This window comes from Mobula hypostoma, chromosome 2 (genome assembly GCF_963921235.1).
Source record: "Mobula hypostoma chromosome 2, sMobHyp1.1, whole genome shotgun sequence".
Taxonomy (NCBI): domain Eukaryota; kingdom Metazoa; phylum Chordata; class Chondrichthyes; order Myliobatiformes; family Myliobatidae; genus Mobula; species Mobula hypostoma.
The window spans coordinates 118,867,711-119,371,420 of record NC_086098.1 but is presented as its reverse complement, the minus strand read 5'-3'; the positions used below and the strand labels follow the sequence as shown (position 1 = coordinate 119,371,420).

General features: G+C 41.5%; 2 protein-coding genes and 1 pseudogene across 2 annotated transcripts; all 3 read right to left on the bottom strand.

Moving 5' to 3' along the window:
* Positions 1-39,383: 39,383 nt before the first annotated feature.
* LOC134342423 (dynein axonemal heavy chain 8-like) lies at positions 39,384-356,851 on the bottom strand. Its single transcript, XM_063040531.1, has 65 exons — positions 356,679-356,851; positions 349,469-349,573; positions 347,498-347,611; positions 343,769-343,831; positions 332,216-332,316; positions 330,264-330,401; positions 324,052-324,292; positions 315,334-315,533; positions 313,709-313,862; positions 313,029-313,192; positions 304,552-304,654; positions 301,938-302,042; positions 298,587-298,748; positions 294,911-295,135; positions 292,336-292,508; positions 290,124-290,302; positions 281,344-281,531; positions 275,875-275,961; positions 271,381-271,488; positions 262,035-262,169; positions 259,194-259,355; positions 258,071-258,317; positions 255,878-256,119; positions 252,348-252,488; positions 249,800-250,028; positions 247,659-247,801; positions 240,589-240,723; positions 236,032-236,154; positions 234,169-234,382; positions 226,182-226,291; positions 222,597-222,760; positions 219,051-219,243; positions 217,031-217,153; positions 214,617-214,747; positions 210,133-210,286; positions 207,200-207,364; positions 202,962-203,188; positions 193,036-193,154; positions 192,672-192,775; positions 189,056-189,232; positions 177,889-178,056; positions 170,966-171,181; positions 167,730-167,867; positions 166,543-166,681; positions 163,419-163,585; positions 155,511-155,666; positions 151,095-151,250; positions 146,217-146,399; positions 140,859-140,964; positions 131,388-131,640; positions 125,541-125,731; positions 121,500-121,621; positions 120,176-120,294; positions 114,150-114,352; positions 105,564-105,637; positions 95,546-95,698; positions 84,994-85,149; positions 75,385-75,501; positions 74,334-74,435; positions 70,930-71,090; positions 60,533-60,689; positions 59,561-59,713; positions 51,265-51,454; positions 43,050-43,171; positions 39,384-39,671 (listed from the first exon to the last, which is right to left on the bottom strand). Exons 1-65 carry the CDS (start codon positions 356,826-356,828, stop codon positions 39,384-39,386), a joined length of 10,188 nt encoding a protein of 3,395 aa, XP_062896601.1. The 5' UTR covers positions 356,829-356,851.
* On the bottom strand, positions 98,422-100,798 carry LOC134359342 (sin3 histone deacetylase corepressor complex component SDS3-like; annotated as a pseudogene).
* Positions 356,852-357,381: 530 nt separating the features above from the next.
* LOC134357434 (dynein axonemal heavy chain 8-like) lies at positions 357,382-498,467 on the bottom strand. The gene is made up of 23 exons (XM_063069014.1): positions 498,365-498,467; positions 491,417-491,577; positions 489,969-490,145; positions 477,126-477,239; positions 469,221-469,322; positions 463,200-463,346; positions 452,792-452,989; positions 439,355-439,431; positions 435,318-435,417; positions 425,850-425,969; positions 414,978-415,113; positions 413,390-413,577; positions 408,954-409,034; positions 406,325-406,441; positions 402,775-402,894; positions 390,827-390,962; positions 386,865-386,986; positions 384,804-384,904; positions 379,076-379,172; positions 369,696-369,837; positions 363,730-363,923; positions 360,559-360,660; positions 357,382-357,471 (listed from the first exon to the last, which is right to left on the bottom strand). The coding sequence occupies exons 1-23, from the start codon at positions 498,465-498,467 to the stop codon at positions 357,382-357,384; spliced, it is 2,925 nt and encodes a 974-aa protein (XP_062925084.1).
* Positions 498,468-503,710: the final 5,243 nt, after the last annotated feature.

Below are 503,710 nucleotides of genomic sequence, written 5' to 3'. Positions count from 1 at the left end.
TAAACTGAGATTGTAACAGCAGGAACTGTGGTTTTTAAAATTCATTTTATTGTTTTTTATTTTGATACCCGCTTCCTGCAATAAAACAACTGAAACAGGTAAATGAATTTAAGACCCAAAAAAGTATTTGTCGTCCTAAGTGTGTATTTTTCCCCAGGCTGCAAAATTTGGTACCAGGAGTGGGGTAATTCCAAGCCAGTTTGGAGGGTTTTTGATTTTTGTATGCATTACAATATACAATACATTATACTGTAGTAGTGAAGAACAATATAGTCTCTCCTGTGGGACAGAAGGAGAGCAGGTTATCACACGGAGACTGGTAGAGCCTTGAGACCAGGCTGGGACATCAGGACTGACGCCAGGATGTGGAACTGTGACGGTGATCCAAAGCAACTGTGGCTGTGAAGTCATCATGTTTTCTGCAAGAGACGTCAGCAACCCCTTTTCCAGGCTCGTTGTAGAGACTTTAAAGACTTGAGTTTTCAAAATATAACACAGAGAATGAGCAAACTCAACCTAATTTGAATGAGCAAATTAGAGAGTTGTGTAGGAGGTATGGGGAAACCATGGCAACTATCGATAAATTAAGCAAAAGGTCCTTTGTATGTTCCAAGGAAAAGACACCTAGTTCCATTTACAGGGGATGTTGGGAAAGATAGGAGGTCTGTTGATGACTTTATTGAAGAAGTTGAACGGGTGCTTTGTGCTAGAAATTAGTCTGACCAGGATCAGTATGATTTTGTTATGTCACTGCTCAGAGGTGCAGCTCTAGAAGAAGCACGTATGTGCAGTGATGCTGAGGAAGAGCAAGCTGATGACTTGTTCACCTATATAGGGAAGCTTTTAGTGACAACCATAATACACCCCAGCTGATGCATAGCTTCTATAGTCGCAAACAGCGTGAGGGTGAAGATGTAAGTTTTCACATGCCCTAGCCCAAGCTCTTAACCTGCAACTGAAGCACTCCCCTGGTGCTGTGACCAATAAGAGGGTGGTGCTAAGAGATCAATTTATAGAGGGGATCAGGGATCCTTCCCTTAGAAGGGAGCTCCACAGATCTGTGCAGGGCCATCTGGAGTCCTCAACGATAGAAGTGAGAGAGGAGGTTCGTCTGTGGCTCGTAGAAGAGCCCCTGGGAAATACAAGGTCTGGAAAGTCAAAGTGTAGCAGTGGCTAGGCACAGTGCTCGATTCTTAAAGCTCAGCAATCTGAGTCTGTCACACTAGGTGATGTCCTTAAAGTAGTCGCAGAGCAGGGCAAAGCCCTTTCTGAATTGACTCAAGCAGTGAAAGATCTCACTGTACGAAGGGATTTTACATGCGCTACTAGTGGCAGACGTAATTTACAGCCAAGGTTCACAGAAGATGGGCAACCAATATGTTTCAAGTGTCAGGTGGGAGGGCATTTGGCCAAGAATTGCCTATGGAAGTGGGGTGCAAGGGAAGTGGAGCCTGCATCCTCCCGCCCTCAAGAGATTGGGAGTCGGGCAATTCGGTGGAACCTCATCGATACAGATAATGTACAGCTATCCCATGACCAGTTGCTGTGACGCGCCATAGAAACGTGTCTAGTTGTTGAGCTTGAAATATCAGGTGTCACTGTCCGTTGTCTGTTGGACACAGGTAGTTAAGTAAGCACCCTGACCAAGCAGTTCCTTCGATAACGCTTGAACGGAGAGGACGAGGATATGTTGTCCACTGTTGGCTGGCTTAGGCTAACAGCTGTAAACGGTCTTGACATTCCTTACCTTGGGTAGCTAGAGCTAGAGGTTCAAGCAATGGGCAGCAAGCTCAGCTAAGAGCTTTACTGGTTAAGTACCTGGATATCTTTGCAGTTAAAGAGGAAGATCTTGGGTACACTGACAAGGTCAAGCATGAAATTCAGTTAATTGATGATGAGCCTGTTTCATAGCCATACCGTCACGTTCTGCCGAATCAATACAATGAAGTGAAAGAGCACATCTCAAAGTTGTTGAAGAAGGGTGTGATTCAGGAGGGCAATAGTGCGTATGCCTCACCTGTGGTGTTGGTCCAGAAGGCTGATGGTAGCATAAGACTGTGTGTAGATTATCGGAGACTGAATCTTAAGACCAGAAAGGACACTTTCCTGCTCCCACGTATTGATGAGAGTCTTGAAGCCCTGCAGGGAGCGCAATTTTTCTCGACAATAGACCTCGCGAGTGGTTACCTCCAAGTGGCGGTAGAGGAGGGTGATAGGCAGAAGACTGCTTTTTCGACCCCGTTTGGTCTGTATGAATATCTTCGCACGCCGTTTGGGGTCTTCAATGGACCGGCGACTTTTCAAAGGCTCATGCAGGCAACCATGAATGACTTAGTCTTCCAAATCATGCTTGTGTACTTGGATGATATTCTGCTGTATTCATAGACTTTCCAGGAACACTTGGAGAGGATCGACACTGTGCTTAAGTGCCTCAAGGAGACTGGTCTGAAGGTAAAATTGGAGAAGTGTCATTTTCTGCAGTCAGGGGTCAAGTTCTTAGGACACCAGCTATCAGCCAAGGGGATAGGCACCGATCCTGAGAAGGTCTCAGCTGTTCAGCAGTGGCCAGTACTATTTACAGTTAAGGACTTTAAGATCGTTTCTTGGCTTTTGCAGTTATTATCGATGATTCATTCAGGGATTCTCAAAGATTGAGGTCCACTGCATGATGTAGTGAATTTGTGTACTAATGTAGGGAGTCCAAGTAAAACTAACCGGCTGTTAGAACAGTCTTGGATGGAAGAATGTCAAACTGCCTTTGACTTGCTCAAAGAAAAACTGACCAATTCCCCCATCCTTGGCTTTACCGATTTCTCCCAGCCCTTTATAGTGGAGACAGATGCCAGCAATCATGGGCTAGGAGCTGTGTTGTACCAATGGCAGGGAGAGGCAAAGAGGGTTATTGCATATGCAAACTGGCAATTAAGGAATGCCGAAAAGACATAGGAATTATAGCAGCCTGAAATTGGAGCTGCTTGCACTTAAGTGGCCTGTAGCAGAGAAGTTTTGTGGATACTTGTTGGGTTCCAAATTCACTGTAATCACTGACAATAACCCCTTATCCCACATGAAAACTGCCAAGTTGGGAGCAGTGGAGCAGAGATGGATCTCACAGCTGCCAGTGTCTGACTTCGATGTCCAGTATCGTCCGGGTAGGAGCAATACCGTGGCTGATGCACTCTCTAGGCAGCCATTTGCAGGGGAGCCTGAACCTGTCTCAGAGAACGCGGAGTTTGATGGGTCTGTGGCGATCTGTAGTTTGATCAATCACGACACTGCTCTTGACCCGGCACTGGTTACCGCTGGTCTTAACAGCTATAGCGTTAAGCAAATTCGAGCCTGGGAAGCTGGTACGTGATGTAAGTGGTCCGATGCAAGGGAACACTCCAACCCTCCCAGGTTACTCTAATAGGGACTTGCACACTTTTCAGCAGCAAGACCCTCTGTTAAGTGTCCTAAGAGACTTATGGGATCAGAAAAGAAAGCTGAGTGGCCAGGAGCGTAAAACTCTGCCTAAACCTGTTTTGTGTCTGTTAAGGCACTGGGACAGTATCAGGCAGCGTAAAGGGTTACTGTATAGGGTAGTTGAGGTTGAGAAGCTTGGGGAGTGTTACCAGCTTCTGGTACCTGTCAGCTTGAGGAGCAAAGTGTTAGAGTATGTACATGACTCTATGGGCCACCAAGGCATAGAACGTACTCTGCAGTTGTTGAGAAGCCGATGTTTTTGGGTGGGCATACGCGCGGATGTGGCACGGCGGATCAAAAATGGTCCACGTTGTGTGCTAAGATACTGCAACCTAGGATCTGTCCCCCCATGAAGTCATTTCTGGCTTCTAGGCCGCTTGAAGTTGTAGCTGTAGATTTCACTGTGTAGGACCCGGCAAATGACGGGCGTGAGAATGTCTTCGTGCAGTGCTCCCCAGCCATTGAACCACAAAGCATGTGCTACCGGGCCGCAAGGAAACGATATGGTTTGGCGATATGAGTCAGCTGCACCTTTCCTCATTCCTTGTCACGCCCACTGTTGAGCTTGAATGCACACGAGGTCATTACCCGCGCGACATCCATATCAGCGTGGGAAGGAGATCAACTCCTCGAGCTTGCAAATGACGGCAGGCTGAGAAGTATGTTTGACATAACATCTCTGCCGGCATTCTGGATCAAAGTCAAGGCTAAATATCCTGAGATAGCCACGAAAGCACTGAAAACGTTGCTTTCATTTCCAACATATCTCTGCACTGAATGCAACGAAAACTAAATTCATAGTCATAGTCATAGTCATACTTTATTGATCCAGGGGGACATTGGAAATTGCGGAATAGACTGGATGTAAGGAACCCTCTTCGAGTATCGCTGTCTCCCATCACCCCTTGATGGGACCGTCTTGTTTCAGCGAACAAGTATTTAGCGATATTGGTGTATTGCAATGATTTTATATGTTCATACGGGGAAAATATGTGCTGTGTGTTTAATATCCAAACATTACGTAAAATGTTATGATGCTATTGACTTATATAACCATATAACAATTACAGCACGGAAACAGGCCATCTCTGCCCTTCTAGTCCGTGCCGAACGCTACTCTCACTTAGTCCCACCGACCTGCACTCAGCCCATAACCCTCCATTCCTTTCCTGTCCATATACCTATCCAATTTTTCTTTAAATGATAATATCGAACCTGCCTCTACCACTTCTACTGGAAGTTCGTTCAACACTTACTTCAAGCTCCCCTGTCCTCCCCTGATAATTTACTTATCACTATATTCATGCGAGGAAAATATGCGCTGTGTGTTTAATATTAAATTCGTTAGATACACCCTTTTAGAAACGAAATTGATGGTATTAGCCACTTATCACCTATATTCCGGTTGTGATTAACACCCTACCCCACCCCTGGGTCGGCCGGTCCGCAAGAATATTGTCTATAATAAACCGGTCCGCTTGCAAAAATGGTTGGGAACCCCTGTCTTAGTGGTCATGGATGTTTTCACTAAATTCACCCAAGCATTTCCGACTCGGGATCAAAAGGCGATACCATAGCAAGGGTGCTCTTGAGGGAATGGTTCATGAAGTACGATGTTCCTGAGAGATTGCATTCTGACCAGGGCCGTAACTTTGAAAGTGAGGTCATAGCTGAGCTTTGCAAACTATACGGGGTAAAGAAGAGCCGAACTACACCTCATCATCCTACTGGCAACGCGCAGTGCGTGCATTTCAACAGGGCAATGCATGATTTGTTGTGTACGTTGCCTCCAGAAAAGAAGCACAGATGGCCAGAACATCTACCCGAGTTGGTGTATGCATATAATGCGACCCCTCACGCAACCACTGCGTATTCACCTTACTATCTGTTGTTTGGGGTGGATCTCTACTTGCCCGTGGGATGCTCTGCTGGGGCAAGAACAGACTGTAGACCGAAAACGTGACTGGTTAGCTGTACACCAGAGCTGACTGAGGGATGCGCATGCCAGAGCAAAAGAATTCTCTGTACAGAAGGTGGCAGAATGCATTGCCTGGCATGAGGACAAAGTTTACTGTCCCAAAGTTGATGGGAATGCACTGGTTTACCTGAGGAACAGACCATTAGGCCATAATAAGATCCAGGATGCTTGGAACTCAACCGTCTACAGGGTGGTAGAGGTACTGGGCAACACATACACTGTGGAACCTTGGGAGGGTGGACCTAGCAAGAGGGTGAACAGGGTCGACATCAGGCCCTGTGAGAACCATCCCACTCCAGCTACCCGAAGAAGACTGCAAACTCCAGTAACAGGCCAGCTCACCCCGGGGGCATGAATCAGATTCTGAGGATTCAGAAAATGGTGTGATATTGGTAGAAGGTATTTCAGAACAGGGTGCACAGAGTCTTGACCCTAGCCTAGACAGCATATCTTCCGAAAATATGACACCTTCTGGAACTGAGACTGGGAAGCCGACGACTGCTAATGCAGGGGCGGAGGTCAGTAGACCTCCTGTGGCAGTACCCCACAGGAGTAAATGAGTAAATACTGGACAGAACCCTAACCCACATCGCGAACCAAGGTCAGTCCTTGATGAGGCCTCCATAAGTCCGGCAGCAGTGTCTGAGATACTGGCTAGTCTCAGTCCAGTTCTCTTTAGAGAAGCAGTTAAGGAGGTTAAAAGTACCCTTGTAGTGAGCGAGTAATCGAGGACGATTACTTGAATGCAGGGAAGAATGTAACCTGGTGATCATTGAATCTTATTAATTATCATTAAAAGTGTACTTAGGCATCCATCCACGTAATGCTAGATTAGTTGTCTGTGCCTTTAAGTGGAGACGGTGATGTCATTATGCACACACAGGATAGTGGGGAGACCATTTTTGTTTCTGCAGAAGAAGCTGGTGGGACTTTGGGATTAAGTTCTTCCCAGAGATACTTGGGCATGGTGAGGAACAGGGAGTATTAATTGACGATACCCATGTGAATTCGTTTATGCATGTTGGCAAATTGAGAATATCGGTAATTTGACATGTTTTACATGTGGATGCTTTAGATTTTCATGAGTGAAAGCATCGATGCTGAATAGCGTGGCTTGTACAAAGTTCCCTACCAGCCAAGTAGGTCAGCCTATAATTAACTACCAGGCAATATCTCGTAAAAGTTGTGCCAAAGTGTACCTTTTGTCTAACTTTATTGTATTACTGATTATGAATGTAACAGTGTAACGTGAATGTTTAGTCTCTGTTTGGAAGTTCAGCATGTGTACTAAAAGGTAGTAGACATCATAGATGAGATGTATTCGCTTACATTTCGCTCCTATGTATAAGGTACAGATGTGTTGTATTGTGTTCCTTCAGAATTGCCACTACCGTATTAGTTCTGAATTGGTTTTGTATATTTTGTTTTAGTTATTTTCATACTGCATGGGTGTGGTCTGAAATTAAACTGAGATTGTAACAGCAGGCAACAGGAATTCTGCAGATGCTGGAAATTCAAGCAACACACATCAAAGTTGCTGGTGAACGCAGCAGGCCAGGCAGCATCTCTAGGAAGAGGTACAGTCGATGTTTCAGGCCGAGACCCTTCGTCAGGACTTAAAATAAAATAAGATGAAATAACGGGTCTCGGCCTGAAACGTCGACTGTACCTCTTCCTAGAGATGCTGCCTGGCCTGCTGCGTTCACCAGCAACTTTGATGTGTGTTGCTTGTAACAGCAGGAACTGTTTTTTTTAATTCATTTTGTCATGTTTATTTTGATACCTGCTTCCTGCAATAAAACATCTGAAACAGATAAATGAATTTAAGACCCAAAAAAGTATTTGTTGTCCTGCATGTGTATTTTTCCCCAGGCTACAAAATATGCTTTCCACCACCACCCTTATTCCAGGCACTTACCATTTTCTGTGTAAAACTGAAAGTTGCCTAGTAAATATCATTTAAACTTTACCCCTCTCACCTTAAAGCTACACTTTCTAGTAATTGACAAGGACAAGGATAGATCTGCTCCTAGGGTTGAGATTCTGAACTGGAAGAAGGCCAAATCTGAACAAATGAGAAAGGATCTAAAAAGTGTGGATTGGGACAGGTTGTTCTCTGGCAAAGATGTGATCGGTAGGTGGGAAGCCTTCAAAGGAGAAATTTTGAGAGTGCAGAGTTTGTATGTTCCCGTCACGATTAAAGGCAAAGTGAATAGGAATAAGGAACCTTGGTTCTCAAGGGACATTGCAACTCTGATAAAGAAGAAGAGGGAGTTGTATGAGATGTATAGGAAACAGGGAGTAAATAAGGTGCTTGAGGAGTATAAGAAGTGCAAGAAAATGCTTAAGAAAGAAATCAGAAGGGCTAAAAGAAGACATGAGGTTGCCTTGGCAGTCAAAGTGAAGGATAATCCAAAGAGCTTTTACAGGTATATTAAGAGCAAAAGGATTGTAAGGGATAAAATTGGTCCTCTTGAAGATCAGAGTGGTCGGCTATGTGCGGAACCAAAGGAAATGGGGGAGATCTTAAATAGGTTTTTTGTGTCTGTATTTACTAAGAAAACTGGCATGAAGTCTATGGAATTAAGGGAAACAAGTAGTGAGATCATGGAAACTGTACAGATCGAAAAGGAGGGGGTCCTTGCTGTCTTGAGGAAAATTAAAGTGGGTAAATCCCTGGGACCTGACAGGGTGTTCCCTCGGACCTTGAAGGAGACTAGTGTTGAAATTGCAGGGGCCCTGGCAGAAATATTTAAAATATCGCTGTTTACAGGTGAGGTGCCGGAGGATTGGAGAGTGGCTCATGTTGTTCCGTTGTTTAAAAAAGGATCGAAAAGTAATCCGGGAAATTATAGGCCGGTAAGTTTAATGTCGGTAGTAGGTAAGTTATTGGAGGGAGTACTAAGAGACAGAATCTATAAGCATTTGGATAGACAGGGACTTATTAGGGAGAGTCAACATGGCTTTGTGCGTGGTAGGTTATGTTTGACCAATTTATTGGCGTTTTTCGAGGAAGTTACCAGGAAAGTGGATGAAGGGAAGGCAGTGGATATTGTCTACATGGACTTCAGTAAAGCCTTTGCCAAGGTCCCGCATGGGAGGTTAGTGAGGAAAATTCAGTCGCTAGGTATACATGGAGAGGTGGTAAATTGGATTAGACATTGGCTCAATGGAAGAAGCCAAAGAGTAGTAGTAGAGAATTGCTTCTCCGAGTGGAGGCCTGTGACTAGTGGTGTGCCACAGGGATCAGTGCTGGGTCAGTGTTATTTGTCATCTATATCAATGATCTGGATGATAATGTGGTAAATTGGATCAGCAAATTTGCTGATGATACAAAGATTGGAGGTGTAGTAGACAGTGAGGAAGGTTTTCAGAGCCTGCAGAGGGACTTGGACCAGCTGGAAAAATGGGCTGAAAAATGGCAGATGGAGTTTAATACAGACAAGTGTGAGGTATTACACGTTGGAAGGACAAACCAAGGTAGAACATACAGGGTTAATGGTAAGGCACTGAGGAGTGCAGTAGAACAGAGGGATCTGGGAATACAGATACAAAATTCCCTAAAAGTGATGTCAGAGGTAGATAGGGTCGTAAAGAGAGCTTTTGGTACATTGGCCTTTATTAATCAAAGTATTGAGCATAAGAGCTGGAATGTTATGATGAGGTTGTATAAGGCATTGGTGAGGCCCAATCTGGAGTATTGTGTTCAGTTTTGGTCACCAAATTACAGGAAGGATATAAATAAGGTTGAAAGAGTACAGGGAAGGTTTACAAGGATGTTGCCGGGACTTGAGAAACTCAGTTACAGAGAAAGGTTGAATAGGTTAGGACTTTATTCCCTGGAGCGTAGAAGAATCAGGGGAGATTTGATAGAGGTATATAAAATTATGATGGGTATAGATAGAGTGAATGCAAGCAGGCTTTTTCCACTGAGGCAAGGGGAGAAAAAAAAACTAGAGGACATGGTTTAAGGGTGAGGGGGGAAAAGTTTAAAGGGACCATTAGGGGGGGCTTCTTCACACAGAGAGTGGTGGGAGTATGGAATGAGCTGGCAGACGAGGTGGTAAATGCGGGTTCTTTTTTAACATTTAAGAATAAATTGGACAGATACATGGATGGGAGGTGTATGGAGGGATATGGTCCGTGTGCAGGTTAGTGGGACTAGGCAGAAAATGGTTCGGCACAGCCAAGAAGGGCCAAAAGGCCTGTTTCTGTGCTGTAGTTTTTCTATGGTTTCTAGTTGTCATTTCTACCCTGTGGAAAATGACGGTGTAGGCCAAACTCAGCTTTTTAATACAGCAGCTGACACTTCTAAAGATCAAAGAGTTGTTTCTGAGTGGGTGAAACTTCCAGCCAATATCATTTGACCATAAGACATAGGAACAGAATTAGGCCTTTTGGCCCATCAAGTCTGCTCCGCCTTTCCACCATTGCTCCCTCTTAACCCATTTTCCTGCTCTCTCCCTGAAACCTTTGATGCCCTCGTCAATCAAGAACGTATCAATCACTGCTTTAATATACTCAGTGACTTGGCTTCCACAGTCATCCAGGGCAATGAATTCCACAGATTCATTCATCATCCTCTGGATAAAGAAATTCCTCCTTATCTCTGCTCTAACTGGAAGTTCCTTTATTCTGAGGCTGTGCCTTCTGATCCTAGACTCTCCCACTACAGGAAACATACTCACTACACCCACTCCATCTAGAGCAAAACACACAAAATGCTGGAGGAACTCAGCAGGTCAGGCAGCATCTATGAAAATGAACAAACAGTCTATGTTTCGGGCCAGAAAACATCAGGACTGGGAAGGAAGGGGTAAATGCCAGAATAAAAAAGTGGTGGGAGTGGAATGTAAACAAGTTAGAAGGTGATAGATGAAGCCAGATGGGTGAGAAAAGTAAAGGGCTGGAGAAGAATGAATCTGATAGGAGAGGAGAGTGGACTATGGGAGAAAAGCAAGAAGGAAGGGCACTGGGGCAGGTAATAGACAGGTGAGGAGAAGATGTAAGAAGCCCAGAATGGAAGAAGAGGAAAGAGCAAGGGAAAAAAAATTACTGGAAGGAACAATCAATGTTCATGCCATTAGGTTGGAGGCTACCTAATACTGCTCCTTCATCCTGACAGGAGCAAAACCTCATGTATTCCGTAAAGGAATATGAGGAGTTGCTCCTCCACTCTATCTAGATTTTTCAATATTCAATAGGTTTCAATGAGAACCCCCTCATTCTTATAAACTCCAGCAACTACAGACCCAGAGCCATCAAATGGCCCTCATTATTTAACTCTTTCATTCCCAGAAACCTGCTCCTGAACCTCCTCTGGACCCCCTCCAATATCAGCACATATTTTTGTAAAGAAAGGTCCCTAAACTGTTTACAATACTCCAAGTGCGTTCTGACCTTATAAAGCTTCAGCATAACACCTGTGCTCTTATATTCTAGTCCTCTCAAAGTGAATGCTAACATTGCACTTGCTTTCCTTTCCACTGACTCAATCCGTACATTAACCTTCAGGGAATCTTATTGTAGGATTCCCAAGACCCTTTGCCTCTTTGAGTTTTGAAATTTCTCCCCATTTAGAAAATAGTCTATACCTTTATTCCTTCTACCAAAGTGCAAGACCATACATTTCCCAACACTATATTCCATCCCCCTACTCCTTTGCCCATTCTCCCAATCTGTCCAAATCCTTCTGCAGACTCCCTGCTTCCTCAGCATGACGTACCTTTCCACCTACCTTGTATTATCTGCACACTTGGCCAAAAAGTGATCAATTCAATCATCCAAATCAATGACATATAATATGAAAAGAAGCGGTCCCAACTCTGACCCCAATAGAAAACAACTAGTCCAACAGCGAACCAGAATAGGCCCCCTTTTTTCTCACTCCTTGTCTCCTGCCAGTCAGCCAATCTTCTATACATGCTAGTATCTTTCTTGCAATACCAGGAAATCCTAACCCCAATGTGTGGCACTTTGTTAAATGCCTTCTGAAAATCCAAGTAAACATTGTCCACTGATGCTCCTTTGTCTATCCTGTCTGTTATTTCCTCAAAAAATTTCAAAAGATTTGTCAGGCAAGATATCCCCTTGAGGAAACCCTGTTGACTTTGGACAATTTTATCATGTGCCTCCAAAAACCCCGAACCCTCATCCTTAAGAATGGAGTAGAGCATCTTCTCAATCCTTCTTAAAGAGTGGAGTGACACTTTAAGATTCCTCTGGAATCATGCCAGAATCTGGTGATTCTTGAAAGATCATTGTTAATGCCTCCATAATCTCTTCAGCTACCTCTTTCAGAATCCAATGGAGTTGTCCATCTGATCCATGAGACGTATCTACTTTCATACCTATCAGCTTTCCAAGCACCTTCTGTTTAGTAATAGCAACTTCATTCACTTCTGCCCCCTGAAACTCGAATTTCTGGCATACTGCTAATGTCTTCCACAGTGGAGGCTGACACAAACTATTTAATAAGTTTGTCTGCCATTTCTTTGTGCCCTTTTACTAACTCTCAGTATAATTTTCTAGTGGTCTGATATCCACTGTCACCTCTCTTTTACTCTATATTATCTGAAAAACCTTTGGTATTCTTTTTTATATTATTGACTTAATTACCTTCACATTTAATCTTTTCTCCTTATCACTGTTTTAGTTGCCATCTGTTGGTTTCTAAAAGCTTCCCAATCTTCTAACTTCCCACTATATTTTGCTATATTATCTGTCTTCTCTTTTTACTTTTATGCTGTCTTTGATTTCCCTTGTCAGCCACAGTTGCCTCATCCTCCCTTTAAAGTACTACTTCTTGTTTGGGATGAATCTATCCTGCGCCTTTTGTATTGCTCCCAGAAACACCAGTGTGGCCATCATCCCTGATAGTGCTCCCTTCCAATCAACTTTGGCCAGTTCCTCTCTCATGCCTCTGTAATTTCCTCTACTCCACTGTAATTCCGATACCTATGATTCTATCTTCTCCCTCTCAAACTTCAGGGTGAATTCTATAATATTATGATTATTATCTGCTACGGATTCCTTTACCTTAAGCTCCCTAATCAAATCTAGTTCATTACACAACACCCAATCTACAGTTATCTTTCCCCTTGTGAGCTCAACCACACAAGCTGCTCTAAAAGGCCATCTCATAGGCATTCAGCACCAAACCTTCAGCCTTTTTTCTAACTCCCTGCACAGAATCTCTTTCCTCTTTCTACCTATGACATTGACACAAATGTGCACCACAACCTCTGGCTGCTCACCCTTCCTCTTGAGAATCTGCTGTAGCTGCTCTGAGACATCCTGGACCCTAACACCTGGGAGGCAACACTCCATGCTGGTATCTCTTTGTTGCTAAGGGGAATGGCCACAGGGGAACCCTGCACTGACTGCTTTCTTCTTTTATTTCTCTTAGTGGTCACCCCTCCACTATTTGAAGCCTGCACTCTGGGTGTGACCACCTCAATAAAAGTCTCAAGCCTCCCTGATGGTCCTGAGTGCATCCAGCTCCAGCTCTTTGACATTGTCAGTCAAGAACCGAAGTTGGGTGCAATTCCAGCAGATGTAGTCATTAGGAAGACTGTTAGGTACCCTGAAATCTCACATCTCACAGAAGGAGCATTCTGCTGCTTTAACTGGCATTCTGCCTTCACTTGTTACACCTTTAATTCACAAGCTTAAGTTCTAGGCTGCACCTGTACTCGCCCAAGGATGTTGAGCCAAAGCCTAACCACTCCAACGCTGGCTGCTTTGTACAGCTTTTTGTCGTCTTCAATTCTTAATGTAATTGGATTGAATTGACTTTATTTCTTACATCCTTCACATACATGAGGAGTAAAAACCCTAACATTATGTCTCGGTCTAAATGTGCAATGTGCCCTCATAGTAATTTATAATAATTTTTAATAAATAGAACAGTCAATGTAACATAGAAATACACTCAAATCAGTGTGAGATAATCAGTCTGATGGCCTGGTGGAAGAACCTGTCCCGGAGCCTGTTGGTCCTGGCTTTTATGCTGTGGTACCATTTCCTGGATGGTACTAGATGGAATATATTGTGGTCGGGGTGACTCGGGTCCCCAATGATCTTTCGGGCCTTTTTCTCACACCTGTCTTTGTAAATGTCCTGAATCATGGGAAGTTCATAACTACAGATGCGCTGGGCTGTCCACACCACTCTTTGCAGAATCCTGCTATTAAGAGAGATACAGTTCCTATACCAGGCAGTGATGCAACCAGACAGGATGCTCTCAATTGTGCCCCTGTAGAAAGTTGTTAGGATTTGGGGGGCCCATACCAAATTTCCTCAACTATCTGAGGTGAAAGTGGCGTTATTGTGCATTTTTCACCTCTCAGCTAATGTGTACAGACCACGTGAGGTCCTCGGTGATGTGGATGCCGAGGAACTTAAAGCTGTTTCCCCTCTCAGCCCCAGATCCATTGATGTCAATAGGGGTTAGCCTGTCTCTATTCCCCCTGTAATCCACAACCAGCTCCTTTGTTTTTGCGACATTGAGGGAGAGGTTATTTTCTTGACACCACTATGTCAGAGAGATGACTTCTTCCCTGTAGGCCACCTCGTTATTGTTATTTGCGAGCTCCATTCCAAATGCAAAGCAATAATTAGTCTGAAGTTCGAAGGACAGCTTTGTAAACATCACTATCTATAGAGCATAGACTGATGGCCCACAGCATGGGGCTGATTGCTCAAGAGATGCAGTGAAAATAATGGGGTTATGTTAATTGATCCTGTATCAAACCATACAACACTAGCTAAATTATTTAGTTCAAGGAAGTTTGCAGTCAAGATTGATACTATCACTTAGCTCATCAAATAGATGATCTATCAATAGTTGGATGATTTGTGTACTCGGAAAGTCAGCTTGGACAGCATTAATTTTAGGTGTCTGGAATATCTGTCCCCAGAAGCCTTTTGACCCATTTGTGTTGAAAAAGGTATCTGAAAAAAAATCATGTGTGAGGTCACCAAGCAGCAAAAAAAAAAGTATACATTTAAGAGAGCAATTAGGCTTTTTCAGAATGGTCCAGGAATAACAAGAAGAATGACAGACAGATGGGGTGAATTAGAATCCATTCCTCTGCCTTTGATTTCTGCGATAGGCAACTTATTAGTCTGTAATACATTGGTATGTCTCTTTAGCTCATAGGAATTGAACCTGTGTTTTGGAAATCCTTTGCGTTTTAGAAATTGCTTGTAATTTGGAAATCTTTAATAAGATAGAAATCCTCTGAGTTCTAAATTTGTTCTAAGAATTTAATTTAAATTTCAATGTGTATCACTGAAAATAAATAAACTGTGTTTACATTACTTCGTTAGCTGGAAGTATCTCTTCCTTGGTAGGGAGAGGAGAACTCACCACTCAACTGGTGGGTATTTGCGCCTAACTTGCTGTGGAGAATGAACGGGGAAGTGATCTAGCCTTTGAAAAGCAGGCGGCTACAGTACAACCTCCCTTTGGTGAGGGTACCCATAGCTACCTACAGCAAATAGATCTTTAAATCTGTTTGAGTTAAAAAAATTCATGTTCAGCAAACCTAATACCATCACAGTTAATGCCAAAAGTCATTATGTTATACCAAATTATTATTTTAGAAAGAATTATTATTTAGCAGTAGTCCAACTCAACAAGTGCTGTGACACTCCACCTAGTACTATAGAATGGCTGACACTCGGATGCTGTTAGTTTTGCAGGTCAATATTATGAATGTGTTAATAGTATCAGAATCAGATTTAACATCACTGGCATATGTCATGAAATTTGTTAACTTTATGTAAGCAGTACAATGAAATACATGATAAATAAATATAAAGAAAAAAAACTGAGTTTCATTAAATACACACACACACACACAGTGTGAAGGCAGCATGACCTGGGTGGTGGGGATCCTTAATCTGCCTTCCTGAGGTACCACTTCTTGAAGATGTTTTGGATACTGTGGAGGTTGGTACCCGTGATAAAGCTGACTAGTATAGCAGAAACATGGGTAATACCCCAACTGCTTTTCAAATTGAACATGATGAACATTTTATTCTTCAAGTCAGAGACTGGAATGATGAGTAGGATGCAGATTAGACATACAACCACTCCCCCCCACTCCACTGTATGAACCTGCCTTTTTGATACAAGTGCAAACATTTCATTGCTAAAGGTGATAAACTAGGGGAGTCAACAGGGAAAATTAAACGTAGGCGTAAACCACAGAAGAACTGTAGACTCTCTCTATAAACAAGGTGTTTTGATAAACAAACCTTCTCAATTTAATACAACTATGTTTGGTGTAGCAAAGTCTGACAGACAATGACAATTGATCGACGACATCATCCTGAATAAACACACAAAGCCAAATTTGGCCCAGCAACAGTCATTGCAACAAATACTGCAAAGACTGACTCATAAAAAGTATAAATCTTTCATTGATCTGACACACCCAATTCTTGAAAGTGATAGGCATTACACAGCCTTTGCAGCACCTGATGGCTCACAATATCAGTGGACCAGTCTCCCACGAGATTTTTGGAATAGACTACAGATATATTTTTTTTACAGGAGTCATTCAGACTGTATAGGGAATACCAGATATTTGTGTGTATGTCGATGACATATACTGCACACCTAAAACACTAGTTGAGCATTTAACACAGATTGAGACTGTCATTAAAAGGTTGACAGATAGAGGCTGTTTAAGAAACATTGAAAAATCTCAACTCTGTCATATAGAAGTAAATTTCCTAGGCATCAATCAGGGACGTAGTTTAACCTGTGAATTTAGGTTGAGTATGATATCCAATGACCCTAAAAGCCTTACAATCAACCCAGATCTATTGAATTATGCTAGCACTTTCATACTTGACTATGCTTAATTGTCACAACCATTATACAACAGATGTACACTGAGAAATGAAAAACCTTTCGTTTTTACCCCAGAAGATTATGAGGCACTAGAGAAATTGATGCATGCAGTTCAGCAAGCTATAGCCCTAACAAAATCTCTTGTTCTGCAAATTCATGTTTCTCCAAAACCTGCTGTAGCCATCTGCTATGAGGGAGAAGAAACATTATCCCCCCAACACTATACCTAATATAATCTCACCCCAACAGAATAGAAATTTACTGTCTTAAAACATTATCTATTTATTACAGTAAGATCACTGCAAGGGGACACACCAATTATACAAACAGAGATTGCAGCCTTGATAAATAATAGCAACTTATCAACAAATGAACAGAGAGCTACCGTACTAGATATAAGAAATGGCAACCACTTTTACAAGAAATCACCTTAAAGTAGGAATATGTTCATGAGAGCTAAGACTTAAAATCCTTACCTGTCATGGAAGATGCAGAAACATTTTCTCCACAACCCAATGTAGCACAATATCCTTTAGAGCACTATTCTCAAATATGGTACTCCAATGAATCAGCAATGAAAATTCAGAAAGATAGATAAACTTAATTGCAGGCAGGAACAAGGATTATAAAAGAATTTTTTTAAACCAGAAACTGAATTTGAACAAATTGAGTTGCAAATGCATCCTTTAGGGAATCATACAGTTCAATTTGCAGAGACTCAAGTCCTAGAATTATGTCTGAAACAAGTAAATACAACAAAACTTGTCTTGATATGTACTCTAAATATGTCAGGAATGCAGTAAAAAGCGATCCTCCCATCTAGTCTACTACCAGATGGAGAATATATACGGGTAAACTACTTTCATATTTGGCCCCATGCATGAATATTTATCAATTATGAATTATTTTTGACTTGACTATTATGACAGGTGTTACACATCCCAGTACATGCTGTAGGGCACTTACACGGCCATGGTAATATACTAGCTGATGAACAAACAACACAAGCTTTCAGGGTGAACCTTTTGGGATGGTAAGGGAGGCCAGGGGGTTGGTAGTAACTAAACAACAAATAAAATGTAACCTGGATGATGTTTTAAGAATTCTCTTAGATACTATTAACCCAATCCCAAAGGATTTACAACACAGTACAACTATGAAGGTGATGGTGAAGGTAAGGTATGCCACCCTAAAAGAGATAAGAATCAAATACCTCCTGCTCACAGCCTATCAAAGTCCAACCCTATGTCCCTGTCATGAGAGATGGAAATGGTAAGGCTGGCTAACAGGACTCTGGTGAAGCTACATAGGCCAATCCCCTATACAGTGGATACATTGGATTACAGAAACATTGATGAACTCCAATCATATTCCAGATTCCTTGGTGTCCACATTTCCAAGGATCTCACCTGGTCCCTGAACTTCTCCATCTTGATCAAAAAGGCGCAACAGCGCCTTTATTTCCTGCGGAGCATGAAGAAAGCTCACCTCTGTCCTAGGATACTGACGGACTTTTACCGTTGTACCATTGAGAGCATACTCACCAACTGCATCTGAGTGTGGTATGACAATTGTCCTGTATCAGACCGCAAAGCACTCCAGCATGTGGTGAAAACTGCCCAGTGGATTATCGGCACCCAATTGCCCAACATTGAGAACATCTACCATAAACGCTGCTTGGGCAGGGTGAAAAGCATTATAAGGATGCATCTCACCCTAACCATGGACTTTTTACACTCCTCCCATCCGGTAGGTGCTACAGGAGCCTCCGCTCCTGCACCAGCAGGCACAGGAAGAGCTTCTTTCCTGAGGCTGTGACCCTGCTGAACCTCCCATCACAGCGCTAAGCAGTATTGCACCCATATTGTACTGTCTCAGTACTTCTAGATTTGTGTGCTGTAGCACTTACTTTTAATTCGCAGTTATTTTGTAAATAACACTGTTCTTTGCATTTCTGGTTAGATGCTAACTGCATTTCATTGGCTTTGTATCTGTACTCGGCACAATGACAATAAAGTTGAACCTAATCTAATCTAATCATTGATTTAAGAGTACAATGGAGACAGGAGGTCATCGATGGCCTATGCTCCACTTGAGAGCTAAGGGCTCAAACTCAATCAACCTCCTTCGCACAAGCGGGAAGCACTATTTCAAGAAACCCACCAAGGATTCGGACAGAATCATGGTGGTGGACAAGCCACACATGTGGCCATGTTATACTGGTGGTTTTACATGTTGTGTGGTTGTAAGCAATTTGTTGCAAATTGTAAAGAATGCCTGGCTTATAATAAAGGAGTAGTCACAAGACCACCTCCTATAAGGCAAACAAAACCAACTGCACCAATGCAGGTGTGGCAAACTGATTATATAGGCCCATTTCTGGCATCCTAAGGTAACCCATCTTATCGGAAACCTAGTAAATATATCCTTGTGATAGTTAGCCTTTATACAGGATATACATGGTTAGTTCCCAGAACTTCTTGAAGCGAGGCTGCAATTGTCACCACACTCCAAAACTTCATATTCCCACGCGCTGGCATCCCTGCTTGCATACATGCCGACCAAGGGTCTTCCTTCATTGGTAAAGGCTTTCAGGCCTTGTGAGAACAAACAGGCAGTTATACAAGAGGGTACAGTACTCCATTCCACCCCTAATCGAGTGGCACAGTGGAGCGAAGGAATCAGAAGATTAAATGAGCCCTGGCAAAATTTGTCTACTCTAGAGGCCAAAAGTAAGCTAGACTTGTCCCTGAAGTGCAAACATCTGTAAACAATATGCAAATTGAGAAAATTTGAGTACACAAAAACGTTACACCTTGTTTCTTAATTTACAATGCCTAACTAAACACAATCCTGATCAGTAACTTCTGGCCAACCACCATCTACACTCAATACAACACTCCTCCCATTTCTACTTCCTACCCAAGATCCACAACCCACTTGTCCAGGTAGACCCATTGTTTCAGCTTGTTCCTGCTCCAGTGAACTCATATCCGCATACCTCAGCTCTGTTTTATCCCCCCTTGTTTAGTCCCTTCCTTGTCTGTGACACATAATACACAATATCTTGTCTGTTATGTTATACAATGGTAAAAGACTTACTAGGAGGAGAAAGACAGCTACCCCTGGAGAATGCTATACTCCTGATAACCTTTTTACCTGTTCAGTTGTGACTTCTTCAGAAATGGCAATGTAATCCGAGGGCCTCCAACACCTACAAAGTATTATATTGTCACAGGGTAGAGCAATTCGAATGTGTTGCTATTCACTTACTATTTGGGTATAGACATATATTGCATATGTGGTGCTACTACAATGCAACAAGTAAACCGCTAGGCCTAGCAATACTACCGTTTATGTTGTACTTAATGTTTCAAGAACAGTTTGCATATTTGTTTGATAAAATCCCATTGCTTACCAGAATAGATGGTCTAGCCCTTGCTCAGTTAGTTTTCCGGGAAAACACAAAAGTTGGGAAGATGTATCAATTCTTCTCAGTCAATCCTTAACAAAGTAAAGGGGAAAGACCTGGACAATTGTACCCAGAGTCCAAAATCACCAAAATGGGAAGAAACTTCTGTAAATGGGGTGGTTGGTATCAGAATGCCAAGCAACAACATACCATTGATGTTCACTCCCATGGGAGGGACATAACCAACTCCTATGTTCTGATATCTTCTGGTCGCTCAGAATTAAAAGTACAAACAGAATCCTCAACAGGAGGACTATATCCTTCTTTACCTCATGACACTTGTAAACGTTGTTGTGTCTGTACAACTACATATTAATTAAATAAAAGCAGGAGATGAGGTTAGCTTGTGTATTCATGTTCTAGAGAGAGAGAGAGGACTGATCAATGCACATGTGTAGATAACAGGTCAATGTGCATGGGTAAGTTATCAGTCCTTAATTAGTGCTAAGGGGAGTCATTGGTCTAAAAGAAATAGATTCATACATTACACTACCTCCTCCTTTGGATTAATGTAATATTAAAGAGTATATGTAACAGAAGATTCAACTTCCCTTTAACAAACCATATTCAAACAAACATGGCTTCACAATAACAAGCCATAATTAACTTCACTATACTAAAGATTCAGTCTTTTGGGTGGCACCCTGTTTCTTTCAGAATTGCGTCTTTGGACATGTAGAGTGGCATCAGGTTTGGCAGGTGTCTTGTCAAAGACAACTTTCTCTGTTGCAGGTGTCACATTGCTGTTAGAGACATGATCATCACTGAGAGGCAAGTTGAGTGGCTGTAATGTGTCCATTTTGTTGAATGAATTCAATTCAGGTGTGTTCTTTGGCTGAGTATCCAGTACCTGGTCCACATGACTTCTCCATGTCTGATCTCCAACATCCATCAATCGCCTGGTTCTTGTAGCTATCCTACCAGATGTCCACTTGTCTTCACGGTAATCATGAGCTAAATAAAATAAATAAAGGCATCCGTCAGTCTTGCGAGACCATGGATTTGTGCCTGGAAAGTCACTCACCAGGGGACAGACCTGGGCAAGGTTGTATGGAAGACCAGCAGCTGCCCATGCTGCAAGTCTCCCCTCTCCACGACACCAATGTTGTCCAAGAGAAGGGAATTAGGACCCATACAGCTTGGCACCAGTGTCGTCGCAGAGCAATGTGTGATTAAGTGCCTTGCTCAAGGACACAACACGTTCCCTCGGCTGGGGCTCAAAGTCACGACCTTCAGGTAGCTACTCCAATGCCTTAACCACTTGGCCACGTGCCCACACAATCATGACCTAGGACTTCCTTTTCAATATCAAAGTTCCTCGCTGATTTACTTGTCAACTGGCTGAACTGTTTATTCCACACTTCCCTCTGTAGATCTGGTTTCAGGAGGTCTATGCGAGATATCAGATTCCCGCTCATGAACAGCATTGCAGGTGTTTGATTTGTCATCACATGTCCACCTTGTGCTGTAGAAAAATGTCCTTCTTGTCCATAGTTTAATGGACTTCTTGAAGGTTTTAGCTAACCCATTCATTGTTGGGTGTTGAGGTGCTGACTTGAAACGTTTAATGACATTTTTGTTCATGAATAACCTGAACTCTTCTGACATGTATTGTGGTCCACTGTCACTCACAATTTGTTCAGGTAATCATTTTTGGCAAAGATAGTCCTCAGAGCGGAAACAGTCTTTTCTGAGGTGGTTGACTTCATTGGTATGACCTCTGGCCACTTTGAATGAGCATCCACAGCAATCAGAAACATGGAATCCATGAATGGCCTAGCAAAGTCAATATGCACTCTTTTGCCATGGTGTAGACAGGCACTCTCATGGGTGTAATGGTGCATGTGGGGGTGCATTTTTAACTTTTTGGCATCCCGAGCAGCTTTTGGTCAGGTTTCACAATACAGTCCAGTTATTCCCAGCCACCACACGTAAGTCTGGGTGAGACTCTTCATCTTGACTGTACCCAGGTGTCCTTCATGCAGATTTGCTAACACTCTAGTGTGTTTAGAGGGAATCACAGCACGAGATCCACATATCAGTGTTCCTTCACGTGCAGACAGTTGATCTTGTCTCTTTGAGAGCTCCAGAAACAAGATTACCATGACCTGGCCATCTTTTGCATGGTGATGTCATAAACTTTTGACGATGTTGGGTCATTCATCGTTTCTTTTTGTATTTCAGAATTTGTTACCAGTAGCTGATCCACCAGTGCTATGTGGAACACCTCAGGTGGGTCACGGAACAGATTTTTCTTCTTCAGTTGCCAACAGTGGAAGATGTGACAAGCCATCAGCATTGCTGTGTTCACAAGACAAAGGAGCAGAAGTAGGCCATTCGGCCCATCGTGTCTGCTCCGCAGCTCCCCCATGAGCTAAACTATTCACCCATCTAGTTCCAATTTCCGGCTTTTTCCCCATATCCCTTGATACCCTGACTAATTAGATACCTGTCAATCTCCTCCTTAAACACCCTCAATGATCGGGCCTCCACAGCTGTATGTGGCAATGAATTCCACAAATCCATGAGCCTCTGGCTAAAAAATTTCTCCTCATCTCTGTTTTAACTGGGTACCCTCTAATTCTAAGACTATGGCCTCTTGTCCTGGACTCACCCACCAAGGGAAACAACATTTCCACATCTACTCTGTCCAAACCTTTCAACATTCAAAATGTTTCTATGAGATCCCCTCTCATTCTTCTATACTCTAATGAATACAGTCCAAGAGCCGACAAACGCTCCTCATATGTTAGCCCCTGCATTCCAGGAATCATCCTCGTAAATCTTCTCTGAACTCTCTCCAACATCAGTACATCCTTTCTAAGATAGGGGGCCCAAAACTGCACACAGTATTCCAAATGACGTCTCACTAATGCCCCATAGAGCCTCATCAACACCTCCCTACTCTTATACACTATTCCTCTTGAAATGAATGCCAACATAGCATTCGCTTTCCTTACCACTGATCCAACTTGGTGGTTAACCTTTAGGGTATCCTGCATGAGGACCCCCAAGTCCCTTTGCACTTATGATTTTTGAATTTTCTCCCCATCTAAATAATGATCTGCCCAATTATTTCTTCTTCCAAAATGTACAACTGTACATTTGTCAACGTTGTATCTCATCTGCCATTTCTTTGCCCACTCTCCTAAACTGACTAAGTCTCTCTGCAACCTTTCCGTTTCTTCAACATTTCCTGCTCCTCCACCTATCTTGGTGTCATCCACAAACTTAGCCACAAAACCTTTTAATCCATAATCCAAATCATCGATATACATCGTAAAAAGAAGCGGCCCCAACACCGACCCCTGCGGAACACCACAGTTGTTTGGTACCCTTGAACTCCATGTCATAAGAGTGGGCTCCTAGGAAAAGTGCCCAGTGTTGTAACTGGGTAGTAGTCATCACTGGAATTCCCTTCATGGGATTGAAAATGAATGCAAGGGGCTGATGATCTGTCACTAGAGTAAACTTTTGTCCATAGAGTTAGTGGTGAAAATTCTTTATTCCCCATACTAGACTAAGGGCCTCTCAGTCAATCTATGCGTAGTTGCATTCTGTGCTTGTCCGTGATCTTGACACAATGTAACTGGACGTACAGATCCATCTTTCATAGTGTGTGACAAACTGGTGCCAATGCCATAAGGGGACTCATCGCATGCCAGTCTGATGGGCAGAGATGGGTCATAACAGGTAAGCAGTCCATCTGATGTTATTAGTTTCTTTGTTTCCTTGAATGCTGTTTCACATCTTTCTGACCATTCCAGCTTTGTTCCTGTCGGTAACAGTGTGTTCAATGGGTGCAGTACTGTAGCACTGTTTGGGAGAAACAAGTGACAGAAGTTTGCAAGACCCAAGTATGACCTGAGTTGTGACACATTTTCTGGTTTGAGTGCCTGTAGTACTGCTTCAATCTTCTTTTGTGACTGATATAAGCCATGCTTGTCAGTGACATGTCCATAATATGAGATTTCATTCTTGAAAAACTCACATTTCTCTCTGTTTACGTGCAGTCTATACTCACTCAGCCTGGTTCTAGAGGTGCTCTTCATCATTCTTGCCAGTGACAATGATGTCCTCAAGGTAACATTGTGTTCCTGGGATACAGGTTTCTCCCGCCATCCGAAGGTAGAGCGTTCCTATGAAACGATTCATAAGCCGGAATGTCGTAAAGTGAAGAAGCAATTACCATTTATTTATATGGGAAAATTTTGTGAGCGTTCGCAGACCCAAAAATAACCTACCAAATCATGCCAAATAACACATAAAACCTAAAATAACAGTAATATATAGAAAAGCAGGAATGATATGATAAATACACAGCCTATATAAAGTAGAAATACTTTTCCACAATCATTACCTGCACTGTTCTCCGTAGCGAAAATCTCACGCAAGTGCTCTTGGCAAAAAACACAGCACAAGCACTGTTGGCAAAAACATGGCGCAAGCGCTCTCAGCAGAAAATCTCACACAAGCGCTGTTGGCAAAAACACTCTCTCCAGTAACCTATAAGCTATGAAGCTGCCAAATCATACCAAAAAACACATAAAAATACACAGCCTATATAAAGTAGAAATAGTGTATGTACAGTGTAGTATCACTTACGGGAATCGGGAAGACAGCGCCAAGCACACTGATGATGGTGTGTTAGGCTGAGTTGTTGGAGGTTGGAGTGGTGCAGTGGCCCCCATCCTCCGGGCCGCCGACCAATACCAATCCGCAAAGCATGCAGGGGTACAGTGGTAGCCGGGAGGCATACAGCACATCTTTAAGAAAAAAGCCGAAATAAACATGCTAGTTAATTAGGTGCCACCCGGCACGTAATTGTCGGCCCAGATCAGAGGCGATGCAAATTAGCATGTTTATTTCAGCCTTTTACTTAAGGATGTGCTGGGTGCCTCCCGGCTACCGCTGAATTCTCCGCAAATCGGTATCTGTCCATGGCCTGGGTTTAGGGTGGTGGGACAGTGGGGTGTCATCTCATCGTCATCTGTTTCCATTAGGGCAGGCAGCTCATCTTCTCCTATGACTGCCTGCCTCGATGTTGAAGGTTGAGGTTCGTCGTCTGCTGTGGCTGATTGGGAAGGCTTGAAAAACGACAGTATGCTTGACCACTGAGCCTCGCGCATTTTTCTATCATACAGTTCTTTGCAAGCACTCAAACCCTCCTGCAAATATGCCCTAAACCAACGCACCCTTTCAAAATTAAAGTCGTACTTTATCATTGCAGCGAAAATCTCACGCAGTTGCTTCACGTTCAGTTCCTGGACAACTGCACTTTCGGTCCATTCGCTACTGCATTCGGTTTCAATTGGTATCCTTTCCTCTTCCAATTGCATCAGCTCTTCATCTATCAGTTCTTGGTCATGGGATGCTAAAACCTCTTCAACATCATCTTCGTCAACTTCCACAAGCCAAACTCACTTCGTCCTTACTTCGTTCACCACGATCGAAATGCTTAATTATGTCTAGTTTTACGCTAAGTGTAACACCCTTACAAGCTCTTTCAGGCTTTTCCGATACCTTAGAACTCATCTTGCAAGCGGCTGCTCACAGGCACGTGTTTAAACAATGCCAGCGAGAATGCAGTTCCGAATCCGGGGAAGAACAGCTGTTCAGGGTGCGCGCTGCCTTTTATCATGCGCTACTTTTTTCGCGCGCTGCTTTTTTCGCGTGCTACCTTTTTTCGTAACAGTGAAAACACCTTCTGTTAGAGAAAACGGGGAACTAATGTAGGTCTTTCGTAACAGTGAAGTTTCGTAAAGCGAACGTTCGAAAAGTGGGGGACACCTGTATCTTGGAGCACCTGGTCCATTGCTCTTTGCCAAATTGCTGGAGCTGATGTGATGCCAAAGATGAGACGATTATACAGGTTTCCCCCGCCATCCGAAGGTAGAGCGTTCCTATGAAACGGTTTGTAAGCCGAAATGTCGTAAAGCGAAGAAGCAATTACCATTTATTTATATGGGAAAATTTTGTGAGCGTTCGCAGACCCAAAAATAACCTACCAAATCATGCCAAATAACACATAAAACCTAAAATAACAGTAACATATAGTAAAAGCAGGAATAATATGATTAATACACAGCCTATATAAAGTAGAAATATTTTTCCACAATCATTACTGCACTGTTCTCCGTAGCAAAAATATCACACAAGCGCTCTCGGCAGAAAATCTCACTCAAGCGCTCTCCGCAGAAACACGGCGCAAGCGCTCTCCAGTAACCTTTAAGCTATGAAGCTGCCAAATCATACCAAATAACACGTAAAAATACACAGCCGATATAAAGTAGAAATAATGTATGTACAGTGTAGTATCATTTACCGGAATCGGGAAGACAGCGCAGAACACACCGATGATGGTGTGTTAGACTGAGTCGTCGCAGGTTGGGTGGTGCAGTGGCCCCCACCCTCCAGGCCGCCAACTGATATATTGCCGCGAAGCATGCAGGAGTCCAGCAGTAGCTGGGAGGCACACAGCATATATTTAAGAAAAAAGCCAAAATAAACATGCTAATTAATTAGGTGCCACCCAACACATAATTGTCGGCTCAGATCATTGCCGATTGCCTCGCCTCTGATCTGGGCCGACATTTACGTGTGGGGCGGCACCTAATTAATCAGAATGTTTATTTCGGCTTTTTTCTTAAGGATGTGCTGTGTGTCTCCAGGCTACTGCTGCATTCTCTGTGAATCGGTACTGTATCTGTCCGCGGCCTGGGTGTTGGGGTGGTAGGACACTGGGGTGTCATCTCGTCGTCTGTTTCTATTAGAGCAGGTGGCTCATCTTCTCCTATGACTGCCCGCCTCAATGTCGAAGGTCGAGGTTCATCGTCTGCTGTGGCTGATGTGGAAGGCTTGCTTGACTGCTGAGCCTCGTGCATTTTTCTGTCATACATTTCTTTGTAAGGACTGAAACCATCTTGCAAATATCCCCTAAACCAACGTACCCTTTCAAAATTAAAGTCATACTTTATCATTGCAGCGAAAATCTCACGCAGTGGCTTCACGTTCATTTCGCGACTGCATTCGGTTTCGATTGTTATCCTTTCCTCTTCCAACTGCATCAGCTCTTCATCTATCAGTTCTTGGTCATGGGATGCCAAAACCTCTTCAACATCATCTTCGTCAGCTTCCACAAGTCAAACTCACTTTGTCCTTACTTCGTTCACCATGATCAAAACGCTTAATTATGTCTAGTTTTACGCTAAATGTAACACCCTTACGAGCTCTTTCAGGCTTTTCCAATACCATAGAACTCATCTTGCAAACGGCTGCTCAATGCAACGTGTTAAAGCAATGCCGTTCCGAATCCGGGGGAGAGCGGCTGCTCGGGGGCACGCGCTGATTTTTTTCGTAATAGTGAAAACACCTTCTGACAGCGAAAACAGGGTACTAATGTAGGTCTTTCATAACAGTGAGGTTTCGTAAAGCGAACATTCGAAAAACAGGGGACACCTGTACTGGAATAGTCCTTTGTGAGTGTTGATTGTGAGGAACTTCCTGCTTGACTCCTCAATCTCTATTTGCAGATGGTCAATCTTTGAAAACCTCTTCCCACCTGCCAAAGATGCAAAAATGTCTTCTATTCGTGGTAGGGGTACTGCACATTCCGCAGCACAGGGTTGATGCTCACTTTGAAATCCCTGCACATGCAACAAGATCTGGTCTTCCTTTTCTTGGACATTAGGCAAATGGGCGTGGCCCAGTCACTCCACTCAATCTTGGAGAGAATGCCAGAAGCCTTCAAACTTTGAAATTCAGCATCTGCTTTAGGATATAATGTGCAAGGCACCAGATGCGCTTTATGGAATCTTGGTGTTGCTATTTCACCCAGATCACTTCTGGCTTTCATGACTTTTGAGTTTACCAATACCCTTTTCAAATATCTTCTCATTAGCATTAAGCAGACTGTGTTAGTGCTACTGTCTGGGCTGCAGTTACCCATTGGTGATGCACTGATAGCTTTGATTGTGTGCCAATCTACTTGGATTTTTCTCAATCAATCACGTTCATAAAGTGTTGGCTCTCCACTTTTCAACACCTAAAGCTCTAACTGCTGTGTTTGCCTCCATACATCACATTAAATTTCAGTTTGCCTTTGGGAGACACTTATTCGCCTGTGTAGGTCTTTAGCGTCATTGAGATCTTTTCTAAATGTAATTTTAAAAAGTTTGTTGCAGTCTGCCTCTGAAATGATAGACAAAGCTGACCCTGTATTCAGCTCCATTTTCAGTTTTAGTCCACTATTGTGAACCATATTATTTTGTGATCTGCTTCAGCAATGCTATGCAGTTCTAGGCATAACAGCTCACCTTGTCAGACTCTGTATTGTCTGATTCAGTTGCACATTGAGTCACTGAATGCATTTGTTTAGTTTTGTGTTTGAAACTTTTACTCTGTGGTTTTTCTATCTGGTTGTACTTTTTGTCTGACTTGCACACTCTGTCTATGTGACATTGTCTGTGACATATTCTGCAAACTTTTTTCTTTGATTCAACAGTCATTTGCATCATGGGAGGATTTGTCATATCAATAACATTTTTGGCTTTTTATATCATTCAGGGACATTTTGTGTGTTTCACATTCTAAACCTCTTATTTCATAGTTCTGCTGCATCCCTTACTGCAGTCCCTAATGATATTGCAATGGTCAATGCCCATACTAAGGTTAGGTCGCTTTCTGACAGTAGCCTCTTTTGAGTGCCTTGACTATGCATGCCACATACAAGCCTGCTCATTAATGCTTCAGAAGGTCCATCTCTCAAGTCACAGTATTGGGAAAGTTTGCACAGTTAGACCATAAGAACATAAGATATAGGAACAGAATATAGGCCATTTGGCCCATTGAGTCTGCTCCATCATTTCATCATGGCTGATCCAATTTTCCTCTCAGCCCCAAGCTCCTGTATTCTCTCCATATCCTTTCATGCCCTGATCAATCAAGAATCTGTCAACCTCTGCCTTAAATATACGTAAAGACTTGGCCTCCACAGCTGCCTGTGACAACAATTTCCACAAATTCACCACTCTCTGGCTCAAGAAATTCCTCAACTCCATTTTAAAAGGACGCCCCTCTATTCTGAGGCTGAGTCCTCTGTCTTAGACTCTCTCATCATAGGAAACATCCTTTCCACATCCACTCGATCAAGCCCTTTCACCATTCAATAGGTTTCAATGAGGCCACCCCTCGTTCTTCTGAATTCTAGCAAATACGGGCATTAGACATTCTTCATGTGACAAGCCATTCAATCCTGGAATAATTTTCATGAATTTCCTTTGAACAATCTCCAGTTTCAGTTCTGCAATGTATTCAGAAATGCTTTCACCTTTTGACTGGTTTCTTTTGTTAAATCTAAATATCTCAGATATTACTAGCAATTTAAGGATCAAGTGATTTTGTAAAATTGTAACAATTTTGTCAAATGTCTTCCTGGGTTTTCAGGGGTTACTAAATTGTGTAAATGCCTGTACGTTTTAGCACCCATTAAGCTAAGAAGTGTGGCAGCTTTCTTTTCCTCATCCATGTGGTTCGCGTTACAGTACAGTTCAACCCTCTTGATATACAATTCCCAGTCCTCATCAGCACTATCAACTTTGTCAACTAACCCGATTAAGGTCACTGTCACATTATTTTCTCTTTAACTTTGCTAGTTATGCATCTTTCACTGTGTACTATGCACTCTTACTCACGAGTCCCTTTATTCACATCCATGACTCCATTGCTGCCTTCTCCATACTAATTAACTCTTTCCTTTCACTGTCTCTCTCCCTTGTTTCAAAGTCTGTCATCCCCTAACTGTTGGTGCAGCTGGTGATATTTGCTGACATTCAGGTACATACTTGTGGCCAATTTGTTGTGACTGGACAACTACATAACAATGGAATAAAGGTATGCGCACGGGAAGTGAGGTTAGCTTGTGAGAGAGAGAGAGAGGATCAATATGCATGTGTAGACAACAGATCAATATGCATTGGTAAGTCATTAATCCATCAGTAGTGCTTCAGTGCTAAAATGAGTCATTGCTCTAAAATAAATAGATCCATACATTACAAAGTTAACCTGCCTCTATAAATGTTTCACCCCCTATGTTTATTATACTGTGAAATCATGCTACTGAGGATTATAATCTTCTATAACTAAAATGTAAGATAACTAATCATTTGGCAAAAGAAGATAGCAATACACAATCAGTAGCTTGTTTACAAGACTTATTCTCAGAAAACCTGAATAAAATCATGCACTATATCTAAAGTAATACAAAGACATCTGTGAAAGAAGTGAATCTTCAGCTTAGTGAAAGGCATTGCCAGCTAACTTGAAGAACTAACGGTGAGTAAGACTGTGATGCAATCTTGCATCAAGGTAATGGCAAAGCTGTTTGTGAGGAAGAAAATCTTAAAGATGGGCTAATATGTACTTATAATATGCGCATTGATGCATCATTGTCATGCATTTATGGAAAAACTATAATGGTAACAATTTTTTGAGGCTTCAGAAATGAGTGCAACTGAGTTTAAGGAAGTGAATACTCTAAAGAGAAAACCACACAGAAACCCATACATTTGGGAAGTACTTAATGAGTTCTTTGAGCATTTGATCAAGGAGAGCTTCTCTAGCACCGGTAACCTACTGGAATAGTTGGTGGAGTGATAGTCTGCTCTTGAGAGGGTTCTTGACAGGAGTCTGATCTCAGAACTTATTTCTGTAAGGAAAAGCTGGGCTTGAAATTTTCACTTAGTAAGAGGGGGATGTGATGGAAATTCATTATCCATGGTCAAGCTCAACTTTCTAATATAGCAGCTGACACTTTTAGGGATCAAAGAGTTGTTTTTGAGGAAGTTAAACTTCCAACCAATATTTCTTTGTTCTGCTTCTTATTGTAAATAGCAGACAGTCTTCAGTTCTTCATGTAATGGTAAGTAATAATCAGTCTGAAGTTAAGAGGACAACTTTGCAAGTAAACTGCACTCTCTACGGAGAACAGACTGATCATTGCTCAAGGGATGCTGTGTGAGACAAAAGGGTTATTCCAATTGGACTACTTTCAAACAGACAACACAGGCTAAGTTGTTTAGTTCAGAGAAGCATGCAGACCAGACTGATACATCCATTTAGCACATCAAATAGCAGATCTATCAATAACTGGAAAATTTTTGTACTTGGAGTCAAACTGCACAGAATTAATTTTGGGTGTCTGGGATACCTGTTCCCTGAAGCTTTAAGACTGTGTGTGAAAATGTATCTGAATAAAAAACTAAATGTGTGTGAAGTCATCAAGAAGCACTAAAACAGTACAGACGTAAGAGAGCAGTAAGGCTTTTTAGCAATAGTCCAGGAACAAGAAGAATGATAGAAAGACGGGTTGAACTTGAAACCGTTTCTCTGTCTTTGATTTCTGTGATGGATGGCTCATTCATTTACAACTCATTAGTATGCCTTTTTAGTTTATATAAATTGTTCCTGTGTTTATGAAATCCTTTGTTTTTTTTTAATTTTATTTTTATTTGGATAAGGAATTCACAAATATCATGTACTCTTTTCACACATATAACCTTTTCTATTTTTTAATATGTATAAAACTACAATTATTTATACATTCTTAAGTACACATTGAGCTGATATAAAAGGAAAATAAACACTTAAATAGATAATTATGTACTGTGGTAAATCTAACCTATTAGGCTAAGTAATGGTATTAGTTGTTAAGAAAAATGGTAATAATAGTTTCCATATAACCCTTCTGGACCATTTCCACTGGTCCAAAATGTTGTATATAAGCCTATGTAACAACCATTGTAGGTGTTTATATCCTACTTTGTTCATGCTTGCTCCTGCCCACAGACATAATTATCCAATCCCTATGTACTTATTTACTTAATTTTTTCATTTTTTCATTCCTTTCCCAAATCTTTCCCTTTACTTGTGTTAATTCTCTATTTTCCAAAAGAAAACCAAAAAAAAGACATGTAGACTAGGGGTGCTTACGTTAGCAATATTACTGTGTTGATGAGAAGAGCAGTATAAATCATTAGGAGAGTCGTGTAAAGTCTGCTCGCATTGGGGTTATATATTCAATCCATTTATTCCAGATTTGATAAAATTTTTCTTTTTGAATTCTCAGGGAGTAAGTCAACTTTTCCATTTTAAATATTTCCAAGATAATTTCGTACCAATCTTCTAATGTAGGTGGTATTGGATTTAGCCATTTTCTAGTGATTGATTTCTTACTTGCCGCTAAGAGGGCCTGCAGCAACTTTATATCTTCCTTCTGTTCAAGAAACAATACATGCCCCAAATAGAGCGTCTCAAAGTTCAGAGGTATCTGGGACCCAAGTACCTTAACTAATGTTCTATGAATACCTTCCCAATATAGACTTAATTTAGGGCAATCCCAGAAAATATGAAAATGATTTGCCTCCTTGGAGCCGCACCTTCTCCAACAGATCACATTTGTATCTTTATATTTTTCCTGATATGGGGTCTTGAAGTATCTTATAATGTTTTTCCAACAATGTTCTCTCCAAGTCAAAGAATTAGTCGAGGACCATTGAAAGCTGCAGATTTTCCCCCAAGACTCCTCTGAAAGTACCAACCCCGCTTCTTTCTCCCACTTCTCTTTAATATACAGTGTATTTACATTTTTAGCATGGGAGAGTGCATTATATAATCGAGAAACTGATTTACTTGGTATTGAACTGCAAGCCGAATTCAGAAACTTGAAAAATTCTAATTCTACTGTTGATAGGTCTGTATATCTACAACTCTGGTTAACATAGTTTCGTACTTGAAGGTACCTAAAAAAGTCATTATGTTCTGGGCCATGTTTGTCCTGCAGGATTTGGTAACTTTATAATACTCTTTTATCTATAAATGAGAGGTAGGTTGTAAGACCTTTCTTTATCCATAGCTCAAATCTTTTATCTCCTCTGTTGGGAAGGAATTCGGTATCATATGCACACCATCTAAAGAGTTTTAACATGTTATTAATTCCACATGAATTAACCACCTTCTGCCATACTTTTAATGTAAGACTTATCCAACTGTTTTTAAATTTTTCCAACTGGGCCATCAATCCTTTGTCAGCTATTGAGGCCTGTAGAGGAAAACTGTCAACTAATCCAAATTCTATTTCCTTCCATCTAGCCTTATATTCCCTATTACACCAATATAACAGAGGGATTATCTGTGAGGCATAAAAATAATTTCTCGGGCAAGGAAGAACCATACCTCTTCCTTCCTTCCCTAACTGTAAGGTGTTATATCGAATTCTAGGTTTCTTTCCTTGCCAAATGAAGCGGGAAATCCATTTGTCCCATTCCCTGAATTGATTATTATCCACCTCCACCGGTAAAGTACAGAAAAGATACAATAACCGAGGAAGAATATTCATTTTTATAGTATTTATCCTTGAATTTAAACTTAAAAAGGGGATAAGATTCCATCTATGCATACCTGCTTTTATCTCTGAGATTAATGGCCCATAATTTACCTGTGACAGTGTTGAAAGATCCTTCGGCAGGGTTATTCCTAAATATTTTAATGATTTAGCTTCCCACTTAAGATCGTATGTATCCTGCAATTTTTTGGATGGTCTATAATTTAGGGACATAACCTGCGTTTTCTTTACATTTATTTTATAACCTGATATTTTCCCAAAGTCATCCAACAGAGTAAACAATCCTATAAATGATTTTTCTGGTTCACTCAGATAGACCAAAACATCATCTGCAAATAACGCCACTTTCTGTTCAATCCCTGCCACCTTGATACCTTTTACGATTTCGCTCTGTCTTATTAGTTGGGCAAGCGGTTCAATATATAGCGCAAAAAGGAGAGGAGAAATTGGGCATCCCTGTCTAGTGCCTCTCTCTAAGATGAAGGAGTCAGAGAGGTCCCCATTTATCTTAATTCGGGCTGTAGGGCTGTCATATAGAGTCTGAATTACTTTAATAAACTTTTCTTGAAAGCCGAATCTTCCTAACACTCTGTATAGGAATGCCCAACTAACCGAATCAAAAGCTTTCTCAGCGTCCAGTCCTACTACCATTGTCTCTGTCTCGATCTTATTAACCTGTTCTAATATGTGCAGAGTTCTCCTTATGTTGTCCTGTGTTTGTCTTTGTTGAATAAATCCAGTCTGGTCTAAGTGGATTAGGCCAGGTAAAAGCTTTTCCAATCTGCGCGCTAATATAGATGTAAATAGTTTGTAATCTAAATTAAGAACACTAATTGGCCGATAATTGCCACATTCTAGTTTATCTTTACCCTCCTTAGGAATAACTGAAATAATCGCTTCTCTCCAGGAAGGTGGAGTTTCTCCTCTCTGCAAGATCCAATTAAAGGTGTTAAGTAGTAATGGGGCTAACTGTGTCTTCAGGGACTTGTACCACTCTGAGGTAAACCCATCAGAACCCGGGGACTTTCCAGCCTTTAACCTAGAGATGGCCACGTTCAGTTCTTTGACAGTTACTGGTTCTAATAAACTTTCATTTTGTAAATCTGTAAGTTTAGGTAGATCTAAAAAATTCAATACACTGTCTATATAGGGCTCATTGAGGGCCCGGGGTTGGGAGTACAGCTCTCGATAATATGTTTCAAAACTCTCTTGAATTTTCCCTGTTGTACTCTCCACAAGCTTTGTCTTTGGATTCTTTATTTTATGAATTGTATTGTCTGCTTGTTGTTTTCGTAATTTATATGCTAATAATCTAGCTGATTTACCTCCTACTTCATAATTCTTTTGTCTCAGGTAAAGAAAATTTCTTTGAGTTTCCAACGTATAAATATCGTCAATTTCACTTTGCAATTTCCTAATTTCCTGTTTTCAATTTGAATTACTTTTGTTGCTATCTACAACTTGAAGTTGTTTTAATTTTCCTTGAAGGTCTGCTAATTTTTGTGCATTGATTTTTTTCATGTGAGTGGTAATGGAAATAATTTTCCCTCTCAGTACAGCTTTCAATGTATCCCATAAGATCACTGGTGATGTTTCTCCCGTGTCATTAAGGTCTAGATATTCTTTGATTTCTCCCCTTAATCTCTCCATTACTTTCGGGTTATTGAGTATATGTGAGTTTAGCCTCCATAGTGTTTTCCTCATTTTCCTTTCCAGGATTAGAGACAGAGACTGGGCTATGATCCGACAGATCAATTGTTGCAATATTACAGTTTTTTATCCTGAGTCTATCTGTATTAAAGATAAAGAAATAGTCTATCCTTGAATAGGCTGAATGAGGGAAAGAGTAATATGTATAATCTTTACTAGTAGGGTGTAATTCCCTCCAGACATCTATAATTCCCAACTCCTCCATCAATGAATTCACTTTCCGAGTCAGAGGTTTATTCTGAGTAACTATTCTTGAAGAATCTAATATAGGATTTAATCTAATATTAAAATCCCCTCCACAAATTACTACCCCTTGAGAACTGACCATTAGGTCAAAAATGTGTCTATAAAATGACCATTCACAACCTGGAGGAGCATAAACATTCAGCAATGTTATTTCTGTACCTTCTGTTCTTCCTGTGATTTTTACGAACCGTCCTTCTTTGTCTTTAGTCTCTGAAATATGTTCATAATTAAGAGTACTTGATATTAAAGTAGCTACCCCTCTTTTGTGACTCAATTTATATGATGAATAAAATATATGCTTAAAGCCCATTCTTTTTAATTTTCCATGTTCAGATTGGCTCATATGTGTTTCCTGGAGGAAAGCTATTTGTGCCCTCTCTTTTTTCAATTTAGACATAATCTTATTTCTTTTAATTGGATTCAAAACCCCATTAACATTATAGGAAATTATTTTTACCAATTCAGTTTGCATTTTTCTCTAGTAGAAAAAAAACACTCTCCTTTTCTAACCAAACAGTAAGCAATCCCTTCTCAACAGTAAACCAAGACATATAACCACACCCTAGACATTTTTGAACGTGTAACATTTGAAAATTTTTCCCGACTTCCCACAGTGAGGCCTGAGCACCGACCCGCCTCAGTTCAGAGGGATAACCTCTATCTTCACCCTGTGTTAGAGGGCCCTCAGCAGTTTGAATAATCATAGAGAATTTTCTCCTATTTATGTCTCGACCATATTGCTATCATTCAAGTTATTCCGCCTAGTTTATTTTCAGGTACCAGTTTTCATTTTACCTTTAAGTCCGATTTACTCTTTTCAGTCATTTCTCTTAATTAATCTGTATTCTCTGTACATTCGCGTCTGAATATTTGCAGCTTTTCCTTGTGGTTTGACACTCTGGTTCGTGTGGAGCGTCCTCGCCCCACTAACTGCCACAACTTCTGCCGAATCCTCTCCAGTAGCAACTCCAGTTGGGTGATAACTTTAATAGGTAGTCCCCGGTCCACCAGGTCCAACGTTGCCTCCTCCACCGTAGCGTAAGTTTTTGTCCCTTCGTCGTAAAAGACTCTCAGCCGAGCTGGATACAGGGTCTGGAATCTTTTCTTTTTCAATCTTTTTATTAATTTCAAAATACAGAAACAGAACATAGCCATAATACAAATAGAAGGAGATATAATGTTACACTTAAAAAAATTAATTGCAAAACCAAGTAGTGGAAATTAACAAAGCTCCCAAACATGTAGAACTAACCACGGATAATACAAAATTAAAAAAAAACTGGGAAAAAAAATGAAAAAGAGAAAAAAAAAACAAAAAAAAACCCATCCCCAAAGAAAAAAAAAATCAACTAACCTAAAAGACTTGGGCAAAACTAACAACTTAAAAATGGAAAAGAAGAAAACCTTAGTGTCGATGACTCCAATCCCCTCCAACAACAGTACAGGGAGATAAAACAAGTTTGAAAATGATCAAATTACATCAAAGGGTCTGGAATCTGATGTTGTTTTCCTTCAGGACTCTCCGCGTTTCCGTATATTCCTTCCGTCTGGCAAGAATCCCCGGTGCGTAGTCGTGGTCTAAACTGATTTTACAGTTGTTCCACATGAAACCTTTCTTTTGCCATGCCCTTTTAAGCACCTCTTCCTTCGTTCTGTAACTGAGAAATCTGACCAGAATCGATCTGGGCTGAGTGCCTGCCAGAGGCTGTGGTGCCAACGTGTGGTGAGCCCTTTCTATCTGTAGGTCTTTTGCGGCCGGTATATCAAGGTTCTCTCTAAGTAGCTTCTCCTCAAAGGGAATCATCAATCCGGGTTTACCTTCAGTTCCTTTGAGAACTCCGTAGATCCTCACATTTTCCCTTCTCGAGCGGCCTTCTTGATCTATTAGTTTCCACTGGAGCTGGTCTTGTAGCTTCAGCATTTCTCCTATCACCTCCTCTGTGTTTTGTAGCGTCTCTTCAATTCCAACAATCCTTGCTTCGGCTTCATCTATCCGCGAGTTAGTTTTTACTATTTCTCCTTTAATATCTTCCAGCTGTTTGCTGTTATCTTGTCGGAACTCGTGAATCTCTCCGAGAATCAAAGACAGAGTCACCGATTCCCCCTCATTATCTCCGTCCTGGCTTGCCAAGGGGGAGCTAGGCCCGTCGCCTTGTTGCGTCTCTTTATGTTTAGCAGCCTTCGGAGCGGACTTTTTAATCTTATTCTTAGACATCATCCTTGCCCCTTTTATTAATATAGTTATGCAATATTAAGTATTTGTCTAAATTCGATTTTGGGGCAGTTTACCTTCTTTTTTGTCGAGAGACCTTTTCCTTACGCCGCCATTCCCTTGATGACCCGGAAGTTGCCGAAATCCCTTGTTTTAGGAAAGTTTTATAAGCTAGAAATCTTCTATGCATTCTAAATTTCTTTTAAGATTTTTATCTAAACAAACATGTATCACTAAAAATAAATGAACTTGTTTAAGCTAATCATCAACTGGAAGCATCTCCTCCTTGGTAGAGAGGGGTTAATCGCCACTCAAACAGTGGGTATTAACAGCTAAACTTCACTCTGGAGGGTAAATAGGGAAGTGATCTAGCCTTTGGAGAGTAGGTGGCTATAGAAAAACTTCCCTTTAGTGAGAATACCCACAGCTATCTACATTGGATAAGGCTAAAGATCTTCATTAGAGTTTAGTATTTCACAGTCAGTGAATCCAGTACCATCAGGCAACATATGCTGCACCTGCATGTTGGTATGATGTGACTTGTGCCCAAAGTCAACTATTGTACTTTTCACCTATATAGGTAACTAAATAGGTAAGTCTAGCACAGTGTGTAATCTTTGGAATTCTCTATCCAAGAGAGTTCTACAGGCTCAGTTTTTGAATGTAGTAAAACGCTGGAGCTTTGGTGCCAGAGGAGCATATTTTGATGCCCCCCTATTATTGCCAAGCATACTTTTACTCTCCTTTAATATCAGATTTCTTCTCCTCTTGCCCTTTACATTTCTCACTCACCTGGCTTCACCTTTCAGCTTCCAGCTAGTCCAACCTCCCACCTTTTTATTCTGGTGTCTTCCCCCTTCCCTTCCAGTACTGAAGAAGAGTCTCAGCCCAAAACATCAACTGTTCGTTCATTTCCATAGATGCTGACTGACCTGTTGAGTTCCTCCAGCAATTTGTGTGTGTTGCTCTGGATTTACCACATCTCCAGAATCTCTTGTGTTTATACTTTTACTTTTTAAAAAAAAATGGTGCATGGTACCATCATAAATTTTCCAGTGAACTTGGTGAGTTTAAAGAGTGCAGGAAGAATACAAGAACTACCTACCTTGGCTCCTGCTGCAAACTTATTCATCCCATCCACCTCCTCGTTCCAGACACTAACACTGGTTCCAGACATCAACACTGGCTCTAGCCATACACTCCAGTCTCCCACCTCTAGCCACATATCCCACTTGCAGCCTATTCCCAAGTCACAGCTCGTACTAACAAGTGAGTGAGATTTGTGACCAATTGGATTCTGGACACGTGTGCTGATTATCTGTTTTACTGCACATTCAGGGCAGAGCTTGTAGATTCTTGGATAAGAACATAAGAAATAGGAGCAAGAGTGGGCCATTAAGGATACTAAGGAACGACAGATATGGGGTTGGTGCAGGAAAGTGACTCCAAGGTTAACAGTCAGCAATGATCTTATTGAATGGTTGAGCAGACATGAGAGGGCAACGGCCTACTCTTACTACTTTCTTATGTTCTTATTGTTCTACAATGAGCCTGTATATACGGCTAATCAGCATCCTACAATGCCACAGTGATTTTATGATGCTTCCCTACTGGTTTGGTTATTTGCTATTATAGAATTGCAGAACTGTCACCTTGCATTTTTAGGCACATTCCAGCGAAGTGACACTTCAGTAAAGTATGACATTGTCAAAGGTACTGTCTTGGGATATCATCTGCTTCTCCCATCTGACTTTTTAGATGTCACTATTTTGTAAAGCAGGGATGTTTCCCTGTCTCCTGGCCAGTATTTGTTCGGTTGAATTTAATGAGTTGTACAATAATTCAGAATGAGCGATTTCAGAATCCAAAGACTTTCAATGAATTTATTGAATGAAAAAATAGGCAGTAATTGTTTTTTTTCTTATTCTGACTGGTAGATATAGAGATGTACATGAAAGTAATACCTAAATTCAGATAGTGTTAAATTATCTTGGGATCTAAAAACTTTCCTTCATAAGTTAAATAACTTGTGTTTTACTTGATATCACAGAGCAAGGCTGCCCCTCTTAGGACCCAGTGGTCAGGTGGCTGGATAGTTTTCAGGCAAAGAGTAGTGATGAATGTCAGGTCTGTGCGTTGGGGTTTTTTATAGACCGGACAGATGTACAGTTTAGGGTCTTTTGGTGTTGTGGAATTGATGGCAAATATATAGATGATGGGTAGCATTGTAACAAGAACCTTGGCAACAGATTCAGTCAGTTTGATGTTTCTCCTGTCCCAGCCTGCTCCATCCAAGTAAAGGCCATAGATGTAGACACCTTCCTGCCAAGCAAATATGCAAAGAATATTAGAAAACACTCAAGGAAAAAATAGATCCACTGCAAAACAGAAGGTGAACACTTATCCTAATGTGCCTGAGCTAACTGCTTGCTGAAGCCCCCATCATCCCCACTTTCAATAGTCATACATTTTCCTTTTATAAAATATTTCTCAAGCTATTTCTTAATTTGTGTTATCTTTCAACTATTTTATATGGTAATACTCTCACTGTCCCAAGAACTTAACAGCAGACATATCTCTCAGATGCTCATCATTAATCTCCAACAAGAGAAGAGTCTTTATCATTCACTCTTTTACATTCATGATCTTTTTTATTTTAGAGTTGGTAAGGGGCCCTATGAGCCTGTGCTGCCCAATTACACCCATGTGACAATTAACCAACTAGCCTGTACGTCTTTGGAATGTGGGAAGAAACCAGAGCACCTAGAGGAAACCTATGCGGTCCTGGGGACAACATACAAACTCCTTATAGACAGCTGAGGAAGTGAACTGAAGTCATTAACGCTGTTAAGCTATGCTACCGTGCCGTCCTATTTGGAGAAATCCTCTACCACAACATTTAGTTGCCTCTGCTTTTGTAAGAACAGTAGCATTTTAAAGTCTAGTACATTTAATTCCCATTCTTTTATTTTCCAATGTTTATGATTATTTTAATATTCTTCCTATAATTAGGAATCACTACTGAGCCTAGCAAGTGTCTTGTGCAAATTTATCACTAATCTGATCGCCAAACACTTTTCCATATCTCACAACTTTAAATTTCAGGGTCTCTGTTGTTGCCCTTTACCTTCACCCTCTGCTGCACAATGTTGAACACAATTATATTTCTTCCCAAATTGTAATACTGGAGTTACTTCTATGTATGGTTAATTCTGCTACATGTCTCTCCACATTGTTAACCTCTTTAATTTCTTGGAGTCTTTCATAGTCTTCTTTGCTATTCGTTTTTTTTCTGCAACAAGAAATTTACAGATAGTGGGTTTGGAATTTTTCTTTCTCTGATATATTTGATAATACCCCAGATTCCATCTTCACTTCTTTACTAAAAAAGTATCTGAACATGGTCTGTCACGACTCTTTAGTTTACTGTACAAGAATATAGTCCATGCTCAATGCATATTCTGAGGATTTACTATGGTATGATCCTAATCTCTGGTTTGTGCTAATTCACTGATTATTAATTGTGTAAAATGTCCACATTGGAATTTGTTGATTATCTAGTTCCTTCAAATTTTGAGATTGTGAACTTCTATTTGTGCATTTCCACACATTCACAGGAATATTAGCAAACAAATACTTAGGATCTTGTATCAATTAAGGAGATCCATGAAAAAAAGCTTTAGATAAATTGATTTTGGGAACATCTTAAATAAGGAAAGAAATAGTACTGAGGCTGATGGAGAGTTGAACAGCTGCTGGATAATTTCAGAATGTTAATTAGGAGCTAAATGGGCAAGAATAAGTCTTACGTGAACAGATAATCTGCAATGGAGGTGGAAACAAGTGAAGTTATGGAGATGGAAATACTCTGTCATTGATATGATACAGATCTAAAGCTCAAAACTAAACAGAATCAAATTTTAAAATTACAGAACGTTTATAGCATGGAAGGGTCATTCAGCTCATTGAGTCCATGCTGGCTTTTCTTGGACCAATTCTGTTGGTTTCATTATCCAATCCTTTCTCACGGACATACAAATTATTCTCTCCCTCTCGCTTGTCTCTCTCGTGCTTATTCAACTAAATTTCTAAAACTCAGATTCATTCTCCTTCCACAATCCTTGTAGGCAGCAGATTTCAGATTGCAACCACCTTCATATTTGAACTGTTTTCCTTCAGATTTCCCTAGCATCTATCGCTCAAAATTTTAAACCCGGGTCCTTAAACTTTCTACAACTAGGAACAGCTTTCTTCTATTTATCTTATCAAAAGTGCATCAGTGTTTTATATATCTTATTTAAATGTCCTCTCAGATTTCTTATTCAAAGGAGAACAGTCCCAGTTTATCTAATCTAATCTTTTGAGTTTAAATTCCACATCCCTGGAACAAGTCTAGTAAATCTTCATGACTTTCACACCCTTACTGAAGATTGGCGAGTAGAATTGGATGCATTTCCTCAACTGAGACACAAGAGACTGCAAGTTCTAGAATCTGGAGCAACAAAGGTCTGCTGAAAGAATTCAGTGGATCAAGCTATATTAAGACTTGTGATGTAGGGTTTTGACTTGAAATGTTGACAATTGCTTTGCTAAGCATACTCTCAACCTGTAATTTCACTTTAAGCGAATTATCCACATGTTCATCCACCTTCCTACACTCTGTAAAGGGCTGTGACATACAGTCGATATTTTCTCTATTTTTTTTCTGCATTCACACATCTGAATTGAATTTCTTCTACTAGTGCATGTTCATCATTACATTTTACCTATGACTTACTTGCAAAGTCATCTGCAAAGCTTTAAATTTTCCCTGCACACCTGTGTCTGAGTCATTCAATAGCGCTGGCACAGAGTCATGCAGCAGAGAAATAGGCTCATTGTCCCTCCGGTCTCCAGTAACCATCAAGAATGCATTTATACTAAAGGCTGATTTATACTTGTGTGTACTGGCTTACGCCGTAGCCTACACAAGTATTCCTAGTTGGTAGCAGCTGGAACAGTTTGTGGTTGGGGTGACTCGGGTCCCCAATGATCCTTCGGGCCCTTTTTACACACTTGTCTTTGTAAATTTCCTGAATAGTGGTTCATATCTACAGATGCGCTGGGCTGTCCGCTCCACTTCCCTGTGATTGAGGGAAGTACAGTTCCCATACCAGGCAGTGATGCAGCCAGTCAGGATGCTCCCAACTGTGTTGCTATAGAAAGTTCTTAGAATCTGGGGGCCCATACCAAACTACTTCAACTGTCTGAAGTGAAAGAGGTGCTATTATTCCATTTTCACCACACAGCTGGTATATACAGATCACATGAGATCCTCAGTGATGTGGATGCCGAGGAACCTAAAGCTGTTCACACTCTCAACCCCAGATCCATTGATGGCAATAGGAGTTGGCCTGTCTCCATTCCTTCTATAGTCCACAACCAGCTCCTTTGTTTTTGCGACATTGAGGGAGAGGTTGTTTTCTTGACACCACTGTGTCAGGGTGATGACTTCTTCTCTGTAGGCTCTAAACCTAGAATGTTGTAAATAGTTTTTGCAAATGGATATTCAGTTTTATCATCAGCAAAGTGGTAGGAAGAGTAAAAAGTTTTCATGATATCTCTTGCAAATAGAACTGGCAACATTACACTCCATACAGTCTGAATTTAAGTATTTCACTGTGGAGGCTACCTTCAAGACATAAATTAATGTATACATACCATAGGTGCCACTTTGATCTCTTCTTTCATCAGTTTTGTTACTTCATTGTGGAGAGTAACACTATCCAGTGCCCAACCTTTATGTGCTCGTGTTACTTCTTGTCTCATTGCAGTTAAGAATCCTATGAAAAAATTATTGCAATTTCATTCTTTTCCATGTAATTACAATAAATTATGTTTTGCTACAGAATACTAATTTACAGAATACCCGCCACTGTCTGTAAGGGGTTTGTACGTTCTCCTCGTGACCGTGTGGGTTTCCTCCCACAGTCCAAAGATGTACTAGTTGATAAGTTAATTGGTCATTGTAAATTATCTTATGATTAACTTAAGCTTAAATCAGGGATTGCTGGCAGGGACTATCTCAATAAATAAATAAAAGAAAAGCCAAGCATTTACAAAACAGTATCAGTCTATTTGGTTCAAGTTGTCACGCATGCCTGTATCCAAAGTTCAAAGTAAATTTATTATCAAAGTATATATAAGTCACCATATACAGCCCTGATATTAATTTTTTGCTGGCATTCACAATAAATACAAGAAACACAATAGAATCAGTGAAAAACCAGGTGAAAAGACCTTGAAAGTGAGCCCATAGGTTGTGGGAACAGCTCAGTGATGGAGTAAGTGAAGTTGAATGAAATTATCCTCTCTGGTTCAAGAGCCTGATGGTTGAGGGATTAGAACTGTTCCTGAACTTGATGGTGTGGGTCTTGAGACTCCTGTACCTCATTCCTGATGGCAGCAGCAAGAAGAGAGCATGGCCTGGATGTTGGGAATCCGTGATGATGAATGCTGCTTTTCTGTGACATTGCTCCATGTAGATGTGCTGCATTTTGTGGATGGACTAGGCCAGCGGTCCCCAACCACCGGGCCGTGGACTAGTACCGGGCCGCAGAGCATGCGCTACCAGGCCGCAAGGAAGCGATATGATTTGGTCAGCTGCACCTTTCGTCATTCCCTGTCACGGCCACTGATCAGCCATTACACATGCGAGGTCATGACCTGCGCGTCATCCGTGTCGGGGCGGGAAGGCGATCAACTCCTCGAGCTTGCAAATGACGACGGGATGAAAAGTATGTTTGGCATAACATCTCTGTCGGCATTTTGGATCAAAGTCAAGGCTAAATATCCTGAGATAGCCATGAAAGCACTGAAAACGTTGCTTCCATTTCCAACATTTTTCTGCGAAGCGGAGTTTTCTGCAATGAATGCAACGAAAACTAAACTGCGGAATAGACTGGACATCAGGAACCCCCTTCGAGTATCGCTGTCTCCCATCACCCCTCGATAGAACGGTGTTGTTGCAGGGAAACAAGCTCAGGGCTCCCACTGATTCAGCGATATTGGTGTGTTGCAATGATTTTATATGTTCATACGGGGAAAATACGTGCTGTGCGTTTAATATCCAAATGTTACTTAAAATGTTATGATGCTATTGACTTATAAGTGACCTATATAACCATATAACAATTACAGTACAGAAACAGGCCATCTCTCCCCTTCTAGTCCGTGCCGAACGCTACTCTCACCTAGTCCCACCGACCTGCACTCAGCCCATAACCTTCCATTCCTTTCATGTCCATATAGCTATCCAATTTTTCTGTAAATGATCGTATCGAACCTGCTTCTGCCACTTCTACTGGAAGTTCGTTCAACACTTACTTCAAGCTCCCCTGATAATTGACTTATCATTATATCCATGCGAGGAAAATATGCGCTCTGTGTTTAATATTAAATTCGTTAGATAAACCTTTTTAGAAACAAAATTGAGTGTATTACCTACTTATCACCTATATTCCGGTAGTGATTAACACCCACCCCTATCGCCAAAAAGGATTTGCTTGGGTGGGGGGGGCGGGGACGGAGAGGAATCAGCAGGTCACGACTCGCATGCGCATTGGTGCCCGCGCAAGGCTTCATGGTCATTGTAGTCTTTTGGGTAAACAACGCATTTGACTGCTACTCTAGTTCGTTGGCAACCCTACCTCCCCCCCACCCAGGTCGGCCGGTCCGCAAGAATATCGTCAATATTAAACCGGTCCGCAGTGCAAAAAAGGTTGGGGACCCCTGGACTAGGCTGCATCCACTAGTTTTTGTAGACTTTTTCATTGAAGGGCGTTGGTGTTTCCATACCTGGCCATGATGCAACCAGTCAATATACTTTCTAATGCACATCTATAAAAGTATGTCAATGTTTCAGATGACATATCAAATCTTTGCAAACCTCGAAGAAAGTAGAGGCGCTGCCATTTTCTTTGTAATCGCACTGATATGCTGTATTCAAGACAGGTCCTCTGAAATGATAACACTGAGGAATGGCCCAAGGGAATCTATCCCAGAATACCAGGGAAAGTGAGGGAGAAAATTGAGGAGCACAGAGATTATTGCATCTTCATTAGCCACAGCTGAGATAAAGGAGTCTGGAGGATAGGTAACATGTCCCTTATTCAAAAATGTGAGTTGTGTTAAGTCTGGAAGCTATATATAAGTGATCTTTACATCATTGGTAGGGACATTGTTGGAGAAGGTACTGAGGGACAGGATTTATGATAACTTGAAAAGGCAGGGACTGATTAGGAGGAGACACCATGGTTTTATGTAGGAAAGATCATGTTTCACAAATCTGAATAAATTATTTTGAGGAGGTAACTCAGCAAATTGATGACCTTGTTTACATGGACGTTTAACAAGGTTCAGTATGGTAGACTGGTTCAGAAAGTAAGGCACAGGATTCCATAACAAATTGGTGAACTGGTTCCAAAATAAGCTTTTTTAAAGTAACGGTGAAGGTAATCAAAGGTGGGGGTTTCTTCTGACTTGTAGTCTGGAACAATTGGTGATTGCAGGGATTGATACTAGGAACTTTGTTGTTTGTAACAGTATGCAGCAAGATCTAGATCAGTTAAAGCTGGGCAAACTAGGTGGCAGATGGAATTTATTCTGGACAAGTGTGAGATAATGCATTTTAATAAGTCAAATTCTGGTATGAAATAAAGAGTAAATGGCAGGGACCTAGGAGCATTTATATAGAACATAGAATAGTTCTATAGGACTAGCACAGGACAGGTCCTTCGACCCACAATGTTGTGCCGAACCAATTAAATTAGTATCCAAATGGCTAACTAAACCAATCTCTTCTGCCTACATAACGTCCATACCCTTCCATCTTCCTCACATTCATATGCGTATCTAAATGTCTTTTAAAAGTCTCTAATGTTTCTGCCTTCACCATTGCCCCAGCCAGCACAATCCAGGCACCCACCACTCTCTCTGTAAAGAAACTTGTACCTCACATCTCCTTTGAAATTACCCCCTCTCATCTTACCTGTGTGCCCTTTGGTATTAGACTTTTCAACTCTCAGAAAGAGATATTGTCTGTCTATTCTATCTGTGACTCTCATAATCTTATAAAGCTCTATTAAATCTCCCTTCAGCCTCCACTGTTCCAGAGAAATCAAACGAATGTCGTCCAACCTCGCATTTTTGCACATGCCCTCTAATCCAGTGAACATCCTGGTAAACCTTTTCTGCAGCCTCTCCAAAGCCTCAACATCCTTCCTATAGTGGGGTGACCAGAAACGTATGCAATACTCCAGGTGCAGCCTAACTAGTTTTATAAAGCTGCAATGCAACTTCTTAACTTTTGAACTCAGTGCCTCAAATAATAAAGGCAAGCTTATCAAATGCCTTTTCAACCACCTTATCAAACTCTTAACTACTTTCAGGGAGCTATGAACTTGGACCCCAATATCCCTCTGCTCATCAACACTGTTAAGGGTCTCACCCTTCACAGTGTACTGTCTCTTTACATTTGACCTACCAAGGTGCAACACTTCACATTTGGGCACATTAAACTCCGTCTGTCATTTCTCCACCCATATCTGCAACTGATCTAGATGCCGTTGTATTTTTTGCCTATCTTCAATCCTACTCACACCACCACCAACCTTCATATCATCTGCAAACTTACTAACCCACCTCTCTACATTTTCATCCAGGTCATTTACATACACCACAAACAGCAGAGGTCCCAGGAGAAATCCCTATAGAACAACACTAATGATAGATCTCCAGCGAGAATACGTCCCTTCAACCACTACCTTCTTCAACCACTACTCATTGGCTGTTCAGATTCAGACTCTTGATGCATGTATAGAATGCCTTGGGATTCTCTTTAATCCTACTTGCCAAGGACTTTTCATGATGTAGCGGGACCTTAGGATGCAAGTCTCTAGCTCACTGAAAATGCAACATACAGTAGATGGAGGGGCAGTGAAGGTGGAATTTGGCGTGATTACCTTCATGAGCCAATGCATTGAGTACGAGGGTTGGAATTCATACTGCAATTGTGCAAAATACTATTTAGACTGATTTGGAGTATTGTATGCAGTTATGCTTGCCACACTGCATGAAAGATGTGGCTGCAAAAGAGATTCATCAGGATATTGCCTGGAATGGAGAGCTATAATATAAGAGATTAGACTGACTGAGTTTATTCACACTGAGTGGTAACTATATAGAGGTTTAGAAATTTATGAGGGGTAGTGTCCTTTTCCAAGGGCTCAGAAGTCCAGAACTAAAACTGGAAGGCAGAAGTTTAAGGTAAGATGAGAGAATTGTGTAAGTGTTTCACACAGAGGGTGGAGGTTATCTGGAATGAGCAATTAGAGGTGTGGTAGAGGCAGAATCAATTACAATATTTAAAATACATTTGAACAGGTAGCTGGATAGGAAAGTTGTAGAGAGATATGGCCTAATGCATGCAGATGGGATTAGCTTGCATTGCAGTCAGTGTAAATATGATGGGCAAAAAGAGCCTATTTCTGCGCTGTACAATTCTATGTTACCTTAGAGTCCTTATTTTACATTCATAATAAATGATAAGAGTGAAGCATCAAGGAAACAGCCCTTCAGCTCAATTTATCCATGCTGAGCGGGATGCCTATCCAAGCTAGCCCCAATTGTCTGTATTTATTCCATATCTCTCTGGTCTAAACCTTTTTCTAACCATGCATCTATCTACAGTTGAAGTCAGAATTTTACATACACCTTAGCCAAATATATTTAAACTCAGTTTTTCACAATTCCTGACATTTAATCCTAGAAAACATTCCCTGTCTTAGGTCAGTTAGGATCACTACTTTATTTTAAGAATGTGAAATATCAGAATAATAGTAGAGAGAATGATTTATTCCAGCTTTTATTTCTTTCATCACTTTCCCAGTGGGTCAGAAGTTTACACACACTTTGTTAGTATTTGGTAGCATTGCCTTTAAGTTGTTTAACTTGGATCAAATGTTTTGAGTAGCCTTCCACAAGCTTCTCACAATAAGTTGCTGGAATTTTGTTCCATTTCTCCAGACAGAACTGGTGTAACTGAGTCAGGTTTGTAGGCCTCCTTGCTTGCACACACTTTTTCAGTTCTGCCCACAAGTTTTCTATCAGATTGAGGTCAGGGCTTTGTGATGGCCACTCCAATACCTTGACTTTGTTGTCCTCAAGCAATTTTGCCACAACTTTGGAGGTATGTTTGGGGTCATTGTCCATTTGGTGGACCCATTTGCGACCGAGCTTTAACTTCCTGGCTGATGTCTTGAGATGTTGCTTCAATATAGCCACATAATTTTCCTTCCTCATGATGCCATCTATTTTGTGAAGTGCACCAGTCCCTCCTGCAGCAAAGCACCCCACAACATGATGCTGCCACCCCCATGCTTCACGGTTGGGATGGTGTTCAAGCCTCACCCTTTTTCCTCCAAACATAACTATGGTCATCATGACTAGTGGGGTACCACAGGGCTCGGTGCTGGGACCACAGCTATTTACAATATACATTAATGATTTAGATGAAGGGATTAAAAGTAACATTAGCAAATTTGTAGATGACACAAAGCCGGGTGACAGTGTGAAATGTGAGGAGGATGTTATGAGTATACAGGGTGACTTGGACAGGTTGGGTGAGTAGGCAGATGCAGTTTAATGTGGATAAGTGTGAGGTTATCCACTTTGGTGGCAAGAACAGGAAGGCAGATTACTATCTGAATGGTGTCAAGTTAGGAAAAGGGGAAGTACAACAAGATCTGGGTGTCCTTGTTCATCAGTCACTGAAAGTAAGCATACAGGTACAGCAGGCAGTTTAGAAAGCTAATGGCATGTTGGCCTTCATAACAAGGGGAGTTGAGTATAGGAGCAAAGAGGTCCTTCTGCAGTTGTACAAGGCCCTGGTGAGATCACACCTGGAGTATTGTGTGCAGTTTTGGTCTCCAAATTTGAGAAAGGACATCCTTGCTATGGAGGGAGTGCAGCGTAGGTTCACTGGGTTAATTCTAGGTATGGCGGGAATGTCATATGTTGAAAGATTGGAGCGACTGGGCTTGTATACACTGGAATTTAGAAGGATGAGAAGGGATCTGATTGAAACACATAAAACTATTAAGGGATTGGACACGCTAGAGGCAGGAAACATGTTCCCAGTGTCGGGGGAGTCCAGAACCAGAGGCCACAGTTTAGGAATAAGGGGTAGACCATTTAGAATGGAGTTGAAGAAAACTTTTTCACACAGAGGGTTGTGGATCTGTGGAATGCTCTGCCTCAGAAGGCAGTGGAGGCCAATTCTCTGGATTCTTTCAAGTAAGATTTAGATAGAGCTCTTAAAGATAGCGGAGTCAAGGGACATGGGGAGAAGGCAGGAACAGGGTACTGATTGTGGATGATCAGCCATGATCACAGTGAATGGCGGTGCTGACTCAAAAGGCCGAATGGTGTACTCCTGCACCTATTGTCTATTATGGCCAAACAGTTCAATTTTTGTTTCATCAGACCAGAGGACATTTCTCCAAAAAGTAAGATCTTTGTTCCCATGTGCACCTGCAAACTGCAGTCTGGCTTTTTTATAGCGGTTTTGGAGCAGTGGCTTCTTCCTTGCTAAGCAGCCTTTCAGGTTACGTCGATATAGGACTCATTTTACTGTGGATATAGATACTTGTCTACCTGTTTCCTCCAGTATTTTCACAAGGTCCTTTGCTGTTGTTCTGGGATTGACTTGCACTTTTCGCGCAAAAGTACGTTCATCTCTAGGAGACAGAATGTGTTTCCTTCCTGAGCGGTATGATGGCTGCATGGTCCCATGGTGTTTATGCTTGCGTACTATTGTTTGTACAGATGAACATGGTACCTTCAGGCATTTGGAAACTGCTCCCAAGGATGAACCAGACTTGTGGAGGTCCACAATTTTTTTTCTGAGGTCTTGGCTGATTTCTTTTGATTTTGTTTGTAAACTTCTGACCCACTGGAATTGTGATATAGTCAATTAAAAGTGAAATAATCTGTCTGTAAACAATTGTTGGAAAAATTACTTGTGTCATACACAAAGTAGATTTCTTCAACATCTTGCCAAAACTATAGTTTGCTAATATGAAATCTGTGGAGTGGTTAAACAATGAGTTTTAATGACTTCAATTTAAGTGCATGTAAACTTCTGACTTCAACTGTAAATATCTTATAAACATTGTCATCGTGCTTGCCTCTACAGTTTTCTCTGTAGCTCATTCCATATACCCACCACCCTCTGTATGAAAAAACTCCACTCAGCATTCTTTTAAAGCTCTCCTCTCCCTCCTAAAAACAATACTTTCAGGTTTTAGACTATATTGTCCTGGGAAGAAGATTATGACTATTCATTTTATTTCTGCTTCTTATGATTTTATATACCTCTATAAATTTACCCCTTGTCCAAGTCAAGTTCCATCTGCAATTTCTTGGCCCACTCCCCCCATTCATCTAGATCCTGTTGAAATCTTAGATAAACCTTCTTTACTTTAGTGTAATCTGCAAATTTACTAACCATATTAACAACATTGTCATCCAAATTGTTAATATAGATAACAAACAAGTGGACCCAGCACCTATCCCTGTGGTACACCACTAATCAGAGGACTCCAATCTACTTAACAACCCTCCACTACCACCTATCTTCTATCATTAAGCTAATTGTCTATCCAAATAGTTAATTCACCTTATATACCCTGTAATCAAACCTTCTACACTAACCTACGAGACTAGTAAACATAGATATTGTTGTATTTCTACACATAGTGCTAAACCAAATCAATCTATGCTTGTAATTGGTATAATAATTATGCAAAAATCTCTTAACAGCACCTTTTCATAATTCAAATCATGATGTACTACTCATTGAATTATTAACACCTACCCTGGGGATTGAAGAACCCTGTCATCCAAAAGACATTAGGTCTACCCTCAAAGATCCAGGTAGAGAATTGTGCATTTCTCTCGAGGAGATCTGTGAACCAAAATCCCAGGGTAGAGGAAGCCCAGGAAATTCTCTTCCACCCCTGAGGGACACGGGCATCATACATGTTGTCCAAAGCATCAACTAAATCCTGCAAAATGAAAGCACTGCATTTAGAGACCATCCAGGACTCTCCAAGATGCAAAATTGTACAACAGTCAATTTCTAAGCACTTTTTCACAAGCATTAAAAAAGAGAAATGCAAGTATTGGGATTTTGAAGTTGTTCTGTGAAGCAGATAAATCAGTAATCAGGCAAGAAAAAAAGGTAATTCAGGAATGAGATGACATTCCTTTTCAGTTGCTATGAACGGTGTACTTCAAGAAGACCCAATTTCCAGAATTTCCTGTTAATGCAAGGATCTTGGTGCAAACCTAGAAAGGAAAATAATTGAGTTAACTACAGAGAGAGATCTTTTCTTCAGATTATGCTTGTTCTGACATAAACTGAAATTGCTTTTTATCTGAAATTGTGAATTTAGTGTCGGTCTGTAAGGCCGTTCTTCCTCCTGCAGATAGGGTACATTCCTCCTTCTCTCCAACTCACCAGCCAATGCCACTTGCCTCTTGTGCTGGGAAAATACTACAGCCCATTTTCCGCTATTCTGTATTCTTTACAATAGTACATGTTCTTCCTAATTAAGAGAAAACAGTCTTTCAGAAACACAAATCAGCTTGTCAGTGACTGATGAAAGTGAGCTCTGTGATTTAGTGGTGTCAACAACTTTTTTTCCTGGCTAGATGCTAAAATCATGTTGGTACTCCCGAAGACAGAGAAAGTAAGCCGTGCTCAGTAGTACTTAGATTCCTTCAATTTAAGAGCAAGGCGGAGATCCTACGAAGGGACTGGGGTAAGAAGAGGGTGTTTTGGAATGGGAAGTTAATATACTTCGATCAAAATTACTCCTCCCCGCCCCCCCCCCAGTGGTCCTACAGAAACAGAAGGAATATTCCAAAGCGAAACGAATATTAAAGCAAGAAAAGATTAAATTCCAAACCCTATACCCTGCTAAACTCATGATGATTTATGAAGGAGGGATACAGCTATATCAGACGGTGGAACAGGCGACTACAGACATGAAGAACAGAGGGCTGCCCATTATTGTGGTCAGACCAAGGGAAAGCCTAGCTGAGCAATTACCCCGATCTACTTGGGAAATAGTAAGAGAACCGAGAAAGCAGGGGATGGGAGGAGGATGAGAGAAGGATATTAGGAAGAGACTGAGAGTTCTCCGAAAACAGCCCCCACCTCCTCCAGAAGAGCCATAAGGTTTGACTAATTTTAAAAGTGCTGATAAACTAAACAGAAGCAAAAATAGATGGTGATATACCTCTCTTGAGAAATATGTATTATAATGTGGATTTTATATGACTCATTTTTTTTAAATTCATTCATTCACTTCTTTTTCCCCACCTAAATGAGAATATATACATGGGAGGAATACACAGGGAAATCATTTCTGTGTAATGGACATAGATTTTTTTACTTACTCTTATAGGTTCTGCAGCGGGGGCCCTCAACTCACAGGTAGGAGGGGCTATCCCCCATGGCTAGATGTTTCTTCTAGCTCAACCCAGGGTTATCTAGAGACCCCAGCCTTGGAATCACACTTTTGTTACCGTATTTTTAATTATTTGCGTTTCTTGGCTCTTATTTGTTCAGGGAGTAGATCGATTAAGTTATATTCTGCAAATTTTAGTGATATACTAACAGGTAAATACAAATGGCTACGGACAAAGTAACATTCATTTCTATTAATGTCAATGGGCTGTTAAATCCAATCAAACGCAGTAAAAGTCTATCAAAAATGAAAAAAGAACAAGCCCATGTAGTATATTTACAGTAAACTCACTTGTGATAATAAGCATGAAAAATTAAAGGGAATGGGCTTCACTAATTTGTTTTTCTCCTCATATAAATCAGGACATAGAAGAAGAGTTGCTATTCTCATCTCAAGCAAGCTATATTTTGAAAATGTATTCCAAATGGGAGATAAGGAGGGCAGATATATTCTGGTAAGGGGGAATATAGATGGAAATCCAGTTACTTTATTGAATATATATGCATGCCCAGGAAGTGATATTAGTTTCTTCCAGAAAATTACTAATATTATGGTAATGGAAACAGAAAGTCTCTTGATATGTGGGGGAGACTTAAATTTACAATTACAACCAAAATTAGACTCTTCCAATAGAAAAACTTATGAAACAAAGTCCTTACAGAAGAAAGTTAACACTCTTTTTGAGGATGTTGGTCTAATTGATATATGGAGGGACCTTTTCCCCGACAGAAAGAATTACACTCATTATTCTGCCCCCCATTCTGTATATACAAGAACAGACTATTTCATAACATTTGGAAAAGATAAAGACAAGATAATCACCTGTGGAATTGGACAATAGATGTAAGTGACCATGCACCTATATATTTATCTGTTGATTTTGACCTACAACCAAAGAATACTATTTGTAAACTAAATTCAAGTCTACTCAATGATCCCTATTTTAAGGAATAATTTTTTTTTTAAATTGGTCTTTACTTAGAATTCAATGATAATGGAGAGGTTTCACCTCCCATTCTATGGGATACTCTGAAGGTGGTCTTAAGAGGGAAAATTATAATGATATCTTCATATAAGAAAAAAATAAGGAATAAAACATCAGAGGAATTACAAAATGAGCAGAAGGAACTAGAAAAAAAACACAAATTGAGTTTGGCACAGGATACACTAGATGAAATTTAAAAAATTAGGAATGAAATTAATAGTTTAGCGACACAAGAAGTTAGAAAAAATTTAATGTTTCTAAAACAGAGACACTATGAAAGTGGATCTAAATCAATGAAAATACTGGCATGGAAACTGAAAGAAAGAGCAGAAAATACAATTCATAGAATTAGGGATCCAAGAACAAAAGTGATAAAAAATAAGCTAAGTGAAATTCAAGAAGCTTTTGAAATGTTTTACAAAACTCTATATTCCAAAGTTCCAGGGGGAAGCATAACCCAAATTGACACCTTCCTGAATTCCAAGTTACCCACTTTAAGCAAGGAACAAGATAGAGTGATGACTGCTGACATAAGTGAAGCTGAACTAAAAACTGCAATTAGGAGGCTTAAATTAAGCAAGTCACCAAGATCAGATGGATATACGGCAGAGTCGTATAAAGAATTTGGAGATGAGTTAATTCCTGTCTTACTCCCCACACTGAACTTTGGGCTCTAAGAAAGGCCCAAATGCCACCCAGCTGGAAGGAGGCGATAATCTCAGCTATACAAAAGAAGGCAAGGATAAAATGGAATGTGGGTTATTTGGACCAATATCTGTTCTTAATGTGGATTATAGAATATTTACCTCCATCATGGCCAAACGATTAGAAGAGTTTCTACCCACACTGATACATAATGATCAGACAGGTTTTATATAACACGCCAAACACAAGACAATATACCAAGGACACTTCACATTATGGATCATATAAAAAAAAGAAATTGAAGCAATAGTGTAACCGTGGATGCTGAAAAGGTATTTGATTCGGTTAACTGGAATTTTCTTTACAGAGTTTTACATAGATTTGGTCTACATGACACAATTACTAAAACTATACAGGCATTATATGACAATCCTACTGCCAGGGTTAAAATCAGTGGATATTTACCTAATAGTTTTACCCTAGAAAGGGGCATGAGACAGCATTGTGCATGGTCACCGCTACTCTTCGCATTTTATCTGGAACCATTAGCTCAATACATCAGACAAAATGAAGATATCAGGGAAATTACTATTAAAGGGACAGAGCATAAATTGGCCTGTTACACAGATGATATTTTGATCTATCTAGGGCAACCAACATACCCTTTACCTAAATTGATGCAATCCTTTGAACAATATGGCCAATTATCAGGATACAAGATCAACATAGATAAAACCCAACTACTTTCATATAACTGTAGACCACCAAGAGAAATTGAAAGCAGATATCCTTGTGCATGGCAAACACAGTCTGTCAAATATTTGGGCATCATTATACCAAAAGATTTGGCAAAGTTATCAGAATGCAATTATCAGCCTATATATAAAAAAATTTAGGAAAATATAACAAGATAGAACCGAATTCCTTTTCTTGGTCTCAGTTCAAGGACTGAATCTATTAAAATGAATATACTGCCCAGACTACTATATCTCTCTCAGACCCTACCAATAGAGATTAACCAAAATCAATTCAATGAATGGAACAAGATGCTATCAAGATATATATGGCAAGGTAAAAGGCCCAGGGTTCGTCTCAAAACTTTGCAATTAGCCAAGGAATAGGGGGGATGGGGCCTACCTTCTCTTAGAGATTATTATTTTGCAGCACAGTTGAGAGCCGTGATATGCTGGTGCAACCCATCATATGACACTCAATGGAAAAACATTGAGGAGGGGATACTTCCCATTCCCATACAGGTAATTTTGGCTGATGAAAACCTACAAAGTTACATAAATACTATTGGTAATCCATGGGTGAAATGGATTCTAAAAATTGGAAAACTATTATAAAAGAATATAAACTAGAGAGAGAGATTGCAATTCTTAAATGGTGTGCATATGACTCAGATTTTATGTCAAATAAACTGGATGCTAGATTTAAGGGCTGGACAGCTAAAGGAATAACAGTTATTTGCAATATAATGAAAGAAAGAACACTGTTCAGTTTTTAAATGCTCAAAGAGAAACACACTTATTAGAAAAACAAGACTTTTACCGGTATTTACAGATGCGACAGTATGTTAATAGGACGGTTAAAAATGTAACCAAGGCAAGTACATATCTGATAGAGCTATTTAGAAAAGCATATAATTCAGACAATGGTAGTAGAATCATTTCAAGCGTGTATAAGGGTTTGTCAAATCTTAAAACATATTCAATTTCATACATTAAAACAAAATGGGAGAAGGAAGGAGGGGTAATAATATCTGAGGAATACTGGACAATAATATGGAGGTATCAATGGAAGTATATCAGTTCACAGAAATGGAGGGAGTTCGGGTGGAAAAACTTGATAAGATATTTTATTACACCCTCTCAGAAATTCCATAAACCTCCCTGTTTGCTGGAGAAGTTGTGGAAATCAAAATGCAAACCATTATCATATTTTCTGGGAATGCCCTGTTATCAAAGACTATTGGAGTAGGATACGTAATGCCCTACAAGACATCTTAAAATGTGAAATACCCTTAGAGAGTAAGACCGTATATTTTGGGTAGATACCTCAAGAATGGTTGAAAAGAGATAAATATTTAATGAATATACTGCTGGTGTCTGGTAAAAATACCCTTACCAGGAAATGGTTATCACAGGAGAGCCCAACTTTAAATGTACGGATGGAAATTACAATGGACATTTACAAAATGGAGAAGATAATAGCGTCTGTTAATCATAAGTTGGAACAATTTGATTCATACTGGGGAAATGGTTTAACTACATAACACCTCATAGGCCTGATTTTATTCTCACAAGTCAATGAATATGTTGTAAAACAAATCACTCCCTACTTTGTACATAGTTTTCTTCTTTTGATTGTTCTTTCTTTCCTCTCCTTTCTATAAGTGTATACCTCAGATAAATATTATGTGGAGATTTGTGACAAATATGATATGATATATATGTACAGTATCTGAAATACATCTTATGGAAATGTTTGTTTGATGATGAACTTCAATAAAAAATAAATTACAAAAAAAATCATGTTGGTAAACTGGAAGGATGAATTTTGCTTGGAACCTACAACTTTGAATGATGAGGACTACTGAATAAGCACAAGTTCTTTTTGGAATAATTATATATACTATATGTATAGGATAGCAACAAATACCTGGGGATCCTGCAGGCGCATGGAAGCCACGATGAGCACATAAGGAAGGCTGTAGCATCCAAGTACCTAAAAAGGGCCTAAAAAGCCAGCTGAATGGGAAGAACAACATCAGACCCATCGACACATTTGCCTTACCAGTCATCAGATACCCAACCGCAATAGTGAGCAAACGAGAAGCGACTGTCATCAAGATCTAGAAACTACTAACAATACATGGTGGATTCCATCCAAAGTCCAACATTGAGTGACTGTACACCTGCCAGAATAAAAGAGGACGGGGACTTGGAAATGTCAAAGCCACAGTTCTGGAAGAAATGTGAAACGTCCATGAGTATGTCAGGAAGATGGTCCCTAAGGATGCCCTGCTAGGAGAACACCTCAGACAGAAGGCAGGGGATATGGAAATGGAAGTGGGTGAAGCAGAGCCAGAGGACCAGAGGCCATGGCAGGACAAGCCACTGCACGGGATGTACCATCAGAAGATATCTGAGGTGGCTGACATAAGAAAGTCCTGACATAAGAAATGGCTGGAAATGGCAGGGCCGAGGTACAGCACAGAGGCACTGCTCATGGCTGCACAAGAACAAGTGCTGAATACAGGAACAATAGAAGCAGGGGACTATTACACCAGACAAGACCTAAGAACGCTCTGTGTAAGGAATCCACTGAAACCATCCAGCACATGGTTGCAGGTTGCAAGATGCAGGCAGGGACAGCATACACTGAACAGCAAATCAAGTTGTAGGAATTGTGTACAGGAACATCTGCACTGAGTATGGATTGGACACTCCCAAATCCACATAGGAAACACCCGAGAAGATAGTGGGGAATGCCAGAGTTGAGATCCTGTGGGACTTCCAAATACAGACTGATATACAGGTATTGGCCAACCAACCAGACAGTAATACTAGACAAGGAACAGAAGAAAGCAATGGTAATAGATGTGACAATACCAAATGACAGTAACATCAGGAAGAAAGAATAGGAGTAGCTGGAGAAATACCAGGGCTTGAAAGAGCAGATAGAAAAGTCATGGAAGGATAAAGCAAGAGTAATCCCAGTGGTGATAGGAGCACTTGGGGCTGTGACACCTGGACTGAGAGAGTGGCTCCAACAAATCCCGGGAACAACATCTGAGATCTCAGTCCGGAGAGCACACTACTAGGAATAGGAAGGATACTGCGCTAAACCCTCAAGCTCCAACGCCTCTGGTAGAGGACCCAAGATTGAGGGGAAAATACACATACACACTACCCATAAGCAGTGAGAAAAAATTATATATATTTCTTAATGTAATTTATGGTTTTTTATGATATATTTCATCACCTAAGTTACAGAGAAAGGTTGAACAAGTTGGGTCTTTATTCTTTGGAACGTAGAAAGTTGAGGGGGGACTTGATAGAGGTATTTAAAATTATGAGGGGGATAGACAGAGTTGATGTGGATAGGCTTTTTCCATTGAGAATGGGGGAGATTCAATCAAGAGGACATGAGTTGAGAGTTAAAGGGCAAAAGTTTAGGGATAACATGAGGGGGAACTTCTTTACTCAGAGAGTGGTAGCTGTGTGGAACAAGCTTCCAGCAGAAGTGGTTGAGGCAGGATCGATGTTGTCATTTAAAGTTAAATTGGACAGCTATATGGACAGGAAAGGAATGGAGGGTTATGTGAGTGCAGGTCGGTGGGACTAGGTGAGAGTAAGAGTTCGGCATGGACTAGAAGGGCTGAGATGGCCTGTTTCCGTGCTGTAATCGTTATATGGTTATATTGCTCCATACTACTGCTGCAAAACAATAAATTTCATGACATATACCAGTATTAGCAATTACAACACTTTTCAACCATTAAGGTCAAGAACACCCAAGCCACACAAAAAATTGTCTCTCTGTAGCTCAAAACAGCTTAAAACATATACAAATGATCAGTAATTAAGTAATTCGACTTCAGAATAGAATTCTATTCCTATCCATCAGAAAGAGCAGGAAGTGGTAGTCAAGCAGTTTTTTCAGAAAGTCACATTGGTTTTGAAGTGAAATCACTTGAATAAAATTAAAATTGTCAATTGGTAAATCTGACCGAGAAATATTAAAATAATATGAATGATTTTCAAATGATTATCCTTCTGCAATTTTACTTCGATTTATTCATTGAACAGATCTGAGTCACTTTTCAACTTAAAGATAAACTATTCCATAATAGTTTGATGGCTTAAATCGATTTTCCATTCCTAACTCAGGACATACAGCTGCAAATGTATTTAATTATTTTTCTTATTATCCTTTTTTCTATATGACTTAATAATAAAGGAATTTGTGCTGTAAAATTTAACCAAAATGACACTGACCTCACTCATGATGATAGTTCCCTCTATAGCCAGTTTTAAATCACTCAAACAATTACGAAGCATTGTAATAACCTTCTGCATTCGGTCAATTTCTTGACGCAAAAAAATATTCATAGAATTCAGTATCCCCATTTTTATGAGGCGAGCTTTCACCTATAAAATAGAATTTTCTCTCATGATAATAAACAGACTTGCAGTTATTATTCCCTTCTAAATAGTGCCTCCCTCCCCAACAACACCTCCCCCCCGTGTTCGCTCTGCAGAAGACGAGTTGTATTGTGTTAGATTGCAGACTGCTGCAACATTAATGACCTCAGAGATTTGTACTACATTTTTTTGTATGACTGTATTTTACTGCTATCTTATAAGTACTTGCTACCTTATATGTGCTATATGTACCTTGTGTATGACTGTTGGTACTGTGCTTTGTACCTCAGTCCCGGAGTGACACTGCTTCTTTTGGCTATATTCATGGGTATTCATGTATGGTTGAATAACAATTAAACTTGAACTTGAACAAGACTCTCAAGAATCAGAACAACTGTACACAGCTTTGGTGAAAAATGTATATATTTTTGACCTCTTTATTTAATCTTGGTCTTCATGGCAGGGCCACATGGTCTATTGCAGCTCATTTATTGTGTCTAACTAATATTTAATTCTAGGACCATATGTAGTGTCCATAGAAAATTGGATTAGTTGATGGCTATGAGACATAATTGGTTACAAGATGGGGAAATGTGATTGATGGAGTAGCTCTGAGAGCAGGCATATATCAAATGGGACTCCTACATTATAAGGAAAAATGAAAATATGAAATTAATAAAGCATAACATTTGTTTTAGTCTAATGCAGTGAATCTAAAATCAGTGGCTCATTTTCTAGCATTCTAAGGTGGTGTACTCACATCATCAACGCCCCTAAAACTAGTTACAGCCATGATACCCTTTCAATCAGTAGCAGTAAAAATACCTCATGTGCCACATAATCTGGAGGCAGCTTTTTCAGCATACTCTCAGCGAGTTTGAAGACAGTGGCTTCTCTCGTCTCACCCCCTCCTCCACCACTTTCTTTTGGCTGGATATTGGTGATAGTGTTGAGAATTTCAGCTGCAGTGTTACTCTGGTACCTGAAGGAAAAGACAGTGAGTGGAAAGAATATTTTAAGACATAGGGTCCGCCTTTGCAGATCAGTAGTTATTGACTGTCTTGATCCCAGGATTCCACCCACAGGCCTGGCCTTAACTCTGAATTAGCTCATTTTCCCTTCACTGATGCAACATGCAGCTGCAAGAGTAGCACCAACTTCCTTCAGTGACCCCATAGCCCAAACAATCATTGGAACATGATGCTACAGTGGATTAACAACCTTAGTGAGCACTGATAAGTTTCAAGGTTGTTGTGTATAAAGGATGCTCAAGAACGTCATGCACTTCAACCTGTCTCCTTAGCCACAAATGAAGTTTCAGAGTACTGAAGCACAGCCAGTGTTGTCCCCCTGTTTAAGAATGGCAATAGGGATAAATCACAAAGTGATAGGCCAGTGATCCTTACATCAGTGCCTGAGAAGATTTTTAGGAACAGGATTTACACATATCTGGAAAATCATAGATACATTAAGGATAATAAGCATGATTGTGTTTAAGGGACGTCAGGTCGACAAACTAGATTGAGTTTTTTGAACTGATGAAGATGAGGGTAGGACTGTGGAAGCTGTATACATGGACTTTAAAGTCCATGTAAAGGTTTAGTAAAGGTTTTGACAAGGTCCTTAATGGCAGACTGATCCTAAAGATTAAGGTTCATTGGATCTACGTATACAGACTTGGTAGACTGGATTCAAACACACACAACACGCTGGAGGAACTCAGCAGGTCAGGCAGCATCTGTGGAAACGAACAGTCAACGTTTCGGGCCAAGACCCTTCGTCAGGACTGAAGAGGGAGGGAGCAGGGGCCCTATAAATAAGGTGAGGGGAGGGTGGGAAGGAGAAGGCTGGTAGGTGCCAGGTGAAAAACCAGTAAGAGGAAAGATCAAGGAGTGGGGGAGGGGAAGCAGGGGGGGATAGGCGGGAAAGGTGAAGAAGGAATAGTGGAAAGCACAATGGGTAGTAGGAGGAGTGGGAACCATGAGGGAGGTGATAGGCAGCTGGAGGAGGGGGCAGAGTGAAACTGGGAGGGGGAGGGAATTACCGGAAGTTGGAGAATTCAATGTTAATGCCAAGGGGCTGGAGACTACCTAGATGGTATATGAGGTGTTGCACCTCCAACCTGAGTTTGGCCTCATCATGGCAGTAGAGGAGGCCATGTATGGACATATCTGAATGGGAATGTGAAGCAGAGTTGAAGTGGGTGACAACCGTGAGGTCCTGTCTGTTGTGGAGGAAGGAGCGGAGGTGCTCGACGAAGTGGTCCCCCAATCTGCGTTGGGTCTTACCGATGTAGAGGAGGCCGCACCAGATGCAATATATGACCCCAACAGACTCACAAGTGAAGTGTTGACTCTCATAACTACCTCGCCTATACCTCTTCCCACCCTGCCACATGCAAAGATGCAATTTCTTATTTGCAGTTCCTCCGTCTCCGCCTCATCTGCTCCCAGGATAAGGCTTTCCAATCCAGGACATCTCACATGTCCTCTTTCTTTAAGGATCGTGGTTTCCCTTCTGCCGTTATCAATGATGCCCTCACCCGCATCTCCTCCATTTCCCGCACTTAGGCCATCACCACAACAGGGACAGAGTTCCCCTTGTCCTCACCTACCACCCCACCAGCCTCCGGATCCAGCACATTACCCTCCACAACTTCTGCCACCTTCAACAGGACCCCACCACTAAGCACATCTTTCCCTCTTCACCTCTCTCCACTTTCCACAGGGATCATTCCATCCATGACTCCCTGGTCCACACGTCCCTCCCTGCCGATCTCTCACCCAGCACATATCCCTGCAAGCGTAAGTGCTACACCTGTCCCCACACCTCCTCTCTCACCACCATTCAGGGTCCCAGTCCTTCCAGGTGAGGCAACACTTCACTTGTGAGTCTGTTGGGGTCCATCTATTGCATCCGGTGCTCCTGGTGCGGCCTTCTCTACATCGGTGAGACCCGACGCAGATAAGGGGACCGCTTCATCAAGCACTTCCGCTCCGTCCGCCACAACAGACATGATCTCCTGATTGCCACCCACTTCAACTCTGCTTCACATTCCCTTTCGGATATGTCCATACAGGGCCTCCTCTACTGCCATGATGAGGCCAAACTCAGGTTGGAGGAGCAACACCTCATATACCGTCTGGGTAGTCTCCAGTCCCTTGGTATGAACACTGAATTCTCCAACTTCTGATAATTCCCTCCCCATCCCAGTTTCACTCTGCCTCCTCCTCCAGCTGCCTATCACCTCTCTCATGGCTCTGTCTCCTTCTACTACTCATTGTGCTTTCCCCTATTCCTTCTTCACCTTTCCTGCCTATCCCCTCCTCCACCCCTTGATATTTCCCCTTACTGGTTTTTCACCTGGCACCTACCAGCCTTCTCCTTCCCACCCTCCCCCCACCTTCTTTATAGGGCCCCTGCCTCCTCCCTCTTCAGTCCTGATGAAGGGTCTTGGCCCGAAACGTTGACTGTTCGTTTCAACGGATGCTGCCCAGACATCACCTCAGAGATTTAAGATTACAGGGTCATCCAAAGACACAGAGGTTCATGTGAGCATATCATAGTTCTTCTCTAGGCATACATAAAAGGCATTGAGCTCATCCAGAAGTGATGGGTCTTTGATGCACAACTAAATGTTTCCCTATAGTTCAGAATAATGATCTATCTGATACACCTAAAATAACAAAATGACTTCCAAGGATAGACAGACGGAAATAATATCCATTGGTGGGAGTTTCCAGTTGGAACGTGTATAGTCTTAAATATAGGATATATAGGGGGAAATTGAAGCATGTCTTAATGGCACAAAGAGAAGCAGGTATCTTCCCAGGGACATAGTTGCTAGGACAATATGGTTCTTGTAGGAGCGTCGACAAAAATTGGCATAAACGTAATTACTCCTAATGCTCTTTATTGAAACCCAGCAAATGGCAACATCGTGTATATACATGGTGAACTTAACCCTTAACAGTCTGGGTGAATTCTGCCTAATGAAATTAAGGAATCATTACACACACAACACCACCCCCCGCCAAGAATCCAAGAATTCACCCTAGCAGACAAAGTCAAACGAGCAGGAGCCTGCAAAACTCAGCCGAACCTACTCCTGCTTTCATGGGCAGGTGCTGGGGTGGAAGAACAGTCAATGTCAGAAGGTCTAGAGGTGAGAGGCCAGCCCCTCCATGGGAGCTGAGCCACTTCCACTGGAGAGTCCAGGTCCAAATGGGCAGGCTTGAGATGATCCACAGAAACACTGTCTAGAATACCTCCAAAGTCCAGCATAAAAACTTATCCCCCACTTCCAACATGCAGAATGGACAGTCATAAGGTGGCCACAGGGGACTCTAATGTCCATCATAATGCACAAACACCAAAGCTCGGATGTAAACTGCATCCCTCGGTCTGAAGAGATATCCAACGGGATGCCAAACCGAGAGCTCCATGAGCCAATGAACGCTCACGCCACCTCCGCAGATGAAATGGACGACAGCAGCACTACCTCTGGCTAACATGTGAGCCTATCAAAGATGGTGAGGAGCTGAGTAAACCTGCGGGACAGTGGTAACAGGCCAACTAAATCCACATTCACGCGGTCGAAACACCACTCAGGGACCACGTGTTGATGCACCTTTGCACGCTGACATGCCAAACAAGCACTTGCACAGTTCCTGATATCCTTCTTAAGCCCATGCCACACAAACTTTCCTGTCACCAGTTTCTGCAATACCCTCTGGGCTGGGTGAGAAAGTCTGTGGACTGCATTGAAAATGCACCACCGTCAGCTCACTAGCACAACCAGCCTGGGTCACCCCGTTGACGCGTTGCACAGTAGTGAAATGCTGCTATCACTGAAAGCACATCCACCAAATTCACCCCTGTGTCTGTGTCTGCTGAACACAGTGCTTGCACGCTTGGATCCGAAACCTGGACTGCCACCATCTGAGCATAGTCCACGCCCAAATGAACAGCACCAGTGAAGGACCAGTGTAGTCAGCCACAAGGTTACGCTTCCCCACAATATGCAGGATGTCTGTGGTGAACTCTGAAATAAAAGAAAGATGGTGCAGCTGTGGAGTAGACCGAGGTTCAGAGAGCTTAGCCCTGGCGAATGTTAGGGGCTTATGATCTACAAATGGGCAGCCCTCTTGGAGAAAATGAAAACGCCGCACTGCCAAGTACAGGCCAAGAAGCTCACGGTCGATTGTGTTGTACTTGTGCTCGCAGGGGTGAGGCTGACAGCTATAAACGGTGAGAGGCTGCCAAGCGCTGTTAACCAACTGCTGATGTACCGCGCCGACCAAGTAATCCGACGCTTCCATGTTGAGATGATCAGTGCGTCTGGGAGGGGATGCACCTGCAGCATTGCATTAGACAATGTCTGCTTAGTGTCCGAGAATGTCTTGGACCTTTCCTCCATCCAGTCCATGATGTGCTTGGCTGCTTTGTCCTTAATAGCCTCGTAGAGGCGGTACATGAGCTGAGCCGCTTTGGGGACAAAACAGCGATAGAAGTTCACTGCAGAGCCTTAATGGTGACTGGCCAAGGGAAGCACTTAACAACCTCAACCTTAGCCAGCAGGGGAACTGCCCCCACTGCATTAACACAGTGTCCGAGGAAATCGACCACAGACAGTCCAAGCTGGCACTTTGCCGGGTTGATGATAAGACCGTGCTGACTAAGGCAGTTGAAAAGGGTTCTCAATTGCAAGAGATGTTCGTCCCTGGAAGAGCTGGCTAACAAAATGGCAAACCAGAGAACATTGACAACGAGGCGCTGAAAGGTCTGAGCCATGTTCTTCAGGACAAATGGCTTTCAAAGGAACTCAAACAAACCAAACGGTGTAATAACAGTGGTTTTAGGTATGTCACTCAGGTGGACAGAGACCTAGTGATAACCATGAATGAGGTCCACCTTCGAGAAAATAATTTTCCTTGCCAAGCGGGAAGAGAAATCCTGGAGGTGCTCGATTGGGTATTGGTCAGGGGTCGTGGCATTGTTGAGGTGGCAGTAGTTGCCACATGGATGCCACCTGCCCCCTGGTTTTCGAACGATGTGCAGAGAGGAAGCCCATGGACTGCTGGACGGCCTAATGATGCCCAAGCACTCCATGGTGTCAAACTCAGCCTTGGCAACGGCTAATTTCTCCGGGTTGAGGCATCTGACGCAGATGTGCGTGGGCATGCTGGTGGTGAAGATGTGGTGCTCCATCCCGTGTCTAGCAGTGGGAGGATGAGCAGGTGGTCTCGGTCAGGTCTGGAAACTCAGCAAGGAGGCGGAGGAAGTGGTTGGAGGCGGAAAGGGCACTAGACAGTTTTGAATTGCGGGTGGCGTTGAGTGTTCCGGAGAGGGAGTAGAAATTCTCTGCGTTGACGAGGTGCTGGCTCTGGACATCAACGAGAAGGAAGTTGGCCCCTAGCAGGGGTGTAGACACCATCACCAACACAAAATTCCAGCGGAACTTCTGCCGAAGCACAAAGCCATCTCACGCTTACCAGAAGTCTGGATGGCGTTGCCATTTACAGCCTGGAGACATGGTCCATATCCCCCAGTTCGTATGTCCAACTTAGATGTGGGTAGGATGCTCACCTGAGCACTCATGTCACAGAGGAAAGGCACCTAGAAACAAAGTGTGTAATGAACAACAAACTGCCTGACCTGCCAGTGCCTATAGCAGCTAATGGGGTGCCAGCCGTTCCGTTTCCCGACTCCTTAAACCCACAGGGTGGGGGCACTTCTTAGATCTCAGCCCAAACCTCACATGGTAGAACACAGAACACAGGATAGGAGACCATCATTGAGCCACAGCGATTGTCTCATGTTCAGGTGGCAGTGAGGCGGTGAAGCCATCCAGCCGCATGGACGCATAGGCCCTCTTGGTGATGGAAAACTCCTTGTCAGCCACTCTCACTAGAGCCCGGAGGCCTTCAAGGGGAAAGCCAGCCAGGGTCGACTGTTCCTTGCATCGTAGTTGTTGCAGCAAGAGCTCTCTGAAAATGAAATATGGCTGAAGTCCACCAAGGAGGGACAACATGAGGTCCCTCAACTCCGATGGCTTGGAGTCACCTAGGCCGTGCAGTGAGGGGAGCCAACAGGCGTGCTCAGAACTAGAAAGTTTGAAAGTTACAAGGAGTTGCTTAAGAGTCTCATACCTACTGACTTCCATGAGGTGCTGGACACTCATCACCTTGGTCACCGTAGAGCAGTCTAATGCTGTGATGATGTAGTAATATTTCGTGTTGTCTTATGAGATTCTCTCTACTGCGAACTGGGCCTCTGCCTGAGTGAACCAAAAGGCGACATATTCCTGCCAGAGTTCAGGGAGCTTGAGAGCAATGGCGTTTGCAGTCATAATTGTAAAATGAGCAAGATCACTCCGGAATCGTTTGGAGAGAGTGTCTATGTTACTATGGTCCATCTACAAGGCTTAGTGTTTTGTGGAGAGCAGGTACAGCATATGCTCTCTAATCATCCTGGTAAACCTCTTCTCCCCCCTTTTCAAAGCCTCGACATCCTTCCAATAATGGAGCAACCAGAACAGTATGCAATACTCCAGATGTGGCCTAACTAGAGTTTTATAAAGTTGCAACATCACTTCCTGACTTTTGAACTCAATGCCTAGACTAATAAAGGCAAGCATGCCACAAATTTTCTTAGCCACCTGTCAATTTTTGTAGCCAATTTCAGGCAGTTATGAACTTGGACTCCAAGATCCCTCAGCTCCTCAACACTGTTAAGGGTCTTTAGTGTACTGCCTCTTTACATTTGATCTACCAAGGTGCAACACTTCACATTTGGTTGGGTTAAACTTCATCTGTTATTTCTCTGCCCATATCTGCAAATGATCAATATCCTATACTTTATACTTTATTGTCGCCAAACAATTGATACTAGAACGTACAATCATCAAAGCGATATTTGATTCTGCGCTTCCTGCTCCCTGGATTACAAATATTAAATATTAAAAATATTTAAAATAGTAAAAATTAGTAAATATTAAAAATTTAAATTATAAATCATAAATAGAAAATAGAAAAATGGAAAGTAAGGTAGTGCAAAAAAACCGAGAGGTAGGTCCGGATATTTGAGGGTACGGCCCATATCCGGGTCAGGATCCGTTCAGCAGTCTTATCACAGTTGGAAAGAAGCTGTTCCCAAATCTGGCCATACGAGTCTTCAAGCTCCTGAGCCTTCTCCCGGAGGGAAGAGGGACGAAAAGTGTATTTTTGTTGTATTCCTTGTATTCTTTGCCTGTCTTCAATCCTATCCACACTACCACTAATCTTTGTATCATCCGAAAACTTCCTAACCCATTGACCTGCATTTTCATCCAGATCATATATACATCACAAACAGCAAAGCATCCAGTACAGATCCCTACGGAACAACACTATGACAGACCTCCAGTTAGAAAAAGTCCCTTCAATCACTACCCTCTGTTTTCTATGGGTAAAAAGGTTCTGAATCGAAACGGCAAACTCACCATGGATCCCATGCATCTTAATCTTCTGGGTGAACCTCCCATGAGGAACCTAGTCTAACACCTTACTAAAATCCATGTGGACAACATCCACAACTCTACCTTGATTACATCGTCAAAAAACTCAATCAAGTTAGTAAGACAGACTTGTCCTGCACAAAAGCCATACTGTTTCTCCCTACTTAGCCCATAGTGTTCCAAATGCTAATAAATCCTGTCCCTAGGAATTCTCTCTAGTAACTTCCCTACTACTAATGCGAGACTCACTGGTCCATAGTTTCCAGGGTTATCCCTGGTTCACTTCTTAAATAATGGAACAACATTAACTATGTACAGTACTCACTAGTCCTCTGGGAACTCGCCTATGGCTGGAGAGGACAAAGATATTGGTCAACCCCAAGTAATCTCGTCTCTTGTCTTTCTCAATAACCTGGTGTGTATCTCATCAGGCCCTGGGGACATCCACCTTTATGCTCTTTAAGAGACCCAGCACCAGCTCCTCCTTTATCTCAAAATGCCCAAGCAGATCAACACGTTCAGCATTGATCTTCCTATCCTTCACATCTTTCTGCTTGGTAAATACTGATGTAAAGTACTCATTAAGGACTTTACCCAATTCTTCCACATCCTAGCAAATGTTCCTCCTTTATCCTTGAGTTGTCCTATCCTCTCCCTAATTACCCTCTTGCTCTTGATGTATGTATCAAATGCCTTGAGATTCTCTTTAATCCTACTTGCCAAAGACTTTTCATGACCCCTCTTGGCATTCCTAATTCCCTTCTGGAGTTCTTTTCTGACTTCTTTAACATTCAAGGGTTGTATTTGATTCTAGCTTCCTAAGCTTTACATACTTTTCCTTTTTCTACTTAACTAAATTTGTCACTTCTCTCGACATCCAAGGTTCTCTCACTGTGCCATCCTGTCCTTCCTTCTGACTGAAACATACTTGCCCTGTACTTTGTGCAGTTGTTCTTTAAACACCTCCACATGTCATATGTGGACTTATCCAAAAACAGCTGTTCCCACTTAACTCTCCCTAATTCTTGCCTAATGCTCCCATAATTTGCCCTGTTACAATCGAGACTCTCAGGCAAGATCCATTCTTATCCTTATCCTTCTTAAAACTTAAGGAGTTGTGGTTACTGTTCCTTAGCTGCTTACCCACTGAAAGGTCCATCACCAGGCCCAACACCAGATACAGTACAGTCCTATTCTTGTTGGACTATCAACATATTAATTTAAGAAACCCTCCTGGATGCAGCTAACACATTCTTCTCCTCTTGCACTAAGAAGGTTCCAGTTTATATTAGGGAAGTTGAAGTCCCCTATGACAACAACACTATTGTCTTCCATCTTTCCTTAATCTGCCTGCATATCTGTTTCTCAATGTCCTGGTAGCTATTGGGGGCTCAAGAGAATGCAGTACAAAGGTAGAGTGATTGAACTCTACCTTCTATTGCTGATTCATAGGAACATAGAAACATAGAAAACCTACAGCACAATACAGGCTCTTCGACCCACAAAGCTGTACAGAACATGTCCCTACCTTAGAACTACCTAGGCTTTACCCATAGCTCTCTATCTTTCTAAGTTCCATGTAGCCATCCAGTAGTCTCTTAAAAGACCCTACTGTTTCTGCCTCCACCACCGCCGCTGGCAGCCCATTCCACGCACTCACCACTATGCGTAAAAAAAACCTACCCCTGACATCTCCTCTGTACCTACTTCCAAGTACCTGAAAAGTATGCCCTCTCATGCTAGCTATTTCAGCCCTAGGGAAACGCCTCTGACTATCCACACGATTAATGCCTCTCATTATCTTGTACACATCTATCAGGTCACCTCTCATCCTCCGTCACTCCAAGGGGAAAAGGCTGAGTTCGCTCAACCTATTCTGATAAGGTATGCTCCCCAATCCAGGCAACATCCTTGTAAATCTCATCTGCACCCTTTCTATGGTTTCCATATCCTTCCTGTAGTGAGGCGACCAGAACTGAGCACAGTACTCCAAGTGGGGTCTGACCAGGGTCCTATATAGCTGCAACATCACCTCCCGGTTCTTAAACTCAATCCCACGATCGATAAAGACCAATGCACCATATGCCTTCTTAACCACAGAGTGAACCTGCGCAGCAGCTTTGAGTGTCCTATGGACTTGGACCTCGAGATCCCTCTGATCCTCCACACTGCCAAGAGTCTTACCATTAATGCTATATTCTGTCATCATATTTGACCTACCAAAATGAACCACCTCACACTTATCTGGGTTGAACTCCATCTGCCACTTCTCAGCCCAGCTTTGCATCCTATCAATGTCCCGTTGTAACCTCTGACAGCCCTCCACACTATCCACAACACCCCCAACCTTTGTGTCATCAGCAAATTTACTAACCCATCCCGGCACTTCCTCATCCAGGTCATTTATAAAAGTCACAAAAAGTAGGGGTCCCAGAACAGATCCCTGAGGCACACCACTGGTCACCGGCCTCCATGCAGAATATGATCCGCCTACAACCACTCTTTGCCTTCTGTGGGCAAGTGAGTTCATCTGGAAATACTAAGTCCCTGGATAGTGTGATGGGAAGAGGTGAAGGGAGTGGACAAAACTTACATCTTCTGTGATTGCAAGGGGAAGGGTGATAAGAAAAAGAGTCATTGGTAGGAATGGATGAGTGGGAGAGGGAATTTGAATTAATGTTTCCCTTGTCAATACTTGATAAGAATTAACAAGTAATTTACTCACGTGATGTCAGCATTTGGATGAAGGCCAAACACCTGAGGAGTATCAGTGATGGGTAGAGTTTGGATATATTCCAGATAGCTCTCAATGTTCGGACATATTGGAATAATATAATCAGTATAAAAACTGAATTTGGGATCAAACATTTTCTCGTTGAACCACACCTATATGTGAAGTAAATTAAGCTGTTACCTTAGCAAAGCAGATTAATTTGACTCTCCATGAAAGGATAAAGTAGGGCATCAGTTTTCCTATAAACATACTCTTATAGTTTATAGAAAGAGACTAGCTTCAAGCAAAAACACTTGGTTCATTGTTCTGAGCTTTATTCCCCTTCCTCTCTATTTTCTCCTATTCATTATTCTTTTCTACAATACCTTCTAAGATGACGGTACTTGCAAAAATATTATTAAGGAAACATTCTTGTTTGTCAAATGTGTCACCCTTAAATAATAGCTAATAGAATGAAATTTATAATCCATTCTGTTTAAGGAATTGATGGTGGTCCAGTGCTGAGTGCTTGCTGTTTTGTTCTCCAGTCAGATCTGAAGATGAAATCATGAATAAGCCTCAGGTTTCCTGACTTGAACGAATACTTGAAAAGTAAACATCAATCTGCACAAATACTAAGTGCAAAATTCTTTTAAAATTATTGCAAAAGTAAACTAGATACTTAGATGTAAAAATAATTACACTGAAAGTTGTCTCTTTCACGAAACAAACCTCAACTCTGAAATGAATTAATTACCATTGCATGTTTCTGGTAGTTACACTCATTTTGGGTTTTCCTGAGCACTCTAAAAATTCTAAAAATTGGTTTTTATGGACCCAAGGACAGCACAATAGTGATGATCAATAAAGTTTTGAATTTCTTTTAATTTAGAGTCATAGTCATGTAGTAATACAGCACATATATAAGCCCTTCAGCCCAATTAGTCTATACCAACTATATTGCCTACCCAGCTCGTCACAATTTTCTGTGTTCAGCTCACTTACCTCCTCCTTGCCATTTGTCTTATTTCCCTTCAAATAGGCTTACCCAATCAATCTCTGCTAGATCAAGTCTAATTCCCCTAAAATTAATCCTGTTCCATTTTACGACCCTACCCTGTGGACCTGTCCAAGCCTTTTCCATTTGTCTTAAAACTTATACAATTATGGTCATTAGAATTATGCTTTACCCAGAAATAGGTGACTGCATCTCAATCTAATTAGATAATTAATCTCATTCCCCCTAACCCAGTTCTCAGTTTGTACTTTTGCTAAGGCTAAAGAAGTGTTAAATGTAAAGAAGAATTTTACCTCCATCGCCCTTTCAGCTAATACATTCCAGGGCAAAATTGCCCTTCATTTAAAAAAAGTTCTTCTCCCCCCTCCTAATTCAGAAATTCTAATAAACACCTTAAATCTACATTCTCTCAAAAGGGGGAGGTGAAGCAACAAACAGAATGCCGGAAAAGCTCAGCAGGTCAGGCAGCATCTATGGAAAATAGATATAGAAATGTGAGTTTATAAGACAAAATGGTGTTAGTCTGGGGGGGGGAGAGAGGGCAAGAGGAGGGGGGATGGTTAACTCGCTCCCACTGCATGGTTAACTTGATTGAGGGATACGTGTGGTGGCACAGTGCATCGAACGATGGGTGAGACTAACGATTCGCTTCCTCTTTCTATACGAGGTATGATTAATAATCAGATGCAGAATGAGATTGGGAAGCCTACAGATGAGTTTGTGTGAGTCCAATGCACAGTATCGTGGGTTCATCCCTCTGTAGTTGAGTGGGAATAATAGGGTGAAACATGATACCCCATAGATGCAGTAATTATAACAGTTCCACAAATAGCTACATCGTCACTGGCTACACTAACACCAGAAATAAGAAAGTAAAGGTCAGGGCTGCACAGTCTAAAGAAAGTATAGGGGTGGGAAGGCCAGTGTAGGTATTAACCCATGATTGATCCACAGAGAAATGTTTCTGACTATGTTTAAAGCAGGTGGAAGAGGCAAACTGATGATATCCCCACACAGACCATGTATGCCACATCAGTGACAAAAAGAAAGCCTGTGATAATAACAAAGTTTAGTTTAGTACCCCTCCCATGACTCAGACTGAAGTAAAAAGAATAGTAAAAAGAATTATTGACAGCATGGAGATAGGAATCGCAGAAAGTAGCACAGTGCTCCCTGGTCTGCCGTCTAGGGTTTCAGTCAGGGTCCATAGGCAGACAGAACTATGAAGCCTTGTATAGTTAATGATGGTAGGATGGGAATAATTAAAGGGTTATTGCTTTGTGAGGTCAATTGGTTGTTGTGGGGGGGGGAGGACCACCAATGGAAGCCTGAATTTCATTACTTGAAAACATAATTGGAATTAATGTGCAGCAGGGACAGACAGTAGAGACTGAACTGGGAAAATTCACACTTGGCATCTTTAAGGCAGCTGTTTTAGTGGGATTAGTGAAGTGAGAGCCTCTTATGATATCGCCATCTAGTGCCATGGTCTGCATGAAACAGTATACCTTTCAACATCTTTTATTCCCCAGGATAGGCTTCTAAAACCCAGATTTAATGTGAGAGGGGAAAGGTTTAAGAAGGACCAGAGAGGAAACTTTTTAACAAAGAGTGTGGTACATATTTGAATGAGGGGCCTGAGGAAGTGGTAGAGGCAGATATAATTACAACATTTAAAAGACTTTTGTAGCGGTACATGGTTGGGCAAGTTTTAGAGGGATATGAACCCAACACAAGCAAATGGGACTAGCTCAGTTAGGCAACTTGGTCGAAATGGATGAGTTGAGCCAAACTGCCCATTTCCATACTGACTCTAACTAGGTGAGAAAGGGTATAGGAAAGGTGAACAAAGTGGGACCAAGTATGTGGGTGATGGGCAGATAGAACCAAGTGGGAAAGGATAATGAGTCTTGGTAATGAAAAGAAATAATGAAAGAAACAAAGGAAGAGAGAACCTAGGTGGACTCGAAGGGAGTAAAACATTATGCAGTCACTTGCCTTAGCTACCGTGACATCACATACAAAACACATGACCACTACAGCAAGAGGGCAAAGGCAGCAGAGTCGTATGAACATCACTAGTTCCCCTTCAAGTTGTATAACATAGTGACTTTGAAATATATTGTTAATTATTCGTCATTGTTAAGTCTAAATCCTGGACCTAGGACTTACTGCAAGAGGACAAGGGGAATATATTCACAAGGATTGAAGAAGTACAAGATGGTCTTGCTTATGATTCTCAGATATTGAAAAATTTTTAAAAATATCTTCTTTGCTCCTAAGGAAACAACTTCATCTTAGTCATTCTCTTCTCAGAATGAATACTCTGGCAAGAGCAAAATCTCCTGTATGTTCTCTATAGTGCCATCATGTTTTTGTTGCAATGGAATGTGATTACCTTGGTAAAGCAGTTAAGTAGTCGTTTGTCAAAGTCATCTGTAACACGTCCCCCATACTGAACTTCTCCAAGCATGTACCGTATAGTATTCCATGACACACCCTGCACAAAATTAAATGCAAGAAAAACTCTCTCATTCAAGTGTACACTAACTCACTGAAGCCAGAAATTTGATTTGGATAGGAAAGTAAATTTATAGATACAAGTTAAATGCAAAAGAGCTTATATAGAAAAATATTATGCAATAAACTCTATGATGAGCAGAACTTCCAAACCTTTCACAAAGCTTGTGTCAAAAAACATGTAAACAAGATGATGTGGGAAGAACTTCCACAGAAGTACCAGACAATATTAAGGAACCGAATACTGTTCAATAAAATACTTCATAACAAATAATCATGCTGGGAATATTCAATAAATCAGGCACCATCTATGGAGAGAGAACTAGTGCTCTGATGAAAAGTAACAGATGCACAAAAGACTGCAGATTCATAGATTTGAAACAGAGGCAGTCCTCATGCAGGGCTGTCACCCCTAAAGTTTAACTCTAGATGTGACCAGGCCTGATTTTGTGCTAATTGTTCATTACTTCCAATGAAACTCACTAGCACAAAAAACTTGATAATTGAAACTGTGGAGTTCTTTTCTCCCATGTTTATATTTTTAGGAAATTTAAGATGTGTTATATTTTAAATTATCTACTTTTACTTTCTTTACAGTTTTAATTCATCTTTCCCTCTCTTCTTTTTCCTTTTAAGCATACTTATGATTTCAGTTTATTACCTCAGTGTTTCTGTTATTTATTGTGTACTCAGGGATACATAGCAGATTTCCATACTCACTCACACTTAGATCCCTCATTGCCCAGTGAGTAGACCATATTTTCAGCAGTCCCAAAAACAATCAATTTTCATTGAAAGGATTCATGGAAAATCTTAGATGTCCTCTCTGAGAAAATCTGGCCCAATATCTTCATATTGGTGTTTATTTCCAAAAAGTTGTTTTATCCCTAAATTCATTATCAACATTTTTTTCAAAGTTTGAAACTCACCTTCTTTTTATCACAGTCATCCAGGTGATTCTGTATGAACTGGATACTGGCTGTGAAATCTGAGGAGTTAAATTCATATGGAATACACCAACCCAGTGGACCAAACTTTCGCCGTTCCTGACAATTGATAAGAATAAATTATTACTTTAACAATTTAGTTATTAGAACATAGAACAATACAGCACAGCACAAGCCCTTTGGCCCACAATGTTGTGCTGACCTTTAAACCCCGCCTCCCATATAACCCCCCCACCTTAAGTTCCTCCATATACCTGTCTAGTAGTCTCTTAAATTTCACTAGTGTATCTGCCTCCACCACTGACTCAGGCAGTGCATTCCACGCACCAACAACTCTGAGTAAAATACCTTCCTCTAATATCCCCCTTGAACTTTCCATCCCTTATCCTAAAGCCATGTCCTCTTGTATTGAGCAGTGGTGCCCTGGGGAAGAGGCGCTGGCTGTCCACTCTATCTATTCCTCTTAATATCTTGTATACCTCTATCATGTCTCCTCTCATCCTCCTTCTTTCCAGAGAGTAAAGCCCTAGCTCCCTTAATCTCTGATCATAATGCATACTCTCTAAACCAGGCAGCATCCTGGTAAATCTCCTCTGTACCCTTTCCAGTGCTTCCACATCCTTCCTAGTGAGGCAACCAGAAATGGACACAGCTCCAAGAGGGAGTTAGATATGGCCCTTGTGGCTAAAGGGATCGGGGGTATGAGGGGAAGGCTGGTACAGGGTTCCGAGTTGGATGATCAGCCATGATCATACTGAATGGCGGTGCAGGCTAAAAAGGGCCGAATGGCCTACTCCTGCACCTATTTGCTATGTTTCTATGTTTCTATATTAACCAGAGATTTATAGAGCTGCATCATTACCCCACGACTCTTAAACTCTATCCCTTGACTTAAGACAGCTAACGCTCCATAAGCTTTCTTAACAACCCTATCTACCTGTGAGGCAACTTTCAGGGATCTGTGGGCATGTACCCCCAGATCCCTCTGCTCCTCCACACTTCCAAGTATCCTGCCATTTACTTTGTACTCTGCCTTGGAGTTTGTCCTTCCAAAGTGTACAACCTCACACTTTGAACTCCATCTGCCACTTCTCAGCCCACTTCTGCAACCTATCAATGTCTCTCTGCAATCTTCGACAATCCCCTGCACTATCCACAACACCACCAACCTTTGGGTTGTCTGCAAACTTGCCAACCCACCCTTCTAACCCCACATCCAGGTCGTTAATAAAAATCACGAAAAGTAGAGGTCACAGAACCGATCCTTGTGGGACACCACTAGTCACAACCCAACAATCCGAATATACTCCCTCCACCACGGCCCTCTGCTTTCTGCAGGCAAGCCAACTCTGAATCCACCCAGCCAAACTTCCCTGGATCCCATGCCTTCTGTCTTTCTGAATAAGCCTACCGTGTGGTACCTTGTCAAATGCCTTACTAAAATCCATGTAGATCACATCCACTGCACTACCCTCATCTATATGCCTGGTCACCTCCTCAAAGAACTCTATCAGGCTTGTTAGACACAATCTGCCCTTCACAAAGCCATGCTGACTGTCCCTGATCAGACCATGATTCTCTAAATGCCCATAGATCCTATCTCTAAGAATCTTTTCCAACAGCTTTCCCACCACAGGTGTAAGGCTCACTGGTCTATAATTACCTGGACTATCCCTACTACTTTTTTTGAACAAGGGGACATTTGCCTCCTTCCAATCCTCCGGTACCATTCCCGTGGACAACGAGATTATAAAGATCCTAGCCAGAGGCTCAGCAATCACTTTCCTGGCCTCGTGGAGCAGCCTGGAGAATATTCCGTCAGGCCCCGGGGACATACCCGTCCTAATGTATTTTAACAACTCCAACACCTCTTCTCCCTTAATATCAACATGCTCCAGAACATCAACCTCACTCATATTGTCCTCACCGTCATCAAGTTCCCTCTCATTGGTGAATACCGAAGAGAAGTATTCATTGAGGACCGCACTCACTTCCACAAACTCCAGGCACACCTTCCCACCTTTATCTCCAATCGGTCCTATCTTTACTCCTATCAACCTTTTGTTCTTCACATAATTGAAGAAAGCCTTAGGGTTTTCCTTTACCCTACTCGCCAAGGCCTTCTCATGCCCCCTTCTTGCTCTCCTCAGCCCCTTCTTAAGCTCCTTTCTTGCTACCCTATATTCCTCAATAGACCTATCTGATCCTTGCTTCCTAAACCTCACGTATGCTACCTTCCTCCATCTGACTAGATTCTCCACCTCACTTGTCAGCCATGGTTCCTTCACCCTACCATTCTTTATCTTCCTCACCGGGACAAATTTATCTCTAACATCCTGCAAGAGATCCCTAAACATCGATCACATATCAATAGTACATTTCCCTGCAAAAACACCATCCCAATTCACACCCGCAAGTTCTAGCCTTACAGCCTCATAATTTGCCCTTCCCCAATTAAAAATTTTCCTGTCCTCTCTGATTCTATCCTTTTCCATGATAATGTTAAAGGCCAGGGAGCGGTGGTCACTGTTCCCCAGATGCTCACCCACTGAGAGATCTGTGACCTTACCCGGTTCTTTACCTAATACTAGATCTAGTCTGGCAGTCCCCCTAGTTGGCCTGTCAACGTACTGTGATAGGAATCCGTCCTGGACACGCTTAACAAACTCTGCCTGGTCTAAACCATTGGAACTAATCAGGTGCCAATCAATATTAGGGAAGTTAAAGTCACCCATGATAACAACCCTGTTATTTTTGCACCTTTCCAAAATCTGCCTCCTAATCTGCTCCTCTGCATCTCTGCTGCTACCAAGGGGCTTATAGAATACCCCCAGTAGAGTAACTGCTCCCTTCCTGTTCCTGACTTCCACCCATATTGACTCAAAAGAGGATCCTGCTACATTACCCACCCTTCCTGTAGCTGTAATAGTATCCCTGACCAGTAATGCCACCCCTCCTCCCCTTTCCCCCCTCTCTATCCCTTTTAAAGCACTGAAATCCAAAGTAAGATTATTGTGAGATCCAAAAGCAATCAGATTGAACATGTATTTTTGATGGTCCAGAGTTAATGTTAAATTATTTCTTTCAGTAGTGATTAGACGTGCTGATTCACAGCACCAGATTCCTGGGTTCAAACCTCACCACAGAAGCTATCTTTAAGAAGTTTGCATATTCTTCCTGTTAACATATTGTTTCCTTTAGGTACTGTAGTTTCCTCACAAAGATGTGTGGATTGGTGGGATAACTGGACACTGTAAATTGCCCCCTGGTGTGTATGTATGTGGTAAAATATGGAGCTATTTGATGAAAATGTGAGGTGAATAAAATCTGGACTAATGTAAGGTTTGCATAAATGGGTTGATAGTCAACGTGGATTTGATGGGACAAAGGGCCTGATTCTGTGCTGTATGAACCAACAATTTTACGAGGGGTAATTGATAAGTTCGTGGCCTAAGGTAGAAGGAGTCAGTTTTAGAAAACCTAGCACAGTTATATTTCAACATAGTCCCCTCCTGCATTTATACACTTAGTCCAGCGGTCGTGGAGCATACGGATCCCTTCTTTGTATAAGTTGGTGCTTTTGACCTCCAGAAAGTGGTCCACAGCAGGGATGATTGATAAGTTTGTGGCCTAAGGTGGAAGGAGATGAGTTATACAGTTCTCATTACATGCACGTGCAGTTCAACTCTTTGAGTGATTATGCAGAAAGTTTGAAGTTAATAACTCATCTCCTTCTACCTTAGGCCACAAACTTATCGATCACCCCTGCTGTGGACCACTTTCTGGAGTTCCAAGATGCCGACTTCTACAAAGAAAGGATCCGTATGCTCCACAACTGCTGGACTAAGTCTGTAAATGTAGGAGGGGACTATGTTGAAAAATAAATGTGCTAGGTTTTCTACAATTAACTCCTTCTACCTTAGGCCACGAACTTATCAATCACCCCTCGTATAATACAGATAGACCTCAGATTTTCCGGAAACTGATGGCACCTCCAGATGAAATTATGAGACGTAGTTTACTGGGTGGCCACCAGATGGCATTGTATGTAGTGCATGCAGCACCATCTGTGGAGAGGCTCATTTTGACAAAAGCATGCTACTTTTATAATTTATGTTGCACTTGTTGGTGGTTGCCCCAATACTTTGTGCTTATTTTTGCTTATTTTACATAAATGTAACCCTAGCTATGGCTTCTAAGATAAATACAAGTGCCGGGGTGGTGCCAAACATAAATATCAGCCCATATCGATTCAAGAGAAGGTTGAAATGTTGAAAAAACTGGACCAAAGTGTTTCTGTGTGTAAGCTGTGCAATTTATAAGGCACTGGTTCATCAACTGTGTATGATATAATGCATCAAAGAGAAAAAAAATGCAATTCTGTGCTGTGATTTGTTAAAGCAAATAGCACTAGAAAAACTATGAAAGTTGGTAAGAACACTGAGCATAATTGAGTGATGATTGAATAGTTTCGCCAGTGACAGAGTGATGGAGTTGACTTGTCAGGCAGTATAATAATGAACCAAGCTAAGCTGTTCCACAAAGAACTTAAATTAGAACATGCGTGCGACTATAGTGAAGGATGGCTTCAAAGGTTTAAGAAGTGCCATGGAATTTCCATGCATAAAGTGTGTGGAGAAAAACGGTCTGCAGACCATGAAGGAGCTACCGAATACACAGACGAATTTGTGAGGCTTATAAGTAACAAAGACTTCATTTCTCAGCAGGAATATAATGCAGATGAAATGGCATTATACTGGCACTGCACATCTAGGAAAACATTAGCAAAAGAAGATGAAGAAAATCCAAGTAGTCTTAATGAATAAAATCTACGTGAGTGGATGATTGTCGATGACAAAACACCTGTTGTTCATCACCTTATGGACTCGGAAATTATAGCGTTCTGAATGCCAATAAAAACACTGCTGGAGATGAAGATGACAGCGATGATGACAAAATGAATGAAACTGAAAGATTTACTATTGTGACGATATCCTGAGTTATTCATTATGGACTGTGCTTTTATAAAGAGAGAGAGAGCCTGCAGCTGTACAGCACAAACACCTTGTGACCGAGGGAGAGAGGGGCGAAGACTGCTCACAGTTTGTTTGGGATTTCTGCAAGGACACTGCCAGCTTCTGAATTGCTACAGAGAAAGAAGGGAGGAACTACTTGATGGATTGCTGGTGTTCAGCACAACAGTAATTAAACTACCGTAATTGCCTGTTTCGCAGGGCACGCAGACACACTAAAGTGTGGTGAAGTTACCACTATCCTGTTCAGGTGCCCACGAGTGTGGGACTGAGGATCGATTGTGAGGGATCGATTGTGAGGGATCGATCTGTGATTATTAGTGCGTGAAAGAGCAACCCTGTGGAGTCTACCTGTGTGTCTAACCTTTGCCTGGGTTGGTAGACTATCACTTGAAGACAGTGTTCTTAAGTTGGTCAAGTTTGGCTAACTTGGAAGTCTCGGAGGACAACGGGAAGATCGACGGCATCAGCTCACCTGAAGAACTAGACACCTCTCTCTCTCTCCAACACTACTCAACTCAATACCACGAACTGAACTGATTTCATTTATCCCTGACTGTAAGACTGTACCCATTTACCTCCTAAGTTTGAAGAAGCTTGGCTTTTATATAATTCCACACTTATATATATAATCATTGCTAACCTGTTTGATATATCTGAATTTATATTACTGTATTGCATAGTTATTAATAAACGAGCATTAGTTAACAGCAATACCAGACTCTAAGGTGTTTTCCATTTCTGCTGGTTCTTTAACCCGTTACAGGATTCGTAACACCATTGACAAGTTAATCGAGTTGTTGGGTGATTTAAACAAAGGGTTAGAGAAATGTACCTTCGTAATGGAACAAGAGCTAAATTTTATTAATTATTTTCAAAGGGAGAATTAATTACAAAGCAAGGAAAGTTACAAAGGGAGAGATCAAAGCACATGAAACAACTTCGCCTGGATGAAATGTTTAAAAAGATAAATCGAGAAGCAACATTCTTTGTAAGCACTGTAATTAATAAATGTACATTTAATTTTGTATAATTAATAACTGTTTCAAGCTTCTGCAGTCCATTGTTGCCATTATTATTGCGTGACTTTTAATCTGGCAGAAACATTAATCCAACAAGGCTCAAGAATCGAGGGAGCTGGAAGATCGGTTGTGAACCTATAGGGAATTTTTCCTTCTGGTAGGATACCACAACAACTTAGTTATGCAGCACTTTAAATGTCATCAAATGTCTCAAGCAATTCACCAGAATCTAATCGGACAAAAATAACCCGGTTCTAATGGTTAGGGCAGGAGATTCATTCTTTCTGAAATAAGAATTGGATCAAGAGTTGTTGCAGAAATTCAGTCCCCCACAAAATAAATGACAAGTTTCCCAGATTTTAGTTTCTTTTAAGTGAGTTGGTATACTAACAACTTGTATTTATATAGCAGGTTTAATAATGCTCTGTAGTTACATTATCAAACAAAATTCAGTACTGTGCTAAAAGCAGAAGCCTGCAAGAAGTGAAATGAGGTCTAGGCACATGAAGATGCAACCACCAATATTCAGAGGCCAAAGTCAGAGGAAAGTAACATTTTTTGCACACTGAGTACAAAAATGGAAAAGTTATGTTACAGCTTTATAGCACATTCACCTGAAATACCATGTGCAGCTCTGGTCACTAGACTATAGTAAAAATATGATTAATCTATAGAGGGGGCAGAAAAGCATGACAAGTGTTGGGTCAGAGACCCTTTGCCAGAACTGGGAAGGAGACAAAGGACACTTAAGCTGCATGGAGGGGCTGTATCTGAAAGGATAAAACTCGGATAATAATGGGGATAAACAAGGTCATATGGTTAATGAATGAATAGGAGTAGTTAGAAATTAAGAACATAGATAAAAGACACAGACAAAAGAATGTAAGAGTTGATTTCTCGAATGTAGAGGAGACCATATTGTGAAAACACAATGTAGTATATTAGATTGGAAGTCGAGCAATTTGAATTGCTTCTTCACTGGGGAGAGTGGTTTGCATCCCTGGATGCTGGGAAGCAATAAGAAACAATAGACAAATGTGGCATTGCCTGCAGTTTCAAGGGAAAGCATATGAACAGGGGTAGTCAGTGGGAGCAGAAGAGTGGACCTGGGATTCATAAAGGCAACGATCTTTGTAAAATGCTGAAAGTAGAGGACAGGATAACAGGTATCTGATAATCAAAGTTAAAATAAATGTATTATCAAAGTACTGTACTGTGCAAAAGTCTTAGGCACATGTAAAAAACTCTGTGAAGTGAAGATGTTTTCAAGTATATTGACTTACAAGTAAAGTTACTATAAAGAGCAGTAAACAGTAAAAAGCTAAATCAAATAAATATTTGGCTGGACCCCTCCCCCACCTTTGCATTAAAACTGAATTAGTTCTCTTAGGTACACTGTCACAGTTTTATAAGAAAATTGACTGGTAGGTTGTTCCAAGCATCTTGGAGAACTTGCCACAGTTCTTCTGCGGACTTCGCCTGTCTTGCTTGCTTCCCAGAGAGCCTCGATCATATTGAGATCAGTGCTCTGTGAAGGCCATACTATCTGAAACCATATATAAAAAAACCTAGGGCACCTAAGATTTTTGCACAGTACTGTATGTACTGTATATGTTACTGCATACTAACTTGAGATTCATTTTCCTGCAAGCATTTACAGGAAAACAAAGAAACATAAAATTTATGAAAACTAAACATAAACAAGTACTGAAACAACCAATGTGCAAAAGATGACAAATTGTGTAAATGAGAAAATAATACTAAGAACACGAGTTGTAGAGTCCTTGAAAGTGTATCTGTAGGTTGTGGAATCAGTTCAGAGTCGAAGTGAATGAAGTTATCCATGTTGATTCAGGATCTTGATGGTTAATGGTAATAAATGTTCCTGAACCTGGTGGTGGAGGACCCAAGGCTTCTGTGCCTTCTGCCTGATGGTAGTAGCAAGAGGAATGCATAGCCTGGATAGTGAGGTGGGGGTGGGGGGGTCACTGATGACGTATGCAGCTTTTTCATGGTGGCGCTTCTTGTAAATGTGCTCAATGGTGGGGAAGGCTTTGCCTGTGATGGACTGGGTGGTATCCACCAATTTCTATAGACTTTACTATTCTTTGGCATTGGATGCAACCAGTCAGGATACTATCCACTGTAGATCTATAGAAGTTTGTCAACGTTTTAGATGACACGCTGAATTTATGCACACTTCTAAGAAAGAAGAGGTGCTGTCATGCTTTCTTTGTGATGCACTTACGTACGAGTCCCAGAACAGATCTTCTGATAGGGTAATGCCATGGAATTTAAAGTTACTGTTTCTCTCCACCTCCAATCCTTGAATGAGGACTGGCTCATCGACTTCCAGTTTCTTCCTCCTGTTTTCGATAATCAGCTTTGGTTTTGCTGACGTTTGGTTGTTGTTGTGGCACTATTCAACCAGATTTTCAATTTCCCCCTGTATTCCAATTCATCACCACCTTTGATTCAGCCAACAACAGATATGTCGTCAGCAAACTTAAATATAGTATTAGAACTGTATTTAGTCATACAATCGTGTAGACTGGGGCTAAGAACACAGCCTTGTGATACATCTGTTCTGATGGTGATTGTGGAGATATTGTTGCTAATCCGTACTGACTAGGATCTGCAAGTGGGGAAATTGAGGATCAAGTTGCACAAGGAGGTATAGAGACCTACAGTAGGTCTAGGAGCTTAGTGATTAGTTTTGAGGGGATGATAGTGTTGAATGCTGAGATGTAGTCAATGAAGAGCATCCTGATGTATGCATCTTTATGGTCCAGATCCAGAGCCTAGTGAAGAGCCAATGAAATGGCATCTGATCTTAATCTGTTGTGATGGTTGTGGAATCTCTTTGAAGTTGTGGAGAATTATCTGATCAATAGTTGAGAGGAGACCATAATTAAGAAAGAAGGAAAATGAGTATTTCTAGCATTTTCTGTGTTTTTTAAGTTTTTCTATAATGCTTGAATAATGTTTCCTTCAGGACTAATGACCTAAGACACAAGCAGCCTCTTGTGTCTCCCATCAGTCTAGGTAAATTCCAAATTTATAAGTTTGCATCCCCACCTCAGTCTTTGAAATCTGAATTACATTTACAAGTGGGTATAATACACTTTGAAAGATATTGAACAATAAAATAGAGCATGTGAGTTAGTAGCTTCAGAATGTATTTGTGGCTGCCCTCTGCAGCAAGATGTCTGTTTAGTCTGACATAAATGGGGTCAATTTGAGGGAATGCAGTTAAATTTTTGACTCAGAAGGGGCCAACACAAATGACATTTTCAAACACTTTCTTCTAACATGATTCCAGGAAGATCAAATCTTATGGACAAGCATTGCCTCTACCCTATCTACCCAGCCCTAGGCTTAATCATCTCACATGAAACTCTTTGTCATGTGCACATAGTAAATATCACATGCTAAGTTTCACAGTATGAAATCTCACGCCTCAGTGATAGGACAAATCACACCCAGTAAGTGTAGTTCTAGAATACGTGGTTACAGTTGATCGTGGTATCAAATACCTGGACAGTGGTATGCAGGAAGGCAACTGCATATAGTAGTGGTTTCCACATGGGCAGGCTGGAATACTCTATTTGGTCTTGTGTGATCCCAGTAAATGTTCTTTTCAGTCCTGCACGCACACCTTGAGGCGGTTCATTGGTGAACTTGATGGATGTCTGTAAAATTGGTAACGGAGATCACTGGCAATCCACTGGCTTATTAATAAGCAATTAGATTACAAATTAGTTGATATACAAACCCCATTTCCAGAAAAGTTGGGATATTTTCCAAAATGCAATAAAAACAAAGATCTGTGATATGTTAATTCACGTGAACCTTTATTTAACTGACAAAAGTACAAAGAAAAAATTTTCAATAGTTTTACTGACCAACTTAATTGTATTTTGTAAACACACACAAATTTAGAATTTGATGGCTGCAACACACTCAACAAAAGTTGGGACAGAGGCATGTTTACCATTGTGTTACATCACCTTTCCTTTTAATAACACTTTTTAATCGTTTTGGAACTGAGGATACTAATTGTAGTAGATTTGCAATCGGAAATTTTGTCCATTCTTGCTTGATATAAGACTTCAGCTGCTCAACAGTCTGTGGTCTCCGTTGTCTGATTCTCCTCTTCATGATGCGTCATACATTTTCAATAGGAGATAGAAAGGCAGCAGGCCAGTCAAGCACACGCACTCTGTGTCTACAAAGCCACGCTGCTGTAGCCCGTGCAGAATGTGGTCTGGCATTGTCCTGCTGAAATAAGCATGGATGTCCCGGGAAGAGACGTCACCTTGATGGCAACAATGTCTCTCTAAAATCCTAATATACGCCTCAAAGTCAATGGTACCTTCACATACATGCAACTCACCCATGCCGTGGGCACTGATGCACCCCCATACCATCACAGATGCTGGCTTTTGCACTTTTCGCTGATAACAATCTGGATGGTCGTTTTCATCTTTGGCACGGAGAACTCGACGCCCGTTTTTTCCGAAAACTGGCTGAAATGTGGACTCATCTGACCATAGCACACGGTTCCACAGTCTTTCGGTCCATCTGAGATGAGCTCGGGCCCAGAGAACTCGCCGGCGTTTCTGCATAGAGTTGATGTATGGCTTCCTCCTTGCGTAATACAGTTTCAAGTTGCATTTCTGGATGCAGCAACAGACTGTGTTGAGTGACAATGGTTTTCCGAAGTACTCCCGAGCCCAGGTGGCTATAATTGTCACAGTAGCATGACGGTTTCTTAGGCAGTGCCGCCTGAGGGCTCGAAGATCACGCGCATTCAACAGTGGTTTCCGACCTTGCCCTTTACGCACTGAGATGTCTCTGAATTCTCAGAATCTTTTCACAATATTATGTACTGTAGATGTTGAAAGACCTAAATTCTCTGCAACCTTGCGTTGAGAAATGTTCCTTTTGAACTGACTAACAACTCTCTCACGAATTTTGGCACAGAGGGGTGAGACACAACACATCCTTGCTTGCAAAGACTGATCCTTTAATGGACATTACTCTTATACCCAGTCATGTTACCTCACCTGCTACCAATTAGCCTGCTTAATGTGGAGTCTTCCAAACCGGTGTTACTTGAGTATTCTGTGCACTTTTCAATCTTATTTTAACTCTGTCCCAACTTTTGTTGAGTGTGTTGCAGCCATCAAATTCTAAATTTGTGTATATTTACAAAATACAATTAAGTTGGTCAGTAAAACTATTGAAAATCTTTTCTTTGTACTTTTGTCAGTTAAATAAAGGTTCACGTGAATTAACATATCACAGATTTTTGTTTTTATTGCATTTTGGTTGATGACCTTTCATCTGAATTAGGAAAGGCTAGAGATCGAAGATACTTTAGCTGCAAAAAGGAGAAAGTATGAAGAGACCCAAGGCAAAGTCTGTGATGAGCTGAAGACTTAATCATACATTTTGTAATGGAGGTTGAGAGAGTCAGAGGAATACAGCTTGGAAGCAGACTATTCAGCCCTACTTGTCTGTGCCGACCAAGATGCCCATCTCAGCTAGTCCATTTGCAAGCATTTGGTCCATATCCCTCTGAAACTTTCCCATCCATGTGCCTGTACAAGTGTCTTTTTAAATGTTGTTATTGTAGTTGTCTCAAACATTTCCTTTGGCAGTTCACTTCACTTACACTATCTTCTGTGTGAAGAAATTGTCCCTCTCACTATAAACCTATGCTCTCTAGTTTTTGATTCACTTTCCTTGGGATAAATACTGGGTGCAAGTTTCCTTGGGATTCTCCTTAATCCTACTTGTCAAGGGGATTTCACGGCCTCTTTTTGTTCTCCCAATTCCCAGTTTCTTCAGGGTGAGTATAAGTGAATATTGATGAATAAAAGTTTCCCCGAGGTGCTCTCGTTTCCTCCTACACCCCAAATATATTCCTGTAGGCTAAAGAACCTCTGTAAACTGCCCCTGGTATGGTTGGGTGGCAAATGATAAGACATGTGACAGAGATGAAATTGTAGTATACAGAAAAATGAAGATAGGTGAAGTGGGACAGAGAGGACTGCTCTTTTGAAAGCCAATATAAACGCTGTGGGACAATGAGGCTGATGCAAGAAAATGGCAATGTGATTAAAAATCTGACGTGGTCTTTCTTAATGGCAGAGCAGGAACATGGAGCTAAATGGTATGATTTGTTTTATATGCTCTTAAATAGTAAAGATGTAGAGCCCAATAATAGATCAAAAATAATTGAAGGTACACTTGAGGCTCCTCACATGCAGGCTACTCTCATAAGAACAAAAGAACATTAGAACTTAAGAAATAGGAGCAGGAGTTGGCCATCTGGCCCATCGAGCCTGCCCTGCCATTCAATAAGATCATGGCTGATCTGTCCATAAACTCAGCTCCATCTACCTGCCTTTTCCCCATAACCTTTAATTCCCCTACTATGTAAAAATCTATCCAACTGTATCTTAAATATATTTAGTAAAGAAGCCTCAACTGCTTCCCTGGGCAGAGAATTCCACAGATTCACCGCTCTCTGGGAAAAACAGTTTCTCCTCATCTCCATCCTAAATCTTCTCCCCTGAATCTTGAGGCAATGTCCCCTAGTTCGAGTCTCACCTACCATTGGAAACAACTTTCCTACTTCTATCTTATCTATCCCTTTCAAAATTTTGTATGTTTCTATAAGATCCCCTCTCATTCTTCTGAACTCCAGAGAGTATAGTCCCAGGCAACTCAATCTCTCCTCATAGGTTAACCCCTTCATCCCTGGAATCAACCTGGTGAACTTCCTCTGCACTGCCTCCAAAGCCAGTATATCCTTCCTCAAGTATGGAGATTAGAACTGCACACAGTACTCCAGGTGCAACCTCACCAGTACCCTGTATATTTGCAGCATGACCTCCCTGCTCTTGAATTCAATCCCTCTAGCAATAAAGGCCAACATTCCATTTGCCTTCTTAATAACCTGTTGTACTTGCAAGCCAACCTTTTGCAATGCATGAACAAACACTCCAAAATCCCTCTGTACAACTGCATGCTGCAATCTTTCACCACTTAAATAATAATCTGCTCTTCTATTATTCCTTCCAAAGTGGATGATCTCGTATTTACCAACGTTATATTCCATCTGACAGACCTTGGCCCACTCACTTAACCTATCAATATCCCTCTGCAGAGTCTCCACATGCGCCATACAATTTGTTTTTCCACTCAGTTTAGTGTCATCAGCAAATTTTGCTATGCTACACTCAGTCCCCTCTTCCAAATCATCAATGTAAATGGTAAACAGCTGCCGGCCCAGCACCGACCCCTGTGGCACCCCACTCACCACAGACTGCCAACCGGAGAAACACCCATTTATACCAGCTCCCTGCCTTCTATTGGTTAACCAATCCACTAACCATGCCAATACACATCCTCTGACTCCATGCATCCGTATCTTATTTATAAGTCTCTTGTGCGGCACCTTATCGAATGCCTTCTGGAAATCCAAGTATATGACATCCACCTGTTCCCCTCTATCCACTGCACTCATTATGTCCTCAAAGAACTCCAGTTAGTTTGTCAAACAGGACCTGCCCTTTCTGAATCCATGCTGCATCTGTTTAATGGAACCACTCCTTTCTAAATGTTTTGCTATTTCTTCCTTAATGATGGCTTCAAGCATTTTCCCCGACTACAGATGTTAAGCTAACTGGCCTATAGTTGCCCGTCTTTTGCCTGCATCCATTTTTAAAAAGTGGCATGACATTTGCTGTCATCCAATCTGCTGGCACCTGCCCAGAGTCTAGAGAGTTTTGGTAAATGATTACCAACACGTCTACTATAACCTCCGCCAATTCCCTCAGCACCCTGGGATGCATCCCATCAGGACCAGAGGACTTATCTACCTTCACACCCTCTAGTTTGCTCATCACTATCTCTTTAGTGACAGTGATTTTATCAAGGTCCTCACCTCCTAATTCTTCCATAACATCATTCTTTGGCATATTAGACGTGTCCTCCACTGTGAAGACTGACACAAAATAGTTGTTCAATGCCTCAGCCACTTCCTTATCACCCAATATCAATTTCCCCCTCTCGTCTTCCAAGGGACCTATGTTGACTTTAGCCACCCTCTTCTGCTTTATATATTTATAAAAACTTTTGCTATCTGTTTTTATATTTTGTGCTAATTTACTTTCATACTCTATCTTCCCTTTCCTTATTTCTTTAGTTGTTCTTTGTTGCTTTTTGACGTTTTTCCAATCCCCAGTATCCCACTACTCTTTGTGACTTTGTACACATGAGCTTTTAATTTGATACTATCTTTTATTTCCTTAGTTATCCAAGGCTGGCTCTCCCCACACTTACTGTCCTTACTTTTGACTGGAATATACTTTTGTTGAGCACTGTGAAAAATCTCTTTGAAAGTATTCCACTGTTCCTCAATTATCCTACCAAATAGCCTGTGCTCTCAATCCACATTAGCTAGCTCCCCCCTCATCCTGTTGTAGTCTCCCTTGTTCAAGCATAATACACTAGTTTTAGATCTAACTATTTCATCCTCCATCTGTATGCAAAATTCAACCATTCTATGATCACTCTTTCCAAGAGGATCCCTGACTACAAGATCGTTAATCTTACCTGTCTCTTTGCACAGGACTATATCTAAGATAGTATTTTCCCGTGTAGGTTCACTAACACGCTGCTCAAGAAAGTCATCACGGATGCATTCTATGAAATCCTCCTCAAGACTTCCTTGACCAACCTGATTCACCCAATCTATGTGGAAGTTAAAATCCCCCATGATAACTGCTGTTCCGTTCTTACAAGTCTCAGTTATTTCTTGGTTAATCGCCTCTGCCACTGCAATATTTTTATTAGGTGGCCTACAGACAACTCCCACCAGTGATTTTTTTTCCCTTTACTATTCTTAATCTCTACCCAGATGGACTTAATATTCTGCTCCGTAGATCTTATATTGTCTCTCACAATCGCCCTGATCTCATCCTTAATTAAGTGTGCCACCCCACCTCCTTTGCCTTCCTGCCTATCTTTCCGTATTACCTGATACCCCTGGATATTTAATTCCCAGTCATCTCCACCTTGCTACCAGGTTTCTGTAATGGCCACTAAATCATATGCCTTGGTGCTGATCTGTGCCACAAGTTTGTTAACCTTGTTTCTAATACTACGGGCATTTAGATAAAGTGCCCTTATACTCATTGTCCTTTTAGAATCTAGTGAACTATGTGATTTTTGCTTTTATGCACTTTACTCTTACTTTTTTCTTCATTAGCTCTAGCTTTGGTCTCTGCATCACTTCCCTCTTCTTTTCTGTGTGGGTTCCCATTCCCCTGCCATGTTAGTTTAAAACCTCCCCAATAACACTAGCAAACAATCTCCCTAGGTCATTGATCCCGGTCCTGCCCAGATGTAGACCATCCGGATGATACTGGTCTCACCTCCCCGAGAAGCGGTTCCAATGCCCCAAGAATCTGAAACCCTCCCTCCTGCAGCACCGCTCAAGCCCCATATTCATTCTAGCTATCCTGCTATTCCAACTCTGGCAAGCACGCGGCACCGGTAATAATCCTGAGATTATTACCTTTGAGGTCCTACTCTTTAATTTATCTCCAAGCTCCCTAAATTCAGCTTGCAGGACCTCATGCCATTTTCTTCCTATATCGTTAGTACCTATATACGCAATGACAGCTGGCTGCTCACCCTCCCCTTTCAGAATGCCCTGTAGCCTCTCTGAGACATCTCTGACCCTTGCACCCGGGAGGCAACACACCATACGGGAGTCCCGTTTGCAGCCACAGAAGCTCCTCTCTATTCACCTTACCATGGAATCCCCCACCACAACAGCTCCGCCACTCTTTTTCTTGCCTTCATGCGCAGCAGAGCCACCCACGGTGCCATGATCCTGGCTAGTGCTGCCTTCACCTCATGAGCCATCTCCCCCAACAGACTCCAAAGCGGTATATCTGTATTCGAGGGAGATGACCGCAGGAGACTCCTGTACTACCTCCCTGAGTCCCCACATGTCACAGGAGGAGCATGGCATGGGTCTGAGCTCATCTGCCATGACAGAGCAATATGACACCTATATGACAGATCATATAGTATCCTGACATTATCATTCGAAATATTTAGTGTCCATGCTGATCATAAAACACCTATAAATAATGTAATTTTATTCTCCCCACATTTTTATCAACTACTACTATTTTCTAGTAGTCATGTACAAACCAGGAGCAATTAATAGTGGTAAATTAACCTACTCACCACTAGAAACTATCACATTCTCTGATGACTCAGCAATTGTTGGGTGTATAAAGGGAGGATGGGAGGATGGGTGCAGGGCCTGGTGGAGGACTTTGTCAATTGGTGCAAGCTGAATCATCTGCAGCTCTACATCAGTAAGGCAAAGGAGATGGTGATGGACTTTAGGAAGACCAAGCCTGCCCTGCTCCCTGTTACTATTGATGGTGAGGACATGGATGTGGTGAGGACCTACAAGTATCTGGGAGTGTACCTGGATGACAGACTTGAGTGCAGCACCAACACAGAGGCTGTGTACAAGAAGGGCCAGAGTTGCCTCTACTTCCTGAGGAGACAGAGGTCCTTTAGAGTATGCAGGTCTCTCCTTCACATGTTCTACCAGTCTGTTGTTGCCAGTACAATCTTCTATGCAGTGTTGCTCTGGGACAATGGCATCAACACAGGTGATGCCAACAGGCTCGATAAATTGATTAGAAAGGCTTGTTCTGTTATAGGAGTCAAACTGGACATACTAGAGGCTGTGGAAGAACAAAGAACCCTACGGAAAACCCTGGTAATTCTGGACAATGTTTCTCACCCTCTGCATGCCAGCTTGGCTGAACGGAGAAACACTTTTAGTAACAGACTAAGACAACTGTACTGCTTCAAAGAGCACTATATGAGGTTATTCTTACCCTCGACCATTAGGCTCTATAATGAGTCAACCTTTAGCTGGGGAAGTGATGAGGTAACTTTTTTTTATTCTTTACTTCTCTTCTAGATTTGTATATCTGTGCACTTGTAATGCTACAGTCACACTGTAATTTCCTTTGTGATCAATAAAGTATCTATCTATCTGTCTACGTAACAACATGCAAACTCCAAACAATATCACTGAAGGTCAGGGTTGAACTCAAGTCAGTAGAGCTGTTAGTCCACTGCTCTACTCGCCGCACCATTCTGCTGCACAGCTATTATCCTGAAACTTTACACCCAATAACATGGTAGGAATAACATTGTACAATCACAGAACCTGGAAACTAGCCATTCAACTCAACTCATCCATGCCAGCCATTGGGAACCCATCCGGTTCTGGAAATTTATCTATTAAGTCTCCTAAGGCATCAAGTGCCACAGCTTTATATATGGAGACTTGTACTAGACTTCAACTGAATTCTCCAAATCTGAAGTCGGTGTCCTTTGTGAATATCATTTAGAAAGTAAATGGGTGCTTTATGGTCAGCATGTGTGCTATGACTATTTTGAGTGATAACGTCAGGATAGCATGTGATCTGGACGTCAGGCTAAGATCTGAGGGCACAGCCTCAGAATAAAGTGACACCCATTGAGAAACACAGAAACGTAGAAAACCTACAGAATACAGGCCCTTCAGCCCACAAAGCTGTGTTGAACATGTCCTTACCTTAGAAATTACCTAGGGTTACCCATAGACCTCTATTTTTCTGAGCTCCATGTACCTGTCCAGCAGTCTCTTAAAAGACCCTATCGTATCCGCCTCCACCACTGTCGCCAGCAGCCCATTCCATGCACTCACCACTCTCTGCATAAAAGTCTTACCCCTGACATCTCCTCTGTACCTACTTCCAAGGACCTTATAACTGCGTCCTCTCATGCGAGCTATTTCAGCCCTGGGAAAAAGCCTCCGACTATCCAGGTGATCAATGCCTCTCATCATCCTATACACAAGTGAGATGCGGAAGAATTTCTTCAGCCAGACAGTTATAGATCTGTGGAATTCATTGCCACAGAGGATCGTGGAGACCAAGTCACTGGGTGTATTTAAAGTAGAGATTGACAGACTCTCGGTTGGTTGCTGTCTCAGCAACCCCCGATTCAACCCTAGCCTAATCACGGGACAATTTACAATGACCATCTAACCTATGAATCTGTACATCTTTCGACTGTGGGAGGAAACTAGAATACCTGAAGAAAACCCATGCATTCCATGGGGAGGACGTGCAGACTCCTTACAGATGCCATTGGAATTGAGCTTCAAACACCAATATCCCGAGTAGTAAGAGCATTGTAAGAGAATAGGGTTGAGAATAAGAAATCAGCCATGATTGAGTGGCAGATCAAAGTTGATGGGCCAAATGGTCTAATTCTGCTCCTTTATTATTTAGGACCTTACCTTCTGGCACCATGCAGATTGCCCCTGTTGCCCCTAACAGGCCCCTTTTCCTTAGGTATACTTTTGCTCTTAATGTACTTAGAGAACATCTTTGGATTTACCTTAATCACGTCTGTCAGTGATTTCTCATGATTACTCCTAATTTCCCCAGATTTTTCATATTTACTCCCATCAATAGTTCCCTATACCTATTATTTACTTCTTTTTTCCCTCTTTATCCAACTTTAATATTCCTACACCTACAGGGATTCCTATAGTTGTTAACTCCAACTTTTACCTTTAATCAAAGGTTCATTTATTATCAAAGTATACAACCCTGAAATTCTTCTTCTCTAGGTAGCCATGAAACCAAGAAGCAAAAGAAAGGCAGCACGATCATCAACCCCCAAATCTCCCCTTTCTGCACGAGAAAAATGAACAAATATGGAGCAGGCACATCAACCCCCAAATCCCTCCTCCCGCGCAGAAAAACGAGAAAGATCCGGTGAAAAACACATAATATAAAACATAAGACTGAAAAAAGTCTATTGTCCAAGTCCATATTCAAAACGCAAAAACCCTGCGTAACATTCTCCAGGCACAGCGGCAGGCTCTCGCCTCTACAGTAGCAGAACAATCAAAAGACAGGCATCCGGTGCTCACCTTCTGCATTCGCCTCAATGTGTCAATCTCCCTCACCACTTTAATTGGCGCACAGTGGAAGCTTTAATTGGCGAATTGGAGTCAAACGAGCTTGCGCTCCATCCCGCAGCCTGCCCATCACGAGGTTTGCGCACGCTGTCTCTGTCTCTTGGAGACTACAGGGCAATGGAACACCACAACAGTCTCCAAATTTCTGCATTCGCCTCGATGTTTCAATCTCCCTCGTTACGTTAATCGTTGTACGGTGGAAGCTTTAATTGGTGAAATGGAGTCAAACATCACTTGTGCCCTGTCCCGCAGTCTGCCCGCCATGAAGTTCGCACATGTTGCCTCTGTCTTCCGGAATCCTCTTAGAGACTGCAGAGTGCTGGAACACCCAAACGATCTCCAAACAGCAAATCATAGGCTTCAACAGTTCCAGAATCACATCCAAGATGAAAACCAAATTTAAGAGACATAAAAAAAAGTGAAATATATGGTTTCATGATCTAGCCAGAAGATGTCGACTGAAGGAGCATCGTACGCAGACACCATCTTGACCGGAAGGGAGTTCCCAGCAGGATGAAGTTGGCCTTGAACTTTTTTTATTTCTCCTTTAAATGCTTCTGACAGTGCAGATGTGGGCTTGCCTTCAAGCAGATGCTCCCAATCTGCCTTTGCCAAGTCTTCCCTGAGAAAATGAACTAATCACTTCAAGGAGTTCAATGGGTGAAGAAGACAGCTCATTGCCAGCTTTTTAAGTATAACCATGTGAGAGCAATAACTAACTGTAACACATTCAATAACAGAATTAAAAAATGGAGGAATTTGCATCAATCTCCTTGACCCAGGAAAAGACATGATGGAGTTCTAGGTAACAAGTTTCACAAAGATTTTGAAGATTTCTGTCAAGAAATCCAGCCCAAAGAGAAGCAAAAAATTTAGAAGTCAAATTCCCGCATCACTTCTAACCTAAAGGCCCATAAGGAAAGCATGGTTGTAAATCAGGTTTACTTCACTCACTTTCCAATGTGCTGTCATTGAGCAGCACAAACACTGACCTGTAGCAGTGTGATTGGGAACTTCGGATGTGGTTCAGTGGTGATCCACACTCGGAAAGATTCATTCACATTCTCGCTTGTTGTGAGGGTCTCCAGCAGCTCATCCATAAACTCCAGACCTAAGTGGCAGTTTTGCAGTAAGACCCATCCACCCTGAAATGTGAAAAACAAGAGTTAGTTTATTCAGGCTCACAAAATCCCTGCAGGTTTCAAATTCCCCAGGCGGAAGCCATAATATTAGCTATGATTGTTAATAAACACTATTTTCATTATGGTAAGAATAAACACATACATGCATGGTAATATGTAGGACTTGAAGAATGTTGTGGTGTTCTTGTTATCTTCATTTAGTAGGTAAATGCTTGCTTTCTGGTCAGCATTGTAGCTAAGTCCAGTAACCAGAAAGACATGCAATTCTTGAAGGTCTCAAGCATAAGAAAAAATAGAACATAGAATAGCACAGCACACGAAATGGCCCTTTGGCCCGTGATGTCTGTACCAACTATGATTTTAACTTGAACTAATATCACCTGCCTGCACATGCTCGATATCCCTCCATTCCCTGCTTGTTCATGTGCCAATCTAAGTGCTTCTTAAATGTCGCTATTGTACCTTCTTCTGTAATCTCCCCGTCAGCATATTCCAGGCACCTATCACTCTCTGTGTAAAAATAATACACCTTGTAAATCACCTTTAAACTTTCCCACTCTCACGTTAAAGCTATGCCCTCTATTATTCGACCACTCCACTCTGAGGAAAAGACTCCGGCTATCTTCTCTGTGTAAGCCTTTCATAATTTTATAAATATCTATCAGTCTTCCCTCAGTCTCTGATGTTCATGAGAAACCAATCCAAATTTGTGCAACTTCTCGTTAAACCTAAGACTTTGATCCAGGGAATATCCTGGTGAACCTCTTTTGTACCCTCTCCAAAGCTTCCACATCCTTCTTTTGTTGCATGAACAGAATGACAAGCAATATTCCTAACCATCAATTTATACAGCTGCAATACGACTTGCCAACTTTTGTACACACTCCCCTGACTGATGAAGGCAAATAAGATTGACAGATTCAAAGTACATTTATTATCAAAGTACATTTGCCGTATACAACTCTGAGATTCGTCTTCCCACAGACAGCCATGAAACAAATAAAATCCTAGAGCCTGTTCAAAGAAAAACATCAAACACGCTCCCACGTTCAAGAGAAAATTGCACAAATGGTAAAAATGTAAAAAAAGAGTAAAAAACAGAGATTATAAAACACATATTTGAAAGAGTCCAGGCATATTCAGTTACGCTCAGTTTATTTCGATCTAGCTCTGTGTTGTTTGTTATCTGCAGGCCGCCCCGATCAAAATCACCCGGAGTAGCAAACAAAACAGGAGTGACCAGAAACTCATAGAACATTATAACGTGAACTACAGAGTCCAATCTACAAACCATGTCGATTAAACCTTGCCACAACACCCAGGACTCCAACCCAATCTTCCGGCAGCATCGAGCAAAAGGGACAGAGAGACTATTCAAATGCAGGGACCTTCCTAATGGAGTGGAGAGTGAGAGAGAGAGAGTGAGACTGTCACATGCAGATACCATCCTCCAGCAGCAACAAGCTAGAGGCTGGTAGACAGCAAAGTACACCCACCATCTTCTGCTCACGCCTTGATGATTTCAATATTCCTCGATGCTTTAGTCGGCTGATCATGGGTCTCCAGGATTCTTGGCTTCGAGGCCGCTGCTTTGCCAGAAATCTCAACGAACATCCTCAAAGATACCAATGCGTGAGATCATTCAATCAGCCCAAAAACACACCACCAAAGGCTCCAACAGTAGCAGAACCACATTTGAAGGAAAAGAAAGAGGTAAAAGAAGTGAAAGTAGTTTCAGGAACTATCTAAAGGATGTTGCCCTTCGTCACATTGTTCGTTGGTGCAAATTTCTTACTGTCATACACTTTCTTTACAATACTAACTAAATATTGCCACTTTCAGGGAATTTACACCTGAAGATCCTGTACATCAGTAAGCAACACAGCCCTGCCATTTATTATATACTTTCCTTTTACGTTTCATCTCTGTTGTGTATGTGGCCTGGTTACACAACAATGCTATTAATAAAAACGCTGGAGATGGGAGCTAAGGTTCATGATTCTTTACTGGCAGAAACCGAACTCGGCACACACGTACAGATCAATATGCGCCTAATAATGCATGCTCAATATGCACCTAATGGCACATGCAATGACGTGTTACTAAAACATAAAGTAGTCCCTTATTATAATGTAGGCTATATGGTATACTCCTCCCCAGCTGTTTTTTTTTACTGGGGCATTATGCTAAACAAATATGTTCAAATATGTTTACCCTTAACATTCAAATACCTACCATTTGTTTACTTAGCAACTTAATAATATCAAATTATAACAAAGTAATGTAATAATATCGAATTATAACAAGCCTTTTTTAATTTTTGGTCTAAGTCCCATTTATAACTCAAATCTCTTGGGGGGGGGGGGGTCTTCTCTAGACTGTCCGGCACTGAAGCAAGTAGGTCTTCACTCTATTGTCTGGAATAAATTAAACAATCCACAGATCGGCAGGTTCCAGCCATAAAGAGTAGTCACTTCCATCTTGCAAAGATGACAAAAGCAAAGTGAAATCCGTGAAAAGGTGAATATTATTCTTAAAAATATGTACAATCGTCAAAACTGAGATGGCATTAGAAAGTATCTTCAAATAATGTGTTCTTCAGTCTGTCAATAAACTTGTTTGTTTTAATACAGATTTCCATATAGAAGTCATGAAAAGTTTACCTCTGAGCATAGGGAGTTAAGAAGATGTGCCCCTCCAACTTGCTAAGAGTTCTAGGCATCAGATCATCTCCTTATAATGAAGACTCCACTGTGCAGCTGTCCTAGGTATATACACATCTTTGTGCTATCACTTGTCTTCCTTACCCATATCTCATTTGTTCCAACTGAGCTAATTACACAGCCAATCTTCATATTCTCCTTAGATTCCAAATAGATAGCCTGATCTTTATGATACCATCTCTTATCATAATATAACTTTCCATCTTCTATTCGTGCTTCATATTTTGTGCTGGTGATTCAGCAGGAGTGCTGGGAAGATGCTCAGGAGAAGACATAGATGCTGTCACTTTTTGTGGAACACATCATTTTGGGAGTTAAAGAAATACATGATAAATTGGAGAACAAGGTTGCATTCTACGCTGGTCAACTTGCAAAGAGTTTGAACAGTAACTATAATGTGAGATCCCAAGGGGTCTTTCGGGCTGTGGTTCAGGTCCTCAGGGACTGTAAGAATAGTGCAGGATGTCTGTTCTTCAGGTATGATCTGAAAGAATGTATAATTTGCTTAGGAGAACTCAATGATCCCATCCTGCTTCCATGTGATCATTTTTACTGTTTAAAATGTATGAAGCGGTGGCTTGAATCAGGAAAAGGACAAACGACTCTGCCCACTGTGCCGTCCTTCTCCAGATGATGATTATGTACTAGCGGTAACAGAAGAAATAAGTGAAGCTGTAGCAAAATTAGTCATATTTCGCAAGAGGTCTGATGCATTTTTCGTAGCTTCGGATTCCATGGTCTGCTTCAAAGATGAAGTCGCCTCACCATAGGAAGGATGTGGAAGCATTGGAAAGGGTACAGAGGAGATTTACCAGGATGCTGCCTGGTTTAGAGAGTATGGATTATGATCAGAGATTAAGGGAGCTAGGGCTTTACTCTTTGGAGAGAAGGAGGATGAGAGGAGACATGATAGAGATGTACAAGATAATAAGAGGAATAGATAGAGTGGATAGCCAGCGCCTCTTCCCCAGGGCACCACTGCTCAATACAAGAGGACATGGCTTTAAGGTAAGGGGTGGGAAGTTCAAGGGGGATATTAGAGGAAGGTTTTTTACTCAGAGAGTGGTTGGTGCATGGAAGGCACTGCCTGAGTCAGTGGTGGAGGCAGATACACTAGTGAATTTTAAGAGACTACTAAACACAAAATACTCTGCAGATGTGGGGGCTTATACGGGAGGCAGGGTATGAGGGTCGGCACAACATTGTGGGCCGAAGGGCCTGTACTGTGCTGTACTATTCTATATTCTATGACTTGCCACCAACAAAGAAGTGGTTGGTGATCTGCTGTCTCTGCTAGTTATTCAAAAGTCGAGACAATCCAATGACTCACAGAAAGATCAGTACTTTACCAGTAATGGTTCACCATTTGATGAAGCAGTTGATCGAAATCCTGTTGTTTGTTCCATTGTTCTTAAGCTGCTGTTAAAGTACAGTTTTGCTGATATTAAGGATTACCTGCAGTGCTATCTGTCTGGCTCAAGAGGGAGAATTCCTTCAGATGCACATTCAGCACAAGTGTGAAAATACAATAGAAACCTTACAGTTTGTTGCCAGAATTCGCCTCTGTTTTGATGCTGTTTCCAAACTTCTTTGTGAAAAACAAGACACATTGGCTGAAGATTCAAAATATGTACGTGCAAAAGAAATTTTCCTGCAAAGGATTAAGTGTCTGATTCTCAATGGAGAAAATGATTGGTTCGAGATTTACCTCGTGCAAAAGCTGTTCTGTTTGAATGGAGATTTTCCGAGATTTAAGCTTATTGAGAGTTCGCAGATCTTCCATTATCTGTTCATCTGTTAACAAGTAATTTAACCGCGCAGGTGCAGGTTTTCATCTTTTGTTGGTGATTGGAACAGGGCCATTAGATCTCCTCCTTAGTTTCCTAGTCATTATTGACTTTACCTCCATAGAATCTCCTGTGAGTTCCATTGTTAGCCTCTCATTCTCAATCATCTTTTTCTTTTCTTCCAACTCAATCTTTTTATCTTCAAATTCCTTTACTGCGGCTTTCTTCTCTTTAATGTAATTCCTTTCCACTTGTTCTGTCTTCAGTTGCAGAAAAAGCTCTGCATTTCGTATTCTTTCCTTGTACTGTTGATCTAGTTTCTTCATCCTTTTCTGATACTCCTGCAAAAAGCCTTCCTGTAACTGCTCTAGCTGTCTTTTGAGAGATGTCAATTTCTCTTGGTAAATCTGCTCTCTTACTTCCAGGTAGTCTTCATCATCCTGCTTATTGGCAATACCTGTCTCCCTTGCATCCTCTGTATCTTAATCTGAGTCATGGCCACGGATACTGCATTCGTCCTCATCGTCGACGCTGTCTAGCTCCTCCTCGTCATTGTAATAGTCGATAATGGGTGAGAGGACAGCTGCAGACATCTTCCCCGTCGAGCTGCCCTCCTTTGCTGACATATTTAGTGCCTTGATGGTGTGCCAATCCAACTGGATTTTCCCGAACCATTCACGTCCCAGCAACGGTGGTCCTCCATTTTTCAGTACATAGTGGTTCAGCTGCTGTGTTTTGTCTCTGTAGGTGATTGTCACTTTAATTTTACCTTTGGGATGCACCTTCTGTCCTGTGTAAGTCTTTAGCAGTAGTTTAGTTCAGGGGTCCCCAATCTTTTTTGCACCGCGGACCGGTTTAATATTGACGATATTCTTGTGGACCAGCCAGCGGGCGAGGGGTATAAATCACGACCGGAATATAGGTGATAAGTCAACTATAAGTCACTTATCAGTGGCTAATACACTCAATTTCATTTCCAAAAGGATTTACCTAATGAATTTAATATTAAACACACAGAGCATATTTTCCTTGCATGAATATAGTGATAAGTCATAAGGGGGTTCCTTATGTCCAGACTATTCCGCAATTTAGCTCTCATTGCATTCATTGCAGAAAACTCTGCTTCACAGAGATATGATGTTGGAAATGGAAGCAACGTTTTCAGTGCATTCGTGGCTATCTCAGGATATTCAGCCTTGACTTTGATCCAGAATGCCGGCAGAGATGTTATGTCAAACATACTTTTCAGCCCACCGTCATTTGCAAGCTCGAGGAGTTGATCTTCTTCCCGCTCTGACATGGATGATTCACCGGGGACATTCACAAATGGATCACGGACCCATTCCTTTGCACGTCTTGGGTCATTTGCGGTTGGGAAGTAATGCTCGAATTCTGTCGAGAGCGAAGATAGGTGTTCGCGCACCAGCTGTGAGCCTCTGTCTCTCCCAAATTCCCAGCTAATGTTGGGAACATGTCAAATATGCCCCTGTACACTCGCCATCCCCACAGTTCCAGTTTGGCTGTAAAAGCAGACACTTTATCTGCCAACTTGAAGACAGTTGTCATTCTCCCCTGAAGTGACAAATTGAGTTCATTGAGCAGGTTGAAGATGTCACACAGATAAGCGAGTTTTGCTATCCACTCCTCGTCACTGAAGTGTGCTGCCAGTGCTGACTTATTTCCTGAAAGAAATCTCTGTAGCTGCTCTCTTAACCTAAAAACCCTGCCCGGGGCTCTCCCCCTTGATAGCCACCTGACTTCAGTGTGTAAGATAAGGCGTTTGTGCTCTGCATCCATTTCCTCGCAAAGCTGCTCAAACAGACATGAGTTAAGGGCTTTTGCTTTGATGTGATTGATAACTTCAACAATGTCACTCAATACGCTGTTAAGATCAGGTGACAATTTTCGGCTAGCCAGCATTTCCCTGTGTGTGACACAGTGTATAGACTGGCATTCAGGAGCAACTTCTTTGACTCGGGTAGTGAAACCAGACTTGTTAACCCATTCCAACAGCTGTGCTTCGATGCCCTCTGCTATGTCATCAATTCTCCTTGAAACTGTGGTAGCTGAAAGAGAAACCTGTGCCATCTTGTTAGTTGCAGATTCTCCCAACAGTTCACGGCACATGTCCTTGGCAGCAGGCAGAATCAATTCTTCACCAACAGTGAAAGGCTTCCTAGCCTTCGCAATACGACTAGCCACTAAGTACGACGCTCTCAGAGCAGCAGCATTTGTGGAGGTGGTGGCTCTCAGCACTTGCTTTTGTTCCACTTGCTCACGTTTTTTCCGCATCAAACACAGGGGGCTTGGAGCGTGCGAGTCACCAGCCGCAATAAAGACATATTTTATGTACGACTCGTCGTATTTTCCGTTGAAGGAAGCTTTCTTTTTTTTTGCAGTCTTGGTCTCAGGTGTCTCTGCGCTATCAGTGAAAGGAGAAGAGAGGAGAAGATGGCGGCGCGATACAGCACGCAGCGGCCACTCCAGTGAATGATATCTGTTATCTGTCAAGTAGGGTGCCATGCACAACTCTGACTTGATGGAGACAGACGTGAGAGCACAGAGGAACATCTGGTGAAACTTCTGAAATGCCTGTTTCGCTGCTGCTGCTACTGTGTGATCCGAAATCTCTGGAGAGGAAGGCCCCAAGCCCTCGGCTTTGCTTGTTGCTCGGCAGCCAGGGCGGGGTTGAAGCACTTGGCAGAGATGGTGTTCGGTGCTTGGTGTTGGAGGGCTGGTCGGAGGCTCGAAGTTTTCGGGCGGACTCAGAGTCAGCTGTGGTCAGGTGCTTCCGATGGCGCTGCATCGGCAAGTTTGCAGCGCTGGAGGTTCATGGCAGGGAGAGTCTCTCCCTTCTACCATTTGCATGAGATGATGGGGCTATCGGGACTTGAGACTTCTTTTTAACTGTGCCCATGGTCTGCTCTTTATCAAATTACGGTATTGCTTTGCACTGTTGTAACTATATGTTGTAATTATGTGGTTTTGTCAGTTTAGTCTTGGTTTGTCCTGTGTTTCTGTGATATCTCTCTGAAGGAACATTGTATCATTTTTTAATGCATGCATTTCTAAATGACAATAAATGAGGACTAAGCGTCCTCATAATCTAATCTAATCATCATCATTAGGCCTTTTATGTTCCCTACCACCTCTTCCAAAGAAACTCTCAAGCGACAATTGTTTTTCACTCATCGAGTAGTTGTAGGTTAATGACCGACTGATGACTTCGTGTGGGTTCAAGTTCAACAGTGGGCGTGACAGGGAGAGAGGAAAGGTGCAGTTGACTCATATCATTTCCTAGCGGCCCGGTAGCACATGCTTTGCAGCCCGGTACCAGTCTGCGGCCCAGTGGTTGGGGACCACTGGTTTAGTTTGTTTCAGAGGTATGTGAGAAAACAGTCATTTGTTGTCGTGTACAGAGATCACTACTAAAACTGAGCCTGTGTCTCACACCCACCACTTGTGGAATGATCCATATTACTCTTCCATTTCTTGATGATTGACTTAACCGTATTCCAAGAGATATTCGGTGACTTGGAAAATATCTTGTATCCATCTCCTGACTTGTGCTTTTTAATAACCTTTTCATGGAGTTGCTTGGAGTGTTCTTTTGTCTTCAAGGTGTAGTTTTGCCTAGATACTGACTCACCAGCAATAGACCTCCAGATACAGGTGTATTTTTACTCCAATCAATTGGAGCAACTTGACTGCACACAGGTCTCCAAAAACAGATCGCTATTTAACTAATCATGTGACTTCTAAAACCAATTGGCTGCACTAGTGATGATTCGGTGTGTCATTTTAAAGGGGGATGAATATTTATACAATAATTTTTTTTGCATTTTATATTTGTAATTAATTTAGATCACTTTGTAGAGATTTGTTTTCATTTTGACACGAAGGAGCCTTTTTCTGTTGATCAGTGTCAAAACAGCCAAATTAAATCCACTGTGATTCAATGTTGCAAAACAATAAAACATGAAAATTTCCATGGGGGGGTAAATACTTTTTATAGGCACTGTATATTCAAGCTGAGATCAATCTTAACTAAGACATCCTTTATTTAAGGCTTTAACTAACACAGACTAGCAATATCTGTTCATAATGCTCTTAAAATATGTATCTGCAGTATGCTCAATTCATCTACTAGTTCGCTTGTCAGTTAAGTGAATTGTGTAAGTGCATTTAACTTAAAGTTACTGTAACAACTATGTTACATCTAATATATAATGGACGTTAACACTAATATGCAATAAATATGTATATATTAATTCAGCACATTAACTTTGATAACTGTTGCAAGAAAAGGAGATGTAGATAAAAAAAATGCTACATTATATTTAATGTTACTATAGTATTAAGGATCCTCCAGGATCTTGTGATCACTTCCACTAGGTAGAGGTTTTCTGTCTTCAGCTTAAGTAGGAGCAATTAAAAAAGTATTAAGGAGCAGTTTCTAAAGTAAATTGGGAAAAGTAGGCTTAAGAAAAAGCCCCTTGTAAATCAGTGGCACACTGAAGTCAGGTGGTTATCAAGGGGGAAGAGCCCTGGCCAGGGTTTTTGAGTTAAGAGGGCAGCTGCAGAGATTTCTTTCAGGAAAAAAGTCACCACTGGCAGCACACTTCAGTGACGAGGAGTGGATAGCAAAACTCACTTATCTGTGTTACATCTTCAACCTGCTCAATGAACTCAATTTGTCACTTCAGGGGAGAATGACAACTGTCTTCAAGTTGGCAGATAAAGTGTCTGCTTTAAATGTCTCATATAGAATATATTCAATGCCTCCATAGCTCTCTGGGCAAGAGAACTCCTAAGCTTCCCATGTGCCCAAGAGAAGCAATTTCACTTCACCTCCATCTTAAATGGGCAACACCCTGTTCTGAAACGATGCTCTCCAGTTTAAGCTACTCTGATCAGGGAAACATCATCTAAGCAGCCACCCAATTAACCCCTCAGAATCTTAAAGGATTCAATAAAACCATTTGCATTTTTCTAAGCTCCATTGTACAAAGGCCCAACTTGCTCAATGAATGCGAACCTTTTTATCCCACAAGTCAACAGTGAAACTACTCTGCATTGCCTCCTCTTCTTCCTTAGAGAGAGAAATTCTGGATGTAGATCTTATCATTGACCTGTGAAGTTACATCAAAACCTCACCACTATTAAATGCCACATCACTTGCAATAAAGGCCAGCACTCCACTGACTGTCCTAATTAATTGATATACCTGCATACTAACTTGCTACACTGCAACATTTTGAGTTCATTGTAATTGTTAGAATACTGGAAATGGAAAAAAATGCTAAGATAAAATTAAATTTATCTTTGATGAAACAATTTTCATATATTTTTACTGACCTGTTGCATGGACATTGCCACCAGCTTTCTGGCATGAACTTCTTGTCCCTGACCCATGGATATTGCCCGACAATCTGAAACAAAAGCTATCAGTTATCCTCTACAAAGATATCTAAATAATTCTGGATTAACTGTAGCTTTTCAAAAATATAGTTACTTATATGTTTATGTTTTGGATGTCATGTTCCTTAAGTTACCATGTCCAGAACATGAAACTTGGCAGAGAAAATAACACTAGGGAATAGGATTGGATGATTGTAATGGATGATTAATGCATGCTGGTTTAATTATCTACTCCTTGTATACAATATTTATGCTTTCACTTCATTGAAAATAATTTCAAAATTCAGTAAGATTATGCAATATTGTTTTTTAAAAATAAGAGTAATAGCTGCTCAAAATCTGAAGTAAAAACAATGAATGTTGGGAACAGTCAGTATGCCATCTTCTGTTTGGATGTGTTCCTACCTTTCAAACTCTTTATGAAATTCTCCAACTTTAAGTAACTTGCTCTTTTTGTCTGTATTAGTACTGGCCATTTCTGTGAGTCAACCAGCTGTGACTTTACTGTCCCCATTGAACCTGCTTGGTATGCTGCATAGCTCTCCCAGTAGCAACACATTACAACACAAAGAAGCATTATCTCCCTCTAACTCCCCAGTTAGCTCCGTGACTTATCTCATGTGTTCCATCTATCACAAGATCACAAGACAAAGGAGCAGAAGTAGGCCATTTGGCCCATCGAGTCTGTTCCGCCACTCCACCATGAGCTAAACTATTCTCCAATCTAGTTCCAATTTCCGGCTTTTCCCCCATATTCCTTGATACGCATGTAAGTTATACTGTGAGGCAGCAGGAATGTTAAAAAGAGAGAAATTTGTGGAAGTTGGTCATTTCTTTGGCAGTAGAACAGGACGTGACTGCGCAAGCACGTGTAAGTCGGACCGTGAGGCAGCGGGAGTGTTTAAAAGAGAGAAGATTAATGGAGCGGGTGATGTTGTAGCGGGTCATGGAGTAGAGGGAGACAGAGTAGGAAGGCTTTGGCACCTGAGACTTCAGCAAGCAGAGGCTGAGGAAGAGCTTCACTCCAAGTGAGGTAAGGCCGGGTAAGTTCCTTTAATAAATCTAATTACCTTAAGAGTAGGTAATGGAGACAGCAGTTAGGGCAATTGTGTGCTCCATTTGCAGTATGTGGGAAGTCAGGGCGAGCACAATCATCCCTGATGACTACACTTGCAAAAGGTGCATCCAGCTGCAGCTCCTGACAAACCAAGTTAGGGAACTGGAGCTGGATGAACTTCGGATCATCGGGAGGCAGAGGCAGAAATAAACAGGAGTTACAGAGAGATAGTCACCCCTAAGAGTCAGGAGACAGGTAGCTGGGTGACTGTCAGGAGAGGGAAGGGGAATAGACAGAATGAGCAGAGCACCCCTGTGGCCATTCTCACCAATAATAAGTACATCGTTTTGGATACTGTTGACAGGGATGACCTACCAGGGACAAGTTGCAGTGGTTGCGTCTCTGGCACTGAGATGGGACCCTCAGCTCAGAAGGGAAGGAGGGAAAAGAGGAGAGCAGTAGTGATTGGGGATTCGGTAGTTAGGGGAACAGATAATAGGTTCTGCGGAAGAGATCGTGAATCCCGGATGGTCTGTTGCCTCCCCGGTGCCAAGGTCCGCGATATCTCAGATCAAGTTCTCGGTATTCTCAAGAGGGACGGTGAGCACCGGATGTCGTGGTCCATGTAGGGACCAATGACATGGGTAGGAAGAGTGAGGAGGTCCTGAAGGGAGGGTTTAGGGAGTTAGGCGCCAAGTTAAAGGACAGGATCTCCAGGATAGCAATCTCAGGATTGCTACCAGTGCCATGCGCAGGCGGGTTTAGAAACAGTAAGATAGCGCAGATCAATATGTGGCTGAAGACATGGTGCAGGAGGGAGGGCTTCAGATTTATAGATAATTGGGCAGTTTTCCAGGGAAGGTGGGACCTGTTCCGGCGGGACGGTTTACATCTGAACTGGAGAAGGACAAATATTCTTGCAGGTAGGTTTGCTAGAGAGGCTCTGGTGGATTTAAACTAGATACAAGGGGGGAGGGGAACCAGAGTGTAGGAACAGATGTAGGGGAGAAGGAAGAAAAAGAAACTATTGAAGTTGTTTTTTTAAACGTGAACAACAGGAATTCTGCAGATGCTGGAAATTCAAGCAACATACATCAAAGTTGCTGGTGAACGCAGCAGGCCAAGCAGCATCTATAGGAAGAGGCGCAGTCGACGTTTCAGGCCGAGACCCTTCGTCAGGACTAACTGAAGGAAGAGTGAGTAAGGGATTTGAAAGCTGGAGGGGGAGGGGGAGATGCAAAATGATAGGAGAAGACAGGAGGGGGAGGGATAGAGCCGAGAGCTGGACAGGTGATAGGCAAAAGGGGATATGAGAGGATCATGGGACAGGAGGCCTAGGGAGAAAGACGGGGGGGGGTGACCCAGAGGATGGGCAAGAGGTATATTCAGAGGGACAGAGGGAGAAAAAGGAGAGTGAGAGAAAGAATGTGTGCATAAAAATGAGTAACAGCTGGGGTACGAGGGGGAGGTGGGGCCTAGCAGAAGTTAGAGAAGTCAATGTTCATGCCATCAGGTTGGAGGCTACCCAGACGGAATATAAGGTGTTGTTCCTCCAACCTGAGTGTGGCCTCATCTTTACAGTAGAGGAGGCCGTGGATAGACATGTCAGAATGGGAATGGGATGTGGAATTAAAATGTTTCTTAAATGCATTTATTTTAATGCTTGGAGCATTATATAAAAGGTGGATGAGCTTAAAGGATGGATTGATACCTGGAGGTATGATGTGGTAGCTATTAGTGAAACATGGTTATAGGAGGGGAGTGATTGGCAACTAAATATTCCTGGATTTAATTGCTTCAAGTGTGATAGAATCGGAGGGACAAGAGGGGGAGGTGTTGCATTGCTTGTCAGAGAAAATATTACAGCGGTGCTCTGGCAGGATAGATTAGAGGGCTCGTCCAGGGAGGCTATTTGAGTGGAATTGAGGAATGGGAAAGGTGTAGTAACACTTAAGGGGGTGTATTATAGACCACCAAATGTGGAGCAAGAATTGGAGGAGCAAATTTGTAAGGAGATAGCAGATATTTGCAGTAAGCACAAGGTTGTGATTGTGGGAGATTTTAATTTTCCACACATAGACTGGGAAGCCCATACTGTAAAAGGGCTGGATGGTTTGGAGTTTGTAAAATGTGTGCAGGATAGTTTTTTTGCAGCAATACATAGAGGTACCAACTAGAGAAGGGGCAGTGTTGGATCTCCTGTTAGGGAATGAGATAGGTCAGGTGACGGAGGTTTGTGTTGGGGAGCACTTCGGGTCCAGTGATCACAATGCTATTACTTTCAATATAATTATGGAGAAGGATAGGTCTGGATCCAGGGTTGAGATTTTTGATTGGAGAAAGGCTAACTTTGAGGAGATGCGAAAGGATTTATAAGGAGTGGATTGGGACAATTTGTTTTATGGGAAGAACGTAATAGAGAAATGGAGGTCATTTAAAGGTGAAATTTTGAGGGTACAGAATCATGATGTTCCTGTTAGGTTGAAAGGAAAGGTTAAAAGTTTGAGAGAGCCATGGTTTTCAAGGGATATTGGAAACTTGATTTGGAAAAAGAGAGATATCTACAATAAATACAGGCAGCATGGAGTAAATGAGGTGCTCGAGGAATATAAAGAATGTAAAAAGAATCTTAAGAAAGAAATTAGAAAAGCTAAAAGAAGATATGAGGTTGCTTTGGCAAGTAAGGTGAAAATAAATCCCAAGGGCTTCTACAGTTATATTAATAGCAAAAGGACAGTCAGGGATAAAATTGGTCCCTTAGAGAATCAGAGTGGACAGCTAGTGTGGAGCCAAAAGCAATGGGGGAGATTCTGAACAATTTCTTTTCTTCAGTATTCACTAAGAAGAGAAGGATATTGAATTGTGTAAGATAACGGAAACAGGTAGAGAAGTTATGGAAACTATGATGATTAAAGAAGAGGAAGTACTGGTGCTTTTAAGGAATATAAAAGTGGTTAAGTCTCCGGGTCCTGACAGGATATTCCCTAGGACCTTGAGGGAAGTTAGTGTGGAAATAGCTGGGGCTCTGACAGAAATATTTCAAATGTCATTGGAAACAGGGATGGTGCCGGAGAATTGGCGTATTACTCATGTTGCTCCATAGTTTAAAAAGGGTTCTAAGAGTAAACCTAGCAATCATCGGCCTGTGAGTTTGATGTCAGTGGTGGGTAAATTGATGTAAAGTATTCTTAGAGATGGTATATATAATTATCTGGATAGACAGGGTCTGATTAGGAACAGTCAACATGGATTTGTGCGTGGAAGGTCATGTGTGACAAATCTTACTGCATTTTTTGAAGAGGTTACTAGGGAAGTTGATGAGGGTAAAGCAGTGGATGTTGTCTATATGGACTTCAGTAAAGCCTTTGACAAGGTTCCACAAGGAAGGTTAGTTAGGAAAGTTCAATTGTTAGGTATTGATATTGAAGTAGTAAAATGGATTCAGCAGTGGCTGGATGGGAGACGCCAGAGAGTGGTGGTGGATAACTGTTTGTCAGATCGGAGGCCGGTGACTAGTGGTGTGCCTCAGGGATCTGTACTGGGTCCAATGTTGTTTGTCATATACATTAATGATCTGGATGATGGGGTGGTAAATTGGATGAGTAAGTATGCAGATGATACTAAGATAGGTGGAGTTGTGGATAATGAAGTAGGTTTTCAAAGCTTGCAGAGAGATTTAGGCCAGTTAGAAGAGTGGGCTGGAAGATGGCAGATGGAGTTTAATGCTGATAAATGTGAGGTGCTACATTTTGGTAGAACTAATCAAAATAGGACATACATGGTAAATGGTAGGGCATTGAAGAATGCAGTAGAACAGAGGGATCTAGGAATAATGGTGCATAGTTCCCTGATGGTGGAATCTCATGTGGATAGGGTGGTGAAGAAAGCTTTTGGTATGCTGGTCTTTATAAATCAGAGCATTGAGTATAGGAGTTGGGATGTAATGTTGAAATTGTACAAGGCATTGGTGAGGCCAAATTTGAAGTATTGTGTACAGTTTTGGTCACCGAATTATAAGAAAGAGGTCAACAAAATAGAGAGAGTACAGAGAAGATTTACTAGAATGTTACCTGGGTTTCTTCACCTAAGTTACAGAGAAAGGTTGAACAAGTTGGGTCTTTATTCTTTGGAACATAGAAGGTTGAGGGGGACTTGATAGAGGTATTTAAAATTATGAGGGGGATAGATAGGGTTGACGTGGATAGGCTTTTTCCATTGAGGGTGGGGGAGATTCAGACAAGAGGACATGAGTTGAGAGTTAAAGGGCAAAAGTTTAGGGGTAACATGAGGGGGAACTTCTTTACTCAGAGAGTGGTAGCTGTGTGGAACGAGCTTCCAGCAGAAGTGGTTGAGGCAGGTTCGATGTTGTCGTTTAAAGTTAAATTGGACAGCTATATGGACAGGAAAGGAATGGAGGGTTATGGCTGAGTGCAGGTCGGTCAGACCAGGTGAGAGTAAGAGCTCGGCATGGACTAGAAAGGCCGAGATGGCCTGTTTCCATGCTGTAATTGTTATATGGTTATATACCCTGACTAATTAGATACCTATCAATCTCCTCCTTAAACACCCTCAATGATTGGGCCTCCACAGCTGTATGTGGCAATGAATTCCATAAATCCATGACCCTCTGGCTAAAAAAACTTCTCCTCATCTCTGTTTTAAATGGGTACACTCTAATTACAAGACTGTGGTCTCTTGTCCTGGACTCACCCACCACGGGAAACAGCCTTTCCACATCTACTCTGTCCAACCCTTTCAACATTCGAAATGTTTCTATGAGATCCCCTCTCATTCTTCTATACTCTAATGAATACAGTCCAAGAGCCGACAAACGCTCCTCCTGCATTCCAGGAATCATCCTCGTAAATCTTCTCTGAACTCTCTCCAACATCAGTACATCCCTTCTAAGATAGGGGGCCCAAAACTGCACACAGTATTCCAAATGAGGTCTCACCAGTGCCCCAAAGAGCCTCTTCAACACCTCCTTACTCTTGTACCCTATTCCTCTTGAAATGAATGCCAACATAGCATTCGCTTTCCTTACTGCTGATCCAATCTGGTGGTTAACCTTTAAGGTATCCTGCACAAGGATCCCCATGTCCCTTTGCACTTACGATTTTTTAATTTTCTCCCCATCTAAATAATAATCTGCCCAATTATTTCTTCTTCCAAAATGTACAACCGTACATTTCTCAACATTGTCTCTCATTTGCCATTTCTTTGCCCACTCTCCTAAACTGACCAAGTCTCTCAGCAACCTTTCTGTTTCTTCAACACTTCCTGCTCCTCCACCTATCTTGGTGTCATCCGCAAACTTAGCCACAAAACTATTTAATCTATAATCTAAACCATCGATATACATTGTAAAAAGAAGCGGCCCCAACACCAACCCCTGCAGAACACTACTAGTAACAGGCAACCAATAGGATCCCTTTATTCCCACCCTTTACTTTCTGCCTATCAGCCAATGCTCCACCTATTCCAATATCTTTCCTGTAATTTCATGGGCTCTCATCTTATTAAGCAGCCTCTTATGCGGCACCTTATCGAAGGCCTTTTGAAAATCCAAATACACAACATCCACAGCCTCTCCCTTGTCAATCTTATTTGAGATTACCTCAAAAAATTCCACTAGGTTGGCGAGGCAGGATCTTAACCATCTCTCCCACTAACTACTCTGCAAGTTCACTTTACATTATTTTTATTTATTTGTCAGTTCTGACAGAGCTTTTGATTTAAAAATTAACTCTGTCTCACTTCCCACAGATGCTGCCTGACTTGTTCAATGGTGCCATCCTAATACCGTTTTTATTTGAGGGATGTAACTTATTGATTGTGCAGCATCTTGAAGGGTGAAGCTGAAGAATTACAAGTTGTGATCTACTCTGGTATCAATGGCAAAGGTAGAGTGAAAGATGTGGTTGTACATGTAGATTTTAAGGAACCAGGAAAGTGCATAATATCATAGAGTCATACGGCATAAAATCATGCCATCTGGCCCACCACGAATATGTCACCCGTTGCACCTAACTAACTAATACCAAGTACCTGCATTAGGTCCAAAGCCTTCCGCACCTTGGCAATTCAAGTACTTGTCCAAACACTTTTTAAATATTATGACAGTCTCTGCATCAGCCATTTGTTTGGACACAAACCTTACTGTGCATTAAAAAAAACTCCTCTCAGATCGCCAAGGGTAGAGAAGCAGGTTCTCAAAGTATAAATCCCAGGTTGGTCCCAGTGCCAGAAACAACAGGAAAATGCTTCAAAGCTGAGGAGTGGGAGTGTTTTATTTTTCAATGAAGTAGGATCGATAAAGACAGAGAAAATATAGAATATCAGAGTAAATTAGCCATATTAAACCAGACTGTTAGAGTAACCATAGGTATGTAAAAACAGAAAAGATTAGCAAGAGTAAACACGAGTCAAATACAGGCAACGACGGGAGAACTTATAGTGGAGAGGAATTAATCAAAACATGTGTTTGTCTTCACAGAAGGAGACAAAAAGCCTTCCAGAAGTACTGGAGAACCAAGGATCCAGAGCAGATGAGGAAATGAAAAAAGTTAATACTGGTAAAGAAATACTACTGGAGATGTTACTGAGCCTGGAAACTGAAAAAATCTGAAAGATCCAATGATCTACACATGTCAGAGTGTTGAAACAGATGGTAATGGAAATAAAAGACGAGAGATTTCTTCAACCAGACAGTAGAAAATCTTTGGAATTCTCTACCCCAGAAGACATGGAAACTTCATCAATGATTTCATTTACAACAAATTTCTAGATGTTAGAGGAATCAGACGATATGGGAATAGAGTGCAAATGTAGTGTATTTGGCAGCTATAACCTTGCAGAATGATGGAGTAGCTAGTGGGGCAGAATGGCCTACTGCTCCTGTTTATTATGTTATTTTGCAGTCACTATCAATAAAGCCATTTCTTCTTGGACCCTTAAAATGCAGGTCATTGAGTCCAGGAAACTTGTCTGTTTTGTCTGTCTTTAGTTCCATTAGCTCACTATCTAATTGTTTCTTGTAATATTGAAGTGGAACTTCCTACCGAATAATATTATGTAGGAACCTTCAAGAGATAGGCTTGAATGGTTTGGAAAGATTGCTGTTTTTAATATCTTAAGCTACAACATTATGAGTATAGAAATTATTGTATAGAAAGAGACTGCTCCAATCTGTGGCAACATTATTAAGGATCAAAAATCAACTTTATAAGCATGTGGTGTGTTGGTGCAACATACCACTGCAAATTCCCAATACATGTAAATGTATGGAAATTATTTTTACTTTGTCGCTGTGGTGTAGTAACACTTCATGGATGTTAGTGCTGTTCTCAACGTTTCATGGATAATGGTGTGATTCTGCACAGCTTGGTCGTATCCAGAAGCCAAAAGCATAAATTGTCTCTATACATTGCAGGGTTTTGCAGTTATTACTTAGACAACATCCTTACCAATTTCAAGCCTCTTGGCCAGTCCTTCAATCTGATTGCTAGGATCTGATCCCATGGATAGGAGGCAGATCAGAGGAGTTCGCACATCACTTTCTTCCCAAGTTGTCTCCAAGTTTAAAATCACCGGCTCGGCATATTTTTCTCCCATTGAGTCAGAAATAAAGTTTCGAGCTTGTGAGAGTGTTCGATCAGGACACCATGATCTGAAAAATAAAAATTATTCCATCTATTTTATTTTTTTGTAGATTGATCCAATTAATTTATATCCTTCTCACTTCCTTGCAATATTGTTACCTTCAAATGTTTATCCATTTCCGTTTTGAAAACTACAAATGAAACTCCATCAGGGAGTGCATTCTAGGTCATAACTACTTGTTGACAAAAAATTTTGCCCACTGATCCCTGAAGATTTATCTAATTACTTTTTGCCTGCAGTACATAGCACGTTACTAATAGAAACATTTACCCTAAATAAAAGAGTTATAATTTTATACACATCTATCAAATCTTCTTTCAACCTCCTCTACTCAAAAACGACAACTTCTCCAGGATTCTCCAGTGTGTTCTTACAAATTATCAGTTGTCACTGGAACCTATCTAGTAAACTTTATCCACACCTTCCCAGATTGTTTATATTCTTCTTCTCGTGAAACTACAAGAAATGGATGAGTACTGATATCTAGTAAGTTTTATAAAGATTCAGCAAGATCTCCTTACTTTCGTATGTTACTTCTACTGTTAAGTGCATGTTGCCTTTATTGCCCAATTTTGCAGACTGCATTGGTAGCTTCACATGGACATTGACATTGATATTGATATTGACAAGGATATGGACATTGTGTTGGCAGAAGGAATTAGTTAGTTCAGGATTTAATTACTACTTTAATTAGTTCAGCATAACATTGTGAGCCAAAGGGCCTGTTCTATGTTTTATTTCTTTTGTCTTTACCTTTGCAGAGACATGGATGCATATAGCTTATTCTATGCAGATCATTTCACAGAAAATTATATCAAAGATCTACAGATATGGAAAGCTGAAATAAAATACAAGGAAATACTCAAAGCACTGAGCTGGTGAGATGGTATCTGCAGAAAGAGATCCAAAGAAAGAATCTTAGAGCTGGAACATTAAGTTTGTTACTCTTTCCATTGATGCTGCGCCTAACCTGGTAAGTGCTTTCAACAGTTTTGTTTTTAATCCACATATATGGCATTATCATTAAGCACCAATTCAGATATTGACATTGCAAAGGTTAGTTAGCCTAGAAAGGATTCAAGTGTCTCATATGGAGAATCACCTGGTACAAGAAAGTTGCAGGATGATCTAGGGGATAGGAAAAGTACAGTGATGCTCCCCAAGGGGAGAGGTGGCATATCAGTTCTTCCCCAGAGTTCTCAGATGAAGACTAAGATAAAGGAGCATATATGGAATAGTGTCTGAGATACATTGATTTACTTGGTTAACAGCATTCCAGAAATGTCAAGGAGTCCATCCTTAACCTCTTACAGGACTTCTCATGGAACCACTACATTGGAGAAGTGGTGTGAATCCAGTGCAACTCAAAATTGACACTACTCCCAGGCTCTGTTTCCAGTCAGATTACTGCAGATGTATAGCAGAGAACACAGAACAGTCCAGGTCCTTCAGTCCACAATATCAATGCTGAACAAGATGCCAATCTAAATTTACAAGTTGCCTCCACATTATATATACCCTTCCATTCCCTGCTTAAAAAAAGGAGGAAGGCAGCAGAAAGGAAACTATAAACCAGTTAGCCTGACCTCAGTGGTTGGGAATGTGTTGGAGTCAATTGTTAAGGATGAGGTTATTGAGTACTTGAAGACACAGGACAAGATAGGACAAAGTCAGCATGGTTTCCTTAAGGGAAAATCCTGCCTGATGAACCTGTTGGAATTCCTTGAAGAGATTTCAAGTAGGATATATAAAGAGGAAGCAGTGGATGTTGTATATTTGGACTTTTGACCTTTGACAAGGTGCCACACATGAGGCTGGTTACCAAGAGCCCATTCTATTACAGGAAAGTTACTGGCATGGTTAGAGCATTGGCTGATTGGTAGGAGGCAATGAGTGGGAATAAAAGGATCCTTTTCTGGTTGGCTGCCAATGCCTAGTGGTGTTCCGCAGGGGGTCAATGTTGGGACTGCTTCCTTTTATGCTGTATATCAATGATTTAGATATAAATGATGGAATAGTTGCCAAGTTTGCAGATGATATGAAGATTCTTGGAGGGGCAGGTAATGTTGAGGAAACAGGCAGGCTGAAGAAGGATTTAGACAGATCAGGAGAATGGGCAAGAAAGTGACAAATGAAATACAATGTTGGAAAATGCATGGTCATGCACTTTGGTAGTAAAAATAAATGTGTAGACTATTTTCTAAATGGGGAGAACATCCAAAAATCTGAGCTGCAAAGGGACTTGGGAGTCCTTGTACAGAACAACCTAAAGGTTAACTTGCAGGTAAAGTCAGTGGTGAGGCAGGCAAATGCAGTGTTAGCATTCATTTCGAGAGGTCTGGAAAACAAGAGCAGGGATGTGATGCTGAGGCTTAATAAGGCACTGGTGAGGCCCTCACCTTGAGTATTGTGAACAGTTTTGGGCTCCTCATCTAAGAAAAGGTGTGCTGGAATTGGAAAGGGTTCAGAGGAGGTTCACAAGGATGATTCCAGGAATGAAAGGGTTATCATATGAGGAATGTTTGATAGCTCTGGGCTGTATTTGCTGGAGTTTATAAGGACGAGGGGGGATCTCATTGAAACCTTCCGAATGTTGAAAGACTTAGACGTGGTAGATGAGGAAAAGATACTTCCCATGGTGGGGGAATCTAGGACAAGAGGGCACAGCCTCAGGGTAGAGGGACGTCCATTTAAAACAGATGTGGAGAAATTCTTTAGCCAGAGGCTGGGGAATTTGTGGAATTTATTACCACAGACAGCTATGGATGCCAGGTCATTGGGTGTATTTAAAGCAGAGCTTGATAGGTTCTTGATTGGACCCGGCATCAAAGGTAATGGGGAGAAGGCTGGGGAGTGGGGCTGAGGAGGGGATAAAGAAAAAGGATCATTCATGATTGAATGGCAAAGCAGACTTGATCGGCCAAATGGCCTAATTCTGCTCTTATGTCTTATGGTCTTGATGTGTCTACCTAAATGCCTCTTAAACATTGCTATCATACCTTCTTCCACCACCGCCCCTGACATCCTACTACTCTGTGTATAAAATATTTGCAACATCAATTTCTTTTAAACTCTCTCCCTCTCACAATGTAACTATACCTTCCGGGATTTGACATTTCCATTGCAGGAAAAAGACTTGGTCTACATTCCCCATTGATTCCCTCAATTTTACATAGAACGGGATAACACTGGATAAAACCCATCAGTCCAGAATGTTGGTGCCAACTATGCTAATCTAAATGATCCCATCTACCTACACAAGGTCCATATCACTTTATTTCTTGCTTGTTCATGTGACTGAGAAAATGCCTTTTAAACGTTACTGTTGTATCTGCTTCCACCATCTCCTCTGGCAATGCTTTCCAGGAAAGCTCTGTGTAAAATAACTTGCCTTTCAATCTCCTTTAAACTTCCCCCCTCTCACCTTCAAGTTACATTCTCTGGTACAGTATTTGATATTTCCACCCTGGGAAATAGGCCATCCTATCCAATTCATACCTCTCAGAGTTTTGCATCTATACTCCTATCAAGATACTCCTCAGCTTCCAATACACCAGAAAAGACAATTCAAATTTGTCCACCCTCTCCTTATAGCTCATTCTCTGTATTCAAGGCAACATCCTAGTCAACCTGTTCTGCATGCTCTCCAAAGCTGGTACATTCTTCCTGTAATGTGGCAAACAGAACTGCACACAATACTCTAAATGTGGACGAGCCAACCATTTATAGAACTGCAATATGACTTTTGACTTTAACACTCAACAGCCTAACTGGTGGAGGCAAATAGCCATATAACTTATTTACCATTGTATTTACTCATGCTGCCACTTTCTAGGAGCTATGCACTTACACCCCAAGATTCCTCTGTACATCAATGCTCATAAGAATCCTGCCATTTTCTGTGCACTTTTCTCTCATATCTGATCTCACCGAGTGCAAAACCTTACATTTATCAAGATTAAACTCCATTTGCCATTTCTTTGTCCACATTTTCAGATGGTCTATTTCATGTGGCATCCTTTGACAATCTTCTTCGTTATTCATGAATTTTCGTGCAGTCTGCAAACTTACTAATTGGCCCAACTATATTTTCATCCAAATTATTTATACATTTCACAAACAACAGAATTTCCAACACGGATTCTTGCAGAACATCAATAATCACAGAGCTGTAGTTGGAATAACACTTCTGTACTACTAACTTGTCTTCAAAGGCCAAGCTGATTTTGAATCCATTCATACCTCAAAATGCTTTTTGCAGTGGCATCACAATACATTACAAGATGAAGACAAACATAAGTTGGCATAAATATATTAAAAATAAATTATGCATAACTCACACATGCACAAAATAAACAAAATATAACAACACCATAGAAAGATAAGCAAAATAGAAAATAGTCCAACGTTGTGTTATGGTTTTCAGGTAATTTCAAGACTTGATGGCAGTAGGGAAAAGGCTGTTGTTGAACCTTGAGCACGGACCATCAGGCTCCTGTATTTCCTGCCTGAAGGCAGCAACAAAAAGAAGGCATGGCCCGGATGGGGGTAATCTATGATGATAGAGACATTACGTCTTGTTGATGTCCTCAATGTTAGGGACAGCTGTACCCCTGATGGAACTGGCTAAATCCATCACTCTTGTTAGACACTTCATTCCTCTTCATTGGAGTTTTCATATTAGGCCAAGATGCAACCAATCAAAAATGCCTTCCACAGTACATCAGTGGAAGTTTGTCAGAGACTTTGATGACATGCCAAATCTTCTCAAATTACTAAGAAAGTAGAGCTGCTGGCTTGCCTTCTTCATGGTTGCATCTATGTATTGAGCCCAGGATAGATCTCCTGAGATATTGACAGCCAGGAACTAAAAGCTGCTCACTTTTTCCACCACAGATGCAATAAGGACAATTGCCCTGACTTCCCTTCATAAAGTCCATGATCAGTCTTGGTCTGGCTAATGTTGAATGCAAGATTGTTATAACACCACACAAACAGCTCCTGTCTGTTTATCCAAATCTAGTGATAACTCCATGTGCCTTAACTTTATGGATCAGCCTTCAAGAAAGCTAGCATCATTTTATAAAGCAAAATAAATTTTTCACTGTACTTTAGTACATGTACAATAATAAACCAATTTAAACAGCATGGTAGAGTAATGGTTAGCACAACACTTTACAGTACCAATAACCCAGGTTCAATTCCTGCCACTGTCTGTGAGGAGTTTGTACATTCTTCCCAGGACCATGTGGGCTTCCTTCGGGTGCCCCAGTTCCCTACCACAACCTAAAGACGTACTAGTTGGTAGGTTAATTGACCATTGTAAATTGTCCCGTGATTAGGCTAGGGTTGCTGAGCAGCCAGAAGGGCTATTCTACACTGTATCTCAACAAATATATACCAGGGAAATCTAAAGTGGCCAATTCAACCAAATAATCAACATTTCTGAGATGTGATGGAAACTAGAGCACCTAAGAGCAGCCAATGTGGTCATAGGAAGGATGTGCAAACTTAACACAGTGTGTCTGAGGTCAGGATTGAACCCAGGTCTCTAGATTCAAGATCTCTTAAATCACCCTGACTCTCATGGGTTCATGAATTTAATTTTGGCCTGATTCCTAACTTGGCCAAATAACTGCCATTACAAAGACATTATTCCAGTTGTGTTGCATATGCAACTTTATGGACATCAGCTAGCATGATTAATTCTAAATTGTTTCAGATCATTTGTTTTTTTTTGTCTTGTCAAATTGCATATGTGCAATGAACCTACAGAAGGAATACATATTATGTGGCGTTCTGAAGCTAATATGATGTCCTGATATCTCACCTGATAAGCAACAGCTTGCCAAAAGAATCCAATGAGTCACTGTATCCATTTGGAATTATTGTATCTTCTGGTGCTTCTTCATCAAACCAGACTTTCCAAAGCTTCTCATTTTTACTTATCTGCAGCCATATTTATAAACAACCAAGTGCAAAAAAAAAATCAGTGTCATTATTCGCAAGATAATTTTAAATACTAGAGTCCCAAGCCACCTAATGATTTTAAACAATCATATCCATTTTAGAATGGGTGTTAATCTACCCTGCCTTCTTAGTCAACATTCACTGAGATTTTTCAGTGATTCCCAGAGTCTTTTGTGGAGCCCAATATCAGTATGATCAATATGAGCTCATTGCACGAAGAGGATCTAGAGGAAACTGTCTTCTTATGGTAGGATGGTAAGTATTCCTAGCAACTCCACAAGACCAGCCTGTGACACCAACACTCCGGTTCTACTAACATGCAGGACCCAATCCTGATAATTGGCCTGAATAGCTCGGCTCATTCCCATCCCATGTCTGGCCCCAACAATCTGTAAGAATCCTTATAGCCATGAGTCTCACCAGAATGTGTGATGTGGTAATGGCCCAAGACCTGACAAGCTGCTCAACTCGTGATGCAAATGAGGCTTCATTCACAAACTATCACATATTCCCATGAACAAGTAGATGGTCTATCAGCCTAAAAAAGTCTCGTTTGTGAATGAATATTGCATGGGATACCACCACAAAGCTTCAAACATGTTCTTTCTTCCATGGTCCACTCTCTTCTCCTCTCAGATTCCTTCTTCTCCAGCCCTTTACTTTTTCCACCCATCATCTCCTAGCTTCCTACTTTTTCACCCGTCTGCATCCACGTGGCTTCACCTATCATCTTCTAGCTTGTACTCTTTCCCCTTTCCCCACCTTCTTATTCTGACATCTTCCCCCCTCCCTTCTAGTCCTGTTGAAGGGTTTTGGCCCAAATCATTGACAGTTTATTCCTGTCCATAAATACTGTCTGAATAGCTGAGTTCCTCCAGTATTTTGTGTGTGTTGCTCTGAATTTCCAGCATCTGCAGAATCTATTGTGTTTATGTCAATATTTGTAGTTTCTTTTGCATTTTAGTTCATCTAATCATTTTTTGTTCATTAACTTTATTTTTCCTCACTTAAATTCTGTAAAGCAAATTTCATTCCATATCTCAAGCTTTTGAGTAGTGATTTGTGAATTCCATTCAGGCAAATTTTCATAACCCAAACAGATATAATGTGGGCACCTGTTTAAGTTTACTGCTCGTTGCTTGCCTATAAGCCATATAACAATGAGCAGAAAATAGCTACTATACCTGGGTCAGTATCTCTGAAAAATGGGAGAGTTTGCTCAGCTCGACCAAATTCAACCAGGTCATGTCAAGGATCCAGCGGAAAGGCTTTGGTGGGCTGGCTTTAAGGTCGAGAGCGGCTCCACCTGCACAATTATCATAGATTTTATCCTTGTTAAAGAGCAATTAAATACCAAACATGTGCAATTTTTGAATGCCTACCTTACCATGTGCTCTGTGTCAATAGCAGAAATCATTTCAGGACTCTCATGTAACTATTGAAATTGACCCATCAATAGGCATAATGCTCAGAGCTCTTAAAAGAACAGCTGACCTCTGAATCAAGTCAGCTGTTACGTTGTTTGGGGAGCACTCACAGCCATCATAACATCACAGACACAAGAGCAGGGTCCATTTTCACAGACAATAACCTTAACATATTGGTGGAGTACACCCACACTGGACAGCAATGCACATTCAAAGGGAAAAGTGAAATGCCATTCGGATAAAGAAAGATAATTGACCAAAATGATGCCATGTAAATACAATCATGGGAAGTTTAAAGATATCATGTGTGGTAGCATTCGAGTTCCTGGGCTTGATAAAGCACACTGGCAAAACATTTTCTTATTTACTCATACTCAAAAACCTATACACAATCCTGCATTTTGTCTGCAACTACATCTATTAAAATATGATACCCCTCAACCCTTCTGCATCTCTTTCCTGACTGTAGCAATGAGAAGAGGGCATGTTCTGGGTAACTGGGGCCCTTAATGATGGACACCGCTCCTTAAAGATGTCATGGATACTACGGAGGCTGGTGGCCATGATGGAACTGACTAGTTTAACAACTTTCTGCAGCTTACTTCTATCCTGTGTAGCAGCACCCCCTCCCCCCCCCAATACCAGATGGTGATGCAGGTAGTTAGAATGCTCTCCACAGTACAACTGCAGAAATTTGCATATGTTTTTGGTGACAAACCAATTCTTCTCAAACTCCTAATGAAATATAGTCGCTGTCTTGCCTTCTTTATAGCAGCATCAATATGTTGGGTCCAGGTCACATCCTCAGAGATATTGATACCCAGGAACTTGAAATTGCTCATTCTCTCGATTTCTGATCCCCTCCAAAAGGATTGGTTTGTGTTCCCTCATCTTACCCTTTCCGAAGTCCACAATTGCCTATTTGGTCTCACTGACATTGAGTGCAAGGTTGTTGCTACGACACCACTCAACTAGCTGGTATATCTCACTCCTGTACGCCCCCTCATCACCATTTGAGTTTCTGCCAATAATGGTTGTATTATCAGCAAATTTATAGATGGCATTTAGAGCTGTGCCTAGCCACACAGTCATGAGTGTAGAGAGATGGCAGAGCAGTGGGCTAAGCACACACCCCTGAGGTGAGCCAGTGTGGTTTGTCAGTGAGGTGGAGATGTTAGTTCTAATCAGTACAGATTGTGGTCTTCCAGTTAGGAAGTCAAGGATCCAGCTGCAGAGGGAGGTACAGAGACCCAGGTTTTGGAGCTTTTGGATCAGATCTGTAGGAATGATGGTGTTAAACACTGACCAAATTAATGAACAAGAGAACAGAAATATAAGAATAAATTTGCAGGGAACGTAGACTCTAAAAGCATTCACAAGAATGTAAAAATAATTAAGTAGACAAGGACAGTTGGAAAGAGGAGAATTTACAATATTATTAAGGAAATAGAGGAGCAATTAAAGTAATACTTAGATCCTGTCTTCACAAAAGAGGACAATTCCCAGAAATGCTAGGTAATCAAGAATTTAATGTAAAGGGGGAATTAGAGAAAATTAATGCAAATCAAACCAGAAAACCCAAATACAAACACTCAATAGGTCAATCAGTATTTCTGGGGGGGGGGGGGGGTGTAGAGAAAGAGTTAATATTTCAGGTTGAAAATCCTTCACCATAATCTACTAATAGACTAAAAGCTGATAAATCCCCAGGGCCTGATAATCAGGCATTCCAGAATATTAAAGAAGAAGCCAAAGAAAATGAAGAATGCTGTGGATGTCATTTAATAGACTCTGAAAGTTATGGAAGAGTCTAAGCAAATTGGAGGGGGCAAAATGTAATCCCACTATTTAAAAAACAGAGAGTGAAAAAGGGGAACCTCACATCAGTTAGCAGCAACTGAAAATTACAAAGGAGGTGATGGTTGGAAATTTAGAAAATACCAACAGAATTGGGGTAGATAGTCAAGAGTCTTTATGCCAGGATGAAAATGTCAAATATCAGAGGGCAGAGCTTTCAGGTACGAAGGGAAAAGTTGAAATATGATTTAAAAGGCAATTCTTTTATACACAGAGTGTGCCAGATACCCGGAACGCACTGTCAGGGTAAATGACGAATGCAGATACAACAACATTAAAAAGGCATTTAGACAGGCTCCTGAACAGGCAGGGATTGGAAGGATATAGATGATGTATAGGCAGGTGAGATGAGTTTTAATTGGCATTAGGGCTGGCAATGGATAACATGGGCCAAAGGGCCTGTTATTACTCTATACTGTCCTGTGATGAGACAAAGTTAGCATGGATATTTGAAAACAATGGAGCTTTATGAGGATATAACAGGTAGATAAAGGAGAGCAGTGAATGCAGTGTATTTGGATTTTCAGAAGGCTTTTTAATAAAATCCCACATACAAGAATTAAGGTTTAGTGTTAACCCACATGAAATTTTGGGTATATAGTGTACTGGCATGGATTGAAATTGGATTGACAGGAAACAGAGTCAAAGAGTTTTACAGCATGGAAACAGCCCTTTCAGAGAATAAGAAAAAAAAAGATATTTTACAGGATTGGTAGTGAAGTACCACAGGGGTTATTGCATTGGTCCCCTCTCTTCATAATAAATGTCAATAGTTGTTTTTTTTAATATATTCTCAAGTTTGCCAATGACATGCTAGAAAGATTGCAGAGGAAATTCATAAGAGTGCTGCCTAGGTGAAAATTGTTTCAATTATAATGAGAAACTAAGTCTGAAGTTCCTTGAGCAGAGGAGGTTATGAGGAGGTTTGGTTGATGTACATAAAATTAAGGGTATATATAGGATAAACTGCGGTAAGCTTTTCGGCATATTAAAGTTAGGGACACAGATTTAGGGTAAGAGATGAGAAATTTAGGGGGTCTCACAGGGACTTTTTTCCACCCTGAGAGTGACAAGTACCCGGAAAAAAACTTTGGAGAATGGTGAAAGCAGTCAATGACAGCATTAAAGAGGTAAAATCAAGCACCTAAATCACCTGGACACAGAAGTCTATGAGCCGAGTGTGGAAAAGAGGATACCCAATATCAGTGGATGTGATGGATATCCTTTGGTCTGTTCCATTCTACATGACTGACACAAAATTGTGTGGGGCTGTGAAGAATATGCCAAGAGGAATCAAATATGTTAGATGAGCGGATAAATATGAAGTCACCCATTTCAGTAGGATTACAGAACAATATCATCAGTGCCATTTTCCTCCATCTATATGTCAGCATTTTTATCAATGCTATTTCCCCATTTATTTCACCAGCCCCATCATATTTGAAGTTGTTCTCTCAGGTCATCTGTCGCTACTGCAGAAGTAGCAAAATAAGCAAAACATATGTAAGGTAAAGATTAAAAGGATATAAAATGTTTGAATATATAGATATTTTGAATAACAATTCAAGATTGGTTTTAATCAGTCACCATAGTAATGAAGACACCCAAATGAAAAAAATGCCTGCTACTTTAATGGCTTGCATTTCCCAAACTGTGACAATGAGTGTGAACACTTTGAGACTGCAGTAAAGAGCATATTTTTAAATATTAACAGTCTTCTCTGAATACTGCATAGCAAAGCATTAGGAGATGTATGAAATTGGGCGAGGTCCTTTCCCAAATTGCACCAGCCCTATTACAGTACTGTATTTACTATCTGTGCATTTTTACAATTTTTTTTGTGAGGACTCTAGATAAATATTCCAAACAGTATCATCTTTAAGGACCCCAAAATATATATTGTACATTCTGCCTGAAGTGCTTTTGAGCAAAGATTTATACCTTTTATTAAAGTCTGAAATTCAGTGTGCTTTATAGATCCACGTTCAAGGTTAATCTTCAGAGGCAGCAGAAGTGTGAAAAGGAATTTATGTGTTTCATAAAGGCTGCGTACTGAATACTTAAACACTTCATAGGTCAGGTAGTCAATAATGTTGCTGATTCTCTTCGAAGCAACAGGAGATTTCTTAGATCTAAATGAAAACAAGAATCAGAAAGCTATAGTGTGATGAATAAAACAAGGAATTAGATTTTTTTAAAAACTGTATTGTGTATGATTCTTCAAAATCCTAGAAGCCTACTGGAATGCCAAGTTTTCAGCTAAAACTTTTGCTCTATATTAATGTTGCAGCTGGACTGACTAGGAACATAACTTCATACTCAAGAGGTTATTCTCCCCTTTGTTCTAACCTGTTAACAATTCTATTGTTACCAATCAATTTTTTAAAAAATTCTATTTTGATAAGTTTTTAAAAAATTTCACACTTCCTGCCTCACATCCACAAGAATGTGCTATTACTTCAGAGAAATAAAATGATGATTTTAGTTGGATCCTAAATTCTGCGGTTTATTTTGACAGAGCAAACCAACTATGCCGACTTCCCTTCTCATTCTTCAGCTTCTTCAATTATTATCCAATTATCCTAAAACATTCACTGAACCCATTTTCTTCACCTCTTTAGACAGCACATTGAAAAACTTGACAATTTAAAGTCACCTCTTGTTCTTTGGCCAATTACCTTAAGTCTCATTCTCCTGTTTATTGACTCTACTGGTAGAAACTGTTATATGCTCTAAATTTTCACATTTAGAACATAGAACAATGCAGCACAGTATGAACCCTCCAGTTCTGGATGTAGTGTATAAACCCACAGCATGATGAATTGAACTCTTCTCTCCAACATAGCCCATACCTTCCATTTGTGTACCTCCCTATGCCCATGTCTTTTCAATGTCCCTATTGTATCAGCCTCTGGAAGTGCACTCCAAGCACCCACCAGTGTGTAAAAACCTACCTCTGACATCTCCCCTAAACTTTCTTCCACTCACTCTAAACAGGTGTCCTCCAGTTTTGGGAATCACACACCCCCACCCAAGAAAAAAGTGCTAACTGTCCAATCCATACCATTCAATCTCACACCTCATATCAAGTCACCTCTCATCCTCTCACTCCAAAGAGAAAAGTCCCACCTCACTTAATCTTTCCCCATACGTCATGTTCTCTATTCCAGACAGCATCCTCTAAAACTTCCTATAATAAAGTGACTAGAATGAACACAATAAAGTGACTAGAACTGAACACAATAAAGTGTGGCCTGCAGAGTTTTACAGAACTGCAACAATACCTTACAGCTCTTGAATACAATCCACTGACTAATATAGGCCAGCATACTATATGACTTCTTAACCACCATATCAACTTGCACAGCAACTTTGAAGGATTCCAAACTCTTTGTTCCTCCATTAATCTTGTACTCTGCTTTCAAGTTCAATCTTCCAAAGTATATCACTTCATACTTTTCTGTATTGAACTCCATTTGCCAATTCAAAGGTTTCAAAGATACATTTAATGTCAGAGAAATGTATACAATATACATCCTGAAATACTTTTTCTTCACATCCATCCATGAAAACAGAAGAGTGCCCCAAAGAATAAATGACAGTTAAATGTTAGAACCCCAAAGTAACCCCCAGCTCCCTTCCCTCCTGCAGGTAAGCGGCAGTAAGCAACAATCCCCCCTACCCCACCAGCAAAAAAAGCATCGGCACCCGCCACGGAGCACTCAAGCGTGAGCAAAGGAACAGTAAAGACACAGGCTTGCCAGACTTCTGTACCCACCTCTCTATTCTACCAATATCCCAATGTAACCTACAATAATCGCCTGCACTATCTACAAAATCTCCAACTTGTGTGTTATCTCCAAACTCATTAACTTATAAACTCCAAACTCCACTTCCTCATCCAATTCACTTATAAAAACAATTATAAAACATTGAACACTATAGCACAGTACAGTACAACACTTCAGCCCACAGTGTGGTCTAACAAGGGTTTATAGAGCTGCAACATTACCTTATTGCTCTCGAACTGAATCCCCCAACTAATGAAGGCAACATACATGCCCTTTCTTAAGCAGCCTATCAACTTGTGGAATAAATCTGGGGGACTTATGGCTGTAGACCCCAAGATTCCTCTGTTTTCCACACTGATGAGAATCCTGTCATTAACCCCATATACTGCGTTCAAATTCAACCTTCCAAAGTGAAGCACTTCACACTTCTCTAGATTGAGTTCCATCAATCGCCTCTCAGCCTAGCTCTATTAATGTTTACAATGACCTTCTACACCATAACTCCCAAATCTTCATGTCACCTGCAAACTTTCTGATCGATATTTCTGCTTCCTCAACAAAGTCATTTATAAAAACCACAAAGGACTAGAGTCCCAGTAGAGATGCCTGCGGAACACCACTGGTCAATGACCCATGGATAGAATATGCTCCATCCTCTACCACCCTCTGCCTTCTGTGGGCAGACCAATTCCGAACCTATGCAGCTAAGTTTCATGGATCCCCTGTCTCATGGCTTTCTAGATGAGCCTACAAAGGAGAAACCTGTCAAATGCTTCACTAAAACCCATATACACACCACATCCACCTCTTCACCTTCTCTTTGTTTTGTTACCTCCTCAAAAAAGCTCTGACTCATGAGACATGACCTATCCCTCACAAAGCCATGCTGACTATACTTCTCCCAATGCTCATAAATCGTGCCTCTAGGAATCCTCTCCAATAGTTTTCCCATCACTAACAAAACTCACTGATTTAGAATTCCCAGGTTATTCCTATTGCTTTTTTTGAACAAGATTTGCCATCCTCCAATCCTCTGGTGCCACTCCTACTGTCAGGGAGGATGCAAAGACCATTGTCAGCGATTTCTTCCCTCACTTCCCATTGTAACCAGCTGCATACCCTGCCGTACTGCCTGAGGGGCTTATCTGTCCTATTGTTTTTCAGAAGCTCCAACACTGCCTCTTTCTTGACTGCAATATTCTCCAGCAGAATTAGCGTATTCTACACTGACCTCACATTCATCAAAGTCCTTTCCTTTGGTGAACACTGAAGCAAAGTATTCATTAAAGACCTCCCCTACCTACTCCACCTCCAGGCATGTTTCCCCCTATATCCCTGAGTGGGCCTACTCTTGCTCTAGTCTTTTTCCTATTCTTTACATACAGGTAGAACATCTCGTTGTTTATCTTAATCCTCCTCACTAACACTTGCTCATGTTCCTTTCTAGCTCTAAGCCCTTGTTATGTTACTTTATAATTCTCAAGAGCCCTGCCTAATGTTGGCTTTGTAACCTCAAGTATGCTCGCTTCTTCCTCAACTAAATGTTCCACCTCTTGTCAAACATGGTTCCTTTGCCCTATCACATTTTCACTGTCCAAATAGGACAAACGTATCCAGAACCCCATGCAAGTCTCCTAAACAATTTATACGCTTCAGCTGTGCATTTCTGAGTAGATCTGTTCCCAAGCTTCTGCCTAATATCATCATAATTAGCCCTTCCCATATTATCTGCTCCTTTCCTTGACTATGGCTATGCTAAGGATCAGAGAATTATAGTCACTATCTCTAAAATGCTCTCCCACTGAGAGGTCTGACACCTAACCATATTTATTTCTTAGTACTATCAGGTATGACCTCTCATCTTGTTGGCCTGTCTACATACTGCATCAGGAATCCTTCTGGGACACTGATATTCCACCCCATCTAAGCCTTTGGCACCAAGGAGATGCAAATCAATATTAGAGAAGTTGAAGTCACCCATGACAACAACCCTGTTATTTCTACATCTTTCCAAAATCTGCCTGTTATCTGCGTCTGTGTCCCAGTGTCTATTAGGAATACTTGCATTAGTGCTTCCTTCCCATTTCTGACTTCCATCCACACTGACTCAGTAGATGACCACTCCCTTTCTGCAACTGTGATACTATCCCCGATTAGCAATGTCATTCCACCCCTCTTTTATTTCCCTCACTATACCTATTGAAACATTAAACCAGAACATCAAACAGCAAGCTTTGTATTTGTGATAACCAATCTCTGTAATGACCACAACTTCATAATTCCATGTACTGATCTATGCTCTCTGTTCATCCCCCCATTGTTAATGTTTCCACATTAAAGTAGACACAATTCAACCCATCCAACTGACTGTATTTATACTCTATCCACTGTCTGTCCTTCATTACAGTTGCTCTGCACCTTGCACCTGCAGTACCTCTTCACCAACAGCTTCATCATCTGACCTAATGCTCTGGTTCCAATCCACGTGCCATGCTAGTTTCAATACTCCCCCAACAGCTCTGGCAACACTATCTACAAGGACATTGAACTCTTTCAAGTACAGGTTATACCTTCACCAGAAGAAATCACACTGATACACAAATCTAAAGCCCTTCCTTAACTCTTCAGCCACACAATTGTCTGTCATGCCATCCTATTCTTTCCCTCACTGGCACATGGCACAGGCAGCAATCCTGATATTACTACCCTTGAGATCCTGCTTTTATAACCTTCCTTCCTAGCTCCCTATATTTACTCTTCAGGACCTCATCCTTTTTCCTAGCTGCCTCTTTGGTACCAATGTGTACTATGACTTCTGCCTGCTCCCCTTAAGAATGCTATCTACAAAACCCGAGACATCTCTGATCCTGGCACCTGAGAAGCAACATACCATCTCATTCTCACCTGCAGAATCTTCTGTCTTTTTCTGTAATCAATCAAATCCCCCATCACTATCGCTCACCTCTTCTCTCCACTTCCTTTCTGAGCCATAGAACCAGACTCAGAGCCAGAAACCTGGTTGCTGCAAATTTCACCACTAGGTTGGTCCCACCACCCCCAACCCAACAGTATCCAAAGATGTATACTTGTTATTGAGGGAACACCCCAGTGGTACGCTGTACTGAATGCCTATTCCCTTTCCCTCTCCTGACAGTCACCCTAGTGATTCATAGTTCATCCAGATCCAACTTCAGTTCCCTGACACAGTCTGCAATGAACTGTAGCCAGATGCATTACTTGCAGGTGTAGAAACCAGGAACACAGGAGGTTTTCCTAATTTCCCACAACCTACAAGAGGAACATACCATTGCCCTGCCAGCTGTTCCCACTGCTCTAACTGTGCAATATAAAAGAAAGAGACTTACCTGGACCTCATCTTAGCCATTATTCACCCATAGTCTTCCTAGTCAAAGACTCAATACTTCTCCTCACACAGCACTTTCTCTCAGTAGGATTACACATAAAACCTTATCTGTTCTTATCTGTGCCTTCTTACTGAAGCCTTATTTACCCAAAAGAGCTGCTCACTTCCCCCATACCTAGGCCTCTTCAAGTCAAAGCTTCTTGAGCCAAAATCTCAGCCCTCCACTCTACCACTGACCCACTCAACAATGGCCACTCCACTTGACCCTAGTTTCTTTTAATTGGCCGCTGCCAATTAGCTAATTAGCCTATCAATTATTAACTAAGAGTTTACAAATATGTCTCTTTTAGGGTTATATTGAGTAAAACACACCAAGTCCCAACTCTTGTCTCCTTTATATTCTTACACCTTTTTCTCCAAGTCTCATCTACTTACTTAGTCATGTCTGCTGTTAAACTAAACCATCTTCAATTTTCTACATGAGTATGTTTTTTGTATTTTAACCAATCTTGTAATGGTGCAGAAATTACTCATTTAATCCCAGGTAATTCAAACTTGCTCATATCTGCATGTTCATTTCTTATTGAATTCAAGTCTTTGATATATTTTGTTTAACATTATTAACAACCGTACCTGGCCATGGACTGGTCAAATAATTTCAGAAACTGTGCTAGTGAGGTCTGGTACATCATGTTGACCATGCTCATTTCTGTGATGAGGAAATACAGGATACTACCACGAGTGGCTGCTGGCCGGTATTCTTCTTGTGCAGCGTTAATTTTTATCTCTGTCTCTGCTGCCACATACAGCTTTTCACTGACTTCAGTTGCTGTTGCCTTTGTTGTCTGCAGGACTTCAATCACAGACTCATCTTCCACTAGTGAACCTGAATACGAGTTCATTAAATTGATTGAGACATTATTCCTCACAATAATCACAAGCAGCATAGAAAATTGACATTTGATCCAATCAATCCATCATATCTATGCTCTATGTAACATAAATCAGCTCAATCCCTCATCTGGACACAAGTGAAAGTCTTCATTAGAACACCCTTTGAAAGTCCCTTTCATTTGCCAGAGGTAGATTGAAAGAATTTGTGTAAAATCACAGAGCCCTTCTAACATAAAAAGATTCCTGTTTGTTCAACTACATAATTCTTCCCTCACTGCTTCAAAAATTATTTTCCTTGAAGTATTTATCCAATGATTAGACAAAAATATAGGTAGGCTGATTAGTAAATCTGATTAATAAGGCTGAGGAAATCTGATTAAATAAGCAAGAGAGGAGATTGGTGGGGTCCTGACACAAATCTATATATTATTTCTTGTCATAGGTGATGTCCCAAGGGACTGGAGAGTAGCCAAAGTTGTTCCCTTCTTTAGGAATGGTAAAAGGGATAATCCAGTAAATTAATTCAGTAAATTGATCAGTGAGCCTCAGATCAGTAGTAGGTGATTCAGATAGGATTTACTCACATTTAGAAAAGCAGGGTTTATTAGGGTCAGCATCGCTTTGTGCAGGTCAAGTCTTAACTTACAAACTTGATTATTTATTTTGAGGAGATAACAAAGATGAGTGATGAAGGTATTGCATTTGATGTTGTCTACTTGGGTTTCAGTGTAGCATTTGATAAGATCCTTCATGGTAGGCTGATACAGAAGATTTATCATCTGGGATCACAGTCACTTGGTAGACTGGATTCAAAATTGGTTTGGCCAAGGAAGACAGATGATAGTTAGAATTAGAATTTATTTAAATCTTACATCTGTCCCACAATTTGAAGGAGTAAATATTCTTGCATTATAACTCGTCGTAATGTACAGACACGTGACTTTAGAAAGAAGCAATCCCACAGCCTGTTGGATAGTGGTGAAGGGGTGCTATTCTAACTGCAGATCTGTGATTACTTGTGTTCCAAAGCAACCAGTACAGGGGCTTCTGTTGTTGCAATATATACAAATAACTTGGAAGAAACTGTGGATGGCTGGTTTAGTGTGTTTGCAGATGACAAAGGATGATGGAGTTGTGGTCAACGTAAAGAGCTACCATAGGATACAGCAGAATATAGATCAGTGACAGATATGAGCAGAGAAAAGGCAAATGGAGTTTAATATAGGCAAATGGAGTTTAATATAGGCAAATGTAAGCAGTTACACTTTAGGAGGTCAGGCATGAGGGGGAAATATACCGTCAATGGTAAGATCTTAGGAGCACTAATGTACAGAGAGATCTTTGGCTTCCTGAAAGGGGCAACACAAATAGATAGGCTGGTAAAGTAGGTGTATGACATCCTTGCTTTCACTAGTTGAGCATAAGTATAAGAGGAAGGAAGTTATGTTGCATCTGTATAAAACTTTGGTTACGCTACATTTAGAGTACTGTGTTCAGTTCTAGTCATCCTATTACAGGAAAGATGTGAGGCTTTGGATAGTGTGCAGAAGTAGTTCACCAAAATGTTGCCTGGGTTAGAGAGTATTAGCTATAAGGAGATTGGACAAACTTAGACTGATTTCTTAAAATCATTGGAGGCTGAAGGAAGTGCTGGTAAAGGCTTATAAAATTAAGAGCAGCATAGACATAGAAAGTCAGAAGCTTTATCCTGCGGTGGAAATGTCAAATACTGGAGGACATAGCTTTAAAGTAAGAAGGGATAAATATAAATATAAAGACTGTGGGCCAGAGGGCTGTTCCTGTGCTGTACTGTTCTATGTTCTAATTTATTTTTAAAAGCTCTGTGTGAATCTGCTTCCACCACATTTTCTGAAGTTCCTTCAGATTCTGGCAGATATTGGCAATGCCTTTAAATCTGTGTCCTACGCTCACAAACCTTATTCCAATGGAAGCAGTTTTTCTTCATTTACTCTGTCGAAATGTTTGATAATTTTGCACACCTCTATCAAATTACTTTCAAATCTTTTCTGTTTTACAAAGAACAATGCTAGTTTTTCTGGTTTATGTTCATAAAGTTGTACTTTTTAATGATTTTAGACTGGTGTTGTCTCTTGGTATCCTTGATAGCTTTATGGAGCTTTATGTGTTGTACTACCTCTACATTGTCAATGAGATCAAATTGTTTAATTATCATTCAAGCCATACATTGATACAGCTGAATAAGCAGCGTTCCTCTGGGGCCAAGGTACAAAACATTCAAAATTAGCGAGTAAAATAATGAAAACGGCAAGCAAACAATCATATTCACTCAAAAAAAGAACATATGTGTAACACCCTGGGAAAGGTTTCACTGCTAACGTATTGGTCTTTCTGTAGAAGCAGTATTTGTGTTATAGTTACAGATCACAGGTGCTTTGGAATGTGAACCGTCCAATGAGGAGAGTGTGTTTTTGTGTTGTGCGCCAGACACCAGTGTGAGCTGGGTCATTTTGTTCAGTGGGAGATGAAGAAGGAAGACACTGGGAGATCCGTTTGTAGGGAGATGAAGAAAGAAGACACTGGGAAAACCATTTGTAGGATACAACCCAGTGGGAGACCCATTTGTTCAAGATGGATTGCGAACAACGTTCGGAAGTGTTGTGTGTTTTCACGCAGACCGAGGGCCCAGCGTGTGAGTGACAGACAAGTTCAAGATGAGCTCCAACTTGTGCACGTTTGACCCTTTAATTATAATGGGCCCTTTTCTTTTCTTTACTAATCCTTTAATTAAGTAAGATTCATAAATATAATTCCTTTAATCGTATACAGTGTGCTGTCTATTGATTTCTTGGCACAGGGTAGCAAATTACACTGCATCTACACAAATCGGGGTTTGAGGTGGGACAGCCATCTCAGTCTCATTGGTTTGGCGGGATCGGAGTGTGTATTCCCTAGACTTGCGCAGCCAAGGAAACCGAGTGGTTTCATATATTTAGTCCAAAACCCTGAGTGACAATGTCTGCATCGATGTTACGGTTGTCCGGCAATGTGCAGGTGCATGCAATCCAGCCTGTCATTCCACCACTCAAACACAAGAGGGCAGCACTGACAGGATAGGCCAGGCCCCAGCCAAGTGCAAACACCATGCTATATCGCTTCCATGTCTCTCACCTGGTCTGTAGTAGCAGGCAAGCCCAAGGCTTGAGGCCTAGTCCTCACTAAAACTGAGGCTACACAGCTCCCATGTCGTCTGTCCCTCTACCAGACAAGGCCTGCAGCAATTTAGATTATCACCATCCAACGCAGCCTTGCAATCGCAAATAAAATAGAAACATAGAAACATGGAAAATAGGTGCAGGAGTAGGCCATTCGGCCCTTCGAGCCTGCACTGCCATTCAGTATGATCATGGTTGATCATCCAACTCAGAACCCTGTACCTGCCTTCTCTCCATACCCCCTGATCCCTTTAGACACAAGGGCCATATCTAACTCCCTCTTAAATATAGCCAATGAACTGGCCTCAACTGTTTCCTGTGGCAGAGAATTCCACAGATTCACCACTCTCTGTGTGAAGAAGTTTTTCCTCATCTTGGTCCTAAAAGGCTTCCCCTTTATCCTCAAACTGTGACCCCTCGTCCTGGACTTCCCCAACATCAGGAACAATCTTCCCGCATCTAGCCTGTCCAATCCCTTTAGAATTTTATACGTTTCAATAAGATCCCCCCTCAATCTTCTAAATTCCAGAGAGTACAAGCCTAGTCGATCCAGTCTTTCATCATATGAAAGTCCTGCCATCCCAAGAATCAATCTGGTGAACCTTCTTTGTACTCCCTCTATGGCAAGAATGTCTTTCCTCAGATTAGGGAACCAAAACTGCACACAATACTCCAGGTGTGGTCTCACCAAGGCCTTGTACAACTGCAGTAGTACCTCCCTGCTCTTGTACTCGAATCCTCTTGCTATGAATGCCAGCATACCATTCACCTTTTTCACCGCCTGCTGTACCTGCATGCCCACTTTCAATGACTGGTGTACAATGACACCCAGGTCTCGTTGCACCTCCCCTTTTCCTAATCGACCACCATTCAGATAATAATCTGTTTTCCTGTTCTTGCCACCAAAGTGGATAACCTCACATTTCTCCACATTAAATTGCATCTGCCATGAATTTGCCCACTCACCTAACCTATCCAAGTCACCTTGCATCCTCTTAGCACCCTCCTCACAGCTAACACTGCCGCCCAGCTTCGTGTCATCCGCAAACTCGGAGACACTGCATTTAATTCCCTCGTCTAAGTCATTAATATATATTTAAAACAACTGGGGTCCCAGCACTGAGCCTTGCGGTACCCCATTAGTCACTGCCTGCCAATCTGAAAAGGTCCTGTTTATTCCCACTCTTTGCTTCCTGTCTGCCAACCAATGCTCTATCCACATCAATACCATACCCCCAATACCGTGTGCTTTAAGTTTGCACACTAATCTCCTGTGTGGGACCTTGTCAAAGTCCTTTTGTTCTTTCTTTTTAAATCTTTTTATTGAATAAGTATACAAAAAGGTAAGCCATATAGGCACTAATACACTGTTAGAATATAATAAAATTACAGGAGATATTAATACAAAAAAAATGATACAAACAATGTAATTTAAACATAACATACCAAGGTAACATAATAGTATACTAATTTTTATATATATATCAATACAGAAAAGGAAAAAAAAACCCAAAAAAACCCCACCATGCAACTAACTAAAAGCAAAGCAAAGCAATGGGCTAACTTGAAACCAAACAGAGTTAAAAAACTTAAAATCACGTCCTCAATCCCGACCTCCATTAAAAACAGTAAAAAAAAAGGGTATATATTACATTAAATGAAAATTTTGAATAAAAGATCTCCAGGTCTGTTCAAATTTAAATGAGGAGTCATAAAGACTGCTTCTAATTTTCTCCAAATTCAAACATAATATCGTCTGAGATTTTCCTTTCACAAATTCATGCTGACTTTGTCCAATGATTTCACCACTTTCCAAATGTGCTGTTATCACATCTTTGATAACTGACTCTAGCATTTTCCCCACCACTGATGTCAGGCTAACCGGTCTATAATTCCCCGGTTTCTCTCTCCCTCCTTTTTTAAAAAGTGGGGTTACATTAGCCACCCTCCAATCCTTAGGAACTAATCCAGAATCTCACGAGTTTTGAAAAATTATCACTAATGCATCCACTATTTCTTAGGCCACTTCCTTAAGCACTCTGGGATGCAGACCATCTGGCCCTGGGGATTTATCTGCCTTTAATCCCTTCAATTTACCTAACACCACTTCCCTCCTAACATGTATTTCTCTCAATTCCTCCATCTCACTAGACCCTTGGTCCCCTATTTCTAGAAGATTATTTATGTCTTCCTTAGTGAAGACAGAACCAAAGTAGTTATTCAATTGGTCTGCCATGTCCTTGTTCCCCATGATCAATTCACCTATTTCTGACTGTAAGAGACCTACATTTGTCTTAACCAATCTTTTTCTTTTCACATATCTATAAAAGCTTTTACAGTCAGTTTTTATGTTCCCTGCCAGCTTTCTCTCATAATCTTTTTTCCCTTTCCTAATTAAGCCCTTTGTCCTCCTCTGCTGGACTCTGAATTTCTCCCAGTCCTCAGGTGTGCCGCTTTTTCCGGCTAATTTTTATGTTTCTTCTTTGGAATTGATACTATCCCAAATTTCCCTCGTCAGCCACAGGTGCACTACCTTCCCTGGTTTATTTTTTTTACCAAACTGGGATGAACAAATGTCTGAAACAATCTCCCACGGTTTTACTGCACCAACTCTGATGTTTCCGAGTAGCAGGCAGCAACATGGACTGCAGCCAGTCAGCTCCTTTAAACCCAAACCAGCTCCTCCGACATCCAGATGAGCTCCTCTGATGCCTTGGCCAGCTCCTTCTCCACCACCCCTGCCTTGGTAGGCCCCTTCGACACCTCGGCTGGCTCTCTCTCTAACACTGGGGCTGGCCTCATTGGCAGATCGTCCAGCTCCGCTGCCAACACCAATCTAGCTACTCTGATCAATGAGCAGCTCATTGATAGAGTAGCCTGGTAGTCACCAAAGTTCTTGGAGTAGAAATGTCTTTGGATCATGAAAAACAAGTTTTACAAAGCACCTTTGGTTGTCCCCAGAGAGGCTATTGCGTTCACGCGCACTGCCATCTTACTAGTAAATGGGTAAATGTAATGGATTGATCTGAATGAACTGTATGCAAGACAAGATTTTCACTGCACCTCATTAAATATGACATAAATAAACCAATTTACACACTTGCCAACTCATAACTGAATTCTTATATTCCTGAAACGATGTTTGCATGTTCATTCTCGCCTTCAACAAGGCTGAGCTGGAATTTTATAGAAATTTGGTGTAATTTTCTTCCATTTTTACTCTCTTCTTACATTAAGAGCTGTATGTTCTTTTGACCATATTCTTGCATTGTCCTGATAACTGTCTTTCAGCAGTCCTTTAAAAATATCTTTCCTCACATTATATTTATCACCTTGCAATTCATTGCATTACATTTTATGTGTTACATGTCTGACTGTTTTATCAACCTCCCTATGACTGCTTCAGCACTATGCTCCTCTCTGTTTGCTGCATTCTATCTTCCTTCCTATTTGCTATAATATTTGCTGCAGACATAAAAACACAAAAAAAACAGAGCAGGAGTAAGCCTCCTGGCCCCTAAAGCTTGTCCCACTGTTCAATATGAAACAGGCTGATCCATGCAGGCCTTAATTTCTTTTCTGTGCCAATTCCACACAGTCGCCAGATTCTCAATCTTTTGAATATTTATCTACCTTATCTTTAAATACCCCCAGTGATCTAGATTCTACAACTCTCCAGTAGTTGGCACACTGTAGTTCCTTCCTGTTTATTCTATCCTAATGCACCCTTGTCCAATATGATCAACTATATTCACCAACTTGTCAAAGGATGGTGGCCACGAAGATAATGAAAATGTGAATAGGACAATAGTGTTGAATCTGGATGGTACAGACCATTGATCTTCACATCAATGGTAGGTAATTTGTTGGTGAAGATTTTAAGGGATAGGATTCATGTTCACAAGGAAAGGTACAGACTCATTAGGAATAAACATGGTTTTGTGCTGAGTAGATTATGTCTCCAAAATTTAATTGAGGTAACAGAAAATTAATGAAGGCAGAGCAGTAGACATGGTTTACAGAATGAAGAATGTAGTAAGGTTTTTGACAAAGTTGTGCAACATAGGCAAAATGGATCCAAAATTAGCTAGTGATGGGAGGCACAGTGTAGTGGTAGATGGGCATTTTTCTTATGGGGGAGGTCTGTGTTGTACTGCAGGGATTGGTGCTGGAGCATTTATTGTTTTAATGTATATAAATGATTTCCTGAGAATATCTATGGATTTATAAGTAAGTCTGTTGATGACATGAAGATGAGTGGAGTTGTAAGCAGCAAGGATGGTTGCCATAGGATACAGAGGGACATAGGCTAGATGAAAAATTGGGCAGATGGAATTTAATCCAGTTAATTGTAAGGTTTGCACTTTGAAAGCCAAATTCAGAACAGATATACTGTACATCATAAATGATGTGGACCCTAGGATAATTGATATACAGAGAGACTAGAAGACCATAAGATACAGGAAAAGAATCAGGTCCATTGGCCCATTGAGTGTTCTTCAATCATGGTTATTTTTTTCAAACTCCATTCTCCTGCCTTCTCTCCTCCTCCCTTTAACTATCAACAAGTTAGCAATCAAGAATCTATCAATCTCTGTCTTGAATACAGCTAATGATTTGCCTTCAAATTCCACAGATTCACAACACTCTAGCTGAAGAAATTTCTCCTCATTTCAGTTCTTAAGGGATATCCCTATGAAGCTGTGCCCTTCGATGCCGGACTCTTCTATTAATGGAACTATCCTTTCCACATCCTCACTATCCAGGCCTTCCAGTATCCTATAGGTTTCAGTGAAATGTCCTCTCATCTTCCTGAATACCATTGAGAACAGGCTCTGAGACATCAATTGCTTTTCATATGCTAAGTACTTCGTTTCTGAGATCATTCTTGCGAATTTCCTCTGGATTCTCTCCAGAACCAGAACATCCTTGCTTAGATACAGGGCCCAAAATTGCTCACAATATTCCAAATGTGGTCAGACCAATGCCTTACAAAGCTTCAGCACTATATTCTTGCTTTTATATGCGAGTCCTCTTGAAATGAATGATAACATTGCATTTGCCTTCTTTACTACCAATTCAACCCACAAGATGAGCTTAAGGGAACCCTGAACTAGGACTCCCAAATCCCTTAGTATCTCTTTTTTCTGAATTTTCTCCCCATTGAGAAGATAATCTACACTTTATTTTTCCTACCAAGGTGCATAACCCCACATTCCATCCGCCACTTCCTTGCCCGCTCTTCCAAACTGTCCATGTCCTTCTGCAGACTCCCTGCCTCTGCAATACTTCCTGTTCTCTGCCTATCTTGGTATTGTCTCCAAAACTGGCCACAATTCCATCAGCTCTTTCCTACAGATCATTAATGTATAAAGTGAAAAGTTACGGTCTCAATACTGACTTTGGGATGCAAGTCCACAGCTCCCCAAAAACAGTGATACAGGTGAATAGAATTTTTTAGAAGACATCTGGCATGCCTGTCTTCAATGGCCAGGCATTGGGTGTAAGAGTTAGAAATGTGATGTTGCTGTTGTACAAAACATTGTTTAGACTGCACTTGGGGTATTGTGTACAGTTCTGGTTGCTACAATACATGAAGGGCAACAGACTCACCAGAATTGTGTTTGGAATGGAGAAATGCAGTGATTAAATAGACTGAATTAACTCTCACTGCAACTCAGAAGACAAAAGTTCGACCTCATTGAAGTTTAATTAATAGAGGCTTAAATGTGACAGATAGTCAGAATCTTTTTCCTGTGACAGAGGAATCTAGAAATAGAGGACATAGGTTTAAGGTGAAAGGGGAGAAATTTTCAGGATATCTGAGGGGCAAGTTTATCTCACACATTGCGGTGGTTATTTAGAACAGACTGCAAGAGGAGATGCAAGAGGCAGAAGGTTAAAAGGATAGGAAATGTGCAGATAAATGGAATTAGTGTAGGTAGTTGGCATGGATAAGGTGGCTGGAAGGGCCTGTTTCTGTGCTATAGGATTTTTTGATTTAGTCATCAGTTACCTTTGGTAGAGCTGAGCTTGAATAGTAGGTTATTCTCCAGTTCCTTCACTTTACGGTTGTTGACAGTGACTTCCTCCATCAGTTGCACCCGCTCTGCTTCTAGTTCCTACAATTATCAGAGGTTTAAGATGATAGCAATCATTTCAAATCATTGAGGAAAAAAAATAAAGGAAAAAAACATTTCAGCCAACAACATGAGAGCTAAAAAAAAATCAAATAAAACTACAGATGCTAGAATCTGAAACAAAAATGGTATTACTATGGTAGTGCAGTAGTTAGCACACAGCTAATACAGGTTGGGGAGTCGGAGTTATGAGTTCAATTCTGCCATCCTCTGTAAGCAAGTTTTATGTGCCTCAGTTTCCTCCCACAGTTCAAAGATGTAGTATGTTAATTACTGATTGTAAATTGTTCTGTGATTAGCCTCGGGTTAAATTGGTGGATTGCGGGGTGGCATAGCTCAAAAGGTCAGAAGGGCCTGTTCTGTGTTGTATCACTAGATAAATAAAATAAAATACATAAATAAATAAATAGAGGAATGCTGGAAGAACTCAGCAAGTTAAGCAGCATCAGTCAAAAGAAAAAACATTAATGTTTCAGATTGAAAACCTTCCTCAGTCTTAATGTGAGCAAATGGGATTAGTGTAAAAAGGAAAAAGGTTCAACATGAACGTGGTGGGCCAAAGGACCCATTTCTATACTCTGTGACTCTCTAAAAGCTCTTAGCATAGCAAGCGGAATATTAGTGTAGTTAGGAGACTGGCTGTCTAATGGGAATCAGACAAGCACAAATGGGTCAATTTCTGACAGACGAAGTGCAATAAAGACAAACTGTTGGAAACATTCAATAGATTAGGCAGCATCTGTGGAAAGAGAAACAAAGTTAAAGTTTCAGCTCCAAGCCCCTTGTCAAGACGGAGAAAGAGAGAAAACAGAAATCAAACAGCTGGTAGAATTCAATGGGTCAGGTATCACCTGTGGAGGTGAAGCCATGGCTGACAATTCAGGGCAAGGTCCTGCATCACAATATCAACCCACATCATCTTTGCCTTTGTAGATATTATTCAACCCACGGATTTCTTCCAGCAGATTTTATTTTGCTCAAAATTCCAGCATCTGCAGTTGCTTGTGTCTCCAAGAGAGAAAACAAGTTGGTTTTCAACAATCATAAAAGTGTCAGAGGGATGGGTAAAACAAAGAAAATAAACCTTATAGGGAGAGACCAAGTGAGTGAAAGTTGCGGTTAGAATCAGATTATGCTTTTATGGCTGTAGGGCTTTCCCTGCAGACCAAACTATACAAATGGAAAGAGGAATCACAGAAGAATGATTGGCAGCTAGGGTGAGTTCAGAAGTTGTTACAGGAGATTGGAAAGCTCTTGGCTTCTATTAATATTCATGCATCCAGTTCATAATTTCTAAATAATCAAAAACAGAATACAGGATGAAAATTTTTTGGAGGTAAGACTTGCACTTCGTGTCTAATATCAATAAAATCCATGTAATCTGAAGGCAATGAGTATTCCCTGGAGTTCAGGAGAATGAGGGGGGATTTCATAGAAACATTCCAAATGTTAAAAGGCCTGATACGGCAAAGTTATTTCCTATGGTAGGGGATTCTAGGACAAGAGGGAATGACTTCAGTATTGAAGTACGTCCTTTTAGAACTGAGATGCGGAAAAATTACTTTAGTCAGAGGGTGGTAAACTTGTTGCCATGAGTGGCTGTGGAGGCCAAGTCATTGAGCGTATTTAAGGCAGAGATGGATAGGTTCTTGATTAGCCAGGGCATCAAAGGGTTTGGGGTGAAAGCAGCGGAGTGGGGATGATTGGAAGAATAGGATCAGCCCATGATTGAATGGCGGAGCAGACTCAATGGGCTGAATGGCCTACTTCTGCTCCTATATCTTATGGTCTTGTATTTTAGTGTTTAATATAAGCCAGAGTGTAAAATTATAACTCGCAATTATCTAACAAAAACCTAGGCTATGTAATAAGACTAGAGTGTCCAGGGAACTGTATACTACAGGGCTGTGCCCAAAAATTAATCTCTGCCTAGAACGTATCTGCCTCAGTGTCTACTAGAAACACACAGACAGGCAAAATGTTGGCGGGGAGAGGGTGTAAGCATATCTGGACAGCTGGTAATGAGGATAAGGACAGCATTAGTAACTGACAGTTTATGATGTAAATTGAACCAAACTATGACAGAGAATAAGGACATATAGAAACCATTCCTATCAGTGAGTTAGAAAGAACTATAATCTGCAAATCAGTGAACAAGAATAAGACAAGGGCAGTGGAAACAGACAAAACAAAAGTCTTTGTTCATGGTTGGAGGAATGGAGGTGGCCATTTTGTGAGACTGTTCTTGCAGCCACCATTTTGTGAACTGTTTGGTGAACTGGTTCTTGCTCAGGGATAGCTTAACCAAAGCAAGCGAACATGGACACAAGGAGTTTCTGCTGATGATCTGTTAAACCTGAGACCATTCTCCAATAAGAAGCTATTTATTATTTAAAGTAGCAGGCCTGCAGAAGGAACAGCCAGTAATCTAGTTGTCTGGGCCCTGTTAGACTGGTTTGAACCAGCCTGAGTTGGGGAAAAAGCACACAAAATAAATGACCGAGGGTATAAGGCTGGAGAAAAGAACCATATACTGCTTGAAGCCTTGGGCTACATCGAATGAAAAAATAACACAGGTCAGTCAGATGAACTTGAGGTAACAAACTTGAAACATCACAGATTGAGCTGATAAGGAAAAAAAAAAAGAATGGAGGACTTTGGGAGTACAGGCAGTGGCAACTCCAAAGACCCCCATCGCAGATGTGGATGACCCCATGTCGGAAATGTGGAGATTACATCAGGATCACAAGGAACCCCTGGCCAGCCTAGATTCCTTTTACCCGGCATTACCTTTTCTATTCTTTGATTGTTCATGGAGGGTCAGGGAAATCTAGTGCACTATTTAGTTTGTAAATTCACATGTTTGTTAGCTGAGACAATAAAAGTATTTGTCAGTAAATACTGATTATTATTGTTGAGTGTTAATACCTGCAACACAACAGGTCCCAGACATATCCAAAAATTACTTTCAATCTGGAAAGGATTGCCAGCTAATAGCATTTAATAAAGTCATGTCTGATCTGATTGTAATCTCAACTCTATATTCCTGTCTGCCTGTGATAACTTTACACCTTTTTTTAAAATCAAGAATCAATCTCTACATTAAAAAAATCCAATGACTCTGCTTCCATACCCTTTGAAAAGAGAGTTCCAAAGATTCACAGCCTTCAGACAGAAAAAAATCACATAATCTCTATATTAAAAATGAGATTCACTGTTTTCAAACCATGATTCCTAGTTCTAAATTCTCCCTCTAGAGAAATTATTCCTTCCACATCCACCCAATCAGGATCCTGTGGATTTCAATGTAGTCCACTTGCACTCTCCTAAACTTCAGAACTACTAGCCTAGCCTTGATTAGACAAACTGTCTAATAAACTTTCCTTAAGTATGACCATGAAACAGTATACAGTCCTCCAGAAGTTGTCTTATTAGTGCTGTGTATAAATGAAACAAAATCTCTTCTTTTTCATCCAATTCTCCTAGCAAATTACTTGTCATATGAGGAAAGGTTAACTTGTCTCTAGGTTTTTGAGGAATGGGGTTATCTCACTGAAATAAATGAAATACTTATGACAGTTGATGAGGTTAGATGTAGGGCTGATACTTTCCTTGGTTTTGGTCTCCAAAACCACCAGTCACAGTTTTAAAATAAGGAATCAGCCTTCAAGATAGATGAGAAGAAATTTCTTTACCCAGTGCGTGGTGAATCTTAAGAGGCTGTGGAGGTTGTCACTGAGTATATTGAAAGAAGAAACTGATAGATTTCTGGCTAGTTAGAGAATCAAGAGACATTAGGTTGTTGTAGGAAAGCGGTGCTGACATAAGTGACCAGCCATAATAAAAAACAAAAAGAGAAAATGTTTGACATGCACTTGTCAGGTGCATTTGTGGAAAGAGAGAAAGGAGTTACATTTTCGAGTCAATATCAAGTGCAAAAGGGATTCACCAGAATTTTAACTGGAATGGACGGCTGTAGTTATAAGGAGAGATTGAATAGACTGGGTTGACTCTCACCCAGTCACAGAATGGTGATCTTATAATGGTTTATCAAATTATGAGAGACAAAGATAACGTAGATAATCCCAGGGCAGGGGAGTTTAAAACTAGAGAGCACAAATTTAAGTTTAAGAGAAACTTAAAGGAGACCTATGGGGGTACATTTTTCACAGAGTGTGATGGTAGTCTGGCATGAGTTGGCAGAGGTGGTGGCAGAGGCAGTTACAGTAAGAAAGATTAAAAGCTATTTGGACAGCTACTTAGATGGAAAAGGCATAGAGTGATGTGAACAATGCCGTCGTTGTAGCTATCCCTCGAGGTCGAGGATGATGGTCTTCGTTCTGTTGATCTACTTATGGGCTCTCAAGTGGCTTATGAGTCCAATCTTGGCTTTGAAAGTTCTTCTGCATTCAGGACAGGTAGTTCCAGATGGCAGATCGGGCTTTGGTTGTTGCTGCCTCTCCATTTTCTTCTCTTTTCTTCTAATTCTGCACATCTGTTGGCTTCGAAAGTTGCTGTACCTTCTCGGATGATGGCTTGCCAGAGTTTCCTGTCTTTGGCATTGGTTTCCCAATTGTTGATGTCGATGTTACATTTCTTCATGTTGGCTTTTAAGACGTCTTTGAATCTGTTCTGTTGTCCGCCTCTTTTACATTTGCCTTCTTTAAGCTGGGAGTAGAAGATTTGTTTCGGCAGACGTTTGTCTTTCATCTGAACAACGTGACCGCTCCACCTTAGTTGGTTCTTGATGACGTGGGCTTCAATGCTTGTTGCTTTTGCTTCATTTAGCACATTTAGTATGAACAATGCAGACAAACAAGATTAGCATAAAGAGTCATCAAGCATGGATAAGATGGGTTGAAAGTCCCCATTTCTGTGAGAAACACTTTTATGATTTCATTTATGTTAAAATCTGAACAGCATGGTAACCTGCCTCACAAAATAACAACATGAACTTACAGCATATCAATATATCAGTCATCATCAGTAATAACTACGTTGAAGTAGGGGGTTGTTTTAAGTACCATAATATAAATACCTTGCCTCCCTGTGGATCGGCATGCCAAATAAATAGATACAGGAAAGTAAATTTAGAAGAACAATTTCTTAGGTAAAATTATCTTTATACATATTGTGTTACTAATGATCAGCTTGGCAACTTGAAGTACTATATCACATTCCAACAGTCATCCGAATGCCTTATTACTCAGTTCAAAGGGGTTCAAACAGCTTACCTGTTTCTCAGTAAGGATCACTCGGCCAAGCAGTTGGTTCTCAAGACCCTTAATGGTTACAGTGAAGTCAATGATGGATGTTTTGGCACTGATTTCTGGAGTGTAGGCAGGATTAGGAAGTTTTGTGGTGATATACAACATGAATCCAGACATTACCTCAGTTTCTTTATCCCCCACTTTCACCTGCAGAGAAGCAATTCACATCAACATTTTTAACCTCTACCATATCCATTCTTTTTATGATGTAAGTTCAATTTTTAACCAGGACAGATAAAAACAAGAGATTTGCCATATGCTGAAAATCGAGAGCAAACTGAACAGGTCAAGCAGTGTCTATGGAAAAGAATAAACGGTTGAGGTTTTGGGCCGAGACCCTTCATCAGGACTGGAAAGGAAGGGGGAAGATGCCTGATTAAGAAGTTGGAGGGAAGAGGAGGACAAGCTGGAAGGTGATAGATGAAGCCAGGTGGGTAGGGGAGGGGCATGAAATGAGAAGCTGGGAGGGCTGGAGAAGAAGGAATTTGATAGAATGGGAGAAAGGGAAGGAGGAGGGGCACCGGGGGAGGTGATAGGTAGGTGAGGAGAAGAGGTAAGAGGACAGAGTGGGGAATTGAAGAAGAGGGAAAGGAAAAATTATCAGAAATTGCAGAAATCAATGTTCATGCCATCAAGTTGGAGGCTACCAGATGGAATATGAGAGGTTGCTCCTCCATCTGGAGAGTGGCCTTATCATGGAAGAACAGGAGGCCATGGACCGACAAGTCAGAATGGGAATGGAGATAAAAATTAAAATGATTGGCCACTGGGAAATTCTGCTATTTGTGGACGGAGTGGAGGTGCTTGCCAAAGCAGTTCCTCATTCTACGTCAGCTCTCAACAATGTAGAAGAGGTCACATTGGGAGCACTGGATACAGTAGATCAGGGTCCCCAACCTTTTTTGCACCGCGGACCGGTTTAATATTAACAATATTCTTGCGAACCGGCAGACTGGGGGGTGGGGGGTGTTCAAGTTCAACAGTGCGTGACAGGGAATGAGGAAAGGTGCAGCTGACTCATATTGTTTCATATCACCAAATCATATTGTTTCCTCGCGGCCCGGTAGCAGATGCTTTGCCGCCCGGTACTGGTCCGCGGCCTGGTGGTTGGGGACCACTGCAGTAGATAACTAACACAGATTCACAGGTGAAGTGTTAACTCATTTGGAAGGACGGTTTGGGTCCTGAATGAAGGTGAATGTGCAGGATAAATGCCGGGAGAGAGATTAGTGGGTAAGGACAAATGGACAAAGGAATCATAGGGGGAACTATTCCTGTGCAAAGCAAAGAGCTATAGTCAAGATCGCTGTGGGAATCTTCATGCTTATAAAATATATCAGTTGACAGTTTGTCTCCAGAGATTGGAAAGAAAGACTGAGAAAGGGGAGAGAGGTGTCGGAAATGGACCAAGAGAATTTAAGGGCAGGATGGAACTTGGAGGGAACATTGATGAAATTGACGAGCTCAGGTTGGGTGTGGGAAGCAGCAGCAATGCAGTTGTTAATGTAGTGCAGGAAGAGTTGGGAGCATTACCAGGGATTCTATCTCTCTACCCATTTGGTACATTGGCTGCAGTTGAAGATCTAGGAAGTGTAAATTGTTAGATACTTTATTGTCTTCATAGGCATCTCTTTTTGAGCTGTGAATTTCTATTATTCTGTTTCAAATCCATATGACACATAGATCTCCATCAGCAGCAGAATAATATTTCATCAAAATTGTAGTCTCAACCATGACTGGCCATAAGCTCAGCAATTTTTGTGAGGAGGGTCGAAACCCAGTTTCAGATCTAAATAAAGCTTAGGTTTCAGTGCTTGTAAGCATTGTGGGATCCTAGAAACAAACCTTTGCACTAGACACACCTAGGAAATTCTCAGATTTGTCCCAAAGTCATTATAAAATTCAAAAAAAGTAAATGCTGTTGTCCTAAGAGGTGCCTGAACATACACATACCCATACATCAGACAACAGACAAAAATTACACAATCGTCTCTTTAATGAGCACTGACCAGTACTTTGCTTAAGGCCGGGAGAGGCCTCATGAAGACACTGTCAAGTTTCAAGACTCACATCTTTCTATTTCTGGCAAGCTGCATTAAATAGATAGCGTGATCAGGCTAACTTATGTTATCAACAGGGGTAAGAATTGCAAAATGTCCATGCTAAATTCAAGGCCAAGCCTCTGAAGGTAACAGCATACATTGTGAATGTCAAAGTGTTTGGGTTGAAGACATTATAAAGTGGAGATCAGGAAGAGCATGATCGGGTGCTGAGTAGTAAGGGTAAGAACCCCGGTGAGGCTCAATGCTGAGTTGTAGTGATGGAGGTGTGAAAACTAGCAGTGTGGAATAAACCCCTGAAAGGCATTAGCCTGTAGCCAGTTCCAAGCCCTGAAATTGACACCTCTAAATGACAGAAAGCTATCATCAACAGTGTTTGGGTTTCTACTCAGCTCCAATCCTTATTAAATAGTCTTAGTGATCCAAACATGAGAAAGAAAGCTAAATTTCAGAAGACTGTGATTGGTGGAAGTTAATCAGCCTTAGAACACCACTGCAGATACTGCATTCAGGGTAATGCTGTAGACCTAACTACCTTCATTACAGGGATGAATTTTGTTTATTTTATTGGTTCTAATTGTATTCTTCTTGTAAAATCTTTGGATAATTTATGTATACTTCATGTTTAATTTACATTTTTGATCTGAATGTTGTGTGCCTATAATACTGCTGTAAGTAAACTTTTCATGGCACCTGTACATTCACATACTTGTGCACTTGACAATAAACACGACCTGACTTCATTAATGACCTTTCTTGCATTGTAAGGTCAGAAATAAGAATGTCTACTGATGATTCAAATCCATTCACATATCTTTAGAAAGTGAACATGCCATGCCTATTCACAACATGATCTTAACAATGTTCAGGTGAGGGCTGATAAAGGTAAGTAACATTCACATCACCCAAGTGCCAGGTAACAGCTATCTCTAACAAGGAAAAGCCAAACTATTCATGCTAGATATTTAACACTAAGATCCACCATCACACTGTCAATGTGATGGAGGTTACTACTGATCAAAAGCCACAAGATAATAACATGTAAATAATGAGATGCAAGAGCAAGTCAGTACCCACTAGCTAATGACTCATTTCCTAATTCCACAAAGCCTTTTCAGCACCTGCAAAACATAAATCAGGATTATAACAATATAACATACAACAATTACAGCATGGAAACAGACCATCTTGGCCCTTCTAGTCCGTGCCGAACGCTTACTCTCACCTAGTCCCATCTACCTGCACTCAGCCCATAACCCTTCATTCCTTTCCTGTCCATATACCTATCCAATTTTTCTTTAAATGACAAAATCGAACCTGCCTCTTCCACTTCCACTGGAAGCTCGTTCCACACAACTACCACTCTCTAAGTAAAGAAGTTCCCCCTTGTGTTACCCCTTAACTTTTGCCCTTTAACTCTCAACTCATGTCCTCTTGTTTGAATCTCTCCCACTCTCAATGGAAAAAGCCTATCCATGTCAACTCTATCTATCCCCCTCATAATTTTAAATACCTCTATCAAGTCCACCCTCAACCTTCAACGCTCCAAAGAATAAAGACCCAACTTGTTCAACCTTTTTCTGTAACTGAGGTGCTGAAACCCTAAATCTCCTCTGTACTCTCTCTATTTTGTTGACTTCTTTTCTATAATTGGGTGACCAGAACTTTACACAATACTCCAAATTTGGCCTCACCAATGCCTTGTACAATTTTAACATTACATCCTAACTCCTCTCCTCAATGCTCTGATTTATAAAGGCCAGCATACCAAAAGCTTTCTTCACCACCCTATCCACATGAGTTTCCACCTTCAGGGAACTATGAACCATTATTCCTAGATCACTCTGTTCTACTGCATTCCTCAATGCCCTACCATTTACCATGTATGACCTATTTTAATTAGTCCTACCAAAATGTAGCATCTCACACTTATCAGCATTAAACTCCATCTGCCATCTTCCAGCCCACTCTTCTAACTGGCCTAAATCTCTCTGCAAGCTTTGAAAACCTACTTCATTATCCACAATGCTACTTATCTTAGTATCATCTGCATACTTACTAATCCAATTTACCACCCCATCATCCAGATCATTAATGTATATGACAAACAACACTGGACCCAGTACAGATCCCTGAGGCACACCACTAGTCACCAGCCTCCAACCTGACAAACAGTTATCCACCACTACTCTCTGGCATCTCCCATCCAGCCACTGCTGCATCCATTTTACTACTATTAATAATACCTAACGATTGAACCTTCCTAACTAACCTTCCATGTGGAACCTTGTCAAGGGCCTTACTGAAGTCCATATAGACAACATCCACCGCTTTACCCTCGTCAATTTTCCTGGTAACCTCTTCAAAAAATTCAATAAGATTTGTCAAACATGACCTTCCAATCACATATATGATGGTATATATTCTACTCACCTAGTCTGGAGAACCTACTAGAAGTACTCTACTCTACCAATGAGAATAAATCACAGAATACAGCGCTTCCCAACCTTTTTTATGCCATTGAGCCAGCCTTACCATTAGCCGAAGGGTCTATGTACCCCATGTTGGAAACCCTTGATCTAATAGAACAGTGGGGTTGCAATCATCAAAGGATATGCAACAGTTAAACAGGTGGATCTCCTCCAACTTCTCAAGAGGAATTAAAAGTAGGTAGCAAATGCTGTGGGAAAACAAACCAGTGTCTTGCCATGGAACTTTAATTATGTCTTAAAAATGGGTTGAGCATGAGAATATTGTGACAAATCTCTAAGAAATAATGCACCTTAAAAGTGGTCCCACTTTTGATGAAGTTTTTCTCCAACACATTATCCAGAGCAGGGTCCAATTCCTCCTGTATATCTTCCAAAAGTAAAGGACGTCCAAGTGATAAAGAATCCTCCAAATGATTGCGAAAATACTTGTGATTAAGTGATGTTACCTTTAGAATGAAAGGAACCAGAGCTTACAATTCAGACTCTCTCCTCAGGTCCACCCGCACACAGATAGACTCCATTAAATACAGTACTCTGATGTTTCTGCAATTGGTTGTTGGGAAACTTGAGAAAAGAGGGATAATTAGCCAACAGGCATTTGGAAATTGACCCCAGAGCACCCTACAAATCTTTTAGAGATAACTAAGCTATCTAACATGGAATCAAAACAGGACAATATAACCGAGGAACAGGCCCTTCAGCCCACAATGTTCTGCTGGACTAATTAAGCTAGTGATACTTAATTAAACTAAACCCTTCTGTCTGCACATGGTCTATATTTCTCCATTTTTTTGCATATTGATGTGCCTGTCTAACAGCCTCTTAAATGCCTCTATCATATCCGCCTCATGGAAACCAATCTCCCCTCCTTAGACTCTTGTCCACACTTCTCACTGCCTTGGTAAAACAGCTAACATAATCAAAGACCCCATTGAATCCACACATTCTCTTTTCTCCCCCCTCCCATCCAGCCGGAGATACAAAAGTCTGATAGCATGCACTCCCAGGCTTAAGGGCAGCTTCCATCTTACTGTTACAAGACTGCTGATGGATTCAAGATGGCCTCTTGACCTCACAATCTACCTTGTTATGACCTTGCACCTTGTTGTCTACCTGCACTGCACTTTCTCTGTATTGGTAACACTTTATTCTGCAATCTGTTATTGTTTGACCTTGTACTATCTCAACTTACTGTTGAAATGAATTGATCTGTATGAATAGTATGCAAGTTTTAAACAAATGTAACAATATTTTATAATTTACATATTTTTATCAAGTTCAAAGTTTAAAGTTGACAGTACAAATATGTCACCATATACAATCCTGAGATTCATTCTCTTGTGGGCATTCCATAATAGAATGATAACCATAGTATAATCAATGATAGACCGCACCAACTCGGGTTTCAACTAGTGTATAAAAGACAACACGCCGCGCAAATACAATAAGAAAGAAATAATAATAAAAATAAATAAGCGATAAATATTGAGAACATGAGATGAAGACTCCTTAAAAATGAGTCCATAGGTTGTGGGAACATTTCAATGAGGGGCAAGTGTATTTGAGTGAAGTTATCCCCTCTGGTTAAAGAGCCTGATGAATAAAGGGTAATAGCTGTTCCTGATCCTGGTGGTGTGAGTCCTGAGGCTCTTGTACCTCCTTCCTGATGGTAGCAATAAGAAGAGAGCATAGCGTGGGTGGTGGGGGACCCTGATGATCGATGTTGATTTCTTACAATAGGGCTTTGTGTAGATGTAGTCAATGGTGGGGAGGTCTTTACCCATGACGGACTGGGCCATATCCACTACTTTTTGTAGGCTTTTCCGTTCAAGGGCATCGGTGCTTCCATACCAGGCTGTGTTGCAGTCGGTCAATATACTCTCTGCTACACATCTAGAGAGGTTTGTCAAGGTTTTAGATGTCATGCTGAATCTTCACAAACTCCTAAGAAAGTAGAGGTGCTGCCACACTTTCTTTGTAATTGACAGATCCTCCAAAATAATAACACGATGGAATTTTTCCACCCCTCTCCACTTCTGATGCTCAAATGAGGACCTACTTGTGGACCTCTGGTTTCTTCCTCCTGAAGTCAATAATCAAATGCTTGGTCTTGTTGACATTGAGTGAGAGGTTGTTGTCATGGCACCACTCAGCCAGATTTTCAATCTTCCTCTTATACGCTGATTTATCACCACCTTTGATTTGGTCTACAGCAGTGATGTCCTCAGCAAACTTGAATATGGCTTTGGAGCTGTGCTCAGCTACAAAATTGTAAGTGTAAAGTGAGTAGAGCAGGGAGGTAAGCACATAGCCTTGTGGTGCACCTGTGCTGATGTTGATTGTGGAGGAGGTGTTGATGCCAATCCAAACTGACTAGGGACTGCAAGTGAGGAAATCACAAGGAGCTATTGAGGCCAAGGTTTTGAAGTTTATTGATTAGTTTTGAGGGAGTGATGGCATTGAATGTTGCGTTGTAGTCAATAATGCTCCAGGGTTGAGTTAAAAGCCAATAAGATGGCATCTGCTGTGGGGACCTGTTGCTCCAGTAGGCAAATTGGAGTGGATCCAAGTCATTCCTCACGCAGGAGTTGATATGCTTCATCCCCAACCTCTCAAAACACTTCATCACCGTGGATGTAAGTGCTACTGGATAATAGTCATTGAGATAGGTTACTTCTTTCTTATTTGGCACTGGTATAATTGAAGTCTTCTTGAAATAGGTGGGCACCTCAGAATGCCGAAGCGCGATGTTAAAGATCTCAGTAAACACTCCAGCCTGTAAATCAGCACAGGTTTTTAGTGTTGGCCTGGTACCCATCAGGGCTGGATGCTTCTCGTGGTTTCATCCTCTGAAAGCTGCTTACACGTCAGCCTCAGTGACTGAAATCACAGGATCATTGGGGCTGTGTGAGTTTGTGATTGCTCTTTCAAGTTTTGATGGCAAATGTGAGCATAGAAGGCATTGAGCTCTCTGGAGGTGAAGCCCTGTTGTTACCTATGTTGCTTGATTGAACTTTATAAGAGGTGATAATACTCAAGCCTTGCCACAACTGTCGAGTATCTTTCGTTGATTCAAGTTTAGTCCAGATTTGCCACTTCACTTGTGAGATGGCTTTCTGAAGATTGTACCTGGACATTTGTAACTTCCTTAGTCACCAGACCCGAATGCCTCTGACCTGACCCTAACAAATTGCGGATCTCATGGTTCATCCAGGGCTTCCGGTTGGCGAAGACTCTAAATGATTTTGTGGGGACACACTCACTTACAACTGTTTTAATAAAGTCTGTGACAACCATGGTATAATAATTGAGATCCACAGAAGACTCCTTGAACACGGCCCACTCCACCAACTTGAAGTAAACCCGTAGCCGCTCCTCTGCTCCCACAACCACTCTTTGTTGCCCTAACCTCTGGAACTTTGTCTTTAGACAATTGCCTGTATGCAGGTAGGAGAAGGACAACTAATAATAAGACTTACTGAAATGCAGTCCCAGCATGGAATGGAAGGCATTTCTTATCTTAGTATAGCAGTGGTGTAGTGTGTTGGAACCCCGGGTGCTACATGTTATATGCTGTTGGTAATTGGAACAGGGTTTTCTTCAAACAAGTCTGGTTGAAGTCCCTGACTATGATTTGAAATGCATTGGGATGGACTGTTTCTTGTTTGGAAAAGACATTATGCAATATCTCAAGTGCTTGATAATAGTCAGCTGCTGGTGGTCCTGGCAACACATTCTAGGTAGCCACCAGTCACTGTGTAAAAACTTTCCCTACACATCTCCTTTGAACTTCTCCAACCCTCACCTTAAATCCATGCCCTGAAGTATTAGACATTTTAAACCCGGACAAAAGATACCAGCTGTCTACTCTATCTGTACTTCTTATAAAGAGCCATAAAGAGATACAGCATGGAAATAAACCCTAGGTGCAGACCATCAAAAACCCAATTACCCTGATCCCACATCCTGATGCAGAGCTTTGACCTGCAGCTTCACCAATATCCTTCCCCCTCAGATGATGCTTGACACACTGAGTTCCTCCAGTAGAATATTTGTTGCTCCAATTTTCCTAAGTCTCCACATTTATCTCAGTTTTATTCTTCCCACATCCTCATCAACTGCCCCTAGATTCCTCCAGCCACCTATACACCAGGGGCAGTCTCACTGTGGTTAGTTAACCTATCAACCCGCATGCCTTTGGGACGTTGGAGAAAACTGGAGCACCAGTAGAAAACCATGCAGTGATATGGTCACAAGCAGGACATACAAACTAAACACAGGCAGCACCTGAGATCAGACCTCAACCCATTTATACTGTTTTATGAAGAAATGGCTTTAATAGCTGCACCACTGTGCTGCCTTTCCAAGTAATACCATAAACATTATAGCTATGCAAAGGTGCATCATGACTAGAAGAGTAACTAATTTTACAATAGGTGTACCTTCCACAAAAATTGGGCACAAATGAGTAATAAAAAGATGTCAAAGATAGATATTGCTCAATTTACTTCAGGCCCTTTCATTCCAATCTCTGATGTCCTCTGATGATAAACAACCACTAAAATCAAAACCTTCTGAAAAGAAGGTGAGATAGTTGGAAAAGAAAATAAACTACACATTATATTAATTGGATTGTCTCATTGTGTTCTAAGTATGCTGCTTCACACGCTGAATAGTACATATTTATACAGTTTGTGTATTTCTACCTGTAGTTCATTGTCTTGCTCCTTCCTCTTGATCCAGGATTTACCCTGTGTCTGAGGGTCAATGAGAAGTGGATATCTGGTTGCTTTAGTAACAATAATGCCATTCTGAACTGACAAGTCATCATTTGGCAATCCTTGCAGGTTCCACTCACCGATCTAGAAAAGTAAGACCATCAAGGCTTACTAAAGGCACAGTCTGACAATAAGTATCATTCCTTAAATGATCAATGAAGATTAAGTCAGAAATCTTCTGGAAATAAATTGTAACAGATACTGGAATACAGGTAACACACAAAATGCTGCAGGAACTCAGCAGGTCAGGCAGCATCTATGAAAATGAATAAATTGTCAAAGTTTTGGTTCAAGACCCTTCATCCAACTTCTTGGGCACCGTCAAGAAAGTAACTTGTGCAAGCAGCTTTGATGGAAACTATCAAATATTTCTGTCTCAGTCTGCTACAGCTGAGAACCACTGTGTGGATCAGAAATAACACCATCTTCTCGTCGACTATCAACACTGTCACATCTCAAGGATATGTGCTTAGCCCTACGGTCTACTCTCTCTCTACCCACGATCATGTAGCTAGCCACAGCTCAAATGCCATCTATAAACTTGCTGAAGACACAATTCTAGATGGTGATGAGAAGGTGCACAGGAGTGAGATAGATCAGCTGGCTGAACGATGTCACAACAGCCGCCTTGCACGACTTTAGTGAGACCAAGGAATTGATTGTGGACTTCATGAAGGGGAACTCGAAGGGACACACAGCAGTTCTCATTAAGGGATCAGCAGTGTAAAGGGTAAGCAGTTTCAAGTTCCTAGGTGTGAAAATCTCTGAGGATCTATCCTGGGCCCAACATATTGATTTAAATAGAAAAAGGCGCTACAGCGGCTATATTTCATTAGGAATTTGAGAAGAATTGGTATGGCACTGAAGTCACTTGCATGTTATGACTGATGTACTGTATAGAGCATTCTTACTGGTTGTATCACAGTCTGGTATGAAGCCAGTGAGCAAGATCAGAAAAAGCAACTGAAAGTCATAGCCAGCTCCATCTTGGGCACCAGCTTCCCCAACATCAAGGACACCTTCAAAAGGCGATGTCGCAAAAAGGCAGCATCCTTCATTAAGGTCCCCCATCACCTAGCACATGCCCTCTCCTCATTGCTACCAGCAAGGAAGAGGTACAGGAGCCCAAAGTCACACTTAGTGTTTCAGGAACAGCTTTTCCCCTCTCTCATCTGAATGGGCAATGAACCCATGAACACTACTTCAGCACAATTAAACTCTTCTCAGGCTTCCAGCCGGGTACTATTATCAATTATAATCAATGTTTCAATGACAAACTCTGCCATCTTCATCAGGGATGATACCTGGGCATGTCTAGTCCAATGGTATTTATACCACCATCATCCATCCCTCCTGATTGATTAGTCCTCATCCAATCAGGATTCTGTTGTCTCATGTTGTTTACAATCGAATTCCAGTTCTCAGAGTGAGACCTTCATCTTTGTTAAACTTCTTTTCTTCTAATTTATATCAATGGCTTCCTTCACCAGGCAGTCACAAAAGCCATTGGCATGGCACAGTAGTTTTGTACCGTCAAAGTCAGTCCTATGGCCATTGCAAATGCAGTGTTCTGCTCCCGCCGATTTCTCCGGGCAACCCCACATGGATACACCTCCTGTGCTCTTTGATATGGGTTTCCACCATGTGTCCTGTTGCATTCACAGGGAATCCTGTAATTGCCAGCCATCCTGAGTCCCGGGTCATTTTTGACCCACATAAGCAGCGATTTGAACTTCTTTACAGGTTTATGGATGGTATTAATCTGTTATTTCTTCAGGATCCTGATGATCCTTCCAAAAACCATGGAAATATAGGGAAAACAAGCGATAGTGACAGGTTCCTGCAAGTCCTGAGAGAGGGCACAGTTTTAAGGTGTTTGGAAGTAGGAACAGAGGAGATGTCAGGGGTAAGTTTTTTTTACGCAGAGAGTGGTGAGTGTGTGGAATGGGCTGCCGGCAGCGGATACGATAGGGTCTTTTAAGACACTCCTGGACAGGTACATGGAGCTCAAAAAATAGAGGGCTAGGGGTAACACTAGGTAATTTCTAAGGTAAGGAAATATTTGGCACAGCTTTGTGGGCCGAAGAGCCTGTATTGTGCTGGAGATTTTCTATGTTTCTATGATGAAGGGTGTTGGCCCAAGACGTTGATTGTTTATGCTGCTTGATCTGCTGAGTTTCTCCAGCATTTTGTGCAGTTTGCATTGGATTTCTAGCATTTGCAGATTTTCTTGTGTTGATGAAATGCTGAGGCTTTATAAGGCATTGGTCAATCCGCACTTGGAGTATTGTGAGCAGTTTTGGGCTCTTATTGAAGAAAGAGTGTGCTGGCATTAGAGAAAGTCCAGAGCAGGTTCATGAGAACGATCCTGGGAATGAAAAGGTTAACATATGAGGAGCCTTTGATAGCTCTTGGCCTATATTGACTGGAGGTTAGAACAGTGAGGGAGATTCTATTAAAACCTATTGAATATTGAAAGCCTAGATAGAGTGGATGTGAAGAGGATATTCCTCACAACAGAGGAATGTCCATTTAGAACAGCGATGAGGATGAATTTCTTGAGCCACAAGTTAGTGAATCTGTGGAGTTCATTGCCACAAACAGCTGTGAAAGACATGTCACTGGGTATATTGAAAATGAAGGTTGGTAGGGCATCAAAAGTAACAGGAAGAAGGCAGGAGAATGGGGTTGAGAGGGATAATAAATCAGCCGTGATGGAATGGTGGAGCAGACTCCATGGGCGTAGGCTTAAAATACTTATGGTATTAAGCAGCAGCTTTAACATCCTTCTGAGAGCAAAATTAATTTATTTTTAATGTTGTCATGCATAAGTAGAGCAAGCTGCTAATGTCTCAAAATTAGGCTTATTTTTGCAGTACTTGAATATGAAAGTCATGCCTCAAACTCCAGTGCTTCAGAAAAAAAGACACAATCCAAGTTTGTTCAACCCTTCGTAATGAATAAACTGTAATCTAGGCAACATCCTGCTGAATCTCTCCTGCACTCTCTCCAAAGCCTGATGAACCTCTCCTGCACTCTCTCCAAAGCCTGATGAATCTCTCCTGCACTCTCTCCAAAGCCTGATGAACCTCTCCTGCACTCTCTCCAAAGCCTGATGAATCTCTCCTGCACTCTCTCCAAAGCCTGATGAACCCCTCCTGCACTCTCTCCAAAGCCTGATGAACCTCTCCTGCACTCTCTCCAAAGCCTGCTGAACCTCTCCTGCACTCTCTCCAAAGCCTGCTGAACCTCTCCTGCACTCCCTTCAAAGCCTTCATATCCTTCCTATAGAATGGCAACTAAAACTGCACATAATACCCCAAATGTGGCCTAACCAACATTTTGCAGAGCTGCAACATAATTTCTTGACGCTTCTACACAATACCCTAACCAATGAAGACTAGAATGCCATTTGCCCTCTTGACCTGCTACTTTCAGGGAGCTATGGACCTGTATCACAGTTGCTGATAAATTCTCAGATGGCAATCAGGAGGCATACAGGAGTGAGCTTGGCTTGTTGAGTGGTGTCACGACAATGATCTTGCTCTCACCATCATCAAGATCAAGGAACTGATTATGGACTTCAGGAAAGGGAAGTTGGGAGAGCACGTGCCAGTCCTCATTGACAGGTCAACATTGGAAAGGGTGAGCAGCTTCAAGTTCCTGAGCATTAACATATCCGAAGATCTTTTCTGGACCCGACATATTGATACAATCATGAAGGAGGCATGCCAGAAGATCTGCTTCATTGGGAGCCTGAGGATGAATGGCATGTCACCAAAGACCCTTGTAACTTTCTATTCCTTGGACTGTGGAGGATTCTGACTGGCTGCACCACAGCCTGGTACGGAGACTCCAATGCACAGGATTGCAAGAGAGTCAGGGAGTTGTAGACTCAGACAGCATCATCGTGGACACAACCTTCCCCAACAAGGTGCCACACATGAGGCTGCTTTACAAGTTAAAAGCCCATGGTATTAAAGGAAATATAGTAGCATGGATAAAGCAGTGACTGGTTGGAAGGAGGTGAAGAATGGGAATAAAGGGAACCTTTTCCGATTGGCTGCCGGTGACTTGTGAGGTTCCACAGGGGTCTGTGTTGGGACTGCTTCTTTTTACATTATATGAGGGGTGATTGATAAGTTCATGGCCTAAGGTAGAAGGAATCAATTTTAGAAAACCTAGCACGTTTATTTTTCAACATAGTCTCCTCCTACATTTACACACTTAGTCCAGCAGTCGTGGAGCATACGGATATTGGACCTCCAGAAAGTGCCCACAGCAGGGGTAATTGATAAGTTCGTGGCCTAAGGTAGAAGGAGATGAGTTATTAACTTCAAACTTTCTGCATAATCACTCAAAGAGTTGAACTGCATGTGCATGTAATGAGAGCTGTATAACTCATCTCCTTCTATCTTGGGCCACTAACTTATCAATCACCCCTGCTGTGGGCACTTTCTGGAGGTCCTAGATCCATATGCTCCACGACCGTTGGACTAAGTGTGTAAATGTAGGAGGGGACTATGTTGAAAAATAAATGTGCTAGGTTTTCTAAAATTGACTCCTACCTTAGGCCACAAAGTTATCAATCACTCCTCCTATGTCAATGACTTGGATAACAGAATTGATGGCTTTGTGGCAAAGTTTGCAGACAATATGAAGATCAGTAGAGGGGCAGGTAGTTTTGAGGAAGTAGAGATGCTACAGAAGGACTTGGACAGATAAGGAGAATGGGCAAAAAAGTGGCAGCTGGAATAGTGTCGGGATGTGTATGGTCATGCACTTTGGTAGAAGAAATAACAGGATAAACTGGTTTCAAAATGGAGAGAAAATTCAAAAATCTGAGGTGCAAAGGATCTTGGGAGTACTCGTGCAATATTCCCTAAAGGTTAATTTGCAGGTTGAGTCAATGGTGAGAAAGGAAAATACAATGTTAGCATTCATTTCAAAAGAACTAGAATATACAAGCAAGGATGTAATGTTGAGGCTTTATAAAGCACTGGTGAGGCCTCATTTGAAGTATTGTGAGCAGTTTTGGGCTCCTTATCTAAGAAAGGATGTGCTGACATTGGAAAGGATTCAGAGAAGGTTCACAAAAATTATTCTGGGAATGAAAAGCTCGTAATATAAAGAGTGCTTGATTGCTGGGGGCCTCTACTCACTGGAATTCAGAAGAATGAGCAATGACCTTTTGAAACCTATTGAATGTTGACTGGCTGTGGAATGGATGTGGAGAGGATGTTTCCCATGGTGGGGGAGTTTATGACCAGAGGACAGAAGGAAGTAGCTGTGGAGATTGCAGAGGCATTAGCAATGACCTTTCAAAAGTCAATAGATTCCGGAGGAATGGAAGATTGCAAATGTCACTCCGCTATTTAAGAAAGGGGCAAGAAAGCAAAAAGTAAATTATAGACCTGTTAGCTTGACATCGGTGGTTGGGAAGTTGTTGAAGTCGATTGTCAAGGATGAGGTTACGGAGTACCTGGAGGCATATGACAAGATAGGCAGAACTCAGCATGGTTTCCTTAAAGAAAAATCCTGCCTGACAAACCTATTGCAATTTTTTGTGGAAATTACAAGTAGGCTAGACAAGGGAGATGCAGCGGATGTCGGGTATTTGGATTTTCAGAAGGCCTTTGACAAGGTGCCACACATGAGGCTACTAAACAAGATAAGAGCCCATGGAATTATGGGATAGTTACATACGTGGATAGAGCGTTGGCTGATTGGCAGGAAACAGAGAGTGGGAATAAAGGGATCCCATTCTGGTTGGCTGCCGGTTACCAGTGGTGTTCCACAGGGGTCCGTGTTGGGGCCGCTTCTTTTTACATTGTACATCAACGATTTGGATTATGGAATAGATGGCTTTGTGACTAAGTTTGCTGATGATACAAAGTTAGGTGGAGGGGCTAGTAGTGCTGAGGAAACGGAGAGTCTGCAGAGAGACTTGGATAGGTTGGGAGAATGGGCAAAGAAGTGGCAAATGAAGTACAATGTTGGAAAGTGTATGGTTATGTACTTTGGCAGAAGAAATAAACGGGCAGACTATTATTTAAATGGGGACAGAATTCAAAGTTCTGAGATGCAACGGGACTTGGGAGTCCTCGTGCAGGATACCCTTAAGGTTAACCTCCAGGTTCAGTCGGTGATGAAGAAGGCGAATGCAATGTTGGCATTCATTTCTAGAGGAATAGAGTATGGGAGCAGGGATGTGATGTTGAGGCTCTATAAGGCACTGGTAAGACCTCACTTGGAGTACTGTGGGCAGTTTTGGTCTCCTTATTTAAGAAAGGATGTGCTGACGTTGGATAGGGTTCGGAGAAGATTCACTAGAATGATTCCGGGAATGGAAGGGTTAATATATGAGGAACGTTTGACCGCACTTGGACTCTTCTCTTTGCAGTTTAGAAGAATGAGGAGGGACCTCATAGAAACATTTCAAATGTTGAAAGGCATGGACAGAGTGGATGTGGCAAAGTTGTTTCCCATGGTAGGGGAGTCTAGTACAAGAGGGCGTGACTTAGGGATTAAAGGGCGCCCATTCAGAACAGAGATGTGAAGAAATTTTTTCAGCCACAGGGTGGTGAATCTGTGGAATTTGTTGCCACGGGCAGCAGTGGAGGTCAAGTCATTGGGTGTATTTAAGGCAGAGATTGATAGGTATCTGAGTAGCCAGGGCATCAAAGGTTGTGGTGAGAAGGCGGGGGAGTGGGACTAAATGGGAGAATGGATCAGTTTATGATAAAATGGCGCAGCAGACTAAATGGGCCGAATGGCTGACCTGCTCCTTTGTCTCATGGTCTTATGGACACTGCCTTAGAATAGAGGAGTGTCCTTTTACAACAGAGATGAGGAGAAATTACTTTAGCCAGAGAGTGGTAAATATGTTACGTTCATTGCCACAGGCAGATGCGGAGGCCAAGTCATTGGGTATATTTAAGGCAGAGGTTGATGGATGTTTGATTGGTCAGAGTATGAAGGGGTACAAGCAGAAGGCAGGAGAGGGAAAATCGATCAGCCATGATGAAATGGCAGAGCAGACTCGATGGGCTGAATGGCCTAATTCTGCTCCTATGTCTTATGGCCTTATTTCCTCCTTCTCATTATTACCCACACTCAACAATGTAGGAACAGCTTCTTCCCTCTGCCATCAGTTGCTGAACAGTCCACGAACTCTACCTCATTATGCTTTTTGTACTATTCATTCATTTTATAACATCGAAAATTTTATATCTTTGTGCAGCACCACTGCTGCAAAACAACAAACCTCACTTCTTATAAACAGAGATAACGAACCTGATCCTCATTTTCACCCCTGGATCCCACTTTAATTTGTATACTAATCAGCCCAACAACATCTTCATACAAAATGAAATTGTATGAATTTCATTTTCACCTACATATAAACAACAGAGGAACACCACTGGTCCCAGTCTTCCATCAGAAAATCAGCTCTCTGTCACTACCCTCTGACTCTTTAATGGCCAAACCAAGTTTGAATTCAATATACCAAGTCTCCATGTATCCCATGTGCCTTGATCTTCTGGACTGGCCTACCATGAGACACCTGGTCTTAAACCTGACTGAAGTCTGCATGTGTGTCACCAGAACTAGGAAATGACTATGTTCTTGGGAAAAGAGAAAATGTTTTAAATAATGGTAATGAATTAAGACAATGACTGAAATGATCAATGTAGGTGAAGAAGCATGTTACCAATGAAGCGATGTTTTGAACAGAAATAGTGCCTAGATGTACATCATGTTTATTTCGTTCCATTAGGAAATGACTAAAATAGAAATTTAATAGACACAGACAAAAATCTAAGTCTAGCTCACCGTAGGCTGATCCACCAGGAAGTTTATCAGGTTTATACCATCTGTGTATGGAATCCTCCTTTGCCGTAGTTCTGCTTCCCAGATTACTTTGGTCAGTATATCTCTGAAAGTTTGATTGAAGGGACCACTATATGAGAGGAAACCAGTTGCCAACAGGACATCACCCACTAATCTGTTTGTAGATACAATATATGAAACAAAAATGAACAGTCAACAACCAAACACAGAAACAAAAGCATTGAAGTGAACGTACCAGATCTCAGCTGCAGGTAAATCTCACACTTCCTCTCTGACAAAAGGCAGTATGTGAGTCTAGACAAGCACCTTTCCACATCCCACTCAGTCAGCACTAGAGTGCCACTGGGATGTGTTCTCTCCTTTCTCCTATTTTCTCTATACACCAGGAACAGCTTCTCGAGTGATCGTCAGTTAAACTGATAAAGACTGTGAATGATACCACTATCAATGGACTAATCTCTAGAGGTGGTGAATCCAAGTTCCACCAGGAAGCAAACAAGCTAATGACTTGGTGCAATCATAACAACTTGGAGCTGAAAACTGTGGCAATGCATATCAACTTCAGAAGAAATGTGTAGCACTGTTTCAGCATTCAGGTTCCTGGTTATCATTGTATCACAGGGCCTCATGTGGGAGAACCATTATCTCGTTCATTAACAAAAGATTCAGCATTGGACGTACTTCTTGCAGCAGTTGGTAAAATTCCCTCTTCCCCAGAACACACTGGTGCAATTCTACACTGCCATCACAGAGAGCATCCTCACATCAGCCATCACTGTCTGGTTTGGAGCAACATCTTCTCACAAAAAATGACAGCAAACTATCAGGACAGCAGAAAAGGTCACTGTCTGCAGTTTACCATCACTGTAGGACCATACGTGTCCAGGACAAAGAACTGGGTAGGAAAAATTACAGTGGACACTACCTACCCTGAAAACTGTGTTTCCCAAAAGTTCCCTTTAAGAAAGCGCTATAGGGCTATTAAAACCAAAACAATATTCCGTCTTAAAAGTTTCTTCCCCAGGCATTTAACCTGATCAACCATTCTAGTTATATCTCCCACCTCTCTCTGTCTATTACCTTAGTCATTCAAATACACTCCCACTTTTTATTATGCTGTTTACATTTAAGTACATGCTGGTATTTAAGTTTTATGCACATTTTATTCCACATCAATACTTCTAACTTTATTTTTATATAATTCTTTATTCTGTATAATTCTTGAATGTTGTCATTTTTTCTGTATGTAGTACCACAACAATTTACTAATACATGTAAATATATATAGTGAATAAAATTGATGCCTGTTTCCTGAAAAAAAAACATTTTAGCTGTCCCCATTGTCATGGTGAACTTTGGTTATATTCGTGAGCCTGTTGCATTGTCTGGCCTATTAGAAGAAATGACGGAGGTGTCAAGAAGAGGGGCAGTTCATTTCTAACCATGCAGGGAGCCAAACAGAGTCAGAAAAACATCATGTTCTGGACAAATTCAGTCATGTGAGTTGTATTCCCCATTTACATCCTTTCCACTCATTCTCTCCTGCATGCCCATTAACTGCCCCGATTTTCTACCAAGCAACCTCTCTATTTGTTATTTACAGCAGCCAATTCATCAACTAGCACCTCTGAGATGAAAGCAGAGCATCCAGAGAAAACCTACATGGAGAACATATACAGCAAATGCCACACAGACATCCCAAGTGCCGTGTTCATACCAAGATACCTGTACTATCTACTGTGCCACACTTACAATGGGCATTCCGAATCTCGCTGCCATCAGTACCTCTAAACTGCAGCAGGTAATGGATCAGGTTTCAGATTTTATGGCTGATTGTCCACTCTGGTGCTTAGTTCTAGTGATTGCTTTAGCCTTAAAAATATCTAACTCATTCTAGAATAAAATTAGCAATTTGGCCTCAGCTCCTTTCTGTGCTGGAAAAGAAACTTGTTCTTTCTCGATTTTAAATAGTTTACCCTGTATCTTGAAGCTGTGGATCCTGGTTTTGGACTCTTAACTGTCAGGAACATCTTCCCTGCATCTAGTCTATAAGACCATAGATATATGAGCAGAATTAAGCCACTTAGCCTATCAGGTCTGCTCTGCTATTCAAATATGGCTGACTTATTATCTCTCTCAACCCCCCTTTTCCTGCCTTTTCCCCATAACCTTTGGTGACTGTACTAATCAAAAAGCTATCAACCTCTGTTTTAAATATTAATGACGCGTTTATGCCTTCATCTACTTTAACATCCCTTCTACTTGCATGACCACTTTTGGAGAGCTATGGACTTGGACCTCAAAATCACTGGACATCATTGCTGCTAAGGATCCAGCCGTTAACTGTATACACCGCCCCCCCCCCAACATCTGACCTCCCAAGGTGCAATACCTCACACTCACTTGGTTTAAACTTCATCTTCCATTTTCCCACCCATATATGAAACTTGATGATCTGTATTCTGCTGTATCCTTTGACAGACCTTTTGCACAGTGCATAGCTCCACCAATCTTTGCGTTGACCATAAACTTACTAACCCATTCACCTACATTTCCATCCAAGTCATTTGTATATATCACAAACAAAAGAGGACCCAGCATCAATCCACATGGAATACCACTGGGTATGGACCTAGAGCCAAAATATCATACGTCCACCTTCTTTGAGCAAGTTAGTTCTAAATCACAATGGATCCCATGTATGTTAATCTTCTGGATTAGCCTAGCATGTGGGACCATGTCAAATTGCTTACTGAAATTCATGCAAGCAACATCCGCTGCCTGACTCTCATCATTTTTGTGACCTCCTCAAAAATCTTAATAAGTTTGTAACTATATTACAATCAATATCCCATTGATCAGTAAAAATTCTGTGCAGAGGACATGAGGGATTAATGTCTACTCTATCTATTCCTTATGAGAGGGTGCTAATTTTAATTTGATTATGTAGTATCACTAGCCCACAGACCTCTAAAAAGAAACTGTATGGCTAAGTGAAACAGACAATGATTGTGTTGGGTATTTAGCAATACATTTAGCCACAATTTGTACTTTGGGCAACAAACTTAAATCAAGACCCAAAATTTCAAATCATTGAAGTTAATACCCATTTCTTGCCTGACAATTTGTGCTTTAAACTCCTTGCATTGATCAGTCCATCTGATTTTCTCCCCACTCAGACCATCTATCAGAGCTGATGCAGCATCCATTTTTCTTTTGCAGTTTTCTGCATCTTCTAACAGATCCTAAAAGTATAAAAAGAAAGCTCATTCAGTCATGATTACTGAGCCACCACTGAGAGAACTTCTGCCAAATTTCAAAATCTTACAACTGTGAGAATGTGTTGTCATATATTATTATATATGAAAAATGTTTTCTTTGCCTTTTTAACATTTTGCCTATCACAATAGCTTCCTATAATCCTACAACTCTTTGTGATATTTGCTCCTCTCTATTTCTAACTCCTTGAGTATTCCTGATTTCCTTCCCTGTATTCTGATGCTCTAGCCTTCAATTGGATAAGCCCTCTCTGGAATTTCCTACCTAAATTTTTCCATCTCTCTCCTCCAACAAGACTTTGGAATACAACCCTAATACATCTTACATGATCAGGTGCCAGATTTTGTATGGGAACACCGCTATAAAGTACCTTGAAATAATCTACAGTAGGTGCTATATGACAATTGACAAATTGGATAACAACTGGTTTAAATAAAGACACTGATTCCCTAAGGTTAGCTACTTGATGGGACATGTTCCATATCTGCAAATAGACTCCTGATAAATTTGTGGAATTAAATTCATAAAGACTTCCTTATATTCTATAATCTCTGCCATACGAGCTGGTAATAAAGAATTGAATAACTATCTGCATGAAAAGTATTCCTATAATTTTTCCCTTTCTACTTTCTCATGATTTTGTAGTTTGAGATTTTAAAAAATTATTAACCAATCTTGTACTGTTTTAAAATGTTTGCAATATTAAGAACATTTGACTTCTTTGTACTTATTTCTGTCTCCCACCCACACCCATTGACAGCATTAGCTGATACTGGAGACAGAAATAATTTAGTACTTCACACAAATACTCACACTATGTTTAACCTAGTCTCTGAGTTTATCAGCTAGTATACAAACTTCTCAGTGGGATTGGAAAGATGTGCTGGTGGTGGGGGTTTGTGGTAGCAGGGTTCAAACTACAACCCTAATCCTGAACATGACTTGTGAAAAACAGATTTGTTACCTAGTCAGGTATCAGATAAACACTGAAAAATATCTAAGATTCTGACTCACCATTTTCTCTTTCATGGCAGCATCAAACTTGGCCTGCACCTTGTCCAGCTCAACTTGTTTCTCATCTAGCTGAGCCTGGGCAATTCCTAACTGCTTCATGGCCCCTTGGAGTCGATTTTCCTGTACTGCCAAATTATCCTAAAAACATGTGTTGAACAAAAAGCTAATTACTTCTGTTGTACAATAAGATTCTTCCAGCATTTCCCCCACTTGGAGACAAGAAAGAAATAAAAGGGAAACAATAAACAAGGTGAGCTAATATGCCTGATAAAGACCATGAAATCAAGTTACCTAAAGTTGTAGAACAAGGACTGAATTTCACCTGAAGTTAAAGAATACAGAGTACCTTAAGTTTACGTGGTATATCGCTCCCTTCTTCTCTTTGATAAGGTTTAGACCAAAACCCACACACTTTTCTCTACAGTTTTACAGTATCTATGTTTTCATCATCTAACTGCTCACTCATTGATCAGATAACCTTGTTGCTACCTTATCTGAATGGTCATCTCAGTTTCAGCCGATCAGACATACACCTGCCTCACGTTTTCTGCAGCTAAGCAAGCTTTTTTGGTTCCCTTTTCAGTTCTGACAGGTCTTCAGTTCTGCTTACCTTCAACATTGTTTCTCTTCCTACAGATGCAGCTTGACCTGCTGAGTATTTCCAGCATTTTCTGGTTTTATTTTGGATTTCCAGCATCTGCATTTTCTTTAAACTTTCGCTATTATTGGAAGCATTTGCCCTAGTTAGTCAATTAAATTTCCCACTAGAACTTCCACTGTTCTGGTAGAATTTCCATTGGCCTTTAGCATTATCATGGAAAAGGATAGAATCAGAGAGAACAGGAAATTTTCTAATTGGGGAAGGGCAAATTGCTATAACTTGCGGGTGTGAATTGGGATGATGTTTTTGCAGGGAAATGTACTATAGACATGTGGTTGATGTTTAGAGATCTCTTGCAGGATGTTAGGGATAAATTTGTCCCGGTGAGGAAGATAAAGAATGGTAGGGTGAAAGAACCATGGGTGACAAGTGAGGTGGAGAATCTAGTCAGGTGGAAGAAGACAGCATAGGAAGCAAGGATCAGATGGGTCTATTGAGGAATATAGGGAAGCAAGAAAGGAGCTTAAGAAGGGGCTGGGAAGAGCAAGAAAGGGGCATGAGAAGGCCGTGGCAAGCAGGGTAAAGGAAAACCCCAAGGTATTCTTCAATTACGTGAAGAACAAAAGGATGACAGGAGTGAAGGTAGGACCGATTAGAGATAAAGGTGGGAAGATCTGCCTGGAGGCTGTGGAAGTGAGCGAGGTCCTCAATGAATACTTCTCTTCGGTATTCACCAATGAGAGAGAACTTGATGATGGTGAGGACAATATGAGTGAGGATGATGTTCTGGAGCATGTTGATATTAAGGGAGAGGAGGTGTTGGAGTTGTTAAAATACATTAGGACGGATAAGTCCCCGCAGCCTGACGGAATATTCCCCAGGCTGCTCCATGAAGCGAGGGAAGAGATTGCTGAGCCTCTGGCTAGGATCTTTATGTCCTCATTGTCCACGGGCATGGTACCGGAGGAATGGAGGGAGGCGAATGTTGTCCCCTTGTTCAAAAAAGGTAGTAGGGATAGTCTGGGTAATTAGAGACCAGTGAGCCTTATGTCTGTGGTGGGAAAGCTGTTGGAAAAGATTCTTAGAGATAGGATCTATAGGCATTTAGAGAATCATGGTCTGATCAGGAACAGTCAGCATGGCTTTGTGAAGGGCAGATCATGTCTACAAGCCTGATACAGTTCTTTGAGGAGGTGACCAGGCATATAGATGAGGGTAGTGCAGTGGATGTGATCTATATGGATTTTAAGTAAGGCATTTGACAAGGTTCCACACGGTAGGCTTATTCAGAAAGTCAGAAGGCATGGGATCCAGGGAAGTTTGGCCAGGTGGATTCAGAATTGGCTTGCCTGCAGAAGGCAGAGGGTCGTGGTGGAGGGAGTACATTCAGATTGGAGGATTGTGACTAGTGGTGTCCCACAAGGATCTGTTCTGGGACCTCTACTTTTCGCGATTTTTATTAATGACCTGGATGTGCGGTTAGAGGGGTGAGTTGGCAAGTTTGCAGACGACACAAAGGTTGGTGGTGTTGTAGATAGTGTAGAGGATTGTCGAAGATTGCAGAGAGACATTGACAGGATGCAGAAGTGGGCTGAGAAGTGGCAGATGGAGTTCAACCCGGAGAAATGTGAGGTGGTACACTTTGGAAAGACAAACTCCAAGGCAGAGTACAAAGTAAATGGCAGGATACTTGGTAGTGCGGAGGAGCAGAGGGATCTGGGGGTACATGTCCACAGATCCCTGAAAGTTGCCTCACAGTTAGATAGGGTAGTTAAGAAAGCTTATGGGGTGTTAGCTTTCATAAGTCGAGGGATAGAGTTTAAGAGTCGCGATGTAATGATGCAGCTCTATAAAACTCTGGTTAGGCCACAATTGGAGTATTGTGTCCAGTTTTGGTCACCTCACTATAGGAAAGATGTGGAAGCATTGGAAAGGGTACAGTGGAGACTTACCAGGATGCTGCCTGGTTTAGAGAGTATGCATTATGAGCAGAGATTAAGGGAGCTGGGGCTTTACTCTTTGGAGAGAAGGAGGATGAGAGGAGACATGATAGAGGTGTACAAGATAATACGAGGAACAGATAGAGTGGATAGCCAGCGCCTCTTCCCCACTGCTCAATGCAAGAGGACATGGCTTTAAGGTAAGGGGTGGGAAGTTCAAGGGGGATATTAGAAGAAGGTTTTTAACTTAGAGAGTGGTTGGTGCGTGGACTGCACAGCCTGAGTCAGTGGTGGAGGCAGATACACCCGTGAAGTTGAAGAGACTACTAGACAGGTATATGGAGGAATTTAAGATGGGGGGTTATACGGGAGGCAGAGTTTGAGGGTCGGCACAACATTGTGGGCCAAAGGCCCTGTAATGTGCTGTACTATTCTATATTCTATATTCTATGTTCTGTGTTAACTGAGAAATACATGGTCCTTGACCAACTGGGTGTTTTCATCATTTTTTTTGTTTTTATCCAAGAATCGCATTAAGAAAGAAAAACATTAATGTATTCACTTAAACTCCAAATATTAATGTTTCCAAATAGCATGGTCAGTAATGCAAAAAGCTAACTATATAGAACACACACTGCCAGTGAAATTACTCAGGTAAATATATAAATATTCATGTTCTTCGGATTCAGAATTACCTTTAGAGGCAGCACTTCTTTGTTGATGGCAAAAAAGGCAGCCATAGCCTGAGTCCAGGACAACAAACCAGCAACATTTCCGCAAACTTTCTTTGCATTTTCAAATGTATAATCCTCCATAATGAAATACGGCTGGAGCAGTTCCACTGTTTCATCATTGATGGTGTCCTTTGGGAACTGCTGCAGGGCTTGTAGGAATCCAGTGCCACTCAACAGCTGAAGATGGACAAAATGACAAAAAATCCTTGTAATGATACACATCAACTCTGGTAGAAATGCATAATTTGTGAACAACTCTATTACCTTGGTTATTTCTTCAGTGGTTTGATTGGGGCATGACTGCGCAAGTGCGTGGACATCAGTCCATGAGAATAGCGAGAAGAGTTTAAAGGGAAATGGTTATTTCTTCAGCGGTTTGATCGGGGCATGACTACGCAAGCACATGGACGTCAGCCAGTGAGAACAGCGAGAAGAGTTTAAAACCAAGAAGAGTTTAAAAAGAGATGGTTATTTCTTCAGCGGTTTAATCGGGGCACAACTGCGCAACTGCATGGACGTCAGCCAGTGGGAACAGTAAGAAGTCTTTAAAAGGAGACAGCTTTATAGAGCAGGCACTAGAGTAGAGGGAGACAGAGTAGGAAGGCTTTGGCTCAATGGGGCTTGGGAATGAATGAGTTGAGACGAGGTAGGTTGCCTGAGTAGAATACAGACAGGAAGTATGTGTGTGAGACCAGTGTTCTGTGCTTGGTGTCAGATGTGGGAAGTCTGGGAGATTCCCAGCCTCCCGGACGACCACATCTGTGCCATGGGGGGGAGTCAAGTTGCAGCTCCTTAGAGACCACGTTAGGGAACTGGAGCTGCATCTCAATGACCTTCGTCTGATCAGGGACAGTGAGGGGGTGATAGAGATGAGCTTTAGGCAGGTAGTCACACCGGGGCCTGGGGAGACAGATAAGTGGGTAACAGTCAGGAGAGGAAAGGCAGGAGTCAGAGGCTAGAGAGTGCCCCTGTCACTGTACCCCTTGACAATAAGTACTCCTGCTTGAGTACTGTTGGCGGGGGGGATGGTCTACCTGGGGGAAGCAACAGTGGTTGTGCCTCTGGCACAGAGTCCGGCCCTGTGGCTCAGAAGGCTAGGCAATGGAAGAGGATGGCAGCAGTGATAAGGGACTCTATAGTTAGGGGTCAGACAGGTGATTCTGTGGACATAGGAAAGAAGCACGGATGGTAGTTTGCCTCCCAGGTGCCAGGGTCCGGGATGTTTTTGATCGGGTTCACGATATCCTGAAGTGGGAAGGAGAACAGCCAGAGGTTGTGGTACATTATTGGTATCAATGACATAGGTAGGAAAAGGGAGGAGGTCCTGAAAGCAGACTACAGGGAGTTAGGAAGGAAGTTGAGAAGCAGGACCATAAAGGTAGTCATCTTGGGATTACTGCCTGTGCCACGTGACAGTGAGTATAGGAATAGAGTGAGGTGGAGGATAAATGCGTGGCTGAGGGATTGGGGCAGGGAGCAGGAATTCAGATCTCTGGATCGTTGGGGCCTCTTTTGGGGCAGGTGTGACCTGTACAAAAAGTAGGGGTTGCACTTGAATCCAAGGGGGACCAACATCCTGGCAGGGAGGTTTGCTAGGGCTATTGGGGAGAGTTTAAACTAGGATTGCTGGGGGGTGGGAACCAAACTGAAGAGACAGAGGAAGAGACGGTTGGTTCACCAATAGAGAAAGCTTGGATACAGTGCAAGAGGAAGGATAGGCAGATGATAGAGAAGAGACATGCTCAGACCGCTGGTTCAGATGTGTCTATTTTAATGCAAGGAGTAGTATGAACAAAGCGGATGAGCTTAAAGTGTGGATCAGTACTTGAAGCTATGATTACAGAGACTTGGATGGCTCAGGAGCAGGAATGGTTACTTCGAGTGCCAGGTTTTAGATGTTTCAGAAAGGACAGGGAGGGAGGCAAAAGAGGTGGGGGCATAGCACTGTTGATCAGAGACAGTGTCACGGCTGCAAAAAGGAGGAAGACATGGAGGGATTATCTATGGAGTCTCTGTGGATGGAAGTTAGGAACAAGAAGAAGTCAATAACTCTACTGGGTGTTTTTTATAGACCACCCGATAGTAACAGGGACATCGAGGAGCAGATAGGGAGACAGATTCTGGAAAGGTGTAATAATAACAGGGTAGTCATGCTGGGAGATTTTAATTTCCCAAATATTGATTGGCATCTTAGAGTGAGGTCTTTCATCCTCACTCATCCTAGAGTGAGGTCTTTAGATGGGGTGGAGTTTGTTAGGTGTGTTCAAGAAGATTTCTTGACACAATATGTAGATAAGCCTACAAGAGGAGAGGCTGTACTTGATCTGGTATTGGGAAATGAACCTGGTCAGCTGTCAGATCTCTCAGTGGGAGAGCATTTTGGAGATAGTGATCACAATTATATTCTCCTTTACCATAGCTTTGGAGAGGGATAGGAACAGACAAGTTAGGAAATAGTTTAATTGGAGTAAGGGGAAATATGAGGCTACCGGGCAGGAACTTGGAAGCATAAATTGGGAAGAGATGTTCTCAGGGAGATGTACGTATGAAATGTGGCAAATGTTCAGAAGATATTTGCTTGGAGTTCTGCATAGGTATGTTCCAATGAGACAGGGAAAGGATAGTAGGATACCGGAACTGTGGTGTACAAAGACTGTTGTAAATCTAGTCAAGAAGAAAAGAAGAGCTTATGAAATGTTCAAAAAACTAGGTAATGATAGAAATCTAGAAGATTATAAGGCTAGAAGAAAGGAGCTCAAGAAAGAAATTTGGAGAGTCAGAAGGAGCCATGAGAAGGCCTTGGCGAACGGGATTAAGGAAAACCCCAAGGCATTCTACAAGTATGTTGTAGAGGATAAGATGTGAGAGAATAGGACCAATCAAGTGTGACAATGGAAAAGTGTGTATGGAACTGGAAGAGATAGCAGAGGTACTTAATGAGTACTTTGCTTCAGTATTCACTACGGAAAAGGATCTTGGCAATTGTAGGGAAGACTTACAGCAGACTGAAAAGCTTGAGCATGTAGATATTTAGAAAGAGGATGTCCTAGAGCTCTTGGAAAGCATCAGGTTGGATAGGTCACCGGGACCGGACGAGATGTACCCCAGGCTACTGTGGGAGGCGAGGGAGAAGATTGCTGAGCCCCTGGCGATGATCTTTGCATCATCAGTGAGGATGGGAGAGGTTCCAGAGGATTGGAGGGTTGCGGATGTTGCTCATTTATTCAAGAAAAGGAGTAGAGATAGCACAAGAAATTAAAGACCAGTGAGTCTTACTTCAATGGTTGGTAAGTTGATGGAGAAGATCCTGACAGGCAGGACTTACGAACATTTGGAGAAGCATAATATGATTAGGAATAGTCAGCGTGGCTTTGTCAAAGGCAGGTCGTGCCTTATGAGCCTGATTGAATTTTCTGAGGATGTGACTAAACACGTTGATGAAGGTAGAGCAGTAGATGCAGTGTATATGGATTTCAGCAAGGCATTTGACAAGGTACCCCATGCAAGGCTTATTGAGAAAGTAAGGAGGCATGGGATCCAAGGGGACATTGCTTTGTGGATCCAGAACTGGCTTGCCCACAGAAGGCAAAGACTGGTTGTAGACGGGTCATACTCTGCATGGAGGTTGGTCACCAGTGGTGTGCCTCAGGGATCTGTTCTGGGACCCCTGCTCTTTGTGATTTTTATAAATAACTGGATGAAGATGTGGAGCAATGGGTTAGTAAATTTGCTGATGACACAAAGGTTGAGGGTGTTGTGGATAGTGTGGAGAGCTGTCAGAGGTTACAGTGGAACATTGATAGGATGCAAAACTAGGCTGAGAAGTGGCAGATGGAATTCAACCCAGATAAGTGTGAGCTGGTTCATTTTGGTAGGTCAAATATGATTGCAGAATATAGTATTAATGGTAAGACTTGGCAGTGTGGAGGATCAGAGGGATCTTGGGGTCCGAGTCCACAGGACACTCAAAGCTGCTGCACAGGTTGACTCTGTGGTTAAGAAAGCATACGGTGCATTGGCCTTCATCAAGCATGGGATTGAGTTTAGGAGCTGAGAGGTAATGTTACAGCTATATAAGACCCTGGTCAGACCCCACTTGGAGTACTGTACTCAGTTCTGGTCACCTCACTATAGGAAGGATGTGGAAACCATAGAAAGAGTGCAGAGGAGATTTACAAGGATGTTGCCTCAATTGGAGAGCATGCCTTATGAAAACATAGAAAACCTACAGCACAATACAGGCCCCTCGGCCCACAAAGTTGTGCCAAACATGTCCCTACCTTAGAAATTACTAGGCTTACCTATAGCCCTCTATTTTTCTAAGCTCCATGTACCTATCCAAAAGTCTCTTAAAAAACCTTACCGTATCCACCTCCACCACCGTTGCCGTCAGTCCATTCCACATACTCACCACTTTCTGAGTTAAAAAAACATACCTCTGACACCTCCTCTGTACCTACTCCCAGCACCTTAAACCTGTGTCCTCTTGTGGCAACTATTTCAGCCCTGGGAAAAAGCCTCTGACTATCCACATGATCAATGCCTCTCATCATCTTATACACCTCTATCAGGTCACCTCTCATCCTCTGTCACTCCAAGGGGAAAAGGCCAAGATCATTCAACCTATTCTCATAAGGCATGCTCCCCAATCCAGGCAACATCCTTGTAAATCTCCTCTGCACACTTTCTATGGCTTCCACATCCTTCCTGTAGTGAGGCGACCACAACTGAGCACAGTACTCCAAGTGGGCTCTGACCAGGGCCCAATATAGCCTTATGAGAATAGGTTGAGTGAACTTGGCCTTTTCTCCTTGGAGCGACGGAGGATGAGAGATGACCTGATAGAAGTGTATAAGATAATGAGAGGCATTGATTGTGTGGATAGTCAGAGGCTTTTTCCCAGGGCTGGATTTGCTGGCACGAGAGGGCACATTTTTAAGGTGCTTGGAAGTAGGTACAGAGGAGATGTCAGGGTTTAAGTTTTTTTACACAGGGAGTGGTGAGTGCGTGGAATGGGCTGCCGGCGTCGGTGATGGAGATGGATACGAAAGGGTCTTTTAAGAGACTCCTGGACGGGTACACGGAGCTCAGAGAAATAGAGAGCTATGGGTAACCCTAAATAATTTCTAAGGTAAGAACATGTTCGGCACAGCTTTGTGGGCTGAAGGGCCTGTATTGTGCTGTAGGTTTTCTATGCTTCTATGTTTTTTATATAGTTGCTGAGACTGAGTGTCCTAAGTTATGAGATAGATAGGCTGCGACTGTTTTTGTTGGATCAAAGGAGGCTGAGGAGTGACCTTATAGAGGTTTATAAAATCATGAATGACAAAGATAGAGTGGATGCTCAGAGTCTTTCTCCCGGGGTAGGGGAGCTTAAATCTAGAGGGCAGAGATTTAAGGTGTGAGGGGGAAATATTTAAAGAGGATCTGAGAGGCAAGTCATTCCACACAGAGAGTGATGGGTACAGGATATGCCAAAGAAGAAAGTAGAAGCAAACTCAAATACTACATTTCAAAGATACTTGGACGAGTATATGGACAGAAAAGGTTTAGAGGGATATAGGCCAAAGAATGTCTTAGGTAGGCACCTTGGTCAACATTGACAAATTCTGGAAGAGTCCTTTTCCGAGCTGTACAAGCTGATGATTCTATAATCTCACTGTTAAGAGTTATTTTCTAAGCAGCAACATTATTATTTGTTGGGAGGAACTTTTCCTATTTGGATTTGCTGGATTGGTTAGTCAATCTGGTTTTATTTTCATTGCATTTAAATGTGGCAGATGGATACAACAGTGGCTTGTTCTGCTTACTCTGAGTTGGTTCAGATATAGATCAGACCCTCAAGGTATTACCGAATGTAATTAAATATAGCAGTTTTTTTCTTATTATTTAATTAATTGGATTGAAATTCTCCAGCTACTCTGATGGGATTTGAACTCACACCTTCAAATCATTTTATCGTAGACTCATAAAAACACCTACAAAACAAGGTCAATTTCCTCATTGTTCCAGTACCAATCAAAAAAAATGCTGCCCCATGTTACACCAACTTTCATCAAATATTCAGGTATTTGGATCATGAATTGAAATTGGTCACTATTTAAGCACTATTTTATTGTTTGACAGCTTAGTTCTGTCTATTTATGATACTCCCCCTGACCTTTCCTTGCAGCAGCTACTACTGAAACCTATTGTTATCTCTAGACTTAATACCTCACTGTTCTCCTGAAAAGTCTAACATCTTCCACCCTACTTGAGGTTAAGTTCTGCATTCAGTTGCTTGAAGTTGGCGACTGAAGTTGTAATACAAAAGCTGGCTTCTTTTATAAAACTTTGACAAACTGACAAATATTGTGAAATATTGCCAGACTGCTGCAAAAACAGGACATGCTTTTGGAGAACAAACTTTGAGTTTACTGATGGGACTCAATGGTCCATTCTTTCCTAAGGCAAGGAAGAGAACTTTGCCTTGTCAGTTGTATTTAGGAAGCCTCCAATCTACACATACACACAAATCTGTATACCAATACATATACATCCATATACTCATTCAAAATTAAACATGTAATGATGGGGTAATATTCTTAAATGATAATCTTCCAAGCCTTGGGTAGTCTATTTCAGTAATTTATAAAACATATTAAAATATATCTTGACAATGCTAAATTTCATGAAAATGCACTTGTTGGCCAGGAATCCCTCTAATTTTTGGTAAGGGTCAATGTGTGTTGGTATGAAACCTGTCCATTCCTAACATCTCACTGGCAAGATGAGGTCACTTAAGAAAGAATTCTTAATGAAATCATTTTCAGAAATAGTCAGATAACATTCAGTACTTAAAATCAGCCTTAAAATCATTATAGCATTCGAAGAGATTGAGTCACCTTCAAAGACTCTCCCCAGGAAGGCTTGACACAGGGCCTCTCTGGATCCATAGTAACCATATCCATTTTCTTTTGGAAGAGAACCAGAACACAGTCGAGAATCCTCATTATCAGGTGAGGTGGCTTGGCTAATTTACGCACAGTGGCAATGTCAGCAGGCTTAATAGTCTGGGAAGAAAAATAAAATACCCTAAAATGTTATCTACAATGAATATGGGCAATTTTTCATTACATTATTGAACAAGAATTTGCACAATCTTGCTTCTTGTCAAATTTTATCTCACAGTCTGTTTGAAAGGAATATTTGGTTCAGCATGATGGCTGCTCAGTGCAGTGTTGCCCAAGCTACCTCCCACAGGAGTTCTGACAGTGATACGGACAGCAGTCTGCATCCCACTTTAGCTGGACATGAGGCCTACACTCATGAATTATACCCCATGGTCAAAGGCCTTGAAACAGGATATCTTGAGGCCCTCTTCATCATTGCCAGTGACTTCAACCAGGCCAACTTCAAGAGTGTGTTACCAAAATACTACCAGTAAGTCTTCTGCCCCACTAAGGGCCCAAACACCCTTGACTACAATTACACATCAGAGATACCTGTCAGGCCGCCCCCCCCCCCATCCCCTCTCATCCTCCCTCGACCACACTTTGGTAAATCCAGCCATTTGGCCAACTCCTTCTCCCGGCATGCCAACTGAATCAGAAACGTGCAGATCCAGTACAGAAAATCATGCAGTACTCTCTGATGAAACAATTGAGTTTCTAAGTAACTATTTCAATTTGGTAGATTGCTCCATGTTCAAAGACTTGAAAGCCAGCCTAAATGAGTATGTACCTAGCATTCTGGACCATTATCAACAAGAGTGTTGAGGACTATATATCAAAGAGGACAATCCAGGTGATCCCTACCAGAAACCACAGGTGAACCAGGAGATCCACTTCCTAATGAAGTATAAGACTGTGGCATTCAAATCAGGTAATCTTGACCTTTACAATAAATCAAGATAAGACCTCCATAAAGCTAACAGGGATGCCAGAATACAGTCCCAACTCTGGCAGGGATTAAGTGCTATTAAGGCCTACAAAACTAAGTCAGGCAGCAATGTCAACAACAGTGTATCCCTTCCCAATTAGCTTAAAGTAATCTATGCACAGGAGGGGATTGAAATGTTACTACCAACGCACCTCATCCACAACCACCACTGAGGACCTAAGGTCAGTCTTCCGGAAAGTGACACTGTGGAAAGCATCTGCCCAGATGATACCCCTGGCCATATCCTTAGATCCTGTGAAAATCAGGGGATAGAGGCATTTACAGACATTTCTACCCTCTTCCTGTTTCAATTTCAGGTTCCCTCCTGTTTTAAGAAGATCAATATCAGTCTGGTACCCAAGAAAATAAGGTAACATGCTTTAACGACGACTGCCCCATGGCTTGATATCCATCATTCTAAAATGCTTCCCAAGGCTGGTCATGACATGCATTAGCTCCAGAAAAACTTGACTCATTGCAATTCCACTACCACTGAAGCAGATACCATCTTTCTGGCCCTATACTCATTCTGGAGTGTCAGAACTATGAAGACACCTATTTTAAACTATTGTTTATTGATTACATCTCCACCTTCAAACTATAATTCAAAGCAAATTCACCTCCAGACTCCTAAATCTGGTACTCAACAACTCTTTGCAGCTGCATCCTTGACTTCCTGACCAGCAGACACAATCTATAAAGATAGGCTGCAACTTCCCTGCCACGAGTACTCTCAGCACTGGCCCACCACATGTTGCATCCTCAGCCCTCTGCTCTAAATCTCTATACACTCACGACTGTATGGCCAGATTCTGCTCTAACTCCATTTATAAGGTTGCAGATGATACCACCATAGCAGGCCGTATCTCAAAAATCGATGAGCCAGGGTACAGGAAGTAGAAAATGAGCTTAATAAAGTGATGACATGACAGCAACCTTTCCCTCAATGTCGGCAAAACAAAAGAACTGGTCACTGACTTTAGAAAGGGGAGGGGTGGCACAGCAATGGGTCGAGAGGGTTGAGACCATCATCAGCAGCTTGTCCTGATCCAACCACATTGACGCAATAGCAAAGAAACCTCACTAGTGCCCCAACTTCTACAGGAGGCTAAAGAAACTTGGCTTTTCCCAATTGACCCCCACTAATTTTCATCAATGCACCAGAACAAAAAAAAATCATCACAGCTTGGTATGATAACTGCTCTGCCCATAAACACAAGAAACTTCAGAGAGTTGTGCACACAGCTCAGCACATCATAGAAAACCAACTTTCTCCCCATGGACTCTTGGCTATACTTCTTGCTGCCTCAGTAAAGCAGGCAACATAATCAAAGTCTCCCCACACCCCAAACTTTTTCTCTTCTCTCCTTTCCCATCGGGCAGAAAATAGAAAGCCTGAAGACACATACCACCAGGCTCAAGGACACCTTCTGTCCCATTGCTAGAAGATTACTGAGTGGTTCCTAGTATGAAAAAAATGGACTCTTGACCCTAATTGACCTCGCTATGACCTGCACCTTATTGTCTAGCTGCAGTACTCTTCTCTACACCTCTTAAAACTGTATTCTGCACTCTGTTATTGTTTTTTTTTTGTACCAATGTTGTAATGAAAAGGTCTGTATGAACAGCATTCAAAACAATTTTTCCACTGTCCATGTGACAATAATAATCCAAATTTCAAAGTACAAGGTACATTTATTTTCAAGATATGTATACAGTATACAACCTTGAGATTTGTCTTCTTGCAGGCAGCTACAAAACAAAGAAACACCATAGAACTCATTTAAAGAAAAACCCCACACAACAAGACAATCAAACATGCAAAACTAACAACAAATCAGGCAAACAAATAACACACAGAATATTACACATTGGACTGCAGTATACCCAAAAGTAAGTTCACAGCTACGAGATGCTGAGGCGCGTAAAGCCCATCCAGGAGCCAACGGCCACTGCCACAGTCACTGAGTCAGTCAGTTCCGCATTGTGTCGATGGCCACAGTCACTGACTCAGTCAGTTCAGCATTGTGTCGATGGCCACAGTCACTGAGTCAGTCAGTTCAGCATTGCGTCAATGGTCACAGTCACTGAGTCAGTCAGTTCAGCATTGTGTCAATGGCCACAGTCACTGAGTCAGTCAGTTCAGCATTGTGTCAATGGTCACAGTCACTGACTCAGTCAGTTCAGCATTGTGTCGATGGCCACAGTCACTGAGTCAGTCAGTTCCGCGTTGTGTCGATGGTCACAGCCACTGAGACAGTCAGTTCAGCATTGTGTCGATGGTCACAGTCACTGAGTCAGTCAGTTCAGCATTGTGTCAATGGTCACAGTCACTGAGACAGTCAGTTCAGCATTGCGTCAATGTTCACAGTCACTGAGTCAGTCAGTTCAGCATTGCGTCAATGGCCACAGTCACTGAGACAGTCAGTTCAGCATTGCGTCAATGGTCACAGTCACTGAGTCAGTCAGTTCAGCGTTGTGTCGATGGTCACAGTCACTGAGACAGTCAGTTCAGCATTGCGTCAATGGTCTCAGTTACTGAGTCAGTCAGTTCAGCGTTGTGTCAATGGTCACAGTCACTGAGACAGTCAGTTCAGCATTGTGTCGATGGCCACAGTCACTGAGTCAGTCAGTTCAGCATTGTGTCGATGGTCAGTCACTGAGACAGTCAGTTCAGCACTGTGTCAATGGTCACAGTCACTGAGACAGTCAGTTCAGCATTGTGTCAATGGTCACAGTCACCGAGTCAGTCAGTTCAGCATTGTGTCGATGGCCACAGTCACTGAGTCAGTCAGTTCAGCGTTGTGTCAATGGTCACAGTCACTGAGTCAGTCAGTTCAGCATTGTGTCAACGGTCACAGTCACTGAGTCAGTCAGTTCCGCGTTGTGTCGATGGCCACAGTCACTGAGTCAGTCAGTTCAGCATTGTGTTGATGGTCACAGTCACTGACTCAGTCAGTTCAGCGTTGTGTCAATGGTCACCGTCACTGAGTCAGTCAGTTCAGCGTTGTGTCGATGGTCAGTCACTGAGACAGTCAGTTCAGCGTTGCGTCAATGGTCACAGTCACTGAGTCAGTCAGTTTAGCGTTGTGTCGATGGTCAGTCACTGAGACAGTCAGTTCAGCGTTGCGTCAATGGTCAGTCACTGAGACAGTCAGTTCAGCGTTGCGTCAATGGTCACAGTCACTGAGTCAGTCAGTTCAGCATTATGTCAATAGTCACAGTCACTGAGTCAGTCAGTTCAGCATTGTGTCGATGGTCACAGTCACTGAGACAGTCAGTTCAGCATTGCGTCAATGGTCACAGTCACTGAGTCAGTCAGTTCAGCGTTGTGTCGATAGTCACAGTCACTGAGACAGTCAGTTCAGCATTGCGTCGATGGTCACAGTCACTGAGTCATTCAGTTCAGCATTGTGTCGATGGCCACAGTCACTGAGACAGTCAGTTCAGCATTATGTCGATGGTCACAGTCACTGAGTCAGTCAATTCCGCGTTGTGTCGATGGCCACAGTCACTGAGTCATTCAGTTCCGCGTTGTGTCAATGGTCACAGTCACTGAGTCAGTCAGTTCAGCATTGTGTCAATGGTCACAGACACTGAGTCAGTCAGTTCAGCATTATGTCGATGGTCACAGTCACTGAGACAGTCAGTTCAGCATTGTGTCGATGGTCACAGTCACTGAGTCAGTCAGTTCAGCATTGTGTCGATGGTCACAGTCACTGAGTCAGTCAGTTCAGCGTTGTGTCGATGGTCACAGTCACTGAGACAGTCAGTTCAGCATTGCGTCAATGGTCACAGTCACTGAGTCAGTCAGTTCAGCGTTGTGTTAATGGTCACAGTCACTGAGTCAGTCAGTTCAGCATTGTGTCGATGGCCACAGTCACTGAGTCAGTCAGTTCAGCATTGTGTCGATGGCCACAGTCACTGAGTCAGTCAGTTCAGCATTGCATCGATGGCCACAGTCACTGAGTCAGTCAGTTCAGCATTGCATCGATGGCCACAGTCACTGAGTCAGTCAGTTCAGCGTTGTGTCAATGGTCACAGTCACTGAGTCAGTCAGTTCCACGTTGTGTCGATGGCCACAGTCACTGAGTCAGTCAGTTCAGCATTGTGTCGATGGTCACAGTCACTGAGTCAGTCAGTTCAGCATTGTGTCGATGGTCACAGTCACTGAGTCAGTCAGTTCAGCGTTGTGTCGATGGTCACAGTCACTGAGACAGTCAGTTCAGCATTGCGTCAATGGTCACAGTCACTGAGTCAGTCAGTTCAGCATTGTGTTAATGGTCACAGTCACTGAGTCAGTCAGTTCAGCATTGTGTCGATGATCACAGTCACTGAGACAGTCAGTTCAGCATTGTGTCAATGGTCAGTCACTGAGTCAGTCAGTTCCGCGTTGTGTCAATGGTCACAGTCACTGAGTCAGTCAGTTCCGCGTTGTGTCGATGGTCACAGTCACTGAGTCAGTCAGTTCAGCATTGCGTCAATGGTCACAGTCACTGAGTCAGTCAGTTCAGCATTGTGTCAATGGTCACAGACACTGAGTCAGTCAGTTCAGCATTATGTCGATGGTCACAGTCACTGAGACAGTCAGTTCAGCATTGTGTCGATGGTCACAGTCACTGAGTCAGTCAGTTCAGCATTGTGTCGATGGTCACAGTCACTGAGTCAGTCAGTTCAGCGTTGTGTCGATGGTCACAGTCACTGAGACAGTCAGTTCAGCATTGCGTCAATGGTCACAGTCACTGAGTCAGTCAGTTCAGCATTGTGTCGATGGCCACAGTCACTGAGTCAGTCAGTTCAGCATTGCATCGATGGCCACAGTCACTGAGTCAGTCAGTTCAGCATTGCATCGATGGCCACAGTCACTGAGTCAGTCAGTTCAGCGTTGTGTCAATGGTCACAGTCACTGAGTCAGTCAGTTCCACGTTGTGTCGATGGCCACAGTCACTGAGTCAGTCAGTTCAGCATTGTGTCGATGGCCACAGTCACTGAGTCAGTCAGTTCAGCATTATGTCGATGGTCACAGTCACGGAGTCAGTCAGTTCAGCATTGTGTCGATGATCACAGTCACTGAGACAGTCAGTTCAGCATTATGTCAATGGTCAGTCACTGAGTCAGTCAGTTCCGCGTTGTGTCAATGGTCACAGTCACTGAGTCAGTCAGTTCCGCGTTGTGTCAATGGTCACAGTCACTGAGTCAGTCAGTTCAGCATTGTGTCAATGGTCACAGTCACTGAGTCAGTCAGTTCCGCGTTGTGTCGATGGTCACAGTCACTGAGTCAGTCAGTTCAGCATTGCGTCAATGGTCACAGTCACTGAGTCAGTCAGTTCAGCATTGTGTCGATGGTCACAGTCACTGAGACAGTCAGTTCAGCATTGCGTCAATGGTCACAGTCACTCTCAGTCAGTTCAGCGTTGTGTCGATGGTCACAGTCACTGAGACAGTCAGTTCAGCATTGCGTCGATGGTCACAGTCACTGAGTCAGTCAGTTCAGCATTGTGTCAATGGTCACAGTCACTGAGTCATTCAGTTCAGCATTGTGTCGATGGCTACAGTCACTGAGACAGTCAGTTCAGCATTATGTCGATGGTCACAGTCACTGAGTCAGTCAATTCCGCGTTGTGTCGATGGCCACAGTCACTGAGTCAGTCAGTTCAGCATTGTGTCGATGGTCACAGTCACTGAGTCAGTCAGTTCAGCGTTGTGTCGATAGTCACAGTCACTGAGACAGTCAGTTCAGCATTGCGTCGATGGTCACAGTCACTGAGTCAGTCAGTTCAGCATTGTGTCAATGGTCACAGTCACTGAGTCATTCAGTTCAGCATTGTGTCGATGGCCACAGTCACTGAGACAGTCAGTTCAGCATTATGTCGATGGTCACAGTCACTGAGTCAGTCAATTCCGCGTTGTGTCGATGGCCACAGTCACTGAGTCATTCAGTTCCGCGTTGTGTCAATGGTCACAGTCACTGAGTCAGTCAGTTCAGCATTGTGTCAATGGTCACAGACACTGAGTCAGTCAGTTCAGCATTATGTCGATGGTCACAGTCACTGAGACAGTCAGTTCAGCATTGTGTCGATGGTCACAGTCACTGTGTCAGTCAGTTCAGCATTGTGTCGATGGTCACAGTCACTGAGTCAGTCAGTTCAGCGTTGTGTCGATGGTCACAGTCACTGAGACAGTCAGTTCAGCATTGCGTCAATGGTCACAGTCACTGAGTCAGTCAGTTCAGCGTTGTGTTAATGGTCACAGTCACTGAGTCAGTCAGTTCAGCATTGTGTCGATGGCCACAGTCACTGAGTCAGTCAGTTCAGCATTGTGTCGATGGCCACAGTCACTGAGTCAGTCAGTTCAGCATTGCATCGATGGCCACAGTCACTGAGTCAGTCAGTTCAGCATTGCATCGATGGCCACAGTCACTGAGTCAGTCAGTTCAGCGTTGTGTCAATGGTCACAGTCACTGAGTCAGTCAGTTCCACGTTGTGTCGATGGCCACAGTCACTGAGTCAGTCAGTTCAGCATTGTGTCGATGGTCACAGTCACTGAGTCAGTCAGTTCAGCATTTTGTCGATGGTCACAGTCACTGAGTCAGTCAGTTCAGCGTTGTGTCGATGGTCACAGTCACTGAGACAGTCAGTTCAGCATTGCGTCAATGGTCACAGTCACTGAGTCAGTCAGTTCAGCATTGTGTTAATGGTCACAGTCACTGAGTCAGTCAGTTCAGCATTGTGTCGATGATCACAGTCACTGAGACAGTCAGTTCAGCATTGTGTCAATGGTCAGTCACTGAGTCAGTCAGTTCCGCGTTGTGTCAATGGTCACAGTCACTGAGTCAGTCAGTTCCGCGTTGTGTCGATGGTCACAGTCACTGAGTCAGTCAGTTCAGCATTGCGTCAATGGTCACAGTCACTGAGTCAGTCAGTTCAGCATTGTGTCAATGGTCACAGACACTGAGTCAGTCAGTTCAGCATTATGTCGATGGTCACAGTCACTGAGACAGTCAGTTCAGCATTGTGTCGATGGTCACAGTCACTGAGTCAGTCAGTTCAGCATTGTGTCGATGGTCACAGTCACTGAGTCAGTCAGTTCAGCGTTGTGTCGATGGTCACAGTCACTGAGACAGTCAGTTCAGCATTGCGTCAATGGTCACAGTCACTGAGTCAGTCAGTTCAGCATTGTGTCGATGGCCACAGTCACTGAGTCAGTCAGTTCAGCATTGCATCGATGGCCACAGTCACTGAGTCAGTCAGTTCAGCATTGCATCGATGGCCACAGTCACTGAGTCAGTCAGTTCAGCGTTGTGTCAATGGTCACAGTCACTGAGTCAGTCAGTTCCACGTTGTGTCGATGGCCACAGTCACTGAGTCAGTCAGTTCAGCATTGTGTCGATGGCCACAGTCACTGAGTCAGTCAGTTCAGCATTATGTCGATGGTCACAGTCACGGAGTCAGTCAGTTCAGCATTGTGTCGATGATCACAGTCACTGAGACAGTCAGTTCAGCATTATGTCAATGGTCAGTCACTGAGTCAGTCAGTTCCGCGTTGTGTCAATGGTCACAGTCACTGAGTCAGTCAGTTCCGCGTTGTGTCAATGGTCACAGTCACTGAGTCAGTCAGTTCAGCATTGTGTCAATGGTCACAGTCACTGAGTCAGTCAGTTCCGCGTTGTGTCGATGGTCACAGTCACTGAGTCAGTCAGTTCAGCATTGCGTCAATGGTCACAGTCACTGAGTCAGTCAGTTCAGCATTGTGTCGATGGTCACAGTCACTGAGACAGTCAGTTCAGCATTGCGTCAATGGTCACAGTCACTCTCAGTCAGTTCAGCATTGTGTCGATGGTCACAGTCACTGAGACAGTCAGTTCAGCATTGCGTCGATGGTCACAGTCACTGAGTCAGTCAGTTCAGCATTGTGTCAATGGTCACAGTCACTGAGTCATTCAGTTCAGCATTGTGTCGATGGCCACAGTCACTGAGACAGTCAGTTCAGCATTATGTCGATGGTCACAGTCACTGAGTCAGTCAATTCCGCGTTGTGTCGATGGCCACAGTCACTGAGTCAGTCAGTTCAGCATTGTGTCGATGGTCACAGTCACTGAGTCAGTCAGTTCAGCATTATGACTGCTTTGCTTTTAGTTAGTTGCACGGTGGGTTTTTTTGGGGGGTTTTTTTTTCTTTTTTTCCATTGATATATATATAAAATTTAGTATACTATTATGTTATCTTGGTTTTTTATGTTTAAATTACATTGTTTGTAGTATTTTTTTTGGTATTGATACCTTCTGGAATTTTATTATATTTTAACATTGTATTAATGTTTATATGCTTTACCTTTTTGTATACTTATTCAATAAAAAGATTTAAAAAGAAAGAAAAAAAAAAGCATTATGTCGATGGTCACAGTCACTGAGTCAGTCAGTTCTGCGTTGTGTCGATGGCCACAGTCACTGAGTCAGTCAGTTCCGCGTTGTGTCAATGGTCACAGTCACTAAGTCAGTCAGTTCAGCATTGTGTCAATGGTCAGACACTGAGTCAGTCAGTTTAGCATTATGTCGATGGTCACAGTCACTGAGACAGTCAGTTCAGCATTGTGTCGATGGTCACAGTCACTGAGTCAGTCAGTTCAGCATTATGTCGATGGTCACAGTCACTGAGTCAGTCTGTTTCGCGTTGTGTCGATGGCCACAGTCACTGAGTCAGTCAGTTCCGCGTTGTGTCAATGGTCACAGTCACTGAATCAGTCAGTTTAGCATTGTGTCGATGGCCACAGACACTGAGTCAGTCAGTTCCGCGTTGTGTCAATGGTCACAGTCACTGAATCAGTCAGTTCAGCATTGTGTCGATGGCCACAGTCACTGAGTCAGTCAGTTCAGCGTTGTGTCAATGGTCACAGTCACTGAGTCAGTCAGTTCAGCATTGTGTCGATGGCCACAGTCACTGAGTCAGTCAGTTCAGCATTGTGTCAATGGTCACAAGCACCATCCATCATCCAGGACCCCCATGATGCTGTCTTCTCACTGCTGCCATCAGGAAGGAGTTACAGGAGCCTCAGGACCAACACCACCTGGTTCAGGAACAGTTATTTCCCCTCAACCATCAGGCTCAAAGGGGAACTGGACTCACCTTCAAGGACTCTTCATCTCATGTTCCTGATAATTATTGCTTATTTGTTTGTTTATTTATTTATTTATTAATTCTTATTATTTTTCCCTCTATATTTTTGTATTTGCACGGATTGTTACTTTTTGTTGCACATTGGTTGTTGTCCGCCCTGTTGGGTCTGGTCTTTCATTGATTCTATTGTGTCTCTTGTATTTACTGTCATTGTCCACAAGAAAAGAAATCTCAGGGTTGTATATGGTGACATATATGTACTGTGATTAAAAAAAACTTTGAACTGTAAAGACTATCACCCAATGATTCATAAAACCTTCTTCCCTTCTGCCATCAGATTGCTGAACAGTTTATAAATACTATCTTGTTGCTTTATTTTCTGCACCATTTATTCACTTTTGTTATTTATGGTAATTCTATACTTATTGTGCACTGTACTGCAGCTGGAAAACAACACATTTACTTTTGTTACTTATAGTAATTCTATAGTAATTGTGCACTGTACTGCAGCTGGAAAACAACATTTAACTTCATTTAAATCAGTAACAATAAATCACATTCTAATTCTAAAAACTATTGCCACAAATCATAGTTAGAGATGCTTAGAAATATTCAATGTAAATTTAGGCGTAAGTCAAAAATGTACTCGAATGGCAGTAACCTGCTGTTGATTCCATTGGTCTTCACATGATCTTCCAATGAAGTTATGATACATCTTTAGCAGACAATCCTTGGATTTTTGGTATTATGTATTTTGTATTTTCAATTTACCGATGAATTTTCACAATTCAATTTAATAAAAACTACAGTTACTTCAGACAATGGGTTGTATTTAAAGCATAAACCTGAAATAATCTACTTTCCAGGAGTTTCAAGAGCCAATCATCTCCTATTACTTTCAAAAAAATGCATTTTGGTGTCATCAATAACAGACATGAGTAATTTTCTCTTTAGCAAAAACGATGGGGGTATATTTAAGCTGGTTTCACATCCAGTATTAATTTACCAAGATACTCACATTCAGAGCTGCCTCTGCAGCTTCTAGTGCAGGCTTTGCAGCTGTAAGTTTACCCTCTGCAACATTTTTTTCCACTGCTATTTCATCCACAATCTTCTGGGCTTTATCTTTCACCATTAGGACTTCATTTTTGACTATCTCTGCTGCTTCTGCACTCACTCTCACCTCTCCTAGCACCTATAGGATGTCACAGTGAAATTAATGAAATGCCCTCATTTATTACATCAAGATACACATTTTATATGGAAAGGTGCTGTCTGGAGACTGTAGTTTTAGCTTTCATTAGAACCACAGGAGCTGGGGAGATGCATCTCCTTGCTGATGGACGGAAACAGATTATATGTAGGATGGAAAATTACTGGTTCAGTTCTGACCAGCATGAAAAGGTGGTGTACCTTCACAGAAACTGATTCTGATGGAAACTAAACATTATATCTATGACTACTCTCTGATGTTGATGTGCAAGGTAACATTTCCAAATTTGCAGAGATATCAAAAGGAATTTAGTATTCAATATTATAGGCACCCTGTATAGCTAGGTAAGTGAGTAAATTTTCTCCTTAGCAATATCCACGACCAGAGGACATAGGCTTAAGGTAAGGGATGGGGAGATTTTTAAAGTGATTTGAGAAAGAATATTTTTCACAGAGGGTAGTTGAAAGCTAGAAGATACTGCTGAGAGTGCGATGGATGAAGGAACTCCATGCTTAAAAAGCACCTGAAACACAATGGGGTACGGGCTGAGTGGTGCTAAACAGGATTACTATAGATGGGTACTGGATGAGCAGCAAGGCCAAAGAGCCCTGATTCCTTGCTGAATTATATTATAACTCTCAATGATTCTATGAACTTAAGTTCTCCTTCCACAGGTGCTGTCTGTCTTATTGAGAATTTCTGTTCTAATTCCAGATTTCCAACAATTATATTCTGATTTTGCGATTTAAGTGTTTTTAGTTTTCTTCAGCTTGTATTTACAGCAGTAGTCTTCATAGAGTATAGAACTGTATGTACACAGTAAAAACGAACCCTCTTGGCAACCTTGTCTTTACTTTCTCTGAGGGTTAAGTATGTTCAGTATGTCATTGAACACTCTAATAAACTTCTGCAGATATACTGCTGGAAGTATCCTGAATGGCTGCATCATGATCTGGTGTGGCAATTTGAATACACAGGAACATAAGAAATTGTAGAGAGTAGTGGACATCATGGTCACATTCTTCCTCACCATCAGCAGAATCTGCACGAGGCAATGCCTCAAGAAGGCAACATCTATCATCGAAGGTCCCCTCAATCCAGGATATGCCAGTTTCTTACAGTTACTTGTTAATAAACCTCTGGCCTGCTGGTTAATAAACCAGCTGTCTAGTCAAAACATTTTATTTTTGCCATTGTACCTGCGAGTTGTTTTAACTGCCTGACATTGCTTACTTGTGTTTTGAGTTGTGGTTTGTGCTTGTTTGATGCACATTTTATGAAAAAAACATTTAAAGTGCCAGTTTACAGTTTTCAAGCTGTGTGAAAATTTCCTGCTCAGACCAGCTGTTGGTCTGTGCAGCTATAAGGAGAGTAGAGGGAACATTGATTGAATGTCAAATCAGAACCATGAAGAGTCATGTGGCCATACAGCATGGAAACAAGCTTTTCAGCACTATCAAGTACTTATTTTACAGTAATTCCATTTTATTCTCCCCACATTCCCATCAATTCCCCCAGATTCTACTACTTACCAATGCAGTAGGGGCAATCAACAGTTGCCAAATAACATATCAAATAAAATAAAGAAAAAGAACCGCACAAAGTAAGAAGGCTCAGAAACAAAAATTGAAAAAAAAATTGAATTTTAATATCAGACGTTCTTAAAAATCCAAATTAATTGTCTGAAAGAATAGTATGCTAAAATTGTCTGCTCCTGGCTGAAGGCCACGGTTACCTTATAAGGTAACTGGAGAATGCACCCTAACAGGTGTATGTAATAAGCAAGTAATTGATCAAATACTGAGCAAAAATGTTCAACAGATAACGATTAATAGTATTACCAATGGTCAAGTGTTGATTTTCATAGAATCATTGAAATTTATGGCAGAAAAGGAGCCCATTCATTCCATCCTCTCCACAATGATTCCTAAGCCATTTTTAATGGTCTGTAAAGGTGAATTTTCTTGAAAATTACCAAGTAATTTAAGGAAGGATGTCATCTTTATGAAGCAAATGAAGGAAGGGGCAACGTAAATTAGCCAGCGTCAGAATTCATGAAAAAACCCTTTGGATCAATGTCGCACAAAAGATACTTCCACTGCATACTCCTTTAAAAGTTGCAAGTAATTTGCATGTTTATACTTGCATGTGTTGTTAAAGTCCTTGTATTTTCAGGAAATTTCTGGACCAATGTCACAATAAGTAGTCAACTCCTTGTCATAAAATTTGTTTAATTAGAATAAAGATATAAAAAATGAATACAGCCTCTGAACTTGCTTTCACTCAGTAATCCATTATTTTAATTTTATAACAAGTAAACAAGAGTAGCAGTAATGCCACTTAGCCCATTAATTATTCAATATGATCATAGATGAAGTGGGCTGGCCTGAAATCCTTCAGTATCTGTTCTATATACACTCAATTCCTAGGTTTTTTACATAATTATCTATCTGCACCTTAAATGTATCTAACGATCTCACTTTCATCATCCTCGGGGCAGAGAATTGTTAATTTTTACTACCATTTGAAAGAAAAAAATTCTACACACCTCAGTTTTAAATGATTGGCCCCTTATTTTGTATTACTGCCCCTTCTTTGTGACTGTGTAACAGGTGGAAACATCCCAACATCTGACATGTTTGAATAAAGTCACCCCTCATTCTTCTAAGCTTCAAGGATTACAAACCTGAGTTGTCTAGCCTCTCACCTGATCAATCTCCTTTGGACAGCTTCCAATGCTTCTATATCACTTTTTAGATAAGGGGACTGAATCTGTGAACAGTATTTCCATGAATGACTTCACCAATACCCTGCACAACATTAACAAACCTTCCAAAACTTAATCTCCAATTCTTTTGCAATAAAGGCCAAAATGATGTTTGCCTTCTTTGTTACTTGTTGTATCTGCCTGCTAACTTCTTGTGATATTAAATATTTAGATTCTTCTAAAGACACAAAAGACTGTAGATACTGAAATTTGGAGTAACAAACAAATTCTGCAAAATCTCAGATAGTTAAGCAACATCCATGAGAGGAAAGGTATTGTCTGTAGTTTGTGTCAATCACAAGAGAATAGAGCTGCAGGAACCTGGAGCAAGAAAACAATATGCTGGCGAAACTCAGCAGATGAGTAGCATCGGTGGGTGGGGAGGGGGTAAGAAAAGTACTGATGCAAGGTTTGAACCTGCAACAGCAACAATTCCTTTCTCCCTCCTCACACCCAACTAATGTTGCTTGATCTGTTGAATTCCTCCAGCAGATTGTTTGTTGCTCCAGGTTCCTGCATCTGCAGTCTCTCGAGACTTTAATTTCTTATTCAATCCAAGACTCTTATTCAGTTTACTTATGTTTCAAAGACCTTTTTGTCATCTTGGTTAATCAATGTGATATCTGAAATATTAAATGTTAAATCAATACAAACCTTATCAGCATTACGAGATGCCACGGCCAGTTCCTTTTCTTTCCCTACTAGTTCTTTAGCGAGAAGAGCCACTGACTCAGTTGCTTCCATGAGCTTGGAGAGACCTGCAATAATGTGGTTAGCCTGTTTAAAAGCTGATGTGCCTCAAAAGGATCTTGCATTTGTTTACTGAAATGAGATGTGGAAATGATTTTTTGCACTATAACTACAAAAGCAGTATCAGAAATTATAGCTGACAATCACATTTTTTTCATTCACACAATCCTTCTGAACTGCTTGAGAAATGAGTGTAGAATTAATTTATTTTCAACTCCAGATAACTGCAAAAGCTGTGGCATAAATTTGTCCTTTCAAATACACCTACCCATTTGCATATGCTCAGCAAGATCGTTGATGTTCGCATGTTTCTCTGTGTAAATAGATTTATAGCTATTTATAAAAGCAAGGTAAGATTTGGGAGTTATATGTGTTCTTCTCCGGTATCTAAAAAATAGACAGAATTACTTTTTAATGTCATGTATTCTGAAACATGCTTTAGCGATATTAAAACATAAATGAGCAGTATCATAGACCTCAAAACTCATTGAATCATAGTCACAGTGTTTTATAGCATGAAAACAGGCCCTTCTGCCCATCTAGTCTATGTTGAACTGTAATTCTGCCTGGTCCCATCAACTTGCACCTGGACCATAGTCTTTCATAACCCTCCCATCCATGTATTTATCCAAACTTCTCTTGAACATTGCAATTAAAACGAAGTCCACTATTTTCATTGGCAGCTTGTTCCACACTTGCACCACTCTGAGTGAAGAAGTGCCCTCCAGGTTCCCCTTAAATAGTTCACCTTTCACCCTTAACCTATGACCTCTAGTTCTAGTCTCACCCAACTTCAGTGGTAAAAGCCTCTATCTATATCCCTCACAATTTTGTATACCTCTAACAAATCTTCCCTCATTCTCCTATGCTCCAGGGATTAAAGTTCTAACCGATTCAATATTTTCCTATAACTCATGTTCTCAATTCCCAGTAACATCTTTTGTAAATTTTCCCTGTACTCTTTCAATCTTATTGATATCTTCCCTATAGGCAGGTGACCAGAACTGTGCACAACACTCCAAATTTGGCTTCACCAACATCTTATACAACTTCAACATAACATCCCAGTTTCTGTACTCAATACTTTGATCTATGAAGGGCAATGTGCCAAAAGCTCTCTCTACAATTCTATCTACATGTGGCACTACTTTCAAGGAACTGTGGACCTGTATTCTTAGATCCTCTGTTCTACTGCACTCCTCAGTGCCTTACCATTTACTGTGTAAGTCCTACCCTGGTTTGTCCTCCCAAAGTACAACACCTCACATTTGTCTGTATTAAATTCCATCTGCCATTTCCATCCCATTATTCCATCTGGTCCAGATCGTGCTCCAAGTTTTGATAACCTTCCTTGCTGTCCACTACACCCCCAATCTTGGTGTTATCCACAAACTTACACTTCCAGTTTACCACAGTATCATCTAAATCATTAATATATTGTAGATGACCAACAATGGAGCCCACACTAATCCCTGCTGCATACCATTAATCACAGGTCTCCAATCAGGGAGGCAACTATCAACTGTTAAGCCAGTGTTGAATCCCATTTACTGCTTCAACCTGAATGTCGATCAAGTGAACTTCCTTGACCAGCCTCCCATGTGGGACTTTGTCAAAGGCCTTGCTAAAGTCCATGTAGGGATGTTTAGCCACATCCACTGCCTTTCTTTCATTAACTTTCCTGTTAGCCTCCTCAAATAAACTCTATAAGATTGGTTAGATATGACCGACTACACCAAAAGCCTTCCTATCACTAGTGAGGCCTTGTCTCTTCAAATACTTACGCAACCTGTCCCTTAGAATACCTCCAATAACTTACCCATTTCTGACATCAGGCTCATTGGCCCATACTTTCCTGACTTATTCTTAGAACCTTTCCTGAACACTGGGAAAGTATTAGCCATCCTCCAGTCCTCTGGCACTTCACCCGTGGTTAATGATGTTTTAAATATTTCTGCTAGGGTCCCTGCAACTACTTCCTGCAAGGTACCAGGGGACACCTTGTAAGGCCCTGGGGAACTTATCCACCCTAATTTGTCACAAGCACCTCCTCTTCTGAGAACTAGATATGGCCATAACCTCACCACTGTTTTACCTCAGTTCCATAGACTCGGTGGCACTTCCCAAGTTTTACAAATACAAAAAATCCCCTTTTGGCTTTATGTACCAATGACTATGCTCATCTTCAAGTGGACTATCTTTTTGCTCTTGATATATCTGTAGAATCTCTTGGGATACTCCTTCACCTTATCTGTCAGAACAACACTCATGCCTTCTTTTGGTCCTCCCAATTTATCTCTTAAGTGTTTTCTTGCATTTCTAATACACCTCAAGTACATCAGCTGTTCCCTGCTGTCTATAACTCCTTCTTCTTAAACAGGGCCTCAAGATCCCTTGAACACCAAGGTTCCCTAAATCTATTAGCATTGCCTTTTATTCTGAAAGGAACATACAAACTCTGTACTCTCAAAATGTTACTTTTGAAGCCCCCCCCCACTTACCAAGCATCCCTTTGCCAGAAAACAAGCAATCCCAATCCACACCTTCCAGATCCTTTCTGATCCCTTTCTCTGACTTAGAATATCAACTCGAGCACCATACAGATCCTTCTTCATAATTATCTTGAAACATACCACTGGGAATCTCGTACCCATCCACAGAACCTCCTCTATCTGTTCCCCTAACCAATGAATCTCCTTTCACCACTGCTCGTCTCCTCTCCCCTTCCCTTCCCTGCCAGACTCAGTGTCAGGGGCCTGATGGCTGTAGCTTCTCTGCTAGGTCAACCCCCAACAGCATCCAAAAGCAGGAGTGAACTGCACTGGCTGCCTTTTCCCGTTCACTCTTTGACGGTCATCTACTCATATAAGTTACTTGAAATTTAAACTTTCTAATTTTCTGTAATTTATATCTAATGCTGTTGGAAGTTATTTATGAGTGAATCCTGGAAGGCTTTATGGAGAGGACACAGCAGCACAGTTGCACACCTACTACAGCTGCAGTTTGAAGGATCAAATGGCCTATTCCTATTACCATTTTCTATTTCTAAGAGTGGGGCTTGAATCAAAAAGAACCTGTGAATCAGAACTAATAGTGCTGCAGCTACACCAAGCAATACCAAAATGAAAGAAATTTTACATTGAAATTCTCACCAATAATGACAACCATATTTGCAAAAGACATTGGTGAGGCTATACTTGAAATACTGAGTGCAGCTTTGATCACCACATTGTTGAAAGAGATTCACCAGGATGCTGTCTGAAATGGAGGGCTTCAGTTACAGGGAGAGATTAGATAGGCTGGGATTGTTCTCACTGGAGTGGAGCTGGTTGAGGGGACACCTTATAGGGGTATATAAAATTATGAAGCATCATAATTTTATGAGCAACCCTGGGGACATCGGTTTAAGATGAGCAGATTTAGAGTAGAGAAGTCTAAAACTACAGGGCACGTGTTTAAGATGAGAGGATAAATACTTAAAGGAGATCTGAAGTTCAAGTTTTTTTTACATGGTGGGTAGTAGTAAATGGAATAAGCTACCAGAGGAAGTGGTAGAGGCAGGTACAATCGTTGTGTTTAAAGTGTGTTTGGACAGGTATATTGATAAGTAAGGAATAATCAACACCAGGGGTGTGTAAAAAGAGCTGGACAATCTACACCGGGGTACTTTTCAATCAGGGCGGCAGTCGAGATTTTGAAGACAGTGTTTTGTGGCAGTTTCTCTGAGTTGAGGAATGACCGATTAGCAAGAGGCAGAGCATAAAAAGAGCTACCTTTCAGTCAGGTCCGCTTTCAAGATTTAAAAAGCAGAGCTTCGAGTTGGACAATCCACACCAGAAGTGTGTAAAAAGGGCTACTTTTTAACTAGGGCAGTGATCAAGATTTTGAAGGCAGAGTTTCGTGGCAATTTCTCAAAGAGGAGGAGTGACAAATCAGCAAAAGGAATTCATTAGAAAGGTCCAATAAGAGTAATTCAAGTGGAAATGGAGTGGCCATTCTTTTGGAGTGCCAGTCTATGGAGTGGCTTTGGCTCATCACACTTAGGCAAGATCAGGCTTCGGTGAGGTAGACTGTCTTGTAAGTTACTCCCTCTCTCTGTTCATTCCTCATCTATTAGTGCATAGTATAGTGAAAATGGCTGCAGGTGCAGTGTTTTTTACGGTGTGTGGGATGTGGGAGGTCTGGGAGGTCTCCATCTGCACCAGGTGGACACAGCTGAAGCTCCTGAGAGAACTTATTAAGGACTCATATGTAAGAACAAGGGGGTGATAGACAAAAGCGACAGGGAAGTAGTTACCCCTAAGTTGCAGCAGACAGGTAACTGGGTGACTGTCAGGAGAAGGAGGAGAATTGCACAGCCAGTGCAGAGTACACCTTTGGCTGTTCCCTTCAATAATAAATATATAACTTCAGATACTATGGAGGGGTATGATGTACCAGGGGAGAGCCACAGTGACTGTGTCTCTGGCACTGAGTCTGGTGCTGTGGCTCAGAAGAGCAGAGAGGTGAAAAGAACTGCAGTGGTGATAGGAGATTCCTCGGTGAGAGGAACAGAGATGAGGTTAGGGTGGTACATTGCCTCACTGGTGCCAGGATCAGGGATGTCTCAGATCATGTCCATGACATTCTCAAGAGTGAGGGTGAGCAGCCAGAAGTCTTGGTACATATTGGTACCAATGACATGGGTAGACAAGGTGATGAGGCCCTGAAGAGAGATTTTAGGGAGCTAGGAAGAAAGCTGAGAAACAGGACCTCCAGTGTAGTAATCTATGGATCGCTGCCTGTGCCACGTGCCAATGAGGGTAAGAATAGAATGATTTGGCAGGTGAATGCATGGCTGAGGAACTGGTGCAGGGGATAGGGGTTCAGATTTATGGAACACTGGGCTCTCTTCTGGGGAAGTTAAGACCTGTACAGAAGGGACAGGTTACACCTGAACCCGAGGAGGTCAAATATCCTTGTGAGCAGGTTGGTTAGAGTTGTTCAGGTGGGTTTAATCTAATTTGGCAGGGGCATGGGAACCGGAGTGATAGTGCTGAAGATGAGGTATTGGTTTATAAACAGAGGCAATGTGTAGTGAGACTCCTACCAAGGCAAGGCTGATGATAGGGAAAATAGCAGTCAGCTGGATAAGTTGCAACATAAAATGTGGACAAAATCGAAAAAGGTGAATACAGGGCTAAAGGTGTAATATTTGAATGCACACAGTATATGAAATAAGGTCGATGAACTGGTAGCACAGTTACAGATTGGCAAGAATGATGTTGTAGGTATCACTGAATTATGACTGAAAAAAATTATAGTTGTAAAGTTAATGTCCGAGGATACATATTGTATCAAAAGGATAGGCAGGAAAGTAGAAGGGGGTGACATTGGTTAAAAAAAAATGAAATTAAATCATTAGAAAGAGGTGACATAGGGTCAGAGGGTGTTGAATCGTTGTGGATAGAGTTAAGGAACTGCAAGGGTAAAAAGATCCACATGGGAGTTATATACAGGCCTCCAAAAAGTAGTAAGGATGTGGTCTACAAGTTACAACAGGAAATAGAAAATGCATGCCAAAAGAACAATGTTACAATAGTCATGAGCGATTTCAATATGTTGGTAGATTGGGAAAATCTCCAGATTCTAAGAGGGAATTTCTAGAATGCCAATGAGATGGCTTTTTAAGAGCAGCTCACAGTTGGGCTCACTAGGGCATCAGCTATTTTGGACTGGATATTGTGCAATGAACTGGAGTTGATTAGAGAGCTCGAGGTAAAAGAACCCTTAGGGACAAGTGATCATAATATGATCAAGTTCACCCTGAAATTTGAGAAGGAGAAGCTAAAGTCAGATGTATCAGTATTACAGTAGAGTAAAGGGAATTACAGAGGCAGGAGAAAGGAGCTGGCCAGAATTGATTAGGAAATAACACTGACAGGGATGATGGCAGAGCAGCAATGGCTGGAATTTCTGGAATCAATTTGGAAGACATAGGATATATACATCCCCCAAATGGGAAGAAGCATTCTAAAGGCAGGTGACATAACTGTGGCTAACAAGGGAAGTCAAAACCAACATAAAATCCAAAGAAAGGGCATATAATAGATCAAAAATTAGTGGGAAGTTAGAGGATTGGGAACGTTTTAAATACCAGCAGAAGGCGACTAAAGAAATAATAAAGAAGATAAAAATGGAATACAAAAGTAAGCTAGCCAATAATATTAAAGAGGATGCCAAAGGTTTCTTCAGATCAAAGGTAAAAGAGAGGCGAGAGTGGATATCAGGCTGCTGGAAAACTATGCTGGAGAGGTAGTGATGGGGACAAGGAAATGGCGGATGAACTAAATAAGTTATTTGCATCAGCCTTCACTGTGGAAGACACTAGCAGAATGGTGGAAATTCCAGCTGTCAGGGGTCATGGTGTGTGTGAAGTTACCATTACCAAAGAAAAGGTTGTTGGGAAACTGAAAGGTCCGAAGGTAGATAAGTCACCTGGACCAGATGGTGTACACACAGGGTTCTGAAAGAGGTGGTTGAAGAGGTCGTGAAGACATTAGTAATGATCATTCAAGAATCACGAGATCCTGGAATGATTCCAGAAGAATGGAAAATTGTAAATGTTACTCCATTCTTCAGTAAGGGAGAGAGGCAGGAAAAAAGACATTATAGGCTAGTCAGTCTGACCTCAGTGGTTGGGAAGGTGTTGGAGTCGATTGTTAAGGATGTGGTTTTGGGGTACTTGGAGGCATATGACAAAATCTCGGCCTGAAACGTCGACTGCGCCTCTTCCTACAGATGCTGCTTGGCCTGCTGCGTTCACCAGCAACTTTGATGTGTGTTGCTTGAATTTCCAGCATCTGCAGAATTCCTGTTGTATGCCATAGTCAATATGGTTTCCTCAAGGGAAAATCTTGCCTGACAAATCTATTGAAATTCTTTGAAGAAATACAGTGCCTATAAAAAATATTCCACCCACTTGGAAGTTTTCATGTTTTATTACTTTACAACATTGAATCACACTGGATTTAATTTAGCTTTTTTTGACACTGATCAACAGAAAAAAACTATTTTGTGTCAAAGTGAAAACAGATATCTACAAGTTGATCTAAAGTAATTACAAACTTAAAACACAAAATAATCATTTGCCTAAATACTCACCAAATAATATGAAACACCAAATCATCACTGGTGCAGCCAATTGGTTTTAGAAGTCACATAATTAATTAAATGGAGATCACCATGTGCAGTCAATGTGTTTCAATTGACTGTAATAAAAATACACCTGTATCTGGAAGGTCCAACTGCTGGTAAGTCAGTATCCTGGCAAAAAAACTATACTATGAAAACAAAAGAACATTCCAAAATATGGTTATTGAAAAGCACAAGTCAGGAGATGGATACAAGAAAGTTTCCAAGTCACTGAATATCTTTTGGAGTACAGTTAAGTCAATCATCAAGAAATGGAAAGAATATGGCACAGATGTAAATCTGCCAAGAGCAGCTCGTCCTCAGAAACTGAGTGACCGTGCAAGAAGGGGACTTGTGAGGGAAGCGACCAAGAGACCTATGACAACTCTGGAGGAGTTACAAGCTTCAGTGGCTGAGATGGGAGAGACTGTGCATACAACAATTGTTGTCCAGGTGCATCACCAGTCGCAGATTTATGGGAGAGTGGCAAAGAGAAAGCTACTATTAAAAAAAAATTCACATGAAATTTTAGCTAGAGTTTGTCAGAATGCATGTGGGAGACTCAAGTCAGCTGGAAAAAGGCTCTATGGTCTGATGAAACCAAAATTGAACTTTTTGGCCATCGAGCTAAATGCTATGTTTGGCATAAGCCAAGCACTGCACATCATCAAAAACCCTACCATCCCTACCATGGTAAGCATGGGATGCTTCACTGCAGCAGGCCCTGAAAGACTTGTGAAGGTAGACGGTAAAATGAATGCAGCAAACTACAGAGAAATCCTGGAGAAAACCTGATGCAATCTGCAACAGAACTGCAATTTGGGAGAAGATTTGTTTTCCAGCAAGATAATGATCCCAAGCATAAAGCCAAAGCTACACAGGAATGGTTTAAAAACAATAAAGTTAAATTAAAAAATGCAAACATGAGGAAATCTACAGATGCTGGAATTTCAAGCAACACACATAAAAGTTGCTGGTGAACGCAGCAGGCCAGGCAGCATCTCCAGGAAGAGGTACAGTCGACGTTTCGGGCCAAGACCCTTCGTCAGGACTAACTGAAAGAAGAGCTAGTAAGAGATCTCTTACTAGCTCTTCTTTCAGTTAGTCCTGATGAAGGGTCTTGGCCCGAAACGTCGACTGTACCTCTTCCTAGAGATGCTGCCTGGCCTGCTGCCTTCACCAAAGTTAAATTAATGTCCTGGAGTGGCCAAGCCAGAGTCCAGACTTCAATGCAATTGAGAATTTGTGGCTGGACTTGAAAAGGGCTGTTCACGCATGATCCCCATGCAATCTAACAGGACTTAAGCAGTTTTGTAAAGAAGGAAGAGAAATAATTGCAGCGTCCAGATGTGCAAAGCCGGTAGAGACCTATTCACACAGACTCAAGGCTGTACTTATGCAATCAACTATTTGGTGTTTTATATTTGTCAATATTTTAGATCACTTTAATCTGTTTTAATTTTGACACAAAAGTAGTCTTTTTCTGTTGATCAGTGTTAAAAAAGCCAAATTAAATCCAGTGTGATTCAATGTTGTAAAAAAAATAAAACATGAAAACTTCCAGGGGGAGAGTGTGAATACTTTTTATAGGCATTGTAACAAGTAGGATAGACACAGGAAAATCGGTTGAAGCTGTACTTGGATTTTCAGAAGGCCCTTGACAAGGTGGCACAAACGATACTGTTTAACAAGCTACAAGCCTATGGTATTACAGGAAATATTCTAACATGGATAAAGCAGTGGCTGGTTGGCAGGAGACAAAGAGTGAGAATAAGGGAGCCTTTTCTGGTTGGCTGCTGGAGACTAGTGGTGTTCCACAGTGGTCTGTGTTGGGACCGATTCTTTTTACGCTATACATCAATGATTTGGATGACGGGATTGATGGCTTTGTTGCCAAGGTTGCAGATGATACGAAAATAGGTGGAAGGGCAGGTAGTTTTGAGGAAATAGGGAGGCTACAGAAGGATTTATACAGATTAGGAGAATGGGCACAGAAGTGACAGATGGAATACAGTGTTGGGAAGTGTATGTTCATGCACCTTGATAGAAGAAATGAAAGGTTTGACTATTTTCTAAATGGAGAGAAAATACAAAAAATAGAGGTACAATGGGACTTGGAAATCCTTGTGCAGAATTCCCTAAAGATTAATTTGCAGGTTGAGCTGTCATTTCAAGAGGACTAGAAAATAAAAGCAAGGATGTGTTGTCGAGACTTTATTAAGCACAGGTCAGACTTCACTTCGAGTATTGTGAGAAATTTTGGTCTTCTTGTCTTAGAAAGGATGTGCTAAAACTGGAGAGAGTTCAAAGGAGGTTCATGAAAATGATTCCAGGATTGAATAGCTTGTCATATGAAGACCATTTGATGGCTCTGGGCCTGTATTCACTGGAATTCAGAAGAATGAGGGATAACCTCATTGAAACCTATCAAACAGTGAAAGGCCTTGATAAAGTAGACATGAGGACGATGTTCCCTGTGGTGGGAGTATCTAAAATGAGAGGACACAGTCTCACAATTTACGGGTGTCCTTCTAGAATAGAGATGAGGAAGAATTTCTTTAGACAGAGAGTGGAGAATCTGTGGAATTTGTTGCCACAGGCGGCTATGGAGGCCAAGTCTTTATGTATATTTAAGGCAGATGTTGATAAAGTCTTGATTGGTCAAGCCGTGAAGGGATACAGTGGGGGGCGGTGTAAGGCAGGAGATTGGGGCTGAGGAAATATAGATCAGCTATTATAAAATGGCAGAGCAAACTCGATGGTCAAATGGCCTAATTCTGCTCTTTTAACTTATGGTCTTATGGAATAGAGGAGTATGATGCAAACATAAGAACGTGGGATTAGTGAAAGTAGGCAGCTCAGTCACCATTAACGCATGAACATTAATCGTGATTCTATGACTTTTCAACAAACATTTCATCCAACATTTTAATTAAACTTCCTCATTTTCTAGCATAAAAATTATCCCCATTACAGAATCAATTGTTTTTAATTGTCACTAATAAATCAATCAGAACATACCTTTGAAAATAGTCCTCACAGGTTTGATAGACTTTGTCATGAAAGACACCCATTGTTGCTACCAGATGGTTTTTAACCTCCTCTGAACAAACAATATGAAAACCAGAAAGAAAATAGCTGGAGACAGCAACCAGAGCCTCTCCAGGCCAACGACTGAACCAGTCCATTGTGCAGCCTGAAATCAGGCCAGGGAACTTGAGTGCTCGAGATCGAAATTTTTCACCAACCTAGCATCAAAACAAAAGAAACAATGTACATACTAAATATATATAACAGGCTTTGTAAATACCTTTGATTCACTTTACATGTCTTCCTAGTTATTAGCTGCCATGATGGAGCCTAGAATAGTGTACTTTAGGAGCCTCTTGTTGGCCCTGTGAACATTGTGGCCAGCTACTGGACACTACTGAATGTAATCAGAGCCTTGATACTGGAGGATCCTTCTGGAAGGAGTTTAGGAGGATTAATGGTGCCTAACAGTGACTCCTTTGCTTGTGTCTTTGGAAACGCTCTATTTCCATCTTTAATATCTCTATTTTTCCCTTTCAGGGTTCTTTTAAAGACCCTGACCTGGAGTTACATGCTGACTATGGTTCTTTGTGGGAATGGGACCCACTCCCAGGGTTTCATGAATGGCCGTCGTTTGGCACGCCAAGGGCTTGGCCTAAGAGCTTTGCTCGCCTTCGAAGGACTGAGATTTCGTGGATCTGGAGGTGGGGGGGATTGGAGATTGGTGCCTCTGCAGGATATCGGCATGTCATTGGAGATGGATGATCTCTGGCTCTGTGCCCAAAGACCCGAGATCTTTGGGCACCGGGCTCGGAAAAGGTGATGCGACGGACTTTTAATATCGTAAACCAGCGAGTTGTTTGTTATGAAACCGCACTGAGACTCGGGATATACCCTTTCAGCTATTTCCTGCAGTCTGTTCAGGACCACGCAGGCGAAGACCTTCCCAACGATGCTCAGCAGGAGGTTCCCCTGAACTTGTTACAATCGCTTCTGTCCCCTTTGTTCTTATATATGGTGACAATGTTGCAGTCTCTCATGTCTTGTGGCACTGCTCCCTCTATTCAGCGCTGGCACAGTAGTTCGTGCAGGTGGTATAGCAGGATGCCCTTTGTGCACTTGATGGTCTCTGGTGGAATGCCGCCCAATCCTGGTGCCTTCCCAGTGGGCAGACTGTCGATGGCTTTACTCAGCTCTTCGGCAGTCGGCAATGCATCAAGTTCCTCCATGACAGGCAGGCATTCCACAGCGTCTAGTGCGCTGTCCAAGATGCTGTTTTCTCTGGAGAAGAGTTCAGAGTAATGCTCCACCCATCTCTCCATCTGCTTGCCTTTGTCATCGATGGTCTCACCTCTTATGGTTTTCAATGGTGCTGTCTTGCCCTGGGTTGGACCGATGGCTTTCTTGATCCCCTTGTACACTCCATGGATGTTGCCTGTGTCAAATGATGACTGAATGCTTTCGCATAGTTGTAGCCAGTATTCATTTGCACAGCCTCTGGCTGTTTCCTGGGCCTTGCTTCTTGCTGTCCTTAGTACTTGCAGTGTTGCCTGGGTGGGGTGGCGTTTGTGCTCTAGTAGTGCAACACGCTCCACCTCGATAATAGTGGTGAGCTTACTTGAGCTCACTTCAAACAAGTCCTGTGTCTTGCCCCGTTTCTTCCCAAAGGCCTTGAGTGCAGTGCTGTGGATAGTGTCCCTGAGAGAGTCCCATCTCTGCTGAGCATCTCCTTCTGGTGGGTCTGCAAGGAGAGCATCCTCCAGTGTGAGCATGAGACGCATCCTGGACGTCAAGTGGACTGACTGAGTCACTAACAATGAGGTCCTGGCCCGCACCCAGACACCCAGCCTCTTCACCTTGCTCCAACAACGCCATCTCCGCTGGCTGGGCCACGTGCACCGCATGTCAGATGGCAGGTTCCCGAAAGATCTGCTGTACAGGGAACTGGTCTCCGGCAAGACAGCACAAGGGCGGCCCCATCTTCGTTTCAAAGACATTTGCAAGAGAGACATGAAGTCACTGAACATGAATGTCGAGAGGTGGGAGGACATCGCAAGCGATCGCTCTCACTGGAGGCTGGAACTGCACAGAGGTCTAAAAAGAGAAGAGAAGCTGAGGCTTGCTGCTGAAGAAAAGTGCGCTCGTCGGAAAAACAGCACCAAAACAACACTGGAGGACAGCGCCTTCAAGTGCAGTCACTGCAGCTGAGACTGTCACTCCCGTGTGGGCCTCTACAGCCACAACAGAAGTTGCTCTACCAACACAGACTGAAGCAAGACTTTTCAAGCGCAGATCCATGGTCTCGCGAGACTAACGGATGCCATGTTTGTTATGTCTCCCCTCTTGCTGTGAAATGGGGACACCTCTTTCTCCAGGGTTGATGAGGTTAGTGATGGTGGCAGACACAACTTCTCCAGAGTTCATGGGGTTAGTGATGGTGTTGGAGACAATTTCTCCAGAGTTGGTGAGGTTAGTGATAGTGTCGGAGACTATTAATCCAGAGTTGATCGAGAATTGATCTCTACAGCATACGACTGGTCACAGTCTTCTGATATGAAAAGCAAATCTCTTCCTCCTACTACTCAGCCAGTTTTGTCTCAAGTAGTCTAGTTTCACTGGACCCTGTGTGCCGGAAGCTTCTGGACCAACTTGCCATGCAGGATTTCTCTAAAAGGCTATGCTGAAGTCCATGCCAGCATCATCTACTCTGCCATATTTTGGAAGACATGACATTCATGACATTCCCTTTGTCCTCTCTACTCCCTCCCCTTCCTTGCATGTTAGAAGAAGAAGAAGAATATCTTTATTGTCATTGTTGTGGAGCAATGAAACACAGCTTAGCAGCTCAACGTTTTGCAGCATGAGAAAGAATATATACATAAAATAAACTCTAAAACCTCAGGAGTGCAGTCCAAAATTAATAATATATGGATGGGGGGGTAGGACTATTGCACACCTGCCATTCCTGGAAGTGTGATGCATTTAGCTGCTGCCGTCTTAGGAGGGGGGCAGGAGAAGGGAAGTGGGTGTTATACATTTCACTGCTTGTGGGTAGAAGCTGTTAAGGAGTCTCTTTGTTTTCGTCCTTAATGCTCTGTATCTCTTCCCAGAAGGTAGAGGGGAAAACAGGTGATGTCCAGGATGAGTGGGATCCTTTGAAATACAAGTAGCCTTCTTTTGAAGTCTGCCAGTATAAATGTCTCTGAGGGAGGGTAATGTTGTGCCAATAACCCGCTCTGCTACCCTCACCACCCGCTGCAAGTCCTTCCTGTTCTGTTCTGTGCAGCTGGCAAACCACACTGCACAGCAATACGTCAGGAGGCTCTCTATAGTTGTCCGATAGAAGTTGATCAGCAGGTGATGAGGGAAGAGAGCGTGCTTTAGCTTCCTTAGGAAGTAGAGCCTCTGTTGGGCCTTCCCCACCTGATAAGAGATATGGGCAGTCCAGGTGAGGTCAGCCGAGATGTGGACGCCGAGGAACTTGAAACTCTCTACTCTCTCCACCTCTTTCCCGTATATGTGCAGAGCAGAGTGCTCGACGCACTTTGATTTCCTGAAGTCTACTATCAGCTCCTTGATTTTTGTGATGTTCGAGTCCAGGTTATTATGACAACACCATTCTGTCAAATGCTGTACCTATAGGCTGTCTCATCACAGTCTGATATGATACCTATTAGGGTGGTATCGTCAGCAAAGTTGACAATGGTGTTGGAGGAGTGAATGATAGGGCAGTCATGGGTGAAAAGAGAATAGAGGATGGGGCTGAGAACAAACCCCTGTGGTGTACCGGTGTTCAGGATGAGAGTAGATGAGGTGTGTTCTCCCATCCTGACACTTTGGGGTCTGTTACTCAGAAAATCCAGTATCCATGAGCACAGCGAACTGCCAAGGCCCAGGTTGCTCAATTTCTGAACCAGTTTGTAGAACACTTCGATTTTAAACTTTTCCTCTTCCAAAGTCATCAATGGACTTTGTTCTAAAATGTTAACTTATTTAAGCTGAGTGTCAATCTTTCCTTGACCTTCAATATTCAAAAAGACATATTTCAGGCATGACAACATGGCCCAAGTACCAGCAGTGGCAAGCGTAGAGCATTTACAAAACATATAGGAGCCCTTACTTCATACTTTCACATCAATACAGAAATCCTGAGCAGGTAGAAATTCTGGTTCTAAACAAATTAAAAACACTGTCTAGTTACAAATCATTGATAATAGCAAGCCACTGACCGGTGATAGGCAGAGGACGACATGTAAATTCCTCCGTGCTCTTTTTATAAAATATTCATATAGGTTGTCAAAAGTGGGAGGAATACGAGGAGCTTCTTTCTTCATCGGTGCAATAAGTGACTGAGTAATCTCATCAAGCTCCTCCCGTGCAAATAAGTTTGACACCTATCAAAGGAAAACAAGACAACAATTCAAACATGATAATGGCTGCAATTACGATCGGTTCAGGCAACTTATTATGATTGGTAAAAATTATTGTTTGAGTTGCAATTACTTTAGATGGACTTATTTAGTTGTCACAATACTTGATACAGTGAATAAGTTATACTTCAGGTGATCCATTAGATTTCAGCAAAGTTCATCAAATTGCCCATACAGTTCAGAAGGTCACCACGCAGCCCACTCTACATGTGCTGGGTTTTGAGGGAGTCTGGTTGGATATAGTCCGGAAGCTTTCATCATGTAATCTCTTCCCATCAACCAGCTTCGAGCATAGATTACCAAACAATTGCTTGCTTGCTGCACACAAACTACACAGTGCAACTTTGGAAAATATTCTCCAATAATTACCAAGATTATGGAAGATCAATTAGATTACTCCAGTCTTGTCAGCTTAAAGGCAGTTGTGGAGCCAAAGCCCAAAAATTCTTCTACTTTTTTTTCAGATGTTGAAGTTCCTCTGCATGAAGATCGGGGCGAGTATACTAGAAATGGAATATTCTGATCTGACATTCACGATCGTAATTAAGGGCCCTTCATCCACAATTACTAACAATGGCAGAAAGTAGAAGTCACTCACTGAGTGATACAAAGTAGGTTGTAGTGTTAGGAAGGAGAGATGATGTGAGGGGAGAAGATTGTGATGCAGGATGTAGATTTTTGGCAGAGAGATGGCTGATCTTAGGAGAAAGACTGATGCCCTGGTAAATGATTAGGAAATTGGGAAGGTATTCAAATCTAAGAAGTGGCTAATAATGTGATTAGCGAGGAGATCAGCAAGTCAAATGGAAAATCAGAGCAGAGTAGATCAATCAAGGTATTAAATAGGATCCAAATCGCTGTAGTGGACAAAGAATATTTGCAGAGGTGGTGGTGGGGCAGTTAAAATGGGGTAATACTCCTGATAGTAAAAAAAAATTTGGAATTTAGTTTGAGGAGCATTGATACATTTTTTGGGTTCCTTCATTGCTGGGCTCTTTTGTGGTAGCCATGGAAGGGCCTTTAATGGATTCTAGTTGCTAGCTACATCTGCAAGTAAGGCCAGCACTTTTCTCAATCATGTATGCACAGTAATAAATCAGTCTTGTACTGCACGCCAAATGACAGTTTGGCATTTGGCAAGCAACCTCTGACATGAATATTGGGACCATAGTTTGGAAAATGTGCTATGTGCCAGGGAAACAAATAATCAAGATGTCATTTGAAATGTAAGCTTTTATTGCATGGGGGATGCAGTAAAGGAAGACTTGCAGCAACAATACAGGTTTAGTGGAACCATGTCCAGAGTATTGTGTCTTGATTTGGTCTCCTTATTCAAGATAGGCTATACCTGTACTTGCGACCTAGGTTCACTACATTTATTCCTGAAGTGAGGAGGTTATCTCATAAGGAAGAAGTGGCAAGAAATGGGCTGATTAGAAAAAGGGTAGAGCATTACATAAAATGTTAGAAGTACTCACTGAGCCAGGCAGTATCTGTGAAGGGAAATGGACAATCGGCATTTTAAGCTGACATCTTTCATCTGGACTGAAAGATAGAAGGGAAGCAGCCAGCATAAAAATGATGGAGAGAAGGGGTGGAGCAAAAACTGGCAGGTGACAGGTGGATAATATGTTTGAAGAGCAGGAGAGCAGCAGAGATTGCATAGGGGGAGGAGTGAGAATGAGTCTCACAGAATTCCTATGATAGAGAGTAAGAAAACTTCTTCAACACTGTTCTATCTTGAAGAGACTTTGCAGTGGACTAGCAAAAGGAAGGCAAAAGAGACTGCAGATGCTAGAATCCGGTGCATAAGACACAAGGCTGGAGGATCTAAGTGGGTCAGGGAGGATCAGTGGACTGAAATGGACAGTTGATATTTCACACTGCATCTGGACTGAAAGACAGTATACATCATTGAAGGGAAGGAATGGAGCAAGAGCACGGAAGCAATAGGTGGATTCAGGTGAGGTGTAAGGCAGGTGGAGGAGGGAAGAAAGGAAATTGTGGCAGATGCCGGGAAATGATAGGGGAGGTGAAAAATCTTTCTTCAATCCAAAATCTGCCCTTCCCAATGGTGAACTCCAGCTGCCATAGTTCTGACCCAAGGCAGCTCCAATTGATAAAAACTAATCATTAGCTGATCACTTCATAAAAAAGGTATTTGCATATTTTGCTGTACTTCAGTGGTAAGATTTCATGACACAGGATTTGAATTTCTGCAGAAAGGTAATACCTTAGGTAAGATTTTGCTCTCTAAGATATCATTAACAAGTAGTTAGACATGGGATCCACACACATAGCATGCTAACAATTATATTAATCAGCTAATAAAACACTTGAGAAGATATTTCTTTTTTTTTATTGTCTAGTTTGTTGCATCTGAATGTGCAGTTACAAAGGGAAGTAAGAATATTTAAATCCACCTGCTGGATGAGAGTGAAAGAGAAAGAAACTACAAGACACAACATGAGATGCTATCCTATATTTGTAAAGATGGCTATAAATAGTTAATGGAAAGTGAAGAATGATGTAGAATTACGAAGAGGAGGAGCTGAATTTGAGAATTACAAAGAGGAGGAGCTGAGTGTGAAGATTGATGTAGATTAATGAAGAGGGGGAGCTGAGAGCTAGACAGATCATATTACATGGCAGGGCAGACCTGAGGGGCTCTATGTCCTTTACATGGACCTATTTTGTATATTCTTACCACAAATATTTAAGAAACTGCATACCTCTCCTGAAGAGAGCACGTTGTTGAGATATTCAAGAAATGACTCTTCCTTGATTTCATTATCAGTGAATATGAAAGTGATACCCTTCCCTTCTGCTCCAGCTGTTTTGTACAGTATCTTCAAGTCATCCATCAGATTGCCAGCATTATATGCTCTGAAAGACATAATGAAATACGTATATGAGGGGTGATTGATAAGTTTGTGGCCTAAGGTAGAAGGAGTCAATTTTAGAAAACCTAGCACGTTTATTTTTCAACATAGTCCCCTCCTACATTTACACAGTTAGTCCAGCGGTCATGGAGCATACGGATCTTGGACCTCCAGAAAGTGCCCATAGCAGGGGTGACTGATAAGTTTGCGGCCTAACGTAGAAGGAGATGAGTTATACAGCTCTCGTTACAGCTTTGTTTTCCAACCCAGGCAACATCCTGGTAAATCTCCTTTGCACCCTCTCCATAGCTTCCACATCCTTCCTACAATGAGGTGACCAGAACTGAACACAATACTCTAAGTGCGGTCTCACCAGAGATTTGTAGAATTGCAACATGACCTCTCTACTCTTGAACTCAATCCCCCTATTAATGAAGCCTAGCATCCCATAGGCCTTCTTAATTATCCTATCCATCTGTGCAGAGACCTTGAGGATTTGAACCTCAAGGTCCCTCTGTTCATCCACACTCTTAAGTAACCAACCATTAACCCTGTACTCAGCCTTCTGGTTTGTCCTTCCAAAATGCATCACCTCACACTTATCCGGATTGAACTCCATCTGCCACTTTTCTGCCCAACTCTGCATCCTGTCTATATCTTCTTGAACCTTCAACAACCTACAGCTCCATCCACAACTCCTCCAATCTTCGTGTCGTCCGCAAACTTACTCACCCATCCTTCTGCCTCTTCATCCAGGTCATTTATAAAAATCACAAAGATCAGGGGTCCCAGGACAGATCCTTGCAGCACTCCACTAGTCACTGACCTCTAGGCAGAATACTCTCCTTCCACTACTACCCTCTGCTTTCTTCCTTTAAGCCAATTTTTTATCCAAACAGTTGACCTGCATGTGCATGTAATGAGAGCTGTATAACTCATCTCCTTCTACCTTAGGCCACAAACTTATCAATCACCCATCTGTGGACACTTTCTGAAGGTCTAAGATCCGTATGCTCCACGACTGCTGGACTAAGTGTGTAAATGTAGGAGGCGACTATGTTGAAAAATGAATGTGCTAGGTTTTCTAAAATTGACTCCTTCTACCTTAGGCCAGGAACATATCAATCACCCCTCGTAATATAGCAACAGTAACAATGCTTATTTGAGCAGCACCTTGAACACAATCTAAGAAGAGACTGGATTAGCTGCTCAAAGATAGTCTGGTGTTGGAAGGTATTCAATGCAGGATCCAATACTCATTTCAGGTGCAGCAATTGAGAATATACTGCTGATATCACTGCAATTGAGAATATATTTCTATTACTTTTCAAGTGAACTGCTGCAGTCTCTATAATGTAGAGACCAGGAAAAATGAATGTAACCCAGGTAAACAAAAACAACTTTAAAAAGAGGCTGCAAAGCTCAGGTCCTAAAATACTGATATCTGGCATATAAAATCCTGAAAAAACTAGGAAGGTTGAGCGGCACCTGTTGGGAGAGAGACTGAGTTAATGTTTCAAGTCAAACTGAAGAAAGAGGATAAATCTTTCTCACATGTTACTCAGATTGATATATTAATAACGACTATCTCAATAATCACACAATCCTTGGTATAACCTTAATTTACCAAATAAACTCAAGTTAAACTCAATTATACTACCCAACTTACAACAAATACGAACCATTATTTTAATTGCTAACCATGTATTGAATTTTTCTCAGCTTCATTTAGATATCCTCTGATATTGTCTACATTAACTTAAATAATTGTCACATTGGAGACACATATGAAAAGTAAGAGCCCATTCAGGGTAATTTGACAAAATGAACCTGAAATCAACGTGGTGATACAGGGCAGAGGGTGATGATGAAGGCTGCTCTTGTGACTGGAAGTGTGTGACCGGTGTGTGCCACATGGATCAGTGATGGGACCCTTTTTGTTTGTTATTTGCATTAACATTCAGGATAGAAATGTAAACAAAATGGTTAGTAAATTCAAATATGAATCAAAAATTGATGGTGATGGTATTTGGCTACAGAATCATACTGATGAATAGGAGATATGGGCTGGAGTTTAGAAGAATGAGGGGGGATCTCATTGAAACCTATCTAATATTGAAAGGCCTAGATAGAGTGGATGTGGAGAGGATGTTTCCTATAAGACTATAAGACCATAAGACATATGAGCAGGATTAGGCCATTTGACCCATCGAGTCTGCTCCACCTTTCAATCATGGCTGATCCTTTTTTTTCTCCTCCTCAACCCCATTTCTTGGCCTTCTCTCCGTAACCTTTGATGCCATGTCCAATCAAGGATTTGACAATCTCTGCCTTAAATACACCCAATGATCTGGCCTCCACAGCTGCCTGTAGCAACAAATTCCACAAATTCACCACCCTTTGGCTAAAGAAATTTCTCTGCACCTCTGTTTTCAATGAATGCCCCTCTATCCTGAGGCTGTACCCTCTTGTCCTCGACTCTCCCACCATGGGAAACATCCTTTCCACATCTACTCTGTCTAGGCCTTTCAACATTCGAAAGGTTTCAATGAGATCCCTGCCGCCCGCCCCATCCTTCTAAATTCCAGCGAGTAAGACCCAGAGCCATCAAATGTTCCTTACCTTACCTACTACCCCATCAGACTCCACACCCAGCACATTATACCCTGTAACTGCTGCCACCTACAATGGGACCCTTACACCAAGCACATCTTTTCTGCCCCCCCGCCCCCATTCTCTGCTTTCTATATGGTTCACTCTCTTCGTGACTCCCTTGTTCACTCATCCATCTCCACTGATCTCTCTCCTGGAACTTATCCCTGCAAACGGGTCATGTGCTACACCCGCCCCTACACTTCCTCCCTCACTAGCAATCAGGGCCCCAAACAGCCCTACCAGGTGAGGCAACACTTGTCAGGGTAACCTACTGTATCCGGTATGCCTAGTGTAGCCCCCTCTACATTGATGAGACCCGACAAAGATTGGAGGACCGCTTTGTTGAGTACCTTTGCTCTATCTGCCTCAAAAAAACAGGATTTCCTGGTTGCTATATCGATTCAACTTCCCAATTTGACATGTTGTTCCCTGGCCTCCTCTATTGCCATGATGGGGCCACACTCAGGTTGGAGAAGCAATCCCTCATATTCCATCCAGATAGCCTCCAACCTGATGACATAACCATCAATTCTCAAACTTCCAGTACTTTCTTCCTCCTCCCTTCACTATTAGTAGAGGAGTCTAGGACCAGAGGGTACAGCCTCAGTATGGAAGGATGTCTCTTTAGGACAGAGATGAGGAGGAATGTCATTAGTCAGAGGGTGGTGAATCTGTGGAATTCATTGCCACAGACAGCTGTGCAGGCCAAGTCATTGGGTATATTTAAAGCAGAGGGTGATGGTTTCTTGATTAGTAAGGGCATCAAAGGTTAATCGAGAGAAGGCAGGAGAATAGGGTTGAGAAGAATAATAAATCAGCCATGATGAAATGGTGGAGCAGACTTGATGGGCCAAATGGCCTAATTATGCTCCTATGTCTTATGATCTTTAGATGAAAAAGCTGAGAGGGGCATCTGATCAGGTATAAAAATTATAGGAATTATGTAAGGTAGATATGAATATCTTGCCCCTTAGCAAAGGTATCTACATATATCAAGAGGGCATAGACCTAATATAAGGGGCAGGAGATTTAGGTGGAACCTGGGGATTCTTTTCTTCACCCAGAAGCTGCGAAATGGGAAAAGTACCCAAGTCTATTCAACCTCTCCTTGTACACCAGAAGTTCCATCTGTGGAACCTGATCTTTGCTGTACTTCCTCTTTGGTAAGTACATCTTTCCTTAGGTAAGAGAACAAACTATATCTAACACTCTGGGCATACTCTCACCAAGGCCCAAGATAACTGCTGGAAGTACTCCTCACTGTTGTTTTCATATCCAACAAAGGTTATTAACCATATAGTATTAATTTGCAGAGAAAGAAGGAGGAGAACACAAAGGCAATGTCCATGATGGAATCAAAACTAAGAGAAATTGAATAATATAAGTGGTGGTGATACAAGCTGAGAAGGAGAATATTAACAACTAGCAATTATTTAGCTGGGATCCAATGTAGCAAAGCAAGCAATGGGATGATGGGGGACAGGATGGATTGTACCTGAAGTGAGAATAACCTTTGCTTGATCTTATTAAGGAATATTTTCAAAACTGTGAAAGAAATTAAGTACAGAATGTTTATTGAGTGGACCATTGCCAATTTCATGACTTTGCAAGAAAATTGATCTAGTTTAGTCTGTGAATGTTGCCTACTATTATAAAATGCTGCAATTTGTTGCATATACCTTGTTAAAGTGATCTGAAAGATTTTGTATCCAGCAATGAAGGATGCCAACTTTGTTAAGCTTTGTTTTCCAGAACCACCAACTCCAACCAGCAAAGCATTTCCACAATCTGTTCGAATTATACGAGATATCTGTAAAATAATTTTTTTGTAGTTTTAGAGATAAAGACTTTTCTCTGTTAAAGCCACAGTGTAAACAATCAAGGCTGATCACTGTCACTGCAGCACAAAAGCAAAGTATCAAAGCCAATTTATTTTTCATTCACAGTCAAATGTCATCCACTTTATCTCCCAAGGGAATGCTCTGCTATCATTCTGGTAGTGCTGTAATTCCACTTCAGGCCAACGTCAGGCAGCCACTGAAGGAGCTGAACACCATGATCAGCAGTCACCAAACAGCACACCCAGATGCCTTCCCTATCATTGCAGGGAATTTCAACCAGGACAACTTGAAAACATCTCTGGACAACTTGAAAACGTCTCTGAACAACTACACTATACCACCAAGATATCACCTGTGGAGCCAGAGAAGCCAATGCACTTGACCACTGTTCTACCACCATCAAGTACACATACCAGTGCCCAAGAAGAGCAGGGTGAGGGTCCTCAACGAATCACCAAGTTGCACTCACATCTGCTATGATGAAGCGCTTTGAGAGGTTGGCCATGACTAGAATCAGCTCCTGCCTAAGCGGGGACATGGACCCACTGTAATTTTCCTATCATCACAATAGGCCACAGCAGATGCAAATTCACTGGGCCTCCATTTGGCCTTGGACCACCTGGACAATAGCAATACCTACTTCAGGCTGCTGTGTATTGATTACAGCTCAGTGTTCAACACAATCGTACCCTCAGTTCTAATCAACAAGCTCCAAAATCTGGGTTTCTGTACCTTCCTCTAGAGATCCTTGACTTCCTCAACAGAAGACCACAATCAGTGCGGAGCAGAAGTAACATTTCCTTCTAGACACTGCTCAAACGCCATCTCTAGGTTTGTTGATGACACAGCTATTGTTGGCCGAATTTCAGATGGTGTTGAGGAGGTGAGATAGATCAACTGGTTGAGTGGTGTCACAACAACCTTACACTCAACATCAGTAAGACCAAGGAACTGATCATGGACTTCAGGAAGGGGAAATCCAGGGGACACATGAGTCCTCCATCAAGGGGTCAACAGTGGAAAGGGTGAGCAGTTTCAAGTTCCTGGGCATCAACATCTTTGAAGATCTACCTGGGTCCAACTTTGATGCAATTACAAGGAAGGCACAACAGCAGCTATATTTCATTAGGAGTTTGAGGAGACTTTGTATGTCATCAAAGACTCCTGCAAGTTTCTACAGATATAGTGTGGAGAGCATTCTAACTGGCTGCATCACTGTCTGGTACAGAGGGGCCACTGCACAGGATCGGAAAAAGCAGCAGAAAGATGCAGACTCAAGTGGCTCCGTCATGGGCACTAGCCTCCCCAGCAATGAGAACACCTTCAAAAAGAGATGGCTCAAAAAGGCGGCATCCATTATTAAGGACCCGCATCAACCACGAAATTCCTTCTTCTCATTGCTACCATCAAGGAGGAAGTACAGGAGCCTCAATGTTTCAGGAGCAACTTCTTCCCTCCACCTTCAGATTTATGAATGGACAATGAGCCCATGAACACTACCTCACTATTTTTTACTCTCTTTTTGCACTGCTTATTTTTTTTTTACATATACTTACTATAATTTATAGTTTTTTTATTATTATGCATTACAATGGATTGCTGATGCAAAACTGCAAGTGTCACAACATATGCCAGTGATATTAACCTGATTCTGATCCTGATTCAGGGTGAGGGGTCACTCACTCAGTTAAGTATAGCTCATCATAATCTCCTCTGGGATGAATATATCAGTTGCCATTCACGTTACTCTGAATTTGAGATAATAGACAGGCCAATCTTGATAGGATGCCATATTTCCTTCATGAAAGTCAATAGTGAATCATATTTGACTATTGACTTTTATCATATATGAACTTGACCACATGGTTACATATATATGGAGATTATTTCAAATTTATTCAATTGGTTAAATTGAATTTCCTTGGCTGTCACAGAGAGATTCTAGATCAGCAGTCCAGCTCTATGGACATGGTATCAATAATTTGGCCAGCATACTAACATACCCTTGATATGATACAGGATTCAGTAAACAGGATCAATAGATACATTATTTAACTCACAGGCTCAGGTTTGTGGAGAAGTCCTAACCTTGAATGAAGTCTTAACCTACTTGACATGTATTGAACTAAAAGGCCTATTGATTTAGCTGCAGTCCAACTAATAAGCCTCCCATGTAAAAAAAAATCTCTTCTGCAATGTATTTTAAAAGGAGGCTGTGACTTTAGATTATTGTTAGAATTTTCATATCTCACTTTCATCAGGTGCATCATTGCATCTTTGAAGAAGACCAGATCGAGATATCCTGATCGGACACCTTCATTATGTTGTGCCTGATAAAACTGCAACTTCTCAGTCAGGAATTCAAAGTCTGGCACCTGAAACATATTCAGTTGTAAGCATAAGACAATCAGAGCTAAATGCGGAAAGGTAATGATATGACATTTATCACAGAACTAGCATGGCTCATTCTTCCTAAGTAACCTAAACTTACTCCATCATAGTGCTTGATCTTTGAAAATGAATTCATAATTCTGCACAACAAAGTAATAAAATGCAGCTAACTAATTTTCTATTGCCATACATCAGAGGATACACAATGATTAAAAGAGGAAGAAAAGTGTGCAAATCTCTGTTTCTGTATTCTATCCATATGAGTTACCCGGGATTAAAAAAAAACAGTTCCCAGGAAGGTCACAGGTAATGTTTTGCCTGGACTAAGATTAAGCATTCAAATTCTATCTTAAGGTGGAATGGCTAATAAGCCCCCACATCTCACCCCACTCTCTTTGAAAATGTTTAATGGTATAACTAAATTACAATTTATGAGTGAATGCAGAAGATAAATAGCTAAACTTTAGGAACATGGGAATATGGGAATGTATCAGAAACTTGGCTGAAACAAACACAGGGAGGATCAAGGCTGATCAGGATATCTAAGCATGGGAAAGAGGTCCACTTCGAAGATGAAGATTCCTGGAATCACTGTACTTAATGCAGATAAGTGTAAGGTGTTGCACTTTGGGAGGACAAACCAAGGTAGGTCTTACAAGGTGAGCGGTGGGGCACTGAGGAGTGCAGTAGAACAGAGGGATCTGGGAATACAGAACCTTGAAAGTGTCTTCACAAGTAGCAAGCTTTTGGCACACTGGCCTTCATAAATCCAAGTATTGAGAACAGGAGTTGGGATGATATATTGAAGCTGCACAGAATGTTGAGGGCTTATTTGGAGTAGTGTGTATAGTTCTGGTCACCTACCTACAGGAAAGATATTAGTAAGATTGAAAGAGTGCAGAGAAAATTTACAAGGATGTTGCCAGAATTTAAGGACCTGAGATATAGGAAAAAGCTGAATAGGTTAAGACTTTATTCTCTGGAGCACAGCAGAATGAGGGGAGATTTGACAGAGGTATTCAAAATTATGTGGAGTATAGATATGGTAAATGCAAGCAGGCTTTTCCACTGAAGTTGGGTGAGACTAAAACTAAAGGCCATGGGTTAAAGGTGAATGTTGAAATTCTTAAGGGGACCATGAGGGGGAGCTTCTTCACTTAGAGGGTGGTGAAAGTGTGGAATGAGCTGCCAGCAGAAGTGGTGGATTTAGGTTTGATTTCTACATTTTAGAGAAATTTGGATTGGTAAATGGATGGGAGGGGTATGGAGGGATATGGTCTAGGAGCAGGTTTATGGAACTAAGCATTGACTAGATGGGCCAAAGAATCTGGTTTCTGTGCTATGGTGTTCTATGACTTTGACTCTAATTGAAATACCACAGGAGGAGGTCATTCAGCTCACCAAGTTTATGCCAGATTCACAGTGGAGCAAATCAATCAGCATTATTTCTCTGCTCTTTTCCCAAACCCTTGTAATCCTAGAGATAGAAGTGGGCATGCAAAGATAGAATGGTAAGTGCCCATAAATTTTTTAATAGGTTGGTCAAGCTTTGGCCTTCCACTTCAAGCTTATGGGTAGGACTTACTGAGGTTATCATTGTTTTTCCTGAGTAAAGTAATAGTCAGAACATCTAAGGAATTAAACTTGGGTTCATGAAATTTGCATTTGTACTTCTGATAGTTCTGTACTCTAAATTCATTGTCAATTTGCGTAAATAGATTCAACAGAAAAATTGCAATTCTTAGGGGAAATGATAAAAAGAGATGTGGTTAAGGAAGGTAAGAGGATATGATATTTAGGAAAGCTGAAATTCTCATCCTTATAAGTACTCAGTAGCAGAAGAAACAAGATCACTTTAAAGCTGACAATTCTATAATGTACCAGTTCATAGACTTTTGGAACAACAAATACATAATCTTCAGGTTCGTCACCAGTTGGTTCTGGCATGTCACGAAGAAAATCAACGAAGTATGGCTCTTTGTGAAGCTTTTCTGACAAATCTTTTCCGAGATTGTCTTCAAAACACTGGGTTATTGCATTTTCAAACCACAGTTTATCCTCTTCACTTATAAACCTAGGATAGCATAAAAGTCAGATTAATCGTTATTCATTGTATGACTATTGAGGATGAAGCAACATATGATATCAGTCATAAAACTGTATGTACATCCTTTTAGGGGTGTATAATTTTAGTTAACACAATTTTTAAAATCTATTCAACTGGGCACCCTGGTGACATTGCAGTTAGTGTGATGGTATTACAGCTTGGAGCATCGGTGGTTGGAGTTCAATTCCAATGCCGTCTATAAGAAGTTTGTATGTCTTTCCTGTGAGTGTGTGGGCTTCCTCCCACAATCCAAAGATGTACCAGTTAGTAGGATAATTGGCCATTGTAAATTGTCCCGTGTTTAGGCTAGGGTTAAATAGGTGGGTTGCTGGGCCAAAAAGGTCTGTTTCGTGTTGTATCTCTAAAATAAATAAATATTCTAGTTACTGCTTGAGCAGACAACACAGTAGCAGAAAGCGTTTTAAATGCATTTATGGGATAGCATTAGCCACTGTCCATTTCATTCCACAGACATTGCCTAATCTGCTGATTTCCTCCAGTGTGTTGCCCTTATGTTCCTTTGTCTGTGTTCTCACTCTTTAAATGCCCTTATTTTTAAAGTTTTACAAACAAAAGATCATATTGTCCCTCTCTAACAGCATCCATTCATCTATCAATCCCTTGGCTTTGTTTACAGCTATTCAACAGTGCAACGCTGTCCTTAGCCTGTCAAATATATCTCTTTTGTCCTATCCAAACCCCATTCTCCAAAGGTTGATATAAACTTTTATTCCTTCCTTTCTAATTCAAACAAAGAATATTTTATCTGAAATATCATTTGTTTGTCTTTTCACAGATGCTGTCTGAGCAGCTGAGTCTTTCCAGAATTTTCTTTTCTTTTCCCCACATTTCCACATCTGTAGGTTTATTTTGTTCTAAGGTGAATAATCATAACTTCTCCAACTTAAGCTTGCACCCATTCAGGTAACTCTTTTCTCCATATCTTTCACATTTTTTATGAAGTGTGTTTATACTAACATAAAAATAACCCTAATGGAAAGGGCTGTTTACTGAAAACCATATTCCCCCCTGCTCCACCAACCACCCCCCCCCCCCCGCTAATTTCTGGCATAGTCTCTTCCCTGTATTTCAGCTCCACACTCTGTCTATCTTGGTAAAGGCCAAAGAAACAGACAATAGAAAATAGGAACAGGATTCAACCACCAGTCCCTGTCATCTTGATTTGCTATTCAATATTCATGTGGCCTCCATCTCCTGTGTGTCAGTTCCTCATAGCCCTGAATTCCTCTATCCTTCAAATACTTAACCATCTATACTTTAAATATATTTGATGGCTTGGCCTCGACCACCCTCTGAGACAAAAATTCACTACCCTTTGACAGAAGCAATTTCAATGCATCTCAGACATTATTTTGCAGCTAGTTCCCTTTGTTTATAATTCTCTTCAATGTTGAAGACATCATTGAATTTTAGAAGAATCTATTCAATTTGCCCTCCTTCCAATTGGTTATTTATAAATTGTGAAGTCAGTGATAATCTCTTCAGACAAAGAGGTATAAACTCTGGGAAAGTGGTTAGCATGTAAAATTGAGATGAGAAATTATGTAATGCAATGGATTGACATTCTTTGATATTCTATATCACATATGAGAATGAATATATTTGAAGCTGAACAATACCCTGCAGACATTAAGGGAATGGAAGACAAGAGCAGCCAGGTCAGCAGCCAAGTAGACCTGAGATGCAGGATCAACCATGATCTTATTGAATGGTGATGCAGGCTTAGGGATTGTATGATCTTATCATGCTTCTATTTCTTAATGATTTTATGTATCTATAAATGGTAGACTTTGACTTTTTGGAGGTGGTTAGTTACAGTTTTAATAGAAACATAGAAAACCGACAGCACAATACAGGTACTTCGGCCCACAAAGCTGTGCTGAACATGTCCTTATCTTAGAACTACCTAGCCTTACCCATAGCCCTCTATTTTTCTAAGCTCCATGTATCCATCCAGGAGTCTCTTAAAAAACCCTATTGTTTCCGCCTCCACCACCGCCGCTGGCAGCCTTAGCAAACCTCCCTGCCAGGATATTGGTCCCCCTCGGATTCAAGTGCAACCCATACTTTTTGTACAGGTCACACCTGCCTGAGAAGAGGTCCCAATGATCCAGAAACCTGAATCCCTGCCCCCTGCTCCAATCCCTCTGCCACACATTTATCCTTCACCTCATTCCATTCCTATACTCACTGTCACGTGGCACAGGCAGTAACCCCGAGATTACTACCTTTGAGGTCCTGCTTCTCAACTTCCATCCTAACTCCCAGTAGTCTGCTTTTATAGAATGAACATAACTCATCACTTATCAGACCAAATATTAATACTGTTGAGATCATGCTCCAGAGTCAAGTACTTAGCAATTAACTATTTCCATCCAAAAAGAGATTTCATTTTTGTTTCCTGCTTTGTTAATCCTCCTGCTCTTCTCTTTTCCTCAGAATCATTATCCCCTTCTCAAAATGCTTTGCCAGCATAAAGACCAGAGTATGAACGCACAATATCACTGCAATGCTCCTTTTGGCTTGATGGCTCTCATTTTGTGCATACTTAGTAGCATTTGGGACAAACCATATTGTTAAAGAGAAGATACAAATTAAAGTCAATCGCTTGTTGAATGCAGCATTACAAAGTCCAGCAAATATTGCCAAATATAAATACAGTTGGATTAGATCAAAGAAACTCATGTTCTCAAAAACTCACTGTTGATCCATATCCTGAAAATATTGATAGGTCAGAGCTCACTTCTCAAAATACAATTATTTTTGTTGTTTTTGCTCCTATTCCCACTGCATCAAGATGTTGATATTTGCCATGGTAGTGTAGTAGTTAGCAGAATGCTATTACAGAATGGGGCACTCCGGAGTTTGGAATTCAATTCCTTCATCGTCTGAAATGGGGTTTGTATGTTCTTCTCATGAACCACGATGGTTTCCTCCAGGTGCTCCGGTTTCCTCCCACAGTTCAAAGATTTAATAGGTTAATTGGTAATTGTAAATTGTATTATGATTAGGCTAGTATTAAATAGGTAGGTTCTTGGGCCAGAAGGGCCTGTTCCACGCTGTATCTCCAAATAAAAATAAATAAAATTTAAAAATAAAAAACAAATAAATAAAGGTATAAGGGTTGACGATCATTAACTCTGGTTAAGATAAACTTACCAAGTATTTTGCAATTACTTGTAGGCTTCTGAGAGTTTTGAGACAAAGTAAATTCTAATCCATTTAAACTATGATAAAAATTATCCACCTTAATAGAAACAATCATTTATTAAAATTATCTCCATTTACAATGTACTCACCTGTCAGCAATAACCCTAGTACATTCATGTTTGAATAATGCCAGCAGTGTCTCTAGATCAGAGCATTCACTGGATTTTATGGTCAGCATTCCCTGCCAGATGCGAGACAGGTCCCTCAGATTAAAGATGTAATGAAATTTAGCTGGAGTAGGTAGCATTTTCACCTAAGAAAAACAAATCACTTTTTAAGATTAAAAGATGTAAATTCTTTTTGAATTGGCAACACCATCTCCTCGACAATCATCTCCAGCACAAGTGCATCGCAAAGGCAGTGTGCTTAGCCTCCTGCTCTACTCACTTTATATGACTGTGAGGCTAAGCACAGCTCCAATGCCATATTTAAGTATGCTGATAACACCAATTTTGTTGGGTGAATCAAGGATGGGGACGAATTTTCACATAAGAGGGCGACTGAAGGTCTGGTTGGATGGTGCCACAATAACAACCTCTCACTCAACGTCAGCAAAACCTAAGGGCTGATTATTGACAAGAGGAGGAGGAAACCGGAGGTCCAAGAGCCAGTCCTCATCAGGGGATCAGCGGTGGAGAGGGCCAGTAACTTTAAATTACTTAGATTATGAGGACGCGCAGTCCTCGTTTATTGTCATTTAGAAATGCATGCATTAAGAAATGATACAATGTTCCTCCAGAGTGATATCACAAAAAAAAGGACAAACCAAAGACTAACACTGACAAGACCACATAATTATAACATATAGTTACAGCAGTGCAAAGCAACATCATAATTTGATAAAGAGCAGACCATGGGCATGGTAAAAAAAAAGTCTCAAAGTTCCGATTGACTCCCGATAGTCCCCGATAGCAGGCGGCAGAAGGGAGAAACTCTTCCTAATTGACGGCACCCTACTTGACAGATTACAGATATCATTCACCAGAGTGGCCGCTGCGCACTGCGTCACGTCACCATCTTCTACTTGTTGTTATCATTTCAGAGCGTCTGTCCTGGACCAGCACATAAATGCCATTACTTGACTGGAAGTTTGTGCAGATTCCGCATGCCAACTAAAACGCTGACAAACTTCTATAGATGCACAGTGGACAGTGTCCTGACTGGTTGCTTCACAGCCTGGTATGGAAACACCAATGCCCATGAATGGAAAATCCTCAAAAAAGTAGTGGATACAGCCCAGTCCTTCACTGGAAAAGCCCTCGCTACCATTGCCACAAGAAATTAGCATCCAACATCAAGAATCCCCACTATCCAGGCCCTGCTTGCTTCTCGCTGCAGCTATCAGGAAAGAGGTACAAAAACTATGGGTCCCATACCACCAGCATCAAGAACAGTTATTACCCCTCAACCATCAGACTCCTGAACCAGCATGGATAACTTCACTCACTGAACTGATTCCACAACCTATGGACTCACTTACAAGGACTTTAAACTCTTGTTATCAATATTATCCAGTTAGTTATTATTATTTTGTATTTGTAGTTGTCTTCTTTTGCACATTGGTTGTCCATCTTTGTGTATAGTTTTTCATTTATTCTAATGTTTTTTTTTGTACCTACTGTGAATGCTTGCAAGAAAATGGATCTCAGGGTAGTATATGTTGACATACAAGTACTTTTATAATGCAATTTCCTGGGTAAGATTTCTACTTCAATGTTGTGAGGTATTTTTATTTTAGCAGTTTTCTGTAAAAGCAGTGTGCCCTGCTAGTGAGTGTATTTTGGCTTCAGCTAAAGATAAGGAGCTATGTTGTCCTATGTTTTTCCAAGGAGGAAGGACCAATACTCCTGAGAGAGCCAGTTTGTTCAAGATGGCCCTCGAGGGAAATTTGGACTGTGGTGGGTGCCTTCATGCAGACTGTGGGTTCAGCACATGAGTAAAGTGAGACAGCTGACTACTCTAAAGTTCAAAAGTTCAAAGTAAAATTTATTATCAGACTACATACATGTCACCACATACAATGCTGAGATTTTTTCTCAGTGGCAAACTTAGCGAATCAATACAACAGAAATTGTAAACTGCAAACATCCAGAAATCTAAACAGACTGTGCAAATGCAGATATCAACATGTACACCCGTTAAGATTTTTACTGGTGTGCTGTAGGTATTTCATTTAGGAGTTCTGTAAGAGCAGTCTGTTCTACTTTCAGCCTGTTTGGGTTTGAGCTGAGATAAGGGGCCTTGTTGTTCAACTTCAGAATGTGGTGTTAGCCTATCAAGATGATGGAATTGGGAGAAGGTTCTAGAGAACGCTGGGCGGAGAGTTTTTATGAGGGACACTGGTGTGGGCCGAGGTCTTTGTTGTTGGGAGAAGCCATCCCTGTTATACAACATGCTTTGTACAGATCAGTGGCTTCAAGGAAGAAGGACCAATATTTCTGTGGGAAAGCCTATTTGGATGGATTTCCAGTGACATTTGGAAGGTACAGTGTGTACCTCAAAAACAACAGCTTCTGAAAAATTCACGCTTCACCGTGCATGTTTAAGTATAATGGGCTCTTTTTGTCTTTTTCTTTCTTTCCTTTAAGGTTTCTTACATTAACATTCTTAAATACATTTCTTTATAATTGTATGCAGTGTACAAACAGTTATTTCTTGCCAAAAGGCAGGAGGCAGTTAATCACACAGCATTAATACAAACCAGGGCTTGGCGGGACAAAAGTTGTACACACCCTAGATGTACCAAGCCCAAGGAAGGTGGATTTCTTGCCGTGGAGTCCAGTGGCTGTGAGCGAGTGGCTAAGGAGCAGCATTTCCAGAGACACTCAGTAAAAATGGGTTTCAAATGGATAACAATAATGAGCATGAAGTAACAATATAACAGAACCCTTAAATGAGTGTAGTTATCCCCTTTTGTTCAAGAGCCCGATGGTTGAGGGGTAGTTTCAGAAATGAGCTCCAACACACATTTAGACTGGTTTAAACTGTAATGGGTCCTTTTTCTGTAGCTGTTTGTTAAATCTGAAAATCGGTAAATATATTTCTTTTGTCATTTTATACTGGTGTACAATCTGTTAATTTTCTGGCAAACGATAACTTTTCATGAAGCAGTATTTACACAGCATTTGCTATAATCAATGTTCCTTAATTGAAACATCACAACTTTCTCCTGTCCAGTTGAACCCCAAATCACACTGACCCTGGACGTATATTGCTTTTTAAATATATATTATTTCTGTTTTGGCATGATTTTTAATCTATTCAATATACATACACTGTAATCGATTTACCAATTTATTTATTTATTTACTTCTATATTATGTATAGTATTGAACTGCTGCTGCTGCTAAGTTAACAAATTTCGCGAAACATGCCGGAGATAATAAACCTGATTCTGATTCTGAAAGGTGGCCTTCTCACCGTTGAGTCACGCGGCTGTTAGCAGAGTTAGCTAACGAGCCTGGTGAGAAGGTTGCAATAATAAATTTAATTTGAACTTTGCTCATATAAAAATAGAATGCAGAATAAACTGAAATGCTCAATATGTTTACAATTGTAAATGGCTGTAATTTATTTTACTCCTGTAGGTATTATGTTTGACCTGAAATTTTATTTCATCATGCCCATAATATTCTCTATATTTTTAAACTAGCTATCTACAACAGCTTTGGTACCTTTGTCCACTGCCAGAGGATCCTGCTGGTGGCTACAAGTTTTGTTATCACTCTACAAATTTCAGGGGTGAAGTTTCGAGAAGACTGAAAATATCCATTCCCAATAACTCCTGGAAAAGAATTAAAAAAATATCATTGTATTGTTTGCATTAATAATTAACTGTGGTAATAAGAACTTAATAGAAGCAGATTCAAGTTTAATATTACTGATGAAAAATATTCCAATTGCTGCTGCCCATCTAAAGCAACATAGCATTGATCCTGACCTCTTATGCTGCCTGTCTGAATTTGCATATTCTCCACATGACTGCATGGGTTTCCTCTGGCTACTCTGCTAGTAGGTCATAAGACATAGGAGTAGAATTAATCCATTCAGTCCACTGAATCTGCTCTGCCAATTGATCATGGCTGATCCATTTCTCTCTCAAACCCAGTCTCCTGCCTTCTCCCCGTGACTTTTCACACTCTGAATTATTGAGAACCTATCAACTCCTGCCTTAACTATGTCCAATGACCTGGCCTCCACAGTTACCTGTGGCAACAAATTCCACAGATTCACCACCCTCTGGCTAAAAAAATTCGCCCTCATCCCTATTCTAAATGGATGTCCCTGTATTCTGAGGCTGTGCCTTCTGGTCCTAGACTCACCCACTATAGGAAACAGCCTCTCTACATCCACTCTATCTAAGCCTTTCAACATTCAATAGGCTTCAACAAAATCCCACCTCATTCCTCTAAATTCCAGTGAGTACAGGTCCAGAGCCATCAAATGCTCCATATATGATAAGCCAACCATTCCTGGAATCATTTTCACGAACCATCTTTTAACCCTCTCCAGAGTCAGCATATACTTTCTTAGATAAGGGGCCCAAAACTGCTCACAATGTTTCAAGTGAAGCCTCATCAGTGCCCTATAAAGCCTCAGCATTACATCTTGGTTTTTATATTCTAGTCTTCTCAAAATAAATGCTAACATTGCGTTTACTTCCCTCACCACCATATCAATCTGCAAGTTAACCTTTAAAGAATCCTGCACGAGGACTGCCAAGTCCCTTTGCACCTCGGCTTCTTGAGGATTTCTCACCATTTAAAGAACAGTCTATGCTTCTATTCCTCTATCAAAGTGCACTTCCTGACACTGTATTCCATCTGCCACTTCTTTGCCCCTTCTCCTGATCTGTCTAAGCCCTCCTGCAGCCTCATTGCTTCCTCAACACTACCTGCTTTTCCACCTGTCTTTGTAACATCCACAAACTTGACCACAAAGCCATCAATTCCATCATCCCAATCATTGACATACCATGTAAAAAGAAGCAGTCCCAACACCAAACTCCACGGAACCCCACTAGTCATCGACAGCCAATCAGAAAAGGCTCCCTTTATTTCCAATCGGCCTCCTGACAATCAGCCAATGCTTTATCCATGTTATTACCTTTCCTGTAATACCATGGGCTCTTAACTTGTTAAGCAGCCTCATGTGCAGCACCTAGAAAAAGGCTTTCTAAAAATCCAAGTACACAAATCCACCGATTCTCCTTTGTCTATTCTGCTTCTTATTTTCTCAAGGAATTCCATCAGATATGTCAGGCAAGATTTTCCCTTAAGGAAACCTTTCTGACTTTGGCCTATTTTACCATGAGTTGCCAAATACTCCGAAACCTCATCCTTAATATCTTCCCAACCACTGAAGTCAGGCTAACTGGCCTATAATTTCCTTTTGTCTGCTTCCCTCCCTTCTTCAAAAGTGGAGAAATAGTTACAATTTTCCAGTCCCCCCACAACTATGCCAGAATCTAGTGATTGTTGAATGCCTCCACAGTATTTTCAGCTACCTCTTTCTGAACCCTGAAGTGTAATCCATTCTTATCAACCTTCAGACCTTTCAGCTTCCCAATCACCTTCTGCCAACTGCACTCGATTCTGCCCTCTGACACTCTTGAGCTTCCTGCATACTGCTAGTGTCTTCCACAGAAAAGACCGATGCAAAATACTTATTCAGTTCATTCACCATTTCCTTGTCCCCCATTACTACCTCTCCAGTGTCATTTCCAGTGGTCCAATATCAACTCCTGCCTCTCTTTTACTCGTTATATATCTGATAAAACTTCTGGTATTCTCTTTGATATTATTGGCCAGTTTACTTTCATATTTCGTCTTTTTCCTCCTTATGTCTTTTTTAGTTGCATTTTGTTGATTTTTAAAAGCTTCCCAATCCTCCAACTTCTGACTAATTTTTGCTCTATAATACACACTCTCTTTTGCTTTTATGTTGGCTTTGACTTCCCTTGTCAGCCATGGTTGTGTCACCTTGCCTTTAGAATACAGTTTCCTTATGATATATCTATCTTGTGCCTCCCAGAAACTGCAGCCATTGCTGCTCTGCCATCATGTCTGCTAGTGTCCCCTTCTAATCAACTTTGGCCAGCTCCTCTCTCCTGCATCTGTAATCCCCTTTACTCCACTGAAATACTGATACATCTGACTTTAGCTTTTCTCTCTCAAATTGCAGGGTGAATTTGATTATATTATGATCACTGTCTCCCAAGGATTCCTCTACTTTAAACTTCCTAATCAAATCCAATTCATTGCACAACACCTAATCCAGAACAGCTCTATCCCCTAGTGGGCTCAACCACAAGCTGCTCTAAAATGTCATCTTATCAGCATTCTACAAATTCTCTCTCTTGGGATCCAAAATTAGCACCAACTTGAATTTACCAATCTACCTGTATATTCAAATCCCCCATGACTATCGTAACATTGCCCTTTTGCCATACATTTTCTGCCTCCTGCTGTAATTTATAGCCCACATCCTGGCTACTGTTTGAAAAGGGTGATGAATACAGGACTGAAGGTGTTAGGTTCGAATGCATGCGGTATACAGAATAAGGTAGATGATGTTGGAGCACAGTTAGAGATTGGCAGGTATGATGTTGTAGGCATCACTGAGTTGTGGCTGAAAGAAGATTACAGTTAGGACCTTAACATCCAAGGGTATACGTAGTATCAAAAGGATAGGCAGGTAGGCAGAGGGAGTGGTGTGGCTCTGTTGTCTAAAACAACATTTTTATATGTATGACAGTGCAGTTATTAACTGTAGTATTTTCAATAAAGGGGAATGCATCAAAACTGAATGCCATGCTGACTTCAGCACCTAATGGCTTATTTTAAGGCTTTATGGGAGATTTTTAAAAGGAGTGGGAGACCTCTTCCTTGAGCAACCTTCTAAACTTTAGCTTCCATAAACAATTCTCTATTCTGGGAGATATGCTGTGCAACTAAACAAAAAGGTTAGTAACTAATGTTTAACACTAGCCTTAAACTAAATCCCACACCACTTATTTTTACCTAATAAAGCCATAAGACCATAAGACATAGGAGCAGATATAGGCCCATAGAATCTGCTCCGCCATTTCATCATAGCTGATATATTATTTGTCTCAACCATGTTCCCCTGTCTTCTGCCCGTAACCTTTGACACTTTGACTAATCAAAAACCTATCAATCCACTTTAGGTATATTGAATGACTTGTCCTGCACAGCCTCTGCAGCAATGAATTCCACGGATTCACCAATTTTCTGGCTGAAGAAATTCCTCCTCATCTTGTTTTAAAGGGACATCCTTGTATAGTACTGTATTCCGAAGCTGTGCCCTCTGGTCCTAGACTTCCCAATGATAAGAAACATCCTCTCCATGTCCACTCTCTCCTTTCGATATTCAATAGGTTTCAATGAGATCCCTGCTTATTCTTCTAAATTCCAGTGAGTACAGGCCCAGAGCCATCAAATGCTCTTCATACGTTAACCCTTTCATTCCCAGGATCATTCTTATAAACCTCCTTTGGACCCTCTTCAATGCCAGAACATCCCTTCTTAGGTAGGGAGACCAAAACTGCTCACAATACTCCAAGTAAGATCTGACTGATGTTTTATAAAGCCTCAGCATTACATCCTTGGTTCTACCTTCTGGTCTTCGCAAAATAAATGATAATAATGCATTTGTCTTCCTTACCACCACCTCAACCTGCAAAGTAACCCTAAGGGAATCCTCATGGGGACTCCCAAGTCCCTTTACACCTCTGAGTTCTGAATTTGCTCCCCATTTAGAAAATAGTTGCACCTTTATTTCACGACCATATACTTCCTAAACTGTATTTCATCTGCCATTTCTTTGCCCATTCTCCCAATCTGTCCAAGTTCTTCTACAGATGCCCTGTTTCTTCAACACTTCCTGCCCCTCCACTTATCTTCATATCATCCACAAACTTGGCCTGTAATACCATGGGTTCTTATCTTGTTTTGCAGCTTCATGTGCAGTACTTTGTCAAAAGCTTTCTGAAAACTCAAGTAAACAGCATGGACTGACTCTATTCTGACTGATATTGCCTGAAAAACTTCCAACAGATTTGTCAGGCAAGATTTCCCCTCAAGGGAACAATGCTGACTTCAGCCTATTTTATCAAGTGCCTCCAAGTACCCTGAAACCTCATCCTTAATAATGGACTCCAAAATCTTACCAACCACTGAAGTCAGGCTAACTGGCCTATAATTTCCTGTCTTTTGCCTCCCACCCTTCTTAAAGAGCAGAGTGACTTTTGCAATCTTCCAGTCCTTTGGAACCATTCCAGAATCTAGTGATTCTTGAATGATCACTACTAATACCTGCACAATTTCTTCAGCTACCTCTTTCTGAGCCCTGGGGTGTAGTCCATCTGATCCAGGTGACTTATTTACCTACAGACTCTTCAGCTTTCCAAGCACTTTCTCCTTAATAATATCACTCACACTTCTGCCCCCTGAAGCTGTCAAATTTCTGGCATACCGCTGGTGTATTTAATGGTAAAGACTGATACGCATTGCATTTGACCACCATTTCCTTGCCTCCAGTACCACCATCCCAGCGTCACTTTCCAGCGGTCTGCTATACACTCTCACCTCTCTTTTACTCTCTATATAACTGAAAAAACTTTTGATAGCCACTTTTGCATTGTTGGCCAGCTTACTTTCATATTTCATCTCTCACTCTTTATTGCTTTTTAGTTGCCTTCTACAGGTTTATAAAAGCTTCCCAATCCTCTTGCTTCCCACTAATATTTGCTCTATTATATGCCCTCTCTTTTACTTTTATGCTGTCTTTGACTTCTCATCAGCCACCATTGCCTCATCCTCCCTTTAGAATACTTCTTTATCTTTGGGATGTAACTATCATGAGCCTTCCAAATTGTTTCCAGAAATTGCAGCCATTCCTGTTAGTGTCCCCTTCCAATCAACTTTGGCCAGCTCTTCTCTCATACCTGTGTATTTCCCTTTACTCCACTGTAATACTGATATATATGATTCTAGCTTCTCTATATCAAACTGTAGAGTGAATTCTATCAATGTTATGATCAGGGCCACAATAAGGACTCCTTTACCTTAAGCTCCCCAATCAAATCTGGTTCATTACACATGGCCCAATCCAGAATTGCCTTTCCTCTAGTGGGGTCAACCACAAGCTGCTCGAAAAAACCATCACGTACACATTTTATAAATTCCTTCTCTTGGGATCCAGCACCAACCTGATTTTCTCAATCTACCTGCATATTGAAATCCCCCAGGATTATTGTTACATCGCCCTTTCTACATGCCATTTCTAGCTTCCGTTGCAAGTTGTACTCCACATCCCAGCTATTGTTCAGAGGCCTATATGCAACTCCCATCAGAATCTTTTTACATTTGCAGTTTCTTGCCTCTACCCACAAGGATTTTACATCTTCTGATCCTCTGTCATCACTTTCGAAGGATTTGATTTCATTTTTTACCAACAGAGTCACCCCACACCCTCTGCCTAGCTGCCTGATCTTTTGATACAATGTGTATTCTTGGATGTTAAGCTCCAAACAACAATCTTCTTCCAGCCACGTGAGATGCCCACAAAGTCACATCTGCCAATCTCTAACTGCACTACAAAACCATCTACCTTATTCAGTGTATTGTATGCATTCAAATATAACACCTTCAGCCCTGTATTCATCAAAGTTCAAAGTAAATTTATTATCACAATACATAAAGGTCACTATGTACAACACTGAGATTCATTTTCTTGTGGGCATTCACAGTCAATAGAAGAAAAACAATAGAATTAATGAAAGACCACACCCAACAAGACTGATAAACAACCAATGTGCAAAACGACAACAAACTGTGCAAACACAAGAATAAGAAAAAGAATCATAAAAAAATAAATAAGCAATAAACATTGAGAACATTAAAAGTTCTTGGGTTGTGGGAACAGTTCAGTGAAGGGCAAGCGGAGTTGAGTGAAGTTATGCCCGCTGGTTCGAGAGCCTGATGGTTGAGGAACAATAACTGTTCCTGAACCTAAAGGTGTGGATCCTGAGACTCCTGTACCTTGTTGCAGATGTCAGCAGTAAGAAGGGAGCATGGCCTGGATGGTGGGGGTTGCTGATAGTGGTTGCTGCTTTCCTGTGACAGCAGTCCATGTGGATATGCTCAGTGATGGGGAGGGCTTCACCTGTGATAGACTGGGTCATATCTACAAATTTTTGTAAGGTTTTCCATTTAAGAGCATTGGTGTTTCCATACCAGGCTGTGATGCAACCAGTTATATACTCTCCACCACACATCTAAAGAAGTTTGTCAAAGTTTTAGATGACATGCTGAATCTTCGCAACTTTTCTAAGAAAGTTTTCAACCTTTTCACCCTTTTCAATTTTCCCCCATGTTACAAGAAGTTAAATTCATAACCCTTCCTAAATGTTTTGTTTTTTCATTTATTCTGGAGACTTTTGTAATCTCCCCTGCACTCTTCATCCCTTTTACATTATCCTTACTTTCCAAACTGTCGAACCTACTATTTAGTTTAAAGACACTCTTCAAACCATCCCACTAACTGCAATTTTGTCCTGTCATCTGCCTAACCTTCCTTACAGTCTCACACACACTGCATTTACTTGAATACCAACTGCCCCATCCTCTGATCTACCATGCTGGTTCCCATCCCCCTGGCAAATTAATTTAAACACTCCCAATTGCTCTAGCAAACCTGCCTCCAAGGACAGCCTTGAGTTGAGGTGTAACACATCTTTTTTGTACTGGTCATACCTTTCCCAGAAGGGACCCCAATAATACAGAAATCTGAAACCCCTCCCCCCCTGCACCAATTCCTCAGCCACGCATTCACCTGCCAAATCATCTTATTCTAACCTTCACTGGTGCATGGCACAGACAGCAATCCAGAGATTACTACTCTAAAGGTCCTGCTTTTCAGCTTTCTACCTAATTCACTATATTCTCTCTACAGGACCTCATCCCTTTTCCCGCTTATGTCATTGGTACAAATGTGTACCACGAATTCTGGCTTTTCACCTTCCCCCTTTTGAACTACGTGGACCCAATCCAAGACATGCCTGACCCTGGCAACTGGGAGGCAACACTCCATCTGCATGTCTCTTTCACATCCACAGCATTTTCTGTCTGCTCCTCCAACTATGGAATCCTCTATCACTACTGCACCCCTCTACTTCCCCTTCCCTTCTGAGCCACAGAGCTAGAGTCAGTGCCAGAGACCTGGTTTCTGTGGCTTTGCCCCAGTGGCTCACTCCTCCTGCCAACAGCTACTTGCCACCTGCAACTCAGGGGTGACTAGCTTTCTGTAGCTCCCATCTATCACCTCGTTATTCTCTCGTATGAACTGAAGTTGATCCAGCTTCAGCTCCAGTTCTCTAACATGGTTTGCAAGGAGCTGCAGATGGATGCACCAGGTGTAAGTCATATGAATAAAGTTAACTAGGTCTCCTGCTGCAAGTGCAATTTGGGTTAACTGCTTTTTCAACCCATTAATAAATGAAATTTCCTGCCAGAATACAGGTTCCAGATGTCAATAAGATTAATAGCACAGAACGTTGATGAGCTCAACATACATCAGAATGACAGTGGCATTGACTGCTCAAAAATAGGGATCTTGTAGAAACTAGACAGAGCTTACCAAAGATTTTATCAATGGAAGAGTTAGTCGGGAGTGTACAGTTGAAGATCGTGAACTGCCGCTTTAGCCGCTGAGGAATGTCATTGCGTCCGCCTCCTGGATGAATCATTGCAGCCATTAATTGCACATCAACAATTTTAGTAAAGTCTCCTGGTTTGTCTAAGTTATACATTCCTTGCATTTCCACCATCTGACGAACTATTTCATTAGTAATCTGAAAAAAAGATACTTAAGTTAACTTCTTAAAATCATCTAAAAGTTTCAACGTACAGCACTTAATCATGAAAAATTGACTAAGGTTACTTTGCACCGAGCTCATTCATTCAATAAACAACATTGTCCCATTTGAATATAGAAAATATTGGACACAATTGACGGGTCAGACAGCATCTGTGGAAAGAGTTACAGTTAGTCATTCAGGCTGGGGACACTCTGTCAGGTCTGGGAAAGAAAGAAAATCAAATCAGTGTAGCAGAGAAGCGGGGGATGGACGGTGAGTAAAAAGGGAACATGGTTGACAAGGCAATAACAAGTGAATTAATAGTTAGTTAGACTACTTTATCTCTGTAATGTATTGTTCATAGCAAGGCTCCAAGACATGCCTGGCAGGTGAGACTAGATGAATTGGAAAAGAAAAGTCGAGCAAAAATAATGACTGGCAGAAATGACCAGTTCTGATGCAGACAGTAAGGAAGAGTAAGTTATCTAAAGTTGAAGAATTCAATATAGGACTCTGAAGGCTACCAAGTGCCAAGACATAAGATGACATGCTGTGCAAAAACTTGCTTTGGGCCTTGTAACAGTGCAGAAAGCACTTTACAAATCTATCACCCAATTTGTATTTGGCTTCTCCAGTGGAGGGGATGTCAGGGAGGGGTAGCGCCTCTGGTGGGGGAACATGTTGCGTCCTTTTCAAGGTGGTTAGCCCACCTTTGGACCCCACCTGGCACTCAGCTCTTACCTGTGGCTCCCCGTAGCTGTTTGCATGCGACAGCGGCCACACCCCAGGCAATGGCTTCAACAAGCCGGCTAAACCAGGTGAGGGTAGACGATGGGTCTCAAACCCTCGGTGAGATAGGGAGTTGTCTATCCCAGCATGTGAAGACAGACACAGACTCCGGTGGATTGAGCAGACGAGACCAGTGGAAGGTCCAACAATCAAGAAGGCGGTCTCTGCAAGCATCATGGAACATGTACAGCATGACTAGACACAGAAGGCGTTTTGATCATCCACTGCGCCTAGTCCCATCTCCAGCCATCTTGACTCTTGTCTTGCCACTGGATCCAGATGAGAATTGGGAAGAGAGAGTGAGGCTGATGCTGCGCAACTCTCCCTCAAATCAAGTGCTAGTCTTGACACCATCACCATTAAATGGTGTCGAAGGCTTCATCGACGACGATGGACAAACATCAGGAGGGGCTATCACATTGTGATTACTAAATGAAGCACACTTGACAGAAACAAAGTGCACGTATCTTGCTGCTTTACATGGAAGGACTGCTTGAATCCCAGAATGGTGGGTAAAGAGACAAATGTTTCATTTCCTGTGTGAAAAAGTGCAATAAGATTGGGGGAGGGGGGCGGGAGGTGGCAGGGGGTGGAGGGGTGGAACGGTGGTGCAGGGGAAGGAGTTGAAAAAGCAAAGTGGGGAAAGAGAGTGATTACTTCCATATGGTGAAAGGAGAGAAGATTTATGTAACTGGTATTGGAAACTGCTGTGGACGCTGGAACTGAAAACTGTAAATCTGAGGCAGGTGAGATGAAAGGTAAGGACCAGGGAAACTCTGTTCTTGCTGAAGCAAGGAGGGAATGGGATTGTAGTTTGCATGAGATACATGATATGCAGTCAAAGAATATTTTACCTGATCTCCCCACTCATTGATAACTGGCATGTTGATATCATCAACGAATATTGTCATTTTCCGTCCACCAGGAGGTCCACAGGTACTTCCCACTCGTTTTTCCACATAACTTTCAATAGTTCTCTATAAAGATAATGCATATAATTGAGACAAAGTCACCAAATTATTATATCATACTCACACATAGAGTCTATCTGCAAAGTACACAAAATGAGTAACCTGATAAAACAATTCAATGCTATTCTATTGTACCATACGGGTAGTTTTCGCACTCTTCCAAATGTCACAGGCTTCACGGTACTGCTCAAGGATAGCAATCACTGGAAATTCTCAGCAGGTCAGGCAACACTGTAAATGCCAACTCTTTCATCTGTTCGTATTTCCTTAGGGCAATGTATCCATTTTCAAATATCCAACTATTGTCTGCCAGATGTTTCCTGATGACTTCTCTTCTGAAGACCTCCCTTTTCGGACTCCAACCTCACAGTTTCCCCAAAAATTCACTGTGCTTCTACCTTCTCACTAAGATATAAGCAGGATTATTCCCATGGACCCATCATTTCAATGTATTGCTATTTCATGGAACACTTCTTCTGAATTTGACTCTTATTTCTTTCCTCTTGTTTCATTTCCATTCATTACATCTGCAAAACTTGAGATATCCTCCTTTAATAATTTGTACTTTCCTGACCCTAAGTGGCTAATTTTCACTGTGGATATCCAATATAACTTTATTCTCACATTCCCAACTTCCATCCTTCAAGGTCTGAGGATTCTTTGATGCTTCCTGGAATTTAAATCAGTCCAATCTCACTCCAAATTAATTTCCAAACTCTTGAACTTCGGAGTCTACACCTCCCTCTGCAACTGGATCCTTGGCTTCCTAGCCAACAGACTGTAATCAGTAAGGATAGGCAGCAGCCCCTCCACCAGGATTATGCTCAACACTGGTGTCCTCCAAGGCCACATCCTCCCCTAGCCCATCATAGATGTACCACTATAGCAGGCTGGATCTTAAATTGTGCTAACAGAGAGTATAGTAAGGAGATAGAGAGCCTAATAGCATGGCGCCAAAACAACAAACTTACCCTCGATTTCAGCAAAACAAAAGAACTGGCCATTGAATTCAAGAAGTGGTGGGCAGAGATAGAGAAGATTAAATCTTCAAGTCCCTAGTTGTAAATATAAACCAATAGCTGACACTGGCCCAACGATATAGAGACTATGACAGAGAAAGCACACCAGTACTACTTCTTTAGAAGGCTGAGGAAATTCAGCATGTCACCGATTTTTATCAGTGCACAATAGGAAGCATCCTATTTAGATGCATCATGGCCTGGTATGGCAACTGGTCAAGTTCAAGTCTAAACTGAAGGTTAATTGTCATTCAAGCATACACATGTATACAGCTAAATGAAACAGCATTCCTCTGGGATCAAGGTACAAAACACAGTACATAGAATCACACACCACACACAGTGCATACAGTATAGTAACGACACTACATGTAGGCCAAAATTAGTACTAGCACGTCCCTAAGTGGTATGGCCTGAAGACTGATGGTACATGGGATACTGTCTTGAAGCCACATTTCTGCAAGAACAAGCATACAGCAGTTCCTCATCTCGTGCTGGGTCAGCTGCAGATGAAAGCAATGCAGCTTGTCTTCTCGAGATTGAACACTGTAAAGCAGCACAGATGGGAAAGCCAGCCTGCATTTGCATGCCCCAATCCAGCATGGATCCCACACCGCTTCCGGCGCCTCCCCTCGTGGATGGGTGTAACAGACTCTACCGTGGCATGAGGACCTGGTCTACACAACAACCAAGGCTAAGCAGCTCTTTCACCAAGTGAACCAGACTTGTAGTAATTTGTATTACCAATGTCCATCAGAGTCTTGCAATCACAAGAAAAGCATTTAAGACACACATTTGCTAGACTCAGAGAGTCTGCTGCGATCTAGCATGCCGCCATTTTATTGGAAAGTTGTGAAATCTTCCGCAAACTGCAAGGTACTGCAGAAAGTTGCAGACATAGTTCATCAATCACAAAAACAGCTTCCCTTCCATTGACTCTTCACACATCTTGCAGCACCAGTAAAAAAGCCTACACAATCAAAGACTTCTCCCACCCTGGTCATTCTTTCTTCTTCCCCTTCTACTGCGCAGCTTGAAAAGTTTGTAAGCATACACCAAGCTCAAAGACAGCTTTTATCTGACAGTTACAGGACTCTTGATTGAACTTTTGCATGATAAAGATGGACACTTGACTTCTCAATCTACCTTGCGGTGACCCTTGCATCTTATTGTCTCTGGTTAGCATTCTGCTGTTGCTTTCCCTTTGTAGTACCTCAGTGTACTTATGTTTTGAAATTATCTGCATGGATGTAAAATGCAGTAAAATTTTTCACTGTATAAGCTACATGCGACAATAGTAAACCAATTACTCAACCACAAACTATCCTCATCAGGCTGAACTTGTTCTCACTTTGAACAATGCTCTTTCAACTCTATTCATTCCCCAAAAACAAATCTGTGACAGTAGGAACTGTGCAAATCCAATCAATCCCTGTCTCTTTGTGCTCGACATGGAACAATACTTGCTTTGTCCAGATCTCCTCTAGCTTTTTCCCTTACTTAAAAAATAATTTTATACCTGTGCGACTTCCTGTTTTAATAGTGAATTAACAAGATTCACTACCTTCTTATCCACAGCTGCTGCCTGAATTCTTAGCTTTTCAGTACTGTTTGCTTAATTTAAAGCTTACAGCCCTTGAAATAATTTATTCTTGGATTCAAGAATATGTTGTCACTAGATTATCTTCAAGCATTTCTTCCATCTGTATTCAATCAAATTGAGTATAAAAAATATTAATAACCAGGATCCAAAATGCATTACCAATCATTTATTATAGATATTAGACTTTTGTATGAAAATACAGGTATTATTTTGTGATTGCTCCAACTCCATTTACAAGTTTGCAAATGATATCACCGCACTAAGCTGTATCACAAATAACAAGTCAGAGTATAGAAAGAAAGAGAGCTTATGGTGTCATGACAACAACCTTTCTCAAACAAAAGAGCTGGTCATTGATTTCAGGAAGGCAGAACAATGTACGTACAACTATCAATGTCAGGGCTGCTGAGCTCAACAAGGAAGAGAGCTTCATGTGCCTCCAAGTGAACATCACCAATACTTGTCATGGACCAAACACGTAGATTTGGCCATAAAAAAAATTCACTGATGCCTCTACTTCTTCTAGAGGCTGGTGAAATTTGGCATGTCCCTGTCCATCTTTACCAAATGCTATTGATGTAGCATGGAGAAATATCTTATCTGGAAGCAACACAGCTTGGTAAGGAAACTGCTCTGCCAATGAGTGCAAGAAACTGCAGAGTTGTGGGCACATTATGGAAACCAAACTCTCCTCCAAGGGCTCTGTCTACAATTCTCGCTGCCTTAGTAAAGCTGTCAAGACTCTGCTGATCCCAGACATTCTCTTTTTCTACCCTCTCATATCAGACATAACATACAAAAGCCTGAAAACACAGACCACTAGGCTCAAGGACAGCTTTTATCCTGTTGTTACAAGGCTATCAGAATAGTTCCCTTGTCTGATAAAATGAACTCTTGATCTCCCAGTCTACCTTGTTATGACCTGTTGTCTACCTGCACTGCACTTTCTCTGCAGCTGTTATTCTGCGCAATGTATTGCTTTACCTTGTATGACTTTAATGCACTTTGTAATTAATTGATCTGTATAAACAGTATTCAAGACAAGCTTTTCACTCTTCCTCAGTACATGTGACAACATTAAACCCAGTCCAATTCCAAAACTCTTCCACTTTCTCATTCAAGTCTTCTGTAGCAAGCTTATTCCGAATCAATGCAGCCAAGATTCCATATATTCCATGTCTCATGAATTTTTGAATGAGCCTGCAATGGGATGACTTGTCAAACATCTTACTAAAATCCATATACACCACATCCACTGCTCTACCTTCATCTATTTGTGTTGTCACCTCTGACTTCAACCACAACCACAAATGATCAGCAAAAGACATCACCTGGAACCACACCATGATTGTCCACTTCCTCTCGAGGTCTCAATCTCATCCAAAATAATTATCCATAATTATCCTCTTCTTCCCATTCTTATCTCCCTGTGCTATGATCTCAGAACTGCAACCTGCCCAATCTTTAATCTTGCTCTGTGATGGTACGCCTATTTTATTTTACACAGTTTTTTTGCTCAAGCACAATAAAAATTGGAGGTGTCACGCTCTCCAAAAACTAACATACCTGGACCGATTTGCTCCAAGTATTTAATACAACTTTCCTAGCACCAAAAAAACACTTAGCTATTGCATATAAAATAAAGAAAACTTGGCTGAATCTTGATAAGTTGCTGGTTACAAATTGAAGTATTACGCTGAAATCCAGGCACTATACTTTAGGCACTGAAGATGAAGAAAAGGAGATACCTTACAGTTATTTACAGGCTCTGGGTCTATTGGGCTCACTAGTAATTCCTATTATTAAATTGTATGTTACCTGGAACATGTAGGGCTCTGTGGCAGAAGAGAAATTCAGACATTTGGACAGATGTTCCTCTGGGTCATACTTCTTCAAATAACCTTTAATCATGACTGTTTTTGCAGTTCCTTGTTCCCCAGTCAGAAGTATTGCCTGTCAGAGTTTGCAAAAACAAACCAGAAAATTCATTTGCCAGCAGTATTTCCCACATTATTTTGCTTTTAAAAACAGAGTTTCACTGGCAAGCCAGGTTGATAAAAAGCTGCATTACCTTCCCAAAGATGATTTTTACCTGCTGGTGGTTTTGCAGAATTAAGATGTAATACTCTCATTTTCCATTCAGTACACTCCAAATATTTACACTTCAATTATTTAAATTGTTGAGATTTAAGGAAGCACTTCCCATAATGTTTAAGTATTCATATTAACTTAGAAAGCAGTGGCACAGAGTGAATGCTAACGTTGGGAATTTGTTCAGCTAGGAAACTCAAAACAGAGGGGTAAGAGGTTGTTAGGCACCTCTAGTACTTACGGTGATTTCTACATCCCTAAAGGCAGTAAGTATTTACAATGTGTCTATGCTTAACGCTAGTTAAGATGCATTGTTTTAAACTTGCTGACAGGAATATATAAATGTATTTACTAAATAATCTTCATTTGATAAACCATGGAGGAAAAAGGTAAGGGTACTTTAAGCAAAATAAAAGTTAAATAAAACATGCATCATGGAAGGTGAGAAGGAAATAAAAAATCAAAACTAATGGTCATATAACCTAAAACTTGTTGTCTGTATTTCCTCTGCTTGGAGGGGTGACCATCTAATAGCAGAGTGTATCGGATTCTTCAGTTACATATCTTACACTGGTACTTTGTATTACAGACTGATATGGGAAGCCAGATCTTGCACGTGTGAAGTCTACATATGGTCTGCTAAGGATTACTTTCTACAATGCCAAACTCTCTAGGGCAGTGGTCCCCAGCCTCTGGGCCGTGGACCGATACCGGGCCGCGAAGCATGTAGGGGTGCAGTGGTACCCCCCGGGCGGCACCTAATTAATTAACTTGTTTATTCTGGCTTTTTTCTTAAAGGTGTGCTGGGTGCGTCCCAGCTACCACTGCACCACTGCATGCTTCGCAAACCGGAGGTTGGGGTCCACTGCTCTAGGGTTTATTTTCTGCGTTGTCTTCTGCGTATATTCCTCAACATCCATGGCAGTTTAGCTTTGGAGGCATTACTTTTATTTAGCAAGTCCCAAATGACTAATTAAGGAAGAAAAAGACCAAACAGGACTCAATTATAGTCACAGAAAGTACAGCACAGAAACAGTCCCTTTGGCCCATCTAGTCCAAACCAAAACCATTTAAACTGCCTACTCCCACCAACTTGCACTGGGACCATAGTCCTCCATACCTCTGCCATCCATGTACACAGAACATAGAAATCTACAGCACATTACAGGCCCTTCAGCCCACAATGTTATGCCAACCATGTAACCTACTCTAAAAACAGCCTGGAATTTCCCTACGCATGTAACTATCCAAACTTCTCTTAAATGTTGTAATCAAGCTTGCACGCACTATTTATACTGCCAGCTCGTTCCACACTCTCACGACCATCTGAATGAACAAGTTTCACCTCATGTTCCCCTTAAACTTTTCACTCTTAACCCATGACCTCTAGCTGTAGTCCCATCCAACCTCATTAGAAAATGCCTGCTTGCTTTTACCCTATCTATACATTTTTGTATACCTCTATCAATTCTCCTCTCAATCTTCTGTGTTCCAAAGAATAAAGTCCTAATCTATTCAATCTTTCCTTATAACTTCAGGTGCTCTAGACCTGGCAACATCCTTGTAAATTTTCTCTGTACTCTTTCAATCTTATTTACATCCTTCCTGTAGGTAGGTGACCTAAACTGCACATAGTACTCCAAATTAGGCCTCACCATCGTCTTATACAACTTCAACATAATGTCCCATCTCCTGTACTCAATACATTGATTTATGAAGGCCAATGCGCCAAAAGCATTTCTTACGACCCTATCTATCTGTGACGCCACTTTCAACAAATTATGGACCTGTATTCCCAGACCCCTTTGTTCTACCGCACTCCTCAGTGCTCTACTGTTCAGTGGGTTAGACCTACTGTGGTTGGTCCTACCAAAATGCAACACCTTGTACTTGTCTGAATTAAATTCCATCTGCTATTTCCCAGCCCATTTTTCTAGCTGGTCCAGATCCCACTGTAAACCACCATAGCCTTCTTCGCTGTCCACTACACCCCCAATCTTGGTGGCACCTACCAAGATAGCTGAAAACAAAGGATAATGCTTAACTGGTGATTTTGTGAGTCATGGATTACATGAAGTGTGATTCTGCAATGCTTACTGCAGGCCTTTTGCTATCCATATTACATACAAATGTGATGGTCTTAAATGAAGAGGGAACAATTCATGTGATATGCTTAAAGATAGGAGGAACAATTAAGATTTGTTAAATTCTATTGCAAGAAGATATAAACGGATGGGTTAGATGGACATATAAACAGAACACAGAACAGTCCAGCACAGGAACAGGCCCTTCAGCCTACAATGTTGTGCCAAACCAATTAAATTATTAATCAAATGGCTAACTAAACTAATCTCTTCTGTTGCACAATATCCATATCCTTCCTCTTTCCTCACATTCATGTGCCTATCTGAAATCTTTTAAAAGTTGCCAAAGTATCAGCCTCCATCACCACCCCAGGCAGTGCATTCCAGGCGCCAACCAATCTTTATATAAAAAAACTGCCCCTCACATCTTCTTTGAAATTATCCCCCCTCACCTTAAATGCATGCCCTCTGGTATTAGACATTTCAATCCTGAGAAAAGGATACTGCCCCTCCACTTGATCTATGCCTCTCATAATCTTATAAACTACTATCAGATCTCCCGTCAGTCTCAGCCACTCCAGAGAAAACAACTCAAGTTTGTTCAACCTCTTGTTACAGCACATGCCCTCTGTGTTTTACGTGTGTACATAATAAAGCATTTCTGTTCCCAGTGGGCAATGCGGGTGGTTCACCCAGAACCAGAGTGACATTGGAGCACAAGCTTGTGTTGAACGGAGGTCATAGCTGGAGTGTCCCAAGTAAAGATGTATTTGTTTTTAAGCACACTAAGTTTGTCTTTTATCAGGAACAAACATAACACTCTCTAATTCAGGCAGCATCCTGAAAAGCCTTTTCTGCACCCTCTCCAAAACCTTGACATCCTTCCTATAATGGGGCGACCAGAACTGTGTGGAACAATCCATGTTCCAAGCCTATACTGGTATTTGTCCCTCACTTTTCCTTCACTACATCGACGACTGCATTGGCGCTGCTTGCTGCACGCATGTTGAGCTCGTTGACTTCAGTAACTTTGCCTCCAACTTTCACCCTGCCCTCAAGTTTACTTGGTCCATTTCTGACACCTCCCTCCCCTTTCTAGATCTCTCTGTCTGTATCTCTGGAGACAGCTTATCCACTGATGTCTACTATAAGCCTATGGACTCTCACAGCTACCTGGACTATTCCTCTTCCCACCCTGTCTCTTGCAAAAATGCCATCCCCTTCTCGCAATTCCTCCGTCTCCGCCACATCTGCTCTCAGGATGAGGCTTTTCATTCCAGGACGAGGGAGATGTTCTCTTTTTTTTAAAGAAAGGGGCTTCCCTTCCTCCACCATCAACTCTGCTCTCAAACGCATCTCTCCCATTTCACGCACATCTGCTCTCACCCCATCCTCCCACCACCTCACTAGGAATAGGGATCCCTTGTCCTCACCTACCACCCCACCAGCCTCCAGGTCCAACATATAATTCTCCATAACTTCTGCCACCTCCAACGGGATCCCACCACCAAGCACATCTTTCCCTCCCCCCCTTCTCTCTGTTTTCCGCAGGGATTGCTCCCTAGGTGATTCCCTTGTCCATTCGTCCCCTCCCATCCCTTCCCACCGATCTCCCTCCCTGCACTTATCCTTGTAAGTGGAACAAGTGCTACACATGCCCTTACACATCCTCCCTTACCACCATTTAGGGCCCCAAACAGTCCTTCCAGGTGAGGCAACACCTCACCTGTGAGTCGGCTGGGGTAATATACTGCATCCGGTGCTCCCAATGCAGCCTTCTATATATTGGCGAGACCCGACGCAGGCTGGGAGACCGTTTCGCTGAACACCTACACTCTGTCTGCCAGAGAAAGCAGGATCTCCCAGTGGCCACACATTTTAATTCCACGTCCCATTCCCATTCTGACATATCTATCCACGGCCTCCTCTACTGTCAAGATGAAGCCACACTCAGGTTGGAGGAACAACACCTCATATTCCGTCTGGGTAGCCTCCAACCTGATGGCATGAACATTGACTTCTCTAACTTCCGTTAATGCCCCACCTCCCCTTCGTACCCCATCCCTTATTTATTTATTTATTTACGTACTTACTTACCCCTTTTTTAATCTCTTTTTTTCTCCCTCTATCCCTCTCACTATAACTCCTTGCCCATCCTCTGGGTTCCCCCCCTTTCTTTCTCCCTAGGCCTCCCGTCCCATGATCCTCTCCCTTCTCCTGCCTCATATCCCTTTTGCCAATCAAACTTTCCAGCTCTTGGCTCCATCCCTCCCCCTCCTGTCTTCTCCTATCATTTCGGATCTCCCTCTTCCCCTCCCACTTTCAAATCTCTTACTTCTTTCAGTTAGTCCTGACAAAGGGTCTCGGCCCGAAACGTCCACTGTACCTCTTCCTATAGATGCTGCTTGGCCTGCTGCGTTCACCAGCGTTTTTTGTGTGTGTTGCTTGAATTTCCAGCATCTGCAGATTTCCTCATGTTTGCAATACTCCGAATGTGGCCTAACTAGAGTTTTATAAAGTTGCAACATAACTCCCTGGCTTTTGAACTCAATTCCTTGACTAATAAAGGCCAAGCATGCCTATCACCCTATCATTTGTGTAGTCACTTTCAGGGAGCTATGAACTTGGACCCAAAGGCCCCTCTCATCATCAGCACTGTCAAGGGTTTTGCCCTTAACAGTATTCTGCCTCTTCACATTTGACCTACCAAAGTGCAACACTTCACATTTGGACTGGTTAAACTCCATCTGCTATTTCTCTGCCCATATCTGCAACCGATCTATCTGCTGATGTATTTTTTGCCAGTCATTTATGCTACCTATAATATCACCAATCTTTGTATGATCTGTAAACTTGCTAACCCACCCATCTGCATTTTCAGCCAGGCCATTTATATACACCACAAACAGCAGAGGTCTCAGTACAGATTCCTGTGGAACACCACTTATCAAAGATCTTCAAGCTAAAGTACATCCCTTCGACCACTAGCCTGTCTTCTAGGGGCAAGCTAGCTCTGAATCCAAATGGCCAATTCACCATGGAACCCATGCACCTTAATCTTCTAATGCCTCCTATGCGGGATCTTGTCAGATGTCTTACTAAAATCCATGTAGACAACATCCACAGCTCTACATTGTCAATCACCCTCATTACCTCTTCAAAAAACTCAATCAAGTTAGTAAGATACAACTTGCTCTGCACAAAGACATGCTGGTTCTTCCTAATTAGGCCATGGTTTCAAAATGTTCTTAAAACCTATCCCTGAGTTCTCTCCAGTAACCTCCTACACTGGTGTGAGACTCTCTGATCTACAGTTTCCAGGATTATCCCTAGTTCCCTTCTTGAATAATGGAACAACATTAGCTACTCGCCAATTCTCTGGGACCTCTCCTGTGGCTAGAGTGGACAAAGATATTGATCAAGCCCCAGCAGTCTCCTCTCTTGCCTCTCTCAATAACCTGGGGTATATCCCATCAGCCCCAGGGAATTATCCTCCAAATGCTCTTTCAGACACCCAACATTATCTTCTCCTTTAACTCAAAACGCCCGCATTTCAATACACTCCACATCCTTCTCCGTGATAAATACTAAAATAGAGTACTCATTAAGTACCTCACTCATATCCAGTGCATCCAAGCAAATGTTCCCTCTTTTGTCTTTGAGCATTCCTACTCTCACCCTAGTTATCCTCTTGCTCTTGATACATGTATAGAATGCCTTGAGATTCTCTTTAATCCTATTTGCCAAGGACTTTCCATGGCCCCTCCTGGCTTTTCTAATTCTCTTCTTGAGCTTTTTCTCTGTCTTCTTTATAATCCTTAAGGGTTGTGTTTGATTCTAGCTTCCAAAGCTTTATATACTTTTCCTTTTCTTTCTTGGCTAAATTCATTACTTCTTCAAACATGCAACGTTCTCTTACCTTGCTATACCCATCCTGTTCTCTGTGCAATTGGTTTTTAAACACCCTCCACATGTCAGATGTGGACTTGCCCAAAATCAGCTGTTCCCAATTAACTCTCCCTAGTTTCTGCCGAATGCTCTCATAATTATTCAACCCACTGTATCTATCACTTTGCTCCTGCCTGTTTTTACTGGCCCTGATATCTCCCTTCCTCTCCTCTCCACTTTCTGACCTGGTGCTCTGGTTCACCCCCTGCCAAGCTAGTTTAAATAGTAAAATGCAATTCACTCCGAGTATTTGGGGAAGGCAAATACGGCAAAGTTCTTATATTTTATGCCTCAGGCAACAGAGGTATGTCATTGACTGTCACAGCACCATAGCACAGAAATATATCCGTTAGCCCACCAAGTCTAGAGTGAACACCAAGCAAGGCGTTTACACTAATCCCATGTTATTCTTCCCAAATTTCATGAACTATTACATCAACCCAGATTAAATCCATTCTCTCCACTGGTGGCGTTTTTTGTAGCCAATTAACCACCCCCCCCCCAAACACACACACACACACACACACACACGTGTCTTTGGAAGTTGGGAGGAAACTCATTCAGTTACTCAGACGGCACCACAGGTCAGGACTGAACCTGTAAACTGTGAAGCAACAGCTCCACCAGCCTCATTCTAACTCCTAATATGCACATTAACCATGCAAATCAGTGAGGATTATATATAAACAAGCTAACAGCACAATGCCAGACCTTCCATGAGCATTCTTTACAGCCATGATATTACAAAAATTATTATGCACTCACCTTATACTGCTTTGCTATGGTATCTACAAGGAAGTTAGTCCTGATATTGTCAACATTTGGTACTAGAATTGAATTATAGTCTGGCTCTCTATCAGCTGGGTAGAGATACTCTTGGACCCATATTTTCCAGTTCTCCCATTCACCTGAAGCAAGAAGCAAAAAACAAAAAAGACAAACAACTTTTCAACAAGAGAGTTAAGCTGTGGTTCAGTCCTAAAGCTAAATTATCTCAGGCTTCTAGTAAGATATCTCTCAAACTGTCCCTGGATTTATTGTTTTATAAAAAATATATTGTGGAGAGCATTCTGACTGGTTGTATAACAGTCTATTTTGGAGCCTCCAGTGTACAGGATCACAAGAGGCAGTAAGGGGTTGTGGACTCAGCCACCTCCATTACGGGGAACAACCCTCCTTCCTATTGAAGACATCTTCACGAGGCAGTGCCCCAAGCAGCAAACATCATAAACGACCCTCACTATCCAGGACACACCTCCTTCTCATTACAGGTTGAGCACCTCTTATCTGAGGCCTGGGACTGGAAGTGTTTTGGACTTTGGATTTTTTCAGAGTTTGGAAGATATAATGAGATAGCTTGGGATCACCAGCTCAGAACTTATGTGCTATCGGTAAGCAGTCTTTGTCTTACACTTGTGCATCACGTATACAATATTTACTGATGCAGCCGTTAAGTGTGTTTGATTTTCATCAGTGATGATCCTGGCAAACTCATCAGTGAATTTCTCTGCTGCTTCATGATCTGCAGGCACTTTATCACCACCATGGTAACATAGTGTGATGCTATTACAGCCCAGGGCTTCCCGGAGTTCAGAGCTCAATTCCATAAGGAGTCTCTGTACGTCCTCCCCATGGAATGCATGAGTTTTCCCCGGGTGCTTGGGTTTCCTCCCACAGTGCAAAGACGTACTAAGTAGGTTAATTGGTCATTGTACATTGTCTCGTGATTAGGTTAGGTTTAGTTGGGGTTGTGGGGTTGTCAGAGTGGTGTGGCTCGAAGGGCCAGAAGGGCCTACTCCTTGCTGTATTGCTAAATAAGATAAAATTTAAAATTTAAAAATTTAATACCATGTCTTTTCTTAACTTTCTGCAACCAGCCTGCTGAAGATTCATAATTACCTTCAATTTCCAGTTTGTGATAGATCTTACCGTTAAGCGGCATATGTTCACTCCGACGCTTATGAATCCACTCTTTTAATACACGATCAAGATCGTCACTTTTTGCTTTAATGCAGTGTTTTCCTATTTTTTAACTTCTGTTCACTATATATGTGGTGTCACTTCTCAGAACTGTCAGTGGTGTGCAGAGACCTGCACATCACCTGGGATCCTTCCCAGTGACTTGTGGAATTTTCCACTTTGCATTTCAGAGGTGTTCGGATTTTGGAATTTTCAATAAGGGGTACTCAACCTGTATTACCATTGGGGAGGGGTACAGTGGACTGAAAAGCCACACTCAGCACGTTAGGAACAGCTTCTTCCCCTCCACCATCAGACTGACGAACAGTCCATGAATCCAAGAACACTATCTTGTTATTCATCTTCTCCACGATTTGTTTATTTTTGTAACTGATAGGAACTTTTGTCTTGCATTGTTTCAAAACAAAAAAAAAATCACAGCATATATCATTGATAATATAACTGATTCTGTAAACTTGAGAGCAGTGTGGAAGATGGAGGCAAAGTAGGAGGCATTCTTGAAGTGGATGGGCTACAGCAGTAAGTCCATGAACATACACTCAGTAACCACTTTATTAGGTACACAGGAGATAACTAATAAAATGGCCACTGAGTTTAGGTACAATTGTCAGGTAAATTTCTGATATTCCAAAGGAAATTGATATTGCTCTAACCAATATCTTTTAGTAATAGTACATTGAATACATAGAATGTATAGCACAGAAACACAACATAATGTATCTTATGTTCAGCATTATTGTGCATAAATCTGAATACTCCAACTTAACACCATATCCGTACCTTCACCACAAGGTCTGTAGTTGTTCAAAACAAATCAGCTACCACCTTTGCAAAGGTAATTGAAGTGGGTATTAAAAGCCACCCTTGTTAATGATCCTGCAAAATAATAAGAAAACGTATACAGAATATAATTTAATCTTTCTTACCTTTCTGATTAACAAGATACTCAAATATGGTTTCATTGGCATCTGCAGGAATAATAGGTAAGTCAAGTTTGCTGTTATGGCTTCGTAAAAATTTCTCAAGTTTAATTCTGCTTTCGCCTTCCAGTAGGGCACCAACACTCCACATAAGTCCAAATACAAAGATACGCTCCAGATGCACTTCAGTAATAGTCACTCCAGAATCCAGCAAACCATCTAGAAGGGTAATTGACTAGAGGAAGGGAGAATGATGAATTGTGAATGAATGCTCATTTAAACATTGCCTGTCTCTTACAATGAGATATTAATACTGTAAAAGATATTTTAGAAGTTTGTTGACTTCCTTCTAAAGTACAGTACAAGCATATCAGTTACATTGTTCAAAAAAATTAAGAACAAGGATTCACAACTCAATACACAACATGGAACACTTGTCAGGACAAAGTAGTCACTGACATGCACTCCCATATTTGGACCAAATGAAATGTGAGATCTGAAGTTGTTCAAATCCCAAGATGAGAATCAGTGAGTAGTTTATTGCTAGTTGAATATTAGTCCATTGTAAAAATGACAATTGTGAATACTGTGCTTTGGGAGATTAATTTTTCTGTAAAAGGATATGCCAAGACAATTTTCTATTTTGATGCAAAATTTTAAGGAGTCACTTAAGGAGAAAATAATACTGCTAGAGCTATCCAATTGCTTCTGGAACATTGTTTTGCTACATCACACTCTTACTGTAAAAGTGGAAAACAGACAGCCAGAACAGATAGTGAAGTGGTTGAGGAGAAGATGCTAAGCCTACATACAAGGTCAGAATTCAAAAGATTGAGCATGGTGGGGCTAATGTACTCAGCTGCGTATATTTCAATGCAAGGAGTTATTGTAGGAAAGGCAGATGAGCTTAAGGCATGGATCAACAAGTAGAACTATGAAATTGTAGCCATTAGTGAGGCTTGGTTGCAGGAGGGGCCGGACTGGCAGCTCAATATTCCGGGGTTCTGTTGTTTTAGACGTGATAGAGTGGGAGGGATTAAGGGGGAGGGTGGCATTACTAGTCAGGGAAAATGTCACAGCAGTGCTTAGTCACAACGGACTTTAGAGCTCATCTAGTAAGGATTTATAGATAGAACTGAGGAATAAGAAAGGCATGAATACATTAATGGGATTAAATTATAGACCACACAACAATCCACAGGATTGAGAGGAGCAAGTTTGTAGAGATCGCAAACTGTTGCAAGAAACTTAAGATTGTGATAATAGGTGACTTTAACTTCCCACATATTGACTGAGAGACACATATTGTAAAGAGGATGGATGGGAAAGAGTTTGTCAAATGTGTTCATGTAAATCTTCTTAATCAGTAAATTGAGGTCCCAACTAAAAAGAGTATAATAGTAGATCTCCTATTAGAAAATAAGGCAGGGCAGGTGATTGAAGTTTGTGTACGGGAACATTTTGCATCTAGTGATCATAATGTCATATTAGTTTCAAGGTAATTATGAAAAACAATATGCCTGATCTTTGGGACTGATTAGGAATGGTCACATTGGGAAGTAGTGTCTAACCAATCTCATAGATTTTGTTGAGGAAATTATCAGGAAAGTTGATGAAAGAAAGGTAGTAGACATTATTGGCATGGACTTTAGATTTTTCCACTAAGGTTGAGTGAGACTAGAACTGGGGGTCATGGGTTCAAGGTAAAAGGTGAAATGTTTAAGGGGAACATGAGGGGAACTTTTTCACTCAGAGGGGTGGTGAGTGTGAAATGAGCTGCCAACAGAAATGGTGGATTTGGGTTCAATTTTCAACACAAAAGAGATTTTGATAGTTACATGGATGGGAGGGGTATAGAGGGCTATGGTCCATGGGATTAGGCAGATAAATAGTTAGGCGGGACTAGATGGGCCGAAGGTCTATTTCCGTGCTGTAGTGCTCTTTGACTTTTCTATGACCCTATGCATTCAATGTCTTAGTGGCCGTAGGAATGCCTAATGCAGTTCTAATAACACAGAATGTCTCAGCTTTGAATTATTTTCATTCTATCTTATTTAACCGATAACGATGCAGCAAAATAGAAGGGAAGGTATCCTCAGATGTGTAGACCTGTACAGAGGCCAAACCATTCAATATTGCCATGGATAGAAACAACAAATGCAAAAACTTGTACTTGTATAAAACCTTTGAAAGTAGACATTTTAGCCCCTCAAGCCAGCTTCACATTTGACAAGGTCATGGCTGATCTTCTATCTCAGTAACATTTTCCAGCACTAACCTTTGTCTATGTTCACACTCCCTAACTATTCCCATTCATTCATTGACCAGATATCTTTGTTTACAGGTTCTCCCCTGATTTTACCCTATCTGAGATAGTCCTCTCCTCATCTTCCCTACAACTTAACAAGCTTCATTTGTCTTCTACCCAATTCTAATGAAGTGTCTTCAGCCTGTAATTTGACTGTATTACGCTGCAAACAGATGAAGTCCTGACTTGATGAATTATGAAAATATATCTAAATAAAAAAACTGACATTTTAGTCAGTGTTCCAACCTGCATTATGTAGTTACATTCCAACAGCTCCATCACTGGATAAAGGTTTAATTTCATGTACACATAACTATCTTCAAAGGCTTTGTTATACAAGGCTTGTAGAATCTCAGCTTCATGAGGGGGACGTTTGTTTAACCAAGCCTGTAAGTCAAAACAGAATTTTCTGAATAATTAAGATGGGTAATTCAAATCTCAGTATCTAAAGTAAAAAGTAGTGAAGCACAGACAGTTATCAACTAATTCGTCAATAATAGTTAATGTTATCCTTAGGTTTAACAAGAAGTAATCCAAGACAATTATTGGACAGATCTGCTGCTGTTCCACAAGTACCGTTTTTTTTTTGGCCTTAACCACACTGTTTCTGTTTTGTGGCACGGAAGACAATTTTCAACTAGAATCTCAGTTCCCAGTGATTTGAAGCCAGCTGTAGTGAAAGAAATTGTGGAACTTCAGAAATATACTCATCACTCATCACCAGGAAAGCCCAGCAGGAATTGTTTCTCCTATGCCAGCTTTGGAAACTTAACATCTCAGGGCGTATCCTGATGAATTTTTACTCAGCCGTCATTGACAGTGTTGTGGCCACCTCCATTAGCGTTTGTTTTCCCACCACCTCCTCCCTCGCCAATCCAGGTTGCAACGAGTGGTCCACTCAGCAGAGAAGATCACTGGCTGTCAGCTATCGATATTAACAGATCTGTTTATTGCAAGAGTGAAGAAAAGAGCTTAAAAAATTACTGTTGACTCCACCCACCCTAGCGGTCACCTAGTCACCAAATTTACATCAGAGACATACATGCTAGAAGTCCATCACCAAAAGGACTACATACCATCTATGAAACTTGTTTCCTGTAGCTATCTAGCTTCTCAACAAAACTCACTCATGTGTCATACCCTAACTGTCCCTGTTAAATGGTCTTTCCTGCTCTCCTTGTTCTGTTGATAATTATTTAATCTGTTCATATGTGCACATTTATTTAAGTTTGATTATTGCTTTTTGCAGGTGTGACCACTCTGCTAATTGTTGACTGTTCATGACTATTTTCTTGTAAACCATTGGTTGCTATTTTGTTGTCTGTTATGGTACTGTCCTGTGTCTTATGCTTGGCACCCAACCACAATCAACTCTGGGATATATTTCACATACAGGAAATAAGGTGATTCTGATCCTGATACATGTTTTAACAGTTATTATTGTTGTCACACTGGCTGTCAAAGCTGTCAAATCCAAAGATTTTCACAAACATTCCAGATTAAGTGTGGATCTGTTCAAAAGCAAAAATGATGCTTCTTTTTAAGTCAAAGGTAGAAAACTGAAAAAGCATACACACTTATTTATCTTACATTGTTAAAAAAAATCCCACTTAATTTGCTCTTAACAGTTAATTTCTCCCATTTGTTTGAGAGGATTAACTGTATTTTAACCTAGTTTAACTTGCGTTGTGCTTAGTCAGTAGACCATTCTGCAGCAAGCTGCAAAATTGAATTTGTCCCCAGCCCAAGATTGAATTCCATTGCACCAGCTTTCTCCATAAGTCTGTCTCTGTCTCAGCTCCCAATATTCATTAAAATTTCCTTTAAAAGATTAAATAGGGTCTTCAATTTTCTTGATGATAGTATGAGATCCATAATTTAAGCAAATCAGGAGAATGATGGACCATAACAAAAAAATGATATTAACAGTCTTACATTGCTGCCTAGATTTTATAACAACATGATTTCATGAGAAGGAAGATAATTCTTGTAAGCTGCATAATAAGAAGGCTTAGAAACTAAGTGGATGTAGTACCATTAAACTTTCAGAACAGTTCTGCTGAGAAACTACACTGAAGTTTATTACCCACAATAAAGCCTCCTGGGATTTTGGGTAATATACTAACATGGATAGAGGACTGAATAATAATCAGAAACTAGAATAGGAATATACAAGGCATTTTCAGGAAGATAGTTACATAGTTAAGTTCTTGGATTTTATCAATTTACAATTATATTAATGACGCAGTGTAAAGTATTCCAATTTGCAATACGACACAATTAGCTCGGAAGTTAAGCAGTGCAGAAGGAGTAAAATAGGTTGTAAAGAAATTGAGATAGTTTATTTAAATGAGTAAGGAAGTCTCCGGTGGAAATGTGAGTTATTCACTTTGAAAAGAACAAAAGAAAATAGGGACAGTGGATTCCAGTTAACTTGGCCTTCAATTAATCCGGGCAGCTGCTTATTTGGGTCAATTCTTAAGGAACAAAAACTAATCGAGAAAATAGCTGGGATTCACTTTGTTTATTTGGGACACTATGCCACTTAATTGGAACAGGAGTCCATTGCCGAACAATTTCTAACTAATGTCAATCGCATGCACTTGTGTGGCTGTTAGACACTACACCATGCTTAGAGCAAACAACTTCTAAATAGCATCAGTTGTGTGTATTTGTGTTCCAATAGCAGTGCTTTTTGTCACTGATAGTTGGCGATATAAGCGCTAAGACAATTCAGAACAGTTTTGCTCACTGCAATTTCAAGTATTCAGGCTTGGAGATGCCAGAAATGGGCGGGAATGAAAATGGAACAATTTCACTGCTTCAACAAGATAAGAGCTATGAAGAATTTTAAGGTATCGACAATCATCTTGGATGTTACAATGAAGATCAAGATCTGGAGGATGCAATCATCTAAAGCATTGTATGCAGGCAGTACACTATTTGCATTAGGTGTCCATGCTGCTTTTGTTCATTATCAGTCAATCAATAGAAAATGGCAGCGTACACTGGATGAATTCCTCCATTGATAACTATTAGGAACTAATACAGTTATAGTACTGTAATAGTATTGGTACTGTTCTCATTTGTTTTGTATTTCATTTAAATGCAATTTTTTTTTACTCAGTTAAACAGTAGTGTGTCTTTATTCTACCATTTTAAACAGTTCCACAAAACCAACTATTTGGGGCAGCCACTTAATTCAGCCAAAATGTACTGGTCCCAATGTCCCAAACAACTGGAATCCATCGTTTCTTTTTTAGAAAATTATAGACTCATCTTATTATAAATCAATTCTGCATGCTCATCCAAGTCTTTGCTTATCAAGAATGTATCTAATTCTGCCTTAAAATTGTCCATTGAGTCTGCATCCACTGTCCCTTGAAAAAGAAAATTCCATTAGATTCATGATGAAAGTCACCTCACTTCACTTTAATTGGGCATCCCCTTGTTCCTAAAAAGATCTCAAGTTTTAGATTCTCCCACATGAGTAAACGTCCTCTCCATGTCCACCCTGAGTCCTCAAGATCTTATACACTTCAATCAAGCTATCTTTAACTCTTAAATTCCAGTGGATGCAAACCTCGCCTATCCAAACCTCCACAACAGATCTAAAACTGCAATCACAACAATTATACCTCTATAGTTCAATAATGGACTGGAAGTTAAAGTTCTTATAGGAAGGCAAACAGATAATTTAAACACATTCCTTAAGTGTCATAGATATTCATTGAACTTCAAAAGCACAGTCTTTATATATATATTGAGACCACTACCTTTAAGATTGGCTTCCAACTGAGAGCAGAAGAGCTGATGTAGACCATCCCCATCCTGGACACTGTGGCTGGAGATGCATTCTCAATGTTGTGTACTTCAAACAATAATTTGCAAGAAGGAGCCATTGGAATACGGTCACCATTAGCCAGTGTTAAGGTCTTATTGTCATCCAGTACAGAATTTAAATTTTCTATCCAAATAGCATCCACTGGGCCATCCAGAACGATCCAGATATTCTCACCTAGGAACCATATTTTAAACACCACAAAAGGATGTAAAAAGATCAAATATTGGCATTATTAATCTGTAAAGTTCAGACATTTATTAGGCTTTTAGAAGATTTCAGTATAAAAAGCCATATTCACATAGAAATACAATGACTTCACAGAGGATTTCGTTTATAATTAATATTTGGTGAAGCTTAAAATTTGGTGAGAATTAACTACATCACTGTAATTGCAATCACTGTGAAAATAAAATTCAGTTGTTGAGTAATCTAAGAATAAAGGAGCTTATTATCATACTTCTGCAAACTGTGATTTTAACTAATTTACCAGATAAATTTGTCCCTTCTAATACTCTCCACATTCGTAGATGAGTACAGTTCCAACAGCACAACCACATTATTCTAAAGCAAAAAAGAAATTGCTGAAAGATCTCAGCAGGTCAGGCAACATCTGCAGACAGGAAAGGTCAGTCGACATTTCAGGTCGAGACCTCCATGTACACGTTATCCAAAACATTTCTTTTGTTCTCAAGTAGACATCCTGGTTGCAGTGAATACCATTTACAAACTGCACTGCAACAATTTGCCAATGTTTCTTCAACAGTACATTTGAAAACTTCAAGAAGGAAGAGAGCAGTCAGTAACTGGAAATATCACTATCTACAAGTTTCCTCCATGTCACATACCATTTAGATTTGCTTTTTCTTCAATATTGTCCTTAAGCTGATTAAGGACCCTCACCAGAGGAACTACAGTGGTACAAGAAATAGCTCATCACCACCTCAATGTGACTAGTTAGGGATGGATATTGACTGCTGGCAGTCACATCATTATACCACACAACTTCCTTATTTTCATAACATTCTACCCGGCTTGTTAATGGCTTGCTACTGCTCCCTGGTCTCATGAGGGTTCCAGGTCCACTGCAATGATGTTCAATTTGAAAAGACTGTGCAGTTCAAAGACAATGTAGGCCATGCCAGTGACAACCAACCAGAAAAGACAATAAAAATATACTTTTACAATGCAATCCCTGCGCCTATTTTCAACAGCTCCCAGGAGTGTCGTAGGAGCCAGGTTGTCCCAACAGACACACTATCTGTGGTAAGTACTTTGTTAGAAAGTATACTATTAGTATACCATAGTCATGCACGTTCTAGAATGTTCAAGTTCACATCATGAGTACTCGAATGGTCAGTTCTCCACTTTTCCTGTCTTATGTCATGCTATTTCAATAAATGTATTTAAATGTAGCATTTAGATCATTTAAAATTTTGAAGTAAAATATGAATGAATTATCATATAGGACTGTGAGGAAGTGCTCAGATGGCTTCCTGATCCAATAATAGTCCCACAAGTTAACCTACTAAACTAGTAGATAAGAGTTTTAGCCCTTTGAAATAAACACATAACTTTCAGCCCCATCTGGGACGTAAAGTAACTAAATAAACATGTAATTTTAGAGTTGTTCAGAATAAAATTAGAACTACTACATTATTATAGACCCATGTAGTTCAATAATGTATTTTTTCCAGTCTGGTGTATATGTGACTCCAGACCCACCAATGTTGTTGACTCTCTAGTGGTCCCTTAGTTCAGGGGTAAGCAGCGGTAGTCGATAAATGAGGGAATTGTCAGTACCATCCACAATCTGTGGTTAATAATTTTATATAAAACACTGTTATGAAATTCTATTGACCTAAGTACATTTTGTTGGTGAAAAAATTTCATCTATGCATGATTTATCCCTATGATATCAAATGTAATTAAAGTTTGTAATATGTTGCTAAAGTAATCATTCAGAAGACTGGGCCAGATTTTCCCCATCTCTCCAAGGTCAGTAACCTTGCAAAATAGGTTACTCGTCCATTTATAATTGCCCAACTCACAATAAATCAAGAATTATCTATCATTCTATTTTCATAAAAATGCAAAACTTTTGACTGAGTTTCAAGACTGCAGTAACCTTTTTTTGATTTGATGGATTTCCTCCAAAGAGTTGAGAAGATTCCATCAGTCCAGTCATTTGTTGCAGTATCCAATCGGCCAAACATCTGTGGAGCAGTAATAGCCTTGGGATTCATGCGCATCTCCCGATGAGGGGCTCCACATTCAGTCATTGCTTGCATGAGGATGCGAATTACGCAAGTCTTTCCAGAACCACTAGGACCCAGTGTCATCAGTCCATGACGAACTCTGGCTGTTTCAAACAGCTGAAAATAAACAGAGCAGTTAATTGTTTATAAAACAGTGGAAAGACAAGAGAAAAGGGCTTTCCTTCTCAACAAGGAAACTCCTGAGAGGTTATCATATAATTTGGTTGACTTCTGTTACCAAAAAAATTAAGGGAAGAGGACCTACCACAAACTACATTTAAGATTACAATCTTAGTAAAAAATTATACTGAGATGAAAAGTGATCGAAGAGGAACTAACCCTGCAAGTGTTTAAAGGATCTATTAGGTGAATTCCAGCAAAGTTTCAAACAAAAGTTTATAGAGGAAAAGGACGGAAGGACAGGCAGAAATGGGATGTGGGCATGAATTTTCATGTCTAGAAGTAACTCTGGTATGGATGAGAATTTTAGTGGCAGATCTGCTGAGGCTAGAGTTGATGTTACAGAAATTAAAATAATAGGTCCGTGTTGGCATGGACACGTGATCTAAAGTTTATTTGTGGATTGAAAACTGCACTAAATGAGAATTACCATTTCCTAGATGCTCTCTCCTTTAATACTTGATTGAGGAACTCTTCCTAAACACAAACATTCCTCCTCCTCTTTATACAGTATCTTAGTTTAATGTTTTTCCAATTCCCAGCCAAAGCAAATCAGACTGAGGATTGGGCTTCATATTTTTAAGAATTTAGCAATAACCTCCCTCCAGTACCGCTCACACTTGGTAATTAATGTTCTTCCTGTCGGATACCTAACTCAATTCACTGTATTTTACTGATGACAGGAAAATAAATAAGATTTCATTATTTTTTAAGTCTATTACATGCTCATGTTTTCACTCAGATATTTTAAATTAAGTCAGACAGCAAAATTAACATTACATTAAATCAACAATTTCTCCTAGGAACATTTACCTGAACAAGTTTCAGATTCCATGGTGGGTGATTAACTAATCCTGCAATTTCCACTTGATTTGAAACAGCTGCCTGCAGTTCCACATAGGTGCTACTATCCAATTGTATACCTGGGAACAGGTCATTGATCAAGCTTAAGAAGAGAGGTTCATCTTCATCCACCTATGAATTAAATATAATCAAATTCTAATATCCATTATCATGCTGAATAACCTAGAAATTGTACAATCCAGGTCAGTAATGGCAATAGTTTGATCAAATTACATCAATCCTTCCTTTTGCTTACGTAGACGTGGAATATGTTGAACTTAACTTGGAAAATGGAAAGCTAACTACTTAATATAATGGAACCTAGGTTAAAAATCAGAATTATAAGAGAGAAAATAGACTGTTTAATCAGATCAGATGTATCATCTCAATAAATAAGAGCTACATTTACTGCTGAATGATATAAAAACAAATCTAGAGATATCATGTAGTTGGCATGAAAACAGAAACCAATGAAAGCGAAAAAAAGCAAAAGGGACAAAACTTGCCAAGAGAGCAGAGCTTTTTCAAGGTGAACATTCAAGAGAATCTGGATATACCACATCAACAAAGAATCAAGAGTTCATGTTTTAGGTACATGCCTCTCACTAGAACAGGGCAAAATTTATTGACCTGAAACATTAACTCTGATTAGCTCTCCACAGATGTTGCCTGACCTGCTCAGTATCACCAGCGTTTACTATTTTGGTTCAGAACTCCAGAACCTCCAGTAATTTAGTCTTTGGATGTGACCGATGGCTTCTACTACTAATAACTTACAATTACATGAGATATATAAATAAATATTTCACAAAACAATTTTAAAATAGTATTTTAATAATAGAGAAGCCAAAATTTCTGCATTTAACTGTACCAGGAAATATTGCATTTTAGATACAGCCAGCTCCATCACAGACACAATCCTTCCTACCAACAAATACATCTTCAAGAGGGCCTCAATAAGGTGGCATCCATCACAAAGAAACCACCCACCTGGACATGCCCTCTTCTTGTTCTTTGGTCTTACCGACATTGAGTGGAAGGTATAGAAACCTAAAGATACACATTCAATAATTCGGGAACAACTTCTACCGCACGGCCATCAAATTTCTGAATGGTTCATTAACACAAACTTTTTTTCCATTATTTATTTTTTTTTAACTTTTAGTAATTTTTTTACACTGTACTACTGTCACAAAGCAATAAATTTCATTATATTTAAGTTACTGATAATAAACCTGATTGTAAATTAATGTAAATCAAAAATGCATTAACTGCTCTTTTCTGATCTAGAAAATCTTCAGTTTAATGTGTATTATGTAAAACATTTAAATATAATGATACATAAAATGTTAAAGAAAACATTCTAGTGAAAGCTTAATTTCTTTTCTTGGGTCACCTCACAATTATCAGAGATTAAGAAATTTCAGTTTCTAGGTTAACTCTCGTTAATAACGTGAAAATAATTAACTGATAAATTAATGGATTAATCTACTTAACAACACAGTAGAATGGCACATGAATATTCATAATTTAGCAGTAGATCCAACTATTTTAAGATATATTTACCATATTTTAAGATATGCTAGAAATCATTATGATGCTTTCTGTTACATTTGGGGTTATTAGTTAATTCCTTATAGATCAAATATGATTACTGTTATACTGTAAATGACAGAAATAGATTTTTATACAAGTAATTGGGGAATAAAGTCATAATGAAAGTCAGGAAGTTGGATTGCAGCTTTACAAAACTCTGCTTAGGCCATTTCTAGAGTTTTATGTTCAATTCTGCTTGACCCATTGTAGAACGATGTGGAAACTTTGGAGAGGACACAGAAAAGGTTTACCAGGGTGCTGTCCAGTTTAGAGAGCATATACATAAAAAGTTGGACAACCTCGGGTTGTTTTCTCTGCAGCAGCAGAGGCTGAAGGGAGATCTTATATAAGTTGTGTACAATTATAAGAGCCCTGGATAGAGTAAATAGCTGAAACCTTCTACCATTACTAGTTTTAAGTAGATCCAAGATACTTAATCAGACTAAATTTAAATGTTTATCATGAATACTTAATCATTTATCCTACATAAGAAAAGATTTAAACTATGGAATTCAGGGCGTTACTAATTGCATATGGACCCAAATTAATATTACTGAATTAGTTAATTAAATGGAATGTGCCATCTCACACTCCGCAATAAAATCCTTGAAGAGTAAATTCACATGAATCAAAATCAGTTCATAACATTTATTCAAGATTCAAGATTGTTTAATGTCATTTCCAGTACACAAGTGTAAAGAAGAACAAAATAATTGTTACTCCAGATCCGATGTAGCACAAAATAAAGAACACAATAATTTTAAAAAGGCAATAAATATAAATACGCAAGATAGTTTCTATACTGCACATAGATTGACTGTATGTCCATAAAGTGACACCAGGCACAGGAGTGACTCAAACAGGAAATGATAAAGCAGTGGTGGTGGCGGGGGGGTATGGAAGGTTGGGTAGTCGGTGGAGGCGTTAATCAGCCTTACAGCTTGGGGAAAGTAACTATTTTTGTTTCTGGTGGTCCTGATGTCAATGCTACATAGCCTCCTCCCTGATGAGAGTGGGAAAAACAGTCCCATGAGCTGTGTGGTTAGGATCCTTCATTATGTTACTGGCACCTTTTTGTACATGTATTTATATTCTTAACCCTCACATTTATGTACACCAAATTGCTCCCCCCTCCCCATTACTTCCCCTTTCCAACACCAAAGCTGGGATAAAAGTGTAAATTAAATCTCAAATCTCATTCTTAATACTACTTACCAATTTAGATAGATTCATGTCTCTCAAAACTCTCATGACGATTGTTGACTCACTGTCTTCTGGTCGCGCTCTCTTCTGAGCTCCCAGTGTCCTCAGTACGGAAAGAATATTTCTCAAACCAAAGTCATAATGAACCTGGCAGAAATTAATAAGATAATCGTATTATTAATTACACAATCTTTTGGAAGAAGGTGTTCACTCTATATTTTAACTGTAAAGAAATCACTGTTTTTCCTATTTATATCGGAGTAGGTGATTCACTGCAAGGCCAGCATTTATGACCCATCCATTATTGTCTGTTCTCGTTGTCCTTCACGCAGATCTCTGCAATCCATGTAAAGATACTTCCTCATTGTTCTGGGATTTTGTGCAACTGACAGCATACATTTAGTTAGAAAAGTTGAATACTTGCAAGGACAATTTCCGTACATGTCCAATGCTCTTGTAAGTTGCTACAAATATTCTAGCATGGAATATATTGCAGTAACAGTAACAGCGCATAAATATTGGTGAAATTAAGTACTTAATGTAGTGGATGTTAATCAAGAAGTATACTTTATTCCACTTCTTGACACTTGATATTTTGTAGAAATGAGAGAATCACATAATGCCTAGTCACAAACCCATTCATAAATCCACAGTATTTGTGTGACTGGTTCAGTTAAACTTTTGGTCAAGGGTAGCACCACTGAATGTCGATGGTAGAGGATTTGGTGATAGCCAGACAACTGAGTGTCATGTGGAAGTTTGCTGGAGTCTCTCTTGTTGAAGTTCATCATCACCTAGCTTCTGTGTGCCACAAATGTACAAGTATTACTTGACACACAACAGCATGCTGTCTGTATTTCTGCAGCATCTGTAGATTGTTTAATTACCTGAGAAGTGTGAACAATACCAAATATTGTGTAATCCTCAATGGCTCTCATGTTAGGAGAGAGAGAGAACGGCATTTATACTATCTGAGGAGGTAAGTATATGATATACAAACACATTTATTGCAAGTAGCCCGATAGAGATTCAGTCAAGTTCAAGTTTAATTAACATTCAACCAGACATGAATATGGCCAAACGAAACAGCGTTTCTCCGGGCCAAAGTGCAAAGTACAACACCAACAGCAAACTGCACATAGCACATATGGGTAGGATTTCAGAAAAACATGCAGTCAGAAAAAAAATAATATAGCCCACGTTCCGAAGTGGCAAGCCCGTAAACTGTCCTGGTCTAGCTTGTTCTTCCACTGAATGAACACTGGAGGGCAGTATTGATGGGAGGGAGCTAGCCCCCAATTCAATACGAGTTCCAGTGTGCCCAACAGAGGCTCCTGATCTCTCCTACAGCACCTTGGCCTTCCTTCCCTGGGCAGCTGCAACAGGCAACCCTGCGGCTTTGGCCTAATCCTTGCCAAACTGAAGTGACACAATTCCCCTACCATTGGTCTCGTCAAAGAACCAGTGAACCAGACTATACACACAAAATGCTGGAGGAAAAGTACAGTCGATGTTTCGGGCTGAAACCTTTCAGCAGGACAATACTCTTCTCCATAGATGCTGCCTGACCTGCTGAGTTCCTCCATTTTGTTTGTGTTGCTTGGATTTCCAGCATGTGCAGATTTTCCCGTTAAGGAGCCAGCCTTGCAGTAGTCTCCATTACCAAAGTACAACAGGGACTCGCAATCACAAGGAAAACATCAAGACAATCATTCACACCATTTGTTAGATTGTGCACTGTCTCAGCACAATGGTGTGCGATAAGTCCAAGTGACAACACAACCATGGTACTTCATTCCATCACTATTGAGCAACTTGCAGGTGGGATCATCCTGCAGTACTTGAGGTTCTTAGTATCTAGCGATCATAGTTGTCCATTCGACTGAAATAATTTCAGAATCTATTGAATTTAGACATTCAGGTCTAATTGATCTTCATCTTTAAGCTGGGTTTCTTTAAGACCTTCAAAAACAGGCCAATAAGTAGGAAACATGTCAGCTTTTAATCATTTTATTATGCCTCTACTTTTGTTTCTAGTGATAACTATTATTTTAAATTTCTTCCTCCTTTTTGCCTCTGACTTTCTGCTACTTATGGAGTTGTTTTTAATATCTTCTGTTCTGAAGACAAATACATTCAAAGTTTCCACAATTTCTAAATTCCATCAAGTAATGTATTTATAATGGAATACCTGGTTTATGGTGATCTACAGGAAATTGATAGTTTATTTATTATTTAATTATTGGGACACAGTTCGGTACAGGCACTTCTGGCCTTTCAAGCAGCGCTACCCAGTAACACCCGATTTAACCTGAGCCTAATCACAGGACAATTTACAATGGCCAGTTAACTTACCAACCAGTACATGTTTGGATTGTGGAAGGGAACCAGAGCATCCAGAGGGCAGACATAAGTCATCAGGAGAACGTAAAAAAACCTCTTACAGACTGTGGCAGGAGGAATATAAGGGATGCAGGAGTATACACAAGAAGGAGATCAGGAGGGCAAAAAATGGGGCATGAGATAGCTTTGGCAGAGAAGATTAAGGAAAATCCAAAGAGATCATACGTATGTTAGGGAAAAAAGAGTAACTAGAGAGAGACTAGGGCTCCTTAAAGACCAAAGGGGACATCTTTGAGTGGAGCCCCAGGAGATAAGCAAAGTCCTTAATAAATATTTCTCTTCTGATTTTATTGTTGAGAAAGACATGAATCCAGAATTCATTAAAGTAAGTGGGGAGATCTTGGAGATAGTTTGCAATACAGCACTGGAGCCGTTGGATATCTTAAAACACATGAAGGTAGATAAATTACCAGGGCTTGATCGAGAACACTGGCAGGCTTCGGAAAGAATTGCGGGACTATTAGTTGAGATATTTGCATCATCGTTTGCAATGGGTGAGAATGCTGGTAGACTGTAGAGTTGCTAATGCTGTGCTTTGGATTAAGAAGGGCAGCAAAGAAAAGTCTGGGAACAATAGACTTGTAAATCTAACATCTGTGGTAGGTAAGTTACTGGAGGATTCTCAGGGATATATGCACATCTGGAAAAATGTGTCGATTAGGGATAGTCAGAATGGTTTTGTGAATGAGAAAGTGTGACTTACAAACTTGATTGAGTTTTTTTTGATGATGTGACCAAGAAAGTTGATGAGGGCAAGGCAGCATAACATGGTTAATATGGACTTCAGTATGGACTGATAACGTTGCACATGGTAATGTTAGATCACGTGGAATCCAGGAAGAGCTGGCTATTGGATAAACAATTGATACACATCAAAGTTGCTGGTGAACACAGCAGGCCAGGCAGGTCAGGATGAAGGGTCTCGGCCTGAAATGTCGACTATATCGCTTCCTAGAGATGCTGCCTGGCCTGCTGCGTTCACCAGCAACTTTGATGTGTGTTGCTTGAATTTCCAGCATCTGCAGAATTCCTGTTGTTTGCGTGGATAAACAATTGATTTGATAGTTGAAAGCAGAAGGTTTGTTTCTTAGACTGGAGATCCATGACTAGTGGTCAGCCAACTGTTTTTTGTCATCTATATCAATGACCTGGGTAAAAATATTCACGGCATTGTTAGTAGGTTTGTAAATGACACTAAAATAGGTGGTATGAGAAAGGTTACAAAAATTACAGGGGGATCGTGATCAACTGAGTAAGTGGGCTGAGGAGTTTCATCTGGATAATGCAAGATGTTACATCTTACAAAGACAAATTCAGATTAGACTTTCACTGTGAATGGTAGAGCCCTGGGGAGTTTTGTAGAACAGAAACATCTTGGAGCACAAATACATGTTTCATTAAGAGTCGAGTCCCAGGTAGTCAGGTTGATGAAGATGTCTATGAACACACAGGCCTTCATAATTCTGGGCATTGAGTATAACGGTTGGAAGGTCATGGTGGGGTTCTACAAGATGCAGGTGAAGCCATATTTGTAGTGTGGTGTTCAGTTCTGGTCACCATGCCATACAAAAAATATATTAAACTGGAAAGAATGCAGAAAAGATTTACAAAGATGCTGGTCAAGATAGCGCCAGCAAACTTCCTCAGGCGACATCTTCCAGATAGTCAATCATTTCAGATATTCCACTTAATCGTTTTATTTTAATTTTGTTTTTGAAACTGTTGGAGCCTGTGACATACAGTCTGTAGTTCGAATGAGTGAGCTAGCGCTCTGCTGTCCCTGAGAAAACTCCAGGAAAGAAAAAGAGCACGAGCTACCACGAGAAGTTCAGAGATGAGATGAGCGGCCATGATCGATTACATTTCTCTCAGATTAAAGGGTCAAGAAAGATTGAAACATCGAGGCAGTGTAGGGGAGAGTGAGCGGTTTTCAGAGGGGCCGCTGGTTTGAGTTGCTGCTCTTGTAGGGGCCACTGGTTCATTTCACTGCTGTCAGAGGGGCCACTGGTTTGAGTCGCTGCCCTCGGAGGGGTCACTGGTTCGAGTTGCTCCCCTCAGAGGCACTACTGGTTTGAGGCACTGCTTTCAGAGGGGCCGCTGGGTCCCGTTGCTCTGGGAGATGTTGTCGAAATTCTGAGATTTATGGATTGGACTGTAGTTCATATTTGCAAATTGTTTCTTTTTCTTTTCATGGGGGTTTCAACTACTATGGCTTTGTGTATTGTATAGCTACAGTTGAAGTCAGAAGTTTACATCCACCTTAGCCAAATACGTTTAAACTCAGTTTTTCACAATTCCTGACATTTAATCCAAGAAAACATTCCCTGTCTTAGGTCAGTTAGGATCACTACTTTATTTTAAGAAAGAACAAGAAACAAAATTTCTAAATGTTTTCACACAGGATGAGAAAGCAACACACATCAAAGTTGCTGGTGAACGCAGCAGGCCAGGCAGCATCTGTAGGAAGAGGTGCAGTCGACGTTTCAGGCCGAGACCCTTCTTCAGGACTAACTGAAGGAAGAGTGAGTAAGGGATTTGAAAGTTGGAGGGGGAGGGGGAGATCCAAAATGATAGGAGAAGACAGGAGGAGGAGGGATAGAGCCAAGAGCTGGACAGGTGATAGGCAACAGGGGATACGAGAGGATCATGGGACAGGAGGTCCGGGAAGAAAGACGGGGGGGGACCCAGAGGATGGGCAAGAGGTATATTCAGAGGGACAGAGGGAGAAAAAGGAGAGTGAGAGAAAGAATGTGTGCATAAAAATAAGTAACAGGTGGGGTACGAGGTGGAGGTGGGGCCTAGCAGAAGTTAGAGAAGTCGATGTTCATGCCATCAGGTTGGAGGCTACCCAGACGGAATATAAGGTGTTGTTCCTCCAACCTGAGTGTGGCTTCATCTTTACAGTAGAGGAGGCTGTGGATAGACATGTCAGAATGGGAATGGGATGTGGAATTAAAATGTGTGGCCACTGGGAGATCCTGCTTTCTCTGGCGGACAGAGTGTAGATGTTCAGCAAAGCGGTCTCCCAGTCTGCGTCGGGTCTCACCAATAATATAAAAGGCCACATCGGGAGCACCGGATGCAGTGTATCACCCCAGCTGACTCACAGGTGAAGTGTTGCCTCACCTGGAAGGACTGTTTGGGGCCCTGAATGGTGGTAAGGGAGGAAGTGTAAGGGCATGTGTAGCACTTGCTCCGCTTACACGGATAAGTGCCAGGAGGGAGATCAGTGGGGAGGGATGGGGGGGACGAATGGACAAGGGAGTTGTGTAGGGAGCGATCCCTGCGGAATGCAGAGAGAGTGGGGGAGGGAAAGATGTGCTTAGTGGTGGGATCCCGTTGGAGGTGGCGGAAGTTACGGAGAATAATATGTTGGACCCGGAGGCTGGTGGGGTGGTAGGTGAGGACCAGGGGAACCCTATTCCTAGTGGGGTGGCGGGAGGATGGAGTGAGAGCAGATGTACGTGAAATGGAGGAGATGCGTTTAAGAGCAGAGTTGATAGTGGAGGAAGGGAAGCCCCTTTCTTTAAAAAAGGAAGACATCTTCCTCGTCCTAGAATGAAAAGCCTCATCCTGAGAGCAGATGCGGCAGAGATGGAGGAATTGCGAGAAGGGGATGGCGTTTTTGCAAGAGACAGGGTGAGAAGAGGAATAGTCCAGATAGCTGTGAGAGTCAGTAGGCTTATAGTAGACATCAGTGGATAAGCTGTCTCCAGAGACAGAGACAGAAAGATCTAGAAAGGGGAGGGAGGTGTCGGAAATGGACTAGGTAAACTTGAGGGCAGGGTGAAAGTTGGAGGCAAAGTTAATAAAGTCAACTAGTTCTGCATGCGTGAAGGAAGCAGCGCCAATGCAGTCGTCGATGTAGCGAAGGAAAAGTGGGGGACAGATACCAGAATAGGCACGGAACATAGATTGTTCCACAAACCCAATAAAAAGGCAGGCATAGCTAGGACCCATATGGGTGCCCATAGCTACACCTTTAGTTTGGAGGAAGTGGGAGGAGCCAAAGGAGAAATTATTAAGAGTAAGGACTAATTCCGCTAGACGGAGCAGAGTGGTGGTAGAGGGGCACTGATTAGGTCTGGAATCCAAAAAGAAGCGTAGAGCTTTGAGACCATCCTGATGGCCACACATTTTAATTCCACATCCCATTCCCATTCTGACCAGTGGCCACACATTTTAATTCCACATCCCATTCCCATTCTGACATGTCTATCCACGGCCTCCTCTACTGTAAAGATGAAGCCACACTCAGGTTGGAGGAACAACACCTTATATTCCGTCTGGGTAGCCTCCAACCTGATGGCATGAACATCGACTTCTCTAACTTCCGCTAGGCCCCACCTCCACCTCGTACCCCATCTGTTACTTATTTTTATGCACACATTCGTTCTCTCACTCTCCTTTTTCTCCCTCTGTCCCTCTGAATATACCTCTTACCCATCCTCTGGGTCCCCCCCCCCCTTGTCTTTCTTCCCGGACCTCCTGTCCCATGATCCTCTCGTATCCCCTGTTGCCTATCACCTGTCCAGCTCTTGGCTCTATCCCTCCCCCTCCTGTCTTCTCCTATCATTTTGGATCTCCCCCTCCCCCTCCAACTTTCAAATCCCTTACTCACTCTACCTTCAGTTAGTCCTGACGAAGGGTCTCGGCCTGAAACGTCGACTGCACCTCTTCCTACAGATGCTGCCTGGCCTGCTGTGTTCACCAGCAACTTTGATGTGTGTTGCTTGAATTTCCAGCATCTGCAGAATTCCTGTTGTTTAGGATTAGAAAGGTTTAGTAGGTTATGGGCCATTCACTGGCAAATGAGATTAGCTTGGATAGCACATACAGTTGGGCCAAAGCTGGGTCCAGCATGGACCAGCTGGGCCAAAGGCACGGTTTCTTTATACTTCTATGAATCTAAAGGTAATGCCAATGAATGTCCTTTCTTTAGAGAGATGGTCACAACTAACATTTTTGTGACATGAATGATGCTGCAGCTTAGTACATCCTAGATCTTGTGGACTGCTTTATTTGCTGAGACGTGGTAAATGGAATGGAGTTCAGTGCAATCGCGAGCAAGCATCCTCACTTCTTATCTGGAAGATGAAGCAGGTGAAGATGTTTTAAACACTGCTCTGAGAAACTCCTACAGTGATGCCCTGAGGCTTAGTTGATTGACTTTCAACGATTATGAACATATTCTGACTACTATGAACATGCCAGGAAACCTACTCTGCATCTTTTCCAATAATGCCCATCCTATAATCTGGTGGCCAGAATGCACGCTGCTATGAACTAACTGACCTTTTATAAGATTGTACTATGACTGTCCTGCCTTTCTGTGCCTTGACTAAAGATGCCCAGTATCCAAGATGTTTTCTTCTCTACCTGAAGTATCTGAGTTGCCATCTTCAGTGATCCTCGGATTTGTATACCAAGGACACTTCCATTCAAATATTCCAAAGGCTTTGAGCCATTTTTTATTTCAGGGAATGTCATTTTCTGTCACAAATTGTTGAATAATTTGATGTAGTTGGTACCGAGGGAATGTCAGAGGTAAGTTTTTCACACCGAGAGTGGTGGGTACGTGGAATACACTGCCGGCGATGGTGGTAGAGGTGGATACAATAGGGTCTTTTAAGAGCCTCTTAGATAGGTACATGGAGCTTAGAAAAATAGAGGGCTATGCGCTAGAGAAATTCTAGGCAGTTTCTAGAGTAGGTTACATAGTTGGCACAACATTGTGGGCTGAAGTGCCCGTAATGTGCTGTAGATTTTCTATGTTCTATGTTCTCAATAGACATTGTTGAATAAATGCACACACTCAGATTCAGGAACAGCTTCTTCCCCTCAGCCATCTGATTTCTAAATGGACATCGAACCACGAATACTACTCACTACTTTTCCTTTTTGATTTTTTTTGCACTACTTATTTTAACCTAATTATTTATAAACATATATATACTTAACAGAATTCCATTTTTTGCTCTTTATTTATCTGTCTTGTACTTCATTGTACTGCTGCCGTAAAGTTAACAAATAACAAATTTCACAACTTATGCCAGTGTTACTAAACCTGATCCTGATTCTGATAAAGAATTCATGCCCAAGGACGAGGCACGCATGCCGTGGCATCGCCTGTTATAGCCACCCAGGAAAAAAGGCACTGGAAGTGGTGTGAGAACGAATTGAGCTGGAATCTGTGCTGGGTCAGAGGCAGGCCCCTGCAGGACAGCTCGCCTGTTGGTGCTGCTCTCTGGTGTTAGCTCCCTGGAAGACAAGCTAGATTGCGTTGGGCTGTGGGAGATGAGGAACTGCTGCGTGCCTGTTCTTGCATCGCGCCATGCCACTCAGGGACTTGTGCTAATATTCTTTTATGACTGTATGTGGTAACATTATTTTGTGACCCTATGTGCTATTGTGACTATACATACTGTGTGACTGTACGTACTGCGTTTTGCACCTTGACCCCAGAGCTGTATGCATGTGTATGGTTGAATAACACAATTAACCTTGAACTTAAATTTGACCCGTGGAAGAGAAACAGAACTAACATTTCACATTGAAGGTCCTTTGTCAGAACAGGGACAGAGGAAAAGCGAGATAAGTTAGTGAAAGACTTATAAAGGTAGATACCTGGCTGGGCATTGATATGGAGACGTTGGTTGGGTGATGAATGGGAACAGTTCGAGCAGAAATGGAACATGAGCTGGGTGATAAGGGCAGTTAACGAATGAGAATGCAGGCAAAGCTATGCGAAAAGATGCAAAACGCATGGCTATCCCGGTCAGGCTGCGCTAAGGGAGATAGAATAACTAAGGCAATTACCCAGGTGTCTGAAGATGAGCTTGGCTGAAAAATAATTAGGATTTTGACTGCAATACTAGCATTTACTCAATATAACATTTAAACTTTAACATTGTTAGGATCCACATTTAACCTTTAATGCAAATCTGTTACATACCTGCTTTGTCAGCTGTTCTTCACAGAGTTTGTAAAGCACAAAGAATTTTTGTGCTAGCATTATGTTATCCAAAAATCCAACACTAGCAAGCTTGACTCTTATAATGATCTGAAACATAAAATTAAATTTACAAATATTTCATGTTTTATCTGAAAATAGAAGAGAGTAAAGTTTTTATTTACATTCATTTATACATTATGAGCGCTGTTACTCAACAGAAGCAAAGTTATAGCATATTTATCAATACAACTCTGGTACTTGGACCATGGATGGGGAGATCAAACCCTGACTGAAAATTTCCAGTCTGCCGAACTTTCCCTGACCGAGTTGATGTTGTGATCTTTACTACGAGGTCACACCTCTGAGGGGCCTTCCTTTCAGTGGTTCCTCTCTCTTACCCTTTCTACCCCAAACTGAGCTTACTCATTTATCACTAATTCCTGTGGTCCTTACCTGTCGTTTCTCTTCCCTGCTCCCTTTCAGTTAATTTACTTCGGACAAAGTATACCTGGACGCCAGGGCATCTTGATTTTCCTTTCTGGCCCAAAATCAAGTAAGATTATGGACTGATATCCTCAGGTACTGTGCTTCTTCATTTGACAATATCATCACCTGACGTCAAGCTTCCTGAGAGTTATTAGACTTGCACTCAGCTCTGTTGCTGACTTGTCAGATAGTAGAAAGCCATTGTTAGGTTATCAGGCAGGGTTACTTGTCACAGAATAAGACATAAGTAGAAAGTAGACATAGTAGAAAGTCATTGTTAGGTTATCAGGCAGGGTTACTTGTCACAGAATAAGACATCGGAGCAGAAATAGGCCACTCAGCCCATCCAGCCTACCACCATTCTATCATGGCTGATTCATTATCTCCCTCAACCCCATTCTCCCACCTTCTCCCCATAATTTTTGACACACACCCTTACTAATCAAGAACCCATCAACCTCCACTTTAAATATACCCAATGACTTGATCTTCATAGCCGTCTATGACAAAGAATTTCTCAGATCCACCACCCGCTGGCTAAAGAAATTCCTGCTCATCTCTGTTCTAAAGGGATATCCTTATGTTCTGAGGCCCTAGTCTCCCCCTCCATAGGAAATATCCTCTGCATGTCCACTCTATCTAGGCCTTTCAATATTCGATAGGTTTTAATGAGATCCTTTCTCATTCTTCTAAACTCCAGTGAGTACTGGCCTAGAGCCATCAAACAGTCCTAATACATTGACCCTTTTATTCCCAGGATCATTCTCAACAACCTTCGCCAGATTCTCTCCAATGCCAGCACATCCCTTCATATATTATTGCACATATTGTTGGTCTTGTGACTTTTTAGTTAATAGTAACTCCAGGATATTAATGTTGGGAGAATTTATCAATGGCAATAATATTGAATATAAGGGGTAAGTGGTTCAGCAGTCTTCGGTTGAGATGGTCATTGCCTGCCACATTTATGATATGAATATTAATTACCATTTGTCAGAAAATTTTCAAACATATGGATATTGAGCAAGATGTTGGCAGTCTTGAAGCATACAAAGGTGGATAAATGCCTGGAACTTGACCAAAAGTATTCAGGGACATTATGGGAAGCAAGGGAAGAAATTGCTGGGCCCCTTGAAGATAATTTGGTATTTTCCTCAATCATAAGTAAAGTACTGGATAACATTGTGCCTTTATTTCAGAAGGTCTGCAAGAACAAGGTGGGATTACAGACTAGTAAGCCAAATATCAGTGGAAATTTACTTGAGAGCATCCTGAGAGGCAGGATCTATTTGCATTAGGAAAGGCAAGGGCTGATTAGGGATAGTCGGCATGTCCTTGTGTGCAGGAAATCATGCCTCATGAATTTCAAAAGATAACCCAACAGGACTGATGAGAGCAGGGCAATAGACATTGTCTATAAGACCATAAGACATAAGAGCAGAATTAGGCCATTTAGCCCACCAAGTCTGCTCTGCTGTTCCATCATGGCTGATTCCGGATCCCACTCAACTCCATACACCTGCCTTCTCGCCATGTCTTTTGATGCCCTGACCGATCAGGAAACTATCAACTTCTGCCTTAGATATACCCATGGACTTGGCTTCCACCACAGTCTGTGGCAGAGCATTCCATAGATCCAAAGATTGTCTGGATGGACCTCCACAAGGCTTTTGACAAGGTCCTAGTGGACTGGTTGGGAATGTGAGATTTCATCAGATCCAGGTGAAGCTAACCAACTGAAAGCAAAATTGGCTTGATTACAGAAGGAATCAGAGAATGAAAGTGAAGGCCTGTTTTTCATACTGGAGATCTGTGACCAGTGGTGTGAAGGGAAAGATTTAAGAGTTGCTGTAAGGGTTGGTTTGGGGTCAACTCTTGTTTAGCATATATATTAGTGACTTGGATCTGAATGTTGCTGGCGTTATTAAATGGTAAGCTTGTAGATGACACCAAAACTGGTGGTATGTTGGAGAGTGAAGAAGGTTGTCTAGGTTCTAAGAAGATCTAGATAAACTGAGAAAGTGGGCAAAGGAATGGCAGATGAAGTTTATCTTAGACCAGTGTGAAGAGATATACCTGGAGTGCATTGGCAAAGTAAATGGCAGGGCCCTGGGGAAAATTGTAGACCACGGCACACAAGTTACCCAAGAGTTGCATACAAGGTGGAGAAGATCAGTGGCACACTTGCTTCCATCGCCTGCAGTACTGATTACAAAACTGGGATGTCATGTTACACCTGTAGAAGATGTTGCTAAGACCAGCTGGAGTAGTACATGCAGTTCTGATTGCCATAGCATAGGAAGGTTGTGAGAATGCACAGAAAAGATATATAAGTATGTGGCAGGGGCTGGATAGCTCAAGTTACAAGGAAAGTGGAAAGGCTGTAGGTGTTTTCCCTGAAACAAAGGAGGCCAAAGAGGTGATCTTATAGAGATTTATAAAATCATTAGGAGCATAGATAAGATGGATTGTCACAGTTTTTTTCCTAGGTTAATGGAGTCTAAAAATAAAAGATATAGAACATAGAACAAAACAGAACAGGAACAGGTCCTTCAGCACATAATGTCTGTGCCAATCAAAACTCACGCAATCTACATTCCTCCATTTCCTTAAACTTAAGGTGAGAGGAGAAAGATTTCAAAGAGATCTGAAGAACGTGTTGTTATAGAGGGTCATGGAGTTACAAAGCACAGAAACTTTCAGCCCATCTCAGCCATGCTGACCAAAATGCCTTTTAGGGCTAGTCCCACTTCCCTGCACTTAGCCCGTATCCCATCTGAGCGTTTCCTATCCATGAAGCTGTCAAATGTCTTTTAAATGTTGAAATTGTACCCACCTTTACCACTTCCCACCATCCTACTTGTCACCGTCCAGCCATTGTCTGTACATTCACCCTCTCTTTCCCCCAGCTTATTCCCTCAGTATTTTTTTTAACCTCCAACTACTGTACACCAGTCTCAGAAATTCCACACCTCCCCTACCCAATTCATTGACCATCATGTTTCGCCCCAAAACAATTCCTTCATAAACCACCCCCTCCTCCACCCCAGGTGTTGTTCTGCCCACTAATTTCTTTTAGCAGTTTGCTTAAAGCTGAAGGAATTCAAAGTTATTTTAAGAATGCATATGAAAACCTTCAAAAAGTTATTAAATCACACCAGTGAAGAACATTGGAAACACAAAGTTGAAAAACTGAATATAATGTTCTAAAAACACTAGCATAAATATGTTTGAGAGGCTGAAGAAACTAATCTAGGGAAGCAAAATAGGCCTGCGTTGTCTGGAGTTTAAAAGAAAATGTCATTAAAACCCACCAACTGTGGGAGAATGAGAACAGATGTAGAACTGATGTTTCCCCTTTATCTTTTCATTCACTTATCATCTGTATGCAGGATCTGCAATGAGTGCCAAGCACTGCAGTTACTTTCAAAGACTAATCCAACAACACCTTCCCAACACTCACCCTTAACTATCAAGTAGGTGCATAGGAATACTACCAACCCCAGTTCCTCTCCCAGTTACTAACAAAGTTAAATCATTCTGTCCACGAACAGACACAAATTAAGAATCAGTCATTTGTAATATATGAGAAGAGATTTCTTTACACTGAGGGCATTGAATCTTTAAATTTCTCTGTCTAGGAGGTTAGTTACCAAGTATGTTTTTAAACAAGAGATTTAGAGATGTTTTAGAAATTATGGGAGATAAAGGATAAAGGGTTAGTGCAGAATTGAATGATGGAACAAGCATGAGGGACCCAATACCGCTTTTCTGTTTTAATTGTTCACACACCATATAACAGGCAAGACAGTGACAAAGAAAGCCAAAAGTGCAATTCAAGGGATGAGCAGAGTTCCTAAAAAATTATATAATTACACTGACAAAATGGGTCCTAAATTACTTAACTGACCAGGAAAAGGAGAAATTGGAAGCACTAAAGAGTAAATCCCAGATAAGCTGAGAAACAAGTCACTACATTACATTCATCATACTTAGAATTGCTTTCACCTGTCTATCTGGAACCATCATGGCCACTGACCGAAACTGTATTTTTAGATTTTCTGGCAGCTCTTGGCGTCCTGCATATCCAGGATTCTACAAGGAAGGAACCAAAGATAATTCCTCAGCAACTTTGTACAGAAAATGAAAAGTCCTAAATATAACATTATGCTCTTGGGCTGTTACTAATTTAAATGATCCTCTTGAAAATTGCAAGGGCTTTACAATGAATTGCACACTTCCACTTCCACAGGCAGTAACTCGAGCATAAACTCTATTTTTTGAAAATACACAGATTGCATTGAATTTACAGGATAGAAGTCATTTCCCTCCTTCTTTCATCCCATCATACCATCCCTCCAAACCACCCCCCTCTCTCTCACACACACACACACCCCAACAGATTATTTTTCATCTTAAGCACTTGACCCTTAAAATGGATCATCTCACCAAAAGAAGGACATGATTACACTAATGGGATACAGAGGAGATTCCCAAGGAAGTTGCCTGGGATGGACCATTTTAATTATGAGGTGAGAATGGATTTCAGGAAGAATATTTTTCCCCAGAGTTAGTTGCAATCTGGAACACGATGCCCGAGGGGATGGTGGAGCAGATATTCTCACAATATATAAGAGCAGGGATTCCCAACCTATTTTATGCCATGGACCAAGACCATTTTTAAACAAGGGGTCCATGGACCCCAGGTTGAGAACTCTTGGGCTAGAGTAATGGCAGAAAGAATTTAATCCTGAATGCAAAGTGATATATTTTGAGAGGTCAAATAAGTGTAGGACATCCACAGGTCTAGGTAGTGTTAGTGAACAGAGTGACCATAAAAACGTAAGATATAGGAGCAGAATTAGGCCATTTGGCCTATCAAGTCTGCCACGCCACTTCAACATGGTTGACCCAATTTTCCTCACCCACACCCCCCCCCCCGCATCACCTGCCTTCTTCCTATATCCATCCATGCCCTGACCAGTCAAGAATCTACCAATCTCTGCCTTAAATATACATAAAGATTTGGCCTTCACAGCTGCCTGTGGCAAACAATTCCACAGATTCACCACCCTCTGGCTAAATAAATTCCTCCTGATCTCCATTCTAATAGGACATCCCTCTATTCTGAAGCTGAGCCCACTAGTCTTCGACTCTCCCACCATGGGAAACATTCTGTCCACATCCGCTCAATCAAGGCCTTTTACCATTTGATAAGTTTCAATAAGGTCACCCCTCATTCTTCTGAATACAGGCCCAGAGCCATCAAATGCTCTTCATATGACAAGCCATTCAATCCTGGAATCATTTTCGTAAACCTCCTTTGAACCCTCTCCAGTTTCAGCACATCCTTGCTAAGATGAGGGGCTTAAACCTGCTCATAATACTCCAAATGAGGCCTCATCAGTGCCTTATAAAGTTTCGATATTACATCCTTGCTTCTATATTCTATTCCTCTTGAAATGAATGCTGACATTGCATTTGCCTTCCTCACCACAGACTCAACCTGCAAGTTAACCTTTAGGGAATCCTGCACAAGGTCTCCCAAGTCCCTTTGCACTGTGTGTTTTTTTTTTTTTGCATTTTCTCTCCATTTAAAAAATAGTCAACCCTTTCCTTTGTTCTACCAAAGTACATGACCATACACTTCCCGACACTGTATTACACCTGCCATTCCTTTGCCTATTCTCCTAATGTCTAAGTCCTTCTGTAGCCTCTCTCTTTCCTCAAAACTATCTGCCCCTCCACCTATCTTCATATCATCTGCAAACCTTGCAACAAAGCCACAAATTCCATCATCCAAATCATTGACATATAACATAAAAAGCAGTGGTCCCAACACAGACCCTCATGGAACATCACTAGTCACTGGCAGCCAACCAGAAAAGGCTCCCTTTATTCCCACTCTTCAGCTCCTACCAATCAGCCACTGCTTTATCCATGCTGGAACCTTTCCTGTAATACCATGTGCCTCATGTGCAGCACCTTGTCAAAGGCCTTCAGAAAATCCAAGTACACAACATACACCAAATCTCCTTTGTCTATCCTGCTTGTTATTTCTTCAAAGAATTCCAACAGATTTGTCAGGCAAGATTTTCCTTGAGGAAACCATGCAGACTATGGCCCATTTTGTCATGTGCCTCCAAGTACCCTGAGGCTTTATCTTTTCAGAATCAACTTCAACATCTTCCCAACCACTGAGGTCAGACTAACTAGCCTATAGTTTCCTTTCTTCGGTCTCTCTCCCTTATTGAAGATTGGAGTGACATTTGCAATTTTCCAGTCTTCCAGAACCATTCCAGAATCTAGTGATTCTTGAAAGATCATTACCAATGCCTCCACGATCTCTTCAGGCACCTCTTTCAGAATTCTGGGCTGTATACCATCTGGTCCAGGTGACTTATCTAAATTCAGACCTTTCAGTTTCCCAAAAACCTTCTCTCTAGTAGTGGTAACTTCCCACACTTCATGCCCCCGGCACCTGGAATTTCCACCATACTGCTTGTGTCTTCCACAGTGAAGATCTTGGAGTACAAGTTCACAGATCCATGAAAGTGGCAGCACAGGTTGGTGAAGACGACTCATGGGATGTTTGCCTTCATCAGCCATGGCAGAAAATATAAGAACAAGGACATTACCTTACAATGTTATGGAACCTTGGCTAGCCCCCCTGTGGGCTATTCTGGTTCCTATACAGCAGGAAGGATATGTCTATTCTGGGGAGGGTGCAGAAGAGATTCACTAGCATTTTGTCTGGAATTGGAGGATTCTAGTTTATATATATATATATACACACACAAAATAAAACTACATATATATGTGGTCCTGGTGTGGATGCTATGTAGCTTCCTCCCTAAGGCAAAGAGCCCATGAGCAGAGTGGGAGGGATCCTTCATGATATTGCTGGCCTTTTTCTGACACCTTTTTGAATACATGTCCTTGATAGTGGGTAGGCTGGTGCTGGTGATGCACTGGAAAGGTTTGACTACGCATTGTCAAGCCTCCCTGGCTGCTGTAGTGTAGTTTCTGTACCATGCTGTGACGTAGCATGTTAGGATGCTCTCTACTGCACTTCGGTGGAAGGTTATGAATATTGATGTGCATAGTCCTGCTCTCTTCAATCTCCTCAGAAAGTAAGGTGGTGAACTTGGTGAACTTCCTGGATTGTGTAGGATCTGTGCTGGCACCGTCTGAGATGTCCACTCTCTTGTGTCTGAAACTGCTCACAGTTTCCGCTGCTGTGCTGCCAATGTTAAGAAGAGTGTGAGTGGTACGAGTTCTCCTGAAGTTGATAAACCATCTCTTTTGTCTTGTTGGCATTCAGGACGAGGTTATTTGCCTAGCTCCAGGCCTCAAGCTTTTCCTCCTCCTCTCTGCTGGCCATCTTGTTGTTGTTGGTGGTGAGCCCCACCACTGTCGTGTTAACAGTGAACTTGACAACGTGATTACTCGGTGTTTGGTTGTACAATTTGAGTGCGCGGTGTGCACAGAAGTGGGCTCAGCACACAGCCCTGGGGGGCACCCGTGTTGAGGACGATGGGGAAGGAGCAGTTGTGCATCCTGACGATATAAGGACTGTGGGTTAGGAAGTCCAACATCCAGTTGAACAGTGGTGTGTTTAGACGGAGGAGCAGGAGTTTGTTCACCAAGGTCTGTGGGACAGTAGTGCCGAAAACGTAACTGAAATCCAGAAAGAGCATTATACATCAGTGTTGGGGAAATCTGCAGATGCTGGAAATTCAAGCAACACACACAAAAATGCTGGTGAACGGCATTGATAGTTCTTACTATCTCTTCATTCAGTTAGTCCTGACGAAGGGTCCCGGCCTGAAACGTCAATTGTACCTCTTCCTATAGATGTTGCCTGGCCTGCTGTGTTCACCAGCATTTTTTGTGTGTGTTGCTTATACATCAGTGTCCTTGTTTTCTAGGTGTGTTGGGGCCAGCTATATAGAGAGCTTCTGTCAGTAAGCATAGTGGAGAGTGCCCAGAGTGGCAGAACTTGCGTTTTGGATGTGTGCCATTACCAGTCCTTCCAAGTACTTCATCAGAATTGGAATCAGTGTCTCTAGGTAGTAGTCAGTTAGCTCTGAAGGTGTAGAGTTTATTTGGTACAGGGATAATGGTCGCTGAATTGAAGCATGTGGAGACAGCAGTTTGGGTGAGTGATGTGTTGAAGTCACCTGTGAAGACGTCAGTGAGCTGGTGTGAATACTCCCTGAGTATTCAGGTTGGGATATTACCTGGACCAGCAGCCTTACAGGGGCTGACTCACTGCAGAGTCCTTCTCACATCTGCTGCTGGTACAGGCAATTACTGCTCCACTGGAAGGGGGATAGCTTTCGTGGTCTTCATTGTGCTTCATGCCTCGAGGTGTGCATAAAATTTCTTTAGAGTGCCAGGGACGTAAGTGGCACTCTAAATGTGATTCCCGAGCCAATAACAGAATTGATTCTCGTCAGTTCAGGGGCTATTCTAGGTGGATATTTGATGCCAGACATCGAGATAGATAAGAAAAAGATTTAACACTCCTCTCCAATCTACTCTCCTGCCCCTCCTGTCTCAGCTATCAATTCCCTTGGGACTAGCAATCAATATAAACCACATAATTGAATTTTAACTGCAAATTGATTGCTAAATGCAATTGACAGCTCTGTGCATGGGTAACATTACAGCCTTCCTTGCATATTAAGGTTTTTAAGTGATCTGCAGAGAAATCAAATTGTACCACAAATGGAATGAGTTTTGAATACCAGAATTGACCTTTACCAGAGCAGAAGGCATGGTCCAGCATTAGCTGAAGAGCTTGCCACAATCTGTGAAAAAGTTGCAGCTTGATTCTTCCCTTTTACTCTGAGATCATCATGCTGTAATTAAGTTTGTTAATGGTTGGCACATCCCAACTAACATGATTCCTGCTCTAATTGCCCAAGTTTGAGATCATGGTGTCCATCCCCAATTGGTATCTCCACCCAAGGTCAAATAAGCCCCTGAAATTGAATAAGCAATAACTGCACTGTTTCTGTGAGACTCTGTACAAAGGCTCAGGATTTAAGTGGGATGAACTGCAAGCTTCACACATTTCAATACTATTCATTTAAACAAACGGATGTGGGCCCATAGTGCAGCCCAGCTTCGATGGGTACTTTTATGTACAGAATATCCACACCAGCTTGCTTATTGTTGGAGGTTTGCTTTTCTCTTGTGCCCAGTGTTTCCACAAGAGCACTGGATAATGAAAGAGAAATTACTTTAAAATTCACAAGATTTTATAAGATTCATTAGAATGGGGGCACCAGAACCAATAGGTTGTTTCACGATGCATTAAAAAAACATAAATCAGAAAAGACACAAACTGGCCTACTAACATCATATCATCTATTTTACAATATTGTTCAAAGTCACAATCTACTGAAATAGACAATGACAATTCAAATTCAATCCAACCTCATAACAACTAACTTTTTTCTTTCTTACCATTGTGATAAAAATGCCAAACTCTGGGTTAAGTGATACACTATCTCCATCAGTGAAGATAAACATTTTTTTTCTTTCTTTCCGTGCAATAAGAATAATATAAATTTGTTGTGCTGCCACAGATAACACAGGCAGCTCGATGCGATTAAATTCATCAAAACAGCCCCAGGATCCAGACTGTGCCAGACCTAAAAGACAAATTTCAATCAAAATGGGGCAAAATTAATATATATAGTTATCAAAATCTGCAACATGATGCACATCAGACTTTTTTAACATTTTAACAGGTTACTAATTTACAAGAAAACAGACGATGAAAGGATATGAACATTTGAAAAAGAATTAAAATGATAATATCAATATACAATTCAGATGAAACCAAATTAGATTATATCAGAGAGACAGTTTTAATTTATTCATTGTTCAGGTTGTGAGTATGAGGAGATTGATTGGGTACGAGAGGATTGATTGGGTGATAAGTAGCTAGGCTGGTACAATTTTCCACATTTTCAGGTGCTACAAGAATCAGTGCTGGGGACTGAACATTTTACAATTTAATAAGTGACTGAAATGAAGACACCAAAGGGGTGAATGCTAAATTTGTTGATGACACAAAAAAAGGTAGGAAACGAAGCTGCAAATGGATACAGATAGATCAGGTAAGTGGGCAAAAAACTGGCAAGAGGAGTACAATGCAGGAAAAGATGAAGTTGTTCTTTTGGCAAAGCAATAAAAAAAATTATCTCAATGGTGAGAAAATTCAAAGCCCTGAGATGCAGTGGAATCTGGGAGTCCTAGCTCATGATTCATAAAAGGCTAGTATACAAACAAAACATAAAGTCGTATATTGAGTAAGACAACAAAAAAATAGTTTATTATTTGTTTATTATTATTATTATTATATATTTCCAGAATATTATTGCTTATTGATTTAAGAATTGAATATAAAGGTAGGGAAGTTAGTCTTCAGTAGTAAATGGCATTAGACAGAGTTCAAAGTAAATTTATTATCAAAGTACATGTATGTCACCATATAAAACCCTGAGATTCATTTTCTTGTGGGCATACACAGTAAATCCAAAAAACACAACAGAATCATTGAAAGACCACAACCAATGTGCAAAAGACAACAAACTGTGCACATCAAAAGAAAAACAATTAATAATAAATAAATAAATAAACAATAAATATTGTGAACATGAGATAAAAAGTGAGTCTACAGACTGTGGGAACAGTTCAGTGATGGGGTGAGTGAAGTCATCCACAACTGGTTCAGGAACCCGATGGTTGAGGGGTAATAACTTTCCTGAACCTGATGGTGTGGGTCTAGATGCTCCTGTACCTTCTTCCAGATGGCAGCAGTGAGAAGAGAGCATGGCCTGGATCGTGTGGCTCCTTGAGGATGGATGCTGCTTTCCTGCGACAGCACACCATGTAGATGTACTCAATAGTGGGGAGGGCTTTACACATAATGGACTGGACTGTATCCACTACTTTTTGTCGGGTTTTCCATTCAAGGGCATTGATGTTTCCATACCAGGGTGTGATGCAACCAGTCAATGTACTCCCCACCATACATTTATCAAAGTTCGTCAAAGTTTTAGATGCCATGCTGAACCTTCACAAACTTATAAGGAGGTAGAGGTGCTTCTGTGCTTTCTTCGTAATGGCACTTGCATGCTGAACACAGGACAGATCATCTGAAATGATAACACCAAGGAATTTAAAGTACCCGAGACTCTCCAGCTCTGATCCTCTGATGGACTGGCTCATGGACCTCCGGTTTGCTGGTGATGACCTCTGGTGATGCTGATTCATCACCACCTTTGATTTGGTCTACAACAGTGGTATCATTAGCAAACTTAAATATGGCATAGGAGCTGTGCATGGCCACATAGTCATAAGTATAAAGTGAGTAGAGCAGCCTATGATGTACCTTTGCTGATGGAGATGGTGGAGGAGATGTTGTTGCCACTGGGGACAGCAAGTGAGCAAATTGAGGATCCAATTGCACAAGGAGGTATTGAAGCCAAGGTCTTGAAGCTTATTGATTAGGTTTGAAGGGATGATAGTATTGAATGCTGAGCTCTTCAATAAGGAGCAGCCTGATGTATACACCTTTGCTGTCCAGATGTTCCAGGGTTGAGTGAAGAGCCAACAGATGAAATCTGCTGTGGACCTGTTGTGATGGTTGGCAAATTGGAACAGATCCAAGTCACTTCTCTGGCAGGAGATGTTATGTTTAATCACCAACCTCTCAAAGCACATCATCGCAGTGGATGTAAGTGCTACTGGATGATAGTCACTGAGGCAGTTTACCATGTTCTTCTTGGGCACTCAAATGAAGACTGCTTGAAGCAGGTGGGTACCTCAGACTGCCAACACGAGAGCTTAAAGATATTGGTGAACTCCAGCCAGCTGATCAGCACAGGTCTTTAGTACTCGGCCAGGTACCCCATAGGGCCTGGATGATTTCCAGGGTTCACCCTCCTGAAAAATGCTCTCACATTGGCCTTAGAGACTGAAATCACAGGGTCATCAGGGCTGTGGGAGTTTGTGAAGATTCCTTCATGTTTTGATAATCAAAGTGAGCACAGAAGACATTGAGCCTATCTGGGAGTGAAGCCTTGTTGTCACCTCTGTCACTTGTTTTCACTTTGTAAGAGGTAACAGCATTCAAGCCCTGCCACAGCTGTTGAGTGTTCACCAGGAGCATTGTATAAAAAATGTACAGTAGTTCAGAAAAATACATATTAATCTGAAACCTGAAATGAGCAGGTTATCTTTAAAGGATACATTGGACAGATTTGGCTTTTAGTTGCTGGAATTTTGAAGATTGAGAGATGATTTAACTGAAACAAGAGGCTCAATGGGGTTTTGACAGAACGGTTATGGACAGTATGTTTCTCTGGAAGAAACTAAAGCTGGGGCTCACTATAAAAGTAAAAGAGGGCTGAACATTTAAGAAGTATTTTTTTTCTCTCAAAGGGTCACGCCTTGGGAATTCTCTTCCTCAAAGGTGGTGGAAGCAAAATTTTCGAACGTTTTTAAGGGAGAGATAGACCACCTTGAATTGTTGGATTTAAAACTGACGTCAGGTGATACACGGCAACTTGTGCAGGCAGCTCACAAAACTTCTAGATATATTTCTTCTGAACTACTGCTGCTGCAATCAGCAACCTGTCACTTCTCTTCAAGTAAAATATTCTTAAACTATCTAAAAGAAGTAGCAATTTTATGATCTCCTGAAGGACTCAGCGGACTCAACCCTCAGGAATGTATGTACGGCACCTTTCAATGGACGAAGGTACATCGCCATGGCCGGAAGAGAGGAAGGAGAGGAGGACTCCAAGCCAGACTAAAATGGCAGGGTCAAAAATTCCTCCACTCAATATGTTGTTAGCAAATGTACAGTCACTAGAGAACTCCTTTAATTGTCATCTAACTGATGCATTGATGACTGAAGATAAACTGAGAATTGTGAAGTGAGAAATGTTTCTATTTGGAATGACAGCAATGGTAGCAGGTCAGAATTTAATAATTTACATAAAGGTATTTTTGCATCTGGTGGACCAGAACCACATTTAAATACTACAGGGCATGTGGCAATATGTTGTTCCATAGGCTTTTCAGCTGCAGTGGAGGGTTCATATCAGAAGCCGTCGGTTCACTGAATCAATTTCTATCAATAAAGGAGGTACCACATTTTAGCATTGGGTTTATGCTTGGCAGACCACAACTCTTCAAGGGCTCTAGTGAAAGTGGATAAATGACTTACAGGTAAATCTACATTCAACATGTGGAAATCTATAAAAATGAAGTATTGGGAGTTAAGGACCAAAATGTTCTGCATGGGGGAAAGGTAAGGATTTAAATCAAGGAAATCCTGGATGTCAAGGGATATTGATGATGCTTGATGAAGAATCAGAATCAGGTTTAATATCACTGGTATACAGTAGGTCCTGAAATTTGTCGTTTATGGCAGTAGTACATTGCAATAAATAATAAACTACAAATTACAATAAGAAATATACATGAACAAAAATTAATTAAATGCAAAAAAGTGAGGTAGTGTTCATGGGTTCAATGTGCATTCAGAAATCTGATGGCAGAGGGGAAGCAGCTGATCCTGAACCAATGTCTGCCTTCAGGCTCCTGTACCTCCTCCTTGATAGTAGCAATGAGAAGAGTCCATGTCCTGGGTGAAGGGGGTCTTTATTGGTGGATGCAGCCTTTTTGAGGCATTGCCTTTTGAAGGTGTCCTCGATGCTGGGGAGGCTAGTGCCCATAATGGAGCTGGCTGAGTTTACAACTTTCTGATCTTGTTCAGTGGCCCCTCCATACCGCAAAGTGATAACCATAAGACAAAGGAGCAGAATTAGGCCATTCAGATCCTGCGAGGGCTCAGCATATCTCAGATCGAGTCCTCAGCATTCTTGTGGGAGGGTGAACAGCCAGAGGTCATGGTTCATGTAGGTACCAAAGACATAGGTAGGAAGAGGAACACGGTTCTGCAAAGGGAGTTCAGGGAATTAGGTGCTTAATTAAAAGGAGGGATTAAAGGAGGAGCTGTGATGTTAATAGTCAGGGACAACGTCACCACAGTGCTCAGTCAGGACAGACTGCAGAACTCGTCTTGTGAGGCGTTATAGGTGGAGATGAGAAATAAGAACGGTATGACCACGTTAACAGGGCTATATTACAGACCACCCAACAGACCAAGGGCTTTAGAGGAACAAATTTGAAGAGAGATCACAGAATATTGCAAGAAATATAAGGTTGTTATATCTGGTGATTTTAACTTGCCTCATATTGACCGGGACTCCCATATTGTAAAAGAACTAGATGGGCCAGTTTCCTTTATCAGTACATAAAAGTCCCAATGAGAGAGTGTGTGATGAGTGATTTGCTATTAGGTAATTGGACAGGACAGGTGACAGAAGATTGTGAAGGAGAACACTTTGTATCTAGTGATCACAATGCCATTATTTCAAAGTAAATATGCAAAAAGACAGGTCTGCTCCATGGATTGAGATTCTTAATTGGAGAAAGGCCAATTTTGATGGTATCAGAAAGGATCTGGCAAATGTGGATTGAGACAGGTTGTTTTCAGTTGGAGGTGTACTTGGTAAGCGGAAGGCCTTCAAAAATGAAATTTTGAAAGGACAAAGGACAAAGTTTGTATGTGCCCATCAGAATAAAAGGTAAAGATAATAGATGTAGGGAGCCTTGGTTTTCAAGAGATAATGAAACCCTGGTTATGAAAAAAATGGGAGGTACATATCAGGTATAGGCAGGGTGCTTATGGAATATAAGAAATGCAAGAGAACACTTAAGAAAGAAATCAGGATGGATAAAAGAAGGGATGAGGTGCCTTAGCAAAAAGGTGAAAAAGAATCCTAAGGGATTCTACAGATATGTTAAGAGCAAAAGAATTTCAAGGGACAAAACTGGTCCTCTGGAAGATCAGGATGGAAATCCATGTGTGGAGCAAAAGAACTGGGGAGATCTTAAATGGATTTTTTTTTTGCATCTGTATTTACTCAGGAGATGGACACAGAGTCTACAGAAGTGAGGCAAAGTGACAGTGAGGTCATGGACCCTAAACAGATTACAGAGGAGGAGGTGTTTGCTGTCCTCAGGCAAATTAGGGTGGATAAATCTTTAGGCCTCACAGGGTGTTCCATCAGACTCTGCAGGAGGCAAGTGCAGAAATTGCTGGGGCCTTAGCAGCGATATTAAAATCATCCTTAGTGTCAGCTGAAGTACCAGAGGATTGGAAGATAGCCAATGTTGTTCCACTGTTCAAGAAAGGTTCTAAAATAAACTAGGAAATTATAGGCCAGTAAGCCTGAAATCAGTAGTGAGAAAGTTATTGGAAGGTATTCTAAGAGACCGGATGTGTAAGTATTTGGATAGACATGGACTGATTAGGAATAGTCAACATGGCTTCGTACATGATAGGTCATGTCTAATCAATCTTAGAGTTTTTGAGGATGTTACCAGGAAAGTGGCTGAAGGCAAGTCAGTGGATGTTGTCTACATGGACTTTTAGCAAGGCAGTTGACAAGGTCCTGTATGGGAGGTTAGCCAAGAAGGTTCAGTCGCTCAGCATTCAAAATGAGGTAGTAAATTGTGGGAGAAGCCAGAGAGTGGTAGTAGATGGTTTCCTCTCTGACCGGAGGTCTGTCACTAATGGGAGTGCCACAGGGATCAGTGATGGGTACATATTGGAACTAACAACATAGATAGGAAAAGAGATGAGCTCCTGAAAAAAGAATATAGGACATAGGATATAGGTAGCTGAGCAGCAGGACCTCAAGGGTAGTAGACACTGGACTGCTGTATGTGCCATGTGCCAGTGAAGGCAATAATAGGATAATTTCACAGATAAACCTGCTCAAGATGGCACCTGCGCACAACACTCCTTTGGTTGCCATCTCCTGGATAGATCATGAAACTATATTATTTCATTTCTTTTGTGTCTTTTACATTTGTTTCTCATCTTGGATATGATTCTGGATGCTGTGATTTGCCTTTCGGAGATCGTTTGGGTGTTCCAGCGCTCCGAATCCAAATACTTACACATCCAGGTCTCAGAGAGGATTCTGGGAGTCAAAGGCAGTGTGCGGGAAACTCATGTTTGATTCCATTTCACTGATAAAAGCTTCCATTGTTCACCAGCTAAAGTGACGGGGGAGATTGAAACATCGAGGTGAGTGTGGAAGCCTGGGGGCTGTTTGGATGTTTCGGCAACTCTGTAGTAAACAAGAGGATTCTGGGTGACAGAGACAGCGTGTGTGAACTTCGTGGTGAGAAGCTCACAACAGGCTCATTCAGAAAGTCAGGAGGCATCACACCCAGGGAATCTTGACCGCGTGGATTCGAAATTGGCTTGCCCATATAAGGCAAAGGCTGGTTTTAGATGGAGGGTATCCTGCCTGCTGGTTGGTGACCCATGGTGTCCTGTAGGTAGATGAAGGTTATCCTGGCAGGAGGTCAGTGACCCATGGTGTCCTGTAAGATGTAGGATATTCTGCCTGGAGGTTAGTGACCCATGGTGTCCTGTAGGTAAATGGAGGATATTCTGCCTACAGTGTCCTGTAGGTAATGAAGGGTATTATGCCTTGAGGTTGGTGACCCATGATGAACTGCAGATAGATGGAGGATATTCTATCTGGAGGTCAGCGACCCATGATGTCCTGTAAGATAGAGGGTATTCTGCCTGGTGGTTGTTGATCCATAGTGTCCTGTAGGTAGAGGGAGGATATTCTGCCTGAAGGTCGGTGACCCGTGGTGTCCTGAAGGTATCAGTGATTTTCAAAAATGACTTGGATGAAGGAGTGGAAGAGTAGGTTAATAAGTTTGCAGATAATGCAAAGGTTGGTAGAGTTGTAGAAGGTTGTTGTAGGTTATAACGGGACATTGACAGGATGCAGAGCAGGGCTGAGAAGTGGCAGATTGAGTTCAACTGAAAATGTGTGAAGTTGTTCACTTTGGAGGGTCAACTTTGAAGTACAGGACTAATGGTAGTATTCCTAACAATGTGGAGGAACAGAGGGATCTTGGGTGTCTACATCTATAGCTCTCTCAAAGTTGCCACGCAAGTTGATACAGTTGTTCAGAAGGTGAATGCTGCATTGGCCTTCATTAGTTGGGGGATTGAATTCAAGAGCTGCATGGAAATGTTTCATATCTGAAACCCCTAATTAGACCACACTTGGTATATTTACCAGGATACTGCCTGGATTAGAGAGTATGTCTTAGAGGATAGGTTGAGCAAGCTAGGGTTTTTCTTTTTGGAATGAAGGAGAATGACAGGCAACATTATAGAGGTGAACAAGATGTGAAAAGGCATAGATTTTGTAGATAGCCAGAAACTCCTCCCCCCCCCCACCCCCAGAGTGGAAGTCTAATATGAGGGGGCATAATTTTAAGTTGATTGGAGAAAAGTATAATGGGGGGGATATCTGAGGTAAGTTTTTTTTTACTTAGGAGAGTGGTGGGTACATGAAACGTCATGCTAGCGGTGGTGTTAGAGGTAGATACATTAGGAATATTTAAGAAACTCTTGGATAAGCATATGGATGATTGAAAAATGGAGCACTATGTTGGAAGGAAGGATTAGATTGATATTAGAGCAGGTTAAAAGGTCAGTACAACATCATGGGCTGAATGGCCTGAACTGTGTTGTGGTGCTCTATGTTTCATGTTCTATGTGGAACAAACTAGTATCAAAAGAAGTGGTTGTGGCAAGTACAATGATAACATTCAAAATGCACTTGGATGGGACATGGATATTAAAGGTTTATACTGCTATCAGTCAAATGCAGACAAGTAGGACTAGCTTAGATGGGCATCTTCGTCAGCATGGATGAGTTGGGCCAAAATGTATATTTCCAAGCTCTATGATTCTGTGATTCTATAAGTCAGTTTTCACCCCTTATGATAGAAACAATCAACTGTGGACACCGAATGCACCAGTGGCTATGTGCCTGGACACCAATCCCAGATGTCTGACCCAGACCTTTACTCCTCTAGCAAAGCTGTTCCAATACATCTTACAATATCGGCACCTATCTCACAATTACCCAGCGATACTATATAATGCTTTTCGTCTGCTTTTGTGCATTAGGAAAATAAGTAAAACTATCAGCAAAGGTTAATAAATTCTCTCCATATATTTATGTTGCAGGAAAAGGTGTTTTCTAATGCAGATTTTTTCATTCTTCTAATGCTGCAATCATTTTATTTACCTCAGCATTTTCATCGACTCTTACCTTTGTAGATCCTTCCTAATCCTCTGAAATCCATTTGGTCTGAACAATTGAACACCACAACATATTTTCCAAGAGCTTTGCCCATGTCCTTCACAGTCTCTGTTTTGCCAGTACCAGCAGGCCCAGCAGGGGCACCTCCCATATTCATCCACAAAGCTTGAGCTAAGGTGATGTAGCATCTACAATCAGAAACAATTTACCATAAGGAAGGGCTAAACTTTCCCCAGGCAAATGTTAAATGTCCTTCAGGTAGATAATCGTATATAGTAGTTTAAAGATAATGGAGGTAGAAAGTAGCTTAGAAACTAAGTGAATGAGGCCTCAAAGAGGCAACGTTTGCTTAGCAAGTTCTAGGAAATAGGATTAACCTGTGGTCAATTTTTGGGAGATGCTGACATGAACAGTCAACTAGTCTTTTTCTGCATGATAAATTCCTTTATTCTGCAAAATGTGTCTACGTATCATTTGCCATGGTGGAAATATTCAATACCTTCAGCACCCAAGCAACAGGAGCTTTGTAGACAAGTTTTTGTGACAAGGAAAATAATGGGTATGAACATGAAATGGATAGATTTTTGATTATGGGATTTGTGTTGGAATCTTACGTACTAGCTATATCTTACGTACTAGCTATTTCTATTAATAAAAATTAACAAAAATGTTTGACAGATGCATAAGCTGGTGGAATCTCAGGCAAAACACAAACAATTGGAAGCAATCAACAGACAAAACAGCATCTGTGGAGGGAAACAGATGGTCAATACTTCAGGCCAAGATTGTACATTAGGACTGGGAAGATAGTTGGTGTATACAGGGAAGGGTGACAAAGAAGTTGGCAATGATAAATGGAAACATATGAGAGGGCCATGATTAGCAGGTGGGACTAGATGTGGGAGGGGAAAGGTGAATCAAGGAGAAGAAACCCAGGTGGACAGGAATGTGGGTGATAGACAGATGGAATCACATTGGAAAGGGTGATAGCTCTTAGCAATGAGAGTGGGGAAGGGAAGGTAAAGGTGAGTAAAAGAAGAGAGGACCTGTGTGGAACAGCAAGGAGGGTGATGGGATCCCGTTGGAGTTGATGGATGTAATGAAGGATAATATTTTGAATGCATAGGATAGAGAGATAAAAATTGAGGACCAATAAAGCTCTATCTCTATTATGTCTGGAAAGAGTGTGGTGAAAGCAGATGTGCAAGGAATGGAAGAAATGTGTGTGTGCTCCACCAACTATGGTCAAGGGGCAGTCACATTGCCCGAAGAAAGGGGACATTTTAGAAATCCTAGTGTGGAAATCCTTATCTTGAGAACAAATGAAATGGAGACAGAGAAATTGAGAAAAGGATATTGCTCTCATAGGAAACAGGTAGGAGGAGGAGTTGTAGCTGTGCAAGTTTATATTAGATATCAGTTTGTTTTCTGAGATGAAGACAGAGAGATCTAGAAAAGGAAGATAGGTGTCACAAATTGTCCGAGCAAATTTGAGACCAGTGTGAAGGGTGGAAAATTTGACTAGTTCCATTCCACAGGAATGCAGAAGCACCATCAATGCTGTTGTCAATGTAGCAAAAAAAGAGTTGGACGGGAGTGCCAGAGTGGGTTTGGAACAAAGACTGTTCTACATGGCCGACAAAAAGATAGGCATAGCTAGAGGCCATACAAATGTCCATAGCTATACTTTTGATCTGAAGAAAGTGGGAGGAATCAAAGAGGCTAAATGAATATTTTTGCAATGGGACATAAATTAATGGGAATAGTGCAGATAGAAACATAAAATTACAACAAACCATGGGTAAGTTCAACAAATGGTCAAATCCATTCTGAATCAAGAAAGGATCGATCCAAGGTGTTACGTGGCACAAAGCTGGGGAAAATCATGATCCAATGAGCTTTAGGAGTCCAAGGAACATTAAAATACAGAAGTTTTGTTTCAGGAAAACTGCATATAAAGCTAGAATATAAATTGAATCATTACTAATGAATTAATTATATCAATTATAACAAATCTTGGTTAGAAACATTTGGGTAACCATGTGAAGACCTGGGTGTAAAAAGAACATACTGACTTAGGAAGAATTGCTGATTGTGGGGATTGGATTGTGGGTCTGGGCTACTTACAAGATAATACAGCACGTATGTACATTTCAATCATTCTATCACTCCTATATCACAATAAATTTTAAAAAATAAAGTGTCAAAGCTGCAGCATCACCTGTCTGTTAAAGGTGTGATAACTAGACGATCTGTGCAGCCAAGAAATTCATTCTGATAAATAAATTCCACATCAGTGATATTCACTCTTACTTCTTGTGCATCTTCTCGGAAATAAAAGCGACTTTGTTTCAACCATTCAAAGTCATTCACTGTTCTGATATGCATTTTGACCTACAGGAACATGGAAAAATTATCCTGTAAAATATTCATGTAACAACACCATGTTCAGAAAGTAGACATTTAATACAAATACTTTAAATTAAAACATATAATTTACTAATTGAAGATTTCAAAGGAACCACTCTGAGAATTTTTTAAGTGTTCATGAGGCCCTCCATTGGTCAGGGACGACCATGATGTTGTGTCCCAGCAGTCCACATGATACACAAGCCAGGGCAGTATGAAGTGGAGAGCAAACTGTTGCCCACATAGCAAGCTCCCCCTCTCCAGCAGCTGATGAATCCAAAGGAATGGCAGAGACCAATACAGTTTGGTACCAGTAGCATCACAGAGGTTGCCAGTCAGCGTTGAATTCAACTTGGGACTGCCAGCTCCGGACTTCTCCTCTGCATTTACTCCTGAAGCCTTCCCCAAGAGTGGGTGTAGCTGCAAGGCAGTGGAGGTTTGAGATCACAGTCTTCCTTCTCCAAGATGAGCTGCCAACCACAGCTGATGAGCTCTATCTGCCTGAAGCAGCTAGTTTTAGTTTGCCAGTGACCCACCTTTATCTCTTCTCCTGTCAGTAGAAATGGTCCCACCAGGCTTAGTAGCTAAGCTACATGTGAAGGCCAGGAACTGGACTTGGTTGTCAGAGGCTATTTGAGATGCACACCATTGGAAACATTTAATTGGGAGCTTATCCTCACTACCACCCCTACTACAACAAATGTGAGGACCATAACATTACAAATTAACATTATATTCTCTGTTCAATGCCTACTGTATAGTGGAAAATTTGTTTTGCCTGCAGCAGAGGAATTTTGCCAAGACATTTGTTCCTGCTCTTTAACATCAAAGGTGTCATGTAGTCAAGTTGATGTGCACCACCAAGGTTAAAATTGATCAGTAAATCCAAGATTATAGTTGCTTGGTAAATCCAAAATCATTCTTTTGTAAAAGTGTCACATTTCCCATTCCATAGGCCTCTGGTAGTTCCCATCACTATAGGTTATTAAATAACTTTGAGAGCTCTTCTATAATTTTATCCAGATCGGCTGACTTAGTTACTATAAACAAGCAATCTTTTCTAATTACTAATCAGAAGTTTTTGTCTATTATTGCTTGCCCATAGATTAAAATATTGGCAGACTTCTCTTCTTTGGTAAAGACCGAAACAGACAACACCTACACTATGGCTATTCAAGTGAGAGAAATTCACCCTTATAGAATTCACAAATCACTATGCAAAAATTTCAATACAGAACAGAATTTGCCTCTATGGAATTTATGTAAGAAATAAATTAATTAATTCTCTGACATGCTATATTGTGGGGAGCCACAGTAACCATTGGCAGCTCCTTAAAGTAAAATTCCTCGGCCTTTACTCCATTTACGCCGAATCCCCATGCTTTATCCCATTATCCCCCAAACCTTGTTCACTACCTTTCTCCCTAGAACTCCAATCTTTAAATGTCATCCTTTCTAAACCCTTTACCAATCCATAACCCTTGCACGACGGAGGGAGTGGTCCATAGACAAGGAGCACAGCAGTGCTGCACTCTGAGACAACTGTTCAAAAGTCCTTTTACTGCAGAGGTTCAGCTGTGGTCACCAAAAAAAGGCAAAATTTGTTGTTTCTTTTGCATGAGCCTTGTCCATCCCCTCAAATCTAACATTGCCTTCAGCTGTCAAATAACAGCAGAGTGATACCTTGTCATCGCTGGTAAAATACTTAAATATGAAAAAAAACATTCCACAGAAACATATATTCAGCAAGATAAAGAGGTTCAGATTATAGAAAATTGTGATATGGTAAGTTTCCTAGCAACACAATCTCTCCGTTAGCAAAGTATTCCAGCCTTTCTCTTCGACTATATGCACAGACTATTTGCTCAGTCCCTAACTGGAACTGTTTCTCCTTTTGCTACTTACTAATTATTAATATGCCTTTAGAAGACAACTAGGTTTTCTTCTATGTTAAATACAGCTCTGTCCTCTATACGCAATTCTATTGCTCATTTTTTGCCATTTACACCTTGCCTTAATGCAGTTTTCTGATTCTCTCTTGACTTTTGTCACTTGATTATACATCAACTGTTTTATCTCACATTCACAAAAGATGTGATATATTAGAATAGAACTTAATGCTTACTCAATGAATTTCCAGAATAAATCCCCAGTACATTGTTGGAGGTGTGTATAGTGGCAGATAATGAGCTGAGCACTAGATATCAGGAACAAATTTTCCTCTGAAATTCTTAAAAAACAGACATTGAAGGATGCCAGAATTATATTAACCCCAATAAGTGCAGTCCAAAACTGTGAAAGAGGGTTAAAATTGATAAAAAGCATAAGGATAGAAGTCCAACAAATTGAAATTAAAATACAAATAAACACAAGTTCTTTCATCTTACCAAATCATCGAAAATGTCCCGCTGGTGAACATGGATGGTAACAAGAGTTTCAAACTGGATTCTCTGAAACTTAGTCAGGTCATGAGTTGTTTGGCTGATGAGTGAGTTCAGCATATCCAAAAACTTCTGATTTGTTGCCTGCATGATCTTTTTGCTATCTTTTGCCATGTTAAGTGCTTCTTCTGAATCCCGAGTCCAAAGTATTTGGATTGCTAGTATTCCAACCTGTAAGGGAAAAAGGAGGCACAGATTTAACATCCACGTAATATGCACTCAGTAACCCTGCAGGTACATCCTGCACATAACATACATAATCTTTGGAGGCGAGGCGAAGTTAAGATAGCACTAAATGACAACTCCTTTGCTTGCATCTTCAGAAACAGCTCTATTTCCATCTTTAATATCTTTATCTTTCCCTTTCAGGGTTCTTTTGAAGACCCTCTCGGGGTTCCATAACTGGCCATTGTTCAGCACACCATGGGTTTGGCCTGAGAGTCCAGCTCGAATTCGGAAGTCTAAGATCTCAGGGCTCTGGAGACAGGCAGATCAAGGGTCAATGTCATGGCAGGAGACCCGTGTGTCGTTGGGGGAGTCGGGTTATCTGCTGTGGGCCCGAAGACCCGATTTCTTTGCGATCTTCGGGCACAGAGCTCAGAAAAAGCGATGTAACAGACTTCTAACATCGTAAACCAGCGGGTTATTGTTATGTCTCCCCTCTCGCTGGTGAAAAATGGAGACACCTTTTTCTCCTTACTAGGGAGAGAGAGAATCTGCATTATGTCATATGATGGATCAAACACGAAGTCTTTGGGGTAACTGCAAGTCTGTGTCTTTGCTAACGCTTGAGTGTTCAGTGGTGGTACCAATGCTTGCGTTTTTTTTGCCAGCGGACAGGGGATTGTTGCTCGCTGCTGCTTACGTGAAGGAGGGAGGGGAGCTGGGGGGGGGACTTCGGGGTTCTTACCTTTATCTGTCATTCATTCTTTGGGGCACTTCTCTGTTTTCGTGGATGTTTGTGAAGTAAAAGCATTTCAGGATGTATATTGTATACATTCCTCTGACATTAAATTGTACCTCTGAACCTCAGTAACCCTTTATTGGGTACGTCCTGCACACATTACACACTCGGTAACCCTTTATTGGGTACGTCCTGAACACATTATACACTCGGTAACCCTTTATTGGGTACGTCCTGAACACATTATACACTCAGTAACCCTTTATTGGGTACGTCCTGCACACATTATACACTCAGTAACCCTTTATTGGGTACGTCCTGCATATAATATACACTCAGCAACCCTTTATTGGGTACGTCCTGAACACATTATACACTCAGTAACCCTTTATTGGGTACGTCCTGCAAACATTATACACTCAGTAACCCTTTATTGGGTACGTCCTGCAAACATTATACACTCAGCAACCCTTTATTGGGTACGTCCTGCATATAATATACACTCAGCAACCCTTTATTGGGTACGTCCTGAACACATTATACACTCAGTAACCCTTTATTGGGTACATTCTACCCATAATAAAGTGGTTACTAAATGTATGTTCATAGTTCTCTGCTGCTGTAGCCCATCCACTTCAAGGTTTCACATGTTGTGAGTTCCAAGATGCTCTTCTCCACACAACTTTTGTAACGCATGGCCATCAGAGTTCTGTCGCCTTTCTATCAGCTTCGTTTGAACCAGTCTGGCTATTCACTTCTGACCTCTCTCACTGACAAGGTGGTTTTGCCCACAGAACTGCTGCTCACTGAATTATTTTTCTGTTTTTTGCACCATTCTCATAAACTCTAGATATGGTTGCGTGTGAAAATTTAGGAGGTCTGCTGTTTCTGAGATACTCAAACCACCCCTGTCAGGCACCAACAATTATTCCAAAGTTACTTAGATCATATTTCTTCCCCATTCTGATGTTTGGTCTGAACATTAACTGTACCTCTTGACCATGTCTGTATGTTTTTATGCACTGAGCTGTTGCCACATGCTTGGCTGATTATATATTTGTATTAACGAGGTGCAAACGTGTACCTAATAAAGTGGCCACTGAATAGTAGATCAGAAAAAATGATTATTTGAAAAATAGAGTAGTTCCTGAAGTCATAAAGTCATACAGCACGGAAACAGAGCATTCATCCCACCGTATCCATGCCAACTAGTGGGAATCCATCTGTATTAATTCCATCTTCCAGCACTTTGCAAACAGACTTCAATACCAAGGCAATTCAAGTACTTCTCTGGATCTATCTCAAATCCTTTCAGCTACTCTGCTTCCACCACTCTCTCTAGGAGTATATTCCAGGTACTCATCACTCTCTGGGTGAACATAGTCCTTCTGAGATTTCCTACCTTTTATCCTCAATGTCCTTTAATTTTATTCACATCTGATTGATGGATAAGATTACTGCACTTTAATCTGTTGATACCACTCATAATTTTATGTATCTTAATCATGTTACCTCATAACCCACTCTACTCCAGGGAAAACAGACCCAGGTTTTCCAGTCCCTCTTCAGAACAAAAATATTTTATCCCAGACAGCATTCTGGTGAATTTCATCTGCACACTCTAGAGTGTTACTAAATATTTCCTATAGTATGGTGACCAGAATTGGATGCAATTCTTTGGTTGGGATCTGATGAATATTTTATAAAGTTAGATCATAACCACTCTACTCTTGTATTCAATCTTCTGATTAATGAAGGTCAGCAATACATATTCCTCAACCACATCATTTAACTGTGCTGCTGGCTTCGAAGGTTTTGGGACTTGCACACTATAGAGTCTAGAACATTGCATACAGTACATCCTGGCCTCATGAGTACTTACAAAATGCATCACTTCACATTTATCAGAACCAAACTCCATCTGCAAGTTCTCAGCCCATTTCACCATCACATTGTTTCTCCCTTTAGCTCTCCAGTCAACTGGCATTTCATCCAAGGCCCATAAAGATGCAAAATTCTCATGCAGAGCCCACCAATCTCTTTCCTTGCCTCCAACAGTAGTCTTGGACAAATGTCTGAGGATTTGTTTTCCTTCTAAGAGCTTGTAAGAAGGCACGTTAGTAAAGGACAGAAAACCTAGCTTTGTTATTAGAACCGTATTGCTGTTTTGCCCTTTCACCATATGCCTTTTATTTTTCAAATCTGTGATAATTATTATAATCATTGTCCACTATATCTTCTGTTACTCACAATGCCCCAAGTTTAGTTTGTAATCTCCAGTATTCACCGAATTCATAAGATGAAAAAACTTGCACAATTTAACTATACATTCATTCAATGATCTTGAAAGCTAAAATAAAGCCATTTCAAACCTTCATTTCTAAACAGTGCTAGTTCAACTTCAACTTTTAGTAGCCTATAATAATTAAACTTGTTAATATATCTGATTGATTGAAAACCACCCTCTGCTCATTATCCTGTTCATCCCCATACTCTTACATCCAGTTCACTGTAAGTTAACAATAATCTTCTATTCAGACTCCCTACCCAGAAATGAAGCTCAAATGCTATGCTTTAGAACATGAATTATACAGAAAACTTTGATGAAAACTTCATGCATTACAGTCTTTGCATCTGTATGTTACAATTTAAACAATTCAAAGAGCTTGATGAGGTTGAATCAGTAAAACAAAATCATGATTATCCATATCCTGTTACCTGACCAGGAGCCTTATAGAGGAATGGTATCAGCTGGAATTCTGGTTCACTGAAACTGTAGTATGCTAATTTAATCACAGTGTGTAACGATGCTTGTTGGACACGCAGTAACTCACTTAACCATAGTTCCACAGGGCCCTTAGCAATTACTGGGGTATCCAACTGCATATTGAATAAAAAGATCAATGAAAAGTTACTGGGTTCCATCATTACTAATGTTAATAATCCAACCAGTGACAATAGGATTTAAAACAGTTTCTAAAATAATTATATGAGAATATTAACCTCACCAAGAAACCACTGGAATATTAGATAAATAAATTTATTGATTCACTATGTCCTTCAAGACAGGAAATCAGTCACTTTTACCCATTCAAGCTTGTATGTGGCATAGTCCCACCTTTGTGGTTGAATCTTAACTGCATCTTCACTTCAAGGATAATTGTGGCATTGCCAATAAAGGCCACATCAACGAACAAATAAATGAAAGAAATGCTTAGAATATTTTGGAAACATAAGCTTTTTTCTATCAGTCAAATAAAATTATTTCTTTGCATCAGTAGGTGAACATTCAACTCATAATGTCTATGCTAGGAACGTGAAATAGTAAAATATATTTTAACTCCCTTGCACTTTACAATCAATCACTATGCTATCTTTTCCTTTGCAGTAAAGATTTCACCTTTACTTTACTTTCTTATGAGATGAATAAATATCATTGACAAACCAGACTCACTGCTCATACTCAACTGCGCTACAGAGGATGAAGAACCACCTTCTTGAAACCTTCTTGTGAATGCTCTCCTAAGGTGCTTCGAGTCCATTTCTTGATTTAAACTGTGCGGCATACACTGTACATCCATGCTACTGTGCCGTGTTACACAGGAGTATTTGCATTTGGAGACCTCCTGCTAAATCGCCTTCCATCATCCTTTTTAAGCAATCCGTTCTCAACCACTGAACTTATTATTAATATAGAAAACATATCATACATTTTATATCTAGGTCCTAACTACTGTATGTCATGGATGCTAATCCTTATGCAGGCAGAAATTATTTCTACCAATCTATTAAAATTAATACAAGCAGAGCAAAATAGTTACTTCACTTGATGATCTGAAATCTTGAGAACCAATCCTATCGTGATAACTAAAGAATTTAAATTCAGCAAGTCAAAAAAATTGGTGTTGGCATTGATGACTGCTTTTTGTAGAGTGTAGGAAAAACATTATCTCGTCCACTAGTGTTCTTGGAAACCAGTCTTCTTTCCTTATCTGCTTTGTCCAGGATGTGAACACAGATCTTCCTCAAGGTACGTGACATTCATAACTGGAACCTGAAAGGGCTCAGCAAGTCACTCAGTTAACAAGAAGATGCATCACAATCATTTTCTCGTAGAATATTAAGGATTGGCAATAAATGCTGGTCTTTCCATGACAGCTAGTATGAAGGACTGAAAAAAAGCCACAAATAATCTTCCCTGCTGTAATGTTGATCCCCAATAACCACTTGTTAGTCTAGCAGGGTCGGCAGAGTATAGTAAACACAGCTGATTGCCACAACAGAAATGATTCCTGCAATGATTTGCATTCACTTAAGCAATCTTGTAGTTGTGGTCATACACGGGGGACGTAACCAGTTACCAGATGGCTCGAGAAAGACCATAATGACATAAGGTCCACACCAGCTGTGGCTCTCTACTCACGTTAAAGATGTCAATTTGCCTCTTTTTTTCAGTGGACAGCCTCCAAAACCTTCCTGATGCAGTGGCAAATTGGAAGGCATAATAAATACCTCTAGGTCAGATTCGGATGGAATTGGTCAGGTGATGCTTTGTAGCTAAAGCCTTGCCCACAATGTTTGAAGTAGTCTTTGAGAAACTTCTCTCTGAGAACTCTAGCAAGCAGGTTAGGCTCGTTTTCCTGCTGTCTCCCTTCTAGAGCTTGGCTAACCTTGGAGCTTTTATTTATACTCTACCTCAATTTGGTGGGCTACTGAAATAGCCAAAGTCCTCAATTTTTGTATAAAAAGGATCACTGTACATTTTGGAGCACCCCAAGCACTGGATATAGCAAAATTTTCCCTCACTATGTAATTCATTCAAAGCAGTACAGTTGAATTTGCTGACATTTAACAACCATTGATAAACCCGCAAGTCTGTGAAGATTTATTGAAATACTGCAGGTGGGTGGAGGGAAATTCTTCCTGTATTTCAGCACTGTATCTTACAAACATGATTGAAGCATGATACCAGAAAGACTGAGGTGCAAAAGCATCAACCCACCCACCCTTCTCCCCCCGCCACTCTTATTTCAGCAAGCATCAGCCCCACTATCCACTATGCAATAGCAACCCCCCCAGGGACCATGATCTAAAGTCCATCAAAAACTACCATCTGTCCTAACACCTGAACATATATACATATTCATTCTCTCTCTCTATCTGTCAGTCAGACACACACACACTACACACACACACACACACACACACACACACACACACACACACACACGGAAGAGAGATCTCACTCCTGCTACAGTGAGAAGAGAGACCAACAGATTGCTGTTTTAATGTTACATTCGCAGAGAGGGGGAGAGAAGGGAGAAAGGGAGGGGGAGAGAGGGGGGATGGCGAGTGGAGGGGGAGGGAGAGAGGGCGAGGGAGAGAAAACGCTTAAGTACAGAGGCCTCCGACAGCCGTGCCCACTGTCTCGATGTTTCAGTCTCCCACGATACTTCCATAAGTGCAGGCCGCTGGGCGAGTTCTGAAGAGTGAAAACCTATCACCTGTGAATGATGTCATTTTAGTGCAGTGTTGCTTGATGACCAACTTCACAAACAAACTTTGGATACCCACATGCGATAACAAAGTACACAATTTGCCATGCAGCACAGGGTATATTAACTATGTGTTGATTTGGGATAAACATTTAAAGCAACATTTTGAGATCAATGATTTTTGTACAAGTATGGAGGTAATGAAAGGGAAGGCTGTTAAAGGATGAGAGAAAACAAAAAGGTATGTGATAAAGTATAACAGAAATATTAAAGTGCACGGTATCTTGTTGTCTGACAGCAGTCTTATTCTTTCCACTATTTTCCTACCTCTGTGATGGGGAAAAGGTTATCTATTTCTATCTTGCATGCAATTCTGATAAAAAGTGTCAAACTAAAAAGCTTGCGGGTTTTCTTGTCATAAATCTAGATTCCTTTTAATGCTCGGGCATACAGTTATAAGCTTTGGCTTTGATATTTTAATATCTAAGTGTGACAAAGCCATCGTTCAGAAAACATATGGATTAAACTCTTCTGAATTAATTTTAATTTGAATCAAACTAATATAAATACTTACATGAATTTTTTCTCCTTCCCTAGAAACAACAGCCAAAATGGTATCGTAATCCTTTGGATGGAAAATTACTTCATTTACATTATCAAACACTCCTGCTAAGTGGGCCTGTATGTAAAAAAAACAAGAAAAAATTGAGATAAAATTAAATCACATTTAAAATGTTACAGGTAAAACTCATTGCCCATGTCTTGGATTATACTGCAAATCCCATTTCAGATCAGAGTTGAACACTGAATTAGCCATACAACCACAGAGGCTTTTGGGAATAATGTCACAGTCATACTGACCCTTTGGCCCAACCGGCCCATGCTGACCAAGATGCCTGTCAAAGCCTGCATTTGCCAAATTAGTTAACAATTCACAGCCCTTTAGAAGAAGAATTACAACAAAGTTTTACAACACTCAGTTAAGAAATCTCTCATCATAAATTTAAGTGGCAGAGAATGCTAAATATGCTTTACACTATTGCAGCATGAAGGTGCAGCATTTAGAGCTGCCACCTCTCAACTCTGGGACTCGAGCTTGAATCTGATTTCAGGAGCTACAGTATCTGTGTGGGGTTTGCATACTCTGTGATCATGTTTCTGTAATGGTAGACAATAGTCTTATTCCTATGCCACTCAGTTAGCCACTCCCACATGGGAAGAGTTCACATGCTGTACAAGTAGGGTTGTCAATACAGTTCAGTTGAGTATCCTGCATGCTGGCATCTTGGTGTGCTCTGCACTATCCCACAATAACAAACACAATAGGGTGTCAAAAGTGGCTGATTGTCGATGAATTGGTGCAACAGACCAAGTGAGATCCCCAAGAAAGAATATACAGTAACACTGTTCTTGTTCGCATATATTCATGGAAATAATCCAGACTTATCAACCTGAACTGCCTATGCGACTTTGCTAACTGTGTTTGTGAATTGAGAAAGGGCACTTGTCAGCCTCCTCAACTTGAAACACTTGAATGATTTACCTCCACGTCTGCAAAGATTCAGAATGAGGCTTATGCCATACTGTGATAACATTGAACATGTCCCTCGCAAATCTTTCACAACATCAGACACTCTGTTGAGGACATCATGCAAAAGGAAGTGGCAGAAGCTAACTCCGCCCTCATGAAAGATTCCGACATCTACTTAGCTCAGGTACATGAAAGCTTTCCTGCTTCACAGAGTAAACTGGACAAATTTTGCAATACTGTGAGCATGGATGGCCAGCTTTTCCAAAAGGCGCTCATGAACCCAGACTTGCGTGAAAGAAACACATTCACAGTTTTTGATGGTTTGCTACTAAAGTTCTCCAGACTCATCATTCCTGCAGGTACATATGCCAAAATCATCAGTCAAATCCAGCAAGGACATTAAGGCATCAAAAAATGTCACCTAAGAGCAAGGCAATCCATGTGGTGGCCTGGTCTGAGCATACAACTGGAGATTATAGATTGTACAGCTGGTGATCAAAGTGAAGCATGCAGAAAACTGCACAAAAATCACACAGAACCTCTCTATCCGCTGATTTCCCGGATATTCCATGGCAAATTGCAGGCATGGCCATTCTCTAGCTGGAAAGAGACAAATATCTTCTCACTGTGAATTACTACTCACAAAATGTTGAGGTGTCCAATCTGTCCTTGACATCCTCAGCAGCTGAAAGCTGTATTTGCTTGCCATGGAATACCAGAGACACTCGTGTCAGACAATTTAGCCACTCAGAATACAAAGCCTTTGCTGGGGACTCTGTGTTCAAACCCCAGATAAGCAGTCCACAATACCCACAGGTAAACGGAGAAGTGAAAAGAGCAGTGCAAACTGTTAAGGATCTCCAACTAAAGGCAAAAGACCCCTCTAAAGCACTGTGAGCTTATTGCTCCACGCATCTTGTGAATGGCTATAGTCCATCAGAATGGCTGCTGTCAATGGGCTAGAGACTGAGAGCAAGCCTACCCTTTATTCAAAAAGAGTTCTAATGCTGAAAACATTTCACAAAATCAGACTGTTCTTATATATAAAAAAAAAATTGGTGAAAAAAGAACAAAAACAAAGAGAAAGACAGTAAGATGCTCTTTCTGTTTAAGTAAGTGGCTTTGGCAACTAGGGTTTAATCTGCTCTCAGGTGCTGCCTACATGGATTTTGCACATTCTCCCTGTTACCATGAGGGATTACCCTAGTACTCTAGTTTCTTTCCATACCCAAAATCACCTGAGTTAGAAGAGTAACTACTGCATCTGCTCCGAATGTGCAGTTGAATGACTTGCCCCTAATTGTAGAAGAGTGGAAGAATCTGGAGGCTTGTTAATTTGTGATTGTTGCTTAGCACTTACTTAGTGAGCAAAAGAGCCTGTTTCTATGTTGTACAACTCTTACACCACTCTACAAGCTCAAGACCATATCAAATCATATATCTACTACATATATATTAATCAGATATATATCATTTTAATTAATATTTTTAGTTCAGAGAAGTGGCAAGATAGGACTAGATAATGCAGATAATATTTACTTGCTAACTAGCTATTAAAGTTCTATGCTTCAATCTTGGGAATGACAATTTGCCAAGTTTGCAACGATAATTATTGTATCAATCATTTCCTGTTCTTTTTTACGACAAAGGAAATTACCTGGATGGTATGTGAATCACTGGCTTGACCTAGGATTTCCAGTAAAGCTGGATCAGAGACAAAAAAGAATCGAGGAAATAGCAATCTCTTCTTTTCTAAATATCTGAAAAATATTAAGATAAAACATGAAAGCAAATTTTGAAGAACGTATTTTAAATCCAAATTACTATACCATTTTTATTTTATGATGAGCAAATCCAGAGGACTTCTAAGGGCAGGAATCAGAATCAGAATCAGGTTCTTAATTGTCGTGAATGACATGTCATGAATTTTTTTTGTGCCAGCAGTACAGTGAAAAGATATAAAATTACTACACATTCATAAATGAATAAATAGTGCACAAGAGGAATAACAAGGTATTGTTCATGGTTTCATGAATTGTTCATAGATCTGATGGCGGAGGGAAAGAAGCTATTTCTGAATCATTGAGTATGGGACTTGAGGTCTGTCACTCTTCCCTGAAGAGGGCATGTCTCGGATGGTGAGGGCCTTATCGATGAATGCTGCCTTCTTGAGGCACCACCTTTCGAAGATGTTCTCAGAAGTGGGGAGGATGGTGCCGAAGAGTCTGCAGCCTCTTGCCATCTTGTATTTTGGAGCCTCCATACCAAGCTGTGAATGAACTAATCAGAATGTTTCCCACCTCGATCTTTAGAAATGTTTAAACCTTTGGTGACATACCAAATCTTCTTAATCTCCTAATGAAATACACCCATCACCATGCCTTCTTCATAATTGCATCAGATTGTTGGGCCCAGAATAGATCTTCTGAGTTGCTGAAACAAAGGAACTTAAAACCACTCACCCTTTCTACCACCGAACTTGGTTGAGCGATTAATGTGCAAGGTTTTCAAAGTTATAGAATAGACGAGGTATTAAAGGTGGTAGGAAGGCATTGCCCTAATATCACAGCTGTGCTCAGGGGAGACATAATGGAGGGATCAGACACCAAGTCCATGTGCGTGGAACTCAGGAACAGGATGGTGTGATCACACTGATGGGATTGTTCTACAAACCCCTAATAGCCACTGGGATATTGAGGAACAGGTATGTAATCAGATTCTGGAAATGCGTAAGATGGTTTAGATGGGGCAGAATTTGATAAGTGTATCCAAGAAGGTTTCTTAAATCAATATGTGGATGGTGCAATGACAGAAGGGATCATACTGGATGTGGTGTTGAGTAATGAGCCTGGCCAGGTGACTGTCCTTTCAGTTGGTGAGTAGTTAGGGAACAGTGATCACAAATCCTTAACTTTCAGGATCTCTGTAGATAAGGATAGGTATGATCGTTGCAGGAGAGTTTTAAATTGGAAAAGGGAAAATTTTAAGGGCATTAGGCAGGAACTAGGGAGAGTAGATCAACTGCACAGAGTACAGGAAAAGTCTGTTCCTGATAGAAGGAGGGTCAGGGATGGAAAGATAAGAGAACCTTGGATGTCTAGAGAGGTGATGAATTTAGTCAAAAAGAAAAAGGAAATGTATGTAAAACTTGGGAAGTTGGGATCAAATGAAGCATACGAGGTGTATAAAGAAGCCAGAAAATAACTAAAGAAGGGAATTAGGAAAGCCAGGAGGGTTAGAAGTCCTTGGTAAGTAGGATTAAGGTGAATCCCAAGGCATTCTATACGTGCATCAAGGGCAAGAGAATAACTAGGGACAGAGTGGGACCACTCAAGGATAAAGGGAGGAACATTTGGTTGGATGTGGAGAATATAAGTGAGGTACTTAATGAGTACTTTGCTTCAGTATTTACTAAGGAAAAGGATATGAAGAACCAAGAAATCAGTGCTGAGTGTATAAATATGTCGGGGTGTTTAGAGGTCAAGGAAGATGAAGTGTTTGGGCTCCTAATTAAATATTGAGGTGGATAGGTCACTAGGGCCTGATGGGATTTAGCCCAGTTATTGAAGAAGGCAAGAAACAAGATTTCTGGGGCCTTGAGAAGTATCGTCATGCCCTCTCTAGCCACAGGCGAGCTCCTGAAGGACTGGCGAGTGGGAAGTGTTATACCTCCATCTAAGAAGGGAACAAGGGAATATCTGGGAAACTATAAACCGGTGAGTCTTGTTTCAGTTGTGAGGAAATTGTTGAAGAAAATTCTGAGGGATAGGATATATGAGCATTTGGAAATGCGTGGCCAAATTAGGGAGAACCAGTATGGCTTTGTACATGGCCAGTCATGTCTTACCAACTGATTGAGTTTTTTGACAAGGTGACAAGAGAGATTGATGAGGGTAGGGCAGTGGATGTTGTATACATGGATTTTAGTAAGGCATTTGACAAGGTCCCTCATAAAAGCTTATCCAGAAGATTAAGATGCATGGGGTCCTTGGTGAATTGGTTGTTTGGATTCAGAACTGGCTTGCGTACAGAAGACAGAAGGTAGTGGCTGAAGAGACATAATCATGTCGGAAGTCTATAATTAGTGATATTCCACAGAGATCTGTGCTGGGACATCTGCTGTTTGTGGTGTATATAAATGACCTGGATGAAAAGGTAGATGGGTGGGTTAGTGAGTTGGTGGATGATACCAAGATTGAGAGAGTTGTGGATAGTGTAGAAGACAGGCAAAGAATCCAGTGCAATGTAGATCAGTTGTATTGGAGGGATAGGAAGTTAGGCAGAGGAGATGGCGTGGCTCTGCTGGTAAAGAATGGAATCAAATCAGTAGAAAGCTGTGACAGAGAGTCGGAAGATGTTGAATCCATGTGGGTTGAGTTAAGAAACTGCAAGGGTAAAAGGACCCTGATGCCAATTATGTACAGGCCTCCCAACAGCAGATGAAATGTAGACCACAATGGGAAATAGAAAAGGCATATCAAATGAGCAATGTTATGATAGTTATGGGAGATTTCAACATGTAGGTCAATTGGGAAAATCAGGTTGGTAATGGAGCTCAAGAGAGTGAGTTTGTTGAATGCGTACGAGATGGCTTTTTAAGAGTAGTTTGTCATTGAGCCTACTAGGGGATCAGCTGGATTGGGAGGCAATTAGGGAGCTTAAGGTAAAAGAACCCTTAGGATGCAGTGATCACAGTATGATTGAGTTCAACTTGAAATTTGATAGGAAGGAAGTAAAGTCTGACATAGCAGTATTTCAGTGGAGTAAGGGAAATTACAGTGGTATGAGAGAGGAGATGGCCGAAGTAAATTGGAGGGCACTGCCAGCAGGGATGTCAGCCAAGAAGCAATGGGGTGAGTTTCTGTGGAAAAAATGAGGAAGATGCAGGACAGATGTATTCTAAAAAGGAAGAAATACTCAACTGGTAAAATAGTATAACTGTGGTAGACAAGGGAACTCAAAACTAATGTAAAAGCAAAAGCACACAACAAAGCAAAAATTAACAGGAAGATAGAGGATTTGGAAGTTTTTTTAAACCCTACAGACAGCAACTAAAAAAAATCATTAGGAAGGAAAAGATGAAATATAAAAGCAAGCCAGCAAACAATAACAAAGTGGATAGTAAGAGCTTTATCAAGTGTGTAAAAAAATAAAAGAGAGATGAGAGACGGATATGGGACCACTAGAAAGTAAGGCCGGAAAAATAATAATGGGGGATAAGGAGATGGCAGATGATCAAAATGAGTATTTTGTATCAGTCTTCACTATGGAAGACACCAGCAGTATGCCAGATGTTGTGGTGTGTGATGGAAGAGAAGTGGGTGCAGTTATTATTACAAGGGAAAATGTGCTCAAAAAGCTGAAAGACCTAAGGATACATAAGTCACCTTGACCAGATGAACTACACACTGGGGTTCTGAAAGAGCTAACAGTAGAGATTGTAGAGGTATCAGTAATAATTATTCAAAAATCATTGGACTCTGATACGGTGCCAGATGACTTAAAAATTGCAAATGTCATTCCACTCTTTAAGAAAGGAGAAAGGCAGCAGAAAGAAAATTATACACCAGTTGGCCTGACCTCAGTGGTTGGGAAGACATTGGAGTCAATTATTAAGGATGAGGTTATGGAGTACTTAGTGACACAGGGAAAGATAGGACAAAGTATGCTTGGTTTCCTAAAGGGAAAATCTTGCCTGATGAACCTATTGCAATTCTTTGAGGAGATTACAAGTAGGATAGATAAAGGGGATGCAGTGGATGTTGTATATTTGGACTTTCAGAAGACCTTTGACAAGCTACCACACATGAGGCTGCTTACCAAGTTAAGAGCCCATGGTATTACAGGAAATTACTGGCATGGTTAGAGCATTGGCTGATTGGTAGGAGGCAGAAAGTGGGAATGAAAGGATTCTTTTCCGGTTGGTTGCCAGTGACTAGTGGTGTTCCCACAGGGGCCGGTGTTAGGACAACTTCTTTTTATACTGTATATCAATGATTTAGATGATGGAATAGATGGCGTTGCTGCCAAGTTTGCAAATGATACGAAGATTAGTGGAAGGGCAGGTAGCTTTGAGGAAACAGGTAGGCTGCAGAAGGACTTAGGCAGATTAGGAGAATGGACAAGACAGTGGCAGATGAAATACAATGTTGGAAAATGAATGGTCAAGCATTTTTGTAAAAGAAATAAATGTGTGGAATATTTTCTAAATGGGGAGAAAATCCAAAATTCTGAGATGCAAAGCAACTTGGGAGTCCTTGTGCAGAACCCTAAAGGTTAACTTGCAGGTTGTGTCAGTGGTGAGGAAGGCAAATGCTATGTTAGCATTCATTTCAAGAGGTCTAGAATACAAGAGCAAGGATGTGTTACTGGAGCTTTATAAGGCACTGGTGAGGCCTCACCTTGAGTATTGTGAACAGTCTGGGCTCTTCATCTAAGAAAAGATGTGCTGGCATTGGAGAGAGTCCAGAAGAGGTTCACAAGGATAATTCCGGGAATGAAAAGCTCATCATATGAGGAACGTTTAATGGCTCTGGGTCTGTACTCACTGGAATTTTGAAGAATAAGGGGGGATCTCATTGAAACCTTTTGAATGTTGAAAGGCCTAGACAGAGTAGAATTGAAAAGGATGTCACTCATGGTGGGGGAGTCTATGACAAGAGGGCACAGCCTCAGGATAGAGGGGTGCCCATTTACAACAGAGATGCAGAGGAATTTCTTTAGCCAGAGGGTGGTGAATTTGTGGAATTTATTTCCACAGACAGCTATAGAGGCCAGGTGATTTAGTGTATTTAAGACAGAGCTTGATAGGTTCTTGATTGGACACGGCATCAAAGATTATGGGAAGACTGCCGGGGAGTGGGGCTGAGGAGGAGAAAAAAGGATCAAACATGACTGAATGGTGGAGCAGTCTCAATGACCCAAATGGCCTAATTCTGCTCCTATATCTTATGGTCTTATAGTTGCAGATATGGGCACAGTAATGGCAGATGGAGTTTAACTCAGATAAATGTGAGGTGTTGCACCTTGGCAAGGTAAATGCAAGGAAACAGTACACTGTTAAGGGCAAGATTGTTAACAGTGTTGCTGAACAGACAGATCATGGGATCCAAATTTACAGCTTCTTGAATGTGGCTACACAGGTCGATAAGGTGGTTAAGAAGGCTTATGGAATACTTGCTTTCATTGGTGGAGGCACTGAGTTCAAAACATTAACTTTATAAAATTCTGGTTAGACCTGAGTATTGCATACAGCTCTGGTCACCCCACTATAGGAAGGATGGTGAGGCTTTGGAGAGGGTGCAGAAGAGGTTTGCCAGCATGCTGCCTGGGTTAGAGGGTCTGTGCTATCATGAGAGGCTGTACAAACTTGAGCTGTTTTCTCTGGAGCGGCAGAGGCCGTGGGGAGATCTGATAGAGTTTTATAAGATTATGGGAGGTATAGATAGAGTAGGCAGAGAGTATCTATTTCCCAGGGTTGAAATGTCTAATACCAGGGGGCAGGCATTGAAGATGAGAAGAAATAGGTTCAAGGGGGATGTTAGGGGGAAGTTTTTTACTCAGAGAGTGGTAGGTGGCTGGAATGTACTGACTGGTATCATGGTAGAGGCAAATACATTAGAGGCGTTTAACAGACATTTGGATAGGCATGCAGATATGAGGAAGATGGAGGGATTGGTGTTTGGGTGTCTTTGATTTGCTTTTTAGCTGGTTCGGCACAACACGGTGGGCCGAATAGCCTGTTCCTGTGTCGTACTATTCAATGTTCTATGATCTAAGCCAAAACTTTATAGTTTTCAGGAGTCAGCTTCTCACCTATATAATTTTTAGATGCCATGAGAGTACGTGCCTCCAGCATACCCACAGATATTCTAGATTTCAGTCACTCCCTGGGTCAATGAGGTCCTCTTCTCCGATACCACTCTAAACCTCTTGACTCTAACCCTAACTTTATGCCTTCCAGCTTGAGGATTATGAAGAATAGTTTCCCACTTTATCTCTGCTCTTAACTTGGCCTACCACTATCAGATCTCCCTCAGTCTTCCACTCCAAAGAAAACAAACACAGACTTCTTATTTTTCCTTTATACACTTAGTTTAGCACCAGATAATCCCTCCTGTCTTCTCCTTTTTCATATTTTTTCTTCCCCTAATTTTCTATATCCGGCCTCATTCTCACATGAATTGATACTCTAATACCATCATTTCTGCCAGATTATTTTTCATCCAAGGAGATCGGTCTTTGAAACACCCAGTTTTTTTTTATTAGGTGAATGTATCCAATCTAAATCTGAGATACCTGCTCTCTAATGCTCATCTATTGTTCCATTACAGTTTTGATGACATATCAACTTGGGCATATCGCTATGAATCAATGAAATATTGAACTCTCAGTAACGCCTATGGCCTCTCCATTACTTATAAACAGGTAATCATTGTTCACAGTATTTATTTGTTCTTCTTTATCTACACCTACCCAAATGTCTCTTAATTCTGTCACTCATTTTTGTGCTTCAGAACTTGCCCACAGACACATTCAGACTGCCTCACCTTTGAATTCTAGCTTTATCCTTGCATGCCTTTTTAAAGAACACGACACAACTAATCCTTCACAGATAATAACTGACAGAGCAGTTGAATTACTGGGCTGGTAATTCACAAACCTAGACTAACCAAAGCAAAAAACTTGAGTCCCAGTGCCACATCAGCAAATACTAAATTTGGATTTGGATTTACTGGTTAAAAAAACTGGTCATTATTAATAATGACTCACAAAACAGATGAGTGATTGTAAAATAACCTCTGGTTTTCTATTGCATTACCCTATGACCCATCCCCTACTCCACTGCCAGTCACAAATATTTAAAAGCCATACACAAAATGCTGGAGGGATTCTGCAGGTCAGATGCCATCTATGGAGGGAAAGGCAGTTGATGGTTTGGGTTGAAACCTTTCATCTGGACTAAAAGAAGTGAGACAGCGAGTATAAAATGGTGGAACGACAGCTGGGCCGTGCTAGATTGATTCGGGTGCATGGTTAACAGGCAGATGAGAGATGGGGAGTGTGGGAATTATATCAGAATTTGATAGATGATAGGGAGAAGTGACAAAGGACTGAAGATGATGGAATCTGATCAGAGAGCAAGATGGAGAATGCAATATAGGGAAGGAGGTGGGCAGGGGAACCAGTGGGAGAAATGTGTGCGTGATGGACAGACGGAGAGTGTGGGGGAAGGGAAAGAGATAGGTGATGGGAACCAGGTAAATTAAGGGGAGAGAGGAAAAAGTAAAGGGAAAAGGGAACAGGGGGGAGATTCATTACCAGAAGTTTGAGAATTCAAGTGTTTCTGCTGCCAGGTTGGAGGCTGCCAAGGCAGATTATGAGGTGCTCCACTTTGCATTTAGCCTCAACCTTGCAGTGAGGAGAGTATGGACAGACATGTAAGCGTGAGAATGGAAAGCGGATGGAGAAAAGATGCTTGGCAAAGCAGCAACACGATTGTTGCTCAATGTTGATCGGGTCTCAATGTAGAAGAGGCCACAACAGGAGCAGCAGATGCCATATTAGCAGCATAGGATTTATAAGTGAATTTATGCTTCACCTCGAAGAGCTGTTTAGGGCCCTTTATGGAGGTGAGGGTGGAGCTATAGGGGCAGATGTTACACTCTTGGTGGCTACAGGGGAGAGTGCTGAGAGAGGGAGGGAGATAGGTGTGGAAGGGTGAACAGACGAAGGAGTCATCGAGAGAGTGATCCCTGCAGAAAGCAGAGAGAGGAGGGGTGAATAAAGGTGTCCATTACTGTGGCGCCTGTTGTAGATGGTTGGAGTTTCAAGAATAATAATTGGATGTGTAGGCTGGTGGGGTGGCAGGTGAGGACCAGGAGAACTCTACCTCTGTCCAGCCTGGGGGGCAGGGGAAGGGTAAGAGCAGAAATGCAGGAAAAAGAGGCAATATGGGTGTGGTCTCCATCAATAGCTCTGAAATCCTCAACAGGAAGTGTTTACAACAAAGGGGAAAAGATTTGGAGGGGACCTGACATAAAAACTTTTCACCCAAAGGTTATTGGAATCTGTAATACCGGATCTGCATGGGGCACCTATATCCCATGAATAAATAATAAAGAAAATTCTTACCCTGTGAGAGATTTTTGACAGACTTCCAGTTGCTCTTGTAAGTGAGGCAGAAGCTGCCCCATAGTGTCATCTCCTACGCAGCACTGAACCACAACTGGAATTTCCTGTGCCCGCTGCATAATTCTGACCCATGATTTATCAACATTTTGAAAACGCTTTGCTTCCTTGAAAAACAAGAGTGCTTACATGTCATTGTTTAATTTTTAAGCACATTAAGACTACATATTATCGCTCTTCATCATTCATCAATATTCCAATATATCACAGTTATAACTGACTGGTAGCAACACACAAGTGCAGCTTTTCCTTCAGACCTCAACTAATCATAAGTAACAAAATGGGTTAATTTACATTTTATTTCAGCAAAGAGCAAAGTGAGCACTATCTAATCTATCCGTGCTTAATATCAGCTTATATTCGGCTGAATCTGGATGAGGACTTGAATAATTCCCTAGCACATTCAGTTGTCAACGTGCTGTTCCAGATGATACCAAGTTTCAGATTTTGAAATCTTGAGAAGTAGGAGCATCAAGATCTGGAAAGGATTATGCTGTTCAATATAATTCCCAGATAAAGGATGTGTCTGTCAAACTACCTGAACAACAGGATCATGTCACACTAGTAAATGTAAAACTTATGACAATAATATTTAGAACACTTGGGTTAACGATACAAATTACCTGTGGCAACTGTTTGGCAATATCTCCTCCAACAAAGACAGCCTCTAGGTAAATCCACAGATTTTGAACTAAAAGCCACTGTTCAATTATAGTTGTGCATGCTGTCAAATTGTGCACCCATGTCTGAATGTCTTTCTTATAGTAAGCATTATACCTGTGGAAAATAAAAGCAATTCCATGTATGAAAAAATCCATGTTTATGAAAGACTTCTTAAAAAGAAACACCACTGCTTACAGTATTAAGTAGAATAAAATATGGATTGAATCCTAATGGACTTGGGTTGTAATTCTATAGTCCTGAAATATTTTAGTTGGTTCAGATGGAATCTAGAGCAACACACATCTGCCGGAAAATCTTAGTAGGCCGAGCTGCATCTGAGAGGGGAAAGGAATTGTTGACATTTTTGGTATTGATGCAAAGTTTTCACTCAAGACATTGCCGAGTCCTGTCCCCCTACAGATGCTACTTGACCCGTTGTGTTCCTCCACTGGATTGTCTGTTAGTCAAGTTGGCTGGGGTGCTGTTGGAATCTGTGATCGACAGCTGCACGCACACGCAAACTGTGGTTGATCACAGCGGTGGGTTTGCAGTCTGGGAACTCACCGAGCAGCCTAGCGTTCTTGGTATCTCCATGTGCAGTCTGGAAGATGAGTGCTGTCAGGGTGCGGCCCTGTGGGCGACCCGATTGCTCACCGGTGTCACCAAATGAAGCGTCATGGAAGACTGAACTATCAAGACAGTGGTGAATGCTGCTGTGAAAAGAAGACCCCTGAACTCAAGTGCTCTCTCACGATGGCAAGGGAAATTCTGCTGGCCCTCGAGCTGGAGGAACTTGAATGAGCGATGCTGCAGATTGTAACATTGAAACAACGAACTGTTGACCTCCCTCTTGCCTGTTGCAAGAGCAGTATCTCTCTCTCTCCCCTTGCTGGTGAGATGTCTGAGATATTGAAGTGTTGGCATTGACAGTAGTCTTTGATGAACTCTAGATCATGGTCTCTGGGGGGCTTTGCTACTGCTTGCATGGTGGGTGTTTGTGGGGAGAGGGTTAGTGCTTTTGCTGGAGCAAGTGGGGGTAGGTGATACTTTTGTTACTGCTTGTGTGTGGGGGGGAGGCTTTGGGGTTCGAACATTTTCTCTCCTTCATCCTTTGGGGGTTTTCGTCTTTTTTGTGGATGTCTGATGTCTGCAAAGGGTAATAATTTCAGGTTGCACACTGTATACATTCTCTGATATTAAATTGAACCACTGAATGTGCAAGCTCCAAGCATACAACAACCAAGGTCATCATCAAACTGGAAATAGGAGGTGCACTAGCTACTATATCACTGTGGTGCACCCACTGCAGCAGTAAATCACCATGGCCTTGTCAGCTATAATGAACCAAACAACTGGAGAAGTAAGCCACCCTCGAACCAAAAGAACTGCCGAAGAGAATGAAGCTATAAACTGGCCTGATACATCACTCATTTCAAAGATAATTAGGAAAGGACAATGAATTCTGAATTTCTCAGTAACACCTATATCCAGTGTACAGGTACTAGCAAACTTTGTCTGATTAATATGTTAATGTATTGGATGCTAAATAAACATAAATTACTGATATTGTAATCTGTGCTTGTACCTGTTGCTGAGTAAAGAGTTCAAGATCATCAAACTGTCCTCCAACATGGTTATGATTTCTGTTGTCTCCACTCCCTTGAGCAGCAGCTCACCTCGGTTCTTAAATGTTGAGAAACTTAGGATCTGACTGGTCCAGGTCTGTATCACTTGAGTCAACTTTGCCTCAATGTCCTTCTCTTTCACAGAGGATATGCAAATATCCTGAAAGACATTACAACATAGAAGTTAGATCAGCCATTATGACTTTCAGTCATAAAACTGGTTAAACAGAAAATCAAAATTAACTTTTTGATCAACTGAAAAATAATTGATCCCTATAGTGTTTGTGATGCAATTTTTGAAGAAGGTGTGTAAATAAGTTATGTTTGGAAGACTTGGAAACCAATGTTTGTTCACTATGCAGGCATACATTCGGTCCTTAATTAACTTTTCAAAATCAAATGCTTTATGTTATGATACTGCTATGCATAGGAGCTTGTAGAACATAGTGTGGTCACCATATCTCTTAATAACTTGAATATCCATGCAACAAAGTAAGAGGATTTACAACTCATTGACTTTATGCTCATTTTCAGAGCAATCCCAACTCCCCCAATTCACAGAACATAGAAATCTAGAGCACATCACAGGCCCTTCGGCCCACAATGTTGTGCCGACCATGCAACCTACTCTAGAAACTGCCTAGAATTTCCCTACCACATAGCCCTCTATTTTTCTAAGCTCCATGTAACTATCTAAGAGGCTCTTAACAGACCTTATTATATCCACCTTCACCACCATCACTAGCAGGGCATTCCAAGCACCCACCACTCTGTGTGAAAAATTTACCTCCGACATCCCCTTTGTACCACTATGCCCCCTTATGTTAGCCATTTCAGACCTGGGAAAAAACCTCTTACTATCCACATGATCAAGGCCTCTCATCATCTTATACACGTCTATCAAGTCACCTCTCATCCTCCGTCGCTCCAAGGAGTTTTCCCAAATTCACTCAACCTATTCTCATAAGGCACGCTCTCCAATCCAGACAACATCCTTGTAAATTTCATCTGCACCCTTTCTATAGTTTCCACATCCTTCCTGTAGTGAAGTGACCAGAACTAAACACAGTACTCCAAGTGGGGTCTGACCAAGGTGTTGTATAGCTGTAACATTACCTCACGGCTCTTGAACTCAGTCCCACGGTTGATGAACGCCAACACACCATGTGCCTTCATAACAACACTGTTAACCTGTGCAGAAATTTTGAGTGTTCTGTCAACATGGACCCCAAGAATTCTCCGATCCTCCATGCTGCCAAGAGTCTTACATTTAATATTATATTCTGCCTTGAAATTTGACCTTCCAACATGAACCACTTCACACTTATCTGACTACAGGGAGTTAGGAAGGAAATTGAGAAGCAGGACCTCAAAGGTAGCAATCTCAGGATTACTGCCTGTGCCACGTGACAGTGAGAGTAGGAATAGAGTGAGATGGAGGATAAATGCGCGGCTGAGGGATTGGAGCAGGGGGCAGGGATTCAGATTTCTGGATCATTGGGACCTCCTTGAGGGCAGGTGTGACCTGTACAAAAAGGAGGGGTTGCACTTGAATCTGAGGGGGACCAATATCCTGGCAGGGAGGTTTGCTAAGGCTTTTGGGGAGAGTTAAAACTAGAATTGCTGGGGGCTGGGACCCGAACTGAAGGGACGGAGGAAAGGACAGTTGGCTCATAAACAGAGAAAGCTTGGAGACGGTGCGAGAGGGAGGACAGGCGGGTGATAGAGAAGAGATACGCTCAGACCAATGGTTTGAGATGCGTCTATTTTAATACACGAAGCATCATGAACAAAGCAGATGAACTTAGAGCGTGGATCAGTACTTGGAGCTGTGATATTATGGCCATTACAGAGACTTGGATGGTTCAAGGGCAGGAATAGTTACTTAGAGTGCCAGGCTTTAGATTTTTCAGAAAGGACAGGGAGGGAGGCAAAAGAGGTGGGGGCATGGCACTGTTGATCAGAGACAGTGTCATGGCTGCAGAAAAGGAGGAAGTCATGGAGGGGTTGTCTACTGAGTCTCTGTGGGTGGAGGTTAGGAATAGGATAGGGTCAATAAACTCTACTGGGTGTTTTTTCATTGACCACCAATAGTAACAGGGACATCAAGGAGCAGATAGGGAGACAGATTCTGGAAAGGTGTAATAATAACAGGGTTGTCGTGCTGGGAGATATTAATTTCGCAAATATTGATTGGCATCTCCCTAGAGCAAGGGGTTTAGTTGGGGTGGAGTTTGTTAAGTGTATTCAGGAAGGTTTCCTGACACAATGTGTAGATAAGCCTACAAAAGGGGAGGCTGTACTTGATCTGGCATTGGGAAATGAACCCGGTCAGGTGTCAGGTCTCTCAGTGGGAGAGCATTTTGGAGATAGTGATCACAATTCTATCTCCTTTACCATAGCAATGGAGTGGGATAGGAACAGACAAGTTAGGAAAGCGTTTAATTGGAGTAAGGGGAAATATAAAGCTCTCAGGCAGGAACTTGGAAGCATAAGTTGGGAACAGATGTTCTCAGGGAAATGTACAGCAGAAACGTGGCAAATGTTCAGGGGATATTTGTGTGGTGTTCTGCACAGGTACGTTCCAATGAGACAGGGAAAGGATGGTAGGGTACAGGAACGTGGTGTACAAAGTCTGTTGAAAATCTAGTCAAGAAGAAAAGAAAAGGTTATGAAAGGTTCAAAAAGTAGGTAATGACAGAGATCTAGGAATTATAAGGCTAGCAGGAAGGAGCTTAAGAAAGAAATTAGGAGAGCCAGAAGGGGCCATGAGAAGGTTTGGCGAGCAGGATTAAAGAAAACCCCAAGGCATTCTACAAGTATGTGAAGAGCAAGAGGATAAGACGGGAGAGAATAGGACCAATCAAGTATGACAGTGGAAAAGTGTGTGTGGAACCAGAGGAGATAACAGAGGTACTTAATGAATACTTTGCTTCTGTATTCACTGCGGAAAAGGATCTTGGCAGTTGTAGGGATAACTTACAGCGGATTGAAAAGACTGAGCATACAGACATTAAGAAAGAGGATGTGCTGGAGCTCTTGGAAAGCATCAAGTTGGATAAGTCTCCAGGACCAGAGATGTACCCCAGGCTACTGTGGGAGGCAAGGGAGGGGATTGCTGAGCCTCTGGCAATGATCTTTGCATCATCAACGAGGATGGGGAGGTTCCAGAGGATTGTAGGGTTACATATGTTGTTCCCTTATTCAAGAAAGGGAGTAGAGATAGGCCAGGAAATTATAGACCAGTGAGTCTTACTTCAGTGGTTGGTAAATTGATGGAAAAGATCTTGAGAGGCAGGACTTATGAACATTTGGAGAAGCATAACATGCTTAGGAATAGTCAGCAGGGCTTTGTCAAAGACAGGTCGTGCCTTATGAGCCTGATGGAATTTTTTGAGGATGTGACTAAACTCGTTGATGAAGGTAGAGCAGTAGATGTAGTGTATACGGATATTAGCAAGGCTTTTTATAAGGTACCCCATGCAAGGCTTATTGAGAAAGTAAGGAGGCATGGGATCAAAGGGGATATTGTTTTGTGGATCCCGAATTGGCTTGCCCACAGAAGGCAGTGTGGTTGTAGATGGGTCATATTCTGCATGGAGGTTGGTGACCAGTGGTGTGCCTCAGGGATCTGGTCTGAGACCCTTACGCTTTGTGATTTTTATAAATGGCCTGGACGAGGAAATGGAGGGAATGGGTTAGTAAATTTGCTGATGACACAAAGGTTGGGGGTGTTGTGGTTAGCATAAAGGGCTGACAGAGGTTACAGCAGGACATCGATGGGATGCAAAAGTAGGCTGAGAAGTGGCAGATGGAGTCCAACCCAGATAAGTGTAAGTTGGTTCAAATATGATAGCAGAATATAGTATGAATGGTACGACTCTTGGCAGTGTGGAACATCAGAGGGATCTTGGGGCCCGAGACCATAGGACACTCAAAGCTGCTGCGCAGGTTGACTCTGTGGTTAAGAAGGCATACGGTGCATGGCCTTCATCAACCATGGGATTGAGCTTGAGTGCTGAGAGAGAATGTTACAACTAGATTGGACCCTGGTCAGACCCCACTTGGAGTACTGTGCTCAGGTCTGGTCACACTACAGGAAAGATATGGAAACTATAGAAAGGGTGCAGAGAAGATTTACAAGGATGTTGCCTGGATTGGGAGCTTGCCTTAAGAGAATAGGTTGAGTGAACTTGGCCTTTTCTCCCAGGAGCAACAGAGAATGAGAGGTGACCTGATAGAGGTGTATAAGATGATGAGAGGCATTGATCATGTGGATAGTCAGAGGCTATTTCTCAGGGATGAAATGGCTAACACCAGAGGGCACAGTTTTAAGGTGTTTGGAAGTAGGTACAGAGGAGATGTCAGGGGTAAGTTTTTTTACACAGAGAGTGGTGAGTGCATGGAATGGGCTGCCGGCAATGGTGGTGGAGGCAGATATGATAGGGTCTTTTAAGAGACTTCTAGACAGGTACATGGAGCTTAGTAAAATAGAGAGCTATAGATAACCCTAGTAATTTCTAAGGTAAGGACATGTACGGCACAGCATTGTGGGCCAAAGGGCCTGTATTGTGCTGTAGTTTTTTCTATGTATCTGAGTGGAGTGGAGAAAAGTTGAAGTGGAATTGTTTCAAAGCCCATCTACCTAAATCAGGAGAGGTTTGATCCATCTAAGAGCTGTGCCAGTTTGGAAAGCTCAAGTACCTTTGGAAGCAGTCCAGACCATATCACTGCGGTGGGGCATAGGTCTGAGTGCAGGGGATGACCTGGTGCTTGGACAATTTAAATGCTAGGCTAGATGGATTGAAAAGGCAGGGTGTTGGGACTGGAGGCAAGTTGAGCCAGTTCTACTCCACGATGTTTTACTCTGCTCTCCTTGGCACTGAGGCGGAGGCTGTGAGACTACTCCTACTGCAACGTGTTTTGTGTCTGTGAGCCTTATGATGATTTGCCCCACTATATGGTGGACTGAGACCAAGGCTAAGGTCCTACTCTGGCTGTTCCAGGATTCGGGTCTATGGACTCAATTTGGTTCAGAATGTTGTTGCTTGCTTTTATTGTTCGCATGATTTGTGCTTCTTTCCCCTCTTTCTCTGCACAGTGAACATTTTTTTAAAATTCTGTTCTTTCAGATTTCTTGCTTTGTGGCTGCCTGCAAGCAGATGAATCTCAAGGTTGTATAAGGTTGTATACATACCTTGATAATAAATGTATATTGAATACTTTGAAATAGTCACCATGTTTAAGACAGTTCTTCAAAATCGTATGGCATTAGACCTTCTCTTAGCAGTTATGGGAAATCATAAGCAGTTATAGGCAAAAAGTGTTGTATTTACATTAATGATTATTGCAAAACATAAATAATTTGGTTGATCATATTTGTAAAGAAACAGCTAAAATACATCATCTGATAGATGGGATTTCTTTGATTGCATTCACTAAGTCTAGAAAGCTGGAATCACTCAATATTACAAGTCATATTTGTCCTGATATTTTACATCTTTTATATCATAATTTACAGCTTCTCTACTTGTATAAGGGCAATTATTAATAGAAGCAGAATCAGGTTTATTATCATCAGCATGTATCATGAAATTTGCTAACTTAGCAGCAGCAGTTCAATGCAATACATAATATAGAAGAAAAAGATAAAATAATAGTAAGTAAATCAATTACAGTACACATATTTTGAACAGATTAAAAATCATGCAAAAACAGAAATAATATTTCTACCTCTGAATTTTCAGATACAATGATTCTAAATGTGTGATTTAGAATCAAAGAAGGAATGTTGGATTAGATTGCATAACTTTTTTTCTTTGTAGTTTAACTTTCTTATGCTTGTTCATATTTTTACTTAACTACCAATATACATGTAATTGCCCAGTGTGTTTCCTAGTGGTTACAGTTCTTCTGTATCTTTCTAGAAGCTTCTTGGGTATTACATTATTTGAATAATGGCTATCTGATAGATTAATTCTTATCTACAAAATTTTAATTGCCATTAACAAAAACCTCAGTACCCAAAACAATGCATTAAAGTTTACAGACGATGTCAAGAGGTTCAGATGTCATTCATATCAAAAATCAGAATGGGGAAAAAATGATCTTGACTGTGGAATGATTGTTGGTGCCAGACGGGGTAATCTGAGCATCTTAGAAACTGCTGATCTCTTGGGATTTTCATACACATCAGTCTTTCAAGCTTACAAAGAATGATGCAAAAAACAAAGAACATTCAGTGAGCCACAGTTCTGTGGGTGATAAAGATTTTTTAATGAGAGAGGTCAGAGGAGAATGGCCAGACTGGTTCAAACTGACAGAAAGGTGATGAGCTCAAATAACCAAGCATTACAACAGTGGTGTGCTGAGGAGCATCTCTGAACATACAAGATGTTGAACCTCGAAGTGGATGGGCTACAGCAGCAGAACACCACGAACATACACTCGGTGACCATTTCATTAGGCATAGGATGTACCAAATAACATGGCCACTTAAATATATTAGAATTTTTAACCCAAAGTATAGATAAATGATTTTGCTCAGTTTTATTCATTAAATTCCTGGATGTGTTCGTCCACAATTAGTGACAGTTCAATTTTAGCCAAGAGTAAATAAAGGAAAAATATAAAAGAGAACCAAAGCAGGGAGTGGTGGCAGAGAGCAAAGAAGTTTGGTGGGAGAGCAAGCATTAGGGTTATGGGTAAAATAAATAATGATGGGAGAGAGTGTGGGTGTGTGTGCAAAGTGATGCAAAGAAAGTGAGTAAGGAGGATAGGAGAAAGTGGAGAGTAGTAGGAGAAAGTTGCAGTAAACAGAAAATCTGCAGATGCTAGAAATCCAAAGCAACACACACAAGATGTGGAGGAGCTCAGCAGGCCAGGCAACATCTTCGGGATGGAAGAACATTGATTGTTTACTTTTTCTGCTTCACCTTCTCTCTTTCCAGTTTTCTCTTTCTCACTTCCCATCTTCTCCCACTTCCCATTCTTCTACTGGTCCAAGCAAACTCATTTCCAATCTTCTAAAGCAGAGTATTGCCTTTGTAACTTGATACTTGACTTACTGACCAATATACCAATATCAATAAGGATAGGCAGCAACAACCCTGTCATGATTTTTCTCAACATGGGTGCCCCCTAAAGTTGCATCCTCAGCCCCTACTCTATTCCCTACATACACACAACTGTGTGATCAGATTCTGTTCGAACTTCATGTGCAGGTTTGCAGATTATATCACTATAATGGGTCATAACTCAAATAACAATGAGCCAGAGTACAGGAAGGAGACAGCGAACCTAAAGAAATTATATCATTGGAACCCAGCGAAATGGTATCATGGGAAAAACCTTTCAGCAAATCAAAAAGCTGGTCATTGACTTCAGAAAGGGGTAAAGTGCATATGCTTCTATCTACTTCAATGTGTTGAGGTTGAGAAGGTTGACAGCTTCAAGTTCCTTGAAGTAAACAACAGCAATAGCCTGTTCCGAACCATCTACATGACACCATGGCCAAGAGAAAGCTTACCAGCACCTCTACTTGCTCAAGAGGCTAAAGAAATTTGACCCTTTAATCACATTTGGTATGGTAGCTTCTCTGCCTGTGACCACAAGAAACTGCAAAGGGTTATGGACACAGCTCAGCACACCACGGAAACCAGCCTCTGCTCCATGGACTCTGTCTGCACTGCACTTCTCACTACCTCAGAAAAGCAGCCGACATAATCAAAGACCCCACCCAAACCAGACATCCTCTCTTCGCCCTCTTTCCATTGGGCAGAAGATACCATACATGAAGGTATGTACCACTGGGCTCAAATACAGCTTCTATCCCATAAGTCTATTGAACGGTTTCCTGGTCTGATAAGATGGACTCTTAGCCTCACAATTTTCCTCCTTGTGACCTTGCACTTTATTGTCTACTCGCACTTTCTCCGTAACTGTAACACTTTATTCTGCTCTGTTACTGTTCTACCTCACACTACCTTAATGCACTGTTGTAATGTATTGATCTGTCAGAACGGTATGCAAGACCAGATTTTCACTATACCTCAGTGCATATGACAATAATAAACCAATTTACCAATTTAAAAACAATAAACATTTCCATAAAATACACAATGGTTTTGATATGAAGGAAAAGTAGGGAAGGAGATTGGCTTCAATGGAAACAATTGAAATTAAACTTAATTAATAAAGTACTGGAAGACTGGTATTACTGAACATGATCATGAAATCAACATTGTGGAAATATGTGCTAATGTTCTTTAAGGAGGAAGTCTGCTGTTCATACCTTGCTTGTTTTACGGCAATGCAACGAACATTGGAGGCGGTCAAGTGAAGCATCCAGTTGTTAATGGAACCAGGGACAATCACCAAATTACAGTCATTCCAAATACTTACATCAGAAGAATGAATTTTTAAAAATTGTAAGACAATAATAGTAGTGATATAATTTTGAAACAAACTGCATAGTGTTAAATTTTGCAAAGCACAGAAAAATTCATCATATTTGAAAATTATACATAAAGCTGCAATAAACAGTGGTGAAAATGAACTCTGGCAAACTTCAATGGACATGCAAACTTAGCAGAGTGTAGAACTAGCTTCCAATCTACAAACTGTACAAACTATTACTCTGCAGGTCTTGTCTGATACTAACTAATAACTCAAGATACCTCAATATCATCTTTAAATTGAAGCAGTGGAGCATCCATGACATTTTTCAGAGAGAATGATTCTGATTCTATATTAAAGTTATGCTTTGTTGTGTCAGATATCCGCTTCCAATGTCTAGGTTGTATTGATTTACTGGACATCATTTCTAGGAGAGGACATGATTCACTAAAATCATCTATTTTCTTCTTCAGATCCAGAAATGCCTGCCACTCCTTCAAGGCTTTGGGCAGCCTTCGGCACCTAGAAGTAATTCACATAAAGGATAAGCTAACTGAAATGAATCCATAGCAGTAAACTAATGCATTTGCAACACTGATAAAAACAGAAAAAGCTGAAAGCACTCAACAAATTGGACAGCATCCGGGAAGAGAGAAGCTGAATCAATGGTTCATCTCAATGGCCTTTCATCAGTATTTACCTTTGGATCCATGCGATTTTACCCACTGAGCATTTTCCTGCATTTTCTAATTTTATTTCAGTTTTCCAAAACCTGCATTTTCTAACTTTTTGAAAGCCTTGCCCTTCAATTTTATCCTATTTTTACTATTCCTTAGTTCTGATACTGTGGTCAATCTCCCAACCACCTACATACACTAATTTTACATTAATCCCAGTCTTCTTTATCCTCTTTATTTTTGCATCACCCAACCACCAGTTCTGATACTCACGTACATCCAAGGGACAACTTATAGTCGCCAATTAACCTACCAACATGCACATCTTTGCTGAGAGAGAATACCGGTGTGCTCAAGGAAATAGATAGCCATAGGGCACCCATGCAAACTCCACACAGACAGCATCAAACCCGGGACTCTGTGAGCCAGCAGCTCCGCTAACTGTATCGCTGAGACACTTCTATCTATTTTATACACATACATATTTGATTTTCCTATCATTGATAATTGTGCACTCAGCAAATCAGGTAGTATCTGGGGAAAGAAGTAGAGTTAAGTGTTTCAAATCACTGACCTTTCATCAGGATTGACATTTCAGTCAGGGTAATTTTACCTGTTGAGCATTTTTTGTGTTTTCTGACTTTCTGGAGCCACAGCTTCAGAATTTACTCCTATAAACTCTGTCTTTTTAATTTGTTTTCTTTTTGGTGCTTAATACCTACTTCTCTAACCAAGCTTCAGGTCACCTGCTCCAGATGGCTAGATTTTCCTGAATGGTAATTGATAATTAGTTTATTACAGTGACGTTTACCAAGATTTAGTAAAAAACTTTGTTTTGCATGCCATCCAAACAAATCATAACAAGCATTAGTATGTTGAGCTAATATAAAAGGAAAAGTAATAACAGAATGCAGAAACTTTCAGTTAGTTACAAAGGAAGGTCAGTGCAGGTCGACCAACAAGGTACAAAGGCCATGACGAATTAAAATGAGAGATCAAGAATTCATCTTCATCATCTCAGAGGCCCATTTAAGAGTCACGTAACAGAATAGATCCTTGTCCTTGAGTTAACTGGTGGTGAAATTTATCAAGTTGTTGTATCTTCTGTTCAATAGAAGGCAGAAGACGGAATGACTAGGGTAGGAGGCATTTTTGATTATGATAGCTGATCATTGAGGCAGCTAGAAGTGTATACAGAATCAATGGAGAGGAGGCTGGTCTTTATGATGAACTGGGCGCTATTCACAACTCGTGATTTCTTGCAGTCCTGGCCAAAGCAGTTACTATACCAAGATGTGATGCATCCAGATAGGATGCTGTCTATAGTGTATCTATAAGAATTGGTGAAGCCTAACAACGTTCTGATGAACTTGCTTAGCCTTCTGAGAAAGTAGAGGTGCTGATGTGCTTTCTTAATTGTAGCACCTACATGATTGGACCAAAACAACTATGGTGAAATCTACACCTGGAACCTTGAAGTTCCCAACTATTTCACCTCATTATCATTGGTACACACAAAACGCGTGCTCCATCCTGCTTCCTGATATCAATAACAAGGGTCTTTTGTTTTGCTAACAATGACAGAAAGGTTTCTGTCTTGACACCATAGCACTATTTTCTCCACCTCCTTCCAGTACTCTATTTTATCGTTAATGATATTCTGACGACGACAATGATCATCAATGAACTTGGCCTGGTGTACAGAGAGATAAGTAAGGAGCTTAGGATGTGACCTTGCAGGGTGCCAGTGCTGAGGATAATCATTACAGGGGTGGTGTTGCCTACCCTTATTGAATGCAGTTTCTTGGGCGCAAGTCAAGGATCCAGTTGCAGAGGAAGGTACCTGGTCCTAGGTCTTGGCCTAGGTTTCACTTTCAGTGTTTAAATGATATTTGAACGAGTACATGCATTAAAAAAAAAGTCTGGGGTTGGGGGAATATCAGCCAAACACAGGCAAATGGAACTAGCAGATGCTGGAAATCCAAAGCAACACACACAAGATGCAAGAGGAACTCAGCAAGTCAGGCATCATCCATGGGGATGAGTGTGTCAGGCCAAGACCCTCCTTCAATAATGGAAAGGAAGGGGGAAGATGACAGAATAAAAAGGTGGGGGAGGGGAAGGTGGGTAGCAAGAAGGTAATAGTTGAAACCAGCTGAGTGGGAAAGGTAAAGGGCTGGAGAGGAAGGAATCTGATAGGAGAGGAAAGTGGATCATAGGAGAAAGGGAAACAGGAGGGGAACCGGGGGAGTTGATAGGCAGTTGAGAAGAGGTAAGAGTGGGAAATGGAAGAAGAGGGGAGGGGAAGGGATTTTTTTTTAAACTGGAAGGAGAAGTCAATATTCATGCCATCAGGTTGGAGGCTACCCAGAAGGAATATATGATGTTGCTCCTCCACCTTGAGGGTGGTTTTATCGTGGCACAGGAGGAGGCCATAGACCAACACGTCGGAATGGGAATGGGAATCGGAATTACAATGTTTGACCACCGGAAGGTTCAATTTTTGGCAGATGGAGCGGAAGTGTTTGACAAAGCGGTCCACTGATTTACGACAGGTCTCACCAACGTAGAGGAGACCACATTGGGAGCACTGAACACAATATATGATGCCAGCAGATTCACAGGTGAAGTGCTGCGTCATCTGGAAGTTTGGGGCCCTGAAAATAGGCAAGGGAGGAGGTGGATGGGCAAGTGTAGCACTTTGGCCGCTTGCAGGGATAAGTGCAGAGAGGGAGGTAGTGGGGAGGGACAAATAGACATGGGAATTATGGACAGACCATTCCCTGAGGAAAGCAAAGAGTGGGGAGGAGGGAAAGATGTGTTTGGTGGCAGGATCCCTTTGGGGATGGTGGAAGTTGTGGAGGATGATGTGTTGGAAGTGGAGGCATGTGGGGTGATAGGTAAGGGCAAAAGGAATTTTATCACTGTTAAGATGGCGGGAAGATGGAGGGAGCACGGATGTCCAGGAAATGGAGGAGATGCAGGTGAGGGTAGCATTAATGGTGGAAGATAGGAAACCCCGTTCTTTAAAGAAAGAGATGATCTTTGATGTCCTTTCTATCTACCTGTTCAGATGGACATCTTGGTCAGTATGGATGAAATGCCTGTTTCTATGCAGTATAACTCTATGACTATGACTGTATTAGGAATTTCTATGTCTTGGAAATATTTAAAATCGTATTAGAAAGAAATGATTATTTCAGTTTAAATTATTAAACAATATTAGATATTAAAAATAAATCTGACATTTAATACAGTAAAATTTTGATAATCTAAATTCCCATTTTTGGGAAATTACAATGGTTTCAGCAACAAGCTCACTGAGTCACTTTACCAGGTCCTATGAAAATCACTGGGCTCCCATTCAGACAGTCCTGTGAAACTCACTACATTCCCATTCCGACAATCCTATGAAACTCACTGGGCTGCCAATCAGACAGTCCTGTGAAACTCACCACACTCCCATTCTGACAGTTCTGAGAAACTCTCTGGGCTCCCATTCCGACACTACTATGAAATTTACTGGGTTTCCATTCCAACAGTCCTGTGAAACTCACTACACTCCCATTCCGACAGTCCTGTGAAACTTTCTGGGCTCCCATTCCGACACTACTATGAAATTTACTGGGTTTCCATTCCAACAGTCCTGTGAAACTCACTACACTCCCATTCCGACAGTCCTGTGAAACTTTCTGGGCTCCCATTCCGACAATCCTACGAAACTCCCCAGGTTCTGATTTCCACTTTCCAATGACATTTGTTGGATTTTCTGGGATATTTATTCTACTACTGTGCAACAACTTAAATAGTGAATTAACCGTACTTTCAGAATCAGAATCAGGTTTCTTATCACCAGCATGTGATGTGAAATTTGTTAACTTAGCAGCAGCAGTTCAATGCAATACATAATCTAGCAGAGATAGAAAAAAAATAATAAATTAAATAAAACATAATAAACAAGTAAATCAATGACGTATATTGAATAGATTATTAAAAAATGTGCAAAAACAGAAATACTGTATATTAAAAAAGTGACGTAGTATCCAAAACTTCAGTCCATTTAGGAATCGGATAGCAGAGGGGAAGAAGCTGTTCCTGAATTGCTGAGTGTGTGCCTTCAGACTTCTGTATCTCCTACCTGATGGTAACAGGGAGAAAAGTGCATGCCCTGGGTGCTGGAGGTCTTTAATAATGGACGCAGCCTTTCTGAGACACTGCTTCCGAGAGATGTCCTGGGTATTCTGTAGGCTAGTGTCCAAGATGGAGCTGACTAGACATATAACCTTCTGCAGCTTCTTTCAGTCCCGTGCAGTAGCCCCTCCATACCAGACAGTGATGCAGTCTGTCAGAATGCTCTCCACAGTACAACTATAGAAGTTTTTGAATGTATTTGTTGACATGCCAAATCACTTCAAACTCCCAATAAAGTATAGCTGCTGTCTTGCCTTCTTTATGACTACATCAATATGTTGGGACCAGATTAGATCCTCAGAGATCTTGACACCCAGGAACTTGAAGCTGCTCACTCTCTCCACTTCTGATCCCTCTATGAGAATTGGTATGTGTTCCTTCATCTCACCCTTCCTGAATTCCACAATCAGCTCTTTCATCTTGCCGATGTTGAGCGCCAGGTTGTCACTACGGCACCATTCCACTAGTTGGCATATCTCACTCCCGTAGCCCTCTCATTACCACCTGAGATTCTACCAACAATGGTTGCATCATCAGCAAATTTGTAGATGGTGATTGAGCTATGCCTAGCCACGCAGTCATGTGTATACAGAGAGTAGAGCAGTGGGCTAAGCACACACCCGAGGTGCGCCAGTGTTGATCGTCAGCAAAGAGGGTATGTTATCACCAATCTGCACAGACTGTGGTCTTCTGGTTAGAAAGTCGAGGATCCAATTACAGAGGGAGGTACAGAAGCCCAGGTTCTGCAACTTCTCAATTAGGATTGAGGGAATGATGGTATTAACTGCTGAGCTATAGTCAATGAACAGCATCCTGACATAGGTGTCTGTGTTGTCCATGTGGTCTAAAGCTGTGTGAAGAGCCATGGAGATTGCATCTGTCATTGAGCTATTGTGATGATAGGCAAATTGCATGGGTGCAGGTTCTTGCTGAGGCAGGAGTTCGGTCCAGACATAACCAAACTCTCAAAGCATTTCATCACTGTCGATGTGAGTGCTACCGGGTGATAGTCATTAAGGCAGCCCACATTATTCTCCTTTGGCACTGGTATAATTGTTGCCTTTTTAAAGCAAGTGGGAACTTCTGCCCATAGCAGTGAGAGGTTGAAAATGTCCTTGAATACTCCCGCTAGTTGGTTGGCACAGGTTTTCAGAGCCATACCAGGTACTCCATCAGGATCTTCTGCATTGCGAGGGTTCTCTGTCTCTAAGGACAGCCTAACATCGGCCTCTGAGTCAGAGATCACAAGGTCATCAGGTGCAGCAGGGATCTTCACAGCTGTAGTTATGTTCTCCCTTTCAAAGCGGGCATAGAAGGCATTGAGTTCATCTGGTAGTGAAGCATCACTGCCATTCATACTATTGGGTTTCGCTTTGTAGGAAGTAATGTATTGCAGTCCCTGCCAGAGTTGCCGTGCATCTGATATCGCCTCCAACCTCATTCGAAATTGTCCCTTCGCCCCTGAAATAGCCCTCCACAAATCAAATGGAGTATTAATTGGAATAACTGGAAAATCTGAGTGCATGGTGCTACCAAAGTCTTGAGCAAGCCAAGCCTAAACATACTGACTTTTTGTTGATAGCTTAGAATTAGTTGGCTAATATATGAGAGTTAAAATCATTTACCTGTTCTGAAACTCCAAAAGCTCAGCATTAATCTTCTCAATGTCCAGTTCATTCCACAGAATGTCATAGTAACCATTAATTTTATACATCACTGCATCGTAAAGACCATACAATTTCTGCAGAAGTCCCAGCTCCTTTCTGAAAAGTAAACAATGGAGTCATAGAGCAAAAGGTTAACATTTCATCCTTTCTTCAAATCTTCACACTTAAGTAAAATTATGGGATCATGGTGCAAATCCTGTTCAATAATTTAATTTACATCTCACAAACGCAAACTGTATTCCCACAACTCACTAACCCTAACTACACCTTTCTGACATGTGGGAGGAAACCGGAGCACCAGAGGAAGCCCATGCAGTCACAGGGGGAATGCACAAATTTCTTACGGACAGCAGTAGGAATTCAACCTCAACTGGTGACCGCATGACACTGATGAGCTACCATAATTGTTTCAACTTATATGTACAGATGAACTGCACTACTTCCAAATTACTGAGGTATGATTAATCACATACCCTGGCTGAAAAACAACCTCTGAATATAGTCATCCAAAGTTCATAGTTCAAATTTCAAAGTACATTAATTATCAAAGTATGTATAAATTACACAACCTCGAGATTCGTCTGCTTACAGGCAGCCACAAAACAGAAAACCCAAAATAACCCTATTTTATAAAAAAAGACCAACACACAAGGTGCAGAGAGAGTGAAAAAAACAAACCATGCAAACAATAAAAGCAAGCAGCAGTGTTCAGAATGAAACTGAGCCTATAGACCCGAATCCTGGAGCAGCCACAGTCAGCCCATAGCGTTGGCGTAGTTATTTTACACGGCTGGGCAAATCGTTGTGAAGCTCGCAGGCATGAAGCCTGGAGCAGCCAGAATAAGCCCACAGTGTCGGTCTTGGTGTTTTACACTGCTGGGCAAATCGTTGTGAAATCTGGAGCAGCCACAGTCAGCCCATAGCGTCGGTCTCGATGTTTTACACTGCTGGGCAAATCGTTGTGAAGCTCGCAGACATGAAGCCTGGAGCAGCCACAGTAAGCCCATAGCGTCAGTCTCGGTGCTTTACACGGCTGGGCAAATTGTTGCGAAACCTGGAGCAGCCGGAGTCGGGCACAGCCTCAGTGCCAAGGAAAGCAGAGTAAACGTCACAGCACAGAACCGATCCCAGCACTCGCCTCCAGTCCCAACACTGTGCCTTTTCAGTCCGTCTGGCCAGCGTTAAAATTGTCCAAGTACCAGGTTCAACCTCCGCACTAGGACCCGGGCCCTGCCATGATACACCCTGGGCCTGGACTCCACTGCCATGTTCCGGCCCGTACTCAACCTTTCCAAATCGACCTGGCACTTAGATTGTCCAACCTCACTCTCCATTCAGGTGGACATGCCCCGAATCTGACCATCCTGCACCCACTCTTTTCTCCACTTCGTTTGCTCCAACACTGTCTTCATCTCCGTTTTGAACATGCCTCAACCTCGTTCCAACTCTATCTCACAACTGCACTCCTTGACCCTTGCTCGCCTCTTCATTTTCTTCAGTGATAATAGTATGCTCTTGAGATATTATTAATGACAAGATGTGAACATCTGTGTATCAGAGGACATGTTGACATGGAAGCTCCAATTAAGTTCCAGCTGGTCAGGCAGCATCTGTGGAGGGAATTGAACAATTAACGTTTCATGAAACCGTTAATCTGGTTTCAACCTGAAACATTAATTGTTCAATTCCCTCCACAGATGCTGCCTGACCAGCTGAATTCCCCCAGCATCTTACTTTTCTTTGCCCCCGATTCCTGCAACCTGTAACTCCATAGTTCCTGTCCCTGTGTTGTTTTTTAGTATAGAAGGTACTCCTGGCTTCTTTACTAGTCAAGGTATTTCAAATACTAATAGCATTATCCGTCATGTACCAATAAAATTCAATTGGTTCTTTTAGGAAATCCAACTTACTTATTTTTCTGCAGTATTTCATAATCTTGAATAGGTAATCCAAATAAACGTTCTCCTGACGAATATGTTTCAAACTTCCTCCATAGCTCACCAAACCAGCTCTGAAAAAGACATAGTTTAGTTATAATTAATGCTCCTTTGTTTATGCCTCCTATTCTCTGTTCTTTCATCCCAGAAGCACTTTATGATGTTCAAGACAGAGCATAGTGACTTAAAATTTGAGGCAGAAGTTTTTACAATTCATATAAATCATTTGAAATAAAGCAGCATAATTACAGTCACTAAGTTTGCTGGTAACATAAATAAGCAGGCTGTTATATAAAGAGGCTACAATGGAATAATATTGAAAATTAAAGAACTGCAGAAGCTGGAAATCTGAAAGGGATAATTAAGGGTTGTAGGTAAGTTAACTAAGTAGCAAATAGGTACTTTAAGATAATACGGAAAATGGTGGGGAATATGGCAAATGTGAAGCAGTGTGTTATGACACAAAAATCAAAGTAGAATACACTCTAGGCAGTGACAGACTGAAGAGCTATGAGTCACAGAGCAATCTGATATCCTCATAATTAATTCACAGAAGGGTTATGCTGTACATACATAGATGTAGTCAGTAAGAAAGAAAGCTCAGATTATTATTGTTTATTGCTAAGAGCATGGAATACATATCTAGGGAGGTTATGCTTTAGTTATATTTTTCGTTTGTGAGACTAAAGGACAGTGCACAGTACTAGTCCCTTTATTTAAAGAAGAATGCAAATATATTGAAAGCAGTTCAAAGAAGGTTTACTAAACTAAAGCATTAGGCATGAATGCTTCATAAGAAAAGGCTTGCATCTGCTTATCTTTAGTAAACTGAGACTTGATTGAAATATATAATCTCTTGAGGCTGGTTAGGAGATAATGCACCTTGACAGAGACTCTAGAATTATGGGCCATTGTCACCAATATAACACGGATTTCTTGCAAAGTGAAAAAGGTTACCTAAGATTACAGATGTAGATGAATATAACTGTAGAAGATAGGATGTCACATAGCAACTATATAAGATGTTGGTGAGACAACACTTGAGACCACCTGGGCAAGAAGAACTGGGTCATTCTGCTTGCCTGGCTATGGGAAGGATGTCATTGAACCAGAAAGGCTGCAGAAAAGGTATGTGAGAATGTAACTAGGACAGGAGGGCTTCACTTATCAGGAAAGATTGGTTACACTTGGATTTTTTCCAGGCAACACAGGAGGCTGAGGGGTGACCTTACAGAGGTGTCTAAAATCATCTATGGAGGGAAATAGGCAGTTGACATTTCCAATTGAGACTCTTCATCTGTCCATTTCCTTCCACGGATACTACCTAACCTGCTTCTGGTATTTGCTGAAGATTCCAGCATTTGCAGTCTCTTGTGTCTCTCACCAGGATGTGAGATAGGGTACATAGTTAAATTTTGTAGTCCAAAATTAAATTTATTATCAGAAAATATACATGTCACCACATACAACCCTAAGATTCTTTATCTGCAGACATACGTAGCACATCTGTAGAACAGTAACTCTAAACAGGATTTGTAAACTGTAAACCAACTGTGCAAATATAGATAATAAATAAATAACAATAAATAATTAGCATGAAATCTCAGCTAGAGTTTGCCAGAAGGCATGTAGGAAACTCAGCTGGAAGATGATTCTGTGGTCTGATGAAACCAAAATTGAGTTTTTTGGCTATCAGACTAAACGCTATGTTTGACGTAATCCAAACACTGCACATTATCAAAAACACACCATCCCTACCGTGAAGCATGGTGGTGGCTGCATCATGTTGTGGGGATGCTTCACTGCAGCAGGACCTGGAAGGCTTGTGAAGGTAGAGGGTAAAATGAATGCAGCAAAATACAGGGAAATCCTGGAGGAAAACCTGGTGCAATCTGCAAGAGAACTGCAACTTGGGAGAAGATTTATTTTCCACCAAGACAATGGCCCCAAGCATAAAGCCAAAGCTACACAGGAATGGCTTAAAAACAGCAAAGTTGATGTCCTGGAGTGGCCAAGTCAGAGTCCAGACCTCAATCCAATTGAGAATTTGTGGCTAGACTCGAAAAGGGCTATTCACTCACAATTTCCAAGCAATCTGACAGAACTTGAGCAGTTTTGTAAAGAAGAATGAGGAAACATTGCAGTGTCCAGATATGCAAAGCTGTTAGAGACCTACCCACACAGACTCAAGGCTGTAATTGCTGCCAAAGGTACATCTACTAAATACTGACTTGAAGGGGGTGAGTAATTATGCAATCAATTATCTAGTTTAATGTAATAAATTTAGACCAATTTGTAGAAATTTGTTTTCACTTTGACATGAAAGAGTCTTTTTCTGTTGATCAGTGTCAAGAAAAGCCAGTTAAATCCACAGTGATTCAATGTTGTAAAACAATAAAACATGAAAACTTCTAAGGGTGTGAATATTTTTTATAGGCACTGTAAGTGCCACTGGGCGATAGTCACCTAGACTGGTTACCATGCTCTTCTTGGGCACCGGTACAACTGAAGCTTGCATGAAGCAGATGGTACCACACACTGACAGAGTGAGAGGTTGAAGATATCCGTGAACACACCAGCCAGTTAGTCAGCACAGCTCTTCAGTACTCAGCCAGGCACTCTGTCTGGACTAGATGCTTCCCTTGAATTCACTTTTTTGAAGGCAGCCCACACATCATCTTCAGATACTGAGACCACAGGATCATCGGGAGATGGTCCCTCCCTGTTCTGATGATCAAAACGAGCACAGAAAGTATTGAGTTCCTCTGGAAGCAAAGCTCTGCTGTCCCCTATGCCGTAAGATTTAACTCTGTAGGAGGTTATGGGGCATTCAAACCCTGCCACAGCTGTCGAGCATCCCTCGTTGATTCCAGTCTAGTCTAGAATCTCCACTTTTCCCAAGAGATGGCTTTCTGGAGATCAAACTGCACTTCTTGTGGCATTCTTGATCTCCAGACTTGAATGCCTCGGATCTGGCTCTCAGCAAATTCTGGATTTTATCTAGGGCTTCTGATTGGGATAAACCCTGAGTGATTTTGTGGGGACACACTCATTGACAGCTGTTTAAATAAAGTCTGTGAAGATCCTGGTGGAGTCATTCAGGTCCTCAGATGAGTTCTTGAACATGGCCCAGTCCACTGACTCAAGGCAATCCTGTAACTGTTCTTCTCCCTCTCATGACCACAACTTAGTTGTCTTGATCTCTGGAGCCTCACTTTTTAGGCTCTGTCTGTATGCAGGTAGCAGGAGTACAGACAAATGGACCGATTTGCCAAAATGCAGTCTGGGAAAGGAACGATAGGCATTCCTTATCATAGTGTACCAGTGATCTAGTGTGTTGGGATCTCTGGTGCAACAGATTAGGTGCTAGTGATAATGAGGCAAGGTTTTCTTCAGACAGGACCTGGTTAAAGTCACTGATTACAATTTGAAATGCATCCGGATGAGCTGGTTCTTGTTTACAGACAATATTGTGTGGCTTTGCGAGGGCTTGATTACAATCGCCCGCTGGTGGTATGTAAACTGTAGTCAGGATCACGAATAAGAACTCTCGAGGTCTGCATTTAATCATTAGTTGTTCTAAGTCAGGGGAACAAGAAGTTGACACAACCCCAATGTCTGTGTACCAATGAGAATTGACTAAAAAGCACACACCACCACCTCTTTCCTTATCAGACTTCACGATTCGGTCCATCTGAAAATCATAAAACCTTCCAATCATACCACTGCATCCAGTGTATCCACTTTTAACCAAGTTTCAGTGCCACAAACAACTGAGATCTGCTTCATCTGCCTCTGACACAGCAGCCTTGCCCTGAGGTCATCGAACTTATTTTCCAGCGACTACATTTTCACCAACAAGATTCTAGAGCCTCCATCAGCTCTTCTGACAGCTTATTCAAAATATTCATCACCATCTTTATGAAAATTTACCCCGCAAATCTTATTTAAATTCCTTCCCTCTCACCCTCCATTATAGATTCACTTACTCTAGGAAAAAGACTCTGATTATCTACGCTCCTCATAGTTTTATAAACACCTACAAGGTTGTTGTAGGGTTGTTCACTGAGCCTTGAGGTTTGGTCACAAACATTTCATCACCAGTCAAGATGACATCATGAATGCACAACTTGAGGGTTGTTACTGCTGAGAGCTCACATTTATATTGGTCTGACTCAGTATTCTGATTGGTTGGCTATCGTGCTGGCTGCTTGTCTCTGCTGGGTCCTAGCAAACCGAATAGCTGAGTGATCTCCACCGGCCCACATCCCTGGTTATTGATCACTGTGAGCATTGGTTCTTCAGTGAACTTCACTGGCCCGTATCCCTGGTTATCGATCATTGTGAGCATTGGTTCCTCAGTGATCTCCACTGGCCCATATCCCTGGTTATTGATCACTGTGAGCATTGGTTCCTCAGTGATCTCCACTGGCCCTGTCCCTGGTTATCAATCGCCATGAGCATCGGTTCCTCAGTGATCTCCACTGGCCCATATCCTTGGTTATTGATCACTGTGAGCATTGGTTCTTCAGTGAACTTCACTGGCCCGTATGCCTGGTTATTGATCACTATGAGCATTGGTTCCTCAGTGATCTCCACTGGCCCTGTCCCTGGTTATTGATCGCTGTGAACATTGGTTCCTCAGTGATCTCCACTGGCCCGTATGCCTGGTGATTGATCGCTGTGAGCATTGGTTCTTCAGGTGTCCATGGCTCACTCTCGGCTCTAATCCTGCAGATGCACAGGTATGTAAATTGCGAACAGGTCTATATGCTTGTTGAAGAGTCTACCATTGAGAACCAGGCCTCAAAGAATTCTTTTGATTTCCTACTTTGTGCCGCTGCCAGGATTTTTGCAGTTTCTGAGATGAACATGTGTTAGAACATAGAACATGGAATAATACAGCACAGTACAGGCACTTCGGCCCACAATATTGTGCCGACCCTCAAACCCTGCCTCCCATATAAGCCCCCACCTTAAATTCCTCCATATACCTGTCTAGTAGTCTCTTAAACTTCACTAGTGTATCTGCCTCCACCACTGACTCAGGCAGTGCATTCCACGCACCAACCACTCTCTGAGTAAAAAACCTCCTCTAATATCCCCCTTGAACTTCCCGCCCCTTACCTTAAAGCCATGTCCTCTTGTATTGAGCAGTGGTGCCCTGGGGAAGAGGCGCTGGCTATCCACTCTATCTATTCCTCTTATTATCTTGTACACCTCTATCATGTCTCCTCTCATCCTCCTTCTCTCCAAAGAGAAAAGCCCTAGCTCCCTTAATCTCTGATCATAATGCATACTTTCTAAACCAGGCAGCATCCTGGTAAATCTCCTCTGTACCCTTTCCAATCCTTCCACATCCTTCCTATTGTGAGGTGACCAGAACTGGACACAGTACTCCAAGTGTGGCCTAACCAGAGTTTTATAGAGCTACATCATTACATCGCAACTCTTAAACTCTATCCCTCGACTTATGAAAGCTAACACCCCATAAGCTTTCTTAACTACCCTATCCACCTGCGAGGCAACTTTCAGGGATTTGTGCACATGTACCCCGAGATCCCTCTGTTCCTCCACACTACCAACTATCCTGCCATTTACTTTGTACTCTGCCATGGAGTTTGTCCTTCCAAAGTGTACCACTTCACACTTCTCCGGGTTGAACTCCATCTGCCACTTCTCAGCCCACTCCTGCATCCTATCAATGTCTCTCTGCAATCTTTGACAGTCCTCTACACTATCCACACCACAAACTTTTGTGTCGTCTGCAAACTTGCCAACCTACCATTCTACCCCCACATCCAGGTCGTTAATAAAAATCACGAAAAGTAGAGGTCCCAGAACAGATCCTTGTGGGATACCACTAGTCACAATCCTCCAATCTGAATGTACTCCCTCCACCACCACCCTCTGCCTTCTGCAGGCAAGCCAATTCTGAATCCACCTGGCCAAACTTCCCTGGATCCCATGCCTTCTAACTTTCTGAATAAGCCTACCGTGTGGAACCTTGTCAAATGCCTTACTAAAATCCATGTAGATCACATCCACTGCACTACCCTCATCTATATGCCTGGTCACCTCCTCAAAGAACTCTATCAGGCTTGTTAGACACGATCTGCCCTTCACAAAGCCATGCTGACTGTCCCTGATCAGACCATGATTTTCTAAATGCCTATAGATCCTATCTCTGAGAATCTTTTCCAACAGCTTTCCCACCACAGACGTAAGGCTCACTGGTCTATAATTACCCGGACTATCCCTACTACCTTTTTTGAACAAGGGGACAACATTCGCCTCCCTCCAATCCTCCGGTACCATTCCCATCAACAACAAGGATCCTAGCTGGAACATCAGTAATCTCTTCTCTCGCCTCGTGGAGCAGCCTGGAGAATATTCCGTCAGGCCCCGGGGACTTATCTGTCCTAATGTATTTTAACAACTCCAACACCTCCTCTCCCTTAATATCAACCTCACTCATATTGTCCTCACTGTCATCAAGTTCCCTCTCATTGGTGAATACCGAAGAGAAGTATTCATTGAGGACTTCGCTCACTTCCACAGCTTCCAGGCACATCTTCCCACCTTTATCTCTAATCGGTCCCACCTTCACTCCTGTCATCCTTTTTTTCCTCACATAATTGAAGAATGCCTTGGGGTTTTCCTTTACCCTACTTGCCAAGGCCTTCTCATGCCCCTTTCTTGCTCTTCTCAGCCCCTTCTTAAGCTCCTTTCTTGCTTCCCTATATTCCTCAATAAACCTATCTGAAACTTGCTTCCTAAACCTCATGTATGCTACCTTCTTCCACCTGACTAGATTTTCCACCTCACTTGTCACCCATGGTTCCTTCACCCTACCATTCTTTATCTTCCTCACCGGGACAAATTTATCCCCAACATCCCGCAAGAGATCTCTAAACATCGACCAGATGTCCATAGTACATTTCCCTGCAAAAACATCATCCCAATTCACACCCGCAAGTTCCAGCCTTATAGCCTCATAATTTGCCTTTCCCCAATTAAAAATTTTCCTGTCCTCTGATTCTATCCTTTTCCATGATAATGCTAAAGGCCAGGGAGCGATGGTCACTGTCCCCCAGATGCTCACCCACTGAGAGATCTGTGACCTGACCCGGTTCATTACCTAGTACTAGATCTAGTATGGCATTCCCCCTGGTCGGCCTGTCCACATACTGTGACAAGAATCCGTCCTGGACATACTTAACAAACTCTGCCCTATCTAAACCCTTGGAACTAATCAGGTGCCAATCAATATTAGGGAAGTTAAAGTCACCCATGATAACAACCCTGTTATTTTTGCACCTTTCCAAAATCTGCCTCCCAATCTGCTCCTCTGTATCTCTGCTGCTGCCAGGGGGCCTATAGAATACCCCCAATAGAGTAACTGCTCCCTTCCTGTTCCTGACTTCCACCAATATTGACTCAAAAGAGGATCCTGCTGCATTACACACCCTTTCTGTAGCTGTAATAGTATCCCTGACCAGGAATGCCACCCCTCCTCCCCTTTTTCCGCCCTCTCTATCCCTTTTAAAGCACTGAAATCCAGGAATATTGAGAATCCATTCCTGCCCTGGTGCCAGCCAAGTCTCTGGGATGGCCACTACATCATAATTCCATGTATGTATCCAAGCTCTCAGTTCATCACCTTTGTTCCTGATGCTTCTTGCATTGAGGTACACACATTTCAGCCCTTCTACCTTACTGTCTTTACACCATTTATTCTGCTTCTCTTTCCTCAAAGCCTCTCTGTATGTTAGATCTGGCTTTACTCCATGCACTTCTTTCACTGCTCTATCGCCCTGGGTCCCATCCCCCTTGCAAATTAGTTTAAACCCTCCCGAACCATGCTAGCAAACCTACCTGCAAGGATATTGCTCCCCCTCGAGTTCAGGTGCAACCCATCCAATCTGTACAGGTCCCACCTTCCCCAGAAGAGATCCCAATGATTTAAAAATCTAAAACCCTGCTCCCTGCACCAACTCCTCAGCCATGCATTTCAACTGCCATCTCCTCCAATTCTTACCATCACTGTCACGTAGCACTGGCAGCAATCCTGAGAATGCCACCCTTGAGATCCTGTTCTTCAGCCTTCTGCCTAGTTCCCGAAACTCACACTTCAGGACCTCATCCCTCTTCCTGCCTATGTCGTTGGTCCCAACATGTATCATGACTTCTGGTTGCTTTCCCTCTCGTACCAGGATGTCGTGCACCCGGTCAGAGACATCCCGGACCCTGGCACCCGGGAGGCAACAAACCATGCGGGTGTCCTTTTCACATCCACAAAATCTCCTGTCTGCTCCCCTGACTATAGAGTCTCCAATGACGACAGCTCTCCTCTTCTCCGTCCCACCCTTCTGCACCACAGGGTCAGACTTAGTGCCGGAGGCCCTGCCACTGTGGCTCACACCTGGTCGGTCGTCCCCGCCAGCAGTGTTTCTCTAGATTGTCATGTACTGAAATGAGTGATAGACGATGGTGTTCATGCAGTGATCATACATGCATTCATGTATGGGCTGATGTTCATGCATTCACATTGATAGTGTTCTTCCCGTCTGTCCTACAAATTGTTTGGGGCAGGCTCCTCATTAGATTTGGTATATTATGTTTGTTCTCTCCATGTGGGCTGTTGGATCTTTGGGTCTCAAGATGAGAATTCTGATGGTTGTACTGGGTTTGTGTGCTACCATTATTCGCTGTGGTTGAAGCAGTAATGCCGTCATTTCAGAAATATTCCTGATGTATGGTAGGGTTAGCTTCTTTCATGTCTGTTCATTAGGAGTTAGAAGGCTATTTCTTCTGATGAAGTTGTTTAGATGGTCAAGTGTGAATACTTTGAAAAGTGATTTTCATCTTTAGGTCTGCACTACTGTGGTGTGTTTCCACTCAGTTAAATAGCATTTGGGCGCAACTTCGTTTGGTAGCAGTTGAGGTGATAGCAGTGAAAATTAAGGATTTGGTCTGTGTTCGTTCCTTTGTGTAAACCAATGTTTCCAAACTCCTCCTGATTAGCACCTGGGTGTTGGTTGTTTGCTTCAACTTGCACAGGAAGGATAATACCATTGAATATGTTGCTAATTCAGTGTTGTATCTCTTTTATCTGGTTTTGTTTGAGTATGACAAATGTGACTTCAACATAGCGCACCCATAGTTTTGGTCTGATGATTGGTAATGTTGTCCACTCCAGTGTTTGCAGGACAGCTTCTGTGATGAGCCCAGAAAAAGGAGATCCCATTAGTGTTCCTTTCAGCTGTTTGTAGAGTTGTCCGCTAAACTTGAAGTATGATGTTAAGCAAAAGTTCAATAGTTCGCATATACTCCCGGGTCTCATTGACTGGGTCGTCTGTTGTTGGTTTTTAAGTAGCTTGCGTATGGTTTCTTTTGCTAAATTATAGTTGATTGACGTGAACAGTGTGGTGGCATTGAACGAGACCATAATATCATCATTGTCCAGCTGGATGTTCTGCAGCTTCTGTAGAGACTATTGTGCATTGTTTATTGAATATTTCAACTGAGTAGTAAGATGCTTCAAGCGTTTCCACAGTTCTTTCATCAGTTTGTAGGCTGGGGTTCCAGGCAGTGAAATGATGGGTCAGAGGGAACTGCCATCTTTGTGGAGCTTCGGAATTCTGCAATGTTCACATCATCTGCCTTCACTCTGAGATGCTCCTGTGTGGCTTCCAGCTTGCATAGGTTGTGTTGATCTGACTGGCCAGTACTCAGGTTGGATTATTGTCAATTGGTCAATATATGGTACTGTCTCTGAGTAATGCTGTGGTGCTTTTGATGTAATTGGCTTTGTCTAGCTTGACAGCCATGAGTCCTTTGTCTTCTGGCAGTATTACAATGCAATTTACAAACCTATACGTCTGCGGGATTGGGGTCGAGGGGTGAGTCGCAGGCACCCAACAATCACCGCGATAGGTAACCTGGGATACAGGCCAGTGGAGATCACTCAGCTATCCAGTTGGCATGACAGCTAACCAATCACATCAATGAGTCAGACCAATATAAACATGAGCACTTGGCAGAAACAACACTTAATTGCACACTGATGATGGTACACTGACTGATGATGAAACATTTGCAACCTAACCTCCAGGCTTGGCGAACAACCCTACAAACAAGCAGTCAACCAATGCTACCAATCCTCTCTCTCATTTCCAACCCATAAGACTGCCCCTCAACCTTCAATGAGATTATCCAATCTCTTCTTACAACTCTAGCCTTCCTTTCCAGTCAACATCTTACTGAATCCCTATTTCATTCTCACTATTCCTACCACATCCTTCCTATAATGTGATGACTAGAATTGTACACAATATTCTAAATGCAGTCTTACCAATATTTTGTACAACTGCAACATGATGTCCCAACTCTAATGCTCAAACCTTAGCTTATGAAGGCAAGTTTGTCAAATGTCTTTTCTGACCACCCCAGCCACCTGTGTCAACATTTTCAGGGAGCTACGAACTGTATATCAACATTCCTGACATCCTTGCCATTTACTGTCTATGCCCTGTTCGCTTTTGACATCCCAAAATGCAATATCTCATATACACACAGTGGCCTCAATATTAGGTACAGGAGTGGAACCCGGTGTGGTCTTCCGCTGCTGCAGCCCATCCATTTCAAGATTCAACATGTTGAGCATTCAGAGATGCTCTTCTACACAACACTGTGGTAACATGTAGCTATTTGAGTTACTCTCTCCTCCTTGTCAGCTTAAAGCAGTCTTGTTATTCTCCTCTTACCTCTCTCATTAACAAAGCATTTTCACCCACAAAACTGCCACTTACTGGATGCTTTTCACACCATTCTCTGCAAACTCTAGAGACTGTTGTGCGTGAAAATCCCAGGAGATCAACAGTTTCTGAGATACTCAAACCACTCTGCCTGGCACCAATTATCATTCCACAGTCAAAATCACTTAGATCACATTTCTTCCCCCTTCTGATGTTTGGTCTGAACAACAACTGAACCTCTTAAAGTCTGCATGCTTTTATGCATTGAGTTGCTGCCACATGATTGGCTGATTAGATATTTGCATTAACAAGCAGGTTTACAGGTTTACCCAATAAAGTGGCCACTGAGAGTATGTCTGGACTAAATCCCATCCACCCAACTTTCCATCTAATCCACAGCCCACTGTACCTTTAGACAACTTTCTTTAATACCGATGACTTCAGCAATTTTCATGTTGTCTTCAAACATACTATTTGTACTCCTAGAAGAGCTACTGGATTCATAAATAAGAATGCATGAAGTTCATGACAGTACAAAAAGCAGGAATGACTTCAACCTTCCAAGGAAAGCTGGCATCAGTAAACAGGAAATAATGGAAAATCATTCTTAACAAGGAAAACCATAGCAGTGTAACATATCTACATATAAAGATCTAAGAGACTGCAGATACTGCAATCTGAAGCCAAGGGAAAAGTTGCTGAAGGAACTCAGCAGGTGAGGCAGTGCCATTTCAGTCAAGAACCCTACATTAGGACATTGAATTACCTGAAAGATTTGCAATCTGGTACTGGCTTCTGCGGGTGCAATGCCTGGAACCATAGGACCTTCCTGAAATAAAAGAAATACCAATCTTCAAAGAATTATCTATTTATAATATTCAAGAAAATATCAAGTCACATGAATTAAGAAACAGGAGTAGGAATGAGCTAGTGTGCTCTTAAAATCTATTTTGCCATTCAACAACAGGGGTTTAAATATCCCTACCAATTTTACAAGAGGTTTAGCATCAAAGGTTTTAAGACATGCACAGATGTTGTCAACAGTCTCAAAAGCAAAATAGCAACATGGAAACATAAGCAACAGAAATCAGAGCTATATAGAAACTGGTCTTTTGTTCTATCATATCTCTGCTGACCATAATCCCACATGGTCCATAGCCATCTTATTAAGTTAAATGCTTACCTGCATACTTCTTAAATATTATGAGAGTGTCTGATTCCACCAGCCACTCAGGAAGTGCATTCCAGATTCCAAGCACTCACTGGATGATAAAGTTCCTCCTCAGATCCACTTTAAACCTTGCACCCTAAATTTATGTACCGCCTGCTTTAGAGAACTCTACCATCTCTCCTACCTACGCCCTTATTGTAGATTAGCTCTATCAGGTTCTCCCTCAGGGTCCTCTGCTGCAAGGAACAAAAATCCAGCCTATCTAGTCTCTCTTCAAAACATTCCATCCGAAGCAACATCCCTGTGAGCTTCCTCTCCTGTGCAATCATATCCACAACTGTGCACAAGACTCTAACTATGACCTAACCATTATTTTATGAATTTGTATCATAAACTCCCTCATATTCAATGCCTCAGCTCATAAAGTATTCTGTATGCTTCTTCATCATCATATCTCACTGTACAGGTTTCCCCTGCCATCTGAAGGTAGAGTGTTCCTATGAAATGGTTTGTAAGCCGGAAAGTCATAAAGCGAAGAAGCAATTACCATTTCTTCATATGGGAAAAATTTGTGAGCGTTCATAGCCCCAAAAATAACCTACCAAATCATGCCAAACAACACATAAAACCTAAAATAACAGTAACATATAGTAAAAAAGAGGACTGCGTGTCCTCATAATCTAATCTAAAAGCAGGATAAAAGGCATCCGTTAGTCTTGCGATACCATGGATCTGCGCCTGGAAAGTCTTCACTCTACAGGGCGTAGGCCTGGGCAAGGTTATATGGAAGACTGGCAGTTGTCCATGCTGCAAGTCTCCCCTCTCCACGACACCGATGTCGTCCAAGGAAAGGGCATTAGGACCCATACAGCCTGGCATCAGTGTCGTCGCAGAACACTGTGTGATTAAGTGCCTTGCTCAAGGATACAATACGCTGCCTCAGCTGGGGCTCGAACTCACGACCTTCAGATCTCCGGTCGAACCCTAACCACTTGGCCCCATAAATGTTGGCCCAGATCAGAGGCGACGCAATCGGCAATCGCCTCTGATCTGGGCTGACATTTACATGCCGGGCGGCACCTAATTAATTAGCTTGTTTATTTCGGCTTTTTTTCTTAAAGATGTGCTGGGTGCGTCCCGGCTACCACTGCATTCTCCGCGAATCGGTACCTGTCTGCGACCCGGGGGTTGGGGTGGTAGGACATTGAGGTGTCGTCTGTTTCCATCAGGGCAGGCAGGTCATCTTCTTCTACGTCTGCCTGCCTTGATGTCGAAGGTCAAGGTTTGTCGTCTACTGTGGCTGATGTGGAAGGCTTGAAAAACGACAGTATGCTTGACTGCTTAGCCCTGCGCATTTTTCTATCATACAGTTTTTTGTAAGCGCTCAAACCATCCTGCAAATATGCCCTAAACCGACGTACCCTTTCAAAATTAAAGTCGTACTTTTCTGCAATCATTGCAGCGAAAATCTCACACAATTGCTTCACGTTCAGTTCCTGGACGACTTTACTTTCGGTCCGTTCGCTACTGCATTCGGTTTCGATTGTTATCCTTTCCTCTTCCAATTGCATCAGCTCTTCGTCTATCAGTTCTTGGTCATGGGATGCCAAAACCTCTTCAACATCACCTTCGTCAGCTTCCACAAGCCAAACTCACTTCGTCCTTACTTCGTTCACCACAATCAAAACGCTTAATTATGTCTAGTTTTACGCTAAGTGTAACACCCTTACGAGCTCTTTCAGGCTTTTCCAATGCCTTAGAACTCATCTTGCTAACGGCTGCTCACAGACATGTGTTTAAGCAATGCCGGCGAGAATACAGTTCCAAATCTGGGGGACAGCGGCTGCTCGGGGCGTGCGCTGCTTTTCCCCGCGCGCTGCCTTTTTTTGTATCAGTGAAAACACCTTCTGAAAGCGAAAACAGGGGACTAATGTAGGTCTTTCATAACAGTGAGATTTCGTAAAGCGAACGTTCAAAAAGCGGGGGACACCTGTACTTCCATTTTCAGGGATCTTTGGACGTGTACACTAAAATCCCTTTGTTCCTATGGTCATGGTGTCTCACATTATTAGACGGCCCAAAATATATCATGTTACACTCATCAGAATTAAATTCTTTCTACCACTTCCCTGCCCAACTTACCAGTTGATGAGTATCATCTGTGGCTGACGTCTAAGTTGCAATTTACTAATTATAATTTATGCATTCACATCTGAGTTGTAAATGTATAAAATGGCAGTATGGTTCCCAGGACTGGTGTCTATAGCATACTGCTTGTCACAAGCTTTCAATCACAAAGCAACCCTTTCCATCACCTCTGTCCCTCTCAAGCCAATTTTGCATACAATTTGCTGACTAGCCTTGGATCATACGGGCTTTAACCTTTTCGACAAGCTTTTCATGTGGAACCTTTTCAAAGTCCTCACTGAAGTCTATGTTAACTCCACTGCTCTCATCTACATATTTAGTTAGTTCATGAAAAATCTCAGTTCAGTAAGTCAGACTGGATCTCCCAACAATAAACCTGTGCTCACAATCCTTGATCAGTACCTATCCTTCCAACTGCAGATTTATCCTCTCGATTATACTTTTACCCCAATGATTTCCGTGCTTGTTGTCCTATAATTATATTCTCACATTAAGGTACCAGATCTGATGTCTTCCAGCCACCTGGCACATCATCTGTGATCAGTAAATATTTAAATATCTTCATCAGAGTCTGAGCAATCTCCACTCTTATTAGACTGAGATTTTTTTAATATAGCTTCACTCTCTGTTCTTAAGTAATCATTGCACAGTGAAATGGTGATTATTATGACAACTATTTTGTGTTGGTGCATGGCCAAGTGGTTAAGGTGTTCATCTAGTGATTTGAAGGTTGCTAGTTCGAGCCTTGGCTGAGGCAGCATGTGTGTCCTTGAACAAGGCACTTAATCACACATTGCTCTGCGACGACACTGGTGCCAAGCTGTATGGGTCCTAATGTCCTTCCCTTGGACAAATATCGGTGGCGTGGAGAGGGGAGACTTGCAGCATGGTCTTCCATACAACCTTGCCCAGGCCTGCGCCCTGGAAACCTTCCAAGGCGCAAATCCATGGTCTCATGAGACTAACGGATGCCTATATTTTAGACAGAGGTTTATGAAAATACTCATTCACTTAGGTAGGCAGTGAATTTCTATAGTATTGAAGAAGGAACTGTATACATGTGTTGTAGGTGACTTATCCGTGTGAAGGAATTAAGCCATATTTCAAAACCTGCGTAATTAGATGGACCAAACTGATTCTTTTGCGATTGACTAAAACCACATAATAATTGATTACCTTTTCATACTGTCGTCCATATTTGAGCACTTCCTTCTGGAAAAGATCCACTGCCTCTAGCAGGTCAGCCTTAAATTTGGGCTGGACTTGTACCAGATCATCTTGTACATTTCTCTGTTTAAAATAAAACAATTATACCACAGGATAATACCACTATTGCTATTATATAGCTAGCTGTTACTGTAACTTGGAGACAGTTAATAATTTAATATAGCTAGTCAAAATTGAAAAAGGAAATTTGTAAAAGTCAGTTTGGCTGAAGTCAATGGATCTGAATTTTCAAAAGAGGGTACATGCATAGTATTACCATATTGCAAGCCAATTATGGCATACTTCTACCCCAAGCCTATAGCAGTTGAAAGACATCTAAATTCAATAGTGCAGTTAATGTGTGGGCGATTAACACACAGACAAAATTCATGACAGTGATATTCACTGCATATCACTGGGCTTCATCCATCAGCTGGTAGCACCAGATGCAGCTGATTAACCACAACCTGAACTTCTGAAAGGCGACACGCTTTGTGGCTGATAATGGAAAGTCGTTCCACAGACTGATGGTCCGGTTGGTGAAGTCACTGGTAGCTCTGTGACTCCTGGTGCAGGCACATTCTGCCCTTTCAGGTGGGTTATAAACTGAAATAAGAAGTTAGATTCTGAGAAATTCATTTTGGGCGATTCTGTTCGGGGGCAGGGTGTTGTTAATCACGACTGGAATATAGGTGATAAGTGGCTAATACACTCAATTTCGTCTCTAAAAGGGTTTATCTAACGAATTTAATACTAAACACAGCACATATTTTCCTCGCATGAATATAGTGATAAGTCAATTATCAGGGGAGGACAGGGGAGCTTGAAGTAAGTGTTCAAGGAACTTCTAGTAGAAGTGGCAGAAGCAGGTTCAATATTATCATTTAAAGAAAAATTGGATAGGTATATGGACAGGAAAGGAAAGGAGGGTTATGGGCTGAGTGTAGGTCGGTGAGACTAGGTGAGAGTAGCGTTCGGCACGGACTAGAAGAGCCGAGATGGCCTGTTTCCGTGCTGTAATTGTTATATAGTTATATAAGTAAGTCAATAGCATCATAACATTTTAAGTAACGTTTGGATATTAAACACACAGCGCATATTTTCCCCGTATGGACATATGAAATCATTGTAACACATCAATATCGCTGAATCAATGGGAGCCCTGGGCTTGTTTCCCCACAACGAGACGGTCCCATCGAGCGGTGATGTGAGACAGCGATACTCGAAGGGGGTTCCTTATGTCCAGTCTATTCCGCAATTAGTTTTCGTTGCATTCATTGCAGAAAACTCCGCTTCACAGAAAGGTGTTGGAAATGGAAGCAACGTTTTCAGTGCTTTTGTGGCTACCTCAGGATATTTACCCTTGACTTTGATCCAGAATGCTGGCAGAGGTGTTATGTCAAACATACTTTTCAGCCCGCCGTCATTTGCAAGCTCGAAGAGTTGATCTTCTTCCCGCGCTGACATGGATGACGTGTGGGTAATGACCTCGCATGCGTAATGGCTCAACAGTGGGCGTGACAGGGAATGAGGAAAGGTGCAACTGACTCATATCGCCAAATCATATCGTTTCCTCGCGGCCCAGTAGCACATGCTTTGCTGTCCGGTGGTTGGGGACCGCCAAAGTACCGTACCTATCAAGATTCCTCTGAAATGTTGCTATAGTTCCTGTCTCCATTATATCCTCTGGCAGCCTATTCCAGATAAAAACTATGCTTTGTGTGAAAAGAAAGCTCTCTGATCCCTTCTAAATCTCCCCTCTCTTACCTGAAACCCACGTCCTCCAGGGAAAGATACTCAGACTATCTAACCTATTTGTGCCTCTCATTATTTTTCATACCTCTATGATGTTGTCTGTCAGACTCCTTCACTCTAGGGAAAACGGACACAGCCTATCTGATAACTCAAACTCTCCCAATTTGCACACAATACAATACTCACAGCTCTAACTTGCAGTTTGTTGAAGAAGTACCGAAGTGTGTCAGCCCCCTCAGCTTCCTCCTTTGAAATCTCCACTTCGTACTTATTCAGGATACTATATGCTTCCTAGGAGTAAAATATAGATAAAATTCAGCTAAAACAATATTCGTATCTGTGCCATCGAAATGAATTACACATAAAAGGGATAAATTAAATTTATATTTTTTACAGATGCACCACATAAAGCATCCTAACCAGATCAGAATCAGAATCAGGTTTATTTTCACCAGCATGTGACATAAAATTTGTTAACTTAGCAGCAGCAGTTCAATGCAATACATAATCTAGCAGAGGTACATCACAGATTGGGATGGCAACTGCTCTGCCTAATATAGCAAGAAATTGCAGTGTTGTCAGTGCAGCTCTGTACATCGTGCAAACCAGCTTTTACTCCATTGACTATACACTTGCAGTTGCCTTGGAAAAGCAGCCAGTATATTAAGAACCTCTCCCACCCTGGTCATTCTCTCTTCTCCCCTCAGCTGATGGACAGAAAACACAAAAGATTGAAAACACGTACCACCAGACTCAAGAACAGCTTCCATCATGCTACCATCAGACCTTCTCATATGATAGAGATTCATTTATGATCTCTCATAAACCAATAGATCAAGAATTAAATATTTCCATCTACTATATTAATAATTAGCTTGGCCAATGTTAGAATATTTAATTGCTGGATGAAAAAAAAGTATGTCCTCCTCTACCATCCTGCATACAACAATAAAATAATATCATTAACTATATCCTGAGCTTGAGGAGGCTAAAAAGAAATAAAATGTTAAAGGAGTTTACAGGGACTAGTGTACACAGCTGATTGCACTAGACAGGCTGTAGGCTGAGTGCTGGGAAATATTAAAGATAGGTATTTGATTATGGCTCAAAGGCCTTGATTTCATGCTGAATGACTCCATCACAATGAAACAGGGCTATAAATTATGTTTTTGATGAACAGATAAATGATTAGGATGAATTATTTATTTCCATGGCATAATTTATTTATAATTTATTTAATACCTTACAAGATGTCAGCTCCAAATGCTTCATTTAACTATATTTGAGGTTTACTGACTAATACAGTGCAAGAGAAAGGACATCTAGCCTATATGTGCACTAATTTATACATGTCCAGCATTATGCATAACTTCTGTCATGAACTGTAATCAAATTGTAGGCACCCCATATCTTAATGCTTATTGACTTATGCATTTTCCTCTTGCAAAACACAGATGTTTTTAGAATACGTGTTCATTGCTGTTGGAATACAGGTACTTTTTTCATGGATCTCCCTGTGGGACACAAGACCCCACTTTTATTTCTGCAACTGAAGTTAGCTTTCCTGAATGGCACGATTGTGACTTTGCTAAAATGAGTTAGCATGGATTCTTCTTTCCAGAAGAGTAAAACAAACATAAAAAACATAAGAAATGGCTGCAGACATAGGCTATTTGTGCAAAAAAAGACCATTTCCTTGCTGTATAATTCTAGGACTTGATGAATAGCATATTTAGCCTTCACATCTGTTCCACCAGCCAAGAATCTTGTAGCTGTTCATTTACATAGAGTAATTGGTCACAGTGTCTAGATACAGAGAAAAGCTTTTACTTGCATAACGTTCAGGGATATCAATCAATACATGAGTAAATCAAGGTAGTATAAGGGAAAAAAAAAACAGAATGCAGAATATAATGTTACAGAGAAAGTGCAGTGCAGGTAAACAAATAAAGTGAAAGGGCCAAAGAGAGGCAGACTGAAAAATCAAGGGTCACAGAGGCATCTTTGCCTTTTTCCTGCATTAACTCCATGTATATTGATTCTCTTAATAGCTACAGGTCTATCGATCTTTGCCTTGAATATGCTCAAAGAGTGAACCTCTAAAGCCCTCTAGAGTGGAGAATTACAATCATTCACAACTCTGGTTAAATAAACTTCTTCTCAACTCTGCGCTGAATGCCAGATCCCTTAATACTGTTCACCCTACTTCTCGATCCCCTATCATTCTTTTAAAATTCTACCAATTAGGACAGATTGCTTAATCTCTCCTCAGATAATATATCTAGCCATCAATCTGTTAAATATTTACAGTACACCCTCTAATGTATTCTTCCTTAAATAAGAAGACTGGGCCTACATGCAATATTTCAGATACGGACACAACAGAGTATAATATAATTGCTGCAATATCTCTCTCTCTCTGCTATCCATCTGATGATGGTTCCTTTCAGTCAGTTAGTGGGGTTTGATATTTGCGTCCTGGAGTGGCTGTACAGGCCGACCCTTGACAGGCACTGCTTGCCACATACTTGGCAGGTGAGGCCTAGAGGGGCAGCAGGGGCAGAAGCTCTGTTGTGGCGCTTCCTGTGCCTTTCCTCTGTTGCCTCATTGAGCTTGTTTTCAACAGTGTCCACACCTTTTCTGATGGCGTCCCTCCACTGCGAGCAATCTTGAGCCAGATCCTTCCATGTTGATGGGGCAATGTCAACTTTCTTGAGGCTCCTGTGCAGAACATCCTTGTACTGTAGTCGCTGGCCTCCTCGTTTTCAGGTACCACTGGACAGTTGGCCGTACAAGATGTCCTTGGGCAGTCTTCCATCAGGCATTCTGACAATATGCCCTGCCCAGCGCAATTGGGCTGACATCACCAAGGTTGAAACTGCTGGCATTCCGGCTTGAGAAAGGACCTCGGTATTGGAGACCTTGTCTCACCAGGTGATCTTCATCAGAGAACGTAGGTGAGGCTGCTGCAGCTGGTCAGGCTGGCGTAAGTGTCTCGGATATGGGCACCATGTCTCACATCCATATAACAAGGTTGATATGACAATGGCCCCGTATACCTTGCACTTGGTGGTCAACCTGATGTTCTGTGACCAAACTCGTTCTTTCAGCTGACCAAAGGCAAAGCAGGCTTTTCTGGTTCTTGACTCAATCTCTACATCCAGAGAAGCTGAGGATGTTATTATGCTGCCCAGGTAGCAAAACTTGTTGACAGCATTGAGATGAGTGTCATCAATGAGGACAGTTGGTTCTTCATAGCTTGAGCCAGGAGCCGGTTGGTACAAAAGCAATTCATGTACAAAGACCCCATTGCATCTTTCTGAGCACACCGTCCAATCTATCACCTTTAAATCAATAAATTTGATTAAAGTAAATAAATAGATTTGCATTTCTATTTTTTTCTAACAAGGTGAACATTTTTACATATTTTTCACATTATATTCTATCTCCATGTCCTTACCTTTTCATTAAGCCTTTCTACATTCCCCTGAACAAAATGCAAGGTTTCCAAACTTGCCAATATGCCAAGGATATGAAAATAAGTTGGAAGGGCATGTTGTGAACATTGTGATTCTGCAGTAGGATGCAGATAGATGGAATGATTAGACAAAAATCTGGTAAATGAAGTTTAACGTGGGCAAGTGTGAGGTCATGCACTTTAGTAGGAGGAAGCAAAAAATGCTGAATCACTAAAAAGTAAAATTATTTCATGATAATGCTTGTTTGTGATAATCTTCCTTCTGGAGACCACAGATAAGATGATTTCAGAGGGCATCCAGGAGCGTGTTTTGAAAGAACGGCTTCCACCTTTTATGCTTAGCTTTAGCTTGTCTTCTACCTTCTCCAAACAAAGGAAAACTGAGTTTCTCAGAACCATCCCGAACATTCCTTCTCCTTCTGATTGATCATGGATCAGTAATTCCTATGATTCAGTTTTTCAAGTGAAATTTAAACACATACTTAAACTTTAATTCTGCACACTTGGTCATCTCTTCCCAGGAGCAAAACTAATTTTGGTTGGGAGTCTGTTGTTGGGCATGTAAAGGATGTGACCTGCCCATACTATCCAACCAAGTATAATTAGAGCCTTGATGCTGGTTATTGACCTAGGAGCAATCATCAACTGAAAAGTAAAATCTGCAAACACTGGATGTCTGAAATAATAACAGAAAATGCTGAAAATGTTTAGCAGGTCAGACAGCATCTATGAAGAGAAAAACAAGAGTTAATGTTTCAGGCTGTTAACTTTTCATCAGATCTAGGAAAAGTAAAAAAAAACAGCAGAGAAGGGAGAGATTAGAGAGAGAAAAAGGAAATCAAGGAAAGAATGAAAGTATCTTTCTATTCTCTGAAATTATAGAGTAGGCAGTGGAGGATTTGGTGGGGAGGGGGGAAGTGGAAGTAGAATCACTGATTTTTGCCAGCTTAGAAGCTTCCATCCTCAAGTTGTCTTTTTCCCTCTCAGTTTGCCAAATATGATGCTGGTGCTTCGAAAGCCCACCGTCCCCTACAGCCCTCACCTGAGCTACTGGATGTGGTTCATGTTTCTAAGGATTTCAACATGGAGCTTCAATGTCAGGAGGTGGGTGGGGTAGCAGGGAACACTGTTATGCAACGGCAGCAGCTGCAAAGTACAAGATGTTGCTTTGAGGATATTTGGTATGGAGCTTGTACTCCAAATGTGTTCACCTGAATCACTTGGTTAATGTAACTCAATGACTAGCATTGGAAAATTCTAGTTTGAAGAGTTTCCAACTTGTCCTATACACTATCTCCACTTCTGTCAGTCGCTTGTTGGAGATGGAGTGCACACTGTGCCCAGAGAAACTGAGATAAGTATCAAGGTGATGAAGTGGCATTGCTTGACTGCAGTCAGTTGTGAACTCACTGGTTGAGATCAGTACATATCATGGCACAGATGTAGGATTGGGCAAAGTATGAAAGACACCCTAATTTGAGAAAAACTCCAAATTTCTCTCAATTAGATGCCATAGGCCATGCCTGGTGGTTCATAACGCTTCTGGGATTTTGCTTGAAATTAAATTATCCTACGATGAACATCATGCCCATAGTGCCCCTAGATGGCCAGAATACACACCACATTTCAATGAGTCACTGTTTAGAGGAATCTTGCAATTACTTTTCCATGAGACAGACATTAAAGCGATGATCAAGTAGTTACAGAAATTATTTTTCATCTCCTTTCTCAAGTGTGGCTTCTCTAAGGTCCTCCAGTATGTTCCTCCTAGGTGTAGGAGATGAGGCAGCACAGTGGCATAGTTGTTAGTATAATGCTATTACAGTGATATTACACCAGTGATCACCATTCGGAGTTCAATTTATGCCACTGTCTGAAAGGAGTTTGTTTGTTCTCCATGTAACTGTGTGGATCTCCTTCATGTGCTCCAGTTTTCTCCCAAGCTCCAATGTGAGTTGTGGGCTAATCATTTTAAAAAAATACTTTATAAATTTGCCTCCGAAAATGCATCCCACCAACCTTAAGAATTTCAGCAGGGAAATTATCTATTCCCAAGACCGTGTTGTTATTCCATTGAAATAGACCCCCTTTCCTTTCCTGTCAGTCTGGGGTGGTGGCCAGGTTGAACTGGATGCTTGCTATGGGATAGAGGCAAGGACATTCATATCAATGATTGAATTACAGTTAAGGAATTCATTGACTTATTGCTTCCAGTGAGTGCAGAGTACTTTTCAATTCTTGCTGAGTTATTTTCTGTTCTCAGCTTGGATTTATGAAGCAATATCTGAGAAGAGCTATCATTAAAAGGTCATTGAGAACTTTGACGTTGATTTTCTCGCAGGTACTCTGCTACTACCATTATCCGATGACCAGACTGGTGGACATAATAAAGAGGAGTGGTGGTGGTCAGCCCAACAGTCATGACGCAAGTGAGGAAGTCATTCTAGTAGACTTTCACACAGACAATGATACAATTTATCTGGTTGCCTTCAAGGATGTTGCCACGAGGCCTTGTGTTTATAAAACTGATAAATTGGGATGTTTTTCCTAATAAAACACAATACTTTATTTTTATTCTATTTATTTTATTTATTTATTTAAGAAATAGTGTGCAGAACTAGCCCTTCCGGCCCAACAAAGACTGCCAACCAGCAACCCACCTATTTAACATGAATCTAATCACAAGACAATTTACAATGACCAACTAACCTACCAACTTGTATATCTTTTGACTGTGGGAGAAAACTGGAGTGCCCAGAAGAAACTCATGTCTATGGCCAGACTTTTCCTGGTAACACCATCTTGATCTTCCCTGTCCCTCGCCTTTGGCATGCTGGCATCTTCCTATCTTCCCTCAAGTCATCTCCCTCCAATCCTTATTAAAAACATTTTCTCCCACTACACAGTTCCATTTCTCCCCACCTTTCCTTCTTCCTTGTTTGAAGCTCCAAGCCTTTCCTCTTATCTGCCTATACTTCGCCCAGTCTTCTTCTGTTCAACCACTGCCAAGTCATTCCATGCTTTCCTGTCTTAAGAAAACACTCAGGAAACCAAGTTTCCTGTCTGCAATAGGTCAAACCTCAAGTAAGCTTTCAACTGCCAATCCAATAATGCCGAGACTGATTGTAACCCGTGGGGGGAAGGTTTCAGTTGGACACTTAACAGGACGTTGGCTGGTTTAGAGTCTTTTACCCTGCCCCTTGTGACCAGGTTGTCTGCAATCTACTGAATGGCATACAGCTCTCATTGGACCCATCTGCACTATCCAAGGCTGGCAAGGAACATGTTATTGAGTACCAGTTCATCCCCAGCCAAACAATTAAGTCAGATTTGTTCTCAGCACTGTGAATCAAGTTACACTTTAACCATGGCTCCTAGCTTTTAGTTTACGTAATTTTTGCAGAGCAAAAGGTGTAAAATAGCCTCTGCATTAAAATAACACACATCAAAGTTGCTGGTGAACGCAGCAGGCCAGGCAGCATCTCTAGGAAGAGGTACAGTCGACGTTTCGGGCCGAGACGCTTCGTCAGGACTAACTGAAGGAAGAGCTAGTAAGAGATTTGAAAGTGGGAAAGTGGGAAGTAAATCTCTTACTAGCTCTTCCTTCAGTTAGTCCTGACGAAGGGTCTCGGCCCGAAACGTCGACTGTACCTCTTCCTAGAGATGCTGCCTGGCCTGCTGCGTTCACCAGCAACTTTGATGTGTGTTGCTTGAATTTCCAGCATCTGCAGAATTCCTCATGTTTAGGTCTCTGCATTAAAATGATTCTTTCAAGCTAAGATACACAGTTAAGAACTCAACTAAGCTAACAGAACATTAACTATATAGAGTATGTATGGATATTAAAATTCTAAAAGCTACTGAAAAAAGAACAGAAACAAATATTGGATGATATGACTAAAACATAATGGCACATACCTCAATAGGTGCCAGAGTCATATCCAATTTTATTTCATTATTTCGTATTTCTGCTAGAGACTCCATAGCAAATCTAACGTCATCCAAATCCTGGATTGGTCGAGCCAAATTTTTCATTTCTTCACTGACAAAAGCTGTTACTTCTGACATTTTTTCCTTGTACTGTTCATTCAAGAACCGACAAAGTATCATTTTCCAAGCTTTGGCCTCTACCATAAGAGCCATTTTAATGGGTTCTAAAGATGTGTAGGGAAAAGGTAACAAAGTAAGTAAGTTATTTTCTCGTGTTTTGTAATTTAGTATAAAAACAAAGAATACTTCAGGCTATAAATCTTGGTAGTGGTTACAATAAAATCACATCCACTTATCTTCTCCAGCCAGAATCTGAAAAGGAACTCATATCAAGGCTAAAATTATGAGATAGTGGGATGGCTGATGAAAGGAATCCCTAGCAATTAAAACAATAAAAAGCCTTTGTTAGTTGAAGAGGAAAAGAATGAAAGAGAAGCCATTATACATTAAAATACTTCTAAAGATTATTCAAATGTTGTATTACATGCAAAGATCCAACAAACTTTCACTTACAAAAGTAGTAATTTTGGACCGGATTTTATACAGAAATGTTGGTCGATCATGCTTATTTTATACTAATTCTTCCTCATTCCTCATGCACCTGTAAAGTTTTATCTTTTTTAATTTGCTTTTATATTGTATTTTCTAATTTCTCTGTGACTTCAGTTATTAAAGTTGTATCTTCCTTGCTAAGCTCATCATATTCCATTGTTTCTAATTTCTGTACCAAAGAGAGAAACTTCACATTTTTTAACATTATATTCCAGTTGCCACATCCTCCCCATTCACTAAATTTGAGTACATCCACTTGTAGCCTCTGCAAAATTCTCACAACTAAGATTGCCAGCCTGTTTTGTGCTATCAACATGCTTATTTGAATATAATAGCATTTATACAGATTGTGTAAAGGTGGGATGCCAACATCAGCCTCTGAAATACCCCATCATGTATAGCTGCTCAACCCAACAATAATTCATTTATTCCTGAGAGAGTGTCTGTTGCCTCTCAGGTACCAGAGTCGGAGAAGTCTCGGTCCACAACATTCTAAAGGGAGAGGGTAAGCAGCTGGAAGAGAGCGTACATACTGGTACCAACAACATAGGTAGGAATAGGGAGAGGTCCTGAAGAGAGAATATAGGGAGTTAGTTAGGAGTCTGAAAAGCAGGTGTATGGGGTTTTTTTATATGTTAAATTTAAAATGGCTTCTTTGTTATGTTATACTTGGGAATGCTTCTTTGTTATGTTAAATGCTGAGAAAGCCCTCCCACTAACAGTTTGTTGTATCACGTTACTGATAAGAAGGTGTTATGAACCAATTGGGATAGTTGTTATGACTTCGGTGTATCTTGAAGATTTGTTTGCGTGGGGTTTTGAGGGAGAAGGCGGGAGAGCAAGACAGAGGATGGACCAGGCACTGTGATGTCCGCTAATGGGGTCGGACCCCGAGGAGGGCGAGGAGAGGAGACGGAGACGGACTCATATGGAGTGTCTGGTCGACCACCATTGTTGGTCCCAGGTGGCCGGTCGAGGTGGTCCAAGGGGTCGCAGGGTGAAGAAGGAGGGTCCCGAGCTCCAACTGTTTGTGCACAAAAAGATTGAACTTTGATAAGTGTGGTGCCTTTTATTTTCCCTTTATATTTTATTCTCTATTAATTATATAGTTACAGTAATATCTATAAACTGCAAATCATTTAATCGTATCTGGTGTATTGTCTGTTATTTGGGTGGGGTGGGGTACATCACACAGCATCCACACAAACTAATTACCCAGTTTGCCGGGGCTGAGGGCTGTTTCCCTAGACGACAGCGAGCCGAGCGACCCTGAGGGTGGCCAGGGCGGCTACACAGGACCTGAAGAGTAATAATCTCTGGATTTCTGCCTGTGCTACGTGCCAGTGAGGGTAAGAATAGGATTATGTGACAGATGAATGCAAGGCTAAGGAATTGGTGCAAGGGACAGGGTGTCAGACTTCTGGATCATTGGGATCTCTTCTGGGGAAGCGGTGACTTGTACAAAAATGATGGGTTACTGAACCAGAGGGGGACCAATATCCTTGCAGGAAAGCTTTCTGGAGCTAATTTGGCAGGGGGATGGAAACTAGAGTGATGGGGCTGAAGATGAAGCAATCAGTATAAAAGTAGATCCAGTGTGTAGTGAGGCTAAGGAAAGGCAGGCAGATGATAGGGAAAAATTGCAGTCAGTGGGATGAGCTGAAGTGCAACATGGGTGCAAAATCAAAATGGGGGATGAATACAGGACTGAGGTATTACATCTGAATGCATGCGGTATGCGGAATAAGGTAGATGATCTTGTAAAACAGTTAGAGACTGGCAGGTATGACTTTGTGGGCATCACTGAGTCATGGTTGCAATACCTCATAGGTCATAGTTGGGAGCTTAACATCCAAGGATACACATTGTATCGAAAGGACAGGCAGTTAAGCAGAGGGAATGGGGTGGCACTGCTCGTAAAAAAAAAAATCAAATCCTTAGAAAGAAGTAACACAGGTTTGGAAGACGTAGAATCCTTGTGGGTAAAATTAAGAAACTGAAAGGCTAAAAGGACCTGATGGGAGTTAAATGCAGGCCTCCAAATTGAAACCAGGATGAGGGGTACAAATTACAACAGGAGATAGGAAAGGCATGTGAAAAGAGCAATATTATGATAGTCATGGTGATTTCAGTATGCAGGTTGATTGGGAAAATTGGGTTAGTGATGAATCCCATGAGAGGGAATTTGCAGAATGCCTACGAAATGCCTTTTTAGAGTATCTTGTGGTTGAGCCTACTAGGGGAAAGGCGGTTCTGGATTGGGCATTGTGTAAAGAACCAGATTTGATTAGGGAGCTTTGAATAAAGGAACCCTTATTAGAAGGGTTTCCTATAGTGGGGGAGTCTATGACCAGGGAGCACAGCTTCAGAACAGAGCGATATTAATTTTGAACAGAGATGAAGAGGAATTTCCTTAGCCAGAGGGCAGTGAATCTGTGAAATTCATTGCCACAGATGGGTGTGGAGGTGAAGTCATTAGGTATATTTAAATTAGAGGTTGATAGGTTCTTGATTAGTTAAGGTGTCAAAGGTTATGGGAAGAATGCAGAAGAATAGGATGTAAGCGGGATAATAAATCAGCCCTGATGGAATGGCAGAACAGACTAAATGGATTGAGAGGCCTAATTCTGCTCCTTTGTCTTATGATGTCAGATGATAAGACTATAAGACATAGGAGAAGAATTAGGCCATTTAACCTCTCAAGTTCTGCTCTGGCACTAGAATATGAAGCCATTCACTTTCTGAGGAAAACGATGAAAGATTGTGGAATGTTATTGTGCAAAGGGACTTGGGAGTACTTGTGCATGAATTGCAAAAGGTTGGTTTGTAGGTGCAATAGGTTATCATGAGGGCAAATCTAATGTTGCCCTTCATTGCTCAAGGAAATGAGGGGGTTAGTCAATGCGGAGAGAGAGTCAACTGGGACTATACTCGCTGGAATTCAGAGGAATGAGGGGACCTTGTAGAAACATCCTTTGCATGAGAAATCATGGTTACTAAATCAGCAAGTAAATAAGTGGATCCATACAAAGTTATTTTTGTTAGTGATGGAAACAACTGATTTAGTTCCACTCAAGTAAACAGATGAGCAGGAATTGAAATCTCGTCTAAGGGAAGAAAAGAGGGGTTACAGCTCAGGTTACTTTTGTTCCTCATGGATAAGTTAATAGCCATCTTTAGTCACATTGCATTGATAAATTATTTTTCACATAAATCTGCTTTAGTGCCTACCTGTATTCAATTCGATAAAACCTACTGTAATTGTGGAATTGATTTCTTCAATATCTTGTTGAAGAGCGGCATAGTACTCTATTTTTGTCCGTAGTTCATACAGACTGGGGTTGCCTTCCATAAATTTCTATGTAAAAAATGATTTAAAAATTCTGATGTTACTTTTTGAAAATGTACAACTTGCAGATTGCTTTAAAAAAAACACAGGTTTTCCACTGCTCAAGATATTTACTGCTTGCCCTTGTATTTTTTTCTTCTGCCATGGCACCAGGGACAGACTCCACTGCAAGTCTGGCTTACAACAAATTACAATGGGAATGTGCCGAAAGGGCAATGATACAATAGTCATGGGGGATTTCAATATACAGGCAGATTGGGAAAATCAGGCTGATGCTGGATTCCAAGAGGGGGATTTCTAGAGTGCCTATGAGATGCCTTCTATTAGCAGCTCGTGGTTGAGCCCACTAGGGAGTTACCTACTCTGAATTGGGTGTTATGCAATGAACCAGAATTGATGAAAGAGCTTAAGGTAAAAGAACCATTAGGGAGAAATGATCATAATATGATTGAATTCACCCTGAAAATTGAGAAGGAGAAGCTAAAGTTAGATGTATCAGTATTACAGTGGAGTAAAGGGAATTACAAAGGCTTGAGAAAGGAGTTGCCAGAATTGATTGGAAAAGAACACTAGCAGGGTTGATAGTAGAGCAGCAATGGCTGGAGTTTCTGGAAGCAATTTGGAAGGCACAGGATTCCCTAAAGGTTAATTTGTGGGTTGAGTCTGTGGTGAGGAAGGCAAATGCGATATTAGCATCCATTTCAAAAGGACTAGAATATAAAAGCAGGGATATAATGTTGAGACTTTATAAAGCACTGGGTGAGGCCTCACTTGGAGTACTGTGAGCAGTTTTGGGCCCCTTATCTTAGAAAGAATATGCTAAAACTGAAGACAGTTCAAAGGAGGTTCACAAAAATGATTCCTGGATTGAATGGCTTATCATGTGAAGAGTGTTTGGCTCTGGGCCTGTATTCACTGAATTCAGAAGAATGAGGGGTGACCAAATTGAAACTTATCAAATGGTGAAAGGTCTTGATGGAGTGGATGTTAGCTATGATGGCAGAGTCTCAGCCTAGAGGACACAGACTGAGAATAGAGGGGCGTCCTTTTCAAACGGAGATGAGGAGGAATTTCTTTAGCCAGAGAGTGGTGAATCTGTGGAATTTGTTGCCACAGGCAGCTGTGGAGGTCAGGTCTTTATGTATATTTAAGGCAGAGGTTGATAGATTCTTGATTGGTCAGGGCATAAAAGGATACAGGGGGTAGTGTGGTGGGGGGGAAGAAGATTGGGGCTGAGAAGAAAAACGTATCAGCCATGATGAAATGGTGGAGCAGACTCAATGGACCAAATGACCTAATTTTACTCCTATATCTTATTGTCTAAGGTCTTTATGTCATCATTTGGGTGCTGCTGTTGTAAGGACAGTCTTAGTCCAAGCAACTAACTGCACTGACAGCATGGAATTGGCAACCCACTTGGGACAAGGTAAAAAATAAAAATGTTCAAAATGTAAATTATTAACCAATTATTTTTTAAAAGTACATGACTTAAAATCAATTAAAATATGTTAAGTTAGTTATATGAAAGTAAGCTCAACTTCTTTTCCCAGTCATTTCAATGGAACTGTTGTACTTTAACTTGTAGGCATATTTGGGAAGTGTGAGAAGTTTACACACCCTAAATAGGCTTCGTATAGAATGTATTTACAAACCACAGGAATAAGCAGTTCAGCCTGAAATGCTAACTCTATTTCTCTTCCCACTGGTGCCACCTGATCTATTAATTGTGTCAAGCATTTTCTATTTTTATTTCAGTATTTTATGGATATTGTATTTTAGCAAAGAGGCACTCAGAATAGCCTTAAATGCCCGGTAATCTGTTGCCTTGACAATTTTGTGAACACTGCATTGGTGGTACTTCTGTGTTTTGAAGTGGCTGGTAATAGATTGTCCACATCTCAGTTGTACAAGAAAGCAGAAACCACCGCTGCCAGTAGACATCAGCTTTGTGTAGCATTAAAGGTTTTAACTAACAGAAAACCAGACACTGGGAAGGCACATGGGATTTGCCACAATCAGACACTGAAGGTCTGTACTCATAGCTTCTTGGCTCCTTCGTACTCTAGGAGTCACCTATTCAGTACTGAGGTAGGAAGAATGTCTTCAGCAAAGGATACTAAAGCTTTATAATTCACTACCCACAAACTATAAAAGCTGAACTACTGAGTATGTTCAAGACAGAGTCTCAAAGATATATAAATAAAAATGAAATCAAAGGAAATGAAATTACTGCAAGAAAATGGAGCTGAAATAAAAGACCAGCCACAATGTTAATGAAAGGTGGAGGAGGTACGAATGATTAAATGGCCTTTTCATTTTTACATTAAGTCAGAGCAGTTCCTGAAGCTCAAGCTCCTTCTCAAAGGTCAAGTCATGGATGACCATGAGAGAAGCTCTGTCTCTGTCACTCAGAGGGTTCAAATTACTTTTCATTCATTGGAAACTAGAAAATAGGAATAACAGTAGGTCAAACTGTCTCCGAGCATGTTGTGTCACTCAATATAATCATAACTGATTAATATTATAAGCCCTACTCTTTCCCAATGCCTTTTGATTTCTTGCATGTCTTGTAAATCCATCAGTCTCTCTCAGAGCATCCGCTGTCTTGGAATCCATCATATCGGTGGTACAGGATTCCAAAGTTCATCAACTGAATAAACAAATTTATAATCTTATAGAAACTTGAATGTCCTACTGCATATTCTTCAGTAAACAGCCTCACTCATCATATGCTAGGGATAAAAGGGCTACCATTTAACTTCTGCTTCCACCTGTTCCCTGAGCAAGATAGCTGAATGCTACCACCATTAAAACCACAGAACCACCAAGTGCAGACCAGAAGAGCATAGAAATTGACATGGGCCCTCCAGCCTGATCTGACAATGGATAAGATCACGGTTAAGTTAATCTAGGCCACAGCTCTATTTTCCTACCTAATCCCCAAAATCAGAAGAAAAAAGCACAGGAACAAATGTTAACCAAAGTGTTTTACAAGTCAAGAGGCTTGTCATAAATAGAGGGAAAGTTCCACCCAGAGAGACTTCAGAGGGAGGGGATGGTTACAAATATTTACTATACCTTAACTGTCGGATCTCTGTCTTGCAACCACAGTTTATTGAATTTTTGAAACCTTTCTTGTATACTCATAATTGCTTTTTTTATAATGTCTACAGAAGCAGACAACATAACAACTAATTTGGTCACATCTTTATGTTCTGCCACACTGTGATAAAAATTCTTTGGCTTCCTTAAACTCTTGATTTCATTTGTTTCTGTTTAAGAGAATAAATTTATGAAAAATTAATAATCACAAATGAACATTTTTACCGCATTCACAATGCAGCTCTTGCATGCGCGCACACACTCGTTTATGTATAATTATGGATTCCGGTTAATTGGGACTAGTATGTTTGATCCAAATGGCTGCTCCAATTATTTGAAGTTTCATGGAAATAGTTAAAGATGTATAAAAAAGCCAAACTACCATTTAACTGAGTAACAAATTATGTATTTAAATGAAATACAGAACAAATTAAAACACTACCAATACTACTACAGTACTATAAAACTGTGTATTAGTTTGTAATAGCTCTCACAGCTATCATGACTATGCCTCTTCTCACCTTGTCACTTGTATAAATGTGATTCCTTTTTCTCAATTCATCTGTTTCCACTGTATCTGTTCTCAGGATGAGGCTTTCCATTCCAGGACATGTATGATATCCTCCTCCTGAAAGAATCAGGTTTCCCTTCAACCACCATCAAAGCTGCTTTCACCTGCATCTCCTCCATTTCCTGCACATCTACCATCACCTCATCCTATTGCAGCCATAACAGCAATACAGGCTTTCCCTTGTCATAAGCCCATAAGACATATGAGCAGGATTAGGCCATTTGACCCATCAAGTCTGCTCCACCTTTCAATCATGGCTGATCCTTTTTTTTCTCCTCCTCAACCCCATTTCCCGGCCTTCTCTCCGTAACCTTTGATGCCATGTCCGATCAAGGACTTGACAATCTCTGCCTTAAATACACCCAGTGACCTGGGCTCCACAGCTGCCTGTAGCAACAAATTCCACAAATTCACCACCCTTTGGCTAAAGAAATTTCTCTGCACCTCTGTTTTCAATGAATGCCCCTCTATCCTGACGCTGTACCCTCTTGTCCTCGACTCTCCCACCATGGGAAACATCCTTTCCACATCTACTCTGTCTAGGCCTTTCAACATTCGAAAGGTTTCAATGAGATCCCCGCCCCCCCCATCCTTCTAAATTCCAGCGAGTAAGACCCAGAGCCATCAAATGTTCCTTACCTTACCTACTACCCCATCAGACTCCATACCCAGCACATTATACTCTGTAACTGCTGCCATCTACAATGGGACCCTTACACCAAGCACATCTTTTCTCCCCCCCCCCGCCCCCATTCTCTGCTTTCTATATGGTTCACTCTCTTCGTGACTCCCTTGTTCACTCATCCATCTCCACTGATCTCTCTCCTGGCACTTATCCCTGCAAACGGGTCATGTGCTACACCCGCCCCTACACTTCCTCCCTCACTAGCAATCAGGGCCCCAAACAGCCCTACCAGGTGAGGCAACACTTGTCAGGGTAACCTACTGTATCCGGTATGCCTAGTGTGGCCCCCTCTACATCGATGAGACCCGACAAGGATTGGAGGACCGCTTTGTTGAGTACCTTTGCTCTATCTGCCACAAAAAAAAAACAGGATTTCCTTGTTGCTATATCGATTCAACTTCCCATTTTGACATGTTGTTCCCTGGCCTCCTATATTGCCATGACGGGGCCGCACTCGGGTTGGAGAAGCAACCCCTCATATTCCATCCAGATAGCCTCCAACCTGATGACATAATCATCAATTCTCAAACTTCCAGTACTTCCTTCCTACTCCCTTCACTATTTTTCTATTCCCCATAAGGTTCCAATCTCATCCCATCACATATTTTTGCTGCTCCTCCTCCTTCCCTTTTATCCATGGTACACTGTCCTTTCCTATCAGCTTCCTTTTTCTTTAGCCCTTTCTCTATTCCACCTATCACCTCCCAACTTCTTCCTCCCCTCACTCACCCAGTCCCTTTCCCCCTCACCTGGTTTCACCTATCACTTGCCAGCTTCTACCTTTTCCCCTGCCTCACCTTTTTATTCTGGTTTCTTCCTCCCTTCCTTTCCAGTCCTGATGAAATGTCTCAGCCCGAAACATCAACTGTTTATTCCCTTCCATGTTGCCTGACTTGCTGAGAGTGTTACTGAACAGAAACCATTCTAAGTGTATATGCATAGAGAAGAATACTTCAATGAAACACATACCAATTTCCATCACTGCCAGAGATGCTCCAAGGCCCTTCCAATCCAAATAATAAAACAAGAAATTTGATCTTTGAAAGGAACCTCTAGAATGAGGTTTATTGTATACAAGAGTTCATCTTATAAGTGCCATTTCCATAATTTTTTCACACATGTGCCAGAAGGACATGGACATCAACACTACCAATGTACCCCAAAGCAGAATGAAGGACTGGAGAAATGGACCACATCTTCGTATGATTAGGTGGTAAGGTTGCAGGATGTACTCAAATTTGTGATTGATTTGGAGCATTCCCTGCCCCAGAATCAGCCATAAAGAAGGCTATGCAGAGCAAGATCCAGAACAAAGGAGGAGAAATTCCAGAGGTCCAATAAGCATTGGGAATAGAGCACTTCGAGGAGGTTACTCACAGGTCAGCAAGGCTTGTATAAAAGGAGAGCTTCGCAGGCATTCGCACATTCCAGAGGTCTGATTAGTGTCGGGAGCAGAGCACTATGAATTAAATAAAAATACAGATGGGGCAGGCAGGGTGGCCATTGTTAAGAGTAGGCCAGCAATGAGAATAGAAGCGTCAGGCTTTGATTCAAGAGGCTTTGAACTTGGCTGTGAGAGTGCCGGGCTTTAAATGTTTCAAAAGGGACAAGGAGAGAGGCAAAAGAGGTGGGAGAGTGGCACTGCTAATCAGGGATAGTATCATGGCTGCAGAAAAGGAGGAAGTCATGGAGGGATTGTCTACTGAGTCATTGTGGGTGGAAGTCAGAAACAGAAACGGGCAATAACTCTACTGGGTGTTTTTTTTATAAACCCCCCCCCCAATAGTAACAGAGACATTGAGGAGCAGATAGGGAGGCAAATTCTGGAACAGTGCAATAATAATAGGGTTGTTGTGATGGGTGATTTTAACTTTTCTAATATTGACTGGTATCTCCTTAGAGCATGGGATTCAGATGGGGTGGAGTTTGTTAGGTGTGTCCAGGAAGGTTTCCTGACACAATATGTAGATAAGCCAACTAGAGGAGAGGTTGTATTTGATCTGGTATTGGGAAATGAGCTTGGTCAGGTGTCAGATTTCTCGGTGGGAGAGCATTTTGGAGGTAGTGATCACAACTCTATCTCCTTTACCACAGCACTGGATAGGGATAGGAGCAGACAATTTGGGAAAACATTTAATTAGAGTAGGCAGAAATATGATGCTATTAGGTTGGAACTTGGGAACATAAATTGGGAGCAGATATTCTCAGGGAAATGCATGGCAGAAATGTGGCAAACGTTCAGGGAACATTTAAATGGCATTCTGCCTAGGTATATTCCATTGAGGCAGGGAAAGGATGGTAGGGTAAAAGAACAAAGGATGTAGAAAATCTAGTTTAGTAGAAAAGAAAAGCTTATGAAAGGTTCAAGAAAAATTGGTACTGTTAGAGCTCTAGAAAATTACAAAGGTGGCAGGAAGGAGCTTAAGAATGAAATTAGGAGAGCTAGAAGGGGCCATGAGAAGGCTTTGGCGAAAAGGATTAAGGAAAACCCCAAGGCATTCTACACGCATGTGAAGAGCAGGAGGATGAGCCATGTGAGAATAGGACCAATCAGGTGTGATAGTGGAAATGTGTGCATGGAGTTGGAGGAGGTAGTGGAGGTACTTAATGAATACTTTGCTTCAGTATTCACCATTGAAAAGGACCTTGGTAATTGTGGGGATGATTTGCAGTGGACTGAAATGCTTAGATATATAGACATTAAGAAAGAGGATGTGCTGGAGCTTTTGAAAGGTATTAAGTTAGATAAGTCGCCAGGACCAGACAAGATATACCCCAGGTTACTGTGGGAAGCGAGGGAGAAGATTGCTGAGCTTCTGGAGATGATCTTTGTATCATTGATAGGGACAGGAGAAGTACCAGAACTTCGAACCCACTTTCCCTGCGGGCATAACAATGCTCATTCAGTGTCCAGATCATGTGTCCTGAGGTCTGTATCATCTGACCTCCTATTTATTTCTCTGTGTTGAGCATCACCTGTCATTCAAAGAGTCTCTGCGGGCATAACAATGCTCATTGTAGGTACAAGGGGAATGTCAGAGGTAAATTTTTCACACAGAGAGTGGTGGGTGCGTGGAATGCACTGCCAGCAAAGGTGGTAGAGGTGGATACAATAGGGTCTTTTAAATGACTCTTAGATAGGTACATGGAACTTAGAAAAATAGAGGGCTGTGCAGTAGGGAAATTCTAGGCAGTTTCTAGAGTAGGTTAAATGGTTAGCACAACATTTTGGGCTGAAGGGCCAGTGATGTGATGTAGATTTCTATGTTCTAAGTGAGCAACAGAGTTTTGTGAGGTGGATTCATGTGAACATTGCCATACCTCAGTTTAATACAATGACCAGCTCAAGAAATGTCTAAAAAGAACATCGCTATTCTCAGCAGCAAAGGTGCTGCTACCCCACAACTTGTTAGATATCTTGCTCTGCCTAGTAGAACTATAATAGATCTACTTTATACAAGAGTATTCTAATATTTATGGCAAATGCCATTCTTCTATCGACCAATAAAGCTCCATTTTTTAATGCTTTGGGTAACCACTTGGAATAGGCTGAAAACACAGAAGTTCCAACAAGAAAAAAGAAAAGTGAACTTAGTCATCCAAATATATATATAATTCAAGAAGAATTTAAGCGTTCAGAAAAATATCCAAAAGAGTTATACAAGAATGGTTCCAGAATTAAGGAATTTCAGTGACAATTTTGGATTCCTCACCTAAATAGTCAATCACATTTTCTGTCTGCATGAACTGTGTAAGAAACTATGGAATTTTGGAAAACGATGACAATGCATCCATTATCTTTATACTGATCAAAATGTATTTCTTTTATCAATGTCATCTGAGACAGTAAACCATTATTTCAGAAATAGAAATTTCCATACTATACAACACTGTTGGCAACCGTATTTTACATTGAATATTCAGGCATCTAATGTCCAAATTATTCTCCGGTATTTACATAAAAAAGGTTCTCAATTCCAAATGTTTCATTGAGAATATGATGCAAAGTGAATCGAAAGTGTTCAGGTCTCAAGATAGGATTTTGATACTGAATTATTTTATGATTAATTGATATTTATTTGAGCCAAATTATTTAGTGTACTTTGAATATAACTAAGAGGTTTTATTGAGGAAAATAGAGGGAGGCTTTTACTGAAAATTTATGAGAGTGTTTAATAAATCGGGACCTTCAAAGGCTTGCACGCCTATGTGTATTTTGAAATATTTATCTCACGACAAAATTAAATCACATTTTCATAGATACTACATTGTATATTTGAAAATTACAAAATTTGTATTCATGGATATACTGCTCATCACTGGATGTGGCTGATAATAACTGGAGCTCTCCGTGTATCAATAATGATGATTCAGTGATGATAATAATGATTTTAAAATAATCAAGGATGAAAATTTATATAAGAACAACCATTTTCAATAATGTTTAATTTTTCTTTGAAGTTACAGAGTGCACAAAACAGTGCCCCCTTGCAAGCTAGTTTCTAGTCCAGCAGCTATTAATGGTTGTTATAATTTGCATATTAATATTCTGTGTTACAAAATTACCAAATATTGAAATTCAGGCCTACTTTTCCCTTTCAAAAATTATACTAAGAATATGTTGTTACAAACAGAAAAGAAAAGACCAGGTCCAACAACCTCTATGCTTTTACAAGCATCACTTACCTGCCATCTTCAATGTATCATAAGTACCATCATGATGATATTTTGACTGCCTCCACTGATGCACTTTACGGTTCACTTCCAAAATCATCTGGATTGTTCTCTTGATACCATACTGAATTTCATCCAGATTCGGTACCAAAATCTATTACCCAAAAGGTAATGCAAATTTACCAAGAAATATATTGTTTAGAATCAACATGCTCTAACTCTCAAAGAGAGTTTACTTCAATCTAGCATAACTCTGCTGAGAGCATAAATTTGTTTTATACAAAGTTCCCAGTTACTCACAATTCTAAAATTTTAATGCAAGTACAAGGGAAGGATGGCAATCTTATTGCAAAGTATTCTGTCTGTTGTAAGTTAACAAACATTCATTGCTTTTTAAGTATAGTATCTTAACATCTTGATAAAGAGCATAGAAATCAGGGGATGGGAGAACTATGAAGAGATGATTATCTAAAAGAAAACATAGATCATTCACAAAACAGTCTGTAAGAGCTGGCAAAAGGTCTTGTTCAAAAAGATCATATGTTAGTAAGAATTTTTTTCCCAAAAATCAAGGTTTATAATTTTTCCATGATCACCTGTGTTTATTTTGGAATATGATAAAGGATCTGAACAAGGTTAACTCATACCCCATGAGGTCTCCTGCATCAGTCCCAACTTGGACGAGGAAAACTCCTTCTGTCAGCTGCATTACAAACTCACCACCAGTTACATCTTCCCCGACCCATCCCTTGCTTCTTTCTTGAGGGACCACTCTCCAAAGTAACTGCCCTGATACAGCCATTCCTTCCCATCCACCTCTCCCTGACCCTTGGCACTTCCCTCTGCAATTGCAGGAAGTGTAAAAGTTATCCCAACACCTCTTCCCTCACCATCATTCAGGAATGCCCTTCCAGGTGAAGTAAAATTTACATGCACTTATATCAGGTGTTTTCGATGTGGCCTCGACATTGAGAGTAAATGTTTGGTCGAGCAGCTACACTTTGTGCTCAATGGCCATCCTGAACTCCCAGTGCCAGTCATTTCAACTCCCCTCCCACATCGAATTATCTTCAGCCCCCTACACTGCCAGAGTGGTTAAACACAATCTAGAGGAAGAGCACCTCATATTTCACCTAAGCAGCAATCCAATGGCATAAACGCTGAATTTTCCAATTTCAGGTAGCCCGCACCCTTGCTATTGCTTTCTCTCTCCACATGATCCATCTAGGTCCTTGCACACACACCCTTCGTTCCAAACCTCACAACCCCACTCCTCCCAGCCATGTTCCCCAGTTCCTCTCCCTTCCTCATCTGATCTGCCATTCACCCACACATTCCACCCACTCAGTCCCCTATCCCTTCCCTACCCCACTGTTCCCCTTTTGCCTATTATCCTTTCCTTATCTGGTTTCACTCATCATCTTCATTTCTTACCAGATTCAATGCAGCCCTTGTCTCCACCATCACCTTCCAGCCTCTGTTATTACCTCTAGCCCTTCCTTTCCATCTGCCCACCAACCCTTCCTCTCCTGGAGCAAACTATTACTTGTCACTTCCTGCCTCATCACACCCCCACTTCTCTAAACCGGCTGTTATCCCTTTACCCTCTCATCTTGATGCAGCGTCTTGATCTGAACTGTCAACTATCCCCTGGCCTACACAAATGTTGCCTGACCTGCTGAGTTCCTCTAGCAGATCCCAGTATCTGCAGCCTTTTGTGCCTTCTTCAGATAATTATTCAGTGCTCCTCCATGTTGAACATTTGGGAGAAGCACAAAACTGGTAAAGGCATAAACCATTTCAGACATAATCTTTCATAAACAAATTTGTGTCCACTGTCTGTGCTTAATGTGTCAGTCTAAATTAAGGTTTATTTTTTTTACTTAGAATGGATTCTAAAAATTTTCACATTACTGAAAATGAATCCAGCTGACCTGTAATTACTTAGCTCATCCCTATTTCTATTTTTAAACAATGTATATTGCTATCCAATTGTTTGGTACCTGTTGTGTCTGTGTAACTACATATCAATGAAATAAAAACATGCAGGAAGTGGCTTTAACTGGTGTATTCACATTGCAGTGAGAGCGAGAGAACAATGTGCATGTGCAGACAACAGATCGATATGTAGTGCTAAGAGGGGAAGGTGTCCTTGCGCTAAAGAAATAGATTCACACATTTCACTTCCTCCCCCTTTAGATTAATGCAACATAAAAAAGTAAATGTACAAAACATTCAATTTCCCTTTCTTCAACCATATTCCAAATAAACATACTTTCACAGTAACAGTCTATAACTAACTTCACTACACTAAAGATTCAGTCTTTTGGGTGGCACTCAGTTCCTTTCAGGATAGCACTTCTGGACCTGTGGTGTGGCATCAAGTTTGGTAGCTGTCTTGTCTAAGACAACGTTTTCAGATGCTGATATCACATTGCTGTCAATGTCTACTGTCCAGTGGCCCTGACCTCACACATCATGAAGACTCTAGAGAGGCTGGTCCTGGCTCACCTTCGACCCCTGGTCCAATCTGGCCTCGATCTGCTGGAGTTTGCCTATCAGGAGCACAATGGAGTTGACGATGCTGTCCTCTACCTGCTGAACAGAGCTGACTCCCATTTGGATAAGCAAGGTAGCTCTGTGAAGTTCATATATTTTTGATTTCCCAAGTGCTTTCAATACCATACAGCCTTCATTGCTGGGAGGAAAAGCTCCATTCAATGCAGATTGGCACTTCTATTGTATCCTGGATAATGGACTACCTGACTGGCAGACCACAGTTTGTGCGGCTTCAGAGCTGTGGGGACTGTATTAGTTCCCTTCTTGTTTACCCTGTATACCTTGGACTTTAGATACAACACCGAGTCATGTCATCAACAGAAATTTTCTGATGACTCAGCACTAATAGGGTGTTCAAAGTGTCACATACCCCGTGATGGAGGTTACGAACCAGCAGAGATGGAAAACACTTTGGAGTCTCGTATTGCTATAAACTAATAATATTTATTAGTAACTACGCAATACAGTAATATAAATGTAAATAAATCAAACAGGTTAGCAATGATTATATATAAAAGTAAGTGTGGAATATATATTTATGAAAAAAACCAAGCTTCTTTAAGTCTAGGGGTAAAAAGATTCAGTCTTACTATGTTGAGTAAAGTTCAGCTCAGTTCAGTTCAGTTCGTGGTATTTAGTTGAGTAGTGATGGAGAGAGAGAGAGAGAGAGAGAGAGAGAGAGAGTGAGTTGAGTCTTCAGGTGAGCTGATACCGTCGATCTTCTCGTCGTCCTCCGAAATCCTTCACAAGTCACCGACTGTGACCTTAACCAGGGGGACTGGTCTTCTGTGGTGGAGCTATCACCCAGGCGAGGGTGGACACATAGACAACTCCCCACCAGCCAACCCCTTCTCCTTCAAACTGGAATAGCAATTTGGATCAATCCGCCTGATTGATCCTCCAAAACCCACTTTCTCTGCGGGCATAACAATGCTCATTCAGTGTCCAGATCATGTGTCCTGAGGTCTGTATCATCTGACCTCCTATTTATTTCTCTGTGCTGAGCATCACCTGTCATTCAAAGAGTTCCTCCCTCCTTTGTCTGTAAAGGAGTACAAGCAGGCAACAAGTCCTTGGAAGTAACATCAATAACCAGCTGAAAATCATAACATCGAGTGTCCACCACCTTCGGTCACCATAGCAACCTTCGAGCTGCTTGGTGCTGTCTCAAACTCCCAACTCGGTAAAAATCCAAAGTTACTTCCAATGCCTTAAAGTGACAGTCCAACTGTTAATCTTCGTCTCTCTCTCTCTTCAAAAGCAACATATCGGCGGTAAATAACTTTGTCTCTCTCTCTCCTTTCCAAACAAGCCATCAATGATAAATGTCTCTCTCCAAACAGTTAATAGGGGTACTCCAGGATCCCCTCACAGAAGGGAGGACACGAGGATGTATACAGGGTCCAGGTGGAGGACTTTGTCAAACAGAGCAAGCTGAATCATCTGTAGCTCAACATCAGTAAGACAAAGGAGATGGTGATTAACTTTGGGAAGACTAAGCCTGCACTGCTCCCTATTACTATTGACGATGATGACCTACAAGTACCTGGGGTCTACCTGGATGACAGACTTGAATGGAGCACCAACACAGAGGCTATGTACAAGAAGGGCCAGAGTCGCCTCCACTTCCTGAAGAGACTGAGGCCCTTTGGAGTATGCAGGCCTTTCCTTCACATGTTCTACCAGTCTGCTGTTGGCATATAATCTTCTATGCAGCGGTGTGCTGGGCTTCTCTGTGGATTGTCACCTTGTCGCAGTGGAGAGGCTTGTGTGGTCCTGAGATCCTGAGAGCGATGTCGTCTGGAGCTATGCTCCTGGCAGGGTCACCCATGGCGGTAAGGTCAAGGGTGAGGTCCCTGACAAAGAACAATCCAACCAAGACCTCAACGGTGGAACAGGCGGATGAGGTTACTTTGAACTCAATGGCTGTGAAGGCGGGTGAAGGCTGCAACAAATCCATCAGCTCCAATCATCATGGTTTCCATGCCATTGGAATCAGTTGGTTGATTTGTGAAGTATCGTGTGCTTCTTGGAGTGCAACATCAAGTACACGTTAAACAAATACACACACAGGCGTCTTCGCTCTGTACGGAACGAAGACCATCATCCTCGACCTCAAGAGATAGTCACAACAACGACGGTGTGCTGAGGCAATGGCATCAACACTAGTGATGTCAACAGGTTCAATAAACTGATTTAAAAGGTTATTACAGGAGTTAAACTGGATGCATTGGAGGCTGTGGTAGAACAAAGGACCATATGGCAAATCCAGGAAATTCTGGACAATATTTCTCACCCTCTGCATCATGCCACTTTGGCTGAACAGAGGAGCATTTTAGTAATAGACTAAGACAACTGCATTGCTCCAAAGAGCGCTATATGAGATCATTCTTACCCTTGGCCATTAGACTCTATGAGTCAACCTATAGCCAGGGAAGTGATGACCCCTGTACATTTGTATATATCTGTGTACTTGTAATGCTGCTGTGACAATGTAATTTCCTTTGGAATCAACCTATCTATCACTGAGAGGTAAGTCCAGTGGCTGTAATATGTCCATCTTAATCACTTTTGTCAGACTCTGTATTGTCTGATTCTGTTTCATATTCAGTCACTTTATGCATTTACTTAGTTTTGTGTGACACAAAAACTCAATGTGTTTTTTTCTCTTTGGCCGTGCTTTTTGTTTGACTTGCACACTCTCTCTTTGTGCCCTTGTCTATGACACTTTCTGCAATTGTTTTCTTTGAACCAATAGTCATTTGCATCATGGGAGGATTTGCCACATTGATAACATTTTAGGCTTTCTGCACCATTCAGGGAGATTTTGTGTATTTCACATCCTAATCTCTTTTTCTGTCATTCTGCTACATCCTTTACTGCAGTCTCTAATGATATTGCAATGGTCAGTGCCCATGCTAAGGTTAGGTCTCTTTCTGACAGTAGCCTCTCTTAAGTGCTTTGACTATGCATGCCACATACAAGCCTGCTCCTTAATGCTTCAGAAAGTCCACCTCTAAAGTCACAGTAATGGGAAAGTTTGTGCAGTTCTGCAAAGTATTCAGAAATGCTTTTATCCTTTGACTGATTCCTTTTGTAAAATCTAAATCTCTCAGCTATTACCAGCATTTAGGGCTCAAATGATTTTGTAAAATTGTAACAATTTCATTGAACATCTTGCTTGCTGGCTTTTCAGGAGTTACAAAATTGCATAAGAGACTGTATGACCTAGCACCCATTAAGCTAAGAAGTGTGGAGGCTTTCTTTTGCTCAGCCACATCGTTTGCCTTACAACAGAGTTCAATTCTCTCGACATATGACTCTGAACCTTCATTAGCACCAACAAATTGTCAACTTTCCTGACTAAAGACATCATTTTTATTTCCACTTTAGCTTTGCTAGTTGTGCGCCTTTCATTGTGTACATGCAATGTGCTCATATGTCCCTTTGCTAACGTCCATGATTGTCTTCCACACTGCTGACGCAGTTTGTGATATTTTCTGACATTCAGGTTCATACTTGTCATCAATTTGTTGTGTCCATGCAACTACATAACAATTAAATAAAAACACACGTGCGGGAAGTGGCTTTCACTGGTGTATTCACATTGAGGCGAGAGAGAGAGAGAGAGAGAGAGTAATGCTTACATGCAGACAATAGATCAATACATAGTGCTAAGGGGAGTCATTACTCTAAAGGAAATACATCCATACTTCTGGCTAGGGAAGACTAGAAACTTTAATTAAGATGATGTAAAGAACATTCAGGCATGGAATGATAAGTATTATTCATGCCACAAAAATGCCAGGAAATGCCCATCACCAACAAAATAGAGTCTAACCATCTATTTTTGACATTCAATTCTATTACTATTTCTAAATGCTGCACTAACAAACTCCTGGGGCCAATAATGACCAGAAATTTAAGTGGACCAACATGTAAATGATAATGATAGAATGATGGAGTAATGCAGCTTGCATGCTGGCCCTTCAGGCCAATGAGTCCATGCTGACCCAGCTAGGCCCAATTGCCTATGTTCAGCCCAGTTTCTCCATGTACCTATCCAAAGGCTTCTTAAATTGTACCTGCCTCAACCACCCCTTTTTGGCAGATTACCACCCTCTGCATGGAAAAAGCTGCCCCTCAGGTCCTTTTTAAATCTTTCTCCTCTCACCCTAAATCTATTCTCCCTGGTTTTGGACTGCCCTGCCTGGGGAAAAGACTGTTACTATCCACTTTATCTATAGCTCTCATAACTTAAAATATTTTTATTAGATTCCATCCTCCCACCCACTGATATAGGTATATCTATTGTCTAGGTGATCCAAGGCCGCATGGAGAGCCAATGAGATTGAGTCCGTTATAGACCTATTGTGGTGATAAGCAAATTGCAGCAGATCCAGGTCCTTGCTTAGGCAGGAATTGATTCTAACCAGAACCAACCTCTCAAAGCACTTCATGAACATAGATGTGAGAGCTACTAAATGATAGTCGTTAAGGAAAACCACTCTGCTTTTCTTGGTCACTGGTATAATTGTTGCCCTTTTGAAGCAGGTGGGAACTTCTGACTATAGCAAAGAGAGATTGAAAATGTCTTTAAACACTCCCGCCAGTTGGTTGGCACAGGTTTTCAGAGCCTTACCAGGTACTCTATCAGGGCCTGTCACCTTGTGAGGGTTCATCTTCTTGAAAGATAGCCTGACATTGGCTTCCAAGACAGTGATCAGAGGGTCACCAGTTGCTGCAGGGATCCTGATAGCTATAGTTTTATTTTCCCTTTTAAAGCGAGCATAAAAGTTGTTGAACTCTTCTGGAAGTGAAGCATCACTGCCATTCATGATGTTGGGTTTCACTTTGTAGGAAGTAATGTTCTGCAAACCCTGCCAGAGTTGTTGTGCATCTGATATTGCCTCCAACCTTTCCATACCTCTTGAAATAGCCCTCCGCAAGGCATACCTGGTTTTCTTGTACATACCTGGATCACCAGACTTGAATGTTACAGGGATAGCCCTTAGTAGACTATGAACCTCCTGGTTCATCCACAGCTTTTGATTTGGGTATGTACAGTAAGATCTCGTAGGCACAAATTCAACCACACAGGATTTAATGAAGTCAGCGACAGCATAGTCATTCAGACTCGAAGATGAATCCCCAAATACAGTTCAGTCCACCGATTCAAAGCAGTCCTGTAAATTACCCTGTGCCTCCCTTGTCCAAACTTTCTCGGTCCTCACTGCTGCTGCTGCAGCAGTCTTCAGTCTCTGCCTATACTCAGGGAGCAGGACAGCCAGACTTTCCAAAGCGTGGATGTGGGATAGCACAGTAAGCATTCTTGATGGTGGTCCAGTGTGGTGGTTCCTCTAGTATTACAAGTGATTTACTGATAATAATTAAAGATTTTTTTCAAGCTGGCCTGGTTAAAATCCCAAAACAAGATGGAGAAGGCACCAGGATATGCTGTTTCATGTCTGTTGATTACATCATCCAGTTCATCGAAAGCTTGCTTTTCACTAGCCTGAGGGGGATGTACACCACTATCAAGATGATTGCTGAGATCTCCTGCAGCAGATAAAACGGACAGCACTTGATTGTGGAGTGTTCCAGGTCTGGTGAACAGGACTGGGGCAGTACTGCCACGTTTGTACACCACGAGGAGTTGATCATGAAGAGTACTCCACCTCCTCTGCCTTTGCAAGATTCAGCAGTCCTATCTTGGTGGTGTACTGCGAACCCATCAAGCTGAATTGCTGCATCCAGAAGCAAAAGGGTTAACCAAGATTCCGTGAAACAAAAAACACAAGTAGTCCTCATATCCCTCTGGTACAGCACTCTAGCTGTGAGATCTTCAATTTGCCAGCAAGATGGTCGGTATTGGGAGTTAAAAACTGCATTTCCTTAAATGAACTTTTAATCCAGCCCGGCATCCCCTCTTCTACTCTCTGCTCGGCATCTGCTGCATTAAAGGGGAAGCGTGGCATCAATCAGAGTCCATTCAAGTTGTCGATTTTAAGTCATGGTAGATTTTCAATTACATTGAAACAACATTATTAACTGTTTACGGACCTTTAATGTAGTTATGGTTCACAGCCGTAACAGACTGAAGCAGGAGTATTTGATGGTATTCGCCAGAGCTGCATACACGAGTCACCAACTGGGAGGCACCCCAAAAGTATATACTCCTTGGTCCCTCTGCTCCATTATACTCTCTAGTACCCTAACATTCGTAGCAAAAGTCTTTGGTTTGACTTTCCAAAAATGCATTATTCACACTTACCTATACTGAAATACATTTGACACTATTTAGTGCACTTCCGTAGCTAATCAAGATCCCCCTGTAATCTACAATAATCTTCATCACTATCAACAACATCTAATTTCATGACATCCACAAACTTGGTGATCAAGCCTTGCATATTTGCATCCAAATCATTTACATCCATAAGTAACAAATAACAAGGGTCCCAACTGCAACCCCTGCGGCATACTACTAGTCACGAGCTTCCATTTTGAGAAATTACATTAAATCTGAATTTTCAAAGGGAAATGATTGAAAACTTGAAGTGAAATTGTCTGTAGGCTACATGAGAAAATAAAAAGGAGCATGGGACTGATTAGTATTACACAAACTTGGCCTCAGTGACTTATGAGGTCAGTTGTTTAGTGTGTACAGCTTGCTGTGTTTACTTCAAACATGAAATTGCCTTGGTATCTCTATTGAAATAAAAGATACAATGACAATTGCCCAAATGCCAGAATCAATCACAGTGATTTAAAAGCTGTTTCTGTACTTTATAATTGTAGACAAGTTTCATTATACTGCAATAATTACATACCACATTTGGAATTGCCAAGTGAACCTCAACCTTCAAAAAGGGGGCAAATTCTTCAACATTGTTTAAGTAGCCATATTGTCCTCTTCTACCATAGGTGCTGAACCAAACAAAATAAATGGTATTTAAGTGAAAGTAAAATGTGTTTTCTTCTAAAAGTTAGTTTATTCATAAAATGTTCAGTAAAACAAACAGAGCATGGCATTATCTTCATTCAATGAATGATGCATGTACTTCCATTCACATAATATTCATAAAATGTTGATAAGTTACTCTTGTTTCATACCCAAACATTTTCTAAGTATAATGTTTGAGAGGTTGTTACACATGGCCCAAACCTTCAAACCCTCATTGTCAAGTGGTGGGAGAATCTTATATTTGTGTCCTTTCCCCACAGTGCCTTCGCAGAAACTGCAACAAAATTTTCAATGTACCTTAGCATACATCCCTGCAAAGTGCAATGTGCAAGTTGGTAGCATCTGGCTGTGGACAACCCCATGCATTAGAAGACCAACAGATTTCAAGCAAACCAAAGTGTCTTTCACCAAACTATAGAACAGCTACCAAACTCAATGCCACTGTTCATCAATAGGCCTGTGGGCTTATAGATTGCAGCTGCTGAAAAACATCTAAGTTTTGCTTAAATGTGATGATAATTTGTTCTTCTACCTTTCTTTCAAATAGTGAAATCCAGATGCTTCTGGATGAGAAAAATAGACCGTCATCTCTCTACTAATGTTTCTATCACTTCTATGCCCTTCGATTTATGTTCAGTTTGCCAGTGGAAAAAGGCTCTTCCTTCTGAAGCCTCTCAATTAATTATCCCCTCAATCTCCACCATTCTGAAGAAAACTTGAGTCAGGTCACCAGTGATATCACATCTTTCATACATAGGAAAGTTGTGCTAGAAATATAAACAGCACTAACCCTGTGATAGAATGAATATCACGCAAAATTCCAGAGCACCTTTCCTTCTCTGACTCTCAGTGCAGCCTCAAATAAAAGACTGCACTAATATCCCTTTTTGGCTACCCTATTGATTTGTCCTGCAGTATTTCAGGATCTGTGAATGTTGAATCTAAGACCCTTGTGCTCTATCATGCCAAAATATTCGAAGTACTTTATATATCCCTGTCTTGTTGCACCTTCCAAATGCCTCACTTCAAAATGCTCTGAATTTTAATTTCTTTTGCCACCCCTCTGGCTCAATTGACACACCATCTTTCTATACTGCTATTGAAAGCATTCCTTCTCAATGTCACAGTCAATTATTGTATCATCTCAAACAACAGGAATTCTGCAGAAGCTGGAAATTCAAGCAACACACATCAAAGTTGCCGGTGAACTTAGCAGGCCAGGCAGCATCTCTAGGAAGAGGTACAGTTGACGTTTCAGGCCGAGACCCTTTATGTCCTGACGAAGGGTCTCAGCCTGAAACGTTGACTGTACCTCTTCCTAGAGATGCTGCCTGGCCTGCTGCATTCACCAGCAACTTTGATGTGTGTTTATTGTATCATCTGCTTTTTTATAATGTCCCTAAATCATATAGGAGGGAGACTGAAAATTTGGTTGAATGGTGCCATAAAAGAACCTCGCACTCAACGTCAGCAAAACCAAACAGCTGGTTATCGACTACAAGATGAAGAAGCCGGAGGTCCATGAGCCAGTCCTTTGCAGTGGGGAGGGTCAGCAAGTTTAAATTTCTTGGTTTTATCATATCCGAGGATCTGTCCTGGGACCACCATGTGAATGCCATCATAAAGAAGGCACGACAGCAACTCCACTATTTTAGAAGTTTGTGTAGATTCAGCATGTCACCAAAAACCTCAACAAACTTCTGTAAATGCACAGTGGAGAGTATGCTAACTGGTTGCATCACAACCTGGTATGGAGACACCAATGCCCAGGAATAGAAAAGCTACAGGGAGTGGTGGATACAGCTCTATCTATCTCAGGCAAAACCTTCCCCAGGATTGAGCATATTTACCAGAAGCACTGCCATAAGAAACCAGCATCCATCATCAAGGACTGTCACCGTCTAGACCATGCTCTCTTCTTATTGCTGTCATCAGGGAGGAGGTACAGGAGCCTTAAGTCCAACACCACCAGGTTCAGAAACAGCTATTAGGCTACAACCATCAGGCTTTTGAACCGACATGGATAACTTCACTCACCACAACTCTAAGCTGATTCCACAACCTACAGACTCACTTTCAAGGACTCTACAACCCATGTTTTTTATTTGCACAATACATCTTCCTTTGAAAATTGGTTAACGTATTTCTTTATTTTCCCGTAAATTCCTGCAAGAAAATGAATCCCAATGTAATATTTGGCAATATATATATACTTTGATAATAAACACTCAAGTTTCAACTATTGTCAAGTTCGCCAATGACACAGCAGTGGTGCACCATCACCAGCAAAGATGAGACGGCCTACAGAGAAGAGGTGGAAGAGCTTGAGGCCTGTTGCCAGGCAAATAACCTTTTTCCTCAATGTCAAAAAGACAAAGGAGATGGTTATCAACTTCAGGAGAACTCGCACCACTTACACCACCCCTCTCTACATTGGTGGCATATTGGGGGCACAGCAGTGGAAACCACGAGCAGTTTCAAACTTGCACGATTTCTTGTGGTTCCAGAACACACACTGCATTATCAGGAAAATTCACCAATACCTCTACTTTATGAGGAAGCTAAAAAGAGCTCTACAATGCATATCTACACTCACATCATTCTGCACGTGCAGAGTAGAGGGCATCCTAACATGCTGCATCACTGCAAATACAGAAACTACACTGTTGCAGACAAGAAGTCTCTCCAACCAGTAGACAAAAGTGCCCCATCACATCACCATCACTAGCCGACACCCCATTAAAGACATATAAATGTCTTTGCTGGTGCCAGAAAAGTTCCAGTAACATCATGAAAGATCCCACCCACCCTGTTCATGGACTCCCTTCAGGTGGACACTGCAGAGCATCCCCGCCAGTACCACCAGACTTAAAAAAGTTACTTTCCCCAAGCAGTAGGCTGATAAACACCTCCTTCCATTAACCAAGCCCTCTACACCCCCAGCCATCATTATTTTATCATTTCCTGTCAGTCACTTGATGTACAGACACTCCAGTGCCCAGCACCACTTTATGGACATATACTCAATCTATGTATACAAACTATTTTATGTAATAATGTATCTACACATATTTATTAATAATTGTGTTCTTTATCTTATTGTGTATATTTGTGCTGCATCAGATCTGGAGCAACAATTATTTCATTCTCCTTTACACTTGTGTACTAAAAATGGCATTAAACAATCTTTTTTAATACATATATTATGATATATTTCATATGCTGAAGTTCATTTTGACACTGATTGTTTGCATGATGGTGCTTCTTCAGAAAGATTTATTTACCATGAAGAGTAGATTACTATCAGCTACAGAGAAAGGAATTAGCAAGAATATCGTCACATGGTTAAGGTGAAGTATGTATCTGACAGGGTCCGACACAAGGATCAAAGACAATCTAAGTGCTCTCAGTATAGGGAGAAGTGTGTTATCATGAATTGAAAATCAGTTATCACATAGAAGACCAAGAGTTGGAATAAATGTGCCATTTTCAGGCTGTAAGGATGTAACCAGCAGAGTACACAAACATCAAATTTTGGCCTTCAATTATTTAAATTTTATGATAATGAACTGAAGGAGGATGGAAAGTATAAGGAATTGAATTTTGCCAATGACACAACAAGTGTGAAGGCATGTTACAATGCGAATATTTGGATTCTACACCGGACTTGAATGATCGGGTGAAAATTAGGCAAATGGACTTTCATATGTTAAGTGAAACATCAATTGCCTCAGTTTTAGGATTCAAAAGACAGGCTATAAAAATGGAGAAGAACAGCAAATTAATGGAGTACATGGGGGTCTAAATGCTCTTATGCATGGAAAATAAATTGGCAGCAGCCAAGCCCACCAGTATTTAGGAAGGAAAATGGTATTATAGTCATTACTTCAAGGGGATTTGAGTTTAGAAACATCAAACTATTGTTACTATTTGTTGATAGAACAAAGGAAAATTGTACTGGGTGTTAGCAAAACTGCACCTAATAAAGTATTAATAAATATGTGGAAGACAGATGTAGGCTCCATTTCTGCATATAAAATATGTATTGTCCCTTAAACCTTTCCATTTCTTATCACTTGACAGGAGCTTTGTTGAATTGCAATATTTTTGTGATTGTCAATGAAAATTCCAGAGTCATTACCCCATTTATGACAATGCAAAGTGGGGCATGAACTATGCCCCATTGAAATGGTACCTTCTGAACTCAAGCAACAGGTATCTTTTATAGCAAACACATGAAAAAATTTAATGGCTTTGTCATGAACATTAGATGCAGATAAGATACGACTAGGGCCAGATATGATATTCCCTAAATTATGCTGATTATATTTAAGGTAGTATATGGAGGGCATGATCATTGTATATTTACATCACACTTAAGAACAATGAATTACAGGCATAATGTCACCATCACCACTGTTGGAATGCATTGCCATGGCTTTCCATCTCAATACAGCAATTTCTGTCAGCAGTTGTATGACATCCATAGGTTCTCATATTAGTTAGCTATTACTGATCGAGGTTCTTACAGCCGTAAGAAATACTATGTCTCCTACATTTCCAAAAACATGAACAATTCCAAAAGCACATTGAGAATCAGTGTAGATATTTGCTGATTTTCCTTCTGGCAACTTACAGGCTTTTATCAGAGACTTTAACTCTGTCTGTTGTACAGAGGTACCAGGAGCCATGCTTCCTAAAGCCAGCATTTCAGTTCCAGAAACAGCCATTTGAATTCCTCTCTCAATCGTTGAGAAGCCATCAGTGTATCGACACAGATCTTTGGCAGAGTAATGACTAACAGGTTGCTGTTGGTCACCATGTTCTTGAGTTAAGACTGCTATCAGACGTTTCCCAGATCCCATCTGTCAGGGGGGAATCCCAGATCTAAAAAATTACCTGCTGAGCTGGTCTATAAATGCCCAAAGGGCCAGTTCCTTGTCACCCCAGACCAACAGAGAGCACGTGTACCCTAGAGGTCATAGGATTAGGAGTTACCTCCCTCTTCCCCTTCCACTCTCCGTTGCGTTGTGCACTTATGCTGCTTAAAACATTTATGGAGGATTTCTATCCTAATGTAGTTATATTTTTGAGTTGTAGTGGCACTGCTGCATCTCCAGGCTCCATTTCCTACTTGAACCATGTACCAATCTATTCTCTCAGACACAACTTGTTACAAGGGCAGTGCTGGGACAAATTGGCTGACAGAGAACTGCCAGTGTGAAAGGAATATGGTCTTAGCCTGTCTGGGAATGATGGACATCACTGATGGGAGAAAGGCCTTGTTGGCTTGGGAGCATATGGGGCATCCAAGAAATACAAACCCACTAATGTAAATTTCGATGAGAAACACCAGGTCAAACATACAGGGTGGTACAACATAATCTGGAAATGTAATCCACTGCCAGTTAACATAATTTTCAGCTGCACAGACCACTTGATTTGAAGCTACGAAATGCAATGTCTTAAAACTATGGGAGTGCTTGCTTAGATCAATAAAATTGCACATTAAAATCATTCACGTTACTTGTTTGATAAATTTGGATCTGACAAATTTTGTTTCTTCGTAACTTCCACATTGCAAATACACTTACTTGAAGATTCTTCTTTTGATTATTTCTAAAGACAGATGTGTAGATTTCACTAAAGCATCCAGCAACTGACGGCTAAAATGTGCATAAAGTTCTGTAACATCCTAGAATACACAAAATACATAAATCTTGAGGAAAATTACTGAAATATGATAAATCAGTTCCATTTTATAGTCATTTATTCATAAGAGAGGATATTCATCCCACTGTACAGAGTCAGATATCTGAATTCAATTTCACTGTCCTTTCTCAATCCATTGCATTGCCCTAGCACTTGTGGAGAATGGCAAGACACATGTGATTACTTTTATCCTAAACAGTAAGTCCATAATTATCTACTATGGATCTCCCCAGCATAAGTTCCTGGATGAATATGGTTCCCTCCTTCCCTCCACAAAGGTTAAGGACATGAACCATAGATCAGCTTTCTGTCACCAATTTTCTGAATAACCATCTCCTGTCCCTGCTGGCCACTTACATTCCTTTGTAACCCAAGCTTCATTCTGGAACAACTCTATTTGCTCCCAAACTGTCCACTAACCAATAATTCAGATCCAACCATGGGTAGCACTAGACAGTACATACCACTTTAGAAAAGTGTAACACTTATCCAATTGTAGTCAGTCTTTGGTGCATGTGTGTACATAAAAACATGAAGAGGGGTAAATTTATCATAATTCATTAATTAACCCCACATTCTCTCTTCACCTCATAATGACTGAATATCTAATCATTTCAGTCTTTAATGTACTTGTCAACTATATATTTAATGCAGAAAATTCCAAAGGATTGCTCCCACTGAAACTTGTTTAAAATTATCACTCTTCAGCCTCACAATCCGAATCAGGTTTATTGTCACCGGCATGTGACGTGAAACTTGTTAACTTAGCAGCAGCAGTTCAATGCAATACAAAAACTAGCAGCGAGAAAAAAATAATAATAAATAAAATAAAACATAAATCAATTATGTTTATTGAATAGAATAAAAAAAATACAAAAACAGAAATACTGTATATTAAAAAAAAATTGGTAGTGTCCAAAGCTTCAATGTCCATTTAGGAATTGGATGGCAGAGGGGAAGAAGCTGTTGCTGAATCGCTGAGTGTGTGCCTTCAGGCTCTGTACCTCCTACCTGATGGTAACAGTGAGAAAAGGGCATGCCCTGGGTGCTGGAGGTCCTTAATAATAGGTGTCCAAGATGGAGCTGACTAGATTTACAACTTTCTGCAGCTTCTTTCGGTCCTGTGGAGTAGTCCCTCCATACCAGACAGTGATGCAGCCTGTCAGAATGCTCTCTACGGTACAACTATGGAAGTTCTTGAGTGTATTTGTTGACATGCCAAAACTCTTCAAACTCCTAATAAAGTATAGCCGCTGTCTTGCCTTCTTTATAACTACATCGATATGTTAGGACCAAGTTAGATCCTCAGAGATCTTGACACCCAGGAACTTGAAGCTACTCACTCCCTCCACTTCTGATCCCTCTACCCTTCGTCTTACCCTTCCTGAAGTCCACAATCAGCTCTTTCGTCTTACTGACGTTGAGTGCCAGGTTGTTGCTGCAGCTAGTTTCATTAGTTGGCATATCTCACTCCCATACGCCATCTCATCATCACCTAAGATTCTACCAACAATGGTTGTATCATCACTTGAGACTATAACTCCTATTTAAGGACTCCAATGAAGGGAAGGTTAGTGAATCCACCTGTAAATTCTGTGTTTGAAAAACATTATGTTTTATTCTCCTAATCTCCAGAAAATATAGACCCATTCTATCTAGTCTTCCACTGTAAAAAAAAACACCACCTATTCACAGCAATAACTATTTATCCCTCACAAATTTAAAGAATTAATTTAAATGAGAATGATATTTCTTTTTACTGTAATTGTCAGTGGAGGAACTCTAGAAAACCTCAGCTTTCAAAGTTTTTACAATTATTAGGTCAAAGTTAAGTAGAACCTACAGGAAAATTATAAGCTTAAGGTTTGAAGAATGCAAGGTATAGCTACAAGCAGCTTCTTTTTGTTTAAACCTATTAATCTTTTGCAAAAAGCATATTGTACCTTTTCAAAGTCATCATCCCTATGGCTCAGAACATCATCTCCAAAAGAAGAATAGGAAGTTATTTTTTCTTCTTCAGGTTCTTCTGTAAATACAACTCGTCTACGCTCTGTGTTAAGGAAAACTAGACAAACGTTTGAGGCAGTAAGTTGTAAGTAACATTCTATTCTATTCATAATTGTAATTAAAATACATACCAGGTGATACCTACTGTATGTCGCTTTATGAAAAATAGTTATACTTTTGATCAGTTTAAAACATCTATTAAAAAATATTGTTTTCATGAAAATGTATATCCACACAACACAATTTTGCAATCTAATTGCAAAATTAACAACAGTGAATTGTACAGACAGTGACAGAATCAACAGAAATTTAACAAAAGGTGAAAAAGTATCATACACAAATTATATTAAGCCAGAGGGAAGATACATACCATACATCTCGTGAACTAAAGCACATGTAAATAAAATTTAACACATGTAAATGAAATCAAAATCTCAGACAACTAGTGTTAAATTGTTATAAGGTTTTCCGCTCCATCTCTCAGAGAATACAGATCCGCCTTATTTTTAAGTTCCCCCTCATCCTTCTACAAATCATTCTACATCCACAACCCCTCAGTTTTGATCTCCCTTCCAAAGAAAACAGATCTTAATTGTTCTTAAACTATTTAAGTCTCTCTGCAGGCTGTTTACTCAACGCTACCTGCTCCTCCACCTACCTTTGTATCATCGGCCAACTTAACTATAAATCCATTAATCCCACAGTCCAAAACATTGACAAACATCATAAAAAGCAATGGTCCCAACACTGAGCTTCCTTCAGAACCCGAGGGTGCATTCCATTAGGTCCAGGAGATTTATCTACCCTCAGACCATTGAGCTTCCTGAACACCTTCTCAATCGTAATTTTCACTGCACATACTTCACTTCCCTGACACTCTTGTATATCTGGTACACTGCAGATGTCCTCCACTGTCTTCCTATCTGAGCCTTTCAGCAGACACTTTGTGGTTCCATCTATCTGCTGGACTCAGGGCAGGTCATTCTAGATATGAACACCAAGAGATTTGAAGCTTCTAACTCCCTCTACCTCTGACTCACCAATGAGAACTGGCATGTGGTCTAACAACTTCCCCAATGATTACTTTTTTTGGTTTTGTTGAAGACTGCATGAGATCGTTACTTTGGTATCACTCCACCATATATTCTATATCACAACTGAATGTTGATTCATTAATGGCCAAGATTTGGCCAACAACAGTGGTGTTATCAGTGAGTCTGTAAATTTAGAGCAGTAATCATACAGTTGTGTGTTTAGAGCGGGGGAGGGGGAAGCACGTACCCTTGAGATGCACCTGTATTAATGGTCAGTGAGGAGGAGATGTTACGCATTAATACTGATTGAGATCTGCTATTGAGAAAGTCAAAGAGTAGTTGTAAAGGGAGGTACAGAAACTGGGTCCTGGAATTTAGTGATATGTTTGGGTGCGGGGGGTGGGGGGGTTGATAGTGTTAAATGTCAAGCTGTGGTCGATGAAAAAGCTGTCTAATATATCTGTTACTGTCTTACAGATGGTCCAGAGCAAAGTGGAGAAGCAGTGAAATAGTATTGGATGTTGACCTGTTGTGACAATAAGCAAACTGAAGGGGATCCAGGTCATTTCACAGGGTGCAGTTGGTTCACACAATAACCAGCCTCTCAAAGCACTTCAGCACCATGAATAGACAGTAAGATAGATAGATACTTTATTGATCCCAGAGGAAATTACAGTGACACAGTAGCATTACAAGTGCATAGATAAATAAATATACAAATATTAGAAGAGAAGTATGAAAGAGTAAGAACATAAGTTACCTCAATCAGTCTAACAGGAGGGCCTCATCACTTCCCCGACTATAGGTTGACTCAGTATAGGGCCTAATGGCCGAGGGTAAGAATGACCTCATATAACACTCTTTGGAGCAGTGCAGTTGTCTTAGTCTATTATTGAAAGTGCTCCTCTGTTCAGCCAAGGTGGTATGCGGAGGGTGAGAAATATTGTCCAGAATTGCCAGGATTTTCCATAGGGTCCTTTGTCCTACCACAGCTTTAGATAACAAAACAAGCCTTTCTAATCAATTTATTGAGCCTGTTGGGATCACCCGTGTTGATGCCATTGCCCCAGAACACTACTGCACAGAAGTTGTACTGGCGACAACTGACTGGTTGAACATGTGAAGGAGAGGCCTGAATACTCCAAAGGACCTCAGTCTCCTCAACAAGTAGAGATGACTCTGGCCCTTCTTGTACACAGCCTCTGATAGACTAAGATCCACTGTTAATTTTTCTCTGAATTTGCCCAAAATGCTACTCAGCTAAAGAGTCGATTAAAATGTACTTGCTAGTAATTTCTACATCTATGAACAAATAAACAAAAAAAATTATGATCAACTGGCTCCAAAAGGACATATCTCCAGTAGATGTAACCATTGTCCTTGGCAATGGCTGCTGCATCTATGATCAAATCCACTGTACCAAAATAACCCTGGATACTTAATCACAAGTCATGCATTTTAGAAATATGGCACCTTATTTCCCTCCATGCTCATCATTCCTTCTAATCTCATGATTCTCTCCTTTACCACAATCTAGTTTGCTATTTTTTTTCCACTGCTAACCAACTCGACAATTCCTCAGACCTTTATCTTCAAGGCTAACAAATGTGTACACAGGGTAGCAAGGACACATCAGTGAACTACAGGTCAGTCAGCCTGATACCAAAGGTGGGGAAGCTACTGGAGAGAATTTTGAGGGACAGATCTATTGGTATTTGGATAAACTAAGTCCGATTAGAAGCAGTCAGCATTGCTTTGTGCGTGGAAAGTCATGTTTGATGAATCCTTTCAAAATTTTTGAAGAGGCAACCAAAAGAGTTAATGAGGATAGGGCAGTGGATCTTATCTACTTGGACTTTAGCAAGGTCTTCAATAAAGTCTCACATGGTAGGCTGCTTGGAAAGTTAGGTCTCATGGAGTCCAGGGAGAATGAGTTAGGTGGATTCAATATTGACTCAGAGTGGAGGTTGAAAGTTGCTTCCTGGAATGAAGGCTGATGATTTATTCAGTTAGGGAAGTGAGCCAAGAAGTGGCAAATGGATTTCAATACAAGTAAGTGTGGAATGACGCATTTTGGAAAGTTAAACCAGCGTAGGGAGGGTAATGGAACAGAGCAGAAGTACAAGTGCATAGGGCATTGAAGTTGGTGTCACAGGCAAACAGGCTAGTGAAAAAGGCATTTAGAGATCTGGCCGTCATCAGCCATAGCACTGAGTACAGAAGTTGGAACCTTATGTTGCAATTGTACAAGTAATTGATGAGCCTTCACTGAAGCACAGTGTACAGTTTTGGTCACCTTGTTATAGAAAAGATGTAGTTAATCTGGAAAGAGCAGTGTAAAGATTTTTAAGGACATTGACAGGACTAGAGAGACTGAGTTGTAGAGAGACATTGGTCAGGCTAGGTCTTTATTTATTGAAACAAGTAGAATGAAGATGACCTTATAGAAATGCTTAAAATTATGCAAAGCCGAGATAATGTGAATCATAAGTCTTCTGCCCAAAACGAGTATACAATAGATTAGGCTTTGAGTGTAAAGTTTAAAAATGACCTAAAGTAGCAAGTTTTTTCAAGCTGAAGCTGGTGATGAGCTACCAGAAGTGGTAGAGACAGATACAGTAGCATTATTTAAGAAGTACTTGGATAGGTACATGGACGGATGGGGGCTTAGTGGGACATGGGCAGAGTGCCGTAAATTAGGATTAGTTGGGTGGGCATTATGGTTGGCATGAACATGCTGCACTGACCATGTGGACAAGTAAAATCAGGATTACACAGAAAGAAGTCTCACACATTAAATTAGGTATCTACAGAAATATTCTGATGCCACTTATAAGGGTCCTTGAATCAACAACGTCCCTTACCTGGTTGATTTTCAGGTGTTATACTTCTTCTAGCTCTGTCGGAGATTTCTGTAAATAATTCCACCAATTTGTTCACAGTTTTTTCTATGCTATTGCCTTTTGGAAACAAAATCACTGTCCATTCTTTGCAGCAGACCTATGGAATACATAAACATACAATGTGTAAACCTAATACTGGTGGGACATTTCAATGGTTTGGTACAAAGAGCACACATATTTTACATTTTTTAATCAAAACTTAGAAATAAACTTAGAAACTTAGAGATGTATATCCAATGATGGATAAATGTCTGTATGAATTCCTTTGCTGTTTCATCTGGTGTAACCTGTAGAGCTCATATCAGCCTGAGTAATAGCAAGATATGGATCATATGCAATGTTAATAGTAATTTGTTTTACCTGTTCAATGGGTGTTGAACTGTCTCCATGTTCTACTGCCTGCAGCATTACAGAGTGATCATTAAAGCAATCAAAAAGGAGCCATTGAGTATGATCAACATTTCTCTTCCTGTTTTACTTTCACTTTAAAAAATATTAGCTGCCCTTGTAAAGATTAAGAAGCTTGTGAACTGATGTTCAGCTCATAGACCCCTTGATCTCAGGACCTGATGCTGCAGCTGTTCACAATAAAGGTTTGAGGATGTTGTGCCCACAAGGTGCAATTATTAAAGGGATTCTATCTGAGGAGACATGCGTACACTGCCAAACACAATCCTCCAAATGTGGCCTCACCAATGTTTTGTACAACTGCAACATGGCATCCAAATTTCTGTACTCAGTGCCCTGACTGATGAAGGACAGTATGCCAAATGCTTTCTTCACCATCCTGTCTACTTATTACACCACTTTCAGCGAACCACAGTCCTCTGTTCTTCTGGTGAAGTCCTATCCTGATTTGTCTTCCCAAAATGCAACACCTCAATTCTTCTTCTTCTTCATCGTGTGCCTTGTGTGTTACACGCTTGGGCAATCATGGCTCTCCACATCGAACGATCCCTCGCAGCGTCAATATCTCACACATTTAGATCTGTTAGTTCTTTAACAGTGTCCATATATTTTCTTCTTTGCCTTCCTCTTCCACATTTCCCAGGCATACTGCTTTGTAATGTAAGGCATTCTATTTCTCCCTTTCTGATGACATGGCCCAGGAAATTAAGTTTCCTCTCATTTAATGTTCTCATTAAAGATCTTTTTGTATGGGCATGTTGGAGTACTGTCTCATTAGTTACCCTATCTCTATATGATATTTTCAGCATTCTTCTAAGAAACCACATTTCTGTTGCTTCTAAGTTTATTTGGCGTTCTGGTATTTTAGTCCATGTTTTGGAAGCACACAGCAAGATTGACCAGATGTAACATTTTAGTAGCCTAAGCCTTGTTGTCATAGAAATGTGTCTGTTGGTAAAAATGGGTTTCATTTTTCGGAAGTTGGTTTTGACGATGGCAATTCTTCTTTTTATTTCTACTTTACTTCTAGCATCTTGTGATATAAAGCTACCAAGGTAATTAAAGCTGGTCTTTTGTTCAATCTCTTGGTTACTGATGTACAATTGGCAGTTGGGAGCATCCTGCTGTTTTGATATTACCATACATTTGGTTTATTTGCAGTTGATGGTTAGACCAAAATCGGCCCTTGTTTGTACTACTTTGTCTAGGAGGATTTGTGTATCTTCTGCAGCACTTGCTATTAGGGTGGTATCCTCTGCATATCTTATATTGTTGATGTTAACTCCAATTTTTATCCCATCTAGGTCTTCTATTTCTCTGAGAATCATTTCACTATAGATATTAAATAATTCCGGTGAGGCAACGCATCCCTGTCTAACTCCTCTTTGAATTTTAATCCAACTGCTTATATTATCATCAATTTTTACCGCCGCCATTTGATTCCAATATAAGTTCTGAATCAGTTGTTGGTCCCTTCCGTCAATGTTTAGTTTAGCAAGAATTTGAAATAATTTTTCATGTTGCACTTTGTCGAATGCTTTAGGGAAATCAATAAAACGACATTGTTTTGATATTCAATTGCCCTTTCTGAAAGTATTCATAGTATGAAAATTGTGTTCCTAGTTCCTCTATCCTCAATAAACCCATATGCAGTTTAGAAGTTTCTGGTCTTAATTTGTTTTTAATACAACTCAGAACAATTCTCAACAAAATCTCTATTATGCGACTCATAAGACTGATTGTTCTATAATTTTCCGCAGTCAATAGTTCCAGGAATTTTTGGCAGAGTTATACATACTGATTTCAAGAGATCGTTAGGCAATACACCAGACTTATATATGCCATTAAACAGTTCAAAAAGAATATCTATGCCCAGTTCTTCTAGGGCTTGTATCATTTCCACTGAAATTTCATCAGGTCCAGTGGCTTTACCATGTTTCATGCTTTTCATTGCTTTAGTTATTTCTTCTTTGGTAATAGGTGGGCCAGAATTAGGGTGTTTAATATCGGGGGGTTCCCCTCTATTAGCTTCAAAAAGCTGCTCTATATACTGAATCCACCTCTCACATACTGTATCTGGATCTGTTAGTATGGATCCGTCTGCTGATCTTATGCATCCCGTAGAGGGGGTTTTCTTAATTCCAGCAATTTCCTTAAATTTTCTTGTGCATTTCTTTGCTGTTGTTAATATGGCCTTCTACTTCATTGCATTTTTGATTCAGCCATTCTTCCTTTGCAGTATTGCACAATTGTCTGGCCTGTCTGTCCAGCTCTCTGTATTGCACTTTATTATTCTTCACTAACCTTCTTTGTTCCATCAGATCTAGAATTTCTTGGGTTATCCACCCCTTGTTGGTGTGTTGGATTTCTTGTACTGGGACTATCTCCTCTGCTGATTGCTGTATAGCATTTTTAAATCTGTCCCAAATAGGTGTTGTTTCGTTTTCGTTGAGGTGTTCTTCTACAGCTGTTTTGAATTGTTAGAAAACCTGCAGCACAATACAGGCCCTTCAGCCCACAAACTTGTGCCGAACGTGTCCCTACCTTAGAAATTACTAGACTTCCCCATAGTCCTCTATTTTTCTAAGCTCCACGTACCGATCCAAAAGTCTCTTAAAGACCCTATTGTACCACCTCCACCACCGTTGCTGGCAGCCCATTCCATGCACTCACCATTCTCTTGAGTAAAAAACTTACCCCTGATATCACCTCTGTACCTACTCCCCAGCACCTTAAACCTGTGTCTTCTTGTGGCAACCATTTCAGCCCTGGGAAAAAACCTCTGACTATCCACACGATCAATGCCTCTCATCATCTTATACACCTCTATCAGGTCACTTCTCATCCTCCGTCGCTCCAAGGAGGAAAGGCCGAGTTCACTCAACCTATTCTCATAAGGCATGCTCCCCAATCCAAGCAACGTCCTTGTAAATCTCCTCTGCACCCTTTCAATGTCTTCCACATCCTTCCTGTAGTGAGGCAACCAGAACTGAGCACAGTACTCTGTGGGGTCTAACCAGGGTCCTATATAACTGCAACATTACCTCTTGGCTCCTAAATTCAATTCCACAATTATTGAAGGCCAATACACCATATGCCTTCTTAACCACAGCGTCAACCTACGCAGCTGCTTTGAGCGTCCAATGGACTCGGACCCCAAGATCCCTCTGATCCTCCACAATTTTTGCAACAATTCAAAACAGCAACACCACACATCTATCCAAATTAAATTCCACTTGACGTTCTTCCGCTCAGTTATCCAGCTAATCAAGATTCCTCTGTGATTGCTGATAACCATCTTCACAGTCTACAACACCACCTAGTTTAGCATTATCTGCAAACTTACTAACCACGCCTTGTACATTCTCATTCAAAGCTTTGATATAGATGCAAATAGCAATAGGCGCAGCACTAATCCCTGGGGAACGTGATTAGTCACAGACCCTCAGTTTGACAAACAACTTTCTACCATCAATGTTTCTGCTACTTCCCATCAAGCCAATTGTGTAGTTAATTAGCTAGCCCACCCTGAATCCCACATGATTTGACATAGTAGACTACCATGTGGAAACTATAGCAGACTGCAACACCCTAGTTCTACACTTACTGTCAAGTAGGATGCCGTGCACAATTCTGATTTGATGGAGGCAGACGTGAGAGCACGGAGGAACATCTAGTGAAACTTCTGAAATGCCTGCTTCACTGCCGCTACTACTGTGTGATCCGAAATCTCTGGAGGGGAAGGCCCCGAGTCCTCAGCTTTGCCTGTTGTTTGGCGGCCAGGGTCAGGGTTGAAGCGCCTGGCAGAGATAGTGCTCGGTGTCGGAGTGCTGGTGGGAGGCTCAAAGTTTCGGACAGACTCAGAGTTGGACTGTGGTCGGGTGCTTCCAGAGTGCTGCATCGGCAAGTTTGCGGCACTGGAAGCACATGGCAGGGAGAGTTTCTCCCTTCTACCATCTGCGTGAGATGTTGGGGCTATTGGGACTTTGAGACTTCTTTTTAACCATGCCCATGGTCTGCTCTTATCAAATTACGGTATTGCTTTGCACTGTTGTAACTATATGTTATAATTATGTGGTTTTTGCCAGTTTTAGTCTTGGTCTGTCTTGTGTTTCTGTGATATCATACTAGAGGAACATTGTATCATTTTTTAATGCATGCATTTCTAAATGACAATAAACGAGGACTGAGTGTCCTCATAATCTAATCTAATCTAATTTCTGGAACATTAGATAAGGACATCTATGTCAGATGACAAGTTATTGACTACAGCTCTCCTGTAGTCATAATTCCAAGAAAACTCAACTCCAAACTCCTTGATCTCAACATCTTCCTTTGCAACTGGATCCTTGACTTCTTGACCAACAGATCGTAATCAGTAGACACTGGCAGCAACATCTCTGCCACACACTGGGCCCCATAAGGCTGGGTCCTCAGCCACTTACTTTACTCCCTATACACTCACAAAGGTGTGGCCACATCAGGCTCGAGCTCCATCTACAAGTTAGCAAATCCCATCAGCATGGTAGGCTGAATCTCAAATAATGATGTCAGAGTACAGGAAGGAGATAAAGTGCCTAGTTGCATGGTGTCATGACAACAGCCTTTGCCTCAATATCAGCAAAACAAAAGAGTTGATTATTGACTGCAAGAAATGGGGCTGTGCATATGCTCCTGTTTACATCAACAGTGCTGACATTGAGGGCTGGAAGTTCCGAGGAGCAAACATCACCTGTCCTGATCCAGCCACCAAGATGCCATTACCAAGAGAGTGCACCTGAACTTCCACTTCTTCAGTACGCTAACGTCCCCATTATTTCTCAATATTCTTTTATAGATGCAACACAGAAAACACCCTATCCGGAATGGCAAATACTCAATCTGAGACAGCAAGAAACTGATAAGAGTTGTGGACACAGCTTAGTCCATCATGAAAACCGGACTCCCCTCCAGGGAAATCTGTATACACATCTCACTGCCTCAGCAAAACAGCCAATAAAAAGACGTTGGTCAAGCAAAGCATCCATTTGGAGTGGCCATTGTTGGAGTAAGGCCAGTGTTAGAATGGGTAAAAACTTTGGCTCAAGAGGCATTGATGTGAAGAGGTGGGGTAAGTGGCCCAGGTCTTGGGAGTGAGAGCAGCTCTGTTAAAAAAAAGAGGCTTCAATGAGAAGGCACAGGTAAGGACAGGTAAGGTTTTATTTTGTTGCTTATCCTGAATCCTTGATTCAGTGTACACAGGATGGTAGCCAGGACAGCAGAATGTTTCTCCTACAGATGTGGGAAGACGGGGAAACACATGGTCTCCCTGATGATGACAGCTGTAGCAGGTGCCTGTAGCTGTAACTCCAGGCAGACCAGGTCACAGAACTGGACATGCAGTTGGACATACTGAGGATCATCCAGGAGGCTGAGGAGATCACAAATGAGTCTTAGCAAGGTGATCATGCCCAAGGTAGACCAGATAGATGAGTGACCACCATGAGAAGTAAGGGCTGTAGGCAGGATTACCTGTAGCCAGTCCCCTCACAAACAGATATATCACCTCTTTGGATATTGTTGAGTGGGGGATGTTTTTCCAGGGGCTAGCAGCAGCAGTCAGCAGTCAGCAATGGAAGGGGTAGGCAGTGTCAAGTTTCTGGGTGCCAACAGCTTTGAAAGTCTATCCTGGGCTCAACACATTGATGCATTTACAAAGAAAGCATAACAGTAGCAATATCTCATTAGGAATATGAAGAGATTTAGTATGTCACCAGACCCCAGCAAGTTTCTAGAGATACAGTGGAGAGCATTCCAAATGGTTGCATCACCATCTGGTATGAGGTGGCCACTGCACAGGATCAGGAGAAGCTGCAAATGATTGCAGGCCCAACCAATCCATCATGGACTCCAGCTTCTCCGGCATTAAGGACATCTTCAAAAGGTGATATCTCAAAAAGGCAGCACCCATTTTCAATGATCTCCATCACCCAGAAATTTATAATTTATTTATGTATTGCACTGTACTGCCTCTGCAAAACAACAAATTTCATGAAATATCACAGTGATCTTAAGCCTGATTCTTTCGCCCAAGGTCAGCGAGTCCAAAACCAATAATACAAGTGAAGAGGAGAGAGATTTAAAAGAGACCTGTGAGGTAATTACTTTACACAGAGTGTGGTGAGTGTTTGGAACAAGCTGCCAGAAGTGGTTGTCAAGGTGTGTACAATTACAACATTTAAGAGCCATTTGGACAGGTACATGGAGGGCTGCTGCTTGCAGGGTTATGGGCTAGTTGGGCTGAAAGCTGTTTTCATGCTCTCTTGCTCTGACTCCAAAACATAATCAAAGATTCCTCCCACTCCCCAACATTTTCTCTTCTCCACCGCCCATCGAGTAGAAGATACAAAACCCTGAAAGTATGTATCACAAAACTCAATCCTAGTGTTACTGTTATAATATAATTGAATGGATATATTGTACCACAAGATGGACTTGAGACCTCACAAGTTGCCTCATCATGGCTTTGCACCTTTTGTCTGATTATACTAAAGTCAGTCTGTAATAGTGACAGCACATGCTGCACTCTGCTATTGCTCTTTCCTTGTACTACCTCAATGTGTATGTGTAACAACAATAAACCAATGTACCAATATTTTCAAGTCAGAAAATACCAATGTACCAATATTTCCCATTCAAGTTTATGACTTGAATGGGAACTTTCAAGTGCTGCTGCCCTTGACCTTTCTAGTAGAGGCCATAGTTTGGCAGCCTCTGCTGAAGAAGTCTTAGTGTGAACCTGCAGTGGGTTTTGTAGATGACACACACGGCATACATAATGCACCAGTGAAGGGAGGTGATGGAAGATGATCCAATGAAGTTGATTACTGAGCCCACAATGGTGTTGAACTCTTGAATATTACTGAAGCTGCACTTGTCAAGGCAGATGGAATATACCTGATTGCGCTTCTGATTTGTGCTTTACAGATGGTGAAAAATCTTTGGCAAGTCAGGCGTGAATTATGTGCCACTGAATATCCAGTTTCTGGCCTGCCACAATATTCGTGTGACAGGTTCAGTTATTCTTCTAATCAAGAGTGATTACTGGATGTTGAAGATGGTTTATTTATGGATTGTAGCAATTACTGCATGCTTAAGGACAATAAAGAATTACTGAAAATGCTATAAATCTGAAAGAAAACATAGAAAATACTATAAACACTCAGCAAGTTAAGCAGTATCATTGAAAAGACAGCCAGTTAACATTTCAGGTAGAAGATCTTTTGTCCAGAACTGAGGATGAGGGAAGCAGGCAGATGATTAAGTTTTCCAATTGAAGAGATCACTATCTGGTACTGCTAATCAGTCCTTGACTAGTTATATAAAGTTTGCTGCATTCAAGCACAAACTGTTTCACTTTCTGCAAAGAAAGACTAGACGCTGCAAACCTCAATAAATATTTTTGACCCTAGGATGGGCCAGGGTTTTTGGCTGAGGGGGTCCTGAGACTGAATTGGCTGGCACTCCAACTAATGGAATTGCTTTTCTTTCACTTACAGTGGTGCTAGAAAGTTTGTGAACCTTGTAGTATTTTCTCTATTTCTGCTAAATATGACTTAAAATGTGATCAGATCTTCAAGTCCTAAAACTAGATAAAGAGAACCCAATTAAATAAATAACACAAAAACGTTACATTTGTTCATTTATTTATTGAAGAAAAAATGATCCAATTTTACATGTATTTGTTGGAAAAAGCTTCAGGTGACAGACTGCTACTCTAACATTCCCCTAAAAAGTATCTTGATCCAAGCATAGGAATGAACATTTCTGCCAAAAAGTTCAACTTTTGTCTCATCTATCCATAGAACATTGTCCCAGAAACATTGTAGAGCATCCAGGTGGTCTTTTGCAAACTTGAGAGCAATTTTTTTTTTGGAGAGCAGTGGTTTCCTCCATGGTGTCCTTCCATGAACACCATTTTTCTTTAGTGGTTTTCATATAGTGGACACATGAACAGAGACTTTAGCAAGTTCTGGAGATTTCTGCAGGCCTTTTCATGCTATCCTTGGGTTCTTTTTCACCTCCTTCAGCATTGCATGTTGTGCTTTTGGTGCGATCTTTGCAGGATGCCCACTCCTAGGGAGAGTAGCAACAGTAACGAATTTCCTCCATTTGCAGACAATTTCTCTTACTGTGGACTGATGAACACTCAGGTCTTTAGAAATGCTTTTGTAGCCTTTTCCAGCTTCATGCAGCTCTACAATTCTTCTTCTAAGGTCCTCTGCAAGTTATTATGATTGAGGCATGGTACACATAAACTTGAGAAGAGCAGGCTCTGTCAGTAACCTGACTTTGTGTGTCTTTTTTATAACCCCATCTCTAATTTCATCTCATTGACTGAAACACCTGAATCCTAATAACATTTGTAGAAGGCATTTCCCCAGAGGTTCACACACTTCTTCCAACAAATACATGTATTATTGGATCATTTTTCTCAATAAATAAATGAACAAATATTATGTTTTTATGTTATTTAATTAATTTTGTTTTCCTTATCTAGTTTTAGGACTTACATGAAGATCTGATCACATTTTAAGTCATATTTATGCAAAGATAGAGAGAATTCTACAGGGTTCCCAAACTTCCTAGCACCACTGTACAATGACTTTACTAGCCTTATGGCAAAAATTAGTCATGCTGCAAGGATGGCTGTCACGGACTTTATTTGGTTAGGAGGCATAGCTTGAATATTGTACATTTACCAAGGCCAGATTAGATAACAACAGTTTTTGTTTCTAAAGAACATCATAATGAGCAAGCAGCATCATTGTAGACCCATCACACCCTGGACATTACCTGTTCCAACTCCTTCCTTCTGGTAGGCGCTTTAGATCACTGTATGCCAGGACAAATAGGTACAAGAACAGTTTCTTTTCGTATGCCAACAGTCTTATGAACACTTGAATTTCAGTTTATTATAAACCAAGTCCACCTGTACACATACAGGTATACCTCATTGCATAGAGTTCACGATTATTTGCACTATTGTTTTGTTTGCTTTTTGGTTCTGTACAGCGAGAGCTCAGGGAAACCGGCATCAAATTCCCTGTATGTGTCCACATACTTGGCGATAATAAAGGATTCTGATTCTGATCCTGATTCTGAAAATTTTGTGGACAATATGATAGTTTTATGCCTGCCATTACACATATTCCAGATTATTTAGTTCATCCCAGTTGCCAAGGTAGAATTTATCTCTAAACTCTAAAACAGCAGTGCAGACCTTTAGAATATAAATTAAATGTGAGTTAACCAAGAGACCACAGCTTCCTATATCATCATACTGCAAAAACTTGGTTCATAACAATCAATACCATTCTATTCTGAGTAAAATGTGTTAACACTATCTCTTCGTTGCGCTTAGGAATTAATATGATTTCACAATTGTTGATAATTTTTTTGAAGTATCAAATGAACATCCATAAATATACACAGCTTCACCACTTCCTAAATTTATCAGAACAGTCTCCTCAAAAAATTATGTTAAATTTGACAAAAACAATTTGTCTTTATCCAACTTTCAAATATGTAAAAAGGAAAAGACTGGTAAAGACATATGTAGGTCCCCTGCAGACAGAAACAGGTGAATTGATTATGGGGAGCAAGGACATGGCAGACCAATTGAATAATTACTTTGGTTCTGTCTTCACTAAGGAGGACATAAATAATCTTCCAGAAATAGTAAGGGACAGAGGGTCCAGTGAGATGGAGGAACTGAGCGAAATACATGTTAGTAGGGAAGTGGTGTTAGGTAAATTGAAGGGATTGAAGGCAGATAAATCCCCAGGGCCAGATGGTCTGCATCCTAGAGTGCTTAAGGAAGTAGCCCAAGAAATAGTGGATGCATTAGTGATAATTTTTCAAAACTCGTTAGATTCTGGACTAGTTCCTGAGGATTGGAGGGTGGCTAATGTAACCCCACTTTTTAAAAAAGGAGGGAGAGAGAAACCGGGGAATTATAGACCGGTTAGCCTAACATCGGTGGTGGGGAAACTGCTGGAGTCAGTTATCAAGGATGTGATAACAGCACATTTGGAAAGCGGTGAAATGATCGGACAAAGTCAGCATGGATTTGTGAAAGGAAAATCATGTCTGACGAATCTCATAGAATTTTTTGAGGATGTAACTAGTAGAGTGGATAGGGGAGAACCAGTGGATGTGGTATATTTGGATTTTCAAAAGGCTTTTGACAAGGTCCCACACAGGAGATTAGTGTGCAAACTTAAAGCACACGGTATTGGGGGTAAGGTATTGGTGTGCGTGGAGAATTGGTTAGCAGACAGGAAGCAAAGAGTGGGAATAAATGGGACCTTTTCAGAATGGCAGGCGGTGACTAGTGGGGTACCGCAAGGCTCAGTGCTGGGACCCCAGTTGCTTACAATATATATTAATGACTTGGATGAGGGAATTAAATGCAGCATCTCCAAGTTTGCGGATGACACGAAGCTGGGTGGCAGTGTTAGCAGTGAAGAGGATGCTAAGAGGATGCAGGGTGACTTGGATAGGTTGGGTGAGTGGGCAAATTCATGGCAGATGCAATTTAATGTGGAGAAATGTGAAGTTATCCACTTTGGTGGCAAAAATAGGAAAACAGATTATTATCTGAATGGTGGCCAATTAGGAAAAGGGGAGGTGCAACGAGACCTGGGTGTCATTATACACCAGTCATTGAAAGTGGGCATGCAGGTACAGCAGGCGGTGAAAAAGGCGAATGGTATGCTGGCATTTATAGCGAGAGGATTCGAGTACAGGATCAGGGAGGTACTACTGCAGTTGTACAAGGCCTTGGTGAGATCACACCTGGAGTATTGTGTGCAGTTTTGGTCCCCTAATCTGAGGAAAGACATCTTTGCCATAGAGGGAGTACAAAGAAGGTTCACCAGATTGATTCCTGGGATGGCAGGACTTTCATATGAAGAAAGACTGGATGAACTGGGCTTGTACTCGTTGGAATTTAGAAGATTGAGGGGGGATCTGATTGAAACGTATAAGATCCTAAAGGGATTGGACAGGCTAGATGCAGGAGGATTGTTCCCGATGTTGGGGAAGTCCAGAACGAGGGGTCACAGTTTGAGGATAGAGGGGAAGCCTTTTAGGACCGAGATTAGGAAAAACTTCTTCACACAGAGAGTGGTGAATCTGTGGAATTCTCTGCCACAGGAAACTGTTGAGGCCAGTTCATTGGCTATATTTAAGAGGGAGTTAGATATGGCCCTTGTGGCTACGGGGGTCAGGGGGTATGGAGGGAAGGCTGGGGCGGGCTTCTGAGTTGGATGATCAGCCATGATCGTAATAAATGGCGGTGCAGGCTCAAAGGGCCGAATGGCCTACTCCTGCACCTATTTTCTATGTTTCTATGTTTCTATGTTTCATTTACAATCTTGGATGAATGCAAAATACTTGCCAAAGCTCTTTAATTTAAATTAAACTGAAAATTCTAAAAATAAATCAAGTAATGTTACCTCATTATACTGAAGCATGTCTTCCATTGTCAGTGTATAATCTTCTGGTAGATGGATAATTATTTTTGATGCTATTTCAGCCAATTCACCATTTATTTGTGTCTCCCACAAATCAGCTAGCTGAAAGCAACAATTTACAGTTTTGTAATATATAGCACTAATATTTTGTCAACGTGCTTGGGCAGTAGAGCCAAAATAAACAAAACAGGTTGCATATTTGATCACTACCTTACAAGAAGAATAAGGAGGCTTTGGAGAAGGTTCATGAAAGCGTTAACTGAGTTGTAGGGTATTGGGTCTGAGGAGAGGTTGGGCAAACTTGCACTGTATTCTCTAGAGCACCGGGGCTGAGGAACTCCCTGATACAAGTGTGTAAAAGTATGAGAGGCATAGATAGGATTGTTAGTTAAGTGTATTTTGCCTATGATAGAAGTGTCGTGCTAGAAACTACAGCTTTAAGATGAGAGTGAGAAAGTTAAAAAATTACAAGCAAGCTTTTTTTTTACAGAGAGCATGATACATTCCTGGAATGCGCTGTTAAGGAAATGGGAAAAGCAGGTAAGACAACAACATTTAAAAGCATCTTAGACAGACACATGAACAGTCAAGGAATAGAGAAATACCACACAGGCACATACACAGTTTAAACTGGTATCCTGGTTGGCACAAATATCATGGGCAGACGGTCTAGTCTAGGGCTGTAATTCTATTTACTATCATCTACAAACAGAGGGAATACATCTACATGAAACTACGGCAAAACTAACCGAGAATAACAGCAAATGGATCCCAAGTTTCAGTTACTGAACCATGAACACAAATGCAAGGGATCTATGCAAAACTAAATACTGGCTAGGCTCATTTGCAGAACAGTGCTCAATTCTGGTCAGGAAAAATATCAAGGTCTCAGGGATGGTACAGACAAAATGGATTGCAATGCTCCAAAGATGTGGAATTTTAATTCTGTGAAGACATCAAAGAAGCTAAAATTGTTTTGTCAGAGAGGGGAAAAGGTAAAGAAATTTAACAGAGGTTAACACAGGTATTCAAAAGCGTAAATAACTAGATATTATTTCCAGTGGTTGAAAAGTTGATAGCCAAATTACACACAGGGTAAAGTGATAAATGACAAAACCACAGTTCATTGTTTGCAGTGAATGATTGTTATCTGTTCTGAAATAACTGCTCATATAATAAATAGACAACTTTTTTCCTGGTATTGAAGGTCAAAGGGACCTAGTGCACTTGCATGGCTTTCAATCTACCTCCACTCAATCGACACAGCAGGAGTGTGAACTAGTATGAGACACTATGAAATTATAAGTTATCCTCTGCCCTGTAGGATCCATCTCTCAGTGCAATAAAGATCACTGAAAATGTCTTTCAGTGCACAAGTCATGGAAGGTACTAGGAAGCTACAATCACCAAAAATAAATTCTACTCATAGTTTACTACCTCAAGCCAAAGGTGAAACTAACATAGGATATATTTTTAAGTGAATGCTGAACAAATAAAGCAAGGTCAGTGATAAATGAAAAATTAATATTCTGCTTCCTCCTTTTTTATTTTTCTCGTGGGTTGTATGTAATACTGGGAAAGGCAGGAACTAATTATCCATCTCTAATGGTGGTGAACCACCTTCCTGAATCACATCAGTGGTGCTTTTGCTGAAATTCATCCTGTATTATTGTTATAGTTGGGAGATAAAAGCAAGGATATAATACTGAGGCTTTATAAGGCACTGGTGAGGTCTCACTTGGAGTATTCGGAGTAGTTTTGGGCCCCTTAATTAAGAAAGGATGTGCTGATACTGGAGAAGGTTCAGAGGCGGTTCTCAAGAATGATTCTGGGAATGAAGGGCTTGTCGTATGAGGAGCAATTGATGGCTTGCGCCTTTACTTGCTGGAACTTAGGAGAAAGAAGGGGGATCTCATTAACTCTATTGAACGTTGAAAGGCTCAGATAGAGTGAATGTGGAGAGGATCTTACCTATGGTAGGAGAGTCTAGGACCAGAAGGCACAGCCTCAGAACAGAGGGATGTCCATTTAGTACAGAGATGAGGAGGAATTTCTTTAGCCACAGGTGAATCTGTGGAATTTGTTGCCACAGATGGCTGTGGGTGTATTTTAAGCAGAGGTTGCTAGGTTCTTGGTTCGTCAGGACATGAAAGGTTATGGGGACAAGGCAGAAGAATGAAGTTAAGAGGGAAATGGATCAGTCATGTTGAAATGGTAGAGTAGACATGATGGGCGGAATGGCCTAATTCTGTCCTTATGTCTTATGGTCTTATATAAAATTTTGGTCTAATAATGAGGGCTTTAAGAATATTCTTGAATTGTTTTCCTCTGTCTAACTGTAATCTCTTCCCCAACAGAGTTCTGAATTTTATCTATATCAGGTGTCTTGTTTCTGGCATTGGAATGATGACACTTGCACAATGCTAGAAATGCAGGCCTGGAAACAGCACATGGATGTTAGTTCATAGTCCTTCCAACGAAGTTGGAGGCTTTTCCAGAAAAGTATTGGTGGTATTTTTCCAGCCCTTTGAAATGCTTGCACTCGGGAGTCAGAGAACAGGCATCAGAGATGCCTGGTAGACCATAAATTTTGTGCTAGGTTTGAGCTCTTGATCTTCAAACACCCTTCTCCTCAATCAACCAAACACTTCTGGGGTTGTGAAGCAGATGATAAATGTCATCCTCAATGTCTCCCTTTGCCCAGAGGTAGTTTCTGAGATATGGAAGGTGGATCATGCTTTTCATAGTCTTTCTGTGCACCTTTATTGTTAGAGGGTTGTGTGATACAATTGAGGTGGGCCGATAAAAGAATTTGGTCTCATGGTTGTTGAACATAAAGGCCTCCATCTCATATGTATTGGTGAATGGATCAGCAATGTCTAATTCAAAGCAATATGTAAGCAAACATCATTTCAATACTACTGTGGTTCAGGAGACATTGATTCTGGTGATCAGTCATTGTAGGTTTCCCATTAGCCCTGAAGTATAGCTCCACCCATAAGAACGTGGACTGTTACTTTCACTAAATTATACTTAAAAATGGGTCTTATGCTCAACACTCATAAGATTAAGGTCCTGTACCAAACAGTTTCCACAGCACCACATAGCTCAGGTGATAAAGGTTATGGAAGACCCTGGAAGATGCAAGTTATCTCCTATATCTCCAGATCCACCTCTTGACAAAGGCAGATATCAATAAGATTCATTACACCTTCAATGCACTAGTGTAGACTTTTCTCTGTTGAGGAAAAGGGTATTTTTTAGATCAAAACCTCAAACCTAACTCAAAACTCAAGGATTACTTGACAGCAGTGACGCTTGTCCTTGCATATGCTTCTGAGTTGTGAACAACATGCAACAAGCATCACATGACACTGAAAAAATATTCAGGATAAATATGAAAAATAAGTGTCTTTAGTTATACAAATATTTGCTTTGCAATTAAATGAATATAGATCACATTTCTTCTTCAATAATCTGTTACCCACTATGATTATTCAAAAAATTTAAAGTTTGAGAGGAACCTACTTACAGTCTTTAAAAACATGACTAATTCATCTATAGCTGTATTTGCATCAGAGAAAAATTTTTTGAGTGTCACAGATGACCAGTTCAGTACAGTGATTCCTTGTCTCAGAATAGACTCAATCTAAAGGAAAGAAACACAGGAGATTGAATCAGAGAATATGTATGCTTCTTCACCTGGTTTACTATTATCTTGATCATATAATATGCATATTAGACTAATCTTGTACTAATGCGAAATCTAAGGCATATTATTAAAGATGCAAAGAATCAGATATACTCAATGTCATACTCAATTGATATTTCAAGTTGGTTTTTCATTAGAACTGAAAATAATACAGGTACCATGCAAGTATAAAGTGGGGGAAAGGAGAAGTGGAACAATGAATGGGATGGATGGATTTAATTCTTTAAGAGACTGGACAAATTTGGATTTTTTCCTCTGGATCGTTGGAGGCTGAGGGAAGCACGGTAGCTTATAAAATTATGAGAGGCCTAGATATGATAGATAATCAGTCTTTTTCCTGCTGTAGAAATGCAAACGACCAGAGGATGCTGTTTTAGGGTGAGAGAGGGAAAATTTAAAGAGTTACAAGGCAAGTTTTCTTTTCACACTGAGTGTGGTAGGTGCCTGGAATTCTCTGCCAGGGTAAGTGGTGGAAGCAGATACAACAGCAACATTTTTAAGAGGCATTTAGACATGCACATAAACTTGAAAAGAATGAAGGGATATGGAACACGTGCAAGCAGATGGGATCAGTTTATTTGGTATCACAGTGGGCACAGACGTTGAGAGCCAAAGAGCCTGTCCCTGTGCTGTACTGTTTTACGATCTCTGACTGAATGGAAAACAGGCGTGATTTAAAGGCAAAAGCAGAGATAAAGAAGTGCAGGTGGATTAACTTCAGTGAGTGAGTAAAAAGAAATCCAATAAATTTTCCGTGGCTCTCTTATGCAGAAACTTCTTAGTGGTATTGGACATAAATTCCCAGACAATAGGTTAAGACAAAAATAAGACAATAAATATGAACTATAGAAAGACCCCACCAAAAAGGTGGAGCTAGTGAACCACGGCAGCATTCCATGGGCTACATACTTCTAAATATACCTCACTGAAACAGACAGCATGCAATTTCCTTTTGAGCAATATACTTCTAAATCAACTTAATAATCCACAGATTTCATGATCTTATTATGAAGGACTCTGCGGACTTAATTCTGAATGAATACACCATGGTTATCACAGACTCTATTAAAACAGTTGTAAGTGAGTGTGTCCCCACAAAATCATTCAGAGTCTTCCCCAACCAGAACCCCTGGATGAACCATGAGATTCAGTTTGCTGAGGGCCATATCAGAGTCATACAAGTCTGGTGACCAAGTAAGTTACAAGAGGGCCAGGTACAATCTCTGGGAAGTCACCTCATGGCCAAGGTGGCAATTCCAGTCAAAACTTGAATCAACAAAGGATGCTCGACAGTTATAGCAGGGCTTGAATGTTAGTACCTCTTATAAATTAAAATCAAGCGACATAGCTGACAAAAAGGCTTCGCTTCCAGATGCCTTCTATGCTTGCTTTGACCGTCAGAACATGGATGCACCATCATGAACTCCCACGGCCCCCAATGATCCTATAATTTTAGTCTTTGAGAATTACATTGGAGCAGCTTCAGGAAGGAGAACCCATGAAAAGCTTATGATCCAGACAGGTTACCCAGCCAAGCACTAAAGAGTTATGCTGATCGACTGGCTGAAATGTTCATGGAGATCTTCAACCTCTTGCTTTGGCAAACTCAAGTAACCACCTATACTGGTGCCTTATAATAGCATAGTAACCTGCCTCAATGACCATCGTCCAGAAGGACTTACATCCATAATCATTAAGTGTTTCGAGAGGTTGGGGATGAAACATATGAACTCCTGACTGAGGGGTGACTTAGATCCACTCCAAATTGCCTACTGAAACAACAGGTCCACAGCAGATGCCATCTTACTGACTCTTCACTCAACCGTGGAACATCTGGACAGCAAAGATGCACACATCAGGATGCTCTTTATCCACTACAGCTCAGCATTCAATACTATCATCCTTTCAAAACTAATGAATAAGCTTCAGGCTCTTGGCCTCAATACATTCTTGTGCAGTTCAATCTTCGATTTCCTCACTTGCAGACCCCAGTCAGCTCAGAATGGCAACAACATCCCCTCCACGATCTCTGTCAGCACAGGTGCACCACAAGGCTGTGTGTTTGGCCTCTGCTCTACTTGTTTTACACTTATGACTGTGTGACTAAGCACAGCTCCAATGCCACATTCAAGTTTGCTGACAACAGTACTGTCATAGGACCGAACGAAGGTAGTGATGAATCAGCATATAGGAGGGAGATTGAAAATCTGGCTGAGTGGTGCCATAACAACAACTTCTTACTCAATGTCAGCAAGACCAAGGAGTTGATTATTGACTTTGGAGGATGAATTTAATCTAATTAGGTGTAAAGCTAAATTACTCAAACTCGCTTATTAATTAAATACTAAAGACAATGACACAGGAGATTCTAGAAATCTTGAACATAATAAAATAACAGGTTCTATCAATCTAATTGTATTCGTTTTAGTAATACAGTTTTATTACTCACCTTTTTAATTTTAGGTGCAATCAACTTCAAAAATTCAGGAGGAGTTCCTTGACACACATACTCAAATTTTTGAAGAATGTACTGATTATTGGAATAAAAAATATAATTGAAAGAGAAAAATCACAAATCAATTCTAATTTGAGTTCACTAGACTAACAATGCTGAAGCTGACATGACTATTACATCAACTGATAAGTGGCTATTACAATCTCCAAAAAAAGGAGATTTTTTTTCCTTCAGGAAAGCAATACCAAATTAAAATGCAGTGAAGGGCACTGGTTAGATTGAAGATGGAGATCTAGAAACTGGTGTGCACTATGCTTATCTTTAAAGTTCTTTGTAACTGGATCCAAAAATGGCAGGCTTGGTGAAGTGAATATAATATTTGGTGAAGGACATACATGGAGCAAACATCAACAGAATAAATATATGCATATGAAGTGCTGTCACTTTTAGTGAACTTTTTTGATTGTTTTCCACACAATATTCTAGGGCTCTTTAAAGTTCAATTTTTTACACCAAAGACTTCTTTGCTGCTTCTCCCCAACGATTAACCTAGCTCCAAACATGGAGAGGTTTAGAATACAATATAGAACCATTGTTAATTCTATTTGTCAGCAAACGAAACAACTAGTCATTGACTTCAGGAAGGGGGCAGTGCACATGCTCCTGATTACACCAATGGTGCTGAAGGCGAGGGGCAAATAGCCTGTACTGGTCCAACCACAAAAGATTCCATGGCCAAGAAAACTCACCAGTGCCTCTACTTCCTCAGGAGGCTAAAGAAGTTTGGCATATCCCCTTTGACCCTCAATATTTTTATTGTTGCACCTATCCAGATGCATCATTGCTTGGTATGAAAACTGCCCTGTCTATGATTGCAAGAAGCTACAGTGAATTGTGGACAATTGTGGACACAGCTCAGCACATCATGGAAACCAGCCTCCCTTCCATGGACTCTGTCTGGACTTCCTGCTGCTTTAGTAAAGCTGTCAGGATAACCAAAGACCCCACCCAACTGGGCCATTCTCTTTTTTCCCCCTCTCCCATCAGGCAGAAGATACAAATGCCTGAAAACATATACCACCAGCATCAGGGACAGCTTCTACCCTGCCATTCTAAACTCAATAACCACGTCATTAGGTACACCTGCACATTAATGCAAATATCTAATCAACCAATCATGTGGCAGCAATTCAAAGCATAAAAGCTGACACGGTCAAGAGATTCAGTTGTTGCTCAGACCAAACATCAGAATGGGGAAGAAATGTGATCTAAGTGACTTTGACTGTGGAATGATTGTTGGTGCCAGATGAGGTGGTTTGAATATCTCAGAAACTATTGATCTCCTGAGATTTTCATTCACAAGTCTCTATAGTTTACACAGAATAGTACAAAAAAATGAAAAAAAAACAGCGGCAATTTTGTGGGTGAAGTGCCTTGTTAAACAGGGGGATCAAAGTGGAATGGCCAGACTGGTTCAAGCTGACAGGAAGGTGCCAGTAACTCCAATAACCATATATTGCAAAAGTGGTGTGCAGAGGAGCATCTCTGAATGCACAACACGTTGAACCTTTAAGTGGATGAGCTACAGCAGCATACATACACTCAATGGCCACTTTAGTAGGTAGAGGAAGTACCTAATAAAGTGGCCACTGAGCATAAGACTATTGCACTTTTCCCTTGTGCGACAGAGCCTTGACGTCATAACCTATCTTGTTATGACCTTGTACCTTATTGTCGACCTGCATTGCACTTCTCTGAAACTATAATGCTTTAGTCTGGATTCTGTTATTATTTTACCTTGTACTACCTCTATGCACCATTGTAAGGAATCAATCTTTCTGAACAGTGTGCAAGACAAACCTTGGTACATGTGACAATAATAAACAAATCTGTTGACAGTCAACAAAACTGAGAAGCCACCAAGAGGAGAAGAGCTAGACAGACATGAAGAAGGATCCCTTTCTGATCATGAGTCTTCTGGCAGCATGTCACTCATTCCAACCTGATTTACCAAAGTAGCTATTACAGAGGTTACCATTGCCTTCAATATTTATGTACTCGGTATGAAACAGGTGACATTGACTGAATATCTCAGTTTGAAGAGCAGTGTACTGTTCAAAAAGTAATTAGACCTTCTATACAGGAAAACTACTGTACAGAGTAGAATAAGAGCATAAGATTCTATGTCTTTTCGTCAAACTGTACAATTGTACAAAATGTCGAAGAGTGAATGTGCAGTTGTTTGCTGCAAACACTACATCCTTATTAATTGAAAGAGATTTCACTCTCTTAATACATAACAGTTAGTAACACCAAGTATCTTTATTATGAGGGCAGTCATGTATTTCCCATTCTGTTAGCCCTTCTTTAACCTCAACAAAATATGACAAGAGATGAGTCAGTACACAGAACAGCACAACACATGACTCCACTATGTCTGCACCTAACAGAAGGCCAAATAGTACTATTCCCATTTGCCTGCACAAGACCACCATCTCTACATTTCCTGCTCATTCGTGTGCCTATCTAGATGCCTCTAAACATCACTACCACATCTGCTTCAACCAGGACCTTGACAATGCATTCCAGGCATCATGTGTAAAATAATGTACCTCACACATCTCCTTTAAATGTTCTCCCTCTCACCTTAAAGCTATTTGACATTTCCACTCTGGGAAAAATACTCTACAGACTATCTACCCTATCTATTCATCACTTTTTTTTCAAACTTTCTTTCAAGTCTTTCATCAGCCTATGACACCACAGAGAATACAATTCAAATTTGTCCAACACTTCCTTAGCTAACATCCTCTAATTCAGCCATTGTCTGAATGAAGTTCATTTGCATTTTCACATTCTTCCTGTAACGCAGCAACCAGAACTGCTCATGGTACACCAAATGCTTTTACTGTATATCTCTTCTTGGATTTCATATGCCATAGTGCAACACATCCAAATTAAACTCTATCCACACTTCTCTGGTCATATTTCTAACCTAGGTATATCCTGCTGTATCCCTTCATAACCTTCCTCACTATTCACAAGTCCAACAATTTCTATATTGTTTGCAAAATTACCGACAGGCTCATCTACATTTTCATCCAAATCACTTTATAAATCACAAACTGTTCGATTCAAAATTATTTTAAATAATTATCAGATCCAAAGTAGTGGGACTAAACAGTTTCCACAGAATGGCAATCTATGATCAGTGAGGTTGCAACAAATCGGTCCTTAGCCTCATCTTCTCACAATCTATATTAATGGTTTGGCTGAGAGGACCTACCTGCCATTTTTACAAGCTTGCTGATAATACTAGAAACAATTGTGAATAGAGAGAAAGATGTAAGGAGACTTCAAGAGGATAACAACAGGCTGAGTTAGTGGACAATATGAAATGTGACATTATCTATTCTGATGCACAAAACAGGAAAGCTGAGTATTTATTAAATAGTGAGAGATTGGACAGGGTCTTGTTGAGATTGCACCTACAGCAACTGTGTACAGTTTTGGTCTCTTTGCCGCGGAAAGAATGCATTTGCCACATTGAAAGTACTTTAGGACTGCCATTTGATGCAATACAAAATAGACTGGGACTATTCTTTCAAGTTCAGAAAAAAATGAGAGCAGATCTCATGAAGCATATAAAATCCTGAAAGATCTTGAAGACTAGATGTAGGGAGTATGGTTCCCCTCACTGAGGTGTTGAAACCAGGGGCAGGACATTTAAGACTGAAATGAGAACTTTTTTTATTCAGAGGGTAGTAAATCTTTAACGTCTTCTCCCCCTCCCCCCCACAAGGGCTATGAAGGCTCTTAAAGGCTTTGTCTTATTTAAATCAAATGAGGACAGTGCTAAAAATGGTATGATATTGGAAAATCAACTGTAATCTTAATAGATGGCAGAGCAGGTTCAAAGGAGAAATTGGCTCACTCCCACTTCTTTATCTTGAGCTCTTAAGCCTTATGTAAAAATTTAAATTCCCACCCAATGTCACAGAACTTAAACAGATATCTTTGGATTCTTGGTCCAACCCTCTGAATTACCATCCAATTAGATCAGCAACTGGTATTTGGGAAATATAGAAGTGCCACCCAGGATTCTTAGGCTCCACTACTTAAACCTTACTTGAAGAGAAGTGAATGCAAAGACTTTATGGCAGGAGCCCAGAGTGATAATCTTTCTTACATACAATGTAGAGTTTAATGGAAACACAGTTTAAATTACAATGAAGTTAACATCTGCTATAAGGTTTTGTCATTCTTTCAAAACAACATCAAACTGGTGAGCAATTATATCTGCATATGTAGAAATTACAATGTACACTTCAAATCTCATGAGGTCTACTAGAAGCGAATATGGATGCAGAGCTAAATGGCCATCTGTACTGTAACAATTCTGTAACTGTAACTTCATAACTATAACTTGCCTCCAAAGAATTATAGTTGGCTATCAATGTATTCTCGTTCTTCAGCAACCTTTTAGCGATCTCTGGCACTTCCAGGCCCATCTTTAACATGCATTTAGCCTCTCGGAGAACTTCAGTAATTCTATGATCAAAGTTCATACTCATTTTTCCAGTCTCTGGATCGCGTACCAAAAGAGGTGTTTGCAGCACTGTGTGGAAGGTTAGTTTATAATCATCAGATAATTAATATAACTGTTGTGATATCTTACTCAAATAAATATGGACTGCTGAAAGAATGCTTATAGTCAGAATTGATTTTTATACAAGATATCAAAGTAAATTCACTTCAAATGGCCATGTTATTTTGAACACATTAAGAAACAACTAATGGGAGGCGGAAGGTCCAAGAATATCCACAACCTTAATGATTGCAGGGGTCAGCACGTGTACCTGCTTCTACGATTTCCTCTGATAACCCTTTCCATGTATCTACCACCCTCTGTGCAAAAAAAACTTGCCAGTCAGTTCCGTTCTAAATTTTCGCCTCTAACTTAAACCTATGGCCTCTCATTTCAAACTCGCCTACACTAGGAAAAAGATTATGATCATTCACCTTATCTGTGCCACTCATGGCTTTAAATGCCTCCGTATGGTCACCCCTTAGCCTCCTATGCTCCTGAGAAAAAAGGCCCAGCATACACACTCTCCTTGTAACTCAACCCTTCCAATTCTAGTAACATCCTTGTGAATATTTTCTGAATCCTTTTCCTCATCTGTGCCAAACACATTCTTCGCCACCCTGTTGTCACCATTTTCAGGGAACTATGTACTTGTACCTCCAGGTCTTTCTGTTCCAAATCGCTCACCAAGGCCCTGCCATTTCCTGTCCTAGTTTAACTTCCCTAAATGCGACATTTGGTACTTGCCCAAATGTCCATTGTGATTCCATGGTGTCAAGTATATTAAAGCTAGGATTGGAGTTCAAAGGTTCACTAAGTTAACTTCTGTCATTAGAAGGGAGATTAATCTGATTGGGCCTATGCTCTCATAATAGAAGAATGAGAGGTGATCATAAATGCTTAATAGGTTTGACAGATGATGTCACCATTGCAATCCTGAAAATGAGGTTGCCAATTCATGTGTAATAAGAAGACACAAGAGAACCTGCTGAAGCTGGAACCTGGAACAAAAACTAAACTGCTGGAGAAACAATAAGTCAACCAGCATCTGCGGAGGCAAAGGGATGGTCAATATTTTGGGTCATGACCCTGCATCAGGTCAGGTTCATATAACAAGGTTCCACAAACAACCAATAACATTGCAGAATCTAATTTAATGGCTTTGAGTGACAAATATTAGCCAGGGCACAGGGGATAACTGCTCTGCTTCTCCACAGTAGATATCACCAAGAGACAGCATCTTTGTTTTTTATTCATCTAAAACACAGTTCTGACAATACAGCAATCTCTCACTACTGCAATGGAAATAAATCTTAATACAAAAAAATGTATACTTACCATCAAATTCCCAGAAAATATTTATTACATAAAGTTACAATGCTAAAATCTACCAGAACATAACTGTAGTTTTGTGAAAATGAATCACTTACCATACTGCATGGTTAAAATTTCTTTCTTCCAAGCCTTATAATACAGCATTTCAAACTTTACCAAAACGTAAGCAATTTTGTTGTATTTTCGCACAGTAGACTTGCCCCGCGGGCTTTTAAGAATGTCCGAATTTTTCTGTTAAATAAAACATTTTTTTATAATAGAGCTAGACATGAATTCGAGTTAGTATATGTAACTGAAAATAACACATGAAAATAATTGAAATTCAGAAGGGATTAAGGGTGAGCCAGCAACTAGATACAAAATTGCCTTCATGGAAGGAGTCAATTGAAGGTAGTGGAGGGTAGTTATTCAGATTAGAGGCCTGTAGTCATTGGTGTGCCACAGGGATCAATGCTGGGGTCCCCTTTAATTTGTCATTTGTATTAACGATTTGATGTGAATCATGGGCAGAGCTTAGGTAAGATGGCGCTAAATGGCCACTCCTTCGCTTGCATCTTTGGAAACAGCTCTATTTCCATCTTTAATATCTCTGTTTTTCCCTTTCAGGGTTCTTTTGAAGACCCCGACCTGGAGTTGCACGCTGACTTCGGTTCTTTCTGCTCTCAGGGTTTCACAACTGGCCATTATTCGACACACCAAGGATGTGGCCTAAGAGCTTAGCTCATTGATTTGTTTGTTATGCCTCCCCTCTTGCTGTGAAATGGAGACAACTCCTGCTCCCTTATTAAGGAGAGAGGCTGTGGTATGTCGAATACCAGGTGAACGAGTAGTCTTTGGGGTACTGCAAGTCTGTGTCTTTGCTGTTGTTTTGCTGCACGCATCAGTGCTCAGTGGTGGGTGTCGATGCTTTTTTTTGCTGGTGGGGGGAGGGGGGATTGTTGCTTTGCTGCTGCTTACGCACAGGAGGGAGGGGAGTTGGGGGGGACTTTGGGGTTCTTACATTTAACTGTCATTCATTATTTGGGAGCACTCCTCTGTTTTCATGGATGGTTGCGAAGAAAAAGCATTTCAGGATGTATATTGTACACATTTCTTTGATAGTAAATGTACCTTTGAAACCTTTGAATGAATGTGGCATAATTAGTAAGTTTATAGATGGCACCAGAATTGGTGGTGTCATGGACTGTTGAGATTACAGCAACTGGGGGTGTGGGTAAAGGAATGGTAGATGGAATTTAACTCAGACTTATGCAAAGTCTTGCATTTTGGGAAATTAAACCAATGCAGACATACATGGTATATAGTAGGACTGTGGGTAGTGTTATAGAACAGAGCCCTGGGGTCAAGTACATAGTTACACTTTGGGTGAAGAAAGCATATGTTACATTTGCCTCATTGAACAGGGCGTTGAGTGTTACTTTATAGCTGTACAAGACGTTGCTGAGGCCACACTTAGTACATTGTTTGCAGTTTTGATTGCCATTCAAAATGAAATGGAAACATGTAATTAAGCCCAATAGGATGAAGAAAAGATTCACAAGGATGTTGCCCATACTGGAGGACGTCAGTTACACAGAAAGACTAGATAGGCTGGAGCTGTTTTCTGAGGACTTGCCTTATATTGTCATTGGGCATAGTTAAGGCAGACGCTGATAGATTCTTGATTAGTCAGGACATGAAGGGATACAGGAAGAAGGCAGGAGACTGGGGCTGAGAGGGAAAATGGATCAGTCAAGATGAAATCGCGGAGCAGACTCAATGGGCCAAATCCTTAAATTTCTTTCTTTGTCTATTAGTAAATGGCTAGTGTAGTGAGAATGGGTTCAGGGTCAATGATGTTCCTCATGTCAGATGTGGGAATTCTAGAAGACCTTCAGCTCCCTGATAACTACATCTGTGTGAGGTGCATGCAGCAGCAGCTCCTTACAGACCGGTTAATAAACCTTCCCTATTCATGTAACTGCCCAAATGCCTTTTCAACATCAAATCTGTAAATTGTACCTGCCTCCACTACTACCTCTGGTAACTCGGTCCTTACACTCACCACCTTTCCTGTGAAAATGTTTTCACTCAGGGCCCTTTGAAACTTTTCCCCCTCTTACTTTAAAAATATGCCTTCTAGTTTTGGACTCCCCTACACTGGAGAAAAAAACTATTGCCCCTCCCGACTTTATAAACCCCTCAGCCTGCTACGTTTCAGAGAAAAAGTACTAGTCCTTTATATCCAGCCCTCTAGTCCTGGTAACAGCCTCATAAATCCTTTTTACACCCTCTCCAGTTGAATGATATTTTTCCAACAGTAGGGTGACCACAAAAATATGCAGTACTCCAAACTTGGCTTTACCAACACCTTTCAAAGCTGTAACATGACATCCAAATTCCTGCACTCAATATTCTTTCCACCTCATTAGAAGTGGTGGTAGATAAAATTTCAGAATGTTTGGGAGATTGAGGGCTCTGAGGAATCTGGCAGGAGGGATGGAGGTCACAATCAGACTGACTGGGGAAACAGACCTGAGGAACTAGGGGTGTTGCCGCTGCTTCTATTTTCTTGTTCTTAAATGTTTCCCTGTGATACTGGTCATAGGATATGGGGAGAAGGCAGGAGAACAGGATTGTGAGGAAAAATAAATCATCTATGATCAAATGGCAGAGCAGATTTGACAGGCCGAATGGCCTAATTCTGCTCCGAGGTCTTATGGAACTGGAGCTGCAGCTGGATGACCTATGCTCATACGGGAGACTCAGAAGGAGACAGATAGAATCTACAGAGTAGTCGTTCCCTAAGGCTGCAGGAGGCAGGTAGCTGGGTGACTATCAGGTAAGGTAAAGGGAACAGGCAGACAGTGCTGATCCCCTCAATGACTAGTCTACCACTTTGGATACTGTTGTAGGGGCCAGGGTGGCAATGACCCACCAGGGGAAAGCCACAGTGTCAAGTCTCTGGCACTGAGTCTGACTCTGTGGCTCAGAAAGGGGAGAAAAGGAATGCAGTACTGACAGGGGATTCAGTAGTTTGGGGAGCAGAAAAAAATTCTGTGGATGTGAAAAGGCACTCGGATGATATGTTGCCTCCCAGGTGCCAGGGTCATCTCAGATCAGGTTCACAGCATTCTAATGAGGAAAGTGAGCAGCCAGAGGCTGTAGTACATATTGGTCCCAACAACATAGGTAGGAAAAAGGATGAGAGAATATAGGAAACTAGGTTGGATGCTGGAAGGCAGAACCTCAAGGGTAGTTATCTTTGGATTGCTGTCTGTGCCACACACCAATGAGATAAGAATAAGATGATTTGGCAGATGAATGTATGCCTGAGGAATTGGTGCAGGAGGCAGGCTTTCATTGGATCATTGGAGTGAGATATAACCTGTACAAAAAGGACAGGTTACACCTGAACATGAGGGGCTCCAATATCCTTGTGGGCAGATTTGCTAGAGCTGTTGGGGAGGGTTTAAACCAGTTTGGCAGGAGAATGGGAACCAGAGGGATAGGCCAGAGGATGGCCAGTTGATATACAGGTGGATGCATTGTGTAGAGAGTCTGTGAGGAAGGATGGCCAGTTGGTATGGCAAAATTGCAGCCAGTGGGATGGCTTGAGATGTGTCTATTTTAATGCAAGAAATATCAGGAACAAGGCTGATGAACTTAGAGCATGGAACTATGATGCTGTGGCCATTATAGAAACTTGGCTGTCACAATGACAGAAATGACTGCTGAACGTTCTGCGGTTTAGATGTTTCAAAAGGAAGAGGGAGAGAGGTAAAAGAGGTGTGGGAGTGGCATTGCTAATCAGGGATAGTATCAAAGCTACAGAAAGACAAGTCTTCATGGAAGAATTGTCGACTGACTGAGTCAGTGTGGGTGGAATTCAGAAACAGAAAGGGAGCAATCACTCTATTGGAAGAATTCTTTTGACCCCCCCCCTCCCCCCAGTAGCAGTGGTGATACTGAGGAACAGATCAGCAGGCAGATTTTGGAAAGGTGTGCACAGGAGGGATTCCTGACTCTATATGCATGTAGAAACTGCCAGAGTATAATGACAATATTAAAAGTACATTTGGATAAATACACAGATTGGAGTGGGTTTAAAGGGATATGGGCCAAATGCAAGCAATTGGGACTAGTTTACTGGGCACTGGGTCAACATTGACTAGATGGGCTGAAGGGCCCATTACAATACTCTATGGCAGGCTCTTCACAAAAAGAAGAGGAAGTTAAGGGGTGATTTACAATAGGGTACGAATTGTTTTGATTGAGTAGGTCAGAGGAAACTCCTTGTGGCAGAGGACCACTCCTTGTGGTCCAATGGGACAATGTGTACTGGCCCTGTCTCCTTTAGGACAACATGTGGGACTGGGGCTCGGTGAAATTGGGGTATGCACTTCCAAGAGGCGGGTGACCAGAGCCTTCCATCTCTTCCCTTTCCTCAGCTTCATATAGTTGGGTTGTTGTTGATTGTTAGTCACCAAGGGCCCCTTATCCCAGAGGATATAACCAGACTTGCTGCAAACAACCAGGTGAGCATTCTCTCATCTTTATTACCACTCATGGTTAAAGTTATTCATTAAAAATATATTCCACACAAAGTTTACATGTTACAATCACAAGATCAAATGAATCCCAACAGATGGGACCGAGAGATATCTAATTCTCCAAAGTCATGTCAGCTTTGCTCAAGTACACAGCTGCATTCTCACAAGGTTTTATAAAATAGCTTATTTTCAAAGAACGTTACTGGCATGGGGAAATAATTACGATATCTGTTGTCATGTCCATGAATCTAATGTAAAAAATGTTGTTAATATGTACAGCGTCTAAGCATTGAAAATGATAATGAAATTGGCATGGGGTAGGAAGATGATTGCAGTGTATGCCATAGCCTGCAGTGGTCATCTGCAGTGATGCAGGTTCTGTGAAATAACAAGAACAGGTAAGAGCGCGGGCAGATTAAAGATACCTGCCGAGCCGGACCAGACCATCGTGGTCACTCTAACAAAGACTATGTTTTCTCAGTCTGCACTTGACAGTGGGACTGGGGAAGGCAGTCCCAGGGAGAGAGAGAGAGATGTACTGAGTACAGGAGATGGGATGTTATGTTAAAGTTGTACAAGACATTGATGAGACCTAACTTGGAGTATTGTGCACAGTTTTGGTCACCTATCCTCAGGAAAGATATAAATAAGGTTGAAAGAGTCCAGAGAAAATTTACAAGGATGTTGCCAGGTCTGAGTTATGTGGATCTGATGGAGGTATACAAAATTATGAGGGGTATAGACAGGGTAGATGCAAGCAGGCTTTTCCCACTGAGGTTAGGTGGTTCTACAATTAGAGGTCATGAGTTAAGGGTGAAAGGTGAAAAGTTTAAGAAGAACATGAGGGGAACCTTCTTCACTAGAGGGTCGTGAGAGTGTGGAATGAGCTACCAGCACAAGTGTTGCATATAAGCTCAATTTCAATGTTTCAGAGAAATTTGGATAGGTACATGGATGATAGGGGTATGGAGGGCTATGGTCCCAGTGAAGATCAATGGGAGTTGGCAGGTTAAATAGCTCAGCACAGACTAGATGGGCCGAAGGGCCTGTTTCTGTGCTGTACTTTTCTTTGACTCTATGAGAATGTAGACAGACTGACTAGAGGAGAGGCCACACTGGATCTGGTACCAAGCAATGAACAAGGTAAACATCAGATCTCTCAACAGGGGAGCTTTTCAGAGACAGTGACCACAACTTCCTGGCCTCCGGAGCCTTAGAGAGGGCTGGGAGCAGTAGGTATGGTAAAGTATGGGGGGTGGGGTGGGGAAGGGGGAATTATTTGGCAGGCACTCAGGACCATAAATTGGAAACAGATGTACTCAGGGAAAAGCACAACTGAAATGTGAAAGTTGTTTAGATTAGATTAGATTCGATTCGACTTTATTGTCATTGTGCCGAGTACAGATACAAAGCCAATGAAATGCATTTAGCATCTGACCAGAAATGCAAAGAATAGTGTTATTTACAAAATAACTGCGAATAAAAAAGTGCTACAGCACACAAATATGAAAGTACTGAGACAGTACAATACGGATGCAATACTGCTTAGCGCTGTGATGGGAGGTTCAGCAGTGTCACTTGCATGGAGTTCTGAACAGATTTGTCCCTTTAAGGTAGGGTGTAGGAACCATGGTTGACAAGAGAAATGGAACATCTGGTCAAGAGGAAGAAAAAGACTTATTTACAGTTTATGAAGCAAGGATCAGACAGGAGTCTAGAGAGTTACAAGATGGCCAGGAAGGAGCTGAAGAATGGACCTAGCAGAGCTGGGAAGGGGCATAAGGAGCCTAGGTGAGTAAGATTCAGGAAAAACCCAGGCAATCTATACATTTGTGGAGAACAGGAGGATGACCAGGTTAAGGGAAGGACCAATCAGGGATAGTAGAGCAAACATGTGCCTGGAGTCAGAGGAGGTAGGTGAGGTCCTTAATGAATACTTGGCTTCATTATTCACCAGTGAGAGGGATCTTGACATCTGTGAGGACAGTGTAAAACAGGCTGATATACTTGAACATATCAACATGAAGAAATTGCATGTGCTGGAACTTTTGAAAAACATTCGGACAGATAAGATCTCAGGGCCAGACAGAGTATACTCCAGGTTACTACAGTAAATGTGAAAGAGCTAATACAACAGCAACCAGACAGTAGTCTCGGGCATGGCGTCTACCAGAAACCCACTCACGCAGACTTGTACCTCAACAATATCAGTCACCAACACACCTCCCAATGTAAAGCAGTTCTTTCCTCTTTGCGAGAGCTCTTTCGAATCCAGAGAGTTTCCATGAAGCAATAAGACGATTACACACGAATGGCTACACGGTGAAGGAAATCAATCAGGCCCTTAAAAGAACCAAGGTAAAAATCAGGGAACCTACAGTGCCTATAAAAAGTATTCACCCCGCCCACCCCCTTGGAAGTTTTCATGTTTTATTGTTTTACAACATCAAATCACAGTGGACTTAATTTGGCTTTTTTGACACTGATCAACAGAAAAAGATTCTTGCGTGTCAAAGTGAAATCAGATCTCCAAAAAGTGATCTAAATTTATTACAAATACAAAACACAAAATAATTGGTTGCACAAGTATTCACCCCTCTTTAATATGAAACACCAAATCATCACTGGTGCAGCCAATTGGTTTCAGAGTCACATAATTAGTTAAATGGAGATCACCTGTGTGCAGTCAAGGTGTTTCAATTGATTGTCATAAAAAATACACGTGTATCTGGAAGTTCTGATTGCTGGTGAGTCAGTAACCTGGCAAAAACTGCATCATGAAGACAAAAGAACACTCCTAGCAACTCCGTGAAAAGGTTATTGAAAAGCACAAGTCAGGAGATGAATACAAGAACATTTCCAAGTCACTGAATATCCCTTGGAGTACAGTTCAGTCAATCATCAAGAAATGGAAAGAATATGGCACAGCTGTAAATCTGCCTAGAGCAGACCATTCTCAAAAACTGAGTGACCGTGCAAGAAGGGAAGTGAGGGAAACCACCAAGAGACCTATGACAACTCTAAGAGGAGTTACAAGCCTCAGTGGCTGAGATGGGAGACACTGCGTATACAATAACTGTTGCCTGGGTGCTTCACCAGTTGCAGCTTTATGGGAGAGTGGTAAAGAGAAAGCCACTGTTGAAAAATAACTCACATTAAATCTTGGCTAGAGTTTGCCATAAGGTATGTGGGAGACTCTAAAGTCAGCTGGAAGAAGGTTCTATGGACTGATAAAACAAAAATTGATCTTTTTGGCCATCAAACTAAACCCTATGCACACTACCAAAAACACACCATCCCTACTGTGAAGCATAGTGATGGTTGCATCATGCTATGGAGATGTTTCTACTGCAGCAGGTCCTGGAAGGCTTGTGAAGTTAGAGGGTAAAATGAATGCAGCAAAATACATGGAAATCCTGGAGGAAACCCTGATGCAGTCTGCAAGAGAACTGAGACTTGGGAGAAGATTTATTTTCCAGCAAGTCAATGACCCCAAGCATAAGGCAAAGCTACATAAGAATGGCTTAAAAACAACAAGTTAATGTCTTGGAGTGGCCAAGTCAGAGTTCAGACCTCAATCCAATTGAGTATCTGTGGCTGGACTTGAAAAGGGTTGTTCACTCACGATCCCCATGCAATCTGACAAGAGCTTGAGCAGTTTTGTAAAGAAGAATGGAGAAAAATTGCAGTCCAGATGTGCAAAGCTGATGGAGACCTATCCCCACAGACTCAAGGCTGTTATTGCTGCCAAAGGTGCATCTACTAAATACTGACTTGAAGAGGGTGAATACTTATGCAATCAATTATTTTGTGTTTTATATGTGTAATTAATTTAGATCACTTTGTAGAGATTTGTTTTCTGTTGATCAGTGTAAAAAAAAATCGAATTAAGTCTACTGAGATTCAATATTGTAAAACAATAAAACATCAAAACTTCCGGGGGGGGGGGTAGTATTTCTTTTATAGGCACTGTAACAATGAGGAGGAACCCATCGCTACTGCCCGTCTTCCCTATATTTCCATAGTTTCTGTAAGAATCACCAGGATCCTGAAGAAATACCAAATTAATACCATCCACTTACCCATAAGAAAGCTCAAATCCCAGCTTTTACGGGTCAAAGATGACCTGGGACTCAGGATGGTTGGCATTTACAGGATTCCCTATGAATATGCAACAGCATATAATAGGCCAGTTGGGAACACTGTGAAAATCCCGCAACATGAAGCACAGGAGGTGAATCCATTTAGGTTACCCAGAGAAATCAGCAGTAACAGAACATTGCATTCACAATGGCCATAGGTTTGACTAGCTGCACCAGTGGCTTTTGGGACAGCCTGGTAAAGGAAGCCATTTAACTAAAACTGGAGAAACAGAATTTTAACAAAGATGAAGGTCTCACTGTAAGAAATGGAATTTGATTGTAAACAATTTGGGATAGCGGTTACCTGATTGGTTGAAGACTAACCAATCAGGAGGGATGGACAACTGGGTGTATATATACCACCAGACTAGACATGCCTAGGTATCCTTCCTGATGAAGATGGCAGAGTCTGTCATTGAAACATCGGTTACAATCGATACATGTACCCAGCTGGAAGCCCAGGAAGTGTTTATTCAACAGATTGAGAAAGATAGAGAAAATCTCTTTGAAGTGAAAGAGGATCAGAGGTAACTTGATAGAGGTGTGCAAAATGATAAGAGGTATAGATGGAGTGGATAGCCAGAGACTTTGTCCCAGGACAGAAATGGCTAATACAAGGGGGTATAAGTTTAAAGTGATTGGAGGAAGTTGTAGGGGAGATGTCAATGGTAGGTACTTTACACAGAGAGTAGTGAGTGCATGGAATGCCCTGCCAGGGATGGTGGTAGAGGCAGATACATTGGGGGCATTTAAGAAACACTTCAATAGGCATATGGATGATAGAAAAATGGAGGGCTATGTAAGAGGAAAGGGTAAGATTAATTTTCAAATGAAGAGCTGAAGGGCCTGTACTATATCAGTACTGGTCATATCTGATTTAAGTCATCCATCTTTTCTTTCTCTATTAGTATAGCCTGACCCGCGAGGCATGTCCAAAAGCCCTATATTTTGAGATTTTATGTACAGTCCCTCTTTGTTTGTACCACAAGGATCTGTGGTAGTACTTTTGCTGTTTGTCATATATATGATCTGGCTGAGAATATCTATGGTCAGATAAGTAAGTGTGGTGATAATACCAAGATTGGTGAAATTATAGACAGTAAGGATGGGTGTTTAATGATACAGAAAAACAGATCAGTAGGAAAATTGGGTGAAGCAGCTACAGATGGAATTTAAACCGTTCAAGTGTTAAGTAATGCATCTTGGATCATCTAATGCTAGTCAGAGATACACACTAAACAGCAAGGACCTGAAAAATGTTGATGTACAGTATAGAGGGACCTTGGGGTGCAAGTAACTCCTGAAAGTGGAGACACAATTGGGCAGTGAAGAAGTCATTAGCTTGAGTGACTTCATTGGCAAGGGTTTGAATATACAATTAGAACATCATTCTGCAATTGTACAGAACTTTAGTTAGACTACACTTGGAATAATGTGTGCAGTTTAGGCCTCCACACAATGGAAAGGGTATGGTAGCATCAGAAAGAATGCAGAAGAGATTCACAAGGATGTTACCTGCATTACAGGGCTTTAGTTACAACAAGAAATTATATAATCTGGTATTGTTCTCACTGGAGCACAGCAGGATGAGGAGTAACCTTATAGAGGTTTATAAAATAATAAGGGGCACAGACAGAGTAGATAGTCTTTTTTTAGTAGTTTAGGCCTATAACTAGAGGACATGGTTCAAGATCAAAAGGGAAATATTTAAAGGAGACCTGACGGGCAAGATTTTCATTCAGAAGGTGGTGTCAGAGTAGATGGTAAAGATAGGAATGAGGTAGTGTTCATGGACCATTCAGAAATCTGATGGCAGGATGGAAGAACCTGTTTCTGAAACAGAGTGTGGGTCTTCTGGTTTTCTGAATCAGAGTGTGGGTCTTCCGGTTTATGTTCTTCTTCCCTGATGGTAGTAATGAGAAGGGGGTATGCCCTGGATGGTGAGGGTCCTCACCGATGGATGCTGCCTTATTAATGCAACAATTCTTGAAGGTGCCCTCCATAGTTGGGAGGGTTATACCCATGATAGTGAAGGCTGAATGCATTTGAGCCTCCATATCAGGCTGTTTTGAAGCCTGTCAGATTGCTCTCCACCATACATCTATAAATGTATTATTTTAATATAGTATATAGTATCCTGATAGAGGAATATGAGCCAAATGCAGAAAGATGAGACAAGCATACAGTACATTGTCAACTTGGTTGGAATGGATAAGTTGGGCCACACTACCTGTTTCCATGCTGTACGACTATGATTCCAAGGAAGCACAGACTAGATAATGGATCTACTTACATAGAAATAGTCAATGGGCTCGTGTAAACGTTGGAAGAGCTGTCTTGCCCATAGTATTTTTCCAGCTAAAGGAGGCATGTTTCTAGCAAGTGGAGGATCCTCCTTCTTCTCCTGATAATGCTGTAAAAAGATATTCAGAATTGCAAAACAAATAAGCAGATGAAATATTGGATAACTTTATATTGACAGTTATATTTTACAACCTGCTGTGCTTCTAAGGATCAAGTGTAAGGGAATCAGTCAGTATTAATGGCAAGTTTTGTTTTGAGAACTGGTCATATCTTCTATATGTACATCAACGATGAATCGGAGTGGTACCTAGAAACCAAGCACATACAGTGGCATTGTGCTTTTGTGCTCTGTGTAAATCCATTTCAATACAAGATAATTTGTTAGGAAAAAAATTACTGTGAAGTCCTCATTATATTTTCTAGATCCAATATAGATCTACGAAACTAACATCCAGTTACCCAGAGAAGCAAACTAACCAGAGAGAATTTCTAGAATTTTCATCTTGTAAAAGCAGCTTTTACAGCTGTTATGAGTAAGCTACTGTTTTATTTAGGTGGTAGAGTTTGATGCTGGGAACTCACAAAATCTGGGCCCCCTTTACCCAACTCTTCCTGGGGACTTTCACACATTGCCCACTTCAATTAATGAGCAAATAATCTTCCTTGCAAAGAAAACCCAATGGCTAATTTGTCATTGGACTCTACCAAAGACTTTCCAATATTTGCCCCCAATCCCATCCCTCAAACTCTCAAACCATCCATATTTCTCATTCCCTTCCCCATGTCTGCTGTGAAGGCTAAGCCCCAGATCATGGCTGCGCAAACCCACTTTGTCCTCTATGTGACTCTCATTTCCCCCACTTTGAAAATTGGCCTTCCAGAACATTGTTTATATGTATCATGTGCTTTTACTTTACCCTGTTAGAACCAATCTTAGTCCATCAGCTAGCAATCTTTTAATTAAGTTGATCTTCTTCAGAATATTCCTTTGCCTTCTCAGTTACCATTCTATTAAGTCTAAATGTTCATCATTATTTCTCATAAGCATGGCTTACTTTGCATATTAATTTTCCAGATCTAGGCATCATAAAATCTCCTTCCTTTCCCTGAGGCTTTGTTTTTTAGAACACCAAGTCTGCAGGCAATGTTCTTATACCAGTTTTCTTCAAAGCCCCTACTCTAAATCATCAGTAAGCCACGAGTCATTGAGAATTATACCAATGACTGCATATCCAGTGATCCATCAGTTAAACTGATAAAGTTTCTGGACGGTTTCCTATGCACCCAAACCCAATCACCATTGGAGCCTAAGATCGGTCTTCCAGAGAGTGAACCCGCAGAAAGCATCTAGCCCAGACGGTGTCCTTGGCCGTATCATTAGATCCTGTGTAGATCAGCTAGCAGGGACATTTGCAGGCACTTTTAACCTCTCCCTGCTTCAACTTGAAGTTCCCATTGTGACAAGAATACACATAGATTAAGATGTAGCTGGCCTGGGCTGGCACCAGTGGAATCAGCAGTTGGTCTGCCACCTGTCTTCAGGAGAGAAAGAGATAAGGAAAACAATGGAGCAGCATTTGGAGATGTTAATGAAGGAAGGAGAGCTGTCAAGAGCAGCTCCCCCTTTGAACCCTGAACTGTTTGAAGTGATGGACAGGCGATACCCCAGCAGGGGGATAAAAAGGGACAGGTTCGCTAAGGCAGGACACACATGACACCCGAGGTAACAAGACCCTGGAAGCGGTGCGTCTCTCACAAGTCGGTGGGAAGTACTGAGCCATAAACGCACAGGGTGGAAAGGCACGATCGGCGGGAACCTGGTGTGTGTCCACCCTTGCCTGGGTGCCAGGTTCACCGCAGGGAAACGATTGTATCTGGAAATGGAGGGGTCACGGTTGGTGACCTCAGATGACATCACGAAGGACTCGCCCGAAAGCTGACTGCGAAGGTCTGTGTGTGGAAGCCGTTTTTGAATATTCATTCCTTTTGCTCTCTCTCTCCTTCCCCCCACTGTCCATCACCACGGCAGCGATTACTGCGAACTGAACTGAACTAAATCGAACTGAACTTTGTGTCACTTTGAAACAGGTCATTTACCCCTAGACAACGATAGAGCTTGATTAATCCTGTTATCTGAATTCTGTGTACATGTGTGTTTATCATTGCTGAACTGTTGCATTCATTATCCTTTTGATTAGAGTACTGTGTTGCTTGTTTCTTTAATAAAACTTCCTTAGTTCTAGTAATCCAGACTCCAATGGAGTGATCCATTTCTGCTGGTTTGGCAACCCAGTTACGGGGTACGTAACATAAGTGGGGTTCTCGTCCGCGATTTTGAACGCTAAATTTGGGACGGAGTAAATTGATTGAGTCAAAATTCCCGAAAGAAAGAAAAGGCAAACAGCAGAAATGGAGGCTGAGGAAATTATAAAGGCGCCGACCTTGAAGGCATTAGAGGATGCCAGGAAATCGGAATTGGTAGCTGTGGCCAAACAGTTGAATCTTGCTAAGGGGAAGTCGACAATGAGGAGAGAGGAGATACACAGAGCTATCGTAGAGCACTATGTATCTAAAGGTGTGTTTCCCCAAGGCGAGCTGGAGGTGGTGTCTATTGAAAAACCTGCTGGAGACGCGGTACAGGTGCAGCTTGAAAAACTGAGACTCGAGCACGAGTTTCGGGTACGGCAGTTAGAACACGAAGAGAAGCAATTAGAAAGGCGGGAGAAAGAGAGAGAGTTAGAAAGGCAGGAGAAAGAGAGAGAGTTAGAAAGGCAGGAGAAAGAGAGAGAGTTAGAAAGGCGGGAGAAAGAGAAACAGTTAGAAAGGCAGGAGGGAGAGTTAGAAAGGCAGGAGAGAGAGAGAGAGAGAGACAGCTGGAGCGAGAGGAGAAACAGAGGGAAAGGGAATTCGAGCTGGAGAAGTTAAAAATAAGGGCAGAGCAGGGGCCCGTGCCGAACCAAGGTGGAGGGTTCCGGGCGACCCAGGAGGTTAGGCTGGTTCCCCCATTTGACGATACCGACGTGGATCGGTACTTTCTCCATTTCGAAAAAGTGGCTATAAGTCAGGACTGGCCGAGGGATAAGTGGGTTGTTTTGCTTCAGAGAGTACTGAAAGGGAAAGCCCAAGAAGCTTACTCAGCTTTGTCCGCGGAAGATGCCCAGAGGTACGAGGTGGTGAAAGAGGCCATCCTCAGGATTTATGAGTTGGTCCCGGAGGCATACTGGCAGAGGTTCCGGAATGCGAGGAAGCAGTGGGACCGCACGTATTTAGAGTTTGCCCGTGAGATGCAGACATATTGTGAGCGTTGGTGCGCCTCGCAGGGGGTAGAGGGGGATTATGACAGACTGCTACAGCTGATCCTGATTGAGCAGTTTAAAGGTTGTGTCCCTGAGGGTATGAGACCCTACCTAGATGAGAAAGAGGCAGCCACGTTAGCCGCAACTGCTAAGTTAGCGGATGAGTATGCATTGACGCATAAAATGAAGTTTGCCCCGAGTAAAGGCTACCAGAAGGGTAGTCAGGACGGCGGGGAGAGTCCGCCGGAAAAGTCAGAAAGTAAGCCAGGGACTAGTGAGAAGGATAAGGTAGACCGGAAGCAGTCTGGTAGGAAGTCTCCTGGGGTCGTCTGTTATAATTGCGGGAAAGTCGGACACTTTGCGTCCAGGTGCTTTGCCCCAAAGAAGGAGACGGGAAAAGGAAAAACGACGATTTTGACTGGCTGTATCGAGCTGGTAAACAAACCGCTAGGGAAGGACAGGTCTGCCAAAGTTCAGGAAGGGCGCGAGAGGTTTATCTCGGCCGGATTGGTGTCGGTGAAGGAGGGGTTAAAACCAGTTCCAGTGCGGATCTGGAGAGACACGGGAGCGTGTCAGTCACTAATATTAGAGTGTATTAGAGTTTAGCTCAAAGACCCAGACTGGGGAGGTCAAGGTCAAAGGTATTGGAGGAGGGACAGAGACAGTCCCTTTGCACCAGGTACACTTACAAAGCAACCTGGTCTCTGGACTAGTCACGATCGGGGTGAAGTCCGAATTACCGATGAAAGGCGTGGAAGTCTTGCTCGGTAATGACCTCGCCGGGGGAATCGTGTTCGAAGCAGTGAGATTGACAGGTCAGCCTGCCAGCATTGAGGCCCCGCCCATGGACTCACAGGTTCATCACGGGACCGCGGTAGTAAATTTAGCTGAGACGTTTCTGCCAGCCTTGTACGAGAAGGGGGTAGAAAGTGAAAAGAAGGAGTGTAGTGAGACAAGAGGTAGTGAGGGAGTTGGGACAGATGTAGCATTAGCCAGGAAAGAATTTGTGCAGGCGCAGGAGCGAGACGAGGGGCTGATGGTTTTGGCAGAGACAGCTCCCTCTGACACAGAATTAACAAGGGAACCAGTAGGCTATTGTGTGGAGGAGGAAGTGCTAAGGAAGAAAGGGAAACCAAGTACCGTACCCGCAGATGAGGAATGGGGGGTGGTGCAAAAGAGTTATGAGGATGAGATTTTTAACCTGGCCCACAAGGTACCCCCCGGTGGACATTTTGCAGTGCTGGAGGAAACAGTTGGTGGAATCATGAAAGAGGTTTACCGGCTGCCCAGGGGGAGGGATGTTATTGATTATGACTGACGTGAACTGAGACGGTCACAGGCTTTTGATATGCTAACAAACCTAGTCGGTGTTAGCGTGGAAATCAATGAAGCTAGGGTCCCCCTGATAAGAGAAAAAAACCATTTTGAAAAGATGGGTATGGTATCGACCAGATGGGAGAAGGCTATTGTTTTGGCCAGCTCTGCTGATAAGGTCTCTCCCTTAATCCCCGAACAAAGCGACTCTTTAGGAGAAGTAATTAAACGACTCGCACATGTGTGTTTGATTGTCCCAAGGCGATGCAAAGAACTGAGATGTTGGGTGGTGTCTGTTACACTAGGTTAGCCTAGCGAGCAACAACCATATAGAGTGAGTAATTCAGTGACTAAAGGGCTGACGAACACAGAGGTGTGTATTGGCAATGTAATACGGCTGTCTGAAGCCAGCTTGATAGGGAACCTTGAGAAAAACGAGTTCGGCCACACGAAGGTCACTCACCTGGGAATTGTGGTGACACAGGGGCAGCTGGCAGCGATGCAAGCTACAGTGCAGGCTATCGCTGACATCCCAACCCCGACAGACAAGAGGGCCCTCAGAAGGCTCTTGGAGATGGTGGGGTACTGCAGGAAGTTTTGCAATAACTCTGCGGTGACTACCCCTCCCCCTCCTACTAAGCCCTTGCGAGAGAAAACTAAGTCAGAATGGGACGACACTTGTTATTGTGGTCCGGGACGAAACCCAATGAGAGGTTACATTGGTCGCAATTCATCAGTGTTTTTGGCCACTATGAAGTTTGCTAAGTTGGAGCCTGGTCTAAGGGATTATTAACAACACATATAAAAGGAACAGAAAATGTGATGGCTGACTGTCTGTCAGGTGTTGACAACTTCAAACTCGCTGTATTAGCCCAAATAGCTGATAAAGATGTATATTTGTGTGTATCAAATAATGTATTCGTGTTTGTAATTTTTACCCCCGGTAAAAATCCTTAAAGGGGGGAAGTGTGACAAGAATACACATAGATTAAGATGTAGCTGGCCTGGGCTGGCACCAGTGGAATCAGCAGTTGGTCTGCAACCTGTCTTCAGGAGAGAAAGATATAAGGAAAACAATGGAGCAGCATTTGGAGATGTTAATGAAGGGGAAGAAGAGCTGTCAAGATCAGCTCCCCCTTTGAACCCTGAACTGTTTGAAGTGATGTACAGGCGATACCCCAGCAGGGGGATAAAAAGGGACAGATTCGCTAAGGCAGGACACACACGACACCCGAGGTAACAAGACCCTGGAAGCGGTGCGTCTCTCACAAGTCGGTGGGAAGTACTGGGCCATAAACGCACAGGGTGGAAAGGCACGATCGGCGGGAACCTGGTGTGTGTCCACCCTTGCCTGGGTGCTGGGTTCACCGCAGGGAAACGATTGTATCTGGAAATGGAGGGGTCACGGTCGGTGACCTCAGATGACATCACAAAGGGCTCGCCCGAAAGCTGACTGCGAAGGTCTGTGTGTGGAAGCCGTTTTTGAATATTCATTCGTTTTGCTCTCTCTCTCCTTCCCCCCACTGTCCATCACCACGGCAGCGATTACTGCAAACTGAACTGAACTAAATTGAACTGAACTTTGCGTCACTTTGAAACTGATCATTTACCCCTAGACAATGATAGAGCTTGATTAATCCTGTTATCTGAATTCTGTGTACATGTATGTTTATCATTGCTGAACTGTTGCATTCATTATCCTTTTGATTAGAGCACTGTGTTGCTTGTTTCTTTAATAAAACTTTCTTAGTTCTAGTAATCCAGACTCCAAAGGAGTGATCCATTTCTGCTGGTTTGGCAAGCCAGTTACGGGGTACATAACACCGTCTACTTTAAGAAATCCACGATCAGTCCTGTAACTAATACATGCGTGGTAACATGCCTTAATGACTACCACACAGTGGGTCTCAGATACATCATGAAGTGCTTTGCGATCCTGGTTATGGCACAACTTTAACTCCAACCTCCCAGACAATCTTGACCCACTGCAATTTGCCTACCATCAAAACCGGTCTATGGCAGATGCCATCTTGCTTATCTCTAGATCATCTGGACAGTAAAGACACCTACGTCATACTATTGTATACAGACTACAGCTCCACTACAACTCCAAGCAAGTTCATCACTAAACTCTGAAACCTGGAAGTCAACATCTCCCTCTGAAACTGGATCCTTGACTTCAGAATCAGACTGAGATTTGAAAAACAATCTTGCGCTTTCCTGGTGTATACGACAAATAAACTCTTCTCAGGCTTCCAGCCGGGTACAGGTATCGATTGTAACCAATGTTTTGATGACAAACTCCGCCATCTTCCTCAGTGATCCCTGATGACAGATTGAGATTTATTGATCACATGCACAATGAAATGTGCTGTTTGCATTAACAACCAACACATCCAGGTTTGTGCTGGGGCCAGCCCACATGTTGCCACACATTCTGGTACCAACATAGCATCCCCACAATGTTCATCAAAACACAACGAGCAAAACAAGCCCCTTTCCTCCCTCCCACCCATACTGTACTCCAACTCCATGTCAGGCCTCCAGTCACCAGGCTTTGGCCATTGGGCTTTGGCTTCTATCTTTGGTACTAACCACCGAACCAGCCAACGATGGGACCTCAAATTCCAGGCTCGCCGACCAACCAGCCCTCATGCCTCCTTGTGCCTCTTGCATGCACAGATTTCTTATCTCAGGGCCTCTCGAGCGGGATCAGCCCAACATCCATGGATATCCTTCATCACCAGGCCACATTGCTAGCCTTTGCGCGCAGAGTGGAAGTTGTCCAGATGTCCTTTGTCCCATATCAATGTTGCTGAACATCAAGCACGGCTGGACTTCCTGACCAACAGACCATAATCAGAAAGGATTGGCAGCAACACCTACACCACAATTATTCTCAACACTGGTGCTCCACAAGGCTGAATCCTCAGCACCCTAACTCTGCTCCATGTACACTCAACTGCATGGCCAGATTCTGCTCCAACTCCAACTGCAAGTTTGCCAATGATACCACTGTAGTGAGATGTATCTCAAATAACTCTGAGTTATTCTCCTCAAATTCAGCTACTTCCAAACGTGTTTTTTTCTTATTTCATGCTTGTTCCAAGATGGCATGAAAACCAAAGGATCTACAACACATCATTGTCAGCAAAGACAGATGTGAAACAATTAACTCTATTGCTGCAATTTTGCACGTATTCCAACAGGTTTCCCACAGGAATTGAGTTCATCTTCAGAACTAATGTGAAAGTTTTATCTAAAGTGACTACACTCCAAACCTCTGTGATCAATCTGTGACATGCAGATTAAACTTGTGTTTGCACATGTTCTAAAGGTCAACTCCAAGTCACCATGAATGCATTCACTGAAACAATTAAGAATATGATGTTAAACTGAACATCCACAAGTCAAAGTTCCTTTAGCAACTACTTGTTGCTGCATTAAGAACCTTTCCAATTAACTGAAAATGTGGACTATATCTACATCTGCAAAGGCAGTAACAATAATGATCACATACTTTTAGCAGTCACGACCTACAATGATAGCATGGATAGGTGGAGTGTGGCAAAGGTGATACAAACAATACCGAACAGTACAGATTAAAATAGCTAGAATCTTCAAAGATAAAGATCACGGGGTGGTGTGGGGGAGGGGAGAGTGAAAAGCATGGATTTGGAGGTGGATCACTGTAGGTTTACTTGAAGAATACAAGTAATGGTGCTCCACCTGAACAACACGTGAAGGAAAGCATTCTTGTAAACCTGGCAATTCCCACGTCCAATATACAGTGGATTCCAGTTAATTGGGCTATCGGTTAATTGGGGCAGCCGCTTATTGAGGACAAACCTTAAAGAACAAAAACTAATCGAGAAAATATCCAGGATTGCAACATTTATTTGGGGCACTATGCTGCTTAATTGGGCAGGAGACTGTTGCCAGACAGTTTCTAACTAATGTCAGATGAACGCACTTATGTGGCTATTAGACACTGCAACATGTTTACAGTGAACAGTTTTTATTTGTCACTGATAGGTGGTAAGAAACAAGCAGTAAGACAATTTAAAACGGCTTTTCTCACTGCAGTTTCCAAATTTCAGGTTTGAAGTCGCCAGAAACAGCTGAGAGTTTCAATGAAACAATTTCACTACTTCAACAAGTTAGGTACTATGAAGATTTTGAATGTATTGACAATCATCTTGAATGTTATAATGAAAATGAAGATCGGATGCAATCATCAAAAGCATTGTATGAAGGCTGTCCATTATCTGCACTAGGTGTCTATGCTGAGTTTGTTCATTTACAGTCTAACAAAAGACATTGGATGAATTCCTCTGTCAATAACTATTTGGAATGAATACACAGTTTTATAGTACTGTAGTAGTATTGATAGTGTTCAAATTTGTTCTGTATTTCATTTAAATACAAACATTGTTACTCAGTTAAATGTTTTTTTTAATATACATTTTTAACTATTTCCATGAACTTTGGCTAATGGGGGCAGTCGCTTAATTGATCCAAAATGTACTGGTCCCGATGTGTCCCAATTAACGGGAATCCACTTGTATTTTGGATTTTGCAAACACTGAGAAGCACACGGCTGGGTGCTAATTTAACATAAAATCTCAGCATTATTCATTCTTTAATTATAATTAACTCTGCTCCTTCCCAAACCAGCTTGTCTAACTGATTTCCAAACCAAATGAGCTGAATTGGGTTAGGTTTCCAATTTTAACAATATATACCCCCATGTTCTGTATATTCTTAATCACCCTATAATGTATGTATATAATGCATATAGTAATTTTTTCAAATACAATAGTGCATGTCTCACTGATCTTACTTACCTTTTTTATGAACATCAGTTCTCCTGAGTAGTGATGAATAATACGTTCAATTGTAACATCAAGTTCTGACTCAAGAGAAGGCATGTTTAAATTCTGAAATCTAATGTAACAAATTCAATATTGCAATTACTTACAACCTTAACTAAAGCACAATACATTTAAATAATTAAAATAAAATTCTGATACAGACAAGTTACTTAAAGCCTGAGAGTTCAACACTGAACTTGGATAGCAGGCTCTAGGTTCCTCAACCAAGTCAAACTTGTTCTTATCTACCCTAATAAGTGTCAAAAAAACTTCGCAAGGTTCAATGGTCCCAAATCTCATTCCTCTAAGTTCAAAAGAATTTAGCTAGCTCAGCTCATCTTCATTTGAGAGACCTCCCATACCATAAACCAGTGTGGTGAATCTTCACTGCATTCCCTTGATAGCAATTACATCTTTTCTTTTAGTGAAACGACCAAAATTGGATACAAAGGTCCATGGGTAGCTCTTAAAGTCCCTATATGACTGTAATTAGGCACATTTAGTACTTGAATCCTGTTGTAACAAAGATCATGGTAACATTTGCTTTCCGAACTACATGCCGCATTTTCATGCTTACTTCCAGCTACTTATATACAAGGAGCACTGGCTCTTCTGAATGTCATTATATTTCCCAACCTCCCATAATTTGATATAAACTCAGGAGTTCACTTTCTAAAGTACTCAAGTGGAGTCCCCTACCATGTTGCTGTCCGCTTATTCAGCTTGTCATTTTCTTCTTACATCCTCCCCTTACTCACTCCAGTGGAAGTGGTAGTGACAGATACCATGACAATGATTAGAAGACATTTAAACACATACATGGATAGGAAAGGTTTAGAGACATATGGCTTAATGAAGTAAAATGGAACTTGCTCAATGGGCAGTCTGTTTGACGTGGACAAGCTGAGCAGAAGGGACTGGTTCTGTGCTGTATAATTTTTACAACTGTATGTTTCCTTTTAGTTACTTTCTTTTATTTAGAGATACAGCATGGTAAAAGGCCCTTCCGGCCCAACTACACCCACGTGTTAAATTAACCTACGAAGTCATGTGTCTTTGGAATGTGGGAGGAAACCAGGGCATCCAAAGGAAACCAACACATTCACCAGAAGAATGTATAAACTCCTTACAGACAGTGCAAGAACTAAACCAAGATCACTAGCTCCATTATAACGGGTCTACTTCCTTGCCATCCAACTACCATGTTAGCCCAAATATGATATTTTTAAATTTGCTTATGACATAAGTTGCGGCCCAAGTATCAAATCCTGATGCATTCCATCTGTCATAGACTGCCAACCCGAGAAGGGCTAAGAAGATGGTTGGCTTCTTCCAGTCACAGTCTCTGAGGATCTAGATTGCCTTGTTTCCACTTCAGTGTCTGTGGGATCTGAGAGTCTGATGACAACAGGTTGAAAAGAAGATGCTTGACAGGACAGGTGAGATGTGAGATGCTAGTTTGCGAAGCTGTGCTGTCCACTGCTTGCTTCTGATGTATGGACAGTGAAGGAGATTACAAAGCACACAGATCAATTGGGAAAACAGGCAAGGGAACGGCAGATGGAATTTAATTCAGACAATGGCAAAGGTATGCATTTTGGGAAATTAAACCAAGTCATTACATACGGTGAATAGTAGGGTCCTAGGAGTGTTGTTGATCAGAGAGACCTTGTGGTACATATCTATAGTTTCCTAATCTGTTAGTGAGGAAGATGTATGGCACATGCAGCTTTATCAGCTAAGTCATTAAGTATAAGAGCTGGGACATCACGTTGTACCAAACATTGTTAGGTTGGGCTTGGCGTACCGTATGTAGTTCTGAGCACACTACAGAAAGAACAGGGTTTTGATAGAATGAATCCAGAAAAGATTCACAAAAATCTTGCCTAGATTAAAGTGCTTGTATTATCAGGAAAGACTATTCAAGCGAAGACTGTTTTCCTGGAAACTCTTTCCCTTGGTAGGATATATAAAACTGATAGGATGTTTATGATAAGTGGGAGGAGGTTTAGAGGGGATCTTAAGTGTTGTTGGTCTCTGGAATAAGGCAGGAGTGCTAACAACATATCTGAGAGGTAACCAGACATGTACCTGAATGGGCAGGGCAGAGAAATTCATAGTATAAGTGCAGGCAAGTGTAATTAATATAAGTAGGCTTGATGACTGGCAGAAAATTTTGGGCCAAAGAGCCTTTTTCCATGCTGTGCAATTCAGCATTGTGATTTATGACCCGCCCATCACCACCCTTTGTTTTCCCACCTTCCATTTATTCTGTGGTCTACTGACCTCTCCCATCAGATTCTTATTCAGCCCTTTGCCAGATGCACTGATTGCATCCTAGCCTCTCACATCATTCGCTTTCATCCACCTGGCCTTGCCTCCCACCCCCAACCTTTGCCCCTCCAGTCCCCCAGACTTTTATTCTGGCCTTTTCCTTTCCAGTCCTGATGAAGGGCTTTGGCCCAAAACATCAGCTGCCCAATTCCCTACATAGATGCTATGCTGCCTGACCTGCTGAGTTCCTTTATCAGTTGTGCGTGTTGCTCAAGACTTCAAGTATCTGCAGAATTTGTGTCTCGGTGCTACAAAGTTGCTGATGTGGATGCGTGTAAAAATATCCTTCCTGCTGGATTCTCTATGCTAATTGAACTCAAAGCCGGATGCATTCATCAGGTTCATTATTGCAATAATAGCATCAAATCAACATTGCTAATGCACCCACTTTGCTCTAAAATGGAGTTTGTTTTAAAAATTATAAACTTCATGATTAATTTATGTTTTTTTGTTTTTCTTGTGAATGCTGCTTATATGAAGCTATGTACCTGTGATGCTACTGCAGATTACTTTTTCATTGCACCTGTGCATATGTGTATTTGTTCATTTGACAATAAACTCAAATTTGACTTCCATATACTATTGTCAAAGCAATTCCTATCATGGCTGCGAAAGCAACTCATGGTCGAAATGTGCAAGTGTGCATTACCCATCAAATTTGATAACAACCAGCAACAATAGCATCTAAACAACTGGAACATAATTGGTCACAGGAGAATAGGGTTGGGGGAAAAAATCGGCCAAGATTGAATGACAGAGCAGACTTGATGGGCCAAATAGCCTAATTCTACATCCTATATCTTATGATCTTACAACATTCTCTCACTCTGTTAAAGATCATTTATTTTCTTGTAAAAACAAATTCTCATAATAACTTTCTATCTCTGTTTTGTAAAATTTAAAACCAACATCTTATTTGTGAAGTTAGAAATCATTCCTTCCTGTATTGTGGAGGAGGAGAAGATGGTGGCGCGATGCACTGCGTAGCGGCCACTCCAGTGAATGATATCTGTTATCTGTCAAGTCGGGTGCTGTGCACAATCCTGATTTGATGGAGACAGATGTGAGAGCACGGAGGAACATCTGGAGAAACTTCTGAAAGGCCTGCTTCGCTGCTGCTGCTACTGCGTAATCCAGAATCTCCGGAGGAGAAGGCCCCGAGTCCTCGGCTTTGCTTGTTGCTCAGCAGCCGGGGTGAGGTCGAAGCGCTCGGCAGAGGATGGTGCTCAGGAGGCTGTATTGGAGGGGCTGGTCGGAGGCTCGAAGTTTTCGGACGGAGCCAGAGCCGGCTGTGGTCGGGTGCTTCCAATGCATCGGCAAGTTGTCGGCGCCTACAGGTTTATGGCAGGGAGAGGTTCTCCCTTTTGCCGCCTGCCATTGGGACTATCGGGAGTCAACTGGAACTTTGAGACTTTTTTTTTACCATGCCCATGGTCTGCTCTTTATCAAATTATAGTATTGTTTTGCACTGCTGTAACTATATGTTATAATTATGTGGTTTTGTCAGTGTTAGTCTTTGGTTTGTCCTGGTTTTTTTATGGTATCACTCTGGAGGAACATTGTATCATTTCTTAATGCATGCATTTCTAAATGACAATAAACGAGGACTGAGTGTCCTCATAAACTAATCTAATCTAATCTGTAAGAATTTAGCAAGAACTTAATGGAAAACCTACCGCTTCAAAAGATGTAAAGCCTGTTGTGAAGAAATAATCTTAGCAAAACAGCTGTCCATGAAATCATCAATCAGGCTCTGAAATGTTAAAATAAGAAGTTGAATTCTAGTTATTTCTCCTTATAATATTTCTACAAAGCATCTAAGAGTTATGGCACCCTTATTCTATTTAATTTAAACAGACTTATTTTGTATTCATCCCTCCAAATAAGTTTTGTCAACTTTCTCTTCTGTCCCACATCCCACAATGCTTCATACAAAGAGCATGATACACATGGAGTACAGTAGCCCTGAGGTTTAGTTACCACATGAGCATTCTTGCACCTTCAGTTTTCAGCTACCATCATTTGGTATCAGTCAGGAAGAATCAGTGTAAAAACAAACATAGGAGTATACTCCAAATTACAGAAGAATTGTAAAAAGGTAAAATTGAATGCTCTCCATCTGATTGCATATAGTATTAAAAATTATTTTTATTCAGTTCTCAGATTCTAGCCTGGCCAGTATTTATTGTCCATTTCCAGATCCCTACAAGTGGGTGGTGAGCTGCCTTGTGAGCAGCTCTGATGAAGGATCTTGGCGTGAAATATCGGCTCTTTATTCCTTTCCACGGATGTTGCCTGACTTGCTGAGTCTCTCCAGCACTGTGTGTGATATTCTTAAACAGCTGGTGGCTGGTGATGGGGACCATGACATTTACCTAGGGGCCAGGTAGGACAAGCACTTCCAAAGCAGGATAGCATACAACTCAGAAGCACCTTTCTTTTTAATGATCTCTCTTCCCCATGTCTAGCGATAGACTATCTACTGATATCTTTTATAAACTTACTGACCATCACAGCGATCTTGTCACTTGTTAAAATGCTATTCCCTTTTCTCAGTCCCTCCATCTTTGCCACATCTGTTCTCTGGATGAGGCTTTCCATTCCAGAATATCTGAGATGTCCTCCTCCTTCAAAGAATAGGTAGGAAAACATCGACACTGTCCTCATCTGCATCTCATCCATTTCCTGTACACCCTACCACAGCCATATGAGGGATAGAGTTCTCTTTGTTCTTACCTACCAGCCCAACAAGCCTCCATATCAGCCCATCATTCCATAACTTCTGCCATTTTCAACAAGATCCTACACATCTCCCCCACTCTCCACTTCCCATTGGGATTGCTCTCTGCATGGTTTCCTTGTCCACTCAACCCTCACCACTGATCTCCTGCCTAGAACTTTTCCCTGTAAGTGGGTTAAGTACTACATGTGCCGCTATGTCTCCTTTCTCATCACCGTTCAGGGCCCCAAACATCCTATCAGGTGAGGCGATACTTCATCTGGACGTGTGTCAGGGTGATCTTTTCCAAGTCTGGCCTCCTACCACATTGGTGAGGTCCGACATAGATTGAGCGACTACTTTGTTGAGCACCCTCATTCCATCGGCCACACAAGGTGGAATTTCCTGATGGCCACCTATTTCAATTTGACTTCCCACTCCCTTACAAACATGTTCATCCATGGCCTCCTCTGCTGTCATGATAAGGCCACTCTCAGGTTGAAGGAGCAACATCTTATACTAGTGGTCACCAACCGGTTGATCGTGATCGACCGGTCGATCTTTGAGACTTCCCCAGTAGATCCCGAAAAAAAATGAAAAATGCAGAAAAGACCGGAAGTAAAACCCCGCAACTCCGGAAACAACCTCTCTTTACAAACAGCGGGAGTATTGCTATATTACCATTATCTTCATTGGTGTTAAATTATCTTTATAATGCTCACATTACAACGCTTCTCCCCCTTTAAATTCCAACATTCCCCAAATGTAAAAGAACCGGGAAACAAAAAACAGTGGTGTCAGTAGCTTGCGTAGCCCTGAAACTTAGGCTACATCCACACTAGACCAGATCATTTTGAAAATGCCGGTTTTGCGTAAAAACAATAGGTGTCCACACCAGGTGTTTTTAAAAATATCTCCGTCCACATTAGAACGGATATTTGGACGAATCTCCTCCTACTGGGCATGCGCAGGACACACAGAAAACAAGCGAAGAGGAAACGGTATACTTGGTGCACGTTTGTCCAGTTACAGACTAGAAAAACTTAAAAGGAATTGCTGTTAGCTTTCACACAGGTGGACTTAAAACTAAAAAAAACAAATACTGGAGCGTATGGAGGCAACCGACAGTCTGACCCGGCTGACAGTGAACATTGAAAAACTGACTAACTCTGTTGCATTAATAAAGCGCCTTGTTAAATGTATAAAACATGTCTGCATCAGTGTTATCTTGTATTTCCATACAATGTTACATTAGGCTGTTGCACATTATTGTCAGAGAAGTACTTGCATAAATAGGTAAACCAACTTCATACAAGCAAGGACAGAAAACAGGGCAAAGTGACTATACTTATTTATTCAGTAAGCTATGGGTCAAAGTATTTGGTGAGTACATTTCTAACTCCTTTGGTTTCAGTCTCATTGCCGTCTGTTCTGAAATTGTTAGGTTGTATGGGGGGTTGCGTTCAAGAAAACAATGAAATGCCGCACTGCCGCCATCTGTTCCGGCACATCATGACAGCGTTTTTAAAAATATCTGTTTACCCCATCCACACTGCTCTGCACAATTGGCGTTTTCAAATTTACACACTCTGGAGGCGTTTTAGAAAATACCCGTTTTCGGGGGAGGAAAACACCGTTTCAGTGTGGATGGAGGGTCAAAACGAAGAGCCTAAGGCTACGTCCACACTAGGCCGGATAAATCCATAACCGAAGCCTTTTCGCTTCGTTTTGACCCTCCGTCCACACTGAAATGGCGTTTTCCTCCCCCAAAAACAACACTCTCTAGAGTGTTTAAATCTGAAAACGCCAATTGGCCGTTGTAGTGTGTACGGGGTAACCGACTAATTTTAAAACCGCTGTCATGACGTGTCGGAACAAATGGTGGCAGCAGCGCGGCATTTCATTGTTTTCTTGAACGCAAACTCCAACACCACAACAATATCTGACAATAGATGTGTAACAGCCTAATGTAACATTGTATGGAAATACAGATAACACTGATGCAGACATGTTTTATACATTTAACAAGGTGCTTTATTAATGCACTGCTTGTGTAAACATTCAATAGATGCAATTGTCACTTTTGTCCAGTAACTTGTTCTATTGCACATGTTAATTACAGCAAAATAATACACAAAGACATGGCAAAAGTAAAGGCAAACAAATGAGGTAACAGCAAATTTCACTTTTGCCCAGTAACAAGCCTTATTGAATTTAGTTGTAGCTGTCGTCCCTTTCATTGGTGAAGAGACTATGGCTGTAGGAAATGTTTCTGGACAAACGCGCACCAAGTCTTTTGTTTGGCAATTTCCTTTTAAGTTTCCGTGCACAAAGTATACCGTTTCCTCTTCGCTTGTTTTCTGTGTGTCCTGCGCATGCCCAGTAGGAGGTGATTCACCCAAATATCTATTTTAATGTGGACGCAGGCATTTTCAAAAACTCCTGGTGTGGACGCCTATCGTTTTTACCTGAAACCGGCGTTTTCAAAATTATCCAGTCTAGTGTGGACATAGCCTCAGACTGGCTGTCTGTAGTTATGAGTCAAATTTCAGGGAACTAGCAGAAAGTATTCAGCTCCAGTCATCACACTGAGTGTAACAGTCAATTTTTATTCCTTTATTTTTCGTGTTGAAATAAAATTAAATAATGATACATAGAATTAAAGGTGTTGTAATGTGTACATTATAAAAGTAAGTAATACTAATTAGGATAATGGTAATACAGCAATACTCCCGATGTTTGTAAAGAGAGGTTGTTTCCAGGGTTGCGGGGTTTTACGTCTTTTCTACCCGGTGTGCATGCGTGTGTCCAGGTCAATCTTGCCTTTCACGAAGGCCGAGGTAGGGGATCTTGGGCTTAAAAAGGTTGGCGACCACTATCTTATACTGTCACAGTAGACACCCAGCTCATAGCATGAACATCTACAGTACTTCATTTTTTGGTAATTTCTCCCCCTCCTCCGCCTCTCTTTTTCCATTCCCCATTCTATCTTCCCTCTTACCCCTTCTCCTTATCTGCCCATCACCTCCCTTTGGTGTCCTTCCTCCTTTCCATTCTCAGATTCTCTCTTTTTCAGGTCTTCCACCTATAACCTTCCAGCTTCTCACTTCATCCCCCCTCCCCTTGCTCTCCCCTCACCTGGTTCCACCTATCATGTTATCTTAAATTCATTCACCTCTCCCATTTTCTTATTCTGGCTTCTTCCCCTTCCTTTCCAATCCTGATGAAGAGTCTCAGCTTGAAATACCGAATGTTTGTTCCTCTCCATAGATACTGCCCGACTTGCTAGACTACAGTCTATTCTGTACACGCTACATTTGCAGCCACTGTGATGTCTATTAAGGGAGTTGATGGGGTAGCTGTTAGGTATATTGCTACATCATGGACGGTGTTGCAGTTCTTTGCAGCTGTACTAATTTAGGCAAGTGAGATGATTCCATCAGGCTCCTGATTTGTGCATTGTAGTTAAATAAAAGTCTTTGGGTGTAAGTCCTGATGAAGGGTCTTGCCCAAAATGTTATTTGTTTAATCTTTCCATAGATGCTGCCTGGCCTGCTGAGTTCCTCCAGCATTTTGTATGTGTTCCTAAGTTTACCATTCATCCCATCCCACCCAATATCAGCCCTCACTGGAAAGCTTTCCAAACTGAACCCAGGTTCCTAAGCTATGGAGAAAATATTATTATTATTGCCTTTACCCTACACATTGCCCCTTCAGTCCCGAATGGGCACCACTTTTTCCCCAGGTCATCTTCTCACTCTTAATATGCTTAAACAAGGCTCTGAGATTTTCTATAATTTGTCAATGATATTTCCTGGCCTATCTTTACTCTTCTCATTTCTTTCTGACACATTTCCCTATATTCTCTATAATCCTGAAGGACATCTTCTATTTTCAGTCCTCTACACTTACCATATGCTTCCATTTTTGTCCTTAACCAAACACTTTTTGTCCCTTGACATCTAATGTTCTCTGGACTTACCATTATTGACTTTCACCCAAAAGGAAAAAGTTAGCCCTGAACTCTGACTATTTCCCTTTGAAAAGACTACCACATGTCATATGTAGATGTACTCGCAAGAAATAGATACATTCCCAATCTATGTTTGCCAAGTCCTGTCAAAAGATGTTGAAATTGTCCTTGCCCCAACACAGAGCCTTAATTTCCAAACCCTCATTATCACTTTACAAAATTACCTGGAAACTTACAACATTATGATCACCATCCCCAAAATGCTAACCCACTGACACTTCGACCACTTGTCCAGCTTTATTCTCTCATGTTTGATCTAGCACTGACACATCCCTCGTCAGGCTAAAATTACTGGCACAAAATACTCTCCTAAATGCTCTTTAAAAATCCTTTCACTTGAAAGTGAAACCAGTTAATACTCAGGAAGTAGAAATCCCCTACTACTATAACATTTTTATTGTTCATATGTTTCTATTTTCTTATTCTGGTAATGTGCTAGGATAAGAGGTTCTCTTTGCAATCCTTTAGCTGATGAGGCAATCTGATAATATAGAGTCATAGAACACTACAGCACAAAGGCAGGCCTTTCACCCTATCTAGACCATGCTGATCTATTAAACTGCCAGTGCCATTGACCTGCACCAGCACCATAGCCCTCCAAACTCCACCCTTCCTATACCTATCCAAATCTGTCTTAAATGTTGAAATCAAACTCACATCCACTTCTGCTGACAGCTCGTTCGACACTCTCACCTCCCGCTGAGCAAAGAAGTTTCCTCTCATGTTGCCCTGAAACATTTCACCTTTTACCCTTAACCCATGACATCTAGTTCTAGTCTCACCCAATCTCAATGGAATAAGTCTGCTTGATTTTACCCTATCTGTACCCATCATAATTTTGAATACCTCTATCAAATCTCCCCACTTTCTTGCACGTTCTAGAGAATAAAGTCCTAACCTTTCCAGCTTTTCCTTATAATTCAGCTCCTCAGGTATTGGCAACATCCTTACACTTTTTTACACCCTTCTCAAACTTGTTGGCATTGTTCCTGTAGATAGGTGACCAAAACTGCACACAATAGTCCAAATTAGACCTCACCAATACCATATACAACTTCAGCATAATATTCCAACTCCTGTATTCAATACCTTGATTTTTGAAGGCCAATGTGCCAAAAGCTCTCTTTATGACCCTATCTACCTGTATAGCCACTTTCAAGGAAATATGAAATCGTATTCCAAGATCCCTTTGTTCTACCACACTCCTCAGTGCTCTATTGCTCACCATGTAAGTCCTACTCTGGTTTACCCTCCCAAAGCGCAATACTTCACACTTGTCTGCATTAAATTCCACCTACCATTTTTCAGCCTATTTTTCCAGCTGGTCTAGATCCCACTGCAAGCTTTGATAGTCTTCCTTGCTATCCACTACACCTCAAGCTTGATGTCATCTGCTGATCCAGATTACCACATCATCATCCATATCATTGACACAGATGGCAAACAACAGACTCTGCACTGACCCCTGTGGCACACCACGAGTCACAGGCCTCCAAAGAGGCAATCATCTACTACCACTCTGACTTCTCCCATGAAGCCAGTGTCCAATCCAATTTACTACCTCATCTTGAATGCCAAGCAACTGAACCTTCTTGACCAATCTGTCATGTGGGACCTTGTCAAAAGCCTTGCAAAAGTCTATGTAGACAACATCCACTGTCTTTCTTTCATCATTTTTGCTGGTGACTTCCTTGAAAAACTCAGAAAGACTTACCATGCATAAAGCCATGTTCAGTAACCCTAAGCAGTACCTGTCTATCCAAATACTTGTATATCCAGTCCCTTAGAATACCTTCCAATAACTTGTCCACTACTGATGTCAGGCTCATTGGCCTATAATATCCTAGATTATTCTTAGAGCCTTTCTTAAACAACAGAATGACATTAGCTATTCTACAATCCACCAACACCTCCGTGTTGGCTAAAGACATTTTAAATATCTCTTCTAGAGCCCCTACAATTTCTACACTAGCCTCCCACAAGGTCCAAAGGTAACATCTCATCAGGCCCTGGGGATTTACCCACTTTATTTTTCCTCAGGACAGCAAATACCTCTTCCTCCGAAATCTGTTTAAATGTCCATGACCTCCCTGTTGTTGTCCCTCACCTCTATAGACTCTGACTGTCTCCCAAGTAAATAAAGGTGCAAAAAATACATTGAAGATCTCCTCCATTCTTTCAGTTCCATCCACAGATGATCACTCTGATCTTTCAGAGGACCAGCTTTGTCCTTTGCCATCCATTTGCTTAAAGAAAAATCTTAAAATCTGTGGAATCCCTTGGGATTCTCCTTCACCTTTCTGCTAGAGCAACTTCATATCTTCAGGATCAAACCAGCCCTACTATACAGGTCCCATCTTCCCTGGAAAAAACCCAATGATCCAAAAATCTGAAGTCCTCCCTCCCTCCCTCTGGCCTCTGGCTCATGAGGCTTCAATGAGGAGAGGAAAAGCCTGAAGTCCCCTTCACAGAATGGCTGCTCCACTTAAACCTACCTTGTTTTTACTGGTCCTTACCAAGAGCCTAATTATGCTCAGTCCAACATCCCAGGAACTGAGGCGTGCAACATGTCCCATCTGCCCCACTCATTTCTTTTGAACTCTCTCCTGCTACACAATCCAAAGTCTGTTCAGGCTTTGCATGCAGAATAAATTTTGTGTGGATCTTACTCCTCCAAATGACAGTTAACACTGTACTGAATGCATTTAAAATCAAATCAAATACCAATTAGGTGTGAGGTGATGTGTTTTGGGAAGTAGAACAGGTGTAGGACATACCCAGTAAATGGTTCAGCAATAAGGAATGTTAATGACCCAAGTCCATAGTTCCCTGGAAGTGCCAACGCAGGTCAGTGAATAGGAGGCATACTTGTCTTGGTACGTATAGGAATAAACTGTTTGTGCTGCGACAATATGTTGCAACTTTACAAAACACAAGTTATGCCAAGCTTGGAGTACTGTGTGCCATTCGAGTTGCCACACTGTAGGAAGGATGCTTCCAGTCCTCGATATGTTTCCTCCACTGCAGGACTTCAAATTATGGGGAAAGAGTGTACAGATGGGACTTGTTTCTCCTGGACCAAAGCAGACTTGGGGTGAAGCAATGGAAGTTTATGAGAGACTTTGATTTGATATTATCAAAATCTTTTTTCCTGTGTGAGGGATCTGAACAAGACTGCACAGTTTTAAGGTGAGAAATAGGTGATTTAAAAGGAACCTCAGGGGAAAGTTTTTTTTTACAGAGTGATTAGTATCTGGAGGAACTCAGGTCAAGCTGCACCTACGGAAAAGGAGTAAACAGGTCAAGCGGGGAGAAATTACTAAAAATTGAAGAAATCGATGTTCATGCTGTCAGGCTGGGGGCTATCAAGACAGCAGACAAGGTGTTGCTCCTTCAACCTGAGAGTGGTCTCATCATGGCTGTACAGGAAGCTGTAACTGATGTGTCAGAATAGGAATGGGGAGTAGAATTAAAGTAGTTGGCCACCAGAAAATCCTCCCTGGAGTGAAGATGATTGACTCAGCAGTTCACTTATCTACAGTATGTCATGTCTCACCAATGTAAAGAAATCTACACCTGGAACACTGGATACAGTAGATGACCCCAATAGACTTGCAGGTGAGCTGTTGCCTTACCTGGAAGGACTGTTTGAGGCCCTAAATGGTGGAGAGAGAGGAGGTGAATGAGCAAGCATTATGCTTGTGCTGCTTGCAGGGATAAGTGCCAGGAGGGAGATCAGTGGGAAAGGACAAATGGAAAAGGGAATCACAGAGAGAGCAATCCCTACAGAAAGTGGAGAGGAGTGGGGACGTAAAGGTGTGTTTACTGGATGTGGAGGCTCGTGTGATTGTAGGTTAAGGACAAGAGGAACTCTATCCCTGTTATTCTGGTGGGAAGATGGGATGAGGGCAAATGTCTGGGAATAGAGTAGTTGGAGGTGAGGGCAACATCTATGGTAAAGGAAGGGAAACCCCGTTCTCTGAAAGAGGACATCTCTGATGCTCTGGAAAGTCTCATCCTGAGACAGATGTGATAGGGATGGAGGAACTGAGAAAAGGGAAAGACATTTTTACAAGTGACATGTTGGAAAGAGGTACAGCCAAGGTAGCTGTAAAAATTAGTAGGATTATAAAATAGTTTTTGTCTGTTTCCAGAGATGGAGACAGAGAGATCAAGAAAGGGGAGAGAGAGGAAATGGACCAAGTGAATTTCAGGGCAGGAACGCATGAAGCAACACCAATACAATTGTTAGAAAGAGTTCAGAACATCACTAGTGCTGATAATTCCATATTTGGAAAATCGACTGTTTCGTATTGCCAGTGAGAAGGCAAGCATAACTGGGGCCAATTCCTCCTCCTCTCCCAAACTTACTCTGGCTTCTTCCCCCTTCCTTTCCAATCCTGATGAAAGATCTCAACCCAAAACATTGACTCTTTATTCCTCTCCATAAATCCTGCCTGACCTGTATTTGGTGTGTGTTACTCTGGGTTTCCAGCATCTGCAGAATCTCTTGTGTTTATGATTGGTATCTGGAAATGTGCTGCCACAGGGTTGATGGAATCAGGTACAAGTACTATGTGTAAAAGGCCTTTAGACATAGACTTAAGCAGACAAGGCAAAGAAGGATATTGTCCCAATGTGGGCAAATGATGTTAGTGTAGATAAGCAAAAAGGTCAGCATGGATCTGGTGGGCTGTGGGACTATTTCCATGTTATACAACTCCATAAATGATCTTGTATCACTCTAATTTTTACCCCAACTGCAAATACTTCAATCATTGTATAATCAAAATCTATAAATCAAAAAATGTTAGATGCTGGCAGCCAAAGCAAAAACAGAAAATATACTGTATAACATAAAATACCATCACTGGGTTCCGGCAAACTAGCAACAGAGGAGCTGAGGGCAGTGTGGACAGGGCCAATGAACTTAACCTGTTCTTTAACAGATTTGACATTGTGACCCCTGCCCATCCCCCACATGAGCCATCTGTTGTCGGCCCCCAACCAACACATATTCCACTCTCCCCTCCTACCCCTCCTCACAGTCCCCCACCCTGCTCTCATGACTATACCCCTTCCCCACACGAAACCACCATGGTGGGCTTCACAGCTGAACAGATGAGAAGACAGCTGAAACGTCTCAATCCAAGCAAGGCTGCAGGACCAGATGGTGTCAGTACCAAGGTGCTCAAAGCCTGTGCCCCTCAGCTATGTGGAGTACTTCGCCATGTATTCAACCTGAGCCTGAGTCTCCAGAGGATTCCTGTGCTGTGGAAGACGTCCTGCCTCGTCCCTGTGCCGAAGATGCTGCGCCCCAGCGGCCTCAATGACTACAGACCAGTGGCATTGACCTCCCACATCATGAAGACCCTGGAGAGACTTGTTCTGGAGCTGCTCTAGCCTATGGTCAGGCCACACTTAGATCCCCTCCAGTTTGCCTACCAGCCCCGACTAGGAGTTGAGGATGCCATCGTCTACCTGCTGAACCGTATCTACGCTCACCTGGAAAAGCCAGCGAGCACTGTGATGGTCATGTTTTTTGACTTCTCCAGTGCGTTCAACACCATCCGCCCTGCTCTGCTGGGGGAGAAGCTGACAGCAAAGCAGGTGGATGCTTCCCTGGCATCATGGATTCTTAACTACCTGACTGGCAGACCACAGTACATGTGCTTGCAACACTGTGTGTCCGACAGAGTGATCAGCAGCACTGGGGCTCCACAGGGGACTGTCTTGTCTCCCTTTCTCTTCACCATTTATACCTCGGACTTCAACTACTGCACAGAGTCTTGCCATCTTCAGAAGTTTTCAGATGACTCTGCCATAGTTGGAAGAATCAGCAAGGGAGATGAGGCTGAGTACAGGGCTACAGTAGGAAACTTTGTCACATGATGTGAGCAGAATTATCTGCAGCTTAATGTGAAAAAGACTAAGGAGCTGGTGGTAGACCTGAGGAGAGCTAAGGTACCGGTGACCCCTGTTTCCATCCAGGGAGTCAGTGTGGACATGGCGGAGGATTACAAATACCTGGGGATACGAATTGACAATAAACTGGACTGGTCAAAGAACACTGAGGCTGTCTACAAGAAGGGTCAGAGCCGTCTCTATTTCCTGAGGAGACTGAGGTCCTTTAACATCTGTCGAACGATGCTAAGGATGTTCTATGAGTCTGTGGTGGCCAGTGCTATCATGTTTGCTGTTGTGTGCTGGGGCAGCAGGCTGAGGGTAGCAGACACCAACAGAATCAACAATCTCATTCATAAGGCCAGTGATGTTGTGGGGATGGAACTGGACTCTCTCACGGTGGTGTCTGAAAAGAGGATGGTGTCCAAGTTGCATGCCATCTTGGTCAATGTCTCCCATCCACTACATAATGTACTGGGTGGGCACAGGAGTACATTCAGTCAGAGACTCATTCCACCGAGATGCAGCACAGAGCGTCATAGGAAGTCATTCCTGCCTGTGGCCATCAAACTTTACAACTCCTCCCTTGGAGGGTCAGACACCCTGAGCCAATAGGCTGGTCCTGGACTTATTTCATAATCTACTGGCATAATTTACATATTACTATTTAACTATTTATGGTTCTATTACTATTTATTATTTATGGCGCAACTGTAACAAAAACCAATTTCCCCGGGGATCAATAAAGTATGACTATGACTATATAAAAGAGCACAGCATAAGAACAGGCCCTTCAAGCCCACAATTTCCATTTGAAGTTCCTGATGTAATTCGTCAATATTGATGAAACCAAGCTGAGACCATCTTACACGACACCCATGCTCTGTCCACAGTGGCCATCTTGACCTCTCAGTTGCATGCCATTTCCCACAATGATCTCCCAGACTTCAGCCCTCTCCACTGTCAGAGTGAGCTTGGGTGGGTTGCTGAAACCCAATGATATGAATAGTGAATTTTCCAGATTCAGGTAACCTTCACTCCTTTCTGTCTCGGGGTGGCATCCACAGACAACCCCCAGCCGCCACCCCCACCGTTACATTCAGTTTCATTCCCTACTTCTATCTGATTCACTCTGCCCCTCATTTCTGCGTTATCTAGTTCCACTTATATCTTTTTTTTAAATCAGATTCCAGCATCTGCAGCCTCTTGTTTCTACTAATCACCTTCTAGTCTTGAGTTGTGGGCATGTTACGTCGATGCCAATACTGTGGCAACACTTGTGGGCTGCTCCCAGCACAATCCTCTGTTTATGGACTGTTTGTCCCACTCCCATCAGGGAAGAGGTTATGTGGCATCCATGTCAGGACCACCAGACTGAAAACAGTTACGTCCCCCAAGCCATCAGGCTGATCAACCTCCCCCACTCATTAACTGCCTCCACCACCACTACATGCAAATCACCTAGCATCTCTTTATGTATATACAATCAGTAGATCTATATAATCATTATTTGTACATTGTGTTTTATAGGATTGCTTTTATATTTATATTTCTCTTTTTTTGGTTTTTTTGTTGTGTCCTTTATGCTTATTGTGTTTTTACACTGCATTGGAGCTGAAGTAACAATCTCATTTACACTTCTGTACTGAACAGTGACAATAAACAATCTTGAATCTTCACCTAATCTTTGACAACCTTCCTCACTATCCACAACTCCACCAATTTTCATATAATTAGCAAAGTTACATTGGCTATTCCCACTCCTCTGAGACCTCAACTGTAGTTAAAGAGGATACAATGATTTTTGCCAAGGTCCCAGCAATTTTCTCTCTTGTCCTGGGAACTAAACCGCAATAATGTTACTCAAAAACCCAACACCTGCTCCTTCATGACATCAATATGCCCTAGAATATCAGCATAGCCTTCCCTGATCTCACTATCCTCCATGCCCTCGAGATGGTGCCTACCAAACTGAAGTACTCATTTAGTATTTCACCCACTCCCACTGGCTCCAGGCAAAGTGCCTTCCTTTGCTCCCTCTCATTCACCTCTTGCTTTTAAAGAAAATATAAAATGCTGGAAATATTCCGAGCAGGCAGCACATTAAATTGATGACCTTTCATTTACAGATCTTTCATGTACTCAGTAACTGATAATACATAATTCTCTGACTGACATTATCTGCCATAATAGATTCCTCTGAAATGGACAAGAGATCAGCCTGAGACTAAACCTTATTTCTCAAATTTTTATTCAGGAAATTACTCCACTTTTTGAACTTTGAATTCAAGGTTAGTAATCTAACTTCTTGACATGCATATGACAGTAACTAGGAGATAATAGTCACCAAAGAGTTTAAAAAATGATAGGAGTGGTACAGAGGCGAGTGTGGATTTAACTTATCAAGGAAAAAATGGTTATAATCTCAGAGAGTATATTTGCAATAACTTCTGTTACCTCTAAATCAGATATCTGTTTCATAAATACCGCATGGTCTGCATTAAACTCCTTTTTACGAGGATCCAGAATGTCATAATGGCTCTTCTTCAGATTCAAACAAATATTGTGGAATTTAATTGCCAGGATCTCTATTCCTTCAATTGTGGAATGTTGCAATGCTGAAAAGGTCTTCACTGTGTTAACCATTGCAGTGATCTGCAATGTCAATGAGATAAGAATTATTTAATACGTACTCCACAGCAGTCCATTCATTTGGCTGAAATGATATAATTAACTAAATTTATTATTTTTGTTGATGAAAATTCACAGAATCACAGTAACGGAAGCTACTGAGTACAATGGTGATTCACAACAAGAATAGCCCAGTGAGTCCCACTTCCCTGTCTGCTCCCCACAGCCCTTCATGGTTTTCCCCTTTTTAAGTATTTCAAGATCGCAGATAGCTGCAGTATTGAAGGAAGCCACTTGACAACTAGGTCACAGTCAAAGTTGTATAAAATAGAAACAGACCATTCGGCCCACCACATCTACACTGACCATCATGCCTATCTATACTAATCCCATTTGCCTTATTGATTCCATATCCCTTTATGCTCTGAATTCGTCTACGTAACAGCAGCCCAGCTAGTTCTACTCTACAGAAAAAAAGACCAGCTACAGAATGTAGTTACCTTTGTTGGAAAGGATTATTGTTCCTTGCAGGTTTATGAGGATATGCTACTGTTATTATTTTTTCTTTAAAGGGGGAAGATGTGCGCATAATAAAGAACTTCAGTTCCCAGTGGCCAATGCAAACGGTTCAGCAGGAACCAGAAGCTACAATGATGAAAGGGTCGCACATGCTCAGTGTTGAAGAGGAGTTTTGTAATAAGATGTTCCAGAGTAAACCTACGCCAAGTTTGTCTTTATCAAGAACAAACATAACAGAAGACACTGGTAGTATGCCGGAAGTACAAGTGTGGCAAGGGGCAGAAGGGAGTGCAGCTGCTCTTACCAGGGAGATGGTGCTTGGGAAACAGAAAGATCTGAAGGTAGATAAGTCACCTAGAGCTGATGGATTACACACCCCAGGGTTCTGAAAGAGGTAGCTGAAGAGATTGTGGAGGGCATTAGTAATAATCTTGCAAGAATCAATAGATTCTGGCATGGCTCCAAAGGATTGGAAAATTGCAAGTATCACTCCACTCTTCAAGATGGGAAGAAGGTAGAAGAAAGGTAACTATATGCTCGTTAGCCTGACCTCAGTGGTTGGGAAGATGTTGCAGTCGATTGCTAAGGATGTGGTTTCAGGTTATTTGGAGGCACATGACAAAATAGGCTGTAGTCAGCATTGTTTCCTTAAGGGAAAATCTTGCCTGACAAATCGGTTAGAATTCTTTAAAGAAATAACAAGCAGGATAGATAAAGGAGAATCAATGGATGTTCTGTACTTGAATTTTTAGGCGGCCTTTGACAAGGTGCCACACGTAAGGCTGCTAAACAAAATAAGAGCCCAGGGTATTACTTGAAAAATACTAGCATGGATAAAGCATTGGTTGATTGGCAGGTGGCAAAGAGAGGGAATAAAGTAATCCTTTACAAACTGGCTGCCAGTAACTCATAATGTTCCACAGGGGTCTGTGTTGGGGCCACTTCTTTTTACGTCATACATCAATGATTTGGATGATAGAATTGAAATGACTTAAATTGACTTTATTTCTTATATCCTTCACATACATGAGGAGTAAAAATCTTTACATTATGTCTGTGTCTAAATGTGCAATTTATAGTAATTTGTAATAAATAGTATGTACAACAGAATAGTCAACATAGCCTAGAAATACAATTGTATCAGCATGAATTAATGAGTTTGATGGTCTGGTGGAAGAAACTGTCTCGGAGTATATTGGCACTGTTTTTATGCTGCGGTACTGTTTCCCAGATGGTAGCAGCTGGCTCTAATGGCTCTGTGGCCAAGTTTGCAGATGATACAAAAATAGGTGGAGGGGCAGGTAGTGTTAGGAAGCATGGAGGCTGAAGAAGGACTTATAAACCGATTAGGAGAATGGGCAAAGAAGTGGCAGGTAAAACACAGTGTCATGAAGTGCCTGGTCATGCATTTTGGTGGAAGAAATAAAAGCATAGACTATTCCCTAAATGGGGAGAAAATTCTAATTGAGAGTCCTCTTGCAGGATTCCCTGAAGGTTAATTTGCAGGTTGAATCAGTGGTGTGGAAGGTGAATACAATATTAGCATTCATTTGAAGAGGACTAGAATATAGAAGCAAGGTTGTAATACTGAGGCTTTACAAGGGACTGGTGAGGCCTCACTTGGAGTATTTTGTGCAGTTTTGGGCCCTTTGTTTAAGAAAGGTTCTGCTGACATTGGAGGGGGTTCAGAGGAGGTTCACAAAAGTGATTCCGGAAATGAAAGGGTTATAATATGAACAGCAATTGAAAGATCTGGAGCTGTACTCACTGGAATTTAGAAGAATGGGGGGGGGCGGAATCTTATTGAAACCTATCAAATATTGAAAGGCCTAGACAGAGTGGATGTGAGGAGGATGTTTCCTTTGGTGGGGGAGTCTAGGATCAGAGGACACAGCCTCAAAGAGGGACATCCATTTAGAACAGAGGTGAGGAGGAATTTCTTTCACCAGAGGGTGGCGAATCTGCGGAATTCATTGCCACAGGCAGCTAAGGAGGCTAGGTTACTGGATGCATTTAAGGCAGAAGATGATAGGTTCTAGATTAGTCAGAGTGAAAAAGGTTACGGGGAGAAGGGGGGAGAAGGCAGGAGAATGGGGTTGAGAGGGTAATGGCAAATCACACCCCAGGGGCTGAATGGCCTAATTCTTTTCCTATGTTTGATGGTCTTGTGGTCTTTACAAGACAAGGATAGGCTTCTCTCAAGGAATACCAGAATTCTCCAAGGCTTTTTGAGTTAAACTCTAATTGTAGTAAGCTTTTTTAATGAAATGCTAAATTTCAGTTAGACGTTATTGAAAATACAGATGCAAATTTTTTCCCATCCAAGTTCATCAACGACCTGGAATCTATTGGGCTCCGTGGACCCCAGGTTCAGAACCCCTGATCTTGAAGTCTGTAAAGTTATTTGATCAGCTCAATATTTTTTGAATAATTTGGAAATAAAAAGCCTTATTATTCTCGGTTTCCAAAAGAAGACAGCCAACATCTAACATTTGGATTTTTTTTGAAAATACATTCCATGGTAGGGAGGTAAATGTATCCAAGATGTTAAATAACTTATCTGAATGTGGAGGTAGGAGAAGCAAAAGTTCTCCTCGTGAGTAACATTAAAGTAACACATAGCCAAGTCCATGTCGCTCGTGACCTGTACCCACAGTCAAATATATTCATGGACAATAAACATCCCAACATCTCCTAAAAATTTCCAATGTTTACCCACCTCTACTTCCTTACCACTCCTCTTAATATCTTGAATATAAAACTTGGATCATTTTTCCCCAAAATTTCCAGGACCTGGGAAGTAAAGAACAGCCAGAAACAGCACTCTGATTCTAGGCCAATTAAAGGAAGTTGATGTTAAGGTTTACTTTTCCAGAGGTGGCCTCCGGTGATTCTGTTAAGCACTGCTGGTTTGGTTGCCGCGCACTTGATGAACCTGACTTCAGCATGTACAGAACGTCTGCTATTCCTATGAAGCAGTAAATAATATCACTGAATAGCTAACTCCAATATATCTGCAGGGAGACAACTTGGTTTGTGACAGTAAAGTGAAAAATTTATGAAAGGTAATTATCATGATGGGAATTAAAGTTTGTATCTTTTTAAACTTGTTCCTTTGATCTTCAGTGAAATCTACAAAGGCTTCTGAAACATCAATGACAGAACATTAATTTGAAAGTTATTTAAAAGGACTCAGTAATTCTAAAACAGATGAAGTGAATGGTGAAGGTGTTGCAATAAAACTCTGATCAAGTATTAAATAAACTTAAACAATGACAAACTAGCAGATTTTCCAAACTATCAGATGTAATTTCATTAATGCCCAACACATATTTAATTTATATTTTCTTCAAATATTGTACATCCAAATAAAATACTTTATGGTGAATTCCAGGTTTAAAGGGAGCATGGTGAACAGTGGAAGGAAATACAGAATCCGGGATACCGACAAGTGAAAGGGAACACAGGAAATGGGATCCAGCAAATGAATGAAGTGTCAGATGCCTAATACCATTCTTCTCAAGAAACTTCTTAAATTCTGCACTTGTGAAGGCCAGCCCTATCACATCTGCTATCTGTGGTTGGTCAAGTTCTTTTTCTACCTTTTGGCCTGGGGCACGCGGCACTGAGTGGGCCTTGTAAACCTTCAGCTGGCAGTTCTCCTTAAACGTGAACTTAACCACCGGACCACGGCATTCACCTGGATTTCAGTATTTCTGCCCGAGTTCTCCTAAATCCAGGCAGCGGAGCTTGGGTCTCATTGCTTCCTCCAGTTTTATTGCCAGTGCTAAAATGGGTAGGAGTTCAATGTAGTCCAGGAAGGGCATTTTCCATTGCAGCCATGATTCAGGGGCCCTTTTCGCCATAACTGTGCAACAAAATAGATTGGATGCTTCGAGTAGATCAGCTACTCTTTTGTTTTGATTCTCGTCACCAAATGTTATGTATGCACGGAATGATAATGGAGTAGTATAATTAAATGTTTTTACTGAGTCACATTAGCAATGGTACACGCTGGGCAACTTAGTGTGGGAGCTATGAATGGGCCTGCCGAGGTAAAAGGCATGTGCCCAAAAGAGAGTGCCTCCTGCACAGAGGCTCAGTTGATTCAAAGCCATCAATTGGCCGCACGTGCATTTAGCACATTATTGCAATCGATCTGATATGGTACATCAACTTTGACAAAAACTAATGCTTTCAGATTAACTTGCACAAAATTTAAAATTCAAAAGAAAGATAAAGAAAAATTACATAAAACCCATGTGAGAAAATAATCTGCCTAGCTTTTCCAGCATCTTGTATTTTTAACACAATTTACATTATACTGTATGTGTTTTCTCCGCAGAACATCTGTAGCATAATTGAAGAATTTCTGTGCCGTAAGAACTTTTTAAGGTACTAGTAGGCTTCGATCTCTTTTCCCACCAACTTTTCCTGGTGACATGGTTTAACTAAATGAAATCATGTGTGAATTTGTAATGTACATAGTGGGAAAGCATAGATGAGATTTTCACAAAGGGGAAGATTTGCATCTAATGGTTTTCCACATGTCATTCTTTTGTATTAAGAAGGAGAGGAGATAAGTGGCCCACCTTGGAAACTTTCAGGGAAACAGACTGTACATCAGGAGTCAATTACTTTGATCAATGGCAAGTTGCATCGAGAATTGGAATAAGAGCTAATTATTTGGGAGATGAAGTTACTGTTGCAGCCAAGGGTTAAAAACTGTTTAAGATTATTAGAGTAACACACACAAAATGCTGGAGGAACTCAGCAGGCCAAGCAGCATCTATGGAAAAGAGTAAACAGTCAACATTGGGTGTAGTTAAGGCAGAGATTGATAGGTATCTGAGTAACCAGGGCATCAAAGGTTATGGTGAGAAGGCGGGGGAGTGGGACTAAATGGGAGAATGGATCAGCTCATGATAAAATGGCGGAGCAGACTCGATGGGCCAAATGGCCGACTTCTGCTCCTTTGTCTTATGGTCTTATGGACATTTTCAGCTGAGACCCTTCATCAGAATTCCTGTTTAAGATTATTAGAGTACTAGGGCTTTAGAAGTGCATGATACTTTACTATAATCTTTACTGAATTTTCTATCACAATCTCATATTTTACAATATTTTATGCTAAATTATTTGCATCTCACTTTAGTTGTTGTGTTATATGTTACATTTTTTTCAAATAGAGTTCTGAGTTGTGCTGTAGAATGAGTCTGGATTAGTTTTAATCCATTCAAAGAGGTTTAGGTAGTAGGTATCGGCATGTTATTAATAACAAACTAAGGAGAATTTAGATAGTCCAGCAGAATAGGCAGGCATAACAGATGGACTACATAAAAGATTCATTTTGGCAGAAAGGATACAATGCAAACTAAATGACAAAGTTCTAAAGGATGTGTGAGAGCAGATGGATCTTCATAAAAAGGTGAATAAATATTTAAAAGTGGCAGGACATGCTGAGAAGCTGGTTAAAAGTATACGGGATCCATAAATAGAGGTGCAGAGTACAAAAGCAAGGAGATTAGTATTTCAAAAAGGTTCAATGTAAATGAGCTACAAATGGAATATCCCATCTAATTCTGGTGATAACATTTTAGGGAGGATGTGAAGGTTGAATAGAAAATTCAATAAAGATTGGAAAAGTTTCAAAAAAGAAAAAGGAGGTATTTAAGCTATAAAACAGAATAGTTTCTAATACAATAAAGACTACTGTGTTAAGAGACTGCCAGTCCAGTAATGAAGACTATTTATGAATACTACTGCTCATTGTAACCAGCTGAAAAAACTGAGCTCTTGCTCTGTTAAGATCAAGAAAAGTTCAGCTTTAACAATTGGGGATCAGAGAGTTGTTGTATAGTCCACATGGTGATAAGCAGAAAATAAATCCCATACCAGATACATAGAAAGCATCATGAAGACGTTTAGGCTTGTGGTTTCTATAAGACACTGTAAAGCCTGTCAGTAGAACCCAACTACAACACCAGATCTCAAAACATAGGCTTCTGACACAGTCTCGTTCAGTGCCCAATAGGAAATTCTGACAGCTTGGACATTACTACACTACCTATCTAGAAAATTTCTTTCACAAAGGCACCTTTGACCACAAGTCTGTCAGGTAGTGGTCAGTCACAAACATTCCGCAGGTATTCTGAGCAGAATATCACATTCATTTGGCAGAATGTCTCATCACCAAAAACTACAACCTACTTGTTGGCAGTGAGAGGCACACACCCATCAGATCCTTGCTGCATAATCTGAATCTACTCTCAGTGCACAGTGCCCTCAGGACCTCTGTAATGAGCAGGAGACGATCGCTCACATCTTTCTGAAGTGCATTTGCAAGGGAGTTCTGGAAAAGTATGCAAGATTTCTTGTCAAGGTTCACCCTAGTAGATGCATAACAAGAGGTTATATCAAGACATACAAAAGTGCTGCTGTAAAAAGCACTTTGGTCTGCCCAAAACTTGTTGGTCTTCCAATACGAGATGATGGTACAGGTGTCCCCCGATTTTCGAACGTTCGCTTTATGAAACCTCACTGTTATGAAAGACCTACATTAGTACCCTGTTTTCGCTTTCAGAAGGTGTTTTCACTGTTATGAAAAAAAAGCAGCGCACGGGGAAAATCAGTGTGCAATAAAAGGCAGCGCGCCGCGCGCCCCGAGCAGCCGCTCTCCCCGGATTCGGAACGGCATTCTCGCCTGCATTGCTTAAACACGTGCCCGTGAGCAGCCGTTTGCAAGATGAGTTCTAAGGTATTGGAAAAGCCTAAAAGAGCTCGTAAGGGTGTTATACTTAGCGTAAAACTAGACATAATTAAGTGTTTTGAACGTGGTGAATGAAGTAAGGACTAAGTGAGTTTGGCTTGTGGAAGCTGACCAACATGATGTTGAAGAGGTTTTGGCATCCCATGACCAAGAACTGATAGATGAAGAGCTGATGCAATTGGAAGAGGAAAGGATAACAATCGAAACCGAATGCAGTAGCAAATGGACAAAGTGACTGCGTGAGATTTTCGCTGCAATAATAAAGTACGACTTTAATTTTAAAAGGGTACATAGGTTTAGGGGATAGTTGCAGGATGGTTTGAGTCCTTATAAAGAACTGTATGATAGAAAAATGCGCAAGGCTCAGCAGTCAAGCAAGCCTTCCACATCAGCCACAGCAGACGACGAACCTCAACCTTCGACATCGAGGCAGGCAGTCACAGGAGAAGATGAGCTGCCTGCTCTAATGGAAACAGACGACGAGATGACACCCCAGTGTCCTACCACCCCAACACCCAGGCCGCGGACAGATACTGTACCGATTCGCGGAGAATGCAGCAGTAGCCGGGAGGTACACAGCACATCTTTAAGAAAAAAGCCAAAATAAACATGCTAATTAATTAGGTGCTGCCCAACACGTAATTAATTAGCATATTTATTTTGGCCTTTTTCTTAAAGATATGCTGGATGCCTCCCAGCTACCGCTGTACCCCTGCATGCTTCGTGGTTCAGTATCTGTCGGCGGCCGAGAGGGTGGGGGCCACTGCACCACCCAACCTGCGATGACTCAGTCTAACACACCATCATCAGTGTGCTCAGTGCTGAACCAATTCTGGTAAGTGACACTACACTGTACATACATTATCTCTACTTTATATAGGCTGTGTATTTTTACGTGTTATTTGGTATGATTTGGCAGCTTCATAGCTTAAAGGTTACTGGAGAGCGCTTGTGCCGTTTTTTATGCCAACAGCGCTTGCGTGAGATTTTCTGTCGAGAGTGCTTGCGCGAGATTTTCTGTCGAGAGTGCTTGCGCGAGATTTTCGCTATGGAGAACAGTTCAGTAGTGATTGTGGAAAAGTATTTCTACTTTATATAGGCTGTGTATTTATCATATCATTCCTGCTTTTACTATATGTTACTGTTATTTATGTGTTATTTGGCATGATTTGGTAGGTTATTTTTGGGTCTGCGAACGCTCACAAAATTTTCCCATATAAATAAATGGTAATTGCTTCTTTGTTTTACGACATGTTGGCTTACGAACCGTTTCATAGGAATGCTCTACCTTCGGATGGCGGGGGAAACCTGTAAGGGAATGATGTATATTCCAGGCTGTAGGAGTATGTGCTGAGGTATGAAATGAAACGATGCGACTAACATAAAGACTTTGCGGGGGAGGGGTGCTGTCTACGATTCTTCTGGCAGTAGACACTGAGGGGCTGTGTAAAAGCTTCACGAACACTATGTTTTGTTCAATGACAACTGTACTCTGTATATAGAAAGTATTCATGCAAGTGCATAGATTTGATAATTCTCTGAATGAAGGGCTTATGTCCATCTGGTATCGCTCTATGAGTACATGACAATAATTCTTCAATGCAAATGATACAAAAAAAATTTCAGATTCTCATACTGAAGTTAAATGCCTCTTTAACAAAAGTTTCAGATCTTGTGACAGAGTGATCCAATTACGATTTTCTATCAAGGTGGACTCAGGATACAGTATGTGATAAAATAACTCCTAATTGCATAATATGACTCTCACTACATATTCATGAGGCCTCTCCTGCCTCTAGCATTTTATTAGATAATTTGTTAATCTGCATAATTACCATGTTGACAAACCACAGAAGGAATATGTCAGTGACTTTCCTAGATTTAATTTTTTAATATTTTTTCCACTTTTGTTGAGAACTGCCAGCTTTAATTCAGTCATCACTGAAACCTACAGCATCATTGTTTTTGGTTTCAGTTAATTAAGTTTGCTGACAACACTGATCAGCCTAATCTCAAATAATAATGAGGCAGCCTACAGAGAAGAAATCATCACCCTGACACAGTGCTGTTAAAACAACCTCTCCCTCAATGTCATAAAAACAAAGGAGCTGGTTGTGGACTACAGGAGGAATGGAGACAGACTAACCCCTATTGACATCAATGTATCTGGGGTTGAGACGGTGAACAGCTTTAAATTCCTCGGCATCCACATCACCAAGGATCTCACGTGGTCTGTATATACCGGCTGTGTGGTGAAAAAGGCACAGCAGCACCTCTTTCACCTCAGATGGTTGAAGGAGTTTGGTATGGGCCCCCAAATCCTAAGGACTTTCTACAGGGGCACAATTGAGAGCATCCTGACTGGCTGCATTACTGTCTGCTATGGGAACTGTACTTCCCTCAATAGCAGAACTCTGCAGAGAGTGGCGTGGACAGCCCAGTTTATCTGTAGATGCGAACTTCCCACTATTCAGGACATTTACAAAGACAGGTGTGTGAAGAGGGCCCCAAGGATCATTGGGGATCCGAGTCACCCCCACCACAAACTGTTCCAGCTGCCACATCCAGGAAACGATACCGCAGTATAAAAGCCAGGACCAACAGGCTCCAGGACAGCTTCTTCCACCAGGCCATCAAACTGATTAATTCATGCTGACGCAACTGTATTTCTTTGTTATATTGACTGTCCTGTTGTACATACTATAAATTGCACATTGCACATTTAGACGGAGACATAAAGATTTTTACTCATGTATATGAAGGATGTAAGAAATAAAGTCATTTCAATTATGTTTTATTCATTACACATGAATATGATTTTTTAATAATTCTAATAAATGGCATAGCTAATGCATGGTATAGGTACAAAATAATTTCAATTAAATTCTATCAGTCAAGTAAACGAATATAAAACTATAACTGGTTAACATTTTGTGCTTTCTTTACCTTTGCCATCCTTTTACAGAAGACCTCCAGTTTACCAAATATATACATTTCTGACAAATCAAAAGGATTATCCTGTGCTGTTTCAGTTGCATGTTTCTTTGTATTCTGGAAATATCTGCGATACTCCACCAATAATTTTTTACATTCCTGAGGTAAACAAAATTATCACAAATTATTACATATTTCTAATGATCTTCTGAATCTGACCTTATTCATCTTTTAACCTACACATTCAGCAATTTTATTTGTTTGATTTCAAGGTACCACCTGGTATCAAGCCCTGCCAGCCAAACGAGCCTGCGCAGCCCAATTACACCGGTGACCATTTAACCTTCAGAAAGGCAGCTTGTCAGTACATTCTCAATGCCAATTAGGGTTGATTGGATATTTTTAAAATGGCTGATCTACACTGGCCTCAACTCTTCTGTTCCAGTTCCCACAGCCCTAGTTCCCCGAAGTTTCAAAAATTTATCTACCTCCACCTTAAATACATCCAATGAACTGGTCTCTATGACCTTCTAAGGTAGAGAAGTCCATAGATTTAGCACCCTTGGAGAAAAGAAATCTCCATTTTAATTGGCCAGCACCTTATCTTGTAACACAATCACAGATGATCATATGCATCATCTATTTTCTCATTAGAATTCTCTGGAATTCGTCTCTTGACTCAATGTGCAAGTAAGAAGAACTAATTAGATTATTGGGTTAATTAGTTCAGCAGAACATCATGGATGAATAGCCTATCCTGGTCTCTTCTGTGACTCGGTTATTTCCCTTGAATATACAAAACAAATGAGCATCTATAGGGTGAGAGATTTCCAACTTACAACCTTCATGTCTAAAAAAAAATTTGTATTTAATCCCTCATCCTAACATTGCACTGTCTAGTTCTGGATCACCCAACCTCCCACCAGTTTCCTACCAATTCATGGATATCTCAATGCAATTCTTGGTTGTGGTATTTACTGAACAGGTAGTAATACTTGGCAGTTATACCAGGAAGAATGACTGGATGTTTTAGAAAGGTGACCTGATGTTGGAAGTCTGTGACCTTGTGAAAGGCTTTTACTGGTCAGTACAACAGTCCCCATACATGTGGTAGCCTAGAATCAAAGTCCATATAACATAGCCCCTAATGAATTCACAAATAAAAAACAGGTGCATGTTCTTTATCCTGATAGTGGTTAGGGAGTAGAGTTTATTACCAGTATCAATGCTGTCAAGAAACGCAGAGGAGGCTTGACCCAAACGCAAAGCAGCAGAGATGATTTAGCAGTAGGTGATCACTTTACTAATAAACTGCAAAATAACAAGTCACAAGGGGCCACAAAACAAGAGAGGACAGATACTAAACAGGCAACAAGATTAACTGAGGCCAGGAGCAACTGGTTGAGGCTGGCTGGTTTGATGGGTGAACAAGGACTGTGGATGACAGCAGGGTTTGAATAGGCAGCAGGTGATGAGTTGGAAACAAGTGTCAAATGACTCCTGTAAACTGGGAGGAGCCTGCCTGGCAGGCCAGACAAGACACCCCCTCCCATGGCCAGCACCTGTTGGCTCAGGATGATTAGAATGGGTCTGGTGAGGTCTTCAATGAGCTGCAGATCCAAGATGCAATTGGATAGCACCCAAGACTGTTCCTCCAGACCACACCCTTCCCAGTTAACCAGGAACTGCACACCCCATCCATGATTATGTGAATCTATCATCCAGCACACCATATACACTGGACCACCTTCCACTTTCCTGGGCTCAGGTGGGTTGAGTCTCCGTGGAGAACGGACTTGAGGTAAAGCATGTGGAAGGTAGATGTGATGCTGAGGGATGGTGGCAGCTGAAGACGATAAGTGAGTAGATTAATATAATAAGTAATCTCAAAGGGACCAGTGAACTGGGACGAGACCTTGCAGGAGTCGGTGGGTGGGGCAGATCTCAGGTGGACAGCCAGACACAGTTCCCAGGTCAGAGTAGTCTGGCTGGGTGCCACTAGTAGACCTTCACCTTTGGCTCCTCCACAGGGAACAACAGCCATTGGTAGCCATGAAGCACTTCAAAAGGTGACATGCCCATTGCAGATGAGGTGTGCACATTGTGGGAGACTTTGGCCAGGGCAAATACTTCTTCCATGTAGAAGGGTTAGCAGCAGTGAAGGATTGCAGAAACTTCTCCTCTTGCTGGTTGGCAGATGGTCTGCAGATGACAGCCAGAAGACAAACTCACTAAGGTACAGACAGGGGAGTAGAAGGCTCGCCAGAAGCAGGAGACAAATTGTGATCCCTGGTTTGACACAAAGTCTTGAGGCGAATTACATGTTGGAGAATCAGGTCTGGCATCTCAGTGGCTGATGGAAGTTTGGTGAGGGCAGCGAAGTGGGCTACCTTGGAGAACGGGCCACCACCATCACCATGGTCCCATCCGAAGGTTGCAAACTCGTGATGAAATTCATGACAATGTGGGACCATGGCCATTAGAGGACCAGTAGGGGCCACAGGAGCCCAGAAGGCAGCTGGTTGGAGGAATTGAACTGGGCACATTGAGAGCAGGCAGTGATGAAGTTGCATACATCTGTAATCAGGGAGGGCCACCAGAACTGGGATCACAGAAAATCCAGGGTCCATCATGCACCTGGATGGCTGGAGAGGGGTGAGGAGGGCCCACTGGAGTGCCTTAAGAGCGCATGGCTGCTGACACGTACATGTGGTTATCAGGTGTGTTGGCCGGAGCAGGCTCGTGCTTAGGGCCTGGCCCATCTAGTTCTCAAGATCACAGACAATTGAAGCAACGATCTGGGAGGATGGATTGAGGGGCTGAGGGTCGATCACAGTTTCAGCTGGGTCAAACTGTCATGACAGGGCGTTTGTCTTAGAGTTCTTGGAGCCGGGTCGGTAGGAGATGGTGAAGCTGAATCGGAGAAGAGGGCCTGTCTCCTACTTCATAACAGTGCTGTGTAGATTTGAACTTGCACGGAAGATGGCACAAGGGAGTGTCTTCTCATTCAGTCCTTGTTGGGAGAGGCTGGCCCCGATGCCCAAGTCAGATGTGTCCATCTCTACCACAGAATGCCCAGAGTGATTGCAATGGTGGAGGATGAGAGCAGTGGTGAAGCATCTGTTGAGCTCCTTGAAGGCATGATCTGCGGCAGCAGACCAGGTTATCTGTGAGGTAGGTGATTTGGAGAGGGAGATTTGGCTGTTGTTCATGATGAAATGGCAACAGAAGTTGGAGAAACCCAAGAAGCACTGTATCCGTTTGAGGGAGCAGGATCAGGGCCACTCAACGACAGTGTGCACCTTCTTTGCGTCCTTGGGGTGAAAGGACGTAACCCAGGAAGGACGTGCAAGAAGCACTGTATCTGTTTGAGGGAGCAGGGTCAGGGCCACTCAACGACAGTGTGCACCTTCTCTGCGTCCTTGGGGTGAAAGGACGTAACCCAGGAAGGACGTGCAAGAAGCACTGTATCTGTTTGAGGGAGCAGGGTCAGGGCCACTCAACGACAGTGTGCACCTTCTCTGCGTCCTTGGGGTGAAAGGACGTAACCCAGGAAGGACGTGCAAGAAGCACTGTATCTGTTTGAGGGAGCAAGGTCAGGGCCACTCAACGACAGTGTGCACCTTCTTTGGGTCCTTGGGGTGAAAGGACGTAACCCAGGAAGGAAGTGAATAGGCTGTGGAACTGGCAGTTCTCTAACTTGCAGGACAGTTGGTTTTCAAAGAGACACCAAATGGCTAAATGGACGTAACAGAAGTGGTCTAGGGGTCCTTGGAGAAGATGAAATGTTGTCAAGATAGACAAACAAATACCTGTCTGGCTTGTCTCAGAGGATCTTGTGAATGAAGGCTTGGAAAACAGCTGGACTTGGTAAGTCTGAAAGAGCTAAGTATTCATAGTGGCCAATGGCTGTTATGAACACAGTCTTCCATTCATTCCCCTGGCGGATCCAGATCAGGACGTATGTACTCTAGATCCAGTTTGGTGAAGATCTGGGCTCTGCGGAACGTTTCGAATGCACTATCCATCAAGGGGAGAGGGTGGCAGTTCTTAATGGTGATTGAGGAGTCCATGGTTGGTGATGCAGAGATAGAGATCCTCATCTTTCTTTTTGACAAAGAAGAATCCTGCACCGGCTGGGACTGGGACAGTCAATTGAAGCCACGCTCCAGTGCTTTGGCTTGGGTCTCAGGAGAGGAAGTGAGAACAGGTGGCCTCAGGGAGGGGTGGTGCCCGGAGGAGGTCGATCTCGCAGTCGTGAGCTCGGTGAAGCTTCCTTTTCACTAAAGGCAAAGCTAAGTCATAGTTATCCCTGTGGGAGTTTGCTGAGTTGAGAGTTTCTTACATCTCCACCGATTTACAGGGCTAAGTCAACTGAAGTTGCAGGAAGTTAGTCTAGCAGTGAACCTCACGAGTGAAAGTGAAGCTCATGAGTGGAGAGCCAGGGGTAACCGAGAGGAGTGTTGGGTGAGTCGATAAGGAGGAATTCTGTGGACTCTGTTCTCCAACGGTAATGTACACAGGCAGTGTGTGCTCCGACCATGCCAAACAGATGCCTGTCAATGGCTAGAAGGAGTGAGATAGGCTTGGTCCAAGCTTCACATACAGAGCTTGGTCCAGAATGTTGCCTGCTGAGCCTTTACCAGAGCCTTTGGGTTGTGAAGAAGGACAGAGAGAATGAGTCAGGCTATGGCGCTGGAACAAGAGGCTGGGGGAGCTGACCAGATAGAAGGTTCCTTGTATCTACCTGGTGGTGCTATTTTCCCATACGTAGTTAGCATTTGATGCAAGGGTGTTCGGCTGCTCTGCAGTAAGAGCACAAGTTGTTTCCCCACTGAGGCTCAAGCTCTTGAGGGGTTAAGGCAGTTTTCTTAACTCCTGTGGTTCTGGAAGCATTGCTGAGGAGGGTCCTGCAGCCTGAAATAGTTCAGGGAATTGAACTGGGGCTCTGGATGATGATCTGGGGCACCATTTCATAAAACGCTTGTCAACACAGAGGGCCAGAGTGATCGGGCTTTCGTGGTCAGTGGGCATCTCCCAGGTAGACAGCACATCTTTCAAGTGCTCCAACAGGCCATAATGGTAATGGGCCAGCAACACTTGCACATTACAGCTGCACTATGCCATGAAGGTCCCAAATTCCACGGTGTAATCCAGCACCAAGCGTGGTGAAGTACTTGATCCTCTGTCTCCCTTCCACTACCCAGACTGTTGAAAACCCAGTGCATCTCAGTGGTGAATTACTCATATTTACTGAGAATGGTGGTTTATTGTCTACTTAGCAGTTAAGAAAGAGATGACGGAAGCAATCCTGGCTCGGCCCATAGAATACACAGATGGCTGCAGCTCGAAGTGCAGGCGCACTGGGACAGGAAGTTGAAGCATCGGGTTGCAGATCTGTCGAAGTGTTCAGGCACTAGAATCCAGGACTCTGAGGGAGGAGGTTGACTGGTACAGCTTTGCTGTAACAAGACGGAGAGCTGGGTGTCCAGCAGATGATCAATGGTTTCCTGCTGCTTCTGCATTGTGTGCTCTTGTCAGCAGCAACTTCCTTTCGGTGAGAAAACTCTTCACCCATCCTGTCAGGAAACATAGAGGAGGTTTGACCCAAGATGCTTTAGCGGTGAGTGATCATTTTGATAATAAAATGCATAATAACAAGCCACGAGGGGCCACAAAACAAGGGAGAATGGATACTGAACATGACAAGGCAACGAGGTAACTGAAGGCTAGAAACAAATGCTTGAGACTGGTTTGTTCAAAGGACTGTGCATGACAACTGGGTTTAAATAGACTGCAGGTGATGAGTTGGAAATGAGTGGCAGGTCATTCCTGTTAGCTGGGTGGAGACTGGGGGGTGCCTGTCTGTGTAGGCCTGACAAATGCTCCATTTGAAAAGAGGAATACAATAGTATATTAACAGGGTTAGATAAGGAAGGAGGCTTGTGTGGGCCATAAACACCACCATGCATCTGCAGGACTGAATAGTCTTGTTCCTCTGCTTTAAAAAAAATGCAATACAGAAAGTTTTACCTGCATTTTGTTAATAACAGTTTCATAATCCTGATCCCACACACGAACTGTCCCATCTTGTGTGATATATGCCTTGCAGGCAGTAACCATTTGATTTGTGACCTAAATTTTTTTAAAGAAAACAATATTATAGCTGAATTAATCAAAATCCAAATTAATGCTGTAGTTATATCCTTATAAATAAAAATACCTGCCTTAATAAAGAGTGAAGTCAGCTGTTGTGAAGTGTTGTAATACCGTGACACATTATGAATCATTTGAATAGTATTGATTAAATTTGGAACACTCTTTGTCATAGTCACCTGGAAAAGGAATCATTTTATAACTGTGACAGGAGCAGACAAGGTTATTCTAAGATAGTACACAAATATAAAAGTTACATTATTCTGTTTGTCAGCTTTGCACAGAAGCCTTTTTTTAAAAAAAGATTATTTAAATTCAGGTAAAAGCCTTTGAAGTAATCTGTGATAGTTTGAATTGAGATGCTAACCATTTTTAGCTCGGTTTTGACTTGTTCATAAAGGGCATGTTAGCTTAGAAATAAAAGGGAAGAAAAAAGCATTAATATACAGAAAATAAACTAATAACTTTGGAAAATATTACCTACATTGAGATCAAGACAATAAAAATATAGAGTCTCACTAGCCCTACCATTTGTACTTTGCCAGAACCATGGTGAAAATGCACTTAATGTACTATAACAGGGTTTCTTAACACACAAGTGAAGTAACAGTAGAGTAGGAAAAACTCCAGCAGATCTTCCACACTTAATTTCCCAATAGTGACTGCTCAGTTAACAGCAAAGGATGGCAAATACTGTTCAAATCAAATAATAAATGTGTTTTAAGATGCAAATCACCATCTTCATGTATAATGTAAATGATAAAATTGTAAACGTACGAAGAGAAAATAGCTTGAACCATTGTCAAGTAAGGCCTTCCTATGATATACTTCGCATATCCAGTTGGTAATCCTACATATTTTTTCAGATTTAAATCTGAGATCAATAGAACTCTGCTAACATATGTCATTGAGCAATATAGCATAGATCGGATATAATTACACTAGATGGTTTAAAAGGCACAAGGATCAAAGAGTCACAGTCAAATGCAGAGGAAAGGACCTTTTACCCCACCATTGTACCTATCTGCACTAATCCCATTTACCCACAAAGGGTCGATCATTTCCTATACCTTGACAATTCAAATGCTTATCTAAATACTTCTTAAATGCAGTGAGAATATCTGCCTCTGCCAAATCTGCAGACACACATTCCAGATTCTTATCACAAGGTATTTAAAGACCAACTACGGAGAGTACAACTGTGACTGAATAAGGACAAAGAGCAAGTAGGAACCTTGAATGTCAGGAGAGGTGATGAATTTAGTCAAAAAGGAAAAGGAAGCATAAATAAGATTTAGAACACTAAAATCAAAGGAGCTCATGAGGATTATTAAGAATCTAGAAAAGAACTCAAAAAGAAAATTAGGAGAGTCAGTGGCCATGGTAAGTAGTATTAAAGAGAATCAAAGGTATTCTATACATACATCAACATATTAGGGAAAACATTGGATAAAGGAGGAAGCATGTGCTTGGAGGAAGAGGATGTGTATGAGGTCCCAAATGAGTTTTTGCATGGTACTTACCAGGGAAAAGGATACGGAGAATAGTAAGAGCAGTGTGAAATTTGCAAATATGCAAGGACATTTTGAGATGAAGAAAGTGGTGGAACATTCTGCTGGATATTCTTAGGGCCTGATGGGGCATATCCAGGTTATTAATAGAGGCAAGAGATTGGTTTGCTGAGATCTTGACCTAGATCTTCATGTCCTCTCTTATCAAAGGCAAGGTCCCAGGAGGATGGCAAGTAGATCATGCTGCTCTGTTATTCAAGAAGGGAAAAAGGGTCATTCCTGAAAACTATAGACTGGTTAGTCTCACATCAGTGGGATAGGATTGAGGAACAATTGGAAAAGCATGGCCTAACTGGAGACCATCACCATGTCTTTTTGCAGGGCAGGCCACATCTTACGAATCTGACTGAGCTGTTTGAGAATATGATGAAAGTGATTGATGAAGGTAGAGGTTTGGATGTTGTCTACATTGATTTTTGAAAGGCATTTGGCAAGATTCTCCATGGGAGGCTCACCCAGAAAATTAAGATGCATGGGATCCACAGTGACTTGGCAATTTGGATTCAGGATTTGCTTGCCCACAGAAGCCAGAGGGTAGTGGCCACTGGGACTTATTCTGGCTGGAGATCTGTGACTAATGGCTTTCTACAGGCATCTGTACTGGGACCTCTGCTGCTTGTGATAAATATAAATGACCTGGATGAAAAAGAAGATAAGCTTGCAGATGATACAAAAATTGGGGATGTTGTGCAGAGTGTAGGAGAGTATCACACAATACAGAAGGATATCAAAATATATAGAACACTACAGCTCAGGAACAGGCCCTTGAGCCCACAGTGTTGTGCCTAACCAAATGAATTAATAATCAAATAGCCAATTAAACCAATCCCTTATGCCTACACAATGTTTGTATCCTTCCATTTTCCTCACATTCATGCACCTATCTAAACATCTCTTAAAACTCTGTAATGTATCTGCCCCAAGGCAGTGCATCCCAGGCACCCACCCCTCTTGTGTAGAAAAATTTGCCTCTTGCATCTCCTTTTAAATTATCCCCTCTCAGCTTAAATGCATGCCCTCTGTATTACAGACCTCTACCCTGGAAAACAAATACTGTCTACTCTATCAATGCCTATCATAATCTCATAAACCTCTATCAGATCTCCCATCAGCCTCCACAGCTCCAAGAAAACAACACATTTGCAGATACGGGTAGGGAAATAGCAGGAGGAGTTTAATCCAGTCAAACAGAAGATGTTGCACATTGGGAAATCAAATGTAAAGGGACGGAACACTGTTCATGACAAGAGTCTCAACAGTGTGATGTACCGAGTGATCTTGTATCCATGTCCAAAGATGCCTGCAAGTGGCTGTGCAGGTTGATAGAGGATAAAGAAAGCGTACGATATGCTTGCCTTTGTTGGTTCAAGAATCAGTCAGTTATGTTGCAGCCTTAATAACACTGGTCAGACCACATCTGGAGTACTAGTTCATTTCTAGTCACCCCATTATAGGAAGGAGATGGGGGATATGGTGCAGGTGCAGAAGAGATTTACCAGGACCCTACCTGGAATAGAGGACATACACGGTAAGGAGAGGTTAATCAAACTTGGGTTGTTTTCTCTGGAGCAGTGGCGGCTGAGGGGAGACCTCATATAAATGCTAATAGCATTATATGAAGCTAGATGGAGTTAACAGCTGGTATCCTTTGTCTCAAGGTTGAAATATCTAATGCCAAAGAACATACATTTGAAGTGAGAAAGGGCAAAGTTTTTTTTCTATCTATATTGAGTTGTGGGTGTCTGGAATGCAATGCTGGGGGTGGTTGTGGAGGCAAATATGACAGAGGCATTTAAAGGCTGTTAGATAAGTACATGACTGTGCAGAGATGGAGGGATACAGACATTATGTAGGCAGAAGGGATTAGATTATTGAATTTGTTATGCATTTAGTTATCAGTTTAGTTAGTTCAGCACAAGTTTGTGGGCTGAACGGCCTGTTCCTGAGCTGTACTGCATTATTTTCTATGTTACGTATCAAAACTATTCTAGAACTGGATGGGGTTGACGATGATTCCTTTGTTACAGGACCCAAGGACAGATAGTGCTGGGGCTCTGGCAGAGATTTTCAAAGCTTTGCTGGACACTTGAAATACCAGGATAGCAAATGTGGTCCTCTTCCTCAGAAGTACAGATTGGAAGAGCCTCATAACAATGCAGTAGATGTTGTTCAAATGAACTTTGGCAAGGCCTTTTACAAGAGCCCCAAGTAGAAGAGCCCTCAAAAAGTTAGGGCCCACGGGACCCAAGGCAAGATTGTTCTCAGGATCCAAAACTGGCTGAACAACAGGAGAGTGTGATGGATTGGCCCTTGTGATGCAATGTCTGTGACTAGTACGAGGGTAAGCTACTACATTTGCTGTTTGTAATACATATAAATGACTTGAGTATAGATGCAGGAAGTACGGCAAGTGAATTCACCGATGACAAGTTTGGTGAAGTTGCTGATGGTGGTGTGGAAGGTAGTCAAAGGCTGCAGAGAGAATTTGATATGTTGTTGAAACAGAATGAAAATTAGCAGATGGAGTTTAATCCAGACAAGTATGAGATGATGAACTTTAGGAGTACTAATGATGCTAGCACATACAGTACACCACGAATAGTAGGATTCAAGGGAGTATTTAAGAACAGACGGACCTTGGAGAGCAAGCCGACAGCTAACTGGAAGCAAATGGGTTTGATAATGTGGTTAAGGAGGCAAATGGCTTCCAGTAGTGAGGACATTGAATGTAGAAGTAGGGAGGTTATGCTTCAACTTAATAACCGTATAACCATATAACAATTACAGCACAGAAACAGGCCATCTCAGCCATTCTGGTCCGTGCTGAACTCTTACTCTCACCTAATCCCACCGACTTGCACTCAGCCCATAACCCTCCATTCCTTTCCTGTCCATATATCTATCCAATTTAACTTTAAATGACAACATCGAACCTGCCTCAACCACTTCTGCTGGAAGCTCGTTCCACACAGCTACCACTCTCTGAGTAAAGTGCCCCCTCATGTTACCCTAAACTTTTGCCCTTTAACTCTCAACTCATGTCCTTTTGTTTGAATCTCCACCACTCTCAATGGAAAAAGCCTATCCACGTCAACTCTATCTATCCCCCTCATAATTTTAAACACCTCTATCAAGTCCCCCCTCAACCTTCTACGCTCCAAAGAATAAAGACCCAAGTTGTTCAACCTTTCTCTGTAACTTAGGAGATGAAACACAGGCAACATTTTAGTAAATCTCCTCTGTACTCTCTCAATTTTATTGACATCTTTCCTATAATTCGGTGACCAGAACTGTACACAATACTCCAAATTTGGCCTCACCAATGCCTTATACAATGTCAACATTACATCCTAACTCCTATACTCAATGCTCTGATTAATAAAGGCCAGCATACCAAAAGCTTTCTTCACTACCCTAACCACATGAGATTCCACCTTCAGGGAACTATGCACCATTATTCCTAGATCCCTCTGTTCTACAGCATTCTTCAATGCCCTACCATTTACCATGTATGTCCTATTTTGATTAGTCCTACCAAAATGTAGCACCTCACATTTTTCAGCATTAAACTCCATCTGCCATCTTTCAGCCCACTCTTCTAACTGGCCTAAATCTCTCTGCAAGCTTTGAAAACCTACTTCATTATCCAAAATGCCACCTATCTTAGTATCATCTGCATACTTACTAATCCAATTTACCACCCCATCATCCAGATCATTAATATATATGACAAACAACACTGGACCCAGTACAGATCCCTGAGGCACACCGCTACACACCGTCCTCCAATCTGACACACAGTTATCTACCACTACTCTCTGGCGTCTCCCATCCAGCCACTGCTGAATCCATTTACCACTTTGATATTAATGCCTAATGATTGAACCTTCCTAACTAACCTTCCATGTGGAACCTTCTCAAAGGCCTCACTGAAGTCCATATAGACAACATCCACTGCTTTACCCTCATCAACTTTCTTAGTAACCTCATCAAAAAATTCAGTAATGACCTTCCACACACAAATCCATGTTCACTGTTCCTAATTAGACCCGGTCTATCCAGATAATTGTATATACCATCTCTAAGGATACTTCCAATCAATTTACCCACCACTGACGTCAAATTCACAGGCCAATAATTGCTAGGTTTACTCTTAGAACCCTTTTTAAACAATGGAACCACATGAGCAATACACCAATCCTCCAGCACCATCCCCGTTTCTAATGACATTTGAAATATTTCTGTCAGAGCCCCTGCTATTTCCACACTAACTTCCCTCAAGGTCCCAGGGAATATCTTGTCCGGACCTGGAGAGTTATCCACTTTTATATTCCTTAAAAGCGCCAGTACTTCCTCTTCTTTAATCATCATACTTTCCATAACTACCCTTCTTGTTTCCTTTACCTTACACAATTCAATATCCTTCTCCTTGGTGAATACCGAAGAAAAGAAATTGTTCAAAACCTCCCCCAACTCTTTTGGCTCCGCACATAGCCATCCACTCTGATTCTCTAAGGGACCAATCTTATCCCTCACTATCCTTTTGCTATTAATATAACTGTAGAAACCCTTTGGATTTATTTTCACCTTACTTGCCAAAGCAGTCTCGTATCTTAGCTTTTCTAATTTCTTTCTTAAGATTCTTTTTACATTCTTTATATTCCTCGAGCACCTCATTAACTCCAAGCTGCCTATATTTATTGTAGATCCCTCTCTTTTTCCAAACCAAGTTTCCAATATCCCTTGAAAACCATGGCTCTCTCAAGCTTTTAACCTTTCCTTTCAACCTAACAGGAACATAAAGATCCTGTACCCTCAAAATTTCACATTTAAATGACCTCCATTTCTCTATTACATTCTTCCCATAAAACAAATTGTCCCAATCCACTCCTTCTAAATCCTTTCGCATCTCCTCAAAGTTAGCCTTTCTCCAATCAAAAATCTCAACCCTGGGTCCAGTCCGATCCTTCTCCATAATTATATTGAAACTAATGGTATTGTGATCACTGGACCTGAAGTGCTCCCCAACACATACCTCCGTCACCTGACCTATCTCATTCCCTAACAGGAGATCCAACACTGCCCCTTCTCTAGTTGGTACCTCTATGTATTGCTGCAAAAAAACTATCTTGCACACATTTTACAAACTTTTGGAATATCACAATCTTTGCATTCTCTAATTCTGTCACATTTCCTTTAAGAATGAGAACAAGATGCTGAAAGAAGTCATTGGGTCAGGCACATCTGTGGACAGAAATAGGCACTCAACAAATTAGGTTGAGACCCTTCAAAGAACAGAGGGAAGATTCTGATTCAGATTCATTTATTTATCACACATACATTGAAACATACAATGAAATGTATCGTTTGTGTACTCCAAGGACATGTTGGGGGCAGCCCTCAAGTGTTGCTATACATTCCAGTGTCAACACAGCATGTCCACCACATTCATAGAACACACAAGCAGCAGCAACAACAACAAAACAGCAGGAAAACAACAACAGCAGAAGCAGCCTCCCTCCCACATTTACACACTTACAGTCCTCTAACCCCAAGACAGGCCATCTCCAGGCCTCCAGAGAACTCGGACTTACAGACATTGTGCTTTCAACTACCACAGCAGACTGGGACTTGCAGACCCAGCCTTCAGCCATCAGGCCTTGATTTCTGGATTCCAATTGACCTTCAGGGTTTGATGTTCAGTATCTACCTCAGGACTCGCCAATGGTGACAAGGACTGTGGATGATGACCATGAACTCTAGACTTGCAGACTCACGTACACGGGGGTCACCAGCCCTGGTGTCTCATGTCCATATGGAACTCCAATGCCGCAACCCACCAATAACTTGTTAACGTGTCTGTCAGCCCTCATCCTCGCTGGTCTGCGAAGGATAGGGCAAGGGTTGGCAAATAGCAAGCGAAAACAGCTGAGGAGGTGTTGATTGGCAGATAGAGGTGATGGGAGGAATTTCCTTCCTTTAAGACTCATGGATATAAGCCATCAGTTCCAGAGACTCTTCAGACTATAATCTCATGAGGTTTGACAGTCCAGTCATGTTAAAAATAAACAGTACTACCAGATCTAATTTCTTAACATTATGCAAAATTGTAACTTTGAAAAACCAGCTATAGAGGACCTCACCTTCCACTAGCATAATTCGCCATAAAGAATAAAAATCCTCCAGATGAAAAGTTGTCATAAGAACTTACTGGATCAGAATTGTAGAGTGGCTGACAGACTTGCTCCAATGCCTGCAGAAACTTCACATTGTCTTTTGCTGCATTAGCTGCATCGGTGATTTCAGAATCAATCCCTTGCCACATCTTTAAAAAAAAAGAAAAACAAAGCACTCTTTATTCATAAGTGTTCAAGCTTCTGAGTGATTTAAACATTAATTGCAATTTATCATTACTATAATCAGTCCATTTAGTGAAAATATTTCACATTTTAAATTTGCATGGTCACTTTCTCTGTATCATCTTTTCGGCCTGTAACTCCTAAGCACATACAGTTGTCCAATGTTGACTTCTAACACTTCCTTGATATCATTCATCCCACCACACAGCTCATTATCAAGTAGCTTCATTACTTTCCCTGGTAAGTTAACTCACAGAAGATGGAAGGGAGCAGGGAACCTGGGGTGGAGCAAATCCCAAAGTAACTGGCCCAGAGCAGGAATGCATTTGCACTCTAATCACTCTCCAACTACTCCTCATGTTGACAACTGAGCCATAAGACCACAAGTCTCTTCCACCATTTCATCATGGCTGATCTATTATTCCACTCCACCCCAATTTCCTCCCTTCTCCCCATATCCCTTAATGCCTTGACCAATTAAGAATCTATTGACCTTGCCTTAAATATTCATAAAAACTTGGCCTCCACAGCTGCCTGTGGCAATGAATTCCACAGATTTACCACTCTCTGGCTCAAGAAATTCCTTCTCATCTCCTTTCTAAAAGGACATCCCTGTACTCTGAGGCTGTTCCCTCTGGTCCAAGACTCTCCTACCATAGGAAGTATCCTCTCCACATCTGTTCTGCCAAGACCTTTCACCATTCAATAGGTTTCAATTAGGTCACCCCTCATTCTTCTGAATGCAGGCCCAGAGCTATCAACTGCTCTTCGTATGACAATCCTAGAATGATTTTCATTCACCTCCTTTGGACCCTCTGCAATGTCAGCACATCCTTTCTAAGATAAGGGGCCAAAACTGCTCACAATGCTCCATGAGGCTTATATTACATCCTTGCTTTTATATTCTAGTCCTCTTGAAAGGTATGATAATATTGCATTTGCCTTCCACACCACAGACTCAACATGCAAATTAACCTTTACGGAATCCTACACAAGGACTCCCAAGTCCCTTTGCACCTCAGATTTCTTAATTTTTTTCCTCCATTTAGAAAATAGTCTACCTTTTTATATCTTCTACCAAAGTGCATGTCTTGACATTGTATTCCACCTGCCACTTCTTTGCCAATGCTCTTAATCTGTCTGTCCTTCTGTAGCGTCCCTAATTCCTCAAAACTACCTTCCCCTGCAACCATCTTTGTATCGTACACAAACTTTGCAACAAAGCCATCAGTTCCATCATCCAAGTCATTGCCATAGAAGCAGTCCCATCACAGACCCCTGTGGATCACCACTAGTCACCGGCAACCAACCAGAAAAGGCTCCTTTTATTCCCACTCTTTGTTTCTGCCAATCAGCCACTGCTTTATCCATGCTGATATTTTTCCTGCAACACCATGGGCTCTTAACTTGTTAAGTAGCCTCATGTGTGGCACCTTGTCAAAATCCAAGTGCACATCAACCAAGACTCCTTTGACTTGCAAATCTTGTACGTCTTATTTTTAAGGCAACTTATTTTTTATACTTTCTTACTCTCTTCTCATATTTCTATATCTGTGCATTTGTAATGGTATTGTGATCAATAAAGTATCTATCCTGCTTATTTCTTCAAAGAAATCCAACAGATCAGTCAGGCAAGATTTTCCCTTGAAGAAACCATGTTGACAAAAGCCTACTTTATCATGTGCCTCCAAGTACCCCAAAACCTCATCCTTAACAATTTATTTCAACCTCTTCCCAACCACTGAGATCAAACTAACTGGCCTATAATTTCCTTCCTTTGACCCCTCTCCCTTCCTGAAGGGAGGCGTGACTTTTGCAATTTTCCAGTCTTCCAGAACCATTCCAGAATCTAGTGATTCTTGAATGATCATTACTAATGCCTTCACAATCTCTTCAGCCACCTCTTACAGAACCCTAGGGTGTACACCATCGAGTCCAGGTGACTCACCTACCTTCAGACTTTTCAGTTTCCCAATAACTTTCTTCCTGGTAATAGCAACTTCACACACTTCTGACCCCTGACACTCTGGAACTTCCATCATACTGCTAGTGTCTTCCACAGTGAAGACTGATGCAAATAGTTATTCAGTTCATCCACCATTTCCTTGTCCTCCATTACTACCTCTCCAGCATCATTTTCCAGTGGTCTGATACCCACTCTCACCTATTTTACACTATATATCTGAAGAAACTATTGGTATGCTCTTCAATGTTATTGGCTAGCTTACTTTCATATTCCATCTTTTCGTTCTTAATGCTTTTCCCCCCAAGTTGCCTTCTTTTGGTTTCTAATAGCTTCCCAATCCTCTAACTTCCCACTAACTTCTGTCCTATTATATGCTCTGTCTGGTGTTTACGTTGGCGTAGACTTCTCTTGTTGGCTATGTCTGTGTCATCTCACCTTTCGAATACTTCTTCCTCTTTGGGATGTATATACCTTGTGCTTTCCAAATTGCTTCCAGAAATTTCACCATTGCTGCTCTGCCTTCTCCCTGCCAGTATTCTTTTCCAATCAATTTTGGTCAACTCCTCTCTCATGCCTCTGTAATTCCCTTTAAGGATATGGAAATGCTGATACATCTGACTTTAGCTTCTTCTCAAATTTCAGGGTGAATTCGATCACATTATGATCACTGACCCCAAGGGTTCTTCTACCTTAAGGTCGGTAATCAATTCCGGTTCGTTGCACAACACCCAATCCAAAATAGCTGATCCCCTAGTGGGCTCAACCATGAACTGCTCTAAAAAGCCATTTCATGGGCATTCTAGAAATTCCGCCTCTTGGGATCCAGCACCAACCTGATTTTCCCAATCTACCTGCATGTTGAAATCCCCCCATGACTATTGTAACATTGCCTTCTTTTTAACAAGGTGACTTCATTTTTTACCAACAAAGACCTGCCAACCCCTCTACCTTCCTGCCTCTTTGATACAATGTGTATCCACAATCAGCCATAATTATTCAGCCATAATTCAGTGATGACTACAACATATTACATGCCAATCTATAACTGTGCTAAAGTTCATCTACCTTATTCTGTATACTGCGTGCACTCAAATATAACACCTTCAGTCCTTTATCCACCCTTTGATTTTGTGTGCCTTTTATATTAAAGCATCCTGTTGCCTGCAATTTTTTTCCCTTATCATCAGCCTCTCCTTGCAAGGAGTCTCACTACAAATTGCCTCTGTTTATAAACCAACTACCTCATCCTCAGCCTTATCATTCTGGTTCCCACCTCCCCTGCCAAATTAGCTTAAACCCTCCTGAAAAACTCTAGCAAACCTTCCCGCAAGGATATTAAAACCCCTCCCTTGGGTTTAGGTGTAACCTGTCCCTTTTGTACAGGTCATACCTTCCCCAAAAGACATCCCAATGACCCAGAAATCTGAACCCCTGCCACCTGCACCAGTTCCTCAGTCATGCATTCACCTGCCAAATCATTCTATTCTTACCCTCACTGGCACTTGACACAGGCAACAATACAGAGATTACCACCCTGGTGGTCCTTTCTTTCAGCTTTCTACCTAGCTCCCTAAAATCTCTCTTCAAGACCCCCTGGCCTCGTATATCTATGTCAATATGCACAAAGACTTCTGGCTGTTCACCCTCGCCCTAGAGAATGCCATGGACCTGATCTGAGACATCCTTGACCCTGGCACCAGGGAGGCAACATACCATCCAGATGTCTCTATCATGCCCACAGAATCTGATCTCTGTTCCTCTGACTACGAATCTCCTATCAACACTAGGGTCCCCTTTACCTTTCTGCTCTTCTGAGCCACAGAACCAGACCAGTGCCAGAGACCCAGTTACTGTGGCTCCCCTTGGAAGGTCATTCCCCTCAACAATATCTAAGGTTGTCTACTTATTTGTTGTCCAGACCATGTAACCTACTCTAGAGATTGCCTGGAATCACACTACTGCATAGCCCTCTATCTTTCTAAGCCCCATGTACCTATCTAACAGTCTCTTAAAAGACCCCATTATGCCTGCCTTCACCATCACCACCGGCAGTGCATTCCACGGACCCACCCCCACTCTGTGTGAAAAACTTACCCCTGACATCCCCCCCCCCATACCTACTTCCAAGCACCTTAAAACTATGCCCCCTCGTGTTAGCCATTTCAGTCCTGGGAAAAAGCCTCTGGCTAATCCACACGATCAAAGCATCTCATCATTTTATACACCTCTATCAAGTCACCTCTCATCCTCCATCACTCCAAGGAGAAAAGGCCAAGAGCACTCAACCTATTCTCAAAAGGAATGCCCTCCAATCCAGGCAACATCCTCATAATTCTCCTCTGCACTCTCTCTATAGTATCCACATCCTTCCTGTAGCGAGGTGACCAGAACCAGGTGAGAAGAAAGCATAGGGAGAATGTATGCAGGGAAATATGAAAATACGGTGATTGAGGCAGATGCAATAGAAGGCTTTCAAAGCCATTTGCACGGGCAGATAGATAGCAAACATTTAGTGGGATATGGGTTAAATGTGAGCACACGGGATGAGTTTAGATGTCATCTTTGTTGACGTAGACCAGTTGGACCAAATGGCCTGTTTCCACGTTCTATGACAATGGTGGGAGAATGAGAGAATGAGGACTTGGAAAACTTTAGAAATCAGTCAAGAGGAAGAAAAAGTCACAGAGAGGAGGCGTGTGTATCAAATATCATACTTACATTCAGAAAGAATTATCAAAAATAGTATTTTTATAGAAATACAGTAAGGAAAAGAATAGAATAGGACCAGAAGAAAGAGGCAAAAGTGGATCCAGAGTCCAACACTCAAATGTTCTATAATTATGACTGAGCATTTCTGGAATAAGACTGACAGTTTTAATAGTCTTTTTAAGAAATCTGGGGAGAGAATAAGAAGAGAAAGGAGAATGAGAAATGATCAGAGGACAGGCACGTTGTAGAATTGTACTTTCTCTTTATTATTGACCATTCCCTACTTAACCACCTCCAGGCAGACAGACACTTTCCACCCCACGCCTCCCCTCCCAATACATTTCTTACTCGAGCTAGTGACGATGGGGGATTTCTCTAGAAATAACTCTAAATCATGTATTTTAGGATACTTCCAGGATGCAGAAGTCAATGTTTAGACCCTACTGACACATTAATCTGCATTTTAATTTGATCAGATGATCTTCAGAGTGTTACACAACGTTGAAACAGCCTTTATGGCCTACCATATTAATGCCTATATTCATGCCTATGTATGCTAAATCTTACCTCCATTGGCTATTCTCCACTCTTCTGGTACCTTACCCATGGCTAACAAAGTTATAAGGATCTCTGCCAGGATCTCAGCTTTCTGGCATAACATCCTCGGATAGACCTGGTCAGAGCCTGGGAATTTATCTACCTTAATGTGTTTCAGGACTGTTCCCTCCCCTTAACTCTCTAGATTCTATGTCCTTCTCCAAGGTAAATACTGACAAAAAGTATTCATTTAAAATCTCACCCACTTTCCTAACACATAGACTGCCACATTGATCTATGAGAAGGTTATAGGATTAACAAATTAATCTAAATTTGGAACCACAGGAAATGGGTAAGGTCTTAAGCAAGTACATCTCATTTATATTCGCAGACAAGTCCAGGAAAAGACAAGATAACTGGAATAAAATACTGTCTTAGGCAAACTATAATGAAACAACTTGCTTCTAATTTTCCAGTTTAGGAAAGTTAATTCATCCTCACGTTTTTACAATCTTAGTGCAATTACCTTGTCTACCTGACAACGTCTGGCATATTATCAGACATGACACATTCCCCTCAATGTCAGGAAAACAGAAGAGCTGGGCAATTACATCAGGAAGGGATCAGGTGCACATGCTCCTGTTTACCTCAACAATACTGAAGTCTTCTCACTGCAAGTAGCATAATCAAAGACCCCACCCAGTCCAGACAGTCACTCTTCTCCCACCACCCGCCTTCAATGGGCAGAAGATAGAAAAACCTGTAAGCATGTACCACATTGCTTAAGACAGGTTCTAACCCCATTCGAAGACCATCAAACAGTTCCCAAATACAGTAAGATAGACTTCTGACCTCACAATCTACCCTGTTATGGCCTTGCAACTTATTGTCTATCTGCACCGCACTTTCTCCATTAACAGCAACATTTTATCTACATTCTTTATTGGTTTGCCTTGTACTACTTCAATGTACTGTTGTAATGAATTGATCTGTACTAATAGTGTTCAAGACAGGTTTTCACTGTACATCAATTTACTCCTTATATGCTAATTTTAATGATCAATGTCACAGTAATCCAATTGCTTTGTTTCACCTCCCAATACAATCTTTAGATGTTCATAATTCTAAAAGTTTTTAAATCGACTAAGTGGTTTTCTTCATTGGTGGACTTCTTACAACTATTGCCCAAACCACTGTTTGGTTCATCGATACTTCATTCTTTTTGTCACAGTTCACAATTAGTTTGCCTTGGTACAACAATTGACCTTAAAAATATTAGATAAAATCGTTATCTCAAGAACATTATATAGCAGTACTACTGTAACTATTTATTTAATAGATTATTTAATTGGCTTATATCAGTGTCAGCATCCGGCTTTCCTTCGTAAATTCAGTTGTGTTTGAAGTTGTGTATAATATAGCATAATATCCCCACTTTCTTCAGGGATCGCTCCCTCTGCTATTTTCTTGTCCATTTGTCCTTCTACACTAATCTCCCTCCCAGCACTTAACCCTGCAAGTGGTCAAAGTGCTACACCTGCCCATTTACCTCCTCCCTCATCTCCATTCAGAGCCCCAAGCAGATGAGGCAACACTTCATCTGTGAATCTGTTAGAGTGATCTATTGTGTCAGGTGCTCCCGATGCTGCCTCCTCTACACTGGTGAGATCAATTGTAAATTGGGGGACCACTTCATCCAGCACCTCTACTCCATCCACCAAAAGCTGAACTTCCCATTGGCCAAACATTTTAATTCAGATACCATTCCCATTCCAACAATTCCATTCATGGCCTCCCCTTGTGCCAGGATGAGGCCACCCTCATGGTGAAGGAGCAACACCTTGTATTCCATCTGGGTAGCCTCCAACCTGATGGCATGAATATCGGTTTCTCTTTCCAGTCAAAAAAATCTCCCCCCTCCCCACTTCTTAATTGCAGCACACACAAAATTCTGGAGGAACTCAGCAGGCTAGGCAGCATCTACGGAAAAGAGTAAACAGTCAATGGTTTGGGCTGAAACCCTTCATAAGGATCTCAACCTTGAAGGTTGACTACTTATGCCTTTCCATAGATTCTGCCTGGCCTGCTAAGTTCCTCCAGCATTTTGTGCATTGCTTGGATTTCCAGCAGCAGCAGAATTTCTCGTGTTTGGGGTGTCTCTTCCCCTGTTCCCCACTCTGGCCTCTTTCCTCGTCTCACCTGCCTATGATCTCCTCCTTCCTTTCTCCTATGGTCCACTCTCCCATCAGGTTCCTTCTTCTCCAGCCCTTTAACTTCCCTACCCACCTGGCTTCACCTTTCACCTTCTAGCTATCCTCCTTCATTGCCCCTCCCCCTCATGTCTCATGTTTACGATATCGCACAAGTTTCTCAACACAATAAAGAGCTGAAGCCCAAGGAAAATCCATTGCAGAAACAGCAGTCATAAAAACCACAGTGCTCATTTTAGTTCCTGGAGAAAGCAAATAATATGTAAGATTTTGAATATCAAGCAATTGGGGACTATGGGGAACAGAAACAGAGGAGAGATGAAGTCTAGGGTAGTTCTTTATGACAATTTTGAATGGCAGAGCAGGCTTGAGGGGCTGAGTGGCTTACTGTGTTCCAATTACTTCCTTGTGTTCAAAATAAAACTGAAGTGATACTTCCATCAACCTCCTTCTATCTCATACTCTCAGGCATATGTACCAAAGTCAGATACCCATCACCACAACCACCTCGATGTTCCTTAGGCTTGTGTCAGAACTCACCCTGAAAGTGGAGAAGGCTGAAGATAGTCTGCTGCTATGGGAATAGGAAGGGGAACTGAAATAGCATGCAGTTGAAAGTTTGAGATGGCCATTATGGATAGAGTGAAAGTACTTTTCAAATTAGTTACTTGGTCTGTGCTTGGTGGAAGCCAAATCGGGTGCACTGAATGTAGTAGATGAGGTTGGAGGGGTGCCTATGAATCATTGCCTCATCTGAAAGGGCTATTTCAGTCCCTGGATGGTAGTAAGGAGGAAACGTATATGAACAAGTGTTGAACCTCTTGTGTTGAAATTTAGTAAAGCTAAAAAGTGTTGAAATCTAGAAAAGGGAGGGCATTGTTTGGAAATGGTCCAAGTGAATTTGAGAGCAGCATGGAAGTTAATGAAACTGACAAAATTGAGGAGTTCCACACGGGTGCAGGAAGCATGCTGAAAGCAGTCATTGATGAGTGGTACCAGTGAAGGTTTGGAATAGGAACAGCTCCATGTACCTAACCAAAAGGCAGGCATAGCTCGGCTTATGGCTACACCTTTCATTTGTCGTAAGTGCGAGGAATCAAAGGAGAAATTGTTCCAGTTAAGATCAAGTTCAGCTAGATAGATAACTGACCCCTGTCTCACCACTCCACCTCCCTTTATTTTGGGTATTTTCCCTCTTCACTTTCAATGCTGATGCAAGGTTTTCAACCAACAATTCCTTTCTACAAGCACATGCTGTTTAACTTGCTGAGATTCTCCAGCAGATTATTGCTCCAGATTTGAGCATCTGCAGTATCTTGTGTCTTCAGTGTATTTTTCCACTTGGAATATCAAAAAGTCTGTGCATCTCTATATTTTATGTTTTCCTGCAAAGAATTCTTGGACTTTTGGAAATTTGCAAACTTTCATAGTCTTAAGTCGGGTTTATAACATAATTGGAACAACAGTAGCCACTCAACCCCTGTTGTATTGTACAACCCAATGATTAATTCAACATTAAGAATGTTGAATTTTCCAACTTCAGGTAACCCTGAATGATTTGTTTTTGTTTTCTACACATTGGGTATATGACAGTCTTCTTTTTTAAAAAAAAAAGGGGTTCGATTGCATTGAGTTTCTTTTGTTTTGTGGCTGCCTGTAAGGAGACAAATCTCAAAGTTTTATATAGTCTACATTCTTTAATTATAAATATACTCTGAACTTTGACTCCTTACTTCTGGAACCTTTTGCCCTCCTCGCCTTACAATCTATCTCCAATCACCCACCCCACCATTGTTCCCTTTTCAATCCCCTCCCTCTCTTGGTTCCATCCACCCACCAGCCACAGATTTCACCCACCACCTCCCTACTCTATTATCCAGTTGTGATTGCATCTGCCCTTCATCTCTCCTTACAGTTCCCATTATCACTTTCTTTACTTCCAGCACTGGTAGCCTTTGCATTCCTGCTTAATGCCCTCCTAGTTGTCTCCACTTTCACTCTCCCATCCCTCTCCAGCACCATCTAGCTCTATCTGCCCCTTTTCTCTGTTGATCATCCATTTGCTCCTGTCTTCTATCTCCATCACTCCTCCTCCTCTAGGAGGCTCAATCTGTCCAATATCCTTCTTCAATCACCTCAGGCTCCTATCTCACCAATTCCTGTCTCCTCTTTATACTGTCCTTCTCTCTCAACTCAGTCCTGAGAATAGAATAGAATAGTGCAGCACAGTACAGGCCTTTCAGCCCACAATGTTGTGCCAACCCTCAAACCCTGCCTCCCATATAACCCCCCACCTTAAATTCCTCCATATACCTGTCTAGTAGTCTCTTAAATTTCACTAACGTATCTGCCTGCACCACTGACTCAGGCAATGCATCCCATGCACCAACCACTCTCTGAGTAAAAAACCTTCCTCTAATATCCCACTTGAACTTCCCACCCCTTACCTTAAAGCCATGTCCTCTTGTATTGAGCAGTGGTGCCCTGCGGAAGAGGCGCTGGCTATCCACTCTATCTATTCCTCCTAATATCTTGCATACCTCTATCATGTCTCCTCTCATCCTCTTTCTCTCCAAAGAGTAAAGCCCTAGCTCCCTTAATCTCTGATCATCATCCATACTCTCTAAACCAGGCAGCATCCTGGTAAATCTCCTCTGTACCCTTTCCAATGCTTCCACATCCTTCCTATAGTGAGGCAACCAGAACTGGACACAGTACTCCAAGTGTGGCCTAACCAGAGTTTTATAGAGCTGCATCATTACCTCGCGACTCTTCAACTCTATCCCTTGACTTATGAAAGCTAACACCCCATAAGCTTTCTTAACTACTCTTTCTGTGAGGAAACTTTCAGGGATCTGTGGACATGTACCCCCAGATCCCACTGCTCCTCCACACTACAAAGTATCCCGCCATTTACTTTGTACTCTGTCTTGGAGTTTGTCCTTCCAAAGTGTACCACCTCACACTTCTCCGGGTTGAACTCCATCTGCCACTTCTCAGCCCATTTCTGCATCCTATCAATGTCTCTCTGCAATCTTCGACAATCCTCTACACTATCCACAACACTACCAAGCTTTGGCAACCAAACTTGCCAACCCACTCTTCTACCTCAACATCCAGGTCGTTAATAAAAATCACGAAAAGTAGAGGTCCCAGAACAAATCCTTGTGGGACACCACTAGTCACAACCCTCCAATCCAAATGTACTCCCTCCACCACGACCCTCTGCCTTCTGCAGGCAAGCCAATTCTGAATCCACCTGGCCAAACTTCCCTGGATCCCATGCCTTCTGACTTTCTGAATAAGCCTACCATGTGGAACCTTGTCAAATGCCTTACTAAAATCCATGTAGATCACATCCACTACACCACCTTCATCTATATGCCTGGTCACCTCCTCAAAGAAGTCTATCAGACTTGTTAGACACAATCTGCCCTTCACAAAGCCATGCTGACTGTCCCTGATCAGACCATGATTCTCTAAATGCCCATAGATCCTATCTCTAAGAATCTTTTTCAACAGCTTTCCCACCACAGCCGCAAGGCTCACTGGTCTATAATTACCCGGACTGTCCCTACTACCCTTTTTGAACAAGAGGACAACATTCGCCTCCCTCCAATCCTCCAGTACCATTTCCGTGGACAACGAGGACATAAAGATCCTAGCCAGAGGCTCAGCAATCTGTTCCCTCGCTTTGTGGAGCAGCCTGGGGAATATTCCGTCGGGCCCCGGGGACTTATCTGTCCTAATGTATTTTAACAACTCCAACATCTCCTCTCCCTTAATATCAACATGCTCAAGAACATCAACCTCACTCATATTGTCCTCACCGTCATCAAGTTCCCTCTCATTGATGAATACTGAAGAGAAGTATTCATTGAGGACCTCGCTCACTTCCACAGTCTCCAGGCACATCTTCCCACCTTTACCTCTAATCGGTCCTACCTTCACTCCTGTCATCCTTTTATTCTTCACATAATTGAAGAATGCCTTGGGGTTTTCCTTTACCCTACTCGCCAAGGCCTTCTCATGCCCCCTTCTTAAGCTCCTTTCTTGCTTCCCTATATTCCTCAATAGACCTATCTGATCCTTGCTTCCGAAACCTCATGTATGCTGCCTTCTTCCACCTGACTAGATTTTCCACTTCACCACTCATGGTTCCTTCACCCTACTATTCTTTATCTTCCTCACCAAGACAAATTTATCCCCAACATCCTGCAAGAGATCCCTAAACATCGACCACATGTCCATAGTACATTTCCCTGCAAAGACATGATCCCAATTCACACCCACAAGTTCTAGCCTTATAGCCTCATAATTTGCCCTTCCCCAATTAAAAATTTTCCTGTCCTGTCTGATTCTACCCTTTTCCATGATAATGCTAAAGGCCAGGGAGCGGTGGTCACTGTCCCCCAGATGCTCACCCACTGAGAGATCTGTGACCTGACCCGGTTCATTACCTAATACTAGATCTAGTATGGCATTCCCCCTAGTCGGCCTATCAACATACTGTGACAGGAATCCGTGACAGTCCTGATGCAAGATTTAGAGCTGAAACATCAACAATTCCTCATCCCCACCTCCACAGATGCTGCTTGACTCAGAATTCCTCCAGCACATTGTTGAAAACTGCCTTGAGCATTTTACTGCTACAAGGAAGATAGCTGTGAAAATAACAAACTGTTAAGGTATAAGTTGTCCTTGCATCAGAATACATGAGCCAGAGTCATTCTTATATTAGCAGCCTAAATTTAAATTTGGTCCTTCATGTGTTACTTGTAAAAATTCAGAAGCCTCCAGCTCAATGGTCTAATGTGAAAGTGCATAATGTCAACCCCCTTTATCCCTCTCCAATATTCTATTCCCTAACGCTATTCTTTGTGTTATGACCTCGCGGCTTCATAGCCACAAATTTGCCTTCATCTTTTCATTAATCCCAACATATTTGCAATCTGCTACTTCCTTCTGAATAAATAACCGATGATCTTCTTGATTTGTCATTGACCTGCTTGCACGATAATTTTAATTAGCTGTTTGTTGTATCCAATTGCTCTGTCATGCAAATGTACTCCCACTGGCTAATGAGCTATAATTGATATGATTAATTGGATTTGGATAAAGATATGACTGATTTTATTGAACCTGAATATATCAGTGCAGGCATTAAATGTAAAATACCCATGAAAACAACTGGAAACTATTCTACTGAAAATTAGATAAAATGCATTTTATAATACCAAGGATGCTTATAGCTGTTTACTTGATAACTTTACCTTTATCAGTTTTGATTGACTTATATTTAACACATTGATTACTGCCTTGCAATGTTGTCCTTTAAGTTCTTCTATGATGGAATTGAATTGAGCTGATGTGCATTTCCAGTATTCGAGTTCAGTGAGTGGACCTGAACCTTCAGCTTCTTTCCTCACTTGATTACTTTGTGCCAGCACCTATACATAAAAATAACAAAGTTTTACACCATTTTTCACAAAACCCTTAATATGTACAGTCCTTCCAGGTGAGGCATCACTTCACCTGTGAGTCGGCTGGGGTGATACACTGCGTCCGGTGCTCCCGATGTGGCCTTTTATATATTGGTGAGACCCGACGCAGACTGGGAGACCACTTTGCTGAACATCTACGCTCTGTCCGCCAGAGAAAGCAGGATCTCCCAGTGGCCACACATTTTAATTCCACATCCCATTCCCATTCTGACATGTCTATCCACGGCCTCCTCTGCTGTAAAGATGAAGCCACACTCAGGTTGGAGGAACAACACCTTATATTCCATCTGGGTAGCCTCCAACCTGATGGCATGAACATTGACTTCTCTAACTTCCGCTAATGCCCCACCTCCCCCTCGTACCCCATCCGTTATTTATTTTTATACAGACATTCTTTCTCTCACTCTCCTTTTTCTCCCTCTGTCCCTCTGACTATACCCCTTGCCCATCCTCTGGGTTCCCTCCCACTTGTCTTTCTTCCCGTGCCTCCTGTCCCATGATCCTCTCATATTCCCTTTGCTAATCACCTGTCCAGCTCTTGGCTCCATTCCTCCCCCTCCTGTCTTCTCCTATCATTTTGGACCTCCCCCTCCCCCTCCCACTTTCAAATCTCTTACTAACTCTTCCTTCAGTTAGTCCTGACGAAGGGTCTCGGCCTGAAACGTCGACGGTACCGCTTCCTAAAGATGCTACCTGGCCTGCTGCGTTCACCAGCAACTTTGATGTGTGTTGCTTGAATTTCCAGCATCTACAGAATTCCTGTTGTTTTTCTCTATAATCTCTAATGTCTTTACTCAGCACAGTGCTATCGACTTATTTGTCCAAATCTGAGGTTTATAATCATTGTTGCATTTCCAGGCACATGCATTCCTTGTCCTGCTGCCCTCCCATTAAAGATTTCTAACCTCAGTCTATTGTTTCACAGAAGGTAAGCTCCTGTCCCAATGAGCTAACAAATGTTGTCTTAAATGCTAATGTTCTCCTCCAGTAAAGAATTTCAATCTCAAGTCATGATCTTACAACACACTTTGCTTCTTGCCACATTGTATAGTGCAGTTCAGTGGATCCCATTTAAGTTTTTAATCACCTTTTTTAAACTAACTGCTAATTTTACTTACAATGCATTTTTCTGAGGTGAAAACATGAGTGAAATACTGCAATGTTAAAGCAACTTGGTAACAAAACCATCTAGGTTTAATGCTTCTAAACATACAAACCAGTTCTAATTGATTGTGCCATTTCAAAAGTAGATTTTCAAGCTGTAAAACCATTTCTGGATTGGACGCTGCTACCCTTATTTGTTCAAAAGAACGCAGTTGAGAAAGATCAACTTTTTCACTCTTCAGTACTACAGCATTTTCAAGGCTTGTTTTTGTACCTAAAGAACATATCATCCAACAAAACAAAGTTAACTCAAATAATAGTTTAAGAATTAATACTGATAAAGTTCACCCATTTTAACTAAATTTTGAACTTCAAATACAAGCAGAAATTCTCTATATTCACATTTAGACACATCATGCCAATGGATAACACTGTTTTATGGTCCTGCAAATTGATTGCCTTACTTTATAGTAAACTCACAGACACGAGGAAATCTGCAGATGCTGAAATTCAAGCCACACACAAAATGCTGGTGAACGCAGCAGGCCAGGCAGCATCTATTGGAAGAGGTACAGTTGACGTTTCGGGCCAAGACCCTTCGTCAGGACTAACTGAAAGAAGAGCTAGTAAGAGATTTGGAAGTGGGAGAGAGGGGGGGAGATCCGAAATGATAGGAGAAGACAGGAGGGGGAGGGATGGAGCTAAGAGCTAGAAAATTGATTGGCAAAAGGAAGACATCTCCTTCTTCCTGGAATGAAAAGCCTCATCCTGAGAGCAGATGCAGCGGAGATGGAGGAATTGCGAGAAGGGGATGGCATTTTTGCAAGAGACAGGGTGGGAAGAGGAGTAGTCCAGCTAGCTGTGAGAGTCCGTAGGCTTATAGTAGACACTTCCCACCCTGTCTCTTGCAAAAATGCCATCCCCTTCTCACAATTCCTCCATCTCTGCCGCATCTGCCCTCAGGATGAGGCTTTTCATTCCAGGACGAAAGAGATGTCATCCTTTTTTTAAAGAAAGGGGCTTCCCTTCCTCCACCATCAACTCTGCTCTCAAACACATCTCTCCCATTTCACGCACATCTGCTCTCACCCCATCCTCCCGCCACCCCACTAGGAATAGGGTTCCCCTTGTCCTCACCTACCACCCCACTAGCCTCCAGGTCCAACATATAATTCTCCGTAACTTCCGTCACCTCCAACAGGATCCCACCATCACGTCCTTCCCTCCCCCCATCCTTTCTGCTTTCCGCAGCGATCGCTCCCTACACAACTCCCTTGTCCATTCATCCCCCCATCCCTTCCCACCGATCTCCCTCCTGGCACTTATCCTTGTAAGCGGAACAAGTGCTACACATGCCCTTACACCTCCTCCCTCACCACCATTCAGGGCCCCAGACAGTCCTTCCAGGTGAGGCGACACTTCACCTGTGAGTCGGCTGGTGTGATATACTGCGTCCGGTGCTCCCGATGTGGCCTTCTATATGTTGGCGAGACCCGAAGCAGGCTGGGAGACCGTTTTGCTAAACACCTACACTCTGTCCGCCAGAGAAAGCAGGATCTCCCAGTGGCCACCCATCTTAATTCCACGTCCCATTCCCATTCTGATATGTCTATTCATGGCCTCTTCTACTGTCAAGATGAAGCCACACTCAGGTTGGAGGAACAACACCATATATTCCGTCTGGGTAGCCTCCAACCTGATGGCATGAACATTGACTTCTCTAACTTCCGTTAATGCTCCTCCTCCCCTTCTTACCTCATCCCTTATTTATTTATTTTTTATTATTTTTTTCCCTTTCTTTTTCTCTCTCTTTTTTCTCCCTCTGTCCCTCCCACGATAACTCCTTGCCTGCTCTCCATCTTCCTCTGGGCTCCCCTCCCCCTTTCTTTCTCCCAAGGCTTCCCGTCCCATGATCCTCTCCCTTCTCCAGCCTTGTATTCCTTTTGCCAATCAACTTTCCAGCTCTTGCTCCATCCCTCCCCCTCCTGTCTTCTTCTATCATTTCAGATCTCCCCCTCCCACCTTCAAATCTCTCTTACTATCTCTTCTTTCAGTTAGCCCTGACAAAGGGTCTCGACCCGAAATGTCAATTGTACCTCTTCCTATAGATGCTGCCTGGCCTGCTGCGTTCCACCAGCATTTTGTGTGTGTTGCTTTATAGTAAACTATTAGGTTTCAGAAGGCAGCAGGAAGAGTGATTCAGCACCCATTTTATGCAGCACCTGATTTTCTTTTCATAATAAGCAAAACAAATAGCTGCCTGTTTATTCTCGTCCTTTTTGGTTACCCAGGGACAGATTTCACACTCTGTAGGAATTGTGAGACCGGCAAAAAAACTTTAACTGTTAATCAGTTAACTAATATGGAGTATCTAATATAACACTTCTCAGCAACCAACTTGTAAACAGCATCCTGAACCAAATTTAGCTAGATTCAACCATTCAAAAGTGTTAAGGCCCTGACACAGTTTTTAAATGTTCACGGTAAAACAAAGAATACCTTAACATATATGAAAAGCTATTTAATTTTTGATTCTGAAAACTATTTTTCAGCATTTTAATGTGTTAAACTGGCTCCTTATTGCTTTTAAAAATCCTGTGACAATCTTTAATTACAAGGCTCAAGTATCGCATCATTCAGTCTTCTTATTTTAAAATGTGCTGTGTCAGTTCAAGCAGCACTACTCTGAAAAATATTGCTTCTGTCAGCTCTGCCTGGAAGCTACAGCTTTTGTAACTATCCTTTAAAGAGGTATACCACCACAGAGGCAATCCACATGAGCAACATTAAAAAGTACATAAGTTGATAAGTCAACCTTGCCCCACCATTTCACAAAATAATGGATGATCTACCTCAAACATTTTCTTACACTATGCCATTTGTTTTTATTTCTTTAATAACAGAGATCTACTTGAACTAGTGTTCTTTTGGAAAAACAATTCCAAGGACTTTTCACCCTTCTGAGAGAGAGAAAAAAAAGTCAGTCCTAAATGGTCAATGCTTTATTTTGAGTCTCCGATCCTTAGTTCTAAAATTGACACAGGCTAAATATCTCCTTCCCTCCAACCACCTTTTTGCCTTGTTGATCCCCCAAAGAATGTTTCATTCTTTATAACTCTAGAGATAATAGCCTAGCTGCTAAGTGCCTACTCATATTACAGATTTCTCCTTCCCAATGAATAGTTTCGAGAACCTTCACTGCATTCAAATTATAACAACTACATTCTTTCTCTGGTATTCAAGATTTTCCAGCTTCCAGGGTTATTAGCTGATTAAAGAATGGACAGAAATAACAGTGGTGGTGATAAAGTGTTCCCTAGATAAGACTGCTAAATTACTTAGAAAGAGATGTGTCTTTGTGCAAAAACCGACAGAAACCCTTCAGGGCCCTTGCAAAAAGGTACCAAGGAGATGTCACAAGGAGTAATATTGCATGCATGAGTACAGTCTATGTATGCATACACTTTGAGGAAGAATTTAATTCTAGCAAATCCTTGCTATGCACTGTAAGAAAACTGTTTGGTTATGAAGCTTGGATGAACTTCCTAACACACCAGACAGTAACTAACTGTGACATGCAGCCTGTCAACAAATACACTCAAAAACTTCTATAGTTGTACCGTGGAGAGCATTCGGACAGGCTGCATCAATGTCTGGTATGGAGAGGCTACTGCACAGGACTGAAAGAAGCTGCAGAAGGTTGTAAATCTAGTCAGCTCCATCTTGGGCACTAGCCTACAAAGTACACAGGATATCTTTAGGGAGTGGTGTCTCAGAAAGGTAGCATCCATTATCAAGGACCTCCAGCACCCAGGGCATGCCCTTTTCTCACTGTTACCGTCAGGTAGGAGGTACAGAAGCCTGAAGGCACACACTCAGCGATTCAGGAACAGCTTCTTCCCCTCTGCCATCCGATTCCTAAATGGATGAAGCTTTGGACACTACCACACTTTTTTTAATATACAGTATTTCTGCTTTTGCACATTTTTAAATAATCTATTCAATATATGTAATTGATTTACTTGTTTATTTATTATGTCTTATTTTATTATTATTATTTTCTCTCTCTGCTAGATTATGTATTGCATTGAACTGCTGCTGCTAAGTTAACAAATTTCACGTCACATGCCCGTGATAATAAACCTGATTCTGATTCTGAAATCAGAATAAGCTTCCTGTAATGACAATGAGGTTAGGAAGCTGAGAGCAAGGGGTAATTTTGTTTTTGATAAGCAAAGCAGTCCAAACACCTTTCGTATCCCTGTACTCAAGATCAGAGGTTGTCACAAACATTTAATGTGGACAAAATTTGGAAACAGGTTTTACAACAGCTGGTCATCATCTGAGTAAATAACAACTGTTACTTCTCACATTTGTGAGGCAGAAAAAAAATTACACTGGAAATTAATTACATTATCATTGACATAATTTGTAGGAATTATACACAGAAGTGAGTGCAAATGAATATTCTATCAAAAGATCAGCACTGAATTTCTACTGGGCATGAAGAAGTCTGGTTATAGGTATGACTTTGGTTCAAATCAGATTATGCCTATTTGTATTTGAATATCAGGAACCAGAAATTCCTTTGCAATAATAGCTTACTTCAACAATGCAAAGGAATATGATCCCTGCAACAGGATAGTTTACTGTTTCATTCTGAGTCAATTTTTCTAGAATGCTAAAAAAAATCAAACAGCCTTTGTTAGATTGATGCCACTGACAGTTTTTAATCATTCATTGAATGGATGCATATATCACTAATTACCTTTGACCAGAGAAACAGTTAAGGGTCAACTATGCTGGTGGATCTGCAGCGACATTGATTAAGCACATCAGATTTTTAACTGAAGGATGTTAGTGAATCAATTTTTTTTTTTAAAAACAACACCTAGTAGTTACTTTTATTACTTTTAAATTCTCCAGCTTCCAGTCTGGAATTTCAACTAATTTCTCTGGATTAATGCTCCAGCCCAACTTGTTGCTTAATAACTTAATGACAATGCCACCATACCCTATTTTTCACTAAACAGTGAATGTTATGATCAGTCATATTAGCCCAAAACATTGCTGCAGAAAATCCTTGGGGCAGTGTCCTGGGTCAGTCAAGATACTGCCCCAAGAAGTAGCCTTCATAAAATCAGAAGTACAATGTTTGCTACGATTTCAGAATATTCAATTCCGTAAGTTATTGCATGCAATATGGACAATGTTCAAGCATGGGATGGTAAGTGATAAGTTCATAAAGCAACAACCATCTCCAATAAGAGCATTAATCAGAAATTTTACTGATAATAGTAGCTAAAGAATAGGTTAGGAACTGGATGTTTCTCACCACTTCAAGTCCTTCAGTCATCTACAAAGTGCATGTTAGAACTATGTTGGAGTTCTCTCATCTGCAGCTCCACAACCTCTCGATACCATCCAGAACCTGCACTCAATTGTCTGCAATAAACATCAACTATCCTTCACGACCTTCTCACTGCAGCTGCAATTTCCATCTTGTGGACATAACTGGAGAGGCTGGTATGTACTCAGAAACGGCAGCATATACATCCAGACCTGTCAACCTGGTAAAGCCTTCTTCACAAATAACTGGAAAGTATACCCAAATTCAGGGAACTGTCCCAATTATGCTCTCAGAATCATGCCTTACCAAGTCCCAAACTCCTCCATCACTATATATAGAGTGTACAGCTGCCCAACCAGCAAGAAAACCCACCAAAAATGGCAGAGGTGGTACACAAGCAGAAAAAAGTAGCCTTGAGTGACCTCAACAAAAACTCCACAACATGAAGATGAACGTGGGGAAGAAAACAACTTCTTAATCATCACATATCATTCTCTGTCAGGTGATGAATCAGTGTTTCTTCAGACAGTCATGCAGTATTACAGTAAGGAAACGGGCCCTTCAGCCCAAACAGTCTATGCTGATAACAGCATCCTCCTTGCTGTAGTCTGTTGCTCATGTTCGATACATAATAGTCTCTGTTGCCCACCTTCGACACGTAATCCCCACAAACCCCTCACATCCATGTATATATCCAATTGACCTTTAAATGTTGCATCTGTACTCACCTCAACCACGGCAACCCATTCCAGGTACTCACAACCCTCTGTGTAAAGAAGTTTCCACTCAGTTCTCTTTTAAATATTTTCCCCTCTTATCTTGCACCTGTGTCCTCCCCAATCCTGGGGAAAAACTATGAGTGTCCACCTCATTCATACCCCTCATGATTTTATAAATATCTGTGAGGTCACTGTTCATTCTTTCATACTCCAAGGAATTAAGATTAAGCAAGGCCAACCTCTGCCTATGACTCAAACCCTCTAATTCAGGAAGCACCTTCATAAATTTCTTCTGCACCCTCTCCAGATTGACAATGTCTTTCCAATAACAGGGTGGCCAACACTGAATACAATACACCAAGTATAGTCACACCGATAACTTATTTAAGTGCAACATTATGTTCTTATTCCTAAACTCAATGCCTTGACTATGAAAGCCTGATGCAAAACACCATCTTCACCACCCTGTCTACTTGCATGGCCCCTTCAGTAAACTCTCATCAGTGCCCTGCCATCTACTGTATAGGTACTACCTGCTTTGAATGTTAAAAAAGCATCACCTTACACATTTTCCAAGCTGAAATCTATTTGCCATTCCTCAATTTATCTCCCTAACTGATCAAGATCTCGTTGTAATTTATTGCAAGCTGTTCAATTAGTAACATCAGCAAATATGTTAATCATTCCATGCACATTCACATCCAAATTATTTACATAAATAATGAGTAGCAACAGTCCCAAACCTGACCCAAGGCACCCCAAAAGTCACAGGCCTCCAGACAGAGAATCAACCTTCAACCATCATCTTCAGCTTCCTGTCACCAAGCCAATTCAGAATTTACCTCCTGTGCTCCCCCAAATAGTTCTCTGAAACTGCACTAGTGGCCAAGAACAAATCAAATACATCTATAAATGCCTCTAGGGTTTCTTCCCTGGCCCCCAATAAAGTTTGTGCAGGCCCTGGAAATTTTCCACTTCAAGGCTGCAAATACCTCCTTCCTCATAATATGCAAATAATCCAAGACTTCTGTTATTACCCTCATTTCTTTGATATTCATAAAATTCCTCCAAATGGGCATCAAAAATCTCAGCCATCTCCTGTAACTCCACACATGGATAGCCCTGATGGTCTTTTTAAGGACCTTTCTCCCCTTAGTCTCCCTGCTAATGTAACTGGAAAAGCCTCTTGGGATTAACTTTAATGCTGCTGCCAAGTCCATCTCTTACCTCATCTTTGCCTTCCTGCCTTCCCTCTAAAACTTTTTATATTTATCAAGAGGTTCATGTGTATCCAGCTGACCAAAGGTAATATATGATTCCTTCTTTTCCTGACCAGAGGCTCAGTATTTCTCATTTGCCCAGGATTCACCCCTCACCTGAACAGAAACATGCTGTCCCTTGACTCTTGACATGGCCTTTTAAAAACCTCCCACTTGTCAACTCTTCCTTTTCCTTTAAATAGACTCACCCAGTTGATCCGAGCTAGATCCCACCTAATATACCCTCATTTGGCCCTACTCTAGTTCAGTACTTTAATCTATGGGCATGTTCTATCTTAGTTGATTAACTATTTTACAACAAATAGAATCGTGGTCACTGAACCCAAAGCACTCCCCACCTGCCACTTCACTTGGCCCATTTCGTTCCCTAAGAGGTGGTTCAGTATTGTTCCTTCCCAAGTAGGTTCCTCTATATTTCATGTGAGGAAATTGCCTTGGATTTACCACACAAATTCCACCCTACTTAGGCCCTTTGCACTCTGAGTGGTCCAGTCAATACTGGGAAAATTCAAACTTCCACTAGCACTACCATACTATTCTCACAACTATGTACAATTTCTCAACACATCTGCTCAAATTCCACTGATTACTGGGGCCGGTGGGCGGGGGGGGGGGGGAGGGTCTACAACTTAGCCCTACCAAAATAAATTTCTTCTATATAAATGGACTTGTTAGATGATCCTTTTAAAATATCTCCTCTATGCACTGTGGTTATGTCCTGCCTAACTAAAAAGGTAAAAACCCCTCCAGTTCTACCTGTTCCTTCATCCACCTAAAGCATTGGTATCCTGGAACGTTCAGCTGCTAGCTCTGCCCTTCTCTCAACCACATTTCAGTTATGACCACAATATTCCAGTCCCTGGAATTCCTGCCCTCAGTTCATCCACCTTACTTGTTGAGCTGTGCTTTGAAATTGATGCAATTAAAGCAATGGTCCTATCTGCCCTTTTACTGTTAAAAAAAAGGCTTACATGCTTTGATTACTGCCTATATCCCTGTCACTGACTTCACTCTTTGGAGTTGTAACCCTCCCCCACCCATCTAGTTTAAACCTTCCCCGGTAGCAAAAGCAATATTTCCCTCTAGGATGTTGGACCCCCGCTGGTTCAAGTGCAACTCACCCCTCTTGAACAGGTTGCCTCCACCCCAGAGGAGATTCCAATCCCTGAATCCCTGCCCCCTGCATCAGCTCTTCAGCAGCATACTCATCTGGCCCATCTATCTATTCCTAGATTCACCAATATGTGGCAACGGTAATAATCCAGAGATCACTACCCTCGAGGTCCTGCATTTTAATTTCTTACCCAACTCCCTATACCAGGAGTTCTCAACGTGGGATCCGCAGACACAAGGCTCCCTGACTTCCTACATCTTGCAGGAGCATTTCACTGCCAAAACTACCATTCTGTCTACTAAGGATTGACAACAATAAAAACCTTCCCTTTTCTTACCTATGCTTTCTCACTGAACCCTTTTCAAAGAGCTGCTCTAACTCTTACTACCTGGTATACTTAATCCACTCCATCAGGCCAAAGCCTCTGCTCTCCGCTCTTGCCATTAGTTAAATAATTAGCCGATCAATTATTAATTAACAATTTGCAAATGTGCCTCTTTTAGGCTCCTGTTGATTGAAATTCACCAGAAAGTCCCAAGACCTGTCTCTTTTAAACTCTCGAATCTCACGCTCCAAGTCCCAGCTCCTGTTGTTGCGAAGGATTTGAGGATAAGAACAGGAAGGTTTTGTTAGTTGTACAGATGGCTGGTGAGACCACAGCTAGAATACTGTGAAGTTTTGCTTGAAGATACGAAAGGATATAGCAACCAATGCATGTAGTCCAAAGGAGATTCATTAATGTGATGAGAGGACTGTCTTAACCAGAGAGGCTGGGCAGTTTGCGTTGATATTCCTTGGAATTTAGAAGGATCAGGGGAGATTGTATTCAAACATGAGATCCAAAGGGGATTTGTGATGCTTCCACTCATGGGAAAGTCACAAGGAATGGGACACAACTACAAATCAAGGAACCAGTCATTAAAGTTAAAGAGCATAGAAATTTATTTTCTCATAGTAATGAATTTCTGGAATTCTTGTGCCACCAGGGCTGATGGAAGCCTGATCAATATGCTAATTTGAAGAGGAGATGGATAAATATTTGAAAGAAGAAACTGGGGGTTTGAGGAAACTGACACAGAAGAGGAGTTGTGGCTAACATAACTATGACAGGCAGGCATCAAGAGCCTGGTAACCACTACTCTTCCTATTTCATTGTGTTTTTGTGTACAAGCTGTATAGAGGACACGTTGTTGTTGTTCGTCCTTCGTAGTCGAAGATGACCATGGCTTCAAAGTCAAATGGGAGATTGGTGGCTGTGGGTCTGGAGGTGACTGATGAGGCCAATCCGGGCCCTGAAGGCTCGCCCACATGTGGGACACAAGTGGGTGGGTGCTGTCGTGGCAGTGGATGCTGCTCGGGCCTTGCGCTTTCGTTGCGCCTCGATGATGCGCCTGACTTCAGCTGCACAGGCCCCTGTGGTGATCTTGCTGCGCCAAGCTGGACGGTCGAGGGCAAGCGTCTCCCACGTGTTAATATCGACACCCAGGCCTTTGAGGGACGCTTTGAGGCAGTCTTTGTAACGTTTCTTCTGGCCCCCGACTGAGCGCTTGCCCTGACACAGTTCTCCGTACAGCAGAGCAGAGCGATCCTAAAGAGGGCTGCTCAGACACCCAGGGGGCTGCCGAACTCAACTGCTGCTTTGGTCCAGTAGAGAGCGACCCTATGCCCTGGGCCGCCTGTGTGCAGGTTTGTGACTACAGCTTCCAGTGTATCCGTATCTGCTGCTTTGCCACTCTCCCATCGCCACAGGACTTTAGGTGTTACGCTTTGGGTTTGAAGTCATGACTTGCGCTTGACTTGGATTAAAGTGAGGGAGAGTTGCGCAGGTCGTCAGCCTCACTCTCTCGTCCCGGCACGCCGCAAGAACTGCCGTAGACCCACAACACTCAGGGCTTGTCTACCTAGCGTGTGAAGCCTGGATTCGGCGGACTGTGCGGAAGAAACCATCACTGGTTCAACGGGCAGAAAGGCAATTCTCAGCAATGCATCGTGGAGCGCTAAGAGGGCACAGTGAGACACACAGAACACTGCTGGCCATCCACTGCATCCTGACCTATCTCCAGCCGTCTCGACTATGTCTTGCCACTGGGTCCAGATAGGCCGGGACGAGAGAGTGAGGCTGACAATAGAGGACATAAGGAGACTGTAAAATACAGATTATAAGAAATTGATTATACTGTGGGAAAGTGGGAAATTTTCCATTTTGGCAGTAAAAAATAAAGTGCCTTATTAATTAAATGACAAGATATTGCAGAACTCTAGGATGCAGAGGCATCAGGGTATACAGTGTATCATTCGTAAATGGCTAATATGCAGAAACAACAAATATTTAGGAAAGCTAAAGAATATTACTATTGATTGCAAGAGGAATTGAATGTAAAAGTAGGAATTTTTTTAATAAAAATAGAAAATGCTAGAAGCACTGAGCACATCAGGCTGCACATGTGGGAAGAGAAACAGACCCTTTTCAAAGACCCTTTTGTTAGAACGGGCAGAAAAGGAAGATTATGTTTCAGTTTTATGGGGCACTGGTGAAATCACATTTGGAACAACATGATTAATATTGGTCTCATCATTTAAGGAGGGATGTTAATGCATTGTATGTTGTACGGAGAAAGTGTACTCAACTAAGACCTGGAATGATAGGTTGTTTTAGGAGGAAATGGTAGTCACAAATCCTTAAGACAGCTATAAGTAAGGTTAAGTATGGACCTTGCATGAGAGCATTAAATTGGACAGGGCAAATTACAAGAGTATTACGTATGAACTAGGGAGAGTTAATTGGAAGCAATACTTTTTGGGCATCCACACCTAACACGTGGAGGGTGTCCAAAGACCAAATTTATGGTACAGGAGCTACATTACAATAAGGACAAGGATGACAAGATAAGGGAGCCTTAGATTACAAGAAAGCTGGTGAATTTAGTTAAGAGATTTTGATCAGTTAGGAGATACACTGAGGATGACAAATTGGATTTCAACTCAGATAAGTGTGAAGTCATAAATTTTACACATTCAAACTTGGGCAAGACTTAACACAAATGGCAGCACACTGAGTTTTGTGGAACACAAGGACCTGAGATTACAGTTCACTGAAAGTAGACAGGGTGGTGAAGAAGGCATTTAGCATGCTAGCTTCATCAGTCAGGACATCGAGTTTAGGAGTAGCAACATAATGTAGCAGTTATACATACATTGATGCACTGATGCACTCTGAGTATTGTGTATAATTTTGGTTGTCCTGTTAAGGGAAAAACATTGACAAGGTAGAAAGGGTGCAGAAGGGACTTGCAAAGATGCTGCCTGGACTAGAGGGTTTGAGTTATAGGGAAATGTCAGCCACACTGGATCTCTATTCATTCGCACGCAGGAGAATGAAGGGTGTCCTCAAAAGAGTTTATAAAATCATGAGGGATATTGATTCAGTGGACGGTCATAGTCTTTTCCCCAGGGCTAGAGAGACCAAAACTAGAGGATACAGATACACAGAAGGTAGAGAGTCCCTGGAACTTCGATGAGGAAGTGCTTGGCATATTTGCAACAGTTAAGAGGTATTTAGATAGATACAAGAGGAGGAGGAGTTTGGACAGTTATGGGCTGAACATGGGCAACAGCGATTGGCAGAGAGGATGCTATAGCTGACATGGGCCAACTGGACTGAAGGGCCTTTTTCCATGCTGTACCATTCCACAGCGAGCATGCTGTTTGCCTTCTTACTGTTGAACCTGCTAATAACTTTTTATGATTCATGCGCTATAATATTTATAGTACCTATTAAAAAGCATTCCCCTGGAAGTTTTGATGTTTTGCTGTTTTACAATATTGAATCACAATGGATTTAATTTGGCTTTTTTGACACTAATCAACAGAAAAAGATTCTTTCATGTCAAAGTGAAAACAAATTTCTACAAACTGGTCTAAATTTACTACAATTACTAAACACA

What these genes read in the sequence shown, in the direction of transcription:
- LOC134357434 (XM_063069014.1), bottom strand. Translation starts at nt 498,467, where the DNA reads ATGGCTGAGATTTTTGATGCCCATTTGGAGGAATTTTATGAATATCAA. An exon ending in CTGTTATTAACAAAATGCAG is followed by an intron (nt 463,347 to 469,220) that starts GTAAAACTTTCT and finishes TGTTTACCTCAG; the next exon opens with GAATGTAAAAAATTATTGGT. An exon ending in AACTGATGTTCATAAAAAAG is followed by an intron (nt 425,970 to 435,317) that starts GTAAGTAAGATC and finishes ATCTTTTTACAG; the next exon opens with CATTATCAGGAGAAGAAGGA.
- LOC134342423 (XM_063040531.1), bottom strand. Translation starts at nt 356,828, where the DNA reads ATGTCAGAAGTAACAGCTTTTGTCAGTGAAGAAATGAAAAATTTGGCT. An exon ending in CCAGATTGCAAATCTTTCAG is followed by an intron (nt 332,317 to 343,768) that starts GTAATTCAATGT and finishes TGTCTTTTTCAG; the next exon opens with AGCTGGTTTGGTGAGCTATG. An exon ending in GGCAAGCTGTTGCTTATCAG is followed by an intron (nt 114,353 to 120,175) that starts GTGAGATATCAG and finishes TTTATTTTTCAG; the next exon opens with ATCATGGTGTCCTGATCGAA.